Here is a 576,716-nt window from a genome sequence, read left to right as displayed (position 1 = left end):
AAACCTAGAAGCGGGATCACAGAGGGAAAAGTGTGGGCAGCAGGAGTGTACAAGGGCCTTGCAGGAGTGAGTGAGCGTACAGGCAGTGCTGTGCAGTCCCTTGTATTCTAGAAAGCAAGCAAAGACCTATCTAAAAATCATCATCATCATTTTTTTCTCAGATGAGAGTACCTACAGTTTACAAGGCAAGAAAAGGAAAAGCTTTTTAGTGCATCGCAAGAGCAACTCCGATACTCGTGCCTCTGCGAAGTGAGCAAAGAGGAGCCTTCTGTGCTCAGCCTGCCGAGGTGTAACTTCGTGAAAGGATGCCCAAGTGGTCGGATAACCAGGTTGGATAGCTCTACTCAGCACCATTAATTTTTCCAGGAGCAAAAGGGAGCCCCAAAGCACAGCAGATTCCTGTCACAGCTGCATTCACTCGAGATGTCTCTCAGAAGGAGCAAATCCTCACCTTTCACCTGGGCTGGCATTTCTATTTCACACTTGCACATACACACCTGCAACCCGATGATCCTGTGGAAGCACTTAAAGGTAACAGAAAACTCAAAGTGATTGATCTACAGATAATTTACCTTGGCAAGGAGGGCTACAAGTCAGCTATCAAGTTACTGACAGACGCTGCACTCCCATACACAGGAGTGAATAGCTTTCCTGGATACTGGCATGTCTACAGCATCAAGAAACTAAATTATTAGGAGCAAAGGTAGTGGTGCCTTAACATAGAGACTGATGAGGATGTGCTCTAAAAGGACCCCAAAACCATCAGCCAAACTAACGTTCCCTCCAACCTGCATGTGGTCAAATGCCATTTTATTCTGGATCGTACTGTCAGAATTAAAAGAAGTTGAGAGGAAAAAGAATAAATGGCTTCTTGCCTTCTTGTCTATGTTTCACGAACAGAGAAAGGGTGTCCTTTGTTATCAACCCTTCCGGGGGTCACTGCATGGCTCTCGGTGTTGCTCTACCATGCAAAGAAGTGGTTGTGGCTGCGCTACAGGGAATTAAATGGACAGCAGAGGTGAAAAGAGGGATAAAAGTCATTTATGTCATGAAACACCATCAGGCTGAGACTGCTACTTCAGAAGAGAAAGAAATGGGGGCAGCATAAAACCGGGTGCCACATATCAAACTCTCCACATGCTCAAGAGCCGGTTAGCCACATACCTTGCACGGCTGAAGGGCAGGAGATTGCACCATCTTCCCTGGCCTCCCACCGCTCCTCAGCCGGGCACAGGCAGACTGGGCATGCCGAACGGCTCCAGGGCAGACTGGTGGGTTTGGCTTGCTCCTCTCCACAGCTGGGGACCCTGCTTACTTGCCAGCCCCTGTGCTATCACAGCCTTGATGACAGCCACCTAACACAACGTTAGTACAGGACCCCAACTGCAAGCCAGGTGCTGCTGAGAGCTGCACACAGATTGCAATTCTGACTTATGCAAATAGAAAGAACAGCCAGTGGTCATTAAAAATAATTAGAGCCACTCTTATACACGAGATTTGAAGCCTCCACTTCAGATTTTATCTATCCTGTAAATATTAGGGTGCAGGATTAGATCTAATGCGGGGGGGCAAATTAGCCCTAAATGTGCATCATACCCAGCACACATCTCCTGAATCCAAGTGTCCCAAAGAATATTTAGGGGACCTCACATCTCCTCTTTTTTGCCCTTTTCCAAATACGTTTTGCTAAAAGTAGGATTTACAAAACTGAAAATTCATTAGAAGGTCACAGTATAAACCTCCAGCACAGAGACAATAACAAGATACAGAATAGCCCTCACTTTCCCCCTTCGCAATATTTTTTGCAGTACTCTGAATCAAAATGAGAGTCATATTATCTCATTTCCTCACTTTGGACTGTGACCCACAGTGACTACAATATAGCTCTTCCATTTTCACTTACCTTGTCCATAAGACACAAAATGAAAGGGGAGCATCTGAAATTCGGCAACGCATGCACCTGTAACACGTTTCAGACCGCTTCTTCCTCTGAAGCCTCACCAAAGACTGAGACGGAGCTCGAAAAGGGAAGATGAAAACTCCAGCCTCTCTGGAGGACACACTGAAAATCCTGCAGACTCTGGGAAAACTAAGATAGCTGAGAGTCAACCCTGCTGACTCTCGTTCTGCCAGAGAGCTGCAGCTGGTGCCAGTGAAATATTTATGCAAAGACAGCAGATGTTGCGAGCAAAGTATGAAGAAAGACATGAGAGCTGCAGTATTAGGTCGGGGCATCCAGTGCAGTGTTTGCTTCCTACAATGGCCAACATCAGATGGTTAACCACAGTGTAAGAGCAGGACAAGCACATGGAGACACGTCCATCTTTCCAGCCTCCAATGACCTATAGTTCAGGGACTTTCTGAGGCACAGACTGCATCTTGGAAATGTCTTTGCATTCAACATCCTGCATGAACTTTTCTTCTATGGATCTTCTTCCTTTGGAAACCATTTAAATTTTTAGCATTCCCAACGTCCTGTGGCAATGAGTTCCACAGGTTTACTACATGCTGCATGAAAATGTTACATTCTTTCATTAGTTTTCAGCCTCGATCCTGCTTGTTTCATTTGCTGCCACTCAATTCTTGTATAAAAAGAAACATTAAATTTTTTAAAATCTGGGAGAAATGTTGCCTATTTCTTCCATATCACCGCTGCCATCTCTAAGGCTTGGGAACATTTGTCTGTACATCAACGGCAAGATCAGAAAAACATTTTAGCACCAACTGTGCAACCTGGATAGTACTAAAGTGCCTGTGCTCATGGAGAGACTGAAGAAACCTGGAAGATCCACACGAGCATCTCTTAACACAGAGGGCAGCTCAGTTCAACCCAGACCTTGGCCCAGCGATAAATGCAAATGTAATGTTGACCCAGCAATAAATGCAAATACTTAGAGCCCCTGGAAATCCCCAGTGTCTGCCTGGCATCAGCCCTTTCTAAGAGACCCTGCAGCTAAGCATAGTCCGCAAGAGCACAGCGTGGCTGGTGCCCCAAGAGAGCTAAGCTTAGCTCCCTCCCATATGGGTCAGAGATGACGGTTAGGGCTCGAGTCTTCAGATGGTCAGCAAATAGGTTTCCCTTGGGGTTAATCCGCAAGGAAGCTTTACCATGAGCCCAGGAGACAAGGGGCAGACTGTAATTCATGTACAACTGGAGAGGAGACTAAGTGCCCTGTGCTAGGAGCAAGCACAGCCCTGCTGAGAAACCCCCACCAGCTTTCCCATTGCCTTCAAACCATTCTCCCAATTCTCCACCCCTCGTCTCAAGGCAAACAAGGATCATCCATCATCCATCCACCCTCACCAGCGCAAAAGCCCACCATCACTGCCCTGTACAAAAGAGGAAATAAATCTCAAACTGTTCATTTCAGTAAAAAAAAGGTACGAGGGAGCTGCTGTACTGCTAGCTGAAGGGTTAAATGTGGTGCTACCCAGAGATAGCTCCTTTCCTAGCTCATCTCCCAGCTGCTGGGCTCTGGCCTGTTTAATGAAGATAGATTGCCTTCAAGAGGCCACCTCTGTCTAGACTGCCTATGGCCCCTTTTTATTGCCCCCACCCACGCAAGTGAACTCAGGACCCAGGCATGGAAAAATTCCAGGCAATGGAGCAGCAAGGGAATAAACTGAGTTTTCTCAGAGCAAACAGAGCCAGGTCTTCCCCAGCCCTTTCTCTTGGGCATGGATTCTCTTGGGTCTAGTCACGGCTGAGACACCGACATCGTTTCATCAATGGGGGCCCAGAGAACGTTTCATTTGTCTACGCTGACTTGTATTCGTGAAGTCTGCAGTAATCTACTGCCTCCAAGGCCTCTTGACTTTAGGTTACGACAGCACTAGGAAGCTTGTGTCCTCGCTGCAGCAGCCTTGCTGAGCTATTACAGCCCCAGACCCGCAGCCTGTGCACACCAGCCTGCACAAAGGCTAAATGTGTGCTGGGTCTCCTGCAGAGAGCTCCCTGGAGCGCAGGACATCATCTGCTTTACAGCCCCACCATGAGCCAGTGGGATCCCCACAGAGACAAGGAGGACATGAGATTATTGATGACCTGGCCAACTAAAGTCCTCAGACCATGCCTATGCTATTGAATAAGTGGACCAAGGAAATCTTCTAGCCCTGAGGCCAACAAATGACATAGTTTCTGTCCACAGAGCTAAATTATCTTTATACCCCCATCCCCAAATAGGAGTCATATCTACACTGCCTGCTCCGTGGTCCATGCTCGCCCCAGACCGGACCTGTGCATTATTTGGGAGTGTGATAGTTTGTTTGGGCTAAAGCCATGCCAGGGACTGTGCTAATAGTGGAACAAAATTTCCATCCACTAGTCTAGGAGCCCCAATCCCGTGGCATGATATGTCATCAATCCCCATAACAACAGTGAACGACAGTCACGGGTGGAGCAATAAATGAGGTGGACATAGACACCATGTCTGTTCTCTGAACACACTCTTGGAGACAGTAAAATCAAAGAAGTGGAAGAAAGAGCATTGCACAGGAAAAGATGGATGAGAACCAGACATGAGTATATTTCACGTGGGGAAAAAAAGTGTAGGGTAGTAGAAGGTTTCTAGCCCTCTCAGAAGGGATCTTAGAGCAACTTCCCAAAACCTTGTTGGAGCCCACGTGAAGTCATGTCAAGTTACTCAGGGAGTGCTGTGGTGTCAAAGGTCTTTGACCATGAGACTTCTTCCAAATAGACAGGTAGGTCCAGTTTTCAAAATCCCACACGTCCCGCAGTGCTCTGAAACTAAAGCTTGGTGCCATAAGGTCGGGAAGAACTCTAATTCCCATGATGTGGGAGCCAGAAGCAACACAGGTTGGAGAAACATTAATAATGGACACAACACCGAGATAAAAACATGTTAGTGATGGTTTTCCTGGCTTTCACTGGAGGAAAAGTGAATTTGGGTCCAAAATTTACAACACACTGAATCAAAACCCCACTGCTGAACAAAGGAAGGTCTGGGAGGCAGACTGCGATGCTGTAGCTTGCAAAACTCTTTAATACCTAAAGATGTATTCACTTTCAATTTCCTTGTCACCAAAGGCTTTTAAAGCAACAAGCTCTACCTGGGGTGAATGCATAGTTTACATATTTAATGATAATGATTCTCTGATACCTTGAGGGTATAGCGAATTAGTGCATTTCTTCATCTCATGGCATGAGGGGGGCCAAACCCAGTCTTAAATCATAGAAAACATGAAAAGATTTGCAAGGAGGGAGTGTTGGCACGGCTTAGCAGGGAGGACAAGCTGAGCTCACTGGAGTGTTGCTTTCCAGGGGCAAGGTGGATCGGGACTGAGCATATGGAGGGAAGCCAGTTAAATGTTAGGCTCCAAAGGAGAAGAAAACATGCCCACATTTTGATACAGATAACTCTGATTCATTTTCTGGACATGAGTAAAAACAGTAAAAAAAAAAAAAAAAGGTCTTTTCCTCCTCTTTGCGTGTGTTTAGGTTATTTTAACTGAAAGAACATTTCTATGAGAACCCATCAATCACCTCTGGAAAGTCACGCTCACTCGCCTAAAGCATGGAGAGACATATCCAATGTGGGGAGACTCTCAAAAGAGAAAAGTGCTTCAGGTTGAAGTTCTTCCAGCTCATTTAAAGAGATGTCAAGTTTAACGATCTTAAGGAATGAGTAGGAGGAAGGGGGAGAGGGCTAAAAAAAAAAATGAAGCTATTTCCAACTTTCCCCCCATCTCCCCCCAAAATATGCCTGGAGTTTTTAGTCTTTACCATTTTTAACAAGTAGCAACACACACAGGCTGTTCTAGCACCACTACTGCTTGATCAAGGAGATCTGCTTTGGAAATCACCCAAATAAAACTTGGCAGAGAAAAATAAAAGGAAACAAAAAGAGGGAAAGTTTAAAAAGTGACAAAGAGGAGAAAGGAGGCCAGATCCTCAGCAGAGCAGTTTCTTGCATCTCCTCTTCGTCACGGGAGCCCTGCTGCTGTACACTAGTAAGGGACAAGCTCTGAGCACGTCAGAGAAACATCTGTAAGCGAGAAAACCAGCTCATGTACCTCACAGAAAATGAAATGTTTGAGACAGCAGGAATGTCTCCTGCTCCATCCAGAGAAACAGTGATCATTTCTGAAATGCTAAGCTGAGAACGTGCAAGTTGCTAAAACGTGATGCATTTAGCAAATAACTGAAATTGCTGAGAAAATATCTACCAAGGAGGGAGTGGGAGGAATATTTGGGGGACCTGGAAGTTTTTGATGGAACACATAATCCCAAGGATGTAACAATTTAAGGAGACGAGAGAGACTTACCCCTTCTAACACACCTAAAAATACATCAGTGATTTATTTTAGTTATTTTTGAAGTGATGTGATATCATAAAAGAAATGGAAATTTAAAGCTGACTACCACAAAAGGCTTCCCAACAGAGAAGCAACAGACTCCTGCCCCAGCCAAAGCTGTAGAAGTCCAGGGGTTGGGGGCATTTCAAACAAAGCTGGTGAAAGTGGAGTAGCACTTCTTGAATTTCTATTGCTACACATTCCCAAAACAAAGGTGAAGGAGTTGAGATGGAAAGCTTTGGAGAGCTGCACAGCAACAAGACGGCTGCTGGCAGAGCAGAGTGTTTTAGGACATGAGTTGTCTCTCCCAACAGTACTCGCTGACACCTGGGTTAGATGAGTTTAGGTTTCAGGCATACAAAAAGGACCTATTCCTTACCATTGCTCTCCCACAAATATACATCTATCGTGGAGATACATAATATTGGAGAGGAGAAATGGAAATTCCAGGATCTGTTCCCTTCCTTTGCCCCGACTGATGTGACCTAGTCTCTGCCTGTGTCTGCAGCTTAACTGTCCCCACTATAAAATGAGATTAATAATAATAATCTGTTGAGGAAAAGCGCTGTCCGGCCTGAGGACTGTGAATGAGGAGTTCATGTTGGAAAAGCTAAGTGTCGTGGTTTAACCCCAGCCGGCAGCTAAGCACCACGCAGCCGCTCGCTCACTGCCCCCCACCCCTGGGATGGGGGAGAGAATCAGGAAAAAAAAACTCGTGAGTTGAGATAAAGACAGTTTAATAGGACAGAAAGGAATGAAAAACAATGATAATGATAATAATAATAATATGACAATAGCAATACTAAAAGAATTAAACTATACAAAGCAAGTGGTGCACAATGCAATTGCTCACCACTCGTTGACCGATGCCCAGTTAGTTCCCGAGCCGCGATCCCCCTCCCAGTTAACTCCCCCAGTTTATATACTGGGCATGATGTCATATGGTATGGAATAGCTCTTTGGCCAGTTTGGGTCAGCTGTCCTGGCTGTGTCCCCTCCCAGCTTCTTGTGCCCTCCAGCCTTCTTGCTGGCTGGGCACGAGAAGCTGAAAAATCCTTGACTTAGTATAAACACTACTTAGCAACAACTGAAAACATCAGTGTGTTATCAACATTATTTTCCTACTAAATCCAAAACACAGCACTATACCAGCTACTAGGAAGAAAATTAACTCTGTCCTAGCCGAAACCAGGACACTAAGGCAGGTGAGAAGTCCCCATCTTCAGCTGCATGTTTTCACCACCACAGTCTGAATGCTCCTAGTTCATACCAGCGGGGATCCAGCTAAACCTCGCCTACGGTAGATTAAGCTGCAAGGGTCTGCACTTCGGGAAGTGCTCAGATGAACAGTAATGGTATCTTGGCCATGGGATGACAATATTTGCTCACGGGTGCTGAAGAGGTGAGGGCAATAATTCCCCTAACAGTAAAAGCCTAACTCTCAGTACTTTAAGTCCCACAACTGGTAGCTATCCCACTAAAATCCAGTGTGCTCTTTCCTCTTTTGCCCACACGCTATTTCACAGAACAGGCTTGTGATGAAAAACAGTGGAAATAAACCCAAGAGTTCACCTCTGCATATCCCTTCCCAACTTGTCAGAACTGTCATTGGTTCAAAACCTCTTCTTTACCTTGCAGGGAATTCAGTTACAGGGAACAATTGCCTGGAAGAGAAAACGAGTCCAGTCTTGTCTGCACAGCCAAATACCACAGGCGTTCTTCATCTTTTAGTAGGAGAAGCAGCAGGATTGGATTCAGACATGAGCAGGGTCACAAATGGAAAGGAGAGGAGCCAGATGAGGTATCTCACCTCAGAACAAACCTTGCAGGGTCTTCAGGGAAATCATTTATAGGTATCTGAGTGTCTTTTTTAACTGCTACTTACTGAGTTTTTCTTACAACCAAAGCCCTAAACCTGGCACCCTCCTCCCACACTGTGGATCTTCAACGTGCTCAAAACCTATAAATCATCAGGAGTCATCTTACCTCGTCTCTTAAGAAGACTGCAGAGAGAGGAAACAGTAAAGTCCAGGTCATGTCAGATGCCAGTTAAAAGGCAGTGAGTCCCTCACCACCGCCCACCATGCAACAGTCTGTCACTTTACCAGTTTTCCCATTCTTTGGAAATGCTCTGAACACAGAAACACAAGTCCATGTGGATTGGAGAGAGTCCAGTTTGCCAGTTCTGAATCCCTTCTCTGGAACGTCCACCATGACAAATATCGTTATCATTGTTATAATGACATTGTTATTGGAGATGACACATCACACTCCATTTCAGCAGAGACACCATTGCTGGTAGGGAGAGGAGAGGTTTGAATGAACAGTGTAATATATAGATAGACCAAAGATGCTGGTAAACAAAGGCCAAGGTGGAGCTCAGATGTATTAAAACTTGTTAACGTGTCCACTTGCAGTAATTCTGTCTAATAAATGGCTTCTCTTTACCTGTGGCATCTCCATCTGACCACAAAGTCGGAGGTGAGGTAGTCTAAGGCGAAGCCAAAGGTGAAATCTAAGGTGCAATAATGAATTATTTGTAAGTTGTAGTTTATGTAGTTAGGAATCGGGCATTTTGTTAGCTTGCTCTGTTTGCATCTTTCAAAATCTGCCAGGACTGCAGAATTCACCGTCTCAGAGATGCTTAAATTAAACATGCTACCTTGGCAGATCTACTCAGAGATAGTCACGCAATCCCTGTGTGACAGCACCGCCACCGCTGATACCCTGCGGTTTGAATAGACATTTGCAGCACTAAAAGTACAAGCAGTTTCAAGCTGAGCCAAAGGTCAATAACTGCTCTGTGGCAGATTCACATCCTCTGTGGACCAGGCATGGCAGAAGCCCTATAGCCTCTGCACATCAGTGTTTATGTCAGAATTACCTGCCTTTTCCTGGCATGCGTCACATCTGTATTGATTATGAAAACCGGCAAAAATTGGTTTGATTGATTTGCTTCCCATGCATTAGAACACAATTGGTTTACTTCTCAGAAAAAGCCATGCTTTAGAAAACAAGAGAGCAAGAAAGCCTTTCCGGGAAAGCTCAACTTTGAGAAACCAGATTTTGCCCATGTCAAAATGTCAAACTCCCTGGTGTTTTGTCAGATTTTGCCACACCTAACAGGCTCAAAAAATGTTCTTCTGGAAATGAAACAAGAAAACTTTTCATGCATGAGCTTACAGCTCCGTCTGGTTTCCCCCATCACTGTATTTGTTCCCAAAGCAAAGACCAAAAATCTACGATCCTTTGGGGAATCAAGGCCTGACTGTCTGCATACCAGGGCTGGGAAAAGTGGTAAACTACTAAACAAATCTGGCTTCCTAAATTCCCTGTTCTCATTTTCTCACTGGCACGTGGAAGATCGCTCACAATGTGGTTATCGGGCAGAGCTGAAGGAAGGATTTCTGATGCATTCAGTAAGTCAACACAAACCCCTTCAGCCAGCATACTAAGAGTCCACAATTTTGCTTTGCCCTGCATTTCAGAAGTCAGGTACTCAAAATGCTGCCAGGGCTTATTCAAACCTTGAAGTGCTACAGATTTGTACTAGAGAAGACACCACCACCCCTCAGCCTGCTTTTCGGGTGGAAACAGACTCCCCAGTGTTTCCATGATGTGAAAACCTGTTTTGTTTTATTTCAGCCATCTCTGAAGAAAATCAAAATAACACTGGCAGAAGCAAGACGACGTTTGTAGGCAGAAGTAATATCTTTTATTAGAGCATCTGCTGTTGTTGGAAAAAACAGATAAGCCCTGGGCAGTAAAGAAAAGCTTTTGTCCTATAGCTGAAAGCTTATTTAATTTTCCAGCTATATTATTTCAACCTACAAACCTCATCTTGTCTGTGTCCTTAGACCATCCTGACTGCAAGAACATGGCCTCAAGAGCATTGCTGTCCATTCAGAGTATGCAAGACAGCTTGGCTGCATTGCCAACAAGTTAGTATTGACTCCCGGTAGAGAGACAGGGCTGAGAAATCGCTCTTGCTCATCGGATGCTTATTCTGACATCACTGGGTGTCCGCCTTTTGATACAGTGAACTGATTTTCAAATTACTTTTGAAATGGTATTTTTTTAATATTAATATAATTTAATTTTTTCTATTTTCTGACATTATTTTGTCATTCATTTCGATATCATAGAATTGGTGTGAACTGAATTTTGAATGGACTTAATTTTTATTTTAATGGGAGTGAATTATACTATTAGATCTTAGATCTGTGATCGAGATCACTTGTGAAGAATACACCAACCTGCAAACAAGGAGCTTGGCACGTTGGTCCAGCATCACAGCCGGGATGAACCAATCTCACTCCACGCAAAGAGAAAAACGGCAAGTCCAGCAACTACATCTCTAGCCTCATATTGAGGTGACCTGGAATTTTAGAGCGATAATAGCCCCCGTCCCCTAAGAATTAGACCATGAACTCAACAGACTAAGAACTCTACTCAGTCAGACAATTCATCCCAGAACCTACCTTGTAGTTATAACATTAGAAGGGATGTTAAATACTGACTAGCCCAGACAAGACTGCCGTCCCAAAGGTGCCAGGCTACAATGAACAGCTCAAAATGCTTTATGAGCTGACATTTTGGTTTTACTGTTACGCTGGAGCAGTTCAAAAGAAGCAATTTGTTCTGTGGCTTAATGCAGTTAGGAGCCAAGGTGCGGCACATTTATTGTGGCAGAAAAACAACCTCAGCCCCCCCTTCCCTTTGAAGCACAAAGAAAACGGATGACAGGCGAAGAAGTGAGCACCCAAGGTAGCAAAAGCTTATTAGTGAAGGGAACAGAAAAAATCGATCATTCTGACCTGTGCAGCAGCTGAGGATGTGGAAGCAGGAAACCCTGGAGACGTTACAAAGCGCCACCAAGCCCGAGCAATCGTCTTTGTTTGTTGCTAATGAGCCATGGTGCTTTTTAATAATATATAAACCATTTAAAAGGACTTGATGGGAAAACCAAGGAAGTCAGTCGAGGCATTTCTACCTAGAGTGAGGTCAGAAGACACTGAACTGTTTTGTGAAATGGGAGGACAATGAACTTCTGCCAAACACAGAGTAAGAGCTCAACAAAACTGCTGGGGTTCCCAGGGGGTCTCCCAGATGCCTGGACCCCCAAAGCATTATTTTCTTGCAGACTATTCTCCTGGAGGGTAAGTCCCAAGCCGAAACTCCTGGAAACATCACAATCCCAGATCCCTTGGGTCTGTGACGCTTTTATCAAGAGACCGCAGGTTTTCTAGCTGCAGGCAAAGCCCACAAGGTACCCAGGGATTCCTGGGTGTCATTGCTATAGTTTCCAGGTTTTCAGCCATAGCTTACGTAAGCCCTGAGGACACATGCTCCAACCACCCTGGGTTTCCAGCCCCCAGGTAAGGAGTCTGGAACCCTGGGATCTCCAGCTTGGAGTCAAAGAGCCTAGAAACTCTCGCAGTAAGCAAAAGAAATGTGCAATCCTGGCAGTTTTGCCCCTGTCATTAGCTGCTTTTAGCAACAGAGAAGCTGCCAAGGCTGTCACATTCCCTGAAGAGCTGGAAATCATAAAAAGAAGTGCTTCATTTTTGGACTGACCACAGTTCTTTGCAATGTGTTCATGGGATTTCACACTTGTGGTATTCAAAGGGAAAAAAAAAAAAAAGATTTGGGTCTGATTCAGATCAAAATTTTATTAAAAACAAAACAAAATATCTACAGCATGAAAATCCCACTTTTTGATCAATAAGGCTTCTATTGACCACAGAGGGCTTTGACAGACCCTTAGTGGGGCTCTCCACGCAACTTCAGAAAAGAAGACACTTCACCCCTGACTGATGTGCAGCTATGTTAACAGCAGAAAACATGAACTGCTCCAACTGCAAGAATGCAAAACCACACTCTAGGACACAGGGATAAGGAGCAACAGGGCAACAACACAATCTAATAGGGAGAAAATAAAACTGAAGGTGTCATGGACACTGTATTAAGCCCTACGGAAAGTCCATGCCAGACTGGAGAGTCCACGTGTTGGGGCTGGATCCTTGGAGTGGTTGTGCTGCTTTAATTCATGTTTTTACCATGACTAACATGACACTGTCTTCATCCTGACAAGAGAAGCCAAAGTACCCAGTCATGAAGGCAAATGAATAAATACATCATTGCAGATGGTGTTGGCGCAGCACCTCTGGGTGCAGTTTGTCCCCGCACCGATAGCCCCCTCACCCAAACCCTCCATCTCCAGCACTGCAGTGCCCTTCTCTCCCACCTTGATGTGTGCAGGGTCACGGCCAGACTTACCACCTCATCCATCGCTTTGAATGGGTTATTTTTTCTTCCATCTCCCCCTGTGAAACGGTGGGCGGCTGCTGGTGCTGTCAGACCCACACGGTGCCCACGCCACCCTAACACCAGCATTTGTGCACCTTGTCCTCCCTTCTCCCCTTCCCAGACTCTCCTTGTAGCCCTCATCTCCTTCCATGCACACAATTGTTTTTCAGACCCAGTTTTGCTGCCTCAGTATCCAGTGTTTCCGACACCAACCACAGTGACATTGACACGGGCCTCAGTGCGGCTTGCCTGTGGCCCCAAGAGCACGGGAGGACCTCCCAGGAGGCTCCACCACAGGCCTCAGGCAAGCTCGATTTCACATCAAAGCGATAATTTCATTATCTAAACCCAAAACGGCAATTAGCGGCTCTTCCTCAGCAGGGAAGCAGCGTTTGAGCTGCCCCCCGCGCCTTCTCCTCACGCCACCTCAGCGCCGGGCCCAGCTCCGCCATTACCTCCCGCCCTCACCGCGGAACTACAACCCCCATCATGCCCCGTAGGGGCGGCACCGCCTGAGGGAGGCGGTGGGGACGTGTCGCGGGGGCTGCCGGGAGTTGTAGTCCCGGCCGTAGAGCCGCGGCGGTGTCGGTGAACGGGCGGCGGGCGGGGAGCGAACTACCGGCGCCCGGGAGGAAGCGGGGGCGGTGGGGCCGGGGCCGGGAGCGGAGCTGGGGCCGGGAGCGGGATGCGGTGGCGGCCCGGGACGCCGCCTCGCTGTTTGGGGCGACACCATGCACCCGGCCGTGGCGGTGGGGCTGGTGTTCGGCGGCTGCTGCAGCAACGTGGTGTTCCTGGAGCTGCTGGCCAGGTGCGGGGCCGGGGAGAGGCTTTGGGGGCAGAAGGAGGGGTTAGGGGCAGGGGTTAGGGGCAGGAATGGGATCGGGGGTCGGGTGAGGGTCCCCGGGGCTGGGGGCCGCAGGGTCTCCCCCGCCGGCTTCAGGACTTGTGAGGGGGGGAAGCGTCAGCGGTGCCCAGGGGATCTCCAGGAGTTTGGGGGGGGGGGAGTGAGAGGATTTGGGGTGGTGGTGGGGCTGCCGGGGGGCACCCGGGGCTGGCACCCAGCCTGGGGCTGTCCCTGAGGTGGTCTGCGGTCCCGGAGGGGTGGCTGGCCCCCCCTCACAGCTTGGGGGACAGCCCCAGGCCCGGGGCTCCTCATCAAGGTGCCAAGAGGAGCCCGGGTGTGGATCGCTGGGCCCTGGCCTTGTTGTGTCACTGTCTGATGGGTTTTGTGGGGTTTTTTGGGCTGTCCCCCTCGGCTTGGGCCCAGTCTGGTCCCATCATGGGCTGCTTCGGCATCCTGCCCAGGCACCGGGGATCTGTCTCTGCTGACACAGGGACCACCGTATCAGTCTGGCCCTAAAGCATCCCCACCGCTCCTGCTGTCTGATCCCAGCGCCTCGTACAAGTAACGTCTGAAATCCCGAGGAGAAGACGCGCAGGAGCTGGCTAGGGGTCCGTGGGGACAGCAGGCAGGGCCGAGGGAACATCGTCTGTCTGGAAACGTGATCTTCGGCAGCGTCACGTGGCTGCAAAGCCAATGTGATGAGGGCGAGGAGTCCCTTGTGGCACTCGGAGTGAAGGCGAATTGCCAGGTTGCAGAGAGAGAAGGGCTGACATTTGGGGTACATCTGGGTGCTGCGTCACCTTCCTCACCCTGATGGAGGAAGGCTGGCGTGGCTTGGAAAAGGTGATGGTCTGTTGGATTTGTTTTCAGGGCTGGTCAGCAAGCTGTGAAGGCAAAAGTGCTAGACCTGACTGGAAAAAAGTAGTGATTGAACCGGTTCTGTGTCTACAATCATAGTAAGTCAGTGTGGAGCTGCATCCCCTGACCATTCAGTACTATGTTCACTTCAGTCATGCCCAGGCTTTTGAAATTAGTAGTTAAAACCTGCCCTTACTTCCTCCCCGCCCATCATCATCCCAGATTGTTAAGAGACAAAGGGAGTGCAAAAGAGAGCCTGACTCTGTAAGGCAGCAGTGGGGATATTTGCTTCGAAGTGGGAGGCCAGGACGCAGGTACCTTAACACAAGGTTGCACAATCACTCAGCAATCGCTGGATAAATCAAGAAGCAGTTCCTGGAGGAAGAGACCTTGCATGGCGAGTTGTCTTTCCTCTCGAGGATTGCTCTAACCTCTGCCTTTCCTGCCTGGGCTTGTGCTGCAGCATCAGTGAGGGAGGAGGAATGGGCACCTTCGAGGTGAAGAGAGCTTTGGATCTGGCGTCTTGCATTTGCTTGCCATTGGGCTTGTGTCTCCTCCAGCCAGACCTTAAAACAAAAGCAAGCCATTTGGCCCTATTCAAAGGCTGAATTAGGTGTCTAAACCCCAGAAGGGATTTTGAGCAGCAAATCCCAGAAGTCCAATTGCAGACATCAAGGAAAAGCTGCTTTTCACACACAAGCTTCTCTTAAGCATTGCCTCTCATCCACTTTAAAAGTTCCCCAGTTCCTAACAACTCAATTCCTGTGCCCCTGACTTGGCCTGTTCACCTTTGGTCCCTAAATTGGGGTAACACTGGTTATTTCTTTGGGTCTTGGTGTTATCTGGAAGAAAAGTCCCTCCTAAAGATGGGTCTTCCCATAACAAGCAAAGTCCTGGAACAGGATCACAGGAAAAGGCAGTGACCAGACTGACAGTCTAGTGAGGAATAACAAAGGTGATCAGAAGAAATCTGCTTAGGATTTATGAAGAAAGAGTAAAGAATGCGAACTGTTTAGTCTAGAGATGCCTGAGGACAGACAAAAGACTTTAAACGTGTGGAGAATGGCTGCAGAGAAGAGGAGATAAATTTTTCTGCTGGGCTCTGGAAGCAGAACAAGAAATAAGGGGCTCAAATTGCTATGAAAGGGATGTAAAGCAGGCCACAGAAACAGGTGTGTTCCCTCTCAATGTAGTGAAGTGGGTTTGCAAGAGAGAGAGCAGAGAAGCTCCTTGTTGGAGGTTTTCAAGAGCAAGTTAAACAAGCCCCTGTCTGAGTAACAGAAGGAGGCCTGGACAGGGCAAGAAATGCCATCCAGTTCATCCCATTTCCCCTGTCTGGAGCAACCTGCCCTGTTCTGCTAGTGTCTTTTCCTAGTTGACCTGACCTTTGAGCCGTGATGCCAAAGCTCTGTGTGTAATGTACATACAGGCCTCGTCAGAAAGCCCATGATCTGCTCTTCACCTTCTGAAGCTGTGTCCTTGTGAGGTGCCTTCCCTGTAAAAACAGTTGAGGCTCTGCATGGCAGATATCGACAGGGTTTCTTCCCTGTATGGTGCAAATGGGGAGGTTGCCTTTCTGCAGGGGCCATTGAAGGAATTCCCGATGAAATGTGGAGTCTTCTGCAGTGATGGACAGAAATCTTCTTTGGAGAAGTGATTTGGATGTGCTGAACTCGGCCGAAATGAGTGCATCAGTGTGCCCCAAACTGATGTGCAGAAATTGGGCTAGACTGTTTGTGCTCCGCTGACGTGACCGAGAGCCCCACTCCGGCTGTTTCATCCCACTGTCTGCTAGGGCTGCTAGACACTAACAGCCCAGGCAGTTCCATCCTAGGAGGCAGGGTGACAATTGCATTATAGTGTTTCTACATTGCTTCTGGAGGACTCTCTGTCAGTTAGCTACAGCTAAAGCAGATCTTTGGTTGATACATCCAGACTTCTCGTCACTTCTTTGAGGTCTATCGGTGTGTTAGGATTGTGAGTCAAAGACATGGGCAGATACAGCCTGGGGTTTTTTTGTTTGTATTTTTGTTATCAGTCAACTCATAACCCTGTGTCAACACTTTACTGATAATGTGAGGTCATATGTACAGCAAGTGACTGAATGCAAGGATCTGTGAATTGGGAGGAAACAAAGTCTAGTGCATGGAAACAGTCTTGGTTTATTCCAAGTTTACACTTGCTTTGTACTCCCCTACAAAGATAAGGTTTACAATCCTGGAGCCTGGCCTCTGTCTCCAGTTCAGTGTCTCTTCACTTCCCCCAAGTAACTTTTGAACCTCTTAACCTCATTGCACAGCAGGGATTGAAGTCTCATGGACAATTAAGCTCTGAAAAATGTGAAAATTGGCAGGTGGGTAGAAGGGAGAGGCCCAGGCTAATGCCTGCCCTGTGGAAAATGCAGGGAGAAGGTGGCCTTTCCAGCTGCTGTTTGGTGGCAACCGTTTGCCAGCTCTGCATTAACCAGAGCACTGCTGCTGCTTCTGAGAAGTCTAGGGGGTGACAGAGGAGATTTTGGAGGAGACCAGGCCTTCGGCTCTGCTACCCAGGAGACATCTTGGTTATTCCTGTTCTCCAGTGCATCTCTCAGCTTGCATTCTGCAAAACTGTGTCTAGACGCAGCCTCTAACTACTTGTGACGGCATGTTGCGTGAGCAAGCTGCATGCTTGTGCAGCAGGGTGGGGATCGGGACTCAGCAGCATTCAGCTTCTCCATTAAGTCCTTGGCCTCAGTTTCTGTCTTGCACCAGAGAAAGGGAAGTACTTGCTTAAATTCCTCTGTCTCCTGCTGCAAATAACAGCGAGCTTTCTGATTATCTGACATGTCACGGCCTCCTCTGAGCCCGTGGCTGACTGTGTGCCTCCCGGGAAATCCTCTCCTGCTCCCTGTAAGCTTCTTAGGAAGGAGGCAGAGTCTGCAGCAGGCGTATCTGCTAGGAATGGGTGAGCAGCGTGCAGGGAGTGCTTGTTTAATGTCAGGCTGTTACGGGCTGTCTTGCCCTTGTGTGTAATTCCTCTTCCCTCAGAATAAACACACAAGGTTGATTTGCTCAAAGGTGGTGTCATTTCCACTACGAAGGTAGTGATAACTGCAGTGCCTGGGCCTCTCTGGGAGGCCAAAGATGCTCAGCTGAGAGGGTCTCTTTTGAGGTCAGACACTGTTTTCTGGCTTTCGATACCTTGTGGAGTTTGAAAACTTCAGTGCAAAGCATGTGTCACGTTAGCAAACTCCCTGGCTAGCCTGACTATCACGTGGCATTTAGTGCCACGACCTTTTTGGGCTCCCGTGATGAGCTGTTGTAGGTTCCTTCTGGAACCTACAGCCAACCTTTTGGCATCCAGCAAACGCAGGAGGGCAGAGAGCTAAAGCTTGCTGAGTAAATTGAAAGCAGGTCCGAGCTCATGTTCACATGTTCTGGGGATGGGGTACAAGCAGAACCATGGACGCTATGCCTTGCTCTGCAGACATGGACCTGACCTTGGCACTTTCCTCATGCAGTGGAAATAAGGGCTATTGGAAATCCTGCTGCCTTCCTTCTGGGTGGACTCATCGTTTCCCCTGGCCTCTAACAAATACAGCAGCTTGTAGGTAGGGAGAAAGCCCTATCAAAACCACTTCCCCATGAGAAAGAGGGAGATCCAGCTTCAGTATGGTTATGTCGGTGCTTGATGTTGCTCATTCAGATCCTATACCCTGGCGGGATGTTATACAGACCTGAGAGATGCCACCAATTTCCTCTTTCACTTCCTGACCCAATTCACCATGTGCCCCACGATGGGGGTGACTGCTCTCTTCCTCTTTGGAAATGTTTGAGGAAGGGATTGCTGCACATATATCTACAAGTACAGGGGAATAAATACCTACAGGGAAGTGTTTAACAAAGGCAACGTGAGAACCTGGACAGATAAAGCAGTAAAGCCCCTCCAGGTTGATGCTCACTCTGAGATTATGAGCTGTTAGCCTCTTTTCATTGGAGCCCAATGCAGTGTTTGTTCTCCATGGCATTGCTCTTATGCTTGTCTTTCTTCTCCATGCCTGCAGGCAGTTTCCAGGATGTGGGAACATAGTGACATTCTCCCAGTTCCTATTTATTGCGGTGGAAGGCTTTATCTTTGAAGCCAACTTTGGAAGGAAGAGGCCGGCCATACCAATAAGGTACAGTTGATCTGAATGCTTTTGCTAGGCACAAATTGACTAGCTATCTGTTATCTCAAGAAGTGTTTAATAAAATGGCTTATCCATTTATCCTGTCTAAATCCCATCCATTCTGCAGCATTTGCGAAGCCACATTGAGAACCTGTCATGCCTGATAAAATGCGAACTCCTCGTTTATCAAGAATTCTTAATAGGAAATTGCCATCAGATACTTTCCTGTCCAAGAAACAGGGCAATATTTTGCACAGTTAAGAGTTTGCTGTGTTTGAAGAGCTTGCTATCTCTCTGGGGCTTGGTGCAATGGGCGTGGGAGGGAGAGGTTTACTGGAAACCCGGCCAAATTCACTTTTGCATTTCTCCATCAGGGCTGACCTTGTCCTGGCAATGGCCTGGCATGTTCATGCTCTCCTCCCTGGCACTCAGTGGCCGAAGTGAAGTGAGGAGGTTTTGTGGGGTTCCTTAGCAGACTGCCTAGCCTGTGGCAAAAGAGAGTGCTGTGCTGAGTGCTCGGGACAGAGATCCTTGTGACAGAAAGTTGAGGGCAAGTTTAGTGCCATTCATGGCTGCATCACAGCGAGGAACTTCATTTTGTGGAGGCTCTCTAGCTTAGATGTAGAACCATGGAGGTCTTCAGCCTGGATTGGAATAGTTTCTCCCTCCACTCAGGGCAGTGATGCCTGCTGGCAGAAATTGAATCCCCTCAAATCACGCCTTGTCTTATGCCACTGTCCTTAGGAAAGAGGGGTCTGGAGGAAGTCCATGCTAAAAGATCCCAGCTGGGCTATCCTCAGTTCCCCTTTGCTTCTGGGATTAGCACAAGCTGAGCCAGTGCAGGTCAGCCTGCTTCCTGTTCTACGGACTTCCCTTCTACATCCAAACTGGATTGATCTCCTTGTTAGTCCCTGTCACAGACCCGAGAGCTAGGTGGGCTCTTGCTCAGCTCCAGACCTTTCTTTGTGCCACTTAATCTGTTCCCAAGGTTTGTCTCAGCATGTCAGGGAGGTACATGCGCAGCCATCAGCTGTTTTTTGTGTTTGTGTTTCAGGTACTATTTCATCATGGTGGCCATGTTCTTCACTGTCAGTGTGGTAAATAACTATGCCCTGAACTTAAATATCGCCATGCCGCTGCACATGATCTTCAGATCAGTGAGTACTGCCACGCCGTCCTTTCCCTTCTCATGTGACGTCTCTTCCCATCGTCTCTGCAAGCACTCTCCCTGGTGCATGTGTTCTGCCACCCTCTCTTCCCTGAGGGCACCAAGACCCTGTACAAATACTAAACTCTAGCTAACTTGTGGGGAGAGCAACCTTGCTCTGAAGGCTCAGCTCCAGTTCTCACTTTCACAGTGTTGATCAGTAAATTTCAACTTAATGGACAGACGAGGAAACTAAGGCTCCAACAGGCTTCATATTTCCAAAGGTGATGGGGAAATAGCAGTGACAAAACCAAGCCCAGACTCTGGCTGTCAGCCCTGGATAAGCTGAATTGCTGGCCAAAGGGACCCAGCTTTCCCTTCCACCTCACAGCTACACCAAGTGGTTCATGTCCTAGTGTAGGTGTCTTGGTTAAACACCCCAGGTCAGAGAGCATGGATTTGGCCTAGTTCCACCTGCACTGTCACTGCATAGGTCTTTGCTTTGGAAAATGCTATTAAAATGCATCTCCACTTAAGTGTAGATGAGTGTCAGGCTAAAACATCTGTTAAAACCAAAAAAAATGTCGCCCCAGCTGTTGGGAACAACAAAATCTGCTGGGCAGATCTGCTGAGCAGGGGCTGTTCTCCCACAACACGTCACAGGGTTGAGACACCTGAAGTCAGGAGAGGTTAAAAAGAAGAAAAACAGACAACACTCTAGGAGCCCTGTCTCGCATTAACCGTGAGTGATGGTTCTTGTATTGCCGCCCTGCAATCAATCTACGGAGCCATCCTCCTGTTCCGAATTAACAAAACACGGTGATTTGGCCACGTTCTGGTCTGTAGCACACAGAATGTCACGAGTGGGCCAAAAAAGGGGGAGGCCCACTGGCCAGAAGATCCTAGTAGCCTGTTTGCCCCAGCATCCTTGTTCCCAAGCCACCCAGGTCAACTTCTCCCCTCCTCCTAGCTGAAGTGAGACTCTCCCCACCCTGTCAGCCTCCCTGATCCTGTTCTGGCCTTTCTGTTGGTGTTTTGGCATTAATTGTATTGAGTTTGCGGTGTTTCTCTGGGGTGGGCGTCCCAGTCCAGGGAATTTTGTCATGCTGACCTTCTGTTTTGTTTTTCTCCTCCTCTCTCTTCTTTCCCAGGGCTCTCTCATAGCAAGCATGGCTCTAGGTATCATCATTTTGAAGAAAAGGTAAATCGCAAGCCTCTTACATCATCAGAGAATGCTTTGCCATTGACTTAATCCTTACTGGTGTTTAGTGCCCTCCCCTTTCCTGTTAAATATTCTTGTTTTACTGATGGGGAAACTGAGGCACAGAGGTGTGCCTGGACTAGAGGCTGGAATAGTTCCCTCTTCTGCATTTCCACCACCTCTCACTCTTGCATTTAAGGCAAGCATGGACTGAAGAGAGAGCTTTTACACATGGCTGCAGCCCTTTATGTTAGCTCTTTTCTTTCCTCTTACTTGTGTGAGGCCGGTACTGCTCCTGATGGATGGGTGTACTGCGTCTGGCTGGGGTGGAGTTAACTTTCTTCATAGCAGCTGGTATGGTGCTGCGTTTTGGATTTGTGGCTAAAACATCATTGATAGCACACTGATGTTTTGACTATTGCTGAACAGTGCTTACACAGTGCCAAGGCTTTCTCTTTTTCCCACTCTGCCTGCCTTCCCAGCGAGCAGGCTGGGGGTGGACAAGAAGTTGGGAGGGATTGCAGCCAGGACAGCTGACCCAAAGTGGCCAAAGTGATATTCTATGCCGTTGTAACGTTGTGTGCTGCCATAGAAACCAGGGTAGAGGAAGAAGGAGGTTGGGGGGAGTTGGCTTCCAAGATGGCTATGCTTGTGGGAGGTGGTGGGTGATTGCTTTTGCATTGGTTTTGTTCTTAGTTTTTTCCCCGCCTCACCTATTAAACTCTTTCGCTCGTCCCACGAGTTTTCTCGCTCTTGCTCTCCTAGTTCTCTCACCCATCCCACAAGGTGGGGGGAATGAGCGAGCGGCTGTGTGAGTGCTTGGCTGCTGGCTGGGGTCAACCCACCACAGTGGGCAAAGACATCAGGACAGGAGGGTCCTCCCAGCTGCTCGGGGTCTGGCTGTGGGACCAATGTGAGCACATCCCCTGCCATTCCATCGCTGGCTTTGATCTGAGAGGGATCCTTTGCCATGGGCAAGGAGATCTTGGTCCAAATGCTTCTTTTTTGTTGCAGTTGGAGTAAGCTGGCCTTCCCTCCCAGCAATGTCCAGCGTTAGGTAGTGGGTATGTGCCCATTACCACAAGTTCACACCGGTGTAGTGGAGCAAAATGCAATGCAGAGGAGCAGCAGATGAACAGCACGAGGCTGGGCTGGGTCACTGACATCTCTCTTCTCCCTCATGCAGATACAGCGTATCTAAATACACGTCCATAGCCCTGGTGTCTGTGGGGATCTTTACCTGCACTTTCATGTCTGCAAAGCAAGTGGTAAGGATTGGAAAGGGCCTGAGGTCATAGCTGTGAACCGTATTGACAGGAGGAGCTGCTGTCGCAGCTATTCCCTTCATCAGTAGGAATTACTTCATCAGTAATTCCCTTTGCTTGACTATTAATGGAGAGACAAGATGTCTCCTAGCTCTAGATCTGGTCCCCGAAACTCTTGCTCCTGGTCTCATTTTCCTGTGGTTTGGAGGGAAGGGATGCACAGACATGCATGTGGTTTAACTTAATTACAGATGCCTTTTATCCTGTCTTGTTCAGGTTGCTTTTTGCTGAGAATATACCATTATTTTTTTGCCGCAGAGATAACAGCTAGAAGCTGTTTTCTCTTGCCCTTACTGCAGTGTGTTGCAGTTAGGAGCAGGTGAATCTTAAGCAAAACTCAGCCATCTTAAATCTTCACTCTTTTTAAGAGAGTGTCGGTTTTCAGGCTAGATTTTTCCAGATCTGTTGTCATCCAGTGTGACTTTCTGTGACCCTTGAAATAAGGTGCATGTGTTTGGAGAACAGGAGGGAATGAAGAAAATCCATGTGTAACACCCACTTTGGGCTTTTCCTGGGTCAGCACCCACAGCCTGATCTTGTCAACTGAAGACAGAGAAATGGCATAAAGTGATGGTCAAGTGAAAATTGGTTGCACTTAATCCAGCTCTGAGAGACTGGAAATGAAACAGGGCTGTCAAACGTCTAAGTCCCCCATCATTTAATAGCTTTTTATACTCTCAGAATGTCTGAGGAAGGTCTGTGCTATGCAGCCTTGCTCTGTATTAATCCAGATAAACTCTCAGCAGGCCTGGGGTTTTGGTATAGTACGGACAGTTGTGGCAAAGGTGAGTAATCTGATTTGCCCTAAACCACAGTGAAAGAGAGTTGAGCTAAGACATGCTACCTAGAGTTTGACCCTCGGCTAACAGCATCTACAGGCCTGGTTTCCTCAATGTCTTGACCGCAAGCCAGAGCCCTGGTTTTAGTACCTGACTGGGGCTTGGCCAGAGCCCTCATTCTTTCCTGCGCACTCACCTCTGAGATGGGGACAGAGGAGCCTGCTAATGGGCTGTCTTTGAGAGCTTTCTAAGTGGCACTGATTATTTTTGTGGTTGAAGAGTTCGGTCTCTTGCCAAGCCAGGGCATTTCTTTCAGAAAAGCTACTTTCTTGATCAGGCATTTACACTTTTTTGCTGGAATCTGGTGCATTCCCTGAAGCAGAGTGGAAATCGAAGTGTGCTGTAGTTGCTACTACCTCTGTTCAGCCAGGGAAGCAACTCTGGAGGACGTGAGACCTTGGGCAGTCTTTGCTTTATGGGCTTGCTTGGAACACAACACACAAACCAAGAGTGAGGTAGAGGCAGGTCCAGATGAGCTGCAGGGACATGGTAGCTCATGGTGACTGTGTTGTGTCTCCCTCCACCAGGCATCTGATTCCAGCTTAAATGAAGAGGACGGACTCCAGGTTTTCTTGTGGTGGCTGCTAGGTATGTGGGTGCCACATCTCCAGCTGACCTTGCTGGGATACTGGCAAGACTCGGCTCTCTGATGTCCTTGTCCATGTGGGTTGTGCAAAGCAGACCGTGGTGGGAGTCCCCGTGCTGAGGTTAAGTTGTGCTGAGCATCTGGTGGATGCTGATTTGCAAAGAATGGGGTTTTGTGGCACTCATTAGCAGCTTTGTGCGAGGAGATACTCTTCATTTGGCCAACAAGTTAAATATGGCACCTAAGGGGTTTCTGCAGGGTAGCGGCTTAGTGACAGAATGAGACTACCGTCATGCATGTTTGCAGATATCTTCTTGATTTCTCTTTGCAAAAGCAGCCCTACCTGATATACCTGATGCTGTGAGATATGCTGCAGAGAGGGAGAGGGGCTGTAGCTGGTTCAAGTGTTCATTCGGCACAGTATTTCATGGAGGAGTCTTTAAGGTCTGGCACTTGAGTCTATTTTTATACCTCCAACCTAGGTCTGTTGGTGGCTTTTCGGGAAACCTGGGATTGATCTATTGTCAGTAGTGGCAAATGACTATATCCCTGGTATCCCACCAACTCTGCGTGCCAGGACTGAGTCTCTTTTTAAGAGATGTTCTTTTCAGAAGTCTCTTGGCATCTCAGCCTTTGTAATAAGATACCTGTGTCCCCAAGACCATTGTCAGTTTTCTTATCAAGTCTGGATGTTTTGGCTTTTTTCACTGAAATCCAAATTGTGGGAGTCTTCAAGCTGCTTGACTTGAGCTATGCCGTGCTTGAGCAGTGTTGCAAGGCTGCGCTTCTGTTCCAGGTATTGCTGCACTCACCTTCGCCCTCCTCATGTCTGCCAGGATGGGGATTTTCCAGGAGACGCTGTACAAGCAGTTTGGGAAGCACTCCAAAGAGGCCCTTTTTTACAATGTAAGTCACTGTGTCTTTTCTGTTGCTTTTACTGGGCAGATAGAACTGCTAAGAGAGTCCCTTCCCCTCCCACCCTGTACTCGGCACGAATCCAAAGGACCACACGCTGCAAGGCTGGAGCAGTGAAGAGTGTGCTCTCATCCAGATGTGTGAGGCTGGTTTCCCAGGATGAGAAGTGGGGTGGGTTCACATAACCTGTTAACATCGTGTCTTTACTTTTCTCTCCAGCACGCGTTACCACTCCCTGGCTTTCTCCTCCTTGCCCCAAACATCTACCACCACGCAGTCCTCTTCAGCCAGTCCGGTAAGTGTTGCACAGACGGCTCCTTGCTCTCATACCTTTCTGTCCTCTGGAAGATGCTGTAGGAAGCTTTCAGTCCAACAGTTGTGCGTGTCAGACTGTCGTCTTGGGATATTCAAGCCCTTTGAATTTTCAGATTTGATAGAAAGCCAAAAGCCAAAAAAACCTCACGCTGTCTTGAGGACATTGTCCAACCTTTTCCCCATGGTGGGCCAGATGCCAGCACGCTTGGACAAGTGGTGATTGCTGACTGCTGAGAGCCGGGCCCCAGGCAGCTGACCGTTCAGCTGGTGCCACAGCAGCTTGCAAGGCTAAGCCATGAGTTACTGTTTGGATCGCTGTGATTCAAGCCCAAGTTTCTCACTAATGCACACGCATACACCCGTTGGGCCCAGCCAGATTGCTCGTCCATCCACCTTGAGCTATACATCTGCTTCAGTTTAATAGTAAAATTCACCAGGCTTTTCAGTGCCAGCAAGCTTCTTATATCCTCAGTCTTGTGCAACTGCAGGGATCTTTGCCGAAAAGGTTTGCTGGTTCTCTAATCCCCTCTGGGTAGGGGGATTGTTTGCATGCGTAGATCACTTCAACCTGTTCATTAATATCATTGCTATATATTTCTAGCATGCTACACCTATCTCAAGGAAAGCATGAGGTGACCCATGGGGAAGGGAATGTGGTAGTTCAAAAATGGGAGTAACAGGACCAAATCCCCAACCACTGGTGTAACCACGGACCCGTTGGCTTTTGTTTTGCTGGTGCTACGCAGGCTTTGCCATGCTAGTGCTGTCAGCCTCTCAGTGCCGCACAGTTGATTCATCCAGTTCTAACAGTAGGACAACCCTGACACAAGAAAGCAAGACAGAGCTTTTCTTTCAATGTCTGTTTCCTTAGCCTACTTCTTCCTCCATCTTCCTTCCTTCCCTACAGAAGTCCAAGCAGAAACATCTGCAAACTCTCTTGTATTTGTCATTTACCGCAGTAAGAACACGATAACCCTCCATTTGGAGCAAAATCAAAATGTGCCCACGCTTCAGTCTGCCAAATGCAGCAATGACCTCCTGAAGCTGCAGCGTGTCCCGGATCATGGTCAATCCAGGACAGGAGAGACGCACCTCTCCTTGCGTCTTCGTTAAGCATTAGCAGGGCAGTGACCTTGCTCCATCCTTTCTCCCCGCAGAGCCGTTCCGGGTCCCAGGGATCGGGCTGACCCTGCCAATCATGTGGTTCTACCTCCTCCTGAACGTCGTCACTCAGTATCCTTTCAAAGCTCAGCTTGAGACACGCCGTGGAGATGGCAGCAGGGTGGGAGAGGAGGAATGGGGTGGGGGTGCCATGTCCTCAGAGCCTTCCCTGCATTTGGGAGCTGATGTTCATGTAACTCTTGGAAAATATGGAGTGAAATTTAACCTGGGACTTAAGATTTTTTTTTTCCAGGGTGGCTGAACCACCTGGCTACCACCTCTTGGAAAATACAGAGTGGAATTTAACCTGGGGCTTATGTTATTTCCAGGGTGGCTGAAATCTGCCGCCATCTCCCCAGGGACAGGCTGATTGGTATAAACTCACGGCGGTTTTGCTAGCCAGCTCTAAATAGAAGGGACAGATCAGGAGGTATTTGTAATATATCAGTGTGTGGAGTCTTCTCCGGTCTGAAGAAGCTGAGATGCCCTCAAGAAAGAGACCCTTCAGTCCAAGGCCCTCTTACCATTTTCCTCTCACTGTTGAGAGAGTGCTGTGCTCTCTTGCTGCTCACGCTCCTCCATGAAACCCCCTCGTTTAATCTGCCTTTCCTGTGCCCCCTTGGCGGGGAAAAGGGGACTTCTGGTGGGTATAAACAGAGAAGTCTGATTTTTGGCTTCCCTTGGCTCCGTGGCAGGGACTGTAAACGCTGCGCACCATTAACCTTTTGAGAATACATCAGCCCCGGCTGCTCTAGTGGGGTCGTTTTGCTGTCCCAGAGCAAGCTTGGGGGCAGTCTGGGAGATTTGGGGTGTCCCTAGGGTTTGTAGTGAAGCTGTTCATAGCTGTAGAAATGCTGATGTGAGAAGGGAATTTTATTCCCTGTATAACCATGCTGGGGCTATCCATTGCCCAGTCCTTTTCATTCCCAAAGGCCTGCCCAGGTGTCCTCCCTCTTCAGCCCCGATGTCCCCTTACCTCCGCCCACCCAGATACGTCTGCATCCGAGGCGTCTTCATCCTCACCACGGAGTGCACCTCCCTCACCGTCACGCTGGTGGTGACGCTGCGCAAGTTCGTCAGCCTCATCTTCTCCATCCTTTACTTTCGCAACCCCTTCACGGCCTGGCACTGGCTGGGCACCGCCTTCGTCTTCGTGGGGACTCTCATGTACACGGAGGTGTGGAACAGCCTCGGGCCCTTCCTGGCCCGCTGGAGGAAGAGGCCGAAGGAGGAGTAACGGCCGGGGACTCTCTGCAGGAACCTTTTTATTGTTTTATAGAGCAGAGCAGCAGGGAATCCCCCAGAGCGGGGTGGTTTTTATAACATGGGGGAGGTTTTGGCTGTGCCAAGCTCCTGCAAAACGTGGAGCCTCTGCTGAGAACCTACCTGACATAGATCATGGAGAGATGATACGGTTATTTTTGCAAGGTTGCATGTTTTTTTATGCAACCCCTTTTGCTTCCAACCTCTCCCCCTGTTTTTTTTTTTCATTTGAATAACTGTTTTTAAGTAACGTAAAAGCTGACCCAGTTCTCTGTTAGGAGCCCAACCTTGTTGTGGTGCTGTTGTCCACTCCTCCCGGCTTTGATGAGCCGAACCCTGAGCCTGTTTGGTGCCGTCCTTTAATGTCCAGGTGGCCGTAGCAGATGGCTGAGCCCCGGGGAACTGCTCTTTGTGCAGCAGGTTGCTAGTTACACTGGAAATGCCAGGCCTGGCTGTTAACCTGAGTCCTTGTTGCCTGATCCTACCACCCATGCTGGGAGGGTGTCGGATACACCTGTAGCTAGAGCCTTCCAGTCTGCCCAGTAGATCCTCCACTGGGGAATGGCTCAGGGAGCTGATTCCCAAGCCACCCAGCCCCTGTCACTAGTAGCAGGGCCTAGTTGGGAGCCTGAGGAAACCAAAAAGGGGTGATGCTAAGGGGACAGAAAGTGCCACTGTGTCACCTTCGCAGCCTTCTCAGGGAGACGGTGAAGTGCTGCTGAGGCTTCGCTGAGTCCTCAGGTGTTGCCCTGATACTTCACCAGCCGGAGGGTATCATGGGTTCCTCCTGCTTTGGTTAGGTCCTCAGTGCAGGTCACGTTGCAGTCGCTTCCTACTTTTTCCCTCATTAGAAGCGTGTTCAGCGGGCTTCGTTACCGGCAGTCAGCTGCAACGAACTGTGCTGAGCCCCCAATGCACCCGTGGTCCCCCCCAGATCCAGCCCAACCTCAGGGTTCAAGTGATGCCAAGAAACTTAAGAAGGGCCAGTAGAGCTGAGCTTATTTCTGCTGCTGAGGGGGAGCTGGTTTTACTGTCCCTTCACCCGGTTCTCCTCTTCTCCCCCGCCTTGGGCATCAGCTTCACTCCTGGCATTTCTGTGCATCGTAGCAGCATCCACCTGGCGCAGGACCGGCGTCCCTTAGTGTCACTCCTCACCTGGGGCAGGAGTGGCCTTCAGAAGCTCTGGCTGTGTGTCCCCATGCGTGCAGGCAATGCGTATCTCCCAGCAAGGTGAGGAGCAGCAGCCACAGCTCTTCTAGGAGCTGCTCAGTGTTGGGCAGAGCAAGGGTTAGCGCCGCAGCCTTCTCTCGGTCTCGGAGCAGTGGGGAGCGCTGTTTTGTGCTGCCTCAGTTTTCCTGGAGCCCCTTGTTTTCATCATCCTGATACTGTCCTCGCTCAGCCGTGATAATTAGGGCATCCAGCAATGATGTCAACCTGATTCACATCAAGCTTGGCCAAGTAAGGACTATTCTCCGTTATTCCTCCAGTCAACGTCCCGATGGCTTCCAGCCTCGGTGTTTACAACCCCTCCAGTATTAAACCTGTGCTTGTGGTGGGTTAACCCCGGCCGGCCACAAAGCACCACACGGCTGCTCATTCGCTGTCCCCCACAGTGGGACTGGGTGGGGGGGGAATAGGAAGAGCAAACCCCCAAAAATGTGTGAGTAGAGATAAAGCTGGTTTAATAGCAAAGGAAAGAGGAAGGAGAAAAAAAGCCCGAGTGATGCAAAGGCAACCACCCACCCGCTATGCTCAGCCAGTCCCCGCGCAATGGCCGCCTTCCCAAAAAAACCCCTCTCCTCCGTTTTTATTGCTGATTTTTATCTGCATCAGTTGTCCTGGCTGTGCCCCTTCCCAGCTTCTTGCCCACCCATGGCCTAATCGTTGGTGGGGGGCAGAGTGGGGAAAAAAGGGAAAGCCTTGATGCTGTGCAAGCGCTGAAACGCTGGTGTGTTGTCAACACGGTTTTAGCCACAAATCCAAAGCCCAGCACCATACGGGCCGCTACGGAAGAAGTTCACTCTGTCCCAACCAGAGCCAGTACGATGCTGACGGGACCTGCAGCTCGCTCCTTCCTGAGATGCTGAAGAGTTTTCCCTTCTGGTTTTGATTTTTCCTGAGCCTGAAAAACCTCTCGTATTATTTTGAGCGTCAGACACGGGATGTTTCCAAGGATTTTGTAGATGGAGAGCCTGTTTCCCAACGGCTGCCCCAGCACCTAGCGCAGGTCAGCTCTCACTTCCAGCCGTTTGCGCAGGCTCCAGGAAGGACTCGGAGAGAGGCAAAACCTTCATCCCTCATCTTGATCTTCAAAGCTATTTACACGGAGCTTCAGCTGAGACAGAGAGGTAGGGGAAGGCAACACAAATTCAGCGCGAAAGCGTCAGGGACACCGAGTAACTGGTGGGGTTCATCAAAGCTTCAACCACACCGGTGTAGGACCAGGCTGAAGGCAGAAGCCGCATTCACGGTTGGGCAGCAGGAGCCGTAACTCCTGTCAGGCGGCCGTGGCGGTGGTTGCCGTAGCCTGGGTTGGGGATTTAGCAAAGCAATAGCTGAGCTGAGTGAGCGAGTGAGTGTAACATGCTGTACAGAGACTACTCGCTAGGTCGCTCTTTGTATCAAGGAAATTGCATTGTCTCCAATTGTCTCCAGTTCCTGTGGGATGCTGGTAGGTTTGGGGATGTTTGGATTTCTCTTTTTTTTTAACCGTGTGCTGTACTTGGTCTTCCCTCGAACTAGGTGTCAACGATGGGTTACTATTTGTTGTTGTCAGGGGTATTTTTTTAACTTTACAGTGTGATCCGTGTCTTTATGAATATTTATAATTGTTACAGCGTCGCAGAAGTGGCAGCGATTCCCTTCCTGCTGTAGGAGAGCGGGTGAGCTTGCCCAGTTGCGAGATGGAGGAAAGGTCTTTGCGGAAGGGCCCCGTTAGCCAAAACTAGTATTTGAACCCAGGGCTCCCCCCCACCCCCAAAATGGGGCTACTGATTTGTTTGTTTTTAATGTTTGCTGTAGAGATAATAGCACAGATTTTTTAGCAGAGGGTGGAAAAGGGGGTGAGCCAGAATACTTTTTAATCAGTGTTCAGGATTTGCAGAGCTTGCGGGTTGGCTGGTTGGGTTTAGGGTGGTATTTTTGTTGTTGTTTTTTTAAAAACAAAATAAATATGTATCCTCTTCAAAGTACGTTGGTCGTCTTGTTTCTCCTCTCACGCTTTGCTACTGATAATCGGCTGCTGGTGACTGGAAAATTAACGGGGCTCTGAAATCAACACACAATTTCTCCTGCCTTTAATCTGAGAGAAGGTAGGAAAGACTCAGCCTTGCTGGGGTTTGAGGGAAAGGCCCAACCGTCTCCCTCCCCTGCCTCCACTAAAAACACCTAGCAGCACCGCAGAGTCCCGCACCCGAACGTTCTTGAACGCCAGCACCCCCAATCCTCGCCCACCACGCTGGCTGGCGTAGCCAGCAGGCTGAAGCCACAGCTCCCCAAACGTGTCCTCTAGGGCTTGGCGATACCGCCGAGCAAAGCCAGGCTCTCCTACCCAGAAAACATGTGCCCGTCCGCTGTGCTTCGGCCCAACGTTATCCTCTGCCTGCTGCCACGAGGTGAGAAGCTGCTTTCCTCAAATCCCACGTGCCGCTCTCCTCCTCCTGGTTCACAGCGGCTGACGGCGAACGCACGAGGCAAACGCACCTCAAGCAATCAGGAGCTACAGGCCTGCGTGCCGGCAGGCTCGCCGGGGTGGCTGTTCCCCTCCCTCTCTGCAGCACTAAGCCAGGACCACCCGCCTCATCCAGCCCCGTCAGCTGTGGTTCCTCCTAAGGGGGTATCGAACCAAGAGCCGGGAGGGATGCGGGAGGTGTAGGAAGGCAAGAGTAGCGAAGGGTGGCCTGAGGGAGGCTCCTTTTTAATTGCACTTCTAATAAATTATACCCATTAACTTGCTGCGGGCGGTCTCTAGTTGCAGCCGGGTGGGTGAGTTGGGCAGCCGAGGTCCCCGGCAGCGCCCACAGGGGTTGGGGGACCTGGCTCAGGGCAGCAGTTTGAGCCTGAAGCAGTCGGTACTGAGGAAACCATCAGGATTTGAGGTCCCCACGCAAGACTCAACAGTTGTTTCAGGCTCCCAGTTTCTGGGAATCTCGTCCGTGCAGCACAGAGCGCCGCTTCGCTTGTCGTGGTGTTATCCCAGGAGAGGTCAAAATAGCAAATGAAGCCTCCTGGCATCAGCGCTTAACCATTAACTCAGAGCTGAGTGGTCCAGCATCCCACATGGGACCTGGTTTAAAAAAACAAAAAAGGCAAGAAATGAAGTGATTACTGTGGTCTTTCCAGACCCGGTGACATCTCCATCATGGCAAAAACAGCGACGTGGCGTGAAAATCCTGGCCATGACTTCACGTTTAACACACCTTTAAACTTTCCCCATCTCAGAGCTTTAATGGGCACGCTTAATTCTCCAGCAGTTACCAAGTATATATATTTCTAATTTAACAAATCATCTTTCCCCAGACCCTGGCAGCCGTCCATTTAATAAATCCTCATCGGCCAGGCTCCGCTTTCATCAGCTCGGAGATTTCTGTTCAAAATCTTTTGCCTTTCATTAAATCTGGGCTGGTGTTTATTAATGCTAGCGAGGGCCCTCAGCCTGTTGCTCTGAGGCGTGCTGGCTACACTGCAGCACACTTGAAGTCTTACGGAGGTGAGCCAGGGGCTCCTGAGGTTACAGGAGCCCGTAGGGAAACACCTCAAAGGAATTAAGGGGTGTTCCTCTAAGAAGGTGACATGGCTGACTGCCCAGCTGAAGTGCCTCCACACCAATGCACGCAGCGTGGGCAACAAAGAGGAGGAGTTGGAAGCCACCGTGCTGCTAGAAAGCTAAGACCTAGTTGCCATTCCTGAAACTTGGTGGGAAGAATCCCATGACTGGAGCGCGGCTATCGATGGCTATGGGCTGTTCAGAAGGGACAGGCGAGGAAGGAGGGGTGGAGGGGTTGCCCTCTACATAAAGAAATGGATAGAGTGTGAAGAGCTGTCTCTGAAGAATAGCCACGAGCAGGTTGAAAGCTTATGGGTGAGAATCAGAGACCGAGGCAACAAAGGGAACCTTGTGGTTGGTGTCTACTACAGGCCACCGGATCAAAGGGAGCCTATTGATGAAGGCTTCTTACTCCAGCTACAGGAGGCATCGCGCTCGCAGGCTCTCGTCCTGCTGGGGGACTTCAACCACCCCGACGTCTGCTGGAAAAGTAGCACGGCAAGCTGTAGGCAATCCAGGAGACTCCTGGAATGCATCGAGGATAACTTCTTAAGGCAGGTAATAGACAGCCCTACCAGAGGGGATGCGATACTGGACCTGTTGGTCACCAACCCAAGTGAGCTGATCGGTGACGTCAAGATTGGAGGCAGCCTGGGCTGCAGTGATCATGCACTGGTGGAGTTTGCAGTCCTGAGGGATATGGGTCAGGCGAAGAGTAAAGTCAGGACCCTGAATTTTAGGAAAGCAACCTTCCAGCTCTTCAAGGAGTTAGTCAACAGGACCCCCCAGGAAACTGCCCTCAGGGACAAGGGAGCAGAACAGAGCTGGTGGATCTTCAAGGATGCTTTCCACAGAGCGCAAAAGCTCTCGATTCCCCAGGCGTAAGAAGTCAGGAAAGGAAGGCAAGAGACCGGCATGGATGAGTCGAGACCTGCTGGTCAAACTAAAGGGCAAGAAGGAAATGCACAGGCAGTGGAAGCAGGGATAGGGATCCTGGGAAGAGTATAGGGACATTGCCTGGTTGTGTAGGGATGGGGCCAGGAAGGCCAAGGCATGGCTGGAGCTGAACTTGGCAAGGGATGAAAAGAATAATAAAAAGGGCTTCTATGGGTATGCCAGCCCGAAAAGGAAGGTCAAAGAAAGCGTGCTCCCCCCAATGAGCAAGACTGGCAAACTGGTAACAACAGACGAGGAGAAGGCTGAGGTACTCAACAACTTTTTTGCCTCAGTCTTCACTGGCAATCTCTCTTCCCACACCTCTCGAGTGGATGGACCACAAGATGGGGACTGGAGGAGCAAAGTCCCTCCCACTGTAAGAGAAGTTCAAGTTCGTGACCACCTGAGGAACCTGAACATACATAAGTCTATGGGACCTGACGAGATGCATCCCAGAGTCCTGAGGGAACTGGCTGAGGTAGTTGCCAAGCCACTCTCCATGATATTTGAAAAGCCATGGCAGTCAGGTGGAGTCCCTGGTGACAGGAAAAAGGGAAACATTGCACCCATTTTTAAAAAGGGTAGAAAGGAGGACTCTGGGAACTACCGACCTGTCAGCCTCACCTCTGTGCCTGGGAAGATCATGGAAAGCTCCTCCTAGAAGCTATGCTAAGGCACATGGAGGACAGGGAAGTGAGGCGAGACAGCCAGCATGGCTTCACCAAGGGCAAGTCCTGCCTGACCAACCCAGTGGCCTTCTATGATGGAGTGACTACATCAGTGGATGAGGGGAGAGCTACGGGTGTCATCTGTCTGGACTTCCGTAAGGCCTTTGACAAGGTCCCCCACAACATCCTTCTCTCTCAGTTGGAGAGATACAGATTTGATGGGTGGACTGTTCAGTGGATGAGGAATTGGTTGGATGGTCACATCCAGAGGGTGGTGGTCAACGACTCCATGTCCAGATGGAGATCAGTGATGACTGGTGTCCCTCAGGGGTCCGTATTGGGACCAGTACTATTTAATATCTTCATCAATGACATCAACAGTGGGATCGAGTGCACCCTCAGCAAGTTGGCAGATGACACCAAGCTGAGTGGTGCAGTTGACACGCCTGAGGGACGGGATGCCATCCAGAGGGACCTGGACAAGCTCGAGAAGTGGGCCCATGTGAACCTCACGAGGTTCAACAAGGCCAAGCGTAGGGTCCTGCACCTGGGTCGGGGCAATCCCCAGTATAAATACAGGCTGGGTGATGAGTGGATTGAGAGCAGCCCTGCCAAGAAGGACTTGGGGGTACTGGTGGATGAAAAGCTGGACGTGAGCTGGTAATGTGCACCCACAGCCCAGAAAGCCAACCATATCCTGGGCTGCATCAAAGAAGTGTGGCCAGCAGGTCGAGGGAGGGGATTCTCCCCTCTACTCCGCTCTGGTGAGACCCCCCCTGCAGTACTGCCTTCAGCTCTGGGGCCCCCAGCGTAAGAAAGAGATGGACCTGTTGGAGTGAGTCCGGAGCAGGCCACAAAAATGGTCAGAGGGCTGGAGCACCTCTCCTATGAAGACAGGCTGAGAGAGTTGGGGTTGTTCAGCCTGGAGAAGAGAAGGCTCCGGGGAGACCTGATTGCGGCCTTTCCATACTTAAAGGGGGCTTCTAAGAAAGATGGGAACAGACTTTTTAGCAGGGCCTGTTGTGACAGGACAAGGGGAATGGTTTTAAACTAAAAGAGGGGAGATTCAGACCAGATATAAGGAAGACATTTTTTACAATGAGGGTGGCAAGACACTGCACAGGTTGCCCAGAGAGGTGGTAGGTGCCCCATCCCTGGAAACATTCAAGGTCAGGTTGGACGGAGCTCTGAGCTCTGATGAAGCTGAAGATGTCCCTGCTCATTGCAGGAGGGTTGGACTAGCTGACCTTTAAAGGTCTCTTCCAACCCAAACCATTCTATGATTCTATGATTCTATGAACGCTCTCAATCTTTTCTCGGCACGTCACAGCCTGGCTTGCCATGGTGGGTCGGAGAGAAACAAGGGATATTTTTTTATTGAAGCGAGAGGGACAGCCTTGAACTCCTTTGGGAAACACGATGAAATCCTTGTCACTTCCAAGGTGTAAAAAACTTGCTCCCACCACTAAATTAAATGAGAGGGCAGGAGAGGGATAAAGATGTCTCTGTAAATCACTTGGAGCCACACAGTTCGTTTCTGTTCAGCATCTTTCATTACAGCAGTCATAAATCAGCAGCTGGAGCCCAAGAGGGCAAGAAGGTGAGATTTATTGACGGGGGAAATTTGGGAGGGGAAGAGCTCAGAGGATACAGAACCATTTTTTTTGCCTCCAGCATGGCCCAGGCTCACAAGTCTCTGCTGGCAGCCTTCCTTCTTTGAAAGCTCTCCAAAGTTTGCTGGAAATTTTTACTATTTATTATTATTTTTCCACTTCCATACAGTTATAACCAGCTGGCTTTCACCCTTCGCCCTCCCTCTCTCCCTGAGCAGCTGGAAGATGGATGCACCGACCCTGCATTGACCAAAGGACCTTGGCACAGGGCAAGGGGACAGTTCATTTACCCCTTTCCAGCCTGAGAGGGAAGAGGCAAAGCAGGAGCATCACGGCCCCGTTTCACGTGCAGGCAGTGGTGGGGACCAGCCAGGGGAGAGGCAGGTGACATCCTCTCTGCTGGGAAGATGCCTGTGATCATTCATGCCAAGACGAGGGATTAACCCTGCTTTGGGCCACCAGAAAGACCCTGGGTGGTAAAAATTGCACGGGTGGAAACAGCCCCTGGGCTGGTAGCTTGGTCCCCTCTTCAGAGGGCAAAAAGCAGATGCAGCCCAAAGCGTGACACAGCGGTGACACCTGGTGACACTTGAACTGCTGCAGAGAAAGTGAGCATTGCAAAGGGACCTAAAAAAAGCAGAGGTGTCTTCCATCAGGACAGGAGGGGAGGAAACAGTCCCTGGAGCATCATTCCTGCTGTGCTGGTGGCTGCTTCGACCCTTGAGAAGAGGAAGAAATACCTCAGCCCCCTCCGTCAGCCAAGACTGCTGGCTTGTTGGTAGATCTCCATTCTGAGAGCCTGGAAGACACCATGGCTCATCGAGTCCAGTCAGTCGTGAAGGTGTGCAGCCACACACTAGCTGTGTTTCAGATGGCCTGAGCTCATATCAGCTGGGTGCAATCACAAAAGACGCAGGCGCTTGGCGTGGGGAGCGCTGCATCACGCCCTGCCTCGGAGGAAGGGAGAGTGCAACGCTCGGACTCAACTAAACGTCAAGTGAGATAAGGGGAGGAGAGGAACATGGTCCTTCATAGTCCCCACGGCTGACGAATGGAAGCCCCAAAGCCCGGAATACCACTCCTGGCTCCTTTTGAACCCCACATAGTCTCCAACATATGGGAAACCATCCTTCTCCTGCTGGAGAATTTATGATGCCACCCCATCCCTGCTCCGGGCAGGGGCTAACCGCTGTGCTGTTACCAGCCAAGAAAGCCCTGAGGAATGGAGGTGTGGGTCTCCAGAGAAAATCTTTTCTCTGGAAGGACCCTCAGCATGGGGGATTTTTCACTGTGGAGGCTTCATGCCTCTGTGATGGACATTGATTTACACCTTCATGCTTCTACTTGCTCTGAGGTATGAGCAGGGAAAAGCACGAATGATAAAAATGTAGGAGCTGCCTCCTCCTCCTCCCCGCAGGAAAATGAAATTCAGCCTCAGCTACAAGGGTTCCTCTCCCTCCGCCTTACAGGAGGCAGAAGAAAATATCTCAGAAACTTGAAATATTTCGTTAGGGTTACCGAAAGGGTATGTCCAAGAAGTAAGATTTAGTGCAGAGCTTATGCAGGGTCTGCAGTGCTGAGCACCCCGGGGCCGAGCACCGGGGCCACAGGGCCGACTCTGTACCAAGGGGTGGCTTGCTTGAGCTCCAACCCTGCAGACCAGCTCCAAACGCAGCTGGCGATGGAAGTAACAACTGGTAAATGGACGGGGGATCCAACGCGGTTTTCAGGGCTGGAGTTGTTGAAGCTACACTGTAGAAGTGCGGGATGAGACCAGGGAAAGACCCGATGGATCTCCTTCAAGCCCTTCACCAGGTCTCCCTTGAGTCAGGGTTGCAAAGAGAAACACGGGCAGTTTGTATAATCACACCGAGCGGCAACTCTCCTCACCCCCACCGTGGTACTGTTAAAAAACATCATAATTCATTCTGACAGCTGCCAAATTAGCAGCGTATTATGCAGCATATTCAATTAGACAAGCTCCCGAGGGAGCAGGCAGAGGTAGCGGGCAGCCAGACGCTGCTGGGACATGACATGGTGGTTCGGGAAGGTAGTTTTAGAAATGGATGTGCATGCTCTGCAGAGAAATAAACAGCCGTTTAGTCAATACCGGAAACTATTCCCCATCTGTTTCCAGAACATGCTTAAAAAAATAAAATAAAAAGGTGTAGCTGCTGGATTCGCAGTGGTCTCACCAGCAAGCCAAGACTCTACCAGTGGTTTCTAGCTTCTAGGGTTTTTAGGGCCCATATCAGTGGGTTTAGTGGAGGAGGGAGGCAGGGAGATGAAGGTCAGAGTACCAAACCAAACCGTTTTGCACCCATTTTTTCAAAATACAGCTACTAATTTGGGGAGCGGGTACTGGAGAATCCGAGCCGCCACGTATCTCCTGCTCTCATCTTCTACCAAGTGGGCAGCAGGTTGCCCTGGCTGCCTATGCACTCCGTGGAGCATCTTGGCCTCCAGCACTCTGCATGCTCAGCAGATTCGCAGGAGCAGTTATTTGTGGACCTATTCTGCAGCCCCTGGAAGTCTTCACTGAGCTGTGCATCAAACTTTTAGCTAGCAAACTTCATATCCTCTCCTTCAGGCACAGGTCTGTATTAAAATACCGTCCCCTTATGTCTAGCAAACTCGTCACTCCTTAATTCAGCAGCTCTTTGTCCTACAGCATCTGTGTTGTAACTCCTACCACGTTGCTACTGGCCTGGGGGAGGAATCAGGAGAAAACAGCTGCCCTTGACTTCCCGAAACACTTGTGCATAAGCACAATCTTCTCAGCTTCACCTCAAAGACCCGGCATTCGAGCAGAGACGCAGGACTCCTGGGTTCTGACCCAATTCCTGTAAAAAAACTCACGAGATGGTAACACAAATCATTGGAATTTCTCTCTGCCTTGATTTACCGATGTGTAACACAGGGCTACGACACAGCACGTGTGATAAGTGCGCAGCTACATCCTCCGGCTGGGAAAGCCATTTGCATTCACAAGGCAGCAACCGCAGTTGCTGATTTTATTGAATGTTGAATGTTTAATTTAAAAAAGGGAAATTAAACAGCTTGTTATACTCCCCTCTGTAAAATTCAAGACTCAGAGACTTGTTTGACTATGACTAACTTAAGGTGTTACTCTGCTGTAATCCAAACACGCTTCCTGCCAATAAAAGCAGAGTTCCCTGAAACAGCCCTGCTTTTATCTGCCAGGCTATAAATATATAGGCAGCAAGTTACAAGTTCTGTACTTTCAACCAAAAATAAACGCTCTAAACTAAAAACGACAAACTGCAAAGCTTCACAATCTGCTAAATGAAATGTAAATATTACATATCGGCAATCCAACGGCACTTCTGCCTTCAAACTCGGCCAGATGTTCCACGCTTCAGGGTGCGGTAGACAAAGGGTAGGTCAGCATAATGCAGTTGGTTTGGGGAATCTCGTAAATGGGGTTAGCAATTCGATCTGTGGTCTGCTGGGGAGCGGGAAGGGAGCAAGCGAGAGTGTATGGCAGTAAAAGCTTAGGGAGGGAAGGCAAGAAACTGAATATTGTGCTGAATTGACTTCAGCAAATTCAGCTTCTCCTTGGTATTTTTAAAATCCCACGTCCTACTTCCATGCAAGGTCCTTATCCCCTGGACCGCGTGTGTAACCCCACTGGACGTGCCACATTTGGCAGTATTTGAAAACTCAGGGCCCAAGAACTGATTGCAAAATAGGAGATTCTCTTCAAACATTATTGTCTGATACAAGTGCAAGTAAGCTAACCAATACCCTGATCACAGAAGAATAAATGATTTCTTTTTACAACTGGGAAATAAGAGTAACGTATTTATACTCCACCTGTATGCTCAGCTCTACATAATCAAAATAGAGATAAAATTCCTGCACTGGAGAGCTTAACATTTAAGACTGTTCCTGTAAATATGAGTGGTTTGAATCGCTGTGCTCGCTCGCTTAAGATGTACAAGGCTTTTGCAGGATTGCATGCTTCAAGCAGAGGCAATTCAGCACAATCCAGGGATAACTTGTCATGTTTTGTTCTGTTTTACACAGAAGGGAGTAATCGCTCCAAGGGAAGAGTGGAGAGCTGGGGCTGAATGTGGAAGTGGTCTTGGCTTGGAGAACTGGGCAGGAATGAAGCAAAAGGCAAGAGACACTGATGTGACTGGGGTGTCACCCAACACCCACTGCCCTTATTTTCCAGGCATATATATATATATATATGCACTGCAATGCAGAGCAGAGGCTCAAACATGGGTTTCTGCATTAGTGTCCAAGAGAAAACTGATTTATCTGCACTGACTGTACTACCTTCCCAGTTTAAGCGAGGAGGTGTGATCACCCCTGGCCCTGCTGCGTGTGAACCATGAGGTTCCTTGTACGTATTCACTAACCACGACACTGGCAAAACTACTATCACCTGTACGACAGCCAAAAAACCTGATACACTCATCAGCGTCCATGTCAATCAACCATGCATCCAGCTGTAACAGCCAGGCCAACTTCGGCAAAGGTATTTATAGAGGCAAAGCGGCCGTGAAGAGCCCTGTGGGATTTGCTGAAGAAACTGTGGAGGTTAGGTAGTTATTCAGCGGCACTCAGGTACCCACCTCGGTGAACCGCCTCGGCAAAAAACCCACTAAGGTTGAAACTGCAGCTTCGGTTGCCTGAACTCCTTCTGAACCCAGGCCACGGAGCAGCCTTGCTTTTTGTTCTGCCAAAATCAACGATAAAAAACTGGTGCCTCGGAAGAGCTGTTGTTCTTCAGCTTGAGGATACAGCCAGCTGTAATATGGAAAGGAAACTATTTAATAAAAAGCTGAGTTGTTTTACAGGCTTCACTGGAATTTAAGGTCAGGCTATCTGAATCTATCCATTACTTAGATGAGCTGTGTTGCTTCGTTCAGTTCATCCTATTTAATCAACAAAACCCCTCGGCCACATTGTGAAGATGCATGGTGAGGTAAACCAGAGCTCTTCATGGACATGACTCCACACTGTGGCAACAAGTCATGTCTTCTTCTGTGCACGCAAAGACCTCTGAGGACCCACACTGTAATATGAATATCAAACGCCCCTCCTCGGGGGAAGCTGCTTGGGCAAAGGGGCCCCACTATCTGTTCTGTAAGTAGATGGTAATGAAAATTAATCAGGACAAACATTCACTCAAGAGTTTTATTTACTTGTCAGAGCTCTGCTCCACATACAGAAAAACAAATCTTCACATACTACTTATAGCTTCAGCTAGTTCTCAATAATTGTGCTAATTTTTTCTGTTGACTCCTTCCTAGGTTGTTTAAATACACTTGCAAATCAAAGAATTATGTCTCATCCCTTCAAAAAAACACATTTTATTAAAAAAAAAGACATGGAACTAGTTTTCACTCCCAACTTAACTCTGAACACTTCACGAAATCCCTCTTCAAAATAATTCACTAGTCCTACAATATAGACAATATTATCAGAGGCCCTGATGCTTCCACACCTCAATTAGATCTGTAATATAGGAGGGGGAGGAAAGAGAGAAATTAATGGAAGATATGGTCATGTGGCTGGTAGGAAAATATCTATGCCATTTCCCAGCTGAGAGTGCCTAGGGAAATAATTTCTAGCTTTGGGAAACACAGAAATTACTTTTTAATAAAGTTATAAATAAATAACTTTTTTGGGAGAGTTAATCAGAAATGGATTTAGAAATAATATTTGATAGACTTTGCTTTGTTGGAGAGAAATATATCAAAATCAGTGCTCCTGTTAGACAGAAAGATTCCGTGTAATCATGACAAAGACTTGGCTAGTAGTGGCCATCAAGGGTTGGTCCTCTTCTGCCCAGATGGGATTGGAGGTAGGACAGGTCTGGAGTGGGAGCCTGGCCAGTTGATGAGCTGAGGCACATGAGAAGAACCAGTCTTGGACTTGCTGTATTTTCTCTGAAGATTGTCACTAGGGAGTTCAGTCTCTGCAGAAATTATAAATAAGTGAAGAAGCACTAAAGGGGCGTTTATTTCAATGAAAAGTCAAAATTTACCACAAAGCATATCTCCAGCTGAAAACCCAGTGTTTTGGGGGGTGGGGGAAGAGTAGTATCTTCAGGTAGTCTAGTGACTGCTCTACCTCATACATATGGAAGAGTAACTTTATGCCTAAGCAGTCACTATTTTTAATTTCTCCAAAAGTTCATTGAGAGAAAGCTGCTGTATTGAGTATGTTGCATTCACACTGTGATGATTCTGCCACATCGTAACATTGCCGCTTATAAGAGTGTCATTACCAGAAGCATGAAGAAGCTGCCCTGTCACCCAAATAAAGCTCCTATCGTTACAGTAAGCTACACAGCCTGAGCAAAACTGTTACTTTGGAATATGGTTCAAACCTTTCAATCTATCCACTCCGTGTTCAGCTCCTCTTGGATCTTGATGCTCAGCTTTGGCTTCTTCAGTGAGACGAGCGTGGGGAACAGGGGTCCGAACCGGCAGATCTTCAGCAGCACGTGCACCAGCTGAGATTAGAAATCGTCCGCTAGCAGGACCAGATACTCTGGAGCTGAGAGGGGGAAATGATTCATGCTTTAAAATAGCAATAAAAAAAGCATATGCACCAGGTCTGACAATATTACTGATGTTGTAGTCACACAACTCAGTCAAAAGTCAGAAATAAATCCCAGTACTTATCAGTTACACAAAGCTTTTTCACACATTACAATTCTCTCAAAACTTCTAGTGCTAACAAACACAGCTACTACCTTTCTCAATTTTCATTTATTGATTTAATTAATCGATCACACAGACAGGTGCCATAAAGAGGTTCATGCCACACAGTGCATCAGCTTCAGATCTGAGATCAGAACTCAGAGCTCCTTGTTTCCAAATGTGTGGTTCAGCACTGCAGAGAATGTTCTCTCTTGGTGAGTAAAAGAAAAAAGGAATTGCCTTGGAAAGAAGTGTTTCTGTGGTACCCCAGTGACAACACAGACCATGAGCAGCCATTTACTAGTAAGTAGTACCCAAGGCACCTCTGACCTGTTACGTCTCTTGCAGAAAATCTAGTCAAAGCCAAAGCCTGAGTGGTCTGAGACCCTGACAATGATAACGACCATGTTGTAGCTTGTTCTGATAAAGGCGTCCCATTTCTATTTATATACTATCAATTTATTTCAAAAAAGTAAGGAAGGCCTTGATTGATATGGAGAGATCAATAACTGCCTATTTAATGCAAAAATGTATTTCTGGAGCAATGCTTAAGACATTTCGTAATGTCTCTCTTCATACAGAAAGGACAGTTCTGGTCCAGGTGAGAGAAACCAATTCATAGATTGATGAATCTGGGAGGAAGTTCAAAGATTATCCGCCCTGACCTTATCCATGGCGCAGGCCAAAAGAATTTCATCCTGTCATTCTTGCAAGGAGCATTTTAGCTTGTGAGAATACCGTGATTACAGTGTTCTGGGGAAAAGAAAGTAAGTATTTCAGTGGTATTTTAATAAATCCATACAATAAGAAGAAGGGATCACGAATAATGAGATAAAACAGTGTAGCACTCCCATAAGAAACAGGTAATTATCTTGTCACTAGATGTACTGTGGAAGTCCATGAGATTTTGCCATTGCCTTCAAGGTAAAGGAATATTATATCCTGTAATGTACGGAGTGCTTGTGTCTTCCTCTGAGGTCCACTGCATCCAAGGATGCTCATCAAACACTGAATGCTCTAGCCAAGTGCTTAACCCTGCTCGTAATCTCATTTTGCCTGCCTGTAATATGCATCAGACATAACTGTGGTGGGGATAAGAAATTACTAGGAGTAGTAATTCCAGGCTTAGTATAAACAGCAGGTTGGACTCTTCAACAACATCTATTCCAATTTCTAAAAGGCTGACTACTTCTGCTTTTGCTTCAGAGAACATATTCACACATTCACCTACAAATAAAGGCTAAAAATAGATATCATACAGTTAGAATTAACCCCCTGTGGATCTCTAGCGACAACTACATGAACGCACTACGTTAAAATCCAGCATTCTAAGGTGTTCAACAAAAATCTTCATTGCCTTTCTCCCCAGCTGTCCCTTTCTTAAAGGGCAGAAGACAAGGTAAACTATGGGAAATGATTTACATACCACTTGGCAGGGTGTAAAGGGAAGGAAGGTACCCAGGCTTTTCTAGTACAAGTGTCATAGGAAACATTTAATTAAATTAAGGTTTCTTGTAAAACTACTCAATGAGAATAACATTAAAAATAAATGGGAAAACTAGAGCTTGTGAGGTCTCTGCCATCTAGATGTCCAAGGTATTTGGGAGGGGTGGGGCAGAGGAGCTGAGAACGTACCTCTCTTTTGTGCTTTTGCCAGGTGACCTGTAAATGAGTTTGGATAACCTATCTTTAGTCCTTCCCTGACAGCCTCAGCACAGGAAAGAGAACTATTATAGGTGAAGCAGGCACGTATCCTGACTTTAAAGTTTTCCCTCTAGTAAAATTTCCCAGTCAGCTAAATGGAAAACAAAGTAAAAATAGGAAGCTTAAAACCCCCTAGTATAACCCCATGGAGTAATGAGATAAATGGATTCTGTGTGCATTAAATACAAAATATGTTAGTAATGAGTTGAGGAGTAAAGCACTGGACTGCTATAGATTCTGTTTAGATTATGGTTGCACTGGACTGCCAAACCATAACATATATTATTGCACATGATGTCACAGTATTTCAATCGATGGATATTTTAAATTTGATTGTGTTTGGCAGGAGTGGGGACGTGCAATTAAATATTTGAGACAGTTCCTTGTTAAATGCACTGGTCAATGGTAGGTGAGGTTCTTACTCCACCCTCAAACTTGCAGATAATGAAGGTATAGTAACAGATTAAGAAGTTAAGTTTCTACTCTCCAGCTCACGATATTTTGCTCCTCCTCTCTTCTCCTCTCCTTGTTATGCTGTAACCAGATCGTTTCAATATCCTTACAAACACCTCTATTGGTAAAAGTAAGTAACGAAATACAGCAGACAGGGACCTAAAGAGTTTATCATTGCCTGTGGCAAGTAGCAGTCCTTTAAAGTACAGTTGTAAGATATATTGCCCTAAAGGACTGCTACTCACCAAAGGCAATGATAAATTGTTTAAGCCTATGAGTGAAAACAAATGGAACATCAGGCAAAAAAAATCCACACTTTTTCATGTGTGGGAGAGTTCAGCCTCCAGCAGAGGACTTCAAAAATCCCTGGAAACTGGCATGGTGTTTTCTTTTGTGAAATCGGGAAAGACTAGGTCATCATAGGCTACTTCCAAGGAGAAGACCATAGCTATGGTCTTAGCAATGAAAAGAAGGCATGGATGTAATTAGAAACTGTCCTGCTGAAAACTGCGGATCAGTGGGCAGACGACCAAACAAAACTTTTCATTTTCACTCTTGAGTAAATGCAATCAGGATCATCTATTTCACTGGTAGAGCAGAAGTAACAGAACAACTGCAGGACTTGAATTCAACAAGTGTTAGTGACCTGAAGAATAATGATGCCGTTTCCACCACAGCTCAAGCTTAAATAAAAACTGCCAGAATTGAGCAATAATGCAAAAAAATTGGGACCTGGACACAGCGTTGACCAGTGAGATACCAGACTAATCCACAGTCCCTGATCTTGGAAAACACTATTTCCTTCATTGGCTGTGCCTGGAGGTCAATACATTCATGCTCTTACCTCTTGATGGCTTTTTTGAGTTTACTCTTTCTTCCATTCCAAATGTTGAAAGCATAAAATTGGAGAGAAGGAAAAAGAAAATATTAAACCACCTCAATATTCAAACAAAATCACTACAGGCTGTACTACAATACTTCAGAAATGTGGGATTTTTCTCACCAATATTTCAAATGCGTCTACACAACAGCATTTCCATCAATCACGCCTATAAGCAAATTTCTTCCAAACTTTCCATATTTCCCTTGCAAAAGGATTTGACAACATGACTCTATACAATTTTGCTGCAGGCCATGATGCATGCACAGAAAATGAATCAGATTAGCAGTTTGCTTTTTCTTTCCTCACAGTTGTTTTTCCACTGTGTTATTAACAGTGCTAAATGAAAACACTGCTAAAGTCAAAACACCAAAATGTGGTGGAGTGGAAAGACATATTTATTCCCATATGCGAAGGGTAAGACCTTTACAACTCATCATAGCTTCACACTCATTTGAGTTATAGGTCTTGCCTCTCACTGGTAAGGACAGATGATGCATAATCCCTCTGCAACCTATTACGCACTCAGTTTCTCTCACAGACTTACTCCGTTCCCCTTCAGCACACTCCACCGTGGCACAAATACTCAGGACAAATGAATCTGCAGAGGCCTACGGTTTCAACCTTTTTACAGCTTGCTAATTAACTACTTGTAATTACAGTGGCAGGTAGTACATCACATAGAGGGAACTGGCAGTCTCTCTAGGATATAAAAGGAACACTGAGATTTTTTCCAACAGCAAGTTTAGCTAAGGATTCTGCTTAACAGATGAGGAATAAAGTAAATGGGTTGAAATCTTATAAAGATGCTCAGCGTTTCTCATCGGTCTGACTTAACGTGAAAAGCTGCCTAATGTGTGTTTAGGAGGTTATTTAACAGTGATTTTTAAAAGATGTGAAAACATAGGTGAAAAATACATGGTATGGTATGTTTAAATACAGCAGGAAAGGTACCTTGGTTTGTATGGAATGAGAACAAGATATCAGACATGAGATTGAACCCACGATCAAATTCAGGTTTACCAACAGCCATATGGCATAGACATCAGCTCACTGGAAGTTTGCAGCTTTGTGGTAGGTTCTGAAGAGTGAGCAGAGCACGCTCTGCTCTACAAGCACACACCTATTTCCTAGTGTGGATGGGGGATCTGGCGTGTTATGCTTCACTAGGTCATGCTGTGTGGCATCCGGCTGCTTCTGTGTATCCAATCTGGGCATGAGATTACAACAGATGGCCAGAAGAGGGGAAAAAAAAAGCTTATCCAGGATACTGCATAGAAAGGCCGCAATGCCACTTGCCACAGCAGCAGACAGGCTTGTCGGCAGCCAGAGCTCAGATGTACTTATGAAACAGGACCATTAGAGTAAGTCGCAGCCATCTTGTAAGAGGCAATGTCGACCCGCAGAGCAATTCAGGAAAATATAGCCCGCTTCGTAGCTGAAGGCCTAAAAGACACTGAATATGTAGCCTCCTCAAATCTTCTTCTATCCTCACCTCTCCACAAGCTTTAAATGAGATAGGAGCTGTCTCCCTCCCATACCTCAGAGCCTGTTTAGCTGTGGTACAAATAAATGAGGATGTTCATCACTCACGAGCAGAGATGCTGGACAAGATATGAAGCCTAGCAGCAATGGCTGAGATAGTAAGAGAAGGTAAAGGTACTACAGAGCTCAGTATCCTGATGGGGTCTGCTGTTATCATGGATGAGATATGAATTTGAAGATCATGATATCACCCAGAGGCTCCCAAATGGTACTGAACAGTAACTATGGTAATCCTCTAAAGAGAGAATGAGAAATAATTCTGATAGCAATATCTGGTAAATTTGTTTTAAAAACATATTTATCACTCAAGTTCTGTTTTTCTACACCTGGACCAAGTTTCTTTCAGCATCTTTTTCCCTTCAAACATCCTCTTGATAGAAAGCTCTTGAAATTCCCTGTCTGTGTATGTGAATTATGGTGTCTAAATGAAACCATTCCCATGAATGACAAGACTTTGTTTTATGCTGCAGCGACACGTGTTTAATAAGGCTGTTGATGTAACAGATGAGACAACTGCATTAGCTTGGGAAATGGTTTTAAATCTTGCACATTGCAGCATTAACCTTCATTCCACCCAGCGATGATCCGCTGTCTCAGAAACTGAACTCACCGGCTCTCTGGGTTAGTCAGGGGGAAGCTCTGGTCTTGGGTGACATTCCTTCCATCTGAGAGCAGAGGAGCATGTATTGTTGGGTCCAGTAATTGTTGACGGGAGCTGCTTGGTGCAGGAGTGACTGCCAGGTCCCTAAAATGATACAAAAAGAAAATAAAGTGCTTGTTACATGCTGCGATAGCATAATTAGTGCTTAGTGAGTTCACAAGACCTGTTTAGATGGAGGGGAGCGTTATCTCCAGTGGGAGAGAAGCAGCAATAAGCAGTTGGGGGTAGTAATCCAGGCTCTGTTTATAGCCAATAGAGAGGAACAGTCACAGCTACAGTATGAATAAACTCAAGCTTAAGTAGATATCTAAAGCAGCTTGGATGAATGGCTCTCCACTGAGACAGAGCAATGTAGGGCAACTTGTTCAGACAGAGACATTTTTGTTAAAGACACCCAAAATTGGGTGAGATTAATCCCACCCCTTGTGACTAACTCACAGGCTAAGAAGTTTCATCTTCACTGCCATGCATAACACCTAAAAAAAAGTATTCCTGGTAGCTGCAGTATTGACACCACTTTATTTATAGACTTGAACCACAGAGCTAAAACCAAAGAGATGTGGCACCGAAGACTGCCAAACATGAGAGGTCCTTAATGAAATGCTGAACTTAAAATTATAACTCTTGGAAGATTCCATACAACTACCCCCTGTACCAGAGCCATGCCACCAACACACCTCAACTGAACTCTGAAGGAATCTGTTTATTTTTAAGGGCAATGAACTATGTAACTTTTGTGCGTGCCATTTTCTAGTTTCCCTAGGAAGCTTGTCAAGAACATTTTTAACTGCAGTAGCAACTGCTGAATACTTGCTCCATGGGAGAAGCTAGGTTTTTAAGGAGGGTTAATATCTTTTCTGAAGACTTATTGCTACAGTTTGGAAAAAAAACCCAAACTGTTAAGTTCTTCATCAAGCCCTCAATCACACCCATAGGCCATTGAGGCAACAAGTATACCACTGCCACTTTCCCACAGGAAACAGAGAGGCTGGAATCTCGAACTGTCTTTTCATGCCTCATCATCTTGCCAAAGCAGGACTGTTCCCCTCTGTGGGTCTTCTGGTGCTTCAGTGATGAGGCTTTCCCCACTCCTCCTCAGAAATCAGTCCCTAGTCCAATACACTGTGCATTTCAAGCAAGGTTTTTCTATTCTTCATCTTTAAATTTCCCTTTCTTTAGTTTCTTCTTGTTATTAATATCTATAAATAAAGCTTCCCTGGTGTAAGGCCTCAAGCTGTTATTGTTTCACTCTTAAGCAACCACTGGCTGGTAATGGTGTTTGTTCGTTATTGGCTTAGATCAAAATCTGAATCAATTACATAGGAGAAAGGGCCTGATTCCATTAATGGCCCCCAGAGCTCTCAGAAATCATTTCTTGTAAATCCATATCATGGAAATAAAAAAAAAAAAAAGAAAATCTCTCAGCGAAGAACTCTGTTCAATTTATAGCACAGAAATACACAGCCTGGCAATGGAGGTTATAAGAGTCGAAGCAGAAATCTGAAGACAGGATTCAAGGCCACCCCTCCAAGGACTGGGTCACCACAGGAAAATGAACTCTACTTCCAGGAGCAAAGATTTGGATTCAGAACCCGCAACCCACTCTCACAAGCTACATCTCAGTTGATAAATAAACTTAACACGCCCGACAGCTAAGAAAAATATGCATATTTAAAGGTGTTATAGGGATGTTTTTTCACCTTCTGTCTCTGCACTAAACGTCTTCTTTACATTGCCTCTCAAGTTTTGTACTGTCATTATAGGTGTTTAGGCTCATCCTGGTGTAATTACACACATCCTGATGTAATTCAAATTGCACCAGGATGCCTCAGCTCAAGGGAAAAAAAAAAAAAAAGGAAAACAGGCTGGAGAAGTTAAACAGCACCCTGTGAAAAGGCATATCCATGTAGTTCAGAACAATGTCCTAGTTTTGTCATTAAGAGGGGCATAGAAATAAAACTGAAAAGCAAAATCACATTGAAGTCAGAGGTTGACTAGACAAGAGGGTCTGCAAGGCACGCATGCAACCACATGCATGCAAATCTTATGCTCACAGCAAGCAAATCCAACCTGAAGAGAGTGTCTCAACCACAGGTAGACCGTGGAACTTCTCTCTTCCCAGTTCTGGCAAGGAGCTCCAGTGAAACTGTAAAGTGTACAAATCTCTTCCAACTCAGAAAAGCAAGACTGCGTGTTATAAATTCTCCTCTCGGTGATGCCTGCTCTTGCTTACTCCAGTTCTTTCAGCAACATTTAGACGAAATCAAGAAGTTAATCATTAGCTAAAGGCCTGATCTGAATGAGACTTCAACCCAACCCCTTATTTATTACCCTCAAACACACAGACAACTAGTGAAATTATTCAGAGCAAACCACCGAACGTTGCCCATACATTATATTAGGCAATGAGACATCAAAATGACTTTAATTACATCTGCACACAGCCACAGGCAAAAAATAAAGAGGCCAGGTTTTCAGTAATTTGGATTTAAGAATCTAAATTTATGTAGATAAGCCTGTGGGGTTGCAATAAATAAAATAGGTTAGATTCTTGTGTGACACCACTTTTAAAACTTTCTAACACATACTCAGGAAAATTGAGCAATATATTTCAGTTTGGATTAAAATGTGTAACGATGAGATTAAGCATTAAAGAATCTTTTAATATTTACAGATACACAAGAAAGTCAAAACATCTAGTACCTTAGGAACTTTTTAACGTATATTATTTTTGGCATCAGTTTCATATATTTCATGGAATTTAGATTCACTCCTAACTGAAGTAGGGTTCTCATTCTCCGCAGCAGCGCTGCTCAAAAGCAAGCTGAGCTGCCTCTGCCCTCTACCATTGCTGGTCCACAGCCACCTATTTGCACTCCCAGCCCTCTCTTAGCACGATGCCAGCACAAGTGGTTCTTCAGAGAGTGAGGGAAATTGATCTGGCTGAAAAAACCACCTTTTGTTTGGCAAAACCTGATCTGTACCTTTATCCAATTCATCACTAAGCTGTATGACATTGGAGCCGGTGGCAGCAAAGAGTGGGCAGTGGAAGAAAAGGAAGGGGCAGGCGTGTATGAGCTAGCACTGCCACTGAAGAAATAATACTAAAATTACTGAATTCTTCCTCGTTGCATGACAAAAAATGTCTGGACACAAAAAAGTCTACTTTGCACTGATAGCCCTTTTCAACCACAGAAGTCAGGATACAAATCCTCAAATAAAACACTGCTTTAATGGAGCTACTCTCATAGTTTATACAATTAAAATCTAGTCCAACAGCTAAAAAAAATCTTCAATTCAAGCAAGACATTGTAGAAACTTCTAGCTAATCATACTGGTATTTCTATGTGCTAAAAATATACATAATCAATTACCTGCCTATTTCACAAATTTGTTCTTTTTAAATTATAATCACCTACTTTTTAAAGTACTTGACTTATTTGGCTTCAGGTTACCTGCAATACCCTCAGAACAAAGTTTCATTCTATACTAACTCCATCCAGCATGGCAAGCATGGACCTTCCTCTTGTAGTTCCCAATACAATTTGAAATTAATCCGCTTTAATGAACTTCCTTCTCTCTATCTATCTGCCCCACTTTGCTCCAAGATGTCATCTCCCCAGGGGCAGAACAGACAGAATAAAATGCATGCTTGCTTCTCCCAGTCACAAGTCCATACCTTCAGTCAATTCAAACTCCACTGGAAGTTCAGGGTAAAAATGAGGCTTTATATTGGAGTAACTGAAGCAGGGGTGCATATTCTTTTCTCTTCGCTCCTCTAGAGGAGCAGTATTCCCCAGTGAGGAGTGATATGGCAGCAAGCTTACTACATCAAGATTCATCAGCTGAAACCCTGTATAAGGCCGGATGTGTTACCAGTGAAAGAAATCATATTTTTACATGAACAGCAGACTGATTAGCTGGACAAAGTACATTTATGCACTGCTGCTGACAATGAAAATAAAGAAAAGGTGTATCATGTTCTAAATAAAAATTCATCAGAACAAAGCTGATAAGATTAAAGCAAGAATAGACAAGAGTTTTTTAAAACTGGATTTTAAACAGCCATGACCTATCCTAATAATGTAGCCAAGTAAAAAGAGAAATAAAAGCCTCCAAATAAAATACAGCTTGAAAGAAAATAACTTAAAACATGGATATTCCATAGGAGAGAGAAATCTGGGAAGCACTAAAGCCAAGATGGATGTAGACATAACAATGAGATGAGATGTCAAACCTGGATATCTAATGCAATAATGGTTGCACGAAAAGATCACTGTAATTTTTGAGCAGCATAGGCAGAGACAATGAATCATGGTGCCTTAGATGCAACTATAGTGTCTTCTTTGCCAGCACTTGTTGTAGGGACACTTGAAATACTCTGGACTGATCAATTTTGGGAGTTAATTAACAAATCAGAGAGATTTTATAGTAACCCTACTGAATTTACTAAGCATAGACTTACAGAGAAAGATGAAAAGACATTAAAATATATATAGTTTAAGTAAGGTAAGGTATAAAACAAGATAACAGTCGAACTACCCCAAAATTATTTGGATGCTGCTGCTAATATTACTACGAATAATGACATAATGAATTACCTTGTGTCATCTCAGTCGCACAATCTGTGTACAAATTCCTTGCTTAGCCCTTGATAAAAGCTAAAGAAAGCCACATCACCTTACATTTCCTATAGGCTAAGAGTGTGCACAGAGACGGTTACCACAGCTAAGATGACATGCAATAACCTTTTAAGCTACTCATGACCCAGGTCCATAGTTATATATTGAAAGAAAGATCCATCAAACCCTAGGTGAGCTTTTCCAAGGTGAAAGCCCCTCTTTTATGGGTGTTTCAAACTTGATTCGATTCTGTATAAAAAACCATGCTCAATGGAACAACCATACACTTGCTGCTGGAGTGGACTACATGACCTACCGGGTTCTCCGCTATCTAATAGCTACATTCCAGGATTCAGATTCTCTCTCAGAATTTCAACCATTTTATAGCATTCATATTTATGGCACCTCTTGACTTATCCTCTTGCATGGAATGGGGTGTTGTCTACTCTTGCCTCCAATTCTGCTGAGCGCATCTATCCCTTGAGGCCTGGTAATTGCAAATGCTGATTGGGGGTGACAGGATTTTCTCTCACCTGCCTGACAGCTCTGCCAAAGCAGTCTGATACTTAACTCCAAAATCAGCTTCCAGCGAATGAATATGGTGGAATAAAGGGAGCAAAGAGCAACAAACTAAGGCAGACTCAGATGAACAGTTAACACTGCAACACTAAATCAAACCCAAAACATCTAGCAAAAGAAAACATTGATTTCCATTTTTCTTCTCATTTCAACATAATTTAAAATGAATGAATCAGCTACTTAAAAAAACTTTTATCTAAGTAATGAGTTGGAAAACGCATCATAATTATGCACCTCTGCCCGTAAGCTTCTGCCACTGGTTTTCTAGGGACAGTTTAATTCAGTAGGGTATTTTTTTCCTTCTTTCTTTTATTGTTTTAAATAGTCAATCTCCAGACTTTGTCATTGGAATGATTTTCATCAATGCATCTGGTATGTACAATTGGTGACTGCATTTGTACAGGTCTGAAATGAGCTGAAAGGTGTGAACTTTTCTATTCCTTCTGATGATTGCTGATTTAGAGGCCTATGTGATACTTTAAATGTCAACACTGTGAGCCTTTTCATGGCAGGTAGGAAAAGCAAGCAAAGAAGAATTCAGATTAGGAAGATTTACACCAGGGGAAGGCAGGAGTGCCACAAAAGATCAATCAAAGAAGGTACATTGAGATTCATAGACTTTTAACACCATTTTTGCAGGGCTGTGACTACGAGGAAGAAGAAGGAAGAGAGATAGTCAAGATAGGATCCATTTTCTAAAAAAAAAAAAATTTAAAAAATAAAAAAATAAAATTAGGAAGTGGAATCAGCTTTCAAAAATTCTACTTTAAACAGAAATATCCACAGAAGATGTACTGCAGCAAACAACCTTGCACTGAGCACGGCTGTGACTTTCCAACACTAATTACTAGTAGCGCTAAAAAACATATCGGAGACTTTGAGCTGCCAGAAAAATGATCCTTTTCTGCTCTCTCAGAGAAGACACATATAATAATTGCATAGTTTTCGACAAGTTACTTGTGGATGGCTCTGCCTCATACATTTTCGGTATACATTTCAGGACTGCTGCACTCCCAAGTCAAAAGACAGGCGGTGTGTGATATATTTGTAGGGCTAGATTTAAAAGTGATAGAAAGGAGAGTTGTCTACGAGATTTGCAATCCCTGACAGTTTCTAATCATTCATCCTTAAGAGCAGTGGAGAAGAAATCTTAAACAGGCATTTTTCACTTTGTTGCAGAGGACTTGGCTGAAACCACTCTACATTACCTTTGAAACAGCTGGACATATGCACTAGGTGCCTTCCCTGACAGAGCCTGACGTGCTGCAGAAAAACGTCTTTGGAGAGAAGCTTCTTCCTGGTAAAGAAATACAACCAGCTTTATACAACAACTTAAAAGTATATATGGTAACTTAATTGGCTGTGATATTCCTCTCTTTTGCTGAGACTCTCGAGTGTATGCATTTATATATTCTGGGAAAATAGCAGAGCTATATTATAACTAACAAGGTGCTAAATATGATTCACCGATCTACGCAAACCAAATTTTGGTCTGAAATCTTGCTGGCTTTGAAAAATGAAGATCTTCAGCTCCAGTGAAGCTCCATTTCTTCATAGCAGTCAAAATGTGCCAGGATGTAGCAGGAAGGAGTATCTGCAGAGAATCACTTTTGATGCATCCCAACCTCCCAGTATGTTAGAGCAGGGGTAATTCTAGCTATGCTGTTGTCTTAAGCTTCTTTTCACCAGCAAGGGACTGAGTACAGAAGAATTTGCCTCTGCTACGTCTTAAATACACTGCCTCCTTGCTCCAGCAATGCAGAAAACCCTCCTTACCAACTCTATATCAACCAATATTCCCCCCCTCAAAGAAGGAATTACCTTTTGCAAATTTCAGTTAGTTAAAATGACTTTGCACAATGAACACATTATGATCTCAGCAGACTGGAAAATGTGGTCCTGAGTTTTAAGGGCATGTTAATTAACACATGCTGTAGGACAATGTAATTTCTCAGGTCAGACAAACGCAGCACTACAGTGTGCTTAAAAAAAATAAAATGTAAATCACAGAGCAAAGTTATTAAATCCTGCTTTGTTATCAACTGATAGCCATTGATAGTTATCAATTTAATAGCTGAATCACATGTCTGTAACAGAGGTGTTTTGTCATGGTATGAGCAATGAAAGAGAATATAGTTAATCTGCTGAATGCTGACATTATGACTATTGTGAATTCTTTCACTTCACTATTTACGCTACGTAAGGCTCTACTTAGATGCTCACTGAGCTTGTGTTTTCTTTTGCTTTCTTTTGGTAAAGATATAATTCTGACCTTTTTTTCTGTGTGGATTACAGGTATAGATACCTTTCTGTTCATACCTTGTATAGTTAATTACAGCCATACAAAATTAGTGCAGGATTGCCATGCTCACGAGGGATAAGGCTGCAAGGAATCAGATCTACTGTCTTTCTCTGAGCAGCAGATCCTGCTTCTTATTTTGCTCGTGGATAATTCACATTAATTTCTTCATATTTTTTATTTTCCAGTTCTACATGATGGGAGCGGAATGTGGTTACTGCAGTAACAGCACATTATTTGGGTGCCAAAAGCACAAAAATCATTTGCAGTCCCAAATGTAACAGTTTAGACAAAATTTTACTTTACGGCCACAGATATATTTATATTCTTGTCATTAAATATGGTCTAAGAGGCACCTGTGTTTCACCTTGAACGTTTTACTATGTTGACACTTCAGCTGATGCTGTAAAGCTTTCCCTGCATGTAAAAATATATTGGAAACTTAGTGCAGTAAATAATGAAAAGGTATTACCAGCACTGAACAAGGAGACTAATAAGAAAGAGAGCCTTGCGGCCACTAAGTAAGTTAAACCCAAGGTAAATGATAGCCTCCTTCATCATAAACCACTTCTCCCTGACTTGACAAAATGTAAACTTTCAAAATAAAAATAAAAAAGATGAAATAAAAAGTGAGGAAAATAAACTGCTGGGCTAGGAGCGATGGCAGAGTGCCACCAAGGTAAGAAATATTCTGGCTTCTCTCTCGTATTAAACTAACAAACCTTTGGATGAAAGAAACATGAGAATGAACAACACTTGTGACATTTTTTGAATCCTGCATGGCTTGAAAAGAGGTATTTCATTTCAGAAAACTGAAAGATGCGAGGTTCCCTATTTATGTCAGCCATTTTACAATCATACCTTTCTCCACACCTAAGAGAGCCTTTTTTAAAGCCTGGGAAACGGGGGCAGGGGGGTATGTTACTTTGCTCCATCTACAGCACTAATTCTAAACATCAGAGGTAGTTATAAATACAGAGATAGTGGCAAAATTGTACAGCAAGTCATGCCTGCCAAGCCATCATTCATCATAATGACATCATAACCCTGGAATGGAACAAAGTTTAAAGCTTTCATTTTTCTTTTTCTCTTTCTCCTGTCGTTGTCGTATAAAAAGAGCATTAGACACATCTGCTTCATAGCCCCAACTCCCCCACTGCCTGCAAGGAGAATGAATGCCTTTAGGGAAAGGACTATTAAGGAGAAGTAAAAAAAGAAAGAGAGATGAAGCTGAAGTTGGAAGAGGTTATTTGAAATCCAAGCACATTGTTGAATCTGTTGATTGAAAAAGTAAAAGCAGGTGAAAAATGTGCTTAAATTTGATCTCTGGCAGTTATCACTAGCATACACTCTGAAAGGCTCAGCTGAACGAGTTTTTCCACTGCCACAGGATGGCATTCATAAGTAATCTTCATTGTCCTATTAACTGCATCTAACTATTTCCACTGAATAGGATAGTTTCATATCTTGTAGAACTGAGAGATGATATTCAGCTCCCTTACACCAGTACACAATTGGATGAAATCAATTAGGATCAACAGATTTATTCTGGTGTAAAATTGAGCAGAAACTACAGCTTGTGCTCTCAGCTGAGTTCACCTGCCTCATTCTCTTCAATCTGCTTTTAACTCTGGGGAACTGGTAAATATTGTTGAAATGAAAGACAGCCAGAGAACAAGAGTCAATTTTCTCTGGAGAAAGAAAGGTCTGACTAACATGTATTTTTTGCATACAACTTATCATTTCTGTCTAAGGTTAGACTAAATGCTCCTTACCACAGAGCCCAGTTGTGCAGCAAGTTTGTCCGAGATGCCTCCTGGATAGTTTTTGGCAGAAGAGTCCAAGAACTCATTGACAAATGAAGACCGAGTAGTTCCAGTAATTACTCCGCCGGGTGACAATCTTTGCTCTTGTAAGAGCCGTATTCTTGAACCTAGCGTGGAAAAGACACTCCTCAACTAAAATATTCTGAACGCCACTTTGCTTACAGCAAGCAGAAAGAAACTAGTCATTTGCAACTATCGTCAGCTGGCTTTTGGCACAATTCTGGATTCGCAAAAGATAACTGTGAAAGTTATAAAGGATATAAACTACGCAGTTCCCAAAAAGCTTTTAAACCTTCCAAGTACTTCACAGATATAACAAATTTATCCCCCCTGAATAGTTAGGCAAATGAAAGTTACAAAAAATCTAAAAAACCCACCCCTACATTAATGGACTAGGAAGAGGTGCTTAACTGTGTGTAAATGAGCTCATTTTGTTATGGATGCTCTGATATGCACCACTGTTATGACCTCTAAGCTAATTACAGTCTACCTACTTAGAAGTTTTAACCTTCTCAGAGCTCTTAGAATGTGATGGGGAGTTGGAGCGGGGCACCTTTTCTTCTGTTATTTATCTGAATTTCTGTGAACAGAAATCCAAAGACTTGCACCACTGCTAGAATCAAACATGAACATGAGCCAGAAGACACAACTAACTCACTTTAAAAAAAAAAAAAATTCAAATTTGAAAAAAATCTGTAAACTGGGATTGATCCTGTCTATAAAATGGTATCTAAATATTAAATTAAGTCACAGAAAAGTTCTTATAAATATTGGTACATGGTAGTCTGCAGAAATCCAATCAGAAGAAAGGTTTAATTGTATTGTGTGTCACATCAAACCACAAGAGCTCACAACCTAAGAAGTCACGTACAAAGGTGGTGGATGAAAGGCAAAGAGACATCCCATCCATATGCACGTTCATATACTAAATATGGTTATTTTTCATAGTATATGCCTTTATTAAAAAGTTTCAACAGTCATCAGCTGACTTTCAGCATAGCCATTATATACTGCTGGGTTGTAGCTGCCAGAAGATCTGGTGTTAAGAACAGAGGAGATGAGACTTGAGATGGGTGGGTTCTGTTTCAGGCACAGTAAACTACTCACTTCGACATTGAGTAAGTATAGAGCCTAACATTCAGAGGTGCAGAGCTTCACACTGCCAAAACTTCAGTGGGATTTCTGGTGCCCACCATCACAAATAATCAGTCTTTGACATAAATGTCCCTTTCCTCACTTGTAAAATACAAATAGTAACACACACTCCACAGGACTGCTGTGAGATATAATTAATAGTTGTAAAGTACCGAGTTCTGTGGATGAAAGCTGCTAATGCAAGTACAAAGCATTATCAGCTCTGAAATGTATTATACTTCTGATATAAAAAGTTTTTTAAAAGAAGAACTTATCTATTTTCTCTCAGTATTTTTACTCTATACATGAGCAAAAGATCTTGCACAGCAGTTCATTAAAAAAAGAATTAACAACCTATCATAATCTCACACAACCAATCTTCCCACTGCTACTATCTTACTAAAAACGTCCATATTAAAGACAACCTTGGGGCAAGTTTTTTAAAATAAATTATTTCACACAGTCCATAAGAAGAGATGATCTCTAGAAATAGGGTAGTTAAATTTATTTAAACACCTATAAATGAAGCTCTAAATGAATTTAATGGTGCACAGTAAATTTAAAAGTTACTTTATGGACAGTAGAATTACCAAAATCTAGTACTATTAATGAAGTTTCTGTAACTAGTGACAAGTCACTCACTGAAAGAACTCAGAACTGCTGAGGGATACAAACAAAGTCCTTTAAAGGAACTTCAGATACGTACACATATAGCTTCAAAAATACCATGATTATATACAAATCTTTTATCTTTAATCCTCCCCCTTTTTCTTCTTTCCTGATAATCTAGTTAGGGTTTGGTCAGTTTTGTTGCCTCTTAGGACAAAATGTCTCCAGTGTTTTTAAGACAAATAAGCAACAATATTATAGTAAATAAGGCAAGTAAGTCTTCTTTCTCACTTCAAACAAACATGGAAGCTCTGGAAATGAAAATAAAATCTACATAGTTTAAGATTAAATAGGATTCTTCACAAAAGTCCTCACGGCTGTAGCACTGAGAAGCCACAATATGTGTAGAAGCTTTTTTCTTGTCCACTGGGAAATCAGTATTTATTAATTCTTTCAGGATACAAAATTACTTGAAATGATGAACTGATGAATTTTACACTATCCTTCATTAACATTTCCAGATATTTTTGCCTTCCCTTCAGCTACTTTTATTTGCAGCCTTCTGAGCCACACAGAAGGTCATGAATATTGGCTCTGTGTTACTTAGGAAACTGATTAACTCTCCCGTTGCGATGGATCTAACCAAGACAGCCATAAACCATGGAGGCTCTTGGAGTTAGAGGAAAGAGTTCACATAAATGAGCTTCTTGTCAGTCCATGTTGCACAACATCTTACTACCGTAATGTCTGTTTCTTATTTCTTTTTCTCCAGTATTTTAGAGATCGTATTCTGCTTTCATCCCGGCCAGTAACCTGCCCTGTCTGGAATAAATTCAAGGGTTACAGCTGAGTTCTCACAATATGTTAAGCTAATCTTAGGTATGCTGCCTCTGACAAGAGTAGTCCTCCTTTCTTCCTCCACAGGCAGCCATAAAGCTCTTCTCCCCCACCCTTCCCTCCCTGAGCCAATTCTATAGCTGCATGATGAGTTTGATCAAGGAATCAATCTTTCTGAAAGTTGGTTGTTTTTTTTTCCTAGGTTAGTTTTTGGATGGAACCATTCCCTGATCCAGATTACACACGACTGCACAATGAGAGGAATGAGAGCAAGGAGAGTTAAGTTGGACATGACCACTTTTTGCAGCAGCAGGCACTTGGATTAGCTGGAAGTGATCATGAGGCTCCAGCCTTAGTCATTCAAGGGCTAAAAGGCTTCTGTTAAACACACTACCAATCATTTGGGTTTACCCCGCAGTGGGTAGACCCAAAAGCCCTTGGAATGAATTTATAAGTTGCCTTCCCTCTTCTTACTGTCCTGGTTTTCATATACCTCTTCATGCTTCTGGCTATCCTGGGGAAGAGAGTAAAGTAAGGTCTCAGTGCCATGCCATTTGCTTGTTGCTCAACAGTTTGATAGGCACAAAGCTCTCAGCCACGGATGCGTATCTTGCTTGTGATTCATCTGGGATAAATGGGAGATCCTCAGCCCAAAAGCACCCTCAGAAGAGTCAGGCAACTCACTTGCTGCATATTATTGCCTCAGGGCACACAGTGATGTAAAGTGCCTGGCAAGATCTCCATTACAGGTTCAGAACTCAGGGAGGAATCAGCCCAGGAGACCCATTACAGAGAAGCACGCGGAGGTTTCAGAGACAACCAGTCTCACAGGTTGCATCATTCACAGATTTCAATTCTTGTAACAAATAAGTAGGAATACTCTACTGATAAAAACAGTAGTAGCATGTGCCCAGACACAGTACCTGCTCCTGCTCTGCTATTCAAGTCCTGAATGCTATCAACAACTGCAGGTGGCTCCAAACCCAGGTATGCCTTTACGAGGAAACTCAGCTCTGTGAATGCCTCATCCAATTCGTCTGCAGAAAGGGATATGCATTTCATGGCGGAAAGAAAGGATACATAGTGAAAAAAACAAGCTTTCATCAGTACAAAGTTACAAATCACAGAAGTTTGACACAGAAATGCATTCTTAACTCATCCAGCTCATCCCTTTGGGAGAAAAATCTTCATCTTCATAAATAGCACATTCAAGAAAATAATCTGAAATTCATCTCAGTTTCTGCACTCACCTAAATATTCTCCTTCTGCAATTTGGTTTACTGTTTTATTTCTCTCATGCTATATTTGAATTGTAAGCTCCATATGCCCTTGACAATAAGTACAAATACAATATTTCATACCACAATGATATATTTCACCATCACTGTGGTGAACCACAAAAATCACCTCCACAAAAGGGCAGACACAGAACGAACTAGAAAAGGATACTTCTCTACCACCTGCTATCCTCAATTCCTAAATATGAAGAAGCAAACATTTGTTTTAATGAAATATCTACCACCCTCACATTCCTTGTTTCAGGCTGGGGGACTTGAGCAAGTTACTAAGCAGAAGAGTCCTACAAGGAAAAAAAAACATGCTTTGCAGCAGCCTCTTCTTTACAGTGAGGTGTTGCCAGACTGCACATCAGCTGTCATTTCAACACTTGAAAAAAGCCTACCCTGCCCAGAGATAATTAGGTCTGTTAGATCAAAAGCACCTCTGAACTCTGCCCAGAAACCAACAGACAATTAGCACAGATCAGTTTAATATTCTCATAGGAGACAATACTTAAAAAGCGTGCTGCTGAGTTCAATAGTTGGTTCGTTTTCTAGATGGGCTTAAAGCACAATTTGGACATAGCGGAGTAATTCAGTCCTGACAGATCTCCAGAGCTTTTGGATTCCTGGGACAAGAATTAACTGGGAAAATCAATTAAGGGATAGTTTAAACTATTATGCTGAACATCAAACCATTTGGCATCCTTAGTTTAATATTTGCCAGTGGCTTTGTTTGCATGGCAGTTTCAGTCCATCTATTGGTGTGACATTAGAAGTCAGATTTATAGCATGAAAGAGATTAACTTACCTGTGTTGACTACTGCATCAAAGTATCCTGGAAAATCCTGACTTATTTGGATGTACGTGTCCACTCTGGACACTGCCTCTTCAATCTCTGGCCTGCTGAATAATCCTTTTCTCCGCAGATGGCCCTCATATTTTTCTTTGTTCATAGGTACTAAGAGGATATATCTGGGTTTAAAGTAAGTATTTTTCAAGCTACGCACACCCTTTAAAATTAAGCAGAGAAACGCAATGTTTTGTTCCTGAAACTGAGTGCATATTGAACTTGTAGCTGAGCTTAGGACAACTCTGTATTTATCACAAATTACTGTGAAAGCAGTACTGGAAACCTGTATGCAATCTACAGGTCTCAAGATCTAGCATCCAACTTTACAAAATAGGCAAGTTCAAGGTGAAGCGCCCTAAAGTTACATGTGGAAAGCGTTATAAGAATAGTATAACTTTATTCTAAACACACTTTTGAAAGAATCTTTTTAGTCAAATTCCACAGTGGTTTAAAGCATCATACTTTTCATACCCACCAGTTAATGGCTTTTCCTTCTTTTCCATCCTTTCTATTACATCAGGACCTAGTTATTCTACACGTGCGTACCACTGACTCACACTATTGTACTGGCACACAGCACAACTCATCTGCATCACCACCTTGGCCCTTAGCTTTCCACTATGAAAAAACTGACAATTTTCTCCTCAGCTGGTATATTTTTCTAAGTGAAAGTGTGCAACTTCATCGAGGTACAGGCATATTTATTTTGCTGGAGCAGCTTGCAATGTCACCCCCTCCCAAAACCGGGTATAACCACAACTGCCCGGCAGAGATACGATGTGCACATTCTTCACCCATTACACTGTAGTCAGCCATCTTAACTTGAACCATTTTTATCAGCAATAAACTGTCTTGAATAGGACTTTTAGTATAGCAGACTAGGAAACATTTACATGTGCCTTGCATCAACTCTGCTGTAAGGATAACGGCTCCGGTTGGCACTAACTGACAGCTGAGGACTGCAAACACCTATAATCATTTCAGCTAGATCTGAAAAAGGAGACTTGTCTGCATGCTAGGACTTAAAGACAAGGTCTTATTAAATGATGCAGGTAATGGTACCAATCCTGAATTTCCGATAGCTCTCCTTTGCACCAGCTCATACTTGGAAGAATCTTTTCTCTCTCCCTCTCACTCTATCCACATATAAAACTGAATATTTTAACCATGTAGCCCTGCAATATGGTATTGCCATTGCCATAAGATTTGTACTGCGTTTTCAAGACCTGAGGACTGAGGCTTGTCCTGCTTGCTCTGAACTTTTCTTGACTTGGCTGTAACATTGTTTTACTTGGTTCAGCTGCGACAGCAATTTCTCTTGTTGACCAGGTGTCTATATCTAATTGTTCTACTTTTGTTTATCTTTGTGTGGTACACCCATAGTTTTATACGGATAGCAGTAACAAGCAGTTGTTCCAGGCAGAATGAGATGTTCATGACTCAACATAATAACATAGTGTAGATAAATACAGGCCTGGCATGATAGCAAAGACCTTGAGAAGTGGAAACACAGGACATAAAGTAGAGGACTACAGGCATGGGATGATAAAGGGGCACAGTCTTGACACTAGACACCTCACAACTATAAACATCTCAATAATGGTCAGTTAAAAAATGAAGGCCTGGAGCTGGACAAAGCTGGTTTTAGGGGCAACAAGAAGAAACAGTATCTAACATACATAAAGGGCACCGTATATAATGAATTCTTGTATCAGAAATAGTGTGGCCAGCAGGACTAGGGAAGTGATTGTCCCCCTGTACTCGGCCCTGCTGAGGTCGCACCTCAAATACTGTGTTCAGTTTTGGGCCCCTCACTACAAGAAAGACCTTGAGGTGCTGGAGCGTGTCCAAAGAAGGGCAGTGAAGCTGGTGAAGGGTCTGGAGAACAAGTCCTGTGAGGAGCGGCTGAGGGAACTGGGGTTGTTTAGCCCGGAGAAAAGGAGGCTGAGGGGAGACCTTCTTGCTCTCAACAACTACCTGAAGGGAGGTTGTAGTGAGGTGGGGGTTGGTCTCTTCTCCCAAGTAACAAGCTATAGGACGAGAGGAAATGGCCTCAAGTTGTGCCAGGGGAGGTTTAGATTGGATATTAGGAAAAATTTCTTCACTGAAAGGATTGTCAAGCATTGGACCAGGCTGCCCAGGGAAGTGGTGGAGTCACCATCCCTGGAGGGATTTAAAAGACGTGTAGATGTGGCGCTTGGGGACATGGTTTAGTGGTGGACTTGGCAGTGTTAGGTTAACAGTTAGACTTGATGATATTAAAGGTCTTTTCCAACCTAAACGATTCTATGATTCTATGAATTCATATGTAACCTGGAGCTGCAGACCAATGAAGAAAGAGAAAGGTGTAAACATGTGTTAGCAAACATATACATATGACCCCAAGAGGATCCTGGGAGGAGAAAGAAGAAACTATCAACATGAATATCCTCCCAGCAAAGGGCTCACTGACAACTTGCTGTAACATTCCCCTCTAACGACAATACCAGAGGGAAACCACTGACCTTAGAACCCAAAGGAGCAGTGAAAGGGTGAGCATAACACCAGCAAAACAGATAGAAACCAAGAAGCATGTGTTACAAGTTTAATTGTAGTATTATTGTTGTTGTTGGGAATTTTTCAGTATATAAGTACTCTAAATGCATTATTATTCTTCCTTTTTCTTTAATAATTAGACCTAGACTAATGATTCTTAAATTAGTTAGAATTTCCATCACACTAACAATAAATTCTTGGCTTTACTTTTATGTATGTGATCACACATATATATATGATCATATATATAAAAATGACCATTTTGGGTGTTTAATGATCATTGTGAAAAAAACCAGAACAGGTCAACAACCATTGTAGTTTGTGGTGATGAACAAATTATCCAAAGTTAAGTGAGACCATGCACATTATTGCACTGTAGTAAACGTAGGGAAGCTTACTTCATTTTCATTGAGGCATGATACACCTTCTTCACTAAAGTGGGTAGGAACAGAGAGGGACTAATATGTTAAATCTGAGCACTGCTCATTACTTCATCAGAACTGACCATCACATCCTTAAAGCTGGGGTTCTCCAGTATAATTCTAAAGGATAGTCAAATACAAGCAAAATCATGCAAAAACCAATAATAGGCTGAACACTTACTAGATATTTTTTTCCTGGTTGCAGCGTTCTCAGTATGGAACAGTACTTTGATCCATCCTAAAAATTTCAGGGAGTGATTCTAGGGAAAATCCTATTCATTTTGGTGAAAACTAAAGGGGAGGATTTAGGGCACAAAAATCTCTGCATCCAGCTATGTGACTACCTACTTTCAGCTAGGCCTGTAATTATTCAGAGATTGGAAAACCAGCAGAAAGCAGACCCACATTCCAGCCTAGTAACACCTTCCTCATCTGAAGTTGCACCATGAATGGGTTCTCTTTCTGATCAAGAAATAACAAAACAAATGATTCATATGTCCCAAAACTATGTAGGAATAGGAAGGCAGGCCATCAAGTCTGGTATGAGCAGAGAGGAGAAAAAAAGAAGAGATACAGAAAGCTTCTGGTGTGCCCAATAATTTTGTTGTACAGAGACAACAGGATGAGTGACCGTCTAATATGAAATAAAGAAAGTATAAGGAAAGTGACCTTAAAGAATGGGAGAATACAGGAGCTGACAGTTTGAAACCAAAGAGATATTTGGAAAATAAAAAAAGGAGTAAAATTTGAGTTTCCTGAGTTTGCATATGAGGTCAAGAAAGATCGAAGGACTACCTGAGTTGAAGACGCTCATTCATTTAACATAGCTAAAGCACCTCAATTTTTTCAGTTAACAGCACGGGGTTCTAGAAAAGATGTGACTAGTAGTATATCCTACTTCCTTTGACTCCCCAGCCTGAATGACTGGATAACCAGCAACAATTGCAACAGAGAGTGGTCTTTGGCAGGAGACGAGGTGTACTTATATTTCTGGAAGCATAATGAGACACATTAGCCACTCTGCCACTACACCCTTGGTTGGAACGTGCAGCTCCTTCAATTGCTCTGCAGGTATTGGTGGCTACACAAGCCAAGGGAAAGCACTGCAAACGTGCTTACTCCAACACATAGCTGTGTGTCAGAATCGCAGCAGCTTCACTAACTGGAAGTGTAGACTCAGCAAGATTTAACTTTTAAAATTTGTGTGAGTCTCCTTTATCAGTGAAAGATATACTCTAGATTAAAGGGAATGAACAGCTCTAAATTTTTAGTCTCAGCCCACAGACCATAATTAAAATTTCTTTTAATAGTGCTAAATCACTTTTGTTATGAGCCTCACAGAAGATAATGGACTTTGATAACTTCTATTCAGATACATAACTCACCATTATTGTTTCTCATCTGCTAGCAGAGTCCATAGTGATACAAGACTATACATAATTACTATGTGATCTTGAAACTTCAGTGACAAAGGAGTTTCTTAGCTGTCTGTCCATGACAGTAGCTTCGGTAATACCCAGTAAAAGTTATGGTCACTGCCTATGTCGCTGGGTTAACCTCCTTATGAATAAACATGACGTTCCATTACGTTCTTTCTCCTAAATTATTTGATAACACATCTACTTTGTGAAGAATTGACAGCTTTAAAAGGCACCCCATTCCATCATATTTAATCTTCTCCTATTTTTCTTCCCTTGTAAATTTAGGGTCTGTCTGGCAAGACAACAAACACACTCTGTGCCTATTGCAATCAGTGGAGACTGACAGTGATTCACCGTTCTGACAAGACTGAGGAAAAGGAGGAAATGGAACTACACAGAGATTGAGTTATTAATTTGCTGTTTAATATTAGTCAAGTAACAGGCACTTAAAAGCAGGATTGCAGCATTAAATTGTTGACCATTTGAGCAAAGAGCTACTTATTTTTTAGTACTGACATGCTGCTATTCTGTTATTTGTACATTTATATGCAAGCCCAGTAAATGCGTACAAATTTATTTGGGCCAAAGGGGACTAAAACTCCTTATGAACACTAAGGTTCTTAACTGAAAACTAGTTTTTCGATCATCAGTTTCACAAACAAAATAATCATCCTAAAATTAATTACATTTAGTATCAATTTTTGCTCGTCTCCCTAGTCATTCCCCTAAATCTGGATGCACAACTTAGGATCCTATGTTAGCACTGCAGTGTCCTACATTTCTTTTTTATCTCTATTATTTTTTTTCCCCATCTATCATAGAGTGTAGTAGTGTCTGTTAACTTGTAGTAATCCCTCAGAGGTAGAGCTGAGCCCTACAAGTACAGTGAAACCCAGCAACACTCAGTATCGCATTCTGGGCACTCTGTAGAGTCTCTCATTTTGGAAGCTCATATAGCTAGAGCTTATTTTATAGAAAGAATTTGGAAGGAAATGTAGCATGCCTTTCCTTTTTGTCACCTCAACCCCTAGCTAGTAAATCTTGATCTAAAATAATGAGAAGTACATAATTAGAAAATTAGCTAAAAAGTTATTCTTTTGGGATTCCAATAGATAGGTTTTGACACTTTGTTTGTGACCCAGTTTCCTAACACTGCGTGACTTCTGAGATTCTGCCATCTGTGCATGTGCACCTGACAAATCTCAGAGAGGGTAAAGTAATGCCGCAAAGAGATTGCATCTTTTAATAGTTCCAAAATGTTGCCTCAGGCCTGCATGCATCCTCCATTGCTTCATCAGCAAAGGAGAAACAGGGCATTCTTTTAGGGGTGATCAGTAGGTGTGCAGCTCTAGACTAGTCCCGCTATAAGCTGCAGATGGGTGGAAAGCACATGGTTGAAAAGCTGAGGATACTGTAATGGAAAGTACTGGTGATGCGGTGGGGAGATGAAGCTGCTGAAGATTGAAAAAATAGGCCAGGAAATTTTAAGAAGCCAGCAGAAGGATCCATCTGACTAAATGTGGGTGTCTATAAAGGGAGTGGTGTGGTTTACATATAGACAATGGAGAGCTACTTGATACAGGCAGTGGAGTTAAAAATGCAGTTCATCTGACCAAACAACTCTATCTCCAGTGACTGTAATGCAGCCCACACAACTAGTTCAATGTATCAGCAGCAGCTGTAGGCTGGGCAGAAGGCCATAGGATGTCTCTTGTGTCACTAAGCGGCTCTGTCTAGGCAGCTGAAACAAACCTTAGTCAAACTGCATGAATTCCTCCCCAGGACAGTTCTCACAGAATGACTCATTCAAAAATGGTTAGGCAGTAAGTAATGCTTACCTCTATTTCTAAGTGAATACAGGTTGCAAGGCCCTCTCTGGCAATTGATTCTACAGTGTCTCTTCCAAGTCCGTAGTAATAGCCACTGTATTTATAGGTTGCTATAAACTTCCCCTGAAATTCAAAACAGCAAGTATAATGACAAAGGAAATATTTTAAGGGAAACAACTTCCTTAAAGGAGGATAATCACTTTGGACTTCCTTGCTTTCTCTCCCTACAAAGTTTCTCCCTGCCTAAATCATCAATGATAATGAGGCCAATGGGAGCACAAAATTTGCGGAGAAGAGCACACAGTCAGTCCTGCTGGGTACGGGCTTGTACATTGTTCATGGATAATAAAACACCAGTGTCTTGAAAACAAGCTGCTGACAGGTTACAGCTTTCATTGGTTATTCATTCACACTGTAAAGAAAGCAAGATCTAAAGCAAGGGGCATCCTTCTTTTGACATTACATCAAACCATATGGCCATGCCATGTAAAATAGAAGATGCCAAAGAAAAGAAAGGACAGAAACAAATCTGCAAGGAGAATGTATAATTAGCCAAGAAATTTCAAAGTTAAAACCTGACAACTGAAACTTTGGTTCCCAGTAGTATGTCTAGAGAGATGTAAGCAGATTATATTCTTTTAAAATTAAACTACTTGATTACTGAGATTTATCATTAAGGACCAGATTAGTTGCTTAAGACTGTGTTGGCTCCCCTGTTTGCATATGTACAAATAATGAGCTCTGTTGTGGCTTTTCAAGCCAAAGTTTTAATACAGGCAGCAAAAGGTATCAGAAACAGTAGCTGGAGGCACACTGCCTTCAGAGAGAAACACAATGCCTTTAGGGTGAATTTGCTAAACTTTGAAAGACTGCATTCCCTGCAGGGTTGCTGGAAGATTTTGAAAAAAGAAAAAAGAAAGAAAAAAAAAAAAGGCAGCTATTTCAAGAGTTTGTCTTTCCTGCACACACACTAGATATTTGCATATGGAAATAAGTTTATTTCTACATTATATTACTGTTTAAAGATTCCTGCTGATGATTATGCCCATTTAATGGTTTGTATATATGCATACAGAAGAAAAGACAGCATAAATATACAACAAATTTGTGGTTTCAGTGTATGAACTTAAGCCACATAACTGTGAGTGAATAAGCATGCACTCAGAGACACAAACAATATTAAAAAAAACCCACACCAAACCAGACCTGGACAGAAAAGTTGAGTTCACTCTGGGTGTAGGAAATAGGCCTACTAGGATACTAGTCAGGTACTTACTGTGTTCACCATTTTGTCAAATGCTTCTTGAGAAACGAAATAGTAATCAAGTCTGTTTTCTTCACCAAAGTAAGCTGCCCTGGTAGTGTGACAAGGACTGGAAGATATATGGTATAATAAAGAAATAACCTGTTTTCAATCATAGAAGCGGCTATGGAATAGGAGGGGGGGAAAGGGAGAATGCTACAAATCATTTTATTTTTAAGAAGAGAAGAAATATGAGAAATATAAAGAGGTGCAAATCATACCACTAATGCCGCATATTTGAAAGATTAACCCATAAATACAAAAAAAAAGTTTAAATGTAACATTACATTTTGGCTATAAATCCCCCCCAACCCAGGATAGCCTGAACTGAAGCTGTCACAGCACCCTGTAATACAGAAATGATGAAACTATTTTTTTTCCAGTTATGTCAGCTTGTGGATGATATAAAGTAGAATCCTAAATAAGGAAAAGGAGACTAGGAGTTAGGCTGAACTGTGAGGTTAAGAAAGAGATATAAAGACCAATCTTTAAATAGACCCCTAATAGTAAGGGGAGAAACAATCCTGAAACTAGGGAGATAAGTGGGATACAAGGCAGGAAAAGTAATTGCCTGCCACCACATAAGGACAATACGATAAACCTCAGATACGTGAGCATACTACCAGGATGAAACACTAAAAAAACCCCTCCCAAACAAAACCAAAAAACCCCAGCTAAGTCAATGCGTGTAGCAATTTTAGACTGAAGTACGCGGTGGCTCATGTAGGAAATTATATTGTGCTACTTGTTTCTGGTTTGGTTTTGTTTTTAATTTTTACATTGTAGGATAACAGGAATAAAAGTGTAATGTGGAGCTTTGGCATTGATTCACACCGACAACATTTTAACTCTTTGACTTCTGCTGCATTGTCCTGGTAAATATGGCAAAAAAAAATATACCACCTACTAGTATACCACCTACCAGGCCATTTCTGGTCATTTATTCAAGGTAGTTGAGTTATAAACTATTCAGAAGTTTAGTCTATAATGCAGACTTGACAGATCTTAACTATCACGGCATTAGAGGGTGCCACTTTTTTTTTATGAGCAAGCTGAGGCAATTGAGAACAGCGTGCTACGCATGGACTCTAAAATTGCACTTCAAAGGCCTGATTTTCTTTAAGATATTATGAACACATCCAGCTTTAAAGGTCATTCCTGAGCACTAGCCAGATGGTTTGAGGGTCCAATTTCACTTTATTTTTTGAAACATTTTTAAACATTACAACCCTTTTTAATTGCAAGGCCATGTTTACATTCAAACTGCCAGGGTATCTTGCATGAAATACATTTTTAATGAGTGGAATGTTTGAAATTTAAAAGTGTAAGCCATAAAATTGGTTAAATCTCCACTGAATAATTAAAATACAACTTTGCTTTATGGTTGCAATTTTCTGCTCTGTTAAGATTTTGTCTCTCTCCCTTTTTTCCCCCCTCATGCATACAACTTTTAGGAAATAAAATACACAGTATAAAAACAATGCTCTTAAAAAAACACATAGTGCTTGGAAAATTTCAACTAGCATTCAATTAGTTTGTAATTTCCAATCTAGTCTTTCAACTACATTGTTGAAAGTAGTTGCTTTAAAGACAGGCAAAAAGTCATTTTTCCAGTCACATAACCTTCACAGATCTTTTCTTAAACTGTCCTTTCAATTTGCCAGTTTAATGATCTAATCCAGCAAGTGGCTATAATCTGAGTACAGAGCGGACAGAAACACATATAGGCTCCTTCACCGTGGTATATTACATCAGAGAAGGAGGCTACTACTAGACATCACACCAACATGCACAGCATGGCTCTGTGATGCTAAGAACTCTGAGGAATCATTCTCACATATGCATGTGCCCATGGTCCCTTTCTTACAGCTCACCACTTCAGTACCTAAGAGTGCACAAATATAGACCCAGGTCCTATTGTGGCAAACACTATACATGTGAAACTATGGCCAAAGTCTGGTTAAAAAGGAATGGGTAAATTCGTGTAATAAAAAATCTGAGAAAAATCTGAGAAAATAGAGGACAGACAATATAACAGGAACACAGACCAGTGCCAAATAGTGTGTGCTATAGGACCTATGAACGTTAGGTACTGTAAAGAATGGAATGGGTGGACAAGAGGAACAGTTTGCACCACCTAATTTTAGGCAACAGACAGCGGTGATCACACTTAGCCAGGCTTCCTATCTGCTGTGCACTGAAAATAGGTAGGTACCTCAGGGAAGTGATTCACAAAGGCTGAATCTCCCTTGGAAAGAGATAGTTTCTCTCCACTAAATACACAGGGAGCCCAAGGCGGTAAGGATCATAATTCAGGCCTTTCAGATAGGGAGAATTAGTCCTCCCAGCAGGTGGTGAAGACTGAAAGGTGCCATTTGCTTTGATAACACTACTCACAGGATAATAAACGGGTCCAGCAATTGCACTTGCTTCCTTTCCTAGCTTCTGGATGCAGTCTGCAAGTGCATGCTAATGTGTTTATTTGCAGGTACATTACAAAAATTAAGAGAAATGCATACATATCTAAACAGATGCTTAGGTTGAGGGGCATTAGTGAGCATAGATAGAACAGATCAATAAAAGGAGCACTAAATGACACATTTTTGTTTGTTTGCTTGCTGTTCACCTTTGAAAAGAACATGATAATTTAAATAGCTTTTCTTTTAAGGAAGTATTTGATGACTTCAGGCAATCAAGCCCTGGGAAGAGATAAAATGCATAGCAATGAACATTTATTGGTTGTCTTTAACTTTTAACTTCCTTAAAAAAAAAACCCCAAAACAAACCAGCAGCAATTCTAGCCTTGATCACTTGGTGTTCTTTTAAACTTATGGAGCAAACTTACCCGTATCTGAAGAAATTGTTGAACTGTCTGCAGATCTTATGAGTAAGCTCTCTCTTACCACAGGCAAGAGGGCCAACTAATACCAGCATGGGGTAGGGAGCATCAAGACTAGGTAAAGTGCTACAAGAGAGGAAAACAAGGAGCCATTACATTACCTACAAATGAAGTCTTCAGCAACTTTGTATAAAGCTTCTGCAGAGACTTTATCATCATTTCAACTAATCTCATCTGTCTATCACACTGTTCACATTGTTCACAGTGTAGACAAAAATCAGGAGAAGCGTGTGCTCAGTCTGATATGCTTTAAACATAAAAATAGCACAAAATACTGCATTAAAGACTCCTGGGTCTCTTTTGCAAAAGGAATAAAGTTATGTCTACTATAATCTTTTCTGATTTACAGCCTTTTCTAAAGCTCCCTCTGCAGTTATGGTGTTGCTGGGATTTGTTTAAGAGTTTTCCAAGTCTACTGCAGAGATGGTAATATTTTAATGATCAGGATAATAAGCCTAGCATGAACCTGGACTCGGTCCTACAAACCTTTACGCACTCCTGCATGTAATCTTGCTGACTTCCATGGCCTTGCCAGATGAAGGTGGCAATTTGTAAAGAACTCTTCAATTCAATACAATGAAAGACACCAAGATCCTTAAACTCCACTGAACACAAATAACACTACAATAAAAGAACCCAAAGTGCTGCAAAAATGCAAAGCCCTCCATTTTCTCCATGCTGAGCAGATGGTTAGATCCTCAAATTTCCACTTCCAGCTGTAAATACTAGAATGAATAGCATTTCTGCACTTTTGAGTGTCCAGCAATTTATTTAGACAGCTAAAAATGGAATGCAACTTTGGACACTCATTTTTAAATCTCAGCTAGATCTTAAGATTATGTCACTTGGTAATATGTCAGAAATAGCTGAAATAATTTCAAACCCACTTATTTTTAACTAATAAATAGCTTGAACTAAATTTAAATTTTGAAGTGGAAGAAAACTACCTATGTGCGTTTAGCTTCCATTTAATGTGATTTAAAACAGATGAACACAAATACCTGAAAACAGAGTATATTTCTTTTACCTTTTCTCTTACAAGTAACTTAACTCTATAAGAAGTAATGATAGCCATCCAACACAAGCATGGAGGAAAAAGATTTCAAAGTAATGGCTCTACTCCTATTTTAGGTTCAGCAAACCAGCTCTATTATTTACCAGACCATATGTACATAATGGGACTTGATGCTTCAGAAGCACTAAGATAATAATGCAATTCAGTCTCGTAATTCTCCTATGGAGTACTATCCTCACAGAAGAAATAACAGATACACCTAATAAATTAAGAGACTGGCTCGAGTCTGTACATATGTGCTGTTACTAAACTGTGAAATGAACCCTGATCCTGGTTCAGTGTTCCATCCACTAGACTATTTTAAAGCAAGACAGTAGCAGAACCCTCGGGAGATTCAAGGACTTTTTACTTACTGTGTCGACTGGTGACATTTACAAAACATCAGACAACATTAGCACAATAAGCTTATTAGCACAATACATTAAAAATACTGGAGAAGGTAAAAATACATTTTAAAAATCCTTATCTGAATCTGTTAGGTTGTGACATTCTGTTCAATTCAAGAAATATCTTCCTCCTCTCTTGATTATTTGAACTGTTCAGACTGTCTTTCCCTTTTCTGACATTTGTGGTAAGGAAAAGCCCAGTTTAAGACAACATGATCCCAGGAGGTATTAGTGACAGTTGTGGACACTACAAGTGCATTATTATAAATGAACCACTTCAAAGACGGGAATTCCAGGAAACATCCTTAGTGACTAGAGATTCAAAATTTATCAAGACGTAGCAGAAAGGTTCTTATTCTTGCTCAAGGCCATGCCCTTCGTGAATAATGATGTCAAGACAGGTCTGTGAAGACAGAAGCCTTATCTTCAACATAGTTTTAATATATTCCTTCTCCATGCACAGAACCTGTTACATGCTTGCAAATTGCAGAATTCCTCTGTAATCTTTTCTTCTACAAGGAAGTGTTATATCCAGTAACGATACAATATATCATCACTTGACACCATTGTACTCAGAATTCAAATTCTCTTAAATAAATTTCCATTGCCTAAATTCCTCACATCCTCAAATTCCTTGGATTTATTATTTCATCAGAAGAACATGGAGAACGTTTCCATAACACTATCTTTCATTACACCACCACTTACTGGTTCTCAAAAGATAAACTAAAAGTTTTGGTTTTCCTACAACTTGTAAGCAGTAGCTTGTAAAAAGTTCTTGGCTCATTTAATGTGCATCTTTCAACTTTCTTTGCCTTTGGTGAGTACAGTAATACACTGCTGTGCAAGATGAATAAATTTCAAGGCCAGAAGGGACTACTGTGATCATCTAAGTCAGACTCCCCTCATCACACTGGCTACAGGATTTCCCCAAGTTAGTTGTTTCAAGCCTGATACCTGGGGTTCCGTTAGAGCATATTTTAATTAAAAATGTTCCAGTTGTGGAGAATTCTTGGTACTCTTGGTAAATTGTTCCAATGGTTAATTACTTTCATTGTTAAAAATAATCATGCTCTATTTCTTCTCTGAATGAATTTATCCTCAATAGCCAGATACCAAGTTTCATCATGTACTTGCCCAACAGACTGAAGAGCCCTGTATTATTAAATTTCTGCTCCCCATGTAGCAGTTATAACTATGATCAAGCTACCTTTTTAAATGTCACATGCATTTCTAGTAGTGGAAAAATACCCATAAGATTGTTCAGTGGTGTGTTACCATGTAATTAAAGATAGAATCACAAGGCACACAGAGAGAGGGAATGGCATAAGAAACCTAATGCTAATGTTTTCTGACTGCAGAGTATGGAACCATGTAACTTCTTCCTGGTTTTTCAGGTTTTATTTTTAATAGAGATTTTACTAAAACAGAATTAATTATAATCTCATCTAAAAAGATAGATGCAAAGGAATTATAGCAATCTGGTTCCAATAAGCATTTCATAGTGTAGAAGACTGTGACGCATCATCATTAGGAAGACTTCATTAATAACTGTGTTGTGTGCTTTCCAGCTGAGCATAGGCAAACATTCCAAGCATCATTAACAATTTTGGTCAGTACCATAAATGCTGGTCTGCATGTTTATGTGTTTGTGTATACAGTACCTCTGACAGAAGACAGACTTATTTCTTTCCAGCAATGAAGATACACATACACAATCCAGTAAACAAATATTTAAATAGAGCCTATGTCTGCATTGGAAGAAATCCATGCCTTTAGGTAAAACTATTGTGCTTTTTTTTTAAAGAAATCTCCAACCCTGCAAAACAGTAAATAAATCGTTGGGGGTTTTTTAATAGGCTGTTAAGAATTCTCACAGCTATCATCACCACTGGGATGGTTCCTGTCTTTCATCAACAATCCCAGAAAACATAAGACTTGCAATAAAGATATTCTAAAAATATAAATTTCTGAGTTACTTGGATCTTAATCAGGTTACTCATCATGAATTAAGATGTCCAAAATGGTGCTAAAACAGGGTGTGGGGCACAAAAGTTGATCTCAGTGCCCACTGTAGAAAATATAATAAAAAACCACATATATTTCATAGTATCTTCCATCGGAGTATGTCAAAGCATTTTCCAAGCATTCATCAAGCAAAGATCATAACATATCTGCAGAGCAGCAAAGTATGGCTATTTCCATTTTCTAGATGAGAAATAAGACTGGGAGAAGTCACCTGGCATGGCAATGGCAACACTGGAAAAAGAGCATTGATTTGCCTCTCCCTTCTGCGCTTTAAGTGGCAGTCAGCATCACCTCCTCCCAAAGGCAGAAGTAGCTGGACTTCCCTAAGTACAAACTTGCAAATTTCACCTTATGAATATAAAATGTGCCCCAAAGCCACAAAATAAAGCCATTTTGCTCACAATGGGATGCCAATAGTGTGAAGAGAAGGAGTGAGCAGAATAGGAAGAAGGTATGTTTTACAGCTCTCTTCTCCCTCTAGAGATTTTTAAATTGCCTTTGGGTATTGATAGAAATTTTGCATCTTTCACTTATGGTGCAAATGGCCATCTGTTTCAACAGATTGTTTAAAAGAAATGGAGCTGTGGACAATCTGTCTCAGACTTTAGAGGTGAATGACTAACTTCATTTCATAATCAATTTCAACCAAATAAGATTTGCCTAATTTCCAGACTGCTAATAGAATACTATAGAACTTCTCCTCTTCACTAGATTGATTTAGAGGTAGGAGAGGGACAGAAAAATGTCCCTCTGAATATGACAACATATTCTGCTTTACTCGAGTGCCACCCTCAGGAACAGATGTGAAGTGGAGGTAAGCTTACCTGTCAAAGATTCTGTGGGGCTGCAGCATGCTATACATAACATGAGTCATATGATCTTTAGCAGCAACAACTTCTGGAGGAGGATCATATTTATTCACAGCAGCAACCTGTTTCCACAGTTTAGGGGCAAAAGAAAGAAGAGCAGTGATGTAATTGTTTCCAGCTGCAATATGCTTCGCAGACCACTATGAATAATGATGACTTCATATTTATGAGGGTCAGTCTTTGTATTTGGCTTGTCTGTAAGCACTCCGCTACATAAATCTTTTCAGGAGATTTAAGCACAATTTGATAGATGGATGGAAGGCAGCCAGACGTAGCTCACCATCTTTAATATATTCAACCTTTTACTGGAAAGCAAACAGGATGCCACATAAGATGCAAAGTAATCTTGCTTAGGTTTTAATTATCCATTAATTTGCATCCTCTCAGTGCTGGTGGAAGATGCCGAACTAAAATCCTTAGGGACTGAAGCCATTCATTTATTCGTCAGAAGAGGAAGAGAATGGGCATTAACAAAGTAAGCAAACTGCAATTTTCTCCTGACAATGCATTTCTGTCTTTCCTGGGAGGAGGAGCACTCAAACTCCAAGGATTCCCTCCATCCATTCCGTTGAAAGCTCTATTGAGGGTACTGACCGCTAATGAGTTGTATATTTTTTAGTATTATTAATGCTACCCACTCAGAAACAGGTTAAGAACTACTGAGACATTTCATGTAAACCATCAAATATCAACTAGCTGACACTGCTGTAAAATAAAGCCGTAAGCTCCGATGACAGCCATGCCTATATTAGCAAGCAGTATGCTGCAATAGGAGTGGATCTTTAAAGCAAAACATTCAGTACTCGGGACCCAGTGTCCACACTATTCTGGGGGGAGTGGGGGAAGGGAGCTCATTTCACTCTAGCTCTAGTTTAGTCCTTTGGTCTGAATTAGTGGCTAGGAGCACATTAGGTGCATCCTGGTGCACATCATCTCGTTAAGGTTAGTCCAAAAGGAGTCTAGTTCATATATTGCAAGACTATTCCACAATGAGAATCAAGCATGGCAAGTTGAGCAACTAGGAGTTTCACTTCAAAACTACACTTCTGATCTAAACTGCAACATTTCTGTATATCCATTTTGCGTGTTAGTGAGACAGAAGAGCTAGTGCCTCCAAATTCAGTTTGACAAGAGAATTTATGAGGCTAGAGTAGACATCCTGAATAAGGGAAGAGCAACAGACGTCATCTGCCTGGACTTGTGCAAAGCATTTGACACTGTCCTACATGACATCCTTGTCTCTAAATTGGAGAGACATGGATCTGACGGATGGACCACTCCGTGGATAAGGAATTGGCTGGATGGTCGCACTCAAAGAGTTGCTGTCAATGGCTCGATGTCCAAGTGGAGAGCAGTGACGAGTGGCGTTCCTCAGGGGTCGGTATTGGGACCGGCGCTGTTTAGCGTCTTTGTCAGCGACATGGACAGTGGGATTGAGTGCACCCTCAGCAAGTCTGCCGATGACACCAAGCTGTGTGGTGCGGTGGACACGCTGGAGGGAAGGGATGCCATCCAGAGGGACCTGGACAGGCTGGAGAGGTGGGCCCATGCGAACCTCATGAAGTTCAACAAGGCCAAGTGCAAGGTCCTGCACATGGGTCGGGGCAATCTCAAGCGCAAATACAGGCTGGGCAAGGAGTGGATTGAGAGCAGCCCTGCCGAGAAGGACTTGGGGGTGTTGGTTGATGAGAAGCTCAACATGACTCAGCAATGTGCACTTGTAGCCCAGAAAGCCAACCGTATCCTGGGCTGCACCAAAAGAAGCGCAACCAGCAGCTCGAGGGAGGGGATTCTCCCCCTCTGCTCCGCTCTCGTGAGACCCCACCTGCAGTACTGCGTCCAGCTCTGGGGCCCCCAACATACGAAGGACATGGAGCTGTTGGAACAAAGATGATCAGAGGGCTGGAGCACCTCTCCTATGAAGACAGGCTGAGAGAGTTGGGGTTGTTCAGCCTGGAGAAGAGAAGACTCCGGGGAGACCTTCCAGCAGCCTCCCAGTACCTAAAGGGGCCTACAGGAAAGCCAGAGAGGGACTTTTTACAAGGGCATGTAGTGATAGGATAAGGGGTGATGGCTTTAACCTGCAAGAGGGGAGATTTAGATTAGATGCAAGGAAGAAGTTCTTCACTGTGAGGGTGGTGAGGCACTGGCACAGGTTGCCCAGAGAGGCTGTGGATGCCCCATCCCTGGAAGAGTTCAAGGCCAGGTTGGATGGGGCTTTGAGCACCCTGGTCTAGTGGAAGGTGTCCCTGCCCATGGCAGGGGGGTTGGAACTAGGTGATCTTTAAGGTCCCTTCCAACCCAAACCATTCTATGATTCTATGATCCTAAAATAACCTGGAGGCGGTTTTTCTGAAATAACTTTAATCATCCAAAAGTTAAGTGCTAGTCTAAACCAGTCATCCAGGCTTACTGTTACAGTTCAAGGAGAAGGAAAAATTTCTTTAATATATTCAAAAGTTTATTGGAAGGAAAACAGATTGCCACATAAGACAAAGAGTAAGATCAACATCAGCTAGGTGGGGTAAATTACACGCTGGTATCATCCCTTCTCTGTGTTCATGATAGAGAGAGCCTGGCATTAAACAAGAACCCTAATATTTATGCAGCTAAAGTTAGGATCGATGAATTTCCTGTAAGGATCGTTTTTAAAGGATAATTCCCTGAAATCCAACCCCAATTGGCGGCTGTTATCCTAACAGTTCTAGCATGGCTTGGGCCCAAATACTACATGCAGCAACCAAATTATAGTAAAAGCGGCACAAGAGGGAAAGGTTTCTATTACAATAGAAGGTTACTGTAAGCAGTCTGAGCAGGTTTTTTGGGGGGAGAAGATTTTACAGTGAAAGCTGTATGGAGTAGAACGGCAAAGAAGCATCTGTATAACTTCTAGAGTTCACTTTGCTGTATACAACACTAAAAAAACCCAACAACGGTATTTTAGAAGTAGCACAGTGGTTATCACTTCAGAGTCTTTCATGAATGTAGTTGCCTGTTTAGATTCACTAGCTGAGTAACAATGGCTGCTAAGTAAATTTCTTCACTGAACAAAGCTTTTAGGTAAGCTTTGCGTTTTTACATACCACAACTGCTCCAGAAATTCTGCAGATATATATCTGGATTTAAAAGCAAAAGTCTCTGAATTTGTAGCCTATCTTGTGGGCTGAAACATGGGAGATTTGTCACACCCAAATGACTACGAAGCTACATTTGCATGCACAGTTTTTTATATTCTTTATTTAGAAAAATTCCAGAATGATATGATGTTTACATACCTTTTCTTCCACTGAAATCTTCTTGAGATCCAGTTCTGTTAGTTGGAGCAACATGAAAATCACCAAGAGCCAATAATCTGTTTGCTCCTGAAGGACAAAGTTTCCACTTTGACATAAAGTACTTAACTTCATCAATCTAATATTTAATTTCAATCGGTTGAAATTAAATTGGCCTTAATACATTGCAACATAAAAAGCTTTTTACCCTGAAGAATGTCAATACACTGTACAAATTGACCCCCCACCATAAGCTTAGCTTCTGCAACAAAAACTAATGTTCAAAAGTCTGCAATACATTGTTCAAAAGGTCAGGATGGGAATTTAAAAATCACCACCACACCCACTAGAACACCAAGACAGACTGTTGGAGAACCAAAAGCGTTACCTATACTGGGATTATATAATAAACTATGGTTAATACTTCTAACCTTAGTAGTATTGTAGGAACTTTAAAAGAGAATTTGCATTATAAATTTGTCATCATATATGCTTTTGAGTCTGAGACAATAAAAAGAATAATTAAAAATCAAATTAAAAAGCTGACACTGACAAGTTCATGAAGCTTCTTAGTTCTAAAACCAGTAAGGTCCTGTTAAAACCACTGAAATTCAGACAGCTGTCTTAAGATGATTGTTGCATGTATAAGTTATTAAAACAGTAATTGAAAGGAACAGGATCAGACTTTGCTTAGGGGAAGGACATCGAAACAGAAAAAGGCTTTCAGATTACGGAGGACCGGGGGCAGCCTATTTTGGGTATTTTTTCATGCTAATCTCATTGTGTGCCACGACAGACCATTCTCACAAAAACCAATACAAAACTGGCAATTACAGGAAGGAGAAGTTAAACCCTGAACATTTTTCTTCTCTCTGACATTGGAAATCACTGTACAATTCAAATATAATTTAGAAATCACAAAAGTCAGGATAGAATCACCTTTGATCACTCAGGACAAATTACAAATGCACAGTCAAAGTCAGAATTTCTGATATTTTGCCAATGTCGTTGTTTATAAAAGGGATGTTTAATTCGTTAATTGAGGAATATTGTGGGAGCCATAAATGAGAACTGAGTAAATCCTAAAGAGGAAAAGAGACACATGTGTCCAGAGACACATGATTTTAAAAGGAGTACTATTAAGTTCCTTTGAGCTTTTCCCAGGAACAATCGAGTACAGACCTTCAAAGCAAACAAAAAGGGGATCTTTTCCCAAACAAAAATCATGGCATACTGTGAGTGCAAACATATAAATGGATTCACAAATGGAATTAATAAAATTCATGGATTTACTATGTGGATATTATACATCATGATTCACATGCAGCTTTGGTTCAGACAAATTTCCCAGATAAAGGTGGGTAACCATGCCAGGGAAACCATCACTCATTACTTCTTGTACTCATTCCCTGAAATGACCTGGCCACTCTCAGAGACAGAAACTCAGGCTAAATGGATTCTGGTGTGATCCAAAACAGCAGTTCTAGGTCCTTATTTTTGGCTTCCTCTTTAGTTCTTTCTTACCTGTACAGGATTTTTTAAAAGATTTAAAACTCTGAGGAGAGGCAGATCTTCAATACATTCAAGTTCACGCAGCTCAGCAATCTAATTAGTGACAGAAAAAGAGCATAAATCAGCAGCAACAGAATCCACGATAACTATGGGAAAAAAAGTATTTTAATCCCTGCTCTTAAAATCTGGACATAAAAAAAATTCATTATACTCACAAAATGGGTGTACATGTTAACTGCATTCAATAAGGCACTTCTAGTCACAAAAGACAGACAACTTGGATGTTAGCTGGAGAAGCAGTATAATACAGACAGCAATTTCAAACCACCTGTGTTTTTCCAGTTCTTTCAAATGTCAAGCCCTAGCACATTTAGCTTTTATGTGGCTGATGTGCTTAAGTGAGGCAATTCTGCAGTTATATTTGCGCTTCAGTTGACTAGCAAAAAAATTACTTCTAAAAGGAGTTTCTTTTCACTGGAGCTCAAGTTCAGCCTGCCTAACTTGCAGCACTTGAGTGAAAAGCATCAGCATAGTTGGCCGTGGCTGTCTGTGTCCAGAGGGTGATGCATTCCACTTAAGGTCTCATCTGTCCACAAAGGAAACCTGGGTTGGCTGCACTCAGGCACATCAGATAAGCATTAGAAGTTACGTGGGATTAAGCAAAGTTTGTGTGCCCAAAACAAAGTCACACTAGAGGCACTCATGCTAGACCCTGAGTGAACAATTGTAAGGCTCTCAATTAAAACAAAAAGGGTCAAATGGAATTCACGTTGCCTCATTTTAGCCATCTGTTAAGTTAGCCCAAGTCAGTCGCTTCACTTCACTTTATAATCAGTGGAGAGGGGCAGTTCCAGAGGTCATCTGATCCATGGTAGGCTGGGATGAATTGCCTTGTAAGGTGTCCTGGTTTCGGCTAGGACAGAGTTAATTTTCTTCCTAGTAGCTGGTATAGTGCTGTGTTTTGGATTTAGTAGGAAAATACTGTTGATAACACACTGATGTTTTTAGTTGTAGCTAAGTAGTGTTTATACTCAGTCAAGGATTTTGCAGCTTCTCATGCCCAGCCAGCAAGGAGGCTGGAGGGGCACAAGAAGCTGGGAGGGGACACCGCCAGGACAGCTGACCCAAACTGGCCAAAGGGATATTCCATACCATATGATGTCATGGCCAGTATATAAACTGGGGGGAGTTGGCCGGGAGGGGGAATTGCGGCTCGGGAACTAACTGGGCATCGGTCAACGAGTGGTGAGCAATTGCATTGTGCACCACTTGCTTTGTATAGTTTAATTCTTTTAGTATTACTGTTGTTATATTATTATTATCATTATCATTGTTTTTCATTCCTTTCTGTCCTATTAAACTGTCTTTATCTCAACTCACAAGGTTTTTTTTTTTTCCTGATTCTCTCCCCCATCCCAGGGGTGGGGGGGAGTGAGTGAGCGGCTGCGTGGTGCTTAGCTGCCGGCTGGGGTTAAACCACGACATAAGGATACCTGTTTTTCCTGCACTGCTGAAAGACTGAACCTAGAAGACTTCAGATTCTATCCCTAACTTATACTCAGCTTATGTAAAGTGTCTAAAAACATAAACCTCAACCATAGTCTACCCAATATTCATTTTGAGATAACAAGAAGTCCACCGCGGCACAGCTTTGACCAAGTTAAATGTCATTTGGGTGGATTTCCTAAATAAATCATAGGATGCCAACCGTCAACATTTGAAAATCACTGAACATGTATATGAGAGACATGCTTTGCAGATAAACCTATCGTGCCCATTTTTGAAAAATCAAGCACTTAAGGTCATTCTGGGTGGTGGTGAGCTGAAGCAACTCAGATCTTTCTGTGTTAATTAATTAAAATTCTCTTTAAATTATTCTTCAGAAGGAAATGTTCAAAAAATGGTGACTCATTAAACAGTTTCAATAACATCATTAAAAGAGGCAAATTTTGATGAGGTAAAATTAATAGCTTTTGCGTGCTGTAAAGAACAGTGGAAACTATATGAGGCAATGGAAATGGTGTTATTAATGCTAATAGCAACCATACTATTAGTTAGTTTCCTGTCTTGTGCAATTGATGTACCTTTAAATGTCAACCTGAACACAGTGTGAGAAAAAGAATTCATAGTGTCTTGAATTAAATTCTGTAAATGTATCTTGCAAGTGGGGAAAAATGACAGAAAATGTTCAATTCCTGGTTTATATTTTTATTTCTTATTTTCTTAGGGTTTTTTCAAATGCAGATCTGTCTTTGATGTCAAAATGATTCATGAATTGACGGTCTTTTCAGTTAAGGACCCTGAAAGATCAATATCACAGGTATTATGTATATATGGCTCGGGTTTCAAAATTCAAATACAAATGAGTTGGATTGTATCATTGTACTTCCAGTGAAAATTCTGCTGCATAACAAAAGCCACTTTATAATAGAGTACATGCAGTTCTGCCTTACAGGAAGTTTCCAGCTGAGAGCTCAGAAGAATCTGTGGTCATAAAATCGGGCTGAGAGATATTAGCAAACCCTCCCGAGGCCTGGCAGTAGAAAAGCTGTGATGTAAGTAAAGATCCTCAAGAATAATCAAGCTGCAAAAGCTGCATACTCATCCCTACCTCGCCCACTCAAGGGCGCACTGTTAGTTCTTTATGTACATGAGCCCTAAATACTACAGAAGTGATACCTACATAAAGATAAACCCATCTAGAGATATTAAATAAGGCCTGAGGAGTACACTATCAATCAACATGTGAAACAGTACTGGAGTGAAACACCAATGGAAAAAATGTCATCTTTTCTAATATTCATTTCTTGCAGTGTTGTAAGATTTTTTGATTAAGCCTTAAAGGGACTGAATTTTAGCGGGGGGGGGGGGAGGGGGGAAGCATTCTTAGAAAAAGCTGAGATCAATATTAAGTCTGCTACCTGGTTATCCTCTAGGTTGATCACCTCTAGTAGATCATGTTCCTCCAAGCCTTCCAGACTAGTTATTTTATTGCTAGATAGGTCCAGCTTCTGTAGAGTTTTCAAGCTGTCCAACCCAGTTATCTTCTCAATCTGGTTAGAGCTCTAAGAAGAAATGAAAGCATATAAAGTGTTGATAAAGTTCTACAGACAGAAAACAACATTCCTGAGGAAGAATGGAGTTCACTTCATTATTGAGAATCCTATTACAAATAGGCCTTTTATGCATTAGCCCCATCTTCATCTTGAGATGACATATTACAGCCTTCCATACTGCTCAAGGAAAAAAGAATCAACTATCTTCTGATTAACTTATCTTCAACTCACCTTGAAGAGCGGCGAGAGACAACAGCAATAAAAAGAGCTCTAGCATTCTTTTAAAGCTGATACTGGCTAAAGGATACTCTTGTCACTATCCAAGTCAAAATTTAGAAAATAGATATGCACATAGAAGCATAGAATATATATACATACACACATAAATACATAGAATTTCCCTCTGTAATCATTGTTATATTTACACTTATGATTACAGAATAAATAATAAAAATATTAAGGTAGAACAATACAGTACTGTCTTCTTTGGACTACAGGCAGCCTATAAAAATATTTCTAGGATACACAAGTTCATTTTAACGCATACTAAGTGAAGGCAGACTTTACTTACTGTCAGTGACAGTATGGTCAGAAATGTTAAAAACAAAAAAACCAAACTCACCTTACTGTAAGTTCATCTAGACTCTGACACAAGAAATGACCCAAGCTTTTGAGGACTTATAAATAACTATCATTGTTTTACATTCCTTCCAAACAAGGTACAAGATAGAAGACCTATATTTATCACTGGACACCAGATGGCTTCATCTCTCAGGGCCTCACAAATCATATACTCATTTCTGCTATGAACTCCAAATAGGTATAACATGCTAGGTTCTGTACTCATCTTTGTCCCAGTGGCCACACATACCCAGATGGCCTCTCAACATGATTCTTTCTGTATAACCTTGCAAGTTACATTTTTCCATCAGCATCACCTTGTGCTGGAAGCTTAGAAGCCTCATTTTCTATTAATAAATATTTAGGAACTATTGAAATAAATAAGCTGGCTGACTCTAATGTTAATCCAGTTGTCTGTCCTTGACATTTTTCCTGACTTTTAAATGTTTAATCAGGTTATTAATAGCATGGAGGCTCTCTCTTCTCTTCCTGTTCTTCGTTAGACCTCTGTTTAATAGGATACAGCTCAGAGCTCTAGTTGCAAAATGCTATGTAAGAGGTGCACATAAAATTCTGTGAACAAAAGGGATTTGTGCAGAGATCCTTTTTTGCAAAGCATAAAATTCCTAAGAGACCAGTTCATTTGAGCTGCACTCCTTATTTTTTGCAAACATAAGCAGAATAAAGGCTTTTGGGTATGGCTAGACAGTATTTACAGTTTTTGAAGCCTTTCTTCCAAACTTCAGACCTTACTACTCTTTCAACCTAAAAAGCTCACGGGAAAATGGAAAAGCAAGCTGAATCAATGGGAAGAGAGGGGATGACTACTCCCATGAAAAAAGAACTGCATTTTATTCTAATTAGTAAAAGAAAATGCTATGCTAAAATCTGTCTATTTACATAATTTCCACGTGACTATCTACTTTGCTAATTAAAAAAAGACAAGCAGTTGTATAAATAATCGTATCAGCATGTAAGAACCAAAACTGAAGAACATGTTCATATTAATAAGGCTTAGCTGTTAACACAACCTCCAAAACATTTTACAGAGCAGATAACCATTACTAACAGAATTATTAGGCCTTTTAACAGATGAGGAAATCAGTGCACACAATGGCTGAGCGACTTACTGTAGTTCTCCCTGAAGAAAGTATTTAGAGAAAAGATCTTCCTGTCAGCTTAGATTGTCATACTCCTATAGTTCATTTCAGAACTTTTAGACATGATTTTGCCAATCTGAGCTAACCTTATCCAGTAAAAATGAGACAAAACTCAGTTTTATTGCCACTAAGGGCATAACTGAAAGCTACTGAAGGCATTATATATCTGAAATATAAGTATATTAAAAATAAGTTACTGAACACTATTTGAATATATTATTCAAAACATACTACTGTCCACTTTTAAATGTGAATACCTTTCCTGAATATCGAAGCAGTAATAAGTACAAAGGCCAATCAGGCCTCGATGGGTACAGACCTTAGTTACTCTCTTCTATATGAACTACTACAGAACAGAAGAAAAATCTTTAAAATTTTAAAAGGACTGAAAAAGAATATTTCTATTCCTGATACGGGATCCATTCACTTTACCTAAAATATTTATGTAGGTGCTTAAAACTAATGTAGCAAATATGAACATATTTCTATGGATAGTTTTTTGGTACCCATTTTTAAAATTCCATTAAATATTTTTTTCAATTATTATTACAAAGTAAAACCTATTAAGAAGTAGCCTGTTGTATTTTATAGCAACTGAATTGCATTAAAAATAGTTTTTGCTTGTGTTTCTGCGCAACCTCTATATTGATGGCTCTTCCTACTAAGTATCTCGAAATGATTTAGAAGAAAGTGTTGGTATTATTAAGGACATTTTACAAACGTGGAACTGAAGAACACTGAGATAAATGCCTTCCCAAGGCCTGTAAAAGAGCAAGACGCATGCAGACAAGTGTAGGCATTGACAGATAGAGGTCTATATTTGGGCTAGTTATCCCTGGCTATCTTCATAACCAACGGAGAGAAACAGGCACTTCCAAGGCCTGATGCATCTAGTGTTAATGTAGATGTCAGCAGCTGGATCAGAATAATTAAGTATTTTAAGCGTCCATTTCTCTCCACTGACTTTTGAGGCAGCAGAGAACAACTAGCTTAGGTACAGTAGTCTACACTGCAGAAATCTGAAGCCAGGTAAGATAAATCCCACTAAGCATCTAAAAATATAACCTAGAAATGTTGTATTTAAACAAATATACTCTAGATATCTTGATGCAAAGCTAGCAATATAAAGCTTCCAATCTCATTACCAGATACTTAAAAAATTAAACAAAGGTCCTTTAATAATTATCAGATTTGCATACTGAACTTGACTTGTTTTCTAAAACGAATGCAAGCTTCTCAGTCCTCACTTTTCCCTCTCCTGTCCCAACTCACTGCTATCATGAACACAACTTTATGAGGAAATGTACTTTTAAAAAACTTTTTTTTCATTGTTTGTATTGTGGGACTTGCACAGTAAATAACTTCTTACACATCACCTAAGCAACAACAAAACCTACACAGAGCAAATGCAAAATATCTTTGGAGAAATTCAAAACCCAGCTGGACAAGGCCCTGAGCAACCTCCACTGAAGACGGCTCTGCTTTGAGCAGGAAGCTGGATCAGATGACCTTCACAGCTCCCTTCTAACCGATATCATTCTATAATCCTGTATTAATAAAAAAATATGTCCAGTACTACAAATCTCTCTGAAAATTTGTTATGTAATTACCTTCACATTTATTAAGGCATTAATACATTGATAAAAGACAGACAGGAAAACAACTCGAATTACTTCTTTCTTACCAGATCGAGTATTCTGATAGGTAAGTTCTCAAGGCCACTGATTGCAATTAGTCTGTTGTGTGACAAACTAAGATGAGTCAGACTGTGACACTTCTCCAGTCCTCTTATCTCCTCTATGTTATTAACTATACAGAGGTTTTTGCATTTAAGGAAAATAACTGAACACAAAACCTTAGCAATAATTAGTTGCTAAATTAGCCAATGGAGCTGAATTTTATGGTATGGGGAGCTGGACATCAAATGCTTCATGCTAAGGAGTTTGAAATCCCAGCTGCTCACACTCACCCCTATTCCGGAACTTACTATCTCCTTGTTTGACTGACACAACTTTTTGTAGGGCAGCAGGACAAGCGACACTGATCCAGCTAGAAATATTCTCCTCTCCTTTTTGCAGGGGTTTTTAACTCTGATTGTTTCTGTGACCTGGTTTACATCGCAGCCCTTCAAGCTGGCATAACCGGGCTGATGGCAAATCAAAAAAGGAGTGAAATGAGGGAACAGGAGTGTGGGGAAGAAACTACTTCTGCCAGCATCTTGCAAAACTATGCTGTAAATCTCTGGTCTTCTTACCAGATGCACATATGCAGGCTAAAACACAGGGGTATTTACGTCTTTGACTTTACCTGAGCACCAGTCATGTTAGGTCAGCTGTAGAATACAGGCACATGGCTGATTCATCAGAGGAGGGTGTAATCTTTTTATGTTTATGGAGTACTTAACTCCACATGGCTCCAAACTGACCTTGACCTCCAAGCATCATACACAAATTATTCAAGTCATAACAGACAATAGTACTATATGGGGCTATTTCACTTTAAATTATACCTGTTCTATACTGGCCATCTGTCCTAAAAGGGGAAAGTGTATTTTAAATTAACATTAAAATCAAAAGCAGCAGTACAAGTAGTTAGGATTCCTCTCAGCAAACTTCAGCATTAGCATAACTACCCAGATTCCTTAAACAAAGCACGTTTCCTTTGACAACAAGCCATCTCAGATTGCTCTTTCACAATGGGATGAACTGCAGAGGTACCTGACTCTGTGTCTGTCCACTGTACCAAAATCAGCTAACTCTGATCCAGGTATCTAATTGTTTGGTGACTGAAGTTAGGCAAGAAGAATTGCACTCGCATTGTAAGTGTCCAAGCTGGAACTAGTTACATAAAACCCCAAGAAATATAACTGAAAAAAATAGCCAGAATGTGCAGGACAGAGAAATGCCTTTAGGCAATCACAGAAGAAAACATTTTTAATTGACTTGAGAGAATGAACTCTGCCTGCAAATAGGGGCAAGTGAATTTTCATTCACGTTTCTAGTCTTACCAGGCAGTGGACAAATTATCAGGATTTTTTTCTCTCAGTCTGAATGATATTGTAACCAAACAAAATATAAGCTTAGCCAGGGCCAATAGAATACTCTTTAATAGCTGTGACCTAACTCTGTTTTTTCCTAACTGCATTCCTACGTAGGGACTTAATCATATGCTACCTAAGTTCTACATTCACAGGCCGACATGAGGAAGGAGAGGAGGAGAAATGAGCTAGTAAGCACAGATTTGTCTTTTCGTAGGACCTCGCACTAGGCTGTCTCTGTCATTTTAGAAAAGAAACCAAAACCATCCACAGGCACTGATATTTGACAGATATTAATTGATCTGCATACAAAATGGGACTGCTTCTCTTTCAACTATTGAGGAAAAGTTTTGGCAAGGAAAAAAATATTGTTTAAGCCATAAGCATCAATATGAGGCAGCAAATTGCCCAGCACTAAAAACTAATACAATCAGGTTTAGTTTTTTAATGACTCACTATAATGCTTTGTCAGATATTATTGCCCAAGCTGTCTCCCTTTCTGGTTTGGGCAGTTTCCTCCTTGAAAACTCATTTATAAACCTGTCAGGTGTGCTTGTGTGTGCACCTGTCAGAAAAAAGTTACAATGACCTTACCATCTGCATCATAATTCACTTAAATATGGGAAAAATGCTTAGTTACTGTCAATGAGAAATGCATGCCAAACATTTCTGCTACTGCATGATATTTAATATAGTATTTTCATTTACAATTACAAAGAACAGCTTGTTTTGTCTGCCATGTCTTCGGTGAGGAGTGCTTGACATGGGTTAGGAACAGTGCCACTTTGCTATTCTAAATTCTGCACTTCTAAATTCTGCACTCATTTTCCTCTATTTCAGAGGGTCCTGTTGCAACTGTATGCATGAAACAGTTTTTCTCTCCATTTCAATGGTGTCTTCATTGACAAATGAAGAAATTGAAGACAGCACGCTGCTGCATTGAAACCAAATGAAAAAATACTGATTCACATCCACAATGCAAACCTCTGATCTTTTTCCCTTTTCATTTTGCCATATGGTTTTTGCTCTGCGATGGAAAATTAGAATTGCAAAGGGATAGTGTCTCAATGCCATATTCTGACAAGAATCACGTCACCTGCACACCTTGTAAAACGTGTGAATAATGTAACCTGGACACCCTGCAAATGCTTTATCTGCTCCTACATGAAAAAGGCATTGTATTAATATCATTTGGTAATGGGCTACTTTGAGGACAAGCGACAGAGAAAAAACTGCAACAGCCTGCTGTCTTCTCGTTTTCAGAGGGCAGAAAATCAAGATGCAATTTAGGAAGCAAAGAGGAAAGGTTCACGAGCCCTCGGGAAGCAATTGTAAGTAAGGCAGCACGTCAACACGAAACTCCAGAAGACCTTTCAGAAAAGCTTAGGAGAATCTTTAGGGAGACTGAGAGGACTATGGACAGCCTTGGAAAAGTAAGCAATGAAGAAACTTAATCTGCAGGCTCATGTTTAACTGATTTCTGCCAGAACAGTGTTTCTAATCGCACAAACTGGGTACCACAGTGAGAGTGTGGAAGGTGGGTAGCAGAACACCTTCACTCTGTGTACTTCCCTCAGCGTACGCCAGGAAGTTTTCTCTCACTTAAAGATTCTCTTCGTTGTCATTAAACGGCCTTGTCCTCCACAGAGCCTCTACAGTCCCTGCATAATTAGCTATGTCTAAGATTAAACAACATGCATCTTTTTCATTTAAGGGAGCTTAGTGTTCCAAGCTGATTTCCTATCAACCTTTCATAAGTAAAAATACTGGGATAATTTATTACCTCTGCCATGCAAAGACAGTGTGACATGTCACTTTTTCAGTTTTGCATGATGCAAAGTGGAGTTTTTTTCTGTTCCTCTAGCAGGCTAATACCTTACATGTATACACAAACACTTTAAACACCATGCATGCTTAAGCAAATTAAGATCAGTTTCACCACTAGAATTACAGTGTTTAATCTTGCTTCTAAAGACAAAATTGACATGAAGGAAAAATACAAGGAAAACAGATATCTGTTTGAAGCAAACAGCTGTTCAGAAAGCAAACAAGAAACTTTTCTCCCATTCAAGTTGCCATAAAGGATACAATCCAGCAAGAGTTTAGTAAGTGACTGGTATGCTGACAAATCTTGCATTTTAGGTATTTGATTGTATGAAAAATCTACTTCCTAAAGAAAAAAGGAGACAAAGTTAGTTTTATTTCTTCAGCACTTACAGCTGTCTTGTGAAACTAAACAGCTGTTACATTAAACTTGCGATCAAGGGTGTGGAAGAAATAAGAAGATCATTAATATTAGTATTGGGACGTCATAACAAGAAAGGCTCTTTTTTATGACACACAGAATTCACGTTTTGGGAACTTCCAACACTATACTTTCTTCCAGCAACATTATCACTAATGGTCCTGTAATTATTCATACATATTAAAAAAACTAACAGAGAAAACAGAGAAATACATAGAGGTTGTATTTCAAAACAACCTCCTGCTTTTTATAACCCAAAGTGGGCTACAAGTAAATAACAGCAAAGGGAAGACTAGCACACAGCTACACTTTAAGTACATGTTTCACAATAACGATTGGCACCAGTCAATCTGAAAGGCAGGAGATGATCCCAGTAAAGGTCTGATGAATTTGACAAGCAAGGAGAAAATTCTGGCTATATTTACCTCTGGCTAGAAGAGTTAGCTGTATGATACACCTTCCCATGGCATGCAAGGGTTCAGAGTGTGAAAGAAAATAAGACTGAATTGTGCAGTGTAAAATACCCAAACATTTGGAAAAGCTATTAAAATGTCAAATTAGGTAAGAAAGAAGAATACGGAAGGCATAAAAATTTGCTTTTGCACATGTCCAAATACAATGTCTAAATTAGATTTAGAAAATGGTTTGAATTTAAACCTATAAAATGCATTTTTTGCAACTTACCTTGAGATTTTTAGGTGGTTTAAAAACAAAATATGTAGTCAATTCATTGTTGGAAGCATTCAGTTCTAGTAAGTGAGGCATGTGACTGATACAAGAAAGATCTAGTAACAAAACAAAATGTCAAATCCCGTACATGAATGCATAGGTAAATGCAGAGATCACGTCAAAATGTGATAATTATGTCCAAATGTGATAATCATGTCAATAATCATGTAAAAAAAAAAAATCATACGATAATCATGTCAAAATGTGATAATTATGTCCAATAGCAATCAAGAATCAATTTGTTACATATTCAGAAAACGATGTTTAAAATGCAGAAATCAGATATATTAACACCTTCTACTAGAAAAACAGATGATTTCTAAACCACGAAGAATAAATGTTCAAGTTCTGCATTAAATTTCCATTATGTCAGCTGATTTGTCTATACGCCAGAATATAGTTTTATATTCTAGCTACCTCTAGAATGAGAGAGAGACTACCTCTGTCCTAAGTTATTAATTAGTGGAGAAAAGTATTTAGGTCACTACTGAAGACTAAATGACTAGTTGCTATGGAAAAGCCCCTGCTCTGTTCAGACCTAGCCTTCTCAGACAAACTGTTAGTAAAATGAGCACGGAGAAGTGCCACCTTACAAAAGTGCTGCTATTATTGGACTCCAGCACCTCAAGTGAAATGAACTTGAAAGAAATAATGCAACAGGTTGCCCACCACAGCTTATTCCTTTTGATGTTAAATTAAAAAATGAGTTGGGGAGTACGAGGGAGAGGGAGGGAGTAGAAGATGATGAAGTTTACCCCAGTCTCCATTTGTTACCTTTCTAAATCCAGGATATAATTTTTTTACATTTTGTCACCAATGGGAAACCTTGACAAAGGAAAGCGCAAGGCTGGGAAAACTGTACCAGACATAACTTTAAATATTATGACATCTACACATGTAAAATCTCAACCTTAACCTTGTATTGACATGCTTGCTTGCATTTTATCTTTGGATAATAAACTGGACAATAATCTCCATGTTCCCACTGATAAACATATGCTGGTGCAGCTGTCTGAATGGCCCATACATCATTCTCAAGAAGATCTAGCCATCACCTCATTCCGTAGAGCTGGAATAGTTACACCATTAAAACATAGACCAGGCTTTGTGATACTAAAGCTACATGGTACAGTGCATTTCTCATCTTAAATGATTTCACAACCCAAGAATTTACTAGTGTATTTACTACATACCATTAATTTTATTATATGAAAGTTCCAGCTTCTGTAGGTGAATGTATCTGGAGAGAATGTTAATGTCACTTAACTCACGACCCTGGAAAAATAAAGCAAAGAGACTTTAATAACTATCTGTATAACCTCAGCCGCTCTCCCAAGAGATACACAGCAGCAGGAGACATTGAAGAGGTGCCCCAAGGTCCCTCCAGATGGATGTGTCAGAACAGGATGACATACACAGGAAGTGATGTTAGACCTGCAGACCAGCCATGAATGGAGAAAATGTCAAAAGAAGACTTTAAAACACAACCAGGAGAGAGAGCTGTAGCTAGGAAAAACGCCAGAAAAACAAGGCTCCCTGGAAAAGGGAGCGGCAGCAAGTAATCTTTAAAAAGACACAACCATTTTAACTTTCTGAAGGGACAATGAACGCAGCATTCTCAGGTGTTTAGCATGTTCCTCTATTTTTTTCTCCAGCTGACTGAAGCAGGAAGATACATTTTCACAGCCAAAGACTAGATAAGGAAAAATCTTACTGCTGTTGCTACTAAGTGAAAAAAACAATACCGGTATGGCAGTTGTCAGCAGGAGCCGTGCTGTGTCTTGTCAAAAGTCCCATGTACATGAAACGGCATTGACAGGTAGAGACAAAAATCTGCCTCTTGAAATTTTTTTACTAGACCAACTATTTGCTGCTAAAAAAAGGAAACCTTTGAGCAGAGAAGCACTTTACAATGATGTTCTTTGCTTATACTTACTGAAAGTGACAGATTAAGATAAACGTATTCGATACCAGGGGCTGAACGCCCCAGCTTGTGGAGACCCTCAGCCACAGTGTCTTCATCCAACACTCCATCAAACCGACCCTATAAAATACCAGAAGGGGGAGTGGGGGGGGGGGGGGGGGGAGGGAGAGGAATGGATTAAGGGGAGATTTATGAAACAAAATTCCACACTGGGTATAATCTGGGGGCTGCTTGTGATGCAATTGGGACCAAAGTTTAATAAAAGTCCTCAGTCAAATGCTGCTTTCAGTGCTCCATCACCCTACTAAGGCACTACACATTAGGAAAAATGATGAATACAGCCCTCAAAGCAGATAAATAGAAACGTCACATACTACTTCTATACATTTAAAAAGGTTCAACAGTTTTTTGTTGGGAATTTTTTTTACCTTCTGGTTTAAATGCACAGCTCTAAATAGGACCTGTTTCCAGAGATGTTGAGCCATGAAACTCACATTGATTATGGATGTTAACATCTCAGCAAATCAGCATTGACATAACCCCAGTGTTGCACCCCAGTATGCACATTATTGGAGGCCCTTTAAATTTGTTCAGCATGAGCAGCTAGCGCTACTCTTCAGAGAACAATCTTTGCCAAAGAGGGTACTTGACAGATGGCACTAATGAACCACTGCATAGGTTTAATGAGAAAATAAGCCAATGGCTTGTGAAATTCCTATAAGCTTGGAGAAGTCACACAACAATTGCTGATCTAGGGACCAAGATAAATAATGTTTCAAATGGTAATCATCTAAATTATAGGACCTACATGTTATAGCAATGGAGACTACAGATGCATTTCCACTAGGTAAAAATATGAGGTGATAATGCTGTGGCAGTGGACGCTTTAGAGCCCAGCAGAGCAGGCAGAACAAATTCACTTGGGTCCAGGGGCTTACTGAATCTCAGGGCTGGGCATATAAACAGGAAACAAGTTTAATTTGGCAATCCATATGCCAGCTTATCCTTAGTCTTTATATAGCAAGGAGAAAGGGACAATCCAAAACTATCCTGGACACCACAGAGATGGAAGAGACCCTAAAAAAAGGCAGAAATGAGGGGTGAGGGGAAACAGACCAAACCAGCCTTTCCCCTCTTTGGTGAAATGAGAAATCACTGCCTGGTACCCCCATCGACTCCCCCTTCTTTCCCCCACAACTACACTGAGTGATGAGGGGGGAAAGGGCTCTTCCCTCATGAGCACACCCCTCCCCAAATAGCTGGGGGGCACTGAGCTGAACCTCTGTGCGCTGTGACTCCTCTTCCTCTTCGTCATCGGCCTCCTGCTTGTCCTCTTGGTGAGGCAGGCTGAGCTGTGGCTGCGGCAGGCTGGGCCTGTCCTGGGGCAGCTCTCCGGGGATCCCCTGGGAGAGGTGCTGAGGGGGCCCATGAGAAGGGGGAAGCAGCTCACCGAGGCCGCCCTCTCCCCCCTTCTGCTCGCCCCCCGCCATGAGCTGTAATAAGAAGCGGGGACGCGGAGGGAGCTGCGCTATCGGTGCTTCGCGCTCGACCACCACCCCGTCACGCCTCAGAACAGGCCGCCGCCATTTTGTTTGCTCTCCTGTTGTCGTGGAGACGGGGGAAGCTCCCCGCCCCCTGCGGGGAAGGGGATTCGCGCCAGCCAGCCAGCCAGCCAATAGAAAAGCGGCGGGTGGAGCGGTGCAGGATGGGAGTTGTAGTTCTCTGCGCGGGGCTCGCTCGCAGTGGCCGCCAGGCCGCAGAGCATACTGGGAGTTGTAGTCCGCCTCACAGGCGGTCTCCTCAGGCAGTGCCATCCCGCTGGCAGAGATGCTTATGTGGCTGAAGGCACCGCATCCTCCTTCACACAGCCCCTCTCCTTTTCTCTTTTCCCCCACTCTTCCACAGCAGGGGGAAGTGTGTTCGCCGCCATTTATGTGTTCCAGATCAGGATGGAAAGGCAATACTGTCAGACAAATAATTTCCAGGGCACCGTTATCCAGCCACAAAGCCCCAGGCCAAAATGGGCTCTCTGCAAGATGGCGGCTTTGCTCAGCGGCACCCTAACAAGAATAAGGGCCGTGCAGAGAGTCTGCGGCCCTGACTCCCAGTCAGCTGTTTTAGTCACAGGCCAGTCCGGGTTATCCCAGTTTTTGTCTGAGAGGACTGGTGACATCCATCATTTATACTGGGAGTCTCAGCCATCTGCTGGGGTGAGGGTCTGGGGCTGTTTGAAATGGTGAAATAATGTGTTTCCTCAAGAAAAAAGTACAATTTCAGAACAGGTGGAAAAAAATCTATACGATTTTGCTGAAAACATTTGGGAAATAATAAGAGATCAGGCTGTCACAGCGGGGGAAATTAAAATGACATCTTTTGAAATATCTTTGCTTGTTGTCCTGTTTTTTTACCACCACAAAAGGCTGACTGCTTCCACACTCGGGCTCGTGGGGCGCGTGGACCCATCTCGGCACACAGTACACCCATGGGTGACGGCTGCTGGAGCGGGTGCTGGTGCTGCAAACTCTTTGGGATGATGGTTTTGTTTAGCCCTGCAAAGCACTGCTGCACTGTTAAAATTACTGATTTGTTAGCATTCCTGTTTGAGGAAATGGAAAGCTCAACACACGATGTTTCAGGGGAAGAAATAAAAATCCCCAATTGTAGCCAACAACAAGCTTTGGGCCACAAAAAATGTCTTACAGATACCAATCCACTCTCAATATAAATCTTAACTAAAGATGCTAGAGACATTTGAGTTTTGTGTGAGCATGTTTTGTGATTAGTTGAGTTGTGCACAGAACCTCTTGGCTCCAGTCATGCCCTGTGGCAGCGAGTTCCACAAGTTCATTAGTGCAGAGTAAAAAAAGTAGTAGTTATTTGTTTGCTCTCATTTTAGGCCTCTCCTATTCCCAGTCCATCATCTACCTTTCTTCTTACATTGCAGAACCGGGTAAAATGAGAAAGTAAAGCCAGAAAATAAAGGAGGGGAGGAAGAGATGTGCCAGGACGTCTCCAAATACAGGTCCCTGTGAGATAAACACAGGGAGAGCACTGCTCCACATGGTAAAACAATTTAATGTTGGGGACGGGGGATTCCTGGTTATTGCAGTGGGTCTCCAACATGGGTCATGACAGCCAGGTGAGCCTTGAGAGTCTTGTAATTCTAGGTTTCAACGTCACATAATTGCCTTCTCTGTGTTCGTAGAATGACACTCGTCTTTGACTGCAATGGCTATTGCTTAAAAAAAATAAAAGAGAAAGACATAAAAACTCCTTATGGACATTATCCACTGACTTTTATCTTTGTGCTTCAGGGAAACATTATGATAACTGCAATAAAGCTACCCCAAATTACCTTCCTTCATTATCTTGCTGGCCATAAATGTTAAAACCCTTAATGGGATTTACTCCTTTTCCACTAAGCACCCCGTGCCTCCTCCCACAGCCCTCTGGGCACAGAGGCTGCCCTGCGAAGGCTCTTCGCCAGATGGTGCACGTCTAGGACCGTGTTCAGGGATGGGCAGCAAAGGCAAGGGCTGGAGAGCTCAGGAAAGGACGGAAAATTCTGAAAGGGAAGGACGGATCCTATCTGGGAGTATGTTTTGGGAGGCTTTTGGATTTGTCGTGACCTAGAAGAACAATTTCTGAATCACCAGAGCTACAAAGCCAAGCAGGAGCTGCTCGACGACAGCAGCCACTTGCTCCCTATTGGGCTGCTGTAGCTGTTTCAAGCTTTCATGATATCTAGGATATTCTCCTTCTCAAAACCATACTGGTTTATAGACTACATCTGCAGATTTCGCCTTCTGCAAACAGGGCAAGTCACTTTTTGAAGTGAACCCTGCACTCCCCTCCTGCGCTGGGACTCCCTGCGACCACAGGAGGTGGCTGTCAGCCACCACGTGCCCTCCTGACAGCCCAATGCCATAGTGCACGGGTGAAACAACCGCTGCCTGTCCCCACCACACACCTGCAGTGTCAAGTAAGTCATACATTGGGCTGCAAATGGCACAGGAGGGCTGAACCCCACCTGACCAGTCAGTCTGCTCTGCAGCACCGGCTGCTTCACGGAGCCTTACACTGCACGGACCTCTTCGAAATAGCTTCCGCTGTGTAAAACACTGCTGCAATGAAACAGGACAGTCCTGCTGTCTCTTTCAACTGGCACGGGGGTTTTCTTACTGTGCCTCCCACGTTTTAAAACAGAAGGTAATTGGGTCACCCCCATAGGAGGTGGGACACTTTTTACCCAACTGAGTTGCAGAAACATCTATCTTTAGCTGGGGCTTGTTCAAAGGACTGCTAAAGGGTTTTGAGCTGTCTGCAAGCTGGGCAAGCTTTGTGCTATGGAAGAGCTATGAGGTTTTAGAGAGAAAAAAAAAATGCAGAGAACCTTTTCTTCTAGATCATACCTTTGGCTGAGCCTGACAGCTTGCAACCACACAAGGAGGAACGCCCTGCCTACCGAGCCAGGTTGCTACCGCAGCCAAAACCACCTACAGCAGCAGAGCCCTACCAGGATCTGGTACTGCTCGGCGTGGCTTTCCCATCACTCAGCTAACGGCTGTTGGAGATTCGGGGCAGAAGGGGGTAACTTGGAGCTTCGCGATTGCTCTGGAGGCTCCGTCATCTGTGGTGGGTGGCAGCGACAAGCCACCAAGTCAAGCGCAGATACTGCCTGACAGAACCCCGCCCTGGTTTGTGGGGTGCACAGGGTGTGCAGTAGGACAGAGAACACCATTGCAGCTCGTGCAAAGCACCGTAGTAATATTTGGCTGTGGCTGGGCTTAAATCCCTTTGCATGCATGTACATATATACATTTTTTTTTCTGTCCAGCGCTCTGCCTGTGCAACCTGGAAGCCAGCCAAATATCTCCCTATTCCCCAGACTCCGCACGGGCAGGTTAGCATCAAACGAGTGGCGAGCAGATGGGTGGCGTGAAGGCAGCTGACATGCTCAGATTAGCATGCAGTAGGTTTGCGGGAAGATACTTGCCCAAGCTCCAAGCTCTCCAAGAGCCAAAGGCCACACGTAATCAAATTAATAGCTAGCTGGGCAGCTTGTCCGTGGAAGATGGGGCTGGAGGTTTCATGGGAACAGATGATAGAAAAAAGGCAGGTCGAAATACAGTTTACATGGACTGCCATCGAGCTTGGAGCAGAGCCAGCAGGGCTAATGAGTTCTCAGCGTGGAAGTGTCCCAGAGTTTATTTCCTACCATCTGGAAAATGCCTGCCCTTCCACTGGGATTTGTGATGATTCAGACAGGAGAAGGGATTATTAAAACCACAGAAACACGCTTGTCCTCCCTCCCTGTCTCCCCCCACCCCATCTGTTTGGCTTGGCAGTGCAGTGACCGGCTGCCTGCTCATGCGCTCCGAGATGAAATGGCTCCTTTAAGACCCCTCTCCACAGGGGATGGCAACTGGAGTGAAATTAGCCTTATGTATTTTGGGCTGGAGACAGATTGTTCCTGAAAGGGGCCATTAAAAAAAGAAGCAGACTTGGGGAAACAAAATGCCTAGGTGGTAATGGTAATTTTGGTGGACGCAGAAAATAGTTGGGGTGGTGGGAAACGTCACCCCAGATCTCCTCCTTCCAGTGCCACATCCCTGGTCCAGCACAGCACATCCAGCCAGGGGATTACCCAGGACGTGTTCTCCTTCCCTAGCATGAAGGACAAAAATTGAGCTGCTTCCTGCAGAAATCACATAGTGCAAATTACACGCTGAAAGCTAAGCATGGCCATCCCAAAGGGCTGACAGCTGTCTGTCCATCTTCCTCCGGGAGCCATGTTGGTTTTTATGCCTTGTCAACAATTTGTGCACTTCCCTCTGCCTTGTCTTCATCCCTCTGTGCCCCCAGCAGCCGCCGTCACTTTTTAGCTCCAGCTTCTCCGTGGGCCTGGGTGGGTACCATTTCCTGGCAGGGTTTGGTGTTCCCACCCCCAAAATGTTACCCTGCCCGCCCCGGTTTGCTTCATTATTGTGCTCATCTGGCCATTCCTGGAAAGCAAGGCTGGCCAGGAACGTCGGAGAAGCCGTTCACTGGCAGCTGCCCTATACCTCCATGGAGAAGGGTCAGATCTGAGGGGCGTTGCACGAAGCTGTGGGGTTTGGTTTTGCGCCGGTGCCTTTTGAAGTTGTCAGGTGAGTGGGTTGGGGGGTTTAGCAGTAATTATGTATACGTAAATAATCTTCAAACACCACCCACGAGCTGCTCTTTATTAACACTTCAGCAGGCGTTAGATCCAACTGGAGCCCGTGCGCCGTGCAGGCAGCCTTCGCCACCGCGGAGCAAGCACGTGCCAGACCACGCTCTTCATCTCATCACGCACGTGGCATCGAGGGGGTGGTGGTGGGTGCTGGAGCACGCGGTGGTCTCAGCCTCCAGGGAAAGGGTTGTGCTTGCGTCTTCACGCAGCTCATCTACAAGCTGTCCGATTCCTTTGGCGCCTGTCCTGTTTGGAGATCTTTGTACCAGCCTGCCTTGCTCCTCTGCATCTGTTTGCACCCAGCTCTCCCGGCTCACTGCATCACTTGGCCAAAATTTGGGGAGGCAGATTTGCAGCGCAGCTGCACAAGGAACCGTTCTGTTGGGATGAGCAGGCACGGATGGCTTGGGGGAGGAATGTGACAGAAAAGCCAGAGCACTGTGATTTCATGGACTCCCAATGGCCATGTCTGAACATGCAGGTCTGCAGGGTCTGGGGCTTCACATCGTAACACGGCAACTTTTGTCCTAGCAGCAGGAGCCGTTACTCACCTGAGTAGCCACTCTGGCCGCAACGGGACATTGTACTGACTGCCTGGTTGTGGCCACTGGATCTATGGAGGGGAGGGAGCATCTGCCCATGCTGCTGCAGAAGATCTGTCAGGTCCCACGTCACCATCTGTCTCTGTATTTGACCAACCATCTGTAAGGCATCCCCTCCAGTCCCATGTTGTCATCTCTGTGCCCAGACCACTCTTACTCAACCTTTCCCTCCTCCATGTCCTCCACATGGCAGGGGTGATCCCTCTGTGGGAGTCGGTGGCTGCGTGCCCATGGATGTCGTGGTGTCCTCCCATCCAATCTCTCTGCATTCGGTAATGCAGACTCTCTTGATCCACTAAAGGGAGGAAGGAGGATGGCACAAGGGGTTGTCTCTGGTTGCCCAGAGCTTTTGGGGTAATCTACTCACGTTTAAGGAATCATTAAAAACACAGGAGCTGTTCAAAGAGTGTCCTTCTTCTGTAATCAGCTGGGAAAGAGCTAATCATGCAGATGAGGGACTTTTATAGTTCCCCTAAATGCCTGGGCTTCTCTTCTGAGTGATTAATGAGCAACAGCTCAGTATGCGGGCTCAGTTATTCACAGCCTCATCTGACACATTCCTGCTCTTCATGTGAGAAGCGGGATTTCTGGATGCACCAAGGAGAGATAAATCTTCTAGGCCAATGTTCGATCAGGGGAAGGAGAATGCCTGTCTGGTAGCCAGGAGGGTAAGAGAAAGGGCAACCCACACCACAGCCAGCCTGGCCCAGTGGAGATCAGTGGTTTGAGGTAGACTCAGTCCCAAAAACATGTCTAGAAGAGCCCTCACTGCACTCAGTTTCTCAAGCTGAAAGCTTAAAGAAGGGGATGGAGTAGTTCAGGCAGGTGAGAAGTGACTCCAGCTGTGCTAATGAAGGAAAACTTGTTAATCTGCTGTTCCCTCATTGCTGAAGGGGCTGATGTGGCCCAGAGGGTGAGAGACGTTTCCCCAGACACTCAATCTCATGTCACATTTCGAACAGTGCTTGGCTGTGGTGTGAAACGTTCCCCAAATTCTCATGGCTCTGGAACAGCAAACACTGAACTGAGCATTAAAAACAAACAAACAAAACCAGATCTGAAGTTCTAAATCAGCAGTTATTATCCTAATAAAACCTTCCCGCTATTGACAGAGGGAGCATTTCATACTCAGAAGTGTTAACGGCAAACGCTGGCCTTAAATACCTTGATTTACTCTTCAATTATAAAAACAATCAGCTCCCAAATACACGCCACATGCAAAGCAGATTTATGGGCAGCCCTAGCACTCTGATAGCTCTTTGCACTTGCGAAAGCCCCATGCAAATTCACTCGGTGATTCACCAAGAAGCACCAAGCAATAAAAGGACCCAGCTGGATGTAGGGAGGATGGGGAAACCTGAAATGCTGCCTTGGTGCTCCTGAGTAGGCAGAGAAGCAAGGTGTAAACCAGGCGGCTTGCATGCTGCTCAAATGATGCATAACCCAGCTTTGCAGGTCCTAGTTTTCATGCTGATGGGGCAGAGGTGTGAGTCTATTTGACACCTTCCCTTCAGCTTATTCCTATGGCTGTGTTATCGGTACTCAGCCTGCTGGCAGCACAGCCAAACTCCTTAAATCAGTTCCCTGTAGCCAGTGGCTTGGGTTTACTCATTTCCCCTCGATCCTCTTGTGTTTCTTGCTGCACCTTGTGAGCTTTTCCACTGGGTAGTTGCATGGGGGGGGTGTGTGTGTGTGTCACATCAGAGCTGGCTGCCTTGAATTTGGAGAAGTCCCCATGTGGGGACAGCTGCCAGCACCCTGCATGAGCAAAGCAATAGTCTTAGAAGTCTTGGATGAGGGGTCAGAGGGGCTTGGGGAAGCCCAGGTCTCTCTCTCTCTCTCTCTCTCATTAGCTCCGTGTCTTTCTGACAGTCTGAGCCCACTGGGGACTTTGCCCATGAGGGCAAGGAGGCAGCAGACCCCCCTCCTAACGTCTGTCCCAACCAGGAGGTGAGATCTCCCTTACTTCAGTCCAACGCCCTGTCTGCATCCAACCCCTCGTATCCCAGAAACTCTGCTCTCCTCTGGTCCCTTGCTGGTGGCGGTGGGATGCGCCACCAACTAGGGGACAAACAAGGCACCGTGGGGGATCAGAGATGCCTTGAAGACTGTCCCTTAGCGTGGGGGGACAAAGACTCTGAGAGCCAGTCCTGCTGGAGAAGCACTGTAGATACCACGAGAGAGCTGACGTCTGGTTATTACAGAGCTGATGGAGTTGGCTGTATTCAGAATCGTGAAGCCGCTGCAATGTCGTGTGTTGCTGCTTGTCATTGCAAGGTGTCTTTAATAGGGCAGGGAGCCAGCAAAGGGTACAGCTACCAAGGGAAAGAGAGACCTGTGGAGAGGTATTTCAGCTCCAAGCTGGTTCCTCTTGCGTCTTCCCCTTGATGACCAGGAAAATGCAATCTGTAGACAAACATCACCAGTTCTCCGTCAGTCTCTCTCTTGTGGATCCCCTGGATTTTAGTCCCTGGACCGCTCAGCTCGGGCCTGGCCTGCTTGCGCTTGTCAGAGTCCACCGATGGAGGGGGGACTTCGCCAGGAGCGAGAGCAGTAGCTTTGCCTCAGCTGGGTGGCAGAGGCATGAAAAATAACCGTGATATTCATTTAAGTCACCGCAGACCTTTGGAAGTGCTCAGCACCAGGGTCAGGATTCAGGCTGCTTTCTATTTCTTTTTTCGTTTCCCCAGACCTGCTTTCACCTCTCCAATTGTCAGAGCCACAATGATGGCTGGGCACCACCGGATGAGCACACTGAGCTGTAGCAGCGGAGGGAGTGATTTGTCTGTGCCAAATACATTTAATGCTGCAACTTGGTAGAGGAAATTACAAACACTGAAGTCCAAGGCCCTAACAGTCCAATTTTCTCCACTGATTGCCACTGTGCCTAAGCCTAACAGAGTAAATAATGAACACCGATGCAATGAACTTCCTAACAAATCGCTCCTGATGAATTTCACACAGGTCATCCAAAAGCAAATTTAATGATTATATGCTGGCTGCAGCTACCTAATTTTTTTTTCCTGGCTCAGTTGTTAGATCCAATCAGCAAAGGAAGGAACAGAAAATAAAATAAAATGCCTCATTTCTGAGCACGCTCCCTATTCGATGCAAAAAGCTAAAACGTGAACCGCAGGGCACAGGCAGCTCCAGCTCGGATTGACAAGATGGCTTTGCCCAGTAATGAGAGAGCAGGGCCAGTACACCAGGGACCATGGCCTGGAGAGCAACATTTGACTTCCCTGCATCTCAGCTTCCTTTCGAGTTTATCATCCGTCACGCCTGTTTGGAGTGCAAACTCTTCAGGGCAGAACATCCCCTGCTATGCACCTACACAGCGGTGGACATCCAGCCTTGCCCCAGGCTCAGGTTGCTACTGTGAGGTAATCGATGTGGGTCACTGGGTATTTAAAGTGCGGTAGGATCAATCCTTGGGTAATAAATTCCTGAAATTAGAGCACAGTCAGCTTTGTGGCCAAGGTCTGCAGTGATGGACAGGGCTTTTGTATCACAGTATGTTCCACTATGGGAACTAATCCCCAGGACTAAGGATCGGTGTGCAAGTGGCCATTTGTGTGACTTCTCCATGTCTCAGCTCAGTCAAATGACTCTCTTTCCCCCCCCAAAAAGGCTCCCCGCTTGCCTAAGAGCAATAGAATCAACATTACTGCAATGCTAATTTCCTCTTGGCAGCTCTCCCCCGCTCCCTGTCTGAGTGCCCTCCCCTTTACTGCTATCTACCACATTCAAAAAGAAATTTGCAATTATGACTCATGCTAATAAAATAAAAACACAGCCAATAAAAGGCAAAAAGAGAGTCTCAGTGGAACGACTCCTCAGCAAACCTCTGAGCCGGTGCTGTCTCTGAATGGCCGCGCTCATCACATATATGGCAGATTATGAGGTTGAGGGGACCCACACCATGGGGGGTTTATCTATCTATCTGTCTATCTATCTATCTATCTGTTTATCTATCTATGTGCGTGTGTGTACATACATATATTTGTATGTATATCTGTCAGGCAGGCAGGTTTATATCATCCTTAATCAAGAGGATGTCAAGAGGGAGGAGGCACTCGGGAGAGGACGAGCTGGTGACTGATACGCAACTGTGAAAAGAACTGGAGCAATTTGCTTTACCTTCCACTTCTGCTATTGTGTCTGGCGCAGGCTTCAAAATAGTGTGATAATTAAAACCCAGTAAAGATTATGAGGCTGTAAAGAGGAAATTGTGAAACCCTCATGAACTTTTACAGCCCCCATGAAAATATTTCGTTTTGCGGTCTGGAGAAGTATTTCCTTGTCTCTTTAAGCACCAAAGGGCCACATCCATATAGCGATTACTCTCTAAGCGCTGGCGGAGCTGACAGCATTTCATGTTGCATTACAAAACAGAATCTCTAGGCCTTCTCCGTAAACCATTGTGTCCTGCAGGGTCATGTCAGGACTGCAAAACTGCTCGTAGGCAAGAACTGGTGCAGAGAACAGAGCCGGAGATGTTACCTGCGGTCTTGTAAGAAGGTACCAGACTGAGGACTGGGTCCCTCCTTCAGGGCAGAAGTGGGGTAAGTCGCGCTGTGCGTCGCTCAGATCTAAGATAAAGGGGGTTCCTGGATCTTTGCCCAGTTTGCAACACCTTCATGTGGTTTGTGCCCTTTGGGAAACCATCTTCCCCTGTGAATGTGTTATAAATGCCCCATTTATGCGACCGGGGTTCCACAGGTCAGGATGGAGAAATAGTTCCCAGACAACAACACGCTGAAGAAAGGAAAAGTAAATGCTGGCAAGGTAGTGTCAGAAAGTTTCCCAAGGGCTGGTACTCTCAGGAGACTTGTGCTTCTGTTGAATCTGTAAGAACTGATAAATTCAGGACAGCCAGAGCCTGCCAAATCTGCACAAGACCACGAGCACATACGAGCATCAGTAAGGGGCTGCGCGACTCGGACCATACCCAAGGGGGGTGGTGGCTGCTACATGGAGATGAAGAGTCCAGGATTACATAGACGCCTGGGTGAAACAATGTGCTCTCAAGGGACTTTCCAAACACCTACTTAGAAGCCACTGGTGTGTCAGTACCACTCTCTTTTTCCAATCACCTCTGGGGTTGGCCTGCCAACTGTGGTTCCAGATGGGTGCTTATGAGTGTGTGTGTGTGTGTGTGGACATTTTGAGTGGATAAGCCAGCGTGTTGTCTGAATAGTTATTTACTATTAAACATAACAGCTTGACTCTACCCGCAATAACAGCTTAATGAACAAAAAATGTTCCCAAAAGATCTCTCCCCCACCCACTCGATCCCCTATTAGCGAGAGAGGTTTTGCAACAAACACCAACACACAAGCCAGACCCCTTGCAAGGGGACTCTCTTTTTCCAGGCAGGCTTGGTGCCAAAATAGCCCCCTCATTGCTCATGTTGTCCAGGTGCTTTGTAGCAAGTGGGTTGCTGCCGTGCCATTAGCGCTATCTGGAAACACACATGCAGCGGGAAACTTACTGGGAGATGGTTTAGCAAAGCCTAACTGCACGGTGCAGGGGATGGGCCTGCGGATTATTTAGCGCTCTCTCTTGGAAAGCAGCAGGGAGAGTGGGTGATCTAAAACCGATGCGTGCACACACAAAACGAGGTGCATTGCCTAAACATGAGCTATCTGGAGACTTCTATGCTTCGGAATCATAATCTTCATTGTGTATGTTATACTTCTGAAACACCTGTTGGCAAGAAAGCACGGTGCATTCAAAAGCTACCTGTCTGGGAAAAAAATATTCAGTAAGGATTTGCTAAAGCTGGTGAGGATTCTTTCCGGCAGCATCTTCTTGTGATGCAGCAAGAAAGCTTGTGCAGCATACATCGATGGGTAGCTGAAATAAGGTGCTCAGGGTCTGGATTCCTACATGCTACATGCTGCTCATGCCTTTCTCTGTGCCCTCTGGCAACCTTCACTCCCTTTGTGCTCTTAGTGTGACTACTTTAATATACGGAGAGAATATTTACTTCCCTTGTGAAGGTTTGGAGAGGACTGAGAGTCTGAACACTTGAGGAGAGAGATGCAAGCTGATTATATACTGTAATTACCTCAGTTGCAAAACCTTTTCTTTCCTCTACACCAGGCTCTAGGTTAAGTCCCTGTATTTCACTGCCTCTCTTCTCTCCATGGTCGTGCCATGGTGTTCATGTGCCATGCAATCCAGCAAATGCCTTCTCACATCTCAGGCCAGTGCGCAGACATGAGCTAGGGCTTTGTATTTACATCTTGTGGTGGTGTGATGGACAACGTGAGGTGCAGTTCAAAGAAGAGTCTTTTAAAAAATTTTCTTTGGAAGCAAACATACTCCCAAGTATGAAATTTTCTGGATTTCATGCAATCTGTCACGGCAGCCGCCAGCACAGCTCCTCGGTGGGTGGAAAACGTGGACTGCAAAGCTCGAGATCAGCCACGTGAAGACGAGGCAGAGCCTCAGATTATTAAGCAATTATAGACAAAAGGAATAAAAAATAGTCTGACATTAGGCCACAGCAGCCCAGTCTGAATTCAGAGCTCCTCACACATCACTTCTGTACCTCAAAGGGTCTGACATCTGTCTTACATGTACCAAGCAGCTTCTTTATCTTTCTCCAAAGTCTGGATACGGAATAGCCTGCTTTCCTGTATCTACACTGCAGCACATCTCAATGTTTGAGCAGGTGAATACAGATCTCATGTGTTACCCCTGAAAGACCCCCACATCATCATACGTGTTACCATGATGGTGTTTTCCACCTTCACTCATGCAAATTCACCAAGGAAAGGAAGGAACTCTTGTAGTTAATGGCCAATATCAGCATAAGAAAAACTGGGTTCATGAATAAAATGAGAATAGAAACCAGAAGAAGATTGCTAACAACTAGAACTACTGGTTGTGCTGTTAACATGGAGGTTGAGAAGCTTCTTGTCCAGTTGGCCCATGGTAGTCATTAGACTGAATGACTCAGAAGACCACTTCCACACTGATGTAACCTTGGAAGACACCATATGAATTCGGACCTGGAAAGGAATCTTTTACATACCACAAAAATAACAGTTCTTAAAAAAAAAAGACAAAGCACCACAGCCTTTGAGGAGTCTTTAAACATCCTTTAATTTTGCAGTTTCAAGACTGACACACAAGCAGTTACACAGCTCAGAGAGAACTCATCTCAGCGTGTGAAACCCAGCTGGGTTGACAATTTGACAAATACAAGTGCAGTGTATTCTCGGTTTGGAGGGATGGTATAAACTCCTCAGCCTCAGTGAATAAGGAACCTTTTACCAGGTGGCTTTCCATGGTCAAGGCAGGGCAGAAACGGTGACCTGAGCACGCCTCAGACTGCAGAGCTGGGATCTGCCCTCCTCCTGCCCTTGCTGATCATTAGTGCTGAGCTACATAAGCCTGCATGTCCTTCCAGTACATCAAATGACGATTACAAAATATCTTTTGAGCTGGGGAGACTCAAAAGATATATTCAGAAAAAGAGAATTAAGTTTTGCTATTACCTTATATTAGCAATTTTCTCCTACATCCACCACCATCCAGTGCAGTATGCGCTGTAGAAACTGATGCCATATGGCTCTGTGATAATGAAAAAGTAGAAGTGGAAACAAATGGTCCCGTGTTACCTCCCACTATGAGAATTGGCTTATCACTATCTGAAGGAATAAGCAGCTAGATCTCTTTGCAGTGGAAACAGCAGAAAACTTAAATGCATCTACAACTGTCGTGGAGAACAGTACTGGCAGAGCTGAAACAGGCTCCGTGCAGCAATGCTGTTGGAATGGCTTCAAAACTACCAAGATCCCACATGGGACCCACAGGTCTGCGCTTGACTGTCATGGTGCTGTTTACTTAAGTGTGGTCTGAACTTCCACTGAAGACTCTGACCTAACACCGTGTGAAATATTCCCTTTTCCCACCCCGCCAGAGATAGCAGCTTGCCGTACATCTCAAGGCAAAGCAGCAGCAACAGAGCAAAGCCAAATATCCCACCCAAACCTCCACCAGATGCCTGTTCCTGCTGGGCAATCACTCTTGGGAGAACACGTTAAAGAAGCATTACGTGATTACACATCAAAACCCCCCAAACAACCCCAAACCCAAACCTCAAATGGCATTTCCCTTCTCACTAGTACAATGCCACCCAGAAGATACGCGCTTTTGCCTTTGATTATAACAGAAACGCAGAGGCTCGGACCTGCAACCTGACAGCCCCTGCTGCTCAGTTAATGTGAGTGACAGCGCAGATTACACGGTGGTGATTTTCTTGTCCTTGGTGGCCTGTTTGATAGCAGCCTGCTCACAGATGATCTCCTTCAACCGCTGCAACCTCATGTTCTGGGTGGTTTGGTCTCCCACACCCGTCTGGCTCCGGTGCAGTAAGTTCAGGGCATAGATGTATTCCAGCTCTGTGTACTTTACCCCTTGATCCACCACGAGGTTTAAGAGCTCGTCTGCTGTGTTGTAGAGCATCTCATAATACTGCCTGAAAAGCAAGCAAACAAAAAAAACCACTCCGGTGAACAGTGATACTCGGTGCTCCAGACTTTTAGTTCTGTAGAATACCATCGACTGTTACTTTTATTCAGCAGCGCCACGAGCAGAGAAGGCTGCGTCAGGTGCTGTACAAAGAGAGCGCAAACATATTCCTATTGAACATCAGGAGATGCCAAGTGGGCACGTACATGCACAGGGGAGCAAATCTCACAAATCTGCTCCCCACGCTCTTCCATACTCAGCTAAAACACAAACTATGGGGAAACGACGGCTCCTCTTTCCTAGCAGTTACCGTCAGCTGAGATGTCACTGTTTGGTATCCAGCATGTAGAAAGCAGTGTATAGATACAGATGCATATAGATATATATACATGATGATGCACAGATGTATATCTAGTCACTCAGCCTGCAAGAACAGGAGTCTTCTGGAAAGGAAAGGAATCACAGGGGTAGGGGCAGTGGAGTTTTTTTGTCCCTAATGAAGCCCTCTTGCAGAGAGATGCTGATATGGAGCATAGGAAGAGCTCCAAGCCCAAAACTCCAGCGACCTGCAATGAGACACAGTTTGACAGAAAAAATACTGAATAATGCAAAATAAAATTTGAGTCAGGAGCTGAGGTGCCTCTTTTAATAACTAAAAGATCATCTGAAGAGAAGGCATAATAGAGGCTGCAGGGCAGGCTGGTTTAAATTAATGTAAAGTGGCATTAGTGAAAGAATGGATTTCCAAGGAAGGGTATTTAAGCAAGTACTTAGTGGAAGGGAAAATGTGTCACGGGCCAGGGAAGCAGCGGGGCAATTCTGACAGCTGCCAATCCAACCACTGCAGAAAAAATGGGCTGGGACTGGACGTGGGACCGGATTATTTGCCCTGACTCCACAGCCCAGGTGGAAGAGGTAAAACTAGCGAGAGCTGCTGGGGTCCTTTGAGACTTTTTCTTTCCCTCCTTCCTTTACAGCACAAACTGATCAAGGTTTGAAACCGGGAGAAGAGCGTGTGACTCTTGGAAAGCACTGCCTAGAGGTCACGCAGCAGAAGGGGAGTCAGGACTCTGGTGCCCTTTATATTGCACTTTTGTGAATTCCTGGCACGGCCTTTCCAATTCACAGAGCTGCGCTCTGTGCCTCAGTTTCCCCATCTGTACCAAGGGGTAAGATCTGGTGTCAGGGGTCTGAGGTCTAGATATCACCAAGACAAAGCACCCTGTCTAGAGGGAGCTGTGAAAATACAAGGCTTTACAAAGCTTCTTTAGGCAGAGGGGTTCCCAATCCTGGGCAGACCCTTCCAGGTCAGGGATGAGGGGAAGGTTCTCACATACGACTCCACTGCAGCAAGCTCCAGCAAGTGGTGAGGCCTGGCTGTGGGTTTAGGTCTGTTTGGGGTATCAAAACCAAAAAAAGTGGTGCATGGATGGAAAGTACCCCTTTTTCTAGAGGAATTAGTTAACTTTATAGCTTCACGCAGATGTTACATACCCTTGTTAAGAAACAAGGATCTGAAAAGCTCCGGGAAGGAGAAGTGAAAAGATCTGTCTGTCTGCATGCATCACATGGCAGCAAGGATTTGTTTCAGCCAAATACCCAGCACTTCTTTGGCTGAAGAGCAAAGCAAGGCAGCAACAGGCCAGAGCAGCTGAAGAGGAGGTCCCTGCATGACTCTTCCACGCTTCTGCAGGAGGACAAGGGCAGGCTGCAGTCTAATCCTTAGGTCTTGGTGGAATAAATTATTTAAAACCCAAGAGCAGGGGCTCCAGGAAAAGTTATCACCTCCCTCCCTTTTTCTCCTCTTTGAATGCATTAAAATAGCAATCAGGGCAAACATGGCAAAGCTGTATATTAAATTTCTCTTGTTCTTTACTTTGCGGGCTCTCAGGTCTGGCTTAGCTGTGCCTTTGCAGAGAGCATCCAGCGTGCCGCCAGACTGCAAATCACTGCAGCGATGACTGTAAGCAGCTGTAGCAAAGCTACACGTTTGGAGTGTCTCAGGCCTCACCTGCTAGCGTGGCCAGGCTCCTGGGCTTCAGAGCTCTGCATTTTTATCTATCATCTCCTCTGCCTCCTTCAAGACGTCGCCTGTTGCTGTGACCTGACAATTCGCTCCTGTGGTTGAAAGTCTGCGCCAACACAACTGCTGCCAGGGGGCAGCTGAGATCAGGTGGGAGGAAGGGCTCGCGGCTAGAGGAAGAGGACCTCAAAATCATCGATTCAGAGAACAAGGACTGACAGGATTTGGGTTGTGTGGTCAAAAGAAGGGAGTGTGCGTGAGCAGGAGAGGATACATCTAGAAGGCACAAGACAGAAATAAAAAATGGCTTCTGGGGATGAATGAGAAGCTGAAAAAACAATCAAGCTGTTAGGCTCCACACATTTGAGATACAGGCTATGAAACTCCTGGAGGTGAAGGAGGACCAGTTCACCAGCATCACAGACTGCCTGAGGGGACTTGGAGGTGGGCTCTGCTACAAGGACACATTGTTCCCTTAGAAGCAGGGGGTAAACGGGGCAGACAACTGTCTCAAGGAGAATATTTCCCTTAGAAAAGAAAGGGAAACCATGCAAGCCACTTGAGAACAGGCTTGGTAAGGGAACCCCAAATCCCCCAGACTTACCACAGGATAGAAGAGGATGTTTGTGCAGCTCAAAAGGCAGGTGGACAGGTAAGGATGGGGGAGGCCTTGCACATCCCTGTAGCTGCTGCTATTTGCAGAAGGCATTTGGGCAGTCCTGAAAAGCTACAGACTCATCGGGTTTGTGTCACACTGAGTCACCCTGCGTCAGCTACTGAGTTCAGTTCCCGTGCCTATGACGGGGAACCCAACGGCACAATTGGTGGTCCCCCAGAAGCTACTGTGCTGCCACATGACATGATAGCATTTACTGCTATGGTCCCCTCAACGTTCACATCTCTTGTTCACTCAGACTGTGATGCCGATAGTGCTGAACGAGGCCAGCGTTTGACACAGGGATTGAAAATACCGACGTGGCTGAGACAAGAAGCATTTTGCAAGGCTGATCTGGTCTCCTGCAGAGCCGCAGCATCGAATCTTAGCTTTTGATAAAACATCAATAGCAGAAGCCACAAAACCTTGGGGGCATATTTCTCAGTACTGGATTCAGGGAGAAGGAGACTAAACCAAACCTCAACTCCAATCACGGGAACAGGTTTAGCAGTTTAATTGCTAACGATGCCAACACTGTAATCCCGGCACAACGACAAAGCCCCAGCACTCTCCTGAGACACGCACGAAGAACTCCCTGAGAACCTCTTGGTATGGAAAAACAAGACTTGGCTCAGGAGCACATCATGGTAAAGCCTGTGTGTCCAATCCACCTCCTGCCATGCTGATGGATTTTCTTTAAATCTTGGCTCCTCTTGCACGTAGACACATAAGAAACAAAAACTAGCAGATCTCATGCAGTTCCAGAAGCAGCAATGCAGTGGCAGGCGACAGAGGCACAGCAGAGGCTCAGACTCATCCTCCTTGATCACACTGGCACTACTGTAAACTCCTTCCCAGCCAGAAAAACACAGCTCATTCTTCAGCTAAAGCAGTTAAAGGGACATCTAGTTACAGGCAGGGATTGATAAAGCCCTGTGGATCAGTGGTCTAAGGATGAGTTTTAATTTCAGCTCCCCTCTTTAGCTATAATTAGTCCTGCAACGTTTATACTTGAACTTGGCATAATTAAATAGGTGAATCTGGGACCTTGCAGAAACTAAGATCCCAAATTTGAATGGCAGCTACCTACTAGTCGCCTCTATAGCATCCTTCCGGCACCTTGATGCGTGGCTCATTCACCGAGTGCCCAGAAGCTGCTGTTAGCCTTAATGTTTTAGAAGATTTGGGTAATTATCGAGATGCTTCAATACGCAGTCAGAAATCTAATATCAGGTTAACTTTGAGAGTACTGGCAATATCTCAAGTACAGTTATACACACAATGTGTAGAATAAAACAGTAAGCTCGCCAAGGTAAACACTTAGATTTAGGAAACACTGATCTCCTTCAGGGGATTTATGCTGAGCAGATGTGAAATGAGATTTTACATTTGCCAGCTCTGGCTGGGTTTTCAACAAAATGACAGAGAGGATATCTTGGATGGGGTGATCTCTCTGAGAGACGGCAAGTCTTTACTCCAAAGCATAGGACTCTTGGCCTTCCCAAGGCGACAGAGCACCTTAAAAGAAGAAGGAGCAGGAACTAAAGCTGCTCTGTCTGCAGCCCAGGCTGATCACCGGACAAGCTCAGCAATGCAAGCCCATCTTTACCCCATGTCCTTACAGCTGCCTTCTTTTTTAGCCTGTCCCAAATCTTGGATTACTGAAGAATTCTGCACCTAATAAACACAGGATTCATCTGTCACTCTTTTCAGGATCAGATTATTTTTTAATTAAAAATTTCCTACAAAATAAAAAAGAGAGCGAGACAGTACGAGTGAGCAAAAGGTATGCATTTTTAATTGGGTGCAATTAAAAACCTGCTGCTTTGGCATGGCATTGCCGTGGGCCAAACCCTATTTGCATGAGTAATTATTCACTCCATTACGAAGTCTGCTCAACTTTGCCTCCCTTGTCTTTGAAAGTATTAATAAATATTGATCAGACACACTCCTGTTTGCCTTTGCCCAAGCAGCTCTGATGGACTCATCTTCTGATGTTATCAAATAATGAAATATGAAAGAGTGAGTGGGATGAGCCTCTTGTTCTGTGATTTTTTATTTAGGCTCTTCATTTTGCTTTCAGAAGTGTATTTGTCCCTGCCATTATAAATGCTCTTTTGATTATCAAGAGGAGGTTGAGAAAAGCAAGTTAGTAAGGGATGGGGGAAATAAATGGACGACAGGTGAGGGAAATCTCTACTCAGTGAAATGCTGGCGAACTGCTTTGTTTTTTTAAAGTTGAGATTTAAAACCAGAGAGAAGAATTAATATTTATCAAAAGCTGATTCTATCATCTGACAAATAGGTTAATAAATAATAATAGCAGATTAGCATACCTAACCAAAAAGCAAATTTAGCTTCCCAAGCCTTATGTCGGCTTCTATGTGAGCACAGCTAAGCACACGTACGCTGATTTACCCTACACAGATCATCAGCCTGGGCAGTAAGATCCTCCCGGTGCTCAGCAGTGAGATATTTGGGGTAAGAAGAGAACAGATCAAAGCTGAACTCACGAATCTTTACTCACCTGAGTATGAAGTCAGGAATGTGGCTGATGGGAACGAAGTGACCTGGGTGACTCACCTCATCAGGGAAATCTTTTTGTTTGTATGCTTACTTGCACAGTTACTATTTATTTGTATTATGCTGAAAAGCGTAGATGGGACTTGTTGAGTTGATCTGATACCACAGATTTTATACACGTAAATGTGGTACAGGTTCTTACAGAGCATCTCTCCCTGTTTGCTATGGAAATACCAACAACTGCTGTTTTACGAGGGGAAGGAAACATTCATCTGGCTCCAAGCCTTTAGCTCTTTAGGATGGTAAATACCTGGCCAAACTCTCCACTTATGTTCAGCTTCAGTGTTGATGGCCATATTTTGGGGGAGCGAGGAGTGAAGGACTGTCTAAGGTGTCCAAAGTCCTTACTATCCTGCTCATACAGGATGATGAACGAGTTTTGATGGCTTGTATGACAAAGATTTGTTCTTTTTTAAAAAATAAAATCATCCTTACAATGCTCCTTCATGTGATTATCTCACATCCCGGGAAGTCAACCAACCTAGACATTTGTGACCTGTTCCTCCGACTATTGGCAATGGGATTGGGTTCAAAGTTTCTGAACTAACCCTTGAATTCTTTGGGAATTTTTTTAGGACAAACACATACCTTAGAGCAAATAATGCCTAACCCAAAGCGTAAATACAACTGTACTCTTTCTGCTCACTTTAGCAGGCTGGAATTGGCCCAGGAAGATCTACCATCATATGAAGAACACCTTTGTACTAAGAGCAGATAGGGAAGGTTAAATATCACTGGTGGAAATGGTTCCCAGGTGCAAGAAAAAAATCCCATGGGCAAACCAAAACTGAAGAAGCCAACTGACACACAAAACAGCTTGTTTTGTTGTTTTTTAAAGAGCAGTTTTAAAACAAAACATCAAGTTGCCAACAACGAACCCATTTTGCAAGGATGGATTTTGAGTATATACATATAAAAAAAGATGGTCTCTTCAACAATATTCCTGGAGAAAGAAAAAAAAAATTAAGAGGCTTTCTCATTTAGAAAAAATCTCCGGAAAGGCAATCAGGATAAGACAAGCTCCTCTGAGGGCTATTAATACCGTTCTCCATTTAAATGCTAATATTAACCTATAACCCAAGGCCTGCACACACAAAAGTTTTTCAAAAGATGGCCAGGTGAATTCAAAATTAAATTCTGATTTCCCTGAGAATGACTTGATCTCTTCTTAAGAGAAGGACCTTCAGACAAACAGTGTGATGTTTCAGAATAAAGGATCTTACTTTAATTATTCCTTCATTATATAGCTGGGTGCCTACTCTGTCGTAGTGCAGACAGAAACAGATGCACAAGGCAAGAACTCAGATCTGGGTGCTGACTTACCCAAAGGGAACAAAAGAAAAAATTCTGTCCCTTATCTCCCTCCCTTTTTGGGGATTAGGGAGTCACTTTTATAGCACCCAAAATATCTTTGGTACTCTAATAAGAAAGTAAAAAAGGTTAAGTATGAAGCACTTACAGACTAAACCTAGGCAAAAACTAAAGGAGGGGAGATTCAGACTAGATATAAGGAAGAAATTTTTTACGATGAGGGTGGCGAGACACTGGCACAGGTTGCCCAGAGAGGTGGGAGATGCCCCATCCCTGGAAACATTCAAGGTGAGGCTGGACGGGGCTCTGAGCAACCTGATCTCATTGAAGATGTCCCTGCTCATGGCAGGGGGGTTGGGCTAGCTGACCTTTACAGGTCCCTTCCAACCCAAACCATTCTGTGATTCTATGAAAAACGACGTGACAGAACAACGAGCATGCAAGTGAAGAGGAAAAAAGACCAAAGCTGCAGTTATAAAGTCACTCAATTTTGATACACGCAGATCTTGGTGGAACCATTACATTTAAATATATGGGGGAGGTGAGTGAGTGCAAAAACGGAAAATAGAGCAAGAAATGAGGTAACTTCAGTTCATGTAACGCAGAAGAAATGGATTTTCAGGACTGGCTTGACCGAGAAGAGAAGCCCATGGGGCTTTTCTGTCTATGGAGCATGAGACATTTGAGGTGGGAAAGGGAAAGAGACGAGGACGGAGTTGACGGTTACAGGGCACTGGAGACGGGGCAGGAAAGATGAGCTCTAGCATGTAGGATTTTGCAAAGCAAGTTCTGAAAACTTGAAATACCAGCAATTACTGTAATTTCTACACCTCATGAAGTCTGCAATGATGTTTGCATACATGCGTCAGTGGTCAGCATTTTAAAGCAAGAGTCTGCAAGTACGGATGCTGGTTATTCTTCCACCTTAGGAGCTTATGATAACAAAACAGAAACTAGTGATGGAAGGTATCTGCTACATCATATATCCACTCTCTAACCGCTGCTCATGGTAAACTGCATCCTTTAAGTCCTCTATGCAGTTACAGCCCTAAAACATACCAGAGAATATCATTACCCTCAGGACACTATTCCACAGGGGAATGTATATCCTGATCATCATTTCTTAAGATCTCTTTCTTGATTTTTAATTAACCTGGAGCAGTTCTGGGGACAGCAACAGTAATGCCCATTCTCTGCCTCCAGAAGAACCCAAAGTGCTTTAGGGGAATTCACACAGCTTTAGATGTCCACATCAGAGACGTTTTTGCTGTGCTAGTCAACCTCAGCTCCTCTTACAAACCCTGCCAAGAAACGGACACCTCTCATGTCTGCCTGGGGCGAGATAAACTATGGCCGAGAAGCACCTATTTGTTTCCATGGACTGCAGGGGGAACCTAAAATTAGGCGAAAAATGTCTGCGTGCCGCTATGATCTACATCTTCTCTAGGTGCAGCAGAGGCCACTTCGTTCAGAGCCTCTCGGAAGCCCAAAGGCAGATGCCCCATCGCCACACACCGTAACACGCGGCACAATTTGGGGCAGGAGGCACAGACGGCTCTGAGCTGTGTTACTGCAGGAGGAGAGTGTCAAGAACGTAAAAAGCACTTAAAAAAGCTAAAATGTGCGAACACCCAAGATGTGAAATGGTTTGCGAAAGAAAACAAAACATGAGAGGAAGAAATGAAAGTGAATTTATAATATAGTGGTGCTTCATGCTCCTGCGGTACCTCTGCAAATCACAGCCCTTAATAAATAATCAGGGCTGTGAGGTAAGGATAGTATTAGCTTTTTTTTTTACAGCTGGAAGAACTGAGATCAAAATTAAATCATTTGTCCAAGGTAGAAAACAGTATCAGAGATGGGAAGCCCTCCTACCTTGATCGGTACCGTACCCGCTTTTGGGACTGCAGCGGACAGAACTCTGATCAGGGTACAGAGCCAGGCAAGAAAAGTAGATGTATTTATTCAAAAGGGTGTAAGTACAGTCTTCTAATTAAAGACAACCAAATTATAAAATCCAATTACTTTCCCTTTTAAAACTTAAACCACACAGACAGCATATGAAACACTAAATACAAATCAGCTCACCTATGCGTTGGCTTCTATACAGATTAAGCAGCTTTGTTTTAATGGCTAGTTTTGGAAAAAAAACCCCAGCCAACACCTTTGGGTGCTACGTGCAGCTCTGTGTCACCGAAGCACTTGATTTTCTCTCTACTGCAAACCTTTTTGCAAAACACAGATGATAAATCACCTGTAAAACGCAGAGCTAATTAGCCAAGGAAAAGGTAAGGTATGTGTAGAACGTAACTACTCTTCCAGAAGATCTCTCCTTTTTTCTCTCCTCATTTTCATCGTGATACCTGCTAAGCTCTACCTCATCTACTACTTTCTTATTAATATTTCCTTCTTATTTCCTTTTCCCTTCCTCCCGTGGTTTGTCACTCGTGCCTTGGATAACATTGCCCTGCTGGGAACACGTGATGCATGGGGATCTCTGTGCATCAGGCGGCGTCATCACGGAGGGGAACGCGTGCATGTAGCATTTAAAAACCATTCCCCGAACAACTCCAACCACCCTCACGCGGTGCAGCAATACACAGTAATTACACGGCTTTTCAAAGGAAGGATAAATCCATTAAACCCCATTAAATAATTTTTCAAAAACAATGTCTGAGACACTCCTTGTAGCTCTATACTGGCTGATATAATGAAAGATGGAAATTCTTGCTCTCCAAATGGAACTTTATAGGGTATTAAAGAAGCACCCTCAGCACTTATCTAAATCTTTAATTAGTTCTATAATATACTGATGATATCAAGGCTAATTAAATTTATACAGATAAAGAGCAATGAAATTCTAACCAAGTGAGCTGGAAAGTACATATTAAATAGTAAATTTAATGGTTCAAGCAGATAAACTCAATTTTATATAAAAAAATTAAATTCAATTTACATGTTGTATTAAAATTGATTTTGAGTGTGCAAATGATTGCAAAAAATCTTTTTAATAGATCAGTAAAAGTGCTAATCTGACTTGTTTAAATATCAGTTATTAACGCCAGCATTTGCAAATAAGCCACACACATTTGCATTTTTACTGCATATAGTAAAAAGAAAAAATTATCTATACCATATGCCAGTTTATAAAGAATATTAAGCAATTTTTCCCCTTGCCTCATGCATAAATGAGAGGAAACGTGGAAATGAATGTAGCCCTAAAGAAGACAGAGTCAGCAGTTCGATGCAAAGTACTGCAAAGATTGCTCCAGTCAGCAAAAAATAATACAATTTTAGCTACCCTTTGGGAGCAACAATTACTGTGGTAAAAAACCCCTGGCCTTATTTAGGATCAAGTGGCTTGGAACTGGATACAAAAACCCGACGCTGTTATCGGGGAGATGCTCAGTGGTGCGTGTTTGCTGATTTTGAATAAAACCGGGAACGTTTGGTAGCTACCGATGGGTGAAGGACACATCTGATGGGATCTGCTTGCTAACAGGCAGAACAGGCTGCAACATGTGAACTACGGTAGGAAATTACAAGGTCCATCAAGTCAGAGTCTGCCTGTAGTAGGTTGCGGCCGGGCCTCGCTGCTTCAAAGGAGGTTTGAACCACTTGCTGGAGTCAGGCAAACAGCTTAAAATTCTTGAAAACTCCAGTTGATGTTTTCTTTTGGCTGCCTTTGTTCGTTTGGTTTGAATGCTGCAGTGGCTTCAGAAATCAGGGAACTGAGATTTTCTGTGGTCATGCTGACACCAAATTTGGTTTGTTACCATTTTTTTGTTGAACGTGTTGCTCTTTCTCATGGAAGAGCCCTTTATTGGATTCACTTACCTCACGGCACTATTGTTTCTTCTCCTGGTAGCACCGTCGAGCATCATTACCTCGCTCCAGCCTAGAAATCGCTGAGATCGGCAAAGTGACCTACAGACCCCGACTTGCTCAATACCGTGCACAGTATTTTCCTCCTCCAAGCCAGGAGGAAAACAAAATGGTGTGGCAGCCTCAAACCCTACCCACCGGCTCGCCATCATCAGTTACCACCACCACCACCACCTCACGGGGATTGATTGCCATGACCTACCTATGAATGGAGAAGAAATGGGGCAAAGTCAATTCATCCTACACTAAAATAGATAGTTATATTGGGTTGAAGTGCCCTGTGGAGGTTGTTTATTATAAAGAAACCAGGCAGCCAGGATGGATTCAATGCCAAATTTTTAGAAGGCCGAAAGCAGGGGACATCAACGTAGAACTATGGGTCTCTTGGATGAAGGAGTTAATGGTTAAGAACTTCAACACTCTCCTCCATGCATTCTGCGCTGGCCACTGGCCAGATGAACGTTTCATCACGCCTAATATGCCAGTTCTCAATACTTCTGATGCTCAGAAACCTTCAGATTTGCAGGCTAGAGGTATTTATGGCCAGCTGCTACTCATTTGCTCTTGCAGCAATACTTCTGGTTGAAATTGCTTTTCCCTTTCTATCATACCTAGGGCAAAAGACATATTTACAGAGGGAAGCCATTGCCTCTCTAAGGTATTGTTGTAGTAGGCAAAGCGAGAAGGCCGCTTTTAATTGCTCCTTTTGAAAAACACCGCTCCTGAAAGAGCATTCACCTAAGCCAGAGCAAGCACCAACACTGCTGTGTGCAGTACAACTGTGGCCTCTTCTGGCCATTCTTGGTGAAATTTTAGCTCTAATGGTCTCAACTTTTTGAGCCAACAGATCTGCACTGCGGTATTTTTTGCCAGACAGCATAAACTCTTAGCATTTAAAATGAAAACATCAAGGCAACGTCAGTGCATGATAAGACCCACAGCCATAGATGTGGTTTCTATCTCCATTCTCCACTGCATGGAAAAAACAGGTCTACTTGTCTTACTGATGGGAGTATCTCGGAGAGGCATCCCTTTGCTCACCACTCCTTATGCACAGGCTGCAAACCCCAGACAGACTCCACTGCAGTGCAACAGTGGCTCCTTGGAAACAAAGTTGGTCCCTATAGAGTGAGAAGAGAATCTCAGCGCTGCTTCTAAACTGATGAAGTAGTACATAGCCATCAAAAGCAGAGAAATTGCTCTGAACGGCTATTTTTATCTCCTTCCAGAAATGCATCTTCTAACTGTACAAAACCTCCAGACTATCAAAAGAACTCTGCTGTGAGAACTGAACCTGTAGTTTTTTGTATTAATTTATTAACCTCCTCATTAAATTCCCATTTGTACATCTCGAAGCACTTTAGAGACATCATGTACGGAACTTCTCCGTTTTCTCAAAAGGCTGCTTTGCGGTTGAGAAAATGAAGGTCTGTTGGGATTAAGGGGTCAGAGTGAAGTCCTTTGTGTGTGTGAACTCCTTTGTGTGTGCAACGGGATGGCTACAACCCATTAACAGCCCTCCCCATGCTGGTGCTCACTGAGTAACCTCCCAGGACCAGCTTCCCCGCTGGTGTCCACCCTTGAACCCCCGCCAGGGACAAAAAGCACATTTTCCTGACGATTCTCAGAATCTGCACATTTGCATGCTACAAGTGAAGGAAGAATGAATTTCACACAGCGCACCAAACAGTTAACAGATGGCAAAAAATTACAATCGTTTACCAAGTTGCGTTGGGCTTAAGAAAACAACCTGGAATACGAAGGCACTGAATCTTATTAAAAAAGACATATTTTACATATTGCTTCTTCATAATACAAGCTGTTCTTCATGAAAGCATAAAACTTGCTATTATTTGCACCTCTTTTCTTCTTCTCCTCTTTGTTTTTGCACACATGACAACGTGGAATACGTATCTGATATATGACTTCTGTATGCACTTGAGAGACTGACTTCAGCTTTGGATGTTAATGCACTTAGGTGACGTGAGATGTCATCTGAATTTTATATCTTTTCTGTATTATTTGATCTCAAATCTGGAATACAAATTGTAAAATACAAGGCAAGCTTTGCAGCCTTCAATAAAATCCGAGTAAGAGATTACACATTGCAGACCATTTCCTGAAAGCGATACATATCTGTATATGTTGACATCATATGTGTACATTCAAACGCAGTGGTCTGGATGTAATTATTTTAATATCTTCCTAAAATACAAGGATCGAGGTTTTTGGTCTTTACCTGAGCGTATGGCTTTCTCTTGGCTACAAAGCCCAGGTTCATTACGGGACAGATTTAATTGCTACATCAGAGTTTGTGTGTTGATATTCTACATCTGATGTGTGAAAGTTCAGGGACGCCAATCAGGCACGGTGCAGATGCCACTCTGCAAAATGTTCTCAGACAGTCTCCATCTGTCAGATATGGTAATACTTGCGCTCCATCAATAATTCACCTCCTTAACTCCATGTTTCCTGCATTTGAGTCAGAATTTTTCATGTCAGCCTCACCAGAGGATCTACCTTGGATAGACAGGAATTGCCTGATCTGCATTCCCCATTCAGACTGTGTGCTTTTGTGCCCTGGAGCCAGTCGCCTTCTGCAGTTGAAGAATCATCTCTCAGTTTACTCAGTTTTTTACTGATTTAGCTGCAAAAATCACAGCTTCCCTTTTGCGGCAGCATTTTCATCTCATTCAGGGATGGAAGTCAGAGGGTAATTATGACAATCACACCTTAGTATCCAAAATCCAGCTCAGACGGACCACACCTTTTCTGGGAAAGCTCACGGTGAAAACCACTGGGGTGGCTGAAGACCCAAAATAGGATGTTAACTGCATGAGCTTGAAGAGGGAAGACAGGGGAGCGGGAGGGAAAGAAGATGATGTGGAGCTGTTCCTCCATGGGTCAGAAACTGCTGAATGGAAACTTGTCCCCATGCGAAGCAACTGGCTCCATGAAGCCCGCAAGAATTTCGTTAGATCCCAGAGCCAGGAGATGGGCTCATCGGTGGTCTCCTCTCTGTGTGGGGCTGTGGCTCCTTTGGGTACCGATCAGTGGTCCCTTGCTCTAGAGGAAGGCAGTGTGGAAATCCATAGGAAATCAGCTGGAGGTGAGAATATTCCCTAGCACGAGGGCAAATTACCGCCCTAATCATCAATGCTTCCGCGCCAGGGAGAAAGGAAGGTTCCCAGGTGCCCCAGTGAGCAAAGACCTTTGCCTCAGCCCCACCTCTCATAATTTGAAACGTGGAACAACAATCTTTGAACTTTCTTTGGCCAACTCAGATACAGCATGTGACACAGGAAAAGAAATCCTGATGATACCACGCGATAGCTACGAGTTTTACAGATCCTATCGGCCAAGAATGACCCATCCCCTGGAATGACCCGCACATCCTGAGGCACCAGTCTTCACCAGGTGGAACGAAACTACTGGTTGCAGAATGCGGCTGGTGGAAATCCTTCTTTAGGGACACCGATAAGGACACGTGGCTTGGCAACAGAAGTACTCACTACTAGCCTTGAGTTGGCCAAAAACTCCAAAACAGACCAAAAGTGAATGAATTAAGGATCTTGCTGGTTAGAGAGTAACTAACTGTAGAAGGAAATGGAGGAATGTATCTCAGTCTGCCTAAACACAGGTCACTAGTGCAACCATTTCAGGTGGGGTTTGGGTCTCCTGGAACCCCTGTGTCACACCTGCCGGCCCTGCTCACATACCTACGCTATCCAAGGGTCTTTCAAACGGCACTATATTTAGGAAAGTGAATCACATCCTTAGCAAGCCCCTGGTAAATCTGGGAAGAGAGCCTGCTTCAGGTAGGGCCAGAGAGCTACTCATGCCAGCTTTTAAGTAGCAGAAGTTGTTCAGCCACTTTAGCATGCCAGTCTGCTTCTCAGAGATGGACTAACCCCGAGCAAAGGCCATGCTGAGCAGGCACCATGGGGGGTACAGCCAACCTAAGGTCCTTGAGCTGTGTTCAGTCCTGAAGCAGTTGAGCACGGCTGCCAAGCCTGGAGCATGTGGCATGGTGAGCGCGTGTGCTTGTGCATGTGATGAGCGTGTATTTTGGAACGTGTTGGCACAGGGCTGCTGGCCGCAGGTATCCTGGGGTCTGCTCCTCCCTGCAGTAGAAGATAAGCACCCAGGGAGCTGCCATGCAAAGCAAGAATGGTTGTACCAGGCCACACCATGGTCCACCAGAAGTCCATGTCCTGGTGTCCCACTGTGCTGACTGTGGCCAACAGCCCCTGCCCAGAGAGGAGCAGGTCAGTGATGTTTCTCCAGATCACCCTCCCAGCTACTGGGGACTCGCTGAGCCGGAGGGATGCCTCTGAGACACCCCGAGAAGTGCTCTTACCTCCACAGGTACGTGCTACACATCTTGGGGCTCCGGGTTGTGGAGAGATTTCCATGCATGACTTAAAGGAGCTGGAAAATTGGCCGGCTCTGCTGTATGGTTCCTGGGCTATACCTGCCCTGGACCCTACTGTCGAGGTATCTTACTCTGCCCTAACGCTATGTCATGGCTTGAGCCTGTTGGTCCTCTCAGTTGTGCTATTTCTGTCCTTTGCTCGTCTTCCGTCTTCCCTCCTACAGTCTAGCAGGAACTGGCTCCGGGCCATTGCTACCCCCTGCTCCTCTCTCCTCTCTCTTGTCCTCAGCTGTGACCTTGAAAGCACCATTCCCAGAACTGGCCACGTCCTCACCTGTCCCCCTTGTGTCCTAGCACTGATATTTTCCACCCTACCAGCCGTGCCCTGCCTGCTCAGACACCTTCCAAGTGAAACATTTCTGATTCCCGGATGCCATTGCATCAGCAGGTTGAAATGCTCTGCTCCCTGGCTGAATCTAATTAAGAGAGAGACCTCTGTGAAAGGTATGACTTTAGTGCATAGAAAAGTGATGAGCCGTGACTCTTAAAAACGGATCGCACGGCACCAATATCTGTTATTTCCTAGCAGATTACCGGGTATGAAGCATTGCAGTTTCTAATGAGATCTGACTGACAGGGTAAACCAATCTGCTACTTAAGGACTTGCATGTGTCTTTCTATCTGTGGGGCTTGTGCTAGAAAGATGCAGCCTACTGTGAAAAAGGCAGGACATTTTTCTAATTGCTTCCATTTGCAGGCTGGAGCTAAGCAATAGAGATGCATTTCAAGCTGACAATCCAATATTTACCTTTATTTCAGCTGCAGACAAATGCCTGGGATGGCTGTTCTTCACACGCTGATGGTTCCCCCTTTCTTTACAATTTTTTTTTGTGTCACGCCAACTTCCCTTCTTAAAAAATCTGTCCTTCCTCTAACAGCTCTGTTTGCTGTGTGTTTAAGCAGAAGCTCCCAGCAGGCTACCACACCTTCAGCACACAAACTCAGCACAGGCAGAGCCCACCTTTAAGCATGGGAGCGGAAAGCAATTTCTAGATCAAATAGGAGCTCCAAGCAGGTTATGTGAGAGCTCAGACACGGAGTTCACATTCACGTACACTCACAGGGGTATCTATTCCCGTGGGATGACTCTGGATGTTTGTTCAGGCTCAGTCTGGAGTCTGGGGCTAAATTTTGACCTTGTCTGAACAGTGTCAACCAAGGCAGTCCAAGGCTAGGTGACAGAGACACCTCAAACCAGAACTATCTCCATGATGTTATTTGACCCTTTAGGAACTTTAAGACGTAACTGGAGATTTGCTTGTTACATGCCCATCTGGCTGGCAAATTAGGGAGTGTTTAAATGGCCATCCTCCTCCCATCCCTTCCACCTCCCCTTGGCAAAGCTCCTCCATCACACCAGCCAGCTCTTATGGCTCACAGGTGAGCATGGAGGACCTTGCTGCAAAGAGAGCAGGCGATCCACTGAAGACCACTTCTTGTGCTGGTAGGTGCCACTCTTTGCTACTGTAGAGGGAAAAAAACCCCTTAAACGAAAAGCAAAACCACATGAGTTCCCTCTTCTTCCTCGCTTCTCCCTGGACAGCGATCACTTGCAAAACAGTAATGATCACAAAAAATAACTAAAGACTGAATTGCAATTTAAATACATAAAGAAATCCACCTAGTGATGTTATGGCACATCCATGGGTACAAAAACATGCTCGTGGCCTCCCACGAGGGTAGGGAGAACCTCGAACACTCCTCTCCTCGAGCTCTGCATGGTACACAGGTTCTAGGGTAAAAGGTCCCTCTCCATCCCTCCTCCGGGCTCCCACAGCAATCTCTGCCACCAACTCTCCTGATCTTTGCTGGCCCACTGAATTCCCGGAGGGAGAGCTGCAGGCAAACCTTTACATGCCCACCCCTCCTTTTTGGCCATCTGCTTGTTTTTTGAATTAGAAACCAGCACGCATTTGCTCTGCAGGAGAGCCGAGCCGCTCCACCGGCTGCATGCACGCAGGTGACAGCCGTACCGACTGCAGGACAGCCATTCGCCACCAACGTGAGAGTCAGGATGCAATGAATTTCACCAGGAGATACCAGTGAGAAGTGCTGCGGCGCTGTGGGAACGGAGAAGGCTGTGACCCTGAACAAGGGATGGATGAGGACATTGCTTTCCATTTCGGCACTATTCTGCCTGTTCAAAATCAACTTTTGCCCCTTGGAATCATGCAGCACAGAATGGTCTCCCCTTTTCTGGATCTCTCTCAGGTCCCTTAGGAGACCTGGGGTCTGTCATGACGTTTAGGATCCATTTCAAGGTTGTAAGCTTTTAGTAAGATCGTTACTACCAACCATTCATCTTCCATGCTTGCGTGGCCTGCCTGCCTTCACACCCCAGCTGCCGTGTCTCCAACCAGCACCACGTAGGTCTTTCAGATTTCAACCCGTTGTGCCCAGCAGTGCTCATTACAATAAATACAACACCTGTTTCAGGAGGGACGCTGTAAAAGGCATATTTTCACTCCATCTTTAATGAGTCTGCTCAGATCACCGTTTCCATCCCTGCACATTGCTGCCTCTGTCTCCAGTGCAGCCACGGTTGCAGCCCAACACCTTGTGTGATGCTTGATGTGATTTCCATAGCCTGAAGCTGTGGAAGTGCAGGGGACGAAGTGAAGGCAGGAGGAGAAGGTCCTTGGACTCAGCTGAGAGAAGAGGGTTGCTAAAATGTTCCTATGCCATTTTTAAAGTAAGCAAACAAAGCTGCTCTCTATGCACACAAAAGCCTGCCTAGCCCCTTCGTGGCTAAAGCCAGTGGTGTATCACATGTGTTTTATGCTTTACGTGGACCTGGAAATGAGCTTTCACAGTCATCTTCATATTTCTACGGTATGAGAAAGCCTGTATTAACCTAGGCAGTTTCTGGACACCGTGGTGGGGCTGTGGTTTTGGTCTCCTGATCCAGACTGAGGCCTGACCTGCAGACTGTGCAGCCTGGGGAGCCGGTGGGAAAGCCCTGTGGCCTCTGTCCAGCCCACGTATTTCATGTTTTATGCAAAAAAATGAAGTGCAGGCAGAGACTGAAGCCCTCCCTGGGTGGGATGGACACCCAAGGCTGGAAACCTGGCAGAGCTCCTTGGCCCACCCATTGAGCCATAGACAACGTGTCCTACGCTGCTTTACCAGGGAGCCACGAGCACGTGGTGAACACACACCACACCAGTGTTGACAACGTACAACTTGGTTTTGCTCCGCATTTTTGCTATGATCACCCACACACCAAATTCTGTGTAGTCAAATACAGCAAATGTTGACGAGTACTCTGTCATTTGCAAGAACCACCACCAAGATGACAGCGAATATCAGGACTCACACCCACAGGACGTGCTTTCAAAACCTGGTCTGCAAAGAAAACCAACACCCACCCTACGTACCGCAGACCTGAATAAACAAAACGATCCAATTCCAGCTGGACAGCCAGAGTTTCCTAAACTTAGATGTTATATTAAAGCAACTGCAGTTCTGCAAGTAACTGGTCAGTGGCTAAGTATTGTCACGGAGGCCAAAGTCACTAAAGGTAGAAATTAAGAAGAAAAACTTCTAACAAGAAAAATCCCTTCACTTTAATTACCATTAGCAATGCAGCATGACAGAGAGAGATAAACACACATGCACCTACACAAATAAGGAGCTTGGGAACACGAAGTAATTACTTTGATTTTTTTTTTCCCACCGACATTCAAAACTTATTAGTCTCAAGAAAGCACATATCAGCAAAAGACTGTCACCTCAGGGATAAATGAGGAATTTGTTTGTAATTCATTTCCAGGAGAATATATCCTGATGTTGTTAATGCAGAGTAGGAACGTGCTCTGGCCAAGTCTAACAGCCAAAACCACTTCTTAAAAATGTTTATTCACATCTTCCTGAGCTTGTGTCCCTGGAAATGTCAATGCCAGTTTCTGCTGGCTGAGAAGTTCACCGCCATTGATTGTTTCACTAATACACCAAGAACCAAGCAAAGAAAGTCAATGAAGCCTCTCACTTCTTCAGTCCATTTCCAGTTTAGGAAAATTGAATTAATCTCTTTACTCAGAGCAACTCAGACATCCACATTCAGGCAATGAAAATCATTACAGAGGCCACTAAAACCTGTATCTTTAAAGGTTACAGCGCGAAGATTAAAAGCGCCTCCAGGAAAAACTGAAATGGCTGATCAAAATAAAACCGTTGAGTCAACAGTGGAAAGCCTGGGCAGGACCGGCGCCTTCCAGTGCCGACTGATATTTTAAGATGCTTCCTCCGCTATATGGAGCGATACCGATGAAGAGTGGATGCTACGTGATTCCACACATCGCAGCATGTTCGGACATTAGGGATGTAGGAACTGCCAAATGAATTCAGCCCCCTAATCCAGTTAATACAGGGGCTGCTACTGGGTGTAAAAACCTATCGAGGGTGCTTACGGATTGATCTGCCCACCTGCAAAGTCACCTCCTGACCCCAGACAGCCGAGGAGGGGCTCACCTTGCCTAGCGATAGACGTCTGCCATGGATAATGCCACCTGAGCAGGTCACCTCTGCTCCCCGATCCTTGTAAAAAAGCAACAGGCACTCCTAGGAAGCCCTTCATCTCATTTCAAAGAAAATTTAAACCAATTCAGAAAATTGCACTCTAATCATGCTCACTTCTCGCTACTTGCTGTAAAGGGAATCGAGGGCAACCAGCTCTGATGGAGACATGACTGTGGCGGACCTCTAGTTATAGAGCAAGTATTCATCGGTTCAACGCATAGATCTGAAAGTTAAACTCAGGCTTAAATACTTTGTTGGACTTGAGTGCATGTTCTTCGGGCTGCCACAGCCCACATGCCAGTGAAATGCCTGGTGTGTGTTTTAATTACAAAGCCAGCAAAATCCCCTCCTTGAGGAATTTATAATCCATGCAGTCACCAAAGGAAGGGGAGTGACGTGCTGTCATTACCCAGTGGTTCAGCCACTTTCTTTGCATCTTCATGTGCTCAAGTGCTCTCATTACGCGAAAATTACTTAACGACAAACACGAGAAATGTCATCCCCCAAGAGTCAGGCTCTCTGCTTCCGAACATCTGGTATATCACCATTAGGGCATTTTGGAGTTTTTTCCTAATGTGGAGAATCAGCAGCAGGCAAGGCATTTCCCAGACACACGCAATGAATAAGAAATCTGCGACTCAGCAAACCTGAGGACAAAAGTTGTCCATCCTTAGGCTGGAGTGAGGCCAAATGACCCAAAGATGGTGCGGGAAGAGCAGTGACTTCTGCACAAGGACGTGGTCGCTCCTCTTGCCTCCCCTCTGCTCCTACCTTGAGCAATTCCCATCTTCACCCCTGACGTCTTATCCTAATTTAAGATAAAGTTCCATTTTCAGGAACATTATAATTTCAGAGCCTTACAGCTCATTTCCTTGTTTGTTCCCTCTCCTTCAGTTGTGCCAGCACAGCTGTTTGCAAGGCCTGCTGTGAACCAGACCGGGGAGCTGATCCTGCCAAAAAAGAGAACAAACTGATGCGAAAACCAAAACATAGCCCTTCCCCCTAAGCTGAATTGTTTCTCTGCTGTAATTTGCCGCGCCGCATCAGGGCCCGCTGTGCAAAGGACGAGAAGAGGAAGGTGGTACTTGCCGAGGTGTCGGCATTGCGGGGTGTATGCAAGCGCAATCACAAATTCTCACCGAGCCTTCAGAGCTGGATGCCGCTTTCCTCCTATATGACGGTGCACTGTACAGAGCTGCTGATCTTTTGTTGTGTACTGGCTATGCATTTTGCATAGCAAATAAAATACAACGCGGTTTGGAGGTAGCTTTCCAGATGAGGCAGATAAAGCACCAAGTGCTGTTCTAGGGAGTATTTCAGACCTGCACAAACCAGGGACTCACAGCCGATGTCCATCAGGATGCCCAAAGATGGGAGAAGCAAAGCCTTTCCAGCGGCTGATTCAACTGAACCGCTTCGGCTGTACTGACCCTGCAGAAGGGGATAGGGCTGAAAGGACGCAGGTGACAGAAGACTGGCCAGAGCACAGCCCTCATACAGATTATCCTGGGAATAAATTTACCATCTGCAGTCACTGACAGTGAATTAAAAGGAATTTTAAGCCTTCAGACTTCAGGAGAGAGACTTCAGCCGGAGATAGCATAAAGACCCCATCTCCAAATGCACCAGGACACATCAGGCTCCACAAAGAAGTCTGTTTTTTTGGTAAAGAAGAAATACCTGGAGGGGATGGTCATGGATCAGCAAGAAGAATGCAGTTCCTGGCCTTGGGAAGGCTTCCCTTCCCAAAATGACAAACCCGGGACAGCAAGAGATGGCTTCTGAGTCCTGGGGGAACATGGGATTCAGAGCACGGGTCCTCCTCGCTCTGGCAAGATGACCTGAGAGCCATTTTCAGGCTTCAGGACAGGGGTGTTGCCTTTCCTGTACATTTTGGCACCACGGGCCAGTGACCCAAAGACAAAGACTGGCCAAACTCCTCTCTCAAACACTCATGGACGTAAAGCTTAGATCTGAACTTCACAACATCTTATCCTGGAGAACGGAGGAAGGGACAAGGAGAGCCTTTTGTTTCCCAACACTGCACGGAGATGGAGTGCATGCATGAGCCTGAAAACAGCCAATTTTGGCATAAATGCAGTAAGCAGGAACACTTGACCCACGGTGAACTGGGACCCATCTGAGATCTCCAGTCTTGGGCATCGAGGTGAGCTATCTGGGAATACTGCATTTTTCAGTGTTGTCTCCATAAATATCCATAAAGCTTCTGAGCCGGTCAGAGGAACTGAGACTTTTTCCAACGCACGAGTGGTTGGTAGGACTCGGTGTGGGGTGTGCTGATCTCTAACAAGTGTCGAGCGGATGTCTTGACAGGAGACCTGATTCTCAGCACTGCTCTTACTTCACTGGCTCAACAAGCTCTTTGGTTTCTTCCTGCTTGGTTGGGATCAACCAAATGAACTGCGTGGCCAACTATGCGATATTTCCCCGTGCACCTCCATGGAGGAGAGCAGACCAGTGATTTGGGTTTCCCCAGATCAGAGACACCTCTTCCAAAAACCCCTCTTGTTTCTGTGCTGGGGAGCTGGGCAGCTCCAGCAAAGGACATGGCCATGCCATGGCTTCCAGAAGCTCATGCAGGACTGCAGGAGCTGAAAGTTTGGGAAGTCTCGAGCAGGCACCTTGCTGTAAATGTACCGTATTGCAGAAAGCAGGCAGAAACCCCAAGAAGCGCTCTGTGAAATGTTGTGAAGGCATAAATTGGTGTCCTACTAAAACTCGTGGCAGCTGCAAATTTAACTGGAAATTAAACTACACGGATGGGTCATTTGTTCCAGCGTGGTTTGAATGAGGCCGTAACAGGGCAGCTGTTTGGGGTGCACGGGGCATCACCCAGCAGCACCCGTCTGGTGAAGGACCGTATGGGGTCAGTCTCTGATCCCCCAAAGCACGTGGGGGAAGCAAAAGGAGGAGGGGGGACAACACATCAAGCTGAGGGGTGTTTTTTAATCCTCTGTGGTTGGGATTTTTGGTTAATGCAGTGAAACCACTAATTACAGCTAATTAAACCTGCACTGAGATCAAAGCTCAGTGGAAACTACAGGGGGGAGAAAACAAGAAGAAAAGAAAGGAAAAGAAAATACGGATTTTGTTGTAACCAAGTCCTTAATTGAAAACTAAAGCAGCTTTGTTAATTAAAAGCAGCAAAAACAAAATGAGGGCATGCTCCACAGACACACAACATGAGTCCAGCATCGTGATGGAGATAACACGTCTTTCCCATGCTGTCAGCAAAGAGAAGCTTTTCTTCTAGAGCCTGTTCTGCTTCTGGCTCCTCTATAGGGAAGGGTCTTCCTTGGATCCATACTGCAAAGCACTGGTGACTTTTACCTTCCACAGCACTGATGACCTTGGGCTATAAAGTGCGGGGAGAGGAATTCCTCCAGATTAACACATTTACAGTTTTTATGAACAAGTAAGAGTTTTTCCCACCAACACCGAGTCAAGAGGGTATGGGTCAGTGACCAGCATGTCTGCACCAGGGTACCAAAAATACTGGTAGCTTGCAGGATCCTTTCTGTTGGACTGCTCCATTTGCTTTTGAATCTCCTAAGTGCTGTGGAGGATACGTGAGTTACAGTGCCTGGTACCCAAATTGTCTCAACCCAAACCTACTCAACTAATGTGGGTTTTACTCAAAGTGAATGATCTTAAACACCCCAAATTTTCTCCTGGCTTGAGTGCAGCCCCAAGGCAGAACATCTGAGATACCTTTCTCATCCAGTTCTGAACCACAAGTGAAGACGGGCAGCAGAAGAGCACCACAGGAGCACTGCAGAGGCACCTGAGAGCAGAACAGCAGTCTGCCACTGAACAACGGGGATCCAGGTCAGGATCCGTTGGACCTGGGGTTCAACACACACAAGTCAAGCATCAACAATGGCTCTCAAAGGAGGCTTCCCTCGACCAGCTACATCCTCAGGCAAGCTGCGCACCCAGGCAGCAAAACAGAGCCTGCTGTTTCTGTATTTATTAAGAATAAAATCAGAAAGATAAATAATATTTGGCAATGAAAAAGACGCTTCTTTCAGAGCACTGCGATGTCTAAGGGATCTCTAATGCACACTGGCTTCCCCTTCCCTCTGCAGCACCCAGTAGATGGCAGCAAGTTATTGCTTATTCCTCCTGCCTGCGACAGCCTTGCGCATTAGGCAAGAGGCACAAATCTCTCCTGCCCCTGTATAATCAAACAAAAAAATCCCCTGCCTGCCAGTCATAGCAGGAGAGGAGCCCTGAACGCCGAGTATCCGAACCAGAACTGTGCCCTGAAACAAAGCACCCTCTGAAATCCTGCTGCTGCAGTTCAGAGATTGTTCCCAGTGGCATTTTCTAATTCTCCCCATGCAAGAAGCAGAGCCAGACAGGACAACCTCCATAGATGTTTGTGCTGAAAGCAACGGGCCTGTTTGCACTGGAAAATTGTAGCACAAGGACATCTCTGCCTCTCGTCACCGACTGAGCTAGTCCTAAACCCGGAGGGTCTATATCCACTCTGCTGCTGTGATTCACTCAAACTTACAAGCAAAAATAAGAGTGCTTATTAGGTGCCGGAGCAGAGCTGAGGCAGATCCGCTGCTTCCCAAACCCACACGAGTCCCTTCCCATCACACCGTGTGACCCCGTGGAGACGTCTCAGCACCTTGACCTTGGTATCCAACCCAACCAATGATGCAGCAGTCTGACACTGGTTTGAAAGAACGCTCAAGCTCCAGCTGCGTCCTCCTTCATCTATACTCTCTTACCCTCCCCACCTAAATAAAGACGGGGTTTGAGTAAAGGGTGTGTTTCCAGGACCCATTTAGGGTAACTGGTGTTAATTGTAACCGCTGCCTACAAATGCCTTGGCGGTTCTCACTTACTTTGAAACCAGTATGAGGACTGGTGCCATTCTCTCCTGACTCCCTGCAGCTGGCTGTATGGGTGGAGGAAAGGTGTTTGCCCCGAGAATGTAAGAATACAAGCAAGTACATGTACATCGTTGTCCTGGTTTCAGCTGGGACAGAGTTAATTTTCTTCCTAGTAGCTGGTACAGTGCTGTGTTTTGGATTTAGGATGAGAATGATGTTGATAACACGCTGATGTTTTAGTTGTCGCTAAGTAGTGTTTACACTAAGTCAAGGATTTTTCAGCTTCTCACCCCACCCCACCAGCGAGTAGGCTGGAGGGGCACAAGAAGCTGGGAGGGGACATGGCCAGGACAGCTGACCCAAACTGGCCAAAGGGATATTCCATACCATATGACGTCATGCTCAGTATATAAACTAAGGGGAAAGCTGGCCAGGGGCCACTGCTCGGGAACTGGCTGGGCATTGGTCGGCAGGTGGTGAGCAATTGCATTGCATCACTTGTTTTGTATATTCTAATTTTTTAATCATTATTAGTATTATTATTATCATCCCTTCCTTTTCTGTCGTCTTAGACTGTCTTTATCTCAACCCATGAATTTTACTTTTTTGTCCCGATCCTCTCCCCCATCCCACTGGCGGGGGGGGAGCGAGCGAGTGGCTGCGTGGTGTTTAGCTGCCTGCCGGGTTAAACCACGACAATCGTAGCTTCATGGGTGTCACCGGGAGAGCACAGACGCAGAGGAACAAGGTCAGAGCAGCAGCTGCAGCTGTATTTTGCCGGGGAGCGGAAGCAAAGGTCATTCTCTTTTGTGAACGATAAAAATTCAAGCAGCCCTTGTATACTGATAGACACATTTGATCACAGGCATCTGAACTACATTTCAAGGGCTTATTCATGGCTGACCTATGAACAACCGTCTGGCATGCTGATGGCTTCTCCCCATGCTTTCTCACTGGGGTCTTCTCCGGAGTGGTTGGGATCCGCCGGCAGTGACAACGTAGGTGCCACATCTACTACAAAGACAGAGGTCAGAGCCAAGGGCCCTGGTAACGTCTTTAGCAGCAGGAAAAGATTCCTGGTCCCCGCGGGATGGATGGCCATTGCAACTGCTAACTTCAGCGGTAGCAGCAGGGAAACCTCCGATCGAACTCTTAGGTGTACAGACACCTCTGGTTCACTACGCTGCAAACCATTTAAGGGATGAAGGACACTTTCAGATCCAGTAACGACGAGTAGCGCCACTCAAAAACCTTTATCTCAGAGGTCAAAATGACACTGTGTTGTATGAAATGTTCACATTTCATCACTGGTCTCTCCCTTCCCCTTGCAACCACCTCAATTAACTCTCAAGAATAGGGCAATTTTATCACTGCTGTACGTCTGAGAAAGTTTTTTTTTCCAATGAAAAATGAACATCTAGGAGTTGAATGATATTTTATTTAAGGATAAGTCTGAAGCAGAAATCTAGCCCTTTTTGACTACCCCTGATGAAATCTCTGCATAAACATGCAAGCGTAATTTTTGGTGAGGATAGAGGGGGAGTAGGAAAGAAGGCACAAGGGAAAAGACCTGAACTGGAATCCAAATTTGAGGCCGAATTTTATCCCTCTAACGCCATAAATCTCATTCTGGGTCTGAAACTTCCAAAGTTTGGAGGTATTTGAAACTCACAATCAGTCCCAGACTTCGCAGTATTTGCCTAGGTATTATACACAGGAAGAAAATACTGCTTTTTCTTTAATATAGTATTGGATGCCCTAACGACTGACTGCATTTCTGCTGGCCTAGATACTGAACACACGTATAAGGGAAAAACCTATTAATATTTGCAAGAAATTTAGCAAATGCTACAAATCCTTTTGCGACACCTCCGCAGTCAGAACCAGCCTATTTTACCCTTTCTCTTGTCGGTGGAGATACTCCTTGCTAGAGCTCGCAGAACTTGGCAATTTATTTTTTTCAGTGGAAACATGCTCCGTCTCTGCTTTGTGATGCTCTGCAGAGAGTTTCCCTACCCGGCTCTACCTTGAACTGAGAATCTCAAAGCAAAACTCATTTGAAGCAAATTTTCCCCTTCCTATGGTACTACTCCCAAAGCAGCAAATCCTGCTGTTGTCACCTGCAGGTTACAGATCTTTTGAAAAATGTGGTTTAAACAGCAAGAGTCTCACCAGAACCAGCGAGTGTTACATGGGTTAAGATTTTGCCGTGAATCCTCTATGTGATTTTGGCTTCAGAGGAGAAAGATCTTCCCCCTCCGGCTTCCCTGGCTGGGGTTTCTACTGCCTAAGTCAACGAGACAGAGAAGAAAGGGGATGCCCAGTGCTCTTTGAGGCCCACAGAAAGCCTTGAAGAATATATCAAAAGTGAAAAATAAAACCGAAACCAAACCCAAAATCAAAAGCACAACACCCAAGAAAATCTTGAAAAGCCTTTTGGCCCTTTCTCAAATGGTCCGGTCTTTCCTATAAACTTGAGCACATCAGACTTCAAATGCATTCACTTTCAGAAAAGGACCACACAGGACCTGTTCCAGAATTAAAACTTAACGTATGAAGAGTGATCATATGAAGAGTGATGTGTTGATCGTTAATTGTGGCTAATTGCTTCTTGAACCCTGAGCGTCACACTCTCACGGACAAAGAAATATCAAGAGGGCAAGGGAACAAGAGGGGCAGCGAACTGACTGTCCGGGGGAAGAATGAGCCAGTTGGCTTCAGATGAGGCTTAGACCCAACCTGGAGGGCAAAGAGCTCCATAACTGCCTGAGAAAATCTATTTTTCTGTGTGCGTGAAAAAAACACTAAAAAACCTGTTATGTCTTTCCCTGATCAAAGGAGCCCATGACTTCTAATCAAGTTCCTCAAAGAAACCGCAGTAAATGTTGAATTATTTTGCACAAGGCCAAATGCAAAGGCCAGAGATGGGGCAGTGAGTCCCAAGCTGGGTTAGACCCACTTCAGAAATCTCTCCCATTCAGTAATGATCACCCAGTTCCCTGGAGAAGTGAAGCAGGGAGGGAATTTACCCCAGTCACCAGGAGGTGCGGGGGGGAGGAAGAGCAGGTGAGTGACTATTTCTCCATCAGCTCTGCTACTGCTCCCGTACATGAAATAACCACTTGCTCTCTGTTTCTCATCTTTAAAAAGGCAAAACTGATAGTTAGCTACTGCGCAAAGCATTTACAGATTCCTATATGAGCAATATCACAGAAGTACAAATCACTTTTATCCTACATTGATGTTATTTTATGCTTTCTGGGGGTGAACTGTTATGTTTATTTTATAGTTTGAATAGACCTCGGTAACTGGAGTCCCTGGGGTAACATGAGAACTTGCTCGGGTAATTGTAAATTCAGGTGAGCAGGCAGGGTTTGGATGCACGAGATGCCTTGTTTATGTAAAAGGGGAATCTGGATAATAAGCATTCAGGAGTCATCTGAAGAACAAAACAATAAAACATACTCTCTAGATCACAGAAATCTGCCCCAAAAGAAAGAGGGAAGCAATGCAGTCATGAAAGCTAAAAAGAAATGTTGCTGAATTTATATTATGGGAAGAAATCTGCATCACAGGTACCACAAAGCAGCCGATGCTGCTGTGCAGAAAGCTCAGGTGGCTCTTATGAGCTCCACAGCTCTTGATGATGGTACCCAGCAGCTCCAACGGCGCAGGAGAAAATCTATTTGCCACGTAACTCATATATGAAGAAGGCTGGTATGTGTTTGATGTTGTGAAAAGTGCTGGTCTGGCATATCACCCATCCAGCAAGATCGGGAGTGGGGAACACATTACCTCCTCACCCTTCCCTTCAAACTCCATGTCAAATTGTGCAGCAATACGAGTCCGAGCTCCACGGCTATTCAACCCTTACCGCAAAGACCTCTCCAGAAAATGGCCAGCCATGCCGTGCCAGTCTCCAGCAGCGTTTGGTCAGCGTTTCATTATTTGGGTGCCAGTTGCTGTCAGCACATGCTCAAGCTCTGTTCTGCCTGCCAAAAAACTGGGCTAATTTACTTAGCATTTCAACAGAGCAGGGAAAAAAAATCATCTAAAAAAGGAAAGATTGAATTTGGGAACATTATTCCTTGGAGAGTTAGTAATGGATCTTTCTCTCTCTCCCTCCTCCAGGCCTCAGCATTCATAACTTCCCCATGTCAATGTTATTACGAAGAAACTAATTCAATAATGAGATCATTCCCCATATGAGAGCCGAGTAAATGAGGCACTCAGTCACACCTACTCATCTGAGGGAGTCGCGCTTCTCTCGTAATTCAGTCTCCAAGAGCAATGGCCAAACGATGACACCAACTATTTCCAGTGTTTGTGGTGGGTCATATCCGAGCGTCATACAAAACTCTGTCATTTGATCTACACGCCTTAATTTGCAAGTTCCAGACTCTTCCTTTGGCGATTTCTTGGGCTCAGCTGTCCGTTGCTGAACCAGCTGCTGCCACAGAGGATCAGCCAATACAGCTACTTAGAGTCAGCACCCTAGGTCCATGTGCAAAGCACGCACTGTTTGGTGTTTGCTTTTACCCATTTGCTTATTCCTCAAACAATCCCCCTTTTGTGAATAAAGCAGCAAGATGGGTGAGAAACTTGCAGGGGATCTATCATGTCCAGCTTTGGTTTTATTTTGCTATTACTACTATTTCAAGAGCAACAGAACTTGAAGGGAGACAGCAACTGGCATCCCTGAGGTTCACACACACTGTTCCTGTGAGCTGCTAAAAGTTTAAGCCTTCAACAAACCAAAGTATTACTTATCTGGGCGTGAATCCAGGCCCCAGATCCATCCAGTTTAAGTTCCACCCAAGACCTATACCTAGAAGCTTTTCCTTGCCTGGGTTTTGGTCTTGGGAGAACCACACCAACAGGAAGCCCCGAGCACAGACACTTTGGTGGGACCTCAGGCTGAGCTCAAGTGATCCATGTTGCTCTGAATGTTGCTCAACAAGGGGGAAAGTGAATATTACGATTAACACTTCTATAGGTTTAACTTGATATCCATTCAGTTGCACGCACGAGCGGTGAAACTTTTGGAAGGAGCTACCTCTGTACGTGTGGACATCAAAATAGTAACAAACCCAACACGGGGCTCTCTGCTCACCTTGCAAAGTCTAGGTCAGCCTCACGTGACATGGTGATGTTCGTCAGGTTTTGCTGGAGGATGAAGATGTTCCTACACATTTTCTTGATGCCAGATTCACTGATGCGCTTGAAGTAGTGGGCGCCGTTGATAAGAATGCAGGAAATAAGGTGGCCCAAACCTGCGAGGGTGAGGGGGGAAACAAACAATAAAATCACAGGAGGAAGACATTTAGTGACAATAATTCATCATAAAACCCATGAATGAGCACTGTTAAGTGGTACATGTGAACTGGAACAGGAGATACACTGGCCTGTACCTAGAAACAGCCCTCAGTATCTTCCCTGTGCATTTTAGGAGGACTTTCCTCAAGGTTTTCTTCTTTAGTAAAAATACAAAACTGCCCCCAAACACTATGAAAACTCAAAGTTGCATTATCGTAGCCATTGATATTTCCAGGGCACTTCCAGATTTATAATCAGGCTTTGCATAATGTCCCTTTCAGTCCCTCTCTCTGTCTGGGCAGAGCAATGGACCCCTACTGCTCCTATAAAATGATAGTATTTGAACCTGTTATCAAGGGTGGTATTTTTCCCTGGTAAACTCACAGTCTGAGCAGAAATGAGCTGCATTTCAATGCACTTGATGTGCAACCTCTCTCTGATCAGTCTTGAACAGTTTCTTGTGTCTGAATGATGTCTCCATCCTTCCTCTGCTGCTGAAGGACGTAGCCGGCTGCTAAAAGTCATAGCCACCCCCAAAATGATGTATCCATTCATGTCGCATTAGAAACAGCAAAAAACCCAGCCTGATTCACTCAGTACACAGGTCTGCACAAGACGAGATGTCAATTAAAAGTCTGAATTAAGAAAATATGTTAATGTATAGGCAACCAGCATGGGGTATACATAAATCCCATGGGTATGGGGCGGGGAAGCACACAGATACTGAAAGCCTTCTCTAGGACCAGTAAGCAGTGGCCAAAATAAGGCTAGCCAGGTTTGCAAAGCCTTCATCCCTGCTGACGTATGATATTGGGCAATGGGTACACCTCCAGTCCCCACCTTCTCCCAGCTTTTAACAACCACCACATAAAAGGACATGTATCCTGGCGCTCAGGCAAGAGAACTGTGCATCAGCGCCACAAATAAATACAGGGGAGATGAACCAAGACATGATTTATATTCTCCAAGGTAATCACGACAGATGAGACATCAGAAGAGCTAATGTTCTCTAAATTTAATTTTAGAAATGGAATGGCTACACTTCAGATAGGAACTGCGCCATAATAGAGCTGTGCTTGTAATATATACATGTGCCCTACGGCTTCCTGAGGAAGAACCGTCCCGCACATACATCAACTTACTGCTTTCCTCCTCAGCATGGGCCCGTTTCTCCTATTCAGCCAGATACGCTCAGAAATGGTAGAGAGGCAACAGAGTTTTTGAGCACCCTGTGTTTGCATGGGTCTCATGTCTGCCTGAGACATGAGACAATCTTGTCGGTGGCAACAGTACCACAGTCTGCCTTACCCCCAAAAGGAATACTGTTGAGCTTTGGGATGAGAATGAAAAACCATTTTGTAAGAACCAAACTCTTATGGTAAATGCCTGACCTTCGAAGATGTACTGGAACTTGTGCTGCTGGAGGCTGGCGCTCATGGCTTCCTCGATAGCACTGATGTCCTTATTGAGCCGGACGACGAGGGGGTCATAGTCCATACTCTCCACGTTGGCGACGATGGCGTAGTTCCCTTGTTTAGCCAGCGGGATCAGGTAGTGGAAGCAATGAACTCTGTGAGACAGAAGAGAGAAATATTACAACGTAACAACCCCGATGTCAAAATATCGGTGGGTATGCAAAGTGTTGCCTACTTATTTTCCTTCCAATGTTCAAGCTAGTAAAAAATAACAACAATTTTAAGAAATGGGTGGTTATGCCTGCATTAGATGCATCCTCCTCTTGTCGTTGTCCCATCCTCAGAGGTGAATACAAAGGACCCTTCATTAACAGATCCGACCTACCCCAGTAAAATGCCAAGTGTCTTTTCACAAGGTTCTCCAACTTCACACATGCCGGTTCAGCACCACTTCCATACCGATGCTCAAATAAGAACTCCTACATACCATAAAGACCTAATAACAGCTATAACTGGCAGAAGGAGCGAGCCAGGGGACATGAAACGATAATTAGCAGGCCAAGGTTGTGCCTACTCCAAAGCATTTAACACTATTGCAACTTTTCTCTTTTCTGTTCATCTGCCTGGTAGGGCTGCAGGCAACATGCCCAACCATCATCCCTCCATCGAAGGAGAAATTCTGTGCATTCAAATCACCTATTAGGGTTCTGCAAAAAGCTGTAATTAAGTAATTTCTCTCGAACCTACAGAGGAAAGTGCTATGTCCAGCAAAGTCGATAGCAAAACTCTCCCTACTTTTGTAATTCTTGGGTTTCACCCACATCACTCAACGAGGACAGGAGGTTGGTTGGGTTCTTCTGAATTTCATCTGTCAGGGAAACACGGCCAAATCACAGCCTGGGTGAAATATCCCTTGCATTTGAAGCATAACTCAGGATCAGCACGCTGAGACAGAAAGTTCACACCAGACTGGCCCAAGCAGCGGGGAGCTGTGTTGGGGTGGGAGCAGCTGTGATGGGTATGTATGTCCTGACTTTCATGTCCCCCATCCTCCTGGAAAACATCCTTGAGGTGGCCATCACAAGCATGTTCAATTTAGGGTAATTCCAAGAGTAAAACCATCTGTTTATACTCTTTAGCGCCTGCTCCTATATAATTCTATATAGGGCTTTTTATAGGAAAATAACAGGCATTAAGTAATCTAAAACTCCACGGTTATTTGTAACAAAAGAAAAGGTTAATGATCTGATGTGCCAACAGATTTCCTTTAAGGAAGCAGATACAAATCCAAGGAGCAGGATCTCAGTGACCACTGTCCTCAGGGCATGCCCATATGGTCCTGGAGGAGGAGAAGCCAATGCCGGGCTGGTGCCAACCTGCATCTGGCCAAGCTGTGAACGAACGGGGGGCCCTGCGGGAGGAGAGAGACGAGGGGATAATTGCGTCATCTCAAATCCGCTTTGCTGTTTGCTAGTGTTTTCTTAGACTGCACCTGCAACAGCAAGAGGCCGGATAAATTCCCAGGCTCTTTACAAATGTGCTCTGAGTGCCTGCTTAAAGCACAGGGTTTCTGTGAATGAATACACATTGTACTATGCACCTTGGAAATGGCACAGATCCGGGGAGCGGGCGTAGGAGTCGCAGAGAAACCTGCTAGTAACAGCCATCAGAGGGACTGGGATTTTCCTCTGTTACTGCAGGTGGTTGCAAACGCAGAGTGATGAATAGGGGGAAGCTCCCACCCTGCTGGGGATTTTCCTGGTTGTTAGCATCTCTTTTTCTCAATCTTTTCCACCCGTTGCACAGAGTAACATGCTTTGGTGTATTTACAGCATCAAACTGGGGCTCCTGTTAGAAGCACTAGAGGAGGCGGGCAATGGTCTGCTCTAAAATGACAGCAAATTTTTTTCCTGAATTACATTTGCACTTATTTCTGCTTAACCCAAGTGGGATAGAAAGCCACAGAGGACTGAGGCCAGAAACCCATTCAGGCTGGTGCCCATACTACGCGTCCAGGTTAGTTTGGCCATCATCTCGCATTACATTGCAGCTGGAAAGCCGCCCATTTCCATACCTTAACAATCTTTTCCTCAAATCCTTCAAATCCCAGCTCATCTGTGATGCCTGCAATCAAGTGGCCAGCAGATGATGGATAGCAGGTTGAAGGACTGCTGACAATAACTAATGCGTGGGTTTTTTTAAAGCTACATACTGACTTCACCAGAGCTCTGCCTATGTACACAAGGACACAATATGGCTCAGGATATGTCACGGCGGAACAAACTGATGGTCCATCAAGTCTCATTGCCTGTCTCTGACATCGGCTTCTATTTGATGCTTCAGAGAAAAGGGAAGCAATGAAAATACACCTGGCCGATACAATGCATAAGGGAAAAATGTCTTCCCAGCCCCAGAGTGGGCAGCTGGCAGCCTGAAGAAAGGGATTTGCTGCCTTTGATCTTTGCATGTGAAGTCAGAGACATCATAAAATTATCCATCCCTTTAAAAAAATCCAGCTGGTTTCCCAGTTTCTGTTACTATTTGAAAAAGTAGTAAGAAAAGCTCCTATTTGCAATCCAAAGCGCAGTGGCTAATAAATGTGCAGACACCTGTTAGACTATTAAAACACCATTGTGCAATTTTCTAAGGACAAGGCCCCAAAAAAAATGCATTTTTCCTAGTCTCTGACACATAAGACACAGACCTCCCTAGGGAATTCCACTTTTGGTATTCTGCCTCCGTCCCGCATTTGGCCATCCATGGTGATGGGATCTGGCACTTCTGGACTGACCTTTGATGCTACAGCAGGCAAGTATATCTGTCTCAGATGCCATAATATGTACTCTGGACATAATCTTAAGCTACAGACTCCCGAGCTCACCCGCAATACCTGAATTCAGGGCTTTTACCTGACTTCCAAATGCAGAACCAGCAGGCAGCGGTCAGCCATCTCTTGAAAAGACCTGGCCAGCTCACTCAGGGTTTGCAGGATCTGTTCGGATGCAGGAAGGTGTTCCATACTGGCATGGCTGTCCTGGCCAGGAGATACAGCTAGCAAGAGAAGATAGTATAAATTTGTGACACACTTCATCAATACCGCTCAGCTTTAGCAACCACAGCATCTTGTCTGCTTCCATCCTAAATATGCGTGTTCTCTCCCACCTTTGGCTGAGCAATAACGTCTGTAATTTGGGAGTGTATGAAGCAACAAACTGCTTCTGCCATTGATTAAACTCCAAAGTGAATCTGAGGGGTTTAATCAAGCACCAGAATACATTTGCTTGGGAAGATATTGCTCTGTGATGAGTATTTCTGTAGCTGCAGAATCCAGGAACATTTATCTTGCTCTGCTCGGAGTGAGAAAAGAGCTGCTCGGGAGCCAAAGCACGGCACCGGCAGGAAAGATGGTCCTTTCTGGTCACCATAGACTTCTCCATGTAATCTCAAGGGAGGCTTTCTTCATTCTTGTTAATAAAACACAGCTCTTAGGCAGTAAAGCAATTAAAAAGCAGGCAACACATATGAGTTGCTCACAGACCAACTGTTTGCCTCCCACTGAGACCTCTTTAAAAAACTACCTTGAGTTTATCCCAACCATGACAGCATCATCTCTCTTGGAGAGGTGTCAATGCAGCTATAACTCTGCAGCCTTCATCCCTTATATATTATCACAGTGCTTGAACCATGAACTTTCTCCCCTGCAACACAAATCGCTGCCACTCGAGCTAAAGAAGTAGCTTCACTAACAAGAGTAACATGCTGTTATCATATATTCCGCCCTAATTAGAGGAAGCGTATCCCAAATATCTGAGTTCAAGTCCTCGTTCAAGCAGCACTTTAGAAATGACTTCCTGCATAGGGTGATTAGCAATGTTTGAAATCAGGCAGTCCTGCTTAGACAACTTCCACTTGAATTAAATAATGGGACTGCAAGGGGTCTCCTGGATCATCAAGTCCAGTCCCCACAAGACCTGTGTCCCATGGCCTTGAGTATAAACTTGTGTGCCATATTAAAGTTGTTCAGATTTCTACCCTTGCTGGCTCCTTCAAAACATCACTTCTCTAACAGTGAAATTAAAGTTTGGGATCTAATTTCCAGCCTAAACTTATCCACTGATGTTTTATATTTGGTTCTTCATATGCCAACATTATTCTTTGTCTTATAGAGTTCTCCATCCCTGGCATCCCTCTTCATAGAATCACAGAATCATAGAATCATCTAGGTTGGAAAAGACCTTTAAGTTCAACTGTAAACCTAACACTGCCAAGTCCACCACTAAACCATGTCCCTACGCACCACATCTACATGTCTTTTAAATACCTCCAAGGATGGTGACTCCACCACTTCCCTGGGCAGCCTGTTCCACTGCTTGACAAAAGCAGCTCTCTGCACACCTTCTGGTTTCAATTAATTTGTCTTGAACACAGGTATCCAGAGCTGTCTGCTGTATCTGAGCTGTAACTGGTGCCACAACAGGACAAGAGCTTTGCTGTCTCCTCTGGGAATACTCTTTTGCTCTGCCACGTCTGCTTTTTTTCATGGTTGCTTCACATTTTCAGCTCCTACTTGTTCTGTGATCAACCTGAATCATGTAGGTATGCTATCTGCTGGCTTTAAGAAACATCTCCTTCTCTCTTTTCTTGCACTAATGTTCGCTACACGATAAACACTTAGCCAGGCACCAACGCAACTCTGCACAGAAAGGATTTGTACATCACCAAGGAACTGTTGACAATAAACTTTCGTTTTGATGGAGACTGATTAAGTAAATGTCACTTGCTGATGTTTGTACAGCCAAAGACCTGCTTTGAAAGAGGAACCCACGCAGAGCTTTGGATTTGTTCCTAAAATTAAATACACCTTCAGATCTAGTCTGAAAAGAAAAAAAAAGACAAAATGAGGTGATAAAAAGCCCCAATCTATTTTGTGCAAAACAAATTGAAACAGAGGTAAACATACAAGACAGAACTGTACAATTAAAGGAGTGTGACAAAGGAAAAGGAAAAGACTGCACACAGCAAAGTGCCTCTAAACTGTGCATCTAAATGTACTGTGAATTCCAACAGAGAAAAGCGTGCACGGATGAAGCCATGTAAAACACAGCTCCTGGAAATAGCCTCCTTCAGCCACTCCTACAATCACAGCAATATTTATGAAGGAAACGGGAGACCTGGTTACCCAGGACATGGAGAAGGCTGAGGTACTCAACGACTTCTTTGCCTCAATCTTCACCAGCAAGTGCTCCAGCCACACCACCCAAGATGCAGAAGGCAAAGGCAGGGACTGGGAGAATGAAGAATCACCCACTGTAGGAGAAGATCAGGTTTGAGATCATCTGAGGAACCTGAAGCTGCACAGGTCCATGGGACCTGATGAGATGCATCCGCGGGCCCTGAGGGAAATGGCAGATGAAGTGGCCAAGCCACTACCCATCATATTTGAGAAGTCACAGCAGTCTGGGGAAGTTCCCACTGACTGGAAAAGGGGAAACACAACCCCCATTTCTAAAAAGGGAAAAAAGGAAGACCCAGGGAGCTACAGGCCAGTCAGTCTCCCCTCTGTGCCTGGCAAGATCATGGAGCAGATCCTCCTGGAAACTAGGCAAAGGCATGTGGAAAAAAAGGAGGTGATTGGTGACAGCCAACATGGCTTCACTAAGGGCAAATCGTGCCTGACAAATTTGGTGGCCTTCTATGATGGGGTTACAGCATTGGTGGATAAGGGAAGAGCAACGGACATCATCTACCTGGACTTGTGCAAAGCATTTGACACTGTCCTGCACGACATCCTTGTCTCTAAATTGGAAAGACATGGATCTGACGGATGGACCACTCAGTGGATAAGGAATTGGCTGGATGGTCACACTCAAAGAGTTGTGGTCAATGGCTCGATGTCCGAGTGGAGAGCAGTGACGAGTGGCGTTCCTCAGTGGTCGGTATTGGGACCAGCGCTGTTTAACATCTTTGTTGGTGACACGGACAGTGGGACTGAGTGCACCCTCAGCAAGTTTGCTGACGACACCAAGCTGTGTGGTGCGGTCAACATGCTGGAGGCAAGGGATGCCATCCAGAGGGACCTGGACAGGCTGGAGAGGTGGGCCCGTGCGAACCTCATAAAGTCCAACAAGGCCAAGTGCAAGGTCCTGCACATGGGTCAGGGCAATCTCAAGCACAAATACAGGCTGGGCAATGCGTGGATTGAGAGCAGCCCTGCGGAGAAGGACCTGGGGGTATTAGTGGATGAAAAACTGAATATGAGCCAGCTATGCGCGCTCACAGCCCAGAAAGCCAGTCACATCCTGGGCTGCATCACAAGAAGCGTGGCGAGCAGGTCGAGGGAGGGGATTCTCCCCCTCTACTCCGCTCTCATGAGACCCCCCTGCAGTACTGCGTCTAGCTCTGGGGTCCCCAACATAAGAAGGACATGGACCTGTTGGAGGGAGTCCAGAGGAGGGTCACGAAGATGATCAGAGGGCTGGAGCACCTCTCCTATGAAGACAGGCTGAGAGAGTTGGGGTTGTTCAGCCTGGAGAAGAGAAGGCTCCGGGGAGACCTTCCAGCAGCCTCCCAGTACCTAAAGGGGGCCTACAGGAAAGATGGAGAGGGACTCTTTATCAGGGTGTGTAGTGATAGGACAAGGAGTAATGGCTTTAAACAGAAAGAGGGTAGATTTAGATTAGATGCAAGGAAGAAGTTCTTCACTGTGAGGGTGGTGAGGCACTGGCACAGGTTGCCCAGAGAGGTTGTGGATGCCCCCTCCCTGGAAGAGTTCAAGGCCAGGTTGGATGGGGCTTTGAGCAGCCTGGTCTAGTGGAAGGTGTCCCTGCCCATGGCAGGGGAGTTGGAAGTAGATGATCTTTAAGGTCCCTTCCAACTCAAACCGTTCTATGATTCTAAGGTTTTTTTTAACCAAGGAACATGGTAGAGAAATTCATAGCCTGGCAAATACTGCTGAAAATAATTAACTGGCCTGGAGTGTAAAAGAGAAATAAAGAGGGAAATGAGAGCGACAATCCACCCAGGGTGAATGGGAATAACAAGGATGCCCCCTCCCTCGCACACCCCAACACTTCTCCAAGCCTCTCTCTGCTCACTGAGGTCTCTCACACATACAAAAAAGAAATTATCAGTGAGGGGGTGATGGGCTTATTTACACAGCCTCTAATTTCCAGGTAACGGTGTTAAGAGATGACTCTCGGAAGGCACTTTGGAAGAGCTCTTTGTCCAACTGCCACCCACCTTTCAGCTGTGAGACCTCCAAGTGACATTTTTTTCCCTGGAGGATGGCAGGACTTTTGGATCATGCAGGATCAGGTCTAGGGGTGCTTATCTGGCCACAGTAGAAAGCAGAAAACCTCACCTTTATTATGGGGGGAAAAAACCATCTATTTTTACTCAAAAATCCTACATTTTCAGAAGTTTCTATCAGCCTCAATCCTGGAGATGGACTCGCTGCAAGAATCATCTCTCTTTCACAGTGCTGGGGCTGCAGCCTCTGCTTTAATTGTGCCAGCTTGCTCCAGTGATGCCTCTCTGCAAGCGGTGGAGATGGATGGACCCATCATCCAAAATGCAAGAGTCAGCTCATTTCTGCAGTGGAGAGATACACGCACAATTTTTCTACTCTCCAGAATTCATTTACAGCAATTTAAGTGAAGCTGTAATTATATTTGTCAGTGGAGATAAGAGGAGGAGGGAGACGGGGACAATCTGCTCTTTATTTAAAGCCAGAGCACCGAAGTCGTCCTTCTGGGTGTTCAGAGCCCCCACGGCAGGGAGGAGGGTCAGGTGCTGGCTTGGGGGATGCATACCAATTTCTCCCATGCACGATGAGGACGCTGAAGTCTACTTTTGCTTTTCAAGATCAAAGGAAGCCTTTCAGAGCCCATCAATTTTCTTTTCTCCTTCTTTGGACATCCAGAAAAGACCAGTTCACAGCCAGTGAGAAAATCCCATTTCTTTAAGTCTCACTCAAGACAGTTTTACTCCATCATCCTTGGCAACACGAACCCACAGAAGGAGCTGTGGCAGCAAAAAAATAATCAGAGCCTAAATTATTAAGGGGCCTCAATAAAAAATGTGATTTGGAGCTGGCTTTGGAGTTGGGCAGTTCTTTGGGCAAAGGGTGACCCTGTATCGCACGGACATTCAACCCACTAGAGCATGCTCTGAGCTCTCTGCTTAAAGAGGGAGATAGCTCCAGTTGAAATGCTGGAAAAGCAAAACAGCAGATCAGCAGCCATTCACCACTACTTGTCCTTCATAACCCATTTACACCGAGTTGAACATGAGCCCTCCTGGCCAACAAAACACCCAACAGTTGGGTAAGCAGTGGCCAACACCTTGCTCCACTGGCCCTTACCATCTTGCAGCCTTAACAGATGAATTTCATTTGTCTTAAGTGAGCTTCCCGTGCTGCCGGATAACAGTTATGGTTTTGTTTGGGATTTCTTCTAGCTTGCTGTAAGCACAGCCAAGATATCTCACTCCAACGAGAAGGAACGTTTCATTCCAGCAAACCTCAGAAAAATAAACTGAACAACACACTCGTTGTCACCAATGATTTCAATCATTTTGCAATTCAATGCGATGCTGGTGCCTCTTGACAGATTGTGCCTTGTAAATCGATGGATGTAAATTACCAGACCTCTGGAATATTAAACAAAACCTGCCGCGTTGCCCATAAACAAACCTCTGTAACCAATCAAGGTCTACAATAGCGCGTCCTGCCCGCTCCCTGCTTGAGCGGAGTGACTGCTAACAGATTTGAATGATTTAATAGCGTAAGGAGAAAAATCAATCTAAGGTTACAGGCTCTGCCTCGGCTCTGGTGCAACCTGAACCTGAGAAATAAACCTCCAACATGCTCAGGCTTTACATAGCACTACACACGTTTGCTTTACAGGGGAAAGGAGAAAGGCTCACAGAGAAATTTTACAACTCTGTTGGGGGAAAAAACCCTCTTATTTGGAAGAGAGATGCGGTATGAAACGCTTGCTGTGCCCCACAGGTAACATTAGGGACCAGTTCACAGCTTTTTAAATTTTAATTTCTTACTCTCTTCCTCTCCAGAAGAGGAAACTCCAAAATAATTGCAAATACACACATGCAAAAGGAAATTTGTTATGGGTTATGTGCTGGACTATGCCTTTGGAGACCCAGGGTTAACTCTTCTCTCTGCTGGAGACTTTTCCGGGATCTCATGCACCGCTTGCTCTTTCTATGCTTTAGTTCCCAGCATGTAAAACCTGGCTAACCTGTTTTTATCCATCACTCCCATTCAAGCTGACTCTGAGCTCGCCACATCTCCTGCTCCTACAGCTTTTAGCATCATGAGGTGATGATGCCACTGGGAGACAAAATTGCTACTCTAACACCAACAAGAAAGAAGAATATCTGGTTATTTAAAGGAAAAAACATTGGGTGAAGTTGGGAGGAATTAGATATGTGATTATGTGGGGTTTTTTGAAAGGAGATAAGAGTACGGCAGTACAGTGCGTACATTAGATGCAACATTAAGGACCTATTTCAGCGAGATTTCTGAAGGAAGACATATGCCAGGACACCTCTGTCTTCTGAAGCCAAACAACAGGAGGAAACTAATTTTTTTAAAAATATGTCACCATTAAAAAAACACTTCTGTTTCTGTTAAGCCACGGTCTGTCAATCTGCGCCAGGGCCACATAAAGGAAAGCTGCCACCATGGTGATGCTGGTGAACAAGGGCTTTGTGGGGTGACAGGAACGTCGTTGAGATGTCCACAGCCCCGCCGAAAGGTGACAAAAGTGGCATGGGGCATCGCCTCCACGTAGCTGTATGGAGACGGCTGCATTTGGCCGCAGGAGCTGGGAGATACATTAGGACTTGCTGGAGATTAAAAAGCCTAAATAACCAAAGAGAACCAGACAAAGCAAATAAACTCATATGATTTTTTCTCTGTGGGAATAAATACCAGGACTCTGCTCTCAAGCCGTTTTTCTTTTTGTGGTTACACATCTTTCCTCCCACTTTGATGTCTTACCGCTCTCGAGATGCCGTCTCGATCTCATTTAGAGTATAAGCTCTCCAAGAAGCAGGGGCCTTCTCTTTTTATCCTCTTGCAAAGTGCTCTGCATACCTGTGGTGCTCGAGAAATAATGAACAACAACCACTATATGCAACCCATATGGCCACTTGGACCGGTTTCTGGCTGCAGGAGTATTATTTGAAGCACTAAGGCATAGATCACTCACTGCCTACCTCTAAATTGGTCTGTTTGGGGATCTCAGAGCTGCAGCTTTATAGAAAAGGACTGGAATGAGCCATAAAATCTGGAACTGGATTTTGATTCTCCCAAAGTTCACGAGTTTCACTTCAGAGCTACAGGAATTCAGGAACCAAAGCTAGATTTTGGGTTTGACATCCTCCCCTTGCTTTTCAGAAGTGTGAACCTTTGGGCCTCTTAGATATGGCAGGATACTTTAAATATTTATGCAGATATTGCTGCATTGCTCCTTTCAACCTAAATTGCTCTCTTTATAGATTTTAAATATGGAGAAAAAATCAACAAAAGCAATGACATCTCCCAAGACTTCCAAGATCATAGAATCATACAATGGTTCGGGTTGGAAGGGACCTTTAAAGGTCATCTAGTCCAACCTCCAACGTATCTGGCATCTAACACTTTGATTTTTGATGTCAGCTGTCTTCTTCACATAGGCTCCAAACTAAAAGGCAGTTCCTCAAGCCATGCAGATGGCAAGGACGATGGCTCTGCACATCAGTGCTCTGACCTTCACTTCCACAACGGTGGGCAAGATTAACTCTTGACTCCCAAGACGAGCTTCTCTCTACAGACACTTGTCTCTACAGACAAGCGTGGGAGCTGATGAGCAGAGGTGACGACCGTCAGCACCTACCTCAGCCAAGCACTGAGTCTCCCATGCAACGGCTGCAACCCTCCTCCTTGACCCTGACCCCTGCAAAGCTCTGAGATATGGAGAACATTTACTACGCACATGCAGGCTGAGCACACAGCTGACCATATCGATTGATAGAGAAACACAGGAGAGAACAGGGATTCTTGTTAAAACAAAACAAATACCAAGAAAGGACATACTTTAAGAGGTCGGGACCTTTCAAACAAGAGATGGGAGGATGGAATTATCTAAATACTCAGCGCTGGTCCGGCTCACCTTCTACTGGGATCAATGGCAAAACCACTCACTGGTGCTGAAGGGGCAAAGTTATGCCAACACTTAAAGGACAAGCAGAAGCAAAGAGAAAGCGAGCTCAGGGAGAGCTTCTCATTAATATTACTCATAGCAAATTCCTACTAATGAATCCTGTTCTCTAGTAGAGGCAACCAGGACCGTATGGGAAAATACTTTAGGAAGGGATTTTCCCTTGCTAATCTCCTTGAGGTTCTGACAAGGATGGAGAAGGAAGGAGAACTTGTGCCCAAAACCTCTGAAAAGCAAGACAAAATTGAAGGCTGGCATTGCGAGCTTCCTTCCATACCTCTCTGCCCTTCACTCCATGTTAAAATTCAAGTCTAGGAGAGGGGACAAGGCAGCGTGCTGGAAAAAAACATCGTGACCTCATTTGCGATGAGTGGTGATAAGCAGGCTGGGCTGCAGTCCCCATCAGTTCAGTAAACACTAATGATGAGGAGAGCACAGACTGTCACCGGTGATAAAGAACAGGCTAAACACTCTATTAGTTTTTCATTTTGTGAATTAATGTTTTTTATGGCGTGTGTACACTTGCTAGTTAATGAATTGTCTCGTTAGAGCTGCCTGTGGAGCTCCTCGTCTGCCTCTGCTGGTAGGCATAAATTTCACAAGGAAATTAGCACTTTTAAAAAGGCAATAACTCCTCTAAAAGTGGTTTGTTTTCCATTACTTTCTGCAAATATGCAGCCTTGGGAAAGGGATTATGAGAGGGAAAAAAAAGGTGTCTCCAAGCTAGAGGGGCAGGGCAAAAAGTGCGGCGGGAGATTCTAGCTCCATCGTACGATAACCCACTGGAAGGTTTGGTTGCTCAACACTTTTCTTTAAGCACTTTGTATTCAAGTCTGGAAAAGGCTTGGAAAAACCCCCAAACCTCTCGGTTCATTTACAAAACTCTGAAGAGCTCTAAAGAGCAGGTTTTTTTCACTGCAGGAAGCAAAATTGTGCAGGTGCAGCTAAGAGCAGGAGAGCTATCACAGTTGAAGATTTTGGATATGGAAGGATCTCTTTGAAAAGTCCAGGGTTTGCTGTTCCAGTGCTCCCCAACTATGAAAACTCCTCTGTGTTAAATTTTGTTTTCAGTAATTTATAATGTAACTTTCCCCTTCCCTACCTCTCTCAGAAATATTATTTCTTGTGCTGAATTCTATTAGCTCAGAAGCGACTTGATTTAGAAAGCTTAGTACAAACCCATTCATCTGCTTTTGAGTTATGGAAAGTATTTTTTTGCCTGTTCGGTGTTTCCCACCCTTCTCTGTGCTTGGTTAGCCAAAACCAGCCACGTGCTTCACCTAATTTTCATTAAAGACAGGGCAAAATCACAGCTCCAGTGAAGTCAAAGGAGACGCTTCCATTAATCTACACAAAGCCAAAAATTCATCCCCAAACTAATTTCTTTACCCATTTGTCACTGGTTTCAATAGGCAGAGAAAACCTTTTAAAAATTGTCAACATTTGTGAATGAACGAGCAAAAATGAGTGGAAGGAAAACAGAAAACCTCAAGGCCAGCTGCTTTTCAGATGGCACTGTGTCCTTAGAGCTGATGGAGCTGACGTTAGCTCAACTGTTAATAAAGAATGCTTCACAGCATTCAGAATAAACATAATGTACATATCATCAAATTAATGACATTTCTATGGTATCTGACTCAGAGCATGCCGGCTCCGCCGTTAACTCGAGCATCGGGCAGGAACGCTGGGCATTTGTGAAAATTACAGAAAAATTCACAGCAGTGTGTGAATCGAGGCAGAGGGGAACAACAGACATTTATGTACCGACTTCATGGAAGATTCTCCACACCGCTGTTAGGATGTGTCCTACATGAACTGAAACGATTAATTTTTTGGCAGCTAAAAGAACAAGGAAGATGAGCTTTGGCCATGCACTTGGATTAATAAAAAAACCCCCCGAAACCTATAAAGAGCTGTCAACCTGCACATAAGGCTTCCTCAGACCTAGAAAAGAAAAATCAGTGATTGGTATTAGGACTCTTATAAAGCAGCATAACTGAGCCTTGAACTAAAAACTGAGGGATCAAGATGTTTTGTTAAGGGACTGGTCAACTCGGCCAGGAAAGGGGGTGATGCTCCAAACCATCTGAGATTCCACCTAACTTCCCTTGCAAACACAAGCATAAATTTAACTTTTTTCCTTTCTTTCCTCAGAGTCCTCCATGATATTGAGCTGCACCTTGCCGACAAATGCTCTCAAAACATCATTGCAAAATTTCTCTGGGTAGAAGATGTCCTGAGAGGGATGTATTTCTAAAGGGACCTTAAACCTCCCAGTCTATTGGACTCACTGGAAGAGCAAGGAACAGAAGTCTTGAAGTCAACTGGTGTCCTGATGCCCAAGAGCAAAACTGCTCTTCTTTGCAAGAGGCAGGGACAACGTGAAGAAAGTGTAATGAAAATAAATACAGTTAAGTAGATACCTTAGGGATCCTTTTTTTGGCTGTTGACAATTATAGATAGAAGTGTTTTGCGGGCTGTTTAATAGATTGGTTTGCAAACCAAGAGGAGGAGCAGGAGGGAGGTCTGTGCTGGAAGACAAACAAGAATGAATGAGTCTTGTCCAGGAGGATATAGAGGAAGGTGTCAATATGAATATCCATGGGAACTACAAAGGGATTTCAAAGGTAGGCTGAAGAATGGGAAACACACAGAATCCACTCACACAGGAAAAGAGACAAGCACAAAGACGACCTTAATGTCAGGAGGAACATTAGTTACGCTTTGCATCAGCTGCATCAGACTCATAGTCTGACTTCTTGTCTTGGATATTAGGAAAAATTTCTTCACTGAAGGAGTTGGCAAGCATTGGAACAGGCTGCCCAGGGAAGTGGTTGAGTCACCATCCCTGGAGGTATTTAAAAGATATGTAGATGTGGCACTTAGGGACATGGTTAGGTTAACGGTTGGACTTGATGATCTTAAAGGTCTTTTCCAACCTAAATGATTCTATGATTCTATGGTTCTATGATTCTCCACATTTCCTGCTTATTTAAGAGTCATTTCCCCCAAGTCCCATACGAATATAAATGCTGGTTAGATCAGAATGATCCTATAGCCCACGCAGCATGGCAAAGGGACTCACAGGTGACGTCAACGATTGAACATACTTTTGAGTCCGGTCACCTAGTTTTGAAAATGATTTTGCCCCTTCCACACTATAGTAAGCTGTCACCTCTTAACAAACCAAGGAGCAGCAGGTGGACTTACTGCTATTAATCTTTGACACCAATGAGTCATTTTCTTCAGAAGAGATAAACAGATCCTAATGCATTGAAGCAACTGGAGTAGACAGAAGGCTCTTTGGATTTATTTCCACAAAAACCTTGATTTGCTGGTATTACTCATGAGGGATCCTCATTGTAAAATGGTTTGAAAGCACTGCTAATTAGGTCACTTATTTACATGACAATCCCCTGCGTTTAAGGCTGGTGGGTGGGAGGAAAGAAAGATGGAACAAGAGTAATTAGCGTAATCATGATGGTAAGCTAAGTGCTGACCCCACGGCACCAGATCAATACTGGGACTGCATCACGGTGGTGTGCCTATTGTGTGAGATAAAGAACCATAAATGCTGAGCATCCAGGTCAGAAAAACGTCGTCTCATTTTCTAACCATTAAATATTTGATGTAAAGCATTGAGGCTGGGGAAAGTTGCAACCACTAATCCGTAAGATTAGTGGATTCACTGCAGACATTCAAGGGAAAAAAGGCACTGAAAGGCACTAGGAGATCACTCTGACAAGAAAACAAGAGCTTTTAGTTGGCTGATGACTGTGTGGTTTCATTCCCTGAGATCCAGCAAAGCAGACCCATATTTAAGCTATGAAATTTTATCGTCAAAGTTACAAAACAAACCAAAAGAATCTCCTAATGCTCAGGTTTACCAAAACAGCCATTTTGTCTTCACAAGGTCAGCAGTTCCCTGCTGGTCTTGAAGGTTAGTCTTAACACTTCGCTGTCCCAAACAAATTTTCCATTATTTTAGTCCTCCAAAAGCCAACTCAGCTAAGATGGTACCAGCTGGACTCTTGTCCACTGCCTGAATTGCTCTGCTCAGCTCTTGGTCAGCTTCAGTTGGTGTTAAGAGACCGACAGACACAGCTGTGCTTTCGGATCCAAGACAATCTTGCTGAATTGGCACTTAGAGGAGAAAAAAACAATCCCATTTTGATATGTTAAGTCAATCCATTCAATCTGGAGGCTCTTCGGGAGAAAACACATCCATAGCGTTGCTGATAGCTCTTGGAGTCATTGATAAAAGGCTCATAAATGCTCTAAGTCCAGATACCAATGGATACTTAATATTTCCTCTCCAAACGTCTTCTGAAAGGCCTCTGCACTCTGACACTGGTTCCCTCATTAGGCTTTTACCATTCAGTATGGAGTAACTCCAGGTGACATGATGTATTTGCTGAACCCAAGCTCTAAGTATTAGCTAGGAGTCTCCAATCTGTTTGTAGCAGCTTTACATAAGTGTAAATACATTTGTAGCTTCTATTAAAACTACAAATGGCACTTAAGCAGCAGGTGATCACAGATGGTTTGGTTTGGACTTGATAGATCCACATTTTACTGTGGCTGAGGATGGCAAAGCTGCCCTATCCTTGCTCAAGCGGAGTCCCACCTGGGGAAACCCATGACTTGAGGCAGGTATCTCATTTCTTGATTAAATACCAGCCCCAAGCATGCTGTGGACAATGGTGGGGTTTGCAGTAGCAAGGAGATGACATCCGTCATCTCTGCAACATCCCAGAGATGTCAGCACTGGAACAGGCTGAGCTGTGGGACTGACAAGAGGGAGCTGTGTAGATATGAGCCACGGCAATGCAGATAAGATGCCCAAGAAGACCTTTTCCTTTTGGCTTCCTCTGGTTCTCCTCTGAACCAACTAGAGCTGAATGAAGACGTCCAACACCATTTTGAACCAGCCGTTCCCAGGCCAAATGATACACTCTACCCAGATGCACGGCTTGACATCTTGAGCTTACTGCAGGACTACCCACATTCATGTAACTTATGGTCAGCTCAGGGCATGGACAGGGTGAACTTGCGTTCATCTGTAAAACACCCCATAGACACAAACTGTGTGCAAGGCAGAGGTGGAAAGGGATCACCCCAGGACGCTGGATCTCCATTCAGACAATGTGTGCACAGCTATGAGATGGAAAAGGAAGGAAGACTGAGCGGATGAGGCCCTCTATAGACAGATAGGAGCAGCCTCACGTTCACAATCCCTGTTCCTCACGGGGGACCCCCGATATCTGTTGGAGGGACAACACAGCAGGGCATAAGCAATCCAGGAGGTTCCTGGAATGCGTTGATGATAACTTCCTTCTCCAAGTGACAGAGGAACCAACGAGAAGAGGTGCTATGCTGGACTTTGTTCTCACCAACAAGGAGGGGCTGGTGCGGAGTGTGAAGCTCAAGGGCAGCCTTGGCTGCAGTGACCATGAAATGGTGGAGTTCAAGATCCTTAGGGCAGTGAGGAAGGCGCACAGCAAGCTCGCTGCCCTGGACTTCAGGAGAGCAGACTTTGGCCTCTTCAGGGATCTGCTTGATAGAGTACCATGGGATAAAGCCCTGGAGGGAAGAGGGGCCCAAGAAAGCTGGTTAATATTCAAGGATCACCTCCTCCAAGCTCAGGAGCGATGCATCCCAACAAAGAGAAGTCAGGCAAAAATGCCAGGAGGCCTGCATGGATGAACAAGGAGCTCCTGGACAAACTCAAACGCAAAAAGGAAGCCTACAGAGGGTGGAAGCAAGGACAGGTAGCCTGCGAGGAATACAGAGAAATTGTCCGAGCAGCCAGGGATCAGGTTAGGAAAGCCAAAGCCCTGACAGAATTAAATCTGGCCAGGGACGTTGAGGGCAACAAGAAAAGCTTCTATAGGTACATTGGTGATAGAAGGAAGACCAGGGAAAATGTGGGCCCTGTCCGGAAGGAAACAGGAGACCTGGTTACCCAGGACATGGAGAAGGCTGAGGTACACAATGACTTTTTGCCTCAGTCTTCACCAGCAAGTGCTCCGGCCACACCACCCAAGATGCAGAAGACAATGGCAGGGACTGGGAGAATGAAGAACCGCCCGCTGTAGGAGAAGATCAGGTTCAAGACCATCTAAGGAACCTGAAGGTGCACAGGTCCATGGGACCTGATGAGATGCATCCGCGGGCCCTGAGGGAAATGGCAGATGAAGTGGCCAAGCCACTATCCTTCATATTCGAGAAGTTGTGGCAGTCCAGGGAAGTTCCCACTGACTGGAAAAGGGGAAACACAACCCCCATTTCTAAAAAGGGAAAAAAGGAAGACCCAGGGAGCTACAGGCCAGTCAGTCTCCCCTCTGTGCCTGGCAAGATCATGGAGCAGATCCTCCTGGAAACTATGCAAAGGCATGTGGAAAAAAAGGAGGTGATTGGTGACAGCCAACATGGCTTCACTAAGGGCAAATCGTGCCTGACAAATTTGGTGGCCTTCTATGATGGGGTTACAGCGTTGGTGGATAAGGGAAGAGCAACGGACATCATCTACCTGGACTTGTGCAAAGCATTTGACACTGTCCTGCACGACATCCTTGTCTCTAAATTGGAGAGACATGGATTTGACGGATGGACCACTCAGTGGATAAGGAATTGGCTGGATGGTCGCACTCAATGAGTCAATGGCTTGATGTCCGAGTGGAGAGCAGTGACGAGCGGTGTTACTCAGGGGTCGGTATCGGGACCGGCGCTGTTTAACGTCTTTGTCAGTGACATGGACAGTGGGATTGAGTGCACCCTCAGCAAGTCTGCCGATGACACCAAGCTGTGTGGTGCGGTCGACACGCTGGAGGGAAGGGATGCCATCCAGAGGGACCTGGACAGGCTGGAGAGGTGGGCCCATGCGAACCTCATGAAGTTCAACAAGGCCAAGTGCAAGGTTCTGCACATGGGTCAGGGCAATCCCAAGCACAAATACAGGCTGGGCAAGGAGTGGATTGAGAGCAGCCCTGCAGAGAAGGACTTGGGGGTATTAGTGGATGAAAAACTGAATATGAGCCGGCAATGTGTGCTCACAGCCCAGAAAGCCAACCGTATCCTGGGCTGCATCAAAAGAAGCATGGCCAGCAGGTCGAGGGAGGGGATTCTCCCCCCGTACTCCGCTCTCATGAGACCCCACCTGGAGTACTGCATTCAGCTCTGGGGTCCCCAACATAAGAAGGACACGGACCTGTTGGAGGGACTCCAGAGGAGGGCCACGAAGATGATCAGAGGGCTGGAGCACCTCCCCTATGAAGACAGGCTGAGAGAGCTGGGGTTGTTCAGCCTGGAGAAGAGAAGGCTCTGGGGAGACCTTCCAGCAGCCTCCCAGTACCTAAAGGGGGCCTACAGGAAAGCTGGAGAGGGACTTTTTACAAGGGCGTGTAGTGATAGGACAAGGGGTAATGGCTTTAAACTGAGAGAGGGGAGATTTGGATTAGATGTAAGGAAGAAGTTCTTCACTGTGAGGGTGGTGAGGCACTGGCACAGGTTGCCCAGAGAGGCTGTGGATGCCCCCTCCCTGGCAGTGTTCAAGGCCAGGTTGGATGGGGCTTTGAGCAAGCTGGTCTAGTGGAAGGTGTCCCTGCCCATGGCACAGGGGTTGGAACTAGATGACCTTTAAGGTCCCTTCCAACCCAAACCATTCTATGAGTCTATGATTCTATGATTACAGATGATCGTATTATGAAGGTTCAGAGTCCCTGAGAAGGGGATCTGACCATGTTTTGAGCATCTGCAGAAGAACACCAACTGTTCAGTTAGTGGAAGAGAAAAAAAAATATTGGAAAATGAGACTGCTTAAGAAGATAACATGGAAAACTGTCATTTAGACTAAGTCATATTGAAGCAACAGATATTCATCAAATAATACAAGCACTCAAGATTTATCTTTTTAAGTGAATGGCAGATGTTTTGCATTTGTTAGAAAGTTGCAGCTTTTTCTGTTTTAGTAAGAAATTTGATTTTGTTGCAATAATAAAGCAACAGCATTCACTAAGTCCTTCTCCTGTGTGAGGTCAGGTACGTGTTGATCAGCTTTAATCTGGCTTTTAAATAAGGTTCTCTATTAATAGATCTCTACAGAAAAAGTTCCCCATGAGCAATCAATACAGCAAGATGTGTTACAAGTTCAGTGACAGAAAAAAAATAAGCTCCAACTTGAGAGAAATATAGCCCCATTTAAGAGCTGAATTCAGTTCATTAGAAACACCGGGGTTAAACACAAAGACCCATCTGAGTTCACTACCGCTGTGTGGCCTGACTACGAAATGAAAGGCATCAATTTTACCGCTGCATTGGGCCTGATTTTCATTTGTGCTGAGACCCCTTTACACCACTCCGTCAGCAGAAAGGGGCCTTAAAGTGACTGTAAATTATAGCTCCTTTAATCTGGCAGAGTGGTATAAAGGGGCTCTGCCATCAATTTTAAAAGGCATCACTTTCTCGAGTGTTGCAGGATGCTTTCTATTAGCCATCAAAACCCATTCAGTACGAGGAGGCATACAGAGCCAGGCAAAAGGAGAGGCTGACCCTCCGGGTGCAAAGTGATCCGGGATAGTCTTGATCCTGTAATGGCCTTCACTAACCTTTTCAAAGTATTTTGAGATCTGTGGCTGGAAAATGTGATGCAAATGCTCAGTATTATCATTAGTAAGAGCCAGCCAGTGACAGACAGCTGCGGTATTTGGTAAAAACCTGTAGCACAAACCCTTTTTTCTCCCCCTCTGCTTTTGAATGAAGTTGTAGCTCACCCGAACTGCTGCAAGTCTGGAGGGTGAAGTGCTGCCCATCTGCAGAAGTGGTGAAGATGTCTTCCACACGTTGCCCTTTGATTTTGGGGTGAAAGCACCCCTGAACAGAAGAAAATAACCTGCTTTGGAAGCATCCTGGATAAAGAAGTTAAGAGCCTGAATGCCCTTTTAGATACTTTAGAAGGGCCAAACTCTGTCCTTGCACATCCTGCAAGCTCCTCATTTTGTAACACCTTAAAAACACACTAAGAGACCAAACTGCATCCTGACGGTGTTCCTAACCAGATCCAGCTGCCAGGGAAGAGCCATGCTCTTTTTGCAGCATAAACAGATGAAGCCGATGACTCCTAAGCTTTATTGTTAGTGTCTTCGTTGTGATTTTACTTCTCGGCTTTTCTCGCAACTGAATCCGGTCGGTTCACAACCCCACTCGAGATTGAGGCCTCTAATTTGGAAACCACAGCTTTACAGTGCAATGTGGCAGTGGGAATTAAGAGCGCTACAGGAAAATTGTTGCATTCCTCGATAAAGCCCGTGACAGTAACAAACTCCACGCTGGCTTTTTGTACGGTGCAAAGCAGGATTTCAATTGCTCGGATGGGTGAAGAAAAAAAAAAAAAGAGGTCAGAATCCAATGGGAAAGGACTTCCTTGGGAAGAACAAGAGGGATTTATCTCCCAATCTGCATATTGGCATCTGCATCACTTTGACATATTGACAACCCTTAAACACCCTGCTTACGGCTGTCAGGGTGGGACTGACGGCAGAGGTGGGGGCAGGAAGGCCACGGTCGGAGGGGGCAGGCAGCATCCTGCCTGCAGGTGGGTCTCTCCAGCCCCCCGAATACGGCTCGTGTGGAATGGGGAGGGAGAGCTGGAAAGCCACGTTCTCCCAGCGGTCTGTGCAAACCCCCCCCTTTGGAAAGCGAGCGTGGCGTTTCCACATTTCTCATTAAATCTGCATGCAGCTGGCTTAACCAAACACAGTAATTAGCTTCGTGTCTAATGCAAATCACCGGAGCGGAGACCCAGCTCTGTCACTCCACAGACATCAATTGCAATGTGACAAGCAGGTAGCGGAGAAACGGCTTCATCCTATTTGTTTTGCTGCCGGTACAGCTTTGCTGACAGCAGCAGGGTTAAGATGTCCTCAAGGGCACGGCAGTTCCAGCGATGGAGTGAGCCCTTGGAGGAGGTCTCCCATGCATCTCCTCTAATACTGGGGTGCTTCCCCCACAGGTAGAGAGGTTTGAGCTGCAGAGGTTAATTCCAAATGTGTACTCATATTTTTCCTCAATTATTGAGAGTTCACCTTCTAGTTTCTGCCACTGCAGCCTGACGTCTATTTGAAGCCAGGTTTGTGTCAAAGACTTTGAATCTTTGCTTTTTAAGGAATCTTTGCTCCAGTGCCAACTTCCAAGGGACACTAGGGGACAGGGAGGAGCTGGTATTGAAAGTCAAGAGCTTTCACAACTGTCAAAGAAATCATTGGTTTAGGTCTGGTTTTAAAAAACAGTATGTTTTGAGTCCTTCATGCTTTTGAAGCTTTTCTCCAAGAAAAAGGGTAAGCATGCATGTATGCGTGTGCTTTTCAAATACAGTAAGATGCTTACCTGACTGCATGAATTCAGGACCTGGGGTGCTACAATAATCCAAGAAACAGCCCACAATAAAAACACTCAAGAGTTTTTTTCCATTTCTGCCTTGATTTCAATACCTGACCCAACGCTTCCTCTCGGGCGGCTCCTTGATGCACCTCCCTACTGTGCCTAAATATGGAGCTTCAGGATCCTTTTCTAAAGAGATTTTCTTTTGTGGACAAGAAATGACAGGAGAGGAGATGTCTTTCTTGAGACTACTGCTGGAGTCCTGTTTTTCTAGATAAAACTGTTAAGGTACTAAAATGGTATTAACAACTTTGGGTGGCTGCAAGAGTATCTACTGATCTATAAACATATGCAGACACACGGTACACATGCAAAAACTTTACTTCCAATAAGCCATCTAGAAGTGAAAGACGATCTTGTTCTATGCGAGTTCTGTGAGAAAGTAATTTCAAACTCGATGTTTAAGCCAGTCAGTTGTTAACTGCTGACTACACCGATCTGATATCACGAGACGCCAACAGCCGTCTGAATTTAAAAGGGTAGCTGCAACTCAGTAAGCTAATGGCTAATCTTTCATCTTCCTACCTACGCACAGCATGCAACCATCTTAAAAACGTAAAGATTGTCCCAACTCCTTCATCATACATAATAATTCCTTCTTTGTAAAATATTCAGAGGGCTTCAGAAGGCTGAAGCTCTGGCAAGGGAAAAGGATGAGTGCATGTTATATCTGCGTATGACAAGGCAGAGAAGCAGAAGAGGAAGAGGAGAGGAAACTCCACTTCCATTTTCATATAAAGCCTATTAAAAATTTACTTGACTTCCTCAGTTAATTCATCTTCTTCCAGCAACTTTAATCCTTAAATGGTTATTGTTAAAAAGAAGTTTGTATTCCCTCAAAAGACAAGAGCAAAAGAAAATGACTTTGTCATATCTGACTGGTTCGGAAAATATAAAATCCAATTCTGAAGGAGTGCAGATAAGGGAAGAGCTATGGAAGAGCCATCAGCTTAGCAAACACTAAATAATGAAGAATGCAGAGACTGCCCAGCATGATAAAACACTCTATTAGCAAGACTGTTTCTAAATGAGTGATAATTGTGGCACATCCACAGCAAAAGGTTATTGAATTTTTATCTCTAGGAAGGGGCCTTTTGACAGCCTAACCAAACAGCCACCAACAGGTAGCCCCCTTTTTAGGATTTCCCAAAACATGTCCATACCTGCCCAACTCCACCTTCTGGTTCCTGAATACTTATAGCTATGCCTATAAATTGACCATTTGCAGCCAAGGAAGCTTTGCTGGAAAAGCTACTGACTTTCTACAGGGAAGGAATACAGGGCCACCACCACCACGTCACGGACTTGTTGGAGATTACGGTATTTCTGGCATTGCATCAGAAACTCTGGTCCCAATCGCTCACTAAGCGCTTTGATGATACCCTGAATGGGACCAAGACTTAATCGCAAGTTGCTGGTACAGAAAAGAGAAACAATCTGTGGTGGGTTGACCCTGGCTGGACGCCAGCGCCCACCAAAGCCACTCTGTCACTCCCCTCCTCAGCTGGACAGGGGAGAGAAAATATAACGAAAGGCTCGTGGGTCGAGATAAGGACGGGGAGATCACTCAGCAATTACCGTCACGGGCAAAACAGACTCAACTTGGGAAAAAGAAAAAAAAAATTAATTTGTTACCAGTCAAATCAGAGTAGGATAATGAGAAATAAAACCAAATCTTAAAAACACCTTCCCCCAACCCTCCCTTCTTCCCAGGCTTAACTTTACTCCCGAATTTCTCTACCTCCTCCCCCTCCGAGCGGTGCAAGGGGACGGGAATGGGGGTTGTGGTCAGTTCATCACACGTTGTCTCTGCCGCTCCTTCCTCCTCAGGGGGAGGACTCCTCACACTCTGCCCCTGCTCCAGCGTGGGTCCCTCCACGGGAGACAGTCCTCCACGAACTTCTCCAACGTGAGTCCTTCCCACGGGCTGCAGTCCTTCCAAACTGCTCCAGCGTGGGTCCCTTCCACGGGGTGCAGTCCTTCAGGAACAGACTGCTCCAGCGTGGGTCCCTTCCATGGGGTCACAAGCCCTGCCAGCAAACCTGCTCCAGCCTGGGCTCCTCTCTCCACGGGGCCACAGCTCCTGCCAGGAGCCTGCTCCAGCGCGGGCTTCCCATGGGGTCACAGCCTCCTTCGGGCATCCCCCTGCTCTGGCGTGGGGTCCTCCACGGGCTGCAGGTGGAGATCTGCTCCACCGTGGACCTCCATGGGCTGCAGGGGGACAGCCTGCCTCACCATGGTCTTCCCCACGGGCTGCAGGGGAATCTCTGCTCCGGCGCCTGGAGCACCTCCTCCTCCTTCTCCACTGACCTTGGTGTCTGCAGAGTTGTTTCGCTCACATAGTCTCACTCTTCTCTCTGGCTGCAATTGCAACTGCCCTGCAACTTCTTTTCCTCTTCTTAAATCTGTTATCCCAGAGGTGCTACCACCGTCGCTGATGGGCTCGGCCTTGGCCAGTGGCAGGTCCGTCTTGGAGCCGGCTGGCATTGACTTTATCGGACATAGGGGAAGCTTCTGGCAGCTTCTCACAGAAGCCACCCTGTACCCCCCCCCCTACCAAAACCTTGCCATGCAAACCCAATACACGATCAAAGACCGGGATGTGTGTTCTCATCATGCATTGGCCCAACATGTGGTAAGCACGGAAGATAAAGCCCCACCACTGCTACCAGTTAATGAGATTACTGCTCTTGTTCAAGTGTAGACACTTCAATGTAGCATCTAGTCCAAGGAGAAAAATAAAGCAGAAGACAGAGTTGCTCAAAGGAATATAACAGCTGCCACCTGCCCAAAGTCAGCTACCCAAAAAGTGAGCTGGGTGACTAATGGCCCGTTGACTTGCATACAACAAACCACGGATTCCAGTTGCATTGAACTGGACTGCTTGGGTTTCACATGGGCTTGTCTTGAAGTCAAAGTTACCAATGCTGAAATGACAAAGGTGGCTGCACTTACGGCGGTCTGAATCTGAATCTGGTGAGCTTCAGCATGTGGCAGAAACCCCCTTTATTTAGTTTTACTTTCGGTCAGTTATTTCCCTTCCTCCCTCCCTCCCTCTGATGCTCATTAACTTGCTCTGGCTTCCAGCAATGACACGCTCAGAAATTCAGATGATCAAACCACGACAGAAAAGAACAGAGTAACTCGTTGAGCGTTATGGCATTAACATTGTATGAACCTTTGAAACAATAGGTAGTTTTAATTTTTCCTCCTCCCAGCTCAGTCCGAGCACATTAGCATCGCTCTTCTCCTCCTGTCCAGGTGGGATGGAAAGAGACATCTCATCTCATTTTTCCTCTGTTGTTCATTCTTCGTATTCTTCCCCAAAAGAATTGCGCTCCCCTGTATATCACCGTAGCTTGCCGGATCTGTAAATACATCTGACTTATACCACCACCTCTGCCCCACGGCATCACTTTTTACTTCTCCCATATAGATTGCAGTCAGCTCTATTGATGTTCCATTTATGAGATATACTCCACCAGGTTTCATTTATAACCATGAGGTCAACAGCCTCTATCATTTTCTAACACTGCTCGTTCTTCCTCTTGTTTCAGATACTCCTGGCATTTGTGTACAGACATTTTAGTGCATTGGTATAAAGTTATTACAAAGGAAGATGAATTTTTATTGTCAGGAGGACGCTGCCAAGTGAAATATTACACTTCGTACCTTTATATTTATTCACTGCTGCGTGTAACGTTCTCTCAGAAGCCTGAAAGTCACGCTCATGCCCTTTTATGTTTGGAAAATATTGATTTATTAAAAAATTTGAGTTTCAACTAGAACTGAATTATAAATGATGGTTTTATTTTTAACAACTTTGACTGCCAGAGCACAACTCCTCAGCCCCAACAACTCTCCCAGTAACTAAAGTTCTGTGAATAAATATTTGGCTACTGAACTTTGATAGCATTTTCCATTGGGTTTTGTTTTCTTCTATTTCTTCTATACTCTTCTGAAGTACACCCTGTGAGACACACCAATTCTTCTTGTCGCTCAGGTATTGAGAACTCAAAGTATGGGTTACAGGAATATTAAAGGTACCTGTAGTATTTGGGGTCTTTAACTGTTAGCTGATTGTATAATCTTAATTATCCTTCTGGATCCCAACAAAGTGATTGTGGACAGCTAGAGTAAAGAGTTTAAAGGTCCTGCTCTGGAGCAGAGTTATAAGCCGTAGGAAGGATTGTCAGTCAACCAGAGATGCTCTGCTGTCGAGGGACAATTATTTTAACGGAGATATAACACAACAACTTTATTTAGCACCAGCAAATTTCCCCCATCACTTCCCAGAAAATAAGGTTGAGGTGATTTTCAATGCCAAATTCCCACGAGAGCTCAGAAGATCTGGCTGCCCACAGTCCTGCTCCTCTGTGGGCACCTTTCCCCAGGGCCCTGCTCCATATTTGTATGACAAACTGCAGAAACGCCACGTATCCTCGCTACGTCCCCACGTGTCCTGGGATCCCACCAAGCTGTGCAGATGTTTTTATGCAGTGCTTTTCTTCTTCTCTGCTCCTCATCTACAGCACAGTGTAGATGCCTCCTTCCACACCCGAGGCAGCTGCATTTCATATAACCCCTAGACAACCGGGGATGTTCGATATTTGTAAAACACACAATACTTTATTACAGGGGTCTACGACAATACGAAGTGCTCTAACAAATGCACGGCCACCTCTCCAGGTGTCCTGTGACACAGGACAGCTATTGGGAATGTCTCGGTAGGCAGGTGAGACCCAAACCCCTGGCCCTAGGAAAAGCTTAACCCCATGTCAGCTGAGCTATAGGTGACTCCTTGCGAGTTAATAACAGTGGAAAGGCGTTGATGGAAAGCAGCAGAGCTGAGGTCTGTTTGTGCCGAGCTCTACTTCTGGGGCACAGCCACAACCCTCCTCTGAACGTGACCCTGTGCAGACAATGCCAATGACAGTGATAAGAAGAGAAGCAACACTAATCACGTCTCTAGCACTTTCCAGACAGAAAAAAATCACTATTCCCTGGGGGAAGGAGCGAAAGCTGAAGCACAGAGAAGTGAAACAATCTCACAAAGGTAGCGCAGGCAATCCTTGACAGCCAGGAGCAGAAGCAGTGTCTCCAGGCTCCCCTGTCTCTGCCCTCCTGCCACCTCCGTTCACCAAGGGTGGCTTCTGCCTTTGCAGGCTGAGCATCAGTGCTCCAGTGACATGCACGTTAGGGCATTCCTCATTAAAAGCTGTTCAATTTCTCTACTGAATTTATAATACACATATATTTTTAAATATTCAGTGATCTAGCAATGCTTTAAAGAAAATGAAACCTGTCTCAGCATTGATACCTGCTCCTGTGCAATGTCATTAGCAGGGACTGCTGCAAGGCTCAACCCTTCAGAGCTTATGCTAGAAAGAATGCTCCTGGCACCCTCATGTGGTGCCCACCACAGTCTGAGCAGATGTCACACCACAGCATTCTCTAGGAAGACAGAGATGGAGCTGCCTTGCTTTCTACTTCCCTCTGACATAAACCCGCTTTGAAATCAAGAACAAAAGATGCCCGCTCCTGCTAAAATCACATAATTATGCTGGTTTCCATTTCTAAGACAAAGGTTCTCCCATGGGAGCGACTTACTCTGGGTGGCTGAGAGGTTGGAGAAGGCTGCCTTGGTGCGACCTGCTAACCACTCCAGGCTCTCGTGCATGTTGGCCAAGGCCTTCAGGTCGCTGACGTCCCGCAGGATCTCCTGTTGAGGGATGAGTTTATCTCCCAGGTTGCCAATGAGAACTTCTGACTCTTTGCCGAAAGCAGCTCTGAAATGCAAAGCAAAGCCACCCTCAGAAATACAGCACAGGAGAGTAAGGGGGAGACACCAGTTACACCACGGAAAAGGTCAAACCAGTCAGTGCATAACGGTTCCAACGTGGGGTCTCAAGAACGTTGGCTGGTGGAGTTTTTGAAGTCTCGTTACAGTGAATAAAATATGCTGCAGTTCATGCCACCTCTGCTTCAGGGAGGTTTTTTCCTATCCTTCTCCCTGCATTTACAATCTCTGAAGTTCACCTCACTCCTCATAGTTACAAACTTCATCCCAGTCCCACACCTCTTCCCCTCACCCAGCATTTACACCTTGCTGAGACATGCAGGTGCTTTCCGTGTCTCCCTGGGATATGTATAAATAACACACATGCAGTACTTTTAATCTTTCCTTGTATATCAGCTCTTCCAGTCCCTGATTCACTTTTTCTTCCACACATCTATCAAAAGAAATCTCCTGTGAAACCTGATGGCTTATCATGACAAAGTGACAAACAAAAGATTTTGAATATCAGTCCGTGCATTATTTTACTTGCACAGAGATAGCACCTGGTGAAAAATAATGATCAAGACAAATGTGTTTACCCCCCAAAAAGCTGAAAAAAGTTCTTTCAAGGTGTGTAATTGCTCACTCCACCGTCACGTTCCATCTTTTGCATTCAGATTTAGCTTTCCCAATACTTGCCTCCACGAAGAGCATGTTTGGTTATGTCCCAGAAGCATCTGCATGGCAAATACTCTCATTGCTTTCGCAGGTAAAGGAGGAGACTCTGGCATGACTTCTTGTATACCATTAGGATGGAGAAAATCAGGACACGGTTCCTACACCCAATTACAATAGCTCCTGGCTGAAACCAAGTGCATTTCATTGAAAGACTCTAAGTGACAGCACATTTACCATGGTCCTCAGTACACTCTTCCCATCATTAGTTGCTCTTTTTGTTACGAATTTGCATTCCACTTTCATTCAACTTTGCAAATCTCCACTTCCTGTCATTAGCTCTTTTATGAACTTACAATGAGGAATCATGCTGCTGAGCATAATAGCTGCAACGAGCTGCAGCAAAATAATCCCATCAGTGGCATTTTATATACTATCTAAGCAGTTTTATTGCCAGCGTCTCCCTAGATTTGTGGGACTTCACTGTCACTTGAGGAAAAAAAAAAAACCCAACCCTGAAATGGTTTTAAATTGCTCAACTGAATTCATTAAAGGCAAAAAATAAAAATAGCCTTCATTAAAAAAATCTCTTCGAGGATTTTTTAATGCTTGACAATAAAAAATATGCTGCCTTAGGCTGTATCCTGCATACTACGGTTTGGGAGGAATCCTAATCTGTTGGCTGTGTCTGAGGACTGAGACACAGGAAAATCTCCAACTCCAGGGGACTATGGCAGTGGTAATTCAGCTGTTCTTCCTCTCCATAAGATGGGGTTAATTTTGACCCATTCTGGCTATTGGAAATATGTTAAATCCTTTCTGAAGTTCAGGAAAGCCCTGAACAAGCCTCCCTGACCGGGTATTTCTTAGCTAGTCGTAAGAGGCTACAAAGCTTTGGGGAGTGAGGACAGCTGAGCGACTCATCCAAAGTCCAAATGGGCGTTTGAAGGTGAATACAAGGTTGAACCGTGTGGACAAGTTCATAGCCAGGCTAGACTATTTCTTTTTTGGTAAAGCATGATCATTCTTTCAAGTAAAACACGTTATTGACTTCTACAGCAAACATGAAACACCTCACTTAGCTCTACCCACCTACAAACACTCAGACATCCTCATCTGTTCCTGTGGAGCAGAAGACATTTCATAGATATGCTTCTCCCCTCCAACCAAACCATTCCTGTTGACTTAGACTATCAAATCCCACTGGCAACTGCATCAATCACTCAGAAAAACTAAGAAACAAAACATTTGGCGAATTTCTACCTTCGTTAACACGGCTTTCCAATACAAAATGTCGTAGAAAAAGCACTTTTTTGGGAACCACAATTTGAGAGCTGTTAAACAAGGAGTCACCACCGTGCCGCTGCCCACAACCGCAATTGCAAATTCGGTTTTATCGCAGGGACAACTCTTCTGCCTTCCCACACGCAAAGAGAAACGGTTTTGGCACTGCTTTGGATGCATAGCCTGGGCATGAATAATACAGTGCTTTCAGTCAGGCTGGGAAAAATCTATATAATACAAAGCATGGTGTATTTCCTATTTTGCTCCTGGGAGGAATACAAATAAGGTCTTCTATGGGAAGCTAGACTCTAAAATGTTGTTGGGATCAATGCGATTCTGCCACTCGCTCTAAACCAACAGAAGTTTGTATCAAAAGGGCAGCAAATATATTTAATTGCTTTCTTTAATACATATCCTTGACTGCAGAAACCCCACTTTCACAAACTGAAACCTATAATAGAGACAACCTTCAGCAAGTAACTCCCTTTTAGAAGATAACTTTAAAGAGTTCTGGTGGATTCCTGTAATTTCAATTTAAACCTGCTGTTAGCAAACGTCTCCCTGAAGCAAATTTTCGCTACTGTTCTGGATGTCTGCTTGAGAGAATATTCACTACATGCCTTGCTTTGTCTTTATTAAATTTGCAAGGCTAAACACTTAACGGGAAGGATATAAAAAACCAAATCAACTGAATAGCCAACCTTAACTCTGCTCTTTTGAACACCTGCATTAAAATAGCATCTTCAGACCTTTGATTCCCATACAGTTTCTCAGCCAATACTTGTCACATTTGTATCCGTAAGTGTGTATCTAAGACAGAGCCAGCACATACAAAGAGATCTGCAGCCACCTTCTGCATTTAATTTACGAGTTTTTGATGGTTCAGCGGGTACCCTTGGTTTGAATTACCACCATTTTGAAAATTCAAATCCCATCCTACCTTACCCATGAAGTTTGCTTTGGAGTTTGCCAAAGCTTCTGAGAACAATAAAAGATCCTGGAGCTTTTGGTGAGCCCCCAAAGACGGAAATTTCCAGCCACGGAGACGATGTATTTCAGAAAGCGAGAAAACCTCATAACCAAGTGGTTCATAACAGAGTGTTTTACAGAACTGTAACAAAAGGCAACGCTCCACTCTCCTGCAATTAATTCAGCTGTACGTACACCCACGCTCAAGACAGAGATTAATATTGCATATCAACTACAGTGCGAATAAAGCAAATTCAAGTGCTTTTCTTCACTGTCCAGCTGTTTCTTTGTGGGAGCTCGCTCTTCCTTATACCGTTATCTGATGCTGGTGCCACACTGCTCCATTGCCCTTTAGTCTCGATTCCCACGGGATTTGTGTGCACTGCAAGAGGGTTCACTCTTAAATCTCCGCTTGGTCAGAGCAGGCCAGCTGCGCTAGCTTAATCCTCAGATTAACTAAGCACCTCATTTTGTTTCCCTTTGTTAAACCATCTTAATTTCTCTATTTTTTTTACTTTCCAAACACAGTGACCAGCAATGCGTCAGCTTTAGATCCACCCTGTTCTCGTGGACACTGTATAGGATGCATAGCGCATCCTTGGCATGGTACCAGCAGGGATGGGGAGAGGCTGGTGTCCTGGTCCCCCAAAGAAGTCTTCTGCAGGCAGACCGGCTTCCCCCTCCTCCCCTCCAGCAACCAAGAGCAATGGTGATGTTTTTAAGGGATGAGCTGGTAATAAAATTAAACAACCTATTGAGCTAAACTGACTGGAAACAGAGGGACTGATGACAATATACGAGGCTTCCCCTCATCTATATTTCAGCATATACATGAGAGGACGGGAAACTCATACACAAGGGAAGAAAGGCCAGGGAAGAGCATGTGTGATAAATCAAGATGACCTGTGCTATGTTTAAGGCACTCTGACCGTGCCAGAGCAGGGCTGAAAAGCAGCCAAGTGTCCACATCAATACTGCAGAACGAGGAAGGAGGTCCCTGATGTACCCTTGGCAGCAGCTTTACGTTCACTTACTGCTCCTCTCCCTTTTCTCTGCCAAGAAATTAGTGTCAATTATCCCTTCGGCAAATAACACCGAGGAAACAGCTCGCTGGGAGGGTGCGTGGAGCTGTAGGAGGAGGGGGGGTCACCAAGCAAGCCCCCACTGACCCAACGAGGACCTCCTGTCCTTTCTCACACCCTCTAGACTGCAGACGTCAGAGGGATGCTTTCCGCTGAGCATCGGATGCTTGCAGAGGAGAAGCAACAAAAATGAATTTAAACTGCAGCTAAGAGCAGTGGGCAGAGCTGTGGCTACAGAGGAAATACCCTAAAAATATCTATTAAAGTGTGAACAGGACAAAGATGCAAATGCTCTAGGAAGAGCTGGCAAAACAAGGATTACTGCTTTGTCACGGTGCTGTACCAAAACCACATGAAACTGAACATCCATGAAAATGTTAGTGAAAACAATTATTGGGTAAAAAGCTTGCCATATAACAACTCAATATGCTATCTAATATAGAGCACTTAAAATACATATAGTATATTATATATACAGTCTCAAAACATGATACACATTATAATGCAAAGATTATAGTGATAGTATTTGCACCAGTTTCATTGCACCTTTGCAGCTTCTTTTGGATCAGTAGATTTTCATGTATTTATGTCATATAGAAATTTCTATAACCCATTTGTTTTCTATTCCTACACTTGAGCCCTAGAGTCAGCCTGGGGACCATGCTTAAAAACTGTACATAGAAACTACCCAGGCAGACAGACAGACTTCCCCTTGATTAATTCAAAGAAATTCCCATTATGTTCTTATTTATAAAGAAAGAGAGAAAAGGTGGTTTGTTGCTTCATCTTGCACCAGAATTTGTTCAACTATCATAAAGAAATCATGCAAGCACCAAAACAAATAACCCACGTGGGCTTTTTCTGCAAAGGGAAGCCCTCTGAAATGATTTGCTGCTGCAAGAACAATAAAACCCAGCCCAGCCATCTTCCTGCAGAAGATGCCGTTTCACTTGTTTCAAAGATTCAGCACCTGAAGGTATTTTAAAAATTCAGCACATGAGGACACTTTTCGCAGCACATCCAAACAGCACTGTAGTCCTGATGAAAAGCTGCTGCAAAGGATCCTCAGTGGATATAAATTCACCCTGCCAACCTAAGGTATTTGGCTTTAAAGGACTGAAATCTAGCCCAGCCTAAAAATGACCCAGATTTGAGGTTCATCGGGATTTGCAAAGCCTCGACAACAATTTGTGCATCTCTATTAGGGACCGGCGCGATCGGCGCCAGCACTCCCCGGCAGCTCCAAATCTCTGCTGAGAGGTTGCAACATTGTCAAAAAGCAGACATCACTAATTGACAATTTTAAGCTGTAACATCACACGCCATCTTCTCACTTAGATTTATTTGAATATTCTGGTCTTGTTAAGTTTATATTATACAATTTATCACAGCAGACAAGGGAGCGTCTTGGAGTATATTGTGTAGCTCTAATGATGTGATTTAGCGATATACAATCTTGTTAAAGCAGGAGCTGTTATTAAATCTTTGTGGAGAAGTTGAATTTCCACGTTTCTGCTCTGCCTCCCCCCTCCATCCCTGCTGCGCAGTTTAGGGGCACGCACATTACCCCAAAAAAGTACGTTGGAAGACCTGGGCATTGCTGCAGTCATTTCAATAGACAATGCAATTTGTAGGATTAATGAATCTGAAGCTGGGAGATTCTTCCTGGATTCAGGTTCAGAATATATGTAATCCTCAAAAAAACCCAAATCCAGCCCAAATCCTCCAAAACTTCTTTGCCTTCACAAGACAAGCAAAGGCAGAAGGAAACTGCTCGGATACGGAGCTGCTCTGTGAGGATCCAGGAGCTCACTCCATTTTACACCTCTCAGATGAGACTCCCGCTAGCAATAGGATTTAGTATCAGTTGTGCTGATGATCAGGCACATTTTCCCATAGGATCCAAAAAAGAGATCTAGAAACCCATTTCATAAAAAGGAGCAGACCGTCATCGAATGGAGACGACTCACACCTATGGTACGCTCAGATTCATAGTCCCAGTAGAGGGAAAAAAGGTCTACAGTCTGCTGCCAATCTTACAAAATCATCCTTTCGCCCTTTAAAAGTATTGTGAATATAATAAATAGAGCCTGAGAAAGTGGAGCGGGAGATCTTTTATTCTTGAGAGAGAAAGAAACAAAGAGAGACAGAAAAGCTACAACTGAGAATGGGAGGGAGAGCTAAGAGGTAAAGAAAGGGAAAAGCCTTCCGTAAAACATCAAGGCTTCAGAAAAGGACCATGTGGCAGGAGAAACACTAAGACAGCAAAAGAGAATAAAAATAATGGAAAGCTCCAAACTCAACACTACAAAAAACACCCACCAGACAGCAGATGGAACAACATGAGATTTAGCCTTTGATGAAAACCTTGGCCAGTGCCTTCTGGTTGCCCAGAGAGGTGGAACAAGAGAAGACCACCCTACCCCAAGGTAGGACCTGAACTCCATGCTTCTGCCATCACAGCTCTCCCTTTGCACCAAGGGAAGGACTTGATGGTCCAATGCAAATTGTCCCAGCTCGTTCCCAATTCTGCTTTCCGGGCTCGCACAGACTGTTTATTTACACAATGGGAAGTTTACAGCACGTTGATCCCTTTGGAAACAGCTGAAGTAATTCAAGCTGTGACCAGTCCTAGGAGCTCTGGACCAACCTCCTGAGTTTGCTGCCCTCAAGCACCCTCTGGGGAAGAGCTCACGGGAGCCTTTCTAATTCACTGCGGTGCAAAATCATGCCTCAGACCACTAGCTCCTTTAACTCTGCATCTTGTGCCCAGGGCTAAGCAAAGCTTTGCGTTTGGCGTCGAAATGTGCTTAATCGCCCACCGTCGGCTGTGCACGCTCTGCCCCACGAAAAGGAAAGGAGAGGTGATTTCGTTCTCTGGAGGGTACCCCGGTGTCTTTGCTGCCGTTGGATGGATGATGTGTTCTCCCAGGGCACAGGCGAGATGTGCTGCATGCCCCAAGGGAGCTGAGGCGAGACAGTGGTTCCCAAGACACAGTCCCAATATATATCCAAAACTGGAGGGTGCCTTTATTGCTCCCATCATGCCTTCTGGAGGGACACCCTTTAGCCCATCCCTGCTCTCTTCCTTCAGCCTGACATTTTTGTCTTGTCCAACAGTGACACATTTCCAAAGCAGACCCACATCTGCACGCAGGCTCCAGTTTTACATTGGAAATACAGTCAGAGAACCAGCATCAACTAAACCAGGGGAAGAGAAGAGATCCTAATAAGTAGCAGGGATAGTGTAACTGTTCTGACCAATGCCATTTGGGATGATTTGGTGAAGGATCTGTTGTTGCACAGGTATCCTTCCACGTTGCTCGAATATACCCCCCTCCTTTTAGTGCAGAGCAAGTGAGGATGAGCATCCTCAAGTGAACAGGAGATGCAGGGGAGGAAGCAGCAGGCAGCTGGAGCACCCTGCAGTCAGGTTATCCTCATTAAAAAAACAAAAGCACTGAAAGGAGAAGTCATGTGGCACATGGAGATGCTGAGAAGTGTTTTTTTAATTGCTCCATAAACTTTAGCGTGAGAACCTGATCCCAAGTTTGGAGTTCAGGAGCTTGCTGGAATCACAAGGTGAGAGGAAAATCACCATCCTCCTCCTAACACAGGCTAGGTATCTCAGATCTGCAACCAGAATAATCTGCGTTGTGGTGTAATCTGCAGACCAGTGTGAGGTTTCCAGGCAAATGTGTTGCACCGTGACTTGCCAGCACGCCTTCCTCAGCGCCCCAAAGACGTGGTTTCCCTCGGGTGCACAGCGCCCTTGCCCCTTGCCACCCCTTGTGCTGCAGAGCTGCACCAAAACCCAAGAATTTCTGCTGTAACTCGAGCGCGACCAGATCTGAAGCTCTTTTTACATTGCTTTTCCTCGTCAAAGGCAAACCTGGAAATGATACATCTTTGGGTTTTATCACCAACATATCTGATTCAGTAATGAACTGAAGGCTAACCTTTATAAAGCGATAAGGGCAGCGTATTTCACACTCGCCCCAGTGCCAAATAGCCTTCAGAGCTTTAAAAACTAATTATACGAATAGAGGCATGACTTTTCTTTCCTTTCTCCCCTTGCCAAGTTCTGAGCTACTATAATATGCTCAATCAGGTCCCTTTGTCTGGCCAACCACACCAGAATATTAATGGGGAGATTCTGCTAGCATCTTACCCTGCCTTTTGACATCTATTCGCAAAAGAGATAGTGGCGGGTTAAGACAACAAAATCAATCACTGTCAACACAGATATGCATGAGGGTTTTTTTTGCAAAGACATCGCGTTTGGATTCTTCTTTTTAATTAAACAAATGAGTTACAGGAAACCTGGGGAGGGGGAGGGAAAGAAAACTGTGCACTGATATCTCTTCCTGCCACAGTACAAAAACTGGTGGTAAACTTTCAGGACTTATTTAATTTAGCAACATTCATAAACAGATGCTGCTGAGTAGTTCAAGCACTGCTGTCAGCCTTGTTTTACGTCCAAAAAGAACATGCTCCCATGTTTGATTAAGCTTAAACCTTCCTTTCCAGGAAAGGATGCTTAGTCCTGTCCCTGCTAGCTGAGGAGTGGGGTCCGTGAACACAGGCGGGTATCTGTATATCAAGGTTTTAAATATCTTGGATGGTTAAAGTGAGAATGAAATGAGCTCTCCCAGGCTCTCCCATCACAGCCATGACCCTAATAACCAATGTATCCACAGGACCCATTTCCCTTTGGCTCCACTGCAGTGTTCAGGCAGTGATGGCTACGGCAGAGTTATTCCCAATTCATCAGCAGCGCCAAGAGGAAGAGAAAGAAGCAACAGCAGCGAAGAAATCATGTTCCTTTGTATTAGGAGAAAGTCTGAGAAAAGTCTGCTTAAATGGAAAGAAGATGACAAAAAATTGGACAAGCAATTAATTTTATTTTGAAGCTTTCAGGAGAGATCTATTCAACCAGACACAGATTCTTGAGGAAGTTTATAAGCCATGTTGCTTACCATCAATGACTAAAACTGGCCCAGACCAATTATTGTCATTTAAATTAATGCTACAGGAGCATTCACATGGCACTCTGAGGAGCTGAGGCTTAATACACGATGCTCTGTGCAAACAGATACTGAGAAAAGATCTTTGTCCTAATGTCTAGGCTAAAAAAAAAGACACGGTACAGGAGCTCTTCCCAGTGAATTCAGTGTAGATGACCTAATAGGTTTTCCATTCTAACACCTCCGATACAATTTCACAAAATACTTCAATTAATGGATGGTAAAACCACAATATTGGAATAAAATGCGTATTAGGATCAAACTGTTGGCACTGCTAGCATCAGACTGAGCTTGGCCATCAGATTTAGCCTGGCCAGGAATTTACACTAGCAGGTTACGCTCAGCCAGTAGCACCCAGCATTGCATCCACGGGAGCTCTGGTGTCCCACGCCGACGGCTCAGAAATCACAGTAAGAGCCAGGAGGGCATCCCAGCACCTTCCTGTGCCAAGAAACAAAGGATAAATGCGAAGGCAAAGATGGAGGCTAGGACTGAATCGATGAATCTCAAAAAACTCAGGGACTGCACAAAGACCTCAAGGGCTCTGCATCCTCACTCTTCCAGTATCACTGAAGATTTTTTAAACACACTGGCAAAGCTGATTATCCCCACTGCAGTATGAGCAAACATTTCTGTGACTAGACATATTTTATACTCTTCGTCGTTCCTCTCTCTAGACTGCATCGTCTTTATGTTATTGTGCTTGCATTCAGTGAATAAGTAAAATGACAATCTGGGCAAATTAGACTTGTAATTTTCAACAGCTTCACTTACTCCTACAGTTTTATAGCCAAATGCCAATCAAGGAAGTGATGAATAGTGATGGGAATGTGCAGACAAGCTTTTTGACTCGCTGGAATGACAAAGAGGACCTGTTTCTTCAGGATGCGTCAACGATTCAGAGACTAAGCCATTTACAGTGTGCAGGGAAAGGCAATCTGCCTACTTACAGGCTTTCACTTGCCTGAAAAGGTAGAAACAATCTGGTTTGGACACAGTAAGTTGCCTCTGAAAGATTCCCCTCTAGAGATACCAATATTTTTCATCTGACTCTCCTTACATAGCTCCTGGGGTTGGAAGGAGGAGAAACACCACCAGGTCATGGCTCAAATGGAGGACAGCTTTGGTGACAACGCCAGTTTTGGGAATTCCTGCCCAGTACAACCAGTTGGCCCCTCCATTAGGTTGCAGACTGCTGCTCTCTTCATTGCGTAAGTGATCAGAGTAGCACCATCAACCAGGACAAGGATCTGCCTGAATTAAAAATAACCTTTTCTTTCCCTCCCCAAACCCAGCTGCTTTCCTGACTCTGTTCACAAGCACGATTCTTCAAATAGCCTTGTTTGAACAACAGAGCGAGCAGAAATGAGCAGCAAGGGCAGGAAAGCAGCAAGCTGGCACTGCCACTGAAGCTCCTTGTTGAACTATGGCCTCCCTCTCTTCTGTCCTTGTTGCAGGTGAGAAGAAGCTCTGCTTTCTCCTTTCTCTTGAAGGATAAAGAGCTTCAGGATGGTTTATCTACCAATCCATCATACCACTGATAAGCAAAGGCCAGAAACATCCCCCAAACAGATAATTTCCTTAATGATTTCTCGATACCATCAACAGAACCGAATCCAGGCAACGCACAGGAAGTTCTCAGTTCAGCAAAGCTGGTGCCTGGCTTTAAAATCACGCAGCGTAATGGCACGTGGACTCAAGTTTCATTACTCCACTTGAGGAAAGACCATGTCTCAACCTCTTCTCACACCTGGGGACACAGCAGCTACGCAAACACCAGAATTATTCTGTTTCCAGCAGGTTTTACCATTGTTGCTATTCTCCTTGAAATCTTTTTACAACTTCATAAAATATTTTACCTTATAAAGTCTTCCTCCTCCTCTCTCTTGGGTCTCAGTTGCTTGGGCTGAGCCATGTTGCTCCAGTTGGGCAGAGATTTCAGGAGCCTGCTAATATCGTCATCTTTAGCCCAGGACGCGCTGATCACCAGCTTTTCATCCGACTGCACGATGCTCCTACGGGGAAAGCAGCAACAATCACATTAGCGCGAAGCAAATTGTACTTTTCACGCAATTCCGCACATATTCATTAAAATCCCTATCACATACAAATGTGCATTAAGCATTAAGGAAGGGGTCCAAAGAGGAATTCAACAAAGCGCTGCTGTGGAGGGTATGGCAACACAGGTGGACAGGATACAAAATTCTCTTAAACACCCAACTCTTGATGTACTTTGATAGAGTCCTTTAAGGGAAAAAAGGCCATATTCTGCCCACCCTTGAAATCATTCAACTTGCAATCGTTTACACAACCGGAGGAGGTCATTCTGTACTAGAAGAGAGAGAAGGTAGTTTCTCCATGGCTCATTTGTTCTCTGCAATCTCAGTCGAGCTCGCCAGCCGCTGCTGATTGTGTTGTGACTGCAACGTGGAAGCCTGCCCAGGAAGACCTGGGTGGAAGCCACTAGCTCACCGCACAGCAGCTGGCCCAGCTTGGGGACCAGGTCTGAAGCAATGAAAGGAAATGAAGGGTCCAGGATCTTCTCTCCAGTCATCCAAAACATCTAATAATAGAGATTTCAGCTAAATCGTATGTACGTGTGAAATCGAATCAAAGATCACAGCATATTCCAATTATGAAGACTTTCCCTGTTTAATATTTTTGGCAGTGTAACTAATCTGAATTCCTCACTGGCAATTGCAGGAGACAAACGGGATGCTGTATTTGGAGGAGTCAATTAGCCGCCTATTTTTTGTGTCAGGATTGCTCATGAACAACCATCAGCATAGTCCTCGTCAATGTTTGCTACTTCACGGGCACACCGTGTCTAGAGAGAGGAAAGTCCTCTCCCACTCTTGGGTTGTTCAGTAGACAGCAAGGATCTGGGAGGTGTTTTTCTCTCTCTTGGAAAAGGCAAGAGGGAGTTAGGGGTGCTGGCGTTTCCTTCTAGATCCTATCACTGACTTCCTTCTCTGGCGAGCACCTGAAAGGCTCTTCTTCTAGGAAGTCCTTGCATGGTGACCAGTTGGACTGCTTCTCCAGCCCAAGAAGAAACACGCGTGACCTGTCCACATCACTCAAAGCAAAAGCATGGTGGTGACCTCTCCAACGGGCAGCAGCAAGACTTTTTCCTGCCCTCTGTAATGGGAACATGGCAAACCCATCGAACAACCAGCACAGTGTGACTTGAGAAAGGAAGCATCTGAAAAGACAAGGTCTCAGAGGTCCTGTTCTATCGAGAGGCTTAGCTGCAGGTTAACAACGGAATCAAGATATCCCTTGTGCACTACGAGACTGATCACCTTCTACTATGCAAAAATACAGAAAAGGCTCTGGGACCTGTGTTTCCCCTCAAACACCCACTACCCCTTGCTCACAAGGCTACAAGACACCTAGAAATAATGCATGTTTGCTGTGTCCTACAATGCAAGGGGCTGAAGAAGTGTAAATGCCAGATCGATCTTTTTCTGTTACTGTCCCCCAGAAAAAAACGGCTTCTCCAACATGGATAGAAACTTTGTGCATCAAAAAGATGCAGGGATTCAACACTGGTCTGTCAACCAAGAACTGGAGTCACTGGGTGCTGCAGTATGGATGTATCTGTGCTGGCTCAGCCCGTGTCAGCTCAATGTGGACCGTGCAGAGCCATTTACTCGGCTGCACACTTCTGGATCCAAGCTAGGATGTTGCATGGGGCAAACAGACGCTCAGAGCTGTCACTAGCATTCAGGTGGTGATTTTGGGAAGGGTCATGCAAGATCACAATAAAGACCCCGCACATTTCTAAGGGGTTTATGTGGATTAACCGGTTCATTCATTTACATTTCCTGAAAGGTAGTTTTGGTCAATAAATAGAAATAAAAGTAACAACACACTGAATATCTGCGTTTTGAAAAGGAAAACAGTGAAAAAGGCATTGAGATAGGAGCCAATGCTGATCTGTCTTGAAACAGAGCAGATATTACTTCTTTTCCCACCAGCACGGAGCAACCTATCACTCCTTTCACCTACCACCAAGAAAACAACCTCTGCTCAGTAAGTACACACGATTTGTGAAAATGAATTTGTCACACGCACTTACATATAAATTTCCCTTCTCTTTAAATTTCATGTTCCATCTGCCACAGACGAAAGAATGAATTTTGTTTCCAGCCACGGAAGACCTCAGCATCAAAATTTCAATTTGGCCTTCTGCTGCTGTTAGGAACTCGGTGTTTTTCCACTTATGAAAAAAGGGCTCTTTTTTTTCACCCCGGTGAAAACCGAGGGGAAAAAAAAAGCTCCACCAGAATCTCTGACATCCGAGATGGAAAAACTGAATTTGATGATATCTGGCCATTTCTCTGCCAAGGCGAGACAACTGTTCCACTGAATATATTAGCCAGTGCTTTGTCCTCTCCAGATTTAAATGACTAAAGTAATAGTCTCCTTCCCTTGGGAGTCTATTTCACAGTTGAACAAATCTAACTCTTGGATAAAAAAAAAAAAAGATCCTGATACTGTGCTCGTGTTTTATTTTACTCAATTTCATCCCATTACTCCCCGTTATTTCCCCTTACAGCAGCTTCAGCTCTCACCACTTGCACTATTTACTCTCTTCAGTTATTTACAGCCTTATCATAGCCCTTCAGATGTCTACGAATGCAAGTCATCTTTGGGAGTCTTCTGATGGAGTTATACAGAGGACAGAGCTACCTCTCTGTTTTATGATCCTTATTATCTGCTGTCCTCACAAATCCTATTGCTTTCTGGAGTGGGTGTTGGGGGAGGAGAGAGGGGAGGATGTTTGGCTGCTACAGCAAGTTGCAAACTGAGCTTGGTGTCCTTGCTTTTCTAGGGTCAGGGTTTTCCGTGAGCCTAACCCACATGATTTCTGCTTTTCTCACCTTGCGGCAACGTGGTACTCACGGGTCCACGAGCCACTGGAGCCCTAAGCTGAAATCTCCACTGAAATCAATAGGGACCTTCAAATTAATTGATGCTGGGACACTGCCACCACTACGTGGGTCCCTTGGAATTATGTCCCCATTCTTTCCCATGACTGCAACACCTCCTAATTTTTATTGACAGGTTGGTTTTACTCCAACCACCCCCTCACTAAGGAAGATGTTAAATAGGGTGGTACGTACCCCGATCTCTGTTAGACGCCCAGCTTTCCCCATCAATTACAGACTCCTTTTCCCCCACCTTTTCTTTCTAGCATCTCAGCCAGTTTTCAACCTCCGTAAATTCTATCAATGTCAATCTAATTCGGGTCCTCGAGTAAATTATCACAAGACAGGATGACATGTTTTAGTACAGCTCAAAACGCTTCCTTTCAAACGCCTCCCCTTCTCCCAAACTCCTATGTAATTATTCCTGCTGCTGTAATAGGGTTACTTGCTACCACCAGAGCCATAATCAACTAATTAATTCACAGCTCAACGGGCCAAGGAAAATGCCATCTGTTTGTAGCCAGCTCCCGGGAGCAGGTAGGGAATAGGTGTAACACTTACACAGGTGATGGCACATGAGTGAGGAGGGTTCACCCCTCCACAGCTCAGTGGGTTTTATCCAGAAAACATCTGCTGGTGGTAAATGGTCCCAGATTTGCACCATTGCCGCCCCGAGCTGGGAGCAGAGTGATGGGGAACGTCCCCGGACACAGCTGGGGGCCATGGCTTTTCCTTAAGAAAACATCTGGGGGCCACAGGGGCTAATTGGACTCCGTTGCCTTGTGCCAAATGTATTTGGAAACGATTTTTTTCCTCTTCCCAGGGCCAAAGTGATGTTTCTACGCTGAGCTCTGCTCACACTGCTAAAGAGTTTAAAAGCATGCTCAGCATGTGCCGGGTACCTAACGGCCTAGGACAGAGAGATCCCTGCCCAAAAAGAGTCAAAAAGACAACTTAAAAACCAAAAAGTTAATGCAAGAAGGGGAAGAAGCCAGTAAGAAGTAGTAAACCGAGTGGCAAGAGCATTTCCTAGGGACTCCTGTTTGACCACAGACCCCACACCTTGGATGAATTCATCTGCTCCTCATTTCCTTATCAATAAAAAGGGGCTTAGTTTTATTTTGCCTGGCTGGAAAGCAGGAACTGTGATTTTCCACACCCACCCCCCAACAATTGGAAAGATTTAGGCCCAGTTTTACCCCACCTAATTTTACAGATTCAGCTAAGACAGTCCAGCCAGGAGGCTGGTCACCATAAGCTGCCTTCACAGCTGATGGAGAGAGCTGGGCACCTCCAGAGAGTTTAGGCACATTTTAATTAAGGTGAATCACTCTTTGGAAATGTCCATCTCTTTTACAGACTAAAGAGAGTCATTTGGGTGAGTGCTTTATTCAGGCTCTTCAGATAGGTTGAAAAATGCACAAGAGGATGGTTGTTCAAGGGAGAGAGGATGAAGATTGGTAAGAAGGAGGTAGACACGCAGGATAGAACTTAAACTTGGACAACAAAATAAGAATGTGCAACTTCAACATGAACATAACTAAACATGGGGCCAACTTCTGTAGAAAGACATGGAAAGAGATTAGTTTTAGCGCTCAAGACAGCAAAGCTTGTCTGAGAAGGGTGTTGGCAAGAGATTAAAAAGAAAGACTCATGTTAAGGGCAGCTACCTTGAACTAGTCAGGTTTTTCCCTGTCCCTGTCATTCCTTCTATGGCCTTTCAGTGTTTCCCAAAGCCTCGTAAAATGGTTTAACTATACAGGCTCAACTCATGAGTAGAGCTGCTTTCATAGAAATTTGCTGAAGAAGCAGCTAGACGTGGGCTGGACAAGACTTAAGAAAAGCACTGCCAACACAGCAGGAGGTTTTGTGGCTCTGTCTCCCAGTTTTGTTTTCATTTTAATCCCCAACCCCTTATAAACTAGTCAGAAAACATAACTCACATTTGTAAACAGTTTGCATCAAACTGAAATTGCACTTCTTACAAACATGTAATTTGTAGAAGACATCTCACCTACATCAGATTAAATACGCTTCCGAAATTTGTCATCAATTAAAACAAGAAAATCCATAGTAGCTACTTATATAAATGTCCAATCCATTCATATCCAGCCTCGTTAGGTTTTTTTTGCATTCACTAGAAATTCAGAGCCCAATGGAAATCAAACATGAAAAATCTCAGCTGTGCATTTCTTAGTGCTGACGTCCTGACAGAGCTATCTGTTCTGCAAAGGACTCCGAACAAAACAGTCTTGCTTTGAGGAGCCTGTATTTGAATACATTTCATCCACGTTTGCTCATACTCCCCTTCAAGAAACACATGCACACGTGGAGTGAATGCATGCCATGTGCAAATCTTGCATAAACCATTTCTCCGGCTTCCCAAATTCTCACTATCTTGACATCTCAAGAACAGACACACACTCCCTTGCTCCGACAGCTTCGCCTGATCGTATTAATTCACAGCTCTAAGGAGCTTATTCTGATTTTAAGCAGCTATAAATGATCCTTCCTCCACTAACTTTATCAACATGAGGATTTACCGGTCTCAAACCTCCAAGGAAAACCCTGGTCCAAAGGGCAAGGCTGCGCAGAGCCGTATCGACGCGAGATCCCTGCAGAGGGCATAACATCCCCGCGGATCAAACCGCTCGCCTCGGGAAAGCCGGGTAGCTGCTATATTCCTCTGCATCATTTGAAATGTATATAGATTTCTATTTCAGTCAGTCATTTGCTAGCAGCAAAACTGGAACGTTTCCTGTTTTTCCTCCTGCTCTAATCAGGATATTGCCAAATTAGGGCTGTCCTAATTACTCCTCAGCAGGTGCCAAATCCAGGAATGGTATCAGCAAAGGAAGGAAGGAAGGACCTTTAAGTTCAAGCCAAAGAAATCACAGCTATTGTCTGGCTCCAGTCAGTGAAGTTTCATATAAAATACGAGCATTTTGGACAACGGCACACGAGCAGCTACCAATTCATACGAGCGCTCAGACAAAGTTTAGCCCACATATGTGCTCACTGCTATTGTTGCCGTTATTAATAATAATAATGAGCCCGTACACAGCCGCTCGCCAGATGAAGCTTCTCCTGAATGAAATCAGGCAATAGGAAATAATTTCTTAATGCTCTTGGTCAGAAAACACAAGGGGCTTTTTCAGCTTTCCCCTGCTATCGCCAGCCTCAATTAGCCATTAAAGGAGATTATGTATAGCAGCTATTACGGCCCACATTGCCGCAGCATCTTTAGTGTCTTTCAGCGCAAGTATTTATCCCTGCAGCACGGGGCACGGTCCTGGCCCCCCTCTCCAGGGTGGGCCATTTTACAGATGGGCAACTGGGATGTACAGAGAATAAGTTACTTATCGACGGTTACCCAGGAAATCTACGATAAAGCGAGTACCCGAAGGATTTAAACCAAACGACCCAGCACGATAACCCTGTGCCCAGTGGGACCACGCTGCATTTAGCTTCCGCGCTGTGGTTAGGGAAGCAGTTAGAGATGGATCACCCGAAAATGCTAATGGACAAAGGCAGCCCAGGATAGAGCATTTGATGACCCCCTGAAGGAATAAGTTTACAGAAAGGTTTCGGGAAAGTTTCACAAAACCCAGTGTGTGTGTGTATTTATATAGTGATTTGTGGTTACTAATTCCTACATTGCCATGAGATCTGAAATCTCAATATAATTAATTAAAATATAGCTGAATCTCTTGGGAACACTCAAATGGAAGGATCTGACTTGCTTTACAAGAAAGCAATAGCTATATCCAGCTATTTATGTTAAAGATGATACCTTATACTCTCCATCTCCAACCTGAGGTCACCTTTTGCCTGATTCAGAGAAAAGCCGTGTGGTTTCTAAGCTCTACTACCACTGTCATCCACATTTAAAGAGCCTAAACCACAGTGTGATGTGGATAAAGTCACTGGGAAGCCAAGACTCTTCATATGCCAATGACCGTTATTTCAGATTTTTTTCCCACCTAGAAAGAAATATCCTTGACCATCCCAGCAGAGATGATTTCTAGAAGTAACTCCTGCCTACTCATGGCAAAATAGCAAAAGCCTAAGAGCAGTATCTCCAGCATACATCGGTTTCCAAGCCTGCCTGTACCTGTAGGCAAGGGTGCAGGTGTCCTTGTACTCCTGGAGTTTCACACACACCATGTTGAGGAACTGATCCGAATAGGCGCTCAAGTCATGCATCAGGTTCATCAGGTCTTGAACAGTCTTCTCCACAATTACCGTGCTCTGGAAAAGAAAGAAAAGCACGAGTATGAACAGCAGTTCAGCGTGCGTCTTAATTTCAGCCTTCTCATGTTTTGCTAATTAGCGTCACAGATGCAACTGTACAGCTGATGCTCCCCGACGCTGAGCAGATGCTGGAGCAGTCCATGCCACCGAGTGACGTAAAGCAGAACGAATGAGGAAAAAGACGAAACCATGGAAGAGATGAAGAGGGGTGGCTTAGGGGTTTGAATATCAGGTCTGAAAGTTTGGATTTCTGAGCCAGTTGCTGAGGACCAGCGGAGTTCACCAGGTCTTTGCTTCACTAGACGAAACCTCAAAATGCAAAAGTGTGATTTTTAGAGGAACCAGGTACATACAGCTTTGCTGAGCTCTGCTTGGACTTGCAAACCCCGAGCATTTCAGTCTGACCAATAACTCTGAACTCACAGATTGCAGACTATCCTAAAGACCAGGGATTTCACCCATCACTCCCATTCACACAAGCTGCATGTGTAGGGCACAAGCTTTCTGCCGACGGCTGAGGTTTAAGTAGCACCTTGCAATCCTTTTGTTACCCCAAGCAGTGTGTTACAATCATAGAAACAACAGGGCAAATCCGCAAACCAAAAATGCTGCTCCACATCCTATAGATGAGCAAGTTCGGACAGCCTGCAGAAGGAGGTGCCACATATCTGATAATGTCCGAGATTTAAACAGCTCCGTATGAATTTTGGGATTTCTGAGGCACCCCAAGGTGACTTGGCACAGTTTGTATTTATAACATTGCCTGCTGTATTTAATTTGGTTGCTACAAACAAGACAGAAGGAAGGTTATCAAAGTCCCAGGTTGATATAAATTGAATTAATATTAACTCGGTAGAGTGAAGGGTTATTCCTGAGCTATGTGCAAAGGCAAAGAAGGAGACTGAAGCATTTGGGAGCCCTGATTTGTCTGAGAAATTCTGGACTCAAATTATACGAGGGGACCCCGGGGACTTTAAGAGAGCTGCATCGAGGCTGAATGTAGCCCTTTCTCTGTGTTAATCAGGATGTGAAGAGGAGTTAGTGACTCAGTTGTTTGCAGAGCAAAATCTCATCAAACCCCAAATCATCGTCTCTGCCACATCCCCACAAGCCCAACTTCCGTCTCTCTATTGATTTCCAGATTAAAGTGCGGCAGCATCGCCCTGATCCATAATCCTGCTCCTCCAGAGCAACCCCTGAGTGACAGGAATTGATTCTGCTCTGCTACCTGTCCCTGATTTGGTAAAAAAGCATCTGCAAACCTCATCCTCATTCAGAGCACACATGACTCCTTAGCATGTGGGGGTTTCAAGGAAGGCTTAGTGACCGCCTAGGCTGTTCCTGATACATCCTTGGCTCACAACTGTACTTGGAGGAAAAAACACCTTCTCTTTGGTTGCTCTTGTATCTTATTAAGCTTGCTCTTAAGCACATCACAGGAATTAACCGATCTTTCATCTTGTATTTAGCAACAAGTTGGGATTATTATTTTGTCCAAACAAAAATGTAGTCTGGTGTAGCTGCCTCTCAGATGCTCTTGTTTACGCTGCTTCTCCTGTTATTACAAGTATCTGTGTTTTAATAAATATTCAATCCCACCCTGGGCTTGAGGCGCACGCAGGAGAACAACCAACCCCAAAGGACTTGCAACCCGGAGTCATCGCAAGCAAATGAAGCAGACAACTGCATAGAGAGGCTGCAGCAGCCACGGATGCTGTTTGCACACCGATGGGCTCCGAGGTGTGAGCACAGCTCATTAGCTGCAGGATTCAAACATCGCCCAGGCTCTTTGCTATCCCTGCTTGGTGTGCCAGGCTGGCCCCAGAGAGGGCACAAGCAGCGTTTTAAGAATCCACCCAAATCCTCCTAAACCGGGAGACTGATCTGGCACCTCTCCCTTGAGAGTAAACTCAAGCCCACGTACGTTGGGCTGATAAATGTGGTGTGAAAATTACCTAGTAATTTGGGGAAATCAGATCCATTAGATCCACCGGGCTAGAGGTAGGGCATAGTCATGCCTTCATTGCATTTGGGTGAAGGAGCTGCTGTCCTTCAACCTTCAAGCCCCAACGACCACAATCAGTGCAAGGGGGTTCAGCAGAGGTGCTTCACTTTGTACCTAGATGGCTTAAAGGTGCGCCCATGGCCAGTGTTTGCCTGTCAGCGGAGGAAAAGGCGACTCTCCGACCTGCTGACGTGAGCCACGAGAACATCTCTGACTGCACAAATAGAAAATACAGAAGTTGCTGCACAGCTTCAAGCCAAATCCAAGTATCCTTCTGGGGGCTGATCCTGATCCTCAAGGGTGAGGCATTAAAGTTAACATTTATACACAGGGAATAAAAATAATAATAAAAAAAAATCCTTCCTAGCACATGTAGCAACCGGGAAGACAAAAGCAGTTTTTCTCCTCTTTGCATGGATAATGATACTTTTCATTTTCCACTGGTATTTCACTGGTGAGAGGTGGGTGGGATTTTCAGCAGACCCACGCTATCAACTGATCTCTCTTAGCTCACCAGGGGAAGGACCTGTCCTTCCAGGCATCCTCATGCGATAGGAAACTTCATGAGTTGGACGTGCAACCACATGAAGAGGAATCAAATCTGGTCTCGATCCACCCCATTTCTATTTCTTTACGTAACTCAACATTTGAGCAAACAACAACTTAAAAATCCAAAGACTGTATGTTAAAAAAGAAGGTATTGCTGGTTTCTACGTAGTTTCTCCCACTTACTTTCTCCTCTCTACAACAACATTAAAATCACAGCTAAGCTCCTGCCAATATCTTGATTTTAGAATAAGATCTTTTGATTTAAAGGAAATACAAAGCTACTTGCATGATTTAAAAAAATAAAAGAAAGAAAAAAGGAGATTACCATATGAAAGAAGACAGTACCAGATACGCAATGGCTATTTTTCTGTAACATTTTAACCTTTTCCAAAGCAATCTTGACACATCTGCATGTGTCTCTGGGGACACTATGTATTAGGATGCATTAGGCCACGTTAATACAGCTGGATTCGTTAGCTGGGCCAGCGCAGGATCTTCTGAAACTCCGTGCGAGAAAATGAAAGGCAGCGCACGTATTATCGGAGTTACAATCCAGTTGCCTCTAACCCATCTGGATTCATTAACAGCAAATGGATATGATCAAAGCATAATTTTATGGCAAGACACTTCAATGAAGCCTTTTAAAAAAACCCACACTAACAAGGAAACTCATCCACAGAACAATATTCATCTCCTCGCACCTGAAAACGCTGCGTGGTGCTGAATCCTAACATCACGCCGAGGGTATGATTCATTACTCCTACAGCACATCGGGGTGAAGGTTTTAAAAGAGTCTTAAGGCTACTAAAAATAAAAAGAAATTCCTTCTTACGACCTCCTGTCCGTTAGCTACTGTCGAAGTAAGAGGATAAAACAGAGCAGCACCACTCGTTATTAACACCATGGGTTTTACCTTTAATGTATTTTGCAAACATTTATCATTATTCCTTGATATGGTCCTTATTCTCAGTTGTGCTGAAGCTTCAGATAACGTAAAGCAGCTCCAGGGCAGGTATAATTTACACTCCGACCGTAGGGCTTTCACCAGCCCAGAGTAACGGAGAATAAGCAGACCCAGAGGCATTATTTCAATAATACCTTTGGGATTATTGTCTTGTGCAACCCCACCTAAGTTTTTAAAATGACTGAATTCCTCTACAGCAAGAGGGCACTCGACGTAAAACGATGCAGCTGGAAGAATGTTTTTAAGGGTCCCTTAAAATGCAGTTTCAGTACAATAAAGCTGGTTCCCCAATGATTCCCTGACACGCAGAAGAAGTTCAAAACAACAGGTCAAGCCTACACAAACCTTCAGCTTTTCAATCTGTCATTTTGTTTTCTCTAACTTCGTGGCAAGGAGCACTCGATTAGAGGAACAATCTCCACCCTGAATATTTTTTTCTGCAGAAATCGCAGCTTCTCCCATGCCTGTTCACTTGCTTCATTTTCTTGGGGGAAGAAGGCAAAGATGGGAATGTACCTGTGCAGGGATGTCTTCACCACGTGACAGGCTCTTGAAAACACAGCAGATGGAGGAAGGGACCTTGGCCCTGGAAAGGTTGTCGATTATTAGTATATTATTGCCCATCACTTAAAAATCTCCTCGAGATGCCTTGGCAGAGGAAGGCACCAGATGAGTGCAGGACATGGCTGCATTAAAAGAAAAAAATAAATAAAGCCTAATCTAATTTTTAAGCTGGAGTTTAGCTGACACCCCACAATTTTAAAAGTACTATACGGAGCACAGCTGTAATTAAAGGTAGGACAGGAAAGATGAAAGGTTTTCAAACCGCTTCAAGCTCAGTGCTGACCCACAGCTCTGGGTTTGGGACCGTTTCCAAAGGACACCGGTGGTTACGTCTCACACTGACACCTTGACATGCAACATTTATTCGTGCACTTTCTTCTTGTATTTTTTTTTTTAATTATAGCTTCTCAGCTGCCCCCAAAATGTTAAATTCACAGCTTTTGCCTTTCCAAAGCATTATTCATCCTCCTTTCCCAGCACTGAGAAGGTGTATTCAGCAGAGGGCTCCAGCGACCTATGCTGGGGCACTACTCTTTGGGCAAGAGCTGCAAATATATAAATCATCATGAAGCCTTCGCCTGCCCCAGCAGAAACGCATCATCCATACAGATTTGTTCCGCTCGATGCAGCCTCACCTGTCTTGGGTGCCGTGTGCCGTGTCATCATCCATTACGGTGACAAACTTCCCCACAAATTGCTCCGGTTCCTCCCGTGGAGGTGGGGTGCAGAATTAGGGGCTGCACTTGGAAACGGGTGGTTGTGGTTTAGGAGACCGAGGAGTGTCTCCTTTCCTGCCGGGAAGGCTGGCGTTGCTTTCTTGTAGTACCTGTGGGTGTTAGTCTGATTCCTGACTCTGCGATGAGCTGCAGAAATGAACTTGCAGAGGTTTCTGGACAGGCTGGGATGGATGCAACGAAGCTGACGGGCATGTAGTGAAAGCCGGCTCTGGATCTGTCTGAACGCCAGCAAACCATGGGGTGATCTCCTGGCATCTCGCCGTTGGGCTCAGGCATCTGGCAAAGCCGTAACCCAGGGTCCCGGAGGGATGCTTTGGCTCAAGAGCCCCAGTGCAGTCCCTGGTGCCATCCCTGCCCCACGGCATGCACCGGGGAAAGCCGCACACCGGGAAAGTCCCCCTCTTTAACCAAGATCCCAAGGAAACAGCATCCAGCAAACATCCAGTTCAGCTTCTTTTCTCATATCAAAACTTCACTCTTCCTCGTTCCGCTCTGGGCCCACTCTCCATATTGCAGCGTTGGCCGTTCCCATCCCACCTCTCCAAATCTCTTTGCAGGCAGCTGCCAAACTCCTGCCCGCGCCGTGCCCAACGCGAGTGTTCAAATAACAGAGGAGGTTTAGGCAAAACGCTCCCACCAGTCCCAGGGCACCTGGGATGATGTTTGATATTTTTCTGTCTTTCTGCTCAGCGGCTCCATCTCAGCTGCTTCCAGGCTGGAAGCTGCCTGGCCTGAAACGGGGCCAGAGGCTGCCCAGCGTTTCCTTCGGCACAGCAACGCCCGTGGGAGTGCAAAGGGGATGGAAACTTTTGAAGCCTGGCTCGGCATCGCTGCACTTGGGTATCACACCAGCATAACGTCACCGGATGCAATGAGATATAATGGGGTTGGGGAGAGAGGACTGAGCTTGATGTGCTCTTAGATATCGTCCTGGCACACAGAATTCTGCATAAAAATGTGCAATTCCTCAAATCCTATATAGGATCCGGTGTCTAGGATCCAGGATTGGGGTTAATTTTATTATGACGTTATCCAGTACTTAAAGGGCAGCTGCAAAGAGGACAGAAGGTCTCTCTTCACTAGGAGCCATATGGAGAAGACAAGGGGCAACGGGTACAAGTTGCACCGGTAGAAGTTTCATCTTGCCATAAGAAAGACATTTTTTACAGTGAGAACAATCATTCACTGGAACAACCTCCCCAGGGACGTGGTAGAGTCCCCATCGCTGAAGGGTTTCAAGATGCAACTGGAAAGGGTGCTGGATAATCTCATCTCGGCTCCCTTTCCTACGAGAAGTTGGACCACATGATCTTTTCAGGTCCCTTCCAACTGGGGCTGTTCTAGTCTATGATTCATTAATATTATGATTAATTTTATTAGGACATTTATAGAGACTAACGGGCTTTCAGCAGCTGCGGGAGCTTTGCCAAGATCACACCCAAGGCATTCAGCTCGAAAATAGGAAACCCATCCTGCCCGAGCTCCCTCCTCATCCCATGCCCCCACCTGCCATCTCGCCTCCCCCTGCGCTCTGACCCGCGATGCTCCGCAGCATTAGGCTGCCAGTTGCAATTTGGTTATTCCGCTGTCAATTACTAACGGTTTGTTACTCGGCAGGCGGGTGAAACGGAGCTCTGCAGCGATCTCCCAGCATGTGCTTTGCTTTACCGGTGCTTTGCTTTACCGGTTGAGCTGCTTAAATACCTGGACAGGCTCTTGTGAGCTGATAAGTATCAAGTGCTGTCAGCGCCTTGAAGGGCAACGGGAGATGGAGATAAAAAACACAAATGCATTTACTCCCTTTGCCCAAATTCCGGCAGTTTAACAAACATCTTGCGAGGCCACTGAAATAACTATTCTCTCATCTCATTAGACGATATTACACGTTGGTAGAGCAGAGTTAGAGATGGAAATCATTCCAAACTGAAAACCAGGAGCTGGGGACCCAGTTTTCCCTCAATATGGCTATAAGCTGGCTGCTTAAGCCTACTTCATGTCTAAAAAACAGCCAACATAAGCCCTGTGGCCGGGGGAGCGGTCACGGGCTGGGCAGGAGAGCGGGTGCTGCCCTAGCTCCATCATTGCCGTGGGGTGCCAACCTGCACCCCGATTTCAGTGTATCAGTGCTGTGGTTACCCCCACTAAAATAGAAGAAAGAAAACAACTCTCAACCAACTAAACCAGGTTTTTTTTAGCTAACAGAGGGAAGATGATAGTCTAAATTGTCTGCTTTACTGATTAGCGGTTATTTCACACTGAGCGATAAGGGGGCTTTTCAATTTGTTTTCTTCTGTGGCACATCCAGGGCTTACAAAAGGCTGGAGTTTTTAGTATGTATCAATTCAAATACGTGTTTAAATGCAAAAACTCTTTTTACGGTCTCTGAATCTGATAGCCTGCTTTTCTCATATGGCATTTTTTCCAGCAAAATTCATTATTCCAGTATCAGTTCTGCAGAATCCTGCCCGTTACTATGGTTATACTACATCCTACTACAGCTTCGCTTCTCAAATGCTCCTAACTCCAAGGGATTTTTTTTTTTTTTAAACTATAACTCTGCCTGTTTCACTGCCGGTGATATTTTTCTTTTTATGGGCTTTATTCTGAGAGGTCCTGAGTGCCTTCATCGCCACAGATGTGAACGGGAGCCCAGGATACGCTGTGTTTCTCTCTCACCTTTCAATGTGATGCTGCAGCAGCCAAATGAGTGCACAAACAAGGTCTTGGATAGCTCTTATTTACCTGGCACTGTGTGATCCAGAAAACACTTGCTCCAGTGAACTAGAATATCGATGAAGAGCAAAATGTACCTTTTTTTTTTTTTAAAATGGAGAACATGTACCGTAAAATCTGCTTATTACTGTATTACCTTTGACCATGCAGAAGAACTGTTTTCTTCCTCTGAACACTATATTTGTTATTTAGGATTTCACAGAGTCCATGACTTGAACACACGAGCCTCTATTATACACAAAGTTAACATTTAACTGCGGCCAACCCTGCTGAAGTCCAGCGAGCGCACAATCACTCACAACTATTATTTAAAGCGCAGAAAGAGGAGTCTGCCACGAGTATTTTCAAACTACGCTCTGCAACGATTTAAAAAAAAGGTAAGTGATACTCATCGGCTCTGCAATTTGAACAAAAGCCCACACAGTCTAAAAGCACACGTGCCTTTTCTGCAGTATGGGAGGCCAAATCCCAAAGCCGGGGAAGACTGGAGAGGAGGCACAAGGACCGTGGGTATGGCTGGATGGGATTTTTCACCATATTCTTTGTCCAAATTTGAGACAGACTTGTGCGCCAGATTGCGCTTCACAGCACGGAGGAGTTTTCTTAGAAAGATTTCCCCAATTTCTAAGAGTTTAACTGAGTCCCTTCTTACAGCATTGCAGATCAGAATCGGCCAACATCTACCTTCATGCTTTCTCACGTCATGTAGGACACGGACTTAACATCTGGGTTGCAATTCAGCTCTTCTTCACTATCCTTAGTGATCACTGTAGACTGATGCTCACTCACGTAGAAGACTACAGCTCATTTGTCCCACCAGAAACAAGCTTTGCCACCGTCAAGACAGAACGATCTGACTAGATAACTACGTATGAAAAGCTTTTTCCAATGAGAAATGCGCCGCTCAATTGCCTGCTCTACGTAGCCCAGATGAACTGGACTTGATGGTTATCATGATGCTTCTCCTGTTCAGACATTTGCATAGAAAAAGGAAAAAAAAACCCTTTTCTTTTTGACCTCCTGAATGCTTGTGACATTAGAACATTTGTCAAGCTCCTTATTTATTTTATTTAAGCCTTCTAAGCCAGCCATAACGAGATCCAGCAGATGGGAGCTGAAGCTGGATCATACCAGAGCAGAAATGAGCTACATGTTTTTTAACAGTGAAGGTAATTAACCACACGAACAGCTTGCGTGTGCTGCATTCTCCATCTCTGCAAGGCTCTAAATCAAGCACAGGTGCTTTTCGGAAAGACAAGCTACATTCAAACCGGAGTTACGGACTTGATGCAGAAATTACTGGGTGAACTTCTCTGGCTGATTATACCGGAGATCAGATGCATTTATACTGATTTTGAGCTCAAATACATTTCATGGCAAAAGATGCCCAAGATATGCTTAAAAACAACTAGCCAAACAAAACCATCTTGCCATCCCAGAAGCTCTAACATAGAAATATCTAAAAGCAGTGGCATTTTCTTCTCCAGAACTAGCAATGCAAGTCTATCCCCCCAAAAGACACCGTAACTATTCAAATCTCCTAAATTCCCCACAAAACGGGAATTATCGGCACATCAACTCTTTGCCAGTGCCCAGCAGCTTGCCAACATGCCAAAAAAGGGAACAGACTCAGTGGGTCCATCCTGCTGGAGATGGACCATCAGCAGAAGCCACCGAGCATCCCCTGCCAAGGTGGTTCTCACCTCTGAAAACGCCGCAGAAATCACAGCCACGGGGCTAGAAGTATCTGCTTGAGGAGACGTCTTTCGATAGTCTTCTAACAAAGAAACATGCATCCCCGATACTGAGCAGGCTGCTAACTCAGCAGTGTTACAAGCTTAAAAAGCAGGAAATATAAAAGTTAACACTTGGATAAGGATTTTCGTCCATTTATTCCCATTGCACATCCACGCGTGCAGCGCAGGAGACGAGCAGGGAAGGAAAAATGAGGTTGCACACAGGGGCAAGTTTGTGACAGTCCCATCTTCCAGCCTTTAGACTACTCTCCCATCAGAGGCACTGGCACTTGAGACATTTAAGTCTTCACTGAATGATACAGCAGTAACTGCATAATAAGGAACACCGCTGCCTTGGCAGGGATATGGACTGGATAACTTAATAGGTCTTTTATATCTCTCACTTCTCTGATCCTGCTGAGTTCTGTAGCTATTATTAAAGGCATTTTTTAAGGTATTTTAATTTACTTCTCTAAATGGATTTCCATTCATTCACTCCTACCAAGTGAATGTTGTCAGGGACATTAGCAGCATGATAAAATAGCTGTAGCTTCATGCTGGTTTTAATGTGTTACATACGCAAGAAAAGTCATTAGCTCTTACCCTTTAATATACCCTCTTTACTGCTGCATAACTGTTTATCACTCAAAAGTGCCAGGCACAGGCCACACTCTTCCTTTATTAATCAATATATATTTGTGCAAGGCTGCAGTGAAAAGGAATAACATCCAGTTATTTCAAGCACGGTTTGTACTGCAGGAGCTGAAAAGCTCGTCCCTGACATTTTCAGCCCCCCTGAATATTCCCAGAAGTGGCTCTTCTTAGGATTTTACACAACTCTCCCAATTACAGGTAAACTCACGGCACGGTGACGATTTATTTCTCCTGTACTGAGTGGCAGGTTTTTTCCTCCTTTGTAATATCTGCTCTAGAACATCATTAGCAGCCGCAACACGATACAAATTGAATGTGGACCATGAAATTAATGATGCTCAGAAGCAGGTCATCAATTTTGGAAGCAGAGTGAACCTTGTTTTTTAATAAATGTTTTCATATGGCTAGCCCAGTTTGGAGAATAAGACCCATCTGTATTATTGTTATGAATACTTTATGTACTCCAAGGTCTATTTTCTTCAGTCTCGGAGCCCCAGCTTTTAAAGCATACTTACCTATTAAAAATTTCTTGCTAGAGAGAGGGCATACACATGCCTCATGTGGAGGAGAGATGCTCCTGGAAAGACACAGCGACCAACAAGGTCAGCTGGCTGATGAAAAAACAAAAGCAATCAGAAAAAATAGATGGAGAATGGCTTAGCAGGACTGAGCCCCCAAAAGAAGATGATATCGTGCCCCTGGATTTATGCTGTCCATGTGGACACCAATGCAAAGACTGTAACTATGATCTAAATTCAACAAGAATTAATGAAAATGCGAAAGATCAGTAGAAACAAACTGGCCAAATAAATACATGAATGACATGTAAAGGCTTAACAGTTAACCCAGGCTGAGCTCTAGGAGCTAACCCAGGGTGAGCTTCTGGGATCAGAAAGAGGTCATTTCACTGAAATTACAAGACCATTTGTCAGATTTCGGAACACGTGTCTGAAAGTCTCATTTGTAGGGCTAAATGACAACATAGAGTGACAAGACCAATGTCACTAGTGGGTTTCTAGAAGGTAACATCCAACATAGGGGGGATCTCGAAAGACACAGGTCACTCAAAACCTCACCTTAGAGCACGGCAAGTCACATTTCTGTCTCACTCTTCATTAACCCAACTATAATTAATGTGATTAAGAAGTCTGTATTTTCCAAAGCAATCCTTGGGAAACATGGGGAGGGAGCAGAAGCCCTCCAAGAGGGTCCAGCTAATTACAGGCAATGGGTTCAATTCCTACTGAGACATCCAAAAGTATATTAAAATTGGCAGTTAAATTTATTGTATTGTTTTCTGTGGCTTGACTTTCATTAGCACAGATGAAAATGCAGTTAAACCACAGGATGGTGTATGTTTCCTTTTTCCAGAGGCAGCTGTAAAAAACAGTAGACCAACTCAGCCTTGTTAAAGCACCCTCAACTAGCTAAAAAAGCCTTTTTTTCCCTAAACAATAGTTTGGGATTCATCTGTAGATGATTCTTTTCTAAATGTAGGTATTAGAGAGTAAAGAAAAGAAATCTCAAATATTCCAAAATGCTTTTAAAGGTCACCTACCAGCAACTAACTTGAGGTGGATTTCTGCAACTCAGCGGCTGTATTTTTGCGAAAACCCCTACTACATTAGTTTTGTTGAGAACTTGTCGCCACACGTAATGTAGCCCTGTGCACGCAGGGCTGGACATTACCATTGACAGCTATGATTGATGGGCCACATCAACAGCCACCAGCTCCCAGAGAGCTGCCCTCAAGTTGGGGCTATTGGATTCTGCAGGGCTAAGGTTGGTCTTCATTTTATAAGGGGAAGTTACAACCCAATGCACACAAAGACTGCCAGAGATGGCCGGAGGATGACAGTTTGGTTTCACAGCAACTTCTGATGTTTCTAATTTAGGTCCCCTCCAACAGACTGGGCAAAATCAAGCCCTTTTCCACATTTCCACTAGAACAGACCCATGCTGAAATGTGTATTTATAGACAAAACAGATCTCTGCCTGTCTCAGTGGTTAGGAAACCAATAGAAAGGAGAGAAATTTTTCTCCTACATCATTCAGTCAGTAGAAGGGTCTTGAACTTGGATGTCTTATTGCATAGGCCAATGCTCTAACCACTACACCCTCCAGGACAAGAGAGACATTGGACTCCCCAACCCCGATTTCCTTTGCTTCCAAAGGATTTCAACCAAATACATTGCTGGTATGGAGAAATCACAATACAATTCAGCAAGAAAATGCCTTCCAACCACCTCTGGACATAACCTTAGTAGAGCTGAGGTCTTCTCAGAACAGCTTCCCCTGCTCCTCCTGCCAGGTACGACTTAGTAAGTAAAATGCAAAGCCACTAGGAAATGAGAGGGAATGTACTCAAGGTAAAAATTAACACACATATATGTCTACGCACACAAATAGAATCCAAATATCCTTAGTCTTGTGAAATTTTAATTTTATGAAACCCTTGGCATTAGAGCTTCGTCAGGTGGAAACTACAAAAAGATCAGTTGTCTCTTCTCCTGCAAAAGGAAGCAGAGGAATTAAAGGCTGTATAGTTTCATTTATTCTGTTTGTTTACTTTTCTGCATTTACTCTCGTGGCACGAGCAGGGTTCGAGTTGACCAATTTAAGGGCAACTCAGGGTGCCCTTGCACAGCACTGGAGTCCAGCGCCAGCCCAACAGGGAAGATGTAGTGTTAAGTGCTCTGCCCAAAAAGCGCAGAGAGGAGAAAACTCCTATGTTGCACGTGACGGTATCACTTGTGATTTATTCAATAAATTAAGCCTTGTGTTCTACACATCACAGACTAAGGAGATCACAGTTCTGTCCCTGGATGTCCCTGAAGGATTATTTTGAAATTCCTCATGCATGGAGATTGTGAGCAGCTAGCTCCAAGTATCCGACAGCTTGTATTAACATTGCATTAATCAAAACTGAGTGACCACTTAAAACCCCTGGAGATTCAGGTCTGACAAACTCTCCTGCTCAGGAGATGGGAGAACAGACAACACCAGCCTTTGATTCTTGCAAAGAGAAGTAGCAATTACAATGAGACTCACCGGCTGGCTGCAAAATTTAAACGCTATTAAAACACTATTTTCTCCTGCTTGAACAAAGCTACTTACCTCTTCTTGACTCAGATCCCACCTGATGACAGGTCCAACTGTGGGACCATTTCTAAAGTAGGATGCTTCCAAGTGTGAGCCATGGTGTGAGGATGGAAGCTGAGAAAGCTGTATACACATACTGCACTTTCTGGGAAGTAGTGATGAATTTGGAAAATGCCGTTAGCCTGCAGGGCACTTTCCCTTTCAGACTGACCTTCTCCAGTAGGAAAGGTCAGCACCACCAGCTTAAAACAGTGTGGAAATGGGATCACTTGGACGTTGGCAGAGAAACGCATAGACAGGGCACAGCTACCGCCGAAGCAACTTTCACCATCCTATTTCCATAGAGAGGGATGGAAAAAGAAAACCTCTCATAGAGCTCCATCTAACACCTTTCAACGTAAAACAAGGTCTGGATGGGGGCCAAGCTCTGCGATAAATATTTGTGTTAGGAGCCAGCTGCACTGTTTGCCCAGCACTGTAAAATCAAACGTCGTGTTGAGGAACGCTCTTATAGATAAACCCTGAATTACACGTCAAGGGAACCCTTACTTCATCCAACTTTGTCCTCTCCCCCTTTCACAACCACAATACCCAGGCTGACAAGACCCCAACTATGCTGCTATGGTATTTTATCACGATCTGCCGAAAGACCTGTACATTAATCCAAAAAATCAAACCAAACTCAAAGTATTCAGTTGCACTTCACAGTTTCCCACACTACATGATTAATATTTTCACTCTTTTGAGCTCCCTGCAAGGAGCAAAAAAGAACTAAATGAACTACTCAGCAGTTTAGCAACCATCTGCTCATAACTCAGGAATTCCATCGTAGCAAAGAAATGCAAAATCCTGCTTCCAAAACACAGCAAAAGGCTAGTGTGAAAAAGAAGTGGTCTTTTCCCCCAAATCACATTCTAGGAGGAAAAAACCCCCGAAAAGATCAAATTGGGAAACGAAAGACCCACTGGGTCAGCTCATTACAAGAGATGTCTAATAACAGTGGAGATGCCATTGTTCAATTCCCAGCCAGAGCAGACAGAGCAGTAATGAGCAGTCCCGCTCAGCAAATGGTCTGGATGATACTATAGATCTTCCCTTCCCATCTCTAACTTGTGTATCATTTCCTGACAGTCCCATCTCCCCTTCCGAGCAGATGGCTCCCTACAGTACATCTTTAAGAGACCTCCCAGGCAGTTATGGATGGCAGAGAATGAGCATTTTGTTTTATTGCTTGCTCATACATTATTTTCCCCATGCTAATGACAGTCAAGTTATTGTCCTGTGAATAAATCCATTTAGGCCTCGCAATGTTGGCTGCAAGTGAGAAGGCGAGGGAGCAGAGGAAGCCAAACTTGGCACCAGCAGCGCACAGATACAGTCATCCACAAAACATTCATCTATTAACCATACAGCAGCATTTCCAAACCCAGCAGGGTCACAGCGGAGCCCTGCTGGGAAACAGAAATTAACTCCGAATGGAGATAATTTGTCTCTTGAATGTTGTCATATTTGCAAGATCTCTCTGGCAATGCTGTGCTGCTAAGAGGAGCGATATTGCCGACAAGTGAACCAGATGAAATGCAAGCTTTATCGGGAAGCCAGGTGGCACTCAAGATCGCTTGTGCCGTCTTTCTGCCTCTGGGAGTAGTGCTTTGAATCCAAAGAAAGTGGAGGAGAAATTTGTCTCCAACATCAAGACATTGCTGCAATTAATGGCAGCAGATTTGATTCAGTTCCACGTAGAACGACCAAATTAAACTAGCTCCGTTGCTACCAGGCTACTACTCGGTTAGTGTTTGCTTGGTTTTTTGTTTCACGCTTATGTAGGAGAAACATTTTTCTTCTTATCCAGAAAAAGTCATGGCTGGGCCTGATGGGGAACGTGCATCGGATGTGCCAAGGCAGTGAAAGTGTTGAAGAAATGGGACAGTCATCCCATTTGGAGTTTGTACAGGGCAGGAAGCAGTTAGACATTTTGGGACTGCCACTGGGCAAAAAATATGGGAATTTTTGGAGAGTGAAGAGTCGTTTTAAATATTAAGTGCTTAAAAGAGGAGATGCATTACTGCAACATGGGGTCAACCCGTATTTATGCATCTTCCACTCAAGCAGCACGAAGCAGGCTGATGAATGTGGCTGCATAATATTTCCAAAAGCAATTTCCTTAACTCCCCCCAAGTGAAGAGCCAACTAAATATCCCTGATAAATTTATTTTTTTTTGGCCAAACTGTATTCACAAGCTTTCTTCTCTCAGCACAATCACTGCCTGTTGCTACCGAGCACCCTGTCTGAAAAAGGGAGGAAATTTTCCTGAAATGTCCAACTGTGAGAGCAGTCAGGCCAAGCTCTCTTTTCCAAGAAACCAACCCCACACCTACGTTGGCAAATTTTGCAACTTCCATGTCAAGAGAAGCCAAAACCTGCAAGATTAGACCTGGCAGTGGGGATGAAACCTTTTTCTAGCGCAAGACTTCTGCTCCTAAAAACCACCAGTGTGGCCCTCACGGCCTGCAAAGACGTTCTCACGATTGGCTTTCTGCAGTGAAGGGTACTCTTGATGGTGGACCACACAGTAACACACAGGTAAAGAATTATTCCATCGCCACTTTTCAGGCAGCCTGAGAACGTGTATGCCCTGTGGGAATTCAGCATCTTGATGGACAGCCACGAATTGAATCAAGTAGCACACGTGATATGTTGTCCTGCCCATACAATCTTATCGTCCACGATTAGGGGGTGTCACGTCTAATCTAAATGTCCTTTCTCACTCTCTCTTATTTGTCTCCAAGCTGTAAACAAGGCGAGCAGAGAGCTGGTTCAGTGCAGAGAGCAAAGCCTATGAAGTGCTGCACAACCACACCTGGCAGCAAAGGCAGAAGGAGAACGTGCACAGCACATCCATCACCCCATGTCAGATAAATCTCTTCCTCACTCCTGTGTCCCATTCACCCACGAGTCATCTCACTCACCGACACACCTTCAGCTTGAGGAATTCAAAGGCAGAGAGTGTTTTCTGATAGACCTCAAGGAACAAACGTGGCTGAGGTCAAGTGCTCAAGGTGATCCCGAGTAGTTCAGTTATCACAAAAATAAAGCATTCCTTACTACTGAATCCAGAAGTCCTTCCAAACCGTGGTTCCTAAGACCACACATTGTGACCAAGAAGTTGGAAATGGCTTATAATAAGCCTGAGTCCTTTGAAAAACAGCTCAACTTTCTGCTAAATAAATATAGGCCTCTGAAAAGGTTTCATTGGTCCACTCCTTAAGAAAAAATTACTAAAATTAAGTCCCAGAGCAAGATGCAAAGTTTTGGACCAAAAACTGGCCGAGAGACAGCCAAAAGTATTGCCACTGAAAATGTCCCATTTGCAATTGAAGAAGATTGCTTTAAGCCTCTGTATCAAATCTCGTGTTGTTTAATTTACTCATTACTGAGCTGCAGAAAGGCTGAGTAGCTCCGAGCAGACGCATTTGCAGATGACTCCAAGTTACCTACACCACTGCAGCCCCAACGGAGAGATGGCGAACTTCAGGTGGACCAAACTCAGCAGCCTGCATGAGCAGGCACTGATAAACGGCCTTGAGTATTATTATTGCTTGGAATTAGAGGAATAGTAAAGCACTAAAGCAATATAACTCTACATACCCTTCAACAGGAGCTATGGGGAATGAAAGCCTGGCTGCTTTGAAGACAGACTTAATATGTTTATGAAAAGCAGATTATATGATGCTGCGCATCTGATGGCAGGGACCAGGACTTCATGACCCAAGAGGTCGCTCAGCACTGTGCTTCTAAATCCAGCCTAGAGGGAAAATATCAGACCTATTTTCACACCTCGCTGTACTCTAAATTATTTACTGGCAATTCAAAACCAAAACAAGCAAATAGTTTTTATTCAATATGTAATGAGAGCTTAGGTTTCACTTACATGGAAGTGCGTGATTAGATTCGGTGACGGGAGGTATGAGGGAGGCATGGGTTTCGGCGGCATTCACAACGGGGTTGACCGTTTACACATCTATCAAGGCAATCCAGAGCTGTCAGACTTAATGTGATTTGGAAAGGATATTGCATGCAGCGTTTAGGGGTCGAGCTGAACTATCAGAGACCATGATGAAGCCTAATGAATAGGGAAGATTTCCCGCAGTCTGTTTTATTTATTTATTTTTTTTTTTAACAGCAGGCTCCAACAGCACTTCTTGCTGATCATTCCTAAGATGGAAGGGAAGATTGGGTAAGTCTTCTTATGGTAGCTCTTATGGTCCCCAAATTTCTACTTCTAGAAGAGTCAAAGTGTAGACAGCATCTTTACAGCACCACGTTTGCCACACAAATACGCCTGCTGTCCAAGCCATGGGGCCAGATTAAAAAAAGATCTCTTAAAAGTTCAGGGGCTGAAGAGGAGTGAGCACGAGGACACAGATCTGACAATCTTCAACATGGGATATATGACAGCTCTGCTCTTCCGAGGAGCCAAGTGTCCTGCTCCCACCAACAGCACGTAGGAGTGCAGATCGTCTCAAAATCTTCAGGGGCTCTGAGAGATGAGATGATGGATTAAAATCAGATGGCCAAGCCATCTCCTCCACTCCACTCAATAGCACGATCTAAGGATATCTCATCTACCTTTGAATCTGCTCCCAAACCTTCACAGCACTCTGCATCATATGTTAAGGTAAGCTGAGATGAGGGTATGTCTGCGTGAAAATATAATGACAACTAGAGGGTTTCAGCAACTGATTCACAAGTGGATCAGATATCCTCACTTGTCCAGCAACAACCATTGAAGGGACAGGGCAGATGGCTGGGGGCAGTAACTCGTTCAGCCATGTAATTTTAATTTGCTGCCACATGCTTATTAGATCTTTCAGAAGATACTGGCCCAATCTGCACTGTCATAAGTGACACTGAATTTTAAAATTCACAGCAAGTAATATAAGAGGTTATAAAGCACATTTTTTGTCTGAATAACGTTACTATGATAGAAAATGTGAAAATGACCACAAGGAAGCTCTGCTGCATTGAGATTATACTGGGTAGACATCACTGCTGTGCGAAACAAGCCTGGTCAAGTAGGCTTTCTAAAAGATGAAGAAAGAAAGGAGAAAAAACACTCATAAGCATCAATATGATAGAATTACAGCTTGCCAGATTTTTTTTCATCTTTCTCATTACCCCATGTCAGTAGGGGACACAGGGCCAGGCAGGCAGGTGGGGGATTTCATTACTAGGGCAAAGTCCCGCCCTGGCCAGGCTCTCAGCCAGCTTCTCAGCGATGCCTAATCGGCTCCAAGAAGCCAGAACATGTTTTTGTGTCCCCCAAAGTCCTCCTGGATACACTTCCTTCAGCTCTGGAGACTCCTTGGGCGATACTGAGTCCCCCAGGGAGATGGGCGGTTATCCTACCCCCAGTGAGAACTCCTGATGGCTCCTTCTGTTACATTATTTGAACTGTGCAGCAGAGCAACAAACGCTCTTGGGAAATGCAAACAGAACCCACATCAGATGCTTTTTTTTTTAATAGTTTCTAATAAAATCAGAAGAACTGAAAACAAAACATTACCTCGTCTCACACAAACCCAACATCAAGAGTTTCATAAAATAAGTGTTTTCTAACAGCTGCACCTAAATTTCATTGACATGTTAATAAACACATTAAATAATAATCACTCTGAATGACACATTTCTGAAAACCCACCTTTGTAATTCTGTGGTTACCCAAAATGTAGCCCCATTAACTACAATGTATTCAATCTTCTTTTGCTGACATGTTTGACTTAAATGTGAAGGATGTATAGGAGACATAGAAATCTCATTATCCCTGCGTTAAATGCATGTGGATGCAAGCGCTCATGAAAATATTACTTATAGATGTGCTTTGGGCAAACCTTTGCTTGGCATGCACTATCAGACTCATTCACCTTCGACTGCCAACACACCTTAGTCCTGAGCTACAGATCTTCAATTGTTTGAGCCTTAAGCTGTCCCAATACACATCACGTCAGAGCTGAAGCACTGCATCTTCCCTAGCAGGGTACCAGCACCCAGCCCCAAGCGCCCCCGGCACACTCCGCTGATGGGTTTTTAAAATCGTAATTTAATAACCTCCCAAAAGTAGATGTCACTTATGGCACTACAAGAGTTATTTTTGCTTAAAATCTCTTTTTTTGGGAAACCTTCAACACAAAGGTTTTTGAGCCATCCCTGGAATTTCTTCATCATAGGGAAGACTCAAATGGCAACATCATGACCTGGGCTTCAATCAGGCACTTATACAAATATACGGTCCCTTCTCCTCTCTCCCCTAACCTGAAACCATGATCTTTAAGCCTCTCCTCTCCGTTCCAGGAACTGCGTAGCCCTGTGGCCACCACCGACACACAGGTCCCTTCCCATTTCCCGATGCTGGCGATACGCAAAGCTGCTTGCGAATGCTGGAAACGGGACAAATCCTGATGTTTGCCTTCGCAGACCTCCTTAGCTAAGGAAAATTCAGTGAGCGACTGTGGAGTAAACTCTGAATAAAGAAAGTGAGGGTTTCACCCTGTGTTCTGACCTCACGTATCTTGCCCAGAACCAATTTATAAAAGTCACCCAAGAAAAACGGTGCTAATCCATTTACAGCAAAATACACAAAAGGTCCCAGAAGGGTTAGCAGAAAGCATGCTTTTATTGACCAATTTCTACCGGCCTTACCTAAATATTCCCACCATCCGTTTAATAATTTGCTGCACCAAGGATATCTACACTAGAAGACAGCAGAAAAGATATTTGAGCATTTTCCTGCACTAAGTTGGAAACATAAACATATTTTTAAATGCTTTTGCATTTTGTTCCTACAGCAGGACTCTAAAATTGATTGAAAAGGCAATTACAGTGTTCAAGTTTTCTCTGCTCCTTCTATTTTAATTTTCCTTTCCTAAGAGCGTGATACACAAAAATAAACCAAGAAGGATGCTGGAGGCTTCATGCGATCCTAAACCAATGGGAAAGCTAAGAGAGAGCAGATATGGACAGTTATCTGATTGAAAAGAACAGATCACAAAAGTAAAAAATACTTTAAATTGCAACTTGACTGCTATTTCTACCATGATAAAGGTGCTTAAAAATGGACCACTCCTGCTTTATTATGCAATTAAATGAAAAAATAATTTGGGAGCATGAACTGACTCTCATAATAAATGACCTTTAAGTTTAATTATTACAAGGATATGGGTCCAGCAAGCAGTTGTGGACTTACTGTTGTCCGATGTGTTCAGCGAGGTGGGAGACGAGGCAGGGAAGAGGCTTGGACAGCTAACGGCACGTTCTGGAGAGGATGTTCTCATTAAAAGTCCCCCCGCAGAAGGCTGTCAGCTCCCAAATACTGCCCTTCTCCACTCCTGCCTCTGGAAACTTTCCTCTATTCTTCCCCATCGCCTGTGGATGCCAGTCTCCAAAAGTGAAGATTTAAGGACAGATCCACAAAATTCTGCCACAACTTTTTTTTTTTCCGCGTTAGACCTTGTCTACACTGACCTGCTCCATGAAACCAGTCAGAATATCAACCAAAAGAAAAGGAGCTCCTTTTTGCTAGCAACATATGCAACCCAAATTCAGCACCTTGAATCAGATGTAAAAGAAACCAACCCCGACAAGCTGATTTTGACCCGAGCTTGTACGACAAACTCAGCTGTCAAGCTGCTCTGTAAATACCTGCTCCTTGCCTGCGCTGCTATGAACTTTCCGACTGGCTGTTTCCCGAGTTCCCTTCCATTCCTCCAGAGTCCAGTGCAAAAAGAGAAGGGGTTACCTCACGACCTGGACCTGAGTTTTAGCAGCCTCTTAAAAAAGTTGAATGCACAAAGTAAATCAATGGTGGGGATGGGAACTGAACAGCTTCCTCGGCCAGACATGCTCTGCTCCCTCCTGGCCACTACACCGCTGCCTGCTTTTGTGTTGTGTCCTCCTCTGGTATCAACACTAATCTTGAACGTGTCATTTATCTATCTCCAGTATAATTATTTCAGGATTTCTATGATTTCTTAGGCACGGAAAATCCTCTGCTGGCCAGCCAGGTCATCCCCATCTTCATTCAAATCTCTCTTGAAGCCTTGTGCTACCATCATGCCTGCAAGAAATGATGCAACTAAAGAAGGCAAGTAAGGAATAATCTACACATAATCTTAAATTATGTCATGGCTACAAGTTATAACCAGTCACTGGGGGTTTAGGGAAGGAAAAGGGGAAGGGAAGAGGCAATGATGTGCACCATCTCCTGCAAAAGCAAGCGGTCAAGTACAGATCTGGCGCTGGTAGCTGAGATTGGTAAGGATGGTATGGCCTAGTGGAGATAGACTGGACTTAAAGAGTATTTCCTTGAGGCCATTCTACGTCTTCAAGAGCTGTTTGATTATTAAGAGCAAAGCAAAAGAGCAAATGCAAGGGAATAAACCTAGAAGAAAAACCTGAAGCCTGTCAAGAAGCATGTTTTTCACCACCTCAGTAAACTCACGGGGAGATGCTCCCCTGTCATTATTTCATTACATCAATTTCAACACTTGCTAACCTAGCAGAAGAAAAACATTTAAAATAATTTTCCTCATCAGAGGGAAAACAACCTCTCTCATTACCTAAATATGGATCAGTGCCAAACGACACAGGGTGGAAATGCACTTTAAAAGAAAAAAGCCAGGCTGATACCCACGTAAAAATACCGAAAGAGGAGTTTGGGGGAACAGCCTGGGGGAAAGGCACATTGCACAGAAGTGAGGGTGGCCCAAACCAGCCCACTATCCAATATTGGGAGAAGAAGATCTCAAGGGGGCTCAAACCCTTGAACCCTCAAACGTCTACGCCAACGACAACCTGCCAATACCATCAGCACACATTTCCCCTCTTCCTCCTCCACTGTTCACAGCTCAGTGCCTTGGGGCTCAAGCTCAAGCTACCATAAGTAAATAACTAAATAAATAAATAAGCTGAGATAAAATATATAGATATATGTATTTTAGACCATTTTTGGAAGACTTTGTGCTGCTGCAAACCTGGCATCGTTGTGTGAGCCCTGCCCAAAACTTTTCCTTTCTGATTCACGTATAAAGGAGCTGGAGCACTAACTTAGCTGCAGATTATCAAGGGATTTTGCTTTCTCGGCTCCATTAGGGCAGTTTCTTTCTTTTTTTTTAAAGGTTACAAAACTGTGTCAGGCTAAGAGCAATGTTCAGCAAAACAAAAATGAAGGTGCTGTTAAATGCCGCCTTCTCTTCAAGGCTGGATTGTTTAATGTTCAAGAGCTCTTAATCCCATTATATCAAAAATGGATTTTATTTGTGAAGCTCACATCTTTCCGGACACCCAAACGTACCTGGCCTGAGCGTATCAACTCCTGGGTTAAAGTCTTTGCATTAGCTTACTGTCAAATTAACATTTTGATTTGAAAAGTCTTTTTCTCGTTTTCAAAACTTCAACCAGCTCTTTGTATCTCCAGTGCTATGGTCCTGGTGAATTATTAATGTAAAAATTAGCAGGAGGACTTGTTCCTCCTCACTTGAAACCTGACTTGATGGAAAGCAGCTTTTCTGGTTGCTCTTCAGCCCAGCTGTGAAATGCAACGCCAAATGCAATTAAGAGATGCTCAGCCCGTATTACCGGTTTGAGGCCGCGATACAGAAACTTCAATATGCATTAATACACACACAGGCAATTCATTTCAATTAAACGAGATTTTGTTGGCTTGACAAACCATGCAAGTGTTGCCAAATTATTTTTAAGAACCTAAAAGACCAAGTAAGCCCTGACACCCTCCAGCTATTTGTTGGTTTACACTCAACAGTGGGTACATCCTGCTTGCCTGAGCCCATTTGTCATGGATATTCCTCCCTGACCTAACAGCAGGTTCTTAATTTCAGAGCATCAGCTGCTTAATCTTAACCTCCTCTCTCTTTTCCTCTCTTTTTTTGTGTGTGTTTTTTTGGACAGTTCAGACTACAGTCTCTGCTTTGCGGCACGGTGATTGCTGTAAGTCCCGTTCCGTGTCCCTTCCAGTGGTTATTGGCAGATGGTTCATAGGAAGGGCTAAAAAGCGTCATCATGGCCAGAAGCATTTGATGTTGCTCTGAGCAGGGACATTTCTTAAACGTAGTGTGGTCCACTGATTTGAAGAGGTAATGATAATTAGGAAGCCATGGGCTGTTGGTCACTCTTTAACAGCCCTTTCGTTAACTCTCTGAGGAGCCCACCCAACACCCACACCTCTGTTGTGGTATAAACTCTTCTGTCTGCAAAAGCAAGAAAATTCACCTATCTTTCTAAAGCATGTGGCTACTCCCCAAGCCCTACCAATGTGAGAATTATTATTATTATTATTACGATTATTATTATTATTACTATTATTTGCTTTGCCACTCTTCCTAGAGTTCAGACTGAACACTAGAGATGAAATCTGGATGATGTTCCGGCTGCTCCTATGCACACTCCTGCAGGTTGTGGTTGGCTTTACAAACCAGAAAACAAGCACATCTCGTACACAAATTCATCAGGAAGAACTAGGAATCAAATCAAAATCCCCAAATACCAAGCAACATTAAAAGGAATGAATCTGAATGTCAAAACATTGCTTTTAACCCAGCAGGAGTCCAAGGCGCAAAATCAATGGTCAATGTTGGCTGCTACCTTTAAACTGGGAACGAGAAAAAGGGCTTTAAATGGAGAAGCAAGCAAGAGCAGAAGAGCCACCTTTCAGATGCAGCTTTGTTTCGAGAGGGTCTCTACAATGATCATCTGTGCCAATCTGGGAATGGACTTCTCCTAACATTTCTTCCAAACCTACATCCCTACAAGTCCGCAAGTGCAGCTATTACACCACAGCACCACTTTCCTACATCCCCCACTGGGACCCGACAGCATTCCCTGATGGCTTGCAGACCACGCTCAATTGTATCAGCAGCAATGCAAACAGCAAAGCCAAAGTGTTTCTACTCAGAGGATGGGAAACAGCTCTTTAAGTAACTCCAGGAAGACCCAAAACACATACAGTTTTATTTTCAGATCAATGATTTGGCTAGCCCCTGGATGAGAGCTCTAACGCACCAGCTCGTGTACATTTTTGCAGTTAATACTTCTAGGCAAATGGGTCATCTTCACTATTTGGAAGTCTCTTAACTAGGAGAACGGTGATTAATAACATTTTTCATTTTGTGGCCGATAAAGTGCCATGGAAAACAACAGAGCAGGAATTAAATATGCAATGCCATGTTAATACCAAAGAGGGCTGTTCAACCTGTCACCAACCTGCCCTTAATACAGTTTCTGACACCACCATTAAATAAGAAAAAATATAGGTTAGCAGAGAAATCTCAATGCCTTCTGCTAGAAGTGTCTTGAAGCTCCCTTGGAGGCCTGAATCTTTGGTTCGCTTCACTCTCAAGCTTGTTTTTCTTTTAATTGTATGCGACTCAAGAGGTTATTGAGGCTGATGCTATTCATGCAAACAGGAGTCGGATGCAGCTGAATGACCATATCTTTTTCTGTCCTTTAATGTTTAAAATGACTGACTACAGACATTATTTAGAGCTAATGGGATAGATCTCATCTTACTCGCACTGGAAGAAAGCCGGTGTAACTCCATAGACTTCAAGGTCAGCCAAGATCGGAATCTAGGATACCATCTTCACAAATTCAATGCTTTTCAATTCTCTCTTGTCTTTACCTTTTCCAGCAGCTATAATCAGCACCTAATTAATTAAAATAGAACACAGCCTGCGGCAGGGTTCTCCCGTAGAGTTGTATCATTTTACTCTACTTTCACTCCGTGTATCAGTTTACTTTAGAGATACAAGGTCCCCGAATATCTTAATTAAAGAGTCCATCCCAATGGTTTAAATTCCGCAGCGAGTCCTGGATCAGGCCCGTAATGACCAGAACCGGGGTGGCGGAACCTGGTAGCACCCAACAGCTTTACGGTGCTGTTGCATGGGTGACGCAAGGGAAAAGCTTTTACCCTCTATACGGTGAAGTTCTCGTAAGTAAAAATCACAGCACAAAAGCAGATCATTTGCAAAAAAATTACCATTCTGACAACTTTGAGTGCGTGAGCAAAACTCTTGTTTTATTTTATTTTTTTGAAATGAAAAGGGTCTATTTCCAGATTAGTATCAAGAGGGGAAACTTTTAATTCACTGCCTTCTCTCAATTCTTTCAGATGTAAATTAGATTGCTATTAACCTTTAAACTGCTAGCAAAGTTTATACACTCTAGCAAAAACCTTTCTCTCTGCAAGCAGAGGGGAGGAGGGGAAACCCACCGTGCAAGAAGGAATACTCTGATTGCAGCATCTCTGCATCTGTTCTTCATTTTTTAATTCTCCTGTTGAAAAGTCCCTTCCTTCAAAATCACAGCTACTTCTCTGCAATCCTCTCACTGAATGCTGCTCGTCAGGGAGGGGCAACCCCTGACAAAAAAAAAAATAGAGCTTCTTTACCTTTCCTTTTAACAATAGATTAATCTCTTTTTTGTTCTCTGTGAGAACTAGGTGTCATATTTCAAAATGCACTTTTAAAACAGGTATAATTAAACCTCTGCGAAAGGAGGGAGGCAGAGAAATTAGCAGCAAAAGTAGTAATAAAGGCATTTTAGAGCCTGTGTGATCTGGAAGGTACTTCATCCCTCCCCCTCGCCGCACAGCTACAATTACATTCCGCAGTGGAAAAAAAAAAGTAATTATAAAAATGAACTTTTCTTCAAAAAATGAGCACGTTGTAAAAGGATTACTCCTTTGAACATCCGAGCACTTCAAAAGGAGGATGAATTAGTGCTGACAACTCAATAAAGTAGCCATCAATTATTTAAAATGCGATGGCTCTTCTCATACAGCACTTCTGATTAGGAAAACATTTCAAAAACTAGAAATTAGAGTTATTCTTCCTAAATGAAATGGGCTCAGGCTTCAAATGCAAAAAAAAAAAAAAAAGAATGTGACTTTCAATGAGCCTGGCAAGAACAGAGGAAGGTTTCTTCTCTTGAAGCCATCTATAAAGTCAGTTGCACGAGATGATTGTGTTACAGGCTGGATTTGGGATTCACGAAGCAAACCAAGCAGAGGGAAGGGAAAAAATATCTGCGCTGTTGTGACAGACAGACACAACCTTCAGCTAATGGGTGCAGAGGGAGTCAAAAAAAGCCCAATCAAGACCCCAAACTCTACCACTGCTGTGTTTCGAAAAAGCAAGAAATTAAACTTTCCTAGTGAAAAGATAGTTATGAAAGAAACTCCTGGAGGGCTGTCGGTGATGGAGCGATACGGGTCTCCTTCAAATGAAGTTCATCAGATTTTGCCTTTGTAGGTACTCACAAGTGGATGCTAAGAGCCTCCTGGACACTGCAGCTATGGTCATCCATCACAGAAACAACCCTAACGAAGTCAAAACACTGGTTTAAAATTGAAGAAACACCTAGGAAAAAAGGCAGCTGGAGGGAAAGAGGAAAGCTGGGTGAAGCGTCGCTTCTGTGGTAGCTGTATCTGAGACTTCACATCTACTTTTCGGAAGCACCCTTGGGTTAATGAGAAGGCCAGCTCTGCCTCCACATCCCGCGGACGTGCTCTCCTGCCACGGATGCTGGAGAGGTTGCTTAACGAGGTTGCAAATGAGAAATGTGCAGCTTAAGCTTTAAACAACCAGGAGGGTGGCCAAGCTAAATGGCTTCTCCTCTGGACAGAAAGATAAGAGGGGCTGTTTCTGACACCAACCATGTGGGCTCAGCCATGTGAGGCAAAATGAGGATTTATGAGCGCAATACTACTGCTGAAGGAGCCTGTTTTGGTAATTAAAATAATCAATCAAGGCCTGTGACCGAGGCTGGGGCAGATACATGTGGTTTACTCCCAACTTCTGAAAAAAAAAGACTGCAAGAAGAAAAAAATAAAAAGAAAATAACTTACAAGGAAGTTTTAGTGGTTTTACCGGTCTAGCGATTACTCAAACTGCCACTGAAAAAAGAGCCGCAAAGTCCAGGGAGAGGATGAACGCTGTAAATGCCGTGGCTGCAAAGGTCCCTTAAAAGGGTTAATCCTGCAAGATATGGATATGCTCCTCTGCATCTCACCGATGTCAGTGGGAGCTGATGTGCTCAGCATCCCGGAGGCATTCCCAGCACCACGCTGGTGCATCTCCCACAGCCTCCCTGCGTGAATTGTTGCACACTCCTGTTGACTTCTGGCCAAGCCAGAAATCATTGCATGCATGATGACTGCAGGATTTTAAAATAAAATCCTATCAAAAAGAATGGGAAAGAATGAAGCAGACTATGCATGTAGTTTCTCCCATCACCCTAAAACCTCATACTAATTCAGGAACAAAAGAAAAGGGATAAAAGCCCTACCAGCTCAATAGATACTGCATCTATGCAGACAGGATTAATCCAGAAGCTGTAAAGGGAATTGCAATGACACAGACAGGACCTGCTAGTGAGATGTCAATCTTCAAGGCCAAGAAGACAGTGATAGCTATTTTTTATTTCTTTTTCCTTTTTTTTTTTTTGCCAGGCCATCTCCAGCATGCGAGAACTGGAGTATATTTCTCTTTCTACTTCGGCTTCAGTCCCACTTATCAGACTAATGACCAGAAAAAACAGAGAGAGACAGAAAATTCAGAGGCAAAGTCAACCTCTCCTCGCCCCCTTTCCAGCTCCCAGGGTGACCGTGGGGGCTTAATGCCCCTTCTGCTTCCTTAGAGCAGCAGATCCCCGCGAATTCGCGTTGGCCATGCAGCTATCCGCCTCTCCCTCGACTGCTTGCTGCTCTTCCCATGCAGGCCAAAAACTGAGGATGCCTTTGATAGCCAGTGAAGCCAAACGGGTCTCAAGAAAGGCAGCTCTTAGAAGGTGGGATTGACAGAGTGCTAATGCAGTTCAGTCCCCGTCAGCAGATCTGTCAGAAACCATTACTTCTCTCCTGCCTGTCCACCAAAAAATCCTGCTGCAGAAAGATCAAAAGAGACAGGAGTCGGTCTGCACCCTCCAACCCACCCTGAAAACACAGGGTTTGACCCCGTTCCAGCCAGGCTTCTCAGCACCAGCAGCTCAGGAGGTTGTGCTTTTCCAACCTGAAGCTGCTGGTTCCCAAGGACGTTCAGAGCAATGGTCATCACTTTTGCTCAAACCCAGAGCTTAAGGTTGGAAATAGAGCTTTCCCAGCTCAGGTCATCTTCTAAAATAACCCAGCAGACACAACCCTGAGGAAGCAAAGTTAATGACATGAATTCACCGTGAAGTATTTGCTCTTGGACCCTAGGAATGATGTTGGCTGATGCACTACAAAGACACAGATTGAGAGATAAAGACGTGTTAGAAAGGCAGTCTTTGAATAGCAAGTTTTACCAATTAAATGAAACTCTTGAAAAAACATTTAAGATCATCTAATCAAAAGCACAATGTAATTGCTAAGAGATAGAAGACTGGGTGATATCTTTTTATTAACTGGTCTGTTTTGCCCATAACATCTTTTCATTAGACTCATTGCTACAAACCCTCCATATACACTTTCATCTCTAGTACTGTCAAGACCATTGTGGCTAGACTGACCCTAGGGAGATATATTTTAATAACACCGGAATAATTTAAATCAGGTATCAGCCATAACAAGATACCACCACAGGTAGAAGTGTGAAGGCCATAACGTGGTCACTGGATTAGTTATTCTGCTTCACACCTAATGTGCCTTACACAGATGCAAGAGCTGCACTGTGTGTAGGCTTCACATTTCCATAAATAAAAGTAATACGTGATTTAAATCAAGACTCCTGGTCTGTTCTATACATCATACATGTGACATAATAAGGAACAGCAGCCAAAAATTGTGGCTAGGAAAAAGCTTTCCAGGAGGAGAGCAGTGCAGAACTGTTGCCCAGAGGATCTCCACCTCTGGAATTTTTAAAGACTCACTGAGACAAAGCCAGAACTGACCTGATCTGGTGTTGGCCAGACTTTGGTTCTGGGCCAGAGCTTCAGGCAGATAAGACCAACTTCCAGAGGTCCCTTCCAACTAACATAATTATGATACCATGATAGTGGGTATGTGAATATTAAAAAAATGGTTATTAAAGACCTGGAAATAACAGTAACCCATCATTTATGAAGTTCAAAACTAGTCTGCGTTGGTATGGGCCAAAAATTGTGGTCATATGACAGATCCTTGTTGAGGTGAACAAAACAAGTTGGTGGTCTCAGGTAGGACCATGATCCAAGACATTTTGCACCCAGCTCTCACTGCTTTCAACCAAGACTTAGGCTTTTACTTTTCCCTGTGATGCTAATTTGTAATAGAGCATGTTCCAGGTAGAGCAGCTGTGATTTTACCAGCTCTCAAAAAGTTTGTTTAAATAGGAGAGCGGTTTTCACATGTTCTAGATAGAAACCACATGGCCAAGACCAGCTTGGTGTTGAGCCTCAGGTCACGAGAGATGGGGAATATTAGCCTGGATTCAGCGCTGAACAAACGAGGGTTATACAGCTTCTGGCCAACTCCAACGCAAGATTGCACCCACCTATGGAAGAGATACCCAGCAACTGCAGGGATTAATAGGCTACAGAGACCTCAAATGTGCGACTGTTTACTTCAGGTCAAACATGAGTCACGTCCGTGGGATGCTTTGTGCAACCTGACTTTGCTTTTCCAGATCCAGAGAGGAAGAAAATAATTCTGCCTGCAAGGCGTGCTGCTTCAATATGTCCATACGCAACTTAAAGCTGTCTCCTACTTAGGTTTCACTGAATGTGCAAGTTAAACTTGATTTTTAAAATAAATTGAAGCACTGCCATAACAGTTTGCCTAAAGCTAGCAATTGCTTTTATATAACTTAGAGCTCTACGATCAGCCTCAGTGGAGAACTTACACATCTGCAGATGACTTACACGGGAGCCTTGTAAAAGCTTCCACAAAAGGCAGTAACCACACTAAATGTTCCCCCCAGAGGAAAAATTATCTAAAGAAATATTGAAAGCAATAGGGAGATTCAGACTCCCACGGAGAGAGAATTTTGTCTCTCATTTCAAACTGAAAGAGAAGATTCAGCTAGAAATTCTGCCACGGACTCGGTGGGTCTTAGCCTCTTGACATACTGGCTGTGCAATCGAAACAGATACACCACACAAGAGATGAAAACATCTGCAAAGCACTTCATACCGTCTAAAGACATCATGTCATCGCAAAAAAAAAAGAAATATGAGGACCAGAACCACAGGTGCTGCCTCTAAAGTCACACTTGTCCCTGAATGGTAAAAACTCAATTGATCAGCCATGCCTGCTCCTTAATGGAGTTTGATTGTTGGAAGCCAGCCTGAAAAGACAACTAATTTGTTTACACTAATAAATAATAACATCCACTTGCTATCAAAGCATGCACCCATCACTACTGGTGAGCCATTTAAATGCCACTCACTGTGACCATTCTTCTTCTTAATAACCAGCAATTTGATGAGACGAAAAGATGCCAAAGCTACCAGTGATGTCTCCTTGGAAAGTCACAAGCGAGTGACTTAGTGCGTGGGATAAGCGGTGCGGGCGATGGGATAATTAGCTCCAGCAAGTCATTATCCTGCAAACAGCTGCACACTCTGACTTTTTAAGGAGTTTTTTGCTGGATTTTCAGCCAGAAAACTATCACGCCCACCATCTACACAATACTGCTATAAGAAACAACGGTCGCACTGATGCTTTAAAGGCAAAATCCTGCTCTGCTGCTATAGAGTGGAAAGATCGAAGCAACATGCACCTTTTTGTTGGATGGAGACAGGGCAACACATTTTTAAGGCCAGTATTAGTAGTGACCACCTAGCTGGAAAGATTTATCACCTCGACATGAACCGTACAAGAACAGGCTATAAGAAGCTGTCGAGCTGCTTGTAGCCTAATTTAGTATTGATTTAAACAATTACAGCCTGAAGTTTAATGCAGAATAATTTTGAGACAAATTAGTTTCATGGTTATTCAGTCACTCTTAAAAGGTAAAGGATTTACAATATTTTACATTTAAGGACGGAAGAATGGAAAACAAGACCATCCTCCCAGTCACATGTAATATTTACAAGGGGCACCTACAATTTTTTTTTTTAAAGCATAATCTGTACAGAAATGGATGATTCATCTGTGAGGACATGATGGCATAGGATGCCAGAAAACCTCTTATCTATAAGCCAATTCAGTTCAAATATGTGCTGATAGTTAACAAAAAGCAGCTATTATCAGCTTGTGCAGTGGGAACTGATAAATTCTTGAGTCGTGTTCAAATCACAGCGCCGGCTCCTGCCACAGAAGCTTCAGAAAGATCTTCAGGATAGAAAGGAGTGGGATGGTTGAACCACGAACCCCTCCACGAATGACACAAGGCAGGAAAAAGTAACACAGCGCTGGGACAGAGGTGCAAGGCTCATTCACGCTACACACTATATTTTCATCGTACCCATGAGGTGATGAGGGCAAAGATTTCAGGCTCCAGCACTGTCAATGCAGAAATAGCCTTTTTTTTCTTTTAATGTAAAATCAATAAAATTATTTTAGGGAGCTATTTGGATGACTTGGTTCAAAGAGGCAGCAATTTTTCTTCTCTTTCACAAAATTACCCTTCTATAATGTCGGGAACAGGCAGACCTTCTGACCATGTACATTTTGACCAAGAATAATTCCAGTTCAAAATTATTTCCATCCATCATGAGAAACAAATTATAGGAACTGGACGAGAAAATTCCAAGCCATTCCGACTCTTCAACCCCAAATGAACTTTAAGAAAATATATTGATATTATAGAACACATTTTCATGGCTACAAATGAAGCCACAATCCACAAAAATACATTATCACATTAAGAATCCAAAACAAATTTGTAAGGTTAACAACCTCCACGGTCCTGCTCCAAAGCTTGCGTGTTAATATTACCAGAAAGTATTTTCAGCTCTCAGTAAGGTCAGACGCCTGCTCAGGCTGAGTTTGGGTTCTCACTCAGTTTAATTCTCATACGACAAAACAAAAGAAAGGCAAACAATACAACACAGGATATACCTAGCTATTTCCAGATCTCTCAAAATGAACTTCAAATAACATCTTCAACGGACTCCTCAGACCGTGAATAAGTAGAATTCTGCTTTCTGTTGTAACTCATAGTTTCAATCTTCAGATACTTTTCCTGTTGTGGAAGCCAAAACTGCCCTAAAATTGATTTTTTTCAACCCTATTCTGAAAATCGAGTCTTGGAAGACTTCTACGTGTGTCACAGATCTGGCATATTTCTTTTTTCCTAGGCACTCGCAATGGTGAGGAGTTACCAGCAGTGCAGATAACTGCAAAATGAGGGTGTACTTTGTCATTTCTTCCCCAACGCAGCCCCTCTCTGCTGCGCTCCTGCCATCCCCGCTCAGCCAATGCATTTGGGTTCTTGATCTACAAAACCCCTTCTGCTCTCATTAAAGTTGTTTTCAATACTCTGCTCTTGTTTCATGGCCGTTCCTGCTGCATTTTTACTATTACTACATCTTACACCTGATCGGCACTACTTTTGCAGCGCCAAGGGAAAAAAAAAGACTAACACCATCAAATCCACCTTCAGCTCACGAGAGGGCTCAACATGAGATATTCAGACATAACCCGCTCTTGGAGCAACGCCCCGTTCTCATCTTATGTCGTGTGCGCCCAGTGAACACTGAGGCTGAAACAATTTTTATGTTGGTAATTATTTACAATGGGTTGTATTCTTCCACTTTTTGGTTTGGATAACTGAGTTTGTGAGAAGGCTGGTAAAGCTGTACCTTGGGAAGGAAATAGTTCAGGGATGCTATGCTGCTCCAAAACATCATTTTAACTCCTGGAGATTTTCTAAACCATGCAAAGAGACTTTTGGCCCCCTTCTAAGGAAGCTGTTCCCCTCTAAAGACTTCTGAAAACTCTCCACTGAAATCTAATTTTGCTTTGCCTCTGAAAGAACCATCCCGTACCTGCAGCACCCAGACAGGCATAGTGTTAGTAACCATTAATACGTGCAAAAATCCTAGTGATTTCCCCCAAATAATAACAATAATAATAGTTATTACTGTTATTATATATCATTATAATATACACGTTTTACAGTTATAAACAAAGATAAAAAGTGGCCATATAAACCTTGGGAGATGCGTGCTACTTCCTAAAAACTTTGCAAATATTATTCATCCCTGAAGAGATGATTTTACAGGTAAGAGGGGATAACTTAAAAAGATTAAAAGAGCTTGACCCAAATCCCAGCAAGAGTCAGAGCTGACAGTCAGTTCATTCCTTTCTGTCCCACGCAAGACGTATAATTCAGAATTTTTGGGCAGGTTTCCATACTGTCCTGTTACCCATGTAGTTGGGATGAGAACTGCGCTTGTTGCTATTATCACTACTCCACATTAGAGTTCAAAGAAGCTGTTTCAAAAGAGACTTCTCATATAAATACTCTAACCTCAAAGCCAAATCTCTCAAATCTCTCTTACGTGGCTGAGGAAGCAATACAGCTGCCTTGCTGCAACAGCATCACATCAATCACAAACACGCTGCACTTGGGAGGCAGCAGACCTCATCTTTGCTCCTCCTGGTAGTTTGGCGCATGTATTTAGTCCGATCGCATGGTTCTGTGATTTGCAAGTGTCCCCAGAACTTCTAAGGGAGACACGCATTATTGAAAATCTTGAAAATAAACTTCTACGGTACTGGTTTAAGAAAGCTGGCAACAATTTGTCGTGATAGCTACAAGGTGCTTTAAAAATGGCACGTGCCAGGCAAGATGCAAAGATGCCGTTACCTTGACATATGTAGCAGGAGAGACATACCCTCTTGCACAAGCAAAACATAAGAGCCCGTGTATAGCTACATACCTGCATACAGAGATCAGAAGAGGAAAGACTATACTAGCAGTGACACTGGAATAGATGGTAGTTACAGACAACGTTGAGACAAATTTTGTGGGTCAGAGCATCCTAGAATCATAGAACAGTTTGAGTTGGAAGGGACCTTAAAGATCATCTAGTTCCAACCCCCCTGCCATGGGCAGGGACACCTTCCACTAGACCAGCTTGCTCAAAGCCCCATCCAACCTGGCCTTGAACACTGCCAGGGAGGGGGCATCCACAGCCTCTCTGGGCAACCTGTGCCAGTGCCTCACCGCCCTCACAGTGAAGAACTTCTTCCTTACATCTGATCTAAATCTGCCCTCTTTCAGTTTAAAGCCATTACCCCTTGTCCTATCACTACACGCCCTTGTAAAAAGTCCCTCTCCAGCTTTCCTGTAGGCCCCTTTAGGTACTGGAAGGCTGCTGGAAGGTCTCCCTGGAGCCTTCTCTTCTCCAGGCTGAACAACCCCAACTCTCTCAGCCTGTCCTCATAGGAGAGGTGCTCCAGCCCCCTGATCATCTTCGTGGCCCTCCTGGCCTCGCTCAAGCAGGTCCACGTCTTTCCCCTTTGGATATATAGCCAGGTCATGGCTAGACATGGACAGTAAGGGATGTATTGGCGGTTCACTCAGCTCCTACCTGCAGAAGAGGCCGCTGCACACCTAGGATCTTCATGGTATCCGCATTAGCCAATATTTTCAGGGGATCAGATGCCTTCGTGACGCCTTCGATCTCTTTATTGATCTCAGCCAGGACCTGATTGAGGAAGATGTTCTTGATGTACATGGTGAGGAACTCGCGGAGTGGACACTGCTTGGTTGGGCCAAGCTCCATGGCGTGCTCTATCTCCTGGATAAATCTGGAAAACAGAAGGGGAAGAAGGCAATGTAGTTAAACCATCTAGTTAGTCTAAATGTGTTAGGGCTGCCTTTGCCATTCCTACATCTCAGAGCCAAATACCAGCAGTGGGGGAATGACTACAGACTGTGCTGACATGAGGCATGAAGAGTAGAAAAGGTCTAGAAGGTAGCCTTCAAAAAAAAATACATTAAATGCCAGCAGCTGGTGAGACAAAGACTCAACGGCTGGAGAAGAATAGGCAAAATGGGGAATTGGTGAAAATCCACAACCTGGGCACGATTTGTGTTTATCTGTCCAAAAATCACCGACTGCTCTATTTGAGACATACTGGAAAGACGTCTTTTTAAAAATAAAACCCCCATAAAAAAATTCAGGATGCCAGAAATCCCTTTGAAAAGGCAAACTTCCTTCTGGGGTTGGTCACTCGATTCCCACAGGCAAGTTCCCCATCTCTAAACTGAAAAGCAGTATATTCCAGCTCCAAGTCTAGAGATACCACTGAAAAAAGCAATGCATAAGTACTATGCTGCTATCATACTGCATTATGTATGTCTGTATTATGCTATATTTTTATTATGCGTTATTGTTTCATCCTAGGATCTCATTCCTGCGTACACAGAACGGCATGCCGATTCTGGGAATATTTTAACACAGAATGTTCGCCATCTCCTCCTGCAAAATATCTTTTTCTCAGTGATGCCATCTGTTTAACACATAGGAGTTTCTTCTAGAAATTACCTAGTCATTTTTTTAACTTACATCCGAGGCATTGAAATTAGTCTTCCTTTCAAAATTGTATGTATCAAAATAATTAGGAATTGAGTATCAGGAGTCATAATGGATTGAGACATGCTGTCCAAAGGGGAGAAACGTGTATGGTGTTTACACAGCCGTCTTCATCGATGCACACACGTGCCTCAAAATCATTTATATTTTAATCCCACTCCTGGACAGGCTGGGATTGTTTTTATCTTTGTTTTACACAGCAGCAGCAGAAGCAAGTGTTTGACCTTGGATCTCCCAATATACGTAGCAACACCCTCTGCACCCTGAAAGCCACCTCTTCTTCACTAGGAAAGACTTTTTTTGCATGAGACATCTCTAACAGGTCCAGCGCGGTTAGCATTTATTAGAGATGCCTTACCGCTAACCATTTTCCCAAACACTTCAACGAGGTCTGCTTAATTGTCCCTAATTTTCTACCTCCACGTTCAGCACTCCAGAGGAGGCAGCTTCCCTTCAGAGGACTGACTGAGGAGCTCCTGTCAATTTTAGCAGCATGATTTCTTTCGAATCTGAACAATTTGCTCCCTAAAGCCTCTGCGGTGTTGACTCCATCAGTCTAGAGTGACACATTTGGGCTGATGCAGCTATTGCTTCCGCGGGGGGACCCATTCGCAGTTAAGTTTGAAGACTGCCTCTCCAAAGAGAGATGCTGCACGGAGAGATGTGCAAAGGATGGCAGTTTTATTCCCTGGCTTTCACAGATCGATAATGTGAATCGGCTTTATCAAACAGGGAAACAGCGGAGTCATTCGGGAAGAGAGCAGAGAGACCACCACCGAGCTTATCTCTGAAATAACAGACCTAACGTCACCAGCTTCGAGTGACAACTGCTGATGTCCTTAAGGGAACACTGTCAAGGTTGATGGGACCACATTAAACTAACTTACCGTATCTTTTCATGTCTGCCAATAAATTTGCCACTCTTTCTTTATAAGCTTATTTACACAGCACTTTTGATGCATAGAACTCACAAAAAAATGTGAATTAACTCTTACAATACCCGCACCATGCAGCCAAATACCGTTATACCTCTTCCAGATGGGAAAGGAGGGGCAGAGCAGCTTGAATTTGAAACGAGCAACTTTCAGTAAAGTGAAGGGAACAACTTTTCAACACTTTTAAAATCCAGCACATGCTTAAAAATGGCTAAACGAACATAAATGGAAGAAAACTTTTAGAGGGAGAACGGCCACGTCCAAACTAGCAGCAAACTATTAGAGCTCAGATGTGCTGACCTACGGCAACTCCTTATCCCACAATAGCTTGATGGTGTTTCTAAGTGTTTCCTATAGTAGAGACTAAATTGCTTGTGCGAGGCCGTAGCAAAGGTCAGTGCTAGCAAAAGGTATAATCAAGAATTTTTGTTTCTCAGTACCTGGCACTAATCACCATTTCAGATCTCTTCTAAAGACCCGTGCCTTAATCTCCAGCAAACTTTACCTTGATTAGAGAACTGAGTCCTGGTGGTTGACATGTTCTAATAGTCTTTAATTTCTTGGCATAGACAGGACAACAGTGGTTCACTTAATACTGGTAAGAATCAAAAATATATCCCTATTTTACTTGATACGAACCACAAAGTAATCACAGATTATGAGAAAGCTGCTAGATAGCAATGTCTCTGCGAGAGGGGATTTTATGAGTGCTCAGCAACACTTGTGATAAAGAACAAATGGTCAAGAGCTTAGGAAAGCAGATTTAAACTCGAGATCAGGAAAAAGTTATTAAGACTGAAACTGTGCACTGCATGGAGGACTAGAGGATATGGATGAGAGACCTTAAGTTTGAATGTTCAAGGATAGCTTGATTAAATGATAATGGTAATAAAACCCAGACAATTTCTGAAGTCTTCATTTAATCAAAAGATCTCTACCAAAGGAAATGGAAGTACAGAAAAGGTAAAGAAAAACGTAGTATGGATGTCAGAGCATGTCTTACAGTAGGAAGCAGCCCTAAGAGTTCATAAATTTGATACTCCAATGATACATTACCACTTAGTACAGCCTAAAAGAAGGACAACTGGGATCCAATTTGCTATGATCTGCTCCAGTTCCAAGATGACCTCATCATGTTTTCACCAGCCAGGATGAGTCCCACATCTGCTCTGCAAATGGAGCCCCCGAGGCAGCCACTGTGCAGCTCCAACCTTCATCCCACCAAGAGGAAAACCCCACTGAGCACGTGGCCGGTGCGCCCAAGCAAGCATCACAAGGCTCCAGATATAGATGTACGGCAGATTTGCACCAAGAATCCTTCTAGCACATTACATTGCAACAGTGATGCACCCTATGTGTTCTGTATTGGGAGGATTATTCAGAATGCCATTAAGAACAGATTAATCTAATGGAAAACATTGATTTTATGTATTCCTTAAGAGAATTAAGGATGCAAAGTCAAACACTGACAAGTTTCACATTTGGAAAAGCAAGGATTGGAGTCGCTTGTGTCACCTTAATTTGGCCTGCTGTGCATGACATCATGGTATAATTTTTAATTACACAATGGGACCGTATTGCTCTTATCAGCAGATCCTTGTCCTGTCCTAGGAACAGGATGGTCGGTGTTCAGACAGTGAATGTCACAGCGTTGGGACTTCGCAACTCTCTGCCGCATGACTGGAGCAACACGCAGCAGCAGCCGATTGTCACCTGCATGGATCACTGTGACACCAAGTGAGACACTTCTGCCACAAAGTCCCACGGGGCTGTCTGCACCGCTTCCAAGCTTCCTTCTTCCTTCCTTCTCATTTCTTCATATGACTCCTGTTTGTGGGAATTCGGCCACCAGTTCTCTTTATTTTCCTTGGCTCCCAATCCCACTCGTTCATCCTGCATTTATCCTCTCTTCTTGGCACTTACATCAGGAAGCATCCTCCTCCAGGCAGCTGGAGCCCAACAGGTATGGGAGCCCAAAAAACACTGCGAGGGGAGGCACTCCTTGGCTCAGGAACCAGCACCTTTGCAAGGTCCTTGCCCTTGACTTGATCCTGGTAGCTATGGGCAGAATTGTGCCCATAAGGAACTTTAGCTGCTACGAACTGGAAGCCTCTTACGAGAGCGTGAGCACTGCACTTCTTCAAAGGTGTAAAACTAAGCCAAATTTTGGTGTAATTTCAGAGGAATGGCAAAAGGCGCACCCTCTACACAACAGTTCTTCTTACTGAGAAATGTGAAGATGCAAATTCGCAGCCAAAGAAAAGGTCACCAGAATTTGCCAACATGTACAATGTATTTCTTCTTATTATTCTCAGAAAGAACAAGTATTTTAGACACGTTTTTCTAAAAAAAAATCTAGCCCCAGTTGGCAATTAAAGACTAGCCAAATTACAAAAAACTGAAAACGAAGTTTTTGAAATGGGAAGTATTGGGTGACATTAAAGACCTAACAGATATTCTCTATTTTTTGCTTGGCAGACACATACACATACATTCACAGTCACACACTGTGCTATTTATTTATTTAAATTTCAAATACTGCTTGTTAACTTATTCAAACATAATTCAGTCTTTATAAAGAAAAAAATGTTTTAACAGCATCTAAAAAAAATATCCTAAGAGTACTTTCCAAAAACGTTCCCGTGTTACTCATCCAAGCTATCCATGTAACTATTAAGATGTCAAAAAAGCAGTTTGACCCATGGCTATCCCAGAGATCAACGTTTATGTCTGTGTGTGAACCAGCATATATGGTCAGAAATCACATTTTGGTCAACGATACGCTTATATAAAACACGTAAAAATCAAAGTGGAGAAAACTTTTTGACATTTGAATAAAGCGGAGCACCAGGGAAGTTAGGTCTGGACATGATTCTTCAAATTGGTTTTGGACATACCTGCACGTGCGTAGATGCAAATGACCAAAAAACCCTCGATCAAAAAACATTACGATGGTGAAAGGCTGTGTCACTGAGCCCTTTTATACCCTACTATTTTCTTTTTACTCTCCAAAGAGGGAGATTTGAGATACAGCTCACTGTAAAAACAGGCCATAAAGATGGCCTTGGAGGAACAGCTTTGATTCATTTTCCATTTGCTTCGATTATTCTACTCAAAAAAGAACCATTCAGTTGTAATTTAGTAGGGTTTCTGAAACAGTATCAACAACCACATTGAAAATCATCTCTCAGCGGCACACAAAAACTGAAGAAAAACCTATAAAGGATAACACGCCGTGGGGTGTATTCTCTAAATGCGAGAGAATGAGCCACGTGGCACATTCAGGATAGAAAATTCCCCTAGCGCTGAGCAATAACACTTACTTAACGTAACCGCCGTGTATGTCAGACCTGCAAAATGCAAAAATGCTTTCTCTGAATAAAAATGCAGAGTGAGGTGTGTCACCAGATTTTGGATAATGGTCACTGTAGACAGCCCTGGAAATTGTCCTAAAAAGGCTCGTAGGGATGTCACTGCTCTGAAGGACACTTTTAAGAGATGTCTGGCCAGGATGGAGTTCTTCAAGAGAGCAGCCGGGGGAAAAAATACAAATCTGCATCTTATTCTGAATTCAGAACCTGCATTTTCAAAATGATGCACAATTTTTAACTTGCTTTATCCTCCTCTGAAAGCATTTGAGGTGATTTGCGGCTGCAATTAAGCATTCCCCTTAGACAGAAAAGCACTTTCAGTAAAATGAAGTATCTTTTTGTAAATGACAGTCATTTGGATTAAAAAAGAAAAAAAAGGCAAACCATTTCAGAAAATTTAATTCATTCTAACTCACAACTTAATTGGCTATGAGGACTGTCTTACCTAGGCTGAAAGTGTGTAATAAAACCCATAAAACCTAAAAAAGCTACATGGATTGATTTAGAAACCTACAACTCTCACCTTCCCAAGGCTTTCTTCTGTCTTCTTGTTATCAGATGTCTTCTAAAATATCATTAAAAGAAACTGAAGACATGTCATTGAAAGTGCATAACATCAACTAGTCCTTTTCTTAATGATGATGATAATATTATCTGAAATTCCCTCCTCAAACAAACGAATGACAGCAAAAAAAAAAAAAATTCTGAAACCTTATTAAGAAAATTTTTACAGACATTCAGCCCAAAATTTACATTTCAGCTTGTTTCATTTTTGTATGATCCTAAACTGTTCTTTTCCCTCTATCTTAGTCATAAAATGTCCAAGTGCCTGGAATGAACCTTTTAGTGAGCTTACACAAAGCAAGGAAATATTAAGGAAACATCAGAAATCCTTTGAACTGGATACTGGTTACCGACACAACGGCAAATCCCAAACTGGTTGTTCAGACTCGAGGAAATTAGAGATGAAATATCCAAGACTATAGGTTCTTGAAGGTTTGAAGACACATTCAAACCAAGAGAGACACCTGGAAGATCCCAGATTGTCCATTACTCATCCAGAAAGTCTTCTCACCTCAAAAGCTGGCGTTTTGGGAGAGGGTCAACAGAAGGGACAGCCAAAGATGATGTTCTCCTGCCAAGCTCCTTGATAACGAACAAGGTACGGCTCTGATTCCTAATTTACCACCCTTGCGATAACGTGACCAGGCAAAGAGGCTATTTCAACAACTATGTGCAACCAGACTGTTAAGTATTTCAGCATATTCAGTTTACATAATGATCTAGTTGGAATAAAACCTACTTCTCATCCGTCCCACACTCTGACTCCTCTCTCCTCTGCCAAAGTGAGACCTAGCGATGCTCCCGTACCAAAAGGTACTGACCATTGCAGACGTGCAGAACACAATAAACACAATTAAATTAAAAAAATTCACCGCAGCACATAGACCAGAGATCGTTTGTTACTGAAGACCAATCAAATAGGTATTAAAGTAACAGAAAACACATTATTTTGCATAAAAACTTGACTACAAAGAATAATTTTGGTTACATTATCAGTTACCCCAGGATTGGTATTTCACTGAGGAACACGCTACTGATAAATATTGTGGTTATATGCAAGATAATAGAGCTGCTTCTGTACGAAGTCAGTCCAAAGGGAGCTGTATGCAGGGGATAACAGCAGGAATAAAGGTTTAAGCTCTTCTCTAGGTGACCCAAAATGTGAATAAAATTATAATTATCATAAAAAAGTGTAAACAGCTCTGGGACATTCAATGGAGATTTAGCTACGCTAAGTGCATTTAAAATCGTAGCAAAACCAGACAAAAACCCAGCAAATATCAGACAAAAAGCATTAATTTTCTGCTATTTTGAAATATTATATAGCCTAGAAAACATCCAGGAAGGTAACGACTATGGAAAATGACTACCGTTAACAGAAAACACCAAATTTGGGGCATTTTTCACTAAAATATTAGGGCTTCAGCTTAACACAAGTAACTGGCAGTACCAGCCAGCCTGGTGTCCGCAACACCAAGCAGAGTGTGATGGGCTCCTCCGGGCAAATGGCCAGATTCTACTGTCAGTCCCCATCACTTCAGTCCCTATACAAACATTAATCCCCAATCAAAAAAAGCTCGACTACTTGATATAGCTCTTTTGGTTAGTGTAAAGGCTTCTGAGTATGTCCCCATTGAGCTGACAGCTTTAGCGCTGGAAGATGAAAGAGTCCAGAACTTCTTTTTTTAACAGTAGATAAAAAAATACGAGCTTTAAAGAATTGATTTCTGTGTTGTAGTTGCTCATCCATGAGACTGAGGTAAGAAATACCTCCTTCCCATTGCCTCTGAGGTACTACAAACACCACACACACTCAGAAAAAAGTTAAATTATAATTTAGCTATCATTTTGTGCTAAAAATATTGCTTATTTAATGCTCATCTATCACCTGAAGAACACAACTTTCTGAGTTAGTGCAGCTATCTCAGGACAGACGAGGTGCAATTCCTTCTGATGTCTCCAGAGGGGAATATTGGCTAGTATTTGGACCACAAGATGTAGAGCCGGAACTAATTAGATCTAAAGCTTCATAATGTATAGAAATGCATATCTCATACCCTACAGCTCAGATGCTTCTCACCCAGCCAGAACCACAAGCAGCAGCAGCAGAACCACAGTGGATTTTTGTTGGGGAGGTTGAACCTTGGAGGCAAATTTTAATATGCTAATTACAACCTTTTCAACTGCATAATTTGAACCGCACCCCACATTTCCATTCCTCTCCTTATAGCATCAAAGCTGCTTTCATTTGCTTTTGGGGTTGCTGTTGTAGCTGAACATCTTCATTAACACCCACCAGCAAGGGCACGAATGAAAACATCCTTCTGCTCCGATCCAGCTGAGCAGAGGTGATGCGGGTGCACTGCCGCAAAGCCTCTTCCTCGCTTTGCATTTTCATCTTGTCAGAGGTAAATCTCATCTGCAGGAGTAAATGATTTCCTTAACGAAGCTGGCACAAGGTAATTCATGCATCGCAGACGTTAGCAAGAGCCCACCCGATGGAAGGTTTCTGGCGTGGCGGTTGGACTGATGCTCACATCTCATGGCCTCTACCCTCTCATCTCTTGTGAGGGCAGGAGCGAGCTTCAGGAATCAGCTGCATTTCCATCCGCTGCCAAACCTCAGCTAATAGCCAGGCGCGATTTTTCCAAAAGCGGTACATCTGAGCGAGGAACAACCCAGGGTTTTGTGACCCTCTTGGAGAAATTGAGTTTCAAAAGGAACAAAATGGCATAACTCGGAGTCGTTACTGTGAAATGAAGGCTATGAAATGTGTATCGACATCACAATCCTGGGCAAAACATGGGAAAATATACTGTACAGACCACTGGAACGGGGCTATGTTACTTAAGAAATAAAAACTGAGTAGATTTTGAGTCTAGTTGTAAATCTGTAAAGGCATTAGTCTGCAGAGTTAAAACCCAATCCATTGGTCTGTGAATTTACAGCAGCGAAAACCTAACTTCATTCCTCTTCTATCTCTAGACATCATTCTTGCAAAGATGTTATTTCCCTTTCTGCAGAAGAAACAGAATTACAAAAACAATTACCAGTGCCACAAATCTGCATATAGCATTTATACGTCTGGAAGACCCACAAGCAGCTCCCTCTACGAGCAGATGTGGTACAGTTGCTTCTCTTTGAAGGCAGGCAAAAGAAGAGTAACTCAAGCGTGAATCACATCAGCTCGTTCTGTTAATGAGGACGCACCCGAAATACGAATCACGAGCGCTACAGGGAAAGCAAAACAAGCTGGAGCTGCGGCAGCAGTCGCCGGCGGAGGTTTTGGGGATTTATCCCCCTCCCAAGGAGCTTTGCATATGATGCAACTGGTCCGCTTTACTCCAAGGTGGTATCTCTATGTGGTATGGAGAGATGATCTCCAAGGTTGAGTTATGGCTTATCAGCCAAGCCGCGGTAAGTGACTGGACGTGTCCTTATCCCTGTTGTGACCTGGAAGTAAAGCGTGACCCATGGCTTACTTGGCATCCAGAGAGGGCCAGGAACATGCGGTTGGGAGGCATTAAGTCATCGTCACTTGGTTGCTGCAAATGTACACCCAGATACGGGATTCACTGTCAGTCCTCTCCTCACCTCACCCTGTCCTGATGCTGATGCTCCTTGACCCACTTTCCATACCGTTTTTCCACCTATGCTGCCTCTCTGTGATGAGGCTTAAAAAGTGATCGGTAACATCGCTCTAGTTTGCTTCGCAGTGCATCATTGTTTATTACTGAGGCAGAATGACTGCTTGACATTTTGATTATTCGCAATAAACAGCAAGCAAGAATCCTAACTATGGGTGAAAACATGGCTGGGACATGGCTAACTCTGACGTGACTCTCAGCACCAAGCTAAAACACATCCCAAAGAGCACATTTTAAGCATTAGAAGCATTTAACAACCATGAGAAGGCAACACTTACTAACAAACACTGAGTAAAGACAAGACTTGCCTGTCTTCCACAACCAAAATGCAGCTGCTGTTTGGCCTCCTCATTTCCTTCTGACCTCCCAGCCCATTAAAATACTGGAGAGATCTAGGGCTTTGGAGCAATTTATTTATCCTACAAGGTGCACTTCTCATCAGAGAAACCTATAAACTCATGCCTTCTCCCTGAGAGCACCTCGGTGTAAAGCGGACAATGGTGGCTTCAGTACATATAGCACAGTATGGGATGTTAAAGCAACATCCTGTCTGTGGCTCCTTGCAAGAGCCATCCCTTGGTGCTGGCCTTTCATCCCCCTACGGCAGACGAATTCAGTTTGCTCCACATCTTTGCAGAGGTCTTTTAGATCAAACCTCAAAAACTAGAGCTTTGTTCAGATCCTAAACACCCTCCGCAGCGTACTTGTTAAGAGATGGGTTTTCACCCCACAGCACCGACACGAAAACCTCTTCAGATGTCACCGTTAAGCAGTGGGTTATGTCTCCTCCCCTCCACGAGGCTGCATTTCGGCAGAGCTGCGTGCGTGTCCGTGCGTGCGCAGCTACAAACACCAGCGTGTAATGCAGTCTTGTATCAGCCCAACCTACGCGGGTGCTTTTGAGAGCTGACTTCCACTTTTGTTCTGCTCAACCCCTACAGACTCCTAACTACGCTATGAGGCCTCCGAGTTCATTTTGAGAACAAATATAAAGTAGCTTTATTCCCTATATGCCGTGAACCTCCTTTTAATCCTTTTGAGCAGGTACAGGTCCTTTACAATGTGAACCTGGAAGCAGGAAACCTGTGGTCAAATCTTTTTGTCTCTTCTTAATTTATTGAGGAACTTTTGGGGCATAAAGAACCTCAGTTTCCCCACTACTGCAACAAGCAACGAATATTTGCAAAGCAAGAGATCCTCAAAACTGCGGAAGGGTATGGCATCCTTAAGATGCCAACAGACCCCAACTGTGCACATCCAGGTAAGAGGAAAATGTAAAATGCTGCACCTCCAGCGAATGGGGACAGCAGAGCTGTGATGTGCAGCTCAGCAGCCACGGCAACACGCTTCACCTTCAGCCTGAAACACAGCTTTGATGAGCTACTACTTTATCATTTGTCACTGAAAAACAAACAAACAAACAAAATTTATGTGTTTTAAGTTTATACAGAACTGAGCAAACACAGCTCCTAAAACCAGCCACCCCTTTGCTCTTCCAAAGCTGCACCACCAAATCTCTCCACTCCAGTCCCTGAAACCGTAATCTTCTAGCCCAAAACTAGACCGACGTTGAGCAAAGCCTGCCAGTTGCCTCAAAGTTACAAGATTGCTTCATGATGGAGATGATAATCCAAAATGACCACTGAACTAAATTACCCACTGTTGATCCATTTGTAATTTAAATCCAATCCTGCAGAAGCCAGAAGATAAATGAACTAACCACGGTGCATCAATCTCTCTCTCTATAGAAGTTCTGCGATGTATTTATTTTACGTGAACCTGGGGCACGTGTACGCTTAGAGGCACTTTCTGCCCATGAGATGAAGTCAAACCTGTAGGATCCCACCGCTTCTTCTGTTTCTAACTTACTATAAAAGTAATGGCAATGCTTTACTGCCCATGACACTACAACAGGTAACACGATTTCACTACTACTGATATGTTCGGTACTGTGCAAGGACGAAAATACATACAGCCTTGCTTAAAAAGCATTAGAATTTTAAACAATCTTGACAGTCAATTCTAAATGAATTCCAGCCTGTTGCCCAGAAATATTGTGGGGTTTCATTAAATGCGTTTAAAACGCTTTAGCATCATGCATCGATAAAGATGTTAACAGAACCATCATATAATGTCATCCTATTACACAAAGCGGCCTGAAATATGAAGTTCACTAACTTTAGCTTTTCATATTATTAAATCCTATTTCCTTTAATGCCATATTACATTCAGTTTGTTGACCACCACTGAAATGTAATGATACCCCCCCCCAACTTCACATTCTCTCCTGAGCACAGTAGCTTCGTAAAAATTAACTTATTATTCATATTATTTTTAAATCTGATCTGGTGGCACATTCTTCATGCTCAAACCCCACAGCTCTCAATCTGGCCCCTGTAAAAAGTAACATATGCTGACTATAAATCTTTAAAATGGCTCTATTAATAGAGTAGCTGTGGTGACAGCTTTATAAATGGGCACCATCTTTATGCAAACTGTTTTTTATTAGATTGCATTATAATGATTTGTAATACGAATGCAAGGATGGCTTTGGAGCGGACGGCAGCGAGGAACAACTCCAACCAGCCAGCGGTTTCAAAGCCCGTGAATTTGGTGTGGCAGATTGTGTGCGCTTACAACAACAGACACTATCAGATTAGCTTTGCTACACCTCTCTGCTCCTCTGCTTTTCCCAATCAGATAGCAAACAGCCTAATAACTGGGTCTGTGTCTGTCAATCCAATTACTTCCTATTTGCTATGTGCTGACACTCCATTAAATAAGCAGACAGATGGCGTGATCTTTCATTATCATCCAACTGACTGATTACTCTCCGGTGTGCGGACGGGGGTACGGCCAATCAGTTAAATCAGGGGTTACTTCAAAAAAAAAACCAGCGGGGCAAATGAAAAGCCCAAACCAAGAGATTGTAACTCCAGGGCCCACCTGGGAACGTCCTGGAGTATCGGGGCTTGATGGAGCTACTGCCTCCAGGAGCACGTAGGGCCAAGTTTAGACGTCCTGCTATAGACACCTAACTCAGGCATCGGAACACTGTGGCATCTACAGCGAGGGGCTGGTGAGTGATTCTGGCTGTCCTCTCTGCAGCAGTTGGCTTTCCTTTTAGCCAACGTGGAGAAACGGCCAGGAGGCCCAGTTCAACCAGCAGTTGTAGGATGGTAACATCCCACAGCCCTGCGTCCTTGGCAAGTATTTGGGAAACGCAGTTCCATGGACAGCCCTGCTCTCTCCACATGGCCAGACCACTTCCATTTTACAGCAGGAAATAAGACACCATCACCCCAGAAATCTGTGGCAGAGCATTAAGTCCCTCTATCCCAGTCAACGTCAAGTTCATCCCTTAACCCTCCTTTCCACATTTTAATCCTGTACCCTAAGCCGTCAAAGATATGGCCCTGAAACACGTCAGATGGAGTAGAAGAACATAGATACTAGGTCATTTCCATCTACCTTATTGCCTGACTTGAGAATCCGGATGGGACAGTATTCGGTTAATCAAGGAAGCTGCTCTGTGTTTCACTAAGAGCCAAATTCACCAGTGGTGAAAGTCTACTCACACACCATAGAATATTAGTGTGAGTAAAAGAGGCGAATTTTACAAGTAAGGAAACTGAGGCTGTGTTGGTTTGTGTGGCGGCGGAGGGGCTACAGGGGCAGCTCCTGTCAGAAGCTGCTAGAAGCTTCCCCAGCTCCAAACTTGGACCCGCCTCTGGCCAAGGCCAAGCCAATCAGCAATGGGAAGAAGCTACTAGAAGCTTCCCTGGCTCCAAGTCGGACCCGCCTCTGGACAAGGCCGAGCCAATCAGCAACGGTGGTTGTACCTCTGTGATAGTGTACTTAAGAAGGGGAAAAGACTGCTGAGGTAGAGAGTAAAAGGGTGGAGGAAGATGGAGGAGGAGGAGGAGAAGGAAGAAGAAGAAGAGCTACAGTAAAAAGAGAAGGAGAGGAAGAAGATGGAAGAAGAAGAGGAGCTACAGTGAAGAGAGGAGTGGGATGTGAGAGAAACAACCATGCAGACACCGAGGTCAGTGAAGATGGAGGAGAGGGAGGAGGTGCGCCAGAGCAGAGATTCCCCTGCAGCCCGTGGTGAGACGGCAGGCTGTGCCCCTGCAGCCCATGAAGGTTAACGGCGGAGCAGAGATTCCCCTGCAGCCCGTGGAGGACCCCACACCAGAGCAGGTGGCTGGGCCCGGAAAAGGCCGTGACTCTGTGGGAAAGCCCACGCTGGAGCAGTTTGTGGAGGACTGCAGTGTGTGGAAAGGATGTGAGTTGGAGAAAATCATGGAGGGCTGACCCCCGTGGGAGGGACCCCACGCTGGAGCAGGGGCAGAGTGTGAGGAGTCCTCCCCCTGAGGAGGAAGGAGCGGCAGAAACAACGTGTGATGAACTGACCACAACCCCCATTCCCCGTCCCCCTGCACCGCTGCAGGGGAGAAGGTAGAGGTATCGGGAGCAAAACTGGGCCCGGGAAGAAAGGAGGGGTGGGTTGAAGGGGTGTTTTTAAGATATGCTTCTATTTCTCATCATCCTACTCAGATTTGGTTGTTAACAAATTGGTTTATTTTCCCCCAAAATCAAGTCTGTTTTGCCTGTGACCATAAGTGGTGAGTGATCCCTCCCTGCCCTTGTCTCGACCCACGAGCTTTTTGTTGTATTTTCTCCCCATCCCACCGGGGGGGAGGACTGAGCGAGCGGCTGCGTGGTGCTTTGTTGCTGGCTGGGCTTAAACCATGACAGAGGCAAAGAGTAGCCATTGCTGAACACTCAGGAACAGCATGTATGTGTGCAACAGGCCTAGAAACGAGAACATAAAATCCTGCCTAAGGTCACAGCGTCTCCGTAGCCAAGTCATGGGCAGACCCAAGAAACACGCAGACTGCCCAACGGTCAGATCTATTAATGAGAGAATCGGTCAGACCCATGCTGCAGTGACTTGGGTTCCTCTTCTGCTTTCCTCGTCACCAAGGAGAACGACATAGTTTGGTAGGTTCCTGAGACTCCCTGCCATCTTGGTATGAACAGCAATGCCCAGAGGGTACCAGGACCCATAAACACATGGTTGGAGCAAACAGGGGGGTGACTGCACTAGAAAGAGGGAAGCATAAATGTGCTGAGCCACTTTAAGCAAGCAACTTTAGAGCTCTTTAATGAGGATAACAATTTCATGGTCTTGGTTTGAAGGAAAAAGACATGGTCATTAAGTACATCATCATCTTTTCTAAATTATTCTGTTCCTTACTGATTAGGGAGTAACTATATTCTGCAGTAAGCCCATCTCTGCCTATTCTTTCCCTCTTCTAAGGACAAACATGATAAGCCTCGGGCAATGTCAAAATTAGGAGCAACGAGTAAATAAATACGAAACCTCCTTTGAAGATTCTTGTTCCTTATCAGCCTGTCGTAATGAATACCTGTTGCTCTGCAAAGGGAATTGAGAAGTGGGGAAAGATGTTGGTTTGAGAGCCCCAGGGAGAGAATTAATACATTGACCTCCAATAAAAAGATGCACTAGCACCCCTGGTACTCCTCCATCTGACCCAAAGGGACCTCCGAGGAGATTTCAGTTACTATAGCTAATTCAGCTCCTGACATTTGTCAATTAAGGGATCAAATAATGCAAATCCATGATACTTTTTCTCCATGTGTGCGAGTAACCTACAGGAAACAGAATGGGATCCCTACTGATTTTCATGTAGAGCACAGAGCTGACCTGAGATGCTGTTGAGCTGGGTTGGCTTTTAACCATACTCAGTCACATGGAAATTATGAGACAAGAGTATGCACAACACAAATCACTCTAAGATACCCAGGTAAGCGACCACACACATATTAAGAGTGCAATCTGAGCACAATTATTTTACTTGCTCACTACCCTGGGCATGCAACACCACAGAGGACAGCTCGGTGGCTTTCATGCCATGGACCTGGCACCCAGCGTAACTGTGTCCGTGCTGCTGAGGTACAACTGTTTGCACAGGAATGCAAAGATCCTGTATATAAATAGCTGCCAGTGTAAAGATACCGCACTTTTGAGATCGAGACTACAAATCAAGCCAGGCGACGTTAAGCTACGCGCAGTTTCAATCTAATCACATTCATTAGTAAGTTGGCAGAAAAACTTAACTCAATTGGGGCACGCTAATATTGCTATTTAGGAAGGCAAGAAAAAGCGATCAAAGAACCAGCTGTGCTCCGGGCTCTAGTCATTAATAAGCGCACACCTTGTCTACAGAGCCAGAGCTGCAGAAAAGGAAATGACGGGAAGTTTACCATATGCCCTTGAAGATATTTACAGCAGGGAAATAACACCACAATTTCAGTAGCCACCACTATTTGTCTGAAGGGTTGAGATGAGGCTCAGCGGGCTCGTTTTACAAGGAGAGATGCCTGCAGAACGTGTTTGGGGAAAACAGAAACAGCTTCCAGAGTAAATACAGATGAAAAGCAGGTATCTGAATTGCCTCTGATCATTCACCTCATTTGGCAGCCAGGGTCTGGTCCAAGCTAACGAGGAAAATGGATTTGCATCATAACAGCCCTGAACAACAATGCTGTGCTACTGGAGGCAGCAAATTTGGACAAATTGGATGCTGTACCTCCGCTGAGGATCTCATTCCTCTTCTCAAAAGAGTGAGGGTATTTGCTTCAATGTCCTCAACAATTTCTGACACCAGGAGTTACATTCTTCCAAATAAAACTAATTTAGCTGGTTAAACTAATTCCCTGTGCAGTTCCATTTCTGTATGGCATTTTTTTTCAACTCCTGATCTTAAAAATCAAAACGAGGAATTATTCACAGATGATGTCTTCTGCCCAGACAGTTGGTTTCTGTCCACAGAGTGATCCTTATAAAACACACATAATTAATTAGCCTAATAACGTGAGTGAAGTTGCTGTAAAACACAGCATAAACATGTAAGGGCTGTATCGCCATTGGGAAAACTATTTTCTGACCCCGGTACATGTCATTTTATGTTCATATGTGTGTCAGTTTTGTTACCTTATAATTACTTTGCACAGATGACACGTAGTACATTAGGAGCAGCATTTGGTTCTGTAAACATGTAATTGTATAAAATGGGGCTGTATGAACAGTTTAAGGCACACTACAACTCTTGATTACAGACTATCACATCAAAGGACCCACGTTTTAGAGTGAGACAAAATTATCTTTAGACGCAGGCGCAGAACAGGAGAACTGAATGCAGCATATCGACTAGAAACACTCCTCACCAAGCTCACAAATCAGGCTGGAAGAGGCCAGTTATGACGTTACTGAGGTTGTAGAGCCTTCCCATCCTACAACGTGGGGGACAAACTGCCCGGTAGTGCTAATGGTGACTCTGCCGATGACTTCGTCCTCCTACTACCATGAATCGATACTTGCAAACGCACAGGTTAAATCATTTCCGACAGCGGAAGGCCATGTGAACTGTGCTTCCCTGCATCTATGAGGTCTCCTGCGACGTTATGCGTTGAAAGAGGAACTCTACTCTGAAACACGCATACAATTACAGCAAGGATGGGGAAACTCCCGTTAATGACTGCATGGGAATTACACTAATTAAAGGTATGTAACAGATGGGCTGATATAACAGGCTTTCATCCATGGTGATCCCACCCTGCCCTGCCAGCCAGCACCACTCCAGTTGAAATGGGATGGCAGCTTTCTGGTATCTCATCTTCCCAGCTAGAAAGGGTACTGTGATGGGCTGTGGTGTTACACTCAAAATCTTATTATTTGCAAAAGGGACACACCACATGCACAGAGCCAGGAAGCTGTTAGCTTAATTAACTCTTAACTATCTATCAAAATACAGCAAAGAGTTCTTAATAGTCCAGTTACAACAACACTAACACGGGGTCAGTGCAAAGCTTGTGCCCTTCTGCTAGGGGTGGCAAAAAATACACATTTATTGGGCTACGAGGATGTTTCTAACAGCAATAGGGGCAGGCGTTCTCCCAGTCTGAATTTGAAAGTCACCCTGTAAATAAAGCCTCATGTTTGTGTCTATATTCCTCCACGGAATGACAAACCTCAGAGCAAGTCCTATGAGCTTGGGAAGATGAAATAGGTGGAAATAAATACTGGGAACCATGAAGACATCATTCAGCAGCAATCTTACAAAATATGACTATGTTTTTCTGATCTAAAATCCTACCTTTGTGGCTACCTGCATTGTAAATTGTGCTCAGTTTCTTCACATTCTCTTCTTAGAACTCTCAATTTTTTTCAGTTACCAAAAATAGGAAAAAATATGTGTACAACTACTGGAAATGCAGCAACGCAGATTCTGCAACTTCACGGATAGGATGGATGTTGCAGCAGTTTCAGTCTGGATTTTTTCCACGAATTTTATTTTCCTGCATTGTAAAAACTGCACCAGGAACCAGGGTCCTGGTACTTGTCCTAACTCAGCCAGCCTATGTGAATCATTTTAGCCCTCTGCATTTCATCTTTTTCCTCTAATAATGTGACTAGTGCTTGAATGCTGCAAATAATTTATTATTATGCCAAATTTATTGTTATACCAAATTTATTCTTGTAAAGAAATATATTTTTGTATTATATCGATTTTAGGTGTCATGTACAAGACAACTTAAAGGAGCCCTACCTTCAGAAAGTACCTAAAATTTGCTTTTTGAGAATAAAGCTTTCTGAGCAAAACATCATCAACTAAAATGCCCCAAATCATAATTTGCATTTGAAAATATGTATGTTACAGCACTGTGATGGTGAAATCCTGACATGGAAAGCTGTATTTGAAAACATGGCATCTGCCCTTCATCCTCTGCAGCTGCAAATCTTATCCTACCGCAAAAATACCCAGGAATTTATTCTTGTGCCCCAAAGAGTCAGATTATCAGCATCGATAATTAGGCTCCTCTTTATCCCAGTACAGCTGGAAAGATGAGAAACTCTCCCTACATTCCTGTGCCAGCACACATCACCCGTGACCTGAAGAGGACACCTTTTGGGTGAACACGTATTTCAGTCTCCAGGAATATTTAGTTCATGGACCTCCCTGCTAAAACTCTCAACGGGGGGCAGTTGTAGTCTCAGAGATGCCTTAACCCAAGCTTTTCCTTTGTGCTTCTCCAATGCTGCCTTGATTGCATTCCTTATGTCCACACTGGAAGACCTATTTCTTCCGCCTGGAAGTCTTGCTTTCCACTCCTGCAGTAATAACCAAGCACACCTGGCTGGAGTTGCTGGATTTAGCACAATACAGCAGCCAAGGTGGGATTGCTCTCACTGCGGCAGAGCAATATCAGATTTAAGAGCTGTGTTAGCAAAACACTCGTTATTTAGCCAGTTGGCCAAAATGCCTGGTAACATGCAAAGTCTGGTGGTGCTGGTTCTTCAGCAAGTGGGGAGACAGTAAAGAAGAAGGAGGGAATGGAGTAGAGGACGGGATCTTGTGTCAGCAGCTGTATGCTACACTGAAGCATTAACTTCACACATAAACATTTGTGTAAAGACAGAAAAAGAGATCACAGAATCACAGAATGGTTTGGGTTGGAAGGGAACTTTGAAGACCATCTACTTCTAACCCCCCTGCTGTGGGCAGGGACATCAGATGAGCGCTGTCCCTGTGCTCGTGATACTCCTCCAGATCTCTCAGAAGGTCAAGGTGGCATCTAGCTCTTCTCCTGGCACATGACCGGGGACCACCGCCCCTTCGCTGCCTCCTGTCCTCCCACTCCCTTGCTAAAGCCATAGGTTCAAAGAATAGCTCAGTTACTCACAACTTGCTTCTGAGTCACCTTGGACCTCGAATGGCAGTGATGTAAAATGCTGATTGCAGAGAGGCTTTCAATTTTTCAGGACTCCGTTCCTTATGAATACAGAGAATTTTATGCAGAGAAAAGCTCAAAGATGCCTTTTTTCACCCCACTGACATAAGTTAATCCAGGCCAAGGTGTGTGGAGGGGTCAGTTCTTGGGATGCTTTTTCTCACCATTTCATTTCAGCTTAGTGGAACCACTTCAGTTCTGGGAAGGGGATGTGTCCATGCACTAAATTAGTTCTTTTCCTTTTAAAAATCAGAACGATGTCTCCCAAGCGAAACAACTGGATGATGTTTGGTCTGTGTGAAGTAGCACAGACCCAAAACCAACAGGTAGGCCTTGGCCCAAACTGAAGTCCACCAGTAGAGAACAACTACAATGGCAGCATCATCTATAACATGATCTACTGTTACCAACCCAACTATTTTCATAAGCAAAACAAACAAAAAAAAAAGTGGGAGAACACACTTCGGCAGTCTGCCACATCTTCTACAGGCTCTCCCTTGGACATTCAGAACTGACGACTGGAGCAGAAGTCACACCAAAAAGAAATCCATTCATTCCCCCCAGCTATTAAGAGAAGAGGAGACCTTTTTTTAGATCACGCATGGCTAATAAGAGGGGGGGGAAGTCTGTGGTATCATGATTCGTTCCTTTAATATTTATCCTAAAATAAATGTTGCTATGAGGTTTATGTACACAGCACCATAACTGGACTTGACAACTCTACAGACATACAATACAGCCTCTCATAAACATGAAAGAATGAGTCAGACCCAACAAAATCAATCTAAAAATCATCAAAATTAAAAAATAGGCTGCTTTCTTTTTCATTTGCTTTCCTATTTATGAGCCTTTAGGGTTCATCTCAGTTATGGTTTCGAGCTGACTTCCATAGGCATAAAGACTAGAAAAAACCGAAGCCACAAAGCATCCCTCTCCCTCCCAAATTCCTAAATGATGAGCTGCTGACGTTAATGCAAATCCGTACCACAGTGCCTGTGAGCAGAAGGCATCACCCGGCTCGTATTGCTGAAGAAGGCGAAGAACTGCCTCGTGCCTTGCAGGTCCACGCCAACAGAAGCACAGCCCAGCAGGACTCTGACTTGCCCTCTTTTGGAAAGGGCATGGTATTGCCGACCCACACACAGACCAACCGTCAGCGTGCACAACTGCTGCTTTGTACCTTTTGTTTGCTGCTTTTGAATTATGTCCTGGGCTTGGTTTTTTTTTCATCATTATTTCCAATTCGGCAAGATTTTTCCTATTCGAAGCCTGTGCTTCAACATACACACAGTCCTTTCTGGGTTGGCACTGCCTGATTCAAAGAACCTAAGCTCTGAATGACAGTCAGCCCTCTGAGTTTCTCCAAAGTTCTCTCGGACCGTATATTTTTAAATGAGTGTGTCTTTGCCACAAGTGTGCATGATGCCTGGACAGCCAGAATACAAGAGAGCCCATACCCACGCTTAATGAGCTGACTACTCCTTTCTGCTGAAAATAAGGACAACCTTATCTGTTTGTATCTTTCCAGCTCCTGGGGTTTCTTAGCTTTTGGATTCTGGCTTTTTTTTTTTTTTCCTTTTTTTAAATTAGAGTCATAAGGGATAATTTCCCCAATGAAACCACACAGAGCATCTGATCTATTTTTGGGCATAAATTAGATGCAGTACCTACTAAAGCTTAACTTAAATCTTCACTTAACACTGTACAAAGCAGATTACGATATTTTCTGATTTGCAGTCTCCCTTCCCGCAACTGCAGGTCACCATTGCTTATCTGCACATAAACTGCAGTCATCTTGCCTAAAGTCACTCTTCCTGCAGCTGGACAGCGTGGTGCATCCTATCATAACAACGTGCACGTGGAGGGGAAGAGCGAGCTCTCAAAATCTTGGACCGTGGCAGTCTCCAATGAATCAAGCAGCAGAAGAAAAACAGTTTGGTAAGAGAAGCAGCTTGGGAAGTGAGTAACTGGAGAGAAAGAGTACATGATTAAATACTTCAGAGTAGTACAGCTGTGTACCTGGCTATTGAACATATTTTTGATGTCCTTATCATCTATCTACTTTAGTGGCGTGTCTCTAGGGCCCCAGCTAAAACGGACACCAAAGAAAACGGGGATAAAAATGCCGACTCAGGTTAAGGTAAAGCCTTGAGCGCTTCAAACCTGAAGGGCAGTTACAGCCAGAAATCCTCCCGCATGATAAAGCAGCCCCCTCCTACTCTGCAGATCTCATCTTTATCTTACAAGTCCATAAACCCGCTCGGTCTCTGAAAAGAAACTTTCATCTCTGCCTGCCCAGGTCCAGGATGGCTAGAAAATGTGGTAGGTATCTTCCACTTAGAGTAGCTTAGAAGTTACAACTGTAGAATCAATATTCCTAATGGTTAAAAAGTTAGAGCAAGAGAAAGAATAAAAACTTTATTCTCAGGCGTCTCAGGTACTTTTGAAGCACCAGAAGTTAAAAAACCCCCAACTTTTGACATGGAAATTAGGCTACTTTGAGAGGGAATCTTTCCAATGGGATGACTGAATTTGATAGTCCATGTTGTAGGGGTTTTTTTTGCATATATTTTTTTTCATTTATCTGTCTAGGAGGCAATGTCAGATTGAAAGCAATCTACTTTTAAAATACATTTCCTTATTTATGCTTCTGATGTCAAGAAAAATGACTCAAGATAAGAGAGAGAAAGAGAGTAAATATCTAATTACTGATCACCACTTCAGAGTGCTTATTTCTGCTTCTCGGGCTTTGTAAAGAAAATACATCTATCCTGGGCTGCATCAAAAGAAGCGTGGCCAGCAGGTCGAGGGAGGGGAATCTCCCCCTCTACTCCGCTCTGGTGAGACCCCCCCTGCAGTACTGCCTTCAGCTCTGGGGCCCCCAGCTTAAGAAAGACATGGACCTGCTGGAGTAGGTCCAGAGAAGGCCACAAAAATGATCAGAGGGCTGGAGTACCTCTCCTATGAGGACAGGCTGAGAGAGTTGGGGTTGTTCAGCCTGGAGAAGAGAAGGCTCCGGGGAGACCTGATTGCGGCCTTGCAATACTTAAAGGGGGCTTATAAGAAAGATGGGGACAGACTTTTTAGTAGGGCCTGTTGTGATATGACAAGGGGTAATGGTTTTAAAGTAAAAGAGGGGAGATTCAGACTAGATATAAGGAAGAAATTTTTTACGATGAGGGCGGTGAAACACTGGCACAGGTTGCCCAGAGAGGTGGTAGATGCCCCATCCCTGGAAACATTCAAGGTCAGGCTGGACGGGGCTCTGAGCAACCTGATCTAGCTGAAGATGTCCCTGCTGATGGCAGGGGGGTTGGAGTAGATGACCTTTAAAGGTCCCTTCCAACCCAAACCATTCTGTGATTCTATGAATTTCAACTTTTATTTCTCTGCAGTTTCACCCTTTAGCACTCATGCATAAACTCTTTTTGGACCACTGCCCAAACAATACATACAGAATACTTAAAACCCCCATACATACTACTTAGAATAAGCATACAGAGATTACAGACACACACACATGTACATACACATATATACACACAGCTACACCTCCCGGAGTACAACAGGCTTTTTTTAAAGCTACATTCTGGGTCTTAAGAACTTGAACCAGCAACTCACTTACCAGCCTACAAGTCTTCATGAACCATGCTCAAGCAGGTTTAAAACAGCTTTCCTGGAGCAGTTCCACACTTGAGCTTCTCTGACACTCGGAAACACTCTCCTCCCTTTAATGGGATGTTTTAGCCTTCTGACTTTTACAGCTGATGCACTTAAGACTCCGTGATGTCATTTAATTACAAGCTTAGGGAAGAAGGCTGAAAGCTTTATTATAATCAGCCTGTGCTGTCAGCTCTCCAGATGGAGTCACAAACTATGCCATATTGCTCAGACAGAAACTCCGACGAGGGGAAAGGGGGGACTGGAAAGAGGAATCCAATAGCTCGCTTCTCCTCGGGTTTTTCCCCTTTAACATTAACATGCAGTGTTCTGCCCCCGATGAAATAATAGCTTAAGATTAGTCTCTTCTCAGTACCTCTCTCTCTCTCTTTACACACACATACACTTATCAATATAATCATAATTGCACAGATAGCAATGCAGAAGTATACATGCAGCAGCAGACAGGCCTAAGTAAAATTTTAAATAAACCCAAGATTCTGCCAATTCTATGCATTCACCGATTTATATCTATTTTTTTGTATCACAAACCCACGTTATTTGAGATAGGCTCTACCTAAGTAGCTACAGATCAGCTTATCTTCAAAAGCTGAGCGTATGATTTGGGAGACGTGAAGTTTTCAGTAAGAGTATTAAATAGAAGCAAAAGTGGAAAGAAACAGGACACAAAGCGACGAAAAAGGAGAAATAACAGAATAACAATGTAACGTTAACTTGCTGGTCAGTGACTATGGGGAAAGAACAAATAAGAGAGGAGGAAGAAAGGGCTTGGTGAAGAGACGTAGGTATTCAGTGCCTTTGTCTTGCCCAATAGATCCATCACCTGTGAGAAGTATCCCTGAATTTGTCCCTAGGCAGCACTGTACAATAATATGAATGGGAGAAAGAAACAACCTATTAATCATCGAAAGTCTCCATCCAGCAGTGAGCACAAAATACAGTCCTCCAGCACAGTGGGTATTAAACCAATGGAGATATTAAAGGGACATGATGTTGGACCTATGAGAAGGGGACTGAGGGGATAGAATACAAAATACAGAATAGATCAAAGCAATAGAAGAACAGTGCTGTGAGAAGCAAATTCTCAACTTCTCCTACGCCCTCCAAAAGTGCTTAATAGTATTTAGCAAAACTAGCTGAAAACTGAAGACATGCATAGCGCAAGGATGCTCTGATTAAAAAAAAAAACCCAAACTGCAAAAGTTTAAGACCCAGCTAAAGAAATCAGCCTAAACCGTCAATCCTGGAGCTGTGGCGGACCTCTCATTTCCTAAGAAAAAAATTTGGATTTGGTTTGAGGTTTGGATTAAAGCAATAGAAAAGAAAACCTTCTGCGTTTCTTTACCCATTTAATTCATCCCTACCTTAGGATCACAGTGTGGTATATTGAAAGGTAATGGATTTATAGCTCAACAGAAGATGCATTCAACATTAAAGAGGCACTGACACTTGATCTCAGTCCAAAAAAATCCTCATCACTCTTTGGATTTACAAAGCCTTGTGTTGACAGTAGAGTAGTGTCTGAATGAAGTCAAGGAAAGTTAATTAAAAAATAATAACGTCCCTCGTATTTTATCCCTCTTGCTGCTCTCTTCTTTCACCTCCTTCTTTTTCTATGACCTTAAAGAACTGGGGACCCAAAAATTACGTTAATGAGAAATAAGGATGATTGAAGTCATGCAAGAAAAGGCATGCTCAGAAAAAAAAGCTGTTTCCTTCCATTATTCCATCCTCTGAACAAAAAGTGGTCATAGGATTAGTTCTTCCTTGCTGATGAGAGCTGACACACGTTGGAAAAACTGAAAATGTCTTCTCAGCACTTGGCCACATTTCGAATCTGATTTGAAAGGCTATTTGATAAAGATGGCAAGAAAAGGATTGCAGCACATGCCTACTTTTGGGAGACCCAAACTCCACTCCCACCCCAGGGCTCCCATGCATGGTGCAGCAAGAGCAGTAGCACCAAGGTCGCCCCTTCACGCTGAGGCTCTGGAAATCAATCCATGGCAAGTCTGCCTGAAGACTGAAGACAACAATCATTAGAAAACTACTTCGTTAGTTTGTTGTGATCCCTTAGACTGCTCCTTTTCACCAAAACTGCTCTTACACCACAGCCCAAGCAAGCAGGACTGGGACATTATGAGATATGTTTCCAGGAGGTGCCAGCACTGTTTCAGTTTGCACAGGGAGAAACAAGCCTTGGAAACAGAAATCAATGGGAAACTCAACAAACGTTTATTTAAATCCAGCTGAGACTGTGGTTTGCTATTATGATTCGTGGATCTAGCTAAATTTGAAAGTATGCATGTAAAGCTGGTTACATCCTAAGTTTAACTATACTCCTCTCTAACTAATTACCATGTTGCCTTCTATTTTCAACCTCTCATCAAGATATAAAACACTGGGAAATAACAAAACCTAGGTAAATACCAAAAAATGTTATTTCAATAAAGGGAAAAACTGTTTATTGCTTGGAAAGACATTCTAGCAGTACTACCTTCTTGCTACGGACTCCAGTGATGGGTCCACTCATGTGCGATGCTCTGTATTAGCCCACTTCTGAAAGAAGCTGATCTACAACTATTTAAGATGTCTCAGTGCACATACATATCCTGTTACTGTTTGAAATTTAAGGAACACTCCGTCTTAAAAAGGTTGAATAAAAATCCCTGTACTGTTCTCAGCAGTATTCCCTCCCCTCGTTCCACTCCCCTCCCCCAAACTTAGCAATTTTATGAAGTGGTCTAGTTTTAACCACCAGATCAACAGAGAAGACCATCTTGAACAAACCCCAGTAGCAGTGTTTAAGCTGCTTCATTATGATCAAGGAGATCAACCAACTACACAGCTTAGTTTTCCTTCCATTATGAAAGATCCTTAGATAGTACGTGCTTCCCATGGACAGATTCCACAAGAACTTCAGAACATAATTACAGATACACCCTTGTTACGTTTGACTGAGCAAAGTCCTCCTGAACTTCTACAGAGATGCAGAGAATACATCTCTTTCCCAAACAGGGTTTCTTCAGCAGATAAAGACTTTTATGAAGGCCAAACCATCCTGCATTCAGCAAAGCAGAAGGAAAAACTAAGATCCGTGAACCTATTCCTGACCTTCAGTGCGGTACTACATGACTTACACAAATGGTTGAGTGGGTTTCCCTATTTGTAAAACGTGGGTAGTAGTTAGCTGTTTTCCAAAACACCTTATGAATTAATGACTATTCGAAAAACTAATGAATGGATGAAACCCAGAGAATGATCCCACACAGCACAGATGCTAAGCACTGCCCAAAACAAAACAAAAAAAGCAGACAGAAGCACGGAAGACCCAGCACCTCCCCTTGTAACAGCACACTTGTCCAGTAACAGGCACCTCACTAGCAGGGTACTGCCACTGGAAGTCTTAGTTCCTTAGAAATGCATGAACCCTCATCCTTCTCCCAAACCTTTATCTTCTGGAGCCTACGCCTGTGATTGAACACACTTACCTCAAGCACGCTGCATGCCTCCGCAAGAAATTGCAGCTTCAAAGCCAGATAATTAGCGAATTCCTACAATGACAATACAACTGATGGCAAACTCAAGCCAGAGTTAGAGGACGGACAAGAATGACATCCTCACTATGCAGACCCCTAGGTCACCGGGCTAGAAACTCCCTTTGATTTTGGAAATGAAATCTAGGCACACCTTCACACGAGGCCAGATGACAGACAACCCCTGATGTGCACACAACAGCACTCAGTTTCATACCAGTTTGTGACGGCAAAAAATAGGGTTAAAATTTCTTACATTATTTCACACTTTGTTTTTTCAAATAAAGCCCCAAGTGGGTGGTGATAAAAGAGTACACAAGGATGAGAGGATGTTGAACAGTCCCCAGAAAATCAATTTCCAGCTGCTGTTTTCATTATTTAGATTTAAGAAAAAACTCACACACGTACAGGATTGTAAGTCTGAGCTACTGAGAAACCACAGACAAAACATAAAAGTCAGTAGCATTGAGTAAACTATTAAAAATATCAATTTATAGGCAGGGACATTAAATAGTTTGTATTTAAGCTTTTTGCTTGTACAGTAAAAAAGGCAACTGGATATAAATTTCATGCAGAAGCTTGTAGCCTACAAAATCAAAATTATAAAGCAACTTTGGAATGGAAATTTAAACTCCAAAGGTAATTTTCCATTGACAGTGCTCACTGATGCATGAATTATACTCTCAGGGATGCATAAATAGGATTTGTTTGATTGCTTTATCATCCCTCCATTATATCAAATCTTCTAAAGCAGTGGGAGACATCATAGGGCTGTTTGTAGATTCCTTGTTTGAAGACACAGTGGGGGCAAAATTGTATCACTCCTATTGAGGAACAGGGCCTGACCATGAAATCATAATTAATGCCATAACAATCTACTTATAAGTCTCTGAAGCAGCCAGGATGGGGATAAATTAGAAGCAAAATATTGTTAGCATTTTATTTAAATTAAATTAAAAAAAAGTCTGACATGACAGGAACCATATTACAGGCTAATAAGGGATTAGATGAAGCAATTACAGCAAAGGTGGGGTTTTTTTCGATGATGCACAAAGACACAAGCTTTGTCGACACCACTGCTTTGAAGCCACAATGCCAAATTTTCTTGAGCAGCATGACACCTGCCAACAGTTGTGGTTTTCAAGAAAGTGTCTCAAGTTTAGAAATCCAACCAGGTGAATTCTCCTGCCCTAAGCCCTAAAATTCCTAGCAGAGACTTTCCAGTTCAGCGTCTTACAGATCCAGATATGATTTCCACGTCACTGCTGAATCACAGCAGAAAGTGCTCAATACGGGAAAGAAGGGTTGGCAAAACAACCAGGAGGAGAAAACACTTTGCAGGTGTCTAGGTACTATGGTAATAAAAGAGATAGAGTCAAGCGTCAGCTGTGACCTTGGCAAGGGGAAAGTCAGACAGGACAGCAGAGAGGACTGCTCTCACCTGGAAAAAACAAATTGTGTAACTGGCTTTACTGGAAAAGGTTTTATTCAGTAATGACTGCAAAAAAAACCCCAAACAAACCAACAACCCCCCCCACTCTAGGATTCCTCCACTTCTGCTGTGCAAAGCAACTGAGGGTGAAGAGTCACTCTGAGCTTCACTGAAAGAACTATCTGAAGGCCACGCTGGTGCCTTCCAAACATCAACTGAAGATAACTTTTGTCCCACCAAACCTTTATTATCAATGTTAGCATACAAACCAGACAAAGAAATTGTAGCCCTCAGCTGAAGTAAGACAAGGAGGAAAAAATATGCATAACCAAGGCAACACCGTAAATTATGGCCTTTTAACAACAGACTTCACTTTAAAGTCAGGATTTCCAAATACAGTGGGCAGCTGAGCAGTGGGCCAATACATCAATAATTAGATGACCAGTCTAGAAACTATGATGATGATGATGATCTTCAGACACCGGAATGCTTTTGCTCAGTTTCACGGTTAATGAGCTATTCTGGTACACAGGTCCTTGGTCTTGCCTGCCCAGCTGATGGGCAGAATAGCGCCTCAACAACATAGCTTCCAAAATCACATGGTGGCACATGGTGCCTCCTGCTCTACTGGCAAAGGCCAGAGATATATGATGGGCAAAGAGGATGGACACTTGATGTTTTATTGAGATGCCTTCTAAGCTCCTGAATGCCAATATGGATCGCTCGTAGCTCCTGAACATTGATATCTGCTGTCTTTACACTCTGGCCAGAACAAATGAGGTTTGTCCAAAATGTTGTGCTACATGGGAGTATCAGCTTTGAGACCATAATGTGGTCCAACTGTCCGTGTACAATCCCAGCAATCTAGAGCTCTAACTCAGATGCAAACGCTTCTCTTCCAGTGTTGCTGTAACTCAACTGATTTGCACCTGGTTCTCCATCAGTAAAAGAACAACACTTAGCTACCTCCATGAATGCTTCCAGGATCAGTTAGTTGGTTTCTGTTCTTTACATGTGTAAAGTAACAGTATCTAAATACCACGATATTTATCCTTAAACCACCCTGTGATCTATGGAAACTATCACCCTCACTTTACATACCAGGAATCGAAGGACATGTGCACGAGCAGAAAGAGTGGAAAGAGGAACACCGAGAGAGAAAGAGGTGGGAAGAAGAGAACTTGGTTCTACGTTACAGCTACTCTGAAGCCAATTTTCCTGAAGCATCAGAGTGAGCACCAGAAATTGCTGGGAATCAGGATTTTCTGAATTATATAAAAGCTTGCATGAGTGACAACAGAACTACCTCCTTCTAAGAGCTTGACCCACATCTTCTAAGATAATGACTGCCCAATGGTGGAGGAGGAGAGGAGCACCACTGGAGGAGACGTGCAGGATTAGACATCTCTTGAATGTTATAAGGCTGCTTGACAAGTAATCTTTGAGAAAGGCTGGAGATGGGAGGAACTGGGAAATGTTCCTCCATGCTATCAGGAAATCATATCCCTTTCACTTTGTTGCAGTATCCACACATATATAAAACACGTAGAGCACAGAAGGAGTTATAGTCCTGCTTCACGGCATGCGGGGAAAGGCTACGTTAACTGTCAAACTACCATCTCATATATTCATAGTTAATTCTGGCAACTGATTTCAATTAGGGCAAGGAGGGGGGAGGGAGTTCTTCTGTCCTTCACATTACTAGACATGTATTAGGAATGACAGCCTATGATTGCTGCAGACAGCATCTAATTAACTGTCATTATAAAACACATGTCAAAGCCCGGGGCCTATGCTGGATCTGCTGTCTAATTTAGCTCCAGAATATTAAAAATCCCCTTGAAACAAGCTGGTGAATGAATTTTGTTGTCTTATTAAACATTCCCTGCCCCCCCATTCCCAAACCCTCCTTCCTCTTTGGGACTCAGTATTTGGAATAAATGATGGATTAAAACTGTTTCTTTTCTTCCTCCTTACTGTAGTCAGCATTAAAGAGAAGGATTAGAACACAAATATGACATGAAAGCGGAAGCTGTCTGCAGAACTATTAGATGACTAATGAAACAATTATATCTAAACAACCACGACAATTACTTGTGGGCTTATTTTTTCTGTAGAGCACTGCACAGTCAGACCTTAGTTCTCTTTTTTTTTTATTAATTAGAGCAAGCATAAATTAATCCATCTCTGTTTCTGCAAGCATTATGTGCATGGGGAAGCACAGTGGAGGAGCTGGATGGAAACCTCTTCATTAAATTCCTGGTGACATCTACCCCTTTGCTGCACAAAGTCACCCAGCGTAAGACAACTATCAGTATGGAGGCAGGCATGAATTTAGTGAGGTAAGAGGGAAGGGACACCGGCCAGCTAAGGGGATTTTAATCCTTCCTTTAGCACAACTTGATACAAGCAGTTTATTGTGGATTGACATGCGAGCAACCTGCTATCCCTACCCAATTTTGAAGAAAATGCCAAGAACGCAATGACTGTAGTGATAGAACACCGGAGTATGTGACCTAATGAAATGTCATGCTTTAAGAGCAGTCAGACTTCATTTGAAAGCTTTTTTTTGGATAAACTTATTTACAAGTGGCATTTCTTGATTCAACTGGGAAGTGTATTTTGATGTTGGAGTCCACCTTAATGTTAACAGCACAACCTGCTTGGAGAAACACCACAGGCATTTCTGGGGTGTATGGGATATTACTCCCACAATCCCAGACAAATTACTGGAATTGTATTCTATCCATTTTATTTTTTAGAGAAACCACTCATTTTCCCTGAAGGCTATACAGCGTAGACCTTCCTTTTCCAGTCACAGATTACAGCCACCAGAAGAGAACGAAGAGCTGATTACTCCCAGGAACAATACCTAAAAGGGTCGGAAATGACCTTCACTGTGAGGGCAGTCCAATTTTGGAATGAGATGCTCCAAAACCCATAATCCATGAATATTTCTCAATTTAGCCTTCTTTCTCTTACCCAAAGGTAAAAATTGACCAACGAGAACAGTGTCATTAGAGGATGCTATGACAATGCAACAAAAAGTGTGCAGAAAATAGCTCCTAGTATTAAAGTCTTATTGTCATAATCTAAAGGGTCTATGTGATCGCTGCCTCAAATAACTAGATTTTCTCTAACTCTGCTTAAGTGGCTATAACATGCATTACCTGGGACAAAACAGGATAACGAACGCAACAAACTAGCTATTTTACCATTGTGCCTTTCCCTCAAGGAAAAACTGAGCTTTTGCCTTTTGGAAATGCACGGAATCCATCCAAATGTGCTTTCTTTACAGAAATGTTCAATACTTTCCCTGATCCACAGGACGGTGTAACGTGCCTTAGCAGAGCAGTGCATTTCAGGTGTTTGCAGCCCGATTTCAGAAACGGAATGAAATTCAGACACAGCCTCCAGGCAGAAAGGAAGATCCAATCCATGAAAAATATCAACTCAGGGGACATCAGAGAGTCCATTAATCATTGAAGTATGAAGTTCCCTTGCTCCACATCTCTGTTTGGTGTTTGTAAATACAGTACCTTGCTATAGTTAAAGCTCGATACAAAAAGCAGCTACAGTGCCCCAAGGGCTGATACTGAAGAGCTTCATTTCCTAGATCCAACCTACCTGCAATCTCTCAAGTTTAGCACTTGCTCCAAACAGTATTACGACAGACACTATCCTTTTGCATCTGGCCTTGCAGAAGAGCCTTGCAAACTCCCTGTTCTCAAGGCAGAAGCCCACAGATATTTTACAGCTTCCAGAGCTGTGATTTAAATGTATCTCCATTTCCTTCAGCTTGCTGAAGGTGCCACATAAAGGTTAGTCTCATCGTTATGGGACCAACCCAAGACGTCAGTGACCTGGGTTCAAGTATCTCATCCATGCAGATACCAGTAGGCAAGATATTAATTTAGAGGTCTATATGTAAAATAAGGCCAAGAATACAGCAAATGAAGGTGCCAGAAGTGCTTTACATAGGGTAGTGTGCCTAAAGCCTTCATGTTAATTAGCCTCTCTTTAAAAGCGGAGTTCTTTCCATGATAAACTGTTTTTTTATGCCATGTCAATGAAAGGAAGGAAAGTAATATTTAGACAAAGCATGAAAAGTAAAAAGACATTTACAAAAATGCTATTCCTAGAAGAAGGCTTTAGGCTTTGAAAATATAACCAGGAGGTTTAGTCCCAAGACAGGTAAAGAATTTACAGTCTCCTTGGGATTTTTTAATTTCTGGAAACTAGCAGGTAATACGGGTTTTTATCTGCCTTTTTAGTTTCTGTTCTCTGAAAGGAAACATATCTTTGTGCTTCCACTTCACAAAGCCTGACTCACGTTGCCTCGCTCATATATTTCACTTTATATTTGACTCATATATTTATTTTCACCCATATATTTAACTTTATTCTCTGTCTTGTCTGCTGTTACCAAATTAGCAAAAATCTCTGCATCTAAAACATTTCCACTCCTTTGCTAAGTACAAGCCATCAGAGCTGAATTCTCCTCAGTGCAAATCAAAGACTCCACACAAAAGCCATGGACCCACCAAAGCTGACTGGGTTTTTGCAATGGACTTCAGTCGAAGGAGGACTTAAAACTATAAAATCTGGTTCTTCACCCCAATTTTACTCATGTGTAGTGCCACTAGTAGCTGTGATTTTTATCCTGACTTGGAAAAGAAAGAAAATTTCAACCCTCTTGAGAGCTCTGTGAAGTGCCAAGGGTAGGTGGGATGTCTATTTTAGCAATTCAGTCAACTGGCGTACAGGCTTGCGATGGCTGTGAGAAGTTTTGACCTGGTTACTACCTGCTCTGGGACTTGTTTGCAGTCTCTGCCTTGCGAGGGTAACATTAGCAAGTCTCCGCCAAAGAAGTCTTTATCATCTTTATTTAACTTTTCCTTCATGCTGAAATAGTGAAATATCCTCATCCCCTTTTCCAGGTGGACAACAGAAGCGCGAAGAGACTGAGAGGGCAATCTGATGTTTTTCACACAACCTGTGTGAGAAAACGTATTGCTGTAAAGCAGAATCCTCTAATGAATCAAGTCGGTCTTGGGGAACCGGGTTCACATCTCTGAGATGCTCCTTGTGTGGGAAGGCAACGGTACTTCTTTACGATTGGAAATGCTTCCCGAAACAGTGATGCCCAGAGCCATTAACAGTCATTTCCAGCAGTTCTCATTAATGTTACTATTGATTCTTCCACTTCTCTATTTTTTCTCCTGTGATTCTTCAATTTCCGTATTTTTTTCCCTGTGATTTTTCAATTACGATATCTAACGGTGGACTCGTGCCCTTCATTCTGTATGGAGGAGTAAATCACTCATTTCTTTACAATGCTTATTTCCCAGTAGATTAACGATGGTGATTATTAATAGAAATACACTTTAACAAGTTTGGAAAAAATGTATCGCTGTTCAGCAAAGCATTTAAGCACATGGCATGGAAACACTTTGCAATTCTTACTGGTTTTACTACTCTATTCCCAAGGTATCTCAGTCACAGGCCAGCATTCAAATGAAAGATTACAAATGCTACAGTTGGATGGACATAACTGTGAGCCAAGTTCTGCACCTGCATTTTAAAACAAGTCTTTCTGTTGATTTTGTGGCATAGTTAAAAATTACTAACTACAATTAGTGAATATTGAAGAACAGATACGGCTCCTGTGTAAGCTGTGGGAAGACCTCAGGAGTGTTTGCATTATCTGCCCAGTTTCATTTCAGTGATTACGAAGACATCGAAGAGCCTTGTAGGATCACCACACTCATTAATATTCTGCTCCTCCAATGACAAAGTTCTCATTCAATGGCACATTTCGTCTTGAAAAATGCAAAGAAACATTCCTAACCCTTCTTGGGATGAGAACAAATCCTCTCTATCTTGCTACATAATCCTGGCCATGTTTATATTTTGCTTTAGAAGAATTATTTCTTCCATCTGCTCCTACCGCATTAGTCTATTGAGTTGCTTCTTTCTTACCGCTCTCCTCAGGTTCTCAACTTAAATACATTAATATACTGTGGTTCAGTGATCCCCCAATACTACACACATTTTGCAGTATTGATCAGTTTGAGCTCACTGCTCAAACAAGAAACAACCTACAGAAGTCAATGCTATGAAGACAGAGCAGTAAATTTGCCAGATATATAGACAGACGATACATATGGGTGTGGGTGTATATACACACACAAACTCTACCCGTGTTGTGTAGCATCTAGTCATCTAGTTGCAGAAACAATTAGATATTTGGTTATTAGCTTCCTTATTGAACATGATTAGAGATACTCATGTTATCACTTTCCTTTCAATTTTAGGGACTAAACACAAATTCACAGATCAAAAACAGAGCTAACGGGCATAGTATTAAAAAAACAAATAGGTCCCTGGCTGTATAATATGTTTATAGTACTCTGCATTTTAAAAAGTAATTAAGGGCTTGGCAAAAGGTCAGAAGTTCCACTGGGTTACATTTTTCTAGCATGAGAAAGTAGTTTCCTTCCAAAGCTTCATGACAAAGAAGACAAATGTACTTTTTCTTTGTCAGATGGAAAAAGGTCTTGGTGGGTGATAAATAGCAGACCCATCCAATTTTGTAATCCAGTAAGAAAAAATATAAATCTTTGTGCTGAGGTACAAATCAGACCAGTTTTTCCTTTCTTTGCTTAATCACCAATTAAAAATATAATATATTATGTTAAGTTTTAGTTAGTCTAAATTGAATTTCATTCACATTAAAGAATGCAACCTATCATTTGACAAAAATGGAGCAACTATTCTTTCAGAAAGTACACAAAATCAGTAATTTAATTTAACTAGAAAGTGTGCGGCTTTTCTGAAAAGAATTACACTGTTGATTGTGTTAAGCAAATAATAATTAACGCAAGTACATACAGCTCTAATTAGCAAGGAATTTAATTAAACAAATATGCCAACATAACAAGATGCATAACAAAGTAATTGTAATATGTCTTGCCAACGTAGTCTTTACTACTTCAAAGTTTTTACACGGTGATTATAAAGCAATTTTGAACAACTGGGTACACAAAAATGGCAAACCAGGCTCTACGCAGCCCCGCTGAAATGCACAGACCCCCATAAAGCCAAAGCATGTCAGAAATGTTTGCACCGTCTGCTGAACTCCCTGCATCGCTCCATCACCGTGCTTATTTTCTATGACCTGGAAGAGACGTACATGAAAACTTCTAACAGTGCGGGCCTTCAGGATTACAAAGGAGGATTCCTGTTTCCCTCAATTAACATTATACAAAAGCCAAACTTGTCATCGCTGACCTTTTATCTTGTTCTGACAGCCTGGAAAATGTAATGTGATATCAAGACATAGAGAAGAGTTGAGGTTGGAGGATCGTCCAGTTCAACCCCTGCCCAAGCAGGGACAGCCAGAGCAGGTCGCCGAAGACGATGTCCAGTTGGGTTTTGGATATCTCCAAGGATGGAGACTCCACAACCTCTCTGGGCAACCTGCTCCAGTGTTTGACACCCTCACAGTAAGTAAGTGTTTCCTTATGTTGAAGTGGAAAGTCTTGTACTTCAATCACTGATACTTTCAGGCCTGCAGATACAAAGTCTATAGTACCACGCTCAGAGCAACCTGGATTTTCCCAGCATTTTCCCTCTGACAGTCAAGTAAGCCTGAGAAGTTTGCATGAAAAAGGATTCTACAATCCTTCTTCCAATACAGAGTGGCTGACATGGTGCTATTCTCAAGGCACTATTAGCGCTTTACTGAAAAGTCTCTCTAACCACCCCAAAATCCCTCCACAGTTCCCCCACAAAGACAGACCATCATTATCAACTGAAAGTGGTTTATTCCACAAGAAATAACACAACCTTTTTCAAAACCTACCTCTAATTTCGCTAGATAATTTATCCACAAATCCCTGGAGTCAAGAAGAGGTTTATCAATGACTCAGTATCCTTCATACCGAGGCTTGCAAGTGCCTACAATTGCCTGACTATCCAGCTCACTCTCCACTTTCACCAAGACCAGGGTTTTCAGCATAACCATCACTGCATCTGCGAAGAGCAAGATGATGGTTCAAAATCGATCAGCATACTCTGAAACAAAGTTCTTGTCCCTGTGGAATGAACATCAGTGAATTTAGCATCACTGGTAGGTCACCGAGAGTCTGAAGGAAGATGCCTTCCACTCCAAACATTCACTAATATTTGGATGGACATCTTGGCCATCAACACATGCACAGCTCCTCCACAAAGGAGAAAAAATCCTTGGGTAGTAAAATCCCATTTTCTCCACACCAGTTTCATCCTCAGTTTTTTTACTGCATGGTACACAGCTACAGGGTTGTAATTTTCTCCTAAATAATTTCTACAAGCTATATCACAGGAAAGAGGATTTTTGCCTCTGTCTCCGCTTAAGTATTTCCAGCCACAGTACAGACATTTTTAATCAGTAAATAGAAAATTGAAGGGAAAAAGAATACGAGGAAAGTATATGTTTTGCAGAGCTCTTTATGACCTAGGAAGCAGGGAAGAGTCATGAGCATCTTTGAAACAAATATGCAATATCCTGACTGCATCAGTTAATATCTTTTATCAGTCTGTTTCAAAAGCCGCAGCAGAAGTGTTATTATACAGCCTAATTAAATCAATTCATCTGTGTAACTTTGCAATGGTTGGACTTTTTCCAGAAGGGCTCCTTGGAGCATCTTTTGTTCATTCTCTCTCTCTTCCTAAATTTCTGAGGTAAACAACAACAACAACAACGAAAATGCTAATTTCTTTCCTGACACTCTACAATCAGTGAAGGTTGAAGCCCCAAAGGATTTTTTATCAATCCCATTCTCAGCCTAAAGCTAATGCCAGTATTCTGCACTTTATTATTTCTTAATTTATTATTTGTATTACTGTAGTACCTGGAGGCTTTGAAGTGCATTGATTTAGTGGTGGTTTTTTCTTTCCTTATTTTTTTTCTTTCTTGATAAAATGAAAGATCAGGCTTCCTATTGGCATAAAATTCATTGAACAAGGACCCTAGAAACTCGGCGTGTAATTTGGTATTGCAGGCACCAGGCTTTTCTGAAGGTGCTAGTGGTGTTTTACCACAACAGGATGTTTTCCATTACCATGTGTCACAACGCAAGCACTTGCTTGTCAAAGATATCGACATCTGCAGCAAGAAAGCTGATGCTGCTTACTTTTTAACTTGTTTTTCATGTTTTGATTGCCACATGTATCATGTCAGCATCTACTTTTGTGATTAAAAGAATCGGAGAATCTGTAGGCAATTTAATGAAATGTAAAAAGCTGCTGACATTAAGGGCTACTGTACATGACTATAAGCATGCTGAGTTACAACACACCAGAGAACTGCAGCAAGAGATAGACACACTTATCTGAAAGCCAAAGACTCTGGAAATTGCCATTTTAGTTGCGTTGCGTGTCATGTCTACAGAATCCCAATAAGGCTGCGTCTTAACACACTTCATCACCAGGAAACAATACTGGTCCTAAAGAATTTGGTCTTAAGGTGTTCAAATCCAGAAATGTTACTGAGAAGCAAACTGAGGTATGAATTCACAGGATCAGCTACTGCTTGGTCATTGGTAATGTATATTTAGAGCCGTGCAAGCTTCTTTCTCCATGGCAATGAGGTCAGCTGCCATGCATTTATCAATGGGTACAGGCAGATGAGCTGATATGCTTCAAGTTTATACCCCACTATGCTAAGTAGCCCACGCTCATACAACTAGGGGAAAAGAGAAATAGTAGTATTTCATAGAATCATAGAATAGTTTGGGTTGGAAGGGACCTTTAAAGGTCAGCTAGTCCAACCCCCTGACATCAGCAGGGACATCTTCAGCTAGATCAGGTTGCTCAGAGCCCCATCCAGCCTGACCGTGAATGTTTCCAGGGATGGGGCATCTACCACCTCTCTGGGCAACCTGTGCCAGTGTTTCACCACCCTCATTGTAAAAAATTTCTTCCTTGTATCTAGTCTGAATCTCCCCTCTTTTAGTTTAAAACCATTACCCCTTGTCCTATCACAACAGGCCCTGCTAAAAAGTCTGTCCCCATCTTTCTTATAAGCCCCCTTTAAGGCCCCACTGAAAGGCCGCAATTAGGTCTCCCTGGAGCCTTCTCTTCTCCAGGCTGAACAACCCCAACTCTCTCAGCCTTTCCTCATAGGAGAGGTACTCCAGCCCTCTGATCATTTTTGTGGCCCTCCTCAGGATCCGCTCCAACAGGTCCATGTCTTTTGCTGGGCTAAAGTCGGTAAAAGAAACTTACAATAGAAAAACCTCCAAACAAATAAACAAAAAACCCCAATCTAGATCTTCAAAGTCCCATCTCATAACAAGACCATCCCTTCCATGCCATGCTCTTGTATCTTTATAACTAGACCCAGTCACTGAATACAGATATCGCATAACCCACACACTTAAGTCACTGTCCTCTTTTAATCCTCAATTCGTTGCACTGGAAAGTATTCTCAGAATTTGATAGTGATGCATATTTCAACAGGAAAAAAAAAAGGTGAGCTGTGACAGAGAGTTTCTGATGAAGGAAAGCTTAAAGGAACTTGGTCTGGGGGAAGAAAGGAAGTCTTGCAAATAAACCCCCTAAAGAAATGAGATATTAAAAAAAAGAGAAAGGTTTGATTTTATACAAGCTATGCAGACCTCCTCAATAGCAGAAATAGCTTTGACAATATAAATGCAGGTGCAGCTATTTAATCAATGCTGTCTTATAGGGAAACTTCTCCAATGAAACTAAAACAGCAGCAGAAATAGAAAACTCCTTTATCCTTTTTCAGCTCCACCAGATATGATACTAGAAAGTCCAAGTAGGCTATTTAGCATTAACGTTAGACCAAGATTCAACCTCAATCCAATCTGATGGAAATATAACCTTTGGAAGATGTTTTCTTTCCCCCACCTTAATCCTATCCTGTAGAGCTTAAAAGGCTAAGCAGAACTTAAGATCACTACGCATAACAAGATTCATTCAGAAATACATACTGAATCAATATTCAAAATAGTTTACTTTGGGCACAGGTTCAGATGGACCCTAATTTCAATTTTGTTGACTGCGTTGAAAAATTGTGACCCATACCCCCAACCCCGGAGAACAATTTGCTCATTTTGGGCACTACACACCGTAACGGCAAGCTGTGCGCAGAGAAGGGTGTCTCTGTCCAGTTCTTGGCCTGGATTTGTCCTCTCCAGTTTCTGGCTGGAGACTGCAGCTTGCACAGAACCATCCCCTCCGGGCCAGCCTTCGTTTCGCTAAGAGAAGCCAGTGAACCTTTTTTTTTTACTCTGCTCCTGCAGAAGAGGTTTCTGCTCCTGTTAATAGCTTCTCCTTCGCACCTTCTTTGAAGACGGGTAATCAGAATCAGTCACAGTTATCACAGGGAAAGTTTCAAATGTGCCCAGTGTAACAATATTAACACTTCTCATTAATACTTCATTAATTGCCGAATGAAAATGTTTGCTAGATCGCATCTGCCTTTTTCACAGCTGTATCACCCTGGCAGCTCAGTGTCACCTTGTCTAACACACACCACGTCTTTCTCCTCCTCTGTGATTTCCACCTGGCGAGCCCTCAGCCATGTCTTTCATAACACCCTTTTCTTCTCGCTTCTCCTTCCTTCAAAACCACCGCAAGAAATTTTGAGCTGCTTAAGCAGAGCAATAAAATGTTATTACGTTCAATAACTTACAGCAGAATCAAATCTTTTCTCGGAAACAATCAAATTCTGAAGCCAGGATCCACTACCTTTTCTGCGAAAGCACGATATATTGGAAGAAAGACCAACCTTAGCCGCACTAAACCGGGATGTTAATGCTTGCTTACCCTCTCGCTCACACTGGGAGAAATCTCTGACAGGCAATTTAATACAGGTACGTTGAAGTAAATGCACAAAAGATGCCTGGGAACGCATTTAGCCTTTTGTTTTACCTATTGTAAGTAAACCGATGATCACAGAATGGGATAAATAGCTTTTTCTCTGGATAAAGCATGCTTTCTGGAGTGATGCAATAGACATGATCAGAGGAAATCCAGCTACACCAGTGTGAAAGGTTTCGCATAATAGATTAGTAAAAACCTTAATGCATTATAAACACACAGCAACACAGTTTACTGTTCAGCTTGCACAACAGTTTTTAACAGAAGCATGGAGAGAAACATTATCAAGTAAATGCCATAGTGGCGTGATGGATAAAATACAAATACCTTAACTTTTGTAGTATTTCACTATTAATAGTCTCGCTAAACAAGATCTGGCTAGGATTTCATAAGGACAATGGAAATGTGCAGGAAATTTTGCTTAACAAGCATGGTGACATCTAAAAATCTACGCTAATGCATGCAATTACACTAGTACGTATTTTCAGTGACCCAAGTCCTTCCCCACGTGGGACAGAGTGCCCATCTGCAATCTCTCCTGCATCTCCTCTTCATTTCAAGGACATTACCACCCAGTGCCTTTGCAAGGCGCGATGGAGTGCGGTACCGGACTGCGCAGAGTCATTAACCACGATCGTAAAGCGTGTTAAAGAATGGCAAGTGTATGATATAGCGCCAGAAGGCAATTCCTTTTTATGTCCTCTTTAGCAAGCAGCAAACCACCCTGCGGGCTTTGGGTGACCCATTTTCAACACGCAGCCCTGAAACATAGATAGATTTTTAGAAGATATGGTCCCAAGCTGAGTGCCTTCCTAAGAAAGAAGAGGCAGGCTGAAGGGAAGGGGCCATCCCCAAAGCCACGTGGCGTCTTGGAAGTGCCAGCGCTGTGTCAACCCTCCTCTTCCAGTACCCTGTCTGCTCCATGGTTTGAAGTTAATAAATAGCATTTCAACTCCATTCTACCTGTCAATGTCAGGAAGGGAGAGAGGGAAGAAGTCAGGCTTTACAACCAGGTAACAACCATGGTTATCCCAAGGCATATACGGAAAATCATGCCAGAATGATGTGGTGAACACTTGGCCATTGCATCCAACCTCTGTACTGGACTCATCCCAACCCTGTAGACCTAGACATGATATTTCTAGTGTTATTAGCCAAAAAGCATTTCTCTACCCACTGCCCTATACAGGTGGTCAAGAAAAAGGCAACCCAGATGTCCGTGGCGTACTCTGCCCGTGCCGAGCACCCATCCCTTCTGCATGGGGCAATGGAAGAGTAAACAGCCAAGACTGAAAAGATCATAGACATTGGTGTTAAGAGAGCTGGCTGACGTCGTTGCAAAGCCACTCTCCATAATCTTTGAGAAGTCGTGGAGGTCAGGGGACATCTCAGAAGAGTGGAAGAAGGCTAATGTCACCCCCATCTACAAGAAGGGCTTAAAGGAGGATCCAGGAAATTATGGGCCTGTCAATCTTACTTCAGTCCCTGGGAAAGTTATGGAACAAATCCTCCTGGGGCTGTCACAAGTCAAATGAAGCACATGACTGGGAAAAGCCAGCACAGATTCAGCAAGGGCAAATCGTGCTTGATAAACCTGATCGCCTTCTACGACAAAGTAACCTGCTCAGTTGATACGGGGTGAGCGGTGGACATTGTCTACCTGGATTTCTCTAAGTCTTTTGATATGGTTTCCCACAGCCTCCTCCTAGAGAAACAGATGCGTTACGGTCTAGACGAGTGATCCGTGCAGTGGGTGGGGAACTGGCTGACAGGTCACACCCAGAGCATGGTGGTAAATAGCTCCTTTTCAAACTGGCAACCTGTCACAAGTGGGGTCCCCCAGGGATCAATATTGGGCCCAACGCTGTTTAATATTGTCATAAGTGATCTGGATGATGGGATCAAGTGCACCCTGATGAAGTTTCCCGATGATACCAAACTGAGTGGGGAAGTGGACACTTTGGAAGGGAGAGCCATCCTGCGGGAAGACCTGGATAGGCTGGAAGAGCGGGCTAACAAGAACATTACGAGTTCAACAAAGACAAATATAAGGTCTTGTGCCTGGGAAAACATAATCCAGGAGTGCAGCACACGCTGGGATCTACCCGAATGGGAGCACCGCTGGAAAGGGACCTGGGGTCCTGGTGGACAACAAGCTCAGTATGAGTGAACAGCGGGCTGCTGCGGCAAAGCAAGCCAACAGGATGCTGGGTTGCATCAACAAGGGCATCGCCAGCAGAGATAAAGAACTCATTATCCCGCTCCACTCAGCGCTTGTCAGGCCGCACCTGGAATACTGTGTCCAGTTTTGGTCCCCGCTATGCAAAAAAGATGTCACAGGCTGGAGGGGGCCCAGAGAAGGGCCACAAAGATGATCAAAGGACTGGGAAGTCTGCCATATGAGGAAAGGCTGGGAGAACTGGGTTTGTTCAGCCTTGAGAAAAGAAGGCTTAGGGGAGACCTTATCACCATGTTCCAGTATTAAAAGGGTGGCTACAAAGATGATGGAGACTCCCTTTTTACAAGGAGTCACATGGAAAAGACGAGGGGTAATGGGTACAAGTTACTCCTGGGGAGATTCCGATTGGATGCAAGAGGAAAATTTTTCACAATGAGAACAATCAGCCATTGGAATGATCTCCCCAGGGAAGTGGTGGATTCCCCAACATTGGACACTTTTAAGGTTCGGCCAGACAGGGTGCTGGGCCGTCTTGTCTAGACCGTGCTTTTGCCAAGAAAGGTTGGACCAGATGATCCTTGAGGTCCCTTCCAACCTGGTATTCTATGATTCCATGATTCTATCATCTGCTTTATAAAGTGCAATGCAAAGAATCAGGACGTTTCCCTCATTGTGCAACTAATGAGGATGGCAAATGGCATCCAGCCAGGAGATCAGAGGCAGGAAAGCCGCAGCTTATTCGAGGCCTCTTGTTTGCTTGGGTCTTTCGCCCTCACAGCATCCCAGATACTTAGTGTCGTGGTTTAACCCCAGCCGGCAGCTAAGCACCACGCAGCCGCTCGCTCACTGTGCCCCCACCCCTGGGATGGGGGAGAGAATCAGGAAAAAAAAACCTCATGAGTTGAGATAAAGACAGTTTAATAGGACAGAAAGGAATGAAAAACAATGATAATGATAATAATAATATGACAATAGTAATACTAAAAGAATTAAACTATACAAAGCATGTGATGCACAATGCAATTGCTCACCACTCGCTGACCGATGCCCAGTTAGTTCCCGAGCCGCGATCCCCCCTCCCAGCCAGCTCCCCCAGTTTATATACTGGGCATGATGTCATATGGTATGGAATAGCTCTTTGGCCAGTTGGGGTCAGCTGTCCTGGCTGTGTCCCCTCCCAGCTTCTTGTGCCCCTCCAGCCTTCTTGCTGGTGGGGTGGGGGGAGAAGCTGAAAAATCCTTGACTTAGTGTAAACACTGCTTAGCAATAACTAAAACATCAGTGTGTTATCAACATTATTCTCCTACTAAATCCAAAACACAGCACTATACCAGCTACTAGGAAGAAAATTAACTCTATCCTAGCCGAAACCAGGACACTTAGCTAATTGGAGTTGCATATTTCCAGCATATGTTTTCAACTGTAATTTGGTGCAGCTGTTTCACACTGTAACTACAATCTGAAATGATTTAATTATAACATGCAGGCATCAGGAACAGCAATGAAATTACAAGTAAAGACCATACAAATGCTAATAAATGCCACTTTGTTGGGATGGAGAGAAGCAAGAAAATACTTCACAGAGCAATTAAAGGGTTTTTTTGTAAGCAGGAAAATGAACTGGCCTTCAAAACATTTTGATGGTTTCATTTGCAGATGAAGCAAAGCTCTGTTGAACAATTGGTGGGGAGAGAAAAAACATATCTCATGGCAAAGTTGCAAGAAGATGTTCATGTGTGGGGAAAAATGCAAACCAACGAACACAAATAAATCGTCGCTGTGCAGCAGTATCAGGTTCAGCACATTTTTAACAGCTTCAAACACAGAGAAGCCCCTTTGAAAAGCGAGGAGTTGAAGGAACTCAATACTTCCTGCAAGCACCAAGGGCAGATTTTGCAAATGACTGCAAAGCCCTTTGCTCATCTGAAGCCTGACTCTGCTCTCACTCAGGTCCAGTGTCCGTCCTGCACTTCCCCTTCAGTTGCTCCTGCTGGAGTATCAGCAGCGTCTCAGAGCAGAGCGATCCCCGTCCCATATAAGCCCGATACCTTACGTTACTCTGATTTCCCATCAGATTTCTACAGCCCCAACAGGAATAAAACCCGAGGCGTTACAGATGCTGTGGCACTTCTACGGAGAAGCAGCAATAAGCCGTATCCTGCACAAAATCTGAGTTAACTGCAGTTTGTGTGATGAGTATTTCCCTTGCTATTTCAAGGCAGTACAACAGACTCCAACACCTGCCCTGGGCAGTTTGGATGACGGTCTGAACAGGGAGAAGATGCACCTGGAAAAAATGACATTCTAGCCTATATACCTACAACTTTTCAGACATCGTCTGTTTTTGGACATTTATTTCCAAAGCACTTACAGAACCTTCAGCGGGAAAGCAATCTATAAAATGTATTACAGCATTTACCATAAGACATATTATACAAAGGATGGGCTGGCATTTAATCACAGTATTGTCTGCGCCTTGAAAAGCCGATGCTAAGCATCTCCTTTAGGTTTTCTGATAGCATCGCTCCTCCTTTGCCTCCATGGAGAAAAGGTATGTCTCCCCGGGGTAAATGCGACAAAGTACGTGTGCAGAGGGGAGAAGTTCACTCTTGGTAAATGCATTCCTAAATCCCACGTTTTGTTATTGCCATGTGAGACTCCAGTAAAAGCCTTTGTTGTGCGTGATTTGCAAAATGTTATAACGCAAACTTGCAGCTGCAATTCAGTTGGCTTCCTTGAGCTGGAAAGGTAAACACGACAAGGCAACAACACTTGCACAAACCTCTTTACACATCAAAGGGGAATCACTGGAGACAAGCTTAAAAGGGCTTCCTCTGTGCCCTCACTAATGCAAAGAGCACAACAAAGCTGCAGTTCAGTATGTCCACTAAATTAAGAGGGAAACGGCAGGATCTTGAGGTGGGCTTTGAAACCTGATTTGCATCAAATAGCCACTCCAAAGGGAGGTAGATGTTGAAAAGCAGTAATAAAGACAAAGTGTCTACATTAGCCTTACGCCATTTTGAAGTGCCCCATCGTCCCCCTTCCCTGTCTGGGTCCTGCTCGCAGAGCTGTTTGGGTGTGCACAAACAAGACTCTTTTTGGTAGAAAGCAACCTGTAAGATTTGCACCAAACAAACTCAGGCAGCTAATGAGAACATCAGGGACTGAATAGCTGCCTGGTCCTTCAGACATCCACAAAGCAAAATGATGTGGTAGGAAAGTTTAACACATGAGACCAGGTTAAACAGTCCAGAACAAAGCTCTCAAACCACATGTAGTATAGCAGCAGGGGCCTTAGCACCAAATGCTCTGATCTACTCATCTATCCAAATCAAGATTAACTCCTTGCGGGAACTGAGACGGACGCAGTCTCAGTCAGAAAAGCAAAAGGAGTTACTGAGTTCTGCCTTGAAGATCTTTAAGGATGGCTAAAAGTGTGATCTCATTTCATTTTCCTCTTCTATAACTGCATAATTGAGGATTTAGCCCAGGAACTCCAAACCTTTCCCTGAAGTATGATTTACCTCCAGATTCAGACACCTTAATTTAGGTGTCTACATATGAGCTAGAAGCTGTGCTCAGTTGCTAGGACCTGGGCAACTAGTGCTATTTGAGATGCCCTCAGGTATCTTTGCTTTGGCTTCCAGATCCCACTCTAGACTGACACAGGTCTTCCGTAGGTCCTGCATCATGTCTGCTGGTCCATGGGGACGTATACCTGCTAGGACTAGGAGAACAAAATGAAATATGGTGTTTCCCAGAGGAAGGAGTGTGCCATCTCCAACTAAAGTTCTGATTCATCTTTAATCTTACTGAGATAAGCTTGTGTCATTTCATTGAGTTTTATCATGCCTGTTCTCAAAAACCTATATAGGTAAGACAAAACTATAGCACTCCTGTGCTATAGGAGCCTAGAAGCAACGACTCCAGGTAGGACAACACAGAAGAAACCCCTTAAAGACACCAAGTGTGTAAAACTAACTTGTGAATTAGAGAAAGCAGGTCATTTCCTAATGAGCAGCATTAATCAGCTTAAGGGCTGCAAAGAAACATTCATGTGCCTGGAAGTAAGTTTGCTTGGAGAGATGCAAAGTTAGCTTCCAGAACAAGTAGGGAAGAGATGCCTCATCAGGTCTCTGTATCTGCAAATCGTCACCATCACCAACCAAAATATTTTACAAGTCTCTAACATACGATAGTTCTATCAAAGGCAAGATAACTAAAAACCACTACGACCTAGACTGATCATTGGAAATGATGGTTGACCTGTTTTATCATCTTAAAACTAGCAGTGCTCCCCCCCTGCGAGGAAGCCAGGGTTAGTCCTGCTTGGCTGCAGTCCATCGCCAAGAAAAAACCTGAAGTTTCATAAACGCACATCCCTTTACATAAATTCAAAGACTGAGGCCCTTCGCGACCACTACAACCGTCTAACCTGACCTCCCGTGTACTCAGGCCACCATATTTTCCCAGAAGCTGAATTAAACTTACCTTTTTAAAGGATAGCTGTAACTAATCTCCATTACCTGACAGCTTTTATCTTCCCGGTGGCTCACTCACTACAGGGTAATGTGATTATGCACAGCTGAGACACCAGGTTTCATGGTCAGTGTGAAAGCTACCCACTTCTCTGGCTTAACAGGAAAAATTGTGATCCTTTTTTCAGAGTTTAATATAGGTGAAAAGATTACCTTCAGACCGCCTCCGTCTCACAAATGGCTTAAATCCCAAACAAGCCTCGGTCCTGCTTTGTCTGGGTCAGATCATACTCTGCCACCTTGCATGACTTTTATTCCTCTGCTCCACTCTCTGTGCATTGACTATGTCAATGGAAGTAAAGAGAAGCCAATTCATACGGACATAAGTCATCCTGAAACTAGGAGTGATTAGATTCTGAGAATACCCTTGGCTATCACTGGCGTAATATTACATGTCCAATATACCTAAATTGATTAAGTTCATCAAGGTTGTCTTTACCTGAAAGACTGCCAGAAAATAAACGTGTAGAAGCATATTGTTCTCAGAGTATTACTAAACCCTACTAGGACTAGAAGGGATCCCCCAAGGCTGGTAAATCTAGTCCTGGCTATTTAAAACACAACAAAATTCACAGAATCAGAGAACCACAAAATGGTTTGGGTTTGAAGGGATCTTAAAGATCTAGTTCCAACCCCCCTGCCACAGGCAGGGACACCTTCCACTAGACCAGGTTGCTCAAAGCCCCATCCAACCTGGCCTTGAACACTGCCAGGGATGGGGCATCCACAGCCTCTCTGGGCAACCTGTGCCAGTGCCTCACCACCCTCACAGTGAAGAACTTCTTCCTTACATCTAATCTAAATCTCCCTCTTTCAGTTTAAAGCCATTACCCCTTGTCCTATCACTACACGCCTTGTAAAAAGTCCCTCTCCAGCTTTCCTGTAGGCCCCCTTTAGGTACTGGAAGGCTGCTGGAAGGTCTCCCCGGAGCCTTCTCTTCTCCAGGCTGAACAACCCCAACTCTCTCAGCCTGTCTTCACAGGAGAGGTGCTCCAGCCCTCCGATCATCTTCATGGCCCTCCACTGGACTCACTCCAACAGGTCCATGTCCTTCTTATGTTGAGGACCCCAGAGCTGAACACAGTACTGCAGGGGGGTCTCACGAGAGCAGAGGAGGAGAATCCCCTGCCTCGACCTGCTGGCCATGCTTCTTTGATGCAGCCCAGGATACAGTTGGCTTTTTGGGCTGCAAATGCACATTGCTGTGTCATGTTGAACTTCTTGTCAACCAACCTCCCCAATCCACTCATCGCCCAGCCTGTATTTGTGCTTGGGATTGCCCTGACCCATATGCAGGACCTTGCACTTGGCCTTGTTGATTTCATGAGGTTCGCAGGGCCCACCTCTCAAGCCTCTCAAGGACCCTCTGGATGGCATCCCTTCCCTCCGCATGTCGACCGCACCACACAGCTTGGTGTTGTCGGCAGACTTGCTGAGGGTGCACTCAGTCTCACTGTCCATGTCGCCGACAAAGATGTTAAACAGCGCTGGTCCCAAAACCGACCCCTGAGGAACACCACTCATCATGCTCTCTACTTGGACATCGAGCCGTTGACCGCAACTCTTTGAGTGTGACCATCCAGCCAATTCCTTATCCACCAAGTGGTCCATCTGTCAAATCCATGTCTCTCCAATTTAGAGACAAGGATGTCATGTGGGAATGCTTACACAGTAGGAGATGTCCGTGCTCATCACAACCTGTAACCCCATCGTAGAAGGCCACCAAATTTGTCAGGCATGATTTGCCCTTAGTGAAGCCATGTTGGCTGTCACCAATCACCTCCTTTTTTTCCACATGCCTTTGCATAGTTTCCAGGAGGATCTGCTCCATGATCTCACCAGGCACAGAGGTGAGACTGACTGGCCTGCAGCTCCCTGGCTCTTCTTTTTTTCCTTTTTTAGAAATGGGGGTTATGTTTCTCCTTTTCCAGTCAGTATTTAAATTCTGTATTTAAACTAGGTACTCATCCAGGTAGATCTGGTAGATCTACACGTATTCACGAAATCACTAGGGAAAACATTTTCTGAGTAGTTTCTGCATCTCAAGTCTCTTGCACCTTCAAGTCTCCTACCTGAAATCCAGTCTCTCAGGAAGGAAGCTCAGAGAAACTTCTCTTTCTTAGCACAACAGCTGATGTTGCCTTTTTCTTCAGTTCTAAAATGGACAAATGCGAATTGGTCTTGGCAACAGCACTCGGCAACAAGTGACTTTTACAGAGGAGAACAATCTTTAAACTCATGCTTTATGTTCAACAGCAAATAAAGATGATCTTAAAGGGAACTGGGAGAAACTTTTAAGATCTTGAGATCAGTGGCCACAATACTATAAAATATTGACCCAATATTTCTTTGTATGGCTCATCTAGGCCATCGATATCCAAGTATTTGTCAACTTTTGTCCTAAAATTTATATATCTAAACTATAAGGTTAGGGAGAAGGAACCATCTTTTTCCCTTTGTTAGAAAGCATCTACATACACTGAGGCCTGACTGATTATTAAGGCTTCCAAATTCCAGCGTAAATTAAAAGGAGAAAACTGAGGGATGCAATTACGTGAAAATCTTACAAATCACACTGAGCACCTCTGACATCTTGAATCCCACCTTTGAAGCGTTCAGTCTGTTAATGGTCTATGCCTTGGCTAGTGCACCAGGAGGGTGAAAGAGGGCTACTCCATGGATACAGTCATTACAATTCAGTGATTTCACCTCCTTTCCCACGACTCTGCAGTGTAACAAGACTGACAGTAAGCAGGGAAGCCTGGGTCACCACCATATGGCAGCACAGCAAGAACAGCCCACTAGAATGTGGAAAATTGAGATTTTTAAAAAGCTGCCTTGAATCTTGAGAAATGACAAAAAGCTTCTGTACAGTTGGAAAAAGAAAAAAAAAAAATCTTACATTTCTCCACAGAGAGCCAAGCTCTGACAGCTCTTTGGGGGCTTTTGCAGGTCCTAGTGCTTTTACAGCTGTGTCTACCAGTACTCCTCACTAACACTTTCAAATTAATTCCAACACTTCCCACACAAAAAGCAGAACTTTTGGAAACAGGGATAAAAGAAAGTGTGATAGATTCAGCTATTAAAAAAAAAAAATATCCTGCTCCTTTCTCCCTTTTTTAATGACTGTGGTAAGATCTCTAGTAGATAAGAACATGCTGCTCAGGGCCAAACCAGAATTGTGTGGGACCCATTCCAGTCCCTCTGGATGCAGGAATAATACAGAGGAGACACAGGCTCCAGTTCCATGGCTTTGAAATGATGGAGAGAAAGGATGAAAAGGGCTCTGCATCCCTTTTGAATTAGTTCAGGTATCAGTCTGCTCCTCTCCAGCACGACGTTGCTCTTACAGCGCAGCTTGTTTGGAAAATGACATTCATGGACACAAGACCCTTCTTTGAACCCTGGAGTAACAAGTCAATTTACGTAGAAGCAAAGAGAGAGCAGGATAATGAAACATTTTTTTTTTTCTCTGCGTGACTACAGAGGTGTGTGTTTAAGGTAGAAAGCCTTAACCAGTCTCACCAGGGAAGGACCACTAAGTGCCTCTCACACACTGAAGCCGAGAAGCAATAATGTGGTCTCTAGACAGAGGATGGAGAAAATGCCCAGCAGACGGGAGGATCGCAGGTTTCACACTACATTAAAACATTACTTGACTACCTATTGCACCGTGAAGCCAGTGTAGATACAAAGACTCTCCGATGCTTCACCGAAGATGAAACAGATCTTTCTCAGGAGAGATCAGGGTGATGCTCTGAGATGTCTTTTACTTGCACAAAAGGGCTTCCCTTGTGCATATACATTTGTACGTACACACGGGACATACATTCAGTCTGTGCCATTTTTACCATAAGTGATCATCAGGTCTAAATACAGCGACAATAAGACATGGGGGATTTTCTTCCCCTTTAACAATGAGTTCAGCATGACCATGGCATGGTCTTCAAGCCATCCAGAGTGTTCCTCCTTATCAGTTGTGTGTTCTCTCTCCAACTGATGCAGGATCTGGGTGCGAAAGGTTGCACTGGAGCTTTTACCTCTTGCACAGGGCACCCCCATTGTGGTCTGACCCCAGCCCTGCTCTCCACCATCTCAGAAAACCTCTGTTGACGCAGTGATGACGATCTCAGGCCCTTGTCCATCACAATGGATTCAAGCGTGCTTGAGCAAAGGCAGTTATCAGCCAATGACAGAAAATGCCATGGCACATTTTTAATGGAGAGATGGTTGATTATTCAGCACTGAAGCACATGGGTTTATGTATTTTTTTCCTCCCATCCACAGCCCAAACAGCAGCGCTGTGGCCAGAAACCCTGTTGTGGACAAGCCATAAGCTCCTCCTTCACTTCTGGATCTCAGAATATGACTGTAGGAAATAAGTGGCCTCAGAAATATATGGCTGTGACAAAGCCGAGGAGAAGCGAGCAACACATTCCTCAAAACTTTTTGTCTTCCTCCAGATGGTACATCTCCCCAGAGCTCTTCCGAGAAATGCAAGCCCCTGGGTTACTGCCAGGAGAGCTAATGTTACAGGGCATGAAAACGAGGACACACAGGTAAGAGAGAATGGCACAGCTGCTACTTGGCACCATCTAAAAATCAAGACTATTCTTTCCCTGTCTCCCTGTGAAGCCCCCTTCATGTGCTGAAACAAAAAGCGCTAATTTGACTTCCCGCTTGGCTTTGTTGAATTTTGACATGTCCTCAGTCAAGCAAGATCGCCTCCTTCAATCAGACACCATTTTCTTGAGACGTTAGAAAAGGAGGAAGCTAAAGTAATTATTGAAAACTCATAAGCAGCAGCTTTAGCCTAATTACCATGAGTCCTTTTTAATTTTTTTTATTGATTGCCTCCCGCGAATACACAAGTATTGACTGAACTCGCAGTCTTGCGTTGCTGTGATAAGAACAGCAGCCAGTGAAAAACAAAATGCAATTAGGTGACCCAATATCCTGCTGAACATTTGGGATTAGAAGAAAGAAAGAAGGAAAGAAGGAAGGAAAGAAAGAAGGAAGGAAAGAAGGAAAGAAGAAAGGAAGAAAGGAAGAAGGGGGGAGGTGGGGGGTGGGGAGAGAGCGAGAGCGAGAGTGAGCCTGGAAGAAAACACACACATTTGTGTCTTCCACAGTCCGCCAGAGACTTGCTCTCTGTGCTTGGGAGCAATGTCCTTGTCAAGAGAAAGCGAGTGTTTTATTTCCTACATTGCCAACGCGGTTGTATTTAATTCCATATTGCCAGGCCTTAACCCAAAGCCCAAGTCTGGATGACCTACCAGCTTCAATGATCTTCAGATGGGGGGACTGGCCATCTCTCACTTTCACACCTAGCAAAGTCTGCCTTGAAAGGTCGCAATCCCCACAACGCCTTGCTGCACAGAGTCCATAAAGCCAGCCAACGAACTTAAAACACAAACAAAATCCCCAACGAGTTATCTTGCAAAACCACAGCTCAGAACTCGGCTGTTCTCCTCTATGTGCAATACATCACGTGCATTGTAACATGTTCCTATTTGTTGTGCTGTTTAATTTCTTCGCTGGCCTTCTTGGCACCATGGATTCCCATGTTAACCCAGATTCATCCAAAATATGTTGTGGCCAAAGGAATTTTTGTGGGGTTTTTTTGTTTCGTTGCTTTTTTCCTCCCCCTGGATCCACCTAGTTCTTTGACCTGCTCAACTTAACTTCAACCACTAAAACAAAATTAAACTTGTTCTTATTTTCAGATGTTGAATGGCCACCTAGTCGGGTTCTGTCCTTACCACCAAATAATTTTTAAAAAGCTGCTTCAATTGGAACAATTTTGTGAGTAATTTTTACCACCCTCATTCAGTGGAAAAAAACTCTTTATTCCATAGCAGCATCTGCAAGCATAAGAGAAGAAAGAAATTATATCCTGACCCCCGAGATTCATACGCTTTCAAACAGACAAGGCAACTTCCATTAGGCTCACATTGATAAGTGCTGTTTTGACGTGGCTAGGGATTGCAGGAATTGATTTCTTAGTTTTTTTCAGATACGGTAAGCATAAGTAGTGGAGAAGAACTACTGAGTTAGCAGATACCGCTCTCTTCATCACTGTTCCATTCCAGCTAGTAATGACTTTTCTAAAGAAAATAAACCCTACATGAATTCTTAACATTTAAAACTAATGTTATGTTTTGAACTCAGGCCACCACCAGAGCTACTTTGGCTTCTGAACCATGTGGCTCCTTCACCACACATTATTCAAAAATACTCTTGACAGCAGGTCAAAGAAAAAGAAGATACATTCCTATTTTCTAAGCCCTTCAGTTAATGTGAATTCTACTAAGTTATAAAGTGCTGTTACAAGCAAGACAATGGTTCTCTACTATTAATTTTGAATGCAGCCATGTACAATACTATTACAAACAACTCATTAACATCCCCAAATAAACTGAGTTTGTATTTGCAGGTTCTTTTACATCTCTCACCTTTTCTGGCAATCTAAGGACAGCATGACATCAACAACCAGGGAAATGAAAATGTGTGTCAGTGTGACTCTGGCCAGAGAATGATGAAAAACAATGGAGACTCAACGATTTCATTTCCACGGGACAGAAACCGCACGTTGCCGCTGAGCAGACAGCTGGTGGATGGATCCAGGTACTAAGAAGACCCCAAAGACCGATGCAGGCCAAGGAACGATCTTGGCAATGTTAAATAAATGAGATATAGGCAAGGTTCCTACCACTCAAGAATGACTTCAAGCCAATTAAAAAGAGTTCCCAGTGTACTTCAAGGAAGACTTTCATGCTTTTATTCTGGGTCAGGATTCTGCTAATCAGTTCTGGGGTATGACCAATGAAAAAGAGAGAGGGGAAAAAATCACCCTTCATTAACTTAGTGTCTCATCTTTCTATCCCCTGCAGTCAAAATGAACTTAAGATACCTGCACCCTTGGATAAAGCCAGCAGTTGAAGCCAGAAGTGTGCATGGAGTGCATCAATTGAACACCTAGGCAGAAAGGTCAGTAAATTATTATCCAGTCAAGTCCATCCAAAGACCTCATTTAAAAGGTGCCAGTTCTTGTTTAAACCTACTGGAAGATTCAATCTATAAAGTGCCCTCCTCTCACCGAACACAGTAACGACCACAGAAGATGAAAGTCGGTTCAGTCTCTTCTTTGTTTGGAAACCTGTAAGTGACCTGTAAGTATGGATAGACTTGGGAAAGGGTTTCAAGGACTGTCTGAGCCGCTGATGGGACTCGTCCTGGAACCACAGTTCAGTTCACCTAATACAAAAGTGAACAAAGAAAAACACCGTCCTTCTTCCCCCTCCCTCCCCACACACTCATCTTCAATCAACCAAAGGGAGAGAGTCACCAGTGCCTGGTAAATGCTTTGGATAAAAATCCATATATTGAATTCAGAGGAATGAAATAAAATGCAAGCTCTGACAGAACATCAATTATGAGGTTTGCAAAATAGCCCTTTCTTATTTTTAGGTTTAGAAAATTGTTAACTTTGGCAATTTCCAAGATCAGATGCAACTACATTTCAATATCTCATTCCAGCCTCTCAGGGCCGTATCTAGTGAATGGACGCAAAACCACTTTGGTGGAAGGAGAAAAAACCCGTAATACAGCAAGATGGGGAGCTACCTGGGGGTCTGGCTGCCTTTACTTTACTTTAAGATAATGATCCTAAACTATAAAAAATATACACCCACATGTACAGGTTCCTCTATTACATACATGCATCTGCACTGCAGCCACTCTTCTTGAAAACAAAAATTCACTCCACTTCCACACTAATTTAGTATCTTTCAAATAGCAGACTTCTCTTCTTTGTGCCATGGGCGAAAAGCCATCCAAAACACTCTTACATCACTGGAGGAAAAAAAAAAGCATCATTTTTAATAATTAAGGGATGGTTGTAACTGGGCCTACTCATTTTAAGCAACGAGACTTGTCAAACGGGTCTTTAATGACAGAGAACGGTCTGGGTATGGAAACAGCAGTGAAAAACTCCCATCGTGGCCACCAGTTAAATGCCACCGTAGAAAATGTAATATTTTCCCAGACTTATTCTATTGCTTTTCTATTTCTTTTTAAAAAAAGCAGAATCATGAGAAACAACATCTGTCCTCGCCCAAACAGCTATGTGGTCACTGTTGGGTTGCTAAACCAGGTCAGAAAAGGACAATGAATCCAACCACTTTAGGTCTTCGTAGGTCCCAACCACCACCACCACTTATCGCCCAAGACTCTGAGTGCCCATTAACAACGCAAAGATCCTCATTTATAATTACCGTTCATACAACGCTTAATATTCTCATTCAAAGCTTAAGTGGTAACTTCAAGTTTCCACATACTATCAACATCTCCTACAGAGTTATTTAAGAAAATACAGTGTTTTGTGTTACAGAATAAATTAGCCTTTTCCCTCACTTGAGGGTTCAGGGATGGGGATGCGGCATGGGAGGGCAGTGCCATGGTGGGTACAGTACAGGTCAAATAAACTACTCTACTTTTCCAGACAAACAAATGTTAATGAGATATAGACAACAAACAATATAATATTAAGATGCTTTTAATGCATTATTCCCAACTGTTTTTTCAGGGAGAGAAATCAGCAGGTGTAGTGAGATAGTTAAATAATGTATGGAGGGGTAATTAACAAGTGCAACAGGCTATTCAGCGTTATTCAGAGATATTAAACGCAGGGGAGGGGATGGGATGGGATGAGATGGGACGGGCTGTCAGCACTAACTTTTCACTAAATTCAGCTCCAAGTAATATAGCTTCACAATCAAACACACTTTTAAGAGGAAAAAAATTCTTCCAAGAAGATTTTTCCTCTCTGTTTCAGAAAATATTGACCTGCTCTTTCTGGTTATAAAACCAAACTAAAATTAAATTTAACTCAAGTATTAACTTCTTTTTCTTTAGTGAAACTGGACAAGGAAAGTGGACAGTCAATTTAAGACATTTTGCCTCCACAAGCTTATACACAAGCTCAATACAATTTCACCCTCCGCAAATATGTTGTAAAATGAAGTGCTACAGTTGTTTCACAATCCACCGCAGAACATTATAATTTGTGTTAGCTGAGAAAACACAACTGCACGCCGTCAAAACTACAGGCACAACTAAAGTAAAGAGCGTGTTGATACTGGAACTCAGGCAGTGTTCACACACTGCTCTTGCTCAAAGTATAACAGTAAATTTTGCCAGCATTTCTAATTGGAAAGACAGAATCACTAATATCTGACTATTTCCAAATGCTAAACAGAGACAAGTATTTAGCATTGGTTCAGAGGGAGTGATTTCCCCTTTGCATCATAACAGATACATTTTTTAAGCCATCTTCCATCCCAGTTGATGAGCAGACCCAGTTCTGCCCAGCTGGCAGCCTTGAGAGAAGATGCCAGTTGTGCACAGGATGGAGAGTGCCGTTCCCCTGCAGCACATCAGGCTACAAAACGGTTTTTACTCCTCCATACTGCTTTTCCGATCAAAAATACAGCTGTATGATGGGTTTTTAGTCACGACAGCTATAGATATTCCCTTGCTCGGTCTAATATTGATAGATTATTTATGTTGTCCTTGAGAGCTGCTTTTAGAAACACATTCCCTCTTTAACTCTTCCTAGCAGTTCTCTTGCTTGTGGCATGAGAAGCAGCTGGCATCAGACACTGGTCTTGGACTTCTGTCCCCAGGGGGAAGGTTTAGATATCAGGAATGCAAAGATCATCTTCACCTTAACGGTGGTTTCATTTCGCTGTATTGGTCTGTTTTGCAGAACACCACAATCCTACATCCAATTGTATTGGGTTTGCGTGGCAAGGTTTTGGTAGCAGGTGGGCTACAGGGGTGGCTGCTGTGAGAAGCTGCCAGAAGCTTCCCCTATGTCCGATAAAGTCAATGCCAGCCGGCTCCAAGACGGACCCGCCGCTGGCCAAGGCCGAGCCCATCAGCGACGGTGGTAGCGCCTCTGGGATAACAGATTTAAGAAGAGGAAAAAGTTGCTGTGCAGCAGCAATTGCAGCCAGAGAGAGGAGTGAGACTATGTGAGAGGAAACAGCTCCGCAGACACCCAGGTCAGTGGAGAAGGAGGGGGAGGAGGTGCTCCAGGCGCCGGAGCAGAGATTCCCCTGCAGCCTGTGGGGAAGACCATGGTGAGGCAGGCTGTCCCCCTGCAGCCCATGGAGGTCCACGGTGGAGCAGATCTCCACCTGCAGCCCGTGGAAGACCCCACGCCGGAGCAGGGGGATGCCCGAAGGAGGCTGGGACCCCGTGGGAAGCCCGTGCTGGAGCAGGCTCCTGGCAGGAGCTGTGGTCCCGTGGAGAGAGGAGCCCAGGCTGGAGCAGGTTTGCTGGCAGGGCTTGTGACCCCATGGAGGGACCCACGCTGGAGCAGTCTGTTCCTGAAGGACTGCGCCCCGTGGAAGGGACCCACGCTGGAGCAGTTCATGGAGAACTGCAGCCTGTGGGAAGGACTCATGTTGGAGAAGTCCGTGGAGGACTGTCTCCCGTGGGAGGGACCCCACGCTGGAGCAGGGGCAGAGTGTGAGGAGTCCTCCCCCTGAGGAGGAAGGAGCGGCAGAGACAACGTGTGATGAACTGACCACAACCCCCATTCCCCGTCCCCCTGCGCCACTTGGGGGAGGAGGTAGAGAAAATCAGGGGTAAAGTTAAGCCCGGGAAGAAGGGAGGGTTAGGGGGAAGGTGTTTTTAAGATTTGGTTTTATTTCTCATTATCCTACTCTGATTTGACTGGTAATAAATTAAACTAATTTCCCCAAGTCGAGTCTGTTTTGCCCGTGACGGTAATTGCTGAGTGATCTCCCTGTCCTTATCTCGACCCACGAGCCTTTCGTTATATTTTCTCTCCCCTGTTCCGCTCAGAAGGGGAGTGATAGAGCGGCTTTGGTGGGTGCGGGCGTCCAGCCAGGGTCAACCCACCACACCAATGCAGCTAGATTTGGATTTACTTTTTTATAAAAGGTTTTAAAGGAAATGTAACAGATTGGATATTAGGAAAAATTTCTTCACCAAAAGGGTTGTCGAGCACTGGAACAGGCTGCCCAGGGAAGTGGTTGAGTCACCATCCCTGGAGGGATTTAAAAGACGTGTAGACGTGGTGCTTAGGGACATGGTTTAGTGGTGGACTTGGCAGTGTTAGGTTAAGGGTTGGACTCGATGATATTACATGTCTTTTCCAACCTAAATGATTCTATGAGTCTCTGACTTTGTGGTTAAAATTTTCAAAGATGGGCATGATTCTTTTTCTTTCTAAAGCCTGAGTTTAAAGGTCTGAAGCGTACATCCGAAGTCTGCAGCATATATACGCTTCCTCTGGTGCACAGGGACTATTTGGAAGAGCTGCCGCACACTGCAGTAACTCCCCAGGGACTCACCCAGGCTCCATTACCCACCTCACCTATTGGCAAGAATTAATAAAAACTGTAGGTCTAGGCTGAAGGTGGAACCTTGGTAAGAACATGTGTTCTGTATTAACAAAGACATTTAAAATATGAAAATTCAGTCATATTTCAATCATGGCACTCAACTCTAAGGCTCTTGCCCATCCTATGAATATCTCCATATTGAGGCAGTCATATTTTGCAGAGCTTTTTTTCTCCGCTTTATCCAATGGTGCAAACCTCCAGCGTAGATACAATTGATGTTATTGTAAGTGGGATCTGTAACTCCATGGGGAATCATTCACAACGACTAATTTCAGCATAGAGAGGCTCATCGCCCTGGACTCTCCTTGCGTTAGAGTTTTGAACTGCCCCTGAAGAAGGTTTTTTCTCCCCAGTACTATATCGAGTTTTGAACCTGCTAGACACAATTAATTATCAATTAAGAAACAGCGATGGCTTAACAACTATGTGACACTTGGATCAATTATCGTCTCGTGCTGACACACAGCATTTCTAAAAAGCTCACGGATGGTTCCCACCCAAGAGGCCAGTGCCGCTGCAGCAGTCAGTCTCTCCTGTCACCCACTCCCAGACATCCTCCCAAACCAACTGGCATTCGCCTTTTCAGAAATTTACCCCGCAAATAAACTTGCACGCAAACAAGAACCTGAAGATAATCAACACAGGTTTAAAACCACCCCAAACTCAAAGTGTAATTTTTCCTTGTTATTTCCAGAGGGTGCAGAAGTTTTTTTCTGAGCCTCACGTGAGACCCTGGAAGTTGGCACAGTCTAAAAATGCAACTGTGCCCTTGTATGGTAAAATTCCAGTGATGAACCAAGGGGCTCACTGCATAGGAAAGGCAGAAAAAGAACCCAAATGATGTTCCATGTGCCTCAGTTCTGGGGCTTCACTATTAAATACAGAATAATGAATACAATGGTTACGATAAAGAGATAGTCATCAGCACCACAGGCAGAGACTGACTGACTGGAGTTCCCACTCCAAATTTCCAAGCTGCAAATTAAGTCTCAAAAATGCTACGCAACTACTTAACACATGTAGTTAATATGTCTATTTATGCACTAGAGTGCTTGCCCAGTTGCGTGGTAGCAAATTCTTACCCTCCCATACTGAATTTATTTTCCTCAGGCTACACCCGAAGCACTACTGACTATTAAATAACAGCTACAAAATAAAAATGCAGCTTCTCCTGTACGTCCTCCCTTTCCAAAACCTGCAAAGTGAATTGCACAATAAGAGCATAGCAGGTCTTCTCACATCCCTTGGTTCTTGAAATTAATTTGGAAGAAATCTTTGAAACTAGACAAAAGATAAAGACAAAGGGAATGAATCTCTTGTGCTTGTATACCCACATGCACATGCTCCCATCTACTTGCATGGGAGCACTCATACTGTATCCCTATAGGAACAAACCTGGGGCTGATGATTTTTGTGCAAAAAGGAATGAGCTGCTTCTTGCAGTAAGGTCTGCAAACTGTTATCTAAAGATTTACTGAAGCTTTGCCCTCTCTGCTGTGCCCCCTTCCGAATCTCAAACAATACATTTTTAATGTAATGTTTAAAGGTTTGATGAAAAAGTTATAAGTATTGACTTTTGCTCCAGCTCATTCCCGCTCAGCATTGCTTTGCTGATGAACAAGAAATGCGGTTCTTCGGAGTACTTCAGAATGGGCTACTTGGGGACCTCCCAAAACCATGGAAACAAGAAACAGTAGAAGGAGCAGTCTAAGGTGCAGCGGAGGACAGCTGGTAGGAGCCTCGATTTTCAGCTCTGTTACTTCCAACACTTTATCTCCAGTTCCAGTTGCATTTGCGTGCTGCTCTTTTCTTTTGTAATCCTATAGCAAGGCGCATAGCAGACTGAAGAAGTACAGTGGTTTTGCAACAGAAAAACAGCTGATTAGTAAACATAAAGAGAAGAAACAACTTGTTCCCTATACGCCACCAAAGTAGGTTGCCTCAAGCTCTTGGATCCCTCAGTGCACACTGGACATCTTTCATGCAGCAAAATCAATAGAATCACAGAATAGTTTGGGTTGGAAAGGATCTCTGAAGATCATCTAGTCCAACCACCCCTGCCATGGGCAGGGACACCTTCCACTAGACCAGGTTGCTCAAAGCCCCATCCAGCCTGACCTTCAACACGTCCAGGGAGGGGGCATCCACAGCCTCTCTGGGCAACCTGTGCCAGTGCCTCACCACCCTCACAGTGAAGAACTTCTTCCTTACATCTCATCTAAATCTCCCCTCTTTCAGTTTAAAGCCATTACCCCTTGTCCTGTTACTACAGGCCCTGGTAAAAACGCTGCCCCCATCTTTCTTATGAGCCCCCTTTAGGTACTGGAAGGCTGCTGGAAGGTCTCCCCGGAGCCTTCTCTTCTCCAGGCTGAACAACCCCAACTCTCTCAGCCTGTCTTCATAGGAGAGGTGCTCCAGCCCTCTGATCATCTTTGTGACCCTCCTCTGGACTCCCTCCAACAGGTCCGTGTCTTTCCTGTGCTGGGGACCCCAGAGCTGGATGCAGTACTGCAGGTGGGGTCTCACGAGAGTGGAGTAGAGGGGGAGAATGGTAACACACGCATTCATAAACATCTGAGTTATTAATTACTATTAACGTCGTTGCTAAAGTAACATTTGGTTTAAAGCTGCTCCTCGAGAAGAAAGTAACCTTTGACTTCGAGAAATATTAAAAATAGAGCAATCTGCAAGGAGATGATGATTGACAGAGGGAGAGGTAAAGAGTAATGCTTAAATAATATATGTAAAATTGTAATTCAGCCTGACACAAATTCATTTTTCTTGCTATGACACACAGATGTAATCCAATCAATGACACAGTCTCCGTGGCAAAGCCATTATTTAAACAAAGCTGGCTTGGCTTAAAAATGCAATAATTTGGGACAATTTAGGACCGATATTATGCGCCATTTTGCATTGTGATGTGCTGAGAGATCCTACATTGATCTTGAAATAAAAAGCCAGCAACATTTTGATAGTTCATACATTTCCCCCTTTCTCTTTGACTCCAGAATCCCCAAATGTGTTAAAATAGTCCAGCAGCTATCACCTCTGCTTACCACACCAGTTTATTATCAATAAAAGCCAAATTGGAAAGCCTTTGTAAGACTAGCAATAAGAACACATAACTACTTAAATGCAGCTTTAACAATAGCGCTCTCTCTTTTGAAATAAGCATCCTTTTTTCAAAATATATTTGATTCCTGCCTCCAAACACATTACCAAAGCTGTACAAAACAGCAGAGAACATGGGAGAAAAACTATTTCTTAAGTCAGCGGATGGGATTGTACTTAAAGCACAGAACAGGGAGTTGGGAAACTTTGGTTCAGCTCCTGCTTCCATCCATAAAGCACCAGGGCTACTCCTATAATTAAAGATCAGCAGATGCTCAAGCTATTTGCTAGATCAAGGCCAGAGGAATGCAGAGCTCTACATGATCAATCCCTTAATCTTCCCAGGTCTTCATTCCCCATCTGTAAAATGGGAGTAATTATTCTTCTCTTCTCTTGTCCCTTGTTTGCCCTGTTTAGTTACATTATGCCCTCTTTTACTCCGTCTGTGCGCTGCTGGGTCCCCGGTTGAGGCTGAAGGACTGATTCATTACCATAATGCATATAACAGTGATATTGCACCAGTTGGATAATCTAATATGCTTTCTTCACCTCTGGCTCTTGTAGTTTCCCTAATCAGAGAAAGCACTGAATTATCTCAATTTAACAGATGTTGCTGTGCTACCTACCACTGGTTAAAATGGCTAAATACTACGGTGACTGTGCAGTAAGTAGACAGGACTAGAGGCTGTTCCAACACAGCTCTAAAAATGTAATCCGATGTAAAATCTCCGAGTAAAGCAAAAAGACTAACTTTGTTATTCATTTACAACGGAATTTCAGCACTGCAGTTTCAATGGAAAGAAAGATGAATTGTCTCTACGGATGCAGTTTGACTCTAAATGTCTCCGGAAAGACAGCACGTGCTTGCTAAGAGCTAATCATTGCAAGGTGAAATCCATTTCTCACACGCTACTTTGTTTTCAGAGATTAAAATCAAAGTCCTGGGGGTTTATTGCCCTGTGATTCAGCAACTGCAAATGCACTGCAAAACAATGCCAACCCAAAATATGACAGCTCTGAAGCAACTATAATCCGAAAGTGATTTGGGAGCTGTCGCGGTTTAGGCCCAGCCGGCAACAAAGCACCACGTGGCCGCTCGCCCACTCCTTCCCTCCCCGGCGGGATGGGGAGGAGAAAATATAACGAAAGGCTCGTGAGTCGAGACAAGGGCAGGGAGGGATCACTCAGCAGTTACCGTCACGGGCAAAACAGACTTGACTTGCGGAAAAAAGAAATCAATTTAATTTGTTACCAATCAAATCAGAGTAGAATGATGAGAAATAGAACCATATCTTAAAAACACCCCTTCACCCCACCCCTCCCTTCTTCCTGGGCTTAACTTTACTCCCAATTCCTCTACCTCCTCCCCCTGAGCGGCACAGGGGGACAGGGAATGGGGGTTTGGGTCAGTTCATCACACGCTGTCTCTGCCGCTCCTTCCTCCTCAGGGGAAGGACTCCTCACACTCTGCCCCTGCTCCAGCGTGGGGTCCCTCCCACGGGGGTCAGCCCTCCATGAGTTTTTCCAACTCAAGTCCTTCCCACACACTGCAGTCCTCTGAATTGCTCCAGCGTGGGCTCTCCCACAGAGTCACGGCCTTCTCCGGGCCCAGCCACCTGCTCTGGCGTGGGGTCCTCCATGGGCTGCAGGGGAATCTCTGCTCCGCCGTTAACCTCCATGGGCTGCAGGGGCACAGCCTGCCCTCTCACCACGGGCTGCAGGGGATTCTCTGCTCCGGCGCACCTCCTCCCTCTCCTTCTTCACCGACCTCGGTGTCTGCGTGGTTGTTTCTCCCACATCCCACTCCTCTCTCCGCTGCAGCTTTTTTAGCAGTCTTTCCCCTTCTTAAATCTGTTATCCCAGAGGCGCTACCACCATGGCTGATGGGCTCGGCCTTGGCCCGCGGAGGGTCCCACTTGGAGCCGGGGAAGCTTCTAGCAGCTTCTGACAGGAGCCGCCCCTGTAGCCCCTCCCCGGTTCCAAAACCCCGCCACACAAACCCAACACAGGAGTTTATCCCATAAAGCACTGAAAGAGACATTCCGAAGTTAAAAGAAGTTTTTGAGGACTTTTGTCTTCAAAAACTCTTCCCGTTTTGAAGTGTCAGTGCTGGCTCATATCAAATAATCACACGGAACAGCCAAAATTACGCTTTTTACTGTCGTGATGCAACCAAGAGCAGGTCTCCCCATGCTGTTTTTGTGTGAGAGCTGTAACATCACGCGGTGCACAGAACAGATCTAGCAGTAACTCAACAGGAGGTAGATCCTTGCTGCTTCTGGCAACCCTGCGTGACGGTTTTGGCAGTGCTCAAAACTGGATAAAAACTATTTAGTAAAGTTGGGGCACTGTTCCCTTAGCAGACGGCCCTGTGCCTCCCCAAGACTCAAAGGAATCTGCTGCTACAGGCTAATAAATAAAAATCTCTCCAATCCCTCGATATCCTCCTTTTCACTGCTCCACCTGAACGCTGTTCCCCTTGCACAGCAACCACCGAGCCTCTGACAGACACAGCCTGCCTGGTCAACAGCAGAATTAGGGAATATCAAGGCCAGGTTGGATGGGGCTTTGAGCAACCTGGGCTAGCGGAAGGTGTCCCTGCCCATGGCAAGAGGGTTGGAACTAGATGATCTTTAAGGTCCCTTCCAAGCCAAACCATTCTATGATTCTATGATTAAAAAGCTATTAAAGCCTCAGCGCTGCCGGCAGAAGGGTACCCATATGGGCTGTATCTATGGAGCTGTATGTGGTAAAGATCTTCAGCTATGTAAGTCAGGAGAGATGCAAAGACACTTCTATGTCAAACCTCAGCCGCAGGCAGGAATGGGAAACTAGAAATGAGGCCAAAGCTGGCAACTAATATAAAACTCACCTGAAGTTTGTAGAGGGACATATCAACAGAAGAGCATTAAGCATGCGTGTATGGCATCACGTCTTAAAATCATGATGTAATGACGGAGAAGGAAGCCTTAAATTAGTTTGCCTAATCCTGATGGACTTAGCTGAGCTCCTCCTTGCCATCCTGGCACAGATCAGGAGTGGCAGCAGAAGCAATGCTTTGCTTGTGGGAGGGGGCTGCATCGAGTCTGGTCCATGCAGAGACAGGAACACCTTGTTCTTACAGGAGGGAACTGAAAACACTACCGTTATTGAAAATGCAATTAGTTAAGAAGAATAGCTTGAAAGGAAGGCTCAAGAGAAGACAGGAAAGTTGAGCTAATGAAGAAAAGTGTTTCTACCAAATTGCATCGAGACAGAACGTGCAACCAGGATGAGATTCTTCCCTTCGCTCAAGGTTAGAAGTTGGAGGCTCTTGTTGCTGCCTGAGTTATTTAGCAATGACTGTTGATGATGACCCCAAAACACAGATAACTCCGAGTGAACCTCTGGGAGTTACTGATTTCAAACAAGCCCCAAACACAGACCTGGAGTAGGAACTGGCAGTGATAGGGATCTTAGGAGAGGCTGGATTTTAATACTATTCCATTCCTCTCCTGAGAGAGCCTAATAGCTTTTCATGATCAGGAAGAAAGGTAATAGTCAAACACTATTATTATTAAACTAGATTAAATTTGGAACCACCATCCTTGACAAGTAGCCCTTTAAGGTATAATTTGAGAATCACAGCAGGTGAAAATAAAAATAAAAAGCTTGGCCTGAGTTATATTGTAAAGCTGGGTTATAATAAGCTCCTGTGAGCTGAGGGAAACAGCAAATTGCAAGGTGATACAGCAGACGATAAAGGCACAAAGTGAGGATGCCTCTCTTAATCAGGATGCAGGAAGACAGCCAGGTTGTGTGCAACCTGCCCACACCCCATCGTAGGGCTACGCCATTAATTCTGTGATGGAGAGGATAGGTTTCATGCATTACTTGTCCTCTACATCCTCTGTTTTCCCTTTAATTAGAGCCACTTGCAAGAGAAAGCCTGCAGAAAGCATGGGAAGAAGCAGCAGCGACATGTTCTGAGTTTTGATCTGGTTTGCTCTTTTGATGGTTTATTTACCTTGAAAATAATGGGTGCTCCTTATTTGTTATGGATGTTTCTATTCCTCATTTACCAAATCCACTCTAGCATTGGGAAACTCAACTCAGAACGCTTTTGTTTGAGTTTAAAAAGCTCTGCATGCCAAGCAGGTAGGATGTCTCACTCATCCAGGGGTCTCAAAATAAGAGGAGTGCCCTGATTTCCCCCAAGTTGCTCTAAACTCATGCTCCTCTTCTGTTCACCATATTTAAAGTAAATGCCCATTTTCAGAGAGGAAGCGTGGGTTTCATGCTCATTCAAAATTAACCCAAACGACCATGAAATGCTGTGGAATGGGACAGGGAGTGCATATGGGCCAAATCCTGATCAGATTCTCTATCCTTCAGTCCTTTCAGACGTACAGCACTGCCCATTATCCACAATTTCCAGTACTATCTTGAATTTTGCCTTCGTTTTTTTAACTCATTAGATTTTTAAGACAGAAGGCCTGCAAACTTCGAAAATCCTAATGCAGGGTTCTCCACATGACTGCCCTGCATGGCTACCACTCAAACTCTCATGAAAGCTCCTCGCCCTGTATTTCCCCAATTTGGAGTGTGAGACAACATAGAATCATAGAATCGTTGAGGTTGGAAAAGACCTTTAAGATCATCGAGTCCAACCGTTAACTTAGCACTGCCAAGTCCACCACTAAACCACGTCCCTAAACATTGATCTGCTCAACAGGGCAAGCTGGAAGAACAGCTCTGTACTTCCTTGGGGTCTACAGTTTAGAAGGATCTACACTGTGAATGCAACATTTATTTTTATCATAACCAGAAGAGCACAGCTGACATTCAGAAAACCCTAGGTATAGATCCTGATCTAAATTAGGAAAGTAGCAAAGAGCAGCTCATACCCCAAAAATCCACCTGAAAGGACTCACTGGTTGCTGCTGTTGAGCTTGGAAGAGTTGCTACTTCCGCAGGTGTCATTTTTATTGAAGTTGAAGCAGTTATGCAGAAAAAACCCCAACGATAATCTAATATGATCAAATACAAAAGGACATGAAGACTTCGGAAACAGGATGTGAATGCGCAATAGGATTTTAGCATTTGGATAGTTTTCTCTCTCTGCAGTCCTCATGGGAATGGTTGGGTAAAGTTGCAGAGCGGGATCCCCAAGTGTTTCAAGTACAACCCGGTCATGTCCATCACTTCCAAACCAAGCTCTCACCAAAATTCAAATGCTTCTAATTAGAACAAAAGAGACAGGGGCTTTGTAATACAGGAATGCGGCCATTTGATATGAAGAAGCAGAACTCGGGCTGCTTCTTATGAAAGACATTATATGAACCAAAATACAACCACCCCTTCATTTAGCAAGTTTCTTTTTTAATCCCATATCTTTCACAGTGATGCTGCGGGTTTGTTTTTTTTTTTTAAAGATTAAGTTCTATCATCTAAAAATAACAAAATGTTCTTCAGTGTTCAGAGCAATCATCGTCTAATAATTACAGATCATCACCTTGAAATTGCAGCTAAAGCTGTCGTGTTGACTGCACCGCTCTGCGTTCGCAATACAATACAGGCACAGCTATGGGCAAGCATGGCTGATTTGAGGTACTGGCTGGTCAGTTCTGATTTTCAGATAATTAATCATTGTCTTGGATATTGTTTTTCACCCCAAAATGTAGAATCTGGGATTGCACAACATGCCAAATGCAGCTACTCACTTAACAAGACAAATGGATTTTATTGACTTAATCAAGAAGAGTAACAACTCAATATCTCATTTCTTCATAGCCGGCTAGAACAAACTCTGGGGGCATGAGGAGAAGATGTAAAACACAGCCTATAAATTATGAGAGTTTATTAAAGAAATGCCAATGGAAACTGCTTCAGAATTGAATGTCCACGTTCTGCAAGGCTTCCACAGCAAGTGGGCAAAATACTGACTTAGAACAAATGAGGCAAGCAATCTACAGATAATATATCAGAGGAAAGTCCATCGTTTTTCTCCTTCAACTGATGAGATTATTCTACTGCACCGTATTTGATGGGATAGGAAACAAAAGGTGACCACATTTTTTGTTGTTGTTGTTCAGATGACAGCTTGCTTTTGTCACATCGCCTTACCATGCAACTGCTGTGTCTGCTTCCCCTAATTAGCTGAGCGTGCTGTGGAAGGAGCAACCTTAGCTCAGATTTGCCAAACTGAGGCCGTAACGTTGATGGCTCTGAGGATTATTCCTCTAAGACCTATAGACGGCCCCGGGGGCAGAAGGAGTCTGTTCACACCCATTGACCTACCCGAAATCTGAGCTATCACCATCAGACCCAGGCGCCTGTGACATGCTGCCTTACTTGCAGGAGATGGGGTCTTCACAGGGATCATCCTTCTTCAGCTGGAAGAATGAGAGGAATTAATGCTTGTGATTTAAGGATAAGCATAAAAATCCATTAGTTCAAGAGGAATGGTAGAGGTCCTCCTGACAGCACAGCTCCCGACCTTGGCTGCAATGGGGACTCCGGGTGCAAAGCTCTGGATATCATTTCTCAGGATGCTGTCCAGAGCCATAGGGCAAAGAAAGACAAGAAAGCCCCAACGCCTACTTTCAGCAGAAGGAAGCACAAACTTCCCTACAAAATCTCTGCTGCCAACAGCTCCTGGGAAGAGAAAACCACAGAAAAGCCCCCAATGGCCTCATCCAGAACGGGGCAAATGCTCAGAGGCTACTGGATGAGCGAAAATCCTGGGAGAGAGCCTCTACACCACGTTATTGAGGTGCACAAATACACAGGGAGAGACACGGAGCAAGATCAGTGAAAGAGGATAAAGCAACTAAGTGCGAAGTGTTAAAGTACAAATTGCACCTGCTGAATATTAGCAACAAGCCTCCAAATTACCCAGACTGAAACAGCTTCTTTGAGATAACTTAATGCCTGCATTCAAAGCTAAAAATTTGAAATCAGAACCGAAGAGCTATTATATTGATTTGTATGCAGTGAGCCACAGGAACACGAAATAAATGAGAACGAGAAAAAACAAAAAAAAAAAGAAAAAATGTTTCTAACAATTTCATATATTCCTCTCAGGGGTCCACAGCAATCAAGGTAGAAGAAACTTCTGTTCAAAGAGAGAATGTTATGCTCTTATTTCCAGACAAATACAAGCAAGACTCTTTTTTTTTAACTAATTGACAAAATTTCTAAACAGAAGTGAACCCTGAAGAGGACCGCACACGCTAGCTCGGATATTTACTGTTTCTAATGGACCAAATTACGCTGCTGGTGATTAAGGCTCAAGCCTCGAAGGACTGGCTGTGTCTCAGCTTGATAATGAATGGGCTTTTAACACACCAAGCCTTTAATCTCTAGGACCCTGGACTGGATCCAAATCAAAGGTAAGTATTAAGCAGCTAATGGGGTCTGCTACATGGCCAGTGTTAGCTGATCACCTCTAGTTATTTTTAGCCCATTTTAGGATGGGCTGGGTTAAAATCTGGCCACGCACCCCTGCAATACCTGGGAGCATTGCATTACCACTGCTTTTGCTCTACTGACATGGATTCCTGCTTTGAAAAAGTTTTTCTGAAGGCAGTCAGAGCTTCTGCGTGATGATCAGAGCAGGGTGGCAGGAGATGAGAGTTTTACTTCTCGCTGTGCCAGGTTATTCATCGCTTCCTCTACACTTCTGCTTTTCCATCCACAATAAAAGGGACAATGAATCCTTCCAAACGCACAACTTGCCAGGTGCTTCACAATCTTCAGACGGAAGCCACCTTAGAAACAGGCTGTCCCCTTTCAAATGCCAGCAGACTAACCAGCCGAAATGCAAATGCTCAGAATTATTAGCAAGTGATTTAGAGGACATCCACTGTGTTTCTAGCTTTAGGATGAACCAAGTGAATATGAGTAACAGACGCTGAATGAACAGCTTATGCCAAGCTCTTTCAAGCATACCAAGTCCAAAAATAAAGTTCTGCCAAGCACACAGGCCGTGAAATCAAACTTTACAATTGAAAGGGAACATCAGGTTAACATGGATTTATGCATCCACACAATGCAAAAGTGCTTATCAATACCCACTGAGAATGTTCTACTTACAAACACCATCCACTCGCTTTGTGTCATGTACGGTTAGGAGACGTGTGCTAGTGAATGCAGGTCTTGTCAGAGGATTTGTGTGTGTAATGCCTTCCACAAAGTCTCTGCTTTCAGTCTCACCCAAAATCATCTCTCTCATTTCAACCCGAGCATTTCAATACAACTCTACAGGTAGCAAATTGAAATGTTCAGTCCTCCATTGCGGGGAGATTGAATCTGAAAAGCAAGCGGCAATAAGAATGAAGCAAGGCATCAATAGCACACGCTAAAGCTCTCACTGACGACAGCAATGATGTCGGATGAATGATTGAGCATTTGTTAAACTTCTACCATTGTGAAAGCAACCTATTATTTTCCTGGTTGTGCTCTGAAATGCCTCAATCACTGACAGAACAAGTGAGTGAGAAATAATACAGTTCATTTTCGACTGCTTTTGTTCAATAGATACATTGCTGTATACCGTATCTCCCATTGTTTCATCAACAACATAGCTAATATTTTTTTCTCTTCCCCTTTTCTGATATCATGTCGTTAGACTGATGACTCCTCCAACTGCGTGCATCTTCAAAAGTCACGCACAACATACCGTAACACGACACGGTGTTCAGTTCAGGACTGTTTTTGTAAAGAAAAACACAATGCTACAGCACTCATCTGAAGGTTACACACATCAGCTAGTGCAAGAAAGCAGCTTCCAAGTCACTGTGCTTAGCCACAGGACATGCTCCGACATCTAAACTCCTGTCACAGCAGCTTACCTAAGTAAGGCTTTGCTTTTTCACAAGCTCGAGATGTGGGCCCATGTGAACCTCAAGAGGTTCAACAAGGCCAAGTGCAAGGTCCTGCACATGGGTTGGGGCAAGCCCCAGTATCAATACAGGCTGGGGGATGAAGGGATTGAGAGCAGCCCTGCAGAGAAGGACTTGGGGGTACTGGTGGATGAAAAGCTGGACATGAGCCGGCAATGTGCACTCGCAGCCCAGAAAGCCAACTGTATCATGGGCTGCATCAAAAGAAGCATGGCCAGCAGGTCGAGGGAGGTGATGCTCCCCCTCTACTCCGCTCTGGTGAGACCCCACCTGCAGTACTGCCTTCAGCTCTGGGGCCCCCAACATAAGAAGGACACGGACCTGTTGGAGTAGGTCCAGAGAAGGCCACAAAAATGATCAGGGGGCTGGAGCACCTCTCCTATGAAGACAGGCTGAGAGAGTTGGGGTTGTTCAGCCTGGAGAAGAGAAGGCTCCGGGGAGACCTGATTGCGGCCTTTCAGTACTTAAAGGGGGCTTATAAGAAAGAAGGGGACAGACTTTTTAGCAGGGCCTGTTGTGATAGGACAAGGGGTAATGGTTTTAAACTAAAAGAGGGGAGATTCAGACTAGATATAAGGAAGAAATTTTTTACGATGAGGGTGGTGAGACACTGGCACAGGTTGCCCGGAGAGGTGGTAGATGCCCCATCCCCGGAAACATTCAAGGTCAGGCTGGACGGGGCTCTGAGCAACCTGATCAAGTTGAAGATGTCCCTGCTCATGGCAGGGGGTTGGACTAGATGACCTTTAAAGGTCCTTTCCAACCCAAACTATTCTATGATTTTGTAGCCACAGTTTCAAATCCCTCCTGGTGTCCTATGCCACTGTTATTGTGGCCTTGCACGCACGCTTTCAAACAAGATTTTAATCCATGTCTGTAAAACATCTGGAGGTGTTTCTACAAAATGTGGTAGCAGCAGCACCACTATCAATATACACTTCCAGACGTGCAAGCTGGCAAACAAAACCCCTTAGGGGAAGCTGAAGGGCATCAAAGAAGAAAAGCAATGGTCATAATCTCAAAATTCTCTTTTAATTAACAACAAAATGTAATGTGAGCTGATGTGGGACACTACAGAACATGGTGGGATTGGTGGGAAGGTCACCTGGGTTCTTCTGCAGCGGAGGAGTCTCTTGTTAGTTTGGACCAAGCTAACGCACATCACCATGAACAATGAACTGGAGCAGCGGGGTACTGGCAGGTTACAATTTCAATTCAGATGAAAGGAAAAAGGAAAAGAACAAATTACCTCTAAAAACAACAGGCTGAAAGCCACAGAGAAGAGGTGCCAGTACTGAGTGCCGCAGCAGAACTCAGTACACTGCAAAAAGCCTCCCAGTTCCGGGCATCTCCATTAAGCCCTTTAGCATCAAATGAAACTTTTGGTCGCATGTTTCTCCCCAGAAGGAAGAGCACCAGGCAAAGTTTCCCCCAAACCCAAACTTTTCTCTAAAGCCCCTTTCGAGCTCTTGGCATGTTACTGTGCCAGGGTTTAAAGAAAAAGCCATCGTCTGCTTGGTGGCACATGTTCAGGGCAAGCAGCTTTCCAGAATCCCGCCACAATAATACATGGATCTTGGAGTAACATGGCAGTTTTATTAAGAAAAAAACTCACAAAAACGATGCTCTTGGGACTGCCCTGAGAAAATGTTTGGATGCCAAACACTAGAACTTCTACACAAGCAGAAATAATCTTTTCCTGTCCAGTCCTCACATCTGTTATGGACATCCAACCTCTCTAGACATCTCAATCCACTGTCCCTCTCCTGTGATGTGCAGATACCAAAGGCCCAGGACTGAACATCACAGGGACTAAATGAGAACCAGTTGGACAGAAGGATTCAACTAAGGGATGAGATCTGCAGTGTATACTGGTTTCTTATTAGAAATACAAGCTACAGCGCATGAAGCAAGAAACCTCTTGCGCAGCCAAAGGCTTTTGTTGATCTTCCCAGCTGCCTTTTGAGAGAGGACAGTGAGGAGAGAAGTTCAGGGCTCAAGTCCCCCTCCTGTTGTAACTACAGAAAGAAGACAAATGTTGAGCAGCTGAAGTCTTTTGTCGCTTTTTCAGTCACCTGTGAAAAAGTGCAAATGTGTGCCTTTTATTTTGGTTAAAAAACCTGCCTGGGAAAATTAGATGTCTCCTGCGAACTCCTAGCACGCACCCCAGCTGGGTGGCAGTAGGCCAGAAGCGTTCACCTCCATTACCCATAAAGTCATTTGGAACAATCATTTCCTTTTCTCCCAGGATTTTCACACTATTCCCTAGGAAAGCAAATATTTTTCTCTGGTTCTGCATTCAAAAATACCAGCTTTTGTTTCCTTCTCCATCTCAGCACGAGACCAATGGCAGCAAGACCAGGAGGCCTGGTGGGAACGCTGCAGTACAACAGCCAGCTGATGTGCACTCCAGGCACTGCTTCGCCTTTGCACGGAGATAAAAAAGAACTGAGATTTATCTGCCCAAAGGTATCCTAATGTATTTAACAAGCAAACAAGGTAGAGTTAAGACAACAGAACAGACACCGGACTGATCGTCAAAGCTGCACAGTCCTTAGTTCCCTCTTGACCTCATCCTTCAAGATTTCTTCTGTCACTTTGCAAGACTCGTAACCTTGGGACGGTGCACGGATAGCTCTGGGCAACAGTACTTCTTTAGCTCAGAAAAGATGTGGTCACACAGAGCCGCTCCTTGTGTGTCCCTGAAAACACATCAAAATCCAGTTTCTAACAGAAGAGGAACAACAGACACACGAGGAGGAAAACTGGCTTAATATTCTGCTATTGCCATGTATAAATCTTTAGGAGGGAAATGAATGCGGAGCTGGTATGAACAGGAATGAGGATGGGCTGGAAAAGGGAATGGGAACTTTAAGCACACTGAGACCAATTCAGCCAGTGAATGAGAAAAACTGGCATGGCTAAGCCAGAATGTGGGTTTTCACCATGGCTGGACTACATAAAACCACAAAAAAGAAAGCTAGAAGCCTCTCACAGAAAGCTACAGATACTCATGGCTCTACAGATAGGATTTAATGTCTCCTTCGGAGGGCAATAAGTCATCACAAAACATGTTCGAAGTGTTTGCAAAGAGCAGCTCGGGGATCCCTGGAAGCTCAGGAATACGCTGTGTTTTTGTGCAGACCTCAAAGAGCGATGACTTCTTAGCCATGGAGCAGCAGAGGGTTGGTTTTGCAGTCTGAAAGGCATCGACCTTTGGGGATATACCCAAAGTGAATTAAGGATGAGTGGACAACCTCCCTGATAAGGGACGCAAATAAAACAGAATTTATATTTCTATCTCATTTAGTTGACAGGAAAATAAATTGCTATTGTCTCTTTGCAAAGATTCACTGAGACTCATTATCTCTTTCTGGGGGACCACATGAGCTTTGGCCTTACTACGTGTTAGGTCTTGAACGTCTCCTAGTCCATTCCGCCTGTAGTAAGACACCAGCCTGCGATCAAAGCGTGGCAGAAGGATCCATATGTCCCACTGCAGCTGCCTTTCACACATAGCGGCTGCAGCCATGCTCCAAGTTTGCCTTGTGGAAACACAGTTTCCTTAAAAAGGCAAAGGGCTACCTTTCTAAGAATAAAAATACACGCTGAAATATTAAAATGAAGATCTCAAGTCAGCCCATTGCAGTCAGCAGCACCAATCTAAAGATAGACTGATATTATATCCCAGCCCTTAGCGATAAGGTTTCCGGAGAGCAGAGCAACGGGTGCAGCAATTCAAAATCACTGCCAATGTAGAAAAGCAGTTATAAGAAACTGAGAATTTCTGTGATTCTAGACTAAAAAGCCATAAACTGGAGTACATTAGGAAAATAACTGCTGCACTGGTCTTATCTTTTTTATTTTTAATAGGCTATTTTGTCTCCATCAGCAAAGAACTGCTCTAAAATAATTGCTCTAAATGACTCTTTGAAGACACATCTCTATTTGCAAACCTCATCAAGTTACATGTTAGACGAGTCCCAAATCTGCACTGCTTAATGTACAGTAAGAATGAACAAACAGAAGGAACTTAATGCAGAAATTACTGTTAGCACGGCTCAGAGAGAGGTGAGTTACCGGCCCTCTTGCTAGTACCAACATTCAGAGGGAGCTGCTAATCTCACCCAATTCTGGTTTTACATGGGATTTAAGGAATCCAGGTAGGGACTTTACGGTAACGGCACCAGCTCGGGAGCTAGCAATGCATCTGAGTGCCTCTCTCATCAAACAGCATCAATTTGAGAGATGCAAAACCTTGTAGTTCCTTCTCAACACAGCGTTCACCAACGGTTATTAAAGCCGATAACAACCCAATTGCACTAGTGCTCAGCTCAAGCCTAGTGAACGCGTACGATCTTATTATATGGACCTTAAAACAAAATCCCTGTTTATTCTAGATGCCACCGTAAGCTAGTACAGGTTTTGAAAGTGCTCCTGATCCAGTAATTCACAGGATGTAGGCTGAATCATCCCAGGACATGAATAAAGATGAGAGCATTTAACACCGCAACAGACTTTTTACCGTGTAAACTGTGCCACAGATAAGAGTTAGATCAAAAGTGTTTATTCCTTCGTGATGCAGCTTGGCATACAGCACATTATAAAAACCAAGAGAAAGATTTTAACTGCAACAATATATTCCGTTACCTGCAGCAAGCAAAGAATAAACTTCAAGAGTTAAAAGATTTAATAGAGTAATAATTCCCTTTAAGTACATGCTAGAACAGAAAACAAAATATAGAGTGCTCATTCTAACCTTATTCACTGTCTAATACAAATTGAGAATACATTTCACTTTCCTGTTCTTACATGCTGCAGAATATTATTTTAGAAATAGTTTTAGAAAGGCGTCAGATAGAATTTGCAAGCTTTTCCCATTTTATCTTTCAATACAAACTTCTCAACTCTATAAAAGTTCGTAAATAAAGACAGGCTGCCTTCCAGGGTGCTAACCCCAGTGACATTACTGAAAAATGACAAGATTGAAGTGTATTTGAAAAACCGCATTGCTTGGGTCTCTACAAACACATATGTCTACGTTGGGTTTTCTTTCTTTATATATGTGAGCCCCAATTTGTTCTTATGAAACAAATACCCCTGCTCCAGGATTTGTAAACTGACCCTATACGCTTAGTGAGATCTGATACTCCATAGATAAGGTCTTCAAAAAATATAATTCACAATGAAAACACCAATCTGCCCTTTGAGCATATGCATTGCCCAGATCTGCCCAAGCATACCCAGAGTGCTCTCAATTACGCTGTCTTTATATCCGCGTTTTTATCGAGCTGGCATGCCTGGCGGGTCCCTGCAAGCTGTTGGCAGCTCGCCCCACAGTTTGGGGCAAAAGGAGCTGGCATAGCTTCAACGGGCTCCTTCACAGCTTTTTGATTGATGGCTAATGGCATCAACCTGAAGAGACCTGGAAAAACAATCAAATCCAGCCCCTTCATTAGGCTTTGCTGATAGGATTGGGAATACGGCCATAGACTGCGCAGTTGATGATAGATCACATAAGCAAGGAGGTTGAGAGCTTTTGCAACGAACAACAGAGCTCCTTTGCTCTAAATACTCTTTGGCTGTTGAGTGAATATTCGCGAACTTTGAAGTACAGAACTTAAACAATTTCCTTCCAGTTCAGAGGGACAAGAAGGCTCAATGTTAGCTTCAAAATCCAGAGAGCGGGGGAACATTTTACAGAACGGGAAAAAATAAATTAATTTTTAAATCAGTTCATAAGTTACCTGGGAAAACCTTAAAAATGTGCCAGTAAGAGCAACTCTCTCTTACTCTCTCTTTTTTTCATCAGCAAGTACAGCGTAAGCGTAAATTGCACACATCACAGTTTCATATCTCAAGTTGAGATTCTGGAGCCCTGACTGTACCAGAATTTTAGCTCATATTTAATTACAGCAAAAAGGATTTAATTCTTATAATTTTGAAGACATGCTCAATGTGGTCCAGGAGTAACCAGCACAGGAGATCTGCTCTGGCTTTAGAGAGGTCAACACACACATGTTGGTTTCTGGAAGGGTAGATGATGAGCATGGGGGACCAAGCGCACGCAATCAACCTCAACTGGTAGAGGAGCACTGGTGCTCAACACATCCCGTCCTGATCTCCAGACTCACTGCATAATGCCAGCGTTCCTCCCAACAGGCAAATTTTGGAAGTAAGGCCGTGCAGCTTGACTGAAAATCCTGCTAAAAGGGAGGAGGAGAGAGGAGAAGGGATGCAACTTGAAGATCCAGTGAGAAAAGCAGACGCATTAAAAAGAGATGATGCTTCAATCAAGAATGAAAGCGTAAATCTACCGCAGGGAAGGGCTGTACTGGGTGGGGGGTCTCTCAGATGTCTCGTATAGGGATTACCCTTACCTCATCAGAAAGAACGTAGCAAGCATATTCAGTCAATTGATCACTGCAACCCCAACCATGTGAAGTCCTGGTTAGGGAAGCTAAAGACCTTGCTGCTTTTTTTGGCTGCAGCTTGGTATGCAGTGGCTTAAATAAATCGCAGATTATTGTGAATTATTATTATTATTATTATTGGGAATGTATTATTAAAATTCAGTGGGGTCCTACATACATATGCCTTCTTCATCTCACAGCACCACAGATCCGTAGGATGGACCATGGCCCTAGCTCTCCTTTCTTGAAGCATAAAAATTTTGGTGTCCCGCAAACTATACTGCACTACTGCAAATACGCAACAGCTTTACCGAGCTACAAAACTGGACAGTCTCTTCCAAACCAGGTACCCTTCGGTAAGGCGTGGGCAGGTGCCCTTTTTCTAATAGTTCAGGAATTTCTCAGTTTTCATGCAACATATTAAGATAGTCAAAACCACATTCATACAGTTGTCTCCAAATAAATCACCAACAACTTTGTAGACCTAACGGCAGTGAGATCTTGGCAAAAATTACGTTGTCACGTAGTCAGGTATGAATGAAGCTGCAAGTTACGTTGCAGTTCAACCCTGGTCCTAGAAATCATCCTTTTTCTTGTGAAAGATAACATAAATTTGATATCATGCTACCATATTACCCAAATTGCAAGAAAATTTTCTGCCTTTAATTGAGATACATATTATAAAGTTGGTGAGGTACAAAGCTTTTTTTCCCCTCAATTCACCACAATGTGAACTACTACACTTCCAGATAAATACAAATATATAAATAAGAAACTTATTTTAATGAACCCTCTCTATTAGCCAATATTTCACAAATCAACAGATATTCAGACTACCTGCCCATTCAGAGACGTCTCTACTACTTTTTGCCTCTCGGTAGGCAAAAATTCATAGCTCACCAACTTTGCTGCTGTTTTGTCATCTGATCTCATGATTTAGTCGTTTTGTCTCACTTCGCTTATCCGCAACACGGTCTACTTAAAAAAAAAAAAAAAAAGCCACTGAGATGTTATTTATTGGTACTTGTAAAGTTTTGCAACATCTTAGATGAATTAAATTACTAATCATTTATAAACCATGAAGCGGACAATCAAGCAACACATTTGTACAATGATAAGAGGGGGAGAATGACGGAATTAAGACCATGAAACCTGCTTTCCATCCAGAGACTAAACAGAAAGGAAAGACAAGTCTTCAGGAACTATTTCTCACTCTAGCTTGCTTAAGGAAAGAGGATTACTGTGAGCTTTCTTAAAGAAGCTCATCCTCAAACTGGCCCTTTCTCCATCACTTCAGTTTCCATAAAGGGGAGAGAACAAGACCAGAAATCTGAATCGGGGAGGAAAATGTCCTTTAACACAATGCAATTAGAGTTTGTCATATAAAAATTCAATAAAGCTAATAGAAGGGAAAGTAAAAATTTTTCCATCAAACTGAGTAAAGCCAACACAGCCGATACACATTTTCAGCTTAGTACAAAATAAAAAGGTACTTTCAGACACCTTGGAACAAAGCTTTCATTTTAACAATCCCATCTCCCGCTTTGGACAACTTTATTAGCTTAAAAACACTGCTCAACTCCACCCTTTGGCTCCCCAGTCACTGCGCCACTTAGCACGGAGAATAATAATGAGCAACATAATGGAGCACCATTTCTATCCCTGCCAGTCTCGAGGGAAGAGTAATCATCTCTGTACTGTCATTGCTAATGCAAACTACTATCGCTAATCCACTGGGACTCCGAGTAAAATACACAGGGAGATTGTTTTGCTGTTGCCCACCCTTTCTTCCTTCCCTTTTCAAAATCCATCTCTCTCCTGCAGGAGTCTCCGAGACATTATTAAGCCCACCAACATCGAAACATGAAACAAATGAGGCAGACAGATAAACATAAGCCTGACTTCTCTGCAAAACCTCTTGTGAAGGTTAACCACAGCACAGAGCTAATGCAAGCCTACTTTGTTGAGGGCTATTATTAAATCGCACAGTTGCCTGAAGACGCCGCTACTGTATTATATGGGTTGATTCACAGATTGAATTCCAAGCCATGAAAGTGTGAATAGAGTGTGAATGGTTTTACCTGGTTCATACCGTCCACAAACATTTGCTAATACGGCAAAATAAATGATATTCTGCAACAACCTTACGTTTTTAAGCTGCACGAAATAAAGTGATAAAACAAACAAGATTTGATTCTTTGTTTTTGCTAATAAGCAGGGTTTCAGTAATGACACATAAATAGAGATACCCACAGCACAGATTATCTTGCTTTGAACAGCCAAGACCTAAGCTGTAATGTCTTTGTTTTACACTAAAATATTAGGCACACACATTTTATGATGTTTAGTCCACTACAGATGAAGAGCAGAGCTGGTTTCAACTTGCATCAAAAAGTTTCATTCAAAAAATTAAATTTAGCAAGACCTTGGCCTTTAGTGTAAGGTCAAGGGATGTTCATTCAAACATCTGCAGTAAAGATACACGGACAACCACTGGAGAGTGTTAAAAGAGGGAAATGCAGTAAGTGTACAAAATAACATGGTGGAAACAACCCAGTGGCATCTCTCAGCCATGGGGATGGATCCCTGATGGACTGGCAGAGTTACCTGGAAGAGTTAGAAAGAATCACAAGCCAAGCCAGTGCTGACAGAGCTCCCCTGCCAAAATTTCATATATCTGCCTTCAAAATCAGTACTCAGCTAGTGAAATCCACACTAACTCAAACTCGGGCTTAGCCACGAAGTTGATATCGATCAATCTCATTCGTACTGAGCAATCAAAGAGCGTGATCATTGGGAACAAACCTGTTGACCCAGAAGAATTTGCACCAGTTCCCCCACGAATCTTAGTCCTCTAATCTGTCTGATAACACTAACAAAAGGTGTCAGCCCGAATGAGGCAGCTGGAGGAGGAGGAGGAGGAGGAGGAGGGAAGGCTCACAAAGGAAGAAAGGAGAGCTCAGAAGAGAGGAGATCCACAAGGGAAAGGAACGGAGAGGGAAAGGCTTTACAATCGGAAAAGAGCAGATGACATTCAAGAGGGTCACGGTGTACAGAAAATGAACCAGGAGATTTAAAGGTTTTGGTGGAAGTGCTGACTTTGAAAACATCCCTTGATCTATTTTTCTTCATTGAAATGTTTTCTTCACAAGGCCCAAACACCAAATACGTAAAGGGTAAGCTGCATCTACCCGCTGAAAATGAAGGGACAGTTGTACCAACTATTTGTTCTCCTGCGAGCCTCCAATTTGATGGCATATTAATTTGTTTTCATTCTGTTATGCGTTAGGAAAACTAGGCATGAGGTACAAAGCCAGCCTGGTATAAATCTCTTCTCTTGAACTCAACCGTATTATACATTTCTTACTCATTATAATGCAACTCAGAACCTGATCCAACATGCAGCCTCTTATACTGCCCCAGGCCAAATCGTCCGCTGGTTTAAAATTGTTTAATACCATGGAAGTACATTTATTTTAACTAAATGAGGATCTGACTCCAAGTTCATTCTACTGTAAGTTAGTAAATACGAGGTAATATTGAAATCCTAATTCATTCAAACAGTAGCCAAAGGCAACTCTGGACATCAAAACTTGTTTTAAATTAGGAAGAAACGGCTCTGGGTTAATTACCAGCGTTAAGGGATCTTTAGCATCACGTGGACAGTGCCACCAAAAATGTGTTAGCTTGTGTTTCTGGTGTGTCATGCAGTGCTCCCATCTAGGGATGGAAACACATAGATGGAAGATCTTGATTTCCCAGGCTGAAGAGCAACACTGTCACCGGTAAAATCAATAAGAACAGTAAAAAAAAAAAAAAAAACACAAGTATTTTCCTACTGGACTGAAACTGCAATTTCTTCCAAGCACAGCATGCACATTTGCAGTTCAGGCTTGCATTTTTCCCTTCGTTATTCCTCCTATCCCCTTCTTCTGTTTTTTTTGAGTGTGTTGGAAAAGTGAGGCTACACTCCCTTCCCAATCCCGCATATCCCCAAAGATTTTATCATGACTATTTTGAGTTCTTCTTTGTAGAGCCTCCATTTCAGAAATTTTGCCTGAGTAGCCAGAGCTGAAGCCCTACTACCACAAAGATTATTCTTCTTTCTGAGCAATCAGTAAAGGCAGTTCATGGGTAAGTTTCCAAAATTAGGAAGAAGGAAGCTGATGCCAGCGCACATTTCATAGGAGGGTCTTAATGTAGACCTCATCCCGTTCTTTGTCCATCAGAACCACTTCCCTATAGGGAAGGTTTCAAGGTTCAGCTCTTCCTTCTGGATTTTGCTTCAGGAATGAAGAGTTTGGCATGCTTCAACAAATAAAAGTCCTCATTTTCTCTCCTTCGTGGAATATTACAGCAAACCAAAAGGGGAGGAAAACATCTACAAGCAAACTGAACCTCAAAGCTACATGAGTCAAAACAGTTATACTCCCCCAGCATCAACGTTTAAATGTCTTGCGTTGGTAAAGCATCTTCTTGATTCACACTAATGGGGCTGATTCACATTTGTATCATCGCAGTTTCACTCTGTCCTCATCACACTGACATCGAAGTGCACCAATTAAAGCTGGGAGAAAACAATGCTGAAGCAAGGGCTGGTATCAGCAGCTTAGAGCAGTTAAAATCAGATCCTCTTAACGCATATTGCAAACTGCTGCTGGTACCTACACTCATATATACCCCTAAGTACTGAAGGATTTGATCCAGCTCCCCTGTACACCCACAGGCTGGGAATAGTTTTACATCAGGTCAAAAGAAATGGGTTTTGAAATTACAATTTCTCCAACCGAGTGAAATATTTCAGAAAATAAATCTATATAAAATCAATAGCATACAATGATTTTTCTATAGATGGCAGCTTATTTAGTTAACATCAATCATCACAGGGGGAAGGTGTAAGCAAGATGCACACAGGAACTCAGAGATTGATTTCAAAACTGGAAAGCACTCATAAGTTCCATGGCATATTACAAACAGCAATATCACCCAAGAAGGCATCAGCCCTGGAACAATTCAAATTTAAACTTAAACACAGGGGTAAAAAGCATGAAAACATTTAATTTATGAAGACATCAGAAGACCCAGTAATGGGTGACAGTGGAAATCTGCATAACTAAAGAGGAGCAGATGTCTTCATACAAAGAGGCCTGATCAATTCAACTGCTCCTTTCTGTGACCTGCCGTACCCTGCTCACCCTCCTCATCTACAACATATGGTTTGTACAGAGCTCACGGCCCTTGATCTGTAGTAAAAAGATATTAAGCCTGGTAATCTGTACATATTTTAACACATGTACAGATGTAAAATGCTCAGATGCCTCATTGATCAGGAAATTAGAAAGACTTTATAGCAAATACCATAAGGTTTTAAGGACTATGTGTTCTACTGACAGAAACACTCATCAAATATCTCTTCAAAGTCTATAAAATTTTTATATAAAAAAATTTGTATAAGGTGACATAATTCCCAGACCGAATACTTCTCATCTAATGCTTCAAAGTCTGCAGTCCACAGGATGCTTTTCCCCCCAAGTACTTTGTTTTCTACTACAGCACATTACATCCCACACACGCACCTCTCATAATGTGATGTTCACAGAGAGATTGATGGCATGTTTTCCTCGTAATTCTGGACAAACGTTTTTCTTCCTAGCAGCGAAGTGTAAAGGTGATCCCAGCGAAGTCCTGAATGCATCTCGTTCTTCTGAAGAGCGTGCATTAAAACCAATAACTTTGTCCTAGAAAACGTGTAGATTATTAAACCGGATAACTGCAAATCACGCCTGTGCTATGTAAGCTGCCACAGAAAAGAGCTCACTCCATATGGAGGGCTCAAGGCTCAAGGGATTAAATGGACAACTATTTGTAGATTTAGACAGGCTTTAGGTCAAATTCCTAAATATTCTCCTTGATTCATCCCAAAAGCATCTGGACACGTATCTGCAGATACGTTTATCTTCACACAAAACCCAGTTCTCCAAGACAATGAGATGTTTCTTGCCCATGGAAAGACACCAGATAATATTTTGGAAACCAAGTAGCAAAGCCTCAGTTTTCCCATCACGGTTCACTGCTCACAGTCAGATTTTTCCAATGTGTTTCTTGCCAGAAGCGGAGCCAAAAAGGTACAATTCAGCCAAGTTGTTAAAAGGAAAGTTTTCATTTGCTTTGTAGTTTTATTTCGAGGAGGTCTACAATCCATCTCCAGTAATAAACAGCATTATTAAAGAAAAGAGAAACTAACTTTCAGGAGCAGGTGAAAGCAGAAAATCGTGTAAAGGCCAGAACTGCTTCCCCTTTTTCTGACATCAGTCTTTGACCTTCGATGTATTTCCAGCTTGTGTAGATCTGAGCAGGAAAAGCTGGGAAATTAAACCGATTTCTCCTCCGTGAGAGTAGCACAGCTCTTGCTGCTCTCCGTTTCTGTTTTTTTGAAGTCTGCAGAGCACACTCCACACACACTTCTCACTTGCGGCCCCAATTAAAGTAGCAAGAGCTAAACACAGAGCTAATCCTAAAGTGATACAAACACCCAACCAGACAGCCTCTCCTTTAGTGTGCGATTGCAAATGGCTAGAATAAAACCTCTTTGGTTTTTTGGTTTTCATTGAGATAGAAGAGAAACACAAATGATGGGACTTTAGAGGATTATCAGAAATCCCTAACAATGAATTGAAACGAAGACGACTGGAAAAAAGGGTCCTTATCCCCCACAAGAGCCACTCTTTCTCTCTAAAAAAATAAATAAAACCAGGATTGGTTCAGCACAAGGAATCTTCTTTGTTGTCCACAATGATGTATGGCCAGGAAGTCCCTGCACACCCAAGACTTCTCAGACACCTGAGAACGGACCATTTACAGCAGCGTCCCACACTCACCAATCCACTTCCAGAATCACCATCTTCCACTCTCGTTTCCAGATCTGCAACCCCACCTGTAACGGCAAATAACCGTCTTCCCTCCTCAACCTTCTGCTCAAACAAAAACCAGTAAGAAACCTCATCCGAAGCCAAGTTTTTGGAAATACAGGCATTTCCTTCAACAGACTCCAGATCAGGCTTTTGGTGTCTAGGTGATACCGGAGCAAGCAAGTTATCTTTGCTGGATTCACACTCTTTGTATCTCGTTGTCCTACCTAAAAGACAACAGGGCTGCAGAGAGTTATGTGATTCCATAAATGAGAATGAGGCAGATGCAGACACACAGAAACCAGCCTCACTCCCAAGGAGCAATTAGAGTTTGCTCACTCCCGTACCTCCCAAAACATCCAGCATCCGTAAACGTGCCATTAGGGAAGCCTGCAATGTCCCTGAACTAATTTACTTAGTCCAGCAGTTGATTTCCCCCCTCCTCCTCCTCTCCAAACAATTCTTGTAGCAGAGGTTTTCTGCAGAGAAAAAGAGAACAGATTTTGCCCAGGAAGGTGAAAATCTTGGCAAAAGCATCTGTGTGACTGTAATCAGCCTGAGTGGGGTTTCCAATTTCTCTTTTCATTAGGCAGCAACTGGCTTCTTTTATTCAGAGATGTGTATACAGTGGCAGAAGAGATCTCTCTAGTGGTTTTGCTGATGCCATCCTCCCCCTCCTAAAAATAACCAATTGAGGCTATTCCTGCAAGATGCCTTTCATGCGCGGCATGAATAGCTTATGTGAAATAGCTCCCGCATACCGAAGCATACAGAAAGCTTTCTTCTCCCGCACGGGAAAGGATTTATTTAACCAGAATGAAAAAGAAACTGAACAGAAGACACATATCCTCCTATACAACTGGGAATTCCAACCGTCTGAATGATATGTAAATTATATTCGTTTTTAATGTGTGGGCCTAGTTGGAAGAGGGCCGAGTCAAAAACAGCCCCTTTCTCATTCAGTGCATCTGCTGTGTGTGCGTGCATGTGTAGTCAACTAGATTTGATGACTAAGGGTGGTCACAAATCATCTTTCACATTTTTCTCTGGAATTAATTTTCTACTAAATGTTTTTGGTTTCATTAGAAGAATCCATTTTCTCCATGAAAAGCTGATGTTTTGCTGAAAACAAATGCATGCACCTGAACACAGAAACATTGAAACCAACTGGGAATTCAGTCAACGTGCCTCATTTTTTACTCCTTCTAATTCTCTGGTATGTCTCCAGACACGCTACGTCTTCAATGACATGACGAGATCTGATCCCAGCAGATCCTCCTAGGATGCTCCATGGTGGCTCAGCCACAAGACAAAACGTTTTAGCATCCTACCAACTCCACTGCCCACATCTGGAGGACGTCTGGACCCTTCACCACGTCCTCTGAGCCTGAAAGACTCAAAATCGCTGAAAGACAAAGCCAAGCTCTATCTTCTCCTGTGTTCCAGCCCAGGATTATTTCCCCCAACTGAATATACCCACTGACTTGGACTAGGCTGAAAGGCATTGCTGAGAAACTCATGGAGAGAAAAAGTTATCAAAACAGGAACAACTGGGGACAGAATTGTTTGCTCCTGGAGGGGCGGAAAGCAGCAGACTCCAGGAGTTAATCTGCAAGACTTGCGATTACAAAAAAATAAAATGTATTTTAAAAACATGGGATGCGCTGGATTATTGACAGCTTAAAAAGCACATAAAAAAATTTAAGTCTAAAGCACTCCATTATCATTTCACCATTTTGTTCTGTTATTCATGTTTGTACTTTTGAAATGCTTGATCAAGAAATAGGGAGAAGAGTCTCCAGACAGGTTGTTATTACTTTTATGCCCAAAGTATGACTGCTTAGCCCACGCTGAATTGCGATTTTGAAAAATTATTTGCCAAGTCTTTTATACGTGTATTATTTTCTCAAGATTTCTTGGGCGTACAACCTAAATCAAGTGTAAAATTCTTAAATATTTCCCTTTGAGTAGAAATCTATTCTGAAAAGCAAGTGCAAAACCAGAAGAGGCGCGAGTGCTGCAGTGGCAGCTGCCAATCTGTGCCATTCTTGGTCACTCCAAGCACACCGTGATCAACGCTCCCAACTTTTATACCAGAACAGGGACCAGGCTTTCCAGCTAAGCCATCTTTTGTTCCCTCCTGCCTCTTAAAATTCCCACCATGTTTCAGGCCTGGCTAATCACAGGGATAGAATCAATCAAGTTTCTTGAAAATAAATAAATAAATCACTCAATTGCCAGCCTTGTACAATTTTATCGTTTAAGTCTTGACCAGCTCTACAACCTTCAGGTACACTTTTAACTGCCATAGTCCTGCACTACGTTTGGACAGAAAATCCAAACACATTTCGAGAGGTTTCAAATCCAAACCCCAGCATATCCTTCAGCAGAATACTTTAGATACAGAGCAGAAAGCTTGCCCTGGACTGGATTTTGCAAGCCAGTAAAGAAGAAAGTGCAGGTATCCCGACAGCCAGCAAATCCCACGCTGATGGGGCATCAGATCGCTCGCAGCTCTTGCCGTCCACACCTCCGATGTGACGCTTCAGATTTAGCTAATATGGCTGCACATTCCTCACTGCCGGTCTCATTACATTCAGATCCCAGCGCTAAGCACGTTGTTAAGCATTGTAATTCTTTCTTTATTAGATTCAGGTATATAAATGGCATCCTAGGGAGCACTGCGAATTCTGATCATTATTTCTTTACTCGAGCTGTGTTCATCTGCCTGCTGAGAGGATGATCACCAACTTACCCCAGGCCCCTGTGGGACCCATTATTTATCTTATTACATTTTACAGTGTGGAGTAAATAAATAGCATTAAAGTGCTAAATTTATTCATCGAAATGGGTTGCATTCGCATACTGGAGCCATTTCTTAAATCAAGGAAATGCTGTTAACAGGCACTCTATGAAGATGTGCAAAACATTCATTTTAATGTGGCCGAAATAAAGCAAGACTGCTATGAACCGATGATGACATTTCACATGTGTGCAGAAGGACAGTGACACTTTAATATCTCCGCTTCCTCAGATCATTTCCATCACATGCAGCCCAAGAGGGCTGTATTAATTATTTTGGTGTCATTTCGAAGAAATTAATTTCAGTCATTATTAGAGCCTGCACATTAAGCAACGATTGCTTGGCTGCTTGAGAGATGGGCTCAGAAAATCCTACACACTGGGAGGAAATATAAGCATGGTGAAAACCAGGCAGTGATACAACCGTTTCCATCTCAAAACATTTTGCAATCATTATGCAATTAGTGATGGCAGAAGTAGGTAGGACGCGACACAATCTTCAGAGGGCAGAGAGGCAAAGTAGAGGCAGCAAAGCTGGTCTGTGCTGAAGGTACACAGCGCATCAGTGGGAGACCTGTGATTAAGACCTGGGAGGAGTAGGATCCCATTTTTTTGATTAAAGCAACTGATTGACACCAAGCGTGCGCCTTATTTAAAATTTATTCTTATGAATTAAAAATAAACTCAGTTTCCTCAAACAGATCCAAAGCAATAAGGCAGAGAGAGTAACATCTTGGTCCTTCTGTTGCATCAGACTTACTGCAAAGCAAAACTGAGGTCTCCTTTAACTGCTCTTAAATTATACAAGTCACCAGGGTAAAATTTATACCTGGAACGGACTATTTAAAGCTCTATGTACTGTGCATGAAGACATTACACAAGTTATTCTCTTTTAAAGCAAATATTACTTCAACAAATGTTGGTCTTCCAGGAATTAGGCACTAGGATGGTAGGATTAGCACTAGGATACCTATTTCTCTTAGATACTATTTCTCTTTTAGTTCTTAAGTTCTCTTAGATACTATTTCTCTTCCCATCCACTCTGGGGAATATACCATATTTAGACCATACAAATGCCATTTCATTTTTCATTCTAATTTTATTTTTGACCTCTAAAAGTTAAGTGCCCAAGCCAACGAACAGAACAGGTTACTCCACACAAACAGTCATCCCATAGCTGTATTTAAGAAGAGCTGTCCTTTAGAGCTAGCAGCATGATGTTGCTTTGTCTCCTATGCCATTTTTATTAATTTGTATTATTAAAATGATTTTGAAACGAAACAACTTAATACACAAGTGCCCAGAGCGTTACCAGCAGATATCTGAATAAGCAGCGAGGAAAAAAGCAGAGACAACAAATTGTGTCTTAGCAAGTGATGGAAAGGAAAGGTTCTATCCATTTATTTCTCAGCCAACAGTGGTCAAATTGCTATTTGCCCTTCTTTGCATTTATTCATGTGATAGATTTATAGATAGCAACCACATCCCCCCCTTCAGACTTAGTTTCGCTTCCTAATTAAATTCAGGAGAGGCAGCAAGAAGTGAAATTTAGAGTTTGCCACTACTGAGCCAAACCTGTACAGAGGAGGCTCTTATTGTGTATTTCTCTTGTGGAAGAGGACTTCAGCTTAGAGCCAAAACACAGCCAGGACGTTCCTGCGATGACTTGTCTTGCTCGCAGATGGGCAGGATCATGCTAAGCCCTGCCAGGTACCTCCATCGGAAGGCAGCCACTCCAGGAAAACCCAGGGATTGAAATGATCAAGAAAACTTCTCCTTCTTCCCAAATACACCAAAAATCAACCACAGTCTATAGAAGGTTTACCTTTAGTCTGTGGTAGGTGACGCCCACAAAAAGCAGATAATATCATAAAAAGCAGTTTATTAAAGCTAATCTGCAAAGACCAGCAAGTATAGACAAAATAAATGTGAAAGGGTAGATGAGAGGAAGATAGCCAGCTTAGGACTGAAAAGGGAAGTGTTGTTAATATGTTGTTACACAAATGAGTGAAGCAATGCCGTTATAGAAGCATTCCTCCTGTCCGGCTGGAACAATTTCTCTCAACATGACACAGTAAAATAAAATTTACAAATGTTAATAAATTTTTTTTAAAGGTCAGGTCAGTATTTTCTGTAACATGTGTCGGGGGGAACCAAATACATCTCAGCATCAGGTCACCATGGGACAGCACTGACATTAAAGAGAGGAGGAACTGCAACTCTTCTAGAAGTGAATTAGTTACTGAAATACGGTTTGCTTCCCCCTCCCTTTCTCTCTGGTCACTCTGATGTGGCAGCAAAGTAATTGCGAGTTTAGAGAAACGAATCCTCAGTACAATCGTGATGCCGATCTGTATCAAAATGGTCAGAAAAGCCAAACAGTTCTCAAAAAAGAAAAGTAAGCCAAAAGTGTTGTGAAATTTCAGTGATTTATGCATGAGGCACAATGGCAGAGAAGGCAGTGAAGGAAAGGACTTCTTAGTAAAGCGTGTTTAAAGTCAAGGATCAGACTGCCCTTACTCTTTGAAGCTCGGCTATAAAAAAGGGACAAGTAGCAGGGATTTCGAGATTTGTCGCCGCGCGCACACATCACAGGCTGAAAGGCTGTGATTGCAACGTTCACCCTTCAATGGCTTTGATTCGTCTTCAACAAGGGAGTTATTTTTGTTGATCACTCAGTGATTGTCGCAGGGTGAAGATGACACGTACTGTCAACGGAGGGTGTCCAATTGGTTAAACCTGAGGATCAGAGTTTGTACGGCAAAAAATATATGTGGTGCAGATCTCACTGACACCTCAAAGGCTTGAGACACTCAAATTCATTAGGGAGGGGGAGAAACAGAGTCGGTGCTGCCACTTTAGCTGATTTTGACAATAGGTTAATCTTTTCAAAGCAAATGTCCTACCAGCCTTTAATAGCTACACACAATTTGATCTCAAACCTAAAACCCTTTGCCCCCCCCTCCATCTTCTCTTAGAAGCTTTCCAGTGGAAGATTCAAACAAAGGGGAAAGAGTAATACGAGGATGCAATTCATCTAGACTTAGATTAACATCAGAGTCGCTGGTGTCTCAGCCCTACAGGGCTCGACAGCACCCTCTTCCCAGAAGCAGCCTTGTTTTAATTAATTGTTGTGAAAAGCAGCCAAGATGCGACTTAAAACATATTTATTTAAGCATAAAAATAATGAGAATAATTATTCTAATAATAAATTATCCCAATAATTCTAGTAAATAGGGTCATTTAGTATTTTTGGATACTTTAATACTTTGACTAGAGAAGTCTAAGGGATAGCTGTGAACTCAACATGAGCGTTGTCCGTTCTTCTGCCTTTCAAGCAGAGATAAAAAGCTTAATGGAGATTTTTACCTTTTCCTCTATGTGCTTCTGTCCCCTCTGCTCCACAGACACACACATTTCAACATATTTAAATGCCTTATGAAAAAACTAATTGGCATTGAATGTAAGAGTCTTCAATGCAGTCTTGAAAGACTGCAGGTTCCAATAAAACTAGATATACAACACTATGCTATGGCAAAACCAAACAAGAACAAAAAAATGCTTCTATTTTCAAGGGTATTGAAAATTCTATGATGTAATAAAACTAATGACAAGCGCCCATTTCCTTTCATCATGTCTACTGCACTAATCCTTTGAGGAGCTCATAAATAGCAATTCATAGCCCAAGAAGAGTGTCAGACCTATATAAACAACATAAACTCATGACTTGAAGGAACACATGTAAATACAATGCACACAATCTCAAGACAACACAAATGTTATTAGATCCATTAAATTTCAAGCCTCCTCCAAATTCCTACACATTTTCAAAGCTCCTTTGCATACAATTAACATTTCAGTTTATAATGTCCAGCCCTTTGCAGACTGGGTTATCAAAATGCTTTAATTTTTGCCCTTGAACTACAAGTATCAACTTGGCGTTGAGGCAACAAAGGAAGTGGCAGAATGAAAAAGAGGATTAAGAAGTTTGAGGTAAATGGTATATAGCTATTTATGTTTCACTTGGGACTTAAAGCAAGGAAAGTCGTTACCTTGAGACTGACATAGTCTGAGCTTAACCAAAGGGTTTTTTTTAAGGTTTATCAGTATCAGAATCTTGGATTCTTCACCTAGGAGACATTATTTGCATGTCATCACATAATTATAATACACATACATACTTCATCGCCTTCTTTGGTGAACACTGAAATTATGGAAATTCTAGGATCAATGACAAAAATCAGTGGTTTTAAAAAACACCCACAAAGCCGAAAGACTTCATGTAGATGGAAAATGGGAAGCAAGATAATTAGGTCATGTCCTTTCTGACATTTATTTCAGTAAGCAGAGAATCAGATCATGCTCTCTCTTTCATATGTAATTCAGAAGGTGAAAAAGTATATTCGTACTGTACTTATCCCTGGATGGAATTTAACTGTGGGAATAGATATTCCCACCTATTTGACATGCAAAGCAAGAGCAAATTTTCACCATAGTTATAAATATCCTAAAGGAAAACGTGCAGATTTCATTATCACCTGAGCTTTGTCCTTGTGCAGGAGATGAGGATGCGACTGTCCAGCAAACAGCCTGATGAGCCCTTGCTAAGGCTCCTACCCACACAGACATGTGCTCCTGACTACTTGTGGTTCACTTCAGATTCTGGACCCTCATCTATGAGACAGGAGGAGAGAGAACAGGGTGTGACGGCAAGTTCAATAAGAAAGAAGTTGGCTAAAAAAAACCCCTCAATTAAAGCAGCGTTGCAAAGTTTTAGTCACCTGCTTCCTTAGGGTGAACAAAGCTTGTTTTGTGGATATTTAAACTAAACTGCCCTTGCTCAAAACCTAAACTGATGCTTTGTCCATCCTCTTCAGAACCAACACATGCCAATGAGGTTTTTCCTGCTGATGTGCCGTGGAATTAACAGGCAAGGCTCCATGGCACTGAAAATTGATGGGGATTGGTAAACAAACTCCCAAAGCATCAACGATCAGGTCTTGTAGGCTACAAATAAGACGGGAATTTAAGCTGTGCGTCTTACTTTGTAATCTGTAATGTTAAGAACATCAGTAACGTCTCAAGGGGAATAGAGAGAAGAGAACCAACGCTCAGATCTGATCTTTCCACGCAGTTGTGAAATTGGGCAGATCTAACTGCAGACCTGCTCCAGGGCATCTTGCTCCCATTCCCGCCTTCAGACCTAACTTTTTGTGGTCGCTCTTGCTGAGCTGGATTTCTGCTACAGTTCTGCAGCAGCAACGGAACGGAGGAGAACCTCACGCTCTGCATCTGTTGGGTGATGCTCTCACTGAAATTGTCTCCGTCTTCTAATTCAAGTACTCCTTGAGGACTGATGGTGCAGCCCAAAGGACCTTTTGCAGTGCATACATCTGTGGTATTGCTGTTTGAGGACTCTATGAAAAAGTTGGTTTGAATCTCACACTAACAAAGCTCAGCACCTCCCAGTAACCCATGAACGTATGTTTTTTTTAATTCATCCTGCTCTGGACTTCCTAAAAATAGACCAGACAGACTGTATCAGCACTTAGTTACCACAGTGACTTGTATTATAATAAAAAGAAACTGATCGTTCTTATGTTGTGTTTCAAAGACTTAATAGCGTCCTTAGTGCAACTGAGAAATTTTTCTATAGAAATACACAAAAAAAGGCACAGTAGCGTGTGAAAAGAGGGGGTACCTTTTTGGCCTAGATGTTGCTGTGCTATTTGTTACACAGCAAATAGCTAAACAAAGGGAAAAAAAACCCTAATCACGGAAGTTGAAGTACAGTAAATTGTGAAAGGCAGGCATTTTCCAGCTGAGGAACGCTGACCATCTCTGCTGGCACCACAGGGAAGCTGCGATAATGCAAAGGCCCGAGGACACCATCTCAACATATCCATCCCCATGTGCGCTGGGTGCACTCCAGCATGAGCCAACCCTAACTCCTGCCCCAGAAGGCTCCCTGAAGCACGCAGGCTTCATCTATCTCCATAAACCAGCATTCCCTCTTAAAACCAAAGTGACACCGAAGTCACGCACCCCTTGCCAACAATTCGGTACAAGTGCCTTCTGGGTCAATAGTGTTTTCGAGATGCTACGCGAGAGAGACAACCCTTGAGCTTGAAACTTCACTTCTTGCTATACCCCTTGGCCACCTCTATACACCTCCTAGATAAATCTGGATGGAGTTGAACAAAGGAAAAAGCCACATTACGCTTCGTAATGATGAACATTAATGGCCTGTGACACAACTGCTCTCTCTGGGGTGGTTTGTCATACAAGGTGGGAATTTTCCCCCCAACTTTGTAATGACATGGATATCAAAAATGTCAAAAGATTTACTGTAAAAAGCACCTCCAGGCCAAGTTTAAGGTGACTTCTATGTTCTTGTTTTGCTTTTCTCTTTTCCCCTCGATACATTTTGCTTCTAAAGGGGGATACTACGCACACAATTATAAAACCAAATGCTGCAAGGAAAAGACTTACATGCCCCCAACCACTCTGCTACTCCCCAAACCAGCTGGGTCCTTGCTCTCAGCGCACCTGCAGCTGCACTGTGGTTCTCTATTTCTTTTTCTTGAGGGGATACCTACTGGTTCTGTATCTTTCAAAAAATTACACTATATTTCTTATTGTGCAATTATTTTGCAAGTTACTTATCAGTTCTAAAAAAGAGCAAGGAAATGACAAGACACAGGAGATGGAAGAATTCAAACATATGCTTTAAATGACACAAACAGCAAAGATCGGCACAGTAAAAGCCATCAGAAACTGGCAAAAACTGTAAAACTGCTAAACATAATTAGGTATTTAATTAGAACACCAAAGCATTACTACTAGATCCTTTAAAATTTGGGAATTCAAAGCATATACACTGAACTGAAACCTTTCTATTTCTGCATGACTACGTGCAAAAAATTAATCTATAAAAATAACTTCCTATAAACCACAGTTTCAACACCCTTGGGTAGCAGCACCACTTTGTATCTGAGAATCTGGGGGGGGGGGGGGGGGGGATCTAAATAAGGCTCCCAAAATCCACCTCTCATAGAGAAAGGAACAGAAAAGGAATATATTTAAAAATCCCCCTCTCAGACTTCTGCTTCAGTGACTACACTGGAGCAGCAAATATCCTGGTGGAGATGGAATTAGAGCGTTATCGCAGCATCGCTTCAACATGGACCTTGAGCAGAAGGAGCCAGGACAGAAGGAAATCTTTGCCAGTGAACACGGCTCTGGAGGGATTTTGCTAGAATGGCTAAATCGGAGGGGTAAGGAAAATGCACGTGTTGAAATAGCTGTGCAGAAGAAGCCTTTAAGGCTAGACCAAATTCTCATGCTGTAGGAGACGAGCGATGAAGGACTCCTACCTGGATGGTGCTGGTTGAGAGTCCTCAGGACAAACCCTGTACTACGAGATATTAGCTTATTCACCTCCTACTTAATCAGTCTCCTCTTTCCTCTGTCAAACTGCTCCAATTAACAATCAAGAAGTTCCTAATTAGAACCTAAGGAATAAATCCGTGGAAAGGGCACTCATTCATAAACAGAGGCAAATAGCACCATTTAGCACTGACTTGTTTAGTTTCACAAAGAACAATGGAAACAGGGCAACTACAGTCCTTCCTTGGGCAATTCATTTAAAATGTTACTTCACTAAAATAACAGTGTTTGGAGACTACCTGAAAAAAAAAAAAAAAAAAAAGAGGTGAAACAATGTAGAAACACAATGAATTAAAAGGTCTGATATACTAGTTGGTACGTCCTAAATCAACAAGTTTCAGCAAAGCTTATCTAGCCATACCCAAAAGGCCTGCATCTCTTGACGAAATCAAGCTTCAAAATGTATCCTTGGGGATTTGGGTATAAACAGACTTACTAGAAGTAGAAAAGGTTCTGGCAGAGCACGGAACTGAACCTCAAACTCCTAAATTCGCCGTTTCTTTGCAGCCATAACCAAAAAGCTATGAATGGGTTAAATCCTAGCAGTTTTGTACAACATCTGATTGTCCTACTTACTTGAAGATGAAGAAAAAAAATCATTCCACTGAAATTCTAAAGGGGGAACTCCAGTGTGAAGGTCTATGAAGCGACAACCACTAATGACTTTTGACAATTTGACTTTTTTCTGTGTTGAGCTGCTGGGACTTGCCACCAAACGCAGGGAAGTCTTAGAAAATGCCCGTTAGCGACACTGACATCATCTTCTCCCCGAGCCGGGCTCTTCATGCCTGATGCTAATTCCATCCAGAGAGAGATTTACGCCTATTAAGCTCTGTAAAAATCTACTGTCAGCCCCAGTTATCCCAGTTTGATTTAAAGGAGAGGAAAACAACGTATTTTAAATTGCCTTTAAAATTCGGCAGGCCACCTGAACGCAAGACATGTCTCTGACAAGATCTACCTGAGCTTCAGGAATTTGAAAGAATTAGAAGAAAGATTTTATTTCATCTTCTTTTTGGAAGAAGAAAAATGTCACTACTGTCACACCATCGGTCTTTTTATCTTTCTTTTTTGGCAACATATGTTAAACTAGAGGAACAATAATTTCTTAAATGCCATGGGCTAGGGGAAATTCTGGGTCATGATTTTAGAAGGTTTGCAATGAATGATATAAGTCCCATCATGAGACTACACATGTTCGTGCACTTCCCTGCAGAAAAAAAAAAAGATGCAATCTATTTAAACCTCTTAATAAAAAAAATCTAGGCTAAAAATATAGAATATATGCATGATGTTTTAATTCACCTTTCATTTGATGCTTTGTTACCCAAATAAATTTCATATCTGAATGGGTGTGGAGTTTGACTTATCAATGTGGGATACTTACAGAATCATAGAATGGTTTGGGTTGGAAGGGACCTTTAAAGGTCATCAAGTCCAACCCCCTGCCATGGGCAGGGACATCTTCCACTAGACCAGCTTGCTCAAAGCCCCATCCAGCCTCACCTTGAATGTTTCCAGGGATGGGGCATCTACCACCTCTCTGGGCAACCTGTGCCAGTGTTTCACCACCCTCATCGTAAAAAATTTCTTCCTTATATCTAGTCTGAATCTACCTTATTTTAGTTTAAAACCATTACCACTTGTCCTATTGCTACAGGCCCTACTAAAAAGTCTGTCCCCATCTTTCTTATGAAGCCCCCTTTAAGTATTGAAAGGCCGCAATCAGGTCTCCCTGGAGCCTTCTCTTCTCCAGGCTGAACAACCCCAACTCTCTCAGTCTTTCCTCATAGGAGAGGTGCTCCAGCCCCCTGATCATCTCTGTGGCCTCCTCTGGACCTACTCCAACAGGTCCATGTCTTTCTTAGGCTGGGTGCCCCAGAGCTGAAGGCAGTACTGCAGGTGGGGTCTCACCAGAGCGGAGTAGAGAGCGAGAATCCCCTCCCTCGACCTGCTGGCCACGCTTCTTTTGATGCAGCCCAGGATACGGATGGCTTTCTGGGCTGCGAGCGCACATTGCTTCTATCTTACACTAGGCTTTGCGACACCTAGGATGGAAAGAATGTGAAAAGGTGACAGTTCACTGGTGTTAATCTTTATGAATCAAGAATATTGCTATGAATGATAATTAATTTCTGCAGCAGTAATGGGAGTGTGGCACGTGGTTTCATCAAAATTCAACATTGCTGATTAAACATCTTCAGGAATTTGGTTGTTCTACATCAAAATTATAACAGTAGGTAAAGGTCATTAGGAGCCACACTTCTATTCATTAGACTTCAGGGTTTTTTTTTCTCTCCCTCTCCCTTTCTTTGCCAGACTAGGCACACGACTGAAGCAACTAAGCATACAAATTTGGTAGTTCAGCCTCCCCTGCTTCATTTGCATCTGTTGATTCATTTCTGTGTGTAGATAAGGTCAATGCAAATTGAAACCTCTGCCTTTTTAAAAAACTTTGCCCCATCTACCATTTAGCACCATCATTTCTCACGCAGAATTAGGGGCAACGCTACCTGAGAGAGTTTTTCTCTCCTACTATAGCAAAGCCAAAATGAATAGTAATCCCTTTGGGTTTGAACACAAAGAGGCTTTCTGGATAGCGCTTTATGGAAGACGCACAGGACTTTTCAAACCGGGCGTGTGTGCAGGGAACTCTGAAATAGCTTTTATTTATCAGCCCTCCAGGTATGTTGCTTATTCTGTCAAGCTTTCGGGAAGGTTTAAGGGCACAGGAAGAATTTATGGAAAAAACCCCACCACCTTCGTTTTGTTTACCTAACTGACTTGATTGACATTTTTAAATGGTATTGTACTCTCAATAGCTATTGCCTTCAATTCAAAGAACTTAGCTACATTACTTCAAAGATCGTATTTTTAACATTGTAAAACGCTTGATGGTAGGTAATTACAACACATTATCAGAATAATTCTAATACCGCATATACTACATTACAAATGACAACCAGCAATTAAACCCATTACTGCCTTTCATCAAACTAACCAGAAAAAAACACTTAACTATTGGCCTGGGCGTATCTAAAACTGATAATAAGTACCCACTCTGCTTACTCGAACAATAGTTCTCCGTCCTTGACAACTTCTATTTGTTTTTTTTTAATATGGAAGAAGTGCCAAACATTTTCTTTAGGAGGCTTTTGAGGGATGCACATGGCAGATCTCCTCCCATCAACAACAGAAAACAGGCATTTCACATGGCTGGAAGGGAATCACCTCTTGTGTGACCGGACACACGCCAGCAGTGGGGACTGTGGGGAAAAAGGCAGCTGAGCGGAGGCTGGATGAACTTTTTTATCAGCAGATCATATAGGCGACAAGTTTGGCACCTCTTACATAGAAGAAAGATTGACCTGGATGAATGGGAAGCAGAAAATACTCTCAAATACTCAAAGTGTCATGAAGAACTAGGACTAATGCTGCCTGGAAGGAGACGAAACAATGATTTAGGAGCCAGGCAAAGGAGAGAGAGTGAAATACCAATGTTAAGAAAAGATAGCAACCAGCAATCTAGAGATTCCTTGCAATTAATTAACTTTTATTTTTTAACAACAATTTGCTTTCAGTTCAGATTAATGATTTACATGTGGTGCAGGCCCAGTCTGATTTTCAGAATGAATTGCAAGACCCATTTTCATCAAAATCAATTATACGGTATGTATCAAGAGGGATGACTTTCACAATAAGGAATGGATTGCAGTGATAAACTGCATAGCCCTGTAAAACAAAATGAACAACGATTCTAGACTGAAGACTTGTCTCCCCCTTTTGTAAAGCTGTAGCAAAAGAGGATGGTTTTATTTCCTCCCTGTAGTACTATAAAACTTCAGAACATTTAAATTTTCCTACTCCATGGAGCAGTTTTGATTTTCTGTGCTGTGATCTCTCCACCGTCTGGCCATCCACCAGACCACGGCTCTCCATGGCTGTTACTCATCCTCCTCCAAAAGCAGCAGAATGGTGACTTTCTCCTGAGAGCTCTGGAGACCTATTAGAAGAGAACCAAATCCGACACTTCCCAATATTCCTCTCTTCTTGTTGTATTGAGTGTTATTTCTAGAAGGTCTCCAATTTTTCTTTGTATGCGGAACAATTACATCTCACATCCACTGAACTAGCTACCTGGCTTACGACTAAAAATTATCAGCTTGGGTATCCCAAAACCAAGGAATAGACAATTTTTGAGGGATCTGCACTTAGTTAGCAATGCTATTTGACCTTACGGAGTGTAAACATTTTTTTTTTTTTTTTTTTTTTTTTACTTTTGAAACACTCACTCTCTTACTGTTACTGCAGAGATAATGAGTTTACTGAAGAAAGTCACTAAAATTATTAAATCCACTATGAGCTTCAGTCAGAACCTGATCATCATTACATTTACAGTATACACAGCACTGCTAGTACACTGCCTTCTCTGTAGTCTTTCTATCCTATGATAAATCAGCCGGGGCAGCCAAAATAAAACGTAAATAAAAGAAGTGCTTTCGTGTTCAGAGGCATCATCACATTGTTTAGCATCCCCGGTACCACCACTCCATTAGTTTTAAGTATTATTGCAAGGATTGGTTCTTAAGTCACAATAAAGACTGGAAAAAAAGAGATGCTGCTAGCTTCTGCTATTTTGTAACATTTGTTTTACTATTCCACAGCAAAAAAACCCCCAGAAACCAACTGATCTGAAGGTACAGACAGAACTAAGGCAATGGCCTTAACTGGTCCTATTGGGCTCCTGAAATCCCAAGTTGCCACTATCATGAGCCGCAATTGCATCTAAAGGTCCATTTCAAAAATTAAATTCCAGGTGATACGTCACTATCTGGATTTTCTCCAGGAACAAAACTATTTACTGGTGTCTATATACTCAAATAAACATCCACAACACTTAGACAAGCCGTGATTCACTGGAGTCCACCCTGACAGAAACGCAGCTTCCTACTCTCCTTTTCATGCCCTGTGCCTGAGTGCAGAAGCACTTAACCGTCCATAAAACCCCACACCACAGGACAGCCACAGTCAGTTGTCTGACAGTGCTATTCATCTACAGATGACAAACTACCGAACTGATGTGTGGAATAAGAGTTATCTCCAATTTACAGAGAAGGAAGCAGAGGCAGAAGTGATTAAATGGCGTCAGACACGTGGTCCGAGACCAGTTCTACGTGGCCTTGTCGCTACCACCCGGGAGTGGGGTCACCAACCCTGCGCTAAGAGGCTCCCAGCATTTCATCTAGATTTCAGACACGGTCTCCAGAAAGAATATTCCCATTTTCAAAGCCAGCAGAAGAATGTGACTTTAAGGAATGCAATGATGAGAAGACAGCTGCCTGAAGCTTGCGCAAGGCGCCCATACCACCTTGTGCTAGATGTAGTCCTCAGCGTTGACTAAATCACCCAAGTAAAAGTTGACTAAATCACCCAAGTACGAGCAGGCAGCAGAGCCATTGCTACCAGGCTACAGAAGGACTCTCAGAGCTAAACTGAGCTGTCACAGACCTGTTGCACCCCCCAGAACAAACCCATTTGTAAAACTACAACCCAGAGAGACAAAGTTACAATAAAATTGAAAATCTTGACCTTAATTAATAACATTGGGGAATTTATGACTTTCAGTTCTGTTCTGCCTATTCCAAATCTGCACAGAATTTATGACCATTCAACTTGATGCTTCATCCACAACGGCTTCATCCCTGGCAGTCACATAACCAGGATTTCCACGTACAGCACAATTTCATGTTGAGGTGTTAATGAATTGATGTCTCTGAAAAGCTTGGAAGTTATCAGACAAAAGGAGCTAGGGAAATGCTTAGCAGTGGTATTACACAATGTGCAATTACTGCTAATCCATCCGGTATTCAAGATGCTTGGGACCCAAAATAAAGGCCAACTTCTTTCCTGCAAAATTTATTTATGGCTATTCTACAGATCTCTAAAAATTACCAGAATTTACAATTAAACTCCTCAGGAACATCCCACCAAAAAGTTACTCTGTGTATGACCTGGTGTCTAAAAAACACGCTCTTCCGTGGGCTGACTTCCCTGCAAGGCATCTCCTGTGGTGCTACAAGGACCCTCCTTTTGCCACGCGCCTTTGGGGCAGCATGAAATCCCTGCAAGTGGTTGTGCAGCCGCATTCGATACAGCCGGACCAAAGAACCTGGTCCATAAAACAGGAATAAATGAGGGTCCTGCACTGTAATATCCATGACAGAATTCAGCAGAATGGAAAAATGCAGTTTACTGGTGAAGTAACTTTAAAACCATTATTTTTAGCTCTGCTCAGGAAACTGAAAAGAGGATAATAGTTGAAATAAACATTTCAGATTTCACTCTTTGAAATCATAAATTAAATACTTTCAAAATCTCTTTTTTTCCCTTCTAGTATCCCTGGAGAAGACTGAAATTCACCTCCGTGCTCTGAGATAACAGCTAGTTTCCCTAAATTACAAAATTCTAAATGGTACAGAAGGTTTCAAATAGTTTTGCAAAAACCTAGCAAGAATAATCTAGCTAAAACACAAAGCAGAGATCTCCGGCATGAGTGGCCCAAGACTAAGGGAGCTCCAGTTCACTAACCAAAGGCTTTTCACAGAAGACCCTTTAGCTAAACAACACGACGTTTATGTAAAAAAATAATAATGATAAAAAAATCAAAACGCTTTCCTCTCAGATGTGTGTTCCTATGATTGCTGTACAGGGGAAATGGGGTCCAAAAAGCACTGTCATTCTGGGCTTCACATCTTTGCTTTTAACAGCAAATACAAAATACAGGAATCACCTTTTTTGTTCCCATCAAGCAACAGCTCTCCTGTATTTCAATCAAAAATTCATAAAGCTTTATGAAAGTAACCACACGCACTCTCCAAAGTTTTTCAGGGCAATAATACTGTAGCTTGGACTTAAGCCACACTAGGTTTTCACGCCTGGATTTCCCCTATTATATTCAGGGAAAGCCCTCACTAACGTATTTGCTGAACAGCTTCCACAGCCAGATTACAAACTTAGAATTTGTCAAGTTTTTTTCCCTTTTCTTCCACAACGAAAATGAAGGATTCTTTTCTATTTTTGCCTTGCGAGTTTTTCTGTTGCTTTGCAGATTTTTTTGCAGCGTCAGAGCAGTACTTGCTATATTTGAAATGAAAGCTGGTGCTATTAAAGCAAGTTTTAGCTGCTGCGGAAGTTCATTCCCCAATGCCAACTGAGCTGTTAGAAAGGCACCAGCTCCTGCATGGGAGAATCTCACGTTGTGATTAAAGAGATTTATAGCATCTGATAAGCCAAAGCATTAAATGTGGATCTCGGTGTGTAACTCAGGCTCCTTAAAGCATTCGAAGATTAAGCCATTTCATACTTAAGATGGTTACATTAAACAAATGGATCCATTCTTCCCTTCCAGCTTTGCTAAATACTTTTCTGACCAACAGGTTTTTAAGTACCACAATACTCATGCTTCTGGGGGGAAGGAAAAGAAACAGGAAAAAGAAAAAACAAAATCTATAAACTTCAATGCATGTAAGACCCATTTCAATCATATTTAATCTCTCATTTCATGAATAAAACACATATGGAACATTCTGAAAATGTCTGTAGAACAGATTAGCATGTAACTAGTAAAATAAATAAAAAAGAAAAATAAAAGTGTGAGTTTTGGTCCATGCTTCTCCTACACCAGCTCCTTTCCTTCAGTCTCAGTTGCAATCTGAGAAGACGACCTTCTGGTAACAAAGGAAGGTTGCTCACCATCTCTAATCAACTTCTTGCACCTATCCCGCTAACAAGGTGCCATCAGGCGATGATAATTTACAGCCAGTTTGAGTTCACACAAGATTCAAGTTTCTTTTGAAAGCAAGCTGTGCATTTTACAAGTCCTGTCTCACCTTGCAAGTCCCTGCTACAATAATCTGAACCAATTCATCTGTCTGCCTGGGTAAAGCACAGGCAGCGAATCAGTCAGTCAATGTGGCTGCCTGTAAGTTTGTGTTGGAGAGGTGTGGATTAATGGAAAAAAAAAAAAACCCTCTTTTTCCCAGATCTTTTTTTTTTTAATTCTGCCAAATAAATTTGCAGCCATCATATGAGTACTTACAGAAGATATTTTAACTGAGCATACCCTTGTAAAATTGTAGAGTTAGCTGGAAGTTAGCTAATACACACAGTTTTACATGGAAACAGAGCTAAAAGAAAGCGAAAGAATTTCAGGTATATTACATGCTCTTAAGGAAAAACACAGATTTGTTTGGGTTTGGTTGGTTTGGTTTTTTTTTTTTAAAGTATTTAGGTCTGGAAAACATGCTAGTGGAGCTGACTTTCAGAGGCCCTTTGGCTCGCTGGCTGTTGGGTAAGGAAACACTCTGACTTAAAATTATTTGGTCCAGTGATGTGATGTGAGAAATATAAGTGGAATTCCCCAGACTACTTGCCACACCTGGCATCGGACAAGACCCACTAAAATGAATTTCCTCAAATTTATCCTCTTCCTTCTTAGGACTGCTCCAAAGATTTGCTGGCATCTGTAAGACCCTGGGAAGACCAGAGTAGCTTCTTGTGGTGGGTTGACCTTGGCTGGCTGCTAGACCCCCACCCAGCTGCTCTCTCACTCCCCCTCTTTAACAGGACAGGGGGTAGAAAATAAGATGGAAAAGCTTGTGGGTTGAGAAAAAGACATGGAGATCACTTACCAGTTACCGTCATGGGCAGAATAGACTTGATTTTTATTTTTTAATTAAAATACTAAAGAGAATTAGTAATAACTTGATAATCTGGTCTATAAATCCAGATTTTTATAAGTCTATTGTAATTTCATCGTAAGAGTACTTACTATTAATTGTTCTATTTTGATTACACTTAGTAAAACACCAGTTAGATTAACAACAAATTCACAGGTCCACATACAAGACGTGCTGGCTTTTGTCCATGTTAAAATTTTGTGTGACACTATGGCAAGCTCAAAAAATCAAAAATAACCCTCTTCCAGGCCAACATCAACTCCTCTAATTGGAGGAAAACCCATGATTATTCTTTGCACAGTACGAAATCAGCACTTCCTGCAAACTTCTTAACCCACATCCACCAGCTGTGCTCACCATCTCTTTGGGAAAGAACCAGAGGAGCAGATTTACACAAGGTTTGCTGGTGCATCTTAAGATTTGCTGTCATTCCCGCCGTATTTAGCATTGGTGCGGCCTCACCCTGAGTACTGTGTGCAGTTCTGGGTTCCATAATTTAAGAAGGGTGTTCAGGTACTTGAATGCATCCAGACAAGGACAACAAAGCTGGTGGAGGGGCTGGAAGGCACGTCCTATGAGGAGTGGCTGAGGACACTGGCTTTGTCTAGTTTGGAGAAAAGGAGGCTGAGGGGTGACCTCATTGCTCTCTACAGCTTCCTGAGGAGGGGAAGCAGAGAGGGAGGTGCTGAGCTCTTCTCCCTGGTATCCAGTGACAGGACACGTGGGAATGGTTCAAAGCTGCACCAGGGGGGGTTCAGACTGAACATTAGGAAGCATTTCTTTACCGAGAGGGTGGTCAAACACTGGAACAGGCTTCCTAGGGAGGTGGTAGATGCCCCATGCCTGTCAGTGTTTAAGAGGCATTTGGACAATGCCCTTAACAACATGCTTTAACCTTTGGTCAGCCCTGAATTGGTCAGGCAGTTGGACTAGATGATCGTTGTAGGTCCCTTCCAACCCAACTACTCTATTCTAAGACATGACTGAGGACTTGTGATGCAGTATTCACAAGGAATAAATAAGTCACTGAAAACTCATATGACATCATAAATCCCTATTTACAGTATAATAAAAATAACAGTGTTCAGCAATACAGGGAACCTTAATCCCGCTCTGTGAGAATATGAGTTAAATGCTAGTACTAAACTTAAGCAGCGCTTCCATTAAGAAATGAGCTAAAACTACTTTGTTGGCTTGATGAACGTAATACGGGTTAGAAGTAATTCATTATCATGGAATTGAATTAACACTGTTTTCAGCTATCCAGCCTAAGTTCTTGCAAATGTCAAAATTTCTATGTTCCTTCAGGTTGTATTACATCCGAAGGAAAGGAGGAGCTGGAGACATGTGAAATTTCTGACAGGCTGTTGATTTTCCGTATGGATGAAGCATGTTTGAAAACTCAAAACTTGACTGATCTGCTGAAGCACATTCTCTGATAGACAATATAAAATCAATGCATCACATATTAAGAGTTTTTTTGGCGTGTAAGAGTTTTTGTTTGTGTGGGAGGTAGGGGGGGGATTGCTTTATTTTCTGTCATCAAAAATGAACAGCCTTACCTTAAGGTTTTTATAAACTGTCATCTTTAATCAGACACACACAGTAAGACTGTCAGTCCTCATAAAGCATTGGGGGAAAAAAAAAGCACAAAATGTGAAGCTGTTCCCCATCCCTTCCCCGTGCATGTGCCCTGTTTCTGCGATGGCCTCAGTCAGAACTAAACCTTTTCTTAGCAGTGTCACAACAACAAGCTTTTCTGAAATGTGTCTTTATAATTCAGCAACGCAGACTTTATGAGAGCTTGTCAAAGAGAAAAGAGTTAGGATTCGCCTGCAAGAAACATTCATTCCCGCTGTTGACAGATATAAAGTACTAAATGTCAACAGCAAGGGACTCGTCAACTAAATGTCTTCTAAACACTCATTAAACCAGGGGGAGAAAAAAATTCAGTAGGTGGGTGTCAAATTGCTCCCTTAAGATTTCGATTCAGGTCAATTGAAGTAAACAGCGAGTGTACGAGAAGTTGCATCAAGCATCTGTCACACTCAAGGATCAGTATTAACGATTCCAAAATAAAGATGGGAATATTAAGCATCATGGTGACTACTGGTACTGTAATGAGAAGCAGGAGTCGAGATCTCCTGCTCTGAGCCCCGTTTGTCCCGCCGCACTGCAGAGAGGCACCATCTCCCTGCCTCCATAGCCTCCCTCTCTAAAGGGAAGCTATTGCCTACATGGCAACAGCAAGATTTACATTAACTAAGTGATATTTTTTCCCTCTCTTTGAAGATAAGGGACATGTCTGAATGTAAGACTTAAAAAACCCAGTACTGATGAAATCTGGATGGTTATATTTTTAAGAGGTCACTGACTTTAAAAGTTTGCAAACAATGTCTTCCTGTGTACATAACAGCATCTCGGACTTTTTTTTTTTTACTTAACTCCTTATCCTCTGAACGTTATTCAATCTGAAATACAAACTTTAAGCAGTCAGTATTATAAGTTCTCTCTCCCAGCTTGAGTCGGTTTTATCGATTTATCTAAAATCAAGTATTTTAGGTTTGATTTCAAAAAGCTAAAGACATCAGCTCTCATTATTTAGCATTATCTGTGCCCTAGGATTATTTGACATTTTCCATCTACTTCAATAATAATATATACCCCTTAGACTCATAAAATACCACATATTTTTCTTAACATACTTGGCATCATTTAACATAGTCTAAACATCCTAAATATAACTAACAAACTAATCTAATTTTCACACTCCTTTTGCTTCCCAAATAACACATTTCCCATATTATCAAATTTAATTTTATAGCACACAACTACCAGATATTACAGCATATTTTAAAATCAAATTAGTTGTTTCTTATCATAGCTGTACAAATGTACTAATAAAAGGGACTATCAGCGAGGTACACAGGGGTTCTTAGTTACGTACATAGTTCTGTATCAGGTACAGTTATCTACTTATGAACACTGCTCGGCTGCAGCAGCGGTTGATGTTCGCAAAGACCAAAGGACTTAGATGCCTCATAGGAATGACGAGAACTTCGCCATCCCCTCCCAACATTTTCAAAATAAACAGAGGATTTAAATTCTACATACAGTACCTTTTCTCTTGACACATCCTGAATTAAACAGAAGCTTGACACGATTATTCCCAAAGCATGGAAAGCTAAAACATCACTGCTAATACACATGTACCTGCGTGTATGTACATATTCTGTACGTCGTGCACCTCCCTCCCAAGGACAGGTTACCAGCGGAGTCTGAATTTTGACCTTCAGCAGTTCAGACCTGACTGCCACCAGTTGGTGAGGAATATGCTGATATCAACAGGCAGCAAAAGTAAATGACTATCCTCCTTGATTATTCCCTAAAGCATTTATTTTATTTATTAAAAGAGCAATCACTCTTTTATTAGCATTAACATAACTGGAAGAAACAGGAAATTCCAAAAATGCCATCAAGTCAAAAGCTACTCCTTTAAATGACGGAGACCAATATAAATGAACATAATCACTTAATTGTTAAATTAAAATGTCAAGTTATTACCTGCTCTTTTCCCCCGACTCCGACCAATGTGAAATACCAAGAACGAGCAAACTTTGCAGTGCCTTGGACCATGCACACACCTGAGCGTTTAAACTTTAGTCTTTGCATCCCAAACAACATCAGCAGAGTCAAATCAATAATTCTGCCTTTCCTTCTTCCCTTTTTTTTTTTTTTTGGTACTCTAATAAATCAACACTTTGTTTTTCACTTTCTTACTCTCCAGACTTTGAAATCAATGGCAGCAATGAGAACATCACCGACACGGTGCAGTTCTTCCCATCTGGCAAAGAGGGAGACGCCGTAGGACAGGCACTGCCCATTCGACAGAGAGGTAAAAGACGCCAAGCCCATTTAGCCTCTCTAGTCCACTTCTTCACAAGGACACAATCTTGCTTAGAAGCGACTGCTTCTTCCGAATCAATGAACACTTTGCTTTCTCTTCCATCCTACAACCCTTTTAATTGCTGCTTGATCTTAATGAAGTGTGGCTGATATTAATAAATGGATACCCTCGCGGCCTTAATACCCAATATCCAAACAACGTTCAACTGAGTTAGCATCAGCCGTGCTTTCACAATTCCAAACGCCATCATCCCCTCCATCTCTGGTCCCTCCTGTCCCTCCCCCTTAAGCCTCAAGACTGCAGACATCTGTTCTTCAATTGTCTGGTAATAAACATACTCTATAAAGCATATGTAAAATGATTATTACCCTGAAGAGCCAAGTGCCTTTCAAATGCCAGCTGAAACAAATAAACAGTAAAAAAAAAAAAAAAAAAATCCCCACCAAACAAATGTTACAACAGACATCACTCAGGCTGTTCAATACTCCACAACGTAAAGGCTTCAGTACTTGTCCCGCACGTTTCCTTCCTCCAACGGCAGACGTTAGTCCACAGACCAGTAACACCAGCGCTTTCACGATCCAAGCAGATGCTGGTTAGCGGCGAAGGATGAAGAAAGCAACTGGACTCTTTTGGTAACTTTTATACTTTTGACACCTCCCGCAATATGTAATTAAGGAAAATCAGATGTGTATTCCTCTTCAATTTCAAGTGCAATTAGTTTTCATATGTAGTTAGTAAAATCTATTCCCAGGAATCATCTCCGCCAGAATACTCGCTTGTCTTCCAAAAATTCACTATTAATTTATTACGTGTGTGGTGGTGTCATTAAGTCCTGGTAATTAATCTGGGGCTTGGTGCGTCTCAGTTGTCCTAGTGGAAATTAGGGACCTACATCCCAAACGGCGTAACATCTCACTTCCCACCTCTGGCTCGTTGTTCTAAATGAATTCGAGGGAAGGAAGACTTTGAAAACCATTTGTATGTATTTGCCTTTACACTCTCCATGGTTCTAAGTTAGGAGTTTCTCTAAATAAACTTTCGTTACTGGAGATATAGGGGTTAATTTGCAGCCCCCTGAAAGCCTGCTGACTCTGTATTCTTCAAAAGGATCTGGAGCCAAGCTCAACTTCAGTTTGTAAATAAAAAAGGATCAAACCCAAGGTTATTATAACCAGTAAACTTAACGCTGTGATTGTGCAACTCTCTGATGTGATAGACAATGACACTTTTCATATCAGTAGTACAAAAGAGAGAAATTCAGACTGATGAATATGAATGCTCTGGTTACAACTCTCCACCTAACATACTGTGCTGAATTACATTTTAAAGCCATCACTTAATGCGATGCTCAGGCTTTAAATCATCACGCCAGTGTCTGGTTTCTCAGTGATCCAGTTAGCTTAATACTTTTAGAAGCACTCAGCTTCCTAATAAAATCAGCTAGCCCATACAGTGCTAAAACTTCTCTGTCAACATATTTATGTGAACTTGATAAAAACAAGAAAAAAAAACCCCTTCTAAATAACATACTGATCATTTTGAATTCAAAACAGATTCATTTTAAGCCTGCACAAGCGACATCGATGAAAGATGATTGAGGCAGGCCATAAAGAACCTTGACAACAAATGGAAAACAAAGCAAGTGAAAACTTCACACCTCTGCAGCAATTACCTCCTCAAGAGCTTGACACTTAATACAATAATATCTAGAAAAGGGCAACAAAGATCGAACCAACAAGGAATGCACACATAAGATGATGCGTTAGAAATTATTGCAAACGTCAATATTTTAGCAAATCCACCATATTCAGCATTTTACACCCACAGCCAGCATCATATAGCCAATTTTAACAGGAGTCAATGGGTAAGCCAGTTTGCTGGTAGGACAGGTCATTCCTATCGACTCCCATCAGGAACAGAATTCCCTGTAGGGAATTATCATCAGCAAAAGAAATCCAGTCCTATGGTCATCCCAGATAGGCTGCATCCCATGCATCATGCACATGCCAAAGTTGAGGATCACGAGTTAAATCTAAGATAGCAAGGACTCACGCATTTACTCTGTCGATCACTAAAGTAGGTAAAATCACATTAAAAAAGTTTCTACAGTCTTCACCTACACCCAAACTCACCCCATTCTGCAGCGAGAAAAGGGTAAGCTGGGTCACGGAGTGTTTTCCTTCTCTTCATGCAGTTATTGATGAACTACTCAATGCAAGGAAGTTAAGATGTTGCAGATGGTTGGCATGAAAAATATATTGTACGCAGATACCTTAATCTTGATGCAATTATTTTTTATGAGGCAAATTATTTCTACTGCCTATCTTGCAAGCTGGTAATGAAAGTGAAGTGTTTGTGAGAAGTGCTATTTAAAGCAGAGCACTCATGTTTGACTCGGATGGCAAAAAAAGGGGGAAAAATTAAGCAGGAAGGCAAATAGAAAGAAGTATTTTCACCAGTTTCTAAATCAATGTGAAATATCTCATCAATAAAAATAAGAGCATCACCACCCACCTCTGTGCTTGAAAGAAGCCTGTAAATTCATTAAAGATTAAGAGATTGAAGTCCATACCATAGTGGTCATATCTTGAATAGCATACTGCATCTTAGCCTTTGTCCATCTTTTCTCATAATAAAATGGCTGAAAACTATAAATTATGCTGTAGCAAATTTATTTTTTAGCACAGTTTTTTGTTTAAAAGAGGCAGAGGTTGAAACGAAATACGCTCATGAAATTATTCATTTCATTATGGGCACCTAGCAATAAATGAAGAGCGCACAATGTACGCAACCCTTTTTTCAAGGAAAGATCTTAAGCACCATAACAAATTTTAGTATGGCCTCACAACAGGTGCTGTTCTGAAGATTATTCCAATAGCTAGTGTCATGACATCAGAAATTTAAATCTGGAGGAATTTACGCACTTTCCGTCTGCATTTTTAAGTCCTGAGAAGTCACAGATGCCCACAGTTCTCAGCTACCGAGGCGTCAGTCAGGATATTCCTTCCTCTGGGGATCAGATTCCAACTACTTTTTATTACTATTTTATTATTGCTTGGTTTTAGCATTCAAGAGACATACCCTGTTGCCTAAGTGACTCATGGTAGCGAGTAATACAAGCAGAGCCAAAGAGGAAAATGCTCTCTAAAGGTGCTAGCACTGAATAGGAAAGGACATGTCTGACGAGAAAGGAAAACCCTGCAAGGAAAAAGCAGAGGTGGAAGACTGACATGAATTGAGAAAAACATCACAGTATTTAATTCCAGCAAAATTAAGCAGATGAACTGTTAAGACTGCAAAGTAAAAAGAGCAAAATTAAAGTATTAGAGGTGAATGACTTGGTGAGAAGAGGCTTAGTATAGACTCGCTCTGTTTTAAAGTTCCAGAAGTCCTTGATGAGCTGTGAAGATTTTAGTAATTGGCAGGGAACTTTAGACCAGGCATTTAATTTGCAGTCCATAGACCATACTTGTCTTACCAAAGAATGAACTTACCTTGCAGTTCATAAAGTATCCTTCTGACTTTTTAATAAGCAGAATGGACAGTCAGCGATAAACAATTTGTGGCAGGCTGCAACTAAACTTTTCCCAGCTTGGGTCAATAATAAATTACACTGTTCAATGAAACGGGGTCACCCAGGCAAGCAATCCCACTTGGTATGCTAGTTAATTTTGAAAAAGATTAAAGAGCATCGGCAACAAGCTCAACCAGTGATTACTTTTTACACGTGTGCACATCAACAACTTTACAGCAAGCCCATTGCTGCGGGATGTTACCTCAGAAGTGGCACGGTGCCCATAAAGAAAGAAGGTTAATTCTGCTTATTCTAATTATTTGCACCTCTAGAAATATGTAGAAAGTCTTACTTACCTGAGGAGGGGATGAAAGATGATGGTAATGTTCCTGGCTCCTGGTTTGCAGACAAACTTGGATCCTCCACCTTCAATTAAGTTATCGTCTGGTCCTCCTGGAAAATAACATGAAACACGTTGTCTAACAGATCTGAACATCTCCTGATTTTTAGACAGTAAGTGATAATTAAACATTTAGGTCTGTCTGTAAATGCTTCATTCCTGGTGAAAGATTAGTAATTAATGTGAAGATACGCTCTTTCTATCCTCTTCCTGCTCAGAGAAAGTACTCCCAATGCAATAGGAACAATACAGATAGTATTTATACGTTACTGTAGGCTCCTCTTCCCATAGTTAGCGACAGTATTGCCGTAAGACTGCTAAGTGAAGGTCTCCTATGGCACAGGACCCAGTTTCAACCACAGAAGAGTTTCCCAGCCACATCAGACGAATTTACCAGTTGGACTGAAGTCCAGTGTACTGGACTGGAGGTGCTAACACGACACCCATCGCACAGACGAGAGATGCCCAGATACCATTAAGAGACTTGAGCCTCACGGTTCTTCAAAGCATCACCCCACTGACAGATGGGGACCTCCAGCCTGAAGCTTCAGTGACTTTAGCAGCTATTGGAACAGCCCAAAACCGAACACGAAGCACACGAGCACACACTTCAATTATCCTTTCTCAAAAGCACAAGGGCCTTCATCTTGTGTAATGAACACCCAAAGTCTCGTCCGTCTGGCTAAGATGCATTTTGAAGCGCACAATGCTTAGAAAGTGTTTTAAGAGCAGCACTTCACTGAATTTTGCTGCTCCCATATTGCTGTACGGAAGGCTCCTGCACCTCTGACCGACGATGCCACCATTCAATCCCTTGGAAGGCAGCTTGGTTTTCATTGTGAGTGACGTGACATTTTAACTTATTTATTACATTTAACACTACTGGGTCTCTCAGGAGTCCATGTCCTACACCAAGTCCTGTAATTCCCCAGCAGAAATCTCTGGCGCCTGAGTTCCAGTTGCATACGAACAGGCTCTCAGCTACGGGAAAAATAAGCTTGTTGAGTTGGCGCACTCCTTGGTAGTAAAACACAAGCTCAGAGAGCATTATTTATACACCTCAGGCCCAGACCGCAAGACTTCAAGTGGCATGGAAACATCCACCTGCATGTCATTACATCCGAACCAAAGTCACTTCCATGGGCAGCTCCTACCACCAAAACACTTTAAATCAGGATACTGAGAGAGGAAAAAAGGGAGGAGGGCAAATCTGAATTTCCTGAAACCCTTGCATTTCCTGATGGCAACAAAGTCCACTCGTTACCCTTCCAGAAGAAAACATTTTCAGGAGAACAAGCCAGATGCCCCACACATAGACAAGTGACAGCATCAGAAAAAATCTCATTCTGAAATTAGCAGCAATTCAGCACATAATCCCTTGTATTTTGGTCATGCTCCCTTGTCACAAAACACAGACCATCATCTTGCTGGTATCAACTGACAAGCAACCCTATCAAGTAAGTTTTTTGGCTAAGAACCTTAAATAACCTAAAATACGAACTTAGGCAAAGTCTATATATCCCAGATATTACCAAGCCCTTTTCATTTTGCATGTGAACTCTCCTTAATGATTGAATAATAATAAATACAGAACCTAATCACATTACTATGATAGCTTTATAGGCAGGAAAATGACAAAGTACTTGAAATCAAAACAACACCAGCAGATTATTGAATTTTTTGACCCTGACATCTGTCTACCTCGAAACAAGAAGAAGAATGTGTCCAAATTGGAAAGTGTAAGAGGAGGAACACGACCGATGAGTGACTCCGACCTTCTTTTCAAAGTGAAGTTTATATGTTTTAGACCATTACCTGCAACCAATCTACAAAAAAAGCTCTTCGATGACTTGATTTAATTGACCCTCCTGTTAGCAACCTCACAGCAACGTCCAAGGACCAAGCAGGTCACCGACATCAGTTCTTCCATACCCTAAACGGTCCCCCCCCAGGTCAGGATTGTTTTGTACAACAATTCACAGCACTGGTGTAGATTCAAAGATGCTGTTTTGGTGCCCCGGTAAAAGGGACAATATTAAATTCCCTGTGGAGTGGGAAATCCATGCATCCACCCTCTGGATATCTGCAGTCGCAGTATTTCCACAAGCTGACTCAGCTCCCCAAATGCACCGTTAGGACATGAAGCTTCTTGATAAATCCTACGCTAACATAAGGACTCAGGAAGCACAAAGAAGCAGCTGAGAACAGAGTTTATAAAACTTTACTGATTGTAATTAGAAAGAGGTAGCTCTTAAAACCCAAAAAGCTCAGGGATTTCATTTCGCATTTTAAAAAGTTAACTTGCACAAAGTGACAGTTTAATCGTGGAAAAAAGAGGCACAACCTCTAGGAAAAGAAAATTATTCATTTCCCCTATTAATGTCAGAGCCTGCAATTTCCAGTGGGGTCTGTGTCTTAAATGACTTATTGAAGAATTCATCCAAGCATGAACTACTGAGGCATGAACTAGGAAATACAGGCTCAAATTAAGAAAGGGATGTTATTCTTGTTACATCAAGTCACCCTGCACTAATCAATATTATTGACTGGGATGAACTCCATAGCAAGGAATAAAACAATCTGTCTTATCTGCTTGGCCATATTATGCGAGATTTGAGAAGAATCGGCACTGAGAGAAAAATGTGCTTTTACATATTCTCTGCTCTTAGCTTTCAATTAATAATAATGAATGCTCTGCATGTAGGCGTAAGCTATGAGGAAAAGTAATTTTGTTTGTATTTAAATATTTTACCTTGAAAAATACACTGAGATGTAAATCTTACTCCTGATGATGCCTCGTACATACCAACAACAACCCAGCATTGCAACAGTCCTTGCTAATGCCAGCAGCCCGCACTGCACCTCTTACCTTTACCTCTCTCGACGCTGCTATCGTACCTCCACGGACCCTGAACTAAGATGCCGTAGCCCAACAGCAGCACAGCTCCATTCGTGCACGGCCACAGCACAAAGCAAATGCTGCCATTTACCACAATTTACAACACAGTAGTTTCGTTACGATAGCCATTGGAGAAAAGCCCAAACTGGAGCAAGAGAGAGCTTATGATGCCTTTGCCTGGATATTCAACGGGAAATTCAAGGGGAAATCTCTAGTGGGGACCCTCCCTGACCACATCAAGGTCTGAAATGTGCGTTTACATTGACCAGCCAACATGATACCTCCGCTGCAGACAATGCCCTGTGCTGGAGACCCAACAAACACGTCCATAAAAATACACCATAAATATCCCTTGAGCCTTATTGTTTCCCAGCAAGAGCATCTCTTGCAGGCAGGTGAATGATCATTCATCCAAAGAAACCAATACCAGGCAGCTCCACAGAAAACAGGTAGCAGATGAAGGAAGAGTGGAAAAAAAGCTCGTTGTTTTTTTTTTTTTTTCTCCTTATCAAGACGATTACCAGAGAGGCAGTTTGCATAGTCTCTCAAACAAGAGCTAAGCATGCAAATACTGTATTGCTGGGCTGTCCCGAACGCGTGCCACATATGCATGAGCAGACTCCAAGACAAGAAAACTATCTGCCTCATTAGGGAAAAGGAGCTGTAAAGCCTAATTCCCAGTGAGCACTGAAGATTTTCAACTGTATGTAAGTGCTCAACTTTATTGCCATGACAGCTCAGTATAAGCACTGACTACGGGACTAACCATCCATGCTCACTGACGTACAACATCATGATGTACACAGCACTCCAATAACCATCTGGACAGAGTATACATCGTTGCTTCGGCAATGTCACGCTACAGAAATCCTTCACTTGGGTTGCAGGGTTTGGGTTTTTTGTTGGTTTGGGTGGGTTTTTTTTTTAGTGTAAGGCAAGAAACTATAATAGCCACATTTCACAGGCACCAGGAAAAAACCCCAAACTTTCACAGCTGTCAGAAAGTACTATTGTTGTAGCAGTTCTTAAGAGCACGAGCTTGCTGATTTAATCTGTCTAGTAATAAATTGGGGGGGGGGGGGGGGGGGGAGGAGGAGAAGAAAAACTTTGAGGTGAAGTGAAATTTGTCATACAGTTAATGATATCCTCACGCTGTGCTAGCAATGAAGTGTGCCCACCTGAATACCGCTGCAAGTGGGAGTCAGAGACGGGTCCATTAGTAACACAGCTGAATGTTTCTGAAATGGAGCCTAAAATGTCATGCTTCAATATGAAAAAGCATTAGATTACCAAGAAAGCTAGAATCTCTGCAGGCATTTAAAGTCTGAACAAACATTAAGAGTGCTTCAAGTTTTCCATTCTGCCTAGTATTTTAGAAATTTAAATAATCGTCATGGATATCCCAGGATTACTGCTAATGTCCTGTTATCTACATACAGAGCAGGTCTCAGAAGAAGGATGGCAAGATTTCTTGTTGCAGAAGGGATCTCCTCAGAAAAACAGGAGTTTCTTCTGACATGAAGTAACTCAAGTTCAAAGTTGCCCACCACAATTTGAGGTATACCTGGGCTTTGCTAATTTACTCTGTATGGAAAACATACTGAAGCACATGATAGAAATGCTAAGGATTAGCATTCTTCAGAAAGCATCTCAGGGTGCTTTGCAAATGAATTAAAACTTCTTCTCAGTATTCCTATACCTATTCTGTGTACTGAAACAGTACCGAAGGCAAACCTTAAGTTAGATACGCTCCATCACACAAATCACGGCTCCTCATTTAAAGACAAAACCCTGGAACACACTGCAAGGAGTTTCCTGATCCGTAATTTTGCAATGAATGTAATGCTGGTTACCTTCTATAACCAAGGACTGCCATGTCTACAGAAAAAGCTGGATCCTAATTCGTAAAAAAAGATCACACTGAGACTTATCCTGCGATTTCCTCATTTATCAAGGTAACTTCTCTACCACTAAATTAAAAAAAAAAACCACCAAAACCCACAAACAAATCCACAAAAAACCAGAGACAATAACAGTGTTTGCATTTCCTTTTCCTAGTGTTTTTTGTTTTGGTTTTTTATTTTTGTTTTTTTTGTTGGGTTGTTTTTTTTTTTAATTGAAACCATTTTCTCCATAAAGCTCCAAGATTTGTATGGAAGTTTTTACTCTTCAACATCACTTTTGAAGAGGAATCTCACACTACTCCCTCTCTTGATCTGTTCCTTGAAGGACGTGAAGACATCGGAGAGGAGGCAGCTCAGCATCTTCTAAGAAGCTCCTTGCACTTTTTAAAGTCATAGTAAGTAATAAAGCAATTTTTTTTTTTTTAACAACAATGTAAGGACAGCTCTCTCTGTCTCTAATAAGAGTACTTTTAAAAGGTGAGATTTCTTACACTGTCACTTCAGAGCACCGTAACACATTACCTAATTGTTTCAGAGCTATATCTGTCTTAATGCATTTCATCCTCAGCCCCGATACGCTCTAAATCCTATCAGACACAAAAATTTTTCAGACACAAAGATATTTGGCTAATAAGTAAACCCCTTTCCAAAACTTCCAAGAAATATTAATTTGGTCTCAATAGAAACAGCAAGCACCCGAAAACCATGAGTACCATAGGCAAAACCTTCCCTCTCTGCTCTCTTCCCCTCCCATCCCCTGTGTTAGCACAGGACAACTTCATTAATCTCTCTGTGACTGCAAACTTTTCAGCTAAACAGGTTCCAGGCACGTAGTGAACAATTCTTCGGCACCTCTCTGTGATCAAAGCGCCTTTCCTAGTGAGCCACTTCGCGTTAATCTATGCAACCATAAAAAGAATAAAGAAACAGGCTTTGAAGCCACAACAACAATCAAGCAATCAACACAGCTTGCAAATCAATGCCACCTCCTCCACTCTGAGCATCAGAGCAAACTTATAGGAGAAAAGGAACCAGTTTAGATGTTACGGTCCTTCCCAAAAGTTCTTGATTATGTGGAGATCAACAACATAGTTATTACCTGCACACCATCTTCAAGGTATGGAAACACAAATTTTCATTTAGCATGAAAGGGAAGAAAGCAAAAGCTGCCCAAAGAGAGCAGAGCAGGTTATTATAAAACAGAGCTCAAGAGAAAAAAGTGATTGATCTGTGCTATTACAGAACAGTAACTATGGAGTTTTATAATGGAAGACTCCTGCTTTTTCATATTTTTGTACGTTAGGACTCTATTGTCTTACAACTGCACCCCCTTAAAGCCACACATAACACAAGCATCAAGTCCTGGTTTTACTATACTGATTCACAGCAGTGATTCAATGTATTGGCATGCACATTTAAGTTCTTTTTATAAGGAAACAGACATAATCGATCTTCTCTAAAATTCTTTTGCATGTCTTGAATCATCAAACTTAACTGCATTCAGGCCATTTTTCAAACTGCTCTAAGATACCTGCTTTAGTAGAGCCCACGTGGTGCAGCGCGTGCTTGAATTAAGGGCTCAGCAACCAGCTGTCCTGGCACTTGCTTTCCTACACCATCAGACCTCAGCAGGGAAGAGGGAAGGGATGGGGAAGGATCTGGACCACTCTCCAGACTGGTTTCCACCAGGGAACAAAGCACGTAGGGAATCCAGCATCCTGCACCTAAAATTAGCTTTTGTGAGCGCTTCAAGAGCCTTGACCTTAGACAGGCAGCCCTATAAGCAGCGCGACAGAAGCGAGGTAGGTCTTCCCTGAAGCTGAGTAGGTTTATCCAATTGAACAAATATAATAGGAACCCCAGAAGTGTCCAGCCCCATGTTCCAACCAGCCTGTGTTTGCAGGCCAGCTCCACAGAAAATAATCATTAAACTTCCAAATCCATAGACCTTTCCTTTTGAACAAACACCATCTTTGAAGACTTACATTTTTATTAAGAATACTGTTTGGCAGACAGCCTCGAAACACTGCACTTTCCCGCTGGTGTAGGTCAACTCTGGGTTAATAATTTTCTGTTTCTGAGCCATGTTCTCTTCCCTTCTTGCTGGACTCCTACAAACCACGCATGGGAGCTGTTACGGGTCTGCCAATGCAACTGGAATTGAAACTCGGCACTCCAAGTAATACAGTAAAGCAAAGGTTATTTATAAGTGAATGACACAAAATTCTTCTAGAAAGCCCTTCAAACGCCCACCGCTTTAGGGCTCCACAGACCAGAGAAGAGAGATCTCATCTTCTAGTGGTATCTAGTGGATTATTTTAGGCAGACTATTGTGTCAGCTCCTACGTAGCAAGGATGTTCCCTCTGTCCTCTTCACCCACAAACTGCAGTAGAGAGAGCACTCCACGGCTGCTGTTTCTGGCAGTTACCTACCTGCCCCCGACACAGCATGTGGGGCTCCTATTCCCTCTCTTGCAATGGGAGGGAGGTGAGATGCACCAGACAAAAAAAAAAAATAATAAATCCACGTGTTATCAAGATAGACAAGAATAAGCTCCGGCCAATACTTGATTACTTTCTTGCTTGAGGGGAGAAGCAATTTAGCAAAGGTTTCTGACAGAGGAAAGATTGTATTTCTTGTTTGCTTCTCTTAATCACGCACTCTTTTTTTAATCATGGCAACTGTGATTTTATAGACCAGACCATCAGGAGTAAGGGACTGATGTTTAAAAACATATAGGCACGCTACCTCCTACCAAAAGCAACAGAGATCAGAGAGATGATGACATCGGCGCTACAAGAGACCAAAAATCAATGGGAATTAGATGGCTAACTACTTGTAAAGTACTGGCTGTCAGTCCTTGGGGCGAGGGCTCTGCAGTGGTAGGAAGGGAGCTCTGAGATGATTAACTGTCTCAAAGGGCAGTAGACTGTTCCCAGCTTCCAGTCTGTCCATCACTTGTCACTGGCACTAAAAACTCTGCACAGGAGATATCAACGTTGCCGTAGCCAAGTACAGGTACACCCTAAATCCACTATATACTATACAATTCGGTCTGTTCAGCTAGTTAGTAAATATTTTTCTTCTTTGACAGAGCAGTGGGGTCAGAATTAAGATGAAAAAGATGTGAAGCGGGGGAAGAAAGACAAGGAAGCTGACCTTTAAGGTTATAAAGTACATCACATTTCATTTCTGTAATATTGCCTTAAGTGGAAAAAAAATCTCAGCAGTTCTCCCAGAAGCAGCATTTGGGGTGACGCTCCCTAACGCGGGCTGCAGAGCAGCTTTCCAGCCTAACAAGCTTTCACTGGAAAAACACAAATGTGCAGAAATTCAGGCAGAGCTCCTCACTGCCTCTCAGTTTGCCTCATGGAGCAATGGAGCTGTTGTGCCGGGGAACTAGTACAGACACAGGAGTCCAGAGCTTCCAAAACATGCACCAACCCTGTTTGCTGTTGGGTTGGGACCATGTCAGTCACCACAATGATCTAAAAAACCCAGCTGAAGTCAAGTCAAGTCTGATGGCTGGACCATCATAAATCCCTTCCAGGAATAAAACTGGGAAAGAAGGGAAGAGAGCTGTAGCTTGTGTTCACGTTTGTAGAGCACACACTCGGCTTCAAACCATGCTGAAGGAAGAACGATTTCCAAAAGCAGGAGAGGCAATACTGCAACAAATTCCCTCTCTGCTCAAAGGGAGCACAAGCACCATGATGACAGCAGCGTGGCATTTCATTCTGTACAGGTCCAGAGTTCCCAGCCGTGAGAATACACATTGCTATCAAAACCTTACAAATCAATCCAGAAACCAACAGGCAGCTGATGCAGATCATGCAGCCCAGACTTCAGATAAAAATTTTTACTAGTGCTCAACTGCAGATCTGGATTCAAGCCATGGGTCCAAGATGGTCTCTCTGACCTTGATCAGGTTTCTGCGTTTCAGTTTCCCAAAAAGGGGAACTGTAACGGTGACTCCAACCTTCCCCGGTAAAGCTATTTTGAGAAATGCTGTAGACAAAAAGGAACAAAGGTTTTATTCACTGTTTTTAAATTCACGCTTAGACTTCAGCTTTCCATTTAACACAGAATATGGCCCTAACTTACCAAACTGACTGCACCACCTATTCCATTCATGGCCTGAAATTTCTGCCCAAAACAGCTTCTCCTGCTTGCTTTTGACCAACAGTCATTACCCTTCATTTAGTACATAGCAGGACTTCAGTACAAGAAGCTGATTTGGATGCAGTCACATAGCTGGTGCGCAGACATATTGTTCTGCTGATGTTCCCATGCCCAATCCTTTTACGCTCTCCTATACCGTCTTGTCTGAGATCCAACACCATATGCATTTAAATAAGTTGCTCTTTAATGTTTCAAAACCTGATTTATTAGTTGCTCACACTCCATCTGCCTTGAAAAACTGCAGCGTGCCTTCACTTTCACAGGCTGTACAAAAGGTTGAGGTTCAATTTGACTCTACTTTATCATTTGATCAGTGTGTCAGCCACATATGTAAAGTCTCCTTTCAGCTACAGAAATTGTTTAAAATGCATACTTTTCTTTCTCCTCTTTTTTTTTCCCCAGGCCACGCGACTCAGCAGCAGGCACTTTGATTAATGTATTTGTCAGCTTGCATATTTACTATTTTGTTGGTTTCCCTCAAACTAGTGTGTACAGATGTAAGCTCTTCCAAAGCATGGCTGCAGCATAAATCCTTATCCGAAGCCAGAAAACATGCTAGAGCTAATGAACTGTGATTACTTACATACTGCATTCGCTTTTCAACTATTTTCTTCTCAAAGCTTTCTTTATCTTATCTCCTGTAGTGGCAAATGGCTCCTACCTGAATTTTTTATATTCCTGACATGTTTTCTATTCCGTTTTAATGTCAGAAGAAAAAAAAACAGTGAGCAAACAGAGAAAGCAAGTGAAATAAGACAAAGATATTTCTTGACATAGTCATTTATTGTTTTATATTCTTATAAACTGTTTAAAACTTCTCATATTTCATCTTCCTTTGTAATACTTAAAAGTTCACGGCCATTTTAGACAAAGGAATTGGTAGTTACAGCAAGATACATCTGGCAAGGCCGTAAGCTCGTGGCATGACGTTCGACAAGGCTTCATCTCCACCCACCCGCTTCTGAGATGGGGCAGATATGCTATAGCCCCTCTTATGGGCCTGGTATGAGAAATAATGAAATAAACAGTGTAAAAAGTTGTACGGTCTGCCAGAAGAAGCATACATCTACAGAAACGGTTAATTTTTTAACTTGAGCACACAGGAAGGAAACAGAGGGCTCAGAAACTGTACACAGCTGGGACTACAGCAACCATCACACTGTCCAAGAAAGCTGTCATAGACTTGTTTTCCACGTATTAATGAATGAATCAGTTCTAATGAAGATAAATTTGCCAATCTTTTGACAAATCTTGAAAATGTTACAAATCTGACATGTGAAACAAGGCAAAATAAATCCTACTTGGTTATTCAACACTGTGATGCCTCAATAAATTTATAATAACAAAAGAATGTCCTTACTCCTCATCTGTGCATACACTAGTGTGAATTAATTCATTTTCCAGCAATATGCAGAATGATCCCTACTAATAACATGGGTTTTCCCCAAGGGAACCGGAATGGATTGTCCATGTCAGTGCACAAAATGCACAAAACAACTCCTTGCGCCAGCAGAAATTATCAGATTGCTCAGAGTACGACCTGTCAGGCAGCATTTTTCAACCTGTTCATCCATAATCTCTTTTAGATGGGTTTCCCCACCTCCTTATCCTCCTTGCTTTGTTTTGCCCGAAATTCAATCAAAGATGAATCAGACTTTAGAAAACAAGCAACACCATGGCTATTAAGTCGCACTGGAAATTCTAGACCCCTGTGTTAATATTGCTACAGCTTTTACTTCTTGCATTTTAATGCAAAACTGCTTCCCCCCGGAGACTGTCACTGATATTGGCACGAAATCGCGTGGGGCTGTAACAGAACTCAAGCGCCAATAAAAAGGAGGGTAACTCAACCCTCAGCAGACATTAGCAATTGCAGGAAAACAGCCAGAACTTTAATCACAATTCTTTCAAATGCAGCCAGGGATTTAGAAATGCTGTTATTCCAGGATATGACCCTAATACAGTGCTTAATCAAAGCCATTGCTAGCACAAGAATAACCTGGCGACTTTAATAAAACACAATTTCATAGGAGCCAATATGTCAGAATCACACTGCATCTAATATAACAAGCTCTAGAAAGAAGAACGACCAGTCCTTTCCATATGTGTTTCTGTACATTGCTATAGGCAGGAAACTTAAGATTTCTCCTAAGCAATGACCAAGAACTCCGATGAGCTCCGTTTTACAGAAATTTCTTAAGAGAGTTCTTTAAATTATTTTTTCTTTTTACTTGTTGCTACTGCCGTGCAGGTATCAAGGATAAGAAAAGCTCAAAAGGTACATGTTGAAAAAACTATTCAAGTACTAACCATTTTCTTATTTTAAATTTTACTTAAAACCATTCAACAGTCATAGGCTACAGAAGCCAAGATTTGAATGTTTCAGCTTCATCAGAAAAAAAATTAATTTGTGGTTTCTGCTGCTTCAGCAGGCTCCATCAACAGTAACTATCTAGCTCGGTAGAGTCTTACCTATATCTTCGAATACTTTGTATTCTAATTTCACAATTAAAAGAAATATGTGCCCTTTTGTTCAACCACAAGAAGCAGAAGCGCACACACTAGTACAGAGCAACTAGAAATGGCAAAAGCAAAAATTAAACTTGGCATCAAGTGTATACTTTAAAAGAAGGCAGAGGAACGGGCACAAACCAAAGTTATTCCTATGCCTTGGAGTACATTCCTTAGGCGTGGAAGCTTCTTCTTGCAGTAACACTGAAAATTCTGGACAACGTTATCTCCAAGCTGTGTTGTACCACCTATAACTGCAGTCTGCAAATCCATCCTTCGCTCTTTAAAAATAGATGTAAGCCATTCTGCAGCTGAAAGGAGTACTGAGTTCAGAGGTCCCCCTCTGCTGTGGTCCTAACCTTTCAGCTTCAAACAGCCACAAAACTTACTTTGAAAACTACTGTTCATCAAGAAAAATCAGAAACAGTAGAAGCCTTATCTGATGGAGGGAGTATTCAGAGAGCACTTCCCCCCCCACCTCCATTTTTACCCTACAAGGGCTACTTACAACTGAGGAAAGCAGCCAAACTATAAGACAGGAGCAGGGTTGTGTTATTTGGAGCGACACTCGGTAATACAAAGGGTCCCACAACACAGGAGAAGCTGCAGATCTAAAAGGTTTCCCACCTCCCACCGAATTCTGAGACCTGTATCGTACTCCTAGGGCAAGGCGTTGTGTTGCGGGGCATCGAGAAAGAAGTTGTCGGCTGGTGCCGAGCAGCGGGCAGGCACCGATCCTCAGCGTACGCTGCACCCCAGCAGCCGCCAGCACGCAAGGAGCCCAACCAGCATGTGCTCAGCAATTACGATGACCATGCTTCAGTCTATAAAATTAGATAGGAATTAAAGCAATAAGAGTATCAGCAAAATGTTGTTTGCTCTGTCTTAAGGAGGAATTTATCTCCTTCTTAATAATGGGAATGTTTTTTGTAGGGCTGATGCCTGGCTCAGTTTTCCAGGCTTTTTTTTCAGAGCAGTGAAAATCAAAGGATTTAGGCAGGAAAGATGACTATGTGCCTCTCACCACCAGCCAGCTGCTGGAGTGAAGATTCTTTCCCAACACATTTGCAAAAACAATTGCATCACACTTGACCAGATGAAATATTACGAGGAATCAAAATAAAGGTGGAAACCACCTCATCTCAGATGATGACCTCTGTCTAATGTAAAATAGCTTTATACCATTAAAGTAAAGCTATACTGTACAAACAAGCCATGCAATAACTGATTAAAACTATAGCTTTGCCTGTAGAGCTGTGATTACAGCGGGGACTTTGGTTGTAGAGGATAAGACTCTCTAACATCCCTAACCGACATCGCTGTGCTGGCAGAAAGCTGTGAATAGCCGTAATGCTGTAAACTGCCAGAAGACTGTTACCCATTACCAGAACGCAATGTGACATGCCTTTCATGGGATCATCGCAGATGAAGGTAGAAAAATATCTACTCCGTTCCCTTGCGAATAAATGACAAAGCCTTCCAACGCATTAGATGAGCTGGCTTGCTATGCTACCACTTAACTCAAAGACTGCAGAAAAGAGTGGTGAAGAGAAGCAGCTGAAATCAGAAAAACATCGTACAAACATCCATTATTCTTAAAATAACGGGCTCCAGGAACAAAATTATCTCAGGTGCTACTTTTGACACACTTAACATACCTTAAGCCAGACCTCTGAGTAACCCATTACTATTTTTACCCCTCTCTTTTTACCACGTAACATCCTTTCCTAATGACAGTTTTAAACGTACCCGTGTTCAAGGCACTAGTTCTTCTTTTTTTTTTTGGCAATAGATCACATGTCCCAGTGCTACACACTTATACACTATAGCGTAGCCTCCTTTTCCAACCATCTGCTTGTTGAACTAATTCAAACTATTACCAGTTTTACCTACAAGAAAAGACACTCCAAGCTTCAAGGAGACAGCTACAGTTTCACCAGGGGAGGGGGGAAAAAAAAAAAGCAGCACAAAGAAGCTAGTGTAACAATGAGAGAAATGTCAAGAAATAGAAATGTCAAATCCCTTAGGGTGGAAAAAAAAAAAAATTCCAACTCCAGTTCATCTCCAAGCACTATATTTTGTAATGAAATTACACTCTATAGTCTTCCCTCAGGGAAAACCCGCTCCAACTAATCAGACTGTTGTTTTTTTTAAAGTTCAAAACAAATGCAAGGATGTCTATGCAGCATTCATGCCCCAGCTGTCAAGAACTGCATTTAACTCTTTGCAAGCAAAAAGGTCTGAATCTTGCCACCAAAACTTGCGAAATGGCTCAATATGGAAATAGTTCAAATTACCTCAATGCTCTCCTCAATGCTTACCATTTATGGCATCTTTCCTCTGTTTTTTAAAATCACTCTTCAAAATCTCCCCAACAGTATGCTTAGCAAATCAAATGCTCTCCTGAATCCTCCAAAAGCCTTTGCAGTGCAACCATTTAGGACAGTGTTCCTCATATCCTTGGCAGAGCCAGCTCATGCTTCTGCTAGCTTGTTTTTTTAAAATAAAACCCAAACCCCATGCTTATTCACACCTAGGACAACTGGACACTGATTTACAGCTGCGATACTGAGGTGGTGATGTAAAACAAGTACGCAGTAGTTGCTTCCCATCCCTCGAAACACTTCACTCCAGATACCAACAGCGGGAGATCACCTTCATTTCAAGCACTGTCAGATGCCTTCAGCACGGCTGGGACACAAGGCGGCTGAAGCAGTTGTGGCTTGTTCTGCAGTGGCACAGCCAAGAGGTAACGTAACAGGAATTTTCACGAAGATGGACCTGGCCTCTCCCTGGCACACACCAAAAGAGTACAACAGAGGAGACATCCCGAGTGCTCTCAGGCACAAAACCATCTGCTATCACAGTGTTTCACACCATCCAGATCTACACCATAAGCCAGAAAACTACAAAAAGTCAAAACTCTCTTAAGAATGGCAAGCATTTGCTCACTAGCCGGGTCATTTATACAAAACGCTACAGTCTTCAGTCACCTCATGCAATGAAATCCTTATAAAAGGCAAGATACTGTAGAAGTTGGTGTTGACTCAACCGAAACGTATTTCTTTATGGGCATATCTACATGGATGAGTTCCTACACATATATGACAGGATGAAGAGGGTTATTAACTCAGGCACAGAAGTGTGCTAGGCAGTAATGTGACCGCCAGCCTGGAGCTGGCGTTGCCTCCAGCTGCTCAGAGCTTGGGTAGAGCGGACACCGTCATCCACTTGCAGCCATAAAGACATGTCTCTATTTTCCATGTACAATCTCGAGAAAAGGGGCTTTAACAAAAGAAAGAACATCCCTTTTCAGACAGAGTCTAGAACTTGTATATTAAATTGGGTCTGTACAGAATAATGACCATAAAGCTTCTGGAGTTGAAATGTCCCTCTTCTATGATCAGGTGAGAAAACTGATCTCATTCTGTTAGCCAAGGGATCTTTCTTGCTTGCTCACTTTCTGCCTGGCAGTACTAGCAAACTCAGTCAAATTCAAATAAGAAAATTTTTATTTCAGTAGCTTTGTCAGTGGTACGTGTCTATGTAACAGATAATGCATAAGGCAATAACGAACTAAGGTTGTTCTTTTGCAAGTAAAAGCATTGAACAGAAGAAGTAAAAAAATAAAATAAAATTCTAAATCAAGCAGGTCTAAGAACTTGCTTCCCCTTATTAAAGAAAGAAGATATGAATGATTAAGTATGTACTGCTAGTGCACCAGTCCTCAGAGCATCGGGGCTTTCGCAAGAGGGAGGAAGATGAGGATTGAAGACAGGGAGAGAAGCTGCTCTGATCACCACATCTCAAAGACCAAACACACACTGCGGTATGTCCGCTCTTCTCCATCACAAATTCCTTTAAGACATTAAGGTCACTAATGGGCCTCCGAAAACTTCAAACTGACCCTCTACAGATGCTGCAGCAGGCCCAAATCCGTGGCCTTTGGGGCCAGGAGAGCCTCTCTCCTGCCTTCCCAACCAACCCCTGAGATGTCTGCTTTTACCTGAAAGAGAGCCACAGCCTCCAGCTTAAACATAAAAGAGCACATTTTCAGTTATTTCTACAGTATGCTTAGTTACACACAAAATAACAGCCAAAAGGCTTGTATCCATTCAGTTAATTGTTTACCCTGAACAGATTAATTATTTTTGTTCATATAAGTGAAACGTATGTCCTCCTCTCCGCTGATAAATAAAAAAATGCTGGTTCTCTTCTGTCTGCTTATTCTTAAGGAATTGCTCTTTATTAGCAAAAGCAGTTGTAAGGGTTAGTTGAATACTTTTGGAGCAACCATTCATTATGTTTTACTATTTTAAGATTTTCATTCTCTTTTTTAAAACTATTTACAAGCTGGAAATATTTACTAGCTGCCTGAGATCGGATACATTTATTTACCGATGAAACCTTCAACTTCCTTAATTTAAAGCCAGCAGGACGGTTTAATTTAATTTCTTTGATGACACCAAGCGTGCTCATTGTAATGACACTGGAGAAGCAGCGAAATGAGTACAGTTGGAAGATACTACAGATCATCAAAACTACCCAAGAGCTGCAAGAAAAAGCTGTCTTGCACAGATCTCATAGGCAGAGGCAGTAACTCGCACCTACAGACTGAAAACATCGCTGCAATGTGTTTGATGGTGGTTTCAGGTCTGCATTTAAGGCTAAATCAATCTCCTCAAGTCCTCAGCAAGGCTACGGGATGCTACCGGAGCAGCAAGCAGCTACAGCCAGATGCGGGGGCACAGCAGAGGTACCCGCAAGATTCCTTTCAAAAACTAGCTCGGAGCAAATGTGGAGCAAATAATGTCCTTCTGTCTTCAAGGAGAACACCAGCCTCTCTGCAACCTGAAAACAAAAAGGCAATTCTTTTTTGACCTCCACTCTTCATTGCATTTAAATAAACTGTTTATGGGTGTTTGGAGACCTAAAAACCAAAGTCTCAGTCTGCCATTAATATTTTAATTGAAGACATGAATATTCATGATCATTTTGTTTCTTTAGAGGACAAGATACGATAATTAAATAATTCTAATATGTAAATGTGTTCCTGTCATGACACCTTGCCTTCATCTACATTACAAAACCAAGGCATTTTTAGCTCTTCCATTATTTATGTAATCCTGGTTCTTTCGGCTTTTTTTTTTTTCTTCCAGACTAACTAGAGCTCTTGAACGCAGACGGCACTTTCTCAGTTACAGGCTCAGTAATTATGGATTATTTCAAAGTCATCTGCCCCTCTTGACTTCAGCAGTTTCAGAGGATTTTTATTTGGGGGCTGTTTTGGTATGATACATCTTCTGTTTCCAAGCTAATTTCAACAGCGCCGCGAACACCCGATATTTGCCACAAGCCCAGGAGAACACAGGCAAGCACAAAGTTATTAAAGATTTCATCATTTCTCAGACTTCAAGAACGCTCCAGTAACAACAAAAATGTATTGGTTTCTACGAGAGACAACAGCAGTAGTTGTTTTCTAAAATAAATATAACATTTCTTTCATTTGCAGCTATAACCCACAACAGAAAACTCTGGATTATTCCAGCAAGTCTTCCCTGTAATTGATTTGAAATCCCCCCATTTAAATACAAACTGAACTAAAAACCTGAAGCATGTCAAATGAGGACAAAAATCTGGAAGGGATTTCCAGGGTCATTAAGTTCACCCTTCAGCTCCAAGTACAAACTCCAGTGTCTCCCCCTCCGTAACTATCTCAAACTCAAACACTTACAAGTTTCTTGCCTTTGCTGTTCAGACCTCACTTCTCTACTTGTCTGAAACCTTTTTCCAATTTCTAGATTAAATTTCTTTTTGGCTAGTTTATTCCTATAAGTGGCAACACCACTTTTCAGGCAATAGCTCTTTACCACCCCTTCAAGGTGCCTGATATGCCTTTTGTAAGCAATTGTATCACCTTTCCGACTACTTTACTCCAGCATGAAATAGTCTTTTTTTCCCCCCAATATAAGCAGCCAGAAACTGCATCCAATATTTCAGATGACTTCTAATCAGAGACTTGTACAATGACATTAGCACTTTCCAATCTCTGCTGGAAATAAATACCCTGCCTCGGTCGCGTTTGCCTTTTTCCGAGCAGCATCGTTTTGGCAGCTCACAGTCATTCTGTAATCAACGAGTACCACTTCTTATCCTCTGTCATTTCCAATTGATTAGCTCCTAGTTTAGAGCTAAAATTTCTGTTATCAATCCCCAGGTGCACGACCCTGCATTTAGTGCCACTGAATTTCATCCTCTTTCTTTTACTCCAGTTCCTAAAGTCATCCAGCTTCTGTAGGTTATTTCATCATCGCCAGCATGGTGGCCATCGCTATAAGGAATGAGAGTCATTAAAATATTTCCTAAAACTAACATAATGAGAAAGCAGAGTCCTGGAGGCTGGTGAAAGACATCAGGTAACAGACTGCCAATTAAACACTAACATCATTTGAGAACAGCATTTGACACAACTTCTACTAATTTTGCATAACGCGATCTCTTACAGAATTGGAGACTCCAAACAAGACAGCAAGGGAAGGACAATTCGACACCTCAGATAGGAGTGGGCAGCTGCCGACAGAAGGAAGCCATTCCCCAAAATACACTACCACCGCAACAAGCACAAGCAACAGTTGCAAAGCACTTCTGGTTTTAAAATCAAATAAATCAGGTAACAACAAATCCTGCAGTAAAACCCAGTACTGCTGTGAAAAGAGCATCTACTCCATCCCAGCAGATAGCTCCAAGTTGCACTCAGAGAAAAGCAGATGCTTAAAAGCCTTACACTGCCCTCAGCTCACCTGAACGCGACCTTCCTACATGGAATATTTTCTACGTAAAACCACTTAGCCACCGAGACGCAAGTGACAGTCATGGTGGTTGCTACACACCTGAAGCACTTGACTTTTAACTTTGGTCTGGTGTAACTGGACTTCCCTGACACGGGTTGAGCATGGCAGTCGTTGACAATGTTGATGTCCTGCTAGGTAAACCAGATGGGTACATTCTTTCCTTCTCCTTGGCTTTCTTTGGTCCATTTCAATAGAAAGGGGGAAAAAAAAGTAACTTTCGAAAGTAATTAATCTCTCCAATTATCTCAGAAAATGAAGAGCAGCATGCTGAAACAGAGCAGCCTTTGCTGGAAGTCTGACTTTATTGCAGAGCCATCAATCCCACGACTGACTATCCAAAACAGTATATTAAATAATCTGGAGCAGCTACGCTGGGGAAGAAAAGAGCATCACAAGCACTTGAGGCAGTCAAACCCCAGAGGGTTTCCCAGCGGCGTTCGGAGAGCTTTCGAGTCTCCTCCAATACAAAGACGCTTAACATGGATACCATGGCACGAGGCCAACAGCTGCTGGGTATTTGTGCCGTCTTGCCAATGCCTGTGATCAGTGTTGAAGCTGGCACACTCAGGCGTTTCCTGGTGAGCTTCACCGTGTCTGGTTTGGCTTTCCCGATCGGTGCCACAATAACAGGTCCTTCCCGATGCGTATCAAACAAGCATCGGTCTCAACACCTGCACAGGATTTATTCAAAACGAGGATTTTTATACATCGCTTCTTTCCCTGAAGGTGAATATCATCTTTGATAATCCCAGCACATGTACGAGTCCCGGAGGAAGCGACGAAAATAGTCTTTCGAGTTACTCAGCCTTTTAGCAAAGGAGCTTGTGCAAAAGCGGGTTACGGCATGTCTGTACTACTGAAGTCAGCTGGGTACAGAGATGCCCAAAAAGGTATTGAGCAAGCTGGATCTGCAGGGAAGAAGCAGGATGGTCACAGGCGGTCCACGCTATTCTCCAGATCTGCCTGTGAGCTAAGCAAGGTTGTCTCTGCCCGGCTCTGCTGTGCCATGCCAACGCGCTGGTCTACCGAGGAGTGTCTCAACAGCACGCTGCACTTCCTAACATGGGACAGCTCTCATACTTTTAAACTGTTCTGATCAAAAAAGCTCTGGAACACCAGGAAAACACAAAAACCATCTCCCAGCTGGGGACACGTTTCAGTGTGTTTAATTCCAGGCTGGCAGCAGCAAGATTTCCTTCAGGTGATGCAACTGTGGGTGGTTTAAGTATCCCGTTCTGGACTGAGGCACTTGTTCAGGAGCCACTTTGAAATCTAAGTCCTTAACTTCCAAAAGATAGCTTCAAAGAAAAATAAAAAAAAGCAGTTGAGAGAAGCACCAAAGATTACTTCCACCTGCTCCAATATTTTCCCACTAAATGAAAAAAATAAACGCAAGGATTGAAAATTCCAAGCCAAGGATGAGTAGCAGCAGCACTGAAGAATTCATCAATGAAATTAATTGAGAAACGGAGCCATAGGTCTTTTCAAAACTGCAAAATCCCAAAACATACACACAGCGGAAACGCAGTGAGAGCTGCCGATGTGCTCCCGTCAGAGACATCTCGAGCTTTGTATCCACCTGCATCTCCCACTGACAGATGGTGGCAAACTTACCCATCCTCTGGCCTGTTTCCCTCATGTAACTCAGGCAATCACACAGTCCAGCCATACTGAATTATTCCTCCAAATACTTACTTATATATATGTGCACACATCAGTTCCGTTTTTTTTCCCTAATTAAATCTAGCACACTACGCAACCATAACAAGACGTTGATTAATTTACTGATTTGATTTAAATGTATCCTAGCTGCATCAGTCTCCTCCCTCTAGATCTTCAGAACCACCTTCACTTTTTTAAATAAGGACAGGGATGTAATCATTTCCTTCTCCTTTTTGCATATGCAGATAGGTCAATTATCCAGACATCCATCAGAATGGCTTGCAACAGCAAGAAACTCATTTTAAGCCAGGATGCCGCATACACTAGCTGAATACACAAATCTGATCCAATGTGATAAACTTGCTGAAGATTATTACAGCCCTCACCGCAACGCTCAGCAGAGCAAGGAAAAAAAAAAAAATCTGAGATAGCAGCAAAAAGATTTGTCCATCCTGGTCCATACTCCTTGGCTGACACTCTCCCTTTTGCAGCAGATGCTACGCCAGAACCTGGATGTGTTTTGAAAGACTATCAGAAGCTTTTTACAGACGTAAAACGCATCGTATTACTGACATGTAGGAATGGTACAAGGATCCAGCTGCACAGGGACAGAAACGTGCCACAGAACCACATTACTTATCTCGTCAGAACAAGAGGGGGATGAAGGAATCTGTAGAAAGCAAAACATGCTATTTTGCTTTCAGGATTTGTGGGATCGAAAAGCTACCTAGAAAAGACAATGATGTCAAATGCTTCAAAGCAGGAAAAAATTAGAAAGAAGGCTATAAGAGCGAGTATGTCTTCCTTACAAGTTGGTTTTACAAGTCTTGTAAAAAATGATGCAGTGTGCAGTAGAAAAAGTATCAAACTCACACCCTGCAGGTCAGCCAACCCATTCTAAACCAAAGTTTGCAGGCAATTTGTGGTCCATGAAATTCAGATGGGTCACATAAGCTGACTTACCTTGTTTGCAGCTACTAAACTGCAATAAAGGGATGCCATAAATAAATTGGCTACTTTCCCACTGCCTCTTTTTTGCAACTCTGGAGCTGTCACAGGACTGTTAAATGATTGAAGACCATCACTTCGGAAAAAAAAAAAATTGAGAAGTCCTTCCGGCAATAAAAATAAAAATGAAATTTATGACTGACCTACATGTTATTTCTTCAAAGACAATATCTGCCAGCCCTCACAAAGACTACAGACCCTAATATTTCCGCTCTGGGCCATATGTGCCATTCTCAGGCAAAAATAAATTTGTTAACAAGTCTGCAATAGCAGTTGGCACTTACTTATGCCAGTCTGCACTAACATCTTGAGACTTTCTTTAATAAGAAAAAAAAAAAAATTAAAAAAGAGAATGTTTCAGGAAAGTACAAACCCAGCAAAACATGCCTAAGATGTAGGGGAAAAAATAGTAATTCAAGGAAACATTTTAAATTCTTCTGCTAATAGACAACAGAAATGTTGGCAAAGCTTGTTGTTCATAAGCTTAGGGATCATCCAGGGGTCCCGAACATTTTAAACATTCAGTGTGACCATCTGTCATTGACATAGTCACCGAACAGAACGAGCAATTACTGAAGCCCTTCTCAGACATAATCTGTCAACCACATCCAGTTTGGCTGCCAAGAGAAATCAAGTTGAGGACTATGAATGCAGATTGCCCTTACGGGAAACGGGACCGCTCCACCTGAGAAGGTGAGCAGTGGCTGGGAAACAACCAGCATCCAAAAATCTTACGACAGTCCCCTGGTGCTCATTAGGTCGTGCACCACGTTTTTATACGTGCTGGTGTCTCATGCTCCTTCCTCTGTTCCGCACAGTGAGAGAGGATAAGCAAACCACGCAGAATCAAAGGGCAAGGCGAAAGGTCATTTTAAGGATGGTGGCAATAAGGACTTGGTCAGAGTTTACAAAGGTGTTGGCACGTCACCCAGGAGCGGCAAAAGCAGCTGAATACTCAGAAGTTTAGCACTGAAGTTGTCTTAAGGACTTCAGGAATATGACCCATCAGAATCATGTCCAGATAGACTCCTCCTCTTCCTCACCTTCAGCCCAGCTACACTGATACGGTCAGGGAGGTGTTGTAACTGCAGAGAACTGTCACATCTTCTAATAAGAAGAATGAGCACTGCTGACATTCCCAATTACTTTTAAGTTTTGTCTCACCAGCCTGAGCTGCAGCATAGCAGAGAAAAAAATGCAGCAAACTATAGAATAATTCTTTTAAATAACTCCTGAACCCCTACAAAACAAAAATCCCAAACATTGCCTAATGGAAATTCATGAAGCTAAATGTATTCACGGAGCTTAGGGCTGGAAGGGATCATTAGATCATTTAGACTGGCCTCTTAGAGATAAGAGTCCATTCAGTTTTACTCAACAGCTTGTTTTTAACTAGACATCTAGGTAGCATCTAGAGATGATTCAGCCAGCCAGAGACAGAGAACCCATCTCTCCCCTTACTACTTTGTTGTAGTGCTACATCAGCTCATGTTTAAAGACTGCATCTAGTTTGAATATATCTCACTTTAGCTTCAAGCTACTGTTTTTTCTCACCTCTTTGTGCACCAAAGAAAGAAACAATCCTTCAGTACTCAATATTTTCTCCCTTTGAAGGTACTTCATCTTCGTTATTTTTTTTTTCCCCTGGAAACAGTAGAGAGATTGTATTTTCTGTGTTCTTTAACTGTAATTAGCTCTCCTCTGTACCTGTCCGATTTTTCACCATTATTTAAAGAGTGCAGGGAGCAGTCTAGGCATGGGATTGGTATGACCGCTCAAGTCTTCTTCAGAGGTGCTGCTTTCAGGAAAGAGTGGTTTACTCTCAGTCCTCCCACGTGTAAAATGTTGTCATTGGTTGCACAAAACCAATGTCGGAACAGAGGACAGTTCACAAAGGTGCCAGATCGTTCTGCGGAATGGTGTAGCCATTTCCCACTCTGTAAATCTTAATACCCGCAGCAAATTTTTATCAGTAGCCACTTTATAGGTTACAAAGACAGAGAAGTAAATAGAAAATTGCCTAAGTACACTTATTAATCATTGGGTAGTTATACAGAAGTTTTGATTCCTCAGGAAGCCAGGCTAAAACTCCTAATGAGAGAACCTAGTAGGTTATGCCAACACAAACTATCCACCCGCCCAGAAAAGCTTTCCCTGGTGATTACTTGAATCCATTCCTAGGTTTTGTTGAAGAATTTATCATGGATTTTCAGAAACATTATGCTCCTCCTCCTACAGGTTGCATAAAACTTAGCTAGAAAGTGAAGAACTTCAAAATTGGTGCTCCCCTTATATGTGAAGCTTCTCAGATGAAAGGATGAGAGGTAAAGTCACAAGTTGCAGCAAGGGAAATTCTGACTGAATTTTGGGGCGGGGGGTCTCAGAGTGGCGAAGCACTGGAATCTCCATCCTTGGAGATCTTAAAAACTCAACTGGACACAGTCAGAGCAACCTGATCTGACTTGAACGTTGACCCTATGTTGAGCAGGGTGCAGGACCAAAGACCTCTAGAAGTCTCCTCCAACCTAAGTATGAGAGAAAGGCTGAGCACACTCTTAAGAACAGCCATACTGAATCAAGACAACAAGAGGTCCGTGTGGTACCCAGGATGCTGGGGACATCACGGCTAACATGGCTATAGCTATCTTTTAGCTATTTCGTTTGTCAGCAGTCAGCTGATGGAGCAGCACCTCTGTGCTGACTAGCCGTACGAGCACACTGTAGACGAAGGATTAAAAATGTAAATCCTATGATATAGGTGTCAAATTAGAGTAACCCTAAAAACTGGAAGGGAACTGTAAACCAGCTACTTCTATCTGGCTCAAAGTCCCTGTGTAGCAGCAATGGAAACTGGCATTGCTGCCTGCTTCTGCCCGGCAGTGACCAAATATGATGTAGTAACAATAGGAAAGAACATGCTAAATGGGTGCAGGGTGGGGATAACTCCACTCTACGAACCATGAGTAGGACATGAAGGATATCGAGCTCTTTCTGAAGCCCTGTGCTGGCAAGGTTACTGGACTGGCCATCTAGTAACTTCAGTTAATAAATTACTTTAACACTAGGCACAAAATACATACTGTGATCAACTACATCCTGTACCAATCCCCAACAAAGAACTTGCCAAAGATCTATGTCCGTGTTAATTATTTGGTGTAACAACGCATCTTGCTCTGAAGGAACTACCAGCACTGCTGAGAAGGGCCAGAGGAGGTGCTGTAAGAAGCTGATGTTACTATGAAGTCTCTGGAATAAAGTTTTGGGGAACAAAGGATCCAAAACTGAATGAATTCAGTGACCAAGTTTCTTAAAACATACATTCAAACAGAGGTTCTTAAAAAAAACATTTAATGGACCTAATAGCTATAATAAAAATACACAGTGATAAAGGAAACCACCAAGGTGGAGAAGGTGGAAACTGGCAACACGACTGTGCAGTGGTTAATGAACTAAAGGAGAAAAAGTAATTACTTATGCTGAAAGAAGAACTTCTGGACTGCAAAAAGGTTACTAACCAAAATCCTTAAGGACGAGTTAAGGAGATATTCCTACTTACTCTCTAATCACAACTGCACAAAAGTTAATGTGCAAAAAACAGATGCTGATGAAACCAGAGATGGAAGTCATTACCAACACACAGGAGAATCAGATACTCTACACCTTGACCACTGGAGGAATGGAATATAATTTGATACTGCATATTCAATGCATTCAGGTACTAATAATTTTTGCCATGAGGCAGAGACTGCATGGCTTGAAATTTTAGAAGACAAATTCAAGTATATCCGTCAATCACAGAAGGACCTGGGGCCACCCTGAGGATGCAGCCATAAAAGCAAACATGATCCAAGATACAGCAGGTGTACTATTTCCAGTAAGGTCAGGAGGGGAATACTGTGAATATTTAAGGAACTGGTGAGACACCATCTAGAATACTAATTCAAAATGAGAAGAAACCAGAAGAGAGACAGAAAGGCTGTTCAGATGCCAGGAGAACGATCAGCACATCTTACAAGAAAAAAATTGATAGTTTGGTTAGTTAAATAAAGAGATCAGGGAAGTAAACACAAGGGAAGACAAGAAATTATTTAGAGACAGTATTAAAACACGAAATGTAATTTGATGATGATAAAATCCAGATGGGATATCAAAGTAACGTCTATAAATGTCAAAGCAGTGAAGTTCTGGACTGTTTCTCAGTAGGAGGACAAAGAAAAACTAAGCCTTGATAAATGTGTTCCTACTTGTGCGGTTTATTGACTGCAATGACTGGAAGAGGACTGGATAACTCAAGTAGCCACTCCAACCCTGTCTTCTTGTATTCAGAGATGACGGAAATACTAAATAGTCTCTATTCAACCTCGTTCCTGTAGAACCTTTGCTACATCTCTCGAAGATAATATTCTCTGACAACTATTATTATGATACGTCAGCTATAAGTATCAGGTACCAAAATATTGTCAGGAGCTTGGCAAATAGTACAGGAGAAATAATGTTTTTTAATTAAGTAATTAAAAACTGTAGTACCAATATCTAGGAGTCTAGACATTGATCAGAACATGAGTGTGCTCGTCACTGCATAATGACAAAAAACACGTGTGATCCCTCTGGAGTTTACAAAAGAAATATAATTTAAGGCGAGAACAGATGGATGCAGAGTGGAAGGGATGAACAAGGTAACTCTCAACTGCTTAGCATGATAGGTGGGGGTCCCAGAACAACACAGATCTAGCAATTTCCAATGACTTTTTTTTTGTGGCACCCGATACATCTTCTAAATTGGCTCATTTATTACAGAATCGACTTTAAAACAACTTTCAAACTCTTTTTTTTTTTTTTCTTCCCCAAAGAGACTTGCATTTTCTCACTGCTAATCTGCCTTATGGAACTTGGATTTTAACTGAAAAAGTACATCAGTAAATTGGCATCCCCTACTGAGAGAGATAAGAGCTTCAGTCACTGAATAAAGATGCTGAAACAGTGACAGGTATTTCTGAAAGCTCTTTTGAAAATTCCTTTATAAACAGTATTTATTTGGCTAAAATACCTGATCAGTGCAGCACTTCTGTAATATGAGTGTTTGCAAAGTGCTTTAGTTCTTTAGATAAAAGGTGCTACAGAACTATTAGTATCATCTGGAGAACTAGTTTCCACGTACATGTCAAAGGCATTTGTCCCCAGCGAGATCTAATTTCATGGCATTCGAGCTTATTTTGAAACCTTTATTCTTGAGTTATCCAGGTACACAAGGCACATGTGAAAAACGCATTAGGTTGGGAGCAAGTCTCCAAAGCAACAGAAAACCTTTGTAACAGAAAAGCTGATTCCATTAACTGCATTTGTACGGACCTGTTGACAACGAGATTAATAGTTTATCAGAAGAAAGCACTGCACAGGTACACAAATAATTTCCTCTCCTTAGTGTGCAATCATCTGCCCAGTCTTTGTTACTGGGGTATTTACAGCCGTGCTCATTCTGCAAAGCAGCTTCCACCAGATTGTGTTTCTCTTACCAAAGGCTCAGTGTTTCAACTATTAAAGGGTTAACAAGTCTTCAGCAAATAATATCTCTGCAGGTGTCAACTCCTTGGAAGCAGATAGGTCCAAAGGGCAGACATATCGTTATAATGAGAGAAAGATTAAGAGGGGGAGAGAAAAGGAGCCAGCATGAGGCATAAGAAGTGCTTTGATGAATGATATAGCCCAGCATTAATGAGATCTGGTAATTTTACATTTCCAGAAAGCTATGGTTGTTAAGACTACGAGGATCATCGTTTTATTCAACTGGAACAGAGAAAAGTTCAGGACAAAAGCCAGCTCATCAAGAAATCAGTCTCCTCCTTTGAGTTAACACAGCTGTGATTTGCAACATTTCCCATCCCTGCCAGTACCCAGCATTTGTTTAGTTGCTCTTTTCAAAACACACTAGCTGCTGTTACTGCTGCCCTCAACAGACCAGATACACGTTAGCTAATAACTGTCCAAGCAGATTCTGCCTCTTTTAAAAAGAAAAGAAAAGAAAAAAGTGTCATAATCTTCCCCGGCTGGAGAACCATCTCTCTCAGTACATTCCCCATCAGCCAAACTCTGCAGCCCTCTGCTTATTGCCACGAGCTCATCTCTTTTCCAAAATTCTGAATCCTCAACCATTTCAAGGTATGAGGGGTAAGAGCTCAACATCAGGTTTTTTCTCTCTAAAATCTTGGTGCAATTTGATTTTCAGTTCCGTAGCTTACTCCAGTTAAAACCTGCGCTGTAAACCACAGCAAACACACAGCAGCAGCTGTGACACACTAAGGGTCAAGTCGTACAAATCCACATAAATATGAATTTAAAGGTTTGTGAGAGTTGTGACAATGCTTTTGCTGTTTTTTCAGCAGCGAAACCAAGATCTATGGTTATAAAGTGATTTGTGTGATAAACTACCTCCAAATATTCTGATGTGGTTTTAGGTTCTTAAAAATAACCTGCAGAACTTTAGTAGCACTCAAGAGCTTAACAAAAGCTTTATCCCTGCTGTGGTTGGGAAAACCACGTAGCCTCCGTGCTCAGACCTGATGGCCAGAAAGGCTGAATTTGGGAAAGCATATAGGACAGAAATGGACTTCGACACAAACAACAAGATGAAAAGCCAGTCCCCCAGACTGTACCCCCATAAATACCACGGTGCCACAGGGCAGAGCAGAGCTCCTGTGACATCTCTGGGGCATCCTTTGAGTATCTGTTCCAGGCACTGCGAAAGGTCTCATGTTCATGTCCTTGAACTCCCTTTTATGACAATTCTCACCAAAAAATAAATAAATCTTTTTTTCTTTTTTTTTTTTGCCAGCCGTGACACTATACAACAAATCAGTTTGATCAATTTGTAAGCCACTGTCTTCCATTTCCAGTCTTTTTTTATTTTCTCTCCATTCAGGAAAGCATGGAGCTGATGCTCTGCGTGCTGGAGTAGCTCACACCGTATGCCGCCCTCGCACGTCTTCACAGAAGTGACACTACAACACTTAGTACTAAACCACAAGTAACCATGAAAAAAGGAAAAAAAAAAAGCCCTCTACCAAACCTTGATGCTTTTTTCCTGCCCTCGCTTGCTTCAAACGTAAGATTCATTCTGAATGATCCACCTTTTTATGAATTTAAATCATCTTGAACAAATCTGGGTGTTTTGATTGACATGAAGCCTTCTGAGATGGCTTTGCTCCCTCACAAGCACCATTCCTCCTCATAAATATTTATATACAATTTTCAGTTTTTAACGAATTCCAAATATTCATACTTATTTTAGTTGAACCTTCCCCGTATCTTTCAAAATAAGTATTTTAACTAATTTTTTGCTTAACATGTTTGTTTTGCCACAGCACACGGATAATGATGTTCACCACTGAGGAACAACACTGAATAGGAGTCCTCCACATCTCCAGTCATCTAACATGGATCTGCTCCTACACTCCCATACTGCGCAGCTAACAAAAACCAGTATTTTAAAAAATGTTAAAATAAAATACAGCAAAAGCAGATACTACCAAAAAAATGAATCAGTTAAAATAATGCCTTAATTTTTAAATTTTTTTTTTTTTTTTTTTTGCTTTCTCACAGTGTTGGAGCATTCAAAAGTTACAATTGTTCCAACCCAAACCCAAGAAAATCTAATTATTACAAAAGGATTAAGTCGGTTTCTGCTTCTCACAGGCTGGCTCAGCTCCCATCCCACATTTCACACTTCTCAATTTGGTCCTTTCAGAGTTTAGCCAGATTTCAGAAATCTGCAGCATCTGATCACCTGTTCTGGTGTGTCCTTCCTTTTCTGTATGTTCTTCTCCCTCCCTTAAGAATTTTTTTTTTTTCTCTCTGACATCTGTTCCACCACCTTCCTTTAATAATGTTATGCCAAATCACTTGTATGATGATTTGCTAAATATAAACCTCTGATATTTTTGCTTCTTTCCCAAAACTCTCCATCTTCTCCTGATTCATGGGTGGTGCTCGAAAAATATCTGTATACGTTAAAACACATTTACAGCATCTCTTCTCCAGCCTGCTCTTCTGCATCATTTTTATTCCCTTGACTTCATCCCGTAGTCATTCCTCTCTTCCTTTTCAAATTTATTTCACAAGCCTGTGCCTCACCATTGACTGCTTTTGCAACAGCCATTTCACACTGACTTTTCCTTGCTCTATTTTCCCCTTAAAAGAAATGCATGGCCCAGAAAAAGGCCAAACATTAATCAAATCTCAACTTCTTTCATTTTCCCTCCCATTTTTTTAATTTCTTTTATTTTCATCTAACTAGTCTGCCATGCTTCAGAGATGTAACTATCTGCCGGACCATTCTGGCCTCCTAATTAGATGCTACGCCAGTCATCCTTCTACCACCACCGGCTGCGACTAACCCAAATGCCCCAAAATTAAGCAGGAACCTCCATCGCACGGGGGAATTTCTTCGGAGATCACAGTAACCAGCAACCACAGTGACCCAGCTGCTAGAGGGGTCACTTCTGTCCCACCTCAGTCAACATCTACCATTTAGACCAGCGGTCTTCCAGCACACTGGATGTACTAATCCGACGCCTTCAAACCGCTTCCTCCACTGAAGTAACGCCAGCTTCCCCCTCGATTTAGGTTTATCTACTCCAGCCTGTATCATCACCCGCCGTTTCCAAAGAAAAAGCACCAGCTGTTCTTCATCCCTCCCACAAACAGCTTAATCCTTCCTGGCAGAAGAACAAGCTGGTAGTAAAACCGGTCATTAACAAGTTTCAGCTGGAAATTAGAAAACAGCTTCTCTCCATCGGGAGCGGCAAGGATCCACATTACCCTTCCAATTGAATAGGGAGGTCAAACATCCCAGCCACCGCCGCCACGGAGTTTGACAAGTTTACGAGCAGAATTGAAAGATTTCGCCGCCTAAGAAACATGCAGGAGCTGGATTCGGTGACGCAGGCAGCCCTCCAAATCCTGTAATCTTAACTGGAAGTATCAATCTCTAGGAGAGAAGCCAGTTAACAATCTTTTATAAAATAATATAGTCTACTCTGTCATGCAATTATATTCCAACCCCTGAAATGCACAGAAGTTTGTTTTCATTTTGTAACAGTAAATATTTTGGCAAAACGATGCTGCACACTTTGCCAGATGTTCCATCAAATATTATTAAGTTTTTTAGGCGCCTTTTTTTAATATCATATGTAAATACGTATTTGGCTTGCTCTCTGCACAGCTTCTCACCCAGCTTTTCCTCTCCACTCATCCTCTCTAAAAATATTATTTCTTATAATTATAGGTGCTTCTAGCTAAATTTTCTAATTCAGGTTTTGCAAAATCCAGGACAGATTATATGATTTTAACAATGTTGATACATGCTAATGTGTCTAGCTCTTTTCTAATATAAAGTGCATCTTTACCTTGGGGGGGAAAAAAAAAAGCAAAAAATCTAAATCTGCAGAGCCAGCTTTAATGTTCTAAGTTCAACAAATGGTAAAAACAAACAGTTAGTTAATTAGTAGCCAGGAAAAATGACCAGTGGCTCCGGGGAGAAAATAATAATAAAAAAACCCCAATAAGTTAGGCCATTCAGTGGGTTCTGTACTTTGAAATCATGACTCTTCGGCAGGTCAATTTAAGGCCATAGTCACACCTTGTACCATCCTGTTGTCATCTAATTCTGCTCTCTCTGCCAATGGACAATGCTGAGGCCATAAGAAAATGACAACCAAACTCATTCTTTATCTTATTTCTAAGGGACTATAACAAGAGAAGTAGTACTAAAAACCCACTGTTATATTCACATCTCAGCCAGACAAAAGAAAGTCAGCTGAAAAGCATTTGTCCTTCCCCTTCTCACTATTCAAAGCTGAGTTCCACTATATAAACCATCCAACACTGCCTGCTAACTCGTTAAAAAAAAAACCCACCAAACAACAACAACAAAACAGACTGAAAGGAATCTAAAAACGGGAAAAACCACAATGTAAAGCAAACAAATCCAATAAATCAAGTTCCCAAACACCTTTCACAGCCAGCCTCCATCCCCACAAGCAGCTGGATCCCATTGATGCTCAGGCAGTAAGAGATGCCTACAAAAGGATGCTCTACCAGATAAGCCCACTTCTCTTTAGGGCTCTTTGAAGGGGATGTGTATGTGTGACTATTTACTTTTTAACATGCAAAAAAAAAACCCAACCACCCCCAAAACAAATGACACCAGGAAACCATAGGGAAAAGGAAATGAGATACTAAGTAAAAGAAAAAAATAAATCCCCCCCCAGCTACAACCAGAGCCAGCTGTAGGCCAATTAAACTCAACAGTTCACAGATGTTCACAGGAGAATACTCATTCACAATTTAACTAAATTGATTCACTTTCTTAAAAACTCTTGGGACTTGGTACACAAAGCTTACTTTTCTTTAGGGCTCTCAAAATAAAGTTTATAGCCCCTTGTACTCTAATTTATGCCAGCAAAACATTTCCTGGAAAAGAGGAGATCAGACTTCAAGTTTAACCCTTCCCTGCTGGCACCTCTGTGACTCCTCTTCCACCAGTTCAGGTCAGAGTTTTGAGAAGTTCAGCTGAAACTCCAGAAATCATTTCTTTTTCGTTCACATCAGTCTCAACCATCCTCTCTCCCAGCAGAACAACACACCTCACTAATGATTCTTTCTATTATTAAATTTAATTAGGAAGGTATTTGGTTAGGCCACAGGGGGCCAGCAAGCAAAAAAAAAAAAAAGAAAAAAGAGAAAGAGGGATGAGTCAAGGAATTAAAGTTAAAAACCCCTATTAAGAGCCGTAACAATTAATAATGGCATGCTAAGCTTTTTTTTTTGTCCCTGGACTTAAGCAGTTACATCAGTATGAGAATGGAGATGCAGCATAACTTGCACTATCTGAACTACTTTGTATAAATACAGCTGTTCTTTTCTAGGATTTCTCCTGCTTTAACTGACTTACGCAGGATTATCTCAGTTTAACCCAGGACTTCGGTTTAATTTTTTTTTTCTCTCTCAAGACTTTTACAGAAATGCTACAAGTGAGACCAACGTTTTCGTTCATGTAAGGAGTCATTATTAATAAATATTACACTATGGAGCATTTTCTGTGATTTCTAAGTATTAACTAATCAGTCTTCACAATTAGTGAGGTCTTATAAGTCATTAGCATCATTATTTCTCTTCTACAGATAAGTAAATTATGGCTCGGGATACTTGAGTGGTTTCTCTCAAAGGACAGTTAGACAAGGCACGCTCGAAAGGTCAGCAACTGCCAACCCCGTGCCTATTCCAGCAGACAACATTAGGACTTAAATACCAAAGCAGTCTACATTCGACTTGCTTTAAGTCATACTGCCTAATGAGGGGTGTCAAGTCAAAGCTGACGCTCCTTAAAACTCAGAATATTCCCTATACTGCAGCTTTTGTTTGCCTGATGTTTTATGTAGCCAAAGCTTTTTGCTGCCCTTATAAATCCATGTAACATTTGTAAAAGACTCCTCCTCCTCCAGTCTGAACAAACATCGGACCAGTGAGTGTCCGATGCAGCACTCTACCGATGCTCTCACCTTGGAGAAAACAGCACAGGTATTCCTGCACAGCTATTCCTGCAAGACCTCTTATCGATTGCAAACGGAAAGGGGACAGATGAGCTAAATACCTACACACAGAGGCAACATGGAGGTGGAAGAACTCCTAGGAGGACCTAGGTCATGCCTAAACCATATTAAACAAGTACCCATTACTCACATTTACGCAGCCAGAAAGACACAAAATCTAGTTTAATGCCTCTCACCAGAGCTAATTAACCTCAGTACCACACTGTGCTAATTCACACAACTTTTGTCTTGCCCACACTCCATTTTAAGCTCTGCTCAAAGCAAAAAGATAATCTCACACTTGTCTACCAAATACTCCACGGCTGTACATTTAAGGGTACTGCAGCGGTACTAGAAGTCCCCAGGACGCCCCTGTCCTTTGAAGAACTCTAGCATGCTGTGCAGCCTCAGCAAGCTCAGGGGTGTTCATGTCAAGTCTCCTGAAATCAAGATATCTCATTCTCAAGAAGCAAGAGTTAATTTTTATATGCATATACAGGCTAGTGAGAAATCACGGATCTGGGGTGGGAGAAAGAAGTGTGTATGAGGGACTCAATTCTGACCTGAGAAAAATACAGTTCCACCATTTTCAGACACGCTGAATGCTTCTACTGCTCGCTTTGAGTTTGCTTTGAGTACACTGGAGGATGTTGAATATATGAAAAATCAAGCCCAAAGTCTATAACAAAGATGTCTTGCAGTAACAACATGCTATTTTCACTTCCAGTTTCAAAAACCGTTTAAGGATCAACCCTTAGAGAAACAGATGTGTTTCCTTTGTCCCTCCAGCTTCCCACACTGCAATATCCATAAATCTCCATACGTTCCCTACAACATTTGCCCAGGAGACACCATCAAACATGGGTGGTTTGAAGCTCTGTGTCTCATCCCTGGCCAGTGGCTTCTGCTAACCAGAGTGGCCAAATTTTACCGGCTTTTCCCTCGCTGTTTTTCTCCTCTGTGCCGTTGCTGATACTCACTTTCCTTGCCCCCCGCCCCGAACTGCATATGTCTTTGCATCTTCCGCTTCTTTCGGATTTGGCTAACATCAATCACATTAGTGGGGAGGGACAGACAGAACAATCATAAAGGACTCATTTCCTTCATGATAGGACTCATTTCCTAGAAAATCAAGCTAAAACCATAATATAGCTGCTATCAACTGAATTTTAAATCTACATTCATCTCTTGGTAAGATAACATTCATTCTACTCGCTTGTAAAAAGACATGGTTATTTTTTCCCAAATCAAGAGGATATTGAAGAAATTTTCATTGATATACTGGCTATCAAATACTTGAAAGTACAGCCACGATCAAGATATCAATTTCTACCTTCTATCAGTCATCTTTCATGCAGCAGAAAATCATCACTTCACCAACATTGAGAGGGATGAGCATTTCAGAAAGAGCATGCAGTAAACTATGTATTTATGAAACACGAGCATTCAAGAATACAAAATAATAAAGGAAAAAAACTTGTATTCTCTCTAAGTCCCACTATAAAGGAGCATTCCTCTGGTTCCTTGCATGAGATTCAAGTCACATCACTTAATGGTTTTCTGGATATTCACACTCTGCAGAGACAAGGATTATTTGGAAAAGAGAGTCAAGGAGAAAAGGAAACAAATCACACATATATTAATTTGCATTGCTGGGAGAATGGTTTCCCTTAAACTACTCCTTAATTTCATAAATATTGAAGATGTGCACAATTCAGCATCAATATGAAACAGATTGATAGCAGTAAAAATTTCCTCATGCTAAAATTCACACGATGTAGAACTTCATTAAACTTTCACAGCTTTATAATATATAGGTAAAAGACTATTTTCTCCCCTCTTTTCGGAGCCCCACTAAGTATATGCACCAAAGCACCACTGCACAACACGGAAAACATATAAACTAACAATGCAATTAGTTTTGCTTACATCCTCCCAAATCCTTAGTGATTTAAGATTCATGTCAGATGCATAAGTCACCCATAAAACCTCAACAGACCTTCCCCACCTCTTTTACGGCAACAGGAGGGCGATGGTAAAAAGCCATTAAAAATATCTCAGAGTAACCTTGTTCTGTTGGAAAGTCAAGTCTCTCAGTTGCTTCAAGTTTTAAGTCACTCTGCTTTTGTTTCCTCCATTTCTTCCTCCCTCCTTATTATTCACAGAATCATAGAATCATTTAGGCTGGAGAAGACCTTTAAGATCATCAAGTCTAACCGCAGACCTAACACTGCCAAGTCCACCACTAAACCATGTCCCCAAGCGCCACATCTACACGTCTTTTAAATCCCTCCAGGGATGGTGACTCAACCACTTCCCTGGGCAGCCTGTTCCAATGCTCGATAACCCTTTCGGTGAAGAAATTTCTCCTAATATCCAATCTAAACCTCCCCTGGCACAACTTGAGGCCATTTCCTCTTGTCCTATAGCTTGTTACTTGGGACAAGAGACCGACCCCCACCTTGCTACAACCTCCTTTTAGGTAGTTGTAGAGAGCAAGAAGGTCTCCCCTCAGCCTCCTTTTCTCCAGGCTAAACAACCCCAGTTCCCTCAGCCGCTCCTCACAGGACTTGTTCTCCAGACCCTTCGCCAGCTTCACTGCCCTTCTTTGGACACGCTCCAGCACCTCAAGGTCTTTCTTGTAGTGAGGGGCCCAAAACTGAACACAGTGTTTGACGTGCGGCCTCACCAGGGCCGAGTACAGGGGGACAATCACTTCCCTGGTCCTGCTGGCCACGCTATTTCTGATACAAGCCAGGATGCTGTTGGCCTTCTTGACCACCCGGGCACACTGCTGGCTCGTATTCAGCCGGCTGTCAACCAACACCCCCAGGTCCTTTTCTGTTGGGCAGCTTTCCAGCCACTCTTCCCCAAGCCTGTGGCGTTGCATGGGGTTGTTGTGACCCAAGTGCAGGACCCGGGGCTTAGCCTTGTTGAGCCTCATACAGTTGGCCTCAGCCCATCGATCCAGCCTGGCCAGATCCCTCTGTAGAGCCTTCCCACCCTCAAGCAGATCAATGTCCCTGCCCAACTTGGTGTCATCTACAAACTTACATTGAACTAAAGCTCACGTTCCACAAATGAGAGACCTTAGAGGGGCTCTTAAAGATGCACGAAGCTAAAGACGGTAGCCGGCCTCACCAAGCTCATAACCTTGGTTTAATGGTGAAATGCCACAATAAATAACACAAAGTAATGGGAAAATGAGCAGACCTCGCATGAGGTGGAGTGACCCGTGCAGACTCTGGAGAGGTTCTGCATATGCTGCAACGTCAATGATTTTGCAGAAGTTTCCTTTCCAATGGATCTCGGGCGAATCCCCTCTGCTCCCAAAGAGCACACCAAGGGTGCACCCGTGTGGGGTACATGGGGAGCCGAAGATGATCAACTGGATTGCATGAAGTCTGTGTATGTCTGATGAAGTTTAATTGAAAACGGAATAACCTTTTCAGGTATCAAATAGCTTTAGACACCTGTAGCAAGAGTCTGTCTTCTTTTCTGTAATACATATTTGCGAATCTATAGGAAATTTAAACGTCTAAATGAATTTCTTAAGACGTCAGATGACAAGAGTCCCATTAGGACTAATGTGGGGAAAAAATTAGTACAGACTAGAGCAGATTTTTTCTTCCTGCAAGCTGTTTAAATTACTTGCTATAGACATGAAGATTTAAATAAAAATTAAAAAAAATTATAAATTATTTCCATGTTAGTACGCACAGGCCTTGATCCCAACAACAATTAGGCATACGGACATGTGATTAGTCAAAATTACTTTCATACATTTAGTGACATTTTTAGAGTATGTGGACATATGGCAATATTAAGAGATTAAAATCTGTCAATATTTTTAATACAAACTTGTCTCTGAGAAGAGGAGGGAGAAAAACCCTTGAAGGTTTTGATTACCACATACAGCTAATACTGAAAATTAAAAAAGTCATTAGCCTTTTTGAAACCCAGCGCCGTTTTATTCAGGCTCCATCTATCATGTTCCTCTTTAAGGGCACTTTTAAGCTCAAAATGAACATAGTCAGGATTTTCTAATGATGCCAGTTTAATGTGATACCTCCAGATAAAAAAAAGTCGAGATTATTTTACCTCTATCTTCCCATGATATATCACCAGCTTTCTTCCCTTTTTTCCCTGTGTTAACTTCAATACCCAAACAGAATGGTCACTGTATGTAGAACACCTATTTTTTTATTGTTGCTAAAAATGCACACGGTAAAAGAAAGCTCAGAGTATAACCATACCATGTGCAGAGAAAAGACCTACTAGACAATTGCTTCTAAGGAAAATGCAGTTGCAGCAATTGCATAATACATAACACATCCTCCTCTTTAGAAACGGGGTGCAGAAGTAGAAGGAGAAAGCTCCGTTGGACATCAGAAGAATTAGCTCCAGACACACATGGAAATTCCATTTAGGATAAGAATCAGTGACAGGAAACAGCCAGGAGGGACTATTTGTACTGAAATACAAGCCATTAACTTGAGCCAAGCTAACAGCAAATGACTGCACCGGCAACTGCTGGCTGCAGATAATTAGTTTAGAACCTATTTTAACATGAATATTTTATTGTGCAGCACAAAACTCGTTATGGAGAAGAATTAGAGAGCCAGGACGTCTGGAAGCACTGGAGAGGTGATCTGTCAGGTCCCTGTAAAGAGCCTTCCCAGAGAAAGCAAGTTTAGTGATTCAGCGAGACTGGATTTCATTAAAGCTACAACAATCCATTAAGAACATATCTGGTGGCAAGCTCAGGAGTGCAGGTAACTGACTGTATTTTAATGACTTAACTATGTGCTGCCGTACACACACACAGAGCAGCATTTACAGAATCACCCCAGCCAGTACCTTCTCCGGAGACACGGTTCTCGTTTTCATCAGCAGCAGCTAAAACATTCAGTAGAATCTTCCTGGGAAATTTAACAATTTGCTCCTTTTCTGCTGCGGAGCTACGTGTCCCACTATGTGAAAGCTGGACTGGCGCATTAAAACCTGTCCTCTATACGCACAGTAAGGACACCGAACTGCTGGGTGAGGGGAACATGAAAAAAGGTGGCTCGGATACATATTTGGTAGACTGGTCGGAAAGAGAACAAAAAAAAAAGTTAATTTCATGGGACTTCTCTTTTTTCCCAGCAGATAGAAAATTAAATACAGATCCCCAAGACCTTGAGTACGCTCAGTCGTAAAGAATGTTTCGATTAGCTGAAAATATGGTATTTTCAGTCTGTAACTGAAACTGTTCTTCTAGCTGGAACTGAACAGAAAAGATGGGGCTTTTAAATAAAATAAGAGGTAACAACGTAAATGCACACGTTTGAATTTTTCCATTCCACATGCAGTTACTTGGGAAGAAAGGCCCTCACAAAATAATTGTGTAGACATAGCAAAAGCGAATCTCTTCTGATTTGTGCTGAAGCCGTTACCTACAACATTCAACTCCTTAAACTGCCTTCATCATTTAGAGCCTGAATACCATACATTAAAAACTGTCTTATACAGATGAGTATCTGCCGCATGCAGTTAGCATCTGTGGCATGATTTAAACACCAGCCACAAGCAGTTCTGGAAAGCAAAAACCAGAATTTCAGATCTCCTGCACTTCTTCCCTTGGGTTATAAAATATTGCACACCTCTCCCTCATTGCAATCCGGACACCAGAACCAAACCTAAGAAATATAATACAGTGCCAAAACTACACATTATTGCAAAATCACGCGTGATGTTACTTAAAAAAAATGTTAACAATGAGATATGGGATATATATACATATATAAATAAAATCCTTACTAAGACAGGAACCAGATCACATCCCAATGCTCAACATCTCGTACCAGTGCAACACCTGCAACACTGTGTTGTAACAGCACCAGCACAGAGAAGCTAACTGCTAGTGTTAGGAAACGACATATATTTGGCAGAAACTGGCCTGGTTTACCTCTGCTTGTTCCAAAGACTTTCCAGATCAAACTTCCTTTGGGTCCAAGGACAAGGACTTGGGTGGGCTCTTGTTCTAGTCAAGGTAACCTGCCCATACCAATTCTAAACTGGGTTCCACAAAGGAAAAATCCATTTACACAAGAAACAAAACAGATCTGGAGAAGAACTGGAATCCAAAAAATTGAGGTTTGGTGCTACCCATCTCAGATGATATAAAAGCATCTCAACCATATTCACCCACGACAGCTAATGGCAGAACATGCTTAGCTCCATTTTACTCTACATATTACACTTCGTTGAACAGAAATACAGTTTCTCACAGCTTCTGCATTTAAGCTGACTCACAAAATAAATATCCTCCATTGAGGAAAGACATGAAATAAACATTTAAAAAAAGATAACAGAAAAGAAACACCACAGGAGACTGTGGGTGATCACTAGAACAGATTTTTAGTTGCCAGCGTAAACAGTTGTGATGATGAAGATGGAGGAACTCTCCTAGGGAAAAGATGAAGCAAAGAGCTTATATCCTACTCGGAAGGTCGGTATTCTTCTCTGAAGCACCTAAACATGTTGCTGGATGTAGCGACTGGGTGTAAAAGCAAGGTTTTGCACCCACAGGCTCTTTAGTTCAGAACCCAAATACTCATTTTCTCTACAAGTGAGAAGCAAAGAAGATGGCATCATGCCATAGTAGCAGGAAGTTCTACCAAGATTCATTTAATTCAGTCACTTCAAACTCTTATCTGTGTGGAAGATACAATTCCTGCACAGATTAAAAGACACTGGGGAGACATGAGAATTACAGCTGGTTAATGCAGCGGTTTACATCTATCATGCTGAATCGGGTAAATTGTTCTTGCCTACAGGAGACCTCAGCTGCATGGATCAAGGAAAGTTCCCATTCAAAAATCCCTACTAAAATGTCAACCAAAGCTTTATAGTTATCACAGCTGTGTCTGTGAGAACTTGAAAAAGTCCTGCTCATTACTATACAGAGCCTTGGAGCATCACTCATAACAATCAAGATCACCCAACTGCACAATCATTTTAAAATAAGCTAATGAAATTCTTTCTGGTTACGTGAGTGCGGAAAGGTAAATATGGCAAGAGTACCTAAAGGCACTTAAAATCCTTTCCATCAAGGCAGCACATTGCTTATCCCTAAAGTATGGGTAAAACCACAAACAATTTTGGGCAGGATCTAACACCAAATGAGTAGATGTGTAGTTAAAACGCGAGTGACGAACATGGAAAGATTTTTGCAAAGCTGGATGGTACCATTGTCACCAGCTATCAATGGAAGAATTTAAAAAGACAGTCCTAAAAACATGAAACGGCTATGCCATCCCTGTAATATCACAAGAACAACCTATATGCATGAGCAAAGTAACCTATGGAAAGCAGCAGAGACAGAGCAGTATGTTGGTTAGAGAATAAAAAAAGAGAGGAGACATCTACAGGTCTTCCCATCTAGAGCAGATCTATGAGTGCTAGAAAACATAGCTGGCTGAAGAGAAGTAGCCCAAAATTGTATCCCTTGACTCTGGCCTTTAAAGATTAGGGGTCACACTAGCCAAAACTACACACTGTGTACCTATTTTTTACACCACCGGACAGCCTATGCATAAGCTAGATCTGACCCCATAGCAATGAGGAAAGCCCCAAACCTAGAAGGAAGCCATCCTACAGGGATTGCAGAAGAACATTTTATTTAACTACAGATGGTGGGTTGGCCAAAACTGTTCAAAAGATGCGATGAACCAGCACTAGCCTCGTGTCTTTGCTTATTGACATCTGGAGAGGCACGTACTGGCACGGGAGTGTTTTAACATTACTCCCTCTTTACTAAACACTCAGCCAATAAGAATTAGCGTATCAGGGAGACAGACCAAGCCCAGTAAAACGTAATGAGGGTGTATACTTACTCCATCACCTTGCTATTGAGCTAAGTATTCCTACAATTAACTGTGATGCAACTACATGGCTTTACATCATCCAAAGCAGTAACACAACTGCTTGAAAACAGGAAAAGATTAAAAACCAAAAAGATGTTAAATATACATATATACACACATACATGATTTTATGTATTACATTTATATTTTAAAGAAACCCTCCTTAGCAGAACAGACTTAGAGCAAATAATTCATAGGATGTATTTTCCTTGCTTTTTCATCATTCAAAACAGTAAATGTTATTCATCACATCATTATTTCTGGACCATGAAGACACATTTAAACCAGTTAGCAGTATTACTTTTAAAGACATCCCACCTGCTTTAATTCCATCTTCTCACAGAAGCTGAATCAAAACAAAAATTATTCTGTCTTTTTGGAGACAAGAAAGCGTATGGAGCCCACCTCACCCCCACTAAAGAGGTGTTGGAAACGCTTGTTCCTGGATTACTGACACGCTCATTAAATCCATTTGTTTATTTTTTTTCTTCTTCTAGTAATTACTGTAACAACAGTAAGTCACATAAAACTTCAGTCTTTACCACTGCAATCTTCTTTCACTGCTGTACTTATTTTGCTTTATCTCTTGGGCAAATTCAGTGACTGAAAATCAGCTTGACTACAGGTGGTAGAAAACCAGAAAGAGTCACCATATGGAGATCCATATGCTTTGGCACTGTATCAGCATGTGACAGAATACTGCGATAAGATCGCAGAACAACCGAGGGACACTGCATTACTTCCTTCTCCGACTGACCTCGAGTATTTAATTTTTAATCCCATGCTACAGAAGGCATTCAAAATACTGTACAAGACAGCAAGTGTAGAGGAGCCAATTTTTCCTCTTTCACTAATGTGAAAGCTCCAGAGTTGGGCAGAGAGTGAGAGCCAATTCATGGAGGATTTTAATATGCTGTTAGCGGTAAGCACTTACACAGTTCCTTTGCAACAATACTACACAGATACCAGCTCCAAACCTCGGGCTTGCTGCTATGAACAGCCACTATAAAGTCACTACAACTCACGAAACGGGTCCATCTTTGCAAGCTCCCACCTCACTCTTACGTATCAGCTAACAGAAGACTATGACTATGTGGAAGAGTTGGCACAGTGCTTGTACAAAGATCCTGCACAAAGATTTGTGCCTAGCTGTAATACAACACATTGAAACTCAAAATAGGAACTAAATTCACTTGCTTGGGCTTAACATATCAATGGTTTCCATGCATCTCACTTTAATCTCAAATAGGCACTTAACAGGAACCTTTTTCACAGCTAAAAAAAACTTTCAGACAAAGCTCGGCTTCAGATCCCCTCACTTTTATCACTGGTACAAGGCAGAACAAGAAAGCACAGAATGAAGCACAAGATTTATCCTCCTAATAACCTAAATCTGATCTCCATGTTCTTTCATACCGCTAAACGCAAAGATAACTAAAACATGCTCCTCCAGAAAAATAAACTGGGAAGATAACAGAGCATTTTTTTTAAAGACTTCAACCCAGCGGATCAATATCCTGTTGCTTAAGAACAGGAATGTAAAAAAGACGGGGCTTTAATTTCCATTTCAAGAACAGGGTTCAACATCACCTACCATTCAGCAACAGCTGAAGTGCTTTTTAATTTTGTCCTCGTGCCAAAGCATTCAGAGAACAACAACCAAAAGGACAAAGCCAAAGTTCAAAGATCCAAGTCACAAAGCAGAGCTGAAGCTCTTGTACAGATGGGACACCGAGCTGCCACCTCATTTAATTTGTTGCAAGGAGATGTATTCAGAAATTCCTGTTAATGGCAAAGAAAAAAAGAAAAATGAAACAGGCACCCAGAAATCAAGATGTTGGAATCAGAGAATTTAGGGAAATGGCTTTCACACAAAAGGGTAATGAGTGTTTGGCGGAAATCGCTAAGATGGGTCATTGTGCCAAAAAGCGTTTTGCAAGAAATCCATTTATGCTCACTTTGAAAGGATTACAGAGACTGGGGTGAAAGAAGAGAAAACAAAGAGACACTGGTTCTTCAGGTTACTAGAGATTTAAGAAATTGCCACGGGTCCTGAAATGAATTGAATAGTTGGTATCATGCTATATTCTCACCCGACCACAGACATGAGTTCATACTCAGCTTTTCCCCAAGTACCATATTGGGGGCAACAGAATAGAAACGAGGAAGAAAAGCGTATCATAGCTGCTGACTTTTCCTACATGGCGGCTTTTAGTAATTATACATAAAATAGCTCCTAGATTACTGATGAGTAGTATCATTTGATTCTTTCAAGGCAGCAATACCAAAAATAGGTCACAATCCTACTGAATCCTTTGGGAGAGGTTTCAAAGGGAATTCAAGAAATTGTGTGCTAAGCCAGGGGAGTCCGTCCTTTTGCATCCACTCACTGCCTGTCGGATCAGATATATCCAGGGATCTTCCTCCAGCAGTGGAGGCTGCCTTACAAGGTGGCACTGGACTATCCTCCTCCTCCTCCTCCCTCTGCTACTAACCTGGGGTACAGGTTAATCCTTGCCTGGGAAACTCGGACCCTAGATGAATGGCAAAATGCTGGACCAAGAGAGGGGAATGCTGCAAGGTGGAACGAAGAGAGAAATCAGAGTCTCCCTTCAGTTCAACCCTCTTCCACTGTTCAGGCAAAAAGCCTACAAAGGAAGACAGAGAAGGCAGGAACCTTTACAAAGAAAAATCGAATAAACAAAAGTCAGAGAAAGCAAGCAGGAACCGTCCATAACCACACAGTAATCGACCCTAAACCGAAGGATTTTGTACCTGAGAAAGTATGGAAGCAGTTTAACCCATGCTGAGATGCTGTGGGTTTTGCATGATTCACCCTGAATTCTGGACAAGACACTTGGATATGTCCTGATCCACATCATCCAAGAAAGCTAAGAGAGTCAGGCTATACAATACAGCCTTTGGTCCTGCACATAAATGAAGGAAAAACCCTCTCTGCTCCTTCTTTTATTATTCTGTAAAATTGACTTAACATTAAGACGCTTTACACAAGGCTTACGCTGACTAATTAGGAATATTTCTATAATACTTCAAAAGCCCTTATATGAGGATAGTATTTAAGAGGAAAGTGTTTTGTTAACTCTCAGTTTTGTTAACTTATAAAGCCAGAAATGGTCTAGAGAAAACAGGGATAGTTAGCACAATATATGGGAACTCGGAGACCAAATGAGTTTAAGAAGAGATGAGAAAAACAGAGCATAACCAGGAGGATGAAAATACAAAACTAAATCGTGCCTGTGTTAAGGAGACGGTACTGTTTGCAAAAAGCCTTGGGAATTTTCGGTAATAAACACAACTTCAACTCAGCAATTAAAAAAAGTGTTTATAAAAAAAAAGCTGTTCTTAAACTTACAATGTTCCTTCAACAGTTTCCTTAGGGAGCAGAGATGTAATTGTGTATAAACAGCTGAAATTACTCTTGTTTGTAAATTGTGTCATTGCTTTTCATTTCCCCTGTGTGGCGGTTCTAGGAAAATCTCAGCGACAACTCATTGATAAATAATATGTCCCAAAACCTGGTAATTTTTTTCCACCACAGGTGGATAGCATAAGAAAAAGGTAATGTTGTTTTGTTTTTAATCTATAGGCATGATGCAGCTTACAAAAAGAAGTGTATCAGAATGCCACTCATTTACGATTTAGAAGCCAGAAAACTTATATAAGGATTCTGGGTTCAATTAAAGCCTTAGACAAACAGGTACCAACACATTATTTATCCTCAAAGAACGATCTTCCTTTAGGAGCAGTGATTTTCATACAACTACAACTCCGTAACACCTCACAACATGAAAGATATAAAATACCTGCTAAGAAAGGAAAACACTACACATCTGTCCTTACGTGATCCCCTGTGCTCAGAATTACACTTATTTTTATGCCTTCCACTCCACTACAGCCTTAAAACTGCTGGTCAACAGCTGATAAACCCAAACCGAAGCTGATTTTAGAAACTGACATGAACTTTGTAGTTATAACCTGCCTTTATATCTGTTGAGCTCCAGCATGAAGTTTTCACCTGCAGATGCTGCTATGGCCATATGGAAGATACTCCTGAATTACAAAGTCCATTCGGTTTTGCAAGTAGCTTCTGCGATTCACCTTCGTTGTGGATCCTGAGACCAAAGGCTTTCCATGCCACCAGAGACTTCAGAGGATAAAGCAGGCTCTGCCACCCTTGTATAATTTATATTCCATTTAGCCCACCTCTATGTTAAGCACCGCAAGTTTTCAAACACAAGGTTTTCCATCATCCCTTTTCTCATTTTCTTCCAGCTGCCCAATGCTGCCAAGCCAGAGCTTCAATTCATCTGCTTCTTCAGATGGAAGAATTCAGAGGCAGGGGATGCTGAACCCTGACAAATCCCATCCCAGGTAGTACACTCTTTGAATGGGATTTTGAATATATCCTACAAACAGACCAAAAAAGCGAAAAGCACAAGAGGAAACAAGGGACTGAGCTTATTCCTAAAGAGTGGTTTCTTTGACAAGCAACTACGTCAGCACTAGAAGCAAGACACCAGGGTAAAGAAGTCACCAGGGCTTTCTGGTTTAAGGACTCCAATTAAATCCAGGACTCACTAATGAAGACTGCACGCAGGAATTAGTTGTTTCCAGTGCGTGTGCTCTCATACTTTGTTGTTTTTGTTAAGATGGAGACTGCATTGTCTTCTTTTTTTTATTTTCACATTGTCTTTTGAGGGTATAGCTAGGAAACCAGACCACGGATCAGGAGGGTTCTTGGGAAGACAACAGTGCCCTGGCAGGACCCTGGTGCCAGAAGCAAAGTATTAACCTTTAACCAGGTCTGATGACAGCTAAAGAGGATGGAAGCACCTTTTAGCTGCCATCATAACTGGTTAAAGGTTAACTGTAACTCTCCTCGACAGAGCAGATCTGCCACTGACAAATGCCGCATGACAGTCTTTTTTCTTCACTTTAACAAGGCTTGCATGGTCTGTCATTAATTAAGTCTAAAGCCAGTGAAGTCTATGGCAGTACTGACTCAATTATAACACTAAAAGTTGGGCAAACTCTTGAGAAAGCACTGCACGCAGAAGCTGAGGGAGGAATTGGGGAAAACATGCCTTTGCAACTCAGCAAGGCATTGCTCAGCTCGCTTCAGCTAGAAAGAGCCTGGTCTTCAGCGCAGAAAATGCATTACAAACCCCTCTGCCCGATGCTTATTCCATCACTGAGTCTTAAATGCATGCACATACAAGTATCTGTATATAATTCTAGCATAAATATACTTTCCTCAGCGTGGAGAAATTTAGGGCTTTACATAGGCATTTAATTTGGTGCCTGGCTAGCTTCATTCCGTCACTTCTGACTCCTGTTATGCTACTGGGCACCACTGCTGGTTAACTTGCAATTTCAGCAAATTACTAATAAATTACCAGAATGTTCCTGGCACTGGACTGGAACCTTTTGTGCCAGTTGGGGAAAAGCAAATTATTCTTTACAGGGCACGTGATGGGCCCACAGGTAGGCAACTGCCTCCTCTGAATTCAATACGGCACTGGATTATTTGATGAATAACAGCAGTCATAAGGTTTCCTGATAACATTTTGTACTTATGCTTGTAATCTACAAAAAAAAAAACCCCAACCCCACACATTTTCAGTTTTTTATTCTATAGATTATTATGTCCGAGGACATTCCTTGGCTATCATAGGTAAGGCTGAATATTTGATCTTTACATGCAGAGAGCCACACACAACTTTTGACAAAGAAATGCAAGGCCCAGGCTGTGTTTCTGCAAGCACATGCATAGCTGCAGGCATCAGCGTTGGGTTCCAGAGCCAGGATCCTCCCAGCAGTTCTGCACCCACCTGAGCATCACTTGTGCTTCCGAAATCACATCCCATCATTGCTCCTGTCAAAACATCCTTTCTGCTGAATTGTGGAAGCTTTTGTCTGTCCTCTGAGCCCGCAGAAGTAATGACGGGAAGGCTGAACTAGAAATCCAAAAGCTTTATACCTCGGACTTTCAGAACAAAGTGTTAATCAACCTGAAACAAATTCACATATAACCTACAGTTTGTACATGTAACCGGACTGCCTGTTCGGGTCAAAACTAGTACAAGACTTGGGGGAAGTGAGCAAGGTAGAGATGCAGGTAGAGAGCATGGGGAAAAGGGAAGAAATAGAGGCAATAATCAAGCAAAACCCAGGTTAACGATGCAGTGAAGATTTATCCCAGGGATAAAACAGGCAGTCCTCTGACACATGGTTCTCTGCACTAAGCATATTTCATACTCCCTCCCTCCTTAATGATTTCCCACCTTCCCAATCTTCACAGTCTTAAATACCAATTCTTAAACACTTTGTCTCATTACCATTAAGGGCCTAAGCTGTTAATATGAGCAACGCTTCAGCCTAAAACCGGGTTTCTGCTCCAGTCCTGACAGCATGTGTGTTAAACAAAAATAGGGAATATGTGCACGTGTTAATGCAATTCAATAGCATGAGGATAAAAACCAGCAGAGAAAACAGTTATGAGCCCTTGATTAAGGCCTGCATTAAACTATCAGGCCCCATCAAAAACCCCGCTGATGAGTAGCTATTTGGCCACACACAGAGCTGTGATTTCCATCCACTTTAATAATCAGGGAGTTCAGATTTACTGTTAATGTGACATTGATGAACAGGAATGACGCTAATGTGACATTGATGAACCGGAATGACAGTTCAAGCTTGATTAAAATTAGCCACAGCTCTTCAGCACAGGACAAACCAGAAGGGCTTGACATATAACTCGCAGCTCAGATACTTTCAAAGCAAAAAGAAAGAAGAGGGTGAGGCAAAGGACAAGGTGGGGGGAAAGCAGCAGAGGGCTGCTAAACAAAGCCAACAAAGAGTGTTCTCCGATTAAATCCAGGGTCCTTCAACGAGGCTCACCATCTCAAACCTTCATCCCACTGCTCAATTCATCTATTTCTGATTTGTCCGCATGCTCCTACAAAACCTAAACCATTCCACATATTCTCTCTTTAAATCTGCTTTCCAGAAGCACACGGAAATTCTCCCCAGCTTGGCCGAGCCTGCCACACGTTGCTTCCCCCTCTGCTCTCTACCCGTTTTCCTGCTCACACTCCGCACAGCTGGCATGCCACCTAGATGGCATCATTAAGTGATGTATTGCCTTCTACCCATTTGAAGGTCTCTCACCTCATAACACGTCTCTATTTGTGCAAATCCCTAAATTAACAGACAAAGGAGTCTGAGTTAAAATGTTAACGTAGAAGGCAGAAGGTGGGCCCCTGCTTCATACTCACATTTACAGCTCCTAGGGACTTCACCGGGCACCAACACCAACCCAAGACTGAAAGTACAAGGCATGAAGACTTATCAGAAGCTCCAAAGCAAGCCAGCACTAGATCTGGAAACAGGACAGAGCTGTTCTGCTTGAGAACTAGAAAAATAAAATTATGAAGCTAAATAAGCCAACCCCACCCCTTCAAAATCAGACTTCTAATAGTAAACCCTGTTTCTAAAGGGAAACACCTACTGGCTCACCAAAACTGCCTGAAGGACGTTCGCAGGAATGCTAAAGAAAAATTTAAGGAAAAATATCAAAACACACAACTGCTCAGGCCTGGATTATGTTCACTAAAACATTTCTATAAGGTTTACATTTAGCACGGCCACTCATGTACTCTCATCGTAACGATTCATCTCCACAAACACCAACCCTGTCCACAGTGAAGTTCTGCGAATGCTGCAGCTACTTATTCACAGGATAATAGTCTTGTTAAAAACCCAATGTTAACATCTCAGAACATATAGCATTTATACAGCAGTCAAAAGCAATCTCCCAGATTTTGTTTCCAGCTGTGAATTAGTTGAAATGGCCCTAACCTTCTGTAGTTACATTACTTGTTCCTTTTATAAACAAAATATTCTTTCATTCATGATATAATTTCCTAGATTATCCATTATTAAAATTCCCCTCTCAAAAATGAATTTACATCTGAATTATCTCATTACTTCTGAACAAGCCAATTATTGCCTCTAGTGAACAAAATAATTAGACTTGTGCTCACTGCATTCGAGATCTTCTTCAGCAGTCCCAGTGTAATCACAGTCCCAGAACACAGCAGTACATAATGCAAAAGATACAAACATATAGAACAAGTGCACATAGAACAAGTAAATGGAGCAGCTTTTTTCTCCCGAATATTGTTTGCCAAATGAATAGGTTAATTTTTTGTATATATATACTCACATATAGAGTGCACAATGTAAACCAGAAATTTAAACTCTACTCATCAGTCACGATTGATAGCAGCAAAGAACTTAATCTAATTTGTTTCTCCACAACCGGAGTCAGAAGCCTTCTCTCTCATTTGACATTTTGTCTGTGCTATACTGTGTTATCACAAATACCATAAAACACTGCCTGAAGATAGGAAATGTTTCCTAGAGGTTGGTGATGGGATTCATTCGTAGTGAACTAGATTTTAAACTATATTTATAGTAGAGAACACAGAATTTGCATCATTTAAAAGTTTCCTCTAATATCCCAATACCTTCTCCTTCCATGAATGGCTGGCATTGTCAGCAAGCCTTTAAGTATCTATTTTCACTACAGTATTAATACAAATGCTTCAGTATAGGATTGCTATTTCCAGGCTTTGCGCCGCAATGAAATACAACTATAGCTTTCCCTTGCTAAAATATCCTTTACATATTCAGAATTAGATCTTAAGCTCACGGGAGTTTGTTAAATAAAGCTACTGGACACAGCATCTGCCTGCCTGGGTATTGGTGAAGCTCCAAGCTCTAGTGTTCAACTGCCTTGTCCACACTGAAAGCTGGTCAGAGGTACAAGGGGTATGGGAGCTACCCGTCCTTACCCTAAAGTCCTTACCCTAAAGTCCAACGTGAAGGCGGGATCAGCTGGAAACAGAATCAATCCTCAAGCCCAAATCCAATGTTAGACCTGAGCAACCAACTTTCCCACTCTGACAAAAGTTTTGCTTTTGGTTCTTTTTCAGATCTCTGGCCATGTAGATATAAAATATTATTTAGAAAGAAGATAATTCTCTATGTATTTTGATGTTTTTACAAGTCTTTATGCTTTCAGGACTCCTGCATTCTCTGGGTCTTTAAAAAAAACGGAGAATGCCATGGTAACCTGAACACAAAACAACACATCAACACGGGTGCCACCTACCTCTTTCCATTTTTTTTTTTTTTTTTTACTATTATTAGCTTTACAAACCTCTCAATAAGTCCGTGAACTTTGCTGTTTGAAAATCAGCTGACACCCCAACTATGAAATATGATCGCTCTATCACTCTGATTACTTTCTTACATTCCGTCCCCTACACATATCAGCTCTAGCATGCTTTTAACAGCTAATACATCACAAACCTGTAGGGTCAGAGGCTAATGCTTTATAATATGTGAAAACAGGGTTTCCCAGCTGCTTTCAGGTGATATAAATCACTGATCCCAAGCTCTGGTAGTTCTTGCAATAGCCGTTACTAAAAGCAGGCCAGAATGGATGTGGGGTGAGCAGAGTCGAAATGGCAATTAGTGATACACATATTTATGGTCCCAGTTCATCTGACATACCTGGGACAGAAATGAATCTGTTTTACAATCCGTGGCACACACAACAGAGTTGTTTCTTTGCACTGAATACTGTCAGCGGAAAAAAACCCAGAGCTTCCCAGCAAGGTCCCTCCTGTATTCATTGCCATAAGAGCGTATACTTCTGAATACACCTTTTGACAAGCTTCAAGCTATGTAAACAATATGTCTTTTAATACCAATTTGACTCCAACACTGGACTCCACGAGTCCTTTTTGACAAAGGAGCTGAAGTGGAACTAAGTAACATCTTTGTACTTGTCACAGCAATTGACATACGAATAAAATGGAAGCAGCTACTTAAACAGCAAAGCAGGGGGAGAAAAACATCCCTGGAAGTTCAGCATCTAAGATCAGTTATACCCTGCAACCCACGTCAACATTACGTAAAGGTGAGCAAGGTGAACCAAACGGCAAATATTCAAAGGTGGATGGAACAAGACTTTACCAGTGGACAGGTCGATACTCTTTTGAATTTACTGCAAGATAAAACATAGCAGACCTCGTGCACTTTCTTTTTTTTTTTTTTTTTTTAAAGTAGGGGGGAGAGTACTTACAGGCAATAAAGAACTAGAAGTCAAAATGACAGGTATGCAGTTATTTTCTGGATCTGCAAAGTCTTTCTAGTTTAAAAAGAATGCCTACACTGCTGCAGTAACCACAGTGTAGTGATTTAGAAACCCCACTTTCAACCGACCACCAGTGGGAGATGAGCTCGAAGCAGAGAACTTCCACAGGCTGCAAAACTCATCTGGAAACAGTTGAAATGAGTCTGTGCTAAGCTCTGTATCATCAGCACTTGATGACTACCAGTGCCTTAATTTAAGGAATATTAGCACTGCTAGAATGGTCCAATTAACTATACTCACTCATTTTTTCCATCTGTAAAACAGGGATAATGCCACCTTGGCTTTGCAAATCTTTGTGATGCACTTTGCTGAAAATTATCATCTATCCTAATTCATAGGATAGATAATTGAGCATCAAGAGCAAAAGTAAAGACGACTGTGAGAAGGTCTAGTTTATCTGAACTGGGCTGAGCACTCGGGTTACCAGAACAAGACCTCCTAAAGGGGCAAGAACACAAGTGGTAGAGAAATACATGACAGGACTTGCCAGGAAAAGGTGTCCACCGCTCATCTAAATACTGGGAGAGGATTATAAAACATCTCCTGTATCTCCTCTCTGAAGGAGTGTCTTTTTCTCAGATGAGGACAAGAGTAACCAACTTTCATGCTTAGTTCCCCTGTAAGTGACCCCGAAGGAGTAAGATGAGAGATGCTGGAGGAGCCTGGCTCACAGTTTCATTAATGATTTGCAAAGCCTCTCTGCCAGCTGTCAGAATGAATACACAGCTTTAACCTCAAGAATTTCTGAAGCAAAAAGATTCATTTTTATCTTTTGTATATAAGTTAACAAGCAGAGAAAATCAGATACCTCACATCTGCTTCTGGGGCCTCTTGGATACTTCAATGATTCCCTGTATCAGATACAGCAGGAATTTCTCCTGCCACTAAGCATTAACAGCACAGTAGACAACATACTGGAGTATAATAAAAACAATGCAACCCTCATTTATCAGCTGGATGAGAAGCTGTCAAGGCAATCAGCTAAGTAAGATGACCCATCAAGAAAGTCTGAGAAACAGAAGATGAAGAGGTTTGGGATTTTTGCCCTTCAGTTAGAAATGATGCACTGCTCAAGCTACAGTACGGATGATTATAAGTGAAGAGAACTGGAAGGAAAGCTTTACCTCTCCTTCCTTCCCCCTCTCCCCAGCACTATTTATGTGGAGTGTTTGACAGGACTTCATGGTCTTACTTTTCTGCCAAGCGAGCTTTGAACTTCCTCATTCACTTCTGCAGTGGCCCTGCCCTCCTCTATACGATCCAAGCTATACTCCACACGCAGTCTAATGTATTATGCTTCTCATTATATTTTTTTTAATTAATGAGCTATTTCAAGTGGAAGATGAAAAGCAAAGTCTCCTTTTCTTTTTGGAAGGGCGATCCAATAACACTGACAGTACCAGATGGCTGTCTCCTTAGAAAGCCAGACAAAGCAAATGCATCCATAAATGTCCAGAATGTCAGATGCAGACATCAAATAGAAGAGGTCCAAGCAAATATATACAGCTAGTGCTTCTCAGAAACCAGGAACATTTGCTAGTCCTGTCAAAGAACAGATTTAGGTTTTTTTTTCCCCCTCTCCAATACCCTGAAATTTCTGAGCAGAGCTGAAAACACTGAGGTGTCTTGGTCTCACCGGGGAAATAATTTTCCACAGCTGATTTGATCTGTGAAAACACGAGCCTAACAGCAGCAGCTGCGCTCAAAAAGCAAAGGACTTCTCTGAAATAGCACAGCACCGATCGTCTCGCCAGCAAGTCCGGTTAGAAAGCCTACAAAACCCAAACGACCGTTAATTTGATGTGTGGAGAAAAGCAAAGATCATGGTCGACCAGCGAATCAAAGTGTCAGTTCTGGGGTATCTACTGGGAGCAGAAAACAGCGTGGTCAAAACACATGCAGTTTCCTCCCCACCACCTATATGGATTAGGTTATTTTTAAATGCTTCAGTTAAGGTGCTCCTGACAGCTGTGTTCAGAGTACAGCACTAGCTGAAATAATTACAGACAAAGGCTGGAGCCTGCATCACTGCCATCTAAACCATCTTTGCCCTGTGGCTTAGTTTGGTGTGAAAATATGTATTTTTCTGATATGTTTTCCTGAATAATCCCCAACAGCAACATCCGATCAATTTAATTCCAAACCACCTGGTTGGAAGAAATCGGGTTCTGCTTGTATCTAAGGTCACTTCTTTGAGAAGAGCAGAACAGACCCCAGAAGATGTGAAAGGCTTCACAGCACTTGTGCTTCATGACCAACCAGCTCTGCAGACAGCCTGATTCCACACCAGCCCAGCACCAGCAGCCACCTCTTCTCCTCCCGTGCCCTAAAATATCTATTTCTTGTCTGTCTTCACTTCTCTCCCGTGAGTGCTGACTTACTATGCATATTTATATATTTTATATAAAACTTGTTAATTAAGTAAAAGAGCCATAACATTATCCCCCATTTTTAGCTAACTTCTACGGAAAGCAAGGCTGATGCAATTCTGTTTGTCGAGGCACCCCAGTCTCCTAATTCTATCAGTACCCCCCAATCCCCAACGACTTTTGGGTCCTCAAAAAATTTAGCAGAGATGGAGAGACCTCTAGGATATGAAGTTGCTGGAAGTTTCATAAAAGACTGGAAGGTGGAGGCAAGAGACCTCAGATGAACATCCCAGCTGAAGGAAAAACCCTTGACTCATGTCCTCCTCCTTACCAAGGGGCAAGGCAGGCTATTTCTGTTGACCACTGCTAAAGACAGAACTATTTTGCTCTAAGCTGGTGTTCCCATGATTGTGACGAGCAGTAGTTTCATCAGTTAAAGCATCACACATCTTTCAGTTAACTCAAAAATTCTTGGTTGTATCCTGTATATCCCCTAAGAAGATACCTCTCTTCTGTATCTTAGGAGAGTACACCCTGTTTCCCCGTATAATCCTCAGTCTTGTGTATTTGAATTGTTGTATACACATTAGAAATTCAGGCGAAAATTATTCAACTCTTTCCTTCTGCTCTACCACTCAGTGAAATTCAGAGACTGTACCTATATTTCTTAAAAGATCAGGCACCACAACTGGAAGAAAGCTATTTTCCCCTCGTTTCTACAGCAACCGAGGGCTCAGCCTAACCTGAACACAAACATCACAGCATAAGAGGTGTTTTGTGATGTTTCTGATACACTGAGGAAAAATGGAAGTATTTTAAAGTAAAATAGGTCAGTTAAGTGACTTTGAAAGTCAGGTTCCACTTTTAAAAAAGAAAAAAAAGACAAAAAGTATGCATCCAAATTTTCAGGACTCGTTCGCTTTCTCCAAGTGTTGATTTTCAAAGCCTTGGAAAGAAGTTCTCAATCAGGGACTGGCTGATCAAGAAAGGAAGGAAAAAAAAAAGGTGACAAAATATCTCTGTGCCAGAATAAATATTAAAGGAAAGTTGCATTTTGTCCTAATGCACGATGTTCTTTGAAGACGTTTTCCTTTGCTCTCAATATGCTATCTGTTGTGTCGCTTTACATTTCTCCCGTGTCCGTCCATCTGTTCTGCTGATCAACCTCAAGAGACCAACTTTCCTGGCTGCTCTCCCAAAGACAGCAATGGTACACAAGCCACCCAGCCAAGGAGCTAACCGGGGCTAAGTGGTGATAATGGGAGCACATGGCTCTAGCACTGCTTCTTGTTGGCATCAGGTGAATCGAAAACACAGGGGACCAAACTAAACATCAGAGAAGCTGCATCCCATCCCCCTACCCCCAAAACCACAACCCATGTTCTAGACAACGGCCTTTGTCAAAAAGACGCTTTTCCACCTGACAGAGTAAGAGAAAATATCACTCTACAAACAGTTAAAAGAAATATTACTCTTTGGTGTTTTTAATTCTTGACACCCAGCAGCTTGTCTTGTTATTAAAATAGGTATTTACACTCTTTTCAAAGGAACATCTTTGCAAGCAGTCATTAAAAAAGGTCTAGTCTGTATGGCACCATAATTGTGTTACAACAGTTTATTCCCATCTGCTTATTTAACTGGCATTAAAGGAAAAAGAAAGCCTTTCTAGAATTAAAGTTTTCTGCCTGTATTCAGTGCTAGTTAAGTTTTTATTTGTTTGCACTACAATTTGAGTATACAAAGATTATAGGGTCGCTTAAGGCCTGTCCAACTGTGGCCCAAGTTTCCTTAGAAGTTATCGATCAGTCTTGAACTTCAACCAGTGGCCTGAAAACAATAGACCTAAATCCACTTATCCTATTTTTGTTCACACCAAGAGGTATTGCATAATAAAGGGAACAGCACTAAGAAATTAATGAATAAAATGTCTGTCTTAATATACAGAAAATGAAGAAATTACAAGCCGCATCTGTGAGCGCTATTTCTTTACATTATGGATAGCTGTAACCACCGAGATGATGCTCTTAAGAACATTCAGAAATGCATTTTGCTAGTGACACAAGTGAGGAAAAGTAAACCAGAATCTAGTGATGTGCAGTAATTTGAAAACAATTAAAATGAATAGGCAACTTAATGAGGTTAACATTAAGGTTACTTAAGGTTAGAAATAACAGAAGCGTCTTCTAAAACACAGAAAGGGACTGGCATTTAGTCCTGTCAACTTCCCAAATAAGCTAAGGAAAACAGATGATGAGAAGATGATGTCTCATTTGCCCAAATCTCCAGAGGAACTGGCTGTTTTCTGACACGCCGCCTCTCCATGTAATATGACTGATAGTACTTGAAATGCGAAAAATATTTTCAATATCAAGGTCTACACTGAGAAGTACTTACGCAAAACTTGGCAAAGCTGTAACAGTCCTGTTCTTTGGTAAACTCTGATTCCTACCGATGTTGCCTACAAATACGGACGTACCGTCACTGGCTTTGTCACTTAGCTGTGCTTCACTTAGCCAGTTCAACTAAGAGAAAATGAGACTGTTTCTATTCCTTCTGAACACCAACACAAGCCCCTGTTAACTCCCAATCTGTTTTACCTGGGCAAATCTGCCAAAAGCCATGGTGCTGTGCAGGTATCACTGACAGCGTAAGCAGAAAGCAACGGGCTTCCAGGGGTTTGGTTAACAGGATTACTCCTGCTTGTTTCCCCAGCCACACTGGCATGACAAATGTTAAAAAGCTCTGCTCAAAGTCACATGCCATCCTAAAAAAAATTATAGCCTAGCTTCAGTATCAATAGCAGAGCCTGCAGCTGAGTAAACTATGCCAGCAACTAATTGAAGGTTCAAGCAGGATCAACACAGCATCATGCTCTTACTCACAGTCACATCACAGGATGCAGAAGACTGGATGTTAACCAGCCGGTATTAACCAAGGAGGGCATGCAGGGAGGGCTAATACCTACGAGGCAAAACAGAAGTCTCTCAGCTGACTTCATATTATGTTCATACGTGTTCCTCCAAAATAGTGCTAGTTAGAAAAATAAAAAAAGGAAAATAAAAGAAAAGCCTAGTAACAAACATAATAAGCAAGACCGTACTGGAAAACCATGTGGAAGTCAAGCACAGCAATTTTCTCGAGGTAAATCTTTCAGATTAAACCCCTGCTGTGCTCTCCACAGGAACATCAGCGACTGGACACTGAGTGCACCATATATGGCTATTTTCCAATTTAAAAAATTCCATGTTTCTAAGAAAGGGGAAAAAGTGAAGTTAAAACACTTCCATCCTTTTGTTTTCTGCATAAGCACGATCAGAAAGCATTAAGTGGGTTAAACACATTAGATAACTGTAATAATCTGCACTCAGAGTGCAGAGTAATGGAGTCTTGCATCAAGGCCTGGAATTAACCTCCTTAATTTCACTGGTATTACATCCACCATCCCCTCTTTCTGCTTCGTAACTGCGTCATTAACTTGCTATATAGACAATCCAACCTATCACTCTAACTTGCCACTTTTTCATCAAAATGTATTATAATTTGCTTATCCACTGCCATTTGCATCAACTTCCTATTAAAACGCAGAGAGAGAGGTTTCAATCTTCTTTCCCCACATTTAATTCAATTGTATGGCATTACTTAGTTTTAATGACTCTTCTCAGCGCATAAGACATGGTTTATGCTTGTTTTAGATTAATTCAGAAGCTCCAACACCCAGTAAGGGAAAAAGGACTGAAAAAAGAAAGAACAAAGCATTTTCTGTACAGTGAATAAGGTATCTACAGTTGTACCCCCAACAGACAACTGATTTCCTACAATCTGAGAACTAGCTGGTAGGTGCATCGTCCAACACATAAAACTAACAGCTCTTTGCTCAGAACATTTCAACATAACCTACTAGAACAGCAAAAAAAATGAAATCAGCTGAGACTAATGTGGATTTCATTTAGTCCAGGGGGTGAGGAGGGAAATTCATTCATACATTCCTTCTGTGACTTAACATGTGATCTTCTGGATCTATTACATATAGAATCAACAGTCAACATAAAAAAACCCCAAACCAACACAATCCCTTGTGGTTTTCACCTAAAGCTGGTTCTTTGTAGCCCTGAGAGATCAGCTTCGTCTTACTAAACCAGCTAACAAAGAAAGCCTGGTACTGTTTTCTAGTAATGAAAAAGGCAGTAAACCAAGTGTTTCCTAGAGAAATCAGACTAACTAAACTTGAAGATCTCTTCTAAGGTGATAGGGATTGTGATATTATAGCATACAATCAGGGAATGCAAAAACCTAAAAGAAATTTTCAACTAAAATCTGCAACTTCTCTTTTCTCTGGTCTTCTAGTAGAGGATTCACAATGCTCTCAGAATACCTCTAGCTAATCTAAATATTTAACAAAGTAAGGTGTGTAATTAAGGTTTTTCTAGCTTCTCACTCTGCTTCTCTACTTAGAAGATGACAGAGAACCACATCTGCACCAGGGTAACCTAAAATTTCTAAAATCACATCAAGATCATACTCAGGCTGTATACATAAGACATCAAACAAATCTTACACATGTGCTCCTCATCACTTCTTTCACCTGGTCCTCTGGCAGGACCTAGCCGGCACTCTGAAAGTTGATTATTCAATAGGCAGACCAAGTTCACTGAAGTTACTGATTGCCTCGATATGATGTTACCTATGGCCATCACGAGCAGATGCTTCAAATCCTGAAAGGCAACACTGGCGTACTGTTAGCAAGCTAGTGCTGAGAAGGATCGAGTTAAAAACCTTCAATGTATTAAAGCATATCTCAGTGGTATGGCTAAGTGAGCATGGTACCGCACAGCCCTTCTCACGACAGCACAACATAACTAAAGATGATGTGTACAAAATAACTAAAGATGATGCGTTCCCAACTGGCCATGTGCAGTTTTCACGTCCGTGCAAGCCTGAGACTCGACCGAGTCCTGCTGTGATTTTTTCTTTTTAAATGTGTCAGTTAATCCAGACTCCATGTGAAATATAAAATAAACAGCAGTTCTTTCACCATTTCCTAGGCTTTTGAGAACTGTGTAAAGGCATTGCTTTCTCCACTTTTCTAACCATGAAATTATAAAGCTCTGTCATTAATGCGGGTAACCATTACTATATCAAAAAGGGTCCAAAATAGATGTATTTGTGTAGAAGGCAGCACATCGTGAGCACAGCATACATCTTAGAGGTACTTCAAGGAGAGCATCGTTTAGTGGAAATACATAAGAGAAAAAATAGACTTACATGATAAATAACAAGTAAATAACTCTGTACTAGAAGAGCTGGTGTAGCAACCAGGCCCAAGTAGCAGATATTTATGACAGTTTGGTCTAAAGAACAGCAACATGGAAACTGGATGTAAAGGAAGAGTTCTTACATGAGTGCCAAGCCTAGTAACTGGAACGGAAGATACAGTATTAAACCAGGAGAACATAATATCCAAACTAACTTTTTTTTATCACTTCTGCCTGAGGAGAATGCGTATAAACTCTGTGACAAAGTAAAAGAAGAGATATCAGAAACGGTACCGTGGGAAAAACATTGAAGGCCATACCTACCACACTCTCCAACTGCTTCAATCTCCTTCAGCAGACCAGGCAGGATTGTCTCTATACATTACAAAGTCCTTCACTTTAATGCCTTGCTGCATATACAGACCAAACTTGATCCAGAACAGCATACAAAATTTTAAACAGACTAACAGTCAATCACCAACTATGCCACAACTATATATATTAGCACATATGAACTACTCTGCAATGTGTCTTAGATGTTCAGCCTACTTAAAATCATTTTTTAACATAACACCAAGTTTTCTGTGCAAGGACTCTAGTTTCCCAAAGGAGTAAAAGCAGTGGCAGAGAAAGACACAATTCAGAGATCTGGCAATCCTCCATCTATTTTTTGTAGCATCTTTTGACTGGGAATAGGGCATCTGCTCTTCTAGCTCCCAGACAAGAGACACTGTATTTTTTTCCTGCCTCAAGCAGATATATCTCTGTATTTCAGATCTCTATCCCCACTCAACAGGAGAAAATAAAATTATTCGCCCCTTTTTTCTTTGTAGTTACAGCACCTGAAATAGGATAAGCGCCTTTTGTCATACAAAGGTAAAGGCTAAGCTACAGTGGGCGACTTTTTGTTAAATTCCTAAATTGGATCCTCTAGTTACAAAAATGGTCTCAAAAATAAAGCCTTTAGCTACACAAATGATTCTTACCTGCAGGATACCAAATGAAATTAAGGTGCACAGATGGCACAGCACCATTTACAAATAGCCCAGTATCTCAGGTTACCCCTGCCCCAAACTCCACGCGTCAGTGCAAACACAAAGCCCCTTGGTCTGAAGCTGAATAGTTCAGACACGCAAATGTATGAACCGGTCATTATTTCTGGATGAAAAACGTAGGCTCCGAAAAAGGATCAAGTAACTGATGATTATTAATAAGAAAGAATATAGAGCATTTAACTTTAGCACAAACCAAGATAAGCCCTAAAGCAATTATATAAACCTTTATAAATGAAATGAGTTCCTAAAACAACCAGAAGGAAAAAAGCTATAAATATTTTCAGTAAAAACCACCCCTGGCTTTTATCTTTAAAACACCATTCTATATTCCAAACAGGCTCTAAGAGAATATACCGGTAGTAAGGCACTATATAATTACAGACACAATATAACAGTAGAGATAAGTGCTCAATCTGGTATGGTTAATGTAATAATGCCAAACTAGTCTATTGAAACTAAACATTATAGCCTGACATCTGTGTTTGTAAGAGTAATGCAACTGGGTATTCAGACACAGCACACCTCCTTATCGCACCTCTAAATAAACATTTGACTTCCTTCAGTTATCAAGTAAGCTGACAAAGTAAGAAAGGCCTTTCGTTGAGGTTTTTTTCCCCCTAGATACAGGAAATACCCAACATATCCCTAATTGATGAGTTAGGTGCTAACAGGCGTGTATTAACACCACCAGAATTGTCAGATCTTTACATGGAAACGTATCTCGCAATACATCGTCTCCTCTTTATATACACACGTTCCAGCTATTACTGCTAATGAAGTCCTAAGCGCTTCTCTTCCAGGGAACTAATTAGAAAGCAAAAGGTTGCAAGAAATACATTGGTATCCAGATTCTGAGGTGAAGGTTGTATTTACAAATATCTAATGGTTGATTTAAGTCAGAGAGGGGAATAATATAAGATGTCACTGTTGGTGAATTATTTCATTTTTGCTTTCTGTATCACAATGCTTCACTTACAAATTAACTCATAACAAAAAAAAATAAAGATAGAAACAATGCACAGAATGATACAGCCTGTTATTCCAGCGACAGAAGGTTGCTTCCTGTATGATGTGCAAGAGCTTTACGTTGCAGGCCAATTTAGGTGTCGGAGGATTTTTCCTCCCTCTTCCCCTCTCTCCTCAATACCAATAAATCTCACAATTAAGAAATTTCTCTCTTGCATATAAACCCTGAACCTCCAAAAAGCCTACTTAGGTACTTTAATATTAAGAACACAGACATCAAAACCAAGCTTCAGGCACAATTTCACATTCAATACAGAGACTCCTGATTAGGTTTCTCAAGACACGCTCTATTATAAGCACAATTTCAGCACACCTAAAGCCTTCTGGAAGACGTTTCAGAAGAGGCACTTTCTGCAAATGCTACGTCCAGTTTTACCGTGTTAACAGGGCCACGTGCCCAACGAGGGGACACCCAAATGACCCAAGGGCACCGCGTGTTTCTCGGCTGGGATGTTTAGAGTACAAGACTGGGCACCGTCTTTTCTAACTCAATCTTGCATACTCATTTTGCCAGCTGTAAAATTCCCCATTTACCCAATATTTTAACAACATGGATTCTACAAACGCTAGTTTTACCCAAATACATCTCTATTTTAGGATTCTGCAAGGTCACCGAGAAACTGCCTGGTCCTCTTAGCTAAAATACTGTACACACATAAAAAATAGGGACATTTCCAGACGAAGTGGGTTTTGATCGCTTCTTGCATAGTAATTATCTTTAAAATGTAGTAACGCCCTTCTGGGTATGCGCACCACAAAAACTATTTAACGTCATGGTTCCTGAACTCTTGAAGACTTCAGATTTTGCCTGCTTATGGTGCAAATAACTTTTAGCCAACCACAGATAAATTCTCACATTTCCACAGCAGCAAAAAAAGGCACTAACACTCATTTCCCATGGCTGGCAACTGACCCCAAGCATCTTGCTATCGTGTAACCACACACTGAGCACGTGCTTCTTCCTTACTTAACCTGGGGTCATGCCAAATTGGCATCTTACCTTGCTGAGGGAAAAGCACTGAGTGCACTATAAACCAATTATTACTGGAATTATAGCTTTTCCACATAATATCAACATATCTCCCATTACGAAAGAAATACATAGTTAGAGTCTAGGGAAGAGGCCATTTGAAATCACTTACATATTCATTAAGCAGACAAAGAAAGTGCCATTTGTTACATTTGTTCGCACATTTCTAGATGCCGTCGAGGTACAGTGAATACAGTGCTTATGCAAGGGATCTCATCCAATAACTACTGATGACAATTAAGTCAAACACAACCACATGATCAGCGCAATTAAAATTCCCAAAGAGGAGCACAGATGCACTCTAAGCCCCTAATCACTTAGAATATTTTTGATATTATGTAAAGGAAGCCAGCTACTGAGCATCAAGTCTTTGCTATTATACTATTAAGTAATTACAATGAAATATGAAAACACTAATGAGATCTTCAGTGAGTATTTGCTGTACCCAATATTTAGAGGAAAAAGAATCAATCTGGCTTTCTCCAGCAAACTTGGAACAACCTCCTTCTAGCAGCTGCAGAAGTTTCATACGGAGAAAACACATAGAAAAATCTGGTTTGAACAACTTCTCCGCCTTTGTGGTGACTGCATGGCTCAAAACACTGGCAATGGAAGCGTGAAAATTTGGGAAATCTATATACAGAGCATGAATTTAAATTCAGGCCCCGGTGTGCACATGCACGTGAGGAACTGCAAACGCCGCTTTGAACGCGGAGCTTGGTTACCTCCCTGTCCTCTTTTCTTTATGAAATTAGATACAAATGTGGCATATAAGTAACTATAAAGAGTGACCAATCTTTGTTCGGTGTATAATCAAATGATGAATCCTTGGGAAGAAAGCTTCACATGCGCACTCCTCTCCCAAAACAAGCCAATTAATCCGATTCTGATCACCACTGGAGAAGCAAAACCCAAGGATCCTGTGACAGTTATCAGGCATTTGCTGAAACTGTGAACCCACTGATGAAAAGGGACCAGTTGTCACAAGTAAAAAGGGGTCTCAGTTTCGGGAGGAGACGGGGTAGGAACTGGAGGGAGAAAGGATCCACAGAAGAGAAGCCACATCAAGACAGCAGTCCTGGGACTCCTGAAAAGTCCTAACACTCCAAAACGCTCCAGGGAACTGAGGCAAAGAAATGTGTCTCATTTTGCCTAAAAACATGGGGTTTGGTGACAGTTAACTCGCAAAGAATAGTCTTTGAACCCTTCCGAAGCACCTTTCCTCCTCCTTCAACTAACCCATATCCTCATCGAAGCAGCTTGCAAGCTCAGATCATTCAAGTATCTACAACTCCAGCGAAAGGACAGGCAAAGCTACCAGGAAATTCATAGGGTTCAGAAATAACCTTTGAGCCCTGGGACCCCACAGTCTAGCCTTCACCTTTGTATAAGAAAATGGCCTCGCCCAGTACACGTCCCAAAGACAGAGCTGGCACAGCTGACCACAAAGGTCACCCCATGGAGCTTGCATGCATCACATTATTATTATCTGGCCAGAGAGACACTTGGGCGCAGTTTGAGAGGAAGGTACAGTTTTCTCAGCACTAGGTTGTCCGTTCAATCATTTTTCCATCAATGCACCCAAGTTCAGACCTTTCAGGTCAGTTAAGTTGGACTAATCACCAAAACAAGCTCCTATTAAAGATGTATCCAACATGTACACCATGTCCTTCTACAACAACTTCATCTGATGGACCTTGTAACAGAACAATGATGCTCCGCTCCTGTACTCCAGAAATGCCACCACCTCATTTCTCTAGTCACTTGAAGGAACATGGGCACAACAGGGAAGACAAAAACCAGAATTTCTCCACTCTGATCCAAAAGCAATGAGGTTCATCTGCGTTTGGTGCACTGCCCGTGATCTTACAGGTGATACTGGCCTTGATCTCGTGAGCTGCTATGAAAAGAAAAAGAACAAACAAGAAGTGAAATGGGGAGGGCACAAGAGGCCAGATCTTGAGTCAATCAACAGCAGAACAGGGACATTTCTACACGAGTTATAGGTGGCAGGTCTCTGCACTGTAATGTGTACAAGCAGCAGCCAACCTGCTATCCCAAACCGTTCACTGTGATACACGCAGGCAGCCACACGCTCCGGAATGGACAATTCCATTCAAGCTCCAAAAACAACAACAAAAAGCCAGGAGATTAGATATTTAAAAGCCCATTGACAGGAGGCTTCAAAGCTCTGGTGCTTCTCGTGGGCATTCCCTTTCTCCATGTCCAGCCTCCATAAAAATACCCTTTTCCCTATCCATCTACTCACATTAGTACTGGATGCAAAACCTTCTTCTGTGATACTCTCCTCACCTGAAAAATATTCATATTTCTGTCTTCTGATAATAAAATATTCTAATACTGTACATGATCTATTAAGAAAAAACTTCAACAACAATTTATGCACTTAGCCCAAAGAGCCCTTCAGAAACTGTTAGCCTTTGTATCTTCAGAACTCTAAATCACATCACTTTATTGATTAAAGTTATATCTTCATTCTACAGAAGAGAATCACCTTCTCAACACACATTTATCTCTCTAGAAAAGGCAGAGTATAATGGATATACGAAAGCTGTTGCCATTTTTTTTTTGGCAATAATTTCCGAAATATCATACACAAACAGACATACAGGATAGCGACACCACACCTTCAATTCATATGTCGGACAAAATGAATAGCAGCTAACATAAAATCAAATGTGTAATATTTTAATCCTTTAATTAGGTAAGAATTACTTTCTTCCCAACAGTTCTTCCTTATTAGGAAAAACTCAAGACATCTACAGATCCTCCAACTGTTATTCAAACTCTAAGCCACGAAAGTCTTTCAAGCATCTGGCGTGTTTTATGCTCCGTGGCAGTTTCGTTAGCTTCAAATTGAATGATTTATTACCATATAACCTAAGCCTCTGATGAGATTATGCTGCCAATTTGTGCCTTCTTTGCGAAGAGAGGTCTCCTCGAACCCAGGCTTTGGACTGAACATGGTGAATCTCAATTAAAGGGTGACCTTTACAAGACAAGGGAAATGTTAATTCGTGCTCACCTAAATGGCTTTAACTCTACTTGAAAGCAGGGCTTTCTGAAGCTGCCCACTACTCTGTCACTGTAAAGTTTCAATGTTATCAAGATAAAAAACTCTTCAGTGTAAAAAAAAATGTACATATCCATCCGTCAAAGCCAAAGGACAAAATCCAAACGCTAATATAGCTGTGTCTGGTGCATTTTTTATGCTCCTTGAAAAACAATGGATTTGCATTTTTAAGTGACTTCAAATACAGATTAGAGGCATTAGAATGACAGAGCCAGAGATTAAACACTTCTTTACCCACTGAACAGGTACAAGACAAGGCAAGAGCAACAGCTACTGCCTCCACACTCACCCTTAAGGTATGTGTTGTAATTTGCCATACTCTGTGATATCGAACTGCTTTCTGGAGGTGTCTCAGCTTGAAGGGTATAAAATTCGCAGAAGAGGCAAGAAGGCAGTGCAGTCTCCACAGACAGTTCTGTTTGACTTTTTTTTTTTTTTTAATTAGGATTAGCCACTCTATCAAACAGGAGAAACAAAAGTAATGTTTCAGCAACGTATTTACGGTCTTGCTAATTAAGTTGGTGAAAACAAAGAAATTACAAACAAGTAAAAAAGAATTTGACCGCATAAAAAATGGATCTGGACAAACGTCAATATGAAAAGAAGAACTTGCTGAAAAATCCAAATGTCAGCAAGATTTCAACATAAAACATAAGCACCTAAGAGCATATTAGGACTCTACACTATTTAACAAGCCAGATAAAAAAAGATAGACAATGCCATCATAGCAATTAGTCATTCTAGAAAGTATATATATTGTATAAATCTATTTCAAAAAGTATGTATCCTCTTGAAGGATACGTATTGCAGTTTTGGCTAACCTGGTCGCTAAAGATCCCAAAAGAATAGGATTAACTGGCTAACCTTCGCCGGGTCGAATTCTGACCCAGCTAATTGTATTCAGCTAATCCACATTCCCACTGGATATTTTTATTCTTCGTTTTACAGCCTAACTCTGTGGTGTTGCTTAGCATCTAGCAATTGCCAAACCCCGATTCAAATGCCTGTAAGTTATTATCATTAACAACAACGGAAGATAAGTGTAGGAATCTAAACCTGGGATACCAAAGGCACACTGGAATGTCCTGGTAGCAAACAAAAACCCAACGCCGGAGCAATCCAAAATCATTCCTTAAACAAGTCAAGGAAATGGCTCTGCAGTAAATAACGTCCTAAGGAAAACCAGAGCTCAAAAATAGGATTTTGGCTTCAGATGATTAAAATTTTAGAAGAGACAATGTCAGTACCATCCACTTAACAACCTACGGACCCCTTTTTCATTCTTTCAGGTTGTTGCAGCCCACTTCCACCAGTGCAGCAATGAATATTCCTCAAAGCACAGCAGATTGTCAGAAACCAGACCTGCTCATACCAAACTGAGAGAATCCTGATCCTAAACAGCAAGACAGAACAGTTTGAAATAAATGGTTTACTACTGAACTTTACACAAAAGCACAAATGCCAGGAGAGTGTGAAGCTCTCATACGGAGAGAAAGGAAGAGCATATTATTTCAGATCACAGTAAGAAGAGTACCTGTTCAACTGTATCATAGTTATTTTATTGCTGGCTGTACTGATGAAATGTTTCCACTGTCCTTCAGAAAAGCAAAGCGTGATTTATCTGTTCCAGCCTGGGACACAACTTATGCACTGAAATAGCACGGTCTGCTGCCTGGCGCAGACTAGCCCAGAAAGCTGCATGTTGGATGATACAAGGGAAAAAAGGAGAGAAGATACTCTCCAATTCAGATCAGCCACATTACGGAGAGATGCTTCCTTTTATTCGCCCTTGAATTCAGATCACTTAATGTTCACTTAGGTTAAGTTACACCCAATTAGAAATTAAACATATGAAACATACAGACTGATTTTAATGGCTATCAGGACTTGACTATCTCACTGAATCAAGCTGAATTGGCTCAGTACCTCCAAAAGCCTAGTCCTCCTGAAAAAAAAAAAAACTCCAGGAATTGATACAAAACAGGATATTATAGTTCACAGGCATAAACATTTCCTACCTATTCTGTTTTAATCTGCATAATACAAGATAATTCCCCAACGTCTTTATAAATTCACCACAAAGCCCTCAAATTCTTTAGTAATCCAAAACTCAAAGCTGAAAAGAAGCTGTAAATAAGTACCTTGAAAATCAATGATTGCTTTCCAAACAAGGTACTGTGTGTCACAGCAAGTCCCAGAAAACCCGAGAGTCTCTCTGCCCAGAACTGTAACAACACAACACAAACCAGACCTTGTCGGAGCAGCCTCTCAGCAATATTAATAAGACTGAAGCATCCATTTGTGGGGGTATTTTATAAATGAGTGCTTTTTTCAACATGCTTCCTCATATCAATAGGGGAGTGAAGCTTAGCACTAGTAGGAGAGTCGTGAAGATGGATAATCCAAGCTGATGCCAGAACTCGTAACTGATTCCATCATCTCTGATTTTCAGTCTTTATTTGAGGAGCTCCTCTACTGATACAACACCTTGATGCCCTGGTATTTTTGTTTTTCATATTAAAAAAAGGACCATGTGGCATCTGGCAATCTGCGTAGTAGATTACTAGAGGTCCTTAGGCTCTGAAGTGAGGAGAACAGCATATGGGGCCACAGACCGAAGCAAAAGGAGCTTGAAGGCAAGACTGAGGACCTATTTAGAAGCCCTGAACAGAGACCCAAACCCAAATACCAAAATATTGTCATGGTTGAAGGTTGGAGTGCATTGCCAAGGCCACATCAGAGAACAAAGCACAACTGAGAGGCGCTGCCAGGCTTGCATAAGGTCCAACCTGCGAAGATAAATTGAAAGTGCAAGCTAAAAGTGAGCTTCCTTAATAATGTGACTGCTGCTGAAAAGGATGCAAGAGCTGTGGGCACTGCCAGGAAAGACCCAGGACCAAGAACGTGGCTAATGTGACTGCTAACAACAATTACCTTCACAATATTTGCCTTCATGAACAATTTTGCTCAAAAGTAAGTAGTAATAAAAACAATTGTATCATTTTAAAAAGCAGGCGGATGACGGCTGATTTCCCGCTCTCTTGCGGAGATGCTAACTGGCACTCTCTGAACTCGCAGTAGTCAGCAAATATCGACCAGCTATCAAAGATGACTCGTACTGCCTTAGCCTGCTCAAAGTCCCTGACACAAGCCGAAGAAGAGATTTCACAGCCCCAGCCTGACTTTCAACACCTTACATCTCCCTCAGAAGCGAGAAGAATTAAGTGGGAGATATAAAACCCCCAAACCCTTAAGTGTTCTCTAGAAGTGACAGAGATGCCCTGCTTCTTTTTCACAGACCCCGACGGCTGACCAAGGTCAGCCTTTAATAAGCAGTAATATATGTCCTCAGACACCAGCAACGGATCAAAAAAAAAATTGTTTTAAAAACACAGGCACCACATACTCCCTTAAAGGAACTGAGACAAAGTGATGCATCTACTAAAATGATTGCATTGCCTCCTTCCCCCAGATACAAATATTTTGAATGCTTAAAAAAAACCACTGCAGGATTCTCAAAACTCATCGATAGGAAAAGGCTGACTAACTCCACAAAAGCAATGAAAGCCTGTCGCTGTAAATCAAATGCAAAGCATGCTCTCACTAACGCCAGGACGAGGAAAGCTCTTTGCACAGCGAGGAGGGCACTAACAAAGCAAAGGGTCTCTCCCGCTTCCACTTTTAGGTATCTCCCTCCTCTTTTTGCCTCCCTCTGAATTTGCCATAGCTTTAATAACAATCTCAGAGGCAAAATCAAGAAACAAATTATTTTCTTACACATAATCCCCCTTTTCCTGTCAAGTGTCTGACCCCAGTTTGATAATCTCATTTCCTGAGAATCAAAATGCTGGAAATTTAAGCTTCCTAGAGTGTTAATTGCGGCCCTGCTCCATTGCTAATCAAAAAATTGGATGTTTTGCATGAAAATGCTGCTCTAATTAATTCTCAGTCATAAAGCGCTCTGGTTTTAATAACCCCTTCTTGATTGGATAGCCTTTGAAGAGACAGTGCAGCTAATCCGCTAAACCAGAAAAAACACACGCAGAGGAAATAATAAGTGGGCTTACAAGGTCTGAACTAGATGATTGCATTAATACTGTCAAACCACAAAAAAGCGATTCTCTCCCCTCTCCTCGCCCCCCAAGCTCAGAGCAAACTGTGATCCTGCGCATCACGGGGAGACAAAAGCAGCTGCGTGACAGGAGGTTCATAACATCAAAATGTTTCCCCCTCCTTAGCATAACCAACTTGCTGATCCTTCAACTGGTTATTCCCCATCCTTTTCTAAAGGGTATTTTTAACTGGGACTGTCCACTTGTCACGACGTCTCCTTTAACCAGACAAGAATTATATTGCTTCCCCCCCTCCTCATCGCCTCTGACTGACAACATATTATCATACACATCTCTAAAAGGTGCTGAACCGAATTTTCATTATCCAAAACGTCAAGATTCGTTTTTGTCACCGGCGAACACAGCTGGCTCCCTCCGGCAGCCCTTTGGTGAATCCAAATGGAACAAGGCACCTACAAATAACTGCATTTTCCCCGGACCTGGCCTTACATCGTGCCCTTGTCATATCAGATACCATTTGCCTCCGCTGCTATTTCTTGGCGTCAAAATCTTAATTAGCAGAGTTTCTCTTTGATTTCCTTAATTACTTAAAACCTTATGGCGAGAAATTTTCAGGCTTGGACTGAGAATAGACGAACAGCATATTGGTGAGTAACCTAAACCCACTCCTTAAACTTAAATTTATATCATAGGGATGTTTGGTGCTTTCTATTTATCACCTGGCCAACAAAAAAAAATTCCTCGTAGGTTCTACTTATAAGAAATAAGGTTAAAAAAAAAAATCCAGTATCTATAGTCTCATCACAATAGACCTCTGTTTCACAGCCAGATTTGCCATCCTTTGCCAGAGCCGGACACGATACGCCTTTAGTTTTGTAGTCCTCGTACCGACTCACTGGGACCATGCTTGATCCTTGAAACCTGCAAAAACTGGGTAATTCTAAGCACCAACAGTTATGCCTGAGCCATTCAGCCAAGGTCCAAACTTCTAGTGACACCCGTTGCAACCCTGGAGATGAACGCACAGCCAATATTAAGAGACATTCAGATAAGAATGATAATGTCGCACACGGTAGCTGGCAAAAAAAAAAAATTTGTAGTGGTTTAACCCCAGCCGGCGACTAAGCACCACGCAGCTGCTCGCTCACTCCCCCCACCCAGTGGGATGGGGGAGAGAATCAGGAAAAAGTAAACGTCGTGGGCTGAGATAAAGACAGTTTAACAGGACAGAAAGGAAGAAAATAATAACAATGATATAACAATAATAATCATCATCATAAAAGAATTAGAATATACAAAACAAGTGATGCAAAATGCAATTGCTCATCACTCGCTGACTGATGCCCAGTCAGTTCCCAAGCATTGATCCGCCCCTCCTGGCCAGCTCCCCCAGTTTATATACTGGGCATGACGTCATAGGGTATGGAATATCCCTTTGGCCAGTTTGGGTCAGCTGTCCTGGCTGTGTCCCCTCCCAGCTTCTTGTGCCCCTCCAGCCTTCTTGCTGGCTGGCGCGAGAAGCTGCAAAATCCTTGACTGAGTATAAACACACTTAGCAACAACTGAAAACATCAGTGTGTTATCAACATTATTCTCCTACTAAATCCAAAACTTACACACTATAGCAGCTACTAGGAAGAAAATTAACTCTATCCCAACAGAAACCAGGACAGCATCCACTCCTTATTCTATACCATCTACATCATGTTCAGGTCCTACACTTTCCGATACATTTTCAATTAATCACCACCACTTTTCCTGTCTTTTAATAAATATACATACAGATATCATTCCCTTAGTCTATATGCCTTTAAAAAGTCCGTTTAAATGCCCCTTTAAAATGTTTGTTGAGTTCATTTAGTCCATGACTTTGGACTCCATCTGTCACAGCAGTCTTTCTGGGCAAGAGGGATGCTGCGAAGTCCGCTCAGTCGGCAGAGCAGGATCGGGCTTCAGTGCGGTGCTGCGGGCGGGTGACACTGGGCGCAGCAGGAGGATGGTGTGTGGTGTTAGACTGTTGCATGCTGCAGTTAGTTCTGGTTCCATCACTACTGTGCTTCGCTCGGTTTTATCAAAGTTTGTTCTTCATTAATCTGGGTGATTCTTAGTATAATACCATTGATATAGTATATAACAACTACAGTAGTGATGACATACGGTGGCAGGGTTATATAGCAATTAAAATCATACAATTCAATCTACTGGCTGTTCTCACCTAAAATCAAATCCCTTTGAGGCACACATCGGACTTGCCCGTCCTTCCGCATCACCCACCAAGTGCACCCAGGTCCTTGAGCAAAAGCAGTCCCACAAATGGGTTTGCCTTTGCCTGAGGCAGGAGTAACCCAAACTGTTTTTCCTAGCATATTTTTTATGTGCACTACAGGGACTTTATCCCCTTCTACAGTACGTAAAAGTTCTGATTGGGTGGGGCCAGCTCGATTGGCAGATCCTCTAGTGTTGACTAACCAGGTGGCCTTTGCTAGATGTGTATCCCAATGTTTGAAGGTCCCACCACCCATTGCTTTCAATGTAGTCTTTAACAATCCATTGTATCGCTCGATTTTCCCAGAGGCTGGTGCCTGATAGGGGATGTGATACACCCACTCAGTGCCGTGCTCTTTGGCCCAGGTGTCTATGAGATTGTTTTGGAAATGAGTCCCATTGGACATTGTAGCTGGCAAAAAACAAATTTTATACATGATTGTCATGGTTTAACCCCAGCCGGCAACTAAGCACCATGCAGCCACTTGCTCACTCCCCTCACCCAGTGGGACAGAGGAGAGAATCGGAAAAAAGTAAACCTCGTGGGTTGAGATAAAGACAGTTTAATAGCACAGAAAGGAAGAAAATAATAACAATGATAATCATCATCATCATCAAAGAATCAGAATATACAAAACAAGTGATGCACAACGCAATTGCTCATCACTCACTGACCGATGCCAAGTCAGTTCCCAAGCACCGATCCACCCCTCCCAGCCAACTCCCCCCAGTTTATATACTGGGCATGACATCATATGGTATGGAATATCCCTTTGGCCAGTTTGGGTCAGCTGTCCTGGCTGTGTCCCCTCCCAGCTTCTTGTGCCCCTCCAGCCTTCTTGCTGGCTGGGCACGAGAAGCTGAAAAATCCTTGACTTACTATAAACACTACTTAGCAACAACTACAAACATCAGTGTGGTATCAACATTATTCTCCTACTAAATCCAAAACATAACACTATAGCAGCTACTAGGAAGAAAAATAACTCTAACCCAACCGAAACCAGGACAATTATATATATATATAGCTGAACTACCGGCCAACTTTGAGATATTTGAGCGTTGCATATTTAGAATCCACAAAAGACTCTTGCATTAGATTTTCATTTTGGAGTTTAAAAATTAAATTTATATAATGCTTTGCTACCCCCACAAGAGAAAAGTAACTATGCAAGAGTCCTCGGTATTTAAAAATCACCTCTGACAAACTAAACCTTAAGAAAAATGAAGCAAAGGGAACTTATACAAATTTTTTAAAAAATAAAAAGAAGCGTACTGCATCACAGGGATGTTCTGGACTGAAACTGCTTAAGTAACTTCATAAAGAAATACAGAATTTTTGCTGTTTCACTTCAGCACACAAAACGTGCCCAATAGTTGGGGGAACACTGCTTTGGGGCATGGATCTCATTCTTTGTTCTATTAAGGACTTTCTCTGTGAAGTCACTTACTTTTTTCTGCCTTGCTTGTACAACAAGCACTGCCCTACCTTCCAGTGACAATAAGAGCACAAACTCAGCTGCAAGATGCCCAAGTAGTAGGATCAGAGAGGAAACAATTTCTCAAAAAAAACCCCCAAAACAAATGAAAAGAAAAAACCCAAAGGCACAACGACAATACAAGAATATTTTCAATCGTCTTACACAGCACAAAAGGACTTGTAGGCAGTGACTCCTCAAAGGGCACCACACAGCAGCATCCTCCACAGCTCCCACCGCCACGCAGGGCGGCACGCACACGGCTGGGCACAGCAGCAACCACAGGGCCGCAGAGCCACCTCATTCAACGCACGGCTGTGTCAAGTGTGCCCAAGCCACCATTTCTATGAATATACATTAATAGCATAACATATTCAGACTCAAACCGGTGTCATCTAACAAAAGACTGAAAGGTGACTCTGGGATTCTGACTCTAAATCTGCTCCCATCGTCCTTCCCAGGATGATGTACCGCATATCACAGCTTGCATAGCTACAATCCAAATAAAATCCTACTCTGCAAAGACACTGAGAAGTTTAATTAATGCTGAAGTGCACTGAGCTTCCAGGGTGAAAGAAATAACAAGCCCAAATTTTAAGATGGGCTGAGCAGCTGTGGAACCATTAACATCCACGGGAACAACAGTTGCTCGGAAGCACTTAACATTTCATTCTTAAAAACAGCCCAGATGTACACCACCAGCAAAGCTGACCTTCATATGAACTACCAGGGCCTGCACGCGCACAGATAACGGAGAAGCCGGGTGCTATCCTCCATACTGATCAGCACCCTCGAGGCTCTTCAGATTTTCACAGCGTATAAAACAGTCTTTTCCCATTTCTACTGATAAACTAAACTGAGGCCACGGTTACCGTGAGCACAATATACAGCTACATGAATTCCCTATGGCCGCAGGACTCTGAAACAATACTCGATGTATCTAGAAGGAGCCTATAACCGACACCACCTTTGACAAAGTAATACCGTGCTAGAAATTATCAGCCAACAGTGAGCAGCACGGTGCACGGCTGCTGGTAAGACATCTCGTGCCCTCGGAGCTCTCCTACCCCGGGTCTTCTGAATCCTGCGCACACGAGGCTATCCACGAGTAAGGAAGATCACTACTTAGATTAGGCGCCTTCTGAAATAAAGATTATCATCTACTGAGCTTTCCATTTTCACTTACGGCTCCTTTTCCTTCTGTTGTTGGCTTGCATTTGTTTATTTTTTATATTTTTTCCTAATTGACTGGCATCTCCAGAATCCAGTTCCTGCTACTGCCACAGCCACACAAAATGTAGACATGTAAACCCCTGGAAGACAGACTTCAAGGCACTTGTGCAAGGCAACTGTGCCGACGAAGGTTGCTAGATCATGCGAAAACTAATCATTTCAGGTATATACAACACACAAGTCATGTATGTACCATGCTCAGTACAATGAAATTAAAACTTGGGTTAGTGCTTCTAAAAAACATTACCAGAATATGCATTGGAGATCCAGATATGCATAGATACTATCCAGAATAGTAGTGGTCTTTATTTTTGCTTGAAACCATGTTTTCCAGATACCAGTTACATTCAATTTAACAAAAACAACCTCAAGGTCCCTGCAGACTGTCTCCTGCCTTACTGTGCAGCCCCAGTGACACCCTCCTACCATCTACTGTCCCCTCCTGCTGTCCTTGACCTCCCTCAATGGCAAGAAACCACATTTTTCTTTTACTCTCAAGAAATCATTGGTAATTGAAGGCAGCAGTGGAATGAAATAAGGTGCACGCATGGGATTCAGTCCACCAGTCAGTGACAAGCAACCACTTCTGCGGTGAAATACAGCAACATTTTAGCCTAGTTTCCGATGAAAGTAAGAGGTATCTGATCTTCTGTCTGTCCAGCTGGCTGTCCCATCCTGACAACAATTGAGCTGGTGAGCCAATTTCTGCCAAACGTGGCATAGATCTCAAAAGCAGTAAATTCTGAGAGGTTTTGTGAAAACAGACAGCCGGGCAGACGAAAGCAGGATAAACGTGTGCCTCCACGGAAGGAAAAGCTGCAGTGAGGACGTGTTAGCTCTCCACACTGTTAGACCTACCAGCCAGGCAGCAACCTGCACATTTGCTTCCACGGCACGGGGCTGCTTGACCAGTACGTCCTTCGCTTGATCCAGCCATGGTACATGCTGCTTTTTGCTTAGTGGGTGGTTCGGGGACATAGGCAGGCACTGGTGGGTGCCGGGAAGAAAGAAGCGAGGGGGAGGAAGCAGGTTTAGAGACATGGCGAGAAGTGTGGCTAATGAAGGAAAGGCGTTAAGGGAGAAAAGGAGACATCTGAGATGAACAAGGCTTCAGTCATTCAGCTGCTCACAGAATAAACTTACTTGTTTTTAAAATATACCCACATTATTTAAGACAGTCTATAAAAAGAAAATCATATTTGACAAATGGCAGGAGGGCTCCAACAAGGAAAATGTAAATTCACATGGCCAAGACGGGCTCTTGGGGGAAAAAAAAAAGAAATTAGAAGCTTAATGATGGTCATTACTTGTTCTGTACAGAAGAAACCACCTCTGACACTGTACTTCCGACAACAACCTGGGGAACCACATCTATGTTAGTCTAGAAGAAGATGATTCAGTTATGTACTTGCTTATTTTCCCCTCCTCTTTTTAATGACAATTGTCAAACAACTTGTGTGTCCAACTTCAAGGGAAAAATACATGGCCTAAGTCTTCCTCCTGCGATTTCAGTGGAATAAGACACAAGAATTCCATCTCTAAACACTTACAGCAGGTCCCTTTCTCCCACTGAGGGATAATGTGTGCCTTATGCACTGCACTATTTCAGTCCAAATGAAAGAGGTTAATGACAAAGCATCACTCTGATCTTCACACATTTTAAGGCTATTTAAATTAAATTCTTATTTCAAAAAGTTAGCATGAGCCAAACTTTTATAAGTTCTTTTTTTTTTTAATGCATATGTTTCTTTGAAGATCTTTTCAGGAAAAAGACTTCCTAACAAGCCACCCTCCCCCTGCTGCCACTGAAAAATCATCCCTGCGGATAAGGCTCTCAGGAAGAGAAACTGTGTGGCATTCACAGAAGAGAGTGTCACATGCCTGCCTTCCAGTAACCTGATTGAACAATTAAATTGTATTTCTCTTTAAAAGAGGTAAAAAAAAAAAAAAAAAAAAAAAAATCAAAATGCAGATCTTGCTGTGGTCTGGGATTCAGGAAGATTAATGAGCTACCTAAAAGGGAACAGCAGCTTATAATAGAAAGAGAGGATAGTACATTTTTAACATAAAGTTCAAAGGGAAACTTTTCTTGATGGTTAAACTGCAAAGATTTCTCAGCAAAGTCATCTCATCTATTGTCCCTATTGACTCCCTACATTGACTTTTTGTTACCTATTGCATCACGTTCAAGCTCTTCCAATTCATCCAGAAAGGGCAATATAATCTTGTCCCTATCCACACTAACTCCTATATTTTGTCCTTTACTTCTTTGTCAGCTCATAGCCTTTGTTCTTTCCAACCCCGTGCTAGCTCGGCAGCTGGAAGTCTGCATGCATAGCTCTCTTTCGCATCCTCCTCTCTTGAAAACGCTCACAATCTCCCGCTCACGACAAATGTTGCCTCAAGATTTGTCTTATATCAATAACGAGTCACTCTTTCATGAAATCTGGCTGTGCCCATCAGTAATGAGTTCCGAATCCAGGCAAGGAGCTATTTAAAAACAAATCCTCAGTTCAGCCTAACAGCAACGGTAACCACAAAAATACCCAGATCTCAGCCACAAGGTACCTGGAAGAGGACAGAGATGTGGACTGAATCAATACTGTTCTCTACCATGTTTTTAAAGCAACATGGACAACTGGTCAGGTCAGGGTGTGGCGGCAACTGGGAATGACAGAAGGCAACAGGACTCATCCCAAAGAGACCTGAAATTTTTGAGGCAAGTGTTGCAGGCTCCCTGATGGCCCCATCGCTGCTCCAAACTTAGTGCTTTCAACAGCTTCAAAATTCTTGGCTTTGAATCCACATTTGTCGCATGCAGTCTGTAACACAGAGCTATTAACCGTGGAGAAGTAACTACTTAAATCCTACTGCCCACTGATATAAGAAAATGATGGTGCAATATAACAGCTTATACTTTACAACATCCTCATATTGGGTTTGCGTGGCAAGGTTTTGGGGGGGGGGGGGGGGGCTATAGGAGTGGCTTCTGTGAGAAGCTGCCAGAAGCTTCCCCTGTGTCCGATAAAGTCAATGACAGCGGGTTCCAAGATGGACCCGCTGCTGGCCAAGGCCGAGCCCATCAGCGACGGTGGTAGCACCTCTGGGATAACAGATTTAAGAAGAGGGAAAAAAAAAAAAAAAAAACTCGAGGCAGAACAACAGCAGTGGAGAGAAGAGTGAGACTATGTGAGAGAAACAACTCCGCAGACACCAAGGTCAGTGGAGAAGGAGGGGAGGAGGTGCTCCAGGCACCGGAGCAGAGATTCCCCTGCAGCCCGTGGGGAAGACCATGGTGAGGCAGGCTGTCCCCCTGCAGCCCATGGAGGTCCACGGGGAGCAGATATCCACCTGCAGCCCGTGGAGGACCCCACGCCGGAGCAGGGGGATGCCCGAAGGAGGCTGGGACCCCGTGGGAAGCCCGCGCTGGAGCAGGCTCCTGGCAGGAGCTGTGGTCCCGTGGAGAGAGGAGCCCAGGCTGGAGCAGGTTTGCTGGCAGGGCTTGTGACCCCGCGGGGGACCCACGCTGGAGCAGTCTGTTCCTGAAGGACTGCGCCCGTGGAAGGGACCCACGCTGCACCAGTTCGGGAAGAACTGCAGCCCATGGGAAGGACTCACGTTGGAGAAGATCGTGGACGACTCTCTCCCGTGGGAGGGACCCCACGCTGGAGCAGGGGCAGAGTGTGAGGAGTCCTTCCCCTGAGGAGGAAGGAGCGGCAGAGACAACGTGTGATGAACTGACCGCAACCCCCATTCCCCGTCCCCCTGCGCCACTTGGGGGGAGGAGGTAGAGAAAATCGGGGGTAAAGTTAAGCCTGGGAAGAAGGATGGGGTGGTGGGAAGGTGTTTTTTGAAATTTGGGTTTATGTCACATTATCCTACTCTGATTTGATTGGTAATAAATGAAACTCATTTCCCCAAGTCGAGTCTGTTTTGCCCATGACGGTAATTGCTGAGTGATCTCCCCGTCCTTATCTCGACCCACGAGCCTTTCAGTGTATTTCTTCTCCCCTGTCCAGCTGAGGAGGGGAGTGACAGAGCGGCTTGGGTGGGCACTTGGCCTCCAGCCAGGGTCAACCCACCACAATCCCACTGAACTGGGTAACTTCTTTCAGTTAATCTTGGGCACAAGAGCATGTAACAGATTTTGAAGGTGAGAACCTGAGTCTCAAAAGGTGAAGAGCTGTAAGCTAAACACCTTCCACGTGTGCGTAAATGGTGATACCATAATTTAAAAGACAGATATCTCCACTTTATTTTATTCCTATATGCTGTCAGATCATAGTGTAGGCAACTGTCAACTTCAGTACATCTTTATCTCAGATTCTTCCTTCACAGTCCATCCAGAAGTATCTGAATATTCACCACAGAGTGAATCATTATATCCTTAATCATCAAGACTAAGCTCATCTTTGTAGAGTCACCTAAGTGAAGCAATCTGTCTCCAAGAACACTGTATGTCTCTCAAGGCTTCTTTTCACAGTGTTGTGGGTTTAACTTGTCGCTGAGGACAACTAAGTTATAAAAGGAGGAAGGGAACATAAAGTCATCCAAAAATTCTCTTGTAAATTATAAAACATCCTCAATTAAAAGCCAACTGAAAATTATCATGGGTAAGATTTCAGGGAGAAATTCTACCCTTGTCCATCACTGCAATATTTGAAGAGTGTATATTATTTTCTTGTTATGATTAGCCCAGTAAGAAACTAGAACAGATGATACAAAAGAATTTAGTCCTGCTATACATTATCATGACAGCCTTAAGATCTTCCCTTGATTTTGCTCCCAAGACCAACACTTTTGTGAATTAGACCATTCAGGAAAAAACCATGAAATGATGCCATGCTCAGGGAAGAGCACTTCTCTGTGTATATACAGCACTTGCCACAAGCAATATAAACCAGCAAGAGTAGTCCAACTCTTCAAATTCACCGTTTTCAAACACTCTGCAACTATTCAAGTGTTAAACAAAAAGACAAAGAATCGGTCACTTTAGTCCATACAACAGAAACTTGCAACTTCAAATACGAGATGACTGAGCTTAGCTCCCAAAGCAATGCAGGGTATCACATTCAGCATATGATGTAAGGAAATAAACTGCAGATAAGGAAGCAGACATTAGCGCCAAGTATCCAAAAGCAGTGCTCACGGTGAGATTGTTTGTATTTCACCCATTGTTTTATGAGTATCTTTTAAGACCTCGACCTCTAGCTGAAAATGCAGAGGGAATAAAGAGAAACCCTGCTGCTTCACAACCTAAGAACAAATAAACAGAGCTTAAAAAACCACAGAGATTCAGACAGCCTGTGTGGCAAAGCAGAGAGGTATTAATACCCTGATGTAGCATGAATAGGATATTCAAGCTCCTGCAAAAGAGAATTACCCAAACTAGCACATTATCTATTTTCCCACCTTGAAGTTCTCCACTTCTGCTGTACAGTTCCCTTCTCTGCTCACGCAAATAGGCACTCATGCTAATAGCATGGGAGGAGGACTCAAACCTGTAATTAAAAAAAAAAAAACAAATCCAGTCAGTTAGCCATCCATAGAAGCATCCTTCTTGTAAGCACCAGTCAGCTCTAAACAAAAAGGACTTCCCTGCATGTTGGAACAAAATTATCAAGGCAGACAAAAGCACATTTTTCCTATAAACCTCCACGACTGATGCACCACATTCTGCCACCTCTGATCAACACTGCTCTACCAGCAGCCACCCGTGACACAGACCTGCTCGCAAAGCACAGAGATGCTCCTCTGCTCTATCAGCTGTGAGCACCCAGGCATTTAAGTAGGAACGGCCCCAAAAACTGGTAAAATCCAAACCAAAGCCATAGGCTAGCACCAACTAAATTGCTAACTGACCTATGCATTAAAATTGAAAACTAACATTCTCCTGGAAACTAGGGAGCAATAAATTATTAAGTGTTTATCGTATGGCTCTAACACTCCACAAGGACTAATCTGAGAGGCAGAGACAAATATTTTTCAACTACTGTAGCCCCATAAACATGATTTTTGCCATTAATAGTAAAAGGCCACAGGCTGGGCGCTGACCTGACACAGCAAGGACTCAGGACAGCTCTGGGCTTGCCATGCCCTGAGCTGGGTGTCCCTGTGATCACAAGTGTCCCATGGCCAAGGGCCTCGTGCCCGACCTGCCTGAGCTCAGCCCTGGGGACACCCTGCATGGCCAAGGGCTGCCACCCGAGCAGCCACTGCCCAGCAAACACCAGCCCTTTGTGTGCCCGGGCTGGGCGCTGGGCAGCTCTGCCACTGGTGCTGGGGACCAGGGAGAAGGGAGCAGGCGGTGGGGACAAAGCATCTTCTGATAGCCAAAGCGGACAAGACTTAGAGGGAAAGTGTCTTTCACAAACATCAAACTCCTCAAGGTGAAGACCTCAAGATGTTGATGATTTGCTGATGATTTGTTGGGGAGGTTGCCCCCTCCCCAACCCTTCTGCTAAGGAAGACTGAATCAGCCTTAGTGCTGCCCAGAGGGACACTGGAAAGATAAGCATCACACCAGAGAAAAGGGGCAAGCATTTGTAAGCTTTCTTGTGCAACAGTGTGAAGGTTATTACTATTAATGAGGCTCTTCTGCTTTAATTTGGACTGCGAGTGTTAGTATTATTGCAACCGAACTAATAACAATCTATCAAAATACAACAAACACTTAAGACTTTAATTAAACAAACAGTAAATTCTTGGCTCTGTATTTATGATGTGCTCCCTTTTGCCCCTAGTGAGATATTAAGCATAACATTATCACCATGGCCCCGAGGTCTTCTCCAGGCATCAAAACCAGAAGCTTCAGGTCAAGGCAAACTACAGCAATAAACCTCAGTCTCCTCCTTGAGACAGTGACTCAGATTATTCCTCAGAGGCCTGCACTGGCTTTTGCTGCAGGATCTCATCACATTCACTTCTTTCCCACAGGCATCCAGTTTCTCTCCCCTATTTCCCCTCCCCTGCTGTTTCCTTGATCTGCTCTTCTCCCACGTTCCTATTTACACTTAACTCCTCTACTCTTTTAACTCCTTTCCCCACACTGATCCTCCCACAGCAAAGCGTTCAAAGTATTTTTGTTTTACATAGAATTATACATAATTACAGCCAAGCCTGAGACTAACGTATTGGGTGTACAACATCTGCTTGTACAATTCACTCCTTTCCCACCGATGCCCAATTTCCATCTTGCAAATCTGATCTGTAGGGAGATGGCAACCTGAACGTGCACTTGGCTACCTTTTGGAAGAGAAGAAAGCCAGGTTTATGATGGCATGAACTATCTGAATTCCCAAAGTACCCCTCATCTGAAGTTTTCTTTTTTAAGCCAACATTAAACAACTAAATACATCATGACTTTTTTTTTTTTTTTAATTACACCCATTTTAAAGACGGGTTCCATTTTAAAGAGAAACAATGATTCAAAGTCTCTTCCAAATGATCTCTCTACTGATTTCCAGACAGCAGGACACAATTGAGGAGTCCTCATTCTTCCCACTATTGCTAGTACACACAACTAGCAAAAGTACTTAGTATTTATAAAATTAGCTTACAGAAAGCCATCAAAGGACACGGCACAAACACCTGCATCCATCTGCGAGTAAAACGCGAGGTGGAGCCCTGCCCTAAGAGACTTGTGAAGTGAGGAATCAAATGCAGATATTCTGATGACAAGTGGAAGGCTCCTCTGATTTGGACAGAGCTAATGGAAAGGCAAGAAAACGAGCCTCGCAGCCTGGCACGAAAAGCACTGAAGATGGGAGAGGAGACAAGAATAACACTCCATCAAACATGTACATCCCTCAGTGGACTGAGAAATTCCATTTCAACGGAGATTTCCATAGATATAGTGACAGCTGACAGAAGACAGATAACCAAATAAGAGATCCCAATAAGTGCTGCTGTCACTGCGGTGCCAGCAATGACTCTGTGACAAGACCACGAGTGGTAAGAGACATCCTGCTCCTATGAGGTTACGCACCTTCACTTTAAACAATTATACCCCCCTTCACTCTCTGCTGACAAACCAATATACAGCCTTAAACTGCTGTAGGTGAAACAGAGCATCCTTATTCCTCAAACTTAAATGGTCCAAGTACACCCAAGAAGAGACACAATATGAAAAGGCCAGCAGCCCTATTTTGCTCCAATATACATCTGCAAGTCAGAGTAAATTCATAGAGTGTAATTCTCAACCCAAACAGCCATGGGATTGTTAAAAAAAAAAAAGTTGGGGGGGAATAAACATGGGTTGACAGGGGCAGGAAGCACCTCTGAAATCCTCCAGGCAACAGTTAACCTTCTAATAACAGAAGATGACATAGGCAGCTCATCCTGTGAGAGGGAGAGAAGGCAGTGCAGAAGACTTCAATTTCTAACTGGGGCCTTAGGTACTATGAGAATACAGCCACCAGACACACATGCCCATGGGGCAAAGTACAGGGAGGTCTGGGTAATCAAGAAATAAGTTTTAGCTGAAAAAAAACCCCAACAAACAATCTGTAAAGAGGATGCAGAACACAAAGATCTCCTCCCGCTTGCCCGAAACAGTTGATTACTCTCAGCCTTTCCCATTACTGAGGTTCCTGCATTATTTCCCCACCATATAACGACCTACCTTCAATCACAAATGAGGGGTTCTTTATTAAAAAAAAACCACCCAGACTTCATGGATCCCCATCTCCAGCAAATAAGGGGTGAAAACACCAGCTTACTTCTAATTGCTCCCCTTCCAGCAAATATTCCACTAGATTTTTTTTAACCTCAGGCTCTCTCGACTCCAGAGAGCAAAGCCTAGTAAGGCTAAGCACCACTCAGATGGGTAGTGAAAGACAGCCCAAGCCCTGCAGCAGCTTATAGTCCGGAGGGGAGCTGAGGACCCGTCAGATACACTGCTCCTGCTGCAGCTGAGCACGGTTAAAAGGTTACTGCTCCAAGCTGCTGGTAACTCCCCACCACTGCTCCACTCTCTGCTGTTCCCTCAAACCTGCTGTGAAACTTGTTCGAAAACAGTTGCTGAGGGAATGACCAATCTCATTCTTTAAGAAAAAAAAAAAATCATTAAAAAGAATATTTTGGCAGTACGGAGTTAAGACAGCAGCCCCACACACAGTTACGCTGGCAGAGCCGAGGAAGCTGTGATCTTGGAACTTGGAGCACCCGCTGCCAAAACAGTACATTTTGGTATTCCCCAAAATCCTCAAGAGGCCAAAGAGAATGACCAGCACATGTCAGGGGAAGAGATGAAAATTCAGCACAGCTCCCCTGAATCTAGGTGTAGTAACAAGACCACTTCTCCTCTCCTAACAGTGCTGCTCACCAACTCCTCCTCACTTCTTATTCTTACACATCAAATTTGTTCCCCCAAATCCTTCCTTCCCTTGGCCACCTAGCCTCTCATCCTCTCTTAGACTCTCCTCCCAACCACTTAATTCTTTCCACTCTGAACTCTGAATTAAAGGAGTTAGTGATAGGATTAACCGCTTCGCCTATCTAGTAATTACACAGTTATCTTAATTCTCTTTGTCCAGTCCCCTTTATCGCTCTCTTTAACAGGTCCTGAATTTACCATGGAAAAAGATAGGCATAATGTATCACTGCATGCTTTGCAGCAGCTTGTATAATGGGATCCCAGTCCCGAGACGAGCCCTGGAAAGAGCTACACTCTAAAAACCAGCGATGAATCCGTAACAGAGATCTTACCGAGGCTTCAGCTTTGGGCATTAAATCTCCATCTCAAAACTTACTCTCCTCTCACACTGTGAAACTGCGATTAGCAGCCAGCGTTGTGCAATACTCGAGGCACCAAAGACAGCTTAGGCACAGCTTTAACATCGTCCCAGCACTTACTTGAACAAAGGGTTTTTAGGTCTTTGCGGTTTCTTCTTTGCGAAGAACGCTGCAAATTCTCTCCCAGAGCTGGCGTAGCTAAGCTGGGTGGACGGCTCCGAGGCAGTGCGGGTGTTCTTCATATCCAGATACTCTGTCAGCAGCATCTTCCAACAGAAGGAAGAGGAACTCAGCATTTGAAATAAAACAGCATTATAATGTAACTTGAATGTCTAGGATTTTTAGGTACTCTGTAAGACTGGAAAACTAATAAAAATCTTAATAATTCTAATTAACAGAAACCTGGCTTTATTTTCAGAAATGTGATCCTAGTGACTTATATGCCACTGTCTCTAATTTGGTAAAAGCTTGTTTTACATTACTTGACCAATTCAATCTGCTACAAAACCCTGATGGTACCGAAGGTAACTTGTAAGAAGTCCCCACTCCTCCCAAAACTGATTCTAGCAGCAGCAGCAACAGGGAGATGGTGGGTGGGTTTTTGGCTGGCCTTTACAGACTGATTATATACCACAGCTCTTAAAAACATAAAGGTTAGCAATACTGATCTGTTCAGTTACAAAAGCATATTTTATATATGTGCATGTATGCCTATATATTTCTATATATTTATATGGAGAAATATAAAACATCCATGTGTGTGTTTGGGTGCATGTGCTGCAGGTCACGTATGCTGTTGGAAAAAATCCTGGGAATGCTGCAAAAATTGCCCTTTAATAGCTTTCAAACCAAATATGCTTCTTTTACCAGTGAAAATATGAATTCCCACAGCCATCAGTTCTGCCAACGTAGTTTAGGATTGATTTTCCTCTAAGCCAGTATACTCAGTAAAGGGGTTGGGGGGTCCCTTTGTGAGACGAGGGTCCCCTCTGTGACACCCTTGCAGCCCTGAGCCATGGCCTGATATTTGATGCTGTTTAAGCAACTCTGTGGTGCAGAAGTAGAAACCGATTCCAAGTCATTCACTTTTAATTTCCTTGTGTCTGAAGATGGAAAGAAACCCCTTTAAAATTAACTTTTGTCAGCGCATTCAGAAAGTCACTATTTATTTTCAGAAAATTCTACCTACTCGGTGGGTATTAGCAATGTGTTCCATTTTAATAATTAGCTAGTCAAAGCCCATCAAAGAGAGTTGTCTGTAATGAAAGTAATACATCAGTACTGTGCTGTCTAAGTTTAAACAAATTACACAGGAATAAATATCTAGGCAAATGGTATCATGCCCCCTAATTAGAAACAATTCAGGATAGCTTGGGAAAAAAAAACAATGCAAACACAAAAAAACTTCAACTCCTAAAACATCTCAATTAAAACTTTACCTGAGCGCAAGCTTTTAAAATGCATGCTTATTGGTAAGAGTAAAAATAATCACTGTGCTAATTTTTAACAGTAATTTACGAAATCCGTTTGTATTAGTGTGCTTGCATTTCATCTTCTCTACTTGAATTAACAACCCTAAAATCGCCACAAAAATGTAATTAAACCCTCAAACTTAATCAAGTTTTAAAAAAAAGAAAAACGCTTAGTAATTTGTTCTCCCATTATGAATGAAGCCTACTTATAACAGATTCCACAACTCTGGTGTCACTTTACATCCAGGACTAGGAAATGTAAAGCGTGTAATACAGTACTTGGCTCCAAGATTACAATAAGTCAACAGAGGTTTGAGCTAGGAACGTAATGAATTATCCCTGTTGGTTAAAAAGTGAAATAGAAGATGAGTTTGCGGTTAGATATTCAGAACAGTTCTGAAAACGCCGCAGATGAGGAAAAAGAAGATAAAATTGTTAATTTATGGTATTACTAGATAGGCAGGGCAGGACGGTTAGACTCAAGGCTCTGAAAAAGTCAAAAGCTGTAAAAGCAGCAAAAATAGCTGGTTTTGATAACTATTCTCAAAGTTCATCTTTAAGTTATAAAATTCAAGCATAGCAGAAACTGCGCTAGACAGATCAAAGCTCTTTCTGCTCCAGTGCCCTGTATTCAACAGTTACACAAATTCTTCAGAACGAAGTAATTAAGTGTAAGCATGGCTGAGCAGTTACAATACACAGCCAAGTGGGAGAGAAGTTAAGACAGGAGAGATCTTCAACGCACAGTACATTTGGCTTATAACTGCAGCATGAAGATTAAAACCCTTACAATTTTTAAGCAATACGATTAACATGTGGGCCAGTCTGAAAATCTTGCCAGTTACTTGCCTCAAAAAATAGCCTGAAGTTTTCGTTTCTCATTGCGTTGTGCAATGCATGGTCTTCACCCAATGTCATTGGCCTCAATTTATTCCCTACGTCCAGACAGTCCAAGTTATCCAGTTGTTCTGCTCTCATAGTCCCAGTACAGGATTTTAATAAGTATCATATTTCAATGTTAGAAGCTGTGGCCTGACCGTGTACTTATTAAAAGCCATGGCAAGCTAGAACTTTAAATCCACTTAAAAGAAAAGAAAAACCAGACATTTTCCTGCCTATCTAAGCGAACAGGAGCTTTCCTTAACCAGCGAAGTAAGGGATTTCATGATTTGGTCCCATAACACCTGATTAGTAGTTGCTAAGCCATCAATCAAAAACCTTGTTAGACATTAATAACATGGACGTACAGCAAGATTTATGAGTGACTGTAAAGTTTGCAACATCCCATTCATCTATAACAAGGACTTTGACTTTCTGCTCAATGGTTGAATTTTGCCATCCATGTAGTATATTTACATCAATGTCAAACAAATAAAGCCATACATAAAGCAAGAGAACAAAGCACTCTTTCTCCAACTGCTCTTTGGAAATGAAAATTAATATAAAATGTTTTATTAACAAAGTAATATTTATGGATTTGGAGGCTTAATTAAATTCTCAGATTTCAAAAGGTCATATCAGTATGCACAGCCTGTCTATCACGTTGATCTGATAACAGCTTGCACTACACTGTCTTTCTGAACTGCAACGGGGCAAGAACAAATTTGCTTCTGTGTCTGACTGCTGTTTGCACTTGCTGTGACTCTCCAGATCCACATTTTTATTCTTTGGCTGAGCCCCACGAGAAGTTGTGTAAGTCGTTATGTCTTATCATGCTCAAGATTGACCTATGAACACAGCATGGGCAATAAAACATGCCTGGCCACAGGGCGACAGCTAAATTCATTCATTATTTGTACCTCTTGTGAGGTTTTAGACAGGAGGCCTGAGCACTGAATAAGCTCTATTCCATCAATTAAAAGCTGTGAATAGGTATTTCACATCCTCATACACTCTGAATTAAGATGGATGCTGCAGTGCGAACAGTTTGCTCCATCAGAAAATCGTGACAGTTTCAAACTCTATACCATCGACACTGATTTTCATTATGCCTTCATATATTGGGGAGATCCAGAAAATCAAATGAAAACTAAGACCATGCCACGAATTTTGCAAGGGTAAATGGGATGACCAGGTAATTACTGGCCTCTCCACCTCATATTGATCAAGGACAAAATCACAGAACAGATGACAGAAGACTCTGTTAAAAAAAAAAATTAAGGGAGAACAATAGAATTCATGTCCAGCGACATGGATTTACAGAACACAGATCTTGGCTAACCGGTATTCTTGTGACGATGACAAATTTAGCTTTAAATAAAGAGAGAGATAAAGTTTTATTTCCACCAAGGATCTGACAAAAGCCAAAACACTAAAAGTCAACACAGCATCTCCTGAAAGAAAAATGGACAGGCACATGACAAGACCTTAACATACAACTAGAAATGAGGAAAACACCGATATTGGATTTTGCAAGGTGCCAGAAATCTTAATTCTTCTTTTCCTTTTGTCCTCTGTATTCCAAGGGAAATACAAGACTATTCCAGAGCCCTTCTTTGTTGGACAGAAATCTTCTAATTTTCAGCCTAAGTTTGGTCCATCTTCATTTTTAAAACTATAGTAATTAGAAGAAGCTTAATCAGACACTGAAGGCACATACAAAAGTGGCTGCGGCAAACCTTTTCTGGACTAAATGGACCAGAACTTTTCCCATTTCAAATTCCTGTGAAAATAATGACTACAGAACGTTTGTAAATTATAATGTTTTGGGGGAAAAATGGTAAATAAAGTGAACACAGCATCAACAGAATAATATAATTTTCTTTCTATTGTTATTATTTTTCATAATATAATCAATCTACTGTAAGAATTTCAATGTCAGCAGAGGTAAATCTCTACATCTAGGGAAAAAATATGAAAGTCGTGATCTACAGGATTATTGTGTAAAGCTGTGACTCCAGCGAATTTGGGAATATTGAAGATAATCAACAGCAGAGAAGGTCCCACTGTGACGATGGGTATTAATTAGCTAATTGGAAATGGCTATATAAAGCAGAGAGCTTTGTCAGAAGTGAAAGTTGACAGCATCGTTCTCTATTGGTCTCGCATCTGGAACGCCAAATGAAACCCTGGCATTCATAAACAAAGAGAGATCAGGGAAAAAGCGGGTGGAAGGGTGCACAAAAGAAGCCTGGAAGTTATTAAAAGGCTGGAAGGCACGACTTACAGCAAAACACCAAGAAGCCATGAACTCAGTCTTGTTAGCTTAGCAAAGAGAAGGCCAAGAGGTTACTGGATCACTCTGCAAGCATGCAACACAGAGGGCACAGAACTGATGAAAAAAATCTTCACTAATGAATTTAAAAAAAAAAAATCCAAAGGCTGGACAGTTGAAGCTGGACAGGCTTTGACGAACAGTTAGGCATACATTTCCAGAGCATAATTAACCACTTAGATCAAAGGTTACACTGTATTGTCTGTCACTGACTTTTTTTTTTCCCCTCTCTAGTCAAGACTGGATGCCTTTCTAAAGCACGCGCCCTCTTTCAAACAAGAATTAATTCAAGAAAGTACCATGGCTTGTTTTACGCAGAGGTCAGGCGAGAAGATCACAACAGCTCTTTATAATCTGGGGATCTTAATAAAGCCGCCGCACCACTCAGTGCCAGCTCTCAGGCTCCTGCATGAAGGAACCATTAGTGTTCAAAGTACTATTGCTGCACAGCACCTTTAGTTACCATTTTGAGTTGATATAGGAAATAAAAACAGCTACTGGTAACGTTTGTGTTTGGTGAACAGGGTTGTGCTAGAGGAGACTTCTCACCCAGGCCCAGGCCACCTCATTTGTACTTTGAGGAAACTGTAAGACTCAAAAAAAACTCCAGAAAGAACACTCTCAGCATCTGAGAACGTCTCTAGTATTTTGCTATGCAGTATTGGCAATTGAAAACAAGATTTATTTCCAGTTTATTGCTCTGACACACTGGGCAGCTGCAGAAATGTTGGCATTTCAGCTGTACTGACACACTGTGGACTCCTCCTGAGTTATATCAGCCTCTGAGGCGGCTTTGGAGTTACATTTTAGTCAGACCTAGCAGGAGGAATCAGAAGCTGAGACTACAAAGCGGAAGAGAGATCTCCTAATGGGATTTCAATGAGGAAAGTTGGTTAAAAACAGAACAGCAGATTCAAATTATCCTACATCCCCTGGTTCAATGGGGATGCAAAGACATGCCCAGAGACAGCAAACCATGGTACATGCATTGAGGAAAGGCACAACATTCCCGAGAAATGATGATATTCAGCCATAGATAATTTCAGGGGCAATGAAAACAACCGCAAATGAATCCTGAAAGAAAAAAGCTGGGAGTTCAAGTAGGATGCGCTACTGTGACATGCACTTACTTCTTTGTAAACATATGAAAAGAGGCATCATTCTTGAAGCTCTGGAGACAGGAGGTAACTACAAGCAAAGTGCCAGAATAAGGCAAGAAAAGCAGCAGCACTCTATGCGAGACAGTAGTCTATAGCTACTTACCCAGTAATTTGCTGTATCAAGTCTTAATAATTAAAATGCTGCAGTAATTGTGGAATTTAACAAAAAAAAAAAAGTAACAGTTAATTGAATTCTCAGAGCACTGAGCTTTCTGCGTAAGTTGTACCACGTCGAGAACAGGGGCCGAGTACACACATGGCAAACATGACAAAGGACAAAGCAATAAGGTAAGCCTGAAAGAACAAAAATAATTTTTAGGTGCCGTGAACACTGTTTAAGGCTGCACAACCTGCTTTATCTAATCCTCTTGTTGCCCATGAAATTAATTTAACTGAAACATAATAAAAACCCTTCCAGAATTAATTCTCTCAAGGCATCGCCCAATTCCATTACTGTACAAGAAGCAAGAATTCCTTTTGTTTTTCATTTTTGGCAAAAAGCAAAAAATAACCCTGGAACTATTTAGATAATACTATCATTGCCAGTGCTACTACATTCATTATGAACGCTAATTGTCAATTAGCGCAACTATTACTGTAGACTTGTGAATGTGTATCTACCTCTAGGGAGGAAGGAAGGGAGGGAACAAACCTCAAAACTACTTTAAAAACACAACTTCTTAAAAGCTGCTTTAATTGGCAATGAATCGTACACCTGCTCGGATTGCTTTGGAGAGTTTAAAACCAGAATCTTTTCATTTCACAAGCTTTTGATAACACGCGTGTGGACTTTATAACCTCAGCGCCGCAGGCTCTGACCCTACTTGCTGTATGGATGAGCTGAAGTGACTCAAGACATATATACTAATACAAGGGGTTTTACAGTTGCTAGCTCAGCAAAAGGAGAAACCATTACGTGCTGTCACAACCATCAACATCAGGCTGTAGGTTCCTCGAATGAGCTAGCGCTGGACAGCACTCATTTCATTTTCCCACTCTTTACGCAAGCTGCACAACAGCTTACACGTCTATCAAAAAAGGGACTTGGGTTCAGTAACAAATGGCCGGCGTAACAACTTAAATAGCGGGTTTTTCTGCAAGTGTTTGCTAATTAACCCACTGATCTATCAACACCCGGTGACATATCATTATGTGATTGAACAGATTTAAACTGAAACCCTGGTCCTGCTACAAGTGCCGAGACAAACCGCTGACTTGTACAGGGCAAGGTTTGCATCCACTGACTTTGTCAACCACTGAGAGCCTGAGAGATTGTGTCTTACCGCTGACAAACACACAAGATAAAAGGCCTCTTGCCATTACTAACTTTACCCCAGTCCCCTGTGCCGCATCAATATTAGAAGTTTCATCTTAACTTGTACTTGTGGCTTACAAAATAACCAGCTAAAAGAAAAAGCTGCTGAGAGACTAGAGCAGGTAACCTTATCTTCTGCGAGATGTGAGCAGGCATGTGATGCTGAAAGAGGGCTGCCTCTTCTTCAAGGCCTTAAGGGGGGCTTTGCAATTGCTTTCTAACTTTAGTGGCTTTAATATCCATATAACCAACAATCCGGTACCAGCTCATACAAAGGTACATGATGAAGGTCATCTCCAGTTTAGTGACGCATAAAGTTTTAAGACATTTTCACTGAAATTTAGTCATCTGGCTTCCATAAAGGAGAACGGGAGCTGGGCTGTCTTTTTTTTTTTCCATCTTTCCCAGTAGTTCTGCTGTTTTATTTATTTTAATAAAAGAGGAACAAATACTGATGACAAATTTATTTAAGCTACCAATAGTCAACTTGAATAACTGGGTCATAAAACAAATGGACAGCATTTATTTTTCTCCAGGCACCTCAGCTGTTCTGCAAATACAGATTACGCTAGCAGAAATGATCCAAGTAACAAGGCCGCTTTCTCATTTTGGTATCAGGCCCTTAACACCAAAACAAAACAGAAAAAACAGAATGAAGGTGGCGGCACAGGGAGGCAGTCGGGATTATTAATTTCCTCCAAAGAAAATCCACGTTCGTATGCACGTTTCCATAGTAAAGCAGGCGTTTCATCTGCACCACGACGACTGGAATCAGCGAGACCTACACATTTACAGAACTTGGGGGGTTTTGGTTGAATATTGCTCAATGCTCGGGGAAAAAAAATAAATCCTTTTGCAATTTTTGACAAGTAAACCCAATTGCCTTCTGGGCAGTAACCTGTAATTGCTAGGACTGTTTGATGACTATATAAAAACATAGATGTGTGTGTACATGTGTATAAATACGTGTGTGTGTATATATGTGTGTATTTATATATATGTATACACTTACATACACACATACATGTGTATCTTTAGTACATGGTCCTTCTGATATGATTGATGAGAAGTTGTAAAATACATATGGTCCAGTACAATCCAGAGGATGGATAACTAGCCAAGTGTATTCTAATATGGACCAAAAAGCAATGAACTTCTTCAGAAAGACGTAATTACCACCTCCTTCATAGACGGCACAAAATGAAGTATTTTCCTGCAAGATTAAAACACGCTGTCTTTCAGTTTGACTGGACTTTCTTTTGTTCATGTAGCATATAAAAAGGTCAAGGAGGAGTGTAAGAGTTGAACAGGTAATTGAGTGCAGATTTCTGCTCTGCAATTATAATTTAGCTAAGCTTCACTGGTTCTGCATATTTTGGACGTGGGAAGGATACAGTTAGAAACTTATGCTTTATAACTGAAGTAAAGCTAAACATTTTTAAGTCACAAAGAGGATATATTCGCTCATTTTTAGCGTCTACTATACACCCATCCTTCAGAGCGTCCTCTGTCTCAGGGAAGAAATGTGCAATTCTAATGCACAGGAGAAACGGCGCTACGCTCAACCCAACTGATCTGAGCTTCTGCTACTCAAACTGGCACATACAATACAGCAGCAGCAAAGGGAGGAAAAGGCAGCATGCTGTTTAAATACCAACCATGTTAACTCATGGATTATACAGCACACTTCATGTATTTCATGCCTTCAACTAATTGCTTAAGACATCCTGCTATACCGTAGATGGTAACAGTACTGTGCCCTCAGTCTTCATTAAATGCCAGCTCTTAATAACAGACTCCAAAAGGGCTTTAATTGCATTTAGTCGCAGCTCCTGAACTTTAAAAGTTGTTAATCAGATTTCTATGTAAATGGAATGACGATTAAAGGTTAAGTACAGGTTTCTGAAATTGCAGCAGTTGAAGACGTATTGCCCTTAACAGGAAAGAGAAACTACCAGCCTTGACAGGAACTAAACATCTTAATTAAATACTCAGAAGTACAGTACTTATTTCTGTGTGAAGTTCTATTTTCAAATGTCAAACTTAATCAGGCACTTGACAAAAATGTGCAATATCCCTACAGCACAGAAGAACAAAAATGCCTTGGGATTCTTTCCTGAGGAAACACCTGTACATCTCCCGGTCCTCAGCTCCCCAACAAATTCAAGTTCTCCAAGCCACTTGTCCCAAACAACAAGGAGGAAAGTTTTATGGCTCTAAAACTGCAGGAGTCCAGTTGAGGAATAGGATACAACATTTTTCAACATGTCAGCTTTTCTCCCGCTCGCTCAGTTTATCCCTGTAACAAGTGTCATGCTGCCAAATAAACATAAGGGTCCTCATAAATCTGACTTCCAGAGATTTATTTCCCTTGAGGGTACAGCCCATCAATTATCACCAGTCAAAAGTATAAAAACTTCTTTGTCGGGAGTAAATTTAGTACGTCTGTACGGTGCTCTGTAAGAAGCTTGTTGCTCTGTGTTTTGGTGCCGAATACTACTGAGAGCATCCAGGCGTGCTGCTTTCTGCTGCCGAACTTGAAGCCTGAGCTACCCAGGACATTCACATCGACCAAGCAGTTCAAGTCCTGTGCCCCCTCCCTCGTGCTGCTGCTGGTAATTAATCTAACTTGCACATTCGTAACCTACAGACTCATTATAACAAATACAAAAACTGAATATGTCAGTCAGACAGAAGTCCAAGCCCCATCTGAAACCTGACTTAAGATTTATTCCAATTAACTAGGATTCCAGTCTCCGATTTCAATTCATATATGATATGGGATATATGAATTTCATTATCAGTGTGAGCATTCTGCACTTAGAGGGCTGTACAGCAGTGACAAACAGACCTAAGTGGGATCCATGACAGGATACTTCATGCCAAAACATTACAAAATAAGAAGTATTTCATGCAACTCGGGGTTCAAATCCTAATCTGAGTGAACAGCAACTGCACCCGGGATTAGCTCAGAGACTGAACAAGGGACTTCAGGACCAGAGACCTTTGCCTTGGGTCATACAGACACTAGGATCAGCTGCCAGAGAGACTGACCCATTTATTTCACATACATGGTAATTTGACTATATAGCAAACAAATTAGCACACATCTTCATATACTGCCATGCATGTTAATTAAAAAAAAACAAACAAACAAACAAACCTGGAAGTACCTGAATATTTTTATAACTAGATACAAAACTGCACCCCTTTCTTACAGAATTAATATTTAAAACTGGATTTTAAGTCTGAGTTGTTTTTTTAATGACAAACTACACCTGATCCTAGGAGAAGATATTTTTCCAGTAAGCTTTATAGCAGCTATAGCAACTGCTAGACCACTGCAGCAGTGCTGCATTGGAGAGGAAAATCAGCCAAGAAAAAAAAATGTGTACAGCAGAGGTGACTATTATACTTACAACCTGGAGCATGAAAGAAATTTAGCAGTGGAAGCTGCAGACAGACTCTGCCTCTAAGCGAGAAAGAAATGGTGTAAGGAACAACGAAAGTTAATTAAAGTGAGTAACAGAACTGTATAGCCACCAGTTGCTTCATCTTCTTTAAGATCAATTAAAAACTTCATCACAGTGACTTGAAAAAAGGAGGCTGAACAAGGAAACTTCCACCCACCTCTTTGTAATACGCTGCTGTAATAGCAGACGTTACCTACAGAAGTGATTTACCAACTAGCGTAAGGCATGTGAAGGAGTAAAAGCGGATTAAAAAAAGGAAGTCTGCTATAGTTAAACACAGTATTGTTGCTTCCTTATATATAAAAGGCTTTCAAACAGATCTTGCAGGAACAGCTATGACGTCGCATTTAAAAAAGCCTACATTTTGTAAATTCATATGTAATCTCTTGCATTTGTCAGAATTAACTTGAAGACTTTCAGATCTCACGCCTTTCAGACTTAATAAGAAGATGGCACCAAACAGCCCTGTTTAACAAGCACCAGACTAACAAAAATGTTTCCCCGACTCTTTAAACACATGTTGGCATTTTCTAATTGACCAAATCCTTGAAGATCCAACCACATCTGAATCTACAACTGTGGCCCAGAGGCAAAGCACCTAACAGAGAGAAACGGGCCATAAAATTAGTTGCATGAAGGGTTTATACAAAAGAACAGCTAAATACTAGGGCAGCAAATGTGGGCTTCTGTATGAACAAGCCTAGTGACTCCAGGACATCGATAAAAGGGCATGTTCCCCTTTGACATCAACCCAGCAGCCACCATGTCAAGCCCAGCTTATAAGGCCACTGACATCTTTGAAATGACATCAGAACTAGAGAACCTCTTTGTCAAACTTACAATAACTATGGTTTTATATTCCTCCCATTCCCAAATGGATGGAAGTGCGTAGCAGCGCAGTGCTGTCAGCAGTCTGGTTTTGGAAGCTTAATATCACACTTTAACAAAAAAGTGCCCCTGACCTTATTCCAGAAATACATATTTCTTCAGGGTCTTTGACATTATTACAAATATCCTGATGCCAGAGGGGGGAGCTCACAGCATAGACAAGATTACCATTTTCAGGCTTGTGGGAAAAAACAAAAATTTCAAATTGTTTACAGCTCTTGTGCATGAGCCATTCCAGCCTTTTAAAGTACCCATCAGGACTGCTATCCCTTCTGCCTCTTATGGTGCTCTACAAAAGGAACAGCACCGGGCCACCAAAATGCCAACATTAAGTAGATTATAACGTTTCTGAACATGTTCCATTACGGTAGATACTTGAATGCCTTTCTGCATCAGGGAGCCTTTTCCTCCCCCTTTCATCAGCTTATCAAATGAAGCTAAACAGTAATGCTTGTATCTAATGATACCAGGGACCTTGTAATGGGATTAGGAAAAACACCATCATTAGTTTCAAGGAGGAATGTGACCTTGAAGACATTTCTTACTCCGCACTTTAAAGGCATACAGTAGGAACAATGAAATTAATTCCTACATAGGGATGAGGAATGGGCAGGGAGAAGCAAGGGGCTTTCAATTCCCAGGTAGACACTGTCTTTCCTCCCGTATTAATGGCAGGTAAAAAAAGCAAACTGATTACCAGAATGAAACCTGAAACAGAGAGGGAAAAGACAGACCTTTCCTAAAGCCAGTGTGAAAGGCTCTTGGCTCAACAAAAGCCGGTTTTAACCAAGCATCGAACTTCAAACCAGTATGTGCAACGGCCAGTATGACACTACGGTTTCTTCCTCAACACCCTCCGGCACCCGCTTACCTGACCCCCCCAGTTAGATCAGCGAGTGGCACAGCACAAAGTGCCAAAGGTCCTTGCTGGGGGACAGCATGGCGGCTGCAAGCACACAAACAGCGATGCCGGTTGAGCTCTGCTTTTTCCACAATCCTGACGGATAGTGTCATTCAACTCTTCTAAGGACTCTGCAGATTGCCGCACATCAGGACGACTTGCCTGCAATCCCACCTGAGGCCTCCAGTTGGGAAGTGCTGAACCCCCAGCTTAATTTCTGAAGTACTTCTCAGCACTGAGAATACTCTGTGCCTGTTGAAACACATTCCATTTGGCAAGTGTTCAAATTATTTTAGATAAGATTTCTCCAGCAAGACCTGCAACCATTGCTTTTGTTTACTCAGAAAAGCGTAAGTGCTTCTGGAATCACTATGTGGCTTCCAATATCCAAACCAATCACGCATGTCACTCTTTCCTTCAGTAAAAACATTTCTTTAGATTGCCAAAAGGAAGTGTAAATGCAATAGCAACATTTTAAAGCTAAGAGCCTGACAAAAAAAACCACTTTGTATTTTTATAGGATCTAAAGCAAACAATATACCGGTACTGTTTCTCAGAAAGGAGCCCTTCCTGAACAGCACCGTGACATCTCCATCCAGCCTTTTACCACCTTACTGCAAAACGCCTCACTTTCATTCTTTGAGATGCAGGATGTGAATTCGTCCATATTTTCCCCAGCAGGAATCTCAGAGCCTGGTCCCTTCTACTGAAACTCTAGCTCACATAAACACCCTGAGGCTACTGCCTTATAGTCAATTTTTAATGATAATATTCTTTGGTTGCACTGCAATTCCACAATAGAGGTGGGGATTTGTTTTGTTTGTTTTGAAAACTGAAAGAAAACCAGTGCAATATATCAGGTCAGCAAGCAATCTGGTCCAGAAGGCTGGATATTTGAATTCAAGTTCCAGCTCTGGCTCCAGTCTCTCTGAATATTCATTTTACCGCTGTATGGTATTGAACAGCATCAAAGATAGGGACCGGGACAGGTAAGTCCAAACAAGAACTACACTGTCTGGGACAGGAGCAAAAAGATGGAGTGCATTTGTGTAACACTTTAACCCTTACAAAAGCCAACACTAAATCCTGCACCAACATAAAATCCTAGGTTCAGGCAGAAGTCCTTGCAATGTGTGTGAAACTGGCAGGGTAATGCCACTGGGTGGAGCCAGGAGAAAGCAGATGGCTGCAACATAAATTTCAGCGCTCTGCCAATTTTGCTACCATTTAAGTGCTGGCTTTCTCAAAAGAAAAGCTGCCGCTACCATGGCAAATTCTGTCCTTTGAGATTCAACCAAACCCCCTGCACCAATTCCCTCCTGCTCCTAAATTTCTAAGATTAAAAGTGTATTTATTTTACTCAGAACACTGCATAGACACCGAACATCAATCCATGCTACCACAATTATTAAAACAACCTTCTTGCATCCCCTGTAACACCACGAAAAAACCAGAGAACTGTCAGATTCAACTCAGCTGATGAAGGGACCACCTACCATTTCAAGCTTCTGGGTATTCATTTTAAAATCTATTATGCTGTAATCTGCAAAGCCCATCCTTCACAGCACAGGACTGCAGTCGGACATGGAAACCTGACTCAGTAATGCTATCGTAGATAAGTCTGTGTGCCCAGTTATGCTATGGTACATTTAACATATATACATATAACTTTCTGAAAAAGTTAAGTACTGCGTGGCTTCTAACCATGAACAAGAGCTGGAAGAAATGAATAGACAAAACCTGCATTAACTTGTCTCCATTTCAGATAATTACTTGTGAGGTTTTTTAAGACATTTGTGACTCACAAGGGAGTCTGTAAATTTACTGTCTTCTGCAATCTAATAAAGTTGGCAGCTATGAGAGTTACCTATTTATTGGTGTGTGACACCAATCTATCTTCAATGGATAAAAAAAGCTGTTACTTAAGAGTTCTCCCTCCCCCTTTTAGGGTGTACAGCTTCTAGCGAACAGAATTTTTTCAAATGCAAAAAGAAGAAAAGTTAAAAACACCCAAAGCAACAGTCCACAGAAGTTGATAGAAAAGAGAGGAGGAGGATGGAAGAAGTTACTTTACGAAGCTGGACAACATGGCAGGGAGATTTGTCACTTTTATTTGCAACTGATAAAATGGGGAGGCTTAGGAGAGACCACACAGGATGGAACAAAGCTACTAGACCAGGAATCAAAGAGATCCAGAGCACATTTTCAGTTCATGTATCTGTTTGCAGCACAACCTTCGTTTTTTTCTCTCTCAAGTCACATTCTTTGTCTGAAGCAAGATTTAACAGAGAATTTTTGCTGAATATCTGTTCAGTGACAAGTATACTAGGGGTCTGATCTTTGCTGGACTCTCTTAGTATTACTGAGATGCAAATAAAAATGGCATTGAGAATAGATGTATCTGTAATATGGCTTCAAGGAAGGGCAAAAAAATCCTGGACCACAGTTACCCCTACAAAAGCAATCCCTCCCAAGGTAAGATGGTAGGTGAGAGTAGGTTACAGTCAAACAAAGAAAAGGCAACAGCACATTTTAAAATACACTGTGCACTTTAAAACCTGCAGACATACAAATCACTGTCAAGTATGAACCAGCAGCTCCCAAGTGCTTCCTTATTCCCTTCCATTAGTCTGCTGCTTTTCCCCTGATCCTATCAGTCATAAATGGAAGACTAATACATACCTTTATTTTCAAAAAGTTTAAATGCATCACAGTCTGAGTGTAAATAATTTATAAATCAAGGCAAGTAAGATTCTGGTACACGGCTGAAATGAGGATAAAGCTTTTAAGAGGGGGAAGATGCATGCACATCCATATAAACACAAACAGTTTGCCACTGCCAATGAAGACTTCACAAGGAAACCACCACTCCCCCTCCCTCCCCCTTCAGATTCCCTTGATTTTAATATTGGTCCTTCAACCAAAAGCTCATTACTAATCCAATTTTAATGTCACTTGAATTCTTACAAATAAGGAGACCACACAGGGAGCTGATGATTTTAATTCTGGCACTTAAATCAGAGTGTGAAGTTAAATGCAATGCATACCCTCCCCCTTTCGTCAATTCTACATTTAATTGCAATGTCTTGTTCTTCGAAATCCCAACTTGCAAGGCAGTATTTAGAACTAAATCAAACAGGCAAAGTTTCAAAGCTTTGATAACCCATGAGCTCGTGGATTGGCTCGCTAGCATTTCATCCATCATTGTGGATGGCAGGACTATAATCCCAGTGATTTTCCTGGAATCACAGAAAATTGGAAGAGACCTCAAGAGATCACCTAGTCCATCCCCATGCCCCAAACAACCAGTTATGTTGTCGTGCCTGACAGATGCTTGGAAGTTTTTAAGGATGCTACGCAACAACAATATAACATCCCTAAATCATCCACTGCTTACATACACTAGCCATTAGGTTAGACACAAAGACAAGAAATGTTCAAGTCTCCCTTGCCAGCCTCTAAGCTCCGTACTTGCTATCCGATCATGTGCCAGAAAACACGTGATTCCACTCCTCTTTTCAACTCTCTTGATATATTTGAAAGCAAAGGCCTCCCTCCACCCCTTAGTCTTCTTATCTATAAGTAAATGGATTGTTCCTCAAGTCATTTTTCTCCTAAATCTCTGATCATGCTAGTTGATCCCCTTTGAATTCCTTCCCTGTTCTTTGGCTTCTTCCTTGAGATCATAGTCATAGAGGACATAGGACCGCAGCTGAAATCTTTTCAACAATGACTAGAACAGGATTATTTCCAGACGTCCTGCAGGCCATGCTCCCCTCATACTCAGCAGGGCAATACGTGACTTTTTTTTGGTGACGTACTGATTCACATCCCATTTGTAATCCCGTGTACCACACGACTCCCTGGCCAAAGATGAGACATACCCAACTCTTCACTTCACATCCGTACACGGAAACAGCCAAATGCATACCTCTCCTTTTAAATTTAGTTTATTAAGATCTTCCAAATTCTAACCGTATTCTCCCACATGCTTCCAAGCCCTGCCTTTCAGCATGGTATTTGCACATTTTACGATACTCTGCTGCATTATTCAAGACATTAACAAAAATATTGAATAGCACCAAGCCCCAGAGAGAGTACTCAAAAGAGCCATTAGATAAATCCCTTAATAGCAAACCCTTCATAGCGCCTCCTTTTCCAGCCAGTTGTTTACCTTACCTCATTAAAGTTTCATCTGCATCATAGTTCCCAAAGTCAGTTATGAGAAAAAGTATACAAAACACTAGTAGAAGGCTTACTGTCGCCAGGACATGGGCCACCCACTGCTCCTCCCTCCTCCACAATCCCTGCCACCAGCTCTCGGAAGGAAATTAAATCAGTTGCCAGCTTATGCCTGACATACAGCAACAGTAATTCTTCCTCTGATTTTATATATTACTTAGTTAACGGGTTTCTACATTTTGAGAAGTCAGAGTTAAAACAACTGCTTTAGAAGTCCCTGGGTTCTCCCCCTGCTTCCCTGACTCCTTTTTTAAAAGGCTGTGTCTAGATTTTCCTTTTTATGGTTTTCCAGAATCTCCTGAGATTTTTGAAAGATGTTCTTCTCCTTGGATGAAGGTGTTGCTTATGCTATGATTGTCACAGAGCAGAAGGGAGAATAATGATGACCAAGGGCAGGTTAGGGGGAAAAAAGAAAAAAAAGACAGAGATAAAAATAAAATAAAACACCACAAGTCCTCTAACCCTCTCATTTAAATCCAGCTGGGTTTTTAAAGGGAAGAGAAGACTGGACAAGACCCACTGAGAAAGCCCAGTAAAGTCTTGCTGCAACTCAGTCCTTGGTTAGACCTTGTAGAACAGGAGTCTGTAGTCAGCAGGTGACAAAGAAAGGGGGGAAAGGGAAGAAGAAATATATGCACATATTGAAAGAATAAATCAGTGAATTTTGGAAGCACTGTATCTTTTCATGTCGTAAAACATAATCCACCTTTAAACTACGGAATTGCAGAAAAAAGTTATCCCATAATTGCTATACGCTTTGCCTGGGATTTGTATCTGAGGCTCCTCGCATTGTCGTTCATTAACAGCACGACGTATTCTTACGCTTCTCTGACAATACACAATTCATTTCTTTTTCAGCTGCTTAGCACATGGCATGTGAGAAGCCTCGTTTTCTGTGGCACTGGTTCTCACAGTTGATTCATCTCATGTATATCGCAAAACATAAGCTCTGGCTGAAGCGTCTCCCATGGTGAGGTCATTCACAGTACCACTCTCCTCTGTAGGTTTCTATACATTTATTATCCTACAGTCTTTCGCTCAGAAGCGGCACTAACCAGTCACATTTCTACACCAAACCTGCAGAAACGCCCAAAGCTAAATTTTCATCTGCCAGTCAAATGTGAATTGTCAAGGTTTTAGAGAACGAAACTCGGACAACATGAAAGCAAAGCTCTCACGTGGGCAATCAGGCTAAAAATGACACCCAATCTAAACTGCTACTTTTCCTATTCTCAGCATGTTTCCTGCATTTAGGATTTTTTTTATTTAAGATTTGGTCTTTATTTTCTCTGAATGGTCCAGATTTACTGTGGCCACTTCTCTAACAGTTGATTCAGTATTAACCTTCCAGAATGAAGATTATAAAAGAGGACAATATCCTCCCCACACATCAACCTATCTTTACTCAGTTTGGGCCTGTCAAGCGGTATTAAAGAAGATGTATGCAAAACAAACATTAAAAATGTTTTGTCATTAAGTTACACAGTCTTGCGCCACTGGATTTCATAGTATTTTCTTCAGATTTGTCCAACTTTTCAGATAAGTATTGATTTCCTCAGACTTGAACTCATTTATGGTACTGCAGAAAGAGGGATAGTAAGACAACAGCTAGCATAGACTTGAAATTCTCTGAAAGCTGAAAACAGAACCCACAGACAAGCATCTAAAACACATATATTTGATTTCTCCATTTAAATTTGACATTTGTCAGGTAGAGCGGACAAGGAGTTTCATTCGTTTCCTTCACGTGTAAATCTGCCCATAACGAGCTTGTGGGAACACGGACTGTTGCAATATATTTTATGACCAAAAATCTACCCAAGTGCCTGCATTCTTCAGTCCATTTCTAGTTATAAATTTTAAGCCCATAAAGAGATAATAAATTATGAAGATCATGGGCCTTGGCAGAGCGAGTTTTGATTCAAGCAGCAGTTCCTCCGTTCAACTGCAGTCACACGAAAGACCTACTACTTTTTACCCACTACCTGCCTCTTAGCTGTGCTGAAGACCCTTGTTTCATGTTCTTGGAGCAGGAAGAAACAGAAACTGCCACCCACCCTTCCCAGCCCACCCATTATTTTATCATGTTCCTCCTTATTTATTCTCCTCCTAAGGGAAGCAAGCCCAACTTTTTCTACCTCTCTTCAGATGGCAGTTTGTAGGTGCGCTATGATCAGCCCTGCACCTCTCCTAATCCCTTCTTGTTCTGCAATATCCTTCAAGATGAGCGCAGACAATTCAGGGCAGACACCTACAGATGAGGCTTGCAGCATTCATTTCTATAAAGGCAATCCTTTACGCACCCTAGCACCTTCCTAGTTTGGACCACAGTTTGCACATTAAGAGTGGGCTGCCACTGAGCTTTCTAAAAATGACACCCACTTTCCTGTCTCTGGCTAATTTAGAACCAAGGAAGCTCAACAACTAATTTTATTTTCCCCCTCAATACACACTTGCTAACTTGTTTAAACATCTTGCAGATTCATCAGTCCCTTCTTGTCCCAAATAACTCAAAAGATTTTGTGGCAGGTGTCAAAATTTGCTGTCTTCCTGCACAGACCTTTTTGAAGACCACTGATAAGCCTGATAACCACCATGAGGGTCATCAGAAAAACAGAGTTAACCTTTCTTCTCTCCATTATGACAATTTTTCACTGATCGTTACTTTACATCTCCTGGTCAGTTTTTTAATCACTTAAAAAAAACCAGCCAACAAAACAAAAAAACCTGCATTTCAACCACTGGCTACTTTGATTTGTTGGAAAGTTCTTTATCCCTTGCAAGTGCACCGAGTGAACTATTCAAAACCAAACCAAACCACTCACAAGAGCTAATTTTTCCCCTACAGAAATAATTTGTCGAATCTTTTGTACATGTAAATAAGACATTTCTGCTTATCCTCCAGTCCTCAGCTGGAGGCTTTAAGGAGAGGCTGCTTATCTTTCCTGGCATCTCAGTGACTTCATACTTCTCCTTTCTAAAACAGTCTTCTGACATACTGCCTTTGAGCTTAAATTAATTTCAAAGTTCCTTCTAAAGCCTCTAGCTCTGCCTGTATGTCTTTATTATCAGAAGAGAAGAGTTTCTGGGTAGCTTCCTCATCTACACTGTCAAAATTAAAGACTGGTTTCAAAGAAATCATTTAGCTTTCCTGTAATGTTTTCTTTTTTTAACACATAATCTTGTACAATTCAACAAAACCACGATGTCTTCTGCAGGCGTCTTGCTTCTAACGGTCTAAAGATATATCAAATATATTTGATCCCTAAAACCCACACCGGTCATCTTCACTTCCCTCCTACTGCCTACTCTAAAAACATATTTCAGCTTATTAGCTTTCCTAGGGCTTGATTTCTAAATTTTAAGTTATTTGCGCCAAATAAACACACCTCCAACCTTGGCAGCCGTACTGTTTATCTATTTGCTGTTTTTCTTTCTGTTCAAAGGATTATTCCATAATTCCAGGACTGGACAACTGAAAACCAGCAGCCAACTAAGAGTTTTCCTTCCTTTGCCTGTTTAGGACTTTGCAATGTAGCTTTTTACTTTACCTTCTTTTCTGCCCGTTTTATTATTTGATACTCAGCCTGCTCCTCTGGGTGCTTAACATAATTATACTCTAAGAACTACTACTAGGCAGCTCAAATTACTCATTTTGAACCAGCCATGGTACATTATGTCAGACAGCAATCCAAGATTTAACCTAAAAAACACTTCCCTCCTCCTGTGGGCTCCTGAACCGGCCATTACAAGAACCAGTCAAAGACAAGGTCTCCATCAACAGGTTCTGACTCTTCCACTTACCCAACTTAAACATCAAGAATGGAGGATGGCAGCCACCACAATTTTGTTAACAAGTGCTGGTCTCTGATCTTTTTAAACAAAAAACCCCAAAACCATACAAAAATTACACTCCATTTCCACTCCTCAATCCACAGACTAATAAAACCTGCTAATACACTTCAATTTTTACAGCATAGTATTTTTGTTCCTATATGCGGTCCCCTCTACTCTGAATTTTTATCTCACTAGACAGAGGAATTCTTTAAATAAAGGCATGTTCCTCCACCTCCTACAAAAAGTCTGTCTTCCGTGCATAGACTGCAAACAGCTTTACAGATTTCCACTGACATTTGTCATTTCACCACCTTTGCACAACACACTCTATAATTTGTTTTCTCGATCACAAGGGAATCCAACTACCTAATTTTTATTTAACTTGGTTTTTAGCTTTATTTGGTATCTATTTTTCATTCAGTTGCTTCATCTTTAATTTTTATGTAATTTCATGCATCCTCCTTCTTGCAATATGTTGTTGTTTGCAAATGATTTGTTCACTGATGGGGACAGTTAAATAGCAAATATTTACTTTACTACTGAAGACAAATATTTGACATCTATCACCACCCAATTTTCATACGGATAAGAAAATAGTCCCTCTTGAACTATCATGACAACTAGATGCATCCACATAATATCCCATTCATCCACCTCTGACTGAAGAGCCATCACGTATTTTAGACATTTTCATTTGTGAAGATATAAAGACAGAAACTGTTAGAATTCACTGTTTTCTTTGTCACTGCCCTACTATCTTTAAGATCACATATTTAAGTTATACTTGCTGAAAGGGCTCATTATTCATTTTTTCCTCTTTAAAAAAAAAAAAAAAAAAAAAAAAACACTTGCCCTCTCTAAAAAATAATAAGCAAAAAATACCCTTTACTCTGTGTCCTTAATCTGTTAGGTCACTGAGTAGTCTCGTCTTAGATTTTACTAGAAAGATGTCTCATGCCTTCTTTAATTGCTACTTACATTCTGTAGCAAGTTTTCTGCAAAATGTTCCATTTCAATCAAATTATCTCAACCCATACCATGCTCCAAGTCACCTTTTAAGCTGAGTACTTCTGAAGTGCCTTAAACATGAATGTCATAGAAGCTGAATAACCTTTGGGCTCAAAAAGTCTTCCCTTTTTGGGGGGAGAGCCCACTAGTTTGGAGAATGAGACTGTATTTAAGAAAACAAACAAACAAACAAAAAACCACAACAAAAAAAAACCCCAAGCTTTTCTACTTTTTCCACAATGTTCTGCCATTTAATTTGAGTACTTGCCGTACATCAACTTGGGTGTTTCTCTTCCTATTCTTTCTCTTGTCTATTTAGGTTTCAGGTAGGACTGTGATTTCTTGGGAATCTGTTCAGCAGGACAGACAGCCTGGCTTTTGATGAGGATAATGCATGAACACAGAACACTCAAATTCTTGGAGCAATTAGATGCCCACGTCTCAAAAATCAATTCCCCATTTTCACTGCATACTAATATTGGTAGCACTGAAAGCATAAGAGAAAATGTTGTTATCCATTCACATATGGAAACAATACAGCACTGACACAGGTGCCTGGCTCCATCAGTATACCCAACCCCTTCACTTTTTGAGGAATGACATTTTTAATCCCCAACATGACAGATTTTGTTAAACAGATAATGAACTGTTATCCACAGATCACCCCATCTGCAAGTTGACAAATAGCAGAATATAAATGACAACTTTATTCATTATCCTCATAGTCCAGAAGTGATGGAGATATCCAATAAACACACAAAACTCCCGTGAGCTACTGTGAACCTTGGAGATTCAGGCTGGGCTATTTCCCAGTAAAGATACGGAAGTCAGCTTCAGTCACCTTCTGAAAAAGGTTCTACCTTAGCTTATTACGAAAATATTGTCTTCATCCTGCAAGGTGCTGGGCAGTCTGGCCATAAGCCAGCAAAGCACTTAAGCACACACACGACTTAAAACATGTGAACGGCCCCAATCACGTCATACATCTAATTGCTTTTCTGGATTAGGGCCAAAGTACTCAACACATTGTAGATCAAGACCTCACTGACAACACTGATATCCCCATACATGCAAATCTCAGACACGCAAAAATCCAGTAGCATCCTTGAAGCCTGTTCCCAACTGCTGCTCTATCAGTCTAAACACCAGATAGTAACAGATAATTTCTAAGCTATTAGTTCTATCCTAGGAATGAAACGTTTAACAAGAACCCACTCAAATTCTGATAGATTATGGCACATGGATTCATCACTTATCTCTGCAACTCAGAACCTGCAGGTCAATATTCACAAATAAATCTCTCTCCACCTCAAAATGCTCCTTCTGCTTAAAGTCTGCACAAGAAGGTTTTTACTGATCAGACAATGACTAAATTGAATATTCTGCTGTTCTGCTTTCAGTAGATGGTTTGTAGAGGAACCCCAAAATGGAATATTAAATTTAATTCATAATATAAGATTTTTTCTAAACAAAAAACAAAACAGCTTTTCATGCTGTGCTGAAAACAAAGCCTACCAAAGAGACAGGAATGCATAAAGTGACCTTAACAAAATGACAACTCAACAAACAAAAATATCAAACCTCTTCAAATCACGTTACAGAAAAGATTTTAAATGGTCCTCTAGATCTTAGGAAGCACAAAACTTTCTCTGACCAAATTACTTTCAGTTCTTCACAACTGTGTTCAGAAGAGGAAATCATCACCAACACACAAAATCAATAGGAAGTGTTCCAGACAATAATGCAGCAGTAAGGAAGGACCAGAACAGTAAATTCAGGGAACATAGGAGTTTGGGGAATGAAGAAAACAAGTGAGCCAAACAACAAAATAGCTACTGAACAGCCTCTGCATCCATCTACATCCATCCATCCATCCAACACGGCCATTTGTTTCATCAATCAGACCATATGAGAACAGAAATCTGAAAGGATAGTACAGGGACAAATCCCCAAAAGAAAACAAAGAGTCTGTATAAATAATGTACCAAAGAATTTAAACATTAAGCCACAATAGCGTTTACATTGCCTTTCACAGCCTTTGGTTTAGCACACGTTATTATAAGGCAAACCATCCACTTTATTTCATATGAGCAACTTGTCCAAGGCTATACAGAAAACCAAATGCAGAATCAGGACTGACTCATGCTGTTCTCCGATCTGATACTCTATCTGCTACAGCAAGTCCCTCTTCAGACAAGAGGAGTCTAAAAACACCGATTAATGCCTTGGAAAAAATGGGCAATTTACAGGCTTTACTCTTAAGATTTAAATACAAGATTTTCTCATTCTGTGCAAGAAAGCAACAACAGCAAGCTGCTTGTCACTGTACAGTTGTATATACAACCTGCATGAATATTTATAGTTAGAGCATGACCTTATGCTACAGTAATATACAATGTACCACGTATAATGGATAGTAAAATCACTAAAAGCATGAACAGATTAACCTAACGAAGATGATCATAATCCAAGGATGAGCAGGTTCAGAAGCTGAGGGAGAAGCCATCAGAAGCTTGGGTGTAGAGAAGCTGCGGGTGGGTAGGGAGGCCACATCTGGAGTGATGTGTCCAGTGCTGGGCTCCCCAGTGCAAGAGAGACATGGATATACTGGAGAGAGCCCAGCGAAAGGGTCACGAAGATGATGAAGGGACTGGAGCACCTCACATATGAGGAAAGGCTGAGAGAGCTGGGACTGTTCAGCCCAGAGGAGAGAAGGCTCAAGGGTGGGTCTCATCAATGTGTACAAATACCTGAAGGGAGGGTGCAAAGAGGCCGGAGCCAGGCTCTGTTCAGCGGTGCCCAGTGACAGGACCAGAGGCAATGGGCATGAACTGGAACACAGGAGGTTCCCTCTGAACATCAAGAAACACTTGTTACTGTGAGGGTGATCGAGCGCTGGCACAGGTTGCCCAGGGAGGTTGTGGCACCTCCGTCCTTGGAGATATTCAAAAGCCATCTGGACATGGTTGTGGGCTGCTGGCTCTGGGTGGCCCTGCTTGAGCAGGGAGGTTGGACGAGATGACCTCCAGAGGTCCCTGCCAACCTCAATCATTCTGTGTGATTCGGTGAAAATCTGAGACGAAATGTGGCAGATAAGTAAAAAGCATGTCTTAAACCCAAAGGCTCCTTTAAAACAAATGCAGCTACCTGGGGCCACTCTACTGATGACCAAAATGAGAAAGTCAGCTCTGTTTAAAAGAAACTGTAATTTGGACCTAACTTCTTTTGTCCAAAGGGATGGTCAGTCTCCCATCAATTAATGAGCCATTTTCAACATTGCAAAAATAAGCTGAGGTTCAGCAAATACTTTGTGGCAATCACTTCAGATTCATTAAGTACACCAACTCAGCTTTATTCTGCTAAGCCAGCACATAATTTAACTGAAGTCTCACAGGCAGTCCTGCTGGCCTTACTTGCAAAACCAAATTAAGCAGGTGCATAAAAGCCAGCATCATCAGGATCTTAGTGAGGTGCTGGGACTGATATTGTTTTAACACAACCATCAGATCTTTAGTAAGGCAAAAAAGGACAACTACGAACTCAATTACAGACCAGCACATCTAAAAAAGTTCACGTTCACCCCAAAATGATCAATCTTTCCCCTTGGATAGACTAGCCATTGGTTTTTTTTTTCCCCCTTCTCTAGCACCACACAGACACAACACCCCAAACCCCCCCAAATTTGGCACTCTGAAGCTCAAAAAGAGCAACAACCCCTACAACCATTGTCAGTGCAACATAAGCATTTTCACTGGGCTATTGCAGCTCTTTCAATACCATGTAGAGTCTTTTCAAGCAGATAATGACATTAAATAAGCTGAGCCCCAAAAGTTTCAATTCTATGCTCATAAAGGTATTTTAAATACTCTACACACCTTCAAGAAGTTTTACCTTTCCAATATCTTAGCTGGGACTACAGTGAAAAGATGAAGACATTTTCAGTAGGTGGAATGCATGGACACATGGCGACAGGAAAGCTGTGGGTGTGCAAGAGCCCTGTTCAATACCGAAAGGAACTGGAAAGCAGAGAAGTAGAGGAGCTCTTCAAAAGATCTTTTGTCTACAAGATAGCAAAAATTTTACATCTTCTTTCAAAAAAGTTTGCTTCTCTACTGCCATTCCACTAGGGAGGGTTTCACAGAATCGGGATTATAATCATACTACTATTAAATTACCTCTGCGTTGAGCTGGAAGAGTTGCAAACAGTACCATATATATCTGATTAAACAATTCAGCACTAGAGAGGTTATTCTGAGAGTAAAAGCACAAAAACCCCCACTTAAATACCACCCACTCCCTTGTTCTTCCCCTGCCAAACACATACATGGTTGCACATAGCTTTAGTAGTCTATCCCAAGCTCTAAATTATGTCTGTGTAGCAAACTAGTGTGCAGATACAGGAGTTACTTGAGTACTGATATATTGGGATTATATTGAGCAAATAGACTGACCAATACCTGAAACTGCTCATCTCAAGCTGGCTCTGGAAGATCTGTCCTGCAAAGCAGCTGGTGTCATAGGGGCCATTTGATGGATCTTTACTTTCAGATTCTTTTAAAACTGAGCTTGTCTGGTTTTTTCTCAGTAAAGGTACTGTTTTGTCTTCAGTTTAGGCTACAAAAGCCACATACTAATCTCTGTTCTCTAGCCAGAAAAAAAAATAAATCTAAGTTAATAAATTTCCCCTAAAGTTAACTGTATTGCTCTACCCTGAATGTATTTGCTCACTGCACTACTCTTGTTTTCCAACACTTATCCCTTTAGCAGACACCGAGTTACAATTCTGAGGGGGCTGTAGCTGAGAGATGTTAAAGGGATTCACATTCTTTCTACACAACCTTTCAGAATGAAGCCAAAAAACTCTCAGGATCATTCACACAGCACAATATGATGCATCCAAAAGAACACGTCCCTAATAGATCATGCAATAATTTTACACAGGCCATGAAGAACTATTATAACTTGTGCAGGAGACTGCGTTTCTATACCATCCATTAATATGTGAACCTTTAACTCGATCTTTAAGGAAATTGTTAATTATATAGCTCACAGCAAAACTAAATGCAAAAGAGAAGAATGTTTAATAAAACCTTCAACCGGAACCCCTGGCCTTAAAAAAGCGCTAACAGAAAATACAAGGCTAGCACTTCTTGCTAATCACAGGAGGCTGAACTGTTGGGAACGTGTAGCACCAGTTACAGCACACAATGAACGATTCACTCAACATTACAATAAAGACTTCTCAAAAGGCAGAACACATTTTTGTGACCTTGGAGGTAAGTCTCATAATCTCATTGTCATCTGCACCTGCAGAATCCCTTCACTCGGGTATTTGACGTTTGGATTTTTGTTCAAATGACTTTGCAGAGAATGTCAATACATGTTTAGGTAGACTGTAAGAACGTGGAAATCATTTTGCTTCTGCTGGTGTTTGACTACAGAATACATTTAAGCCTGTCAATGCAAAAATTCAGATTAACATCTAGCTAGTTTTCAGAAAATGCAGGATATATGAAGGGAATATAGGCATAACTAGATATAAAGCACAAGTAACAAAGAACATTTCTCAGACTCAGTCTCTGAAGAATATTAAACCAAAGAACATTATGCTGAAACGAATGTGGGATTTGGGAATACAAGGACCAAATCCTAATCTGCTTTATACAACCTGCAACCTCAGAGAATTTAAAGGAATCATACAGGTTGCCATTAAGGGAAGACTGACTTCTAAGTTGCCATACAAATTTCTACAAATCACATCTTCTGATCTACATATACTCAGATGCATTAAAGTACCTGTTGCACAGAGATGCAGAGGCTTTGTTCATCCTTCCAAATAACTCTGAGATACTAAGATTTGAAAAATCACAAATTAATAATTAGTATAAACAAAGAGAATCACAGTTCTACTTTAAGCAAAGCACTAACTAGCTGCTGGTATGACAGTCCTGTCTTGAATCACACCACGCATGAAGTTAGTGACAGAATTCTCTCTCCTTCAATACTACTTCCCACTACAAAGCTGAATCAGAAGGATGTTCAAATTTAGACTGCAACGTGACATTTTCCAGGGCCTTGGCCTATCCCCACACCAAAAGCAGAATCAAAACCTAACCATGCACCGAAAATTATTTTCACAATTGAACTGTTGATACAAGTGTCCTATCCCCTGGAATCCTTATTTCATTCAGTATTCCTCTGAGTGTGAAGGCAAAAGTGCAGATTGTCTGAAACATACTTACAAATCTATTTTCTAATTGCCCAAGCAGTGGATGTTGAGCACTGAAGAACTGCAAGGCATGCAGGACACTGAAAAAAATCAGTCTGTACTTTGCAGAGATGAATGCCTCAAAAATACGGCACCTTAAAATCAGTCCCATTGGAAAGAAAAGTGTCCTGTACAAAAGGTTATCCAACTGCAATCGCCTCGCAACGCAGAAGGAAGCTGAAGCTTCTAGAGTGAAAATATGGCTAACTTGAAAAAAATCTACACCTGCTTGTCTTACACAATACTGAAGAGCTACAAGCAAGGTAGTTTTAAGAACATACCGATACAAACAGATAGTTGTTTTCCATGGCTGGAATTGCAGTAGTTGAACTGCGTGTCTGATACCACGCTGCAGACAAACTGAAGGACATCACTAGCTTTAATCTCTAGTCGAACGCAAGGATCCGTACATATTAACAGGGAGATATTAACATCACTTTTACTGAGAGATTACAAAAGTTTTCAGAACGCTCTCCACCGCAGTCATCACATCCACAGATCTTTGGTAACGTCTTAATTTTTCCACATTAGGACCAAGATAGGCTCTAAAGGAAAGACACCATCATGAATTAAGGCAAATTATCAAGAGAGGTTAGCGTCAGAGAACAATTCAAAGGCACCGTCATTTATCACTTTGGCAGGTAACGTGGCTGGGAAATGCAGTTTTTCTAACAGGGCACCAGGCATGTGACACGCTGATGAAACAGCAAGGGAATATAGCACCAAATCATTGTAATAAAGTGAGATCATCCTTTTATTGTGTCCTAGTTAATCGTGTGTAAATCTACTGGTTTATTTCATTGTCCTTTGTGAGTAAAAATGGAAAGATTTTTGATATTATGCTTAAGGGACGACTCTGATTTATCTATTTACCGACCTGCTGGGAGGTGTAACTGATTTGGATTATTCTCCCTGTCATATGCAGCAACTTCCAACCGCTTAAGCCTAGGAGAGAAAATTAATGACACGATTAACCTTTCTGCAACTGGAATGAATCTACCAAGTGGCAGACAAGAGTCCTGTTTGCGCTTTAATCTTGGGTATTGCACAAGGCCGTTGGTCAGCCCTTGGAAAAGAAGGCAAGCAGCCCTTCGTCCTCCACCCTTCCATCTGACCTCCTGCCCCAAGCCTTTTCCAAAGGAGGTTCAACACAAGAGACTCGGCCATCAGCAAGGCCAGGTAAACAGCTTCCCTGCCTATTAAAAAAAAACCCAAGAAGTTACACAAAGTGTTATTTTTCTTGGAGATTTACCCTCTCTAAAATCATGTTGTTACAATGCAAAATTAGATCTGGGATTTTCAAAAGAATCTAAAGTAATTAGTTGCCCAATTCCCACTGGATTGCCAAGGGAGTTAGATCCTAAATGCCTTTGGCTCTTTTGGAAAAGCCCTTCCATCACAGAAATTCATAGGATGGCTCAACAAAAACTACAGAAAAACAAGTACTGAGTTTAGCACAGTTTCAGAGTTATTTTCATAGCACTTTACAGGGCCTCTCAACCACTACTACGCTGGCAATAGTAGGCACCACCACCAAGTTTTCCACCAAAAAAGCTTTGGGAAACAACATTTCACCCACAGAAACGATGGTAAAAAGTCATTGCGTGACATCGTGTCAACACTGTAATACTAAAAATAAAAGGCAACGCTCCAGTAAATAAAAGCACCAGAACCACATCAGTCAAAAACACAGCATCTAAGCTAAGCACACACGTATTTTTCATTTTCTTCTCCTAGTGCCACTCTTTGATGTTTTTTCAAGCAAATCCAAAGCAGAGGGAGTCCAGCTTTTATTACTGGAAAGAATGAATTAACAATGCAACACATTTTATTATTATTTTAATCAGTTTCCAGCTCACAGCTTCACCGAGAGTACCCCAACAATCACACATTTCTTAGGCCATTCCCAGTAAATGAGGACCCAAAGAGCTTTACAAGGCATTTAATTACATACTAAGAGTAGAATGACTGTATACAGGCCACATTTAATTAACTAATTCCCTCATCTTCCCCTTTTCTCAGGTGAAAATGGGTTTCCATGGTTCCTAGCATGGACACAGTTACTGTCTTTTCCAGTCGTTTGCTTACAAGTAACAATTAACATGTGGATTCTAGAATAAATACTGCTGTTATTTTTGCACATATATTCTATATTTTGATAGATATGAGTCTGTCTTATTCTTCAAGTGGGTCTTCAACACTGCAATATTTGAAGCTATATATAGGAGTGTGCTGAAGGCCCATATTCAAAGAACAGGAAAGAGAGAGGGGGAAAAAAGGGCTTGTCTACAGACCACCAGCTACCAGCAGCCTTGGATGGCTACCATCACTCATATTTGTTGCACGAAATAGGAAGCTTCGACATTCAGTCTTGCCAACTTTGATCATTGACTGATCAACCATAAACATGGCAAACTAATTTGTAACGTGGAAGTGAAGAGCAGTCTTGTCAAGCCTGGAAGCTCAAGCTGGACGATCGCAGAAGAACAAATCTGCATACGAAACCGATGTGAGGCCTACCATCTCTTTGAAGTTTGCACACCAAGACAAGAGGAACACAGATAAAGGAGGGAAGGGAAAGACTACAAGAAACTCAGATCTAGTAAAACCAAAACATTTTCAAATTGCTCCTCCTTAAAGACGCAAGGTATTTACTATGGGCAGAAGACAGAACGACAACAAAAATAAAGTGCCGTCAATATTATTTTTATCACTTTTGGGAAAATGGGGTGGTTACAGAAGATTCTCAGCTTTCTTTTTAATGGTTCCTAGTGGTCAGCTTCTGAAGCAGATCTTCAAAGTTAAATCTTTAAACAGAGGGAATGCACATTTCAGTATTGAAATTTTACTCTTTTAAATTGGAAAACCCACTGCGGTCCTTGGCTTACCAAACCTGCAGGGCCACTGACATCAGGAAATGATCAGGCTTACTTCTCCCTTTCTGCGTTTGCTCTGGTTTGGTGTACCAAACTGGCCAGCATAGGGCAAATTGAGAATTAAAATAATCATGTACCTTGAAACGAAGCAGTACTGACTAAATCAATTCCCTTTTCCTGCTTCCACAAGTTCAGGATTTGGGCTCTTCTGTTATCATCAAGCTCATTTTCTCCTGATGTCTCTAAACCCTATTTTGGTGGCTGCGTTTGGTGAAGGCATATGGGTTGGGAGTTCCACAGAGCGCAGCCTGCCAAGGAAACGGGGTTTGCAGAAACACGCTGTACAGTTATTTAGAATTTATGTAAATCCCTGCAAGTTCCATTACCTACTGCTGGCTCTGGGCCAGTCAAAACACATAGATGTACATGGTATGTGGTTAGAGAAATACCCACTAAACGATCATGCAAATCAGTATCCCACTTGATAAGGCAGAGGAGTGCATATCTCACATTTAAAACTTGATTTTTGGTGTTGCAAACGGCATAAGGGTCCAATCAGAAGGCCCATCATACCTTTACGTATCGAGCGCTAAAACCAGTTACGGATTAGTAAGCCTTCTCCAAAGAGTCTAAAAGCATGTAAAACTAACAAAAAATAAAACTAGATTGTTAACTACATGAAACAAAATTAAATTTTTATTTTAGTTCAGATTTTTTAAATAGTCTTTTTTGTTCATTTAAAAAAATGAAATCAGAACATTGATACTAAAGAAATAAAAATCAGCCTGTTTCAAAGTCTGGCCATATCATATTGGCACTTTTGAAGCACACGACATCAGCACTTCCCACAAAGAAGCAAGACAGAACAGAGGTATGAAGTGCCATTCAGATTTTCCATTTCAGCCACCAAAAGAGAGAGAAAGCAGCTTCTCCCAAGTTTATTTCTGACAAGTCAATCTGTTTTGTTTTGTTTTTTTAAAATTCATGTTTAGATGTCAAAAAACGCTGACTTACAATGCCATTACCAGAACACCGCTGAGCGTAACAGAAGGATTTGGGGGCGGAGGGGCGTTGTTTGTTCTCAACGTTGGGAGTTTGTCATTTCCTGCAAAGCATGCAGGCTTCGAGCTCTTCAGCCTCGCTCAGTCCAGAGATCACCAGTGAATCATCAGCCACTTGCTGGTGGTTTGTACGTACGCATTTGCACTATATATATATAGAAGCAGAGCCTATGTTCTCTTACAGCTGAGTACTTTGGCTGAAACTTGGTGAAAGCCTTGTACAGCTGAAATTGCTTAAGCCAAAGAATAAATGCAAACTAAGTAATTAAGAAAAAATATTAAGGCTGATTCTATGCTTAAATACTTTCTCACCATGTCCTGCCAGTCATGTACATACCCTCAGGCATCACAGTCCAACCATTTCAGATTCAAGTCTTCATTATCTATAACCAGAGTTCACATTACCCATTGAAACACATATGCATATATAAACCCAATGACAAATTACTCAAAAATCACTGAGAGCTATTTGCAGACTTCCTAAATAAAACCACTTCAAAAGGCAGCTGGTCAGCGCAACCATTAAAAAAGTACAAAATAAACAAAATATCAAAGCCTGCAGATGATCAGCAAAACAGTCATCTCCAATTTTTGTTGGGTGCTTTGCATATTCATGTCCTGATTCTCAGTGGCGCAGAGCATCCATAATGTCAAGAGAAACAAACAAACAAAAAAATTAGAAACTCTTACTAAAAACAACAAAAACCTCACACAATATACTCCCTCCTTCTACAGTATCAAACCAGGCACACTAAAAATAACAGAAATACTTCCAAACCTTCCCATTTGTTTCACTGACTCAAACATTAGGTCCCCCATGTGTAAAATACAGAATGGCATCACCCTGGTGAGATCAGATGACTAAGTCACTTTGATGATGAGAAGCATGCTGTGAAGTAGATGTTCCTAAAATGTTTTATGTACACTACTAGTGATACACAACACATTTCAAAGTGGTGCCTATGTGTCCAGAGCTGCAGCAGCAACAGCTTCCACGTGTATGTGCGCAGACTTGCGGTTGCCTTCGCAAGCGATAAGGAGCTGCTGTTGTCCCACCTACAGTGTTAGATCCTCACATACGCATGTCCATAAATGCTGCGCCTTCTCTTCTTGCTCGGGCCCTGGAGCGAGGCTGAGAGAGTAGTATTGAAGAAGAAAGGGAAAGAAGGAACAAAGATGGGGGGAGAGGTGTAAAGGGATGCATGTGTGTGAATGGAGAGCAACAAGAGGCAAGTAGCCTGGCTTGCAGAATGAATGAGAAAGAGAAGAAATTAATACCCTTGCAGCCCCTTCTCAACGTAACAGATATAACCCTGACAGTTTCTATCTGAGCAGGGCTGAGCTTCTTGACACACGTGGCCTCAGCTCTGGGAGCTCATTGCTAGGGGCTCACTTGCAAACACACCTATCTATGAGCAAAAAACAAGGCAAATAAGATAATGGAAAGAGAAATTTTAGAAAGGGTTTTTGCTAATGCAATTCTTCTTTCCTAGTTCACAAATAATTACTGAAAAAAGCATGCAGGCCCCCAAAAACGAAGTTGAGATTTCATATCAGGAAAGAAACAGCAAGAGCTGGTAAACGTCAGGAAAAAAAAAAGATTCTACCTTACAGTTTTGTAAATGTCACGCATGGTAAACACAACAAGTACACAGCACGGGAGCGGAAAGGCTTTTAAGCAAAACAGTTTCCAAACATTTCCCTCGGATATCAGCTACTCTCTAACATTAGCAGGAATTTGCCTGCATGAATCCCTCATGCACTGCTGTCAGATTAGACGTCTTGCAGTGAGGACATGATGAGCATTTGGCCTTTTCCTGTTCACAGTATTTTTATGATGCTAGTAAGAGTACGACTCACTGCCTTTAAAGCTAGTCACACAGGGACTAAGTGTGAATAAGCTCAGCACATCAAAAGAGACGTGGTTTTATAGTCCTATAAAACATGTCTACAAATGCTGATGAACTACTTGTAGTCTCTCCTAATTCTAGCTGACAGCGGGAATAAAGTGCAGCGGACATTGACAGTACCCGAAAAAAAAAAGCACATCAGACCTAACAAAACTGTTCGAGAATCTAGGGAAATGGTTAAAATGAAAGATACTGCACATATCTGCAGCCAAGTTTCCATTTCTTCTACATCATCCCATTAATTAACAGTTCCAAGAAGATGAAGGCTAACAAGCAATTTACAGGCTGGAAATTTTGCATGCTTTATTTAGAATACCCATATTCCTGTTGGCAGTTTGAAACACAGACTTCACATCAGGTGTGACGGCCACTTCACATCCTTCTTAGCCCTCCTCAGCAAACTTTCAGCTTGCGAAAGAAAGGCTTCCAAGTGGCATCGTTGGAACAAAGGCTGCAAAAAATTCCGTGCTCTCAAGCTGTATAAATTAGAAAGCATTTGACAATGGCCCAGGATTCAAAAGGCACAGGTTTCACGCCAACTGCCAAATATCGAAGTAGGGAACATGTCATTCCCCCATTCTGTATTCCCAACCTCTGCTTCCTCAGCGCAGACCTTCTCTTAGCCCAGCACCTAGCAGAGCTGACTTCTACTTTCACAACTATGCTAAACAGCTTTTTGAAATTATTTACCAATGGGGCTCTTTACAAGAATTAGTGCACCTTTTTCCTCCTTCAGAAGACAGTCTAAGTATATGCTTTTAACTCACATGGATTTAGCTACTTTAAATATTTGGGCATAAACTCCAAAAGCCCTTTAAAACTGTAACTTTGTAACTATGCTCAACTATTAAAAGGAAAATCCACCTGAACTGAAGAGCCCTTCAAGTACAGAGCAGCTTGATGCTCTACAGCATGGACAGAAGAGGATGAGTTTTTTCCTTGCTCACATACCTGCAAACATTTCATTAAATGAGCCAATCTTTTTTAAAATCTCCCAAACCGTAAGCTCAGTGACCTCTTCTGCAATAAACTGCACAAGTGATTGTACACTGTTCAAACAATTCATTTTTATGCAGGGCTTTATCTCTTTGAACTTTAGCGTAAACGTTAGTGTTTATGAAATACATTGGATCAACAGCTCCAGGATAAAAATGACTCTCGAAACAAAAGCTGTTAACGCAGTAGTATCCGCACAAACTTCTGCTGTGTCACCCTGCTAATATAGCACAGTTCAGTTAACAAGGACCATTCCTGGGAAAGACAATAATCCAATGTTCGTAGCCAGCTCAGCTCTGGACCTCTTCCAGGTACCTGTTACCAAAGCAATTCAGTTAGTTTTAAACACACTTCACTTCAGCCAGAATCATTCAGTTAAAGAGAAAACAGATCGATTTTGTGCATTTCTACTTCATATTCTTTGTTTTTAAAAGGACAGTATGCCATTGCTATCTCGTTCTTTGCCCTTCTAGCTGCATCATACATCCCAATGCTATGAAATCTCTTTGCGCTTGCTGACACAGTTTTTCACCTTCATGAAGGTGATTTCCACCATTCTGAATTCCAAGTGCATCTTCTTAAGAGCTTAAGAAAGGTACCAAATTACTTTCTGTTTCAAAATGTAAGGAAAAGACTTACATCATTAGGTAAGTTGGAGCAAATCTATAAACTTAACAGAGGCGAGGCAGGACATTACATACCTTCTTGGCAAGACCAAAATTTAAAGAAATACCTTCCTGCAAAATAATCCCATCCCTTCCTAGATTCAGAAAGATGGCACTTTTCCTGGACCATAAACTTTCACAGAAATTCTCATGCTGTTAGTAGTATGTATTTGCAGAAAAAAAAAAAGTTGTGTAACACTCACTGTGCTAGATTTCTCAATGCATGCTCTGAGTTCACTTCAAATAAGAAATGGGGGAAAAAAAGTGCCAAGTGACCTACTCTAATTATCTAAATTCCATTTTTAAATATCAGCATCCTGGAGAGTAGAATGCTCTCTCTCCCACCTTCATGCACCCGAGATTGACTGAAACTGTATTTTTCAAAAGCTGCAGTCAAATCACTTTCATGACCATCGTCCTCAGCTAAATGAGAGATGAGCATTAATGAGACAAACCAGTCAGGAGTCAAGGGCATCAGTTCCACACATTTAAGTATTTAAAAGGAACCAGAAACACTGTCAGGCACATTATTTTGAGAACAACCACAAAACCATTAAATTTCTGCGAAGAGACCTTCTGAAAAATAATGCTGCTTTAGGTTCAAAATATTACCTGGTGAGCTTCCCAAACGCAACAGCAATTTCATATCTTGCTCTGACATTTCCACCAGTATTTATGGCATATTAACACTAACACCTCTCATCCAAGAATCTTATTTTACTTTGCAAGTATTAACTGTGTCACAAATAGTTCATTCATCCTTTAAATGCAAAGGTTCAGCAAAAAGAGATTTGGTTACCTATTCCAGGACACACTTACTCAACTGAAGAGTCAGACAGCATCACGGCTGCATAGAGATTCAGAGCTCACGACTGGACATCATTCCTAAGCTCCTGCTCTTAACATCACAAGCCATTTTAGTAAGTGTTTTGCACAGTTGACAGACCTGTGCTGAGCCACCCAGGGTAGGAGCAAATACCACCTTGTTTTTGCATGAGCAGGTACCTTGAGGTGCTGCTCCATACAACACCTTAGGCTGATGAAAGCTGCAGTTGCCAGGATAAACCCTTCACTTTCCTTCTTCATGGTGCATTCCCTCTCGCTCACTCCTGTGCCAACAATGACACAGTTCAAGGACCCGAGCAAGCAGAAAATGCAGCCAGCAGAAAATACTTGGCCAAATTAACTCCCTCAAATTAGATTACTGTCAGGAAAATGAGCAACGCTGCCAGAGCAAGGAAAGCATCCTGGGCTGCGGAAGAGGAAGAAATGGGATCACAGCACAGCTGGCTTAGATCTGCATAGACTGACATGGAGTTGAATCCTCTACACCTCCATTGAGTAACTGAGTACTAAGACTGCTGAACTCCACTGTCTTTCCCCTGGTCACCTGTGTGCCTAAGAGGACAAATACTTTTTGCCATTAATTCACTTACAAAATCACAGAGTGGCTCAGCTTACAGCAGCAGCGCCATGAAATATATCTCCAAGTGCTCTAGCAGTACTCCTGGAGAAGTATGGCATAGCAAACGCAATTTAAGTGCAGCTTTTCTGGGAGATCGCTCACGTTGCTGGCCATCAGACCTAGCTGTGTACTGCAGAACTACTCCATCTCCCGGCTCAAATCCCACATTCGCGTGTCATTCCTCTTTATAAGGAAGGATATGTCACACAGCCTCTGGACGGAGGAGCATCACATGCAATGAGAGAGGCTTTCTTGATCAACAGTTTCTGGTTTCTCCAGCTCTGCAGCAACAGCAAAGTAGTGTGTGGGCAGAGAGTAGGCTTCGATTTCTCTTGCTCCAGTTTCCTTATGGTGTTTCAGTAATGTTTCGGCTGCTAAATCACACCATTTTTGGAAAACACCCGAAAGCATTAGACAGAAGACCCCAAAAAAGGAAAGTAATAATTGTCAGTGTCTTCTCAGCAGACAGACCACCAGACAGCCTGCTAAAGATACGATGTATGTCCCAGAGTATATATGCGATTTTCCCTCTCTTTTGCAGAAGCAAGAAAATAGATACAGACCACTCTCAAAAAAATTGAGATCCATCAACTACAAATACTACCAGTACAAAAGGAGGGCAGATCTCTTCCTTGGAGGCAAATAACACCAGCCTAAGCTGTTAAAAGGATACTGAGCACACATGGAGATGTCTTTGGTATTTTCTCCAGCAGCGGGGGTACTGCACTGCGACAAAATAGCTGACAGGGTGATCATGCTATCACTAGAAAGGTGACATTTCTGAAGAAGCTGAATGAACACTGGTATTATTCAGCAGGGACAGATGCTTCTCTCTCATCATGGTATCAAAAGACAGTGCTAAAAAAAGGTGAATGAACTGTTAAAAGTTCTGTGCTATAGATAACAGCAAGGAAGAACCATCACACCAAGTATGAGTGACTGCTATAGCATGTCCGCCGGCTGTCAGTCCCCCGACACTGATACAACAGGACAGAAAAGCCCTTATCTGGGCTAAGGAGATTTAGCCTAGACTGAAAAAGTAAAACACCACAGAAAGACTATGCTGCACCCAAAACCTTCTGCCTTCTTCCCAAGCATGTACACCACTGTGCCTTTCACACAGCAGAGCCTTCATAATTTGGGATGGGATGATGCAGCATATATATTGAATTGTGCCAGAAAAACTCAGAATTCCTTCACTGCATTGTCCTGAAGCAACTATTCACGTCAGTACATCGCTAACTGCCGTTGTAACACAGCTCACAGTTGTCTCCAGCCGAGTACTTGGTCCTACAGTAATTACGCTCTTCAGAAGGATATTCCACCCACTCCTACACTGAAGAGCTAAATTAGCTCCATGCACAAAATGCCAAGTTAAAATTTAAACAAGTTTCAAATCTCTCCTGTTGGTACGGCAATACGACTACAGGCGAAGCTGGCTCCGGTACAAGTAAATAACTTCAAACTGTGTTTTCCTGAACAAGGCTGCTCTAATATTTTGACAAACTGATTTTTTTGTTTGGTGGGTTTCTAGCACTCTAATACCCCACTCTAAAAGGTCACTCTGTCTTCCTCCTGACAAGTTCAGTAATATTCTTCCATTCTCAGAGAAGGTCAAAAATATATAATATCTGCATGTTCAGCATCTAAACATTGCACAACACTGTGCTACCTATCTAATACTATACCACAGTGCTCAGTGCAGTTATTAGGAAGCGTTCAGAAATTCACCTACAAAAAAAAGCTGCTGAAAACAACTCTCTCACATTTCCCACAAAGGACAATTTCCAGCCCACCATGAGTGCACATTACTGCTTTTGTACAGAACTATAAAGAGATAACCTTGCTGTAACGTATTTCACATGCAGAGATGCACAATGTACATGTGCAAAAGATTATCCATGTGAATTGCAGAGTCATGTGATATTGTTCTAGCATGATGAATAAACTTCATTCATTACGATCTGCAGGAATTGTATCGTTTCCCTGATGCACCCTGCCACAAACTCACTTCCTCCAAATTTTCATCCTCCCCCAACAGCAGGCACATTTAAATAAACACTTAAAACTGAGTTTTCTGCTCCCCCCGCCACAAACGTAAGATCTCCTCTCAAAAAATTATTCTTCTTCAGAAAAACAGAATATAAATAATTTAGGTTTGGGATCAAAGGCTTTCTTATACTGTAAGGTAAAAAAATTTTCATCCACTCCGATGGAACTAATGTACAAAAAACCCACAAGATTTTGAACAAAGAAACGAAAGAGTTCCTCCTTTCCGTGTCAGTCAATGCTCATCTCTTACCCTAAAACAGCAAGAGATTATGGATCTTAAAGTGCTGCTTTTATGCATTATAAAAGCCCTTTTGGAAGCTTTTCTGACTCCCTCCGACACCAGTGCTGTCAGGCCAATAGCAATGAAACCTTTACAAGTGGGTTGTTTATTTTTCTTGGCATGCATTTTATAGAAAGCTTGGTGAAATATTTCTTCCCAACACGGAAAACACATTCACTCTCTATATGTGTACACCCACACATGCTTCTGTATAGATGTTTATCAATGTTGTTTGGAATAGCCAGTATAACTCACTCCCAATTTCACTACTGATGAGGAACGAAACCATTACAAACTCTCACTGATAACGGGGAATTACCAGCCTTGGCATTCTGCTTCACTGAAGATAAAATCTTGGAGGATTCTTACTCCCAAGGCTTTGTCCTCCTGGAGCAACGTCTGCAGAACTCAAAGCTCTTAAAGTTTTTCTAGACCTCATGAATGACAGTAAGATGGCTGGAGGTACCCCATGCCAAGCCCGTTCCTCACATCCTTAAGTTTAATTCTTCCCTTTAATGGGGCCAGACAGCTTCAATTCTGTGACATTCTTTTGTTTAGAAAACCCGTCAGTAACCTCCGACTAGACATTCCTGATCAAATTTTTGCAAGAAGAATATTGAAGGGAGGTGAAAAATTGTATCACGAAGAAAACTGATCAAGATTCTTTAATAAAAATACTAACTCCTCTAGAAAGACAAACAAGTGGGAAAGGAGACAGTGGAGGTGATCAAAGGCCCATACCTTACATTCACGAAGTATCTAAATACACACCATACACACAGATGGCTATATTTGTGTAAGCAAAAAAGCCATGTGCATCACTGCACAGTTAAACAAGCCTTTAGAGCAACAGCTAAATAGACCTGTGCCCTACAATGAAAAACCGTGTTAGAGTAGGAGGCAGAGAGCATTTTTCATGAACAGGCCAGAGGCGGAATGACCATCATAAATCTTGCCACCTCTTGTAAATAATGCCAGGCTCATTTCTTTGACCACCTCTATCAAATACTGGGTGAGTTCTACATCTGTGTACTATATATAAAGGCAATTCCAAAATAAATAAATAACAAACTCTAACGTGCATGTGTTAGCCTCACAGCAAGAATGAGAGAACAGATATGTGACAGATGATAGCTCTGCTGCTTGTGAGAGTCTCAGATACTAAGGTGATAGGCATGGTACCAGAATAAAGCCTAAGCAAGGTACAGCTTTAGTACGCGACAGTTAAGAATAAGAATCAAATAAGAATTCCCTGAAAACATGCTGGCAGCAAATGTCTCAACTGACTATAACCAAGCCATAATGACAAGAGAAGACAAGCGATTAGAGCTGTGACACTTTATAAGACAGGCATGACATGGTAACACAGAACAAAAATGTCACTGTTTGAAAGCTTCTGATAGATCACTTCGTAGGCAAAAGGAAGCAACCTTTCCCTACACCACAGGGATGAATCCACAGAATTTTTTTTGCTGATATTTAAGCTCTCTGGATTTTAACAGTCTGTTATAAATGTGGCCACTTACCAAAAACCAAGACAAATTCCAGCACAGCTGTCTCTTGAGTATGACAGGTATTCTCTGGTATTCTGGTTATAAAAGCTGTTTCAAGCTGAAAATGTGCCCACCTGAAGGATTCTTACCTGCAAGACATCTTGGATCTTCACCCACACATCAACCATGTCATAGAGCTTGATATCACCATCATACTGGCTGCAAGGAGAGGCCACTGTTTGCTGAAGGTGTCCAAGGACAACAGAGTGCGCAGCAGCCACAGCGTTGAACTTGTCAAAGAGAAGCTCTAGCAGTTCCAGCAGTAACCTGTAAACCATCAAGACAACCTCCACTCAGTTTCTAGAGGACACCATAGGCACGCAGTCATGCAGCACATCAGAGCAGCGGGCCAGGAGTCAGAAGACTGTAACTTCATATATCCTGTTTTGTGACAGATGCGTGCAAGCGGGGAGGTCACCTAGCTTCAAACCCTCTCTGTGGGCTTCAGGTGACTAACTTCAGCTGTTAGCAGCTCAGGTTTGGTACCTAAATACTTCTGAGGATCTTTCTTCTCAATGTGTTCCTCTTTAATGTGTTCTACTTGGGAGTATAGGAAAGACAAATGCATTTGTAACTACACAGTAACTACACTCCAGTGCCATGACATTAGAGACCATTTTAAGTTCCCAGATAGAGCTGCAGACAGGGAGGGAGACTACGTGCTTTTCCCCTAGAAGAAAGTAAGAGTCTCAAGTCAATAAAAATTGACTTAGCCATACAAACGGAACACAAGATATTCATTTTGAATTATGAAATGAGTAGTATGGCAGGTTTTAAACAACACGAAAGATCAGAAACCTAAAACATCAAGCCTCATCAACTGCATCAGTTATCATGATTTTACTACTATATGGAAGGTGCTACAGCTATAACCTCATCTAAATGTACTACACTTTACCGGCTCCTATGGCTTCCTTACTGCCCAATTATTGTAATTAACGTACCTCTGCCAAGTCCTAAATATTTTGTGATAAGGCAATGACTCATCACATTTTTTATTATTGGAGAAAAGAAAAACTCTGATCAAGTTCATTGCCGTTTAATGAGCAATTCAAGTACACATGTAACCCCAACAAAATGTGAAGATAACACTTCCCAAATCCATATGTTAGGCACTTCTAGCTCTGACAGACAGGCTCCATCACATTTAACTGCAGCAGCTTAGGAGTTACCACATGCTTGCTGTGTCTACCCATCAGAAGTTGCTATCCCCAGAGCAGGACAGAAGATCCGCAGCAGAATCAGAGTTGCACCCACTCCTTAACCACCACCCTTCAGTCTTCTGTGTTAGCCAACGATCACGAATGAGGTGTGTGCTCATGCCTCAGCCACTTCATTTCAGAGTGCTGAGGATCTGCATACATCCACTTTCATCAGCTCTTTAAGCCAGCAGCTGGTTAGTTAACTGCTGTAATTAAGAAGCTGTTGCACATTTGCTGCTGTTACCACCAGATGGTAAGAGTGGCCTAGCATGATGCTGTGGCTCAAACCACCTACCTTAGCCTACAGCAATCCTAGACTGAACTTCTAGTCTGCAAAGGACAAGTGGCAGCTATTGTTTAAAAGAAATGACTATCAGCTTACTGTGTCTCATTCATGTACTACAATTTTACATATATAGATATATATGCACAGCATTATACAGCAATCTCTTGTGGATCTCACATGGGCCATTCACCTACCGATGATGTCAACTACAGAGCTCAAATGGTTAAGCAGAAGAGCACCTTGTTTCAATAGAAAGAGCCACTGGATAAGTCTGGGAGGATACAGTGAGGCATAGCAGAACGGGTCAACTGGCCAGATGTATGTCATATTAAAAATAAAGATGTGTTTAGGAGTCATGGTACTCATAAGAAACACAGGGACATTAATTTGCCATACCTTAAGTGACCGTAGAACTAAGACACGTATTTAAGCAAAACAAAAGAAACTGGTGTGTATATCCATTTTCTTCATATTTAAGAATAGCAACAAATGCCTAAAGAAAAGTGTTATTGGTACCAACAGAGAAAACATTGCTTTTTTACATGTCTTTACAAATTTAAGTAAGATGCTGGCAGAGGATAAACAGAAGTATACAGGACATGACGGTAAAGACAGCACCAGAAAAGACAGCTATTATCAATATTAATAGTATTACATTTTCAATATGGAAAAGTCCAGTGTGGAAGAAAAGCCATTCTCCTCCATTTAGGCTTTGTATAAAGCTTAATAACTATCCTGTCCAAGTGAAACTGAGAAGTTGCTACTGTGGAAAGACCTATACGTCTTTCTCCTCCCCTAACATTGGTGATGGGCTAACAGTAGTTATCAGTGAAGGAGACAGGACAATATGCAGAAAAGGCTGCCTGAAAAACACCCTCCATTGCTGTTAAGCAAGTATCTTCTCCAACTAAGAGTATCTCTCCATGGGAGAGGCAACTATTGCTTCAACAGCCCCTACGAGATATACAGAACTTCTCATAGCAAGTGACAGAGAGGCAGCTGGGGCAAGCAGCTGGTCAGCCAGAAGCCAGACAAAAATAGGAGGAAAACCAGATGTAGAAGAATTTGGATAGACGAAGAATTTCATGTTGGAGGAACTTACACACAGCCTTGGTTGAAATGCCAAAAAAGATAACATTATGGGAGCAAATTAATTACATACCACTGAGAAAATTTATCAGTGCAAGCCCAACTTCTACTAACATCCCACTCTACATCCCATTACAAATGAAAATTTAGTTATCTATGTACCTCCTTGTTGCTCCAGGAAAGTACAATTTTGCAGAACCAAACTAGCTGGATAGTTTGACAAATTCATTTGTATTGTCCCTAGGTGAGCTTGACCTCAGATTATCAACTTGTTTATGGAGCCATTACTAAAATAATATTATATTGAACTGAATTATTTGGTTTTAAATTCCAATGTCTTCCTATTCTCATGTTACAGACTGACAGACATGAAACCTCCCCGATCCATGTTCTTCAATGGCGCTAACTACCACCCTATTACATTTTCCATTCTCAACTAACATCATATTTCCACATCTCCCTGTTTTCAAATTAGCCAGCACCTCTCCTCTTAATTTTCTTTTCTCTAAAAGTCTTCTAAATCTGTCAGGTCATTTTTGAAACAAGGTGACCCAAAAGAGATGCAGACACAGTCTGTGTCAGACAGCCAACAAGACAAAACAGCATAAAATAATATGGCCTAGATTTTATGCATATGGGGTTGCAGCAGCAAGTGACCTAAGCAGAACACATACAGAGAATGACAGGAGACTGGCTTAGGCAATTTGTCAAAGTAATCTCATAACCCTTCACTGAGAAATATGGTAAATATGTTGAGAGACAGTGACACACACCCGGAAGCAACTCCTATTGTCCGGGCAATAGCGGAGAATGAATTGATGCAGAGTGACTGCTGACACCTGAATGAGGTCGCTAATGACAATTCATGCATTTTAGCAGCAATAATGTCCTTTGCCTGGTCAGAGTGCTGGCATGTATATAATTTCTGTATTTATTTTAAAGCCTCGAGATGAGGTAAAAAGCCAGAAGTGTATTATGAACATGCAGGGAAAAGTGCATTGAATCCAATCCATAGGATTTAGTAGCAAAATTGTCAACACACAATCTCCTCCTAGACAGGATTTTCAATGTATCCCTACCAAAATCTTGTCCCATAAATCTGGCCCTCTAGTAGGCATGTGTCCAGATTATTATTATTCTAAAGTCAATAATCTTCCATAATTCAGAAGAGACTCATAGGTGCATGTAGCAGTACCCCAAGCTAACGCAACATGGCCTCTTCTACGATACTTTGTCCTCACAACCCAAGATACATATTTCTAAACATGAAGGTATGAGGCATGCTCTAATGAGCCACTAATTAAGGGTAAGGCAATGACAATTCCTATATTTAAGCCCTTTTTCATAAACTTGTTCCAAGCACAGGTATCTAAAAACTTTAGAGAACTTACCTAGACTTTAAAAAAAAAAGTCCACTTAAATTAAAGCTGAGGTCAGTTGCAACTAGGTGAAATTCAAGCACAGTTTTCAAAATTATCTTCTACCAGTGACAAGGAACTACTAGGAACCTGCTACTGCCCTTTATCAGGTTTTACTGTCTTCGTATCATTCACATTTCATGGTGGTAAGTGCACATTAGTAAAGAGGGTTTATATTCATAGCAAAGTATCTTACAGACAAAGATGTTCCATCTAGTTAGGCCTATCTTAAGTGTGTTATCCTACATGACGGCATCCATGTTGCATGTTTTAGGAAACTTAAGAATCAGTTGTATCACAGAGCCATGCAAGTCTTTCCTTTGTGGCCACGCTAGTGAAAAATACACTTCTGCCATTATATGGAGGTCCTTAGCACGGCTAGCGTCATCTTCAACAAATGAGCCTTTCCAGTTTCACACCAACTCTTTTCAGCTAGACTGCGGAGTGCTCAAACCAAAGGACAAGGACAATGCACCCATGCAGAATGGGCCACACGTTATCAACATTGTAATCATTACTCACTCTTGTGCGTGTGCTTATTAACAAGCCTGGTACACAACATCTAGTACACCATGGACAAGACTTGCTCCTGGCAGGCTTACAGGGGCTACAGGACTTCCACGTCAGAAAACAGACTTCATGAAGCTCTGAGAAGCTCACCCGAGAGCCCACTGCCTGTTGGCTCTATGAAGAGAGCGCTCAGAGGGGCATCAGAGACATCATTACTCTCTGGGAGCTAATTGCTTTAGAGTCATAACAAAAAAAACAAAAACAAAAAACAACAAAAAACCAAAAAACTTGATCTTAAAAATTTGGGAGCAATTAGTAATGTTTTTATACACAAATGTAAAAGGTGGCTGCACAAATCGATATGGAAAAGCTTACTAGGTAACGAAGCAAAAGGCAGTCAAATTTAAAAAATAAGAAGAATGAGATCAGCGTCTCTTCAGACTCAGCGGCTGTTATCAGATCTGCAACTTTTCTGGCCAGATTCTAGAAATTATTTCTCTCTTGTACAATGAGAGGGCTCTACATAATTGTTACATGGGTTCGTAAAAGGAATTACACCAGAACCTCCACAAGCAGATTATCAGCCTCATCCTCAAGTGGAGGGAAACGCAACCCTTTTCATATGGAAAAAAATAAGAGCCAACCTTTGAGAGCCACCACACAGCGAGGAAGAAATGCATCTAACTTGTTCTGTGCATACCGAACGAGCCGCAGGGAACTTGTCCAGCAGAAGGCTCAATCTACGGCCTCAGACCCTGCTGACCTCTCTGTCATCTTATTAGCCATTTTATTTGCCAGAAGTGAGAATTTTTATGGATACCATTTGAAGTACAGTAGCTGAATACAGGCACTGAGCTCAGTGATAGAGACTAAGAGCCATCCAAGTGTGACTAGTTTTAAGGTGAACTGAAAAACATTTTACTCACTGAATCCTGAGGTCAAGTAAGCATTGTGGCTGACAGCCTAATGAATAGTTAAGCCGTTTCGGGTGCTGCATCATGCTCAAATTTGGGGTCTTACAGAGCTCTCTTGAAACAGTAGGACCTTGTTATTCAGATTTATTTTTTTTCTTGACAGCAGGGAAGTCACTTAGTTTTGATTTAAAACTGTAGCTAATTTAAGGAGCCGTATACTGCGATCTGCCCCTCCCAGCCAACTCCCCCCAGTTTATATACTGGGCATGATGTTCCATGGTATGGAATATCCCTTTGGCTAGTTCGGGTCAGCTGTCCTGGCCGTGCTCCCTCCCAGCTCCTTGCACGCCTGCTTGCTGGCAGAGCATGGGAAACTGAAAATCCTTAACTCAGGATAAGCGCTACTTAGCAACAACTAAAACATCAGCGTGTTATCAACATCATTCTCACACTAAATCCAAAACACAGCACTGTACCAGCTACTAGGAAGAAAATTAACTCTGCCCCAGCCGAAACCAGGACACCATACTATAATTTATTCTTTTCAGTATAAATGAATTCACCTGCTTGCTGTAAACTTCACTGTGATCGAGGTTTAGAATCAGTTCTAATTATCTCCTTATTCAACAAGAATTCAAGACGCTTTCCGTAGCTCTAGAATATAAGCACCTTAAAGGCTCACAAACTCCTATTAAACACATGCCAAAACCCATTAAACTTTTTTGTCCCTTACTCAACCCTCTGGGCAGGTTAATGTCATTAAAATATGATCTGATCCAATTTATCAATTTCAATGGACAACCAGTAGCCATATAACCTCTCAAGACTGATTCATAAAACAAGTATGAAGCATATGCTATGCTCCCTCTTGGCATCAGAAACTAAAATTCTGCCTTCTGACCCACCCAAAAAGCTTGTTGTAATTTCACTAAGTTATCAGCACTGTAATTCTACGAATTCTTCAAAACATAATTGTTTCCACAGCAATGACAATGATAGGAATCAAAAAAGAAGTCTTTATCAAGCTAAAGTTTTCCTTGGGAGTGATTTTCCACTACAAATATTACATATAATGAAGATACACATTTTTGTTTTCAGTTTTCTTTTCCACTCTTAATTCCCTTTGGACAGTGATCATTACAATGTGCAGTATCACAAATTAATATTTCAGCTAGAAGTGATAGCTAGCCCTTACGGAATCCTATTTTCCAAAAAACAGTTCTAGTGAATCCTGAAGAACGGCAAAAACACAGTTCTCGGTTGGCTTCCACACCTTGCTATTAATGTAAATTGGGCTGCAAACCAATTAGAAACTTGGCCATATATTTACTGATATAATTAGTTCCATACATGATTTCAAAGCTTTGCACCTGCATCAGCTTAATTGGACTCTGCTACATTTTAAATAAATAACTGAGCTGAATCTTCCCTTTTCAAGTCATATTACATAGGAACTTAAAAATTTCTTTGGCATCAGCACCAGTGTAAAGCCATGATTCGGTGCAACACAAGAAGATAGTATTTGTTTTGGCTCCAAGTGTTCTTTACACCATACATACCAGCAATCTGAGACAGCATTACAATTCAATCTGTTGTAAAGCCGCTTAAAAGGAAAGGTTAGGTTAAAAAAAAATAAAATCAAGTACTTAACATAATGCACCTCTTGCTAGTTAAATAATGCTGGCTTCTACTGTGCTTCCACCTTCAAATCTGCATTTCAAACATCTGTTTAGCCAAAAGATTCTCTTCTAGGGCCAAGCACAGAAGGAAGCATCTCCCTTTCCCACATCCTTAGCTGAGAAGCAACAATGCCTCCCCTTTCTGAATACATTTCTTAAACTCCCAAGTCTTTCAGGTGCTCAAGGCACATCAGCCTTTCAGTGAGACACAGGCATTTCTGAAAATTTTACCATTTCAGATCTCTACTACTGCAAAACCATTATTGTCATTCCTTTAAATGGCCATTAACAGATACGACATCCTTCTCCAGACTTCTTTTTGCCGCAATCAAGGTTCAGTGGTTGAAATATCCTTACCTAGGCTGATTTTCCTGGGAAAGATTCTCCCCTCTCTGGTAACCATTGTCTGCCACCTGGGTTGTGGATCTCTTAACAATCTGCTTGAGTTCTTGTTCTAAGCGATCCTGGATGGCTTTCACCGTTTCAGGGATTTTTTTCAGCTTGGCCAGCCCTTTGATGAGTATGCCCATGAAGACAGTGCTATTCTCCTCCGGATCCAGTTCCGTATCTTCTTTCATTTCCAGAAGGCTTGTTTCTCTCACTGGAATAGATTTTAAAAGGCATAATCCAAGATTTAAACTATTAAAACCAACACTTAGCACCACGTAGAAGAAGCATATAAACCCCTTTGCCTTCACAGAACTCCCACCACTTTGAGCAACCAAAGAATAAACAAGGAAATCAGCAAAACTCAGATTCTGGGGGGAGGCAGTGGATACTTCTGTTTGCTTGGGGGTTTCCCTATACATAAATACAACAGCCTGCACATTTAATTGATTTAGAAACAGAGGTCATGGTGTAAGTTACATATTAGTTAGGAAACAGAGGAAGTCTGGTGCAATTAAGATATTCATAAATGAGAAGGTATGATATCACTACAAATCCCTTGAATGTGTTTCAAGGAGCTAAAAGCCCTAAATTTCTAACCCAGCTGTTTTTCTTCGCTATATTCTTCACAAGAGAGGAATTTTCATTATAAACAGTATCAAGCTTAACAGACTTCTGATGAATTTGGCAAAGTTTACACCGCCAAAGTGAATGATTGTTTGATGTTATCCTATTCTGCTTTATTACGTCTGTCAAGGGGTTGATGAAGTTACTCACATCTTATAGCAAGGCTTCTAGAAAGGAAAAGCGAGAAGAATTAGAGAGGATATTGTGGATACAGTCCTCCTGAAGTAACAGGGATTGCACAGGGAGAAATTCTGTTGCTAAGCGACAAGGAAGAGAAAAGCAAGAGGTACTATGCTTGTTTGAAGTACGTTCATTAAGCAACATTTCTTAATTTACAGATAACACCCAGCAACAACAAAAGCATGTCTCTGTTAAAGACTGGGTGAAACATTTAATAAGTATATTCAAACACTTACGTGAAGTAAGTGTCTTCAAGGCAAACTCAACTAAAGCATCTTGGAAGATCTACAGTCACGCGGCTTGTTAACAGCCAGAATGGCAGTACACGGACAAACAGCACCAAAGTATACGTCTGAAGCTGTGCCATCCACCACACCATATCCTTGCACAGAAATTAAAACCTAACGGCTGTTTCACCTCACTGGTACTGAACTCTGATAAGGGCTGTTGGATGACAGATGACTCCCATGGTTTCTACTGCTCAACAGATTTTTGACTTAAATCAAAACTTATCCAAGAACCTGAATAAATGTCAAAAGATCCACCAGAAGGATTTAAATGACATGGCAGAAATGAAAAAAGGCATGTCACAAGTAGCATGCAGCCCTGTAGCTGTCTAAAGCTATGACACTATGAACAGAAGAGCATCAGCACCGCTAAGTTAGCACAACCTCAAGAAAATAAAGTCCCAAAGAGCCTGTATGGTGCCATTTTATAAATAGCATCACGATTAAACAGATAACACTTATTTCAGTGTCAGCTTACACCAACCTCCACAGCAGAGAGTGTTTCTTTCCGTCAGTGTAATCCCAAATACGGCACCTCTAGCTCAAACCAAACTCATCGTTCACACGCTCTTGCATTTCAACCCAGAGCACCAGCAACACTGCCAGGTAAGAGCAAGGGGAGAATGGATCCTGGGAGGTCATCACATGTCATAACGGAAAATGACATCAGGTTTTAAGTAATGAACGTCAGGGAGATCAAACAGTGCTTTCTTCCTGTCCAACACACACTTTTTCCAATTAAATTTGGGCAAGTTATGGGGCAAGCAACTAGAAACACCCAGAATGCACTGATTAAAAAAAGAAGGCAAAAAAAGCAAGGATAATATGGGAGATGCTTCAAACACATCTAAGCGATAATACCAATTAGAAGTTAACAACTGGATGCACACATATTTCTCCTCAAAGCTCTCATCTATCACACACCTTTCAACCCACGAGGCTGCAAAGCACTTTGTGCGCTGCGTACATGGTCTACCCACTTTGTTAATGCTACTTGTTATTCTCAAAAAACCACAGCATGCCAGGCACAAACACAGAAAATGAGCTCTTTGGAACAAGAGCTGTGGAAAAGACAGCACTGGAAATACTACAGAAAGAAAGGTTCTAACTTATTGTTTTTAAAAAAACCCAAATATCTTGTTCGTCTGAGTTCAATGCAGATTTCACAGCCTAAGCAACCTTTTAGAGGACAGGTCCCTGTCATTACGCTGCAGCCCCTTTGTAAGCAGGCTGTAAATTATTCTTAATATCACACAATGAAAACCCAAGAGGGAGAAAATACTGCTGTATCCAAATGTAAGGACAGCATTTAAGAGGACTAAAGGCAGCAATCTTGCTGAGAACTCTGCCAGCACACTAAGATGCACGCTCTTCCATTTTCAAAAGAGCAAACCAATTTTGAACACCCTCATATAGTCAGGACATTGATTTACATCTCTTACAAACAACAGCAAAGTGAATAGTTCAATATCTAGTAGCAACACACTGGCATATAAGTTTTGTTAGATCTCGTCTTTTGATAAAACAGTAGGGACCGTGTTTCCTGCACATTCTGCCTATTAAACAGGTATCCTGGGTGGCTTTGGGGGCCCATTTATCTGTAAGATCTGACAAGATTCCAACCCCGGGCAACTGAAGATGTTCTTCTTTTCCTGCGTCTTCCCCACTTCAAACATCCTCTTCTGCCATTTAATGTCATCAAGGGGTTATTTGACCACAAAGCTGTGGCCCAGGAATCAGCCCCTCCTGTCCCCTACCTCTTCGAAAAAGGCATCAAAGTAGACAGGCGTTCATAAAGAAGTTCACCTTTAAAACTGCAATTCCACATGCCTTTCTCTGTGGGCAGAGGAGCTCCACGGGTGAAGGAAGATGTCCCTACAGATCAGCCCTCAGAACTGAAACCTTCATCTGTATTTACTCTTAAACTGAGAATATGAATGACACTTACTCATTTGTAACAAGACAAAAGCACAAGATTGTCAGAACCTATTCCTAGCTGTCTACATTCACCAGTTTCTACCCGAAATGCTTCTGTAAAACATGCGTCCCTTTAAAGGGGTAAGATCATCGTTCACGCCATAAGCACTTGCTTTATGTAGAGAAGCCATGAAAAATTAAATTATCCTATGGATGTTTGCAACGATTATTTTTACAAATTATTCTAAATTGTGGGTCTGCTATTCAGATTTGATTTGATTAACCTCTTCTCCTTTGTGATTCATCAAAGAGAAGAGAAGGAAAAAAAAAAGTCCTATTTTAATTAAAAACAGCTTCACTATATTCAAAAACAATACAGGTAGAAAACACCAAAGAAGAATTCCACAGGATTTCTTTAGCAATACCAAGAAGTAAATTTCTCCACCCTCCTGAGAGTATAACAAGTGAAACGTGATGTCAGCGAACGAATATTTTAAAATTTAAATTATTACAGTTGCCCTTCTCCACCATAATGAAGCCTTTAAACTTCAGTTTGCAGTTTTATGCTAAAAAACCAATTTCAACATACTGCTTTGTTGTCGCATCTCAGCTACCAACTCTTGTACACAGCCCCATGCAAACCAATACAAATACGAGATGGCGTGAAGTCTGATCGAGGCTTTTCCAGATCAGTTTGACATATAGCTTGAAATGTTTTTAGCTAAACTGACCTCTTTGGAAACCTAAATTTCAGTATCACTTAATGATTTCAAGTGGTTTTCATAGTTTAATTCCATTCAAAGATGACGTCAAATCACAGAATCACACAGAATGATTGAGGTTGGCAGGGCCCTCTGGAGGTCATCTCGTCCAACCTCCCTGCTCAAGCAGGGCCACCCAGAGCCAGCAGCCCACACCATGTCCAGATGGCTTTTGAATATCTCCAAGGATGGAGGTGCCACAACCTCCCTGGGCAACCTGGGCCAGCGCTCCATCACCCTCACAGTAACAAAGTGGTTCTTGGTGTTCAGAGGGAACCTCCTGTGTTCCAGTTCATGCCCATTGCCTCTGGTCCTGTCACTGGGCACCGCTGAACAGAGCCTGGCTCCGTCCTCTTTGCACCCTCCCTTCAGGTATTTGTACACATTGTTAAGATCCCCCTTGAGCCTTCTCTCCTCTAGGCTGAACAGTCCCAGCTCTCTCAGCCTTTCCTCACAGGACAGATGCTCCAGACCCTTCATCATCTTCGTGACCCTTTCTCTGGACTGTCTCCAGTATATCCATGTCTCTCTTGTACTGGGGAGCCCAGCACCAGACCCAGCACTCCAGACATGGCCTCACCAGTGCAGAGTAGAGGCGAAGGATCACCTCCCTCGACCTGCTGGCAATACTTTGTCTAATGCAGCCCAAGATACCTTCAGCCTTCTTTGTGGCAAGAACACTATGCTGGCTGTGTTCAACTTGATGTCCACCAGGACCCCTAGGTCCTTTTCTGCCAAGCTGCCTTCCAGCTTGGTGATCCCCAGCATGTCCCAGTGCGTGGGGCTGTTCTCTCCAGGGGTGGGACTTCACATTTTCTCTGGTTGAACTTCATGAGGTGCCTGTCCAGCCTGTCCAGATCCCTCTGGATGGCAGCAAGACCCTCTGGCATATCAGCCACTCCTCCCAGTTTGGTGTCATCTGCAAGCTTGCTGAAGGTACACCCTGACCCAACATCCAGATCTGTAATTGTCGAACAGGACTGAATCCAGCAGGACCCCAGGTGTACCCTGGGGTACACTGCTAATCACCGGCCTCCAACTAGACTTTGTGCTGCTGATCACCGCCCCCTGTACCCGGCCATTCAGTCAGTTTTCGATCCACCTCATGGTCTGCTCATCCACCCGGTATATTAACCATATTGGGATCTTATGGAAGACAGTGTCAAAGGTCTTACTGAAGAGCAGGTAGACAACATTCACTCTCCCCTTGTCTACCAGGCCAGTCATTTCATTGTATAAGTTTATTAAGTTGGTCAAGCATGAATTCCCTTTGGTGAAGCCATGCTGACTACTCCTGATGATTTTCTTGTTCTAATGATCTCTGAAAACTGCTTAGGAAGCGGAACATTTAAATATGGTTTCTCAAAAGCCTCCCAAGACAACAACCTAAAGGAATGATGATTTTGTCACATTCTCTAATGAAATATGCAGCCATTTTCAAAAATTTTTCATCACTGAAGCGGTGCATGTGAAAATGCACAACTCCATGTTTAAGCAGTCAAAAATCTACCCTCAGTTTAAATCACTAGTAAGTTGAATCATGTGCATCATTGATTCATCACCTCCATAGTTACAAAGGTGGAAACTTCCCTGACGGCTCCCTGGTTTGACGATGCCCTATAAAAACGTCTGTTCCAATTGCTGATACCCTCATTTGTACAGTTCTGCCATTTCACAAGAAAGAAACCTGCTGCAAGAGGCATTTTAATAGCTCCAGTCTGATCCCCAGAAAAGCCAATGTTGATAACTCATTTAAGCAAAGGAGCTAAAGAAAAGACTCTTGGGTCTTGTTTTTCATTCCAATGAATGGTCAAAATTTGCTGCTACTCATTACAGAAGATTTCATTAGCTGTATGCTTTTATGGGCAACCAGTAAAATTTAATGTACTATTTTCCATGATTTATGTCCTTTCTGAGTATACCCTTTCTGCCTTCAATCCTTCTAGAGAAAGGGATGCAAGTTCATAGTGACCCAAAGGCATAATTTAAGATTTGAAGAAACGTCACCTGCTAATTTCTGGTGCTCAATCCTTGTTCTGACCCATGCATGAAGATAATGAGCAACAAATAGACAGTTACTTTAGAAATGGGTCCTTTAAAAATTTGGGTCATTTTCTTCTCTGCCTTACTACCAAGCCCAGAAGAAAACGGGTCTCAGATCAATAACCTCAAAGCCTCAAGGCAAATCTCCTCTTTCTAAAACTGTTGTTCACAGTTCCATCTACAGTTTTAAGGATGTTAGTCTTTCAAAACCAGAAACATTTTAATTTGACACGGCCACTCTTTCAAATCCATTGTAACAACATTTCATTCCGGGAAAACTGTACAGAGCAACTCCATAAGCCACATTCAAAATCCTCCTAAAACACACAAGCATCACGTGTTGATGAGAAGCTCAACATGACACAGCAGTGTGCACCTGCAGCCCAGAAAGCCAACTGTATCCTGGGCTGCATCAAAAGAAGCATGGCCAGCAGGTCGAGGGAGGGGATTCTGCCCCTCTACTCTGCTCTTGTGAGACCCCACCTGCAGTACTGCGTCTAGCTCTGCGGCCCCCAACATAAGAAGGACATGGACCTGTTGGAGGGAGTCCAGAGGAGGGCCATGAAAATGATCAGAGGGCTGGAGCACCTCTCCTATGAAGACAGGCTGAGAGAGTTGGGGTTGTTCAGCCTGGAGAAGAGAAGGCTCCGGGGAGACCTTCCAGCAGCCTCCCAGTACCTAAAGGGGCCTACAGGAAAGCCGGAGAGGGACTTTTTACAAGGGCATGTAGTGATAGGACAAGGGGTAATGGCTTTAACCTGAAAGAGGGGAGATTTAGATGAGATGTAAGGAAGAAGTTCTTCACTGTGAGGGTGGTGAGGCACCGGCACAGGTTGCCCAGAGAGGCTGTGGATGCCCCATCCCTGGAAGAGTTCAAGGCCAGGTTGGATGGGGCTTTGAGCAGCCTGGTCTAGTGGAAGGTGTCCCTGCCCATGGCACGGGGGGTGGAACTGGGTGATCTTTAAGGTCCCTTCCAACCCAAACCATTCTATGATATGATAAGCATAAAAATTGAGTCTCCAAAGAAAAAAATAAGTGCGTGGTAGTCAAATATCTTTACGTTGGGACCACGTACAAGAACAACTAATGAAATTATACAGGAAGAGTGACTAAGCGTTACCCTTTTGGCTTTCATCACAAGGATCTAAAATTTCCTCGATTTTCCCTTCCTTTCCCCAAACACACACACAGATTACACGCATCAGTGCTTAGCATCAAGTCAGAACACGAACCATTAGTGATGATCAGTGAGAGAAATCATGGTCCTGCAAAAACAGACACACAAAAAGTTACTTCATGTTTATTGTGTAGTTGCAAACCCTTCTTAAACTGCACGAACAGACTTCCTCTTAAACATCCTAGGCGCAAAAATTTACCAAGATATGAACAAACTCTGCTTTTTGTGCAGCACTGCAATGACAGTGGGAGAGAATCAGACTCGCTGCTGGATTCCCACCACCTTCTGATCAAGTCCTCAGCTGGATTTGTGCAAATGCAAAACAGCTAAAACAGGAAAACTCTGGTTCAGTGAGGGGATCATTTAATTTTTAGTACAAATGATAGAGAAAAAAATCACCCAGCTGGTGTCAGATCCTCAGGGGAGGTTAATAAAAAAAATTTTTGTGTATTTGTTGAGCGTGTTTGAAGTGGAAGCAACTGTGACAACGAACAGAATGCCACAATGGCATTTTTAGAGCCACCTTTAAAATTGGACCCTAAAGCTGTGGTTCCTGCAGGTATTTTGCAGGGCCAAGTTCACAGGTCTCCACGTGTTTTCATCTACACAGAAGTACTTGCGTTCTTGAAGAAACAGAGCCAGGAGCAGTAACTAGACTTAACCTTAGAAGCCACCATACTCCTTGGATCTAGAAGCTACATTTTTTTGTCTTAGAGCTGAGAAGTATGCATCAGTGAAGTATGTTATCTGTTCAGCATAAAATTTACATATGCCATCAATAACAATATTAATTGTCACCACCTCAGCTCATCTTTGTCAGACTTCTAAAAAGTATTCTCAGGAATTTTTCAGGAAAGGGCGCTCTTGGGTTTGCCATGTACTGGGTGAGCACATTTTGTAGTTCCAGGAAGAGCCTGGCAACGCAGGAACCTTCATAAATACTCTTCAGAGTACAGAAGGTTCAAGCAGAGAAATATAATTTAAAAGTTAATTTATTTCTCTGAACTGGCATGAAGGGAAAATGTTACTGGTGAACTGCCATATCTGCAATCCTCAGGTGAACATTACTGAAGGTCTTGTTTATTTTAAGTGCAGCAGGAACAGCTTTAATTTCCTTATAAAGATTCTGCAGGACAAGGTAACATCTCCTTTGGGAAGTGAATGCAGAAAGGACTCAAAATTTTGTCGTCTTTGCTGAGATGGGTTGAATGAGTCAGTGCTTTATAATGACATGCATTAATATGCACGGCCACTTTGTTTCATCAATAAAAAGCCAAAGAACTTAAATGACTGAAGGCAGAAACAGCTTTTGTTATGCATACACATAAGTTTTAAATTCTCTGGTAGTTTCGCAGTCCTGGAAAAGGCTACTTTTAAATAAAATTATGTGGAAAAAATATACATAAGTACATTGTGCACTTGAAGCAAAACCATATGCATACTTTATGCTGATCAAATGTTTTCTATTATAATCTACATCTTTCCCAGTCTGAGGGACACTTGCCCAGCACTTCACTGAATGACACAGAGTGTAACGAGGAGCCAGGTAAGAGATTTTCTGGTGCGTTGGGCATGAAGAGCAAGAACAGATCTGCAGAAATTAGACTTTTTAAGGCAGATTCTCAACTGACCTATACTGATTTACTAGAGTTGAGGATGAAGCCATGAGAGCCTTTGTTTTCAGGCATTTAGAGTGAAAAGAGCAATGCCACTTTATGTTCACAAACAACCTAGTTCTTAGAGACCGCTGCTGTGGTTCTTACCTGTTGCTTGTACCCTAGAACCTTCGTTCAAATACGGTATGAAATAACTGTTTACCAGGGCATGTTATGACAAGTGATTTTAAACACCATCAACATTGCACTGAGCAAATAAAATTAGAACTTGCTGATTTTTAGAAGTCTCAGATGAGTCAGAAAACACTTATCTAGCTATGCTTTACGAATGCTAGTACCACTTCTTGTTCTGCTATCACAAGTGATTAATAACACACCTTCTTCTCTTCTTACACATGTAAACATTGCCTGGTAAGCTGTGGGGGGAACCACTTTTTTTAAAAAAGAAAAAAAGGAATAACCTAATAACATTTTTAATTTGAAAACACAGTCTCACTACTTGTATAAGAAGTGTCTGAATGGCCCAGGTAAGCAAATCCCAAACCTCCCTACCCTCACTGGAGCTAATACATTAAACAGGGGTCCCATGTCCTATTCTAAGTAAAAGATGGTGAAAGAGTCTTGTCCTCACCTCTGCCAAAAAATGGCATCAAACTAAATATCTTGTCCTTCGCTCCTTCCTTATAGAAGGGGCATCCTTCACGTGTTGGTTTAACTTTCTGTCTTAACGCACATCACTCATGCTTTGTAGAAGGTATCTTAGGAAAGTTTACAAACATCCCTGTCCGACGGATAACCCAGGCTTACTTTCAATTCATTTTGGAGAAGTTTTATCAAAATCTGGAATAAAGATTTGGTTCCAACTGCAGCAAGATAAGTAGTTACGTTACTTCAAAACTGAAGTTGGTTATTTTTGGTTCTGCTCCTCAGAAGGCTTCTGTAACCAACAGCTGTGAGTCTATGTACAGGATGACACTGTTGATTCATATATAATCTTGTTATCATACAAGGTCATAATCATGGTGGGCAAGACTGTCACGGATGATCACAGTCAGTTCAGTACAGGAACTATACGCTGAAAATGGATGCACAGGGATCGATATTGGACCCAACGCTGTTTAATATCTTCCTAAGTGATCTGGGTGATGGGATCAAGTGCACCCTGATGAAGTTTCCCGATGATACCAAACTGAGTGGGGAAGTGGACACTTTGGAAGGGAGAGCCACCCTGCGGAAGACCTCGATAGGCTGGAAGAGCGGGCTAACAAGAACATTACGAAGTTCAACAAAGACAAATGTAAGGTCTTGCACCTGGGAAAACATAATCCAGGAGTGCAGCACAGGCTGGGATCTACCCGGAAAGGGACCTGGGGGTCCTGGTGGACAACAAGCTCAGTATGAGTGAACAGCGGGCTGCTGCGGCAAAGCAAGCCAACAGGATGCTGGGTTGCATCAACAAGGGCATCGCCAGCAGAGATAAAGAACTCATTGTCCCGCTCCACTCAGCGCTTGTCAGGCCGCACCTGGAATACTGTGTCCAGTTTTGGTCCCCGCTACGCAAAAAAGATGTGGACAGGCTGGAGAGGGCCCAGAGAAGGGCCACAAAGATGATCAAAGGACTGGGAAGCCTGCCATATGAGGAAAGGCTGGGAGAACTGGCTTTGTTCAGCCTTGAGAAAAGAAGGCTTAGGGGAGACCTTATCACCATGTTCCAGTATTAAAAGGGTGGCTACAAAGATGATGGAGACTCCCTTTTTACAAGGAGTCACGTGGAAAAGACGAGGGGTAATGGGTACAAGTTACTCCTGGGGAGATTCCAATTGGATGCAAGAGGAAAATTTTTCACAATGAGAACAATCAGCCATTGGAATGATCTCCCCAGGGAAGTGGTGGATTCCCCAACACTGGACACTTTTAAGGTTCGGCCGGACAGGGTGCTGGGCCGTCTTGTCTAGACCGTGCTTTTGCCAAGAAAGGTTGGACCAGATGATCCTTGAGGTCCCTTCCAACCTGGTATTCTATGATTCTATGAACATCAGTGCAGTAAACTTGAACTGGACTCTGCTCAAGGAGAAGGGCAGTACATAAATGGGAACACTAGGGTCAGTACTCATGAAGCCCTGGGCTCTGAAAAAGCAGCATGCCTTGGGACTTTCCTTTACAGATAGAATTGCAGTAGTCCAGCATGAACACTAAAAATGCATTTATCTTTACAAACAGGTTTACACTGGCTACAGCTAGGAAAAAGTCTTCTTGGCCAGCTTTGGATAATAACGAACTTCTTGCCAATCTCAGCAGATGCAATGACAATTGGCTAGGATCTGTAAGTCTTTAAAGGTGACAAGTGTCAACAAAATTCTTTTCAGAGCATATTTAAGGTTCATATTACACTAGCAGCAAAAAAAAGCAGCTAACACATTAAAGGTACTGAAAGGACGACAGGATTTCCATTGTTCAACAGGTGCATCTCCCGCTGTCTGTTCCTCATCAGAAGGCATGATGAGAGATCCCGATCAGCTCCATAACTTCAGACTTTTTTTTTCTTATTATACAGAGGACTATTACTTTAGGTAGAAAATAATGGCAGACACTATACAACTAACTCACTGAAAAGGAAGTAGGTTAACATTTACAGTGGTGAGACTGGGATTCAGTTTTTTGTGGTTTATTTCCTCCGTTCCCCAAAATCATGTGATCTCTAGCAAGAAACTGAACTGAACTTCTCACTGATCACAGGGACAGAACAGGAATTCTTAAGTTTCTTCTCCAGAATTTTCACACTGTTTTTCTCTTCCAGGTTTCCAGGACCAAGCTGCAGCTTCCAGCTCTGAAAGTTTGCATTGGCATGTCACAAGTGACTCCTCACAAACCTCCACTATGTAGAAATATAGCCTCAGGCTCTGAGAGACTAGCCAGCCCTACAGGAGCATGGCTAAATAACAAAAACCCCTACAAGAGCGAAAGATAAGAGCGATCAAACAAAAGATTCTAGGAGGCAAGCATGACAAGAAAAAGCAGAAACAAGCAGACAAAAATAAATGGACAAAAGAATTAATAAGGATGAGAAGAGAAGGAAAGATTCGATGCATTTGAGGAATACTGAAACAATTTGGGGGGGGGTGAAGAGATGTAGGTCATTTCTGTATTATTCATTTTATTCATTTGTTAAACAAGGACAACCCCATTTATTAATCTACTGAAACAATACAAGGATTAATTCCCCATCTGTGCGGCACTTTCAAAGCCTCACACAAAAGCACCACTGAAACTGTTTTGCTCAGTGTTTGTTGTAGTAACGGCTATACAAAGATCACCACCAGATTATTCCTGTGTATAGACAGACCTTTAGTCAAAGTTACAAAGTTCCCACAAGGAAAAGCTTTGACCTTTTGGCTCCAACACAGCAAAAAAACCTCCTGCAATATCTACATATACCTGCCTGCCTACATTAAATAACGTAGAGTAGACCTCTACGCAAACTGAACTGACTGCAAATCTCTCTTCTGCTCAAGATATCGAGAACATGATCAAGATCAGAACAGGCACAGAAAACTAAGTGTATTTAATTGAAGCTGATGGGGGAGGGGGGAGAAGGGGGGAAGGAGGATTAGCCAAAAGAAAAATGTAGATATGGCCAAGTTCTGCCCCTGGACATACCACTCACTCATTTCATGACATTGCACAAATCACTTCCTAACTTTTTGTCTCAGGACTTCCCATCAGCAGCCGACCATGAAGAGGGGATGACATGCCTCCTACTACTCCTGTAAAATCAGCTGAAGATCTACAAACTAATTCTGTGAGGAATGCATGTGACAAATACTCACTGCTGGAGCTTCCAGGAGTACTGAACTGGGAAGTTTCAAGGAACTTTCGAGGTGTAGATAAGTTAGTAACATCCATAAGAGGCACAGGAGAGGCATCTTTCACAAGTGAACTGTGTGAGGGGAAAGAATCAAAGCAAACAGTTTACTATTATTTACAATCTTAGTTCACAGCAAATAATCCATTTATTTCTTCAATTCGTAAGCCTAAGCAATAGATGTACATAACACACAGTTTTGATACAAGAGGTTTACAAACCCTAACTTAAAGCACAAGTCCACAGAGGAATACGAGTGGGTGTCTACATATACACATTTGAGTGAAAAGGGAAAAAAGCCAAAAAAGCAATGATGAGGGAACACTGTCATATCAAAGACAAAGTTTGGTATCTCAAGGCCTCTCTGAATTTAACAGCACTCTAGACTTGTCTGACTGGTCACAGCAACACGACCAGGACACAGGCACACTGGAGCTTGCCATAGCACATGATTACTTCCCAACAGACACATTCACCTCCAGCACAATTAACTGCTGCTAGCACGATGATAAATTAACATGGAATTGTTAAGATCTTTCTGGAAAACTACATATTGAGAAGATGCTCCCATTTCCATGGCTTCTGTCAACTACTTAATCCTTCAAGCTTTTCTAGTTCCCACTGGAAACCTCCACCCTTCTTCCTCCCCTTCAAATTCCTGTTCTGCGCACACCTACATGCATCCCTCTCCAAATGAACCTTCTTACTCAGAAAGGAAAGACTTTCTACTTGGTCATTTCCACAATAAATTCACATAGTATTATTTGCCAAAAATGGGGCATGCTGCATAATGAAAGGCATGAAGCTGGATGCAGCAGGGAAACGTAAGCAAGAAATCATTTTTAAGAGAAAGAAGTGGAGAAGACTCCTATAATGGAGTTCAGTATGTTCCCTTAGAGATCAAAATGCTTATAGAAAACTGCAAAGACAAGGGCTAAGCTTAGTATCCTGCATAAGAACCACCTATATTCCCTACACACCTACAATACCATACTTACAGGGATTTGCTATGCATTCCAGCTTAGCAATGTTAGATAGAACACACTTAAAACCAATACAAGAAATAATTATAAACTTTATTGCATCCTGGTCAACAGTCAGTCTAGGGCAGCACACTAAAACAACGCAACAAGACTGTCCTTGATGCAAGAGTTCATGTTATCAAATACCAACGATGTGCAACAGGGAATGTGAAAAAAGATAGAACACAAGAAAAAGATAAGGGTCCCTGTAGCAGTTGTACAAAACTGCAGTTAATTAGCAGTCACATAGTCTTTGTGTCCATTTTTAATTAATAAGATGAGTAAGGAAGAGATTAATGACTTGCTAGCAACCCTCCTTCCTAGAGATTTCAACTTCAATCAATCCTTTATTTCATAAATTCATTTAATGTAACTTACTATCTCTCCTCTTGTTTTTGGTAAGCATTTTTTATTCCTTCTCATAATAAAATGCTAATTTATCTTTTCTCTGCATCTTTATCATATCCTGGCTCCCCTTTTGCTCCCCGCCCCTGTTTATTACCTCTCCTACTCTACTAAAGTTATCTTCCAATACTGCGTCTCTCTGTCTAGCCACTATATTCCTTCCTTCCCTCCCAACAACTCTATTGCCCTCAAACTTAGAATTCGCAAAATGAGGAAACAATACCGAGGCACCTATACTTAAGCTGACTTTCCACTGATCAGAGGCACCAATCAGGTAAGAAGTTTCAACATCTTTAAAACACCTTAGAAACACAACACAGCCAAGACACTGCTCAAGCACTTCAATATTGTGGCCTCCGACTAGTAACCTTATGGTTAGCTGGAAGTCTTTTAAACCTTGGACGTTTGCTAGTAAAGATGAGCAATTCTTCCCCGTGTTCTTCCCTTTGCCTGACCTGAGCCTCATGATCATGACATTTGTAGGAAAGGTATATGCATCAGAGAAGGAAAAGAATGCTAAAAGGGATTGACCTCATCATAATTCTGTGGGAAGTAGCACAAAACCAACAGAATCACTAAGCAAAAGCAAAAGAACGAGAACAGACTGTTCACAGACTTGAAGGTGCGTCAACATAGTTGGAGTTTTTCTGCTCTCCACAGCCATGAACACGAGAAATTTGCTTGCCAAAAATGAAAGGCTGAGGTGTAAGTCGATGGCACTCTCCCAAGAAAGTTTCTACTTAAAGGGAAAATGTTGTCCTCTTCCCTCCTAGACCTATTGCCTTCAGTTAGCATCACACCAAACCCACCTTATTCTCCCTTTCTCCTTGTTGCGTTGTCCTACTCGGTTAGTTGATTTGATGTAAAGATGACGGTGTAATTCATCTATCAGGACTAAGTGCATGTTCATCTTCTTACTGTGGAGCTCCAGTCTCAGATCACTCAATCCCTCCACCTGAAGAAGGGGACCCTCCAAGGAGTCCACTGCTGACACCTGGAAGGAGAACACATGTGACAACTTTTAAAGTTCAATTCATTCATTTCTCAGGACTTTTCTCTTTGACTAGCGGAGTGTCTAAATACCATGATGATTCTATCCATAAACCCTTTAAAAGCAGAAAACATTTAAGTAGTATTTCTTTATTTCTATTCCTAAAAAAATTCAATATATAAAAAGGGTCCAATATCCGAACAACTCAGATTTAATGAGCAGTCTTCAAATATTTTGAGCATATGTATAACACAAGTTAGTTACAACATAGTTCATTAAATAAAAATCAAAGCACAGTTTCTCACAAAATAAGAGGATTATCAAGTAGGAAAGTGTTAGAAAAAGATACTGACAATGATGTTTGATCGTCTTTTCATTACAGAAACAACAAAACATTATTCCCAATTCTATAAATGAGGAGAAAATGGCTTAAATTTTATTTGCCTAAAGTGATGTCATGATATAGCTCAAAAAGCTTAAGAGGCCTCACCTTCTAGCCTACATAGCTGCTATGTCATGTAACTACACAACTTACTTAAACATACCCATCAGATTAACGAAAGCTATTGCTAGTTCAAAGGTACTTTTGAACTCTAAAGAGTGTGGGGTTTTTTTAATGCTCGATTATTAAGGCTCAAATTAAGGAAAATAACTTTATACAAGCAACAGAGTAACAGACAGGGATCTAGACATGCAGTAACGTAAACAGGCCACAGGTAATATCTCTCTGTTGATGCACTTCAGTAGTGACCGGCTGACATCCAGTGGGCACTAGACTGTGGAACCTAATTTCCATTTATATCCTAAAAACACATGTGGACAAAAGCCACCAAGAACGACAAATCAGTGTACAAAAGCAACACTAGCAATTTGCATCTCTCCCAGTTTACTTATTCTTCTATTTAACAGAGCACTTCCACAGTTACTAAAAAAAACCAAAAACCAATGGCATCCCTCTGCACTTTCCAAAATCTCAGTGATGAAGTTGTAAGAAACTAGAAATAGCATGATTTGCACACAGAGATTTAAAATTAAAAAAAAAAAAAATCATTCCCTAATAACTGAAGATACTATTAGTGAAATAAGACATTTGCTTGCACTTCAGGATTTAAGTTTATAGCAAATCTGTCAGCTAAACATTAAAAATTAAAAGCAAGGAGATAGAGTAAGTAGACAGCCAAGCTAAGGTCTGGTCTCCTAATACAAGTAAATATTAATTATATTGAAAGAACACCTATCAACAACGTATTACTTTGCCTGCCTCCAAGTCAAGAATGACCCTGAAATAGCTTTGGGGCAGTCAGGCTTTTTAAATTAAGAGCAGTTTCTAAGAGGAAGCTGCACTTTTTCCTTCCTCCCAAAAAATTTTGCCAAGAAGTCCCCAACTATGAAATTCTCTTCTCTGCATGGATGATGCGAGCATACACTTGCTGCCAGTCTTTAGGACAGAGCTCAGCCTTGAGAAAGAATTTGTGTCACAGTATTAATCACAGAGAATTGAATAGGCTCCTCCTAAGCCCACCAATGCTGCACCTTCAACAGCATTTACAGGTCTCCTATCACTTGACACAAAGCACTATCCATCCTCTTTCTTCCCATTATCTATTTAGGAACAGTTATGGACGTTTGGCCATAACACATCTCAAAACCACACCACAGATGAAGCAAAAAAACCCAAATCTACTTCTCCCCAAAAAGCTGACATGCCAGCGTACATGCAAATAGAGAAGGCTCAGCAGGGATGCAGACACAGCTTGGAAACCTTTGGCAGAAGTGTAAGTGCTAATTTTTATCTTCTTCCTTTGGCAGGCAGAGATGTACCCCAAATTTCCCAATTCCAAAGGCACTTTAACCCCCCCAGTCACTTCAGGGGAGTTGCAGGCATTCATCACTGCCCTGAAAGATGTCAGCAATTTCACCAAAGCAAGAACAAGATCCGGAACAACATTTGTCAAACTGAGAAGCTGAGACATGAAAATGCAGTGACGGAAGAACTGAAAGCAAGCAGGAAAGTGACATTAAAAAGGTTTCAAGATATCCAGGAAAAGTATTATCTGAAACACAAGCAACAAAAATTTCAAGCTTTCTACTCAGATCCTTCGGCTCTACTTTTATCTTCCAAGTTCCTAAGGAGTTAGTTATTCTCAAAAGTAATTATTAAGACCAACATACAGTTCTCAAGCACATCTTTTAAAAAAACAAATGGAACAGTCAATCATTTATCGTACTTTAAAAAAAAAAAACCTAAAAACAAAACCAAAACCCCCATATTGTTATGCACTGAACTTTCTTCTTCTGGAAAAAGCTGCTTTTTTTTTTGGTTGGGTTTGTCAGGCGGTTTTTTTGACGGCCTTTCTGACACTTCATATTTGCCGTCAGACAAGCTGGATGTTATGTCCTCGATAAATGCCACTTTCCCAGTGACTGAACTCTACAGGTAAACAACACAGGCAAGTTTCAATGTTACGCATGCTCAGAGCCGTTTAACTTAAGGCAGCCCCACTCCAGTAAAGCCTCACTTACCAATTATAAAGACAAGAGTGCAAGAGAAAATCGTAGAATCATAGAATGGTTTGGGTTGGAAGGGACCTTAAAGACCATCTAGTTCCAACCCCCCTGCCATGGGCAGGGACACCTTCCACTAGACCAGGCTGCTCAAAGCCCCATCCAACCTGGCCTTCAACACTGCCAGGGATGGGGCATCCACAGCCTCTCTGGGCAACCTGTGCCAGTGCCTCACCACCCTCACAGTGAAGAACTTCTTCCTTGCATCTCATCCAAATCTACTCTCTTGCAGTTTAAAGCCATTACCCCTTGTCCTATCACTACATGCCCTTGTGAAAAGTCCCTCTCCAGCTTTCCTGTAGGCCCCCTTTAGGTACTGGAAGGCTGCTGGAAGGTCTCCCCGGAGCCTTCTCTTCTCCAGGCTGAACAACCCCAACTCTCTCAGCCTGTCTTCATAGGAGAGGTGCTCCAGCCCTCTGATCATCTTCACGGCCCTCCTCTGGACTCGCTGCAACGGGTCCGTGTCCTTCTTATGTTGGGGACCCCAGAGCTGAACACAGTACTGCAGGTGGGGTCTCACGAGAGCAGAGTAGAGGAGGAGAATCCCCTCCCTCGACCTGCTGGCCATGCTTCTTTTGATGCAGCCCAGGATACAGTTGGCTTTCTGGGCTGCAAGCGCACACTGCTGTGTCATGTTGAACTTCTTGTCAACCAACACCCCCAATCCACTCATCGCCCAGCCTGTATTTGTGCTTGGGATTGCCCTGACCCATGTGCAGGATCTTGCACTTGGCCTTGTTGAACTTCATGAGGTTCGCAGGGGCCCACCTCTCAAGGTCCCTCTGGACAACATCCCTTCCCTCCAGTGTGTTGACTGCACCACACAGCTTGGTGTCATCGGCAAACTTGCTGAGGGTGCACTCAATCCCACTGACCATGTTGCCAACAAAGACTTTAAACAGCGCCAGTCCCAATACCGACCCCTGAGGAATGCCACTCGTCACTGCTCTCCACTTGGACATCGAGCCGTTGACCACAACTCACTGAGTGCGACCATCCAGCCAATTCCTTATCCACCGAGTGGTCCATCCATCAAATCCACGTCTCTCCAATTCAGAGACAAGGATGTTGTGTGGGACAGTGTCAAATGCTTTGCACAAGTCCAGATAGATGACGTCCGTTGCTCTTCCCTTATCCACCAACGCTGTAACCCCATCATAGAAGGCCACCAAATTTGTCAGGCATGCTTTGCCCTTAGTGAAGCCATGTTGGCTGTCACCAATCACCTCCTTATTTTCCATGTGCCTTTGCATAGTTTCCAGGAGGATCTGCTCCATGATCTCACCAGGCACAGAGGTGAGACTGACTGGCCTGTAGCTCCCTGGGTCTTCCTTTTTTCCCTTTTCAAAGATGAGGATTATATCTCCCCTTTTCCAGCTTTAATGCTGAGAACAGTTTGGGTCTGGAAAGTAGCTAGGGGCTCAATCCAAGTTCATGGAAGTCAAGGTAAAGTCTCCAATTGGTTTAGGTGGCAACAAGTATAAACATTATGTTAAAAAAAAAAAAAAGGCAAAATATTTTTGCCATCTGTAGTTTTACTTACAGAAAGATGATTTAAGTCCTGGCAACAAGGAAGCTATAAAGCAGCACCCCAGATTATATTTCAGAATACAAAATATGAGATTAAAACATTTGTCTAATTTGTGTGCTGGATAACCTACCACAGAATGGTAGCATAAGCAACTAAAATGAAGCAAATATATCTACAAAGAATGCACAAAACTAAAAATACACTACAGATAGATCTAACAATGGAACTGTTACGAGAAAAACCTTGACAAGCTTGCATTTCACCCTACTATCCTGGGAAAAATCAGTTCTTAAAACTCATTTTCAGCAAATAACCACACTGTCATCACAAACGCTTTGTTCTCCAGAAGCGGGAAGATTAAGAGTTACAGAGATGGATGGAAAAGAAAGGGAAGCAGAAAGTGAATAGGAAAAGCAGTAATAACGACAACAGCTCTGTTGACTACTTGGAAACACAAGCAGAAGTAGTTTACAATCGGCTTTAAATAAAGTCCAAGTATTCATCTGGGCCATGTTAACAAGATGGTCAACTATCTTGAGAAACAGTAAGGTTACAAAGGGACTTGGAAAATCACCACAGTGGGTCAGCCGAGAGCACAGCCAATGCCACATGCAGCCAGGAAAAATAAGGTGAGCACTGAGAGCAAGACTAGAAAGAAAGAAGACTTTTTAAATTGAATTCATAACGGGAACTATGTCTATCATTGGCAAAGTTTAAATCCAGACCAGAATTTTATGCCTCCACTCAGCTAGTAACACACCATCACTTGTATTATGCAAGAGACCCAAATGTATGATAAAAATACTTTCAATTTTGAAGATCAGAGAGATCTATTTACTGTTGTATCATCAACTCACTCAACTTAGGCATATCATTTCAACTAGTTGTTCTTAACCTTTTCTCATTTCAAACCCTGATATGCAAAAGGAGATAGATGAGTGGGAGACAGGCTGCACAAAGCAGTAACAGGTCAGAGTACAACACAAATACTGCTCCGCAAAAAAGTATTGCTGTTCCTCAAGTTAGTAGTGACTCCTCCAGTTAGAGAACCTTAATTTAGGAGAAAAACCCTTATTTTTTTATTTCTATTTTTTATTGCGGATGCTGCTCCTCTGCTTACGGTATAAAGAACAAATCAAGAAAAAGGTGCATTCTAGAAAGAAATGTTGGGGGTTGAATGTATTTATATTGCTAGCACCATTCCTAAACATAAAAAGCTTTTCACATTTTAGAAGGCAACTGTCTCTCTCCCTCTTGAATACCAAACTTTAAAAAAATAGGGATTTTGTATTTAAATTATATCTATTATTTTTCCACTCATTTATTACAAAGTTATCGGGAGTCCTCAGACAGACAGAAGCCCTTCACTTCTAATTGTCTGTATCGCTTATTAGGATTTAAATTTTATTACTTTGAATAATTAAGAATAAAAAAACCTTACAAGCTACAACATTTCCATATCAGTTTTAATATAGCAAGTTTTGGATTTTTTCAGTTCACAAGCAGTGTTTTGAATGCTCACTTCAAAAGAAGCAGTGCTGGGAAATTGAACAACTCTACATTTAGAGAAGTAGTATAAACCATCCTCTTGTCCATTGCTAGAATGACCCCGCTTCTCTGGTTGCTATCTTCTACCATATTCATCTCTGCTTTACAGAGCTTGTTGTACATCAAAATTAAAAGGCATTTGAGCCACCTTATATGGCACCTCCCTTTAAGGATAGCGGTGAGGCCAAAGGCTATCCACACCTACCAAAGAGCGATCTCAAATGCACGACTGCACAATCCCCATATACTAGGATGAGAAATAGTTGTAGCAGCTCAGAAGCACACTGTGGTCACTGAGTAAACACTGACATGTAACAGCAGCAAGCACAGACTTCAACATCTTCTGTTAGAGCAAGTCAAAGAATTCTGGAAGTCAGGAATCAGCATTCATATCGTTGCTAAATATACTGATCCAGCTTGGAAGTCACCTCCGGAGGTTTCCAGTCCAACCCCCTGCTCAAAGCAGGGCTAACTTCAACGTTAGATCAGGCTACTCAGGGCCTCCAGTCAAGGTCTGAAAATCTGCAAGCACAGAGATTCACAGTCTCTCTGGTCTTTTCCTCCTGGTGTTTAACCCCTCTCATGGGGAAGAATTTTCTCCCTATGTCCAGCCAGTTTCTCCCACAGAAACTGTTGATGGCTGCCTCTCGTTTGTGCACTTCTGAGAGGAGCCTGGTTCCATTTTTCCTCTAACTCTTTTAGATGGTCACAGACAGCAAAACCCCACTCTTTTCTGCAGGCTGAACAAACCCAATTACTGCAGCATCTTCTTATACATTGTGTGCTTCTAACCCCCGCCACCCTGGGGGCTCTCAACCGGACTCGCTCCCGAATGTTTCCTTTCCCATACAAGAAAAGGTGTGTACCTTTCTTGTAGAGGAGTCCCCAAAACTGGACTTGGTACTCCAGATGCAGCCTCCCAAGTGCGCAGTCACTTACCTTGATCTGCTGGCCATGATCCTGCAAATACAGGAGTGGGACATCCAAATAATGGGGGACAGCGTCATTCAGCACAATTCTGCGTTATCCAAAAAGTCCACGAGGGAACCGAACCTTTTCTTCCCTGTCATTACCACCCTGCACATACACTGAACTGAGGGTGCAATTAATACACCGCCCCTGCTTTTTGCTCCTTATCCTTGCTCTGGTAGGTGTGTTGGATAATGAAGATTGAAGATGCTATACAACATGAAAGGGTATCACATTTAATTAGATCTTCTCCCCTTTCTTTTCTCCCCTCAGCTTAGACTAGATTTCCCAAGTAGTTACCTGGTCTTTAATACTCTTATTACCTACTGTGTGCTATTCATACTAATAAAAGGACTAATGCATATAGAGGGGAAGAGTTATCACGATAAGACTTTGGTTAAGACTGATAATGGAATAGCAGCCTTTTTCAGAGAACCTGAAAATGAGATGTACAGAAGAGAACTACAACTGGTTTCAAGAAAAAGCACCTGAGGGTCCTTCAAGCTTCTTTCTTACACCCGCCTGGCTTAGCTAAATGGAAATGTGTGATTTTTTTTTTTTTTTTTTCTTTTTTCTGAGGGTGGGAGCTCAGGGGTAGATAATGGCATTGTGTTTGAGTACCTGGACACAAAGATAATTACAAGACAGACAGCTCTCCAACATTTTTCTTTTGGCAGGGGTTGGGGCGTGGAAAGGAGCTACAGCAAGAGAAAAGAGCTGGAAGGTGAATCAGACAAAAATCTTGTTATTCTTCTTTAAAAAGCTGATTTACCATGAGCAAATAGTACCAAAAGAAATGGTAGGTAATCCCCACCACCACTTCTTTTTTATTCTTTTTTTTTAATCTCTGAAAAGTCTGTCTCTCCCATTGAAAGCCGCACTTAATTAAATACAAAATAACTGTATTTAGTCAAATAATAATTAAAATATTGGCCTGGATTACAATAGAATTTGGCTTAGATAATCTGATAGTTATTTCTGATGTTAAAATCTACTTATCTATATCTACTTATTATTGTACTTATTACCTACAATAATAAGCAGTGACCCTTTAGAAAATAAGGCTCAATGAAACAAGCCTGAAAAAAGAGCTCTGCTTTGTATGAGCTAAAAATTGCAAGTTTATAGAAAATAACCATGGCACCAGAACCATTATGCAGCTTGTTTAAAGGTCACAGTCAGTTTATAGTAGGGCTTAATTGCCTTAAAAAGAAAATGTAGCTAAACATTTGCCTATCGTAACATCCAATTTGGAAGGTTTTAATTTAGCATTTTATAACAAACTAGAACCTAAGTACTAGCAAGATATTTGTTAAAATTCTTCTTTCTTTCATGACTTTGGCCAAAGTTTTCCAATCTGTTTGCAGTTAAACCTACATTTTCAACAGTATTTTAGTTTTCCAAAAAGCATAGTAAAATAGATGTGAAAAGGAAAAAGAGGAACTTTTTTTTTTAATTCTAGACCTCCACAATCCTGGAAGTCTATGAGCAGAGATAAAATTAAAGCCCTCAACTAGGTGTTTCTTCAGGGCAAAAAACCAGAATAATGGTTGTTCAAACTAGAAAACCTAACGCTTTCTGGCTGGGATACCAGCCTATTCTGAGTTCAGACAACAGATATGAAAACATAAACCAACAACTGAGAAAGGTTAAAAGAAAACAACGTGGTAGGTCACAATTTGAAGAAAAAGTCAAGTCATACACAAATGCAGTATGACAAAAAGAAAAAAGCTGAACCCTCTGAATAAAACAGCAAATAAACAGCAGCAACCTAGAAGGTTTCAGCTGCCTTGCTGGATGAATAAAGACAATGCTGACATTTAAAAGGAGGAGAATTGATCTACTGCTTTTACAAGGAACTTGCTTTCAAAAGGTACAGGAAAGGAAAATGACTAAAAAATGGCTTAAATGTGTGTAGCCAGATGTAAACAAACAGTTCACTGTATTCAATTTGCACCTGACTTGTGTGAGATAAGGATCTAACCTGAAAAGTTTGCTTAAGAAAGAGGAAGGTACTCACACTCCAGCTGTTGGGACTTTGCACCAGGCAAAAAGGCAGAATACCTACAAATGATGGTCTCTATTCAAAGAATTTAACATGTGATAAATTTAAGAGCAGATGATGCAGTAGAGGACTGATCCTCCAACCTTCTAACACTGCAAATGTATCTAAGGGATGCTGAATTACACATGACAAGGAATTTTCCAACGGGTTGTTTTGGTTTGGGGTGGCACATGGCACCCCTGTTCCAACATATTTAAAGAAACCAGCAACTGCAAGTGGCTGGAGACACGCTCTTGGAGAGGGACCACTCTGAGGGACTGTGGCATGGGGGTGACCCACGCTGGAGCAGGGACACCCTCAAAGTGACTGCAGTTTGTGGGTGACCCACATCAGAGCAGGCACTCTAAGGAAAAGTGTAGCAGACAAAAACCTGAAAAACCAAAGTGCTGCAGAGGAAACGAGTAAGAAGCAGAGCAGCAGAAAGAAACTCTTACAGATGACACCCTTCATCTGTATGTGCCATCCATGACACAGATGACTTTCTGTGCCACCCATCACCTTATCAGAGGAACTGCGACAGATTGAGCATAAGCCATGGAAAAAATAAGTTCAGAAAAGGGAGGGGAGTAAAGGTGTTGGACTTAAATTGCACCTGGAGAAAGAAAACGTGTTTACTTAAGTGTCTTTTGATTGTGTTCTCTTTTTTCCCCCACCTCAAAACCCAAATCACTGATCAGAAGTTTGTGGTAACTAGCAATAAATTAAGCACGAGTTCCCAAAGTCGAGGCTGTTTTGCCTGCAAAATTCCCACGTTTTCCATGGATGATGGAGAGAATCACAGTATCACAGAATAGTTGAAGTTGGTCCAGACCTCTGGAGGTCATCTGGTCCAACCTCCCTGCTCAAGCAGGGCCACCCAGAGCCAGCGGCCCACCACCACGTCCAGATGGCTTTTGAATATCTCCAAGGACGGAGGTGCCACAACCTCCCTGGGCAACCTGGGCCAGCGCTCGGTCACCCTCACAGTAACAAAGTGGTTCTTGGTGTTCAGAGGGAACCTCCTGTGTTCCAGTTCATGCCCATTGCCTCTGGTCCTGTCACTGGGCACCGCTGAACAGAGCCTGGCTCCGTCCTCTTTGCACCCTCCCTTCAGGTATTTATACACATTGTTAAGATCCCCCTTGAGCCTTCTCTTCCCCAGGCCGAGCAGTCCCAGCTCTCTCAGCCCTTCCTCACAGGACAGATGTTCCAGTCCCTTCATCATCCTTGCGGAAGGGGCTAATATCCAGAAAGCAGAAGACTGTTGAGTACTTTGAGCCTCCACTGCTGAAAACATGTAATGAGTAACTGATTAAGCCTGCTTTTAAACTGCATTTATATTTTTTAATTAGAAGCTTGACGTAAGTCTTATCAAGTAAGCCTGTATTTCATCTGTAAATTTGCTCAATATTTTGGTTGCAAGGTGAATCAAGATGAAGCTGAAAAGTTACTGCCTTTGAGGGTGGGACAGCCAAATAATGGGAGACGTGGAAAACTTGCACCCAAGCTGCACTTCAGAAACCCAAAGATTGGGAGTTGTCTGCTACCAAACTGCCACAGGCCAGTGTACAGCATAGTGTGAATTGGTATCAAGACAAACCAGTGAACATGGGCTAGCTAAGATGACCCTGAACTTAAAGAACACCCAGATGGTCCCAAAGCAGGGAGCCTTTAGCTAAAAAGCATGGAAAATATGAAAAGCACACAGATCAAAGATAGCTATTCCTGACTGCCTCCTTCCCCTTAAAAACAGGAAAAGGAGAAAAGGTACACAGGATGTGAGGATTAATGAGTAGCTGTAAAACACTGATGATGAACAGTACCGAGTGTTGATTAACATACTACATATTAAGATGATGGAAGAAATTACTACCAATTTTGTTCACCTTTAAACAGTCTTGTAAGAATCAACAAGCTAAATGCAAACAAAGAGCTATAGAAGACTGAGGACTAAAGAAGACGATTTCTTTGCAATATTTTGGAAATAGCTGAGGTCACTCCCCTTCTTGAGATAAAAGGATTTGCTGACCAGATGATGCAGAAAGGGGGAGACTGATGCAGATGACTGAAGCAGAAAGGAGGAGAAGTTTGAAAGATTCTGAGCTATACACACACAAGAAAGTGCTCAGGCTACAAGAAAACAGCTCATCCTGAGATAAGTAGTCAGTGTAAGCTTATTTGATGGGGGAAGGACAGGGAAAATGTACATATAGGAACAGGGTAAAATGGTTACTTTTTGTTTGTGGCGTTTGTTTTCTCTTAAACATAGCACCTTATATTAAGATTCCCACCAGCACACTCATCAACATTACTGAAATGCAGCCACTTCTACAAAAGGAGGCAACAAGCAGCCAGCACATGGCACAGTGCCCAACAGCAAGAAAGTATATATGAAGGCTGAGTAACACAATTCTTTTTTAATGCTTTAACAGAGCAGAAGAGTGTTTCCCAGAGAATCAAATTCCATCAAGCCAAACTCCACAATTTTGCTTTCTAAATCAATCATCCCATCTAGTCTCACCTATTTTTTTTCCCCTGAAGAGAAATTTCAATGTTATCAGTTACAAGTATGGAGAAGGTCTACTAGATGACACAGCCATTTCCCTACCACTATAGTACTGCCTTAAGTTATATTTTACAAAAGTTACTTTTATATCTCTTGCTAGTAAGACTACTGCTCCTACTTTAGGAAAATGTTAAAGCAAACCTGTTATAAATACATTAACACAAAGCGCAAATGTCCTTTATTTTTCTTAAGTGACTGGCAATGACCCAACCTAACTTACTGTTTTCCTCTACAAACTTTAAAATATTTATAAAATTATGTTCCTCGCTTGGTGTCCTTTACTCCAGCTACATAAATTTAATTCTTTCGAATTTGCCTTAGTCCTGTCACCCATCAATCATTCTACTTCCTCCTCCACTCACTGTAATTCATCAATGTCTTTCTAGTAATAAAGCGCTGAAAGCGAAAGCAGTGCTCAAGGAACAGAGTAGCTAAAAACCACGGAAAAGGATTATCCAACTGCTCACTTGGACTTTAATACAAAACACGAGCAATTTCAACAACAGCATGGTCAAATGACTTCCCTGAAACGGGAAAGTCAGAGTATCTGTCAGCATCACAGAATTGCCTGAGACTTTTTCCATTACAGTGACAACTCGATGGAAATGAGACATGTATTGCCCCAGTACCTGTGACAGTTGTGTGCCTTGAACCCTCAGTAGCTCCTGGGCAATCAGATGAAATTAGCAAATCAAAGATTCAGTATCATCTACAAGAAGCACGTCAGACAGGCCAGCTACAGACCTCATTGCCAAAGGACAGCGTTGAAGCCAAAAGTTTCAATCGGTGCAAAAAGTGACAGGGACAAATTCAAGGAAGAAACATTTATTGAGTGCTATTCAACACAAAAGACATCAGCTTTTCCGTCAAAAGCTGCATATTACGAAGTGCTGGAAGCTCACAGAGCGCTTTGGGAAAGGACTGCTTGCTCTGTCCTCACTCTCCCTTCTAAACACCCTCTGCGTCAGACACAGTATTGGCCTCAGACCACCTTTGGTCTGACCTTGTACAGACATCTATATTAAATCTCACTGGAGCACTGTCATGGACTAGCAATACAGTTGCAGGTATTGTGAAGGCAGCAAAAATAATAAAAAAGGCTTTTCCTTCCAGTTTTCATTTCCATAATTTTTTGTCTCTTGATTTCATGCATCCTCATTTAGTCTTAATTGCCATTAAGAAAAGTGGGTTTTTTCAGGACCATCTCTGTCCCAAAAGTCCTCTGTATGAATGACGTATAGAACAATGAGGTCCTAATACATTAAAGTAAAACATCAGGATTTTCCTTTCAATACAAACCTGCAGTTTCCCAAATTGATTCTCTTGCTGTCTTCAAGATGACATTTAAAATTTTTTACGCTCCCTGTGTCCCATATCTCTGTTGTTAAAGAAATCTTTAACTCCTTTCAATTAACTCCTCAACTATTAATTTACTAACTTTTTTTTATTACAGAATTCATAAAATCACAAAAGGTAATATTAAACCGTAGTGTAAGACAACCATTGCCTCCTTCTTAAACAGGCACTCTGTCCATGTATCTTCATTTAATGAGCTGTTCAGCCTAAGTCTTCCTCTAGGTCTCCATGACAATGCTTCTTCTATCATGGGATTTTGAAGGTTACTTCGTAGCATTATGCCAACATTACCAGACATAAATCAGTTTACTTCAGCGGAAAACTTCTGGGTTAAATTCACCCCAAATGTTTCAAATGCTTTACTAAAAACTGAATTTATTATACCTTCTCACCCACTATTCACTAGCTTTAAAGCTGCATTTTTAAAAATGCAATCAGATTTATCTAGATTATTTTATATTGTCCCATAACCCGATCTATCTTCAGCAACTTCTCTTGGTGTTTCTTCCAATATTTTACTATGGACAGAATTATGTCTGTGCAATCCAGAGTTTAAAAAAGAATTCATGGAAAGACCAGTGATTATTGCAAAAACAAAAGCTGTATTCAAAGTGATAAAAATGTAAATGTCTCACAGAATGAAGTCCATAGCGTACCTTAATAATAAAAATTACCAACAGCATAAATAGCAAAAGAAATACTAACCTGAAGGTATGTAATAGACTAGGTTCATGAGTTAAAAAGGAAGCAAACGTAAACTAAGCCACAAAACTCTCAAGCTGTTCGGAGAGCACTCCCAAGAAAGGATTACATAAAAAAATAATAATTATTATCATTAAATGGCAGGAGCAATTGCCTGAAGCAAAGAACTTCTCATCACTGCATCTACACTATAATCAGGAAGGATTAAATTTCATGTTCAGAAATGCCCATTCCCAAAAGCATAGATCATAACGTTACAGATGCCTCTCCCTTTCATTAAGGACAGCGTCTTGTCGAGTAGCTGTGGCTTACTTTCACCATAAAAAGATGCTAGACACCTCTACACCACCTTCATTACAGCATGTTTTCTTATTTAATAAACTTTCATCAGCTTAAATGAATGGTTGTTATTAGCAGAGCTAACAGCCACACAAGAATACTCTAGAGAGGTATCAATGCTTGTTGGTGCATTAACTAAGAGCAGAGGGGCTGAGGTCAAGCACGTGTCAATGCAAATGAAGCAGTATTAGGCACGAACAGTTTAATGCAATACACTGCCTCAGATAATGGAAATTACAGGATAAAAAGAAGGAGATAAAGTTATTGATAAGTATACTAATGGAAAAAATGATAAGATGTTTCAAAGGGAAAGAAACCCTCCACTTTCTAATGTCTTTTAACGTAGCCTAGCAAGTTTATTTAAAAAAAGAGATCAGAAAACAGAACTTAAAAAAGAAAAAAGGGAAATATACAGAAAAGAGGTGAAAAAGTTCTAACAATATGGAGTACCAATGCTTCTCATATAAGGAACTTAGAAGTACTCTACCAAACTTTATTACTTAAGCTTTACAATGCTCCTTGAAGGCAGACAAGTAATACTAATAAACCCTAGCACCTGAGTAAAGGTACAGTATTTTAAATGAATGAGAAGCAGACAGAAGAAAGCTCATGATTTCCATGCTTATGGGTGAATCACTAGAACATATCGCATGCATACATCAACTTAATAAAAACAAAGCTGCCTTCTTTCTCTTTCATACCTCAACCATACAGCTAACAGAAATCACGAGGTTTCCCAATCATTAAAAACTAATACAAAACAGTTCCTTTAAGCATAAACACTTATACACCTCAGTAGGTAATCTGAAATGAGACACAACCCTTGAGATGTCAGCTTCCCAATTCTGTTTTCTAAAAGACTTCTTTGTAATCAATAAGGTCAACAATGACAAGACACAATGTTAGCTGGGGAAAGACTTCAAGGCAAGAAGTATTGAGAAAATATTATTATTTTTGTAATTCAGAAGAAAGATAACTTCAAGCAGGGCCAAAATTTAAATTTTGTAATAAAAGCATTTCGATGGAATCCCAAACCAACAAGTCTCTTATTTCCATTTATGGCATTAATTCCAAAATATAAAACCGTTCCGCAGCAGTACCTGAATCCCAGCTCTGCAATAAGAAATGCAGAAACAAAATGAAAGACTGTTTTTATTGATTTTCATTGTTCCAGCTGAAAGGCAGACAGTAAATAAAATGCATACTGAGAACTGCGTTGCAATTTTTTTTTATTTCATTTCATTATTCCAGACTACTTACAGTCTAAGAAGTCTGCTCACTACACAGTACTTTTAATTCAAAGACTCTCCTCGTGCTGTACTGAGGAAAGCCACAGGTAGCAGCTACATTCAAGTAACAAACATTAAAAGTCTCAACCGTGCCCAGGGCTACAAACATCCAGTGTTTTCTGGGAAGACATTAATCACTCCAAATGCCTTCATAGAGGATTAACACGAAGTGCACAGAAATGCAGGGGACACTGTTATCGAGTAGGACACATTCATTATGGTATGAGCAAGAAGAGGCCAAATACGTGCACGTGTACACACACACAGAGCAATACCCTCTCTTTGCTCCTGAGAAAACATTTCAGTATTTTAAGCTCCTTGTTTGACTCCCACTTCCCACAGCAAGTCAGGTTCCTTGTTCTCATACACTGTTCTCCAAAATATCTTTACCCATGCTTAGTCTCTCCTCTATTTCCTTTTCCTATGCCACCTCTCCCTTCTGACTGCCTGCCTCAGTAGCTTTATTATCATTTTTGCACAGCATTTCCACTTATTAAAACATCTTCGACTTCTGCCCTTGGTCTCACCTACTAAGTAGCCCAGTTGTGTTGTAAAGCCCCGCAGTTAAAAAAACAACCCACTTTTTTGTAAAATGCTTTGGCATGCAGACAATGGAGCTGGTCAGCATCTCCAGTTTAGACTGCTATGTTCCTGATATAAAGGTTACATTTTACAACAAAGTATTACTCTTCAAAAAAATAACCCAATACAGATCTTACAGTCTATGGAGCTGAGCAAAAATACATTCAATGCATCATAAGGATGCCGGAGGTGAATTCAGTATGCTTTAACTATGCTGCATCAGCACAATTGGAAATGACCTAATTTACCCACAAACCAATCTCCTCTCCTGTACAGTTGGATGCCACGGCAAGTACATTTAATTGAATGCAACAAAAATAACAGCCACTAACTCGACTCTAGAAACTGAACAAACTGGCAACAATGCAAATTTGCAGTAAGAAAGCAGTCAGCTCTGAGAAAAGCCTCATGCTATTATTCACTTCAGAAAGCAGAGCAGGAGACAAATATTATTCTTTCCCTGACATAAGGAAACTGAAATAGAAGTCCTTAACATTGAAAAAGAAAGAAAAGTAGGTGTTGGAGCATTCCCCGGCCTACTTCTTGAGAAACAAACTACTGTCACTTCAGCTTTGTATTTCCTGAGACAAAGACACACAGGCTAAAGGAGAAGGATGTGCTCATGAGTAACACACACACGCACATCAGTTCCTCGCTCTGTAACACAAGGAAGTGTTAAGTTAAACTTAAGTGAAGACTAGTCAGAGGGCTCCACACTTCCTTCTTTCCACCTTCATTCTTCCTTCTTGTTGTCCCCCTAATAAGAAAAATTTCAACTGGAAATAGCAGTTATCCTCACTCCTATCCTATGGATGTATTTCTGCAGTTTCATGGTGTTTTGTTACCCACAATCCCACCCCAAAGGAACTGTACTGCACTAATAAATCGAGTTCAGAGTACGTTGTGCTGGTTTTGGCTGGGGTAGAGTTAATTCTCTTCATAGTAGCTAGTATGGGGCTATGGTTTGGATTTGTGCTGAAAATAGTGTTGATAATTCAGGGATGTTTTCGTTATTGCTGAGCAGTGCTTACCCAGAGTCAAGGCCTGTTCTGCTCCTCACCCCACCCCACCAGTGAGGAGGCTGGGGGTGCACAAGAAGCTGGGAGGGGACACAGCCGGGACAGCTGACCCCAGCTGCCCAAAGGGATATTCCATACCATAGGACGTCATGCTCAGCATATAGAGCTGGGGGGATGTTTGGAGTGATGGCATTTGTCTTCCCAAGTAGCCGTTACACACGAGGGAGCCCTGCTTTCCTGGAGATGGCTGAACACCTGCCTGCCCATGGGAAGTGGTGAATGAATTCCTCGTTTTGCTTTGCTTGCGTGTGCGGCTTTTGCTTTACCTATTAAACTGTCTTTATCTCAACCCACGAGTTTTCTCACTTTTACCCTTCTGATTCTCTTCCCCATCCCACCGGAGGCGGGGTAAGCAAGCAGCTGTGTGGTGCTTAGTTGCTGGCTGGGGTTAAACACAGAGAGTTTCATGGTCTATTGGAATTAAAAGATTTTTTAAAAAGCTCTATATACTTTGACAAAGTGGTGTTAGTTCATTAAAATTGCAAAGTTAGACACATAAAAGCCAGGAAATGCAAAGAAAGTAGCCTAAGCAATTTTCATTTAATCGTATTATGATATGACCTTTAATTACTTGATTCAACAACATTTCTTTCTTCAACTGTTTTTAGCATTTCATCTCTTAGATTATTTAAACAAATGGAAAATATTAATGTCTCCCTACGGGTACTTCATGGGTCAACAGTAGAGCCAGAACAATCAGATCAACACCACACACTTCTACAATACTTGAGTTAATTAAGTAACTGCTAGGCAGAGCATACTGCCCTTCAATACACAGCCCAGTGCTGGGGGAGACTAGACACGGAACTGCTTCCTCCAAGCAGGAATCCTTCTGTCCTTGCCCACTGCTGCCCAGCCTGCTGTGTGCCCTCTGCTTCAAGTTCTGGCTTGGCTATACCATTGTGTAGTACATCTAAAACATCTCTTCTAGAAGAATTTGGATTCCTGCCTTCCAGCAACCAAGCTCGTGCTTCCAGGCCAAGTGCTAGCTATACCCCCAACCCCAACTTGCCTCTGCCACCAGCTCTGCTGCTCTCCCTTTTGGAGACTGCCCACTGCCTTTTCTTAGGCAGCTCCTTCTGCATTAGAATTCCCCTATCAGCACCTGATCATCGAATCATAGAATCATTTAGGTTGGAAAAGACCTTTCAGATCATCAAGTCCAACTGCAGACCTAGCACTGCCAAGTCCACCACTAACCCATGTCCCTAAGTGCCACGTCTACACGTCTTTTACATACCTCCAGGGATGGTGACTCAACTGCTTCCCTGGGCGGCCTGTTCCAATGCTCAATAACCCTTTCAGTGAAGAAATTTCTCCTAATATCCAATCTAAACCTCCCCTGGCACAACCTGAGGCCATTTCCTCTCATCCTATCACTTGTTACCTGGGAGAAGAGTACGACACCCACCTCGCTACAACCTCCTTTCAGGTAGCTGTAGAGAGTGAGAAGGTCTCCCCTCAGCCTCCTTTTTATGTTTTATGTTAAGCTGAAAATACGCACATATGCGTGCATGTGCACTCAGTTGCCACATAATTGCTAAAAGTAACATTCAGTTTTATGTGTGTGAAAAAACAGATCCTTTACAGAAAAACATACAAACTTAAACTTTAAAAAAGTATATACAGAAATTGAAAATAACTGAAATGTGTTTGATCTCTAACAGGAGTTCTATCTGTTCCGGACCTCCTAATTTCTCCAAAGCTTCACAATTCAAAGGAGTTTGGAACTAGGTTCTTTTGACACAAACTGCGTAAGGTGCAATTACAGAACAGCAAACCTGATCCTACCAGCTCTGCTCACCGGAGTGTGTATTATCAAGATGCTGGAGGAACACAGAACATGAATACATGATATTTGAAGCTCATCTGTGCTACTCTAGATGGATACAGAATCAGAAACAAAAAAGCTGCCACTTAAAATTTTTAACTTCATACAAATGTAAGCTGTCACAAAATACCTCTGCATTGTGTTCATACCACTGGGAAAAGCTGCCATTCTTTTATTAACAATTCTTCCCAGCATTACTCAGTCATTGCACATTAGAACCAGCAGCTGGAGAGTTTTGAGTGATAATGAAACCTGTAACAAGCCATCTTTTCCAAACAATAAGGGAATTAAAATTTCAATTTAAATGCAGAGGTTTGAAACACGCTTCAGTGGCAAAATTACTTCAATTAATGTGAGTGGAATACAAAGAACAGACTGCAGAAATGTGATGCAGCAACCAGAAATTATGCCATTAGAGTGCTTGCATCAACCTAACATGACGACTGCAAAGGTCTAATTTCGACTGTACATATCACAAGGCTACAGGCAACAATATTAATCAGTGCTCCAATTTCAATGTGAGGGATACAAGCTCCTTGTCAGATCGCTTTGGGCTTTTTATAAGCCATGAGCATCTGTTTACCTTGAGGAATGAAAAAAAAGGACAGAGAGATCTATATACACTCTGCACCCCTGACAGTTTAGTAATTATTTTACATAATATTCATATCATATAAAAGGAGAAAGGAATTATCCTGCAGCCAGTGAGTGATTACAACATCACAGTCTTGCAGAGGCAGCATTAACAGAAGATGGCAAAAGTCAATGAGCCTACAGTGATTTTTGTCTATGAAAAAGCTCCAAGTGCAGGTAGGTTACTATTTCTTTATTACAGGTACACTTGTCTTCAAATGAGAATTGCAAGTGTCATTGAACGGCTGGAACAGCGTGTTCAGTTTCCACTTGAAGTTTCTCTGCATTCCTTGCTATATTAAAAAAACCCAACAAACTAACATCTGCTTTTTATATCATTATCATTTGATTTCTTAGAAAAGATAATCTATTCTGGGAAAAAAAACAACCAAACAAACAACAAAAACAGCATGGTATACTACAGAAGTCCGTACTTCAGTGAGGTCCAATATTGGCTCAATCTCATAGCCTTGGGCAACCTTACCTACACACACACATATGTGTGTATGTATATAAGTGTATATATAAAAAAACTGCACACACAATATATTGCAAACCAATAAGATATCACAAATACACATACTGCAAACCATTTCTAAAGCATATTATGTGATAAATCCTAAGTGTTGTTATTTTTCTTCTTACACTTCCTATCTTATACTCCAGATAGGAAATTAATTGCTTTTCTGGAATTTCCTTCTGAAAAAAACTTTTTTGAATTTATTAAAAAAACAAAACGAAAAAAACCAAACAAAAAAACACAACCAAGCAAACTGGCAGGTCCATCAGTAAAAGAAAGCGCCAACATTTCAACTGATACTGATGCTAACTCTGAATACCGTGTTTTTCCCCCTACACTGAATGTCCTTAATTTACATCTACTTCTTTATCTCCCATAATTGAAAATATCAGATGAACACCACCCTCCAATTTCCTGTATCAGAAACCTGACAAAAGTTTTGGCAAAACCTGACTGCCCTCTTCTCATATATGCTGCCTCAAGTCATTGCATTGCTGATCTGTTTTCAGGAATTCTAATAGGTTTTACATAACATTTTATAAAGTATTATAAAAATTCCACTCTACATTACACAACAGAAATGGATACATTACCCATCGCAGATGGCTTACAATACAGTGGGAAAGATACAAGACAACAGTTCATGTCGGAAGGACAGTGAGACTCTAAGGAGAATAAGATTGAGAGGGTTCCTGGAAGATGGTTTTAAAAAGGAAGAAAGGGAAAACTGTCACCAGATTATAGAAAGACGATTGCACCAGGTGTGGCATGAAAACAGAACATGAGCAACAGAAAAAAAACAGGAAGGCGACGCCAGAGTGAAATCAGATGAGAGGATGTGACAGCAACAACAAAAATCCAGATAGGGTTACACGTGCCACCAGAGAAAGGGATGAGGAGACTGACATCAAACTGTTGAAAATGTTTCAGAGAGAATAAGGTCAGTTTTAGACAGTCATATTTAAGGTTAAAACGAGATAAAACAGAAAGAAGGAAATTAAAGTTCAAGTCTGGGCTCTAGGAATATGAGGTGACAACACTACGATTTCCAGCTCTTTATCCTGTTGAATAATGACTTATTAAAAAGAAGTGAAGATGCACAGCTAAGAGAAATACAAAAGATAGTAAAGTTGAAAAAAAACAATAACAAAGGAAGGCAATGAAAAGATTTCCTTAAAGGCATTCTCTGGCAAACACAAAGAGAAATATGAACAGACAGACTTCCTTTGCCTTCACTTTTGAATCACAGACTGCTTAAGGTTGGAAAGGACCTCTAGAGAACATCTAATCCACCTCCCTGCTCAAGCATGGTCACCTAGAGCCAGTTGCCCAGGACCACATCCAGTCTGGTTTTGAAGTTTTCCACCAATGGAGACTCCACAACCTCTCTAGGCAACGTGTTCCAGTGTTCAACCATCTTTACAGTAAAAAAGTGTTTTCTTACATTCAGATATAATTTCCTATGTTTCAATCTGTGTCCACTGCCTCTTCTGTCACTAGGCACCACTGAGAAAAGTCTGGCTCTGTTTTCTTTGCACCCTCCCACCAGACACTTACAACCATTGATAAGATCTCCCTGAGGTTTCTCTTCTCTAAGTGAAGCTGTCCCAGCTCTCTCAGCCTCTCCTTATATGCGAGATGCTCCTGTCCCTTAAGCATCTTTGTGATCCTTCACTGGACTCAATCCAGTAACTCCATCTCTCTCTTATACTGGAAAGCCCAGAACCGGACTCAGCACTCCACATGTCAGTCCTGAGTAGAGGGGAAGGATCACCTCCCTTGTAAAGTTTTTAATTACTGGTGGAAGACAGTTCCAGGAAAGAGAGGACTGGAGCCTGGTGAGGAAGTGTGCTTGTTAAGTTTAGAAACAAGAGAAAAAGAAAACAGGATTGTTATTAGAGAAGTTCAGGAAACTTCTACCTTCACCACAAGATTGGAATTGAAAGGTATGGTTATAGAAGAGATGGAACTGAAGAGGAAAAACACTTGAAGGGAGGGAGAAAAAAGATGGAAAAAAGAGCTGGAAATAAGTAGAAAGGATCAAGAGTCCCGGTAAAAGACCTAGAGGAAGACAACGAGAAGCAAAAACACCTAGAATAGAATCATAGAACCATTTAGGTTGGAAAAGACTTTAAGGTTATTGAGTCCAACTGTAGAAAGGCAGAGTCAGGGGAATCCCGGAGAGTTACAAGACTGCAGAAAAACCCGTACATCAATGAGCCTGGGGGATTTGGGAGAGCTTGGGTCAATATGAAGGGGGGAAGATACTTTAGGGCAATGCATGCAAATAGGCCAGGCTAGGTTTTGGAAGGCCCTGGAGCTGGTGGTTGTGCTGCTGTTCTTTCACCTAAATGGTGAAACAGTCTCCCCTCTGAATAATGACCAAAGTTGTGAGTGTGTTCTGGGAGATGAAATAGGAGAGAAACAGGGTAGTTCCTCCATAACAAAAGTGGGTTTGAAATAATTGATAAGATATAAAGAAAGAAGATGATACAGGCAGGTGTCTGGGAAATTAATTTTAAAATAAAGCACCAGGTTGCAAAAGCGGAAGGAAATCCTATGTGCAGATCAAATGGGTAAAGAACTAGATGGTTACAGAAATCATCAGGATCAGGACATGTAAACAGGTAAAGACAGCCCTGAAAGACAAGAGCTAACCGAACAGGATGAGAGACTGTGACCCTACGTCCAGTCAGGAAGGATCAAAACAAAACCAAACAGAAATTCCAGTACAAGAAAGCAGCAAGTGACAGAAGAAGAAACTAAGCAGGAAAAAAAGCAAAAAATAACACAGACAGCAGATCTGCAGATGATCAGACAGCTGACCCGTGAGTTTCTGGTGGGTACTGGCCCAGCACAAGGTACCACATCTTACCAGCATGTCTGTTGCTTTGAGGTAGTGCTTGCTGGCCATGCACTGTTCCAGCTTCTGAGGCACTTGCTTGATGTTCTCTATCTCATCCAGCAAATTCAGGACATGTTTGTGCTCAATCCCTTCAATCCACAGCTTGCGCAACTCATCCCGTTTGCAATGCAGCAGCATCTTGCATGATAGCAGATTCTCCTTCACCTACAAGCAACGTGTCAAAAGATTAATTAAATCTGTCCCTGTAACTGGCACTTCTAACACAGATCAGCCCTGTCCCACATTTACTTTATTAGGAATTCCAAAAATATCACAAGACTATAACCAAATCCAAGTTCCTTAAAATTTCTGGTTATTCCTTTAGCTGAAGGGAAACACATAATACAAACAAACCAGAACTGCTTTCATAGTGAAATGTTTTTTAGTACAAGTTTTGTACCACTAGTGAAAATTTAACTGAAGTATCATAACATGAACAAACGCAGGATCCTATTAACCATGACCAAAGACTTATTTGCACATTTTCCAAAAATCAATTCAGTATTTTGGCATACAGCAAGAATCCAATTTTCAGTGAAAGCAAATAAGCCACTACTAATTTTTCTGCTGTAAACGTTTTCCATCTGCCTATTAAATCTTTTGGCACATCTCCTCCTTTCTTCAAGTTCGGTGTCCATTTCTTGAAACCTGACTATCTAAGAGTACAACCATTTTCCTAATACCTTGAGCAATACCAATTTTTTTTTTTTTGTAAGACATATGGTTTCATCAGAACAAACAGCAGTTAAGATACAGTTCAATTCAGCATTTCCATTATTTATCAAGGCCATTACATCACCCAGAGAAACACCTTGGTGTTTGCCATTCAGTTGGTTTTCGAGCCTCATGCCATCCTCTGTAAGTGGCAAAGTCTCTACTATTCTACCCCATTCAGGAAATATCAACAGTTTTCTTCTCCATTCTTTCTGCTCAAACGCACAGCCTGCATTCCCTGCTTTCAGGTTCTCCCAATATCCTCTGGTAAGGTCAGTATAACCTAGCTTTTCTTGCATAATGCAAATCAATAATACATATTAAAATGTGGAAGCAATTAGCAACCCAGCTTCACACATTGCTTTCACACTACTCTTGTTTTTGTGATAAGTTATGAATACTTAGGGTCCAACCTTTTCTCAGGCTGAACTCTCACTGAATTACACATGAAGAGAGACTCTCAGAAGTAGGCCCTTCAATTTATTTTTAAATAATGAGCCTTCAAAGCACTCCAGAAATCCCACTTCAGCTGCACATTCTCCTACCTTGTCCATCTAAAGGCAGTTAAAAAAAAAACCCACATGCGAAAAACATAGATGGACCAAAATACAGACAAACGGTAAATAATAATAGCTACATAAAACAGCCTCCATCCCGAGTCAGAAGAGACTAAGATTTCAATACAGTAACATTGCACTCTGAAACAGCCTTCTGAAAAGAATAACACAGAAAAATCCTCAGCCAACAGAAAAGCTAATGTAAGAGTGTCATAACTTGCTGCAAAAGCAGAGGCAAACTAAAATGCATACAGAGTTCATTTCAGACTTAATCCCTGTTCAATACCTTAATTTAAAATGTTTCACTGACCCAGCACACCATCATCAGTGGACTGCTGTTACAGAGAGCCAAATTAGGTCAGTAAAACAATCATGGGGCTAGAAGGAATCTCACAAGACATTCCTACTCCTGTCCTTGCAAGAAAGAAGATCAACTATATCTACATTTGGGAGCAGGGGAAGGAGCGAACAGCAAATCTTTAAGAAAGAACCTCCCTTTGGTAGACCCAATTGTTTCTACTTCATAATTCAGTTTTACAGTGGTAACACCTCTAAAGCTAGATTCAAACCCAAGCCCTTCCCAGCAGGAATTCATACAAGAATTGACTACAAAAAGTAGATACACAGAGGGATCTGGACTACCTATCACTTCCACGATTCCTAATGCAAGTAAACGTCTGTGCGTTCATCCACCTTTCTCAAGAGGGGAACATCAAAACAAAGTCTCATAGCGTAATACAGATTGATGACAAACCAGATCTGGGGCCTCCCATGAGATTAGGTCAAAGCTACTTCAATACATATTGACCAAAACTAATAAGAAAACTTAAATATCAAAAGGTCCTTCACCCTTACAGTCATTCTTCTAGGTGGGACCAAAAGGTCACACCCCTATATGTTTGGTTTGACCTCTGCAAAGCTTAGTATACTGTGTGAAAATAGGCCACTGGCTACAGTTTATTCCAAATTTAGTGCAATTGATCTCTGCTTTCAAAGTGCTGAGCTTTGTACATAAATCCTAGAATGAACTCTTACCCTTGGAAAGCATCAGAACGGCCTCATTTTCTTTGAAAATGCTAAACGAATTTTAAAAGCCAGAAGGGTCAGTATATAGCCCCAGAAGGGTAAAAGCCTACTGCTCCTGAAGCACTGCTGTGAAAGGTTTTAAGATGAGACCTCCACAGAGCCAGGAAAAAAACCAGAATAAATTTGGTGCCTAGTTTGCAAAGTTTAGGTATAGCAAACTACACAGGAAGTAAAAGATAGGACAGGAGACGAAGGAACTAATGTATTGCTGCAGGGAGAGAGCAGATGGAACAAGTCCACAACAAAGAGTGCCAGAGTTATTTACTGGCACGCTACTGAAGTGTGAGCACTCAAAATACAGAAAGATACCGGGGCACAGAGTTCATGTACATTCACACAACAGAACTGAGTTTGGAAATAGCACCAAAATTCATATTCTCTGAGCAAAAAGCAAGCTGATGAATCACCCAGACTATTTAGGAGGTGGTTGGAGGCCAACATATCAAAACATGAACAGATTAGATGGAAAAGTGTTAGCTTAGCAGCCCTTAGACTTCAAAAACCTGATAGCAACATGCCCAGACAATAAATGAACAGGGGGCACCACAAAGCTTTGCGCTTCATATCCACCTCTCGTTTTGCTTTTTAATTACTTGTGTTCTCAAACAACAGAGAGATCCTATGGAAAATACGTTGCTAGTAAGATGTAGCCTGGGACCACTGTATTAGGACTGGATGGTCCGCTCCTAGTCATGCCACAGAGCAACCTGAAAATCAGGCCTAGTTCAGAATTAGCGGGTAACAGTGCTTTCTCAATTCATTTTTCAGTTCAGTTCAGGATGATGACAAGTAGCTGGAAAAAGGGAGAGAGAAATAAAAGATTAAGATGCTATCTGACAACATCACACTTCCAATAAAAGGACAGTACACAGGAAAAAGATAGAGGAGTTGCACAGACTGGTACCCAGAGTACACGCTATCAAGCAGATGCAAACACAGAAACACATGCAAAGCTAGACTTCACCTGTTTGATCTTGTTGCGCGAGTTGGTGATGCGTTCTGTGATGCTCTGGTACGTGCGGATCGCAGTGGTGAGCTCGGTGTAGTGCTGGACAATGAGCTCATCCAAATCCCGGTCACATTTCTCATAAGCTTCTTCCAGGCGGCCTTTCTCAGTCTCTCGGTCCTCAACATCATCACTGGTAGATAAAGTCCTAAGGACGAAAAGATTACAAAAATAGGGATATTTTGAAATTACCTATAAGGACAGAAAGCCTTTGCCTAAAAAATGCACTACCTACCGCAAACCAGTCACTCTTACTAGTCTGTATGCTTCATTGAGTGAAGCTTATTTCTGGTAAACGTGTCTGTCTGGTGTTCGGTAAAGAACAATGTACTTCAAGAAAATAAAAAAACATAAATATTGTGTTTTATTACTTCCCCAATTTTCAGATGCTTTGGAGTTTTCTTACTACACTACTGGATTTATGAAAACGGAAAGTTATCTATTAGTTATCACATTTTCAGAGAGTCATTAATATCGGCACAGTATAACATATGAAATCTATCCTGATTTATTACTTACAAAGAACCATAAAGAAGAAATTCTACTTTGGACTCAGGGACCAGTGCAACTATTTGTTAGAAGTGTTGCAGTTACTACTACTTACCTGCCAAAAGTACACTAGAGATAGAGATATCACAAGTACATGGAGAAATCCATTAAAAGCCTACCCATGCCTTCCAATAGTCAATCTGTTTTCAAAGGTACGCCACTACAGCAAAGAATTGTCACAGGCTCTTATTTCCACACACGCTCCAATTTATTGTAACTTCTGAGTAATATCATCTAGCAAGATTTTAATTTTTTTTTTTTTTAAATCAATGAAGTTTGATATTCCAACAAAACTGTTGAAAATTTAATGAAACTGGCACAGAAGACAAAAGCTTCTTGGTGTCAGTCCAAATTTCTACTCAAGAATCAACACAATCTTCGCTTTCTCCCTCTCTCTCCTCACCCCGCTCACCCTCTCCTCTTGAGACCCATCCTGCCACCGGATCCAGAAGCCCACACCTGGAATGACTCCATGGCACTACCGGAAAGACCCAGGAGACAGCAATAGCCAAAAAGATATGTCCTTATCCCCTACAGTAGGCAGCACTCAAAAAGTTGGTTTGTGCAAAAAAGGCATCCTGAATTTCCCTCTTCCTTTATCCTTGGAAGGGTAGCTATGGTCCATACAGGTTTCTGTTTTAAATCAGCAATATAGACATCGAAAACTGTATACTTCATGGTGAAAAAGAGAAAACTCATTTAGGATCATAGTAGTTATGACCTAAACACTGGCATATCACAACCTTAAGAACCAGCAGGGATGAATTCTATAGTGCTACTTCAGACAATTTTTGAACCACTTTAAAGAACTTATGAGAAAATAAGCAAAAATAAAGATATTTTAAAAAAAAAGCACTGCTGTATTGGGTTTGCGTGGCAAGGTTTTGGTAGTGGGGGGGGCTACAGGGGTGGCTTCTGTGAGAAGCTGCTAGAAGCTTCCCCTGTGTCCGATGATAAAGTTAATGCCAGCGGGTTCCAAGACGGACCCGCTGCTGGCCAAGGCCGAGCCCATCAGCAACAGTGGTAGCGCCTCTGGGATAACAGATCTAAGAAAGGGAAAAGAAGTTACAGGGGAGTAGCAGTTGCAGCCAGAGAGAGAGGAGTGAGAAGATGTGAGAGAAACAACTCCACAGACACCAAGGTCAGTGGAGAAGGAGGGGGAGGAGGTGCTCCAGGCACCGGAGCAGAGATTCCCCTGCAGCCCGTGGGGAAGACCATGGTGAGGCAGGCTGTCCCCCTGCAGCCCATGGAGGTCCACGGTGGAGCAGATCTCCACCTGCAGCCCGTGGAGGACCCCACGCCGGAGCAGGGGGATGCCCGAAGGAGGCTGTGACCCCATGGGAAGCCCGCGCTGGAGCAGGCTCCTGGCAGGAGCTGTGGCCCCGTGGAGAGAGGAGCCCAGGCTGGAGCAGGTTTGCTGGCAGGGCTTGTGACCCCGCGGGGGACCCACGCTGGAGCAGTCTGTTCCTGAAGGACTGCACCCTGTGGAAGGGACCCACGCTGCACCAGTTCGGGAAGAACTGCAGCCCATGGGAAGGACTCACGTTGGAGAAGTTCGTGAAGCACTGTCTCCCGTGGGAGGGACCCCACGCTGGAGCAGGGGCAGAGTGTGAGGAGTCCTCCCCCTGAGGAGGAAGGAGCGGCAGAGACAACGTGTGATGAACTGACTGCAACCCCCATTCCCCGTCCCCCTGTGCCGCTCGGGGGGAAGAGGTAGAGAAAATTGGGAGTGAAGTTAAGCCCGGGAAGAAGGATGGGGTGGGGGGAAGGTGTTTTTTAAGCTTTGGTTTTATTTCTCATTATCCTACTCTGATTTGACTGGTAATAAATTAAACTAATTTCCCCAAGTCGAGTCTGTGTTGCCCATGACGGTAATTGCTGAGTGATCTCCCCGTCCTTATCTCGACCCACGAGCCTTTCGTTGTATTTTCTCTCCCCTGTCCAGCTGAGGAGGGGAGTGACAGAGCGGCTTGGGTGGGCACCTGGCATCCAGCCAGGGTCAACCCACCACAACTGCATACAAACTGTTTTGGATCATATACTTGAACATCATGAAACAATCACAACTTTCAAAGAAATTTGGAGCATCTACTTGCTGACAGTGAGATGCCTTTAAAAATACAACCAGTAGAGCATGAACACGTGGAGACCAGTATTTCATTTAAACCACAGAAGTTTATGCCTCTGAACTGAGGCACCATCTTAAGATGGTATGTATGCATTGTTTCCAACCCTAAAGGCTGTGAAAAAATACACCACCAGGAGTAAGAGAGATCTTCTCGATTTTCTTCTGGATTTCTCAAGCCGTTTGTGTGGAAAAGGTCAAATAGTTGGAAGGAGACAAAAAACCCACTGCTGAACGCTGCTGCTGCTCTCTGTTACCATAATGGCTTTCACTTTGGATTTGTTAAAGCAATGATTTTGGATTTGTTAAAGTCCAGTCAAACTAAAACCAGTATCTCCTGCTGTATCTCTTGATGTCAAGTAAGAAAGAAAATACCAATTTTTCTTGCAATAACAGTCACTTGTCCTCTACAGTAAAAGTTAGAAGGTAAGTGAGAACCGCTTGCACATCACTGAAAAATAACAAAGGAGAGAAAACTATTTCCTTATGGTTTATTTAAGAGTATCTTCAATGACAACAAGGAGGACACAAATCTATTTGATAGATTTTTCTGAATTCTTCCATACCATTAGGAAAGTAGTAGGAACTCAAGTGCAAAAGCTATTCTCAAATAAATGTAAACAAAGAACTTAACACAAACATACAATAAATGCTCCCTCCCTCTCAGAAAGTCAGAGACATACCCAGAACTTCCAGTTCACTACTCTGTCCTCCCTTCAAAGAAAAACAACAGGTTGCACCACCTACTCAAGGACTCCAACTTTAAAATGGGGAAAAAAAAAAAAAAAAGCCATTTCACAGGGGATCACGATCCCAGAAAGAGCAGCTAAGAAAACTCAAGTGAGCAAGCAAATCTGTACTACCATATGGAACACAGCACGAGAGGAGGACAGGAGCACATGCACACTTGTCCTACTCAACTACCGAGGAGGACAGAGGAATTACAGCCAAAATATATCCTACAAAACCCTAAAAGAAGACAATGTACCCAAGTGATGTATTTTACTTTACACAGTTTTAACACTCCTTTTCACTTTCAGATGGCAGTGGCAGAAGGGTAACAGATACCACATGGAAATGAGGAGAAGAAATCCTCTTTTTTTTGTTATACCTCAGACCACCAGCGTGGGCACCTCACACCCTCCTCCCCACTCCCAAATACTAAGAGCTGCACATTTTACAGGAGATGCAGGTGCACCTCTCCTCTTGCACAAAGAACACAGTGAAATGAGAACTCTCTTCCTCATTCCACTGACAGCGTAGCTTCTTCCAATACATAAAATTTATTTGTAGCATTTCAAGTTCCATGCTTCATAGTAGCTACAGAAACAGGAACGCTTTCTAGTGTTATTACATTAATATTCTACTCCCAAACATTCTTAGTTGTGTCTTAAATCACGTTTTCACAAAAAAAAGATATTTTTCTTAATTTGTACTCTATGCAAAGCACTCTAATATCATGCAAAAAGGACCTGGCAAGTAAGAACAGTAGTGCAGTGGTTAGAAAACAAGCCTGGAATTAAGAAATCTCGGTTACAGCCTCTGCTCTACTGCAGACCTCTGACATCGTGCTTGCAGCACCCTCACATTGCAGGCTGCATTTTGACACTAGAGCGTGAGCTACAGACAGCTCTTAGCTACTACAGACTCCTGATGCAAATATCTGCATTTCAATGGAATGGGCTAAGCAGGCAGATCCATGTCCTTGTGGCCCAGTTTCTCTTTCTCACCTGGGGAATACACAGCACTGGCTCCTCAAACAAGCAAGCTGCAATTACATGCACTAAGTACTATTGAAACACTCAGCGCTGTTAGCAGAGGTCATGTAAACACTTCAGACAAAGTAATGTATGAAGATGTGCTAGAAAACAAAGCTAAGCATACAGTTAATGCAACAGTATTAAACATACAGTACTAGCGAGATGCAGTGATGGTTGGGTTCATGCTATAATAGATGAATAGAAAGCATGTGCAAGAACATGTTTGGCAGTAAATCTTCCTCCATTGTGAGCTCTTGCAGATGAATACACTTTCTTTGTGAAGAACTGCTTTTTTTTTTGCTAGAAGAATGTTCTTCAGCATGGTTACACCAGACACGAACATATATCCTTTTTAGGAATTGACATATTGTTTAAGTTTGAAGCTGAACAGTATTGCTTGTCTCAGTAGTTAATGAAAACATCGATTCTCTCCAACCTGCGTTATAGATTGCAGGAGAATCATGGATTGCTACAACATAGAAGCGGAACCAAATTGGTCTATATCACGGACCATAAAAGTTTTTAGTTTTAATTAAACAAAATTCAATTTCAGAATTCTTGATTTGCCAAAGCAGTTGAAGCTTTGGCTTGAATCCATCTGCAACGCCAGTAGTTTCTTACAAAAGCTAAAGAACTTTCTCCAAGGCTAAGGCTACATCACTGTAATATCAGAGGATGTCACAAGCCTTTTCTAATGCTCCAGCAAGTTCCTGCCCTACTTAGGCTTCCTAACAACTTCCAGTCACATCCCTATTTTTTAATCAGATTCAAATTGTGCTGCCCAGTTGTTTTTGTCCTTGTAATTGAGTTTAACTTGCCCTCTACAGGAAAAATATTTTTTGCTAAGAACACTTGACATTTGCACAGCCAAGACATAGATGTTTATGAAGCCTGAGAGAGATGTCACAACAGGACCTGTATCTTAGAAACCACAAAACATGTCAAAAGAAGGACAAAGCTAGTATAGCTGGAAATCAGAAGCCTTTGTGAGATACCACAAGCTTATTCCTACTGAAATGATATAATGACAATGTCTAACTAAAAGCATCAATTTTAGTTGTCACTTTGCTGTTTGTCTGCTTAGATACATAATATACATCTGCTGCCACCTTCAGCAGAATCAAGAGCTTTAGGGGGGAAAAAACCAGCCCATCTGGCTGAGCACCACACACCTTCTCACACAGTCTAAACTCCAAAGACCTCATCTTTTAAACCGACAACATAGCCAGTAGTAACATGAAAATATTGCCAATCTATATTAAAAAGAAGGGTAACAGGAATACAGATGTCTCAAAGCTCCAGTCCATCCAACCTGACTTCAGAAACCTCAGCAGCACACGTTGGGAATGTAGCTGCCAATAAAGTCTTTTTCTTCACTTACGGTTCTCTGAAAAATGAGTTTAATACGCAGTGGTAGCCCAGAATCCAACAAGGTGAGAGCAAGACAAAGGAATCACTCTGCTGCTGTATAAAACCTTACTATGCCCATACTTGGAGTGATATGTACAGTTCTGGTCTCCTCTCTCTTCTGTTGCCCTTGGAAGGGCAACTAAAACAACGGAGGGGATGAAGCAGCTGTTCTCTGCAGAGATGCTACGGCCAAGACTCTTCAGTTTGCAAAAGAAAAGGCTGAAAGGAGATATGACTGAGGTCTGCAAAAGTCAGAAACGAGATGAATAACATAAATGCAAAACAGTTTTTCACCAAATCGTGCACTACTAGAACTAGTGGCGCTTGTTGAAACTAATAGGAGATCAGTTTGAAAAAGGATGAAGCACACTTACACTTTAGGTAGTGAACTCCTGAACCTTGCTGCAGGATTTGAGGCTCACAGCTTCAGCACGTTCAGAAAAAGGGACTTAAATGTATTCACAGACAAGAGGTCAAAACAAATACTGAAGGAAACTAGCTGGAATGTATCCTCCAACATCCCTAACTCAACAACTGCAGACACCAGGGAAATACAGACACACTGGACACCAACAAGTGGCCAGGCCTGCATCCCCTCTCTAACATTTTATATTACCACTGTTGCAGACAAACTACCAGGCTGGAGGAACCATTAATCTGCCTTGACAGAGCATTTCTTTGGTCTTATCCTCTGGAAGGCTCCAGTAATGCAGACCACCTAAAGCTGAGCAATGTTTTGGAGGTGCTAGAGGTGATGTTACCCGACTCCTGCACATGCACACACAAACACACACGCCGTAAGCGCCAACATGGGGCCTTCCCTTCCCCTTACCAGGGTATTTCAGCATCCAAACCTGCAAGACAACAAGACAACCACGATCCATTCTTGCAGAGTTCTAGGTGACACCACTGTGCTATCAGGCAGCAGGAAGGGGGAGAAGGGAAGAGTTACAGACTTTCACGAAACACTGCTTTGTACATCCCAGGGACGCACTCACCAAGGACAAGACTGTATTAACACAGTTACATATTTTTTCAGCCTGTGATCCTAACCTGCAAGACTTCAACTCAATGGAAGTTTCAGACTCAGTCAACTGCCATGTTCCAAGATTTCCAGGTGGCTCTGTCAGATGCACCAGCTGGGAAACCTTCCCAGAATTAACACCTGTATTGGGAACTTCTCGCTTTCTTTAATTACCTGTTTCAGGAAAATATTGTGGAAACAATCATCACTAAAAATATCATACTCATATTTTGACCAGAAAATGTACCTATATTTACAGCCCTTTAGTGTGTACTAGCTTAAAACATTAAAGGGACCACTTACTATGCCAAAAGGGATAAATAATTCTACACAACAACAAAGAATTTAAGCCTAACAGGTTTTTTTTTCCCCTCCACCCACATGAGTTTGTCTTAAATATCTGTAGATCATTTCTTTATGGATAGGATAAAAGTTTAAATCACAACCCAAGATCCAAATGGGGAAAAGCAACATCAGAGACTGCTTTTTCATTTACTTTACTGAAAGACCAGCAAGTTTCAGAAGTATAAGGTTTTGTTTTTAGGACTCGGTTATTTCCAGTCATCATGGGAGTCTGGATTAATGGCTGGAGAACAGAAAAGAAGTGCATGCACGATCCATCCCACAATCATGTACTGAAAAACCAAAGAGCACTTAGAGAAAAGCAAACCCGTTCTTTAATGGATGAGAATGGCAATATACAAATAAGAGGAAGTGAAGCTGTTTCAAGCCAAAATGTCAGAAACAAGTGTGCTATAAAACTGAGAATGCCTCTTCTGGATTTTTTTTTTTTTCAAGTCACATTAAACCTTTTCCCAGACAATAATTTACTTTTTTGTCCACCATGGCTGTAACATAAATTTCTGCAACATATTCAAAAGCAGTACAAGTACTTACAACTGCTTATGGCCACCAGTAAGACCCTTCTGCTCATGTTGTTCTTAAGTCACTGTATCAATCAGATGAACCCTCACTATACCTATTTAAACCAAAACTAACTGACCACCTCCTCTCTACTCCAGTAATTCATTACCATGTATTTTCCTCCTTCAAAAACATAACATTAAATCCTTGAAGTCTAGCAGCATCTGGACAAAGAGGAGCAATGCCACTTCAAAAAGGAAACATTACCTTGTACACCTGAATTTCCTACCTAAGCCCCTCGGTACAGGAGCCATTTCTTTTTCTTGCTCTGCACAAAAAAAAAGCAAAGCAAGGAATACTTAATATTCTTGAGATTATATATGTTCCTGCTAACACTGCAGAAAAGTAAGCCAAGGGCATCTTTGCTTGTTTCAGTTCTATTAAAATGTGTGGCAAGGAAGAAGAAAAGTCAACACACTGTTTGCCAAATAGAATGGATCAAAATTGTTTGGGAAAGGAACTTCGCAGAAAGAACTTTGAAGGGGGAATTACAAAACAGAACAGGATTATGAAACAATGATAAATATACATTAGCTTTTCAGAACTCCCTGAAAAACAAAAGCATTCAAAACATATGACAAACAGGAGGAACATCAATTTAGATACCGAGTACGTGCAGGTTATGAACTCAGTGGGGATCTCCAGTAGGGTTCCCTGATCAGTTCACTTGTTTTTTCATTTTCATTTTTCTAAATGAGAATCCGCCTCCCCTGTAAGATACCTGTAATTTGTACTTGGCAGCTGGATGGCTGCATATGCCTGTCTCATTAGCAAGAGCTCAATAGGATTAGAATAATTCCAACTGGATGTTAGTCTGTTAAGAGACATTTTTATGCTACAGTAAAACAGAAATTCATTGAGCCAAATCTCATTGACTTTTGATTTTACATAGTTAAAAATACAGATTACCCAAATGCAAAATGCTTAATTCACTGGAGTCACTTCCACATACGGAAGACAGGATAGAGAGGATGATCAGACAGAACCCTGAAATGTTTTTATCATGGGATGTACAGCATATTTCATACAAGAAAAAAAATGAACCTTCCTATTTCCCCTGAGGTCAGTGAATTTACACTGGAATTAGATTAATTAAAAAAAAAGTCCATCGGGACTATTCATTTCAGTAGAACTTGATCTGTAGATCACAAGCATTTTTCATCTCCGCTTTCCAGCATCCAACTCAAGTAACTAGCACAGGGAGTAGGTGGAAAGACTTTTAGAGGCATCCTGAAGCACTGTCATTCTGCAACATGCCTAAAGCCTTAAACTGCTTGCTACAACAGTTCACATCAAAGACAGGAATATCTAGTTTCCAAAGGTAAATACATAAGAAAATGTATTCACATTGACCAAATATAATTGCCATCTCTACCATTTCTGCAAGAGTCTGTACCTTTCTAGAAAACTGAACAAACTCCACAGCTCCAGAAGAGTCCTCCTTCCTCAGCACCACAGATGAAGGAACAAAGTGTCTCAGACATGTTGGCACAACTAGGACCCAAAAGTACGTTTGAATCTACCCTCACCTGTTGCTTTACAGCAGTTCAACAGCCTGTAGCCATCAAAAGCTAGAGAGTAATTCAAAATACAGAGAGGCAAGATTTCTGACTTACTGATGCTTACCCATAAATGCTCAACATGGTATTTGGAAGCAGCTGGAAAACTCACTTGAGTCATTAAAACTTTTTTCTCTCCACAGACCTCAGAGTCTCAGCATTTTCCTCTGAGCGGCAAAATGAAATGCTTCTCTCACTAAAACACTAAGGAGCTTTGAGAAAGTCACACAACGTCTTATTTTTATAATGCAGAAAATGCTACAGTCTACAGCTACTATTTACCATAGCAAATACGTACAGTGCTTTGAAAATGCAACACATTGGGATAAAAGAAACGTTTCTCTAAGAATCAATGTAATTAATCTGGTCCCAGCAACAACTAACACCAGCAGACTCCATACACTATATAACAAGTTATTCTCACACTATGGACTTAGTGTTTGCTATTTCTTTGTGTTTTGACAAATCAATGTTTTTCATAGACCTATCCAAGATCCGCAGGTGCCCAGACTGCAGAACTACCACACAATCTCATCTCCTCTGTAAATTTACTCCTACAGTGTGATGCATTAATTTCGGGAGTAAGGGAAGAAAAAAAAAATAAAAGGGCGAACCCTCAAAAAACAACAGGCAGATGACATAAAAGGACAGAAAACAAGCCATAATTTCTTCAACAAGCTAATAAATTTCTTTCATTGTTGTGAACTGAAAGAACAAGTTGTTTACTAAGCTAGTCAACAGCAGAGGAAAACAAACACCATTGTACTAGACATCATGTGGCACAACAGATAACTACAGGAGTACAGAAATGCTATACAGAGATGATCAGCTGCAAAACTATGAAGCAATTCACCTCCCTTCGTAACATGCTATTTTTGAGCTTCAAATGCACTCCAGCCCCAAAACAGGATTTAACATCATCGCTCCCACCACCACAGAAGGCACACCACACACAGATTAATCTTTATTCTGTGTAACACCCATGTTCCCACAAATGCGCACAGCTTACCCGCACCAACAAACTACTACAAAATAAGGTCTGATGAGAATGAAATGCACAACAGACTTCTTTGCTCAGTCCCCATATCAACAAGCTTAGCGCAAACTGAGAATAGCCACAAGGGCAGTTACTAAGAAATGCTTTTGCCGGGGCATCCTGCAACACTCAGTAGGAAAAGCTTTTGCAAAGCCAGCAACAGGCATCATTGCAGGTACTTTAGGCAGCCACAGTGCCAAAGAGCTCAAGCCGTCGATGCGTGCTGCTGAACCACAAAGCTTCCAGGGGACTATTTTGTTCACATAGAGACACGTGCAGCAAATGTGGAAAAATTTGGGTTGCTAAAGAAATCCACTCATCTTCCTCTCAAAGGGATGCATGAATGAGTCTCCTCCATCTGCACTTTCAAATTTATTTTCCTGCTTGACAGTGATGATTTAGTTTTAGCATATGCCGTCCTACTAGTGTACCTCAGTCTGAAGCATCAGAGAAGCAACTCTACTTTATTTTCCCCTCTCTTTTATTCTACAAGGGCCAATAACAAAAATAAGTCAGACACAATTCCATGAATTTCTGAGCTCCACATGCCCACAGTCCAACCCTGTTCTGTTTTGCAATGTGCTGAACACACGAGCTCTCGGTCTTCTGAACCTGAACTCAGGGTGCGATCCACACCACTCCTGCTTCATCTAGGAGGATGACTCCTTGCCCCCCTTACCCCCATATTTTGCATTGTGGCAAAACAAAGGTAACAACAACCTTTAAGACTATCCATTTACAGGCATCAACCTCAAAATTACAGCTCCAGCAGGAATCAGATTTGAGACTCAACAAGAATTCCTGTTTACACTGAGAAGTCTCTTATTTCCCCACACAGCTTGTAATATCAAGGGCTTTAGTCTGTTTTCCAGGGCAGATGAGTAATTTCATTTGCCATCATGCTGTTAGCTTCCTACCTGCCCAATAAAACGCCAAGAAAATTAGATTGTCCATTTTAAGAGAAAACTGTTAACGTTAATGAATAATAAATGTTTCATTTCTGCAAATTTGCTTTTTCTGATGCCTCCAGCTAGGTTGGGTGGATAACTGCCTGCCTATTTTACCTACCCTAAGGCCAGTCCAGTTAAGTGTGATTCCTGCTAAGCTATGGATAGTAAACAGAGTCTTAATTATCAGTTTCTTGACTAGAGAATTTGTTTCACAGGAAGAACATTGTAGTAACAGTATGTGGGCATTATGCTTCTGTGAATTTTTTTATTAAACAAAAGTGAAAGAACAGATACTGTGTGCAAAATGCAAATATGCGTTTTAGAAAACTACTGCTAAGTTAGCACCTGCAACATGCTAGACAATTCTTACAGGAGAGGAATGTTGAAGTCCCTGCTGCTTTTGACCATTGCTGTAGGTGTTCAGCATCTGCATGTCCCTGTAGAGCCTCTCCTCCTCTGCTCCACAATATCAGAGCAGACGTATACAAATATTTGCGGTTAAAGGCAGAAAAGAGTATTACATGATGCACAGGTGCAGCTTGGAAATCCAGGAAGAATCTTCTGCTACTTCTGGATCAGGTTTCTTTAAGCATGCAATGCACTTGCCTTCACTCAGTGTCACTTATTCAAATGAAAACACTCAAAGACAGGGGGAAACACCAACAAAAAAAAGGCAAGCCAATGCAATTTAAATATTTCTCATCTGATCAGGAAAACGAACATTTTAGTGAAGTGTAATTGAACGGAGTGCTGAATCACTGGGGGGATCAAACAAAGCTCCACTTTTAACAGCAATCCACAGTAAACTTTCTGTCACCTGTTTCTACAGTGCTCTGCATCGCATCAGGCGCCTTGTTAAGCCTCCCAGTTCCTCGCTTTAAAACACCTTTGAAGCTACAGTGATACCGACAGCTTGTGGTATCAACTGCACACAACACAGCTTGGCTTAAAGCTTGGCTTGGTGAAAGCTAAGGCTACGTTTAGAAGTGTGGCCAACTTAGGGGACTCACTTACGTTGTAACCTTTTTCGCCAGTAAAAACAACGCCTGAAATCTGTTCAACAGAAGAAGCTTCTTAAGTACACACTGCAGCCTTGGGCAAAATCTGAAGTTTAAGGGATACACTATGACCCATCCCTTCCGAAGAAACTGGGCGAGGTTTTCAATGTTTTACAGTTTGGATAACAGTTAAACAATAATTCTTACTGTCCATCTTTGAAATCTGCAGATAAAGAGTGCTGGGTACGTACTACATATCAATATTATAAAAACCCTCTTGAATACTGTTCACGACATATCATAGATACTTGCATCACTCTGGACAATAAAATTAATAGTACAGCACTAAGATTATCAAAATTACCCTTCAGGAAGGAAAATTAGAGAAGGGGGGTTTATTTACTTATTTCTTCTCCATTTTACACCACACGAAGGACATAAAACACAAACCAGATGTCCTGCTTTCGGCTGGGATAAAGTTAATTTTCTTCCTAGTAGCTGGTATAGTGCTGTGTTTTGGATTTAGTAGGAGAATAATGTTGACAGCAACAACTGAAAACATCAGTGTGTTAAGTAGTGTTTATACTAACTCAAGGATTTTGCAGCTTCTCATGCCCAGCCAGCAAGAAGGCTGGAGGGGCACAAGAAGCTGGGAGGGGACACAGCCAGGACAGCTGACCCAAACTGGCCAAAGGGATATTCCATACCATATGATGTCATGCCCAGTATATAAACTGGGGGGAGTTGGCCAGGAAGGGCGGATTGCTGCTCGGGAACTAACTGGGCATCAGTCAGCGAGTGGCGAGCAATTGCATTGTGCATCACTTGTTTTGTATAGTCTAATTCTTTTAGTATTGTTATTGTCATTGTCATTTTATTATCATTGTTATTATTTTTCTTCCTTTCTGTCCTATTAAACTGTCTTTATCTCAACCCACGTGTTGTTTTGGGGTTTTGGTGGGGGTTTTTTTCCGATTCTCTCCCCCATCCAGCTGGTTGGGGGGAGTGAGTGAGCGGCCGTGTGGTGCTTAGTTGCCAGCTGGGGTTAAACCATGACACCAGAACAAGCCTCTATAAGGTACAGGGAAAAAAAGAAAAAAGAATCAAAGCATGGCCTTAGCCAACACAGACAATTTTTGACCAACAAAGGATTTGTGGAGTTAAACGAAGAAAGCAGTTGCTAGAAGCAACAAATAATCATTTATGCAGAGCACTGTGGATGTCTAGAAAGACCAATCTCCTCTCTGCAGGGAAGAGCTGCAATGTGCCAAGGAGACTTCAGTATTAAAAAGGGGGAAAAAAAAAAAAGCAGAGTAAAAAGAAACCCATTAGAATGTAGTTACTTTTCATAAGGCACCTCTTGCTGATGACCGTGGCCACACACCAATTTACAGTATTTGCCTTCTCATTTCGGTTTAAACCATTGTGATCATTACTAGACATTTATAGTGCACTAACACCTGAAGGCCAACCACACAGCCGCCCCATTGAGAGACACCGCTCAGACACACAGACCGACAGCGCAAGCTCTTTGTGGCAGGAAACCTAATAGACAAGAAACAACAACAGGTGAATAAAAGATAAGAGGTCAGGATGCGAGGGAAAGGGAACAAAATAACCGAGATGAGAGAGAGCATCTGTCCACATCTCGGCTCTCCAGCACAAGCAACCGTAACCAGACAGTGACTCAGACACTGTCAACTTGCAAGTTATCACAGGAATTGCAGCAGTGAGTTTGAAGTGCAAGGTGTTGGGAGGATCAAGTATTAACTTCACAGATGCATGGCAGATGCACATAACTGCTCTGCAAGAAGAAATACGGTATGATAAAATGCACTGATTTGTTACTACCTTTTCCTCCCGTAAAAGCTGTAGAGGGAAACAGAACATTACACAATGGGTCTGATCCTGATCATTTCAAGGACTGGGCCTTGTAGTGAAAATGTCAAGCAACACTGAAGATCAAACATGCATTTTGAAAATGTTTATTGGAGGCACCTTACTAGTATTTAATCCTCTGAGTTAATCAGAATAAAATGCATAAGTGAGGAAACAATAAAATCTGGTCCTTTCTGAAAATCAGGGTTTGTTTGGTTGGGTTTTTTCCCCCTAAGGCTTATTTTTATGGGTGTAAAAAAAATTCTGTATGGGAAAAGAGCCTGCCCAGAGCAGTTCAGCAAGTATTCTTCCTCCCGACTGCTGTTCCACCCTGCGAGACCTTACAAGCAGCTATGTTTCAACAGAGCGCAATGAAAAAGTTTTGTAAAGCACCCTGGGACAAGAACAACTGTACTTCAGCACACTGTCTAGGCTGCTCTACAAATTTCCAGAGGTTCATTAAACTAAATGGACTTATTTGAATTTTATAATTGAAAACTGTTGTCTTAAAGACAAGTCCCAAATGGGGTGATCTACAGCTTCCAGCACTATTTAACCTCAAAGCATATCATCTGATAATACATGTTTTGAAACCTCTGCAGTCTCATTGAAACCACTGTAAAAGTTGGTTCCTTATGAAACAAAGCCAGCCAGAAGAGGGGGAAAAAAAAAATCCAAAAGGTATTTAACAATTTAACTCAGTAGCAACATGTTGAATGTTTTCTCATTATTTTCAAAGGTTACTTGATTGTTCCTATGAAATTCTGGATTTGAGGAAACTAATCAAAATGTTCAGGAGACAAACTGCTCCTTTCATGGAGACAATGAGGTGCTGGAAAGAACGTAGTAAAAAAATTGCACCATACAAGTCAACAGGCATGGGAAATGGGGTATCACTGTCAACTGACTATAAAATTATAGAGGATCTTTTCCTTGGGGGGGGAGTGAAATCCTGATGCCAGCATGCTCCATCCTCATCAAGGGGAATACAAGGTACCCAGCCTCCATATGACTAGATCTCCATTGTGCAAACAAAGAAATAACTCACTCCTTCGCTACAAGAAACGGCAGAACCAAGTCTCTTCAAAATGCTGTTAAACACACAAAGTAAACAGAGCATTATAAAACATTTTCCTCCTCTAGTTACATTCCATTAATCTTTCATGACGCTTACACTGTTGGTTAAAGCATTTTCAACAGAAGTTGACGATCTTTTTATCATTGAGGACTTGCAGATGTACGCATGATAGCTGCAGTGAAAAGGCTGAGCAGCCTACAGCCATCTAAATAAATATCATCAGGGAATTCTTTCTTTTGCTAAATTAACCAACCCTTAATCAAATTTCACCACACCAATACAAACGATGCAAGTATAGCTGGTGATCAGCTGATTTCTGAAACAAAGACTGGACTGCAGTCATTTAAGATGATGACTTCAACAGAAGTCACACTCCTTCAGATGTCTCCAACAGCAGTACATTAAGATGAAAAAACAACCCCACGCACAGGCAAAACCCTAACGACGTTAGCTGCGCACCTTTTTCCACCTTGGAAAAGGGATGCAGACAGACCGATGGGATGCCAGTTACACTGCCAGGCGCAAGCAGAGCGACCCAGGTACCACTCCACTGTGTGAGAGCTTGTCCAGGACTATCTCCATGTACATGAGACCACAGGTAATATCTCTCTACCTTTTTTTGTAATTAACTTTAGATCCAAAAAGCCAACACAGCTACTACATGAACTACCACACTCCCAGGAGAAAATTAAAGTCCTACAGATCAGTATTTTCAGATCTGCAAGAGCAGAGGCTGCACAACGCTATTCAGACCTGCCACCTGGATGATTAAAAGATGAAAGAGTATTTAAGGAGCCATTGGCCACCCTGCGCTATGAACCCATCCTTGATATCATACAGCATTGGAACAGCAGCCCCACATGATTCAGCAAGAGGCTTCGGAAATTTCATTACTAACCTGAAGGTTTCAAGACTGCACTGGAATGAAGAGCTGTTGGAGGCAACATCTTCAAAAGAGTTGAAACCACAGAACATGTAATCATTTATTAACAAAACCAACTGTTTCTGCTTCCTAGTTTTGTAAGGGTAGGCTACACTCCAACTCTGCACAGTGCATTGTCTAAAGCTAAAATAAGAGCTGAAAAATAAAGTACCTTGAGCTTTTAACAAGGCATGGCCACACACATTGTCCTTTCGCGTATGGTTGTGTATTCACATGTGCACCCTCACCTATTGCTGCTATTAAATGTAACCAAGTATCTGTATCAAGCTACAACCCAACACTTGCCAAATATGCATACAAGTGCCTCAAGAGTACTGCGTTCAACTCTGGGGCCCCCAACATAAGAAGGACATGGACCTGTTGGAGGGAGTCCAGAGGAGGGCCACGAAGATGATCAGAGGGCTGGAGCACCTCTCCTATGAGGAAAGGCTGAGACAGTTGGGGTTGTTCAGCCTGGAGAAGAGAAGGCTCCAGGGAGACCTTCTAGCAGCCTTCCAGTACCTAAAGGGGGCCTACAGGAAAGCTGGAGAGGGACTTTTCACAAGGGCATGTAGTGATAGGACAAGGGGTAATGGCTTTAAACTGAGAGAGGGGAGATTTGGATTAGATGTAAGGAAGAAATTCTTCACTGTGAGGGTGGTGAGGCACTGGCACAGGTTGCCCAGAGAGGCTGTGGATGCCCCCTCCCTGGCAGTGTTGAAGGCCAGGTTGGATGGGGCTTTGAGCAAGCTGGTCTAGTGGAAGGTGTCCCTGCCCACGGCAGGGGGGTTGGAACTAGGTGATCTTTAAGGTCCCTTCCAAGTCAAACCATTCTATGATTTTAAGATCATTTCAGGAAAATTTAACGTTTAAAACCATACTCTGCGATATACATTTTTTTCCTCAATGAATTTCTGAGCTACTTGTCTTGTAGAAGAACCACTACCTTTATAACATTGGAAAATACCATTAGCAATAAAAGTGGTTTTAAGAGACCATTACCGTACATACATATCAGAATAACTCAGCTTTATTTCTTGTAGCAGCTATTTCCCAAATGTAACAATGAGGGCAATAGCTATACATCCATCTTTCTCACTCTACATCACAAACTGGGATATCAGTTCTATTGCTTTAGACAGAAAGAGAAGACCAAATGCCAGGTCATTACTAAGAATCCATTTTAAAAAGTTCACTGTAAACGTAATGAAAATAATGGCCAAAAAGCATTAAAAAGAAAAAGAATTCCACTTGTGAAAAATAAAATATGTTCAAGGTTTTTTGCCCGTAATTTCAACTTCTGCAGACATGAAAGTAGGAAATGCACTGCAGCTTGCCTCACTTTCAGTTCTCCTTGTCATCTGTCGTATGTGTTTCCCTGTGTGAAAGCTTAGCACAAAGATTTCAATAAGGTCTTATGGAGTCACTGCTAAACTTTGTTTTCTCCCAATTAAAGCAGCTATTAAAGGCCAGTTTTAAAAAATAGCAACCTTTAATTGGAAAGAAAAACGCCTAACAATAAATAAAAGGCAGACACATTCACCAATTAAAAATCTGACAAGATCTCTCAAAAAAATAGCACTTGCTAAATGCCAGGTTGCTTATTTCAGAGCACAAAAGCTGCTTCAACCAGCTACCAACAAAACAAAAGGTTAAGAAAAATCAATATACATACACGTGTTTGTCCTCTGAAAGATAAAAAAAAAATATTCCCCAAGTTGTCCTCCAGCAGGGGAGCAGAATTTTCTTCATTCTCTGCACTATTTTGTTAAAAAGACATTGCCAAATCAGCATTAGACTTCTACAACAAAAGCTCCTGGTCTCCAGTGACAACATTTTGACCTTACAAAGTACCTTTTATCTAAGGAACTTGAAGGATCCTTCTCATACGTGAAGGAATTAGCACATGTTTTGAAAGCGGGTGTGCTGAGGCACGAGTGCAAGCGCTGCGCTTTCGACCATCCAGCAGAAGCGTGGGGACAGAAGCTGTAAAGCCCTGATATCCAATATCCTACTCTAGAAGTCACAATCCCAGGAGCTATGTTTTCTTGTAGCAAATAATGGTTGTTTCTTCTCAGCAATGTGAGGACAAGGGCAAATTACAGATACTCTCATATCCCCTAAAGGCACAGGGAAAAGAAGGAAGGCCCCCTTGAGCCGCAACAAAGGTGGGGATTTTAATAGCAGACTTTGCAAACATTCATTAAGCTTCCCAAACACTCTTTACTTCTAAAACATTTATTGTTATGAACAAACCCTCTATTTCTCCTTTAGGAGAAACAAGAGGGAAACTGTGCCCAAGAACTCAAGTGTAACCCAGCAGCAGCACTGCTGAGGGTAGGACTACACTTCCTCGTAACTCAGCTCTCCCGGTAGCTCCTGGCTCTTTTCAAATGGATCGGTCCTGTCCTGGGGCAGTGCTGCACATCGTTCACTCCTGACAGCGTTCCTACAGGCAGGACAGACAAGGCACCAGGTACTGCTCCATCCACCAAAAACACAGGTTTTTAATATCCCAGGAGGGCTGGTGCGCTCGTACTCCTGTAATGCTGGGCAGGAAACACTGTAAAACATCCTACCTGCAGGCTGCAAGACAGGTTTTACGTTGGTAAATAGTCTGAACTGCTGTTCATAAATATGTACAGGTTTTGGAACCAATGAGATACTACAAGGATCCCAAGAGGAGACCTGAGCTGGGTGGTTTGCTATGTGGACACAACCAGTCTGCTTGAGTCAGGGCTACGGGGCAGCATGGGCACCAGACATCTGCACTGCAGGGCTCGGGAGCCAGAAATCACCCCTCTGAGCCAGACGACCTTAGCAGTGTTATCGTCATCCAACAGATCCTGGTTCAGCTCAAACACCAGGATTTTATTTTCAGTTTTGTACTCTACTGAGCAGCACGTCTCCTTCTGCTCAGGCAACAACTTCTTCCAAATTAGTCCATGCTTGAGGCCGCCTTTATTCTCTGTTCTTGGCAACAACCGGCAAACCAAGGTGAATTCAATCAGCACACAAATCCTACAGGAAACAACTCCCACAGAACAAACGTGTTCCCCAACACAACAGGAAAAACTGACACTTCACAGGGACAGAAAAGCGATCAAAAGTGAGACAGTCTTTCCTGTTGGGTCTTCCTTCATCTCAGAGTTTTCTGCATTCAGAGCTGCTGAAAAGCAACACCGTAGAGACTAGGGACAACCCAAAATTTCCAAACTATGTCAAGACTGCGATGAACAACAGTGATGAAACCTACACTGTTACACTGACATATATGCAGTTAACTTCCCTGAAGCAGCAGCGTCCTGATTTTAGACCAGAGCCCCAGCTCCCATAAAACACCATTTCTTACTTGATTTTAGTGCTGCTATAATATGTTAAACTTTGTCAAGGATCTGGCCCCAAATACTCTCCCTGAAAGTGAGACACTTTTTGTCCTGGGAAGACCAGTGAAATAAGTACAAGAATCCCTAAATCTAGTATCAGAGGAAAGTAAATATTATTATAGTAATATATAAAATTATATATTATAAATATATAATATATATTATATATAAAATAAAAATATGTATTTATATATAATATATTTATAAATAATATAAAGTATATGATAATAAATATAAATATTTAATAATATAGACATAAAAATATAATATTAAATATAAAATGTATAGCATTTATATATAATAAATATAAAAGTAATATATTATTCAGTCTCTTGCAACAGAGAGCTACTGAGCTTGAGTAAATATCAAAATTATCCCTTCATTAATAAAATCATTTATATTTATAAAAGGCCTTCCAGCTTCACATTTCAAAGCATTTTATAGACAATCACACTACATAAATTTTGCAGACCTCAACAATGTTTCTTTTTGAAAGACATAACCGTCTTTGCCATAACCAAGTAAAATATCATAATACTTGAAGAAGCTCCTCTGGTTTTGTTTGTTTACAGCAGAAGAATGTAGTCAGAGTTTTGCTACTTTTCATACACCGTTTCCTTTTACAGGCCTTTCCCACAGCAACAAGAGAGAAATAAATAGCCTTCTAAATAAACAGGGAAATGCAAGTGTAAAACCACAAGGATTGGCAGAAGACTCTATACATAACTGTTTTGGAAATAAAGCTATCAAGAAAAGAAAATTTTGCTACATTTCAAACCAATAGCCTACTGTTAAAATTTGTAATATTTTTCTGAAGCTGAGTAGAGTTACAAGAAAGACACATTTAACCCACCCACGTCTAAATTTGTTTGCAATGGTATTTTATCAGCATACAAAACAGCAAAAAATTTCACCTGTTGCTTGGCAAGTTCATCCTCACCTGAGCTACTATACAAAAACAACATACAGAAGAAAGTGATTTAAATTCCTTTCCACGCCATTTGCTTTTTGTACTTGGCTAACCCTAAGAAACGTGAATATTATTAACACAACACTTTTTCCTTCCTTTGCAATCAGTTCTACTTTCAGGTTTTCATGGTCTGGCTCAACATGACACTTCAAGCTCTGCAAAGAATCTCTACATCCAAACCAAGTTCTAATTAAATTCTGGACGTTTAGTTATCAGGCTGTTCTATTGAATAATTTTAATTTCATAAAGTTGATAACCTCAATGGTGTGTCTAAACACTCGACCTAAACTAGCCAAGCTATCAGTGCCTGTAAGCCAAAGATTATTAGACAAACATGATTTCTTATTTGGAGAACACAGTAACATGAGCTCACTCTCATTTTATATTCTAAATGAAATAACAAGTGCAGATTTATTAAAATGGAGACACAAAAGAAGGTCCTTAAAATACTCTCGGAAGTTATAGGAAACGCGAGGGGGGGGGGGGGGGGGGAAAGGACGATTACTACAGGAAATGCTGCAGCAATCAATGCACGTATATTATTCATTCTTCCACTCTCTACAAATTACTGTACTTTCTCTAAGTTAAGGTTATCTAGCTACAACCTACCACGTCTGCCTCTCCAACTTATTTGAATTTGTGGCTGATAAAGAAACACTAAGCAAAACACATTATAAATCCACACTATTTATCCTTGTCCCAAATATAAGGTGTAAGTGCCCAGCAAAAACTCAAGATCCAGTTGAGAAGCCTGATTTTTTCAGGTTTTCACAACTAATCATGGATTTATTATGCAAACTCATGAACAATTGCACCCATGAGTGTGTGTAGGCCTGGATATAAAATTGGCAGGAACACCACCCATTTTAATAGTCACGTATTTGGGTATTGGCTTCCCATCCCTTTCCCTTTCAACATTTGTTATATACAAAATAAAAAGTTACCTAAGTACACTACTACCACTGTCATACCTCATGTTTATATGAGGTCGTACCAATGTACACTTTTCTCCATCTGCATACATATATATATACACCTGTAACTCCAACCTAAACAAGTCTGCATTTGTAACAGTTTTTCTTATAAAGCTAATGAACGACATATACATGAAATGGAAAAGTCAGGCGCCACAGTCTGTGTTAAGCATCACCTTTCATTCATTGTTCAGTGTGATTCTTTGTTACCTATTACCATACAATTCAGAGACGGCAGTCACGACCCTGGAAAGGCTAAGCAGTGCTGTGAACCAGCTGCTTTTTTCAGAGCCACCATCTACCTCAAGTTTTGCAAGATCTGAAAGACCAGTTTTCAGAGTAATGAAAGAGAACGGAATTTTGTCCTAAACATTATCATTCACAGAGGTTTTTAAAATCATAACATGTCCTAGATACAGAACTATTGCTACAATAATTTTCCCAAAGTAATAGAATGACTATAGTTTCTGGCAAAGACATTGAAGTAGGGACCAAAGTTTGAAAGTTCATTACAACTCACAATATCATACGACTGCCTGCTGCTCACACCTGCTTTAAAGGGTGTGCATAAGGCCAACATTTAAAAGCTTCAGTGTGGGAAATCAGCTGCCAACCCACTGGTTATAACCAGCATAGAACAGATTTACAAGCTGTTGAAGAAGGCACAGAGGGAAACCAGTAAAGTGAATGCAGGTCCTTGCTTGGCTCCAAGTATATCACAGAATCATCCTCTAGCAGAGGAGGCAAGAGTTCAGGAATAAGGGGAGACAAAAATCAATAGTCTAAACATGACCAGACACCACTGCTTTCTTTTCATCCCCTGCAAGACGGTGAGACTCAGAAGATGTAGCACTTTTCCCACTATCGCATCCTAAAACAGGATGGAGTCTGCACACAGGACTTCCTAGTCCTACAGCTTTTCCAACCAGCTGTATTTTACTCAGTGCTGCTGTCTGTGGATGGGGGTCAACTACCTACTCTACAGCAATTAGAAGATGGTGCCTTGACCCTCCCTGTATGGCGTTAAGTTAGTGCTAACTGCAGGGCTTACTCCTCTGACCCCAGGATACAGCAAAGTAAGGGGAACAGAAGGGGGTGAGCCAGGCAGGGCGGGAGGACGGTGGGACACCCCTCAGGAGAAGGCCTGCTCCAGCACTGAGACCTCCCCACCGCTGTCAGGGCCCTGGAAGGACCCCAGGCTCTGGAGGCCCGGCCCGGGAAGGCCCCCACAGCACGGCAGGGCCCGCACACGCCCCTGGGTCACCCCCAGGAGCCCACGCAGCGCCCAGGGGCGGCCCTGCAGGCAGGACGGGAGGCTGCGGAGCGGGGCCGCGCCGCCCCTACCTGATCACAGAGATGAGCAGCCCCGAGGGGTCCTTGCTCTTGCTCATGGTGCTCCGGTAGCGGCCCGCCGCCTCGCCTGCCGCCATCTTGCACCCCCCCCTCAAACACAGGGCAGCCACCCGTGCTGGCACGGCACAGCCAATCAGAAGAGAGGAAGCGAGCCGCTGCGGAGCTATAACCCAATAAGAGGCGGAAGGGGCGGGGCGCGCGGCATCAGGATGCTGTGCAGCGTGCGGCGGTGCCGCGGAGCCCTCTGGGAGTTGTAGTTTTTATGGCGGCGGTTCGGGCCTACTCCAGGCGCAGCCTGGAACTGACAGAAACGCGCCGTCGACGATACAATCCCCCCTTCGAACGGCAGTTGAAATGGATTAACAGATTAAGAAATTACCGACCAGACAAGATACATCTGCAAAGAGGGCTGTGCCAAAAAGTCATCACTAGCTCTGGAAGCTGCAGAAAAAGGGGTGGGAGCGCGAGGGACCAAAGCCGCCCATGCAGAGCCTGGCCACGCCGCCTCATGGCGGCTGATGTGCTCCCGGGCCTTTGCCGGACTCAACAGCGAAGGGTTTAAACGTTTATAGGGTTTAAAATGAACAAAATGCACTAGCTACTTCGAGTAATGTGTCCTACTGTGGTGGGTTGACCCTGGCTGGATGCCAGGTGCCCACCCAAGCCGCTCTGTCACTCCCCTCCTCAGCTGGACAGGGGGAGAGAAAATATAACGAAAGGCTCGTGGGTCAAGATAAGGACGGGGAGATCACTCAGCAATTACCGTCACGGGCAAAACAGACTCGACTTGGGGAAAAAATTAGTTTAATTTACTGCTAGTCAAATTAGAGTAGGATAATGAGAAATAAAATCAAATCTTAAAACACCTTCCCCCCACCCCTCCCTTCTTCCCAGGCTTAACTTTACCCCTGATTTTCTCTACCTCCTGCCCCCCCGAGTGGCGCAGGGGGACGGGGAATGGGGGTTTGGGTCAGTTCATCACACATTGTTTCTGCCGCTTCTACCTCCTCAGGGGGAGGACTTCTCACACTCTGCCCCTGCTCCAGCGTGGGGTCCCTCCCACGGGAGACAGTCCTCCATGGACTTCTCCAACGTGAGTCCTTCCCACGGGCTGCAGTTCTTCCCGAACTGCTCCAGCGTGGGTCCCTTCCATGGGGTCACAAGCCCTGCCAGCAAACCTGCTCCAGCCTGGGCTCCTCTCTCCACGGGGCCACAGGTCCTGCCAGGAGCCTGCTCCAGCGCGGGCTTCCCACGGGGTCACAGCCTCCTTTGGGCATCCCCCTGCTCCGGCGTGGGGTCCTCCACGGGCTGCAGGTGGAGATCTGCTCCACCGTGGACCCCCATGGGCTGCAGGGGGACAGCCTGCCTCACCATGGTCTTCCCCACGGGCTGCAGGGGAATCTCTGCTCCGGTGCCTGGAGCACCTCCTCCCCCTCCTTCTTCCCTGACCTTGGTGTCTGCGGAGTTGTTTCTCTCACATCTTCTCACTCTGCTCTCTCTGGCTGCAACTGCAACTCCCCTGTAACTTCTTTTCCCCTTCTTAAATCTGTTATCCCAGAGGCGCTACCACTGTTGCTGATGGGCTCGGCCTTGGCTAGTGGCAGGTCCATCTTGGAACCCACTGGCATTAACTTTGTCGGACATAGGGGAAGCTTCTGGCAGCTTCTCACAGAAGCCACCCCTATAGCCCCCCCGCCACCAAAACCTTGCCACGCAAACCCAATACACCTACGAACTATCTAATGCTAAATATTAGCTGCATGCCACAGCCTCAAGCAGATTCTGATCACCAAGGACATCTACAAGGCGTTGCTGAAGTGTCACTTAATTTAATGTCTTTACGTTACCATGTTTTTAAAAATAGTTTTCCCCAGGTTTCACTGGGAAGGTGGTGAGGTGACTCAAGCTGAAACAGCGCAGGTGACCTTTGAAGTCAGCTCTGAAAGTAAACCTGAGGTAGTCAGCATTTTGCATTTGAACTGTGGTTTTTGCACAGCTGGAGGTGACAGATCAGAGTCAGATCACAAACTGGCTGGGAAGTGGCAGATCTCCGGCACCCAACGCTTACTGAAGGCCAACCTACTTGCCCATAGTCCTTGCTTTACCATCGACGCACTCTATCTCTTGCCACAGGATCATCATCTTTAGACAAGGAAAGGCGTATGCTGTGTTCAGGGTTAGAAAACAAAAGGTTGTTTTTCACCAGCTTGCTGGGCAACATCAAACGAATCATCTTACAACAGCTGCCTCGCTTTTCCCATTTCCAGATAAGGGATAATGATACCTCTGCAGTCGAGTCCTTTGAGAGCTTGTGTTAGAAGCACCATGTAAGACCCAGGTTTGTTATTGCAGAGGCAGGAATTCCTCAGCAAGTGCAGTAACAGTCAGGTACTAACAGCTGCTGGGTGTTTTCTAAACCAGGTTCACTCCGTCATGTCAAAGACACTACTCCTGGCTGCTATTCTGGAGTTGTTTCTTCAGCCGCAAACTGCACGTTAATGATTTTAATAGCATGAAAATTGCTGAGATCTGTAGGTAAGTCAACAGTACCCATTTATATGAACTGTATTTGAATTATAACGTAATTGGAAACATGGTATTCCTAGGGCTTATTTACAACAGGAAGATTTCCACAGTAGCTATTGTGGAAGAATCTCTATTTATTATAATCAGTGGCTGTACCTATTATCATTAGCAGAATGGCAGAATAAGAACATGGGCACTTTAATTCTGAAATAAAAGATACTTTATTCCTGAATAACCAATGTGTTTTCAGAAGGGAGTAATTACTCCAAAATGAAGTGATTTTTATCTCCAGATAGGGTGTGCACTTGAAGTGTGTTCCTGTATAGCTGTTCTGCTACACTTCCCCTGTGCAGACAGGCTCTCAGCTCTACAATTTGCTATTCAGCTACACCAAAAAAGCTCATCTTTGGTGATTTTCTGGGCAGGTTTGCTAATGCCTTTGCTCGAGGATGGTGATTTGAATGGAAGGAGTTTTATGCACTGGCTGGAGGGAGGTTTTTCTCAAATGGCCAACTTGCCAATATTGTTTTTTTGTTAATTGGCAATTCATATTGACTGCTCTGTACCGGCACGTCCTGGAGATTGCAGTGGGGATGAAATCAATGTGTCCTACCTTTTCATTCCTGACAGCTACAATAATCACCTCATTTAGAAGGAACTTCATCAGGACAAAAAACAGCAAATCTCCCCCAGAACTGTAACCTTGCTGCCTTTCAGTCCTGGGCTCTAATTGCTAAACCACTGCCTTGCTTCATTTACAAGCCCTTTCCCTTCACTCCCAACCCAAGCAGAGCTATAGGTGTGAATTTATGTTTTCTTTAAACAAAAGAAAAAAAATCAACATAGTACAAGCTGATGCAGCACATGAACACTGAGGTCTTTCTTCATTAATAATATATGACACAACGAGGATGAAGGGTTACAAGAACAGCATTTTCTCCTTACACAGCTTGCAAGAAAGGATCTCAACCTGAAAACTGATGGATTGGTGTCCCATCCCGCTCAGCGGATTTAGGGAAAGGTAGCTTGATATACTCTGGGCGGTGTGCGGGAGAAACAACAAGGTTCTCAGGAGGTTCAATCAAACCGACTTCACTTCCAAACTTTAAAACTTTTGGACAGAATAAGGCACTTGGCAACGGTTTGACTGGACTTTGTGGTTAGGTTTACGATGTATTTCGAGGAGAGGACAGGGAAGGAGAGAGGGGGAGAAGGAGAGAGATAGTCACCACCCTAGGATCCAGCGACGTCTCCACTCCCTTCGGACGGTGGCTGCACACGTGGCTTCTCGGATTGGCGCCACGTATGCTAATTATCTTGCATGCGCAGTCTGTTGTTCTGGTACCTTCTAGAAAGGGGTTGGGGGGGGGCTTCTAGTGATTTCGATCCCCCCTCCCGTCTGTCAGTCAGAAACGCACATGTAAAGCTGTCTCAAACTTACTCTTTAGGTAGTCACCCAAGGTAAGAAAATCAGCCTGAGAAAAGTGCCACCCTGCCTCCGCGAGATTCCCTTTCCTAACCGCTCCTTATCTCCTTAATGGGTTAACATGCCTTTCCGCCGGGTGTTTGAGACATAAACCCTTCCGTTTCAGTCTCTCACAATTGGAAATCGGGGGGCAGAAATGTACTTTTCCTTTTCACAGTTCTTTCACGTAGCGTTTTAGTACTATGAGGTATATCTAGTTAAATGGGTGGTTCCTTGACTACTCAAACGAAATAAAGTCCAAGATGACCAAAAAATTTTCTTGATGATGCATTAATCACTGTCACAGCTTGTCTGTAAATATTAGAGGGGCTCAGTCAAGGATCCCCCCAAACCAGAAGGGACTGGGAAGCACAGATGGTTTCACTCCTCCTCCCCATCCTCCCTCTGTAAGAAAAGGAAAGGGCTCGGTGCGGAAGCGAGCACGTACTCTGCCGTTTCTCATCCACTGGCCCAGTTGCCTGACGGACCACTGCAATGGCAAAGAGCGATGCCAAAAAGAAGCCTAAACAGGAACAGGCAGAGCAGTTCTTTTGCAAATATGGCTTACTCCCTTTGGGAAGCCTTTACAAACTCCCCTGGCAAAAGAGCTCCTTTCCCCATATAACTTGCGTGATGCTAGGGGATTGCTTTGCCCCTTTCCTGAGATAGTTTTACCTGCAATCCCTTTCCACAATTTATCCACTGCTATTTTCTAAGTGTCACTTGTGAATTCCTAAATCTAACAGATTTACCAATGCTCAGTGCTGTTGTACACACGGGTCTCTCAACCACAGGCTTAACATTTTTAAAAATACCACATTTTACTTCGTTATTTCATTTCAAACATTAGTAGAAATGTCAGAGAAAGGGGTTGAGCTCACACCAATATCTTACAGGTGTAATTGCCTTGTCTGTAATGCGATTATATTAGTTATAATGAAATTACCTTTGACTTGCATCAGTGTAAATGGGAGCAGAACGAAGGCCAGAGTTTCCATCTAAGACTGTAGGAGCAATTTTGCTTGTATATAGCGAGCATAACTCAGTTGGCATGTATCAGTCAGTTTAATAAAATATATTACCTCTTCTTACAGAGCTTGTCACCCTGACATCAGCTGCATTATGCTGGAATTGGTCCGTGGCCAAAGAATCAGGTCCCAGGCCCCCGCTTCTTGCAACAGACTTAATCCTTTTTTTCTTATGAAGCTGTATCAGGCTTTACCAATCTGCCTGAATAAGAACTGAATAAAAGTGGGCTGAAACATCAGGATTTGTCCCTATGGTTAGTCACTCATCTGGATGACCTTGTTATTCCTATTTACCATTATATAAGTCTGCGCTAAAGGTGTTTTAGGTTGTTTTTTGGATTTCCTGCATGACAACAATCAGTATCTCTTCCCAGCGCATAGCTGCCATCAATTCTTTCTGTCTCAGCTTGTGAATAAGAAGTAAGCAACTCATGGGGCAGGAGAAGAAGCTGCCTGGCTTAATGCTGGGAATTAAGGCAGAGATATGATTCAAATGCCTTCTTATTGTTTTTTGCCTCCTGACATTTCCCAAGTTGCACTGTGTACTGCTGCCGCAGAAAAAATAGTAACTAAGATTAAGCTAAGTGGAAAAGTACTGCTGCTTTTCCAATGTCAAAGCCACAGAACCTATGGTAATGCAAGCCCTGAAGGAAATCAGAGCAGAAGTGTGAGGCGTTTCTCTTTATCATGCAGGTAAAACACTGTGAAAGAAGATGAGCTGTTCTCCTTCTGTAAACCATTAAAAAAACAGATTATTGGGGTTTATTTTTTCCCCTTTATTTTACTTATCTTTACTAAGGGAATGCTGGGTTTGCAACTGTGCAATCCGTAACAATGTAGAGAAGTGAGACTGAACCAGACAGCTTGTTCATGCAGTTGGTGGCCTGATTCAGACCTGGCCAGAACGATACATGTCAGAAAAAGGGATAGAGACCCCGTAATTGATCCCATGGAATAATCTTTTATCATGGCTTGTTTTGCTAATTGATCTCATTCCCTGGGAAACAGTAAATTGGAAGGTGGTAGAGCGGCTTTCTAATCTAGTTACACCTTAACACAGTTACTGAGTCACGTGAAGCTTGAGCCCCAGAGCCTGCATTCACCTTCCAGGAGCTTGAACACACTCCATAGCCTTCTCAGCAAAGCATGTCTATACTTTTGCATAAGGACTTTGTTCAAACGGAGAATTTTCTGGCAGTGACAATACATATAGGAGGAATATCATTTTTTTATCATTATTTTAGATGCACCAAACCTTGGGCTTAGGAAGCCAAAATGTGACTTACCAATGCTGCCTTCCATCTTATGGCTAAGACGAACCTCCCATTTGATGTTCGGCATCCAGTCGTCCTCAGTTATCTTCCAAATCCTCAGCCTGTCTCTCCTCATCTCATTCAGGTGAACGGCTGCAGGCTGCATGTTGGCTCGTTGAAATTAAAATCTTTAAGCCTTATCTTCATTTGGAACCATGGAAAACCTGAGGTGTGTAAGAGACAGAAAAAACAACGCTCACATCCTGACTCTCTCATGCTTAATTATGCTTTTTTCCCCCCAGCCCTTCTGTACGGAGTTCTTAGATCCTATCCACAAGCTTCTCATTTTAACCCAGCTCCATTAAGTTCCCTGTGTCTAGCTGACCGTCAGTCTTTATGTAATGACTTGTGGATTTGTTGGGCATCAACACTTGCCTCAGGTGATATCTGAGCCAGTAAGTTCCTACAATTTGGGGGAACAGAGGTGGCTGGATAGAAAAGAAAGTCCCAGATTCCTGCTGGCACCAAGAGGGAGGTGGAACTGCTTGGCTCGTCTATTCCAGCGAATTCACGTGGGAGGGAGAGGTAATGGATACCTCAACCCCAGGAAAAACCCTTAGATCAGAGCTCCACCTTATTAAACTGTAGACAGCCAAGCATGACATATGTTGGAGATAAGACTTCATAAATTCCACTGCTCGCAGAAGTATTTCATCCTACTGAATACAGCTTTGGATATTTTCTGTTTTGTGTAACTAGCAGCTTCAGGCAAGAGAAACAACAAAAACTTGAACCGAAGTAAGTAAAACTCCCAGTACCAGCAACGCACTCTTGTATTTTCAAGAAAAGCAGCAGTGGTATCAATCCTTCTGAAATGAGACATCAGACATCCAATTTCGAGGCTTCCCTTGCAGAAAATGGGGCATAAGTTTCAGCAGCTGAACAGTCCTTTTGGCCTCAAATTTAATATACTATGAAGTGATATAAGAGAAGGATAATATGACAGTTGTTGTACTTCTATAGCACTTTTGACAAAATAAATATATCACTGGCAAACATCATAACCCCTATTTTACAGGAGAAACTGTGACCCAGTGGTACTAAAATCAAGCACACAACAACAAACCCCATTTACCTTACAATCTCAAAGTTTTGCTGCCAAGAAGGAGAAGAAACTGGAATGATCTATACTCAGTCTACAGTTCAACGCGTTTGAAGGACAGCCACGTTGAAGGACATTACAGAGAGTCAGTGGTGCCTCTGAAAGGGCTTTCCACAATGCCCTCCTGCGTCTTAGAAATCTGAGCCTCCCCACTGTTTGACCAGCACCTTCTTGTCCCGCATTTTCACTAAGACAAAACATCAGTGAGAAAAAGAGTCTCTTTTGGGGAGTTCCTTCAATAAAAAACCTTGCAGGCTTTCTGCAGTGTAATACCACAATACCAGAGCAGTAGCATGCTTCAAATGTGCTTGATACCAACGGTGCTGTATCTGTCACGTGTTGCTGCTATGTTTTTTGGCAATGTTTGCTCCACGATGCCTTTGATAGTGCCAGCCAACTCCTTTGGTGTTACCAGCCTGACCGCTGTTGCTGTCCCTCCCCCTGCCCTGGCCTGGGACAGCGTGATGTGCCCAGACTCAGCACCACCGCTCAGGTGATGGGGAAAGGTTGACTTTCCCCTTGCCCAGAAGCGTTACCACCCATCACTTCGGAATTATTCCAGTTTGGTGGGCAAGATGAGCCCTGAAGAAGTGGTCACTGGCCTGACTTTCAGGCTGGACAAATCTAAAATCTCTGGGCATACCCACCAAGCAGCCTCAAAGTTCAGATTGGAAACTGTTCAATAGTAACCAGTCTGCGAGATGGCAGCGATGGTAATTCCCAAATATTTGGTGTCGTGAAGTGTTTGTGGGTAGTCAAAGAGTGAGGATGCTCAGAGAGCTACAGGCACTGCAGCTTTGAAAGCCTTGTGATAAAGAGCTAACTGAAGCACCAAATCTACAGGAACAGGCTTAAATCAACTTTATTGTACAGCGGTGTTATATGGGCACTGAATAAGGCTGAAGATAGATGTCTTTAATTTTTTCTGTTATTGTCAGCAAGAAGGACAAAATCAGCAAGACACATACTTGCAGATGAACCCCACAGCTCCATCACCGCTACTGCAGGGTTTGAGACAGACACGTTAGGATGGAAGAGCACTGCATTTTGTACTGTTTCATCAATGATCTTGCAGTCACCAGAAGACCTGACAGCGGATTAAGAGATGTCAGTGGCGTAGAGCCAGGTCATCGTAATAACCTTACAAAATGGGGTTCAGGTGGCCTCTGAAACACAAGAAGGATGGGTGTCTTGGAGATTTGTTTTATGACGTTGCAGGAATTTAAGCTGTCAGTGCACCCGAAAAGTTCCTAGAGATGGCGGTGCAACTAAGTTATTTCCAAACAATGCAGCAGAGGTTTTGCAATTCCCATTTAAAGTCTGGTAAGGCAATACTAAATGCTCAGCAAGAAAATGAAGCGTAATCTACTGTACATCTATAAAATGAAATGTAATGCAATAAAATTAACTGAAAGGTCTTATCATCTCTACTTTAAAGATGGCATTGGTGTGACTGGTGTTGGTTTTTAACAATTACCCTTCAGGAAAGGCAAGCCCTACAATGCAATACAATTTTTTTCCTATGATCTTTGTGGGTTTGGAGAAGAAAAACATTTCAAGGAGCACCCAGATCCAGGATCTTGTGAAAAATTAAGTCAGCACAACTAATAGGGATCTGTCACAAACTAATAGATGTCTGTCACAGGAAGTGCTGGAGATGACCATTCAGGTGCTGAAGACCATTCAGCTGCTTCTTTTGCTATCTTTCATCACCCCTTCACTACTACCCTCTGTTCCCTGTTGTTCCCCAATTAATCTCCTGCCTTTCCATTGTGCCCTCTCTTCCTTCATCTTTACATTTTACTAATCCCTTCCACTAAACGCCATTGATATTTTTAAAATTATAATGACACAACTTAAATTTACAAATCATTGTGCTGCTGGTTTCTGTGTTATATCCTTTTCCTTCTGTCCTGGTTTCGGCTGAGGGTCGAAGAACAACAGGTACCGATCGCTACTACAAGGGTGCACTGGCAGGAATATCGCACCAACCGAGACTCCCTGATTCCCATCCATACGCTGATTCGTCGACTGGAGAGTCAAGGAGCGATCAGCAGGACTCGCTCACCCTTTAACAGCCCCATATGGCCAGTGCGAAAGTCTAATGGAGAATGGAGACTAAGAGTAGATTATCATGGCCTGAATGAAGTCACACCGCTGTTGAGTGCTGCCATGCCAGACATGCTAGATCTGCAATATGAACTGGAGTCAAAAGCAGCCAAGCGGTACGCCACAACTGATATCGCTAATGCATTTTTCTCAATCCCTTTGGCAGCAGAGTGCCGGCCACAGTTTGCTTTCACTTGGAGGGGCGTCCAGTACACCTGGAATCGACTGCCCCAGGGGTGGAAACACAGCCCCACCATTTGCCATGGACTAATCCAGAATGCACTGGAAAAAGGTGAAGCTCCAGAACACCTGCAATACATGGATGACCTCATCGTATGGGGCAACACAGCAGAAGAAGTTTTTGAGAAAGGGGAGAAAATAATCCAAATCCTTCTGAAAGCTGGTTTTGCCATAAAACAGAGTAAGGTGAAGGGACCCGCACAGGAGATTCAGTTTTTAGGAATAAAATGGCAAGACGGATGTCATCATATCCCAATGGATGTGATCAACAAAATAGCAGCTATGTCTCCACCAACTAGTAAACAGGAAATGCAAGCTTTCTTAGGTGTTGTAGGTTTTTGGAGAATGCATATTCCAAATTATAGTCTGATTGTAAGCCCTCTCTATCAAGTGACCCGGAAGAAGAACGATTTTAAATGGGGCCCTGAGCAACAACAAGCTTTTGAACAGATTAAACAGGAGATAGTTCATGCAGTAGCCCTTGGGCCAGTCCGGGCAGGACCAGATATTAAAAATGTGCTCTACACCGCAGCCGGGGAGAATGGCCCTACCTGGAGTCTCTGGCAGAAAGCACCTGGGGAGACCCAAGGTCGACCTCTAGGGTTTTGGAGTCGGGGATATCGAGGATCTGAGGCCCGCTATACTCCAACTGAAAAGGAGATATTAGCAGCATATGAAGGAGTTCGAGCTGCTTCAGAAGTGGTTGGTACTGAAACACAGCTCCTATTAGCACCCTGACTGCCGGTGCTGGGCTGGATGTTCAAAGGGAAGGTCCCTTCTACACATCATGCAACTGATGCTACGTGGAGTAAGTGGGTTGCACTGATCACACAACGAAGTCGAATAGGAAACCCCAGTCGCCCAGGAATTTTGGAGGTGATCACGGACTGGCCAGAAGGCAAAGATGTTGGAATATCGCCAGAGGAGGAGGTAACGCGTGCTGAAGAGGCACCATTGCATAATAAACTGCCAGAACATGAGAGGCAATATGCCCTGTTCACTGATGGGTCCTGTCGCATTGTAGGAAAGCATCGGAGGTGGAAGGCGGCTGTATCGAGTCCTATACGACAAGTTGCAGAAACTGCAGAAGGAGAAGGTGAATCAAGTCAGTTTGCAGAGGTGAAAGCCATCCAGCTGGCTTTAGACATTGCTGAACGAGAAAAATGGCCAATACTTTATCTCTATACTGACTCATGGATGGTGGCAAATGCTCCGTGGGGGTGGTTGCAGCAATGGAAGCGGAGTAACTGGCAACGCAGAGGTAAACCCATCTGGGCTGCCACATTGTGGCAAGATATTGCTGCCCGGCTAGAGAACCTGGTTGTGAAAGTACATCATGTAGATGCCCACGTACCTAAGAGTCGGGCCACTGAAGAACGTCAAAACAATCAACAGGTAGACAAGGCTGCTAGGATTGAAGTAGCTCAGGTGGATTTGGATTGGCGCATAAAGGTGAATTATTTCTGGCTCGGTGGGCCCGTGACACCTCAGGCCATCAGGGAAGAGATGCAACATATAGATGGGCTCGTGATCGAGGGGTGGACCTGACCATGGACACTATCGCACAGGTCATCCATGAATGTGAAACATGCGCTGCAATTAAGCAAGCCAAGCGGTTAAAGCCTCTGTGGTATGGAGGACGATGGCTGAAATACAAATATGGGGAGGCCTGGCAGATTGACTATATCACACTCCCACAAACCCGCCAAGGCAAGCGCCATGTGCTTACAATGGTGGAAGCAAGCACTGGCTGGCTGGAAACATATCCCGTGCTCCATGCCACCGCCCGGAACACTATCCTGGGCCTTGAGAAGCAAATCTTATGGCAACATGGAACCCCAGAAAGAATTGAGTCAGACAATGGGAATCATTTCCAGAACAATCTTATAGACACCTGGGCCAAAGAGCACGGCACTGAGTGGGTGTATTCAGGGGTGTATACATCCCCTGTCAGGCACCAGCCTCTGGGAAAACTGAGCGATACAATGGATTGTTAAAGTCTACGTCGAGAGCAATGGGTGGTGGGACCTTCAAACATTGGGATACACATCTAGCAAAGGCCACCTGGTTAGTCAACACTAGAGGATCTGCCAATCGAGCTGGCCCCACCCAATCAGAACTTTTACGTACTGTAGAAGGGGATAAAGTCCCTGTAGTGCACATAAAAAATATGCTAGGAAAAACAGTTTGGGTTACTCCTGCCTCAGGCAAAGGCAAACCCATTTGTGGGATTGCTTTTGCTCAAGGTCCTGGGTGCACTTGGTGGGTGATGCGGCAGGATGGGGAAGCATGATGTGTGCCTCAAGGGGATTTGATTTTAGGTGAGAACAGCCAATAGATTGAATTGTATGCTATTAATTGCTATATAATCTTGCCACTGTATGTCATCATTATTATAATTGTTATATGCTATATTAACGGTATTACAGTAAGAATTACTTAGATTAATAAAGAATGAACTTTGACAAAACTGAGTGGAGTGCAGTAGTGATGGAACCAGGACTGACTTCAGCATGCAACAATCCGACACCACACACCATCCTCCTGCTGCGCCCAATGTCACCTGCCTGCCACATCACACCGAAGCCCGATCCTGCTCTGCCGACTGAGCGGACTTTGCATCATCCCTCCTGCCCAGACAGACTGTTACGACAGATGGAGCTCAAAGTCATGGACTGAATGAACTCAACAGACATTTGACAGAGATGGCCCATAGACTGCGGGAATGATATCTGTATGTATATATTAAAAGACAGGAAAAGTGATGGTGATTAATTGGAGATGTATCAGAAAGTGTGGGATCTGGGCATAACGTAAATGGTATAGAATAAGGGGTGGATATTGTCCTGGTTTCGGCTGGGACAGAGTTAACTTTCTTTTTAGTAGCTGGTACAGTGCTGTGTTTTGGATTTAGTGTGAGAATAATATTGATAACACGCTGATGTTTTAGTTGTTGCTAAGTAGCGCTTATCCTAAGCCAAGGACTTTTCAGTCTCCCATGCTCTGCCAGCAAGCAGGTGTGCAAGGAGCTGGGAGGGAGCACGGCCAGGACAGCTGACCCGAACTAGCCAAAGGGATATTCCATACCATAGGACATCATGCCCAGCATAGAAACTGGGGGGAGCTGGCCGGGAGGCGCAGATCACGGCTCGGGAACTAACTGGGCATCGGTCAGCGGGTGGTGAGCAATTGCATTGTGCATCACTGGGTTTTTTTTTCTTCCCCCCCCTTCCTTTTTTTTGTTATAGTCCTTTTCATTACTATTATTATTGTTATATTTCATTATTACTATTGTTAGTATTATATTTTACTTTAGTTATTAATCTGTTCTTATCTCAACCCACGAGTTTTACTTTTTTTTTTTCCTTTCCTCCTCCTCACCCCACTGGGAGGGGGGAGGGGGAAGCGGCCGCGTGGTGCTGAGTTGCTGGCTGGGGTTAAACCACGACACCTTCTTAAACTCATGTGTCTCACCTATTTAAACTATAAACTCATCAGGGCAGAGGCCACATTTTAACCTTAGCGTAGTGGAGATTTATGTAGCATAATTAAGCAGGATAATAAAATACACCTCAGTGAAGGCTGAAATGTAAGTTGTGGAATTTACATTGGCTTCCTTGCTCTTAAGGTGAGAGGTGAACACTGTGATGACTTTGTCTAACTTCTTGCATAACTTCAACCAGGGGACTTCATGCAGTGAGTCCTGCAGAAACCTACCTCTCAGAAAGACCTGCTGATGGGCTACTCACCCAGTCCCATCATCACCTGTTCCAACGGAAGTTTGTCCTTCCTACTAAATTGTGTCCCACGTGTCCTGTTTTAATTTGTCTTGCCCAAGCCTTCGGCCATTTGATCTTACTATGCCAGAAGATCTCCAGACCTCTCAACTTTCTTCTGTCCCTGTGCCTGCGACTCCTTCATGCAACTGTGTAATCTGAGGCTGTGTGATGTGAAGAACATTGCAGGCTAAATGAATGCTTAACCCATTACAGGGCCTTCATATTATGTATGCCACTTCCCCAGCATGCAACAAGCTTTTCTGGTGTCCTAGATATTCACAGAAAATGGGGGCTTGTGCTACAACTGCGTGAAATACAGACCTGGCTTTGGAGGTCTCTTCATATCTCATAACCAATGCATGTGACTTGACACTTCTGGCTATGAATCTCTCCGAGCTTTATCCACATGTCTAGAACCTGGACTTGTGATGAGAACAAATATTCATGCTAGATTTGTGTTCTTCTGAAATTCTCCTTATTAGTAGCACAATGGCCGCATGGGTCACGGTGGGACACCGTTCCAGGGAGCAGACTGGCCCCACCACAACCATGCACATGGGCCCACAGTGGATTATACAAGCCAACCATAGACCATGGATTCGGGCAGACAATAAGAAAAGAGTCGAAAAGCACAGAACAGTGAACAGCCTTTGTTGTGTGCTTTTCTCACCGAGGTAAAAAGGAACCAGAGAAGATATAACACATACTCACTTTCATTTTTCCAAGGGAAAAAGCAATAAGTGCGTAGCCTTGGGTTATGAACATCTTGATCGCTCAATCACAGTCTCGGTGACTGGCTGCAGTCATTACAAGCTCAGTAAATTTTGGAACCTTTGGAAAACTGCTGCTGCCTTTTCAGTAAGAAACCATTTGTCTGAAGTGGTTTTAGTTCAGTGGGTCCAGAAGTCGCTGGGATGTGATGGCAGGAAAAGCCACGGGGGTAGATATATTCCTCAGCGTATTTGTGCCTTCAGTCCTTACAAAGATAATGCTCCCCTGCTGCCATGGAGGTAAGAAGGGGCTAGAATATCTACGAGCATTTTCTACCCACCACAGCTTGAAATATAAATCAACATGCTGCAGAATGAAAACAAAATCCAGAGGTTTTTTCCTTTGTTTGGCTTCACTCTTTCCCTCTGTTTCCATGCTGCTCCCAGATGCTCAGCTCTCCCTGAGCCGAGAAAGAGCAGTGAATACAGAAAACTGTCTGGAGCCGCCAAGGATCACTAGGCTAGCAGCACGGTAAATGGAGCAGGGAGGCTGGCACACACCTGAAACCTCTGATAAGATGGGTCCAGGTCTCTCCTCTATAGGGTCTCCCTGTGTGACTTCAGGCACGATGATGGACCTTGAGGACAGAGCAAAATTCTCTTCTTCAAAATCTCTGCAGGCTCTGTAAGTGCCTACATTTTCACCAGTAACTCTCCCTTGATACATAAAGTTTTCATTTGGCAACTCGGAAGCATCTCTACCCCAGCAGAGCTCCTCACCGCCCTTGTTCTCACCCAGAATGAAGCAATTTTCTGTCTCTCACTTAAAAAAATCTGATGTTAAGTTATCCTTTACCCATCCAGTGCACACCTAGATGAACGTAAGTGTTGTCTGCTGACTGTCTGAACCCTTGTCAAAGGAAGAAGTGGCCTCCTGTGGTAGCACAGGGGTTAGAGCGCTCATCCCAGCCCTGCCTTGAGCGGTGCTTCAAACCCCTTACCTCCTGGGGAACATCCAACCCCAGACTGAAGTCTGCAAGGGCTCAGGAGAGGCAAAGATGCTTTCTTCACTCCCAGGCTGAAGTTCTTTGAATTACAAAACTCACGCAAGAGGCTGATTTAATGCTCAGGGCAGTAGCTTACACTGAGCTACTTTGGGGTGGGCTGCTGTCAGCAGCTGAGATAACTCACTGCGAGCTAATTCAGAAGCGTCTACCTGGGCTGCACACACAGCAGCAACTGAGATGTCGGGGTTCAGGAAGGGACTAATGCCGTCTGCATTATTAACGAACAACAGGGAAAGGACATGAGCATGCCTTGTTATGCGCATGAGTTTTTCCTTTACAATAGCTTCCTAATATTTACATTTTCTATTTTTTTTTAAAATATACTTTTTCTTCTCTGCAGTGAAATATGCCAGGTTGACATCCCTGGTAGTGAAGATAGTGAAGATGCCTGTGTTAACTGGGAGAGCAGAAAGTCAGTAGCATATACTTTTACCAGGGTCCTATGTCAAAACGAGCAAAACAAATTAACAAAAAAAATCAAGAGCTGGCATGTAAAATTCAAGTGTACCAAACTCCTGCAGGTATCAAAGGAAAAGAGAGAAAATTCAGGCTGAGAACAAGGGACGCAGAAAGCCTTGATTAGGAAAGTGGCACTGGGGGCCCGATGAAGGAATGAGAACCTTGCCAGTGCACGAGAGAGCTTTGAGTTAAACACCAAGACCCGACTATCAAAATATAGACAGGTGAAATTATAATACAATGAAACCCAAGCATGGAATAATATTCTGCTGGGGATTGTTTTACTGTGCTGCAAGGAGCGAATTTCAGATTGTCTCTGCTTGAAAATCCTTTACGCAAAGAAGACTTTTGGCAACTCATATCTGGATTTGGCATTACAAAACAACATTAATCCTCAGCGATTGCAAAGCATTTTTAGGCTAACCTTCTCCTGCCACATGGAAACAGGCAGGAGGAGGAGACAGGTTTTTGGAATATGCCTCCAAGGCTTGTATTATAATGGAAACATTTGTGCTGCGATCAGAGTGGCTGTAGACCATGTAGATATGACTATGAGAGCTTTAAATAGCTATCTGGGGAGACAGAGAGTAGGGCAGCATCCACAATGTGATGCTCAGTGCCAGTTGCAAACCCTGCCTGAGACACAGCAGAAATGCTGGAGTGTTTAGCACGCAGTATCCTTCCAATTAGCGCTGGTGGTGGTTGGCTCTATAGGTTAAAACGAGCCTGGCAGCTTGGTTTCTTTGAAGACCTTGACCCAGGTGACTCCAAAAACCAGCTGACAGAAAACAGTGGGGTCCTTAGCTGGAGTCAGCCGTGTGTGGCTGCACTACAGAGGACAGACTGGCCCATGTGGGGCCCTGGAGCTGCAGCAAGTGGCCAGCAGTGTGGGAAGCTTTGGAGAAGAGATGGGTCCCCAAAAAAGCCTGGATCAGGAAGGTAAGATAATTCCTTGGCTGATTTTACAAGGAAGAAGGAAGATTGCGATGTGAGGAAAAGACTCAACCTGGATTCTGGAAGTGGTCCGTGGATCACTCCCTGCTGTGTTGCTGGAAGGAGCTGGCAGCCCTCCAGAAGACCTAATCCTTTGCTGTTTTAGGAGCTTGGCTTAGCCATCCTCCTAGCGACTGGCCAAATGCCAATGGGGCTGGGACAGGGGCTCCGTGGGGCAGAAGGCCAAGTTGCAGAGTGAGATTTCATAGGATAGGTTGAGTCATTTAGGAGCATCTCCAACACCGGTCAAGTGGCCGTGGTCCTCTCCCACCTTCCTTCTATCCCCTTCCAGATCATTCCCTGACAGTTCAAGAAATTCCCGTGTTTGCCTCAGTATCAGCATTGGATGCTGAAGCAGGAGACGAGTGGCTGATAAAGTTTCCTAGAACGTTTGCCCGGCTATTCACAGCACACAAGTCCCAAAATGACTTGGGCCAGAAGACAGAATTCAAGATTACAATGACATACCAGATCCTGAGGTAGTGGACAACTCTACCAGCAGCAAATCCGATACGCTCTCCCATTCCACGGTGCAGGGTCCTGCTCAAGGGAGATGAAAGCTCAGTACCGGCACATCGCTCACTTCTGCTAGAGGAGAAAAGTATGTTCCTGCTGAGAATAATGAATGGCCTGAGCCAAATCGTGGCCAGATGGTCCCAATCAGCCGTTGTTTATACCAAGACCTGGGAGAGCAGGTCAGTCAAACCCCTTGACCCTAATATTGTCCGTAGAAAAATAATCAATGTACAAGGCCAGGGAGACTGACCTGTTAGCCCTGTTTGTTGATCCAAGACATAATGGCTCAATAGCTTTAATTATTAAAGCCAGTATAGACAACCATTGATCCTCCCACTTAGTGCCATCTCTCTAGCCTAGATCCCAGGGGTTTAGAGCAAGGGCATTTGCAGGGAGAGAGAGAGAACCAACCACTTCGAATGGCTGATCCACTGGCATCGCCTAAATTTTGGACCCTGACATTGAAAAGTCTGGCTCCTGCCAGTTCATCCATTACACCTCCTCAGAGCAATCCAGTGATGACCCTTCCCTGAAAACACAAGTCTCTACAGCTAACAAGACGTTGAAAAGGCCGTTTATAGAGTTGACCCAGATCATCTTTTCTCTCCAACAGTTCAAAAAGCAATCGGCGTAAAGGACATTAATCGAGTTGGCGCCAAGAGGTAATTGAAGACAGTAATTACTCAGTTTTTATAGAGCTGGAAATGTAATAAGGATTTTAAGAAAGTAATAACTGAAGCTTTCTGCAGAGAGATCCCCTGGTGCATACAGTTTAGCTAAGGGCCTATCTTTTTGAAAATACATTTTCTTGTAGTTATTACATCACTGTCTTGCTGGGACATCTCTCCTGAGCCTTTGTAAATGTAATGGGCTTTGCTAAATCTGAATACACTGTCTCGCTGCATTCTGAGTTCCTGTGTCGGATTGACACATCTAATGCAGCAATAATGCAGGAAACAGAAAACACACACATTTATATGCTTTACTTTCTCCCAGCTCCTGGTTTCCCTGTTCAAACCTGGCAGATTTCTGTCAGTCACCCAATTTTTCTTTGTGCTTTGGAAGCCATGACAAAAAGAATCTGATTAAATTTCCCAAAGGCACATTCAACTCCCACGGCAGCTCCTAGGCTTTGCGGTCAAAAGTTGATGCAAATTTTCCCAGCAGGCTCAAAGGGCATTTCATCTTGCTCTGCATTTGCTTGCTTAAATCACAAGACCCTGCAACAGAAAGCGAAACTCTGATGAAATGGCAAATTTGTCTTCACTTAAACCTGATCAAATTTGGCAAAAGCTCCCCTTTTATGCAGAGTACCCTGAGTTCAGCTGAGATGCTGGTCCAGTCATCCCCTGCTTCCTGGGACATCTTCAGGATCCATCCCACGTCGCCTCAAGTGCAGGACTCCTGGGTCCTCTTCCTTACTTGGGTACTGATGCCTTATGGGCTCTGAAGCAAGAACCTACATTGCCCCATGCATTTCTTTCTCCACCCTTACTTACTTTTGTCTGAATTATCTACTTACTTCTTTGGGACTGGACTTCTCTCTTGCTGTGAACCTGTACTGCCTGCACCAGTCCATAACTGGCTTGGATTGAGGAGTTGTTCCTCCATGTCACTGTTGAAAGAGCAAAGCAAGCAAGCTGGCTCCCCTCACCACAAGCCAGTCTGTAACTTTTTGTGGGGCAGAACTCATATTCCACTGATGAGGTCTGGTCAAACAGACAGATGGACGTGCTTGAGGGCCATCATGGTGACAAGAATATACACCCAAGTGAAATGATTGTTTGCTCCTGTCTCTCGTGCTCTCTCTCTGCAACATTTTACCCCCTCTAAAATCACATTATCTAGTAAAATATGATGGCTTGGATGAGTTCCTTGGAAGGTGAAGGTCCAAAAGCAGGACGTTTTTAAACACAATATAAACCTCAAATTGAAACCTTAAATTTTCAGAGTACTTACCCAAACAATAAATGCTTCGGAGGTTCAACAGTTTCTTAGTTATGACCAGTTTGGCACACTTGTTGTGTATTTACACGGTGCTTAATGTTTAGTATGAGCAGGCCCTGGTGCATAACTGTTGTCTGCACTGAAAGTGATAAAAAACATAACTACTCCTTTAGGTCTTTCAGCTTGATTTCAAAAACAAAAACCACTGTTGGCAGCTAGAAATATTGAGTGGAAACTCGTATTTTTGTGAGATCCATGCATGAAAGCTATGCTGAACGTGCTGAGCTCGTTTATTATTTCCTTATAGACCCCATCAGCTATAGCAAGAGTCAGACCCAAGGTGTCAGGGATGGGGTGTGACAACAAGAGAAGCATTGCCCTTAATGGTACCTTCAGAAAGTCCAGACATGTCCCTTGAGTTACTGATGGAGGCTGTAAACTCTTCAAGGCAAGTAGCAAACGTGTTCTGAGTTTGCACAGTGCTTTGCACAATGGTGCTGGCACAACTAGGTGTTGCTCTAACAAGAAGAAGCATCAGTCTTGGCTGAATTATCTGCTGCTGATGGGTATAAGTAGGGGGAGGTGGTGAAAAGATGGTGTGATGCTCCAGGCCCACACATTCAAGCTCATAATTTCTTATATTCCTGTATTATGCTGTCGCTACAAACATTTTATAGAAGAGCTGATGATTGCATTAATGACAATCATGCCATCCAGCTTTGATGAACCTTTACACTGAGCGGACTCTGGCACCCAGAAAGTTTTACAGCCTAACACAAGTTGCCAAGAGCTGAGGGGTGTGTGTCACACCAGTCTCCCAGGACCGCTATGAGGGCTGTTGGTGCCAGCACCTATAAGTGTAAAAAATAAATGCGGTGGAGAGTGCTCCTTTGTCTGATTCCCGAGGATGCAACTGAAAATATTGCCTTCACCCATCTTCTCTACTCATACGGAGGATCCAATTCTTCCCTTGCACAATGGCACCAGAAGTTTTTCGACCACATCTGGTATTAAGACTCGACAGTACCCTGCTTCTTTTACAAATGTTTTAATATATATTCCAGCTACATCTGCATTCAAACGTTCTGGGCTGGGAGGACACGTTCCATCATGCTGGGAGGTAGCTTCAAGAGGAAGCCCAAGTCTGACAACATCATTTGGGTTATGTCTGGTTCTGGCTCTCCTCCAAGTGCAGACAGCTCATTACTAGCAAAGGACTGCTGTCCTGCAGGGTTTAGTGGCTTTCTGGCTCAGATCTTTGATGAAACTTCATTTCATGACAGGTCTATCTTCTTCCTAACAGGTACCTTCTTCCTAACTAGGACCATTCCCTCAGGAGAGAGAAATCTTCCATGCTCTTTGCTGGGATGGGGTCCACCTGGGCTACTTCTTAAATGGCTCTGCTTCAACCTCTTCCCTGCCACACAGCCAGCAAAGTTCTCTGGAGCTCTAGGAAGAGAAAATTGTGTTTGAATTAATCGCCTGTGGTTCTAGATGCAGAGCTTCCCAGCATTTTCTGCATCACATAACTCATCTCTGCATTCACTTGTTAATCTCATTAGTTTTGATTCAAATTTGGTGGAGGATTCTAAGACCTTCTATTGACCCATTCTGGTACATGCTGGAAATTTATTCAGGTCAATTAGACATCTGCCAGTTTCATATTCAAAGGCCATGACATATGTTTGCTCAACAGGGTACGGCAACAAGGAGAAACTGAATTTGCATCCTGAGCAAGGTGGCACAACGGTGTATCAATATCGTTTTTTAATGAGATTTGCTGGCTTTTGCAGACTTGAAAAAGTGTAAATTTATGCTAAAATGTCAACAAATGCCAGTCAAAGAAAGTTCTGTATCATGCCTGAATGCAAAAGACACAGAGGGATACAGTGAATCATTTTCACCAGCGTGTTAACTCCAAGAATTACATCAACTTGCATTTGGCTCCACTTGCCTAAGCTACAAGCCCCTTTCTGCTACTCTGTCAATACTTTTTGCCCGCTTCAGAGGGAACTGTTCTAGCTTTAGGAGACCAGTTTCCCCCACATACATCATATTCATGTCAGTCCATGTTTTTTGAAGATGTGAGCTTCGAGTGAACCACTCAAAATCTGCAAGACATTCGTGAAATATGTGGGTGCTCAGAATACACTATTGATTGTATAACAGCAGTGCATCTGGGTACGATATAGATATCCATGCTGCTGGATAAGATACAGCTACCTAAATGACATCGTGCGGGCAGGTAAGCATAACTTTTAGCTTTGAATAGCCTTTCTCTGCAGAGCTAATTAGGGTTAGCAGTTGTCCCTGCTGAAGCGACGCAGCTCTCCTGGCACTGGTTTCCAGTTTCACAAGGTCCCATTTCAGCATCTTTGTAGCATCGTACCATGTTGTGCTGATGTCCCCTAAACAGAGACGCATGCCCGGCCCTGAACAGCTGATAATCTAAATGGAAAATACTCCTGGGGCAGCAGAAGCACAAAACAACACGATGACTTTCCCAAGTTCGGGCCCCAGGGTGGTAGCAGAGCCAGGAAGAGAATCCAGAATTCCTGAGGGCCCCATGACACCGGACTAACAGGGACTCTCCCGTTTACTTACGTATATAAAGTAAGTGCAAACATACACACAATCTGTAGCTATGCATGTTAATAATGTAAAAATTAATAGCATATTAATCCAGCTCCCTCAAAAACACATGGCCTTTTCGTTCATCAGGATACTGGACAGAGGCCACGGCCCAATTGATTTGAATGTTTGCAGTATTTCTAACTCATTCGGTCTAAAAAGTAGTTTCTTCACCAGTTTCGCTGAGTAGCCCTTCTTTGCCAGTTGTCCCAAATGGAGAGTATTGTACACATTTTACATAATTAGCTAATTTAACCAGCTAATTTAACATTAATAGCAAATCTGTGAGTTCAACGCCAGCAAATGAACTCATTAAAGAGAAAAGAACTAGTGCTTTCTCCTTTCTTTTTTTTTTTTTTTCCTTTAGTTTTGCAGTCTTAGCAAGATGCTCTGGGGAAATCAGGGTTTCAGGAAAATTCAGATGATCAGATAAATAGGGTTTTATTGATGAATTAAAAAGGATGCATCAGAATGTCAAAAAGCTTTTACAGAAAGATGCCAGCCTCATCTGTCCTGTTTAGGAAGGACCCAAGGCTAGAGGACCCCACATAGGCTTTTTTAAATTTATGCTCATTTGTGGGTCTCCTGAGGGTCTCATAGTCTCCTCAAGCGCTGCACACCCAAAGTTACTTCTTCAGCCCTGAAGCATGCTGTGAACACGGATTATTTGAGAGACGTATTTGAGGACATGAGCGTGACAGCAGGATCAGCCATTTTCTCTCATCGCTCTGGACTGTTTTGCCCCTCTGTTATCAGCTGAACAACTCTCGGTGCTCAGATGGAGCATGATTCTTGCCAGGAGGGAGCTCTGCTCCACCAGCCTTCTCCTTTCCAGCTCCAAGAAGAAGCCCTGTCAGATAGTACTACAAGTCTCCCTTTCTCACACACCCTTCTCTCACGTCCCAGCTCTCATTTTTCCCACCTCTATGCTCCACACCTCCCACCACTTGAATAGGGTAAGACAGCAAGGGGGCATATGGGAAGCTGTGTGATGGGAAGCACGCTAAATAAGGGTATTGCGAGAAGAAAAAGGATGGAGAGCAAGAGTTTTGGGGCATAAGAAAGTAGGGACACTTCTTGGCAGGCTATGGCACAGGATGATGGGAACAACCTCCATTTTGTTCTCATAATTCGTCATTAAGAAGCCACTTGTTACAAAATTAAATGTTATGGAACCCTTTAGAGGCTTTCACATTAGTGTGACTAATGACACAGGGATGTAATCATCTACTCAGCCAAAGACTTGCAATAATACTTCATTACTTCAGATACTGGGGTTGGACCAGATGACCTCCAGAGGTCCCTTCCAACCTCAACCATTCTGTGATTCTGTGATTTCTTCTGTTTTGCTGGTGTCTGTTTGTAAAATGGAGGTAATAATACAAAGGATAAGTATGAATATATGGGTTAAACATTGAGATACTCAAGTAAACCAGCCATGGAGCGTGAAAACTCTCTATTATCTCTAGATACAAGCTCTGCATCTGAACTGTGTCTGGATGGACATACTGCAGTTGTGCTGGTGTGAAGATGTATTTCTTCTAAGGGACTAAAAGGCACTCGTGAAGGTGCCTTGGGCGAGAAAACACGCGAAAGCTTTAGGGATCTCAGGAGGAGACATACAAATGGAGGGCTGGAAGGAGAAGGCAGCTCTCCATCTCACTCCGACGCAGGGTTAACGAAGCCCAGTCGGCACGCTCGCACCAACGGCTTCTCAGAAAGACGGTCATCCAGCGGGAAGTGGCACCTGGTAGACATCACGCTTTGCTTCTCTCAAAAGCTGACCCCAATCATACCCTATTACTTCAGCTAGTGATTCTTGTTTAGAATAGTATTGGAATATCCTTGCACAACTTCGAAGCTAAATTAATCCTTGGCTCAGTGTGTGTGTGTGTGTGTATGAATAATAGATTTTCTTTGCTAAAACTATCAAAGGCTCTGGCAGGCAGCTGCTCGGCTCCCTTGGGCAAATATCCTAGAAAGGAGCTGCAGCACCAGACCAGATTTGCATGTTTGATGCATTGCTGTGTCTCAGTGTAAAAGGAAGGCAATCTGTTGGGTCTTAGCTCACTGCATGCCTGTTGAAGCCTAGGCGCTGGACTGCAGCACAGTAGGAAGAGTGGATTTTTTTTGAGACATGGAGAAATTTTTCTCTCCCAGGAGTGCAATTTATATCTTGATTAATCTAAAAGTTTGGGGGTTTTATGCTGAGGGGTGCAGGGGGATTTTTTAAGAAGCGTGGGTAACGATAAAGAGGAAAGGAAGGCATCTGCTGCAACCGCTTTCATACTGGAAAATCAGCTATGCTGTAGGCAAATGCTGTGCCTCAGTGGAGCAGAGACAATTTCAGGTAATTAATGTTCTTCCTTTACCAGCACTGGGAAAATCACGGACTTTAGCAGGAGATTTATACAACTTTATGTCAAAGCTTAAAGCAGCTGTGGAAAGGGGGTGATTCATAAGGGTAAGTTCAGAATCTGCACACAGGAGCTAAGCCCCGAGTCAAGGATGCTGAGTTGTAGCTGATGAGGTTTAAGCCATTTTCTTCCACAGGTAGTGAGTTGTTCCAGCCATTTTTCTTATTCTGACTCAGACATCCTCCTAACAAACCCATGTTTGGCAAATAGATGCAGTAAATCCCTCACATAGCCAAATAGTAGGGAAGCGAACCCTGCTTTTCAGCTCCAAAAACACATACCTCCCCTCGCTGACAGCAGTGGAAGTAATAGATTTTTTGTCATCTCTATGGACAGCTTGATCAGCCAAGAAAGTTTCATCATGGAGGTCAGAAAGTAAGAACTGCCAAAAGTCAAGCTGAGATAGATCCACTCATGGAAATGAAAGCAAATCTTAAAAAGTCCCTATGAAGTGGACTTGCTGTGGCATAAGGATGAGGATTTGGACTGAAGATCAACAAGATTCCCCACCTGCCCCAAACACACAGACTAAGGAAATAGTTTAAGTAAAACAATTTGTCTAAGAAAAACAATTTTGATCACAAAATCCTCTTTCAGCCAGCCTGCCCAGGGATACAGTACTTGCTCCATCTCACTTGCCACCACAACTCACTCCGGGTGTTTTCATCTGCTTTCATTTCAGAACAGCCTACCCAGCCCCTCTCCCAGGCACACAACTGCCAATCCACTGGGATGATTTGGCTCTGTTCAAGTACATGGTAGACTGGTCCTTGCACCTTTGCCCTTGTCCTTTGTGCTGTCTCTCCATGAGAAGTCTTTGGTCTTGCAAAGTCCCTGGTCCTACAAAGGATGGTCCAGAGGCATCCTGCTAGAAGTGCAGAAAAAGGCAGGAAAAGTTAACACTGTGGTTTCTGCAGCTTCCCAGATTCTAATATAAAGAATTTAATCCCTGTCCTCCACCTTCTAATGTGTTGTCCATCCTACATTTGATCACATGGGATTAGAGTGAGAAGAACTTTTAGGCCCTTTGAAGATGAAAAGTGCATAGATGTCTTAAGTACATTTATTAGCATCTGTCTACAAATTGTTCATCTCTGTTGTTACCTGATGAAATAACTAAGGAGACTTTGGCAACAGCACCCCATGAGACCATTACTATCTATTTGCCTATAACAAGTTCTGGCTTTTCTTTCCAAACTCAGCAAACAATGTTGTCTCTGCCATGAAAAGCCTTCAACCTGAGACAGAGAAAAAGAGAGAAGACATGGCATGTAGTAAACCCCACTAATAAAAAGCTTAGGGCTAAAAGATACCACATTTAAGGGAAGATTCCCTCTTATCCCTCTCTTTCCGCTCCCATTTTTTTGTTAAATCAATATTAGTAGATCTCTCAGCTTCCTTGTCCTCAACTAAACCACATCTCCTCCAGTGACAGCTCCATACGGTTGCTTCTGGAAATGGTCTTGGGGCAGTTCACTGTGCACTAAGCTGACACCGCTCAGTACTGAAGAGGATTTCTAGGTGCTGAGTGCTCCCAGAAGCTCCTTCTGCACAGGGCAGTCTTTCTGGCATTGCCTCAAGAGAGGACAGTTTGCATGCCAGAGATATGGGGTGGTAAAAGGATAAGATTGATGGAGACGAGGCTGATATAAAATGGCTAGGATAGGATTTGGTTTTAGGACTCTCGATTTTTGCTTTGCAGAACATCCTCAAAAGCTGCATGAGCAAAGGCAGGAGGTAAAGGTGAGCCGACATGAGTGGAGATGGAAAACTGTTTTCAGGTCTATTTGTGTGAATCCATTGTTCTTGAGAAGAATATTGAGTGTTTGATGAGCGTCTCCAGAGTTTGATCTGAAAACAGAAATAAGTCTTTTATGGATTTTTATACTGGGGCAAGAGAGCTGGCTGAGGAAGAGGTAAATGGGCCCTGTACCTGTTCTGGGACTAACCTGACAGTCATTGACATGACAGCGTCATTGGTTATGATTGACATGCCTTCCGTTTTTAGAGAAGTAAAGTTTACAACCAACTTTTCAAAAATATATCTGTGTTTATCCTTAACAAGAGGAGAAAAGGGAAATATTTACTCTTGTAGCTCATACGACATCATTAGCTGGAAGACCTGTGAAGGTGCCTATTGATATTCATAGGTTACTTCCTCTACTATTAAAAACATCGCTACTCTGTGTGTGAGAAACCTCTTCCTCTGGACTATAGCTCCACTTTCAACTTGTCTGACCTTTATATCTGCAGCTTGATGAGTTAAATCAGTGTCACAGCCCATGGAGTTGCGAGGTTACTTTGACAGAAGCACAGAGACGCTGTCAGTTCTGGTTTTCATGCTTGAAGATGTCATTGCTCCCGTAAGATGCAATTTGCACTCCCTTCACTTGCAACACCTCAGAGCAGTGGAGAGAGCGTACGGGGGGGGATTTGGCTTTCCAAGGGGCACAGGAGAGTGTTTTGTACAGGGTGCAATCCTACGGGTGGCAGAAGGATGAACCAAAAGAGCAGGCAGAGTCTTCTTTTCCCCTCTGCCTCCTGCGATTTACAAAGCCATTGCTGGGGGCAGCTATCAAAACCCAAACAAATCCCAAGTGCCCTCCAAACAAAAGGCTAATTTAATTTAAAATTGATTTGCACTCTTGGTACAAGACACTTGATTTTGTAACGTTCAGCAGTAGCATAAAAATAAAAAGAGCATCTAACGCTGATTAACATCTGAGTCATGGATTGCTGGGGTATGTTACACCAGCTGAATTTAGCTATTCAACTGGCACGGTAACTCCTCTACAATATTAAACTTTCCTGGCGTAATTTACCACTCCTTCATTCATTCGGGCATATGCTCGGCACATGGTCCCAAAGCTTGCATGATGATTTTGCCATATATAAAAGGCACACTGACTTTTCATCAATAAGATGCTCATTGTTATTTGACAAGAACAATGTGCTCAAAGAAAAGGCTCACAATAGCTTCTATCAATCAAGCACTCTGTGGAAAATAAAAAATGACAATGAAACCTACAGCATTAAATAACCCATGGTGCTGGAAATTAATCAGGAATCTGGTGTGCTTGAAAAACAAATGTGTTTTTAATAAATTGGATTTGAGTATCACTTACAAGCCATGGATTACCAGCTGAATGGAGACTGTTTTGATTTGCACTGATAAGCTCCGGGGGAGCTTGCCCATGTATATATTCAAGCCATTGATGTCACCGTAAACCTGCTGGGCGTGGAGACATTTAAGCAATGTGGACACTATTCTTTTTAATACATACAGAATACATGCTTATATATAAAAAAAAAAAAGTCTCTGATCCTGCTCCCAACTATCCCCAAACAATCTAAGGGTTAATAATAACCTCTGAAAAGAAAATACTTCCCAACACGTAACAATTCACCCCTTGAGGAAAAGATGAAAGAGAATGAAGAGCGTATGACATGAATTAGTGGTGTCACTGGCTGTCTGAGCGGAAGAAACTTGGTTGTGACATGAAAAGGGAGGGATAAGACCTCTCCAGAAATAGCACCAAAGGTAAATGACTCCAGTATTTTTAAGGGCTCACTGTACAGCTACTATTAACTCACTCCTCTGAGCAAGTGGAGAATGAGTAACCTCTGTTTTCATAGCTTTTCCTTCTTGCTTCAAAATTTCCAAAGCCCAACATGAGAAAGAAAATTGTCTGTTCCATTATTTTTCAGCAAGTTTGCTACCTACCTGCAGCAGACCCTCTCACCCCTTTCCTCCATCCTTTCATTCCAATAAAACCAGAGTATTTCAGAGAGTCCCTTGGCTACCAGCCTAAGGACTGAACCCCCTCTCACCAGTCTTGCTTAGACAAAACACTCACTGAGGTCAGGAAAACACTGAACACCATTCCTGGGATTTGGCTTTTGAAACTAGCACCTCTGAGAAGAATTTCAGCTACTAAGGACTAGAGTTTGAACAACACAAAATGTAGGAAGTTAGCCTCGTATTTGGGGAAGTCTTGAGCTTTTTATCTATTCCACTGAGTGATATCTCCTCTTAAGTGACTGAAAATGCAGGAGATGACTGTACCTCAGAATTATAATTTATTTAATGATGACAGAAATATGCAGAAAAACAAAAAGCCTATGGAGAGCAGAGTGAGGCTTCCAGTTGTTTCCCATCCCATGAGAGCAGGGGGACAAAACTGAGAGGACGACGAATTCAAAGTTGAGGTAAAAAGGTATTTTATCAAAGATTTCTTAGTTAATCGGCAAATCTCACTGCCACAAGACAGTGCTGAGGCTTGGAGATTTGAAGGACTCAAACCAAAGGTGTGGATACTATTTTGTCAAATTAAAATAGGCAGTTGCAATAAATGCACATTACCAAAAGAGCTCAGGGCGGACAATATATCTTCAAGCCTGTCCTGGTTTCATCTGGGATAGAATTAATTTTCTTCCTAGTAGCTGGTACAGTGTGTTTTGGATTTAGTGTGAGAATACTGTTGATAACACACTGATGTTTTAGTTGTTGCTAAGTAGCGCTTATCCTGAGTTAAGGATTTTCAGTCTCCCCTGCTCTGCCAGCAAGCAGGTGTGCAAGGAGCTGGGAGGGAGCACAGCCGGGCAGCTGACCCGAACTAGCCAAAGGGTATTCCATACCATGGAATGTCATGCCCAGTATATAAACTGGGGGGAGTTGGCCGGGAGAGGCAGATCACTGCTGAGGCATCAGTCAGTGGGTGGTGAGCAATTGTATTGTGCAGCACTGTTTTTTCTCCTTTGGTTTTATTTCTTCTTTTTTTTTTTTTGTTATTTTCCTTTTCATTACAATTATTACTATTATTATTATTATTTTATTATTATTGTTAGTATTATATTTTATTTTACTTTAGTTATTAAACCGTTCTTACCTCAACCCATGAGTTTTACTTTTTTTTCGATTCTCCTCCCCATCCCACTGGGAGGGTGAGGAGGAGTGAGCGAGCGGCTGCGTGGTGCTTAGTTGCTGGCTGGCGTTAAACCACGACAAAGCCTCAAGGTATAAACCACATCCTGACTCTCAGCGACTGGGAACAAACTCCTCCCAAGACATAGAACAAGTCCCGGCTGAGCTCCCTGGGAGTCAAGTGTCACTGGCTGCCCTCAAAGACAGCATCAGGAATTACGCAGCCCACTGGTCTGGTCATCTATGAACATCCCCATGTGCCTATCAAAGACTTCTGATTTGAATAGGAAGCTCATTCTTTTTCAGGATGATCGCCTCCAGCATCATTAGATGCAAAAGCAGGTACATTATCTGAGTCGGTCTCATCTGTAACCAAACTCCCATTGACTTCAGTGGGAACTATCACGCTAGCCCACATAGGATTAGCAAACTTCAAAAAAAAAAAAAAAAGCACAAGCTTGAGTGTTTAAATCCCACTGATCTCAGCCAGAGCTGTGAGCATATCAAAAGAGAAAGAGCCGGACTCCTAGCTTCTGTGGTTTCTTGTCCAGCCCAGCCAATCATCTCATGCATCCTGGGCTCTTCTCTTCTCTACAATTAGACTGATAATTAAGAAATAACAGCATAATATAAATGGATAGTTGCTGGCTAGCACCGTTAACATCAGGGATAAATTGAGCAGTGATCTGCAAAGGAAGTTATTGCTATTATAAAAATAAAGATCTGTCTCCCCAGCCAATCAATTCAGCAGATATATACCAACAATCAAATTGTTAAAAATGACTTCTATAAATTACCCAGTCTTCCATCTAATGGAGCTAGAAACAGCTGTGAGACAATTTAGAGCTGATATAACCATACGTCGGGAGCGCTTTTTCATCCTGATGCCTTTCCATTCTCTTCAAAGCTGTTGTACTGTAGCAGGCATCTTTGTTTAATGCACCCATGTGAAAACAGACTGTATTTCACACCATGGGTTAGCAAAGTAATTTTGGCAGAAATGCTCAAGAATATATGCATTTAATATGAGTGGAATAATTCAATTTCCTCCCTATTATTTCAGCTATGCAGTTACAATCTCCTTAATTCTTCATTAAACCCTCTGGGCTTGGGGGATGTTGCTGTGTTTTATGATCTGCCATACTTCTTTCAAATGAACATGGAAAGACACACAGAGGAGCAGTTATAATCATGTATTTTTTAGGCAGATATACTAGTGATTTCAGCTAAATCAGAGCAATTTAGCACCTTGCTTTGGTCATGGCAGCGCTAGCTACGTGGCATCTTCACGCTGGTGATTGCTGGCACTTGGGCTTAATCACAGAGCGCAGAATGGGATTTATGGGTGGCACGCTCTTCCTTTTGCATCTTCATCCTGGCCGTGCCCCAGCCCAGACCGCTCCGGCTGGAAGCCACCAAGTAGCACTTCTCTGCCTGCAAGTTACTACCAGTGTGTTAGTTTTTGGAAGGGACAGGGTGAAATGAATATTGTCCGTGCTGGCTGCTCTATCGAGTCCTTACTGAAACAAATAAGGAAACTCCTGGCTGGGGAAGGCAGAGACCTTGCCATTGTCCATGTGGAGCCGTTGCAGGGTCAGGGCTCACATCTCGGGCAATCATCTGCTCCTGTGAGTTGCAGGGGAAAAGAACTGGTGGCCACTCAGTTGGGTTTTCCCCGTCCCTGGAAAGCACCTTGACCATTGTTGTCCAAGAACCCCTCATTAACCTCTGCTTTCCATCACGCATTGAATCCATACCTCGCTTCTCAAGGCCCTGGTGATATTGCTTCTCCCTGGCTGTCGAACCACTGCTGCTTTTTGATGCACGCAGAAAAGGAGAGCTAAATTTTTCTGTCTGGGCACAATGTATATAACCTAGGCTCTCTAAATGAAATTTGGACTGCGGTTTAAGTATAGAGGGACTCGGAAAGACCCATAGCTGCCAGCAAGCAGAAGTTGCCACGATGAGCCTAGTGCAGAACGGACATCGGATGGCAATAAAGCTGAAAACAGTTTGGTCTAAAATCTCATCTGTGTGCAAATGTGGCTTTTCCTAATTTTTCAGATAGGACGTGCGCAAATGGGACCTGCTCTGTCTGAAGCTGTGCAACTCTCGTGTTGGTTTAAATTAATTTTGCATGAACCCCACTTTCAAATCTTAAAATTAGCTCCAACTTCCCTGGCTTTCTCTAGTCTGCTCTAAAAACATTTTCTTCTTCCTTGCCTACTTTAATTCCACTTTCAAAACCACTCTTGCCTCTATGAAAAATATTCTCTGAGATTCATCTGCATTTCCAGCTATTGTCCCATCTCTCTTCACTTCCTTTTATCTATGTACCTCTCCTGCATTCATTTTTTTCTCTCCCCATTTACCCACTTCCATCCACTATCCTCTGTCTCCATGGAAACCACTTTGCAATGATTCCTACCTGAGCGAGTGGCCGAAACTTTGCTTCATTTTCATCCCCCATCATGATCTTTCCCTTTGAGTTCTTGCTTTCTCTTGGCTTCTGCGACTTGGTGTTTCTGTCACCTCTCTGGGTGCTCTCTGAGTATTTCTCTCTCCGCAGCTATCCCCTTCTTCCTCCCACTTTTTCCTATATTTTGGAATCCTTCTCCAGGTTTTTTTTACCCATCAACCGCTAGTTTCGGTCTAAGGCAGGTTTGAAACTGTCCTGTACATCAATGGCTTGCAGGGATCTGTCTTCTGTTCTCCAGTCCAAATCTTCTGACTTGCATCTTCCACCATCTTTCTGAGGTCTCAATTTGCGTTTTATTTCATCTGGGGAGCACAAATTAAGTGACTTACTTATTTATCTGCTTTGGCAGACCTCATTTCATAGTCAGGGCCATGTTTATTCCATCATTCATTTTCACCTTTCACTTATCTGCAGTTGTTTACGACTATATTTGAATTTCCACTGGGGCACTTCAGAAACGGTAGAATTCAGATGGAGCTTCCCAAAGGACTCACTTTCCTCTAAACCCTTTCTATTACCTCTGTTAACTAATACACTTAATAACACTATTCTTTTTCTTGCATTCTGGTTGATTAAACTGAAGATCATGTTTGACTTCCCTTTTCGCCCCTATTCTACTTAATGCTGCAAAAATCCACCCCTCCCTTATTTGTCCTGACAGCTAAATTACCTTCCCACCTTTCCTAAATCAATATGCCACCGTCTATCTTTGCTTCATCAATCCCTAAAATTTTGCTATCATCGCAGCACTGATGACAAGGCACATGCTATTCCTGGAACAAAGTCTGTCGAGATCCGCAGCCGATGCCGAGCGACTAATCAGTCATAAGCATCCTGATCTGTGTCCCGTACTGCCCAGACCCTCTAGACACGCTGAGATGCTTCGCTTGCTTTTCCTGACTTCTGAGGAGGTCAAAGGCTATGGAGCAGGTTACGACGTGCTTCATTTTCTTGTTCTGCTTGGTATTCTCAGCCAGGGAAAAGCAATCCTGTAATGGATTACTGATTTTATTGTAAGTGTCCCAGGTGCATCTATTTTCGGCGAGGCACATCTCTGTTCTGCAAAACACTCAGTAACTTGTTTTATGACTAGGAGAGTGACAAATAGTAGTAATAATTTCAAATGTCAACTGGCAGAAAGCAGTAGCTCCTACACGCACTCAATCCAGATACAGTCAGTTATCTCTGAGTGTAGGAGGTGTTTCATCCTTAATTCCACCTGGACCACGTTGTTCCCAGAACTGTATTTGCTGCTTCCACAAGTGGGTAATTTAAGTAATAACGATGCAATAACCTAGACAATCTGCCTTGCGACCATTTTAGTCTGCGTTTCTGCCGTTTCTTTTTTTTTTTGTCCGACTTTTCTAACATGTCTACCCATCAAAGACGCCTTTCTCGGAGGCACGCCAAGACCAGCTGGAGTGGATCAGAGGTGTCAGTGGTATCCTGTTGCCGTTAGGCCAGCACAGCACGGGTACTCTCCATGGACATGCTTGATATATTCAGCAAAACAGCAGATGCACCGTACATGACCATAGCTTTAACTTTCAGTAGCAACCAAGCAGTTAAGATGCCCAGAATAATAGTGGTATAATAAATTAGATGAAATGAGGAGAGGGAGGAGGAAGACCAACAACATTCCTGTTCGTTGCACTGATACTGAGCCGGGGTAATACTGGTTTAGATATCATATTTGATAATACTATTCTGCGATGTATATCCAAATACTAAAAAGCCCGCTGATGTATTTACATTGGCTGACTTGTCTCTACGGGCAGTGGAGAGAGACTGGCTTCTTCAAGGCATTGCTGAGCAGAAGCTTAAGTTAGGTGAAACTAGAGAACTTCTCCTCCTTCACAGCAGAAACCAAAGATTAGCTTCCCAGCTTGTCTGGTTTAATGCAGAGATGCGGATGCCTCGCAAGGAATACTTGTTGATGGCGCAGCCACTGTAAGTGTGGTCTGGTCTAAATGGAGATGTGTCTGTGTGCAAAGTTAAGCACTCCAGTGTATAACGAAGTGCTCTGTGTCATAACATGTCATGTGAAATACCATTATGACCGAGGCTGATGTGATCCAACTTAACAGACTGTGTTACCCTAATGTTACATGCTGGGAACATGCGGCAATATGTCAATGCACTTAGTCAGGCAAGGCAGTAAAATAAATAAAATAAAATGGAGCCCTTCTCTTAGCGGCTATTTCTTTTTTGTATTTGCAGTTGCAATTGGGGAGGAACTAATTTAGTCAGAACAAAGTGGACATCCCCAGAATGGATGCACAGCTGCTAAATTTCATCTCATGCTACCACCATTTGCTTTCAAAACCCAAAAGGAAAACACAAAGTAAAATCACCTTTGGGAGGAAAAGACAAATGGAGCATTTCCTAGATGGAGCAACACATTACATCAAGAACGTGAGGTCTGCATCAAATGCGCTACGACAATCTCCATTCGGAAGGCATCCCAGCGGTCCTGTTACTTCAATTTATGCTGTGAGTTGTGACTTTTGCTTCGATATGAAATGTAGCTCAATTGCCAGGTCTCCATTTGAAAGCGGCCACAGAAAAATGGGGAAAATTGGGTCGTTTCACTGTAAAAAAATGGTTGGGCTTGACCTCTGCCTACTCATTTAAGGACCTGGATTTTGCAAGTGCATAGACAGGAACGGAAGAACAAACATCCCAACTCAAACTAAAGGTGTATCTTGTTCAATATCCTGCTTCTGAGAGTAAGCACCCGAACAGACTGCCTTGCTATGCTCTCCCAGCCTCTAGAAATTTGCAGATAATAAATTTCGTGAGTCTTAATTGACATTTTAGTGTTTAGTAACCTTTGGTGGGTTTTATCCACTCATGCTTTTCTGAGGTCCTGGAAAATTTCAGCACCCACATCTTGCAGCAATGAGCCCTGCAGTTTAACTGTGCCCTGTGTGAAGCACTTCCTTCTCCGCTCTGAACTAGTCACCTCCTCATTTCATTGATGTCCCCTAATTCCTGCCTTAAAAGAGTCAGTGAACAACTGTTTCCTATTCACTTTCTCTATGACCTTCATCTTTTTACAGATCTCTCTTATATTTCTCTCCCTCCCCTTATATTTTCCCCATTTCCCCATACACAGAGACTGTGTAGCCTATATGATCATTCCCGCCGTGGAAGCCATCCCATTGCTTGCCACCCTTCCCTTAACCTTTTCTAGCTCCACTTTATCCTTCCCAAGACCGGGAATCCAGTGCTGCACACAGTGTTCGTGGCGCACTGGGGATATCTTCAGCAACGCTATGATGCTCTGCTGTGTTTTCACACGTGCTATAGGGAGAGCATACATTGGCACTGGGCAAGTGGAAAAGCCAAACAGAGCAAGAGGTAGGAGCTACGCAAGATCCTGCACGCTAAGTGGTGGCAGGGCCTTGTTTATATTGGGATTTGGGGCAATAGCGTGATCAGAGAGGTTAAGTTCATGGCCGACAGCACATATTAACAGCTAGGTAATACTGGCAATTAGTAAGAGAATGTAAAGATATCAACAACAAATCCGTGGCTGAGGGAACTAAGGACAATAAGACGTCTTAGTAACAAGGCTAATGTAAAAATATCAGACACAAATGAAACCTTTAGGATACGCATGATACCAAATAAGGCTAATAAAATTGGTGATTGTGGTTCAGAAAAAACCGAAAAGTTTCATAAATATTCTTTTTTAATAGAAGTCAGATTTTGTATTCATATCTTAGGGTAGTGAGGAAATACTTTTGATTTTAAGAGTAGCTAGGAAGGATATTAAACAGCAACTATTAAAGCTGACATACTTACCTTGACCATATAACTAGCTCCTAAGAGTATTTAAAAAGTGGCTGAAAAGCTCTGTAATCCATTAAAGGTTGATTTTTCATAACTCTTGTAGTATTGGGGAGGTCCTAGAGGACTGGTAAGATTTCATGTTGTACCAAAACACTACAGGATAAAGAAGGTGCCCTCGAAAGCTCCTGCTCAGCCTGACTTTAGCAGGGGATAAAATTATAGAAAGGCTGATATGGCCTGCAATCAGTACGGGCTTTTAGGGAGGTAGGATAATTATGGCGATCGATGGGCCTGTGGGGAAAATAGCTCTCATCAAACAAACTTAATTTTTTTACTGGTCTACAAGTTTGGTTGTGAAAGATGACAGTGTTGGCGTAACAGATTTACCACAAGGCTCTGATAGACGGGCGCTAAAGAACCTTTCTGTGACAATTTAGGAGCTGGCTCCTCTCAGATGCCTGTTTCCCTCTGTCCTGGTTTCGGCTAGGACAGAGTTAGTTTTCTTCCTAGTAGCTGGTATAGTGCTGTGTTTTGGATTTAGCAGGAAAATAATGTTGATAACACCCTGATGTTTTCAGTTGTAGCTAAGTAGTGTTTATACTCAGTCAAGGATTTTGCAGCTTCTCATGCCCAGCCAGCAAGAAGGCTGGAGGGGCACAAGAAGCTGGGAGGGGACACAGCCAGGACAGCTGACCCAAACTGGCCAAAGGGATATTCCATTCCATATGACATCATGCCCAGTATATAAACTAGGGGAGCTGGCTGGGAGGGGGGATCGCAGCTCAGGAACTGACTCGGCATCGGTCACCGAGTGGTGAGCAATTGCATTGTGCATCACTTGCTTTGTATAGTTTAATTCTTTTAGTATTGCTATTGTCATATTATTATTATCATTATCATTGTTTTTCATTCCTTTCTGTCCTATTAAACTGTCTTTATCTCAGCTCACGAGTTTTTTTTTTCCTGATTCTCTCCCCCATCCCAAGGGTGGGGGGGGCAGTGAGCGAGCGGCTGCGTGGTGCTTAGCTGCCGGCTGGGGTTAAACCACGACACCCTCCTCTCTGCAAAGGTTACTGCCTCAGAGCAGAGCTAACGAAGGCAATGGGCATGAATGGTGCTGTCGCTGTTCAGTCTCTTTATCAGGAATCTGGTAGAAAAAGCAAAACAGCTCCTAGTCACCTTTGCAGATGACTCCAAAATTGAAGAAGTCGATAATGACCGAGCTGGAGTGCCCTGGTGAGATGGGTTGACTTGAGCCTGCCTGTGAAAGGAGTCACCGCAAGGTCGTGCAGCCAGCTCTGAAGAGTGGAGGTCATGCTGACAAGACGGGAGACATAATCTGTGACGCCACAGCCAGCTTGGGGCAACGACAGAAACTCACCCGAAGGTGAGTTCACAGTGTGATGCCGTAGCTCGGAGAGAGGATGTGTTCCCTGAGTACACAAGCAGGGAGCAGGAATGGAAGAAAGGCAATGCTTCCTCTGCACAGGGCATTTGCAAGACCATTACGGAATATCTGCACCCAGTTCTGACATCCGCACTTTGCAAAGGGTGTTACAAGATGATACGGGTAAAGAAAAGAGCAAGAACGATGCAAAAAATCTGCCTTACAGTGAGACATTTGAGAAGCATATTCTAATTCATGTCTGCAAACTGTGTCCTTGCATGAACTCCCTGTTAGCTTTGTAAATGTTGTATTATATTTTGTCTTTGAGGGACGGGTCCAGGAAGGCAGCAGACTCTCCCCATCCTTCCTATTTCTGTATTCCATTTTGAATATCGACTTCAACTTGGTTGCGAGCCTTGAAATGCTTTTAGGAGCTTGGTGCTTTAAAATGTGGAGTATATCTCCATGGCTCAGTGAAGAATTCACAATGGAGAGCCCAATATATACTTGTGAAGTGCAGTTCTGAAAAGCCACGCTTCTTCTGGTGCTTGACCTGTGCAGCCTATAGCTAGCTTGTACATATCTCCAAGATGCTGTGTTTTACTGTATTGGCAATAATCTACGCCTGGAAAGTAGTGACAGCAAAATTATTCCCCTACTTGGCTCTTGGCTTCACACATTTGAAGTATGTCTGAGTAAGAAACTCCTCTGCTGTGGCTGATTTTTTGTTTCTTTACTCACTTACTGTTCACAAAGTGTGAAATCAGAAAAACAGAGCTGCTGTGGGTAGGTGCAGAGAACACGGGGAGAATTTGGACCAAAGAGCCAGACAGCACTGGCCAAGAAAAGCATCAGGCAAAAGTTCAGCACCAGGGCTGTGCTGCTAACCCAAGAGAGAAGAACACTGTCATGTCTCGACTGAGAGCCGGAGGGTATCAGGATATACGGCCACTACATCAGATTCAATAGCTTCTTTCAGAAAGTGAGGTGGGCCCAATTGTCACAAGATGAAGAAGACTTGATCACAGTTTACCTTTTCTCTAGCAGGCAAAGGGAGAGTGGAAACCAGGAGCTGGAAGGTGGGACCTCTTCCACAGGCAGGATTCACGAAGGAGATGGATGGTGGTGGATCTGAGCGTTTTTCTTCTGTACTTTTTTTCTAGGTATGGAGTTGGTGTTCCTTTCCCCTAGGTAGCAAATATAATCGCAGACCCCACCCCAGAGCAGTCAATGGTCTTCCCAAAGCTGAAGATGACCTGACTGCTTAAGCCCTCTCCCAAACTTTATTATATAGGGTTAGAGTTGTTTTCACGCCAATATTGGAAAAAAGATTCTGATGTTTTCTGAATTACACGGTCTCAGGACAGCACGCTGCACTGCAGGTTCATATCCAACAATTCCCAGAGTCTGAGAATATTTATTTCTTTGGTTTGAACCAGTCACCAAACATGAAGAAACACTTCGATCCTAGAGCAGCTTCCATTCCTAGAGCATAAACCTTCCGCAGGCAGAAGCTTCAGAGATACATCTTAGCTGTGCTGAGCTGCTGTGACTGTCTAAGGATATGAAGAAGGTCAAGGGAGAGGGAATGGTGATAAATTTATTAGGCAAACTGACAAAGCTGGAAGAAACAGGCAAGGCCTGGGGTTTCCCAGCTCTCCTGGAGATCATGCAAAGTCATAAATAAGTGGCTATGTGTCCAAAAGTTTGTTTCCTACAGATGAATAGTTGTTCTGATTAAGGATATTACCTCGCTTTGCCACATACAGACATTTCGTGTAAATTAGGATGTCTCTGGTGATATTGGTAAAGGTATGAAAACTTTTAGCAGCTGAGCATCTGGCTCATTCATTTGCAAAATGTTCAGGGATTACTAGAGGTTAAGCATACTCTATAAATGTCAGATGTCACAGCATTACATTCAGTGATAATAAACTTTAAGCAGAAGAAAGTTCCCTTAAAATATCAACCTTTCACCCAGCAGTGCTCATTTAAGAGTTTAAAAGATGCTGCACATTACTGGCCCATAAATAATAGTAATGAAAAGGTCAAGCAACCTGTTAGGAAAATCTCAGCGTTCGGTGAATGAGCTTGCTGAATCACAGCCGGTGTGAAAGCCCAGTACTAAAGCTCTGGTTCATTTGTGTCCAGCCCGCCCCAATTCATGCTGCTAAACCCTGTCCTTGCTGAAATCTGAAATGATCTTGAAACTACGGTGACTGCACAATGTGTCCGAGTTGGGTTAGGCAAAACTTTTAAACCATTTTTCCTGGTGAGGTTAGCAATGTCTTCAATAAGAATGTTTTGCTCTTTTAAAAAGTGCCACATCTTTTTCTCCTACGGGAAATTTTTCAAAACCTTTTGAAAGGGTTGGGAAAAAACCAGCCAAGAAAGGAAAAAAAAAGCTACAGTAGAGATGAGAATACAGAACTGGTCCCCCAAAATAAAATGAAAACCTTTGGGAAAATGTTGGCTTAAAAGTTAAGCAGGAAAGATTAGATTTTGTTGATTTCTTCATTTTTCCATTGAAAGTAGCATTTTAAGAGTAGGTTTTAAAGAAAGACAGTTTAAAAAATACAGAATTGGGAGCCAAGCTTGTAGGAGTTAAGTGGGATCCCCGAAGGTCAGAGATTTCTCCAGGAGTTCTGTGATTGTCACAGTTTGGCCGCCAACACAACCACCCTCGGCACTTGTTCATTAGAGGTGTTCAAAACCACCTCTCATCACCGTTTGTCTCCTCATTCCTCTCTTACATCAAACCTCGCACTTTGCTGTAGCTATTGTGATAATTATATCCCCAAGTCTTTATCACCAGTGCAGTTCACTGTTGGACGAGGTTCTTCGATAGATGATATTTATTAGATCTTGCAGATGTCTTTTGAGATGTTTGGTTTTGAGCTGGTTTAAATAAAATAAGAAGCTGAAAATCCTTAAAAATCCTTAAAAACCCTGCACTGTGTGTTTAAAAGCAGAACGAAAGGCAAAACATCCAAAGGTTGCCTGCACACTACAACTGGGAAACTCTACTTCTCGGTTTTATTGCACCAAGAACATGTTTTATTTAAAATTTTAAAAATTATTTTTATTTTCATTTTATATTTTCCAAAAAACACAATTTGGAAAAATGATCAAGTTGTATGAAACATTTTCTGACAGAATCAATCTATTCTAAACATTTTGGAAGGCCCAACAATACATTTATTTAGGCTGTTTCATTGAAGCTATAAGATCTGGGTCAGATCCACAATCCCATTAAGACACCTGGCCTTAGTGTGTTCACAAAGATGTAGGTACGCAACATCCAGTTTTGGTTTTGAGCACATGACTTTGAAATTTAGTAAGGGAGATGCAGCACGTACGTACCCCACCTTTCTCTCCTTCCTCCTCTAGATTCCAGCTGTAAATCATGTGTCTCCTAGAGCTGGGAAGGGAACACAGGACTCACATCTCCTAATCCTCTTCTAACCATCAAACCACTTTAATAAAAATATATTAGTTCATACAGATGATCCAACATATTTTTTTCCAGTATTGCCAGAAAGCAGCATCTCTTTTTTTCTTAATTTTTTTTTCCCTGTTGTTTCCAAAAGCTGAATATCTATGGGAAATATAAAGTGAGTAAGAATTTACAGCAGGTTTTTTATTTTCCCTGTTAGATTGCAATAAAGATTAGGTAGGTCAGTGCTGTGCTGTTCAAAAGTTTATTTACTTCACACTGTGATTTCTCCTTGAAAGAGTAAGGGCAAAGTAACCTTTGGATCTTCAAAAGCTCTGGCACTGCTGTGATTACTCCAAGAGAAATTTGTATATTGTTAGGTTGGCAGCAAGCCGTTCAGTCCCGCAAGAGATTCAGCTAATAGCTCAGGTGAGCTGAGAAGAGCTATGGTTACTTGGATGTTTCTATCCTGCATATCATTAATTAATCTACTACAGCTAGCTCTTTCTGAACCATTGTATATTCCCTGCTTATACAGTCTTATCGACCTGACCCTGGGGAAAATCAATTCTTGTAATCTATCTTATTACATTTAAATATATGTACAGAACTTGATATAGTACAACAGCGGTGGGGCTTGAAAGAGGTAAGGAAAAATGTCTGGGAAGGAGGAGAAAAAGGAGGAAAAGCAGATAACATGTTGATACATCGGGGTAAGCCCTGCAGATCTGCCCGAATTTAGTTTTTCCAAATTCACACCATTATAAACTAAGAACAGGGTCTTAGGCAAAAGGGTCGTATGCATCTCATGTACAATGTGGTGCAAGCACAACCTGGGGACGTATATACCCAGAAATCCATGGCACATCTGACCCTCTTACAGCCTCACCTAAGGATCCTTAAGTCTTACAAAAGTCCTTGCAGTTCATGCTTTTAACTCTTGATGTCCCTGCTGTTTTGCCCAAAATACAACGTCTTTAAAAGCAAATCCATATTTCTTTATCAGTCCAATAAAAACTGCATCGTTATCCTGCTTTTGTTGTTATTAAGATCTGTTCTCATATTTAAGTGGAACTTGATAGATAAGGTGACCTGAATTTCCACAAAGATTAGGCTGACAAAAAATATAAAAGGCCAAAAGGATGATCTGGGGATGTACAGGATGGGCAGACTCACTTTGGTCCCTGGGAAAACCATGGTGTGATTCTTCTTGTAACACATTTCTGGGGACGGGATGGAGAATAAAGTAATCAGGAAGCATTAGCATGGATTTACCAAGCATAAATCATGCCTGACCAATTTAACCAGGCTCTTCATGGTGAAGTATTGTAGGAGGACTGGAGACAGTGGACACTCAAGCAGGAGAAGTTCAGAGTAGCAATAAGGAAAAACTTTGTCATGATGAGACCGGTCAGGCATTGGAAGAGGTATCCGTGCAGTCTCCACCCTTGGAGGTTTTCAAGGTGTGGATGGGTAAACCCCTGAGCAACCTGGTCTGATCTCAAGGGTGACCCTGCCTTCAGCGGGAGGTTGGAGTACAGACCTCCTGAGGCCCCTTCCAGCCCGAACGGTTCTGTGAATCAGCAGCTCTACAAGATCGTAGGAGCGTCTAAGACACAGTTGCTGCCATTAGGAGGATGGCAAAAGCTCCATTTCTACTCGGTGGACACACCGAATGTGAGCATCACTCTGCTCTGACTTGAGGAATGGAGATGGGGAGTCACATAGTGGCAACCAAAATTTACTGATGTGTGAGCAGGCATTGCGTGGGATGATACTAAACTGCAAAGAAAACTTACTTTGGTCATTGCTGGTAAACTTGCCCCTGTACAGAAGGATCATGTGTGGATAACTGAAAGTAGGAATTACATTACATTACATCCAAAAGGGAGATAATTGATTCTATAGGCATTATTTTCACTTTCCTTAAGCGTGACGAGTAATGAAACAGACCCATCAAGAAATTAGAAGTTGATGTGCAGGCACCACAAAAAATCTCTAAAGACAGAGGGTGGGTACAGAGAGGCTGATTTGTAGAACAGACGGAGTTGTTGATATGAGCTGATTCTTTGTTTAAAAGCAGTGAATTCCTTAAAAGTGGCCAATAAAAGCCGTGGAGACTATCCATCTAAGTAAAGGCAGCACAGAGCGCTCACGTCTGGTGGTGTCCCATTTTCAGCTATACCTTCACTTGAGGTGGAAAATGGGTGAGGCTGCCATAGCAAGCTGAATCCAGAAAAGCCTTCCTGTGACCCAGAACCATCCTGGGGTAGATCAAAGTGGGTGCAAGTGCCCGGGATTAGGCTAGTGTACACCCAAATGACGTGAAAACACAGTTTTATCACAGGAATCTGCGCAGGCAACGAAGAAGTGTCAGATAGGTACCTTGCAGGCTTCTCCTCTAACAGCTTTGCCCCTCTCTTTTGTTTTTTTTTTTCATAAGCCAGCTTTAGAGAAAAGGGATAGGAAGATCTAAAAGCCTTGCTTTGGCTTCCTTCTCTGTGACAACAGAGGCAATGACAAATCCGAGACGCTGCCAGCCCTCCTTCAAGGGCTGGATTGATGTCCCTGCCTCGTGGTTAGACCCAGCTGGGAGAAGGGGAATTAGGCCTTGTCTTTCAATTACTGCTGTTTTGCTCAGGGCCGCGCATAGAAGCCTCCCAGCGGAGAAGTCCTTCTTACCGCTTATAATCTCTGGATTGTATTTGAAAATAAAGCTTTTAATTAAAACTGGCATTTCTCAGCTTCCCACTGGCAGCCGACATCTGCCTGCAAAGAAATATCTTTTGTGACACTTGCAGTACAGAAGCCCAGTGTTAAAGAGAGTAAACTAATTCCCCGCTCTCCTGCCATCAGATGAGATGTGAAAGACAAGCTCCTCAACACTTATGTCCATTAAAGATCCCACGGCATTTCGCAACAGCAAGGGGGTTAACCCCAGTGACCTGGCCGGATTCCAGCTCAAGTAATCTCCGTCTCAAATCCCCCCCGCTGCAGTTCCTTACGTGACATAATCTCCTTCCCTTCCCGCGCTCTAGCATTACTGGGAGCCGTTGATGCAAAGAGTTAAACAGCTGCTCGGCTGGCTCGAAGGCGACAGCGTTTCATAGGTGGGTCCTTCCACCTGCACCCAAAAATAATGCGATGGCGTCTTTTCCAACCCCAACGCGTTGTCCCTGATCTGAAGACAAACCTTGCGAAAGATGTCATGCCCAAAGCAATATTTTGGCAGAGTCTTCAGCAGCTGAGAGGGACCGTTTCAAATGCTATAACCTAACTATTTCCATAATGCCGTCTGTATTATCTCACTTAATTAACATTCAAGGATGTAGAGAGTCTTAACAGTATTGGCAAAGTTCTTTAAGGACTTCAGTTGCACAATGATACAATTGAATCCTCTTATGACATCTTTTAAATCTGATGGGAGTCTTTTTGTGTTTTAAGTGAGGATCTTGACATGTAAATTAATTTTATTATGCCTGTTTCTCCAGGGGTCCTGAGGGCAAGGTTTTTTCCTCTGCTCACAGTCATGTATTCTGATGTGGGCTAATCGTCTCATCCTTCTCCGTGCAGCAGCCCGCACTTCAGGCGTTTTATGTACCAAATCTGTCATGTGCAGCATAATCCTGGTGAGGGAGAATGGGGAGAGGGCAGATTGAAATGACTTATTGACAATATCTCTGATGATAGCCACGTTAGAGGTCTATGCTGTGATTTTTACAAGTTTCATGAAGTCCCGGAATTCCATCAACCAAAAAAAACCCCAAAACCAAACAGGTGGGAAATGGTGAGGATTCAACATCAGAAGATAAAATCACTTATCCTCCAGCACCGGCAATCCCAAAGTGTCATGAAAGTCAAGGAAAAACAATAAGTAGAAAACAAATGTGGCCTCAGGAGTTTGTTCATAAATTTATATAGCAGTAGTACTGCATGTTCTCAAAAATGAAATAGCCTCAAATAAGATATTAAAACTCAGAGTCATCTCTGCTAATGTAACATTTCTTTCTGATACAATTGAGATTACCCTGTAGATATTTTACGTTTCCAGCTGCTTTTTCCCTCCCATCATTAAATATTTAATAGTTCTAATTTATCACTTTAATACTGAGTTGTTTTGGCTTAGATGCTTGGGCCATGAACTGAACTGCGCAGACGAGAGGAAACTGTGCATGTTTATCAGAGTTACATACTGAAGAAGGATACGGTGTGCTTACATCCCCAATGCCTTGTACCACACATGATCACTTATATCAAGGGGAAATGCATTCAATACCCCTTCTGGGAACTAGTACCACTTGGCACCAGCTCTGCCCATTACTACTATTTATATTCCCCAAACATTTAAAACTTCCGTGAGACATCAAGGCTTCAGTGTGCCAGCTACCCTATAGACCCAAGGAATGGATGGTGCACCTCAAAATATGAATGGGCAGACGGTGAAAAGAGGCAAAGTGCCCCAGCATCTCACGCCCTGTTCAATTCCCTGCGTGTTGCTGTGTTCTGCTTTGGTGCTAACACACGATACAAGGCAGCCAAGGCTAATGAGTGCCCTGTGGTGGGATTTATCTGCCCTGACTTAGGTACCCAAATGTTAGACGTCTGCATCTGAGCTAGTCACCCCAGGTCCCCCTTATAATCAGTGGAAAGCAATGGGCACGTTCAGAGGACAGCGTATCACATCTTAAAAACAGATATCTACAACGGGTCAGATGAATTTCTCTGCAGGCGTCTATTTCCTCTGTTGTCTTTGTGGTGGAGCATGGAGATACAGTGCTCAATCCATTTCTCCATGTCTTTTTCATTATCCAAGCAAAGATAACCCATCTGTCTTATGTATCAGAACAGAGCCTCTGCCAACGGCCAAGCTCTGTCTTTGCTGCATGACTCTATAAGCCAGACAAAATTATTAGGAGTCATTCCTGCCTTAGTTTTATTGGCCACATTTGTGTAGAAAGCCCCATAATCTTGTTCAGGCTTTTCCCTTAAAATTTCTGTTAAGACGCTTCAGTAAAGTTATGTCTTGGCGATGGTGACTGTTTGAGTGTGACTGATTTATGGCATTTTTAAACCAGCCAACTTCACTGTCCTCAAAGAAAGATGCTGGTGCAGCAGATCCGTTCTGGACCACACAGCACAGTGAGGAGCAACACCAGAACCGGTGGACTTACGTATACCAGAAGCTGGAGATGTTAACTCATAGCTGTTAATGGTCAGTATTAACAGGGCCAAGGAAGAAATGAAAGAGTATCATCATCATCATCCCAGGAATACCTAAACCTCTGAAATCAGATTAGAGATATTATGTGAAGCATCAGAAGGAACCACTTTGTGACGCTATTTAGCAAACTGGCTGAGACTAAAGACTACTTTCACCTGCATCCTCAGAGCAGGTCATCATGAAAAGGTACGGACTTCGCTTGGCTGTGAGCGCTGGTGCTAAAAACTGTCTTAGTTACAGTCTTGGTGGCTCTCAGCGATTCAGCTGTGAATCCCTAATCGTGAGGTGAACTTCTGGGAGGTCAGCGATGGGTCTGACGTGCCTGTTCAGATCCCAAACCGGCACCTCCAAGTAGCCCTTTACAGCCAACTGCACCAGAGTGAGAGAGAGCATTTCAAGCGTGAAGCAGTATCGTACCTTCTTGGTGTCCTTCTTGGGTCTCTGCATGTCAATCAGTGCATACAGGTAGTTTAAATGGATCCTACCCAGGCAGAGGATCAAATATATCATTAAAATCAGGAAATCTTGGAAAAGACTTGGCTGTCTCTTCCGGTGCTACCTCCTACTGAGTGGACACATCTGCAAAAAGAAAATGTTCCTCCATATTCAACTGTAGCAAAATGTGGCCTGTGACCTATTCTGGGATAAAAAAATGTGTCTGATTTGTGCACTTCCCAAAAGGACTTGAGTGAGGGAAAGAAGAATTATATTCTCTGCAGGCTCTTTTGAAAAATCTTACCCTTAAAGTATTTTGAGGTCCCTGAACAGCAAATGTGATAGAAGTGGACATTTCCTCACAGGATCTGATGCTTCAGGCCTTAGCTGTCTTCCAGCGAGGGCCCTTTAATTAATTCAGCCCCATTCTGCTGCCGTCAGGATGTTCTGCCTTCAGAACAGGGCTCTGACACGGCTGCTCTATGCATATGCTAGACAACCATTAAAAGATAAGAACTGTAATCCAAATTTGTAAAAAGATCTGAATAGATAGGATCCAGGTTGCATGAAAGAAATAAAAGTACAATCAGCATTTGTACTACCAACCAAAATACAGTCATGGCTTCTAAATCTTTCCACAAGCTCGGTCACCTGTGGATGTAGCACCATTCACTTCTGCAAGTTCCCTGTGATTGACTGGCAGTGAAAATTAGAAAGGAGGACTGTCCTCAGACTGCTTTGTGAGACAGAAAATGGATGTTTGAGTACAAGTTGTCAAATACCTTGGTTACAAGGGAGTATGAACAAATTGGTCTTATATTTCTTCCCATTTACATGTAGAAAATCTCTGCATAACTCACTGCAGAAAAAATGTCCTTACAAGACTGGACTGAAAAGTGAACTGAGACCTGAGCCAGATCTTAGATCTTCCTCAGATTTTACATTTTACATTTCAAAACTGCGTCTCCAGATCCAAACCTCCCAGTGCTCTAGAGTCTGAACTGAAACTGTAACATGGTAAATATGATTCTGGCCATCACTAGCAGAAGGCCACGAGCTTTGTGCTTACCCAACACCCCAGGGTCTCAAGACAGCTCTGGGCTTGCCGTGCCCTGGGCTGGGTGTCCCTGTGATCACAAGTGTCCCATGGCCAAGGGCCTCGTGCCCGACCTGCCTGAGCTCAGCCCTGGGGACACCCTGCATGGCCAAGAGCTGCTGCCCCGGGCAGCCACTGCCCAGCAAACACCAGCCCTTTGTGTGCCCAGGCTGGGCGCTGGGCAGCTCTGCCACTGGCGCTGAGGACCAGGGAGAAGGGAGGATGTGATGGGGAGAGGGGGGATGAAGATACCCTTGGGGGGGACCTAAGAGTGAGGAGGAAGAAACCCCACCACGGACATCACACTCCTGCCAGGGAAGACCTCTGGGTGGTGGCGACGACTGGTAACCCTCTCCCTGATTGTGGCTGAGGGAGACTGAACCTGTCAACCCTGGGATGCCGAGGGACACTGGCAGGGTGAGCATCACACCAGAGATAAGGGGTAGAGTCTAGGAAGGGGTTTTTGTATAAGAAATTAAATTGCATTACAGATGAGACTTTAAAAACATTAATTAGGAATTTTGGAATATTAGACTTTCAAAATATTAATTGGACTGACAAATTCTTGGCTCCATTTATACTGCATGTTTCTTCCCCCCCCCAACAATAGTTTGGAAGGAGAATAAGGTATTCTGGGTTTTTGTTATTTTAGTGCTGAGATCTCATGAAGTTACTTCCATTCTGCCTTGGAGCATAGTTTCCAGCTCTGAGTTGGCTTTAAGTTTAGCCAGGTACAGATCCAAGGATATCTTAAAGCATCTGTCTTTGACTTGGCTTAATCAGTAATATCAGACCCTCATCTTGCTGAACAAAATTTTCTACTACAGGCAACAACGTTATTAAGAAAATGTTCACCACCTGATTTTCCAAGGGAATTAAACACCTCTCTCACCTCTCTTACATCTCAGCAGCATCCCAGGCTGAATAGACGCAGGAATTTTACTGCCCTTGGGAACAATCTTTCCCTGAGAACAAAACCCAACAAACTATAATTTGGCTGCCAATGTCATCTCCAGCATAATCAAGTATTGACTTAATTAGAAATCCTTTTAAGTGATGCACAGGGAGAAAAACACATTTTTTTTCAAAGTATTCCTCATTTGTAATTATTATTTCACTTGTGAATCTTCCACACTCCATTGAAAATGCCATATGGAAAACAAATTAGTTTGCTACAGTGACTAATGTTTACTGCCACTTCTGCTCTGAAGTTTTGGGCCAAGTTTTTCAATCATCAGTCCTTTCTCTGGCAAAACTGCCAATGAAATTGGTCTGTATGATCAAAGTCTGGATATAAGTAGAGGCACTACTATAGGAAACGGCAGTATGTCTCACCTGGTCACTAAGAGTAATCCGTAATTTAACAGCAAGCAGTTAATTATTTAAGCAGTTGCCTAAAAATGTTGCATATGCTAAATACGATAGAATTGAAATTATGCTGCTTTCATTGAGAGAGGGACAGTATTTCCCGGCTGCATCGTGTGGCTGCTTGTGGGGAGCTTCATGATCTGTTATGAGCTTCACAGCCTTGCAAGTCATTTGCACCTTTCTTTAGCTCAGTCTCGCCACTTGGAATAAAATAATACTTCGTCCTGAAATATGATTTGCTTAATTATACTCTTGTACTGCACCTGTCACTCCACTCTCAGATATCTCCCCTTCACTCGCCTGTTCCCTGATCCTGCAGGAGAACACTGAGTGCATTTTTTTTCCTCGCAGTATTCTTCCCCTTAATTTCACTGAGTGTAGGCGTTGCTTTTACAGAATACTGACTTTCAGGGTTCTCCTCCTTCCTTTTTTTGAAGGCTGACCTTAAGTTGGATTCTCTCCCACCTTCTGCTGCTTTCTCAGTGTACTATGTACTATTTCCAAATAGTCAGTAGTACAAGAAATTAATTTGTTGTGAGCGATTGGCCTTATACTGTGCACATTTGCTCAGGTAGAAGTCATTGGCTCGCCTTCCAGCCATGTCCAGAAGGTTATCGCAATAACCATAAAATATAGGATCTCACTTTTCCTTTCAAATGAACACTTGAATCCTGTGGAATTGGAAGGGACCATCTGGATGCGGGCGCGTAAAGTCGGCGAGAGTTTTTGGCTCCTCTGCTCTGGGAATTTAATGAAAGTTTTGATTAAAGTTTCTGTGGCTGAGTCCTGCATGAGCAAGTTCTGTTTCTGATGGCCATATGGAATTCCCATTGGTGAGAGCTCATCTGGAGGATGCCAGTAGGATCTGTGTTAAAAAAATAGTGATTAGTAATGCAGATCAGAACGAAGGACTTGGCTCGGTGCAGTAAAACACTTAGTCATCCAAAGATACAAGCACAAAGTATTGAAGAGTGTGGGAGTTGCTTAGGACTAAGGACTTCAGGGTTTGGACTGTTTGTATTATTATTAGATATTATTTATTAATAATAATATATCTAATCACTACTTGGAGGACAGGACAGTTGGCAACAGTAACTCTATTAGCCAAAATTATGAGTGTTTCAAAATACCATCTGTTGATGGTTACCTCTAAGCAATGAAAACAGAAACCAAATTTACATACTGCTTGGCTGCGGAGCCCCTCCAGGACTCTGACTGAGGGCACACTGCTGGGCACGGACTTTGGGATTGAAAAGACAATTGCTTCTTACTGTTCCCATTCATTTCTGCATGGACCTCCTGGGTTCTTCTTCTGCAGTGTCAAATAGACTCCAATAGTCCTGTCAGCTACTGCATCTCTTTAGTATGTAATCATTTATTTACTAACTCTAAATAGAAATATAGGACAAAAATGTTCCCAGTTATCACAGGCAACCACATCATATGGAGTGGGAAGTATCCTGCTACTACTACCTCAGCAATCTTTGAAATCAAGAGAGATACATAAATTTAAGCTTTCCAGCCAGAACTAAACCCCTGCATTAAAAACATAGGACACAACACACATCTTTTTAACAAAAAACACAGTTAATGTTGCAAAGTAAAGCACTTGAAAATTAGGGGATGCCAGATTGATTGTTGCCATGGAGAAGTGCTTGAGAGCATTAATCACTGCCTTGAGAGCTGGCTTTGAATAGTGTGCAGGAAATAAAGCATGGGGCCACACACGGAACCACAATGTGAAAACAAACCATCACATAGCTGCTCATTAAATGAACACCATTATCCCGTGCACTGAAGGTAGGTGTCCTGCAGAAAGAAACAGTACGGGATCATGTAATTAACGTTCTACCATCATGCATATGCACAGCAAATGATCTGGGAGCTGGCCAACATGTCTGAACTTTTGAGTGCTTGACTATGTAATGTCCTTCTTTTCTGCGATTGTGTTTGAATGCAAACTTTGCATTTGTTTTTTCCTAGAAAAGAAGTGAATTGACAGAAGATACGTCATAGGTTGTACTGCTTCATTCCAGCCCCAGGGCCCTCATTTACAGTGGAAGGAGGGCAATGCTCAGAATACAGAACACAGGCTTAAGAGCCTGGAGATCTGGGTCCTCGCCAGCCGTGTCTTCACTGTAAGGCAGGTGAGCTCTGTTATGGGCCTCCAGTTGTGGTCCCCTTTAGAGTAGGAGACCTTGTGGAGCACACAACGGGGCTGGAAACAAAAGCATGAGGTAGGGACAGGATGAGGGTGTCCATCAGACTAGATGTCCAGGACGCTCCACAGAGCGCATCTCCCCACAGTATAAACACTGGAGACCTCTCAGCTCTGCCACGAGTGTGTTGTGTGATCTTGAGCAAGACACTCTCCTGCTCTGTGCCTCACTTTTTCTATCTGTAAAATAGGGATAATGGTGCTTAACTTTTCAAACGTCTTTGCGAGCAGTGAGCAAAAGGATATTTAAGCTCAACATGTTATACGGATGTATTTCTCAATGTAAATTAAAGCTTTTTCAAAATATAACCTGCATTTTGGATGGCCATCTTTGTTTCTCTCTCCCTGCTTTGTTACCTATTACCCATTTCAATTGATTAAAAAAGATCTTGCTCTTTCACTGCCCTTTTATGTGAGCATTGGCTGCCCTTTACTCACCACTCAGGTTTAATATTCCCAAATTTTATTAACCAGTTATTTACAAACTGCCAAATCAAACAGATTAACAAGCAAGACTCAAAACAAGACAAAAGATCCTGTGTTAGTCTGTCACTGAGTAAATAATCTGCTTGGGTCATGTATAATTAATCAATCTGCTATTTCACAGAGGACTCAACCATTCTTGTCCATCCCAGCAAATAACACAGTACTCTGTATTTTGCTACGATTGTCTCTGTTGCACATGGAAGCAGTTGACTGCATGCTTTCTTCCAGAAAGGAAAAGAGCAAATTTACTGGAATGACTC

At 42.9% G+C, this 576,716-nt stretch overlaps 3 protein-coding genes across 5 annotated transcripts; 1 reads left to right on the top strand and 2 right to left on the bottom strand.

The window, feature by feature from the left end:
• Positions 1-13,355: 13,355 nt before the first annotated feature.
• SLC35B4 (solute carrier family 35 member B4) lies at positions 13,356-30,407 on the top strand. The gene is made up of 10 exons (XM_050898423.1): positions 13,356-13,432; positions 18,369-18,482; positions 19,528-19,630; positions 20,772-20,821; positions 22,008-22,089; positions 23,513-23,573; positions 24,368-24,477; positions 24,706-24,781; positions 25,959-26,034; positions 26,953-30,407. The coding sequence occupies exons 1-10, from the start codon at positions 13,356-13,358 to the stop codon at positions 27,197-27,199; spliced, it is 996 nt and encodes a 331-aa protein (XP_050754380.1). The 3' UTR covers positions 27,200-30,407.
• Positions 30,408-41,011: 10,604 nt separating this feature from the next.
• On the bottom strand, positions 41,012-94,985 carry LRGUK (leucine rich repeats and guanylate kinase domain containing). The gene is made up of 21 exons (XM_050911291.1): positions 94,776-94,985; positions 93,508-93,615; positions 92,765-92,846; positions 91,527-91,627; positions 90,686-90,767; positions 87,245-87,369; positions 83,645-83,788; positions 80,736-80,816; positions 79,215-79,301; positions 75,895-76,001; positions 71,528-71,647; positions 68,656-68,752; positions 67,389-67,502; positions 61,131-61,332; positions 59,966-60,079; positions 56,412-56,569; positions 53,546-53,634; positions 47,086-47,220; positions 44,895-44,924; positions 41,578-41,747; positions 41,012-41,163 (listed from the first exon to the last, which is right to left on the bottom strand). Exons 1-21 carry the CDS (start codon positions 94,983-94,985, stop codon positions 41,012-41,014), a joined length of 2,508 nt encoding a protein of 835 aa, XP_050767248.1.
• A 12,428-nt stretch (positions 94,986-107,413) lies between these two features.
• EXOC4 (exocyst complex component 4) lies at positions 107,414-525,383 on the bottom strand. 3 transcript variants are annotated; one of them, XM_050900532.1, is made up of 18 exons: positions 525,298-525,383; positions 502,369-502,558; positions 499,018-499,212; positions 476,407-476,591; positions 474,136-474,245; positions 461,671-461,914; positions 454,305-454,482; positions 413,700-413,845; positions 409,257-409,345; positions 330,164-330,260; positions 220,029-220,248; positions 185,331-185,467; positions 178,142-178,297; positions 167,077-167,255; positions 142,717-142,858; positions 139,784-139,962; positions 138,190-138,349; positions 107,414-108,805 (listed from the first exon to the last, which is right to left on the bottom strand). In XM_050900532.1, the coding sequence occupies exons 1-18, from the start codon at positions 525,381-525,383 to the stop codon at positions 108,568-108,570; spliced, it is 2,931 nt and encodes a 976-aa protein (XP_050756489.1). In that variant the 3' UTR covers positions 107,414-108,567. The 3 variants fall into 3 exon arrangements, with proteins under 3 accessions (XP_050756489.1, XP_050756505.1, XP_050756498.1); XM_050900548.1 differs by lacking the exons at positions 107,414-108,805; positions 138,190-138,349; positions 139,784-139,962; ... (3 more) ...; positions 185,331-185,467; positions 220,029-220,248 and adding an exon at positions 313,832-313,884; XM_050900541.1 differs by lacking the exons at positions 107,414-108,805; positions 138,190-138,349; positions 139,784-139,962; ... (3 more) ...; positions 185,331-185,467; positions 220,029-220,248 and adding an exon at positions 326,956-327,231.
• Between the last annotated feature and the right edge of the window lie 51,333 nt (positions 525,384-576,716).

Source organism: Gymnogyps californianus, chromosome 1 (genome assembly GCF_018139145.2).
Source record: "Gymnogyps californianus isolate 813 chromosome 1, ASM1813914v2, whole genome shotgun sequence".
In the NCBI taxonomy this organism is placed as follows: domain Eukaryota; kingdom Metazoa; phylum Chordata; class Aves; order Accipitriformes; family Cathartidae; genus Gymnogyps; species Gymnogyps californianus.
The sequence above is the reverse complement of the archived record's forward strand: the minus strand, read 5'-3'. Positions and strand labels throughout refer to the sequence as shown.

What these genes read in the sequence shown, in the direction of transcription:
- SLC35B4 (XM_050898423.1), top strand. Translation starts at nt 13,356, where the DNA reads ATGCACCCGGCCGTGGCGGTGGGGCTGGTGTTCGGCGGCTGCTGCAGC. An exon ending in AGGCCGGCCATACCAATAAG is followed by an intron (nt 18,483 to 19,527) that starts GTACAGTTGATC and finishes TTTGTGTTTCAG; the next exon opens with GTACTATTTCATCATGGTGG. An exon ending in TGCACATGATCTTCAGATCA is followed by an intron (nt 19,631 to 20,771) that starts GTGAGTACTGCC and finishes CTTCTTTCCCAG; the next exon opens with GGCTCTCTCATAGCAAGCAT.
- LRGUK (XM_050911291.1), bottom strand. Translation starts at nt 94,985, where the DNA reads ATGGCGGGGGGCGAGCAGAAGGGGGGAGAGGGCGGCCTCGGTGAGCTG. An exon ending in CTATCAGAATACTCGATCTG is followed by an intron (nt 83,789 to 87,244) that starts GTAAGAAAGAAG and finishes ATTTCTTCTTAG; the next exon opens with AGCTCTAACCAGATTGAGAA. An exon ending in TTGACAAAATGGTGAACACA is followed by an intron (nt 67,503 to 68,655) that starts GTAAGTACCTGA and finishes TTTGAATTTCAG; the next exon opens with GGGAAGTTTATAGCAACCTA.
- EXOC4 (XM_050900532.1), bottom strand. Translation starts at nt 525,383, where the DNA reads ATGGCGGCAGGCGAGGCGGCGGGCCGCTACCGGAGCACCATGAGCAAG. An exon ending in CTGCTCATCTCTGTGATCAG is followed by an intron (nt 502,559 to 525,297) that starts GTAGGGGCGGCG and finishes TTTCGTCCTTAG; the next exon opens with GACTTTATCTACCAGTGATG. An exon ending in CAACCTCTCAGCCACCCAGA is followed by an intron (nt 142,859 to 167,076) that starts GTAAGTCGCTCC and finishes TTCTCTTGCTAG; the next exon opens with CTGTATCTCCTGGCCAGGAC.